This window comes from Felis catus, chromosome D1 (genome assembly GCF_018350175.1).
Source record: "Felis catus isolate Fca126 chromosome D1, F.catus_Fca126_mat1.0, whole genome shotgun sequence".
NCBI lineage: Eukaryota > Metazoa > Chordata > Mammalia > Carnivora > Felidae > Felis > Felis catus.
The window spans coordinates 66,959,769-67,536,484 of record NC_058377.1 but is presented as its reverse complement, the minus strand read 5'-3'; the positions used below and the strand labels follow the sequence as shown (position 1 = coordinate 67,536,484).

Genomic DNA, 576,716 nt, shown 5'->3' with positions numbered 1-576,716 from the left:
GAGAACTCTGGAACCACTCTACTCTGATTCCACCATCATTACTTAAGGCTAAGACCACTACCAGATGAACCTGCCCACCCAGACGGCCTCCTGGTGCCAACATCTGGCCTCCCTGGAACCACTCTCCCGGCCAGGACAACTTTCACCTGGCTTGGCCTCGTGCCCTGGCTAGTGGGACTCTTCTGCCCCCCCTCCCCCCACCGCTTCCCAGCCCACAGGCTTCCGGCACTTTCTGCACTCGGGCTGCCCCTTGTGGAGCCATCTCCGTTACGCACGCAAAGAGCTCCTTCCTTGTCATGGTTCACTGGCATGGCATCCCAAAAGAAATTACAGTGAGAAAAAATAAAAGTATGGTTTTAAGATTTTCTGGAATAATTCAAAGGAAGATTATGCTAAGTATAAGAAAAACTAAAATCTTTTCATCAAAGGAACATCGTTAGAATTTTCTGCATCATTTAAACCTCTGCAATGATTTAAACCAGTGGATTTATTTAAAAAATAAATAAATAAAACAATGATAGTAATGTGACTGCCATTCTAAAAGCACACAAAATGTGTTTAAGCAAATGCCTGGGAAGCTGCTGAAGATGCCTTCTGATGGGTCCTTCTCTTCCAACACTGACAGGGACTGATAATCATGGTTTTCCAAATAAGCATCATGAAAAGGGACTGAGCCAGAAAACCTCGACCAAGAACTGTGGCATGCACACAAGGGAAATGGAGAGAGGCCATAGAAGATGACAAGAGGATGGCAGGTCTGTTCAACAGATATATTTTAAGCACCTACTGGATGCCAGGCCCTTATTAGGCACCTACTGGATGCCAGGCCCTGTGCCAGACATTTCTGATACAGCGATATAAAATGACCTGGTCCCTGGCCTCAGGCAGTTCCTAGTGTGGTGGGGGTGACAGACCCGTATGTCAGCTGCTACCGCTGTGATGAAAGCACAGGGCACCTGTGACACACACAGGCAGCCACTCTGGTGTTCAATTTCTAACTCTGAGTCAGTTGGGAAAGTCACTGAACCTTTGTGCCTCCTTTTCCTCATATAGAAAATGAGGCCATACTGCAAAGTATTAGTGGGCTCAGGTGTGTAAAGGGTCCAGAAGAGTGCCTGCTTCGTGCTGTGTGGGCTGGCCATTAGTGTTGTTGTTATAATAGACAGGACACCCAGTCTGGCCCCCATCCCCTCACCCATGACCACCAAAGACAAGGTTTGGGGAAGGTTTGGTGAGCTGTGTTATCAGGAATAGAGTAGTTGGCCAAATGGAGGAGAAGAGGGAATAGAATGGGCGAAGCGGAGGCATTGAAGAATATGTTGTATGTGGGAGCTGATGGACAGTGAGATTTGGAGTGGAAAGTAGCAGCAATACAGCAGGGAGGTACTAAAGGGTCAGCTCTAGGGGAATCTTCTTTGTCATGCTGAGGAACTTGAGTATTTTTGTTTGTGTGTTGGAACCTGAAAAAGAGCTTTGCATGGGGAGAGGCTAGAAGTCGGGTCAGCCAATAGATATTTGATGGATCTTCCTCCTAAGAAGTGAGGACACAAAGTAGGATGGATTAAGAAAGAGAATCAAAAAATACTTAGGATTTCCCGTTTAAGATGGTGGATTGGATACACGCATTTTTATCTCTGTTCCCTTCTGAAACCCCACTGAAACAACAGTAAATTATTTCTTAAGTATAAATCCTCAAGGCAAAGGGAATAGATAAAAAGTCAATAGCAATAAACTTTTAGAAATCTGAAAGCAGACTAGTCCGTAACTGATGAGCAAATCCAATGAAACTGGATTCCACCCAGGCAACGAGCAAAGCCAGACCACTCCTGATCTGCGCCCAGAAGCCCCATAGGCGGAGGCACTGGGACCTCTGCCAGGGGCTCAGATGTGAAGACTCACTGCATGTACCTTTACAGAGCAGGGAGACTCAGTCCCAAGCCAAATGACAACCCGCATGCCCCCTGAAGCATCATCCCTAGCCTCTCAGACAGCACTACCCATAAAAACACTGTGTGAACCACGTACATAATTTTACATTTTCTAGTATCCTCATTTAAAAAAAAAAAAAAGGAAAAAGAAACAGGTCAAATTAACTTCACTTAAAAAAATTTTTAACGTTTATTTGTTTTTGAAACAGAGAGAGAGAGAGAGAGAGAGGGAGAGCATGCATGGGGAGGGGCAGAAAGAGAGAGAGAGAGAGGAAGATACAGAATCCGAAGAAGGCTCCAGGTTCTGAGCTGTCAGCACAGAGCCCAATGCCGGGCTCCAACTCATGAGCTGCGAGATCATGACCTGAGCCGAAGTCAGACACTGAACCTACTGAGCCACTCAGGTGCCCCTCAAATTAACTTTAATAATGTGTTTTATTTAACCCAATATTTCCAAAATATTATCATTATAAGAAAATTATTGATGAGATCTTTTACATTCTTAATTTTCAAAGTACAGTGTGTACTTGACACTTGAAGAATAGACATCAGTTTGTTTTTTCATTTTAATTCCACTGTAGTTAACATACAGGGTTATATTAGTTTCAGGTGCACAATGTAGTGATTCAGTGCTTCCATATGTTACTCTGTGCTCACCGTGATAAGTCTACTCTTAATCCCCAGCAACTATTTCCCCCATACCCACCCCCAGCTCCCCTCTGGTAAGCCTCTGTTCTCTGTAGTTAAGAGTCTGTGTTTTTGGTTTGTCTCCTTTTTCCCCCCTTTTTTATTCTGTTTCTTAAATTCCACATGTGAGTGAAATCATATGGTATTTGTTATTTCTCATTTCTCTTAGCATTATACCCTCCAGATCCATCCACATTGATGCAAATGGCAAGATTTCATACTTTTTATGGCTGAATTTTATTCTACTGAAAATATAGATCTTTATTCATCTATCAGTGGATACCTGGGCTGCTTCCATTACTTGGCTATTATAAATAATGCTGCAATAAACATAGGGGTACATATATCCCTTCAAATTAGTGTTTTCTTATTCTTAAGGTAAATACTCACTAGTGTAATTACTGGATCATAGGGTAGTTCTATTGTTAATTTTTTGAGGAACCTCCATACTGTTTTCTAGAGTGGCTGCACCAGCTCCCATTCCCACCAACAGTGCACAAGGGTTCCTTTTTCTCCACATCCTCACCAACACTTGTTGTTTCTTGAGTTTTTTATTGTAGCCATTCTGACAGGTGATATCTCAGTGAAGTTTTGATTTGCATTTCCCTGACGATGAGTGATGTTGAGCATCTTTTCACGTGTCTGTTGGCCATCTGTATGCCTTCCTTGGAGAAATGTGTGTTCATGTCTTCTGGCTGTTATTTAATTGAATTATTTGTTTTTTGGGTGTGGAGTTTCATAAGTTCTTTACATATTTTGAATATAACCTTTTATCAGATATGTCATTTGTAAATATCTTCTCCCATTCAGTAGTTTGTCTTTAAGTTTTGTTAGTTGTTTCCTTTGCTGTGCAGAAGCTCTTATTTTGATGTAGTCCCAATAGTTTATTTTTGCTTTTGTTTCCCTTGCCTCAGGAGACATCTAGAAAATGTTGCTACAGCCGATGTCAGAGAAATCACTGCCTGTTTTCTTGTAGGGTTTTTTATGATTCCAGGTCTCAAATTTAGGTCCTTAATCCATAGTTTATTTTTTGTGTGCACTTTCATTCTTTTGCATGTTGCTATCCAGTTTTCCCAACACCTTTTGTTGAAGAGACTGTCTTTTTCCTATTCATATTCTTGGCCTCCTTTGATGAAGATTAATTGACCATATAATTTTGGATTTATTTGTTCCATTGATCTGTGTGTCTATTTTTGTGCTAATACCATACCGTTTTGATTACTACAGCCTTCTAATATAACTTAAAGTCAGAATTGTGATGCCTCCAGCTTTGCTTTTCTTTTTCAAGATTGCTTTGGCTATTCAGGGTCTTTTGTGGTTCCATACAAACTTCAGGATTGTTTGTTCTGGCTCTGTGAAAAATGCTGTTGGTATTTTGATAGGGATTGCATTAAATCTGTAGATTGCTTTGGGTAGTATAAACATTTTAACAATATTTGTTCTACAAATCCATGAGCATGGAATGTCTTTCCATTTCATTGAGTTGTCTTCAGTTTCTTTCATCAATGTTTTATAGTTTTCAGAGTATAGGTCTTTGGTTAAGTTTATTACTAGGTATCTTATTATTTTGGGTGCAGTTGTAAATGGGCTTGTTTTCTTTATTTCTCTTTCTGCTGCTTCATTATTAGTGGATAGAAATGCAATGGATTTCTGTACATGGATTTTGTATCCTGCAACTTTACTAAATTCATTTATCACTTCTAGTAATTTTTGGTGGAGTCTTTAAGTTTTTCTGGGTATGGTATCAGGTCATCTGCAAAAGTGAAAGTTTCACTTCTTCCTTACAAAAAACTTTTATTTATTTTTGTTGTCTGATTACTGTATCTAGGACTTCCAGTACTATGTTGAATAAAAGTGGTGAAAGTGAACATCCTTGTCTTGTTCCTGATCTTAGGGGAAAAACTCTCAGTTTTTCCTCATTTAGTATAATGTTTGCTATGGGTTTTTCATATATGGGCTTTATTACACTGAGCTATGTTCCCTCTAAACCTACCTTGTTGAGAGTTTTTATCATGAATGGATGATGTACTTTGTCCAATATTTTTTCAGCTTCTATTGAATTGATCGTATGGTTTTTATCCTTTCTCTTATTGACGTGATGTATCACATTGATTGATTTATGAATATTGAACTACCTTTGCATCCCAGAAATAAATCCCTCTTGATCTTGGTGAATCATATTTTTAATGTATTGTTGGGTTTGGTTTGCTCATATTTTGTTGAAGATTTTTGTATCTATGTTCATCAGAGATTTGGGGATGTAGTTCTCTTCTTTCGTGGTGTTTTCTTTATCTGGTTTTGGTATCAGGGTAATGCTGGCCTCATAGAATGAATTTGGAAGTTTTCCTTCCTCTTCTACTTTTTGGAAAAGTTTGAGAGTAGGTATGAACTCTTATTTAAATGTTTGGTAGAATTTATCTGTGAAGCTTTCTGGTCTTGGACTTTTGTTTATTGGGGAAGTTTTGATTACTGATTCAATTTCACTGCTGTCAATTGGTCTGCTCAAATTTTCTATTTCTTCCTGCTTCAGTTTTGGTAGGTTATATGTTTCTAGGAGTTTATACATTTCTTATAGTTTGTCCAGTTTGTTGGCATATAGATTTTCTTACAGTCCTTTGTATTTCTGTGGTATCAGTTATTTCTCCTCTTTCATTTGTGATTTTACCTATTTGTGTCATCTTTCTCTTTTTTTGGTAAGTCTAGCTAAAAGTTAATTGATTTTGTTGATCTTTTCAAATACCAACTCCTGGTTTCACTGATCTGTTCCTTTTTAGTCTCTATATCATTTATTTCGGCTTAATCTTTATTATTTCCTTCCTTTTGGTGGGTTTGGGTTTTGTTTGTTGTTCTTTTTCTGTCTCCTTTAGGTGTAAGGTTAGGTAGTTTATTTGAGATTTTTCTTGATTCTTGAGGTAGTCCTCCATTGCTGTAAACCTCCCTCTTAGAATTGCTTTTGCTGCATCCCAAAGATTTTGGACTGTTGTGTTTCATTTTCATTTGTCTCCATGTAATTTTTGATTTCTCCTTTTATTTCTTAGTTAACCCACTCATTATTTCATACTGTGTTATTTAACCTCCATGTATTTGTGTTTTTTTCTAGATTTTTTTCTTATGGTTGATTTCTAGTTTCATAGTGTGGTGGTCAGAATAGATGCATGGTGTGACTTCGATCTTTTTGAATTTGTCAAGGTTTAGTTTTGTGGCCTAATATGTGATCTATTCTGGAGAATGTTCCATCTGCATTTGAAAAGAATGTGTATTCTGCTGTTTTAGGATGGAATGTTCTGAAAATATCTGTTAAATCCAGGTGGTCCAGTGTGTCATTCAAAGTCACTGTTTCCTTGCTGATTTTGTGTTTGGATGATCTGTCCGTTGATTTAAGTGGAATGTTAAAGTTCCCAATATTATTGTTTACCATCAGTTAGTTCCTTTATGTTTGTTATTAACTATTCTATGTGTTTGGGAGCTCCCATGTTGGCTGCATAAATTTTTGTAATTGTTATATCTTCTTGTTGGATTGTCCCTTTTATTATTATATGATGTCTTTCTTTGTCTCTTGTTACAGTCTTTGTTTTAAAGTCTTTTTTTTTCTGATAGAAGTATTGCTACCTCAGCTTTCTTTTGGCAATCATTTGCATGATAAATGTTTCTCTATCCCCTCATTTTCTATCTGCATGTGTCGGTAGGTCTGAAATGAGTCTCTTGTAGGTAGCATATAGATGGGTCTTGTTTTTTTAATCCATCTTGTCACCCTATGTTTTTTGACTAGAGTGTTTAGTCCATTTGCATTCAAAGTAATTATTGATAGGTATGTATTTATTGCCATTTTGTTATTTGTTTGGTGGTTGTTTTGTAGCTCTTCTCTGATTGTTTTTCTCTTGTTCTCTTCTCTCATGGTTTGCTGGCTTTCTTTACTGACATACTTGGACTCCGTTTTCTTTATTCTTTGTGTATCTATTACCAATTTTTGATTTGTGGTTACCATTAGGTTTGTATATAACATCTTCTGCGTATAGCTGTCTATATTAAGTTGATGGTCACTTAAGTTGAACCCATTCTTTGTTCCTTTCCCCCAACCTCACATTTTAGATATATAGTGTCATCTTTACATCCTTTTGTTTTGAGTACTTCGACTGACTTTAACAGATACACTTCCTTTTACTTTCGTGCTTCCTACTTTTCTTACTCTTACTTATGGTCTTTGCTTTGCACTCAGAGTCCCCTTGAACATTTCTTGTATGATTGCTTTAGTGGTCATGAACTCCTTTAGCTTTTGTTTGTTTGGGAAACTCTTTAGCTCTCCCTCTATTCTGAATGATAGCCTTACTGGTTAGAGTATTCTTTTTTTATTCTTTTTTAATTTTTTTTATTTGAGAGAGTGAGAGAGTGAGAGCGAGCACATGAGTGGGGGAGAGGAGCAGGGGGAGAGAGAGAGAGAGAGAGAGAAAGAGAAAGAGAGAATCTCAAGAAGTCTCCATGCTCAGCTCAGAGCCCAACACAGGGCTCCTCTCACAACCCTGGAATCAGGACCTGAGCTGAAATCAAGAGTCAGATGCTCAACCGACTGAGCCACCCAGGTGCCTCTGGATAGAGTATTCTTAACTGCGGATTTTCCCTTTTCAGCACTGTGAATATATCTTGCCACTCCCTTGTGGCCTGCAAAGTTTCTGCTGAGAAATCCACTGATAGCCTTATGGGGCTTCCATAAGTCCCATTTGTATGCAATGATCTGCTTTTCTCTTGCTGCTTTTAAAATTCTCTTTTTGTCATGATTTTTTGCCACTTAATTACTTTGTGTCTTGGTGTGGACCTTCTTGGGTTGATTTTGTTGGGGCATCTCTGTGCCTCCTGAATCTGGGTATGTTTCCTTCTCCAGAGTCAGGAAATTTTCAAATGTGATTTCTTCAAATAAATTGCCCCCTTTTCTCCTTTTCTGGGACTCCTATGTGAATTATTATGCTTGATGGAGTCGTTGAGTTCCTTAAGTCTGTTCTTGTCTTGCATAATTTCTTTTTCTCTCACCTGTTCCCATTTGATTACTTTCCAATACTCTGTCCTCCTGGTTGCTAATTCATTCTTCTGCATTCTCTAGCCTGCTGTTTATTCCATCAAGTGTATTTTTAATTTCATTTATTGTGTTCTTCATCTCTGATTCGTTCTTTTTTATCTCTTTGTTAAGGGTCTCACATCCTCCACTCTTTTCTCACATCTAGCGAGTATCTTTATTATTATTGCTTTAAATTCTCTATCAGGCATATTACTTATCTGTTTTGCTTAGTTTTCGTGCTGTGGTCTTGTCCTATTCTTTTTGTTTGTTTGTTTTTAATATTTATTTATTTTTGAGAGAGACAGAGACAGAGTGTGAGCGGGGAAGGGGCAGAGAGAAAGGAAGACAGAATCCAGAGCAGCCTCCAGGCTCTGAGCAAGCTGTCAGCAAAGAGCCTGACGCAGGGCTCGAACTCACAAACTGTTGAGATCATGACCTAAGCTGAAGTCAGACACTTAACCAACTGAGCCACCCAGGCTCTCCCGTTTTGTCCTATTCTTTCATTTGGGACATATTCTTCTGTCTCTTCCTTTTGTCTCTGTGTTTAGATGTGTTAGGAAGGTCAGCTATGTCTCCTGCTCTTGAAAGTAATGGCCTTGTGAAGAAGAGGTCCTACAGTGCCCTGTTTACCAGAACTTGGTGCTTCAGGCATGTCTCCTATGTGTGTTGTGTATGCCTTGGTGTTGTATCTTGGCCATTTTTTCCTTCAGTCCATTGGTCTGCAAAGACTCTCTTTGTTGTGGTTAGTGTTTGATCCGTGTTGTGTTAGTGGACCAATTGTAACAAGGTGCGTGCCAGCCTTCATGGGGAGGTGACCCGCCAGTGCCTCCAGTTGAGGCCGCACAGAGCATGCAGGTTGAGAGATATGGGCTCTGCAAGGTTTGTGGGTGGTCTTCTCAGGGAGGGGACCTGCAGCACCGGGGACTGAGGCAAGCATGACTGGGAAGGGTGGATCCATGGAAGTGTGGTTGGGAGTAGGGGTGGGGGGTGGGGGCTTGCGGTGCAGATCTTGGTGTAAGCAAGTTAGGTTGTGAGGGTCAGCACCGAGCTGGTTCCTGCAAGTGGCCGTGTGTTCATGCTGAGGGTGGGGGAGGGAAATGGCACGTACCAACTCCTATGCTCCTGGAGGAGTCTCCCGGCAAACCCTGCCCCCCCCCCCCCCCAGGACACACTCTGAGATGAATAAATAACCCTCCGGTATCCTTCTAATTTTTCAAACTACTGCTTCTAGGCCATGTCTCTGTGGGTTGGTTGTCATGCTATGTCTGTAAGGACTATGTCGTCCTATGTCTGTGGACTCAGCTTCCTCTCACCCTCCAGGCTCTCCCAGAGCCAAACCTAATGATTTTTAAGGTTCCGGGATTTAAGTCCTGCGCGTTAAAATTCAGCGCCTCTGGTTTTCAAAGCCAAATTCTATGGGGATTCATCTCCATGCAGGCTCCCTGGCACTAAGGTCTGTTTTTCTCCCCTCTCCATGCCAGCAGCAACCTCTCCGGGACCACTCTGGTCAGTTTAGCTCCGCACTACATCTCTGTTCTTCCCACCCTCTTCCACGTGGCCTTCTCTCTACCTTTAGTTGTGGAGTTTGTTCTGCCAGACTTTGGGTCATTTTCTGGGCTATTTACACTGATGTGAGTGTTATCTCATTGTATCTGTGGGACAAGGTGAGCTTAGGATCCTCCTACTCAGCCGTCTTCCCCACTACTCTGGTACACGTTAGTTTGAACACTTAATTTTCATTGAAAATACTTGATCTATGTTTAGATTTCATAAAACCTACAATTTAGAAAGTAGATCCACATACCTAAGTTTTCCAAAATACGGAACAGTTTCCCAATACCAAATAGAATGTGCAATTTTAAGAACAAGTTAAAATTAAAAATTGAATTTAATTAAGTTCCTCCATTACACTAGCCGCGTTTTAAGTGCCGATAGCCCAATGTGGCCAGAGGCTACTGTTGGATCTCTGGGTTAAGGGACACCAAGTCCATTTAATACCAGGGGCACCATACTAAAAAACAGACAGATTGGAAAAGTGTTTACACACTGGCTGTTGAGACTTCCAGCCTTTTTCTCCACATGAATTCTAGTGATTGCTATTAACTTAGGCTCATACCCTCTAGGCAGGAAACTGGAAGACTATTCTCTAGGAAATCTGACCAGTCTAAAAGGAAGGTTCAAACCTATGATATCACTAGATCCACCTAAATAATCCAGCACAACGACCCTATGTTGACGCCCAGGGTTGGTAAGTCCCGGTTATGAATAAAGACAGACAGATAAGAATCCACAAATGTGTGAGGAATGTCCCCACCCTGGAGACAGACTAAAACAAATGGGAAAAAGTAATGTGAGGGACAGAGACTATACAGGAAAAAGAAAATATCCAGGTGCCTATTGATAATAACACTAGAGAGGTATGTGAAGATTCTGAATCCACTAAATTAGAAAAAGATGCTATTATGAAGCACTATTCAGAAAACAGACAAGTATGAGCTCTCAGAAATTCACAGAAACCTGTGAGCGGAAGTGAAATATTTAACACAAGTTCTGGAAGATAACAATTGAATACATCACCCAGAAAGTACAGCAAAAAATAAGGAGATGGAAAATGAGAGAGAGAAGGTGAAAAAATTAGCAGATCATCTCAGAAGATCTGGTAGCTGACAAATAGGAATTGTAGATTTAAAGAAGACAAAATAGTGGGAAGGGAAACATTAAAAAAAAATGGTGGGTGGGGAGGCGCCTGCATGTCGCAGTCAGTTAAGCGTCGACTTCAGCTCAGGTCATGATCTCACCATTCATGAACTCCAGGTCGGGCTCTGTACTGACAGCTCAGAGCTTGGAGCCTGCTTCAGATTCTGTGTCTCCTTTTCTCTCTGCCTCTCCCCGACTCACACTCTATCTCTCTCTCACAAAAATAAACATTAAAAAAATTAAAAAAAAAAAATTTTTTTTCCAAGACAATATCCTGGAACTGAAAGACATAAGTTTCCATAATGAAAGGACCCATCGAAAATCCAGCGCAAGGGATAAAAATAGTCACTTTAAGGCATAAAAGGAAAATTTCAGAACCCTAGGGCCAAACAAAATACCCTAAAATCTTGCAGAGAGACGGAAGAAAAGATTATAGTTAATGGGTCAAAATATGATTGACATGAAACTTCTTAACCACAATTCAAAAATCAAGAAGAAAATGAAGCAATGCCATCAAAATACTGAGGGAAAATAATTTTCAACTCAGAATTCTTTACTGTATAATTCAAAATATCAAATAAATGTGAAGGAAGAATAAAAACATTTAGAGATTTGCCAAGTTAAAAAATAAGAATACCTCCCATGAACCCTTTCTCAGAAAGTTACTGGAGGTTGGGAAGCCTGGGTGGCTCAGTTGGTTAAGCATCTGACTTTGGTTCAGGTCATGATCTCACAGTTCATAAGTTCAAGCCCAGGGTTGGGATCTGTGTTGACAGCTCAGAGCCTGGAGCCTGCTTCAGATTCTATGTCTCCCTCTCTCTCTGTCCCTCCCTCACTCACACTCTAACTGTCTCAAAAAATACATAAACATTAAAATAAAAATAAAAAAAAAGTTACTGGAGGATACACTATACTGAAATAAGGAAGTAAATTAAGAAAAGATAATGAGGTCAGGAAACAGGGAACCTGACACAATGAGGGACAAAGGGGCTCCCAGGCTGCCGGTGAAGAATGCTGGGGTATGGGTCTCTGTGTAGCAGGCATAGAAGTCACCAGTCCCACTTAGAGTTGGTCAAGAGCTTCACAAACAACTTCTTTAAGATGTTGATAAACCACTTATATGGTGAGTATATTGAGAGGAGATTAGACATTTGGGAAAGGGCTTAGGGGCTGAATTACTGATGAGTACAAGAAAACTATGGGAAAATTTTAATGCCAGATAAATATCAATTCCATGGAGAACAAAAAGTTGTACAGGAAAGGACAAGCAGTAACAGTCTGCAGTCATAATCCTATAGATGCGGAATCTTGATCAAACTGAAGTGATCATACGAATATAAAGGGAGGATGGGGAAACTGTAGAAGTATGTGGTTTGTATACACAAGGAGATAAGGGTTGACAAAACTAAACTTTCACCACCACATGGGAGTCAACGGATGAGACTAACACTGAAGGACCGAAGTAGCAGGTGTGAGTATACCGTTCAGAGCTGGAGGTAAATACTAACATAACCACCAAAGGAGAGGGGACTGGAGGAGGTGGAGTGACGCAGGGTGGGGACTGCAGTATTTTTGTAAAGGACTTGTAGAAATATCTGACTCTTTAAACCATGGGTCACATTTAACTTTATAAAAATAAACACTGTAAACAGAGAACTATTTAGCCACTGGGATTGACAGAATTTTTCAAATTGTGGGGAGAGAAAAAAAGCAAAAGGAAATCAATGACATCTCAGGCTGCCATAACAAAATAACAAAATACCATAGGCTAGGTGGTGTAACCAATGGGAAATTTTTCTCCCAGTCCTGGAGACTGGGAAGCCCAGGTCAAGGCTCAGCAGGGTCAGTTCCTAGTGACAGCTCTCTTCTTTCCTTGCAGATGGTCACCTTTTTGCTATGTCCTCACATGTCCTCTTCCTGTAAAACCACAATCCTATTGGATTCGCCACTCCCCATGACCTCATGCAATCTTAATTGCCATTCTGTCCCCTGATATGGTGGCATTGGGGGTTAAGGGCTTCAACATTTGAATTGGGGAGGAAATGAGGAGCCAAACCTAGGTTCTATATGGTGCAAATTCTATTTTCACCATAGCACACTGCCTTTTTCCCCTGTAAACTGTAGAAATTTTTTTGAGCAATAGGGTAGAAGTAGAGGGTGGGTGGTAGTCATTCTTTAAGCTGGTTCCAGGCAGAAGGAACTCCTTCTAATGGCATTTCCATAATTAGAATGCATTTTTTTCTGATAGTTATAATTTAGGCAATTGCAGTGACATTCAGCTGAAACCTGGCATGCAAGATGTTCATTTCTCTTAAAAGTTCACTTTTAATTGGCCTCAGTTCTTTCCAAGTCTGGAAGAAGGCAGAATGCGTACTTATGATGTTTCCATTGTTAACGTCAGTTTGACACAAGTACTCAGTCCCTGGAGTTTATTCTGAATTCCCTGGCAAGAGACAGGGAGAACTGGGTGGAAGAGGCAGACAAAGAGGAAAGGAAGTAAGGAGGAGAGGAGAGGCCTTGTCAGACAAAGGGAAGGCCAGGCATACATTCTACAAACAATATGGAGTAGGAAATACCCTGCAAAGGAGATTGCTCTCCCTCGCTCTCCACAGATCTTCAGGGACACATGGGCTGCAACCATGATACCTCACTCCATCCCTTTGGACAGTTCTTACTGGGTCTCCTACCATAATAAAAGAGGGTCCCCTCAGAAGAAGCCGGACTGTGTTTGAACAAAGGAGAGGAGAATTAATATAAGATGGCTGTAGAATTCTCCATGCATTTCTGGGCTAAAGGAATAGCCCAAATCCTGCAGAGTTCTAGAATTTGCATCAAATGAAGAGAGAAAACCAAAAAACCAGAGTAATGTGATGGGGAGAACACAGAAGAAATGTAGCCAGAAGACGTAGCTTTAGGTCCCAGCCCGGTTCTGTCACTTGATGTCTGCATAAACTCCTTAAGCCTCAGTTTCTAGGGCCAACAAAAAATTGAGTTTCTAGTCCCAACGTTATTGTGAGGACTAAATATAGCATTATATATTGAGTCTAGCTCACACTACTGTTTCTTACTACAGCAGGTTAGAGGTTCTTCCATACCCTCGTACTATGTTAAATAAAGTATGGAAATAAATGAGTTAGGAAGAAAGTTAGAAATTCTCAGAGCCAAAAGTAGGTAAAGGTGGAAACCTAAGAGAATACTGAAACCAATATTCCTTCAAAGGCATTTGGCAAATCCACATAACCTTGAACTTCGGTATTCATCGCCTTGCAGCTTATAGGAAACAAGAGACAAAGGCTATGACCCCTCCAAAGTGGGAGGTCGAGTAGCAGAAACACTACCCCCTGCATAAAGTAGGAACCCAAGGAGCTTCAACCTTAAAGGGTGAAGTACAAATAACAGGCCACCACTCACCAGCAGGGACAGGATAGAAAATCAACTCCCTCAGACCTTGGCTTCTAGGTGAAGAGGACAACATTTTCTAAGAATTGCACCTACAAACCAGATCATCATCAGGATTTGAAGCTCAAATTTTTATTGCTTGGATTGTCCACAAAACCTCAAATTGAGAATGAAATGTAAAGGGGCCCTTGCTTAATAGTGCTCCTGGAGGAGTCCATGAGAAACAAATCCTTTCTGGAGGAATTCGTCTTCAACCCTGTCCTCAAATAATTCCTATGAATAAATTTCTAAGGAATATGCAGTTATATTCAAAAATATAAACAAAACAAAACAAAACACACAGGGAAACATGACACCATGAGTAAAAACCAACAGAAACAACATAAGCCTCATCACATTTATACAAACTTCAGATATCAGAATTAACAGACACAAAATATAAAAGATGCTTGATATGTTTATAAATAAAAAGACTAAAAGTATGGAGAGCTATAAGCATCAGCAAACAGATCTGAAAAAGAATCAAATACACCATCTATAAACAAAGTATAAACTGAAATTAAAAAAATCAACAAATGGGTATAACATTTTTAGATACACCTATGGAGTTTTTGTCAACTTTAAGGCATAACATTTTTAGATACACCTATGGAGTTTTTGTCAACTTTAAGGCAAATCCCAAATGCAGCATAGAAGTTATATATATATATATATATATATATATATATATATATATATATACATACATATATATATACACACACACACACATACATATATATATACATACATATACATATGTGTATACACATATATATCCATACACACAATATATAGAGGTTATATATAATATACAGAAGTTAAATATATATATTTATATATAATAGATAATACATGAGAGGTTAGGAGACGAGGAGGATAAAGCAAGAAGGTGTAACTTACACCTAACCGGTGTTGCCAGAGGAGAGGAAACAGTAAACTGGGAGGGGAGAAGCATTATTTGAAGAACTGATGGCTGAAACTTTTTCAAAACTAAAGGACATTAATCTTAGGATTCAGCAAATTCCAAGGAGAATAATTAAAACAAAATCCACTCCTAGACATATCTCAACACCCGAAAGGCAAAGACAGAACCTTGAAAATAAGCAAGAAACAAAAGAAAAGAAAAAGACAAACAAACACCAATCAAACCCACAGGTGACTCCTTGGTGAAAGCCAAAAGACAGTGGAATGATACCTTCAGGTGCTGAGAAAAAATAAATTGTACACCCAGCAAAAATGACTATCAAGAAAGGGGGTGACGTTTTCAGACAAAAATTGAAACAAATGTCATCAGAAGACCTTCATTGTGCCAGTTATCAATTTATTGTCTCCCAGCTTCAAATTTGCCCTCTGCTCTGCAAAAGTAGAGATGGGCTGTATGAATACTTTTCCTGTGTCAGCTGGCATCATGTTAGGCTTTGTCAATGGAGAGCACTGGAGGGATGTTGCAAGACAGTTTTCCCTCCTCATTCTAGTTCATGACCTCTCATCCCAGCTTCTCCAGCACCTGGCTCCTCCATGGCCTGGCAACTGACAGCACCAGCAGCTTCCCCCAGAAACTCCCTCAGTTGGTGCCATAGTGGAGGGACTCTGAAAATAACTCCTGATAAACAGCTTTCCCTGACAACCTAGAGGACAGATTTCCAGCAAGCTCCATAAGTGCAGTCCCATAGCAACTTTTCCACCATTAAATGAGCCACAGCCACACTCTCTAGCAAGGCCTGGACCTCAACTCTGGAGGTGCTTGGTCTAGGTGTTCTATCTCAGCCCTAGGAGGGCTGGAAGCCCTCTGTATCTATTTCTTAAAGTTTTATTCTGATTTATTTTTGAGAGAGAGAGACAGAGAGACAGAGAGACAGAGAGACAGAGAGACAGAGAGAGAGAGAGAGAATCCCAAGCAGGCTCTGTGCTATTAGTGGAGAGCCCAATGTTAGGCTTGATCTAACATGAGATCATGACCTGAGCCAGATCAAGAGTCAGATGCCCAACCAATTGAGCCAGCCAGGAACCCCTGCTATTCCTATATTCTTTAAAGTGGTCTTTGCTACTCATTAACCAATCTCTTATCACTCCAGTCCCCATTATAATTAATAATTCTTTATATTAAACTTTCTCTGTTCAAATTACTGTGTGGTTTCTCTCTCCTGATTGGACACTAACTGACGTATTCACTAAAGGACATACTTATTCAGAACAGTGCTCACAGATAGAGGGTCTGAGATACAATAAGGAATGATAACCAAAAAAAAGTGGTAAATAGGGGTAAATCTAAAAAGTTCATACTTATTTTCTCCTTTCATCTTCCTAAGCTTGGTCCTTTCAAAGGAAATCTCCAAGAAATTCTCCCTTTGGCCCTCCCCTCCTAGCAGAACCTGAATAGTGGTCTGATGCGAGCATGAGCTTTGGAGTCAGACAGACGAGGGTGTAAGTCACAGCTCTGCCACTTGCCAGCTTTGTGACCTCAGAAAAATTTCTTAACTTCTTGAAGCCTTTTTCCTCATCTTAAAACTGCCATGGCAATGGCTAACTTGTCCATTTGCCATGAGACTTAGCTGAGATCACCTATATCCTATATGAAAGTGCCTGGAATACAGTAGGTCCTCTGTTTCTTTTGAAGAAACCATTGTGAAAAGACACTTTCGCCCACAGATCCTTGAATCCCTCTCCTGGTCATACAGCTCTCTTTCCTCCAGAGGACCTCCATGCTCTTGAAAGGAATTTCCCCATGTTCTTTTCCTAATGGGTTTATTTCATTAGCTGATGTCTCTGCATATCTCAGGAGAAGAAAAGTGCTAAGCCAGCCCTTTCTACCTGGTTCTCTTCACTACCTAATGGACTTCTAAATCTTTAAATCTGAAAATCTGAGCCCTGGGTATCTGGCACTTATGCTGTAATTGATCCAGGAGAGACCAACTGTCCTCAGCCAAGAATGAAATGGCAAGGCGAGGTAAATACTTACACATTCTCTAAGGATATTTGCTGTGCTGTGAGTTTTAAGTCAGCCCATCTTTGCTGGACTAGCTGAGCCAAAATATTATGTAGTATACAGGGCTGGTGTGGAAGGAGTGAGTCTGACATCAAGATCCTTCCCCCAAGTCCACATTATAATCTGAGTAACAGCCAACTCTGCTCACCCACCCACCACGTATTTGAGTCTGGCTCGTTTGAACAGATGCCTGCTAGACCACATACTACTCAGAAATTCAGCCACTCAGTCATCATGCCATTAGTGACACAAACTGCATTCTGTGGGCAAAGCCCAGCACGAGGACCCAGGCCAAACAAATGAGAAATTACACATGGCCTCTGTCCCTGGGAGCTCATCCAAATGAAAGCAAGTGAACTCACAGTTTCACAATCTTATGAAGGCCTTAGAAGTAGTGCCTCCTTCTTCCCAATCCAGGACTTTCAGCCTCTAATGGGATGTTTCCAGGGATGGGGAGTGTACATTCTCTAGGAATGGGTCTCCCAGGAGAAAAGAGTTGAGCATTGGAAAATTGTTCTGTGCTTGCTCCTGAAAATTGCCTTCCATGTATAAAAGAGTATATGATGCTAAACCCCAAAGTGAACAGAGAAGCTAATATCTGAACCATAAATACAAGGAGTGATTGGAGTGTCCCATGACTGGAAGCTAGAGGACAGTATTTAGTGAGGGCTTCATGGCAGAAGTGATCATTTACCTATTCACTTGAGTTGGGACCTTCTATTGAAGTTTTATGAATCAAAAATTCTCTGTGCAAAGAGACAGACTTTAACTTCTGGGAAGCTGGAACAAACACACTTTTGCCCAATTCCTCCTGCTAGTAGAACCAAAAAGTCCTTGATAGTATATTCGAAAGCAAATGTGAGAAGCATCTGAAAGATGGACAGAAGTAGGCAGATCAACTAGAGACCATGGAAACAAGGAATGAGATGGTGATGAGTTGCCTGACTTTTATTTTTGCCTCATTTATCCTAGACATATGGAGCTAAAGAAACCAGCAAACTGAAAATGCCAGGAGATACAGGGTGGGGGGAAGAAGCTTGCTCTCTCTAGCCAAAGAATCCAAAAGGAGCAGCCTAGGAAGACAGAAAACTTTTAGGCAATAACTCCTCTTTTTCAGTCACACACCACATAAAAAAAAAAAAAATCTGTGGCCCCATCCCCATCCAGGCCAATGAAGGTCAAGTGGGGAGCCTAGACTTCCACTTTTGTAACGTCATAACAAGGCACCCTAACAACCCAGTCAGAATAGTGTCAAAGAACGACAAATAGAGAACTGAGACTTATATCCCCACCAGACAGTATGAGGCCAACCACCACCCTTCCTACAGCAATGGAGACCACATGAGATTCCTGGCTTTCATCCCCACCTGGCAATAATGAGACATCTTTCCACTCCTCATTGAAAGTGGAATGGGAGGAGGTCTAGTGGAGAGTCAGGACTTCACCCCCTCCCAGCAATAACAAGGCCACCCCCTAGGATGTCAGCAGAGGCTGAGTGAGGAATCTGCACTTCTCCTTCCACCTGGCTGTAATGAGGCATCAACCCTCCTCCCCGTCAGAGCTTGTCAGAGAAAACCAATTAAAATAGAAGGTTTCGACAACATCCAGGGTCTCGTAATATAATGCAAACATGTCCAGGTTTCAAGCAAACAGCTCTCGTCATATCATGAACCAGAAAACTCTCAGACTGAATGAAAAAAATACAATCAAAAGATGCCAACCCCAGGTTGAAAGAAATGTTAGAATTAATTGACAAAGACCTGAAAGTAGCCATGTTTTAAGAAAAAATAAAATAAGGGGCGCCTGGGTGGCTCAGTCGGTTGAGCGTCCGACTTCAGCCAGGTCACGATCTCGCGGTCCGTGAGTTCGAGCCCTGCGTCGGGCTCTGGGCTGATGGCTCAGAGCCTGGAGCCTGTTTCCGATTCTGTGTCTCCCTCTCTCTCTGCCCCTCCCCCATTCATGCTCTGTCTCTCTCTGTCCCAAAAATAAATAAAAAACATTGAAAAAAAAATTTTAAAAAAAAAGAAAAAATAAAATAAAGCTTCAATGGGCAATTCCAGACGTGCTTGAAACAAATGAAAAGATTGAAAAGCCTCAGTAAAGATATAGAAGATAGAAAGGAGAACCAAATAGGAATTTTATAACTGAAAAATACAATAACCAAAAGAAAAATTTCAGTGGATAGGCTCAACAGCAGAATGGAGGGCATAGGGGGAAAAATCAGCAAACTGGAAGATGGAATAATAGAAATTACTCAGTCTGAAAAAGAGAAAGAAATAGATTGCAGAAAAAAGGACAAAGCCTCAGGGGCTTGTGACACTGTGATAAAACATCTAATACTCATGTCGTTGGAGTCCCAGAAGAAGGAAAGGAGGGCAGGTATGAAAAAGAATTCAAAGAAATAATGGCTGAAAACTTCCTAAATTTGGCAAAAGACATAAGTCTACAGATTCAAGAAGCTTGAAAGTCAAACATGATAAACCCAAAGAAATTCCAAAGATCTCATCAAAATTCTAAAAACTAAAGACAAAAATGTTTTGAAAGTAGAGAGAAATACCTCACTGGTATGAAAAAAAAAATTAAAGGACAGTGAATTTCTCATTCAAACTGTGAGTGACCACTGGAGAATTCTACCATAGATTTAAAGAATAACACAAATTCTACACAATCTCTTCTAAGAAATAAGAGAGGAAGGAATACATCCCAGTTCATTTTATGAAGCTAAAATTACTCTCATACCAAAACCACACAAAAACAGAATAAAAAAGAAAACTTCAGACCAATATTCCTCAAGAATATGGACACAAAAATCCCTAATAAAATATTAGTGAATAGAATTCAACAATATATAAAAAGAACCATACACTGTGACCAAGGGGAGTTTATTCTAGGGGCACAAGGCTTGCTCAGGATTCAATAATCAATCAATATAATCTACCATATTAACAGTCAAAAGTAGAAAAGTCATATGGTCATATTAATCAATGCAGATAAAGCAAAATTCACTACACATTCAGGATTTTTTAAAAATAATTTTAAGGGCTCCTGGGTGGCTCAATCAGTTAAGCACCAACTTTGGCTCAGGTCATGATCTCACGGTTTGTGGGTTCAAGCCCCACATCAGGCTCTGTGCTGACAGCTCAGAGCCTGGAGCCTGCTTTGGATCCTGTGTCTCCTCTCTCTGCCCCTCCCCGACTCATGCTCTGTCTCTCTCAAAAATAAAATAAACATTTAAAATAATAATAGTAATTTAAAAAAAAAACCTCTCAGGAAAATAGAAACAGAGAACATCCTCGATTTGATAAAGGGCATCTACAACAAATCTACAACTAACATTATAATAGTGAAAAGCTGAATGCTTTCCCTCTAAGATTGGAAACAAATCAAGGATGTCTATTCTCATTGTTCTTTTTTTTTTTTATTTGTTTTTAATGTTTATTTGTTTTTGAGAGAGAGAGAGTTAAAGTGCACTGAGGAGGACACCTGTTGGGAGGAGCACTGGGTGTTGTATGGAAACCAATTTGACAATAAATTTCATATAAAAAAAGAATGAAAATGTCAAAAGAAAGAAAGAAAGAAAGAAAAAAGAAAGAAAGAAAGAAAGAGCAAGTGGGGGAGTGGCAGAGAGAGAGGGAGACACAGAATCCAAAGCAGCTCCAGGCTCTGAGCTGTCAGCACAGAGCCCAAGGTGGGACTTGAACTCACAAACTGTGCGATCATGTCCTGAGCTAAAGTCAGATGCTTAACTAACTGAGCCACCCAATTGCCTCTATTCTTGTTGATCTTACTTAACATAGGAATATGAAAGGTGGTGCTGGAAGTTCTAGTGAGTGCAATAAGGCAAGAAAAGAAAAGATAAGGCATACAGATCAGAAGGGAAGAAATAAAACTGTCCTCATTCGCAGATGACAAGATTGTCTACATGAAAAATCCAAGGCATCTACAAAATAGCTTCTAGAACTAATAAGTGAGTTCAGCAAGGTCATAGAATACAAAATGAACATTCAAAACTCGTATTTCTGTGTACTAGCAGTGAACACATGAACACAGAAACTTAAAATACAATACCATTTAACATCATTCAAAAACTGAAATATTTAGGAGGCACCTGGGGTGGTTCAGTTGGTTGAGCATCTGACTCTTGATTTTGCCTCAGATCATGATCTCATATTTCTTGAGATTGAGCCCTGAGCCAGGCTCTGTGTTGACAGTGTGAAGCCTGCTTGGGATTCTCTCTCTCCCCCTCTCTGCCCCTCACCTGTTCTCTCTCTCTCAAAATAAATAAATAAACTTAAAAAATAAGAAAAAAATGAAATATTTACATGTAAATCTAACAAAACAAGTACAGGACTTAAATGCTGAAAACTACTTAATGCTGCTGAGAAAAACCAAAGAGGAATTAAATAAATGAAGAAACATTTCATATTCAAGAAACTCAGCATAGTAAAAATGTCAATTCTCTCTGAATAGATATACAGGTCTAATGCAACTCTTACCAAGATCCCAGAGAGGTTATATATCTGAAATTTACATGGAAAGATAAAGAAAACCAGAATAGTTAAGTCAATTTTGAAAGGAAAAAGAAAGCAAAAGAAATCAGTGTATCTAATTTAAAGTCTTATTATCTACCTACACTAATCAAGACCCTATGGTATTAGCAGAAGGATAGGCACAGTGGTCAATGGAACAGAATAGAGAACCCAGAAACAGACCCACATGAAGATGCCCAGCTGACTTTTTACCAAGGTGCAAAATCAATTCAGTGGAGGAAAAATTGCTTTCTCAACAAATGGAGCAGGAGAATTGGAAATCCACAGGCAAAAGAAAAAAAAAAAACAAAAGAAAAAGAAAAAAAAGAAAAGAAAAACAGAATGAATCTTGACTGAAATCTCACATTTTGCAAAAACGAACTCAAAATGGGTCATGCACATGAATGTAAAACAAAACTATAAAACTTTTGAGAAGAAAACAGAGGGAGTAATCTTGGGCACCTAGGGATAGAGAGTGAGTTTTTAAACTCAATGCCAAAAGCACAGTACACAAAAGGAAAACTTTATAAATTGGACTTCATCAAAATTAAAAACTTTTTCTCTGTGAAAATCCCAGATGGAAAAATAAGCTACAGACTGGGAGAAAATGTTTTCCAACCACTTATTCAACAAAGGACTATATTCAGAATATATAAAGAACTCTCAAACCTCAACAGTAGAAAAACAAACAACCCAATTAGAAAACGGGCAAAGGAAATGAAGAGACATGTTACCAAAGAGAATACACAGATGGTAAATAAGCACATGAAAACATGTTCAATCAACATCATTGCTCACTAGGGAAATGCAAATAAAAACCATAATAAGATATCACTGTACACCTATCTGAGTGGCTAAAATAAACAATAGTGACAATACCAAATGCTGACAAGGATGCTGAGGAACTAAATCACTCAGATATTGCTGGTGGGAATGTAAAATGGTACAGCCACTCTGGAAAATGGTTCGGTAGTTTCTTTAAAAAGTCACCATTCAACTACCACACAACCCAGCAGTTGCAGTCCTCTACACTTGCCTTGGAGAAATGATGACTTTTATTCACACAAAAACCTATGTATGAATATTTATAGCAGCTTTATTTCCAACAGCCAAAACCTGAACACAATTTGGTTGTCCTTCAGTGTGTGAAAGATTAAATAATCTGTGGTACATCTGTACTGTGGAATACTACTCAGCGGTGAAAAGGAATAAACCATTGATACACCCAACAACTAGATGGATTGTCATTGAATTATGCTGACTGAAAAAAAGATCCCAAAAGGTTATCTACTATATGATTCCATTTACATAACATCCTTAAAGTGACAAAATTATAGAAATGGAGAAGAGGTGAATGTTGGCCATGGTTCAGGAGGGGATAGGGAAGGAAGGAAGGAAGGAAGGAAGGAAGGAAGGAAGGAAGGAAGGAAGGAAGGAAGAATAGACTTGTGGCTATAAAAAGGCAACGTGTGGTTGTGGATGGAAATGTTCTATACCTTGACTATCAATATCAACATCCTGATTTTGATGTTGCTAGAGTTTTGAAGATGTTATCACTGGAGGCCAATGGCTAGAGTGGAGGGGATCTCTATTATTTCTTTGCATATGAATCTATAATTACCTCATAATCAAAGTTTAAAAGTGCTCTCCCCATGTCCAGTACTGCCTTAATTTAGTCATTGCTCAGCTTTTTAAACCAAGCTCAAAGCCAGACTGCTGGGAGCCAGAGCCAGACCTGCCCTCTCAGCATTTCCTCTCTGCTAACAGTGGAGTCAAGGGCAGTCTAATGGCACCAGGCCTATCGGGAAAGATGAACTCTTCGAAGACAGGATTCAGGGAAAGAAGCAAGCAGGTCTGGCATGGGAGTTTGGAGCAGCAGATGTCCCCATCTCAGCCATTTTCCAGTGCCCACCAGAAGGTCACTAGGTCCTTGATGGCATAAGACAATGCATCTCCTGGCTACCTGGTCTTGTCCCAATAGCCAAATATAAAGTGAGGCCTTGGTTCCTTGGGTCAGTTTTGTTTAGGATGTGCAGAGTGGACAGAACACCTGTGGACTATCAATTTCTTTGCCAGCTAGCAGAGGCTGCATGCCTCACAAAGCCCCTCTCCAAGGAGTAAATATTGTGGAGGTGATCTGGTCATACACAAATATGGTCTAATTCTCTTTTTCAATCCCCTGAGATTCTCTGACATTCTTTCATCACCAGAGTCTCTGAAGCACCTAACACTTTCCCCAGCCATGCTTCCCTCTGGGATATTTCATCAGACATGAGCCTAAACTGGATCTTAACCTGATGGCCAAAGGAGTCAGTCTCTGCAGGTGATGAATGATGGAAGTAGCACCTCAGAGAAAGTCTACTGGCCTTTGGTGATATCTGGACCCAAATCAGACCACCCCTGGATTGTTGTAGGACCTTTGGGCTATGATACCTTGAGTGGAAGGTTGGCAGGCAGCTGTGTGTCCAGAAAGGGTGGAAAGCAGAGAAATCTGAAAGAGTTGCAGCTACCTTACCTGGAGAGAAGACTTGTCAACATGACTGCTGCCTTGAGAAATCTGAGCGCTTAGAGAAAAGGGAGATATGGTCTCTGTTAATCCCTGTGTGATGGCTGAAATAGCCTGAGAGATGTGTGTTTGTTTCCTAGAGCTTCATCATGGTGGAATGACTTGCCTGGGACCATAGCAAGCTCGTGAAGCCAATGGAGACTTAAGAATGATGGTCTTCTGAAAGGAATGTTATAGAGCAAGATCTTTCGATTATTTAAAAGCTTTCATAGGAGGGGTTGACCCAGAATAAATGACTACGAATACTTGTGGCACTAATTCTGCTGGCAAGAAACCAGTTGGAAAAATGTGCCTGTTTGGAAAAGATGCCTGTCAGGACCCATGCTGCAGGTTGCTGTCTTCACCTAGGGACTGCGACAACCCTGAGTGGTCAATCCTGGAGAACTCCTGAGGTCAGATCCCTGCGTTCTTCAGACCCAAATGACATCTTGAGAACTCCCAAAAGAGGAGGAAACCTCACCTGAGGAGAGCCCTGTGTCCCTCTATCCAGCAACCTGGATAGAAATATAGCATCAGCTAAAAGCCTTCTATTATCCAAGTGCCATTAGGGCAAGGCTTTCTGGAGCTCCAGTCAACATCAACAGACCAGTTAAGCCAGCTCAACTAAGCCCAACCTGAACCATGCTGGCTTGAGCAGAGACCATCTTGTAAACATACCTTCAGGACACATGTGCTGACCTGCCTGTCCAGCCTCCTACTCCTACTGTCCAGCTGATCTTTACTTTAAGCCTGAGATCAGAGAACTTTCTCTGTAATGGGCCTGATAGTAAATATTATAGACTCTGTGGGCCATATACTCTTTATTATCACAAATATTCAACTCTGACATAGCATGAAAGCAGCCAGAGACAGCATGCAAATGAATGAATATGACTGTGTTCCAATAAAACTTTATATACAAGCAGGCAATGGGCCAGATTTGGCTCATGGACCATGGTTTGTCAACCCCTGATATGAACTCATGACCTGACAGGCCAGATTCTTCCTGATGCTGAGTTACATCATCTAAAAAGCCCTTCTTCCCTGTGCCTGGCCCAGTCTCCCAACCTCTTCTAGGCCTTTTGGCTCCTACTTCCCACGAGCCTGGCCAAGGCCAGAGAACCTATCCTTGGATATCTCCAGTATCCTCATCCCTACCATGCCACTCCTTGCTTCTTGCTGTATTCTCTAAGACATCAAATGTCTTGTGGTTGCCTGAAGTTCTTCACTCATGTCTGGACAGCTCTCCTCATTCCTCTTCACCAGATGCTTCTTTAACCTCTCAGAAGCATCTCAGCCGTCTGATATCCTAGAAGCCTTTCTCTGCACCATCCTCCATCACTCTGCTCTCTGGACTGGGGCAGAAGCCCCTCCTTTCCACTCCCATAACACTCCATGGTTTCCACATTGTTTGAAAATTGTCTGTTTATTGGTCTGACTCTAATTAGGTTGTGGATTCCTGGAGGGCAAGGATAGAGTCTTACTCATTTACGTGTCCCTAGGACCCAGCCCTGACTCAGAGTAGGTACCCAGTTTTGGCTGGGAGAACAATCAGCTGGATGAATGAATCACTATGCATAGCCTTTTGCAGGGAGTTGCCATGCTATGTGTACACATTTCCTCATCTCCTTGCATATTGCCCTGGAGCTCTGTGCAGGCATTTCCCCATGTCTGTCTCCCATTTCTATCCCCACCCCATCTGCATGTCTAATGTTTTCATGCTCAATTCTTTTCCTGGAGGATAAAGCCTACATGCTTCTTCCCTCTTCTCTCTGGACTTCAGGAGACCCCCACCCCTCTGCCACCTCGGCCCCTTCTTGGAATTGAGCATTTCTCTATAGCAGACATGATTAGGGGATTGAGGTATTTCATACATGGGAATAAATAAGAACTTTTAAAACTTAAGAGCATCATCATCATTAGAAGATGCTCTGTTGGCCATTAACTAGAGGAGTCTGTGAGTGTCAAGAGGTCGGCAATGCAAGAAGAAGGAAAATCCAAGCCCAGATCCCAGCCAGAGAAGCACAGAGATACAAATGGTGAGTTATGGCCGGCAGGAAAGTTCATGACCTTGCTTTCTCCAGCTCCTTGCTTGCTCCACCTCCTCCAGCCAAATTTCCATGCTTTCAGCCCTGGCCAGTCCTTAAGGTTTCCCTGAACCAGGATGGGGAGAAGGTTGGGAGTCTCAGCTCCATTAGCATGTGGGGCCCAAAAGAGCTCTGGACCTCCATAATCTCATACACTCATCGCCTTCCCCAAGCTCCTATCATGTTGACCCAGGCCATAAGACCAAGCTTCTACCTCTGTTCCCTCCCAGCATGCCACTTCTCTGTTGGAACTGCCTGCACCCAGAGCCCTAACCTCCAGAACTATTGTATAGCTCCTGACTTAGCTTTTGACAGTGTGTTCTCTGGGACCCAGGATCCTCCTCCTGTACCACCTGTTTGACACTAGATGCTATGCCAACACACAAGGGAGGCTCATCACATGTCCATTCTGACCCTCTCTGGGTCCCACCATTTCCCCGGCATGCCTATTGCCCTTCCTCCTAGGTCCCTGTATGGTGATACCAGCCCACGCCAGGCTTAAGTGCCCTATACCCCATGGACATTTCATTTGGATACCTGGAAGCCACCACAGGAGCAGCCCAATGGCCCTGCCTAACTGTAGGCCTAATCAGCCCTGACACCTCTCCTGCCCACAGGCTTGGTCCTGCTGTGCCTCCAGAGCCCTCCCACTGACCTGTCAATCATGTCAGCCAGGTACTCTGCTAGAGGAGAGGCCGGGAGGGAACATCCCTCTTAAAGTGTTTTTAGGGACTGGAACTCTGGGGAGAGCAGCAGGTCTTTCTTTGAGCTCTGAGACTGCACCCCAGCATCTGGTTCCAGGGCCTGAGGCCTCTCCTATTCAAGCCTCTCCTGTTCAGCAGAGAATGGTCAAGGCTCTACCAAGGGCTGAGGGCAGGCAGAAGTCTAGGTCTGCAGGGCACCAGCCTGGATAGCCTGGGGGCTTTAGCACTGAAAGGTTGTGTGCACTGAGCTGCATCCACTTCCCTGGGCCTGGAAGCAAAGTGGGAAGATATCGGGAAAGAGAGTGAGCAGAAAGCAAGACCCAGTGTGGACTTGTGTAGGAAGCTGCCCTTCTCACCTCCCTCAGACCTAGTCCCTCTTCTCAGCACAGGGCAATTCACTCACAAGCAATAATTCCCCAGGAAGGGAAAGGAGTGAGCAGGGCCCAAGAGTTCAAAATCAGAGCCAACCTGCTCTGAGAGTCAAGTTGGAGAGGAACACAAGATAGGGATGGGGCCAAGGAGGAGTCACCAGATTCAAATAGTCTCCTCTCACTGAGCAGTTTCCTAGGATCTGGCCTTGGTCTGGGAGGTTTCCTGACCTGACCCTCCTTCTCCCCCCAACTTTTCATGGTGGGTCCATTGTCCTTAGTTTAAATTTGAGAAGAGGGAGTTTCAGCGAGAGTAAGCGGCCTAAGGTAACACGGAAAGTAATGGGGTTTGGATTCAACACTGCTCAGCCCCTTTTCCACAGTCTGACATGACCTCCCTGGGAAACACCTCCAAGAGGAAGGCAGGGAAAATAGGAGGCAGGGCTGGTGGGAATGAGGTAAGCAAATACCGGAGCAGCATGGTGCAGGCAGGCTTCCCACAAAAGCAGCTGCCCGGGGTGTCGGGTGGGACGCAGGAGGTAGAAAGACACCAAATCTCCAAGATACCTTGGGCACAAGAGGCCAGTAGGTGGCCAGTCTCTGCACCAGGTATCCAGTAAGCATTGTCTCCCAACAGTAATACCAGACACCAGGCGATTGAGGCCCCTGCATGTCTAGAGGCACTCTACCCTCTCCCATGAACTCTCTCCTCAAGAACAATGTTCTCCCTCCTTCCAATGCTCTCTGTTTCCCGGAACCCTGAAACATAATCCAGACTCTACACCATCCCCCTTTTGGCAGGGTTTCATCAATTAATCTTTCATCCACATTGATCCCCTGAAAAATGATTTCCTCTTTATCCATCTTGCAGAGATTCCACTTGGCAGTCTGAATGGCAAATCATCCGTCAAACTCTGATGCTCTCTGGTGGGGTGTGAGAGCCAGGGCTTTGGAGTCAAACCAACTGGAGGGGAGGCCCAGCTCTGCCATCCTCCAGCTACTTGACCTTGGATGAGTCATTTGGTCTCTCTCAGCCTCAGTTTCCCCATTTGTAAAGCAGGTTAAAAGAATCCCCTTCATGGGTCTATTGAGAAGACACAATAACACAATTCATCTGAGGTTTTTATAAACTCACAAATGTAAAGCCTATTTTCATTATTGTTTTTCACTGGTTCCCGGGCAGGTTGAGGCTGACCTCCGGCTTCTAAAGCCTCAGAGAGGCAAAGTGGAGGGCACAGGCTTAAGAGTGTCCCTCAATGCTCCCCATCACTCCACTGGCAAAAACAAGTCCCAAATTTACCCTGCAAGGCAAAGGCCCGGATGTAGTGGAGGCTCAGAGGGAAAGCCAAGAAATGGGAGCTCATTTCAGCCGAAGAAATAAAGACACAGAGTGGCAAGCTCAGAAACGTGTGGGGTACCCCTCTTCAGACCGGCCTGGGGCCTGGGAAGAGTTGCTTGGTGCCATCCTAGAATTTTCAGGCTGTGGTTTCCCACAAGGGCAGGGGCGCAGGGAAGCCACACGGAACACTGGCTTCTTTTGCCTTCTGTTCATACACACAGGAGAAGGGGTGGAAACTCCACAGCACATACGTCATTGTGAGCCCATCCCCTCTTTTCTGCTCCCTCTCCTCATGCCATAGTGACCAGGACGTTCACAGATACATAGTGTCAAGTCCTGGCTTCACCCTGCTCACCTCTCAGGCTTTAGATTCTTCTTGTAAAATGGGGATGAGGGGCACCTGGGTGGCTCAGTCAAGTAAGCATCTGAGTCTTTATTTCAGCTCAGGTCGTGATCTCACGGTTTGTGAGTTCGAGCCCCACGTCGTGCTCTGTGCTGACCACACGGAGTCTGCTTGGGATTCTCTCTGCCGATCCCCCACTCATGCTCTCTCTCAAAATAAATAAAATTTTTTTAAACATGGGGATGGGCGGCTGGATGGCTCAGTTATTAAACATCTGACTTTGGCTCAGGTCATGATCTCTCACAGTTTGTGAGCTTGAGCCCCACTTCGGGTGAATACAAGCCCCACTCAGGTAAAAACGGGAGCCCTGTTTCAGGTGACCCCTGCCTCTCTCTCTCTCTCTCTCTGCCCCTCGTGGGATTCTCTCCTCCCCCACCCTGCCCCTCACTCATTTGCACCCTCTCTCTCAAAAAAAAAATGGGGATGATGATACCCCTAGTGTCAGGCTTCTGTGAAGACTGAATGGATACAAAAGTGCTTTGTTAACCATAAAGTGTTACCTAAACATTTACTTCATCCCTTCCTCTCTGACCGCCCCCACCCTCCCCGAGTCAGACCAGGGCCCTTCTGTTCTCTAACCTCCCCCATCTGCCTTTTCAAGGCAGGAGTGGATCAAATCAGATGGACGGAGACTGAAAATCAACCACAGCAACGTGTTTCCCTCCCAGGGGAACATGCATTCAAAGTTTTCTCTACGCAGAGGGAAGATACAGAGACCTTCTGTTACAGGATTTCAGGCAAAATGAGCAGAAGGGAGGATTACTTGGGGGTTATTGGGTTCCTTGCCTCTGAGTCCTACCAGGACCATGGCTGGTTCTTGAGGCAAGTTGTTGCGAGGTACTTGGTAGTTGAATCGGAAAACAGCGGGATGTGGGCAGGCTCTTCCATGATCCTAACACCACCTTCCCTGTCCTCCCCTGGCCAGACTCCCCATGCTGAGAGACCAGAACTCTTCCCCCTGTGAGACTCCCTGTTTGTAAGTCTTCCTGTTGCTTTCTGACTGATCTACACATGTCTACTACCAATGTAGAGGTGAAAGACAGCTCCTCCATAGGACCTAGAAACAGTGCCATCAGAGAGAATTAAAAAAATTTGTTTAGTGTCCATCTGAATGACTTTCTACTGAAAAGTTGCCATTTGGGCAAGAAGCAGTCACGGTTAAAAGCCCAGATTGTCCAGGTTCAGATCCTTGGTTCAACTTATTACCTTGAGCGAGTTGCTCTTGCTGTGTGCTTCAGCTATCTCATCTCCAATGAGAAGAATATATTCTTAAAAGGATTAAATTAGTTAATATAACTGAAACCCGTAGAATGGCGCCTGGTGTGAAGTAAGTGTCGTATGTGTTTGCAACAGGGGTGGTTGTTATTGTTGCTGTTGTGTTGTGGTCGCGTCACTGCAGTCAAGGTGGCAGACTGAAACAAATTGAACCCAGAGTTCCCAGTACCCCCAGCATGTAGCATCTGTTGTAACTGGCCCTCCAGGGGATCCTGAGGCACACTAAAGTTTTAAACCACTGGGCTACAGGGGTGAGCAGTAGTAGCTTCCAGAAAAAAAAAAAAGTGTGGTGAAAAACTGTGCAACCTCACTTACTATAAGAGAAATGAACATTAAAATTATATTGAGATATTTCTCATTATCCAATTGGCCAAAATCCAAAAGTTTGACAACAACGTCTGTTGGTGAGTCTGTGGGGAAGCAGACATTCTTATACTTTGCTGATGGAAATGCAGGAGGTTACATTTGGCAATATCTAGCGCAAGTACATATTTATTCACCTTTTAAGCCGTAATCCCATCTCTTGGAGTCTATTCTAAAGGAACACTGGTAAAATATAAAGGGAAAACAATGGATGAAAGAGACGATTCATTGCAGCAGTATCTATAAAAGCAAAAGATTAGAACCCACTCAAACATCAAGAGGGGACCGGTCAAATAAACTATGGTACATCCATCTGTACAAAGGAGTACGGGCACCTATGAAAAGGAATGAAGACCTCCATCTACTGCTGTGGCGTGATCTCTAAGATAGCAGATTAAGTGAAGAAAGCAAGGTGGAATAAGGTGTGTATGCGATTATTTTACTATTTGTCTAAGGGAGAGAGAGAAAGTGTATGTGTGTGCGTACGTACACTGCTTCTTGTTTAAACATACACACAGACACAGACACACACGCACACACACACACACACTGTGCAAAGATATGTTAGACTCTCCACACCCTGCCTTCATCTTTACAGCCCATGTTTAACTCCAGGCAGCCATTGCCGCAGAAACCAGCTGTGCACGGCTGTAAGCTGCCACCGCCCTTGCCCAAGTTGTACTGCGCATCTCTTGCATTGTCCTTTGAGATGTGTTGGCCACTGCTGACACCCACTTTGGTTCATAAGCACATGTGGAAGCTCCAGGAAGTTAACACCCCCTGAGACAATCCTTGACCAACAGGGGACAAGAGAACAGGAGCCGTGGATCCTCCCATCTTCTGTGTCTTCAGCAGAAAATTCTGAGGCACAGTCTGTGTGGTTCCTCAGAAGGTCCTCTGTGGTTTGAACCCCAGTTGCCCGTTGTAGCTTTCAGTTTAATAACACATTTTAGATTAACCTTCTTCCCTCTGTTTTTCTCTTCCTCTCTCTCTGTCATTACTGTCCCATAGGGTCACCTCCAAAACGTAATTACCTGCACACACTCATTGTCTCAGAGCTGTTTCATGGGAGGAAAAAAAAACTAAGGCAAATAATAAACCATAATTTTTTTAAAAAATTATTACTTACAGGAACAGGAGAGAATAAGTGGGAGAGAATAGTAGAAAGTAGATTTTATGAATGTACCTTACATTTTAGACGACTTTTGATATACTTCAATATTTTCCATAATTATGAAGCAAAATTAAGATTCAAAAAGTCACCCCTAAAACTGAAAGTAAAATAAAACAAACAAATGTAAACGCATATAATGTTGGAGGCATAACCACACAGAGAACTATTCCAAGTGACTTTAAAGCACATAAACATAATTTAACTGCACTTGCCTAGTGCCTAGTGCACAAAAGAAATAGGAAAATAATCTTAAACCGATTGTTGTTAACAATCTTAAATTGTGTTAATAATCTTAAATCGCTACTCTGAGACTGTTTATATGTGGTATGGGATAAAGCAACAAGAATTATATTGTTGTCATTGGGAGCCTGTATTTTTGACAGTAATGAAAGGAGGTACAGATTTAATAAGATTGATGAGATTTTTTAAGCCATAATGTTTCATTTGAATTAGAAGTATCCATTTAAAAAAAAACCCCATTGTATATTTAATATTTAAAAATACATAGTTTCCCCGGCTCCATCACACTATAAGACCTGGAAACAATAATTAGAAACAGTGTTAATGAAAACCATAAGCACTCAAATTGTGGCCAATTAAAACTATTTCCCACTTTAAAAAAAAAAAAAAAAGCAAAGCTTCTTGGGAGAAATGGTGGATTCCAGACGGGGACAAGAAATGTACAAGATAAGCCTGGAATATTTTGTCCCACCAGAAAGGGAAGAGGTTACTAAAGACTACTAGGCTTGCATCAAAAGGTCTTCAGAGGCCACTTGAATAAGTTCCTCGTGGTCAGCCAATGATGCGATGATGTGAACACTAATAAGAACCAGCATTGCAGTGGATTGAAATATATCAAATATGTTGACAAATTGCAAATTGGTAAATAAAGGGAAAGAATCTAGTATGTTCTTGCCTTTTCTGTATGACCGTATATCATGTGAAAATTCTCTCCACGGAAGTATTCTAAATTATCTCTTTTTTTTTAAGATTTTATTTTTTTTAATTTTTTAAAATAATTATTTATTTATTTTGAGCTAGAGACCACATGGAGTAGGGCAGAGAGGGAGGGAGAGAGAGAGAATCCCAAGCAGCCTCTGCACTGTCAGCACAGAGCCTGACACAGGGCTCAAACTCACATACTGTGAGATCATGACGTGAGCCGAAACCAAGTCAGACGCTTAACAGACTGAGCCACCCAGGCACACCTAATATTTTATTTTTAAGTAATCTCTACACCAACATGGGGCTTGAACTCACTACCCTGAGATCAAGAGTTGCATGCTCCACTGACTGAGCCAGCCAGGAGCCCCAGAAGTATTCTAATTTAATAAAGAAGAAATAGGGGTGCCTGAGTGACTCAGTCAGTTAAGCATCCGACTTTGGCTCAGGTCATAATCTCATGGTTTGTGGGTTCAAGCCCTGCATTGGGCTCTGTGCTGACAGCACAGAGCCTGGAGCCTGCTTTGAGTTCTGTGTCTCCCTCTCTCTGCACCCCTCTCCCACTCACTCTCTGTCTCCCTGTCTCTGTCTCTGTCTCTCAAAAATGAATAAACATTAAAAAAATTAATAAAGAAATAAAGAAAACTAATAGAAGTAGAATATCACCATTTTGCAGCCATTACTGAATGAATGGACTCCAGTCAATAATTATCGATAGTTGTAACATCACAGAGTAAGAGACCATTAGATATTACATACCTCCTGATGGTCAGCCTTTGAGTAGTCCTGCCAAAATTCAAACCCCAATCTAACCAAATCTCTAGATCTATCTACCAAGTTACAGTAAAGACACAGAAGCATGTGTTAAACGACACCACAGGGAAACAAGCAGCAAAATTCGTGTGAGAAACTCTATACGTCAAAATGCTCAGCTCATTCAACAAGTAAACTATAACGGGAAAAAAAGGTACCTTAAAGATAAAAAAAAAAAAAAAACTTAAGAGATGTATCAAGCAATTGCAGTGAATGCACTTTATGTGGATCCCAGTTAGGGTTGCCATGAAAGATAGGACTCTGCTTTGGCCATGGTCCATGTTCCAACAGAGATCAGACTCTCCTGTCCTGGCAGATCAATGGAGACTTTTTGGAGAGACATCCTGAAAGGAGGGCCATCACCGGTATTCATGTTCCCTGGCCCTTTAATGCACCATCCCTCTCCCCTCCCACACCCTCTAGCCTTCCCCCACTATTCCTGGCATCCATGCTGAACTGTGTGTCTTGCTCCTTAGCCTTTATTCCATCCTGTCCTTCACACCCCTGCTTCTAAACCTCATTGCTCTTTCTCCTGTTTCTGACTTCATCCGTCCCTCCAGAGGTGACACCCAATACTCCCTGCCTTCTAACGTGCCTGGGCTCCCCACCCCACCACCCTTTGCAAACAACCAAGCTGCCACACATTGCCTTGAGTAAACAGCATTCTGCTGGCCCCTCAGTCTCCACACTTCGTATATCCTTGCTCAGCTCGCTGGGCACAATAGTACCACCCGAACAGTCCACACACCCACCCACTTAAGCCCAGCCATCTTTCAGGGTCTCGGAGAATGTCCGAGTGCAAGCTCTCCTGCTTTCGCTGATGGGCATTGGTCGTGGGCCTCCAAGGGTAGATTAGTCATAGATTCCAAGCAGTCGGACATGAAGTCTCCACACCCTGCCCGTCAGGGTAGACTAACAGAGGCCTGGCTCATTAGAAGCCAAGAATGGGGTGGACAATGGGCTACCACTCACACATTTTCAGAGGACTAAGATGGCTCCAACAACTCCCAAGTTATCTTTCAATCCAGGTTAACTCTCTTGGTGGAGGTCAGGGCAGCGATATTGACCTCTAATCCTTTGCAGGACTCAGGACAGAGGCTTCGAGGATGGCCTGGTGGATCATCCAGCCCCAGAATGGGAAGTCCATAGTAAGAGGTGAAAGGACCTCTTCAGAGCTAAGCAAAGGGACAGCCAGCCCCCGAAAACAAGCAGTCGTTAGGACTAGATGCCTTGTACGTGTGTGTTCTATTTCTCACTTTTAAAGAAAGATGAAAAGTAGCTGAATAATTTATATGAGGAAATGCAAGCAGGCAGGCCACAAGGAAAGGGAATAAAAGTGAAAGCATTCTTCTGGGAGAAAAACATAAACATAAACAAAGCAACAGAAAAAGCAAGTCAGCTTTCAAAACCAGCTGTGGTTGTTAGAAAGTTTGCCCTTGCCCTGGGTTCACACTCTTCCTCTGCAATTATACTTCTTTGTAAGACTTCTGTCTTCTCAGTGGTATATCATCCCAACAATGCTGAAGAAGCATTTCTGTCCCCATTTTACCGATCAAGTACTGAATCTCGAGGAGGTCCCATGGCTTGCCTATGGCCACCCAGCAGAACGTGAAGGAACCAGCCATGTGAACCAAGTCTCTCTGGCTCTAAAGCTCATGCTCTTGTTTCAACTCTTAGCTGCCTCCTGTCCAAGTCAGAATACCTAATTTTCTCTTCCTACGACAGCCCTTCACATTTTCAAAAACAACCTTTGACTCCCCCTTCCGCTTTCTGCCTTGTTCCCAGACTGATGCTCTGCAGCCTGACAGCCCCAGTCTCTTCAGGCAATCTGACATGGTTTCAAATCTTGGCATCTTCCTTCCCTGAATTATGTTCCAATTTGCCCCCACGCCCCTTAAACAGTCCCGGAAGTGGACACCGATTTTCAGATGTGGCCTGACAGGCTGACCAAAGCAAAGCCTGCAGGGATTATCTCTAGCTTTGATGCGGAATCGAGGCTGATGATAGCACAGCTTAAGGTGGATTCATTAGTCCCGCTGACAGCCAGGGCATAGAGGTGGCGCATAATGAGTGCTCACTCAGCGGCGAAAGCTCCCCAGGGCTTTGTACCCCGGCCTCTGCTAAGCCAGCTCTCCTCTTCCTACACTTGAGCAGTTTGTTGTTTGCAACCTCAGTTCAGGGTTTTCCCTTTACGGCTTTCAATCTCATTCAGCAAACACCCACGGAGCTAGGCACAAGCCCCGGCTGCTGGGGAGCCAAGTTAACAAGGTACTATGGAGCTCCACACTGCTCTTTTGGAGCCACAGCTCAGCTCGGAGATCCTCCGGGCACTCCCCACCCCATGTCGCCCCTCCGAAGGGGACTCTTCTCCTATCAGCCACTGAGGCCTTCCTCAAAAGCAGAGCCACGCCTCCAAAACTGCCAGGCCTCTTGAGTGGGTTTTGACTTGACCATAGCTATGCCAAGCAGGGTATTTTTGTTAGTGAGTGAACAACTGCCAAGAACATTTCAAGAGATGATTTACTCCTTCTCCGAGGGTTGTTTACGCCAGAGCTCTCTGTTCCCATCAGAGCCTGTGCCTCCCATGAAAAACCTGTCACAATTTGTGATCTGAGAGGGAGCCTGTTTGCCTGAAGGAAAAAACTGTGTATATTTTTTTTCCACGTAGGAAATAATGCCCCTGTTTTCTCACTTGTCCAGGATATGTTCCCTGGCCTAGAAATGGACACGGAAGTACAGGAAGCAAGTGGTAACCCAGGCCTAGACCCCATTCCAGTCAGAGGTCATCTCTGTAGCTGGAGGTGCTATTTCATGTTACTCATATTCTCTGGCAAGCTGATAGTGCTTGAGCTAAGTTACAGTATACTGAACCCCAAAAGGCCAGGAGTATAGTTCTAGTCCATTCCAATTAGTCAACGCAAGGTTTGAGTTCTAGCTAAAATGGCTTCAGATTTGGTTTGGTAACAATGGTGACCACATGGACTGTCACAAGGGCTCTAAGCTGGGAGCCAGAAGGCCTGAGTCTGTGTTCAAACTCTGCCACTAACTGACTATGTGACCTTAAGCAAGTCGTTTACACTCTCTGGGCCTCCGTTTCCTCATCTGCCACAGCAAGATGGTTAGCCTACAGGCTCTCCAACGGTGCTTCAGACTGTGCTATTATATAGTATTCCGTTATGAGGATTGTGAGCATGGCTATGGAGCCAGAGTGCCCAAGATTATACCCCAGCTCTGCCATTCACTAGCTGTATGAACTTAGGCAAGTTACTTGAGTTCTTTAAACCTGTTACCTCTTCTGTAAGATGGGAATAATACTGTACTTATCTCATAGGATTCTTATAAAGATGAAATGAGCACATAAAGTGCTTGGAACAGTGCCTGGCACCCAGTACCTTCCCAGTAGTTGGTGGTAGTGTGCTTGCCTTTATTACTGATTACCAATCTGAACGCAGTCTTTACTATCAGTGTCAAAATCAGCTGCTTCTGAGATGGTCAGTGATATGGAGGCTCTGTGCCTCTGAACGTTCCCCTGAGGAAGGTTATCTGCAGTTTGAGGCCCCTCAGAGCAAGAATGGGGGAGTATCCGTGGTCTCCAAGAAGCCCCAGAAGGGACGGGGGACCTCAGTTCAGAACGCGGCTTTTTGGTCCCAGTAGCTTTCCCTGGTTACCCGACACTGTTCCGGAGGCAGGGCGCGGGAGAGCTCTCTTTCTGGAAGCTCTCCATTCTCAGTCTCCACTTAATGATGAAACAGGGGTGAGGAAAAAGGCCAGGAGGCTCTGAGGTTTTATAGGGATTCCTTCCCGGGTCCCCAGTCTATGCCAAAGGGACAGCTTCTGGATGTGCAGCTCCTCCTTCCCTCCTGCCCCACCAGGGTCCCTGCGGGAAGGTGAGCCATCTCCGTGAAAGGCCCCTTTCCCCCCCAAAAGGCTCATTTGAGGTCGTGGAGGGAGCTGGTGAAGAGCTGCAATGCTTCTGGCCAGCTGGATTTTGAATACTAAGGGAAGAAACTAAAATTCCCGATACCTCTTCTGCCAGTTGGGGTGGTTCCAGGACAAGGCTTAGATGGCTTAAGGGCACCGCTTCTTTGCTGTTGCTGATTTACTTTGTGTCTAAAATAGCCTGAGGGAGGCCCAAAAATGGCAGTGCTGTTCTCCACCACCATCCCCCTCACTGAAATCTTGACTTCCTGAGTGGTAAGACCAAATCTGGAAACTCATTACAGAAAAGGCTAATACAGGAGTGTGTGGCTTAGGTACACCACAGAGGACTTCCTCATTCTGAGGCCCAGAACTGAACGGACTGGCCGCCCCAGTCATAGCCACACTGCACGGCCGCACACCCCTCACACGGAGGCCTGCCCTGGAAAATGCTCTGCCTCATTCCTCCCTTAGGAGAAAGGGGCACATGCCCATTTCCTCATCCCAAACATACAAGTCAAGGAAGAAGCCAGGAGGGTTGTACTAACTTGCCCTCCACGTGGAAGGAAACATCAGAAGTGGGGAATAAGTGTTCCCCACAACACCCACTTGCCTACTTTGCCAATTCCTACGCAGGCCTCCGCACTCAGCTGCTGAGCCTCCCTTTGTGACTCTTGTCCACGTTAGTGGCTTGTGCTCCACTGATGTAAAGTCTTCACGGGCTGAAAGGGTCTTCTTGATCTGTGCTGTGGCTCAGGGTGTAGGCTGCGTGGCTCTGACATTTCCTAGCTGTGCAACTTTGTACAAGTTACTAATCGTCTGTCTAGAGACCGCAAGTACCTTTTCTGTAACGGTGTAGTCATAGTCTAGGCCTAAAGCCTGCTCCCTGCTGAGAGGCTCTAGGGTCCCATGTGGGGTTAGCTTAAACCAATCTCAGTGAGCTTGAGGGATGGGGGCAGCGGGGAGCTTCCTGTAGAAACAGTTGGACTGGCCTGTTCTTGTGCCATGTTTTCTTGACAGAGTCTGTGAAGCAGATTTCTATAACAGGAGAACCAATAACCTGGCAGCCAAGTTCAAGCCCAGCCCCAGACCAAGCCAGCCCTGGACTAGCCCAGGCCTGACGTTTTCTCAACTGAGCCCAGCACCAAACTCACTCACTCCCAAGCTCAGGCAGACTCCTGCGCCTGAGGAGTGGGTTCGTACATCTGGACCCCACAAGCCCGGAATCACTAGGTGATTAAATTCACCTTTTATTGTGGTCCTGAGGGTTATAAACAAGCAGGCCTGACATATGGGTCATTCCTGAGACTCCTGCTTCATTGGTTTTAAGGGCCCCTTGGCAGTAAAGAATTTCAAAGCTGCTAACTCCATAGTATATTAAAGTGGAATAAATTCCTCTGAATGGTCCTCAGGTGAGCAGCAATACTTAGCAAATGCCTCTTGGTTTCCTCTTGAAGGACCCAAGACTGACCTCTGGTGGTCTCCAGGACCAGCTGAAGGCCAGCCTTGTCAGCATCCACTCTCAAGTCTTCCCTGTCTGAATCTGCCTCCTCTTTCTCCATGTCTCTCTGTCTGTCTCTCTATCTCTCTTTCTCCCCTTCCCTCCCTCCTTCCTTCTCTCTCTCTCTCTTTCTCTTTCTTCCTCTCTCTGCACCCCCCCCCCCTCAGTTTTGGTCTTTGTCTCTTTCTGTGTACCTCTGTGTACATGTCTTTCTCTCTGTGTCTCCCTTTCTTCTTTCCCAGGAAGCTCTCAATTCCTTAGAAATATGGGGGTAATAGGATAATCACAATGAGATTCTTCTTGCCTTAGTTTCAACTGCGGTACCAATATGTGAGAGAGCAAATAGGGAGATATCAAAATGAGTATAAAATAAGCTTCCCTCAAATATGTAAATTTACTAAGGACAGAATCCCCAAAATTTATTCTGTAATTTTTAGAGCACCTTAGTCAGGTTCAAAATGAGGTTGTCCTCACTAACCTTTCCAGATTCATTTCCATTATACGCCCATACTCTATGTTGTGTTGTTGCTGATGCGCCCACTTCTGTTCCCCAGCTGGCCAGACGCTTTCCAGCCTCTGTGCCTTGGTTTATCCTGCCCTTTCTTCATAGACTCCCTTGCTCTGTCTTGCCTCTTCTAATCCTCTTTTTCTTTCAAGGCCAAACTCAAATGCTTCTCCTTCCTAAAGCCATTCCTGCCCCCCCCAAAGATGAATTGTACTCTCCTCTGGGGTCCCACCTGGGCTTTTATCACAACTCTCAGCTCTTCCCACATGGTATCAGAGAACATGTGTGCACACCTGTCTCCACTGCCAGCCTCTGAGGTCCCTAGGGCATGGGCTATCTCCGGGTCATGGCTGGCAGGACATGTGCACATTGCTACATGCTTGGTGAATGAGTTAGTGAGTGGATCCTGTTGGCAGCAGAGCCTCAGAGAGTTTTCTCTGTTCTGAGCATCGGTGAAAAGACAGAAAGAAGTGACTTCCCAAGTCCCTTGGGGGTGGGAGTGGCATTGTAAGGAAAGCTCCAAGCCAGTACTCAGAGCAAGAGTGACTCACAGCCGCTTTCCTACCTTGCAGACATCAAAGTCTCTCCTTGGCACATGAGTGGGTAGCTGTTGCTGGGCTGGAGCCATACAACCTGCCCGAAGGCCAGGACTGAAGAGTTTGTCACAGGCTATGTCTACATGACTGATGCCTTCAGGGCCAGTGTCTATACTACAACTGCATCTATAAATAATAGATAATAATAAATAATCCAGACTGCATACTGTGCTTTTGAAACTCCTGTCAGTAAACTCCATGTCTCTACAATCCAATTTCTGCTCAATCCTTGTCTCCTCAACTTTTGTCTCTACAGTGGGTCTATACATCCCACGTCTGCCTGCCTTCCCTGTCCACGATCCTGTCCTGGGCAGCCCATATCTGCACAGCCGGCTGTGCTGTCACCATGAGTTTCTGCACACAGTTTGTCTGGGTAAAGAATGGGTAACCAAACAGAAGTTTTGTTTGTGACCCACTGTAAAAGGCATGCCTTCCTGCTCGATTCAGATGCCAAGGTGGTGATTGCAAAAGCCATCTGAATTATTCCCTCTGGCAATGGTTCCTTTATCTCAAGACATTATAAAAACAGAAGAGAGAGAGAGAGAGAGAGAGAGAGAGAGAGAGAGAGATTGAAGGAGCAAGGATGAAAGAAAAAGCTGAAATGTTTATCTCAATACTTTATAAAGAGGGAAGGAAAGAAGGAAGGAAGGAAGGAGGAAGAAAAAGAAAGAAAGAAAGAAAGAAAGAAAGAAAGAAAGAAAGAAAGAAAGAAAGAAAGAAAGAAAGAAAGAAAGAGAAAGAAGCTGAAACCTTACTGAGAAATAGCATAAAACAGATTTTCTATTTTCAAGGTAATCAGAGTCACTATATTTGACTTGTAAAATAAATTTTAAAATAAGGTATATTTATAGCTATGTTTCTCTTTATAAATAATCTATACTGTCCTTTTTACTAATTAATTAGCACTATATCAGTGAAATGATAGTTAGCATCACACAAGGGTTGATGTTAGGTGAAGTGAATAAAATCAACCTTCTATGGCAAATATAGTTTAAAATTGTAGGCAGGGGGAAAAAAGATAGAAACACAGTTTTCCACACACACACCCCAAAAAAAACACATAACAAATATGCTTTATTACAATAAAGACATTCTAATAAGTGTTTGTTTCCTATAACAAAACTTCAGAGTCGCAAGCTTAAAAATCTTAGAAGTTAAATAAAAATATTAATGTTGAGGGAAAACTCTTTGTCCATCTTAATAGACCGGTTTACAAAATCAACTTTATGATGACAAGATACAGAGTAAGAATAGATTTCGTGTAAATTTTAGAGTACAGAGCTTAGCATACAGTTGCTAAGCAAGTATTTTTCATCAGGGTATCAATGGCATTTGGGGTAAGAACATTCTCGTTGTGGCGATGCATTGTAGCATGTTAACATTCTTGGGCCTGTATATTAAATATCAGTGACATCCCATAGTCACTGTGACACCAAAAACACTCCCACACATTTTCAAAAACATCCCAAAAAGTGATCCTGACTCCAATTGAGAATCACTGGTCTAAACCAATAATTCCAAACATTTTTTCTCATTATCCCCCTGAGCAGCCCTTCTTTCCCTAGTAGCCCCAACTTTTTGAAATGTTAGTACCACAGGTATACCATATATATATATATATATATATATATATATATATATATGTATATATATGTCTGTACTTATACTGCTATATGTTTACATACTATATCCTTTGGAGAACCACCATTGTAGTATCTAGAGATTCCCCCCCCCCCCCCCCCCCCCGCCCCGGCCAAAACCAATTTTCACCCCCTCGGAAGTGATACTGCTCCCATTGAAAATGACTAGTCTAAACAAAGGCTAAATGGTTACCCAGGACTCTAGTCTCAAAGCAGGAGAATTGATGGCTCTTCAAAGTTTCTCTCAATGTTTTTGCTAAAAACCTATCACTTTGGCTTTAACTTTACTTTTTTTTTTCATGTTGATTTATTTTTGAAAGAGAGAAACAGAGCACAAGCGGGGGAGGTGCAGAGAGAGAACGGGGCAGAGGAACCAAAGTAGGTTCTGCACTGACAGCAGAGAGCCCGATGCAGGGGTCAAACTCACAAACCATGACACCGTGACCTGAGTCAAGGCAAACTCTTAACCGACTGAGCCACTGAGGCAACCCCCTGTGTTTTTTTACAGTTGTATGTGATTCTACAATTATCTCAATAAAAAGTTCAATTGAAAAAGTAAAGTTAGGGGCACATGAGTGACTCAGTTGGTTAAGCATTTGCTCAAGTCATAATCTCATGGTTTGTGAGTGAGAGCCTTGCATCCGGCTCTCTGCTGTCAGCCTAGAGCCTGCCTGGGATTGATCCTCTCCTTCTCTCTCTTTCTGCCCCTACCTCTCAAAATAAATAAACTTTAAAAAAGAAAAGAAAAAAGAAAAGAAAAAAGTAAAGAAAAGAAAAGAAAAAAAGAAAAAAAAAAGAAAAGAAATACAGAGAGATCCTTTGTATACTATACCCAATTTCCTTCAGGGATAACAAAGCTTTTTGGTTTGTTTTGCAAAAGTACAGCTGAATATTGCAACCAGGGTATTGACATTGATACAATCCACCCATTTATTCTGATTTTACCAGTTTTACCTGTATTCATTTGTGGATGTGTGTGTGTGTGTGTGTGTGTGTATTAAGTTCCATACAATTTTATCACCTGTATGGGATCATGTATCTACCACCAGCAGCAAGACATTGAATAGTTCCAACAACATAAGGATCCCTCCTTAGCACTTTTATAACCACATTCATATGCCTCCCACATCTCCACCCTTACCCCACTCCCTAACCTCTGGACACTGTTAGTCTGTCCCCCCATTTCCAAAACGTTCTCATTTCAGGAATGTTATATAAATGGAACCATTTAGTATGTAACCTTTGGGAATTGGCCTTTTATGCTCAGCAAAATTCCTTGCAGATACATTCAAGTTGTTGCATGTATCAATAGTCTGTTCCTTTTACTGCCACCTAGTATCCGCGATATGTATGAACCACAATATGTTTAACCATTCATCTGTTGAAGGACATCTGGGCTGATTCCAGTTTGGGGCTGTTACAAATACAGCTGCCATAAATATTTGTGCACTGACTTTTGTGTGAACTTAAGTCTTAATTTTTCAAGAATGCAATCGCTGAGTTGTTTGGTAGTTGCATTTTATTTTTAAGAAATTGTCAAACTGTTTCTAAGAATGGTTATACCATTATTTTGTCATTATGTATCTTCTGCCTATTTTCTAATTGGATTGTTTGGGGTTTTCTACTGTTGAGTTTTGAGAGTTCTTTATTTATTATAGATACTACTCCTTTATCAGATATGTGGTTTGCAATTTTTTCCCCAGTCTATCATTTGTTTATTCCTCCTCCTTACATGCACTTTCACGGACAGAAAGTTTCTAATTTTGGTAAGGTCTAATTTATCCATTTTCATATTGTGCTTTAGTTTTCAAGTCTGAGAACTCTTTGTCTAGCCTTTGATCCCAAAGATTTTCTCCTATGTGTTTTTCCATAAGTTGAAAGTGTTAGGTTTGTTGATTTCAGTCTATTTGTATAAAGTACAAAACTTAGGTCAATGTTCTTTTTGTTTTTGCCTCTGAATATTCAGTTGCTCCAATACCATTTGTTGAAAATGTAGCTGTGGCACAGGGGTCCCAAACAGACCAGGTTTAGCCACTCATAGCTGACAAAACCCAAAGGCAGAGAAACAAGTGGTAGTGAAACAAAAGAGGAATTTATTTCAGTGAGGCCAGTACCAGGAAGACAGTGAACTAGAGTCTCAAAGACTGTCTCCAAAGTGCTGAAAATACTTACAGGTTCATATAAGGAAAACGTGGGGCAAAAATCAGTGGCTATAGGCAGGTGGGCAGTGAAGGTCAGGTGGATCATTTTCTCGGGATCAATCATGCAAGGTCTTTCTGGCTCAGGACAGTCCCTAATGCTTGAGGGGGTAGTTTGGTTCCCATCAGGGGCTGCTTTGCTTGCAGGGTCTTTTGCTTGAGTTAAGACATAAGCTGCAAAGAAGAACTTAATCAATTAGAAAGCTTGAGGTCAAAATGGAGGCAAAGTCCTCCTTCAAAAAAGCCATTTAACTTTTTTTTTAATTTTATTTTAGAGAGAGCAGGGGAGAGGGGCAGAGGGAGAGAGAGAGAGAGAGAGAGGGAAAATCCTAGGCAGACTCCACACTCAGCATGGAGCCTGATGCAGGGCTCTATCCCATGAACCTGGGATCATGAATAACCTGAGCCAAAATCAAGAGTTCTGACCCCACTCACTCAACTGAGCCCCCAGGATCCCAAGGCTATTTAACTTCAATTTTAATCTAGACTGAATCAAGGATATTTAAGGTTTATAATCATTTCAAACACACACACACACACACACACACACACACACACACAGAAGGGTAAACAACATAGAGTTTGTTAATGGTCAACACAAGAACAAGTATTTTTTTTAAATGTTTATTTTGAGAGAGAGAGAGAGAATACAAGTGAGGGAGGGGCAGAGAGAGAGACAGACAGACAGACAGAAAATCTCAAGCAGGCTCTGGGCAGCAGAACACAGCCCGACACAGGGCTCAATCCCACAAACCTTGAGATCATGACCTGAGCCAAAACCAAGAATCAGACGCTTAACTGACTGAGCCACCCATGCACCCCACAAGCATCCATATTTATAGCTAGTTTCTAACCATATAAAGTAATGGTATTAAATATTTTTTCAAAACAAAAATTATTTGCAACATATATCATAGTTGAAGTCTAATAGCTATAATATATAAAGAACTCTTCTAAAAAAAGTGAGCAAATAGAGCCAAATACCTGATAGAAAAATGAGCAAAATTTGTGAACAATTTACCCAAAAAAAGACATAAAATTTTCCTTAAACTTATGAGAAGTTGTTCAACTCATAAAAAGAGATATGCAAATTAAACTCACACTGAAATACCATTTATCACCTAGCAAATTAGCAAAAATGTAGAAACTTGGCACCACACTGTGTTGGCAAGGCTGGGGAGAAATAGGCACTCTCCTACATTGCTGATAGGAATGCAAAATGGTACAGCCTTCTGGAGCAGAATGTGGCAGTATTTAACAAAACTATACATGCATTTACCTTTTGTTCCAGGAAGCCATTTCTAGGAATTTGCTCTGAAGCTACACCTGCAACAATACAAAGTGATAAATGCACCAGTGCACTCATTGCAGCATTATTTATAATTTCAAAATCTTGAAAACAACCTCCGTGTTCGTATGTAAGGAGTTGCGTTGACTAAACTAAATGATATCCGTACAATGTGGTGCTGCACAGTGGTAAAAGAGAATAGAGATGGACTGTATACAGTAACAGGGAGTGACTTCCAGGATATATTTTGTGTGTGAAAAAGCAGACTGAAAAAGGGTATATATATATAGCATTCTACCTTTTGTGTGGAAAGAGGAAATGAGAAAGGCACATGTATCTGCTTTCTTAAATGCAAAAGGAAATCAAGAAAAAATAAACTGGAAACTAATGAGAATGGTTACCCACAGGGGTGGATGGGAACCAGGTGGATAAGGGAGTGATACTTCAGTGAGAGTAAATGTTTGGAGTTTGGGATCATATGAATGTTTTAAATACTTTTTTTTTTAATTTTTGTTAAATGTTTATTTATTTTTGAGAGACAGAGACAGAGAGATACAGAGTGTGAGCGGGGGAGGGCCAGAGAGAAGGAGACACAATCTGAAGCAGGCTCCAGGCTCTGAGCTGTCAGCACAGAGCCCAATGTGGGGCTCAGACTCACGGCCTGGACACAAGATCATGACCTGAGCCGAAGTCAGACCCTTAACTGACCGAGCCACCCAGGTGCCCCTAAATACTTTTTTTAAATTAAGTCAAATCAAAATGGATACCAGTTTTACCACTCTGAAATGGACTATAAACAGAAAAAAAAAGAGCTCTAATTAGAATTTAAAAGAATAACATAATCATCATGAAGGGGAAAAAACAAGAGAACAAACCCGAGTAACTTTTGAGCACAGTACTGAGACTATGTACCTGCGATCTAAAGATACAAGAAGTGTTAATAGATAATTCTACTTGGTTCTTGCTGTGGGATGGGTCAGCAATTCTGAAACCACTTTCTGTGAAAACTAGGATTGAACACACGAATAAATAGATTGAAATGGTGGGAGCCAAGTTTCTCACTGTGACAGACAGCTGTTACCAATATGGAATGGGAGAAGCTAGGGATGAACTTTGTGGTGTAGGATTGGAATTAGAGATATAGGATAGATAGAAAGATGTGTGTGTTTGTGCGTGTGTGTGTGTGTGTGTGTGTGTGTGTGTTCCAGATTCATAAGCTGAAAAGGCCTCGAAGCAATGTTATACTAGTAGCAATGAACACACCTACCACCCAGGTCTTCTTAATATTACCCCCTATAATAGTATAAGGAACCAGGTTTCCTTGGAGAAATGGCTGTTTCCAAGGCTGAAGCAAAAAGGACCTAGAATGTCTTGTCACAGAGAGTGAAGAAGTGCTGTAAAAATTATAGGAACATATCAAAAAACATAGGCGCCATCTTAACGGGGCTCTCATTGGCCAAATCTGGGTTAATGTGAGCATCAAGATGAACAGTGATAGCAATGACTTACAACCCATGAATAAAATAAGATCTATGAGTGTACCTGACATAATTAAATACATGAATACGTAAATGGGAAATAGAGAAAAGAGCTTTCTTATACAATAATGCCAACTAATGCATGTAGAAGGAATGGTGAAGGTAAGAAAATCACCACTTGGCCGTCATCATAGTGATAATAGAGTCAGATATGAATTATCAATGGCTGCTACAATGAGTGGGTGGCTCTTTGAGAAGGAACAGATTTACCTAATATTGAGGTATCTTTCTGCAAATTAACTACAAAGGAGAAAATGAAAACTTACAGTGGAGGCCTAGAAGGTGCCACCATCCTCTTGACTAAGGGATCAAGGTCACCATCACCAACAATGGGACAAGGCAACATCATGTCCTTTCCCAGTACAACGTTCTGAAAAGAACACAGCATCACTTTTGTGGTATTTAAGCTAAAACTGCATGATCTGAGTCCCAGCATGAGGAAATACCGTTCAAGCCGCAACTGAGGGGTAATTCACCAAATAACTGGCCTGTACTCTTCAAAAATGTCAAGGCGATGAAAGACAAAAGCTGAGGAAAAATTCCAAATTAAAGAAAACTGGGGAGACATGACAAATGCAATGTGTGAACCTGGATCAGATCCTGGACCAGGAAAAAATACCTATAAAAGCATTTGGCAAAATTTAAATTTGGACTGTGGATTGCATGACAGCATTTTGTTGATGTTAAATTTCCCAATTTTGATAATCGTACTGTAGAACAAATTACAAAATGTACTTGTTCTTATAAACACTGACATATTTAGGGGTAAAGGGATATAATGCCTACTTACTCTCAAACGGTTCAGGTACATCTGTATTTAGAAAGAGAGAACAAATGATCATGCAAATGCAGCTACATGCTAAGTGTTGGTGAATCTGGTTGAAGGGTACATGGGAGGACTTCGTATTATTGCAATTTTCTGTACTTTAGAATGATATCAAAATTAAGTTACCAAAGGGGCACCTGGGTGGCTCAGTCGGTTAAGCACCCAACTTCAGCTCAGGTCGTGATCTTGAGGCTCATGGGTTTGAGCCCTGCATCTGGCTCCATGCTAACAGCTCAGAGCCCGGAGCCTGCTTTGGATTCTGTGTCTCCCTCTGTCTGCCCTTCCCCTGCTCACACTCTGTCTCTCTCACTCTCAAAAATAAATATTAAGAAAAAATTTTTTAATTCAGTTACCAAGAAATCTTTTTGCACAATAGGATATTTACTGAAATGAAATCCCAACTGGAGGCTCAATCTGTCCAATTCAGACTAATCCAGAATGGGGCTGGTGGATCCAGAGATCCAGACACTCAGATCCCCTCCCGCCCCCATAGCAACACGTGAAGGGTGAGACCAGAGAGGCTTGGCTGTTCACTGCCAGTCCCTCTCCGCCAGACCTCTCAAGTGGCTAGGGTGAAGCCTCTCGGCTCTTTCCTGTCCAGATACTCTTCCTTGCTCACCTCTGTTCTCCACCTTCCTCTGACCTCTGCTGTCTGTGCTTACTGGACTTTTCCTAATAAGTATGTAAATATCCAGTTGCCGAGAGCTCTCAGTCTCTCTGTGTGCTATTGCCTACAGTCCATGATTCTCAGAAATGTTCTTCCCCAACCTGCCAGAGCTTGCTAGCTGTTATTTCCATTTCTACTTCCAGCTGCAGCTGCCCATACCTATACCAAAGAGGGACTCCCTGAGAGCATGGAGGCACTGTGCTGGTCCCCTCCGGCTCTCCTTGCCTGTATAGGTTACTTCTGTCTGCTAGAGTAGAACTCTTCAGCATCAGGCAAGGAAAAGATACCTGTATTAGTTTCCTACAGTTACTGTAACAATACCACAAAAGTGGTGGCTTAAAACAATACAGATTTTGGGGCACCTGGGTGGCTCAGTGGATTGAGCATCCAACTTTGGCTCAGGACGTGATCTCACAGTTCATGGGTTCAAGCCGTGCGTCAGGCTCTGTGCTGACAGCTCAGAGCCTGGAGCCTGCTTCAGATTCCATCTCCCTCTCTCTCTGACCCTCCACTGCTTGTGCTCTGTCCCTCTCTTTCAAAATAAATAAACATTAAAAAAAATTAAAATAAAAAACAATACAAATTTCTTCTTTTACGGTTCTAGGAGTCAGAAGTCCAGAATCAGGTCATGATCTCATGGTTCATGAGTTTGAGCCCCTCATTGGGCTCTGTGCTGACAGCTCAGAGCCTGGAATCTGTCTCAGATTCTGTGTTGCCCTCTCTCTCTGCCCTTTCCCTGCTCACACTTTGTCTCTCTCCGTCTCTCAAAAATAAACAAATGTTAAGTTCAGAATCAGCTTCACTGGACTAAAATCATGGTGTTGACTGTGCTGGATCCTTTTGGAGGCTCTGAGAAGAGAATCCATTTTCTTGCTTTTTCAGCTGCTACTGCCTGCCTGAATTCCTTGGCTTGTGGCTCTTGCTCCATTTTCAAGGGGTCATTCGAATCTGTATTTCCATCCTCGCCTCCCCTTCTCTTCTATCTAATCTCCCTCTGCTTCTCTCCTCTAAGGCCATCTGTGATTACATTTAGGGCTCACCCAAAGAATCCAGGATACTCTCCCCGTTGCAAGAGCCTGAACTTAATCGCATCTGCAAAGTCCTCTTTGCCACGTACAGTAACTTTCCCAGGTTCTAAGGATTTGGATGCGGACGTCTTTCGGGACCATTATTCAGCCTACTACAGATACCCAGGTGGATTATTGTCCAGCAGCCTTCCACTATGACCCAAATATCCCGATTGTTTGATTTACTTCACTTAATTTTTCCCTGAAGTGCAATGATTCAAGTTCAAAACAGCTTATTTGCAACAGACACTGTCTTACTCGTGCTGCTCTGCTCTATTATGCCCCTACCTATAAGTAAAATTACAGAGCTGTGTCTGCACAGACTTCCTACACAGTCTTTTTTATCAGCTTAACTGATGAATTATGTTAGTCTTGTATAGCCCTAGTCCAGGATGGAAGCTTCTATAAGCAACAGAAAGCGGTTGAGCAAGAAGAGCTTTTGCTCATTTTCCAAGGCTATGGCAGGGGTGGGCTGAGGTCTCTCCGGGAGCTCTCATCAGCAACAACCACACGAATAAATCAAAAAGGAACTGAGCCACAGTGCTCCTAGAGAATGAAAGGGGAAAAAGAACATGGGTTGGTGTTCGGGCTGATTCTAAAATATATGGGAATGAAAAGCTTTGGGGTGATGAATTTCCCTTTAATGCTGTCACATCTGTAGTCCTGGGGGTTTAACCTCTGATTTTTGGCTGTAAAACCAACATTATTTCTGCAAACTTGACACCAGATGCTGTCAGGGAGATATAGCTGAAGTGATAAAAATCTATTTAACAGATTTAGTGAAGCAAATACAAACTAATTAACAATTTTGGAATTGGGATTAAACACTAATTCTTTTAAGCCATAAAAACTGAGATGAACAAAAAGGAAAAATGTTTTCCCTCTGAATAACTCAAAGGAGCCATCTGTTTGTCATTGAGAAAATGGCCCAACTGATGGATTTTGAACAAATTCCGACATATTTTTATCTGGATTTGAATGCATTATGGACAGAAGAAGAAAGAAGGCACATTACTTCCTGGCTAACATGTCAATCTGGGCTTCCCTGAAGCTCCAGAAAACAAGCTATTTGTGTACTGACTCAGAAATGAGGAGACAAAGAATGAAATGATATCTTTATAAACTCTGCTTGAGACATATGTTTCCAGCCATTACGAAGGAAAGATGGCCTGAGGTTCCTCCCAAGTTCATTGTGCGATAGCCATTGGCAGGACACAGCTCATTCACTGTCTTCAGGGTCATCTTCCAGTGAGGGCAGAGGCAGACCTCCCAAATTAAGTGAAGCCTCAACTATGAAGTAGTGAAGATTGGACTTACCATTCTCCCATCTCTCCCCTTCTCACCCTCAGTGTGCAATCTAATTCTGGAACACCCAATCTAATCAGGATTGGGTGATGGCGGTGGATTTTGTTTTTCCTGGCCCCAAATTCAGCTGGTGTGGCATCAAACCAGTTTAACTGTTGATCTGACTCTGGGTGGCTCCAGAGAAGACCCCAGAACTGTTAGAAGCTATTTGAAGATGGAGAATTTGGTAGCCCTTGTGCCTAACCAAAGGCCCATGTGTGTATATGTATCATATATATAATATGCTCAACTAATAACAATAGCAACAGCAATAATAATAATGATAATAAATTACAACTGACTGAGTGCCCATTGGGTATCTCAGACACTAATATTTAGTCCTCTCAACAACATTATGAAATACATATTATTTTTCAATGTTTAATTATTTTGAGAGAGAGAGCACATGCAAGCAGGGGAGGGGCAGGGAGGAGAGAGAGAGAGCGAGAGAAAGAGAATCTTAAGCAGGCTCCACACTCAGCATGGAGCCCAACGTGGGGCTCAATCTCATGACCACAAGATAATGACCTGAGCCAACACCAAGAGTTGGTCGCTTAACTGACTGAGCCACCCAGATGCCCCAATAAATATTATTTTGATTCCTATTTTACAAAGAAGGAAACTAAGTCCTAGAAAGAGCAAGGAATTTGTCTAAGGTAATGCAGCTCTTGAGTGACAGGACAGTTAAAACTCAGGCCTGTGTGAGTCCAGAACCCATCTCTAACCACCACATATATCCTACCATATGTGTGTACATAATTCATCCATTCACATCCCACTTCATTCTAAAATATATTTGAGATGACTTCACAAATGTGGAACCAGTACAACTCAGTTCAGACCATTGAGTTTTAGGGAAAATAGGGTGGGAGTGTCCAACTGAAAGGCACATCGTCGGTTCGAATGAGGTTGGCAGAAGCACTTGGGAGGGGATTTGAATCACTCCCTGAGGTTTGGTGCTTGAACTCTCGGAGCAGACAGGGCTGTGGACAACTGGCTCCACAGAAAGAAACAAGAGAAAGTCCATCCTTGGCTTTGATTACCACTGATAGACTGGCCAGAGACCATGGAGGGCAGTTGCACATGAACCAAGCCTGTCGGTAGGACTTTGGGGACAGGCCCTGATGATCAAGCATTACACTGCCTCAGTTTCTCCCCAATTAATCAGTACTTGGAGACTGAAAATAATATGTTTTAGTAACAACTCAGAATGCTTTTTTGGACTTAGGGGTTAACCACTGCCAGTCACAGAGTGACACACATTCTTTTCTCTGCCCATCTTGAAAAAGGCAACTGAGCTCATAGATTCCTGGTAGTTGTTTGAAATCATCCAGGGATTCCTCCTTACTCTGAACAATTCTTTACAATTGGAATCTATGCAGTTCTCTTGGGCCCTCCCAATGCCCATTATCTAAAATTCCCCTGATGATAAACATTCACATTCAAACATAGCAATAGCATAAAAATTTTTTCAGACTAAGGTTTCCAATCTGTGTTTCTGGACAATGAGTGACTGGATTCTGCTACATAAACCACCAATTCCTGTGCCCAGCACTAAGCGGGATCACAAGCACTCATTGTCAGGGAGGTATGGCAGCACAAAGCCAGATACAGAATGATAGTTGAGGACCAGAATTCAAGTGAGTAGCTGAGCTGTCTCAGTTTCCCCAGTAAATCTGAGAAACAGACCAGCTCTGAGAAGATGTAGACTAAAGCAGACAGAAGCTGACAGTTTAAGCCCTGTTCCTTCGCTCCATTTCCTGTCCCATACCACAGAGACAGCCAGGTCATCAGGCTTTTAACACTGGTGTTTCTCAAACTAGAGCCTTTGGACATTTTCCTCTGGGTTCATAACTTTTTGATAGTGTTTTTTAGTTTTGTGGGTTTGTTTTGATGAAAATCTAAAAACAATCAATATAAGTATCTTGTGAATCAACTGGCTGACGAGCTCAGGCCACAGATTTTCTGTGTCCACATTTAGGTTTGTGCTTATGACAGCACAGGGGCCACAGAGAACTGCTTTAACTGTCTCAGGCTGATGAAAAATGAACCGGATGAACTTCAACACAAATGATCCGATCAAAGGGAAGAATAAACAACCTCACTACATCCTGCGGAAACAAAGGCAGCATGATATTTAGAACAAAGGACATTTAGAATAGAGGAGTTGTATTGGTGTTGTGGACCTGTTTGCATTTTATAAATCTGTAAAAGTCTATCTGAATATTTTTGCTGTTTATATTTAAATGTATGCATTTGGGGGTGCCTGGGTGGCTCAGTCGGTTAAGCGGCCCACTTCAGCTCAGGTCATGATCTCGCGGTCCGTGAGTTCAAGCCCCGTGTCAGGCTCTATGCTGACAGCTCAGAGCCTAGAGCCTGTTTCAGATTCTGTGTGTCTCTCTCTCTCACCCTCCCCTGTTCATGCTCTGTCTCTCTCTGTCTCAAAAATAAATAAACGTTTAAAAATAAATAAATAAATAAATAAATAAATAAATAAATAAATAAATGTATGCATTTGTTTTGGTTTTAAGGAGATTGTACTTAGGTTAGTATCTGCCCATTTGAAGTTAAGGTAATAATTTGTCAGCTTTTTTTTTCCCCTCAAAAGGGGTCCACACGTCGCTTAAGCTCGAAGCACCATTACTTTCACTATTACACTGTAAGCACTATTATAAAATCAATTTCTCTAATACAGAGGGGTTTGTTCCACACTGGCCAGTGGGTGTCACTAACACTTTCAACTGGTCAGACTAACTTCTTTACTTTCTTTACGACCTCCTTGTTCATATCCTTTCCCCCGAAAAATGCTGAAAGGGCCATCAGCTCTAGTGGGGAAACTGACCATCTGGCCACACTAACTGTTCTAAACAGGAACAGGAAGTTCTGGAAGGTCCTCGAGAACTAGCATTTGGTCAGAGGGACAAAGCAGAAGCCCCACACCAGATCTGGGTAAAAATTCAATGTATCCAAACAGCAGGACGGCCTTAATGCTCATCCCCATGCTTTCTTCATCTACTCCCACCCCGCGACTGGAGGCAAAAGGAGCTCCAGAGGCTGGAGGAAGGAGGATGAAGAGGGCAGAGCCTGAAGCTGACAATCCATTCACCCCGGCTGTGAAGTGGTGAGGACTGGGAAGGGGAGCCAGACTAGTGAATTCACAGATCGATCGCTGGCACAGAGAAAACAAATTACTTTAGACATAATTGTAGACAATGAAACACTAAGGCTGTTCCAATAAAACATCATACTCCTTCTGATTTGAGTTACACTAAAGAAGAGAAGTGAGGATCCATCAGAAGAAATTGTTGAAATGTTGAAGTTTTGCCCTTAAGTCCCATCCAGGATCTTTTAAATATGGCCAGCCTGCTCGTGGACAGTGCTGGGATCTGAGGAGGAGGCACTGTTTTGAAGGGAAGTGACAGTCGAGGTCAACAACACCTGCTCTGGGACACTGACCAGGGTTGCTCCTGCTCATCCTGAATCAAATACTCACAGAGTCCAAGGAAATAATATGAATGAAGGAGATAGACAAGGTCTAAGACACAGACACAATTGGTTTATATATTAAATGCGTCTGAATTTTTTTAATCCCACAAAGAAATATGCTTTGCACCATTTTTCATGAAATACACAACCCCTTTCTGGTCTGTATTTCATTACTGTTACTAGACAGGAACACAGAGACATGCTTCTGTATCATAAAGAGAACAATCCTGCAAAGTGATGCAAAAGATAACGGACACACACTTGAAAATCAGGAGACGATGGGGTGTGGTGGGGACTGTGCTGAACTGGAGAGGACTCGCTCTGCCTGAAGACAACAAGCCCTGCTCAGGCTCACTGGAGCTACTATATGCTCCACTAGGCAAATGTCAGATCTGCGCAGCATTAATTCTGGGAGACTGCAAAGGGAACAGAGGATGATTGCTAAAGGGACATCCATCCTTCAGATGTCGGCCAAGCACTGGCCAATTTAACCAGTTTGCTGCTGGGCCTTTTTTCTGTAATACATGTATCAATTAACAACCTGTAACAGGTAATAGAGGTAGATTCTGGATACAGAACGCCATTATGTATCCAGCCATACATAATGAAGCCATTCCCACATCTTGGCCAACAGCCCATGCTAACACAACTCTGCTGATATGAGTATAACGAATTCTATTAAGTGAAAAACCCAACATAATGGCAGCTATTAATACCTTCTAACATTAATAGGAAGCATTAATCTTGTGCTATAGAATCTGTCCACTTAGCAGGCACTTCATTTCATGGCTCTTCCCTAGTTCCTTCAAGTGTCTCCTCACCACACTGACCACTGTGTGATGGATACCCTCCAGTTTGTCATTCTACTAAGGTGGACATGTGACAGCAATGTGACAGCCCAGAAAAAGTAGCCCCAACCAGGACACTAGGGCTCTCCTCTTACCTAGAATCTCATCCTTCAGATCTCAGTTTAGGTGCCACTGCCATCAAGAAGCCTCCCCTGCTTGTATCTTCCACTTCAACAATAACAAGAACGGAATTAAGTTCCCTCCATCAAGTTTCCCCAGAACTGTTGGTTTGCCGATATCTGTCATCACTCTCTGTAGGTTCCTTTCAAGCAAGGTCCTGGCATCTCCCAGACCAAACCATAGAAAGCATTCAAACAAATAAACAAATTATTAAGTGGATTTCTACATGAACGAATGGATAGATGCATGGGAGAGTAAATGGATGGATGGATGGATGGATGGACGGATGCTGTCTGCCTTTAATTTAGAGGCTCTGTGTAGGGGAAGGAGTGTTCTTCAATAATGATGTTTTAATAAAGAGCTCACCACAAGATGGCGCTCATAATTTTCTTTATGGTTTCTATAGAAAATTTTCAAATTTCAAATTTTAAGCTGTCTTAAGCATCATTATGTATGTTTCACAGTGAATTGGATTTATTTATCATGCTGTCCATGTTTCGTGTTCTATCACATTTCACACAATTACGAACATGTTCCTTCCCATGGGACGTCAAGACACAACCCTATGGCATTTTGTTTTGACGTTGGGGGGGCTGCCTTGTGACTTGTCTTGGTTGCTGCAGAGTGTGAGGAACAATGTCAGTCCCCAGATAGTAGAGGAAACAAAGGTGTTCTTTTTCCCCAGCTCCATCTGCAAAACAAGAGTCAGCAGAAAAATGAAACCTTGGCTTGAAATAGCCATTAGACTTTGGATCCATGAATTTTGCCTTAATAAAATAATAATATGCTGCACAGTGCTTTGTGCCGTACAAAGCAATTTCACATCACAATGACAGTTTTGAGCTCCTACAAAATATGCCAGCCTCTTTAGATTTATTATCCCCTTTTAACCCTCATACCAACCCTGTGAGTTAGGTCTTAATACCTCCCATTTTACAGATAATGAAATGGAGGTTCAGAGAAGACATGTCATTTGCCAAAATCACAGATGGTAAGTGGCAGGGTTATAGTTGGGACCCAGGTTTGTCTTGACATTAATTTGCCTCCCATTACTCCCTATGACATAAGCCATTTCAGTGTCAAGGAAAGGGTATTAGGCAGTAAGAAAAGAAAGGACATACTGCCGGGTATAAGTCCCTATACTGTGCCTGTTAGGTGCACACACACCTCAAAGCCACTCCATAAAGAGGGTAATAATTACTATTTTCAAGTACCCACAAGCAGCCCGGGCACAATGCCAATTGCTTTCTCATACTTCGTTTCATTTCATCTCTATCTCCTTCTGTGAGGAAGATATTATCCCCATTTTACAGATAAAGAAATTATAGTTCAGAGAGGTTAAATAGCTTATCTTATGTCACAGAGTACCCAAGTGCCAGGGGTGAGATTCAAACTCAGTTGCACTTTAAAGCTCTGGGGCACCATGTGAGGTTGCCAAAGGCCACCTAAGTGGGGATCACTTGGGCGAAGCTGCCATTTTATCTGCTCTTCTAGAACTGCCCATGTTCTGCAAACATTCTCTGGCCCTTTGCACATTCTATTCCTCTGCCAGCAATGCCCTTCCCTACAGAGTCTGCCAGGAAAGCTCCTCCTCACCTTTCGAGATGCAGCTCAAATGTCATTTCTTCTATGGTCACCCCTCTGGCAGCCTCCTCATTAAATATATTCACGTCCTAGTGACACATCCATTGTCCTTCCTCTGAGTCCTGTTATGCCCACGTCAACCCCCACCCCCTACATTCATACACACATTCACCTTGTAGCTCCCTGTAGAATAATACATATCTCACTGCATGATGTCAAGAACCATAATGAGTCCCAGATCTTCCCTACCTGCAAGCTAACAGTTTGACCTGCCACAGTTACACGATCCCAGGGGGAAACACAGATCCTGTCTTCACTGTCTACCTCCAGCACCTTTAACAGTAACCTGCTCATCAGTGATTTCTGAATAAATGAGAGAACAAGTTCATAGGAAGGTTCAAGGCCCAGATCTTTGATGTAGTTATGGAGGCACAGATTATTGGCGTATCTGTGTGGAAATGAAGAAGGAAGGGGCGGTGACAAGGACAGGAACAACAGCAGTAGATAAAGTCAGAGGAGACAGGAAGCTTCCTGTCCATGGACCAGTTAGTGGGTCATGTGTCTATTTGGGGACTTTAAAGTCCCCAGCTAGAAAATTCTTGTATATGCTGTTTTACAAACACATGTAGCACTTTCTCTGTGCCAAGAACTGGCTTAAAGAACTTTATGTATATCAACTATTCATTTTCAGAGCCTTTGTGACTGTCACAGAGAATTGAGGTGGATGCAGCAGGAATGGTATTCCATGACATCAGAGGTTACATGAGACAACGTCATGCAGGTTGGCAAGTTTCCCTTAGGCCACTTTGGAAGCCTTTAGCCAGTAAGACGTTCAACTACCCTGAGGCCACCATGTGAAAAGACCAGAGAGAGTGATGCCTGAAGAGCCCTTAGTGTTTCAGATTCAACTGCTTGAGTGTTCCTAGCCCCACCACCACCATCATGAGACAGCCCCAGAAATGGCTTTCTAGCTGAACCCCGTCTACTCCCAGATTCCAGAGCAAAATAAATGATTGTAATTATCTTTTGAAACCACTTTATTGAGGTATAATTGACATACAATCAGCCGTACGTATTTCACGTATACAACTTGAAGAGTTTGGAGATAAGTCATCTGTGAAACCATCACTACAATCCATGCCATAAACCTATCCGTCACCTCCAAACATTTCCTCCTGCCGTTATTATTATTATTATCATTATTATTGTTATTATGTGTGTGATAGGAATTTTGAACATAAGATCTACCTTCTTATCAGATTTTTAAGCATATAATACTCTGTTACTAACTGTAGGTTCTGTTGCTGCATGGTAGACCTCTAAGACTTATTCATCTTACATTACTGACATTGTGTACTCTTCACCTAATACTTCACATGTCCCTCCATCCCCAGCCTCTGCAACCACCATTCGACTCTCTGCTTCTGAGTCGGTCTGTTTCAGATTCTTCATATAAGTGGTATCATGTAATATTTATCCTTCTGTGCCTGACTTAATTCTCTTAGCATAACGTCCTCAAGGTTTATCCATGCTGTTACATATGGCAGGATTTCCTTCTTTTTTAAGGCAGAATAACATTCTGTTACATGCCACATTTTTTTTTCATTCATCTGTGAATAGACATTTAGGTTGCTTCCTTGTCTTAGCTATTGAGACCAATGCCTCAGTGAACACGGAAGGGCAGATATCTTTTCAAGATCCTGATTTCAAACACTTTGGATATATACCCAGAGGTGCCATGGTTGGGTCATATGGTAGTCTTATTTTTAATTTTTTGAGGAACCTCCATATGTTCTCCATGGTAGCCGCACCAATTCCCACCAACAGTATGCAAGGGTTTTCTTTTCTCCACATCCTTGCCAACCCTTACTCCTTTTTTGTGATAGCCATGCTGACTAGTGTAAGGTGATATATTATTATGATTTTCATTTTCATTTTTCCTGATGATTAGCGACGTTGAGCACCTTTTCATGTACCTGCTGGCCATTTGTATGTCTTCTCTGGAGAAATGTCTATTCAGTTCTCCCATTTTTTAATTGGATTATTTAGTTTTGTGCTACTGAATTGTAGGAGTTCCCTATATATTTTGGATATTAACCTTTTATCAGGTATATAGTTTGCAAATATTTTCCCCCATTCCGTAGGTTAACTTTTCATTTTGTTGATCATTTCCTTTTCTGTGCGTAAGCTTTTTAGTTTGATGTAGTCTCACTTGTCTATTTTGGCTTTTGTTGCCTGTGCTTTGGGGGTCATATCCAAAAAATCCTTGCCAAGACCAATATAAAGAAGTTTTCCCCTATGTATTTTTCTACGGGTTTTATAGTTTCAGTTCTTCTGTTTAAGTTTTTAATCATTTTGAGTTAATTTTTGTGTATGGTGTATAAAAAGGTGCCAATTTCATTCTCTTGCAGTTTTCCTAATACTGTTTATTGAAGACTATCCTTTCCCCTTTGTGAATCTTGGCACTTTTATCAAAAATCAGTTGACCATATATACATACATGCGTTTACTTCTCTGCTGTCTATTCTGTTCCATTGATTTATATGTGTGTTTTTATACCATTTTAATTACTGTAGTTTTGTAATGTATTTTTGAAATCAGGAAGTATGAGGTCGCCAACTTTGTTGCTTTGGTAGTTCAGAGTCTTTTGTGGTTCCATATGAATTTTAGGGTTGTTTTTTTCTATTTCTGTAAAAAACGTCATTGGGATTTTGATGGGGATTGCATTGAATCTGTAGATCACTTTGGGTACTATGGGCATTGTAACAATATTAATGTTTCCAATCCATGAACCAGGGATATCTTTCCATTTAATTTTCCCTAATTTCTTTTCATCAGTGTTTTATAGTTTATAGTACACAAGTCTTTCAACTCCTTGGTTAAGTTCATTCAAAGTATTTTATTCTTTTTGATGCTGTTGTAAGTGGGATTGTTTTCTTAATTTCCTTTTCAGGTAATTCCTGTCAGTGTATGGAAACACAACTGATTTTTATGTGTTAATTTTGTATCCTGCAACTTTAATGAATTAATTTTTAGTTCCAAAAGGTGTGTGTGTGTGTGTGTGTGTGTGTGTGTGTGTGTGTCTGCATATGCACATGTGTATAGCCTTTAGAGTTTTCTATATATAAAAGCATATCATCTGCAAAGATAATTTTACTTATTTCTTCCTGGTTTTGATGCCTTTTATTTCTTTTTCTTGCCTAATCCCTCTGGCTAAGGCTTCTAGTACTGTGTTGAATATAAGTGATGGGAGTAGACATTCTTGCCTTGTTCCAGATCTTAGAAGAAATGCTTTAGTTTTTCACCATTGAGTATGATGTTAGCTATGGGCTTTTTATACACATCCACAGGCTGATTGGATCTGTAAGTGGGCATGTTCTCTCTTTCTCCCATAGGAAAACCTGTGACTCAAGGGGATCTCTCTCAGAGCTGCACTGTGCCAAGTTAGGGAAGTAAAGTGAACCTTTTGTCTTACCTTTTTCAATGTGTCTTTTCTCATTTCTCTGTGCCACTGGAGTGCGGTTAACATCTCACCTGGATTCTGGAACTTTCATAAAGATATTTTTATCCATGGATGCTTGTTAAATCAGTGTTTCTAAGGGAGGACAAGGGCTGAGACCACCTATTCCACCTGCTGACATACTGCTAATGTCATTCCTGATTGTTACTGTCTTTAAGCCATTGTTCTGGAATGGTTTACCATGCTGCAATAGATGACTGAAACAGGTGTGGGTTCCCAGTGAGATAGGTGCTATAATTAACCCCAGAGTACATGTCCCTAACCACTGCACAAGCTGCCTCTCCATTTAATCCCATAAAATGAAACTAATTAGATAATTCTGATGATATGCTGGACTTCCAAGTCACAACAGCCTACTAATGATGCCGGCATGTTTCAAAATGTCTGCTAATACTTCATTGTTTTGTTCATTCTGCTTAGCTTGGGCAAGAGGTTACTCTAGGATTGCCACACTTCCAGTGCTTTCAAAGTATACTTACAAACAAGCTAAAGTGAAACCTTGAAAGACTTCTAATGTTCACAGCAAAACAAAGATGAAGACAGATGAGGATCCATTCTTCAGCCACTGTACTTTGATTGGTGGTGAAGAGAGTCTGAACAACAGACTGTCAACCAAAGTGCTATCAATCAATCTGTAGTATTGCAGGTTGGGAATATAGTCATACCACAGAGCCTTATTTAAATCACATTCTTGGAGCACCTGGGTGGGTCAGTTGGTTAAGCATCTGACTTCGGCTCAGGTCATGATCTCGTGGTTTGTGGGTTTGAGCCCTATGTTGGGCTCTGTGCAGACAGCTCAGAGCCTGGAGCCTGCTTTAGATACTGTGTCTCCCTCTCTTTCTGCCCCTCCCCTGCTCTCTCTCTCTCTCTCTCTCTCGCTCTCTGTCACTCCCTCTGTCTCTCAAAAATAAATAAACATTAAAACACACACACACATACACATACACACACACACACACACACACACATTCTTAGGGAAAGAAGCATGCCTGATAAGTAGAACATCTAGATCAAGGATCAGCAAACTAGGGCCTGTGACTCAAATCCCACTGGCCACCTGTTTTTGTAAATAAAGCTTTGTTAGAACATAGCCAACCTATTCATTTGTATATTGCCTATAACAGCTTCTAAGCTAAAACAGCAGTATTGAGTAGTTGTGAGAGACTGTACAGATCACAAAGCCTAAAATATCTACTATCTTGCCCTTTACAGAAAACGTTTGCCTAACACTGCTCTCAATAAGTGACATTTAGCTCTTTTTTTATGTTCTAAATGTCTCTCAAATCATTCATACTTTCCTTCATTATTGTTTTTAAATTTTTAGTTATGAGATATTTCAAACATACTTAAAATTAGACCAAATAGTAAATAACTCACTCACATACTACCACTGAGATTAAGCAGATGTTAACATTTTGCCATATTTGTTTCATCTTGACTTAAAAATGAAAAAAATACAAATACAGCTAAAGTACCCCTTCTCTTTCCCTTCCCTCACCCCATCCCCAGAGGCTACCATCATCTTGAAGCTGGAGTGCTTCCTTCCTATTCATATTTTTGCAGTTACTACAAACTTATACAATTTGCTACAGGCTTGAATAATTTTTACATAAGTACTATCATATTGTATCTTTTGGTGACAGTTTTCCCACTCAGCATTATCTTTCTGAGATTTATAGATACTGATACATGTTTATCTAGTTCATCCACTTTAATTGTATTATGGCATTTCATTTTATGAATAAACCACAGTTTATATAACCTATGTAACAACCTAATGAGGGACAATTTGGTTGTTTCCACTTTTTCTTTTTTTTTTAATTTTTTTTAATGTTTTATTTATTTTTGAGACAGAGAGAGACAGAGCATGAGCAGGGGAGGGGCAGAGAGAGAGGGCAACACAGAATCCGAAGCAGGCTCCAGGCTCCGAGCTGTCAGCCCAGAGCCCGACGCGGGGCTCGAACCCACGAACTACAAGGTCATGACCTGAGCCAAAGTCAGACGCCCAACCGACTGAGCCACCCAGGCGCCCCTCCCCTTTTTCTTATTTTTAACAGTGCTGTAATAAACAACTTTATATACATCTTCTTGCCTACAAGCATATGAATTTCTCTAGGGTATGTTCCTAGGAGTCAAGTAGCTGGTCAAAGGGCATAAGTGTGTTTAATTATCTTCTGTTTACCCTTCCAGACACCACTCTTCACCATTTCCCTTCCTGCTCTGGATCCCAGGGAGCTGAATGGTATGGACTGATCAGCAGGCTCCCTTGCCTCCTGCTTCCTACTGTGTGTGGCCAATGAAGGGAACTAACAGGAAATTGGCATGGGGAGGAAAGTAGGATCAGGGTATTTATCCCCACCCCCATCCCTCTCTGTGGGATTGCAGCAGGCTGGCTGGGCTCCCTCCCTGGCTATCTGGTGGAGAAGTATCCTATCACTTCTCCCAAATTTGCTGCTTCTTCAAAAAATGTTTTTTAATAAAAAAAAATTTTTTAATATTTATTTATTTTTGAGAGAGACAGACAGACAGACAGACAAACAGACAGAGTGCGAGTGCGGGATGGGCAGAGAGAGAGGGAGACACAGGATCCAAAGGAGGCTCCAGGCTCTGAGCTGTCAGCACAGAGCCCAGGGCAGGGCTCAAACTCACAAATGGTGAGATCATGACCTGAGCCAAAGTTGGATGCTTAACCAACCGAGCCACCCAGGCACCCCTTCAAATTTTTTAAAATGTATTTTGTTATTGGGGCGCCTGGGTGGCTCAGTCGATTGAGTGTCCAACTTCACCTCAGGTAATGTCTCGCGTTTTGTAAGTTCGGGCCCGCATTGGGCCCCTGTGCTGACAGCTGGGAGCCTGCTTTGGATCCTGTGTCTCCCTCTCTGCCCCTCCCCCACTTGTGCTCTGTCTCTTTCTATCAAAAATAAATAAATGCAAAAAAAAATTTTAATGTATTTTGTTATTTATCTTTTTAAGTTTTATTTATTTATTTTGAGAGAGAAAGAGAAAGAGGGCAGGTGAGTGTGAGCAAGGGAGGGGCAGAGAGAGAGAGAAACAGAGAGTCCCAGGCAGGATCCATGCTTCAATGCAGAACCCAAAGCAGGGCTTGATCCCACAAACCGTGAGATCATAACCTGAGCCAAAATCAAGGGTCAGACACTTAACCAACTGAGCCACCCAGGCACCCTGCTTCTTCAAATTTATCTTAGATCCACTCTCCCATGTGCATTTTGGGGTTCTGATACTCTATGCCAGATCATGACAATTTCTCCTGGCTCTGATTTTCTAATAATTTTAATAATAAAACAATGTGTTTGAAATATATTATATATGATAAAGGGTAGGTAAATAAATATATAGAATAATTTTTTGCATTAAGAAAATCATATGACTTATCTTTTAATTTGTTAACAAGGCGTAATACACCAACATATTTTCTAATATTGAACTGTCTTTGAATTTCATGGATGAGCCTAACTTAGTTGTATGATTTTTCTTAATACAACCGGTTTAGCTAGGATTTTTGCATCTATGTTATTAAGATAGACAACTGTATGATCTATATCTTGTGTTAGCCTTGTCTATTTTTGTGTGTGTGTGAAATAGCTCACAAGCGATAGCTCTCTCTCTTTTTGTATTACCTGACTTAGCTTTAAAAGGATTCTCTAAATTTTGAAGATTTTCTAGAACTCTCCTGTGGGGGTGGGGGGAACTTATGCCCAGTAGCTTTTGAGTTGCATTACTAATTATTCTAGTTTATTTAATAGTTATAGGTCTAGTCAAGTTTCCTGATTCTTGCTGAGCCATTTTTAGTATGATACATTTCCTAGGTAACTATCTATTTCAGCCAAGTTTGCAAACACATGATGTGGACAAGCAGGCCGGCCATGGCAGCAAGACGACGTTGCACCCCTCTTCACAGGGCGCAAACGGGAGCCTTCTCCACAGTCTGACCTATGTCTTTACAGAACACCCCGTCAGCCTCCCGAGAACATGGGGAGATAGGCGGTCCTGTGGGGAGCTGTCGCAAGCCTGTTTACCATCCACCTCTCTATCTCACAGAACACTCCCTATGTTGTGACAGGCTGCCGTGGGACAACAGAGTTTAGCTAAGTGAATGAAACTCCGACCTTCTGTCTCCAATCCAGCAAGCTTCCCTCAGTCCCATGCTTGCTCCTTGTCATCACAGGAAGGACCAGCGCCCACCTGGACCAGCCCCACACCCAAGTGCTCTTGAATCCATGCTCCTCCTCCCAGGTGAGGGTCTAGTGAGGCTTTGCCCTGGGCGGTAGGGACTACAGTCATAGCCGCTGCTGTGTCATTCTCTGGGCACAGTGTCTGGCTCCTCTCAGGTGCTCAGAAAGCTGGGGTGATTGAAACGGATTAGTTTTTTGATTCGAGAGGCCTCAAGACACTGAACAGTGCTGACTCGGGGAATCACAGCCTGCAATGGCTCATACATCAGGACCTCTTTAATGGGGAATTATGGAAATGTGCTGCCTGGAGCTGTCTTAATTAAGAACAACCTGATATTGATTGCAGCCTCTGAGTGGACTCTTCTTTTGTCCTTGACGCCTAGGGGCAGAATCCGGCTGCCTTCAACAAGGCTTTCCTTCTCCCAACATTGCTGCTGACAGGCCCAGTTTGAAAACAGTTGAGCTAGTTGGGGATGGTGGCCTTTCAGCCAGTGTGAGGCTCCCTAATGGGAAACCTAAATCAGTGAATAAAAAAGATCTTGCCACCCGGTTCTGCCCTGGCTCTGAGGAAAGGCTGGGGCTGAGGTTGGAAATAGGCAGAAGATAGATAATCAGGTCAGTTGTTCTTCCCAGCACCCACTCTCCCCACCCCCATCCCAAAGCCAGTTTGTCCTGGAGATTATATTTCAACCAGAGAATAGAGATGGACTCCCTCTACCCCCGACCACCTGTCAGCTCCAGTCCCCAGCCAGAGGACAGGCTGGGCCTGAGCCTCCAAGGGAGGAAGGGTGCAGCCATTCTCCCTCTGTGCACAAGGACATCTTTTTACTATGCTCAAAGACCACAAAAGAGAACCCTGGCTCTGGGAAGGTCCAGCTTCCCAAGTCAAGTTTCCAAACCCAGCCCAGAGCCAGATGCCCCCTGACAGCTTCCTGTCAGCCCACATTCCCTCACTCAGACTGTCCCTGGATTCTCCATCACCATGCTCAGTCCACTCATCACATCTTCATCCAGCAAACGTTCACTAATGTGTGTGAGGTCTTGACACTCTGTAGTTCCATATCCTTCTTTCCCCTCCCCTCTCCAAACACACACACACACACACACACACACACACACACACACAGTTTTACAGTTTATACAAGAGTTTTCGAAGAAGCTTTTTCACCAGGTTTGACTCATCTTACATTTGGTGGCTGTAGGTTTCTCTGGTGCCCAGATTCTCCAGGGAATCGTTTAAAAGGTGTAAACAGATATTTAAATCTTTTGGGAGCTCACTATTTAAAAGCTCTGGGGGTGAGCTTCTTGTATTGATGTGGCCACTCCTTAAATCATCTGTGGGCAAAACCTCCTTAAACAGGAGGACTCTTGGGCCTAACTTCTACTTGAGTGAATATAATCATTGGACTTCACCTGACCGGACAAGAGGGGGAATGTCACGTATCCACTGTCCTTGATATCCTCAACTGTCCTTATTGGTTCATAAGGGATATCAGAAATGCTAACCCCAGAAAACAGATCCTTCTCACCTGGGCCTCTGTCTCTGCCTCTCCAACCTAACCCTTTCCAATGGCTTCCTGTTTCCCAGATCACTAATTCTTTGCGTGTGGTTCCTGGGCCAGCAGCATCAACATCACTCAGAACATATAAGAAATACAAATTTGCCAGCCTTACCCAGGCCTACTGAATCAGAAACCCTAAAGGTAGGGTCCAGCGATCTCTGTTCTATCAAGCCCTGCTGCTAATTCTGATGCACAGAGTTTGAGAACCAATGCCCTAGATAGGGGTACACCCTTAGCAAGATCTGCAAGGACCTCCACAGAGATGCTGCTGGCCTGTAGGAGCCATTGTGTAAATTAGAAGTCGAGCCTCCTCTGGGAGGTTGCAACTACAAGCATGTGCTTGCCACGTGGAGCTGGAGCTGTATTTCAGCCCCTTACCCCCTCGGTAGGGCATGCTTGTAAAGCCAGCAGCCTGCACAGCCATACCTGGTGTCCCTACCCCCAGGGCCAGACCCTCCAGCCTCGACACCCCCATGCTTCAGCCACTCCAAACATTTTACAATTCCCTGAACACATCATGGTACTTCATGCTTCCTTCATGCCTTTGCCAAAGCCCTTCCTTCTACCTAGAATGCCTTTCCCCTGTTCTTCTGCCTGAATAACTCCCACAATCTTTAAGACCCAGCTTGGCTTCTCCTCTTCCAAGAAAATATTTGCTGACTGCGGGAGCGTGAGATTCCTCTCCTCCAGCCTCCCTTGTCGCATTGTGCTCACCTCTCACGTTGTCCTTGCCTCACTGTGCTCTCACCATTCCTTTCATTGTCTCTGTCCCCCTCATGAGCAGGAGGGATGTCTGATCTGTCTCTGTATCACAGCATCAGGACAGTACCTGGCACATTCATACAGTGACAGAATACTAAGTGTCAGTTCTCTGCCAGGCTCTTGGCACTGGAGGTACAGTGAAGGTCATGTCGACAGGCCAATCTCATGGAGCTAATTCATAATTAAGTGAATGCTACAAAAGCAGGGTAGGAGGGAGCGAAGAAGCAAGGTCTTTGCCAAAATGGGGGGAGGCAAATGCTTTTCTGAATGACTTTAGAAGCTGCCTTGAAAACAAGGTGACTTCTTAGAGCTCTGGGAGGATGAATTCCTGTCCTCTGCAGATTCATTTGTGAAGTTGAAAACACCAAGATCAGCCCCAAGAAGAAAAAAAAAAAAATCTCCCGTGGGGGTATCTGTCCTCCCACCAGCCGGGCCTGGTTCAGCCCCAGCTTTTGAAGAGCCATCTTGCAGTCTGGAATGTTCAGTGCCTCCTCCAGGGCAGCAGCAGCCAGGAGTATGAACAGGGATAAGCCCAGATGAGGAGTCTTGATGCCTCTCCTCCTTATAATTAAGGCTCTAATCACTGTGTCAGGACTCAAATCAGGTTGGCATGCCCCTCCTCAATTAGCAGCTTATCTAATTATAAGACATGAATTGCAAGCTTCCGCTCACTGCAATAATGCAATAATGGGGTTCCTTGTGGAAGCCATTTGACTTCTGAACTAATTTCTACACCCAGCGAGCAGTGGAGGAGGAAAATAGGAGCTCAGCTTACATGCAGAAAACATGGTTTTTTCCAAAGTAGAAGAATAGGTTTGAAGGTAGAAGGGGAGTGATCTGAAGAGGCCCTTGCCATCGTCCAGAGAGAAAATGACCTGGGGCAAGTGGTGGGGATGGGGAGGTCATCCCAGGTGGACAAAGAGATATTTAGAATATAGACCTGGAGTGGGGAGAGAGAGCAAGAGAGATCAGGAGGGAGATACAGGGGATTTAGTCTGGATTCTGAAGGTGCTACAAGGAGAGCTGGAACAGACTTTCCGATAGGCTTTATTTGCACACTGTGCAGCCTGAGCCCAGGTTCACCTGCACATGCACACACATGTGCACATGCAAGTGCACACGCACACACGCCCACATGCACACAAACACGCACAGACACTGAACCCAGCTCCACTTCCCTTATTGAGATGATTGTGCTATAAGAGACCGTCTTTTGGAAAGCTCAGCAGAGCTAAGTCAAAGACCCTTTCTGTAGCCCCAGCTTCTTCCATTTTTCCCTGTAATAACAAAGCGTGACACTTTGCTCCCTGGTACCAAAAAGCCTCTCCTGAGGCAAGAAAGCAGATAATGTGGCCATCAGAAAGGAAAGAAAAGCTCAGTCGTGGTGCTTATCCAGTGTGCTAAGAAAAGCCAGTTCTCACATCCTTACTAAAATTTGGAGTGGAGTCCTACAGACATGAGCAGAAATTCACAAATACATGTAATATATACAGAGACGCTTCCAACTTGAAATACACACACACACACACACACACACACACACACACGGCACAACACAGAGGCTTTCTCACAGAATCACATACAAATACAGAGAAAACATAAACTTGCACACACAAACATCACACAACAAACAGGTACTGTCTGAAATTCATCCACTCACTGAGAATAGAGTTTTGAATTAATTATTCAGAAAATTAAAGCAAAAATAATTTCGTGTTAATTAAAGCAAAAATAATTTCTGGATTTTTAAAATAAGTTTATTTTTGGGAGAGAGAGCATGAGTGAGAGAAGGGCAGAGAGAGACGGAGAGAGGGAGAGAGAGAGAGAGAGAGAGAGAGAGTTCCACTCAGTCTCCCGCCGTCAGCACAGAGCCCGAAGTGGGGCTTGAACTCACCCAAAGCAGGGCTCAAACTCACAAACTGTGAGATCATGACCTGAGCTAAAATTGGATGCTTAACCGACTGAGCCACCCAGATGCCCCAATTATCTGGATTTTTTTTTTAATTAAAAAAAATTTTTTTTAATTAAAAAAAAATTTTTTTTAATTAAAAAAAAATGAATTGGTTCATTGAATGTGCTGAACACTCTCCAGCTATAGAACATCTTATATTGGAGTGGCACATTTTACTCAGCATAGGAAATTCACAAACGTTACCTCCTTAACACGCTACAGGGCTTTTCTGTTTGCATGGGTCTTTTTTTTTTTTTTTTTTTTGTAATTTCCAAATGCCTTTTGTGCTGGGTGCTGACCATTAGCACGCAGCACTACCCCAGCCCTCCTCAGCTCTTTCTATATCACCAGAACCTGGAAACCAATAGACTACATTTCCCAGATCCCTGTGCCAACAGATTTCTAGTTTTGATTCCACCAATAGGAGACATGACCGTGAGATTTGGAATGTAGAAGAGAAACAGAAGCCATTACTGCTCCTCAGACATTTAGCAGGCAGACAAGCTTTGGCAGGTGCAGGCAGGAGGTCTCGCAGTGGCTGCCATACGTCCCCCTGTGAGTCACCCACATCTGTGCTTCAGGCAGCTGAGATCATTGGTGGTGGGAGTTTTTGTAATTCTTATATCTGCCTGATTTTCTGAGACCATTGGCAGTTTTCCCAACCTTTACTGTTCCCACCCTTTCAAATATTTTTTAGGCATCAAGTTCTGTGTATCAGTTCCTTCCTGCATGTAATACCTTAAGTAGTTTTCCAGATGAATACAAATTTGTGTATTACACATGTATACATCATGTTTCCCCTGTCAGGTTCAACACGTCTCCACAAACAATAAATTAAAAGGAACAGTTTTCTATAGTGCCCTCAGACTTGTATATTTGCTTATGCTGCATCCATTTCCAAGGGCTGTCATAATAAAGTGTCACAAACTGGCGGGTTCAAGCAATAGAAATGTGTTGTCTTACAGTTCTTGAGCCCAGAAGTCTGAGATGAAGTCATAGGCAGGGCTGGGTCCTTCTGAGGGCCATGTGGGAGAATCGGTCCCATGCCTTCCTCCCAGTTTCTGGTGATATGCGGGCCATCTTTGGGGTTCTTTGGCCTCTACTGCGTTAGTCAAATTTCTGCTTTCATCTTCACGTGATGTCTCCTGGTACATGTGTCTCTGTGTCCAAATTTCCTCTCTTTATTCGGATACTCGACATATTGGATAGGGTGCCTTCATGAGCTCATTTTAACTTGATTACTTCTGTAAAGATCCTATTCCTGAATAAAGTCACATTCTGAGGTACTGGGGGTTGGGGATTTCAGGATCATTTTGAGGAGGACACAATTCAACCCACAGCCCTATCCTATTCCAGGTGAGTGTCCAGCAGCAATCAGTGGGATGGATCACTTAGGAATTCAGAGATGATTTAGGCTAGAGATACCGAGTTGGAAGGATCAGCAAAAAGTGGCTGTTGACGTCACTGGAAAGTTCAATCAGAAAGACTGAAAAGAGTAAGAAGAGAAGAGGTCTGAAACAGGATCCCGGGGCACACTGACGTGTAAATCAAGAGTAAAGGAATAGTGACTGAGAAGGAACAGAAGAATAAGAAACACAAAGAGAATTCAGTGTCCCAAAGCCAAGATTGGGCGAGATGAGGCATGAGAATGGAGAATTAGAACATGAAGTAGGTTGGACTCTAGGCTTGCACAGAGGTGCGTGCAACGTGGTGTTCCTGGAAACTGTCCACCGGGACCCCATGCACTAACCAGCCTCTCACATGCCACTGTGCCATCCACTCATGGCCCTGGACCTCTCTGACCCTCCACTCCTGGCTCTAGGTCCCACCAGCCCTCTGCCGGGGGCTTCTAGGTTGAGGGAGGAAACAGTTTTCTCCCTGGACTAGTCGGGAATCTTCCAGAATTGTTTATGAGGTTAGAAGTTAAAAAAAAATTAAATTTGGACCAGCCTTTAAGCAAAAAAAATAAGGACATGTCACTGAAGTAGCTCACAGAATTGCAGCTTCGGGAGTCACGGTGGATTGGGATCCCTAGGAAGTGGATGGACTGTTAGATGGATATTAGCATGGAGGAAGTTTGGTGGGGAGAGCATGGGACTGGAGGGGATGCGGGGAACTTGAGTCCCTGCCATTCTTTTTTTTTTCTTTTCTTTTCTAAGCTTTTAATTCCCCTCAATTTTACATTTTTTTTTATGAAATTTATTGACAAATTGGTTTCCATACAACACCCAGTGCTCATCCCAGAAGGTGCCCTCCTCAATACCCATCACCCACCCTCTCCTCCCTCCCACCCCCCATCAACCCTCAGTTTGTTCTCAGTTTTTAACAGTCTCTTATGCTTTGGCTCTCTCGCACTCTAACCTCTTTTTTTTTTTTTTCCTTCCCCTCCCCCATGGGTTCCTGTTAAGTTTCTCAGGATCCACATAAGAGTGAAACCATATGGTATCTGTCTTTCTCTGTATGGCTTATTTCACTTAGCATCACACTCTCCAGTTCCATCCACGTTGCTACAAAAGACCCTATTTCATTTTTTCTCATTGCCACGTAGAATTCCATTGTGTATATAAAGCACAATTTCTTTATCCATTCATCAGTTGATGGACATTTAGGCTCTTTCCATAATTTGGTTATTGTTGAGAGTGCTGCTATGAACATTGGCGTACAAGTGGCCCTATGCATCAGTACTCCTGTATCCCTTGGATAAATTCCTAGCAGTGCTATTGCTGGGTCATAGGGTAGGTCTGTTTTTAATTTTCTGAGGAACCTCCACACTGCTTTCCAGAGCGGCTGCACCAATTTGCATTCCCACCAACAGTGCAAGAGGGTTCCCGTTTCTCCACATCCTCGCCAGCATCTATAGTCTCCTGATTTATTCATTTTGGCCACTCTGACTGGCGTGAGGTGATACCTGAGTGTGGTTTTGATTTGTATTTCCCTGATAAGGAGCGACGCTGAACATCTTTTCATGTGCCTGTTGGCCATCCGGATGTCTTCTTTAGAGAAGTGTCTATTCATGTTTTCTGCCCATTTCTTCACTGGGTTATTTGTTTTTCGGGTGTGGAGTTTGGTGAGCTCTTTATAGATTTTGGATACTAGCCCTTTGTCTGATATGTCATTTGCAAATATCTTTTCCCATTCCGTTGGTTGCCTTTTAGTTTTGTTAGTTGTTTCCTTTGCTGTGCAGAGGCTTTTTATCTTCATAAGGTCCCAGTAATTCACTTTTGCTTTTAATTCCCTTGCCTTTGGGGATGTGTCGAGTAAGAGATTGCTACGGCTGAGGTCAGAGAGGTCTTTTCCTGCTTTCTCCTCTAAGGTTTTGATGGTTTCCTGTCTCACATTCAGGTCCTTTATCCATTTTGAGTTTATTTTTGTGAATGGTGTCAGAAAGTGGTCTACTTTCATTCTTCTGCATGTTGCTGTCCAGTTCTCCCAGCACCATTTGTTAAAGAGGCTGTCTTTTTTCCATTGGATGTTCTTTCCTGCTTTGTCAAAGATGAGTTGGCCATACGTTTGTGGGTCTAGTTCTGGAGTTTCTATTCTATTCCATTGGTCTATGTGTCTGTTTTTGTGCCAAGAGTCCCTGCCATTCTTGACAGAAGCCCTGGACTACCCCGGAGAAATTCTGAAGATGGGATGATCCTTCAGTGCTGGAGCAAGGAGGCTGAGACTTTACCCTTGCATAGTTTGCCAGTTTTCCTGAGTTGAGACAAAGGCCAGGCCTTTGTAACCCACCAGAAAGCAGAGCATGACCTTAGGCAAGGCAACCCTCGTGAGCTGAGGCAATCCCCGCAGGAGACAGACCGCTCAGAGCCTTCTGCCAGCAGCTTGAGGTAAAACAGCCCTTTGTTCCCGTTATGAACTAGAAGTGTGTGTCCCCCCAAATTCATATGTCAAAGCTCTAACCCCAATGTGACTTTATTTGGAGATAGGGCCTGTGAGGTGGTAATTCAGGCTAAGTGAGGTTATAAGAGTGGGGCCTAATCCAATGGGGCTGGTGCCCTAATATGGAGAGGAGGAGACACCACAGCCCTCTATCTGCCACATGAAGACACAGTGAGAAAGCAGCCATCTGCAGGCTGAGGAGAGAGCTCTCATCAGAACCTGGCCATGCTGGCTCCTTGATCTTGGGTTTTTCAGCCTCCAGACCGCTGAGAAAATAAATTTCGGTTGTTTAAGCCACCCAGTCTGCGGTATTGGGTTATGGCAGATAGAACTGACTAACACAATTCCTGAAGGAGAATGTGGGCAGCACATGATAGGGTCCAGCCTAGGTGCTGAACCAGGGACCCAGCTACCATCAGCACTGTCTGTCTGTCTTTCTCTCTCTCTCCACCTCTGCTCTTTTTCCCCCAAGTTGCAAGATAGAACATGCCTACCTGTAGGTCCTCACTCTTCCAAAGCCATGATCCAAGAAAGAAAAAAGCCATCCCTCAGGCTGCAATTTGGAAAACCCCAGGAAGCCCATACCATATGTAACCTCTCTGACCGATTCTGAGGCCAGTGGCATGGGGTACCATGATTAACCTTATCCTTGGCCAAATAGGCCAGATATGCTATCAAAAGACAAAACGGTGGTGGGAAGATACCAAGCAGAAAAAGGAACTAGATGTGAACCCTTAAATTTACCAAGAATGTATTCAGTCAAGTTTCAGTAACTCACCAACCATGTGATACCAAGCAAGTCACTTTGCCTCTCTGAGTTTTTCTGTCCTCATCTGTCCCAAGGAGATGGCTGTGATTGGAGTGGGAATAAAGGATGTAATGTGTGTGATAGGCCTACCAAGCACATTACATCCTGGCTGGCACATGGTAAGTGTCCAGTAAAAGGTAGCTTCCATTATTTTATTGCCTGGACAGTGCTAGAAGAAAATATAATTTTGCATCTCAAACTTCAAAACATGGGGAAAAGCAAAATCCCATTAAGGACGATAATATTTGCCCCGGGTCCAGAAACTCATAAAGTTACATGAAATATGCATTTTCCAGGTAAGGAAGCTAAAGCCCCGAGAAGTTAACAACTGGCCCAAGGTCTCACAAAGAGAAGCGATAGGGCTGGATCAGAGACCCTGAACTCTAGTGGTATACCCAGATGCACTTCACCCTGCCGTCGTCTCCATGGGCAGCCCTCAGCCAGGCCCCTGACTCATTCCAGCCAGGTATGCAGCCTCCCTTTTCATCCCTCCCTGACACCCAGCCTGTATGGTCGAGCCCAGGGCTGCTCAGCAAGTGTTGCTGCAATGGAATTGAAACCCAATGGGGTATCTGGAAAGCAAGTGGGATATCTGGAAGTAATAAACTTCCAACCGCTAGTTCATTTGGCACCCAGTGGGGGTAAGCTCAGACTCCTCTCATCTCCCTTTCTTAAGAATCAATAAAAAGTTAGTGATGTGTTTAGCAGAGATCAAATAAATGAAGTTGGGTTCCTTTTTAACCTTTTATGGGACTGATATTTTTATCACGTTTCTAAAAATTACTCCAGGTCAATCTGACCCATCGTTTGGTAATTGCATTGCAATTTTAAAAACTGAGTCTTGGTGTACTGAGAAGAGGAGCAGCATCTGATTGGCCAGGGGAGGTGCAAGCAGCCAGGAGGAGGTAGCATCTTTGGCTGAGCTTTGACAGACGGATGACCAAGTAGGGGTGATCCTTCCAGGCAGAAGGATCCAGCATGACAAAGATGCGGAAGCAAGGAACACAGATGTGCTTGGGACTGAAAGGACTGGGTGAGTTTGGAGACCCTTTTGGTGAGCATCAGAGAGGGCAGGGGTCGGGCTGAGGCTGGTCGCAATGGCCCAGCCCTGCCCACGGGCTCAGGCAGAGATGGTGAGGCTGCAGACAAGGGCATTTCAGAATCAGAATCAATAGCATTTGGGGACAAACTTGTCCTCGCTGATCCTAGCATGGGAATGCTGGAGGAAGACAGGCCTGACTTCAAATCCACTACTGCCATCAACTTGGTGTGAGATTTTACACACGTTTTTTAACCCCTTGGGGAACCACTAGCCTCTCAGCAGCTGGAGACAGTAATTCTCCTCTCGGAGTTTGCAAACGCAATGCCTACAGGTACCAGGAAAGGAAAATAAATGACTTGTCCTGGGTATAAAATAACACGTGCTCACATTAAACTTCCAATGCTAAAAAGTAGTCAAACTCAAAATATATTAAAAAGATAGTGCATGCTAAACAAAGCACACATGGCCAGCATATGACCAGCATGTGAATTCTTGAATACCTCCTAAGATTGTTCTGAGAATTAAGTGAATGATGTGTATGGACGGCTTCACATTGTAGAAAAGCTAGACAAAAAAAAAGAGTCCATGCACTAGGATTTATGTGAAGTTCAAGAATAGGTTAAACTAATCTGACGGAAGCCAAGCTATTCAGCCAGCCTGATGACAGGGCCCAGGCGGTGGATGCATCGGGACTGCATGGTGGCCCGCTGACAGTGAAGCTTCTTGTACTCCTGCTTTTATGTAATGTGGCCTTAGCGTTGGTCAGGGCAGCTCCCCTACCAATGAAAGGACCTGGGGATTTGTCGGTTGGGGAATTGCCCGTGACAGACCCCCCCCCCCCAGGAAAAGAACCATTGGGGAAAGAAAGAAGATTCCGCAGGGAAATTATGCGGCCCTACATCCAGCCCTTGCCACTCCCTATAAAGACTCCTCTACATAAAGGAAGGATAGCCCTATATATTTCCCAGCCAAGGAGGGGGACAAATGGGTTCAAAATCCCCACTCGGCAACAAAGGAATGTATCTATGGATACAAGTTACTCCAAACCCTAGGCCCACTTGGCCCCCAGGAGGCATTCCAGAGCATATCTAGGCCTGGTGGGTTAAGGTACAGAATAGTTCATTAGTTCGTAGGTATACGTTGTCTCTCATACGTTGTCTCTCTGGGAGCGCATAAGGCGTGGGTTCCCAGGGCCCTCTTGGTTCCCTCCCGGCACCCCAGACCAAAGCGAATACTTTTGTTCCTTGTACCGAAAATGGTTCAAAGGAACAATTAAGAAGTCATGTCCCTGGAAACGTTCCACTTGAAGTGTTGAGAGCTAGATGACCTTGAAAGGGCAGGAGGGAACGTTACAAGAAAATAACTATGTTGTTCCTTAATGGGTGATTACACAAAGGGACATTTTTAGAATTAGGTAAAGCCAGAAAACATAGATGGTGCACGCTATAAGGAATTTGCTAACAAATATAATGCCACGCTCGCCACAATAAAGTAGCCAGTCTAACACACTGCTGTTGTCTGGGTCCATTTGTTACTTTCGCCGATGCCGTTCATCCTTCGGGAACCCCTGGACCTGCTGGAGCTGGACTCTGGCACTAATCCATGGTGACAAGAATCAGAAGAGTGTTTACCTGAGGGCAGCAGGGGCATTGACTGTGGAGGATGTAAGGGAGGCTTGTGGTGTGTTGGAAATCTTCCATACCTGGTTCCAGGTTTGCGTGCATGTCTATAAACATGTATAAATATTCACTGAGCTATACACTCAAGCTTTGTAAACTTTACTGCATAAATATTGTGCTTCAATCAAAAAGGAAATTTTGAAAGAGGTGCTTCACAGAGAAGTAAGTGCTTCATAAATGGTCATTGTATTTGTTATTACCGTTACTACTTTTACTATTCTCGTTATGAGGAGGAGGAGGAGGATGTAGCCACAAGGTCAAAAAAACAACTAAATGAGCAACAAGCATTCATAAAAGACCCCCTGTGTACTGGATTATATTATGTTAGATTGTATTTTCCAAAAATGACTATTATCTATCTGTCTATCCATCCATCCATCCCACATGTTCTTGCTACAAAGTGAGTTTCATTCCTCCCACCAAGAGGTGGGATCTATGTCCGTCCCACTGAATCTGGTCTGCACTCATGGCTACTCTCCCCAGTGGGGCACAGCGGAAATGATGCCATGTGACTTCAGAGACTAGGTCATAAAAAGCAATCAGCTTCCGCCTGGCTCTCTCTTGGAACACATGTCTTGGGAGCCCTTATTGCCACCATGTAAAAGTCTGGCTGCCCTGATGGTGCCATGCTGGAGAAATCATGAGGAGAGACCACACAGAGAAAGATGCCCAAGGAGACTTGGCTGTCCCATCCCCCCCCCCCACCAGCTGTTCAAGTCTTCTTTGCCTAGGACTTACACACAGGAGTCCAGAAGCCTTTAAGATGCCCAGACACCATCTGACTGCAACTTCACATGAGAACCTGAGCCAGAACCACTCAACCAAGCTGCTACTGAAACTATGAGAGATGACAAGTGACTATTATTCCTGTAGCCAATAAGTTTTGGAGTGTTGAATCTATGTTAGCATCAACCAATAACTAATACAGATTTCGGTACCTGTAAGTGGGGAGGGGTGGGGGAGGTGATGCTGTAACAAAAAACTAAAAACACAGCAGTCGCTTTGAGGACAGAAGTTGGAAGCGTATGGAAGAAACTGTGGAATCTGATGTTCTTCAAGGAGGCCACCTACAAGGGCTTAAAGGAAAGTAAGGAAGATCATGTTGCAAGATGGAGGGAAAGGGATCTTTGTTAGATAGTGCGTTACACTGCTCAGGCTGCCGGGACAAAATACCACAGACTGGGTGGTTTATACAATGAAAATTTATTTCTCACAATTCTGAAGGCTGGAAGTCCAAGATCAAGGGGCCAGCCAATTCAATTCCTGGTGAGAGCTCTCCTCCTGGCTCGCAGATGGCCACCTTCTCACTGTGTCCTCACATGGCAAAGAGACAGAGCCAGCCCTACAAATTAGGGCCCCACTCTTATGACCTCATTACCTTTATCACCTCCTCACAAACGCTGTCTCCAAATGCAGTCACATCGGAGGTTAGGGCTTCGATATATAAACTTTGAGGGACATAACCATTCAGCCCATAACATATAGCCAGGGAAATCGTAGCAACACTGTCTGCTGTGACAAAATGGAAAATAGGAAGTGTACTGTATGAATTGGATGATGCAGCAAAGAAAATTTCCAGGAAGAATGTCAGACATGCCATCTGACTTCGGGTTGCTTATAATAAAACGTGAAAAGAGAGAAGACATGTTAAAGAAAGAACCACTGAGAACAAAGGAGCCAGGACTTGCTGGGTTTGAAAATAAAAATGTCTTACTCCTAAGCTCTCCAGACAGAAATGATACTAAAATTTTAAGTGGCCTCCAGGCAAGGATCAAATCTAGGAAAATATCAGGAAAATGTGGTATAAAGATGAACCTGAGTGAAGCAATATAAAACCCTTTATTAAGAACTTGGAAATATTTAAGGTGGTGATTCAAACTGGAAAAAAAAAAAGTCCCTCATAGATCCTTACCAATAAACAATAGGGCTTCTGGTAATCTTAAGTGTGGTGTCCCACAGCAGCCTTCCAGAAAACTCACGGTAGAAAGAGGCTAGTCTCATTGATATGTGTGGTTGTGACTTTTATCTAAGGAGTAAGTGCCCGTAAGATTCACAGAAAGCTCACAATGATTGTAAAATGACTACATTGTCTGAAACACTGCCTGTTTAGACTAAAAGGTAGAGAGGCAGTGCAAAATGATAATAGGTCTTTGGCCCTCCAACCTCCTGTAAGAAAGCAGACTGAGGAAAAGACTTAGCTGCAAACAACTACCATTTCTTATGGAAAAGAGAGCCTGGCTTGGAGGGCTGCTGCCTCTGAGCCCAGAGGGTAGAGCCAGGAGCCATCGAGAACCATCCCCAAGCAGTCGTGCTGAGTTCTAATCCAGAAAAGACCCATGCGCCCAGCAGAATTTCTGACTTGCTAAGGATCCCAGTGTATCTCCCATTTTCCCCTCTCATTTTTTTTTTATAAGAGGACCTACAATAGTTATCCTTTGCCTGTCCTACTGTTGCATATTATGTAGAGGGAAGGTAACGTGTTCCTTTATTTCACAAGCCCACAGATCAAGAGGAACTCTACAGGAAGAGCTGTATTTGAGAAATTCGTCTGGGGAGCCTCATCTGAACCTGGACCTAATTAGATGACAAGGCCTAGGACTTCAAGTTGATGCTGCAGCGTAATGAGACTTGGGGACCTTGGAAAGAGGTGAGTGTATTTTCATGTGGGAAATATAGGAATCATCAGGAGCCAGCAGGTAGACTGAAGTAGCCAACCTCCGATGACCCCACGGGTATTCGTGCCCCCATGTGGTCCCTTCTTACACGGCCTCAGGGTTGGTCCAGAGTGACCAGAAAATCAGGTAGGCCTTAAAGCCTCTCAACGTCTTCCTTGGACTCAGACCTTTTGCTCTGAGGGAAGCCAGCTGCCATGATGTGAGAACACTCACGCTGCCCTGTGGAGGGGCACAGACACCCTGCCAATCGGCAGCACCGACTTGCCTGCCATGTGAATGGACCGCCTTGGGAGGAGACCTTCCAGGTCCAGTGAGGCCTTCAGATGGATACAGCCCTGACTGCATCTGACCACGACCTCGTGAGAGGCTGTGAGCCAGAACCATCCAGCCACACCGCTCCGGAATTTCTGCCGCCCAAGAAATCATGAGAGAGAGAGAAAAAAAAAAAAAAATGATTATTGCTGTTTTAAGCTACTACATTTTCAGGCAACTTGTTACATACCAGTAGAAAACAAACACAACTCTATAGGGTATGGAAAAGGGAACCTAATACAATCCCTGGCAGTGGAGTAGAAAGGAAGTGGGCAGACACAGGAGAACACACAGACACTCAGGCAGCATGAGATTCCCTTGGCAAGCATAACAAAGGCAGCTTCCCTCTCCTGCTGACGTTCTGGCATTGAGGAGCCGGAGGTGACGTGCCTGGGGATGGTAAGACTTCGGGAGACAATTTCAAGAGGTGAGCTGGCCGTGTTAGATGGGACTAAAGCTGCCCAGGTCCTGGCTTTGCTGTGACAAAGGAGGCCTTTCCATTTACCTGTGACATCTATCTGTTACCTGTGACAAAGGCAGGTCAGGGATTGCCAACCCCATATCACAGAGGACACAAGTGAGTGTCCCACTGGGGAATGGGCTTGTCCAGGCCCTGGGCACTTTTTCCTCCCAGAACAGCTCTCTGTTAAAGCTACCTTTGCCTGCCAGAGGAACCAAAGAATCCAAAGTGTCTCAAAACAGGGCCGGAAACACGCATTAAGGAACAACATGGAGAGAAAATGCAGGCCAACTGCTCTGATGGGGACTCTCAGTAAGTAATAACAGACTTTGGCTGCCTTAAAACAATCTTTCACACCTATTAAAATCTGTGCCTCGGGACGTGAAAGCTGAACTAATATAATCGTTCAGATTATGTCCTTCTTCCCCATGTGGCCTCCGGCCTTCCTGGCTCTTTGAGCTTCATCCATATTATGTGTGGTTCGACTGACTGGTCTCTTAGGCTCCATGTGGCTCTGACAATGTAGGATTTGCAAGGGATTTGTGGGACCTTCAATACTGATGTTGGCATAATAATACCAGGCCATTCCCATTTCGAGTCTCCGATCTGTAAAATCAATGCCAAACAGGAAATTGCAGGCAGTAATTTATTCCAAATTTTCCCACCATGGGACTTACTTTATATACATTGCTACATGGACTCTAATAAAATATTGAACAAAAGAGGTTTCTGCCAGCTTCCCCAGCCCCCTGACATATGCTCCCCTTTCTGCCAGACACCTCTGGAGAGGGGACTTCCCCGGGACTACAGCTGTTCAAGAATAACGGCAGAGAGCCAGGTAGGAGGTCGTTTGCAAAAACAACACAGCCTGTAAAATAAAATGGAATGACATAAAAGAAAATAACACCATATGAAATAAAATAATAAAATGGCCAAGCTAAATTAATGTCAGAGGACCCAACACCCACTCTTAGTCTCAGAGTATCCACCTGTCCAGCCCTAGCCAGTTGACGTGGTCCACCCAGGCCCTCGGAGCAACGGGGATCATCCCGGCAAAACAGTAAGATGAAGTGGGGTCTGTGTTGACGCCACAGCCCGCGCTGGCACCTGTTCTGCTGTACTTGGCTTTGGGGCCCCAGTGAGCATGGAGCTGATACTGAATTTCATTACCCTTCCCACCAAAGAATAACAAACCTCCACTCTTTCCCTATTACATCAATATCTGCAGTAGCACATAGGATTAGAAATACCTAGAAACCCAGAAACCTAGTAATGAAACCTCAGGAATCTGAAGGCTAAACTTTGATGCCTCCCCACAAAGCAGCCATACCTGAGAGCTTTGGGTTGGGGATGCGTCTGCTCTGAACAAGGAAATGACCAGCATGGAGCTGAGCACATCATGAGCCGGCACAGGAAGCAGAAATGGGTTAGCAGAATATGCATAATCATGACAAGGCATGGGACAGGGGAACTGGATGGTGCTTAAATCGCTTGTGTCTAAAGAGATCAATGTCACCCAGGGGAGTCAAGGTTGACAGCACACAGCCCTCCCTGAAGCGGAGCCTCGTATCATATCGTATGTGGCTGATGTAGGTACAGCTGTGATTAGGTTAACTGTTGGAGGAAACGAAATACAATGGGCTTGCTTCTTAGCTCATCTGTTTGTTGTCTTTACAAATTCCTAAACAAAGGGTGCTTGCTGATACCTTTAAGGTACTGACTAAATTATGATGTGTGCAGTAGGTACCGTGATGCTCAGTAGAAACAAACCTAGGAAGCAGATCCCTGTTCCTTCCCCTGACAGAGGAAAGAGGGAGAGCCTCTTCCTGCTCCAGTATGAGCCTCTCCTTATCCTTTAAATCCCCTTTTCACTTAGCAAAGGGTACACCCAAGATGAGATCTCATCTGTCTTGACTCCTAGTCCAGTGCCCTTTCACTGAGCCATGAAGAAGCAGAACTCAGAGACTGGGCCGGAAAACAACACCAACTTTCTATCTGGTGAAAATGAAACACCAATGACCCCGTTTCCTGTCTCAGGTCTGCACACATGTGCACACACAAGCCTGCCCACTACTAAGCATCAGCACCCCGATGTGGAATGGGGGGTGAAGATGTGAGGACAGAGCCATTGGATTGGCCCAGTCTCCCGGAAATACAGAGGCATGAGTGCAGAGGGCACGAAGCCTGGCTACAGGATAGCAGACACCTGGCCCTCTCCCACCCAAGTAGACTACCCACCAGTTCTCTGCCAGCCCATAATGGTTGTGTGCTATAACCGACCTTACTTCTCACAAACCTGCCTCCTCTCTGACCTCATCCCCTATCACCACCCTCACCCCCAGCACCATTCCAGCCCTAGAGATATTGCCTCTGTGCAAGGATGATGGCACCAGAGCCTCACTCTTCCCCTATGAACCGTGACTTAGCTCACCTGAAGGCCCAAGGCACCCAGTAGCCTCTTCCATCTCCAGCCCTGAAGACATCAACCCAAATCCCATCCCCTTGGCCAGTGTCTGCACAGGCCCAGCGGCCCCAGGCAGGGTGAAGACAGACAGCAGAACCCTCGTTCTATTCCCAACGCTGCACCCAAGAGACCAGGAGGTTATATTCCCACCAGCGATACATAAGGGCTCCAGCTTCTCCACATCCTCCCCGTACTTGTTATTTATTGTTTTATGGATAATAGCCATCCGAATGGGTGTGAAGTAGTGTTGCTCTGAGGTTCCGATTTGCATTTCTCTAGTGGCTAATGGTGTTGAGCATCTTTTCATGTACTTACTGGCCATCTGTATGTCTTCCTTGGAGAATTATCTATTCAGACTGGATATTCTAGGCGTATACCCAAAAGAACTGAAAGCAAGGATTCAGATACTTGTGCACCAATGTTTACAGCAGCATTATTCACAATAACCAAGAAGCGGAAACAGCACAAGTGTCCATCACAGATGAATGGAAAAGCAGAATATGGTATGTCCATACAATGGAATATTATTCATCCCTAAAAAGAAATGAAATTCTGATCCATGCTAAGTCAAAGAAGCCAGTCACAAAAGGACAAAGATCCCATAGCTCCACTTATATGAAGTACGTAAACGGGGCAAATCTATAGACACAGGAGGGAGAACAGTGGTTAACAGAAGCTGAGCTGAGGGTAGGGAGATACAGGGAGTTGCTGCTGAATGGGCAGAGTCTCTATTTGGCATGATGAGACAGTTCTGGAAATAGATAGTGATGATGGTTACCCAATATGGTGGATGTACATCAGACCCTCTGAATGGCATACCGAAAAATCATTAAAATGGCAAGTGTTATGTTATGTATATTTTGCCACAATTTAGAAAAAAAACAACAAAGTTAATCAATGTACTTCACCATTTTAATGGATGATGGGAGCAAACACAGGCTGACTCCCTCCTGATTTCTCCCACCAAAGGCTTCGAGGAGGATAGACACAGGAGGCCAGCCGGGCTCCCGGGACTTAAGCACATGCAGAATTAAATAGGAGGCTCTCCCAGGAATTCTGAGGGCAGGCAAGAGCTCTGGGGGGAATTCTCTAAGTGGCGACCAAGCTATGACCAGGCCTGCAAGAGAGGCAGAGAAGCTTCCAGGATGGGGCGGGGCTGGTGGAAGCAACCGAGCTTACTACATGTGTAAGCCAAGGCCTACACACTTTCTCTAGGTTTCTCAGTGGCAGGCATTTGATCCCAAACTAACCAGAAAATTGCTGCTGCATAGTGGTAAAGCCAGAGGAGCAGATAAGCCACCCTTGCCTGTCATGGGTGAGGCATCGTAGGAGGAGCTCAAGTTTGGGCATCAGATGGACACTTACCAAGAATATGGCCTTAAACAAGTCACTTGACCTTGAAAAGACCCTGGCTCCCCACTGTAAAACAGGGACAGTAATATCTGTACAGTGTGCATTTGTTGTTGTTGTTCCTGTTTTCTATATAGTATGATGTTCTGACATCATAAACTTTTCTGACCAGGGAGACACTGCCCCTCAGGACAATCTGATTCTTAGAGATAACAAAGAACTCAGCTGGGAGCACAGCTTTGACGTGCAAACTAAGCAATCCCGACAGCCTCAGCTCCTCTATCTTGCCTGCCCTTACACCCCAGGAGGCAATATTCCTCTGCTTTAACCATCCAAGGGCCAGGGGCCAGGCAACTAGGGACCACCCTATAGCTTAGAGCCTGCCCAAAAGATTCAAACTAACCAGTCATAAACTGTTTTCTCTGCCCAACTTGTCTCTGCCATGGAAACCCCAATAAAGGCTCTGGCCTAAGGCTTTCTCCTCATCCCCATCTTCCCCACCTGACCCAAAGCTAGCACTCGCCCTGTGACCATGTGGCACACAGTGACCCCCTATCAAGGATCTGTGCGTGTAGTGAATTTTGTTTTCTCGTGCCTCTCCTGTGTCCCACTTGTAGCCGTACCTGACCAATCATCGCCTAAAAGAACAGAACAACCCACCACGCAGGACTGATGCAAGACTGGTAACTGAATACCTATTACATGCCACATAGAGTCCTGTCAACAGCCCCGCAAAGTAAATGCTACTGGCCCTCCTTTATTGGTGAAGTAAGTGAGGCACAGATAACTAAAATAATTTCATTGTTCATGCATCAAATATTTTTCAATGCCTTCCATGATTCCAGACCCTGGGGAAACAGCAGCGAACCCAACGCGATCTGTCCTCAAGCAGCAACACCCATCCAAGCAGAGAAGACAAGCCAGGTGATTTCAGTATGTTTCCTGAGTATAAGGATGGGGATGTGCTGAGAGCCTTAGGAGAAGCAAGGGGGGAGGGTTAGTCTGGAACGTCAGGCAGAATGTCCCAGAGGCAGTAATAAGAAAGGCTAAGAGGACAGTGAGGAGAAGAAAGGAGCCTAGCAGGTCACTGGGCTGGGATGCAGGTAAAGATCGAGTGAGGCCCAGATACGCCGTGTGCTTGGCCCCCAGTAGACACTGGAAGGGGTTCTCTCTGCCCTCCACCCAATCAGAGAAAGAACAAAGAACACTGGCTGGGGATTCAAAGACATGCATCTCATCCCAGCTCTGCTGTTCATTTGCTGACTGGCCTTGAGTGAGTCACACCCTCACCCTGGATCTCAGGCTTCCACCTGTGAAGAAGCAGGTTGAAATGTCTGGCCTCTGAAGCTGGGTCCACCTCATTCATTCAGCCAACATTTATCAAGTGCCTTTTTTGTGTCAGTCACTTTTCTGGAAGGTCAGAATATGTCACTGAGAAAAAGAGATAACCCCTGCCCTAATGGAGCTAACGTTGTAGTGGAGGGAAGCTGGGCAATGGCACAAATACATGATAAGCAAATAAGTTATATGTATTTTTAGAAAGTGCTAGGTGCTTTGAAAGAAAAGAAAAAGTAGACTGGGGTTAGTTTTCATTTTAAATAAGGAGATTAGAACAGGTTGCAGTGAGGAGGTGTTTTTGATGGTAAAGACTTTAGGGAGGTAAGATTTCAAGCCATAGAGAGATCTGGGTGAGGAACAATTGGGACAAAAGAAATACAGCAAAGGCTCTAAACAGAGGGTGCCCACCGTGTTAGAGAAACAGCGAGAAGGCCAGCATGCTTGCATCAGAGTGAGGAAGGGAATAACAACAGAAATTAGGCCAAAGAGGTGAAGGAGGTAGCTAGGCAGGTCAGGAAGGCCTGATAGGCTGCTATAAATTCTCCGTAAACTTGCTCTGAGGCCCCCACGCTCCCAGGCAGCCCTTTTTAATTTACTTGGGCCCCTGGCAGGAACTTCAGGACAGCAATTCCAGCCCAGCCTGTTCTGTCAGAGGCGGGCTGTGGCACTATCTTAGGAATGGCTCCATGTGTCTTGGCATTGAACTTGGCAGTCTGGAGTCAGGTTTGCAGTGTGGCCCTCCCACAGAGAGGCCATGTGCCCAGGGCCTCTCCTACCCCATCCCACCCCTCAGCAGGGCTCCCGCTCTCCCTCTGGCTCAGCCTATCTCCTCTTTGCTGGGCACAAAGGAGAAAGGAGGAAGGCACTGACTGTGTTCTGGGTTGATGCTTTTCCCAGCCAATGCCATTACTGCTAATTGAACTTTATTGTTCACTCCATCACTTTGAAACCCATTTCAGCTCCCAATTGCTCTCTGCGCCTCTGAAAAGTAAAAAATCGCTTGGGCTTGAACTGAGCAATAATTATCTCAGCATTGTGAGGCCAGCTAGGCCCCTCACCCTAGCCCATTACCTCTCTCCTCTTTCCAACTTGGAACAAAAAATATGAAGCAATGTAAAAAAAAGTCATTTATTCTCTACTTTACAGGCTGTGCCTCAAATAGTTTGTCGAGGCCTTTTTAAAACCACTCTCCTCACTCACATTCTGCTCAGAAGTTTGCTTTATCTTTTCCTTGACCATTGATTTTTGCATCCTGTTGGATTGTTCTGTGCTCCTCAGGAATTAATAACAAATTAGCCCAAGTCTAATGAGCTGCAGCTCAGACAGCTGGGCTTACCTGGACAGCCAGTGTGCACTCTGCTTCTCTTCCATTTCATGCCAGGAGAAGGGGGGTGCCCCAAGGATGGAGGCGAGGCTGGAGCACAGCCTGGGGGTCCTGGTCTTACTTTGCGTTGCCCAGGAAGAATAGGCAGCTGCTCTGCTTGATCTTGGAGTTCTGACGATTGAGTGTAGACCACTGGAGATAAGGGGCCGGGGATCTATGGAGAATGGTGGATGGATGTCGTTTTGAATCCAAACTTAACTAGTTACTGGTTATGTGGCCTCTGGCAAGTGTCCTGGTGTTTGGGGGGGGGGGGGGGCTACAAGGTATCCCAAGGGTGTCCTGAGGGGGCATCCAGCTGCAGGTTGTGTTGGGTCTCAGCAATGGGAAGGACTAAGGATGGTGATGGAGGAAGCTAAGGAAGTACAAGTCTGGAGCTGGGTCCATAGCCTGACTAGAGCGCAGACCCCTGAATGGGAAAACGGGAATCTGGAGCTCGGTGTTCAGTCTGGGGTCACCGAGTATTCAGGTTCAGTCCACGCTGGTATCAGTGACCAAGAAGTTCTACATGGGCCCTTGGGTTCTGAGAAAGACTCTGACTGGGACCCTGTACTGCATGCAAACAAGAAACATCACAGTGGCTAAGAGCAGAGACTGGGAGCCACACTTCCTGGGCCCAAATCCTGACTTGGCCATTTACTAGCTGTGTAAGCTCAGACAAGTCTCTTAACTTTTGTGCCTCAGTTTCCTCATCTGTAAAATGGGGCTAATCATTGTACCTCATGGAGCGATTAAGATTAATGAACTAATATATGTAAAGGCCTTAGAGAAGTGCCTGGCACCTGGTAGGTGCTATAGAGGGTTAACAAAAAAATAAAATAAGGAGAAGGAGAGAAGAAGAAAGGAGGGAAGGAAGGGAGGGAGGGAGGGAGGGAGGAAGAGGGAGGGAAGGAAAGAAGGAAGGAAGGAGGGAAGGGAGGTAGGAAGGAAGGAGGGAAGAAGAAAAAAAAGAAAGGCAGGGCTGGATGAAGGGAAGGAAGGAAGGAAGGAAGGAAGGAAGGAAGGAAGGAAGGAAGGAAGGAAGGAAGGGAGGAGGGAAGGAAGGAGGGAAGGGAGAGAGGGAAAAAGGAAGGAAGAATAAAAGAAGAAAGGCAGAGGCTGCCAGGACAGAGAATGAAGAAAGATCTTCCCTGGAAAAAATAAAAGATGAGGATGATTTGGCCCTTTGGAGAGGTTTGCAATTTTATCTCCATGATGTTTCTCAGGCCAGCAAGAGCCCCAAGTCTGAGAGCTCTCTTTGTAGCTAACACTTACACGTAGCCTATACCGTATGCCAAGCACTGTTCTAGCTGCTATGCATGCATTAATTCATAAATCCTCATGATAACTCTACTTTACACATGAGGGAAAAAAGTTAAAGACTCAGAAAAGTTAAATGACACAATACTCTTTCTCCCCATGGGCTTATCTTCCATTTGTGGAGCACCTAGAAGCCCCAGGACAAGGACGGTTTCAGCCTATCTTCCAGAACTTCTGTCAGAGAATTAGGTTTGGGGAAACAGCAGAGATTTGACTTTCTGGAGGCCAAAACAGACATTTTGGAGGCTTCTAACCCTATCTGAACCTCATGGCTCAGGTAATAGGCCAGTGGCCCGAGAACAAATTTCCAAGATTATTCTCACTTTGAATGTTATAAGCATTTTCAAGCTAAGAAAGACTGAACTTTTCATTAGTGTTCATGTTTTACAATATCCTTTGGTGAAATTAAAAAACAGTACAGGTTGGAGCCAGATAACAAATTGCAAGCCTCCAAGCCCATCTCAACGTGACACTTGCGTGGAATTAACAGTGATAATATTATGACAGGAGACTGATCTCTCTGCACACATCGCCAGAGCCAAACACCCAGAGGCTGGCGGTGCGGAAACACAGCTCCACTCAGCCACGCTCCGCGTCCCCTACGCCAGGCGTTTCCATAGTCTTAACTGGATAACAACCACAGCCCCTCCTGGGAAATCACTGCTTCGGAAATGTTTTACACCGATGACAAGAGAAACAGCTGTAATTTGTCATTATAGAAATATCCAATTATCAGGCCACTGAGTGATGACTGCAGCCTCCCGTCCTCACTGCCATCAGTCTGGGCTCTGAGCTACACACCTGTCACAGCCGGGACCTGCTGGGCAACAGCCATGGAAGAGCCCAGCTTCCCTTCCCAGCACCTCAGGAAGGGCCGGCAGCCCCTGCCTCTGGCAGAAGCAGGTGCCTCCAAGGCCTCCTCCTGATCCAAGTGCAGGAAGAGCAGAGTATAAGCAACAACACCTGGCTGAACGGCCTCCTCCTCCAAGCAGGCTGCAGGAGTCACTCCTCCTCGGCTTTCCCACCAGAGGATGGATGGGACTGTGAGAAGTTGAGGGGCTGAGACTTTGAAGCCAGGCAAGCCTGGGTTCAGTTCATGTCCCCAGGATATCCTAGCCGTGTGCCCTATGAGGCACACTGGGGACAGAACCTTCCGTGGGTGGAAGGCACTAGGGAAAAAGCAAAGGAATGGAAAACAGCTGAATCCGGTACAGCGGTAATGAGCCAGCATTTATAGGTACTAATTGTATTACGTACTTTAACCGTTTTTATCCTCACAACCATCCTACACAGTGGGCTACTATTATGTCTATTTTACAGTTGGGGAAACTGAGGCAAAGGACGGTTAAGGGATTTCACCAAGGACACCTGGCCCCGAGGGGCAGACATGGGTCTGCACGCAGCAGTCTGGTTCAGGGGTTGTGTTCCTGATGTTTTACACTCCTCATACCAAATATTACTCTTGTCTATGTCCCAGGTGCTATGTTAAGTTTTTAATACACATTATGTCATTGAATCCTCACAATACATAATCCCCAGCGTACAGATGAGTAAAGTGAGGCACAGGAAAGCTACATCACTTACCCAAGTTCACACGGCTACTAAGTGGCAGAGCCAGAGCTCAAATCCAGGCCTTTTAGATACCTAGCCACTACCTACCTATTCATACTGCACTGTGGGTCCCTAATTACTTTCTATGCAGATTTGCATTTAATTAATTCGCCCAACAACTTCAGAGAACTATACTATTATTAACTCCAATGTATACAAGAGGAAGGTGAAGATCATAGAATCTATGTAGATTACAGTCAGTAGTTGAGGATCCAGGATTCAAATCCAGATGCCATCTGGCCCCCTCTCTGCTACACTAACCTCCTACCCTAACCCAATGCCTGCTCATATACAGAACATGTGAATTTGAATTCAGTTGAGCTGAAGTGTGAATGAGCCGCTCAGCACCTGAGTCAAATGCCACCTCCTTCAAGGTGGCCTCCCTCAATCCCCTGACAGAAGTTGTCTCTTCCTCTGTTTAATCTCTGACCTGGCTTTTGTACCCAGAAGGGCTCTTGATCACTTCTATGGACAGTCATGCTGTGATGGAGCGAAATCTCCTATGCAGAGAAGTTAAATGTGGTCTGGCCTGGCCCCGACCTCATTGCGGTGACACTGGAGAACATAGTCAGTGAAAAGAGGGAAGGTGGCCATGAGAGAGCCTGGTCCACGACACAGGGCCAGAGGCCTTGTGAGAAACAAGAACCACAAAGACAGGAAACAGAGAAGAGAAGAGACCACAACACAGAACTTGGGGAAACAGTGAGCAACTGGAGGAAAAGTCACTCACCTGGCAAGGCCAAGGAGACTGGATCCTAAAACTGACATGGAGAGAGCTGAGAATTAACACAAAAATAAAAGGCACAAAATTTAGCAGCAATGATACCAATGGGGTTGAGGGTAAAGGAGGGTAAAAGTTAGATTTGTTGCAAATTATTTAAGAAGCGATTTGAACCTAAGTTCCCTTCCCCCAACTCTATGCCCCCAGGTGACTGCCCTCCCTGTCCAGAGAGGACTAGAGGTTTATTCTTTAGAGAGGACAACACAGATGGTGTCTGGACTGAGGGACAACAGAACCAGATGAAGGCCAGGGTACCATGTTGAATGAAGTGACCACAACAGACAGAATGTTCAGGTTCTCGTCTTGCTTCCTGAACTGGGCTCCCAGAACATCAGCATCCAGGCCTTTTTTCCAGGCAGGAGAGTGAAAGGGCCGATAAGAAGAATCTAGCTGGTTCAAGGGGAAGGATTTTTAAAAGTTACACTGGAGTTTTCCCCAACAAGTGGCACCACTAGATTACCCTACAGATGAGTTCCCAGTTGACAAGCACCAATGATAGCTTTTTAGAACCCCACTCCTCGGTGCAAAGATATGCAGGGATCACCAGGCTCGTCTGAGAAGTTTCCAGCATGATGGACAGAGACCAAAAGTACAAGGGGCAGGGGAGCAACCTGAAGGAAAGAGAATGTAGTTGAAGTAGGTAATTAAAGTTCTGCCCCTCTCTAAAAGGTGGAGAAGAATCTACATAGCACAGTTTGGTCATATGAGATATGCCCTCCCTGAGCACGTCCTGTTCACCATAAGTCACCAGAAATTTGGGGACAGCTCTCCTGTCCAGCCACAGAGAGCCTGTATCACCTCCTCTACTTGGGAAACAATTCTGACCTTCTTGGCAATGTCATCTTCCATATGAAAAGTGTCAGCTATATGCCAAGTCACCACTGACTCTGCCTTAGGATCAGGGTGCACGAGGGCACAACCAATGGCTCGCCATGCTAAGAATAAAGGGTCAGCAAGCACGTGTCTCAGTAGGGCCGTCTATTCTACCATTGAGGAAGACAGGAAAGAAGAAAGGGAAAGAGGTAGGTTCAAAATGGAGACAATGAGGAACTCTCCCTCTGCCAACTGTTTAATATCATACTTGGCTTTCCATCACTCTTTGTTATAGATTTTCTGAATCACAGCCCGCAGAGGAGGCACCCAGTCAGCCCTGAGATTGTTTGTTGCACTTGCCCATTGTAAAAACTACATTTCATAACCAAAAGATGAGCTAATATTCTACTTCAATATCAGTAGTAAAAAGCAAATAACTTTGGGCACGAGAACCAAGATATATGAAGGGAAGTTTAATGCTCCCATAGAAAAGCAAATATTTGTACTTATTAATATCCTGAAACCCATGTTGCCATGAATAGTTCCTTCTCCTTTTATCCCACGCTTTTGTCTAACACAGTGATATATTGCCACCCTTTCAAAATCCTGACACAGATGACATTGAAGCAAATTATGTACCTCAGCCAGATTTCTCAGTTGAAATGAAGATAGCTGATGTGTACATTTTTCCATCTAATTAACATTCCGCAGTTTGAATAGCTGTTATCATGCCCTGGGTCCCATATGAATGGGTGAATAGATAGAAAGATCCATAAACAGCTTGGCTTGCATAGAATGAGATTTTTTCTCCAGACAAAGAGAAAATGGAATGAATCATTGTCATCTGGATGGTAGCAGCCATCAGAGACTAACACAAGCACACCCTCCCCTGTGTTCAGAACACAAGTGTGTTGCTTAGCACCAGCAGCCATCCCTGAAGGATCTTTGTCCACTCCCAGGCTCTATATTTGGCCATGTAACTTTTTTCACCCAGGTCTTTGTTTATGCTGTGTGGTGGTTTCCAAAAATTTGTCCCCAATTTTTTTATACTCTTTCACTCAACAGGTGTAGATGAATTCTCCTTTCTCTGTATTTAGTGATTCAATTCCAAGAGAATATAGCAGAATTGATGTGTATAACTTCTGAGACTAGGTAAAAAAAAAAATGCATCTCTCTCTCTCTCTCTCTCTCCAGTCACTCACTCTGGAGAAAACCAGTTGCCATTGCAAGAGGTCAGCCATATAGACCCATAGAGAATAATTGAGGCCTCCTGCCAAGAGCTATGGGGATGAACCATCTTGGAAGGGGATCCCCAGCCCCAGACAAGCCTTCAGATGAGACCACAGCCTAGCCACCATCATGACTGGAACCTCATTAGAGACCCTAAGCCAGAACTGCCCAGCTAAGCAGCTCCTGTATTCCTGACTCTCAGAAACTGTATGATATAATGTTTGTTGGGTTTTTTTTAATTTTTTAAATGTTTATTCATTTTTGAGAGAGAGAGTGAGTTGGGAGGAGCGGAGAGAGTTGGGAGGCACACAATCCAAGGCAGGCTCCAGGTTCTGAGCTGTCAGCATAGAGCCCGATGCGGGGCTCGAACCCACAAACCGTGAGGTCATGACCTGAGCCGAAGTCAGACGCTTAACCAACTGAGCCACCCAGTGCTCCTAATGCTTGTTGTTTTAAGCTGCTAAATTTGGGGTGATCCATACAACAACAGATAACTAGTACACACTATGACTTCTGTTGATTCTTACCACCATATTTACGGGAAAAAAACAAAAAACAAAAAACAAAAAACCTCTTCTCCCTAATTTTCAAAGGCCAAAATTACTACAGCCGCCACAGCAAAACTCCAAAGTCACTGCGAAGGGAGGGGATAAGAAGCTTACTCGGGCCTTCCACAAGCCAGCCAGCTCTCTGGGAACTGCACAACTTGCTGGAAAAGGACAAAGAGAAATTGAAGGAAAATGTCAAGAGCGTACCGCAGGCCACTCATTACTCACTTCCTCTTTCCTCCATGCTGCCTCCAAGCGATGTCACCTTCTCACAGACCTCACTGCATTCTGCAGCCTCTTTCATCAGCTGTGTGCATGCTCTTGGCCCTGCCTAACTCCTTGTACACCAGTCTTCCCCCCAGAAGCCTGCAGCTGGCATACTAGTGCTCACTGATGCAGACCCTGGCCCAGACCAGGTCCTGAGCCAACTCGGGCCACAGCAGGCAGTGTCAAGGTCCCTCGGTGCTTTCAAAGCAAGCTGAACATGGAAACCCCCATGGGTGGAGTAACTACAAATTAGCAGAGCAGTTGAGGTCTTCAGTTTGGAGGTAGATAGAAACAGGTTTGATTCCAGAATCCACTGTTGACCAGCTAATTGGCTTTGGATAAGATAAGTAACTAAAACTTGAGTTCCTCCTCTGTCAAATGGGAGCATACTATTGTCTACCTTAAATGGGATTAGATTGAATCTATGTAGCCTCTTGATATAGGGCCTGGTGCCTTACTCAATAAATGATGCTGTTCAGACCAGGAGTAGAAGGGTTGATATCACAAGCTTGGAATCCCTGTCTCACCCTGTGCAATTAGTTCGTTCCATCACATTGTAAATTCAAGCGATGCCTCATACTTGGCGTGGGTGGTTTGGGATTTTGTTTTTTCCCTGCTATTTTGCCCATTCTTCCCTGGTTTCCATCAGCTCTGGCCCTGGCTTCTGGCTCCTGCCCTGACTTCCAACCCACTGTTAGCCCCAGTCATGCTCTGCCCTTGCTGGTATCTGCCCACATCCACCTTCACACACCCTTGTCTCATCCTGACCAGCTCCAGCTGGTCTATGGGACACGAAAAGGATCTCAGCACCCCTACCATGACATGTCTCTATGCATCTTCAAAAGGTTTCTTATACATTTCGTCTTTAGGAGAAAAGGGAACTTGTCGCCTCCTTTAATGCAGGAAACTGTCTATTCTGGGGGAAACTAGCTAAGGTAATTTATATGCCCTGCTTAATTACTTCACAACCAGACTCCCAGCTAAGTTGCCCTAGCAACACCTAGCAACTGGCTACTGTCACCAGCTGCTTCTGTAAGAGATTTCTTCTAGTTGTGTTATAGTCTTTTTCTGGTAGCCTTGATACAGAAAAGAACAAGTTAAACAGGACTCTGAACGCTGTGTAAAACCAGTTTTATGCACCCCTCTGCTTGGCGTTGCCTCTATTTTCCTGGGTAGGCATTTCTCCAGCACTCCCATTTAGAAACTGCTGGAGGCAGCAGCGGGCAGTGTTTCAGAGCACATCTTTAGAGTCAGATAGATGTTCTAGCTGTGTAACATTGGGAATAGTATGTAACCTTGCTGTGCCTCGGATTCTTCATCTGCAAAATGGGAGTGATAATACTCCCCCAAGAAAATGCACACTACCTGGCATATAATACATATTCAGTGCTGGCTGCTGTGATTATAAATAATCCCAGATGAGAAAACAAAAGCCAACGTTCCAAATGACACTGCAGCTGAGCCGTGTGACTGGAATGCGCGGTCTGCCTCTGGGGTTATACAAACTGTGCACCTCGCCTTCCTCCCTGGTCCTCTGGCTGCCCACCACCCTGTGTCCTATCCCCACTCCCACCACATATAAGCTCCATGGGGGCAAGAGTTTTTATCCCTTTTGTTCACTACTGTATCCCAGCACCTAGAACCGTGCTTGACATATAACAAGTGTTCAATAAACATTTGTTTGATGAATGAATGTTTGCAGAGAGTTGTCTTGCGCGTACAGGTTCCCTTAGGAACTCTACATGCTGAGATATGAGAATTCCTGCATCCCTAGCTTTATCCATCTTAATAACACACAAACCCCTCACAGCTGCTGAGCCTGGTCTTTGTAGGAGGCCAAGTCTAAGTAAAACCCCAAATGTAATGTCTAAGCCCATCCTAAGTGGTCATTTCATTGCCAGGACTATGTGGGTAGATCTCCCAAACGTATTTCTTTACAATTAAAGTTGTAACCATAACGGGAAAACTAAAGTGAAATCCAAATCCTCAAGACCTGGTGTAAGCAGGAAGACAGGGGCAGAAGGAGGTGTTCTCAGTGTGCTATCCTTAGGTGTTTTTCTCCCTCCAACCCAGTAGATCTGCCCTAAGCAGGGGATCTAGAGGGAGAGGGAGAAGGAATGTCCAAACCATAAGGACAGAGCTTGTCCAGGGTGTGGAAAGGATGCAGAACCAGGGCCAGAGCCAAAGCTTGCCAGCACCTGGAGTCAAGAAACCAGAATTATAAGGGAGGCCAGAGAATCAAAGCTGTGTATTTGGAGCAAGCAAAGAACCACAATACAGGTAACAGTGGAGTTGTTTCCAAAGTGGTCTGGAAAGTGTGAGAAGCTATTCCCACAGATTACAAGGCTGTTCCCAAATAGGCATCTTTGGAGGCCCAGATTCTGACTCCCAAACCTGGGTCTTCTGTCATAAATAAGAAGAGCTTTATGAAGATAGAGGGAGCAGCTTATGCCTCATACCAGGGCCAACTTCTTGTGATCTAGCCCATGCCCTTCCAAATATTCATTTTGGAAGCAAATTTGAGAGGATCCCAGAGCAGCCTATTAATTAGCAGGGCTCCCTGACCTCTGCTAAGGATCCTGACACAGAGGGGAAATGAGCTCTGTCCTGCCCAGTGCCTGGTCCCCTTGGATATGATCTGGGAAACAGCCTGTCCCCACTGAGGGCAGAATGAAGACCCTGCTACTGGGGTCCCAGGGCAGGGGCACAGGCATCCGAGCTGAATGTCCAAGAACAGCAGGCAAACACACCCTGGCCTCCCGTGCCCCTGTCTCCAGCCTCCGACCTCAGAACCCAGGTTTTGTCTCCTAGACTCACTGCCTGTGTGACCATGCAGTGAGAACTCTTATTGATTAGATCGTGAAACAGATTCAGAAAGGGGACCTGACCTCCATGGCACACACCAAATCCATGGGCAAGCTGGGATGGGTGCCAGGGCTCCTGACTCCTGGTCTCAGGTTCCCTTTCCATTGCTCCCAGACTCCACACTAAGTCTCCCAGGACCTGAAAATGAATGCGCTGCTCTGACTGCCCCAGCGTATAGCTGGGGCATGAGTGTCCTCTCAAGTCCAGCCCCTCCAGGGGCAACCAGCACAGTGGGGGGAAATGTGAGATCAAATGTCAAAAGACCTGAGTTAGTAACCAGCATCCCCTGTCACTAGCTGTGTGATGTGGGCAACTCACTTAACCTCTCTGACCTGTGGTGGGAATAAGCATCAAGTGGGAGCAACACTAACTATACTTAATGAAGTTGTTTGGAGGACTTAATGGAAAAGGTGTAAAAATGTTCTGCATATTCGAAAGTAATGATGTGATTATGATTTTCTTCCCTGCGCTTTTCAGTATTTTCTGATTTTTCTACAATATTGATTTTAAAAGAAAGAACAAATTGTACATAACTTTCAAAAAGAAAATTTTTTGAAAGAAACAGTACCTGTAAATTGGCAAAACTTTCATTTCTTACTCTGATGTCGAAGGGTTCAGTGAGATGAGCCTTCTCATGCTCTGCTAGTGGGAGAATAAATTGGAATTAACTTTCTGGAAAATTATTTGGCAACAGGCATCAAGAGGCTTTTAAAAAGTTTATATCTCTTGGGGTGCCTGGCTGGCTCAGTTGGTATAGCATGTGATGCTGGATCTCAGGGTCATGGGTTTGAGCCCCGCATGGGTGTAGAGATTACCTAAAAATGAAATCTTTAAAAAAAAAAAAGGTTTTTATTTCTTGACCCAATAATGCCACTTCTCGGAATCAATGTGAAGAAAATTACCAACTAGGCAGTTAAGAATAATCCTGAAGGCAATTTGTGGCAGAATTTTTCTCTTAAATATACCTAAAAACTGGAAACACCTAAATGTCACCAAATGAGAAATTGTTACATAACTGTGTACTCCTTACAATGAAATATTGTGAAGCCCCTAAACATCAACTTTCCAAACAATATTTAATGAGCTGAGCAAATAGTCATAATATAATATCAAGTAAAACAAATAGAATATTAAACTTTATATATAATAAAAACCATTCTTTAAAATACACAGAGATACACAGAGAAAGAGAGGGAAAAAAACCCACAAAAACATTAACAGTTGCCTCTGGATGATGGGATTATGGGTTCCATTTTCTTCTTTATGTTTTTTTTATTTTGCATTTTAAAATTAATTATAATGAGCTTGTGTTCTTTTACAACCTGAAAATGCTATTACAAATAAATAGGCAAATAAATAAAGTTGTATGTTTTTGCAGTCCATTTTGTCTCTGTGGTAGTAGTTATTTACATTTATCTGTATCAAACCTTCTCTTGTTAGTGGTTAGAAGTTTTTATTAACTTTTTATATCTTTTTTTTTCTTTTTTTTCAATATCTGAATTTTATTGTCAAATTGGTTTCCATACAATACCCAGTGCTCATCCCAAAAGATGCCCTCTTCAATACCCATCACACACCCTCCCCACCCTCCCACCCCCATCAACCCTCAGTTTGTTCTCAGTTTTTAAGAGTCTCTTATGCTTTGGCTCTCTCCCACTCTAACCTCTTTTTTTTTTCCCCTCCTCTCCTCCATGGGTTTCTGTTAAGTTTCTCAGGATCCACATAAGAGTGAAACCATATGGTATCTGTCTTTCTCTGTATGGCTTATTTCTCTTAGCATCACACTCTCCAGTTCCATCCACGTTGCTACAAAGGGCCATATTTCGTTCTTTCTCATTGCCATGTAGTATTCCATTGTGTATATAAACCACAATTTCTTTATCCATTCATCTGTTGATGGACATTTAGGCTCTTTCCATAATTTGGCTATTGTTGAGAGTGCTGCTATAAACATTGGGGTACAAGTGCCCCTATGCATCAGTACTCCTGTATCCCTTGGGTAAATTCCTAGCAGTGCTATTTCTGGGTCATAGAATAGGTCTATTTGTAATTTTTTGAGGAACCTCCACACTGTTTTCCAGAGTGGCTGCACCAATTTGCATTCCCACCAACAGTGCAAGAGGGTTCCCGTTTCTCCACATCCTCGCCAGCATCTATAGTCTCCTGATTTGTTCATTTTGGCCACTCTGACTGGCGTGAGGTGATATCGGAGTGTGTTTTGATTTGTATTTCCCTGATGAGGAGCTACGTTGAGCATCTTTTCATGTGCCTGTTGGCCATCTGGATGTCTTCTTTAGAGAAATGTCTATTCATGTTTTCTGCCCATTTCTTCACTGGGTTATTTGTTTTTCGGGTGTGGAGTTTGGTGAGCTCTTTATAGATTTTGGATACTACCCCTTTGTCCGATATGTCATTTGCAAATATCTTTTCCCATTCCGTTGGTTGCCTTTTAGTTTTGTTGGTTGTTTCCTTTGCTGTGCAGAAGCTTTTTATCTTCATAAGGTCCCAGTAGTTCATTTTTGCTTGTAATTCCCTTGCCTTTGGGGATGTGTCAAGTAAGAAATTGCTACAGCTGAGGTCAGAGAGGTCTTTTCCTGCTTTCTCCTCTAGGGTTTTGATGGTTTCCTGTCTCACATTCAGGTCCTTCATCCATTTTGAGTTTATTTTTGTGAATGGTGTGAGAAAGTGGTCTAGTTTCAACCTTCTGCATGTTGCTGTCCAGTTCTCCCAGCACCATTTGTTAAAGAGACTGTCTTTTTTCCATTGGATGTTCTTTCCTGCTTTGTCAAAGATTAGTTGGCCATACGTTTGTGGGTCTAGTTCTGGGGTTTCTATTCTATTCCATTGGTCTATATGTCTGTTTTTGTGCCAATACCATGCTGTCTTGATGATGACAGCTTTGTAGTAGAGGCTAAAGTCTGGGATTGTGATGCCTCCTGCTTTGGTCTTCTTCTTCAAAATTACTTTGGCTATTTGGGGCCTTTTGTGGTTCCATATGAATTTTAGGATTGCTTGTTGTAGTTTTGAGAAGAATGCTGGTGCAGTTTTGATTGGGATTGCATTGAATGTGTAGATAGCTTTGAGTAGTACTGACATTTTAACAATATTTATTCTTCCAATCCATGAGCATGGAATGTTTTTCCATTTCTTTATATCTTCTTCAATTTCCTTCATAAGTTTTCTATGGTTTTCAGCATACAGATCTTTTACATCTTTGGTTAGATTTATTCCTAGGTATTTTATATTTCTTGGTGCAATTATGAATGGGATCAGTTTATTTGTCTTTCTGTTGCTTCATTATTAGTGTATAAGAATGCAACTGATTTCTGTACATTGACTTTGTATCCTGCCACTTTGCTGAATTCATGTATCAGTTCTAGCAGACTTTTGGTGGAGTCTATCGGATTTTCCATGTATAATATCATGTCATCTGCAAAAAGTGAAAGCTTGACTTCATCTTTGCCAATTTTGATGCCTTTGATTTCCTTTTGTTGTCTGATTGCTGATGCTAGAACTTCCAACACTATGTTAAACAGCAGCGGTGAGAGTGGATATCCCTGTCGTGTTCCTGATCTCAGGGAAAAAGGTCTCAGTTTTTCCCCATTGAGGATGATGTTAGCTGTGGGCTTTTCATAAATGGCTTTTATGATCTTTAGGTATGTTTCTTCTATCCCAACTTTCTTGAGGGTTTTTATTAAGAAAGTTGCTGAATTTTATCAAAGGCCTTTTCTGCATCAATTGACAGGATCATATGGTTCTTATCTTTTCTTTTATTAATGTGATGTATCACGTTGATTGATTTGCGAATGTTGAACCAGCCCTGCATCCCAGGAATGAATCCCACTTGATCATGGTGAATAATTCTTTTTATATGCTGTTGAATTTGGTTTGCTAGTATCTTACTGAGAATTTTTGCATCCATATTCATCAGGGATATTGGCCTGTAGTTCTCTTTTTTTACTGGGTCTCTGTCTGGTTTAGGAATCAAAGTAATACTGGCTTCATAGAATGAGTCTGGAAGTTTTCCTTCCCTTTCTATTTTTTGGAACAGCTTGAGAAGGATAGGTATTATCTCTGCTTTAAACGTCTGGTAGAACTCCCCTGGGAAGCCATCTGGTCCTGGACTCTTATTTTTTGGGAGATTTTTGATGACTGATTCAATTTCTTTGCTGGTTATGGGTCTGTTCAAGCTTTCTATTTCCTCCTGATTGAGTTTTGGAAGCTTGTGGGTGTTTAAGAATTTGTCCATTTCTTCCAGGTTGTCCAGTTTGTTGGCATATAATTTTTCATAGTATTCGCTGATAATTGCTTTTATCTCTGAGGGATTGGTTGTAATAATTCCATTTTCATTCATGACTTTATCTATTTGGGTCATGTCCCTTTCCTTTTTGAGAAGCCTAGCTAGAGGTTTATCAATTTTGTTTATTTTTTCAAAAAACCAACTCTTGGTTTCGTTGATCTGCTTTACAGTTTTTTTAGATTCTATATTGTTTATTTCTGCTCTGATCTTTAGTATTTCTCTTCTTCTGCTGGATTTAGGCTGTCTTTGCTGTTCTGCTTCTATTTCCTTTAGGTGTGCTGTTAGATTTTGTATTTGGGATTTTTCTTGTTTCTGGAGATAGGCCTGGATTGCAATGCATTTTCCTCTCAGGACTGCCTTCGCTGCATCCCAAAGCATTTGGATTGTTGTATTTTCATTTTCATTTGTTTCCATATATTTTTTAATTTCTTCTCTAATTGCCTGGTTGGCCCATTCATTCTTTAGTAGGGTGTTCTTTAACCTCCATGCTTTTGGAGGTTTTCCAGATTTTTCCTGTGGTTGATTTCAAGCTTCATAGCATTGTGGTCTGAAAGTATGCATGGTATGATTTCAATTCTTGTATACTTATGAAGGGTTGTTTTGTGACCCAGTATGTGATCTATCTTGGAGAATGTTCCACGTGCACTCGAGAAGAAAGTATATTCTGTTGCTTTGGGATGCAGAGTTCTAAATATATCTGTCAAGTCCATCTGATCCAATGTGTCATTCAGGGCCCTTGATTCTTTATTGACCGTGTGTCTAGATGATCTATCCATTTCTGTAAGTGGAGTGTTAAAGTCCCCTGCAATTACCACATTCTTATCAATAAGGTTGCTTATGTTTGTGAGTAATTGTTTTATGTATTTGGGGGCTCCCATATTCGGCGCATAGACATTTATAATTGTTAGCTCTTCCTGATGGATAGACCCTGTGATTATTATATAATGCCCTTCTTCATCTCTTGTTACAGCCTTTAATTTAAAGTCTAATTTGTCTGATATAAGTATGGCTACTCCAGCTTTCTTTTGACTTCCAGTGGCATGATAAATAGTTCTCCATCCCCTCACTCTCAATCTGAAAGTGTCCTCAAGTCTAAAATGAGTCTCTTGTAGACAGCAAATAGATGGGTCTTGTTTTTTTACCCATTCTGATACCCTATGTCTTTTGGTTGGTGCATTTAGTCCATTTACATTCAGTGTTATTATAGAAAGATATGGGTTTAGAGTCATTGTGATGTCCATAGGTTTCATGCTTGTAGCAATGACTCTGGTACTTTGTCTCACAGGATCCCCCTTAGGATTTCTTGTAGGGCTGGTTTAGTGGTGACGAATTCCTTCAGTTTTTGTTTGTTTGGGAAGACCTTTATCTCTCCTTCTATTCTAAATGACAGACTTGCTGGATAAAGGATTCTCGGCTGCATATTTTTTCTGTTCATCACATTGAAGATCTCCTGCCATTCCTTTCTGGCTTGCCAAGTTTCAGTAGAGAGATCTGTCACGAGTCTTATAGGTTTCCCTTTATATGTTAGAGCACATTTATCTCTAGCTGCTTTCAGAATTTTCTCTTTATCCTTGTATTTTGCCAGTTTCACTATGATATGTCGTGCAGAAGATCGATTCAAGTTACGTCTGAAGGGAGTTCTCTGTGCCTCTTGGATTTCAATGCCTTTTTCCTTCCCCAGATCCGGGAAGTTCTCAGCTATTGTTTCTTCAAGTACACCTTCAGCACCTTTCCCTCTCTCTACCTCCTCTGGAATACCAATTATGCGTAGATTATTTCTCTTTAGTGCATCACTTAGTTCTCTAATTTTCCCCTCATACTCCTGGATTTTTTTATCTCTCTTTTTCTCAGCTTCTTCTTTTTCCATAATTTTATCTTCTAGTTCACCTAATCTCTCCTCTGCCTCTTCAATCCGAGCCGTAGTTGTCTCCATTTTATTTTGTAGTTCATTGATAGCATTTTTTAGCTCCTCCTGGCTGTTACTTAGTCCCTTGATCTCTGTAGCAAGAGATTCTCTGCTGTCCTTTATACTGTTTTCAAGCCCAGCGATTAATTTTATGACTATTATTCTAAACTCACTTTCTGTTATATTGTTTAAATCATTTTTGATCAGTTTGTTAGCTGTTGTTATTTCCTGGATGTTTTTCTGAGGGGAATTCTTCCGTTTCGTCATTTTGGATAGTCCCTGGAGTGGTGCGGACCTGCAGGGCACTTCCCCTGTGCTGTCTTGAATAACTTGTGCTGGTGGGTGGGGCCGCAGTCAGACCTGATGTCTACCCCCAGCCCACCGCTGGGGCCACAGTCAGACTGGTGTGTGCCTTCTCTTCCCCTCTCCTAGGGGTGGGATTCACTGTAGGGTGGCGTGGCCTGTCTGGGCTACTTGCACACTGCCAGGCTTGTGGTGCTGGGGATCTGGCGTATTAGCTGGGGTGGATCGGCAAGGTGCACAGGGGCGGGAGGGGCAGTCTCAGCTCGCTTTTCCTTCGGAAATCCGCTTCGGGAGGGGCCCTGCGGCAGCGGGAGGGAGTCAGACCCTCCGGAGGGATGGATCCGCAGAAGTACAGCATTGGGTGTTTGCACGGTGCAAGCAAGTTCCCTGGCAGGAACTGGTTCCCTTTGGGATTTTGGCTGGGGGATGGGCGAGGGAGATGGCGCTGGCGAGCGCCTTTGTTCCCCACCAAACTGAGTTCTGTCGTCAAGGGGCTCAGCAGCTCTCCCTCCCTTTGTCCTCCAGCCCTCCCGTTCTCCGAGCAGAGCTGTTAGCTTATAACCTTCCAGATGTTAAGTCCCGCTTGCTGTCGGAACACGCTTCATCTGGCCCCTCCGCTTTTGCAAGCCAGACTCGGGGGCTCTGCTTAGCTGGCGGGCCACCCCTCCGCCCCGGCTCCCTCCCGCCAGTCCGTGGAGCGCGCACCGCCTCGCCGCCCTTCCTACCCTCGTCCGTGGGCCTCTCGTCTGCACTTGGCTCCGGAGACTCCATTCTGCTAGTCTTCTGGCAGTTTTCTCTTAACTTTTTATATCTTTAACAGGTTTTACTGTTTGCTTCTTTCAAATCCTAAATTCCCTATCTTACCTTCTTGTTGTAATTCATTTTTATGTAATGTGGAGACATTTTTTGAGTCATTCTTATAGAAAAAGTACTTGGGTGGTACCTTTTCTTAGCTTTTAGAGATCAGAGAATGCTGTCATATATTGCTGACAATGTGGCTGGGTGTCTTAGTTCATTTGGGATGATATAACAAAATACATAGATTGGATAGTTTATACAAATTTATTTCTCAAGAGTTTTAAATACTGAGAAGTCCAAGGGCAAGGTGCTGGCAGAGTCCATGTTTGCTGAGGGTCTACTTCCTGTTCATATAACCTCACATAGTGGAAGGGGGAGGGACTCTCTGGGGTCGCTTCATAAGGGCACTAATCCCATTCATGAGGGCTCTACTCTCACGAACTAACCACCTTCCAAAGGCTCCACCTGCAAATATCATCACATTGGGAATTACGTTTCAATACATGAATGGGTGTGTGTGTGTGTGTGTGTCAGGAAACCAAACATTCAGTCCACAACACTGGGTAAAAGTTTTCTATTTCTGTAGATATTCTACTGCTAACTTCTGGAATTTAGTGTTCCAGAGAAGAAATCTAACAGATTCCTCAAAAGCATCCTTAGGGTTTCAGCTTATTCGCCTATAGGACTCCTACATCCTTAAAATTAAATTATAGTGAAATTGTTATTGATCCTGAACCCAAACATCAAGAGCCAAGGCAATAGTCAAACCTTCCATAAAAGGTTTCAGAGACCAAACCCTTCTCTCCAATGCAGAGTCATCCACGTTCTATTCCGAGTGCATACCCAGCTCTCCTCACCAAAACAACCTCCATCATCCCCCTTCCACTTACCCTCCTCCTCCCCATCTCCCAGCAAAACCAACGTTAAAATACTGGTGGTTGCCCTCAACATTTTTTCTGCTATCACACATTCGTGCAGTTAAATGACACACATTCTTATACAACACACACATTTGGGCAATTAAATGACACACACACATTCGTGCAACTAAATTACACACACATATACAATTTGGGAATTTAGGCATTATTTTGCACACACAAAGAAAATACGATTCTATTATATGCACTTCTCCACACGGTGCTTTTAGTTAGCTCACCTAACTGGCAGTCCCTCTAGGTTATATCTAGGTTGGTATAGATATAATTCACTTTTTCTAGGCTTCATAATGATTCAAATTATCCATATACTGCAATCTGTTCAACAGTCTCTGTACTGATGGATATTTAAATTACCATTTATTATCCTTTTTTGTAGCTTCATTTTGTTATTTTTGTTTGTTGACACAACTAAAATGCTGCAATGAACACATTTGTAGACATAACCTTATTTTTCAGTCCTTTAATTTCTACAAGAGAAATCCCCAAAAATGAAATTGTTGCATCATGAGCATTTGTTTTCTTTGTGTAAATGCTCTAACTATTCACGTTTCTACCAGTATCGTGAGTGCCCCTTCCCCAGCAAAAAACCTCTGCTAGGCGTTACCTCTGTTTAATTTCTCCCAGCATGATGTGTGAGCGCCGCTATCTCCCCATCCCTTTGATTTACATTGCATAGCATCTTGCACAGGGTGTTTGATTTCCTCCTGGGTGCATTGTCTATTCATATCCTTTGTCTATCTTCCTACTGGGATGTCTTTCTTTATCAGTTTGGAGAGGTATTTCAATATTTTAAATGTTAATCCTTTATCTCTTTATATGCTGCAACTTTTCCTAGTTTATCATTTGTCTTTTGGCTTCATTTATGAAATATTTTGCCATGCAATTTTCTAAGCTTTATGCAAGTACGTAAAGCTATCTTTTCCAGTATAGCATCTTCAAGTCTATTGTCTTAGTTTAAAGGTCTCCCAAGCCACCAGGTTATTTCTGTGTTCTCCTAGATTTTGCTCTTGTACTGTTTTGTCCATTTCTTCCATTTAAATCGTTAATCCATCTGAAATTTATTCTGGAATGTAGAGAGACTTAAAGGTCTCTTCATTTTCTCCTGGATGGATAGGGTCAGTTAAAAAGCATGATATAATATGGAAGCCATTCTTTTCCCCCCAGGACTGGCTTCATAGGTATGTTACACATGCAATCGCCCAGGGCCTTATGCTCAGAAGGGCCCTATGCGCCTGGGTTAATGCTCTGCTCCCGCCATCCTGAAATTCTTACCAATTTGATCTTCCAGTTTGTGTTTTATAAGTGAATTCTGACAGGGCACTGAGCAGGGGGCTTGGATTCTCAGTTCCATCTCCCACTGCCTCTCTGCTTCCTTGGGATTGTACTGGGCCTCCAGCTCCCCAGCCCCCTGGTGCCCAGGCCTTGCCCAGCTTCTCCCTCCCCTCATTAGTCACTTATCAGACATGCAAAGACTCAAGAAATTTAGCTACAGGCACCCTTTCTGAAAAAGAAACTGGATGATATACTCCACCCAAGAGTAAAACAAGAGAAGGGAAGATATTGAGTTCTTTCTAAAAGCAAAGACCCAGTATGGGAGTGAGGAAAAGGGTTTTCAGTGAAGGTTCAGCTAGTCCTGAGGCCTAGAAAAGAACAGCCAGTACAAACCAGAGCAGGAGGACGGAGGTCTGTGGGAGGGATGTACCCAGGGAAAGGAACAAAACTGCTGGATCCCTGGTGTGCCTGCCTGACCTCACTGAGAGGAGTTTTACAGCTCTGTGGAAGGGTTTGGGGAGGGGCACCTGGGTGGCTCAGGCAGTTGAGTGTATGACTTCCACTTAGGTCATGATCTCATGGTTCATGAGTTCAAGCCCTGCTTCAGGCTCACTGCTGTCAAGCCTGCTTTGGATCCTCTGTCCCCTTCTTTCTGTCTCACTCTCTCTCTCAAAAATAAATAAACATTAAGGAAAAAGAGAGAGTTGGGGAAAAACGGGGGATGAGTTCACAAACAAATCCCTAGCAGTGGAGAAAATTGGACAATCATTATCTCCAAGAAAGAGAAAGTATTAAAAGGAAGGAAATGTATTCATAGGTTACTTCTTAGCCAGCTGCGATATAATTAAATGGTCATAAAGAAGGTAAATATTGAATGTTGATCTAACTTTATTGGGAAGATGATCAAGGAGAAAAGTTTGAGGGAGGAGGGAGAAGAGGACTAAAAGATATCTTCCATAATGGGAAGTGGATAGGGAGAGTCTAAAAGTGAAAGTTTAAGAAATAGCAGTATAAGCGTGGTTTTTAGAAACATGAAGATAAATACGAGGGGAAACAGCCAGAGTTAAGTGTGCCTCTGGGGAGTGGAAACGAGGTATGGGGGCATGGGGGCGGGGCATAACACAATTGCTTTTTATTAAAATCTGTAGACTACTCTTTGCCTTTTTAAACTCTATATTTGGTGATCCTTTTTTACAATAAAAGTTAAAAATTTGTTAATGTTTATTTCTGAGAGAAAGAGAGAGAGAGAGAGAGAGAGAGGGAGAGAGAGAGCGCGGGGGAGAGAAAGAGAGAATGGGGTAGGGGCAGAGAGAGAGGGTAAACAGAGCCTGATACGGGTTCAAACTCACAAACCATGAGATCATGACCTGAGCCAAAGTTGGAGGCTCAACCAACTGAGCCACCCAGGCACCCCTCAATAAAAGTTAAATTTTTTAAAAGTAATAGGCAGTGGGAATTCAGGATGTAGCCCACTTCACATGGGTGAGAGGCGTTCTTGTCATTCAAGGCAGGGCTTTAACGCCCAGACCAGCATTTCAATGCTGACACTTTGGTGTTGGTGTAAGCAGATCAATTTTGCTTCAACCCTATGAAACCATCAAAGAACTGAATGATCCAAAGATGGTTAATCTCTAATTTCAGGATTTTTAGAAAATTAGCAAAATGGTTTTTTGGTAATACTTTTCATAATCGTTCCTGATCCACTTCTTAGTCTTTGACTTTCATACCAGTTATCACCTTTTCCTTCTCTTTCAGCTCAAAATATTTTCTTTAAATTCTGGGAGAGCTTTTCAAATTTGACCTCTGCTCCACAGGCAGAATTTTCTTCTGCTTTCAGCATTTTGTCAGTTTCTCAGAAATGACCTAGGACTTTTGAGCACTGAGAGTCAAAGTTAAAGAAAGCTCAGGGTCTTTCCTTAAAGCAGAATAAACAAACAAACAAACAAACAAACCAGGATTATAGAGAGCAATCATTGATAGCAACTGAAATCTGGCACAAGAGAATTTCTACATTATACCTAGGTAGTTATATTTATTTAAATGTTAATTCTGAATTATCATTTTATGTATATTTAATAGCAACTCAATTATTTTAAGAGAAGATTTTGACGGGGAAAGTGTAAGTGACTAGACCACCTGGGAATCAACCACCTGGGAAGCTTTTAAAAATACTGATGCCTGGGGCGCCTGGGTGGTGCAGTTGGTTAAGCGTCCGACTTCAGCCAGGTCACGATCTCGCGGTCTGTGAGTTCGAGCCCCGCGTCGGGCTCTGGGCTGACGGCTCAGAGCCTGGAGCCTGTTTCCGATTCTGTGTCTCCCTCTCTCTCTGCCCTTCCCCCGTTCATGCTCTGTCTCTCTCTGTCCCAAAAATAAATAAACGTTGAAAAAAAAAAAATACTGATGCCTGGATAGGTCCCACCCGCAAAGAGTCTGATTTAATGTGAGCACAGCATAGGTGTGGGAATTTTCTTAACTCCCCTTGTTATTCTGACACATAGCAAAATCTGGGTACCACTACAGTAAGCAACGTCCCAGGTGTTCCCTCTGACTTAAAACATCCAGGAAAAATATCTAACTTATCTAATCCAGGTAAATTCACCTTGCGGCAAGTGCCCAGATGACATGAATTCCTGGAGGAAATAGCCAGTGGCTCTTGCAAAATTTAACTTCAAAGTGACGGCAACTATCACACGGTGATCCCTAAACCTTCTCCTCAGTTTGCAATAGATTCCCAAATAGGCAGGCCAAGGGTAGCATGGCTGGCTGGTTACTCCACCTCATTACAACCTCCCCCCATACAGACAATGCTCATTTCTTGACAAGTGGTTTGTTTGAAATACAACACTGCCCATTTTAGAGCCACCCTCTTTGCCCACACAACCAGCGTCTCTGCCCTCTTTAATCAAAGAACTAGATGCTCCAAACATGGTTAATTCTAAGTCCTTTTGTTCTGGTCTGGCACATTGGATGAACAAAGGTTTCATGGAGCCCATTTCCTACGTGGAATTGGAGGTTGCTTTGTGAGCATATGTGAAATGGTTCTTCAACAACTACAATGGCATCTGCCCCCTTAGATAAGCATGTGTTTGGAGGGGATGAATCCAGTTCCACAGATGAGATCTAGGATTGGTGATTGCAGTCGGCAGTTGGTGCCTATTAGTGAAGCAGGGGAGGGGGCTGTTGGAAGGAGATGAGGCGGGGGCCTGCTGAACCAAGAGCCACAGATCAGACTAGGGCACGGAGAGTGTTTCTGAACTGCAGACAGGCAAGGGGTAGGTGCCAATGCACTGATCTGGAGTTGGGTAGAAGGAGCCAGGCTGACATGGGGCCATATTGGCCTGACTCCCAGAACAGAATCACTACTGGACCTCCTAGGAGTGCAAGGGTGGGCTCAGGGAACAAGAGAAGGAGACGGAGAGGGAAGAAAGCCATGATCATCTTCCTATGGATGATCAGCACTCCAGTGTAATTGCTGGAGGAGTGGGGGAAAAAAAGAAGACCCAGTAGCATCTCTGGGGCCATCATGTCACAGAACCAAAGACCTCCAAGAGCAGGAAGGGAGTCCTTGTGAAATACCCCAGTCCTAAACCAAAGCCATCAACTCTAGCCTCAGCCTACAGCTCCAATGCTATGCATGCCCAGGTGGGTTGTCCCAAGCTGCTCCATACCCATTCTGAGTGCAGCCAGACCATTGTGCAGGAGCCCAGTTCAGGCCTGAGCAGTAGGGAACACACTGAAAAGGCCCCCTGAGTCTGGGCCTGGCAGAGGCAGGAAACCATCAGTGGCTAATGACTGTAATCAGAACTTAAGTGGAACCAGAAGGGCCTGCATATTTGGCCCTTTGAAGGCTGGACCAGTTTCTAATTTTCCCCGTTATACTAAAGAACCAACACTTCTGAGCTAATGCAGGAGATGAAACATGGATGCAAACTCCATCTTAATTTATTAATGAAAAATGTGAATTGTTATCCTCTTCCATATACATCTAAAATAATCCTGATTCGGGGCGCCTGGGTGGCGCAGTCGGTTAAGCGTCTGACTTCAGCCAGGTCACGATCTCGCGGTCCGTGAGTTTGAGCCCCACCTCAGGCTCTGGGCTGATGGCTCAGAGCCTGGAGCCTGTTTCCGATTCTGTGTCTCCCTCTCTCTCTGCCCCTCCCCCATTCATTCTCTGTCTCTCTCTGTCCCAAAAATAAATAAACGTTCAAAAAAAAAAGAAAATTAAAAAAATAAAATAAAATAAAATAATCCTGATTCATAGGTCTTAGAGAGTCAAACCCAGTCCCCTAAACCAGTCCCTTTATTTCCACAAATCCTTTAAGGAAGGCCAAGAATTCCAGGAAAAAAAAATGCTGTTTTTCCCCCCTAGGTTCTAAGTGTTGAGAAATCTCTACTACTCTACAACAGAAATTAAACAGAATCACAGAGCTATGGGCTAGACCTTAGTTCATCAAACATTTACTGAGCACCTACTATAGGAAGTAGATGCTAGGAACTGAGGATAGAAATTAATCAGATCCAGCGCCTGCTTCCAGAGGCCCTCTGAGAGAAAAAGATCATAAAATGATCATTTTAATACAACACAATATATGCAAACCACAGAGGTATGAATAAGTGATAGAGAGATAGGCTCTACATGAGGAAGGGAGGAGAGAATCAGCAAAGGCTTCATGGAAGAAGTAGCCCTTGAGACTAACACTGAAGAAAGAATAAAATAAAAGTTGAAGTGTTAGCCATGTTATTTTACAAAATGAGAATAAAGTCATTCTTTTTCGAGCATAGTAGAAAAGTAATAAACAGCTGGGGAAGGAAACTTCCCCAGCTCAATAATCATTCCAGCAGAGAAACAAGATGGTGGAATGTTAAGAGGAATGACAACAACATCAGAAACCATGCAAAAGTGGTCAGTTCATCACTGGTGATGGCCAGAAAGGTGAGATCAGCATGGAGGAGAGATGTTTATGGGTCACATGGGGCTAGCCCACGCCTAAGGAACTATAGGAAAACAGCAGCTGTCAAGGCTTGGGTGTAAGAAGGTGTAACTGTGTTGAGATAGGAGGATGTAAGCCGTAGAAAAGCTCACCTGAGTCTCCAGGACCCCACAAGGGAGGGAACGTGTTTGGGGAAGGGGCCCAAAGACCTAGTCATTTCACTGTGCGTCTGTTGTGGGACAGGGAAGGAAGGAGCCTACTGGGAGCAGTCATGCTTTATTAGAGTGTGGTGGCTCTGAATCTAAGGCCACAGTTCAAGTACACGAGAAATAAGACTTCCCTTTTCCATAACTGAATTTCTTTTTAAGCCCCATTCCACTGAGGTGCCCTTTTTCCTTTTCCCAGAGGAACAGAGAACCAGGGCTTTGGAGTGGAGGCGGTGATCTGGTCTTTCGTTTTTATCTACCCACAATGATATAACCTCAGATGTTCTTTTGTTACCTGTCATTCCCAACTAAACACCCTGTTCAGGTTCAACTCGTCCAGCCACTTCCATACCACTCTCTAGTGCCTAGGAATTAATTTAGCTCCTCCTACACCATGTGGGGCCTCCACAACTGTGGAGCTGTGTCAGACCTTGTGATATCCAGGACAAGCTGGCCAAGGGAAACTTAGGACGAAGACACACAACCCAGCCATGTCTTCTCTGGGGTCTTGCCTCTTGTCTGGGGCTCTCAAATGAAATGAATACAGTGGCCCCAGTGAAATGAACTGGGGTAGATTCACTATTAAGCTTCTTTCCCTTACAGGATAAGCACGTATTTCCCAGTCTAGTCACCCTACATGGATTTGGAAGGCAAGGTGAGGGGATATCCTGACTGCTGGTCCTTCAAGAATATAATACACAGGCTCACCTGTGGCTGCAGGGCTGGGGGTTCTCTGCTGAAAGCCTACCCTGGTTTATGGCTTCCTGAACCAAGGACTTGTACTGAAGCTATAGTCAGGCTGTGGTCTTTAATACAAACCTAGCCTCACTCTCCTCTCAGGGCTGGGTTTCCTCATCTGTAAAATCTAGAGACTTCTAGGATCTGACAGTAACTATAAAGTGGGCACATCTGACCCAAATCAGTTCCGCAATGAATATATCACCATTTAGTGGGTATCCCTTGAGACCTGCAGGAAGGCTCATTAAAGCTATTAAAGCAGCCCCCTTAGGGACGGTGTGTATGCTGATATGCAAATTCCAAACTGACATAATAAAGAAGCTACTGCTCTTCTCTTCCCAGGAGCCAGTGCTTTGTATTCATACAGGGTATCCTGAGACCCAGCAGACACCCCTTCCCACACATACAAAAAAGTCATACAAGAGGGCGCCTGGGTGTCACAGTTGGTTATGTGTCCGACTTTGGCTCAGGTCATGATCTCAAGGTTCGTGAGTTCAAGCCCTGCATTGGGTTCTGTGCTGACAGCTCTGGAGCCTTCTTTGGATTCTGTGTCTCCCTCTTCTCTCTGCCCCTCCCCTGCTCACACTCTCTCTCTCTCTCTCTCTGAAAAATAAACATTAAAAAACTTTTTTAATTACACAGGGTGAAAGCAAAATGCAGGGGGAAATGTCTAAATCACAGACGAGTTGGGTTAGTTCACTCTGCAGAAACACTCAGCAGCAAGTGCTCTCTTGGCTTCAGTTTGGCAACTGCATAAAAGCTAAACAGTTTTCTCTACAGAAGGAAAAGAATCTGTGACCCTGCAGGATGGAGACTGGAACAACACACAGTCATAGAAGCCTGCAAGGGTTCAGCAGAAGCATCCAAGAATGGCATCCAAAGGCCACAGGGTCCTTTTGGGGCAGCCACATCAAATCCATCAGTCAGCAATGAGCCCATTCAGGAAGGAACTGCTCAGGGCTGGGAATGGAGAGCATAGGACCAAACTCTAAGGAAGGAGCACTGAGAGGACTAGGCAGAAAATCAGGACACAGACATGTGGGGTCAGGGCTCCCAGCCCAGCCTGGAAGTCCACACCCAGCAAAGAGTTGAATGGGATGAATGTTGATTGAATGAGGGTTGTGGGGGAAGAATTCAATGCAAGTCCTGTGTCAGGGGGAAGAGATCCTTTGACTTGGTGGCTCTGGAGACTCAGAACTCCCCCAACCATGTGAAATAACAGGTCCCTGAGTAGCGATTCCAAACCCACCCACTGGGCCTCTGGGCCAAGTAGGCTGGGTCCAGGCAGGGCTGGAGGGCAGAGACAGGCACTGCACCCATTCGACCTGTTCTTCCGGGACCCCGAGACAGGGCATTCCTGCCCCACCACCTCCAACCAATCTTCATCACACCCCATCTGTTGGTAAAAAGCAGTGTAGACAGAGAATAAGAGCTGGAATCAGATGACGGGACTTGAATCCCGACCCTGCCATTCACCGGCTTTGAAATGCTGGGCAAATTATGGAACCAAACTAAGTCATTACATCTTCGTCTGTGAAAGGGAAAATAATAGTACCTGCTTCCCAGGATTGTTGTGATGAGGAATCCGCAAGATAATACACGTAGGTAGTGTAAGCGGTTACCATAGTGCCCGACACACAATATGCACTAAATATGTATATATTCCCTCTCTCTTATATAAAAATGTGTAGGGCTTGTGGGTAAGGTGAGGATTGTCTGCAGGACAGAATCCAGAGACAAATCCCTTGATTTGACAGTTAAAATTCCATGCAGCCAATGGCACTTGAAGCCCCCGAGACAGTTTCGTGTCTAGAAATAAGAATATCAGAAAACAGGAGGCCTCTTTTCCCAGGTCAAAGGAAGTTTTCCTCGTCCCGGTAACAGTAGTTCCAGGGAAACTTGCCCTCTCCATAGCTCACCTGCTAATTAACAACTAATTAACAACCGATCTCACTGCTGCCCCAAGAGACTGACTAGGGTCCCTCCTCCACCCTGAGAGATGGGAGGGGAGCATGCCTCAGGGAGGCTGTTTGTATCTCCTTATCACCCATCCCTCCTGCTGAAACTAGAAGATGCCAAAGGATGTGCATTCCCCTTGTGGACCCCCCACAGCTCCAAAAACATGCTGCTCGAAGACATGGCCTGGCATTATGGGGAGCCCAACAGTGTAAATGAGTATTATGGTAGACTCCCCGAAGATGTCCATGTCCTAATCCCCAGGACCTATAAATACATTACCTTACAGGATAAAGGGAACTTTGCAGATGTAATTAAGGATCCAGGTGAGGAGAGTAGCCTGGGTTATGCAGGTGGGCCCAATATAATCACAAGAGTCTTTATAAAAGACTCATGAGGGTCAGAGTCAGGTAGGTGAGGTATGACGATGGAAGCAGCAATCAGGGTGATGTCCCAGGAGCCAAGGAATGCACTCAGTCTCTAAAAGCTGAAAAAGGCAAAGAGTGAATTCTTCCCTAGAACTTAGAAGGAATGCAGCCTTTGATTTTTTTTTTTTAATATTCATTTATTTATTTTGAGAGAAAGAGAGAGAGAGCATGAGCAGGGGAGGGGCAGGGAGAGATGGAGAGACAAAGTCCCAAACAGACTTCATGCTTTCAGTGCAGAGACCGACGATGATGATGGACGACATGGGGCTCGGTCTCACCATGAGATGACCTGAGCCATAATCAAGAATTGAATGCTTAACCGACTGAGCCACCCAGGCTTTGATTTTAGCACCCTAAGACTCGTTGCGGAGCTCTGACCTCCAAAACGGTAAGATAATAAGCTTGCGTTGTTTTAAGCAATGGAGTTTGTAGTGTTTTGTTAAGGAATAATTGGAAACTACTGAAAGACCCAGAGAGGTAAAACCCAAAGTCACACAGCTGATACCTGGAGGGGCTGTGACCAGAGCTCATTCTCCTCCCAAAAGCCCTGCCCAAAGAAAGAAGGGACAGCTCCTCTTTGTGTGTGCACCCCTCCAGGGCTGTGGGCTGGTTACACCACTGCCAGGCCTTGCTATCGAACTGCCTCCTTTCCCTCCACAGCCCCCTTCCTAGGGATGGCAGGGTGGCAGACTGGGATGAGTAGAGGGACCAACAGGAATCAAAGAGCATTTTCCTTTGGGATCCTCTGCCCTCCCGCCACCTGTATCTTTATAGCAGATCACTGTCCACAGCAACAAGGTCTGATATCCTAAAACAGTAAAATGCTGACAAACAATATCTAAAGTGTGAGTTCTACCATCTTTAAACCTGTCTACAAGGGCTTAAAGGGCTGAATCTTGTTGTTTTTAAGAGAAACATAACTCATGCAAGGATAGCATTCTAGTACTGTGGACTTTGAGTACCTACTGCTTGCCTATATTTATATTTGGATGTCCTACCATATTTCAGGAAGACTTAGTACACATATACTGCAAATGCCTTTCTGAGCAGGGCTGTGAATGTGGAGGGAAGAGCCCACTGCCCAGGAGACAGGAACTCAGAAGTCCAGTTCTTGGCTCTGCGAACTTGAGTGTGATCTGAGTTCACTCTGTTCCCTCCATGCTGCTGCAGTGGGAGACAGCACAAAGGACAGGCTGAGTCAGAGATGTTGGCTGTAAACAACAGAAGGGACTCTGGTTACCTTAAGTAAGAAGGAAGTTTGCTGTAAGGGTACGGAAGGATCAGAATCAAGGGAGGCTGGAATACCTGGCTTGGTCTGGACCCAGTAGAACCCAAAGTAACCCAGTCACTGGAGATCCAGGCAACCCACCGATAGCTATGGCCCAATCAGCTGGAAGCTGTTATTGCCTCGAAAAACCTCCCACCAGTCCAACTTAGCCTTGAAATATGTGCTCCAGACTCTCTGAAAAACTCTGCTCCATTGACCAAGCTCAGGTCACAGCCCATCCCTGCCTATACCTGGGCACCCAGTGGAAAGATTTGGAGTCTTCGGCTTTTGTCTTTAAAAATGGAGGGTACAAGGGCACCTGGGTGGCTCAGTCAGTTAAGCATCTGACTCTTGATTTTGGTCACGTCACGATCTCGTGGTTTGTGAGATCAAGCCCCGTATCGGGCTCTCTGCTGACAGTGTGGAGCCTGCTTGGGATTCTCTCTCTCTCACTCTCTCTCTCTCTTTGCCTCTCTGCCCCTCCCCCACTTGTGTGCTCTGTTTCTCTCTCAAAATCAATAAATAAACCTATAAATAAATAAAATGGAGGGTACAATGGGGGACCATGTGAGGAAAGTAATTCCTTTATAGTGGTGGTTCTCAAACTGTGGTCTCAGACCAGCAGCATCAGTATCTGAGAACTTTTTAGAAATGCACCTTCTTAGGCCCCCCCTAGACCTACTGAATCAAAAACGGGGTGGGGCCCAGCAATCTGTTGCAACAAGTGCTGCTGGTGATAGTGATCCACACCAGTTTGAGAACCACTGCCCTCCAGGAACTCCAAATGCATGTGCAGCGTTGGTGGTATAGTGGTAAGCATAGTTGCTTTCCAAATGCTACTAAAAAGGTTGGATTTTGGCCATCAAATCAAAACTTAACAACTGCCCAGTATGTAGGTTAAATGTCAGAGCTTGAAGCCAGACTGGCAAGAAAACTAAATAAAATGTTGGGAGAAAGGGCACCTATATTTTCCTTAGTGATGTGTGATACACTATGCTTGCTGTGAGCTCTCCTACAGACACTCTGTCCTTTCCTGTTTCTCAGCCCCCACTTCAGCCTCCTTCTGCTCCCCCTCAAATTGTTCAACCCTCAGGAAGTGGCCCTCCTACTCTGTAAATCTAAAACCTTCCGTTGCCTTCCTTCAGACAATCCCAAAGTCGTCTTCAGAGTGAAACTTGGATATCAGAACTGTCCATGGAGAGCCTTGCAAGCAAACAAATCATTAGCCTCCAGCCTGAGAAATAGTCCTCGGTCCCCTCTGGCCATAGTGCCCTTGGGGCCTCAGCAGTTAGAAGTTGATTCAATGGCTTAGGGTCCTCTCCACTCTAACTAGCCCTTGCCACTCAGCCGGGCAAAGACTGCTGGAAGTAGAGTCTGGAAGTCTTAGACTGAGCTGGGAGGACACCATGTGGCCATTCCCAGTATGACACATCAAACCAGGGTTCGTTCTTTATGTGGTGGTATTTTGTTAAAGACTACGAAGCAATAATGATAAAGATATTTTTGAGACTTAAAGTTCACCCACAATTATGCCAACAGGATTATTTTTATTCCTAATGTTAAATATTTTCTGACCAGGGGTACCTGGGTGGCTCAGTTGGGTAAGCATCTGACTTTGACTCAGGTCAAGATCTCACAGCTAATGAGTTCAAGCCCCACATTGGGTTCTGTGCTTTGGATTTGGAGCCTGCTTTGGATTCTGTGTCTCCCTCTCTCTGCCCCTCCCCCACTCACACTCTGTCTCTCTCTCTCTCTCTAAAAAATAAACATTTTTAAAAATTTTTTGATAAATACTTTCTGACCAATGCAGTGAGCCTTCCTTTCTTTGCTATGGCAATTGGATCATCAACATTTTCTATGCTCATTCAAGGTTCCTGCAATCACTTTTCAATGATTGTCAATAACAGACCCTCTAATGTTCATGCAATGAAATGGAATGAAAAGGCAATGAATTTGGGAGAGCCATGTGGTTAAGAGCTCCATTTCTGGAGTGATCCAGGCAGGGGTTCAAAATCCAGCTCTGCTACTTACTGGCTGTGTGATCTTAGGTATGTTTCTTACCCCTTCTGTATCAAGAAGAAGAATATTACCTACTATATAGGGTTGTTATGAGAACAGTGTGTGAGAAGACAGTTAACCCAGAGCCTGGCCACAGCCCTAGCATGAGCACCTTACTATCAGTTTAAATGCATCCCCATTGGAACCATCACCACTGATGCCAGCTGAAGACCTTTCTCAGATGGGACCCCTGAATCTGTAAATCTATGAGTTGACTCATAGCTGGAAAAAAAAAAAAAAACAACAACAACAAACAGAAAATCGGCAGCCTAGACTTTAGCAACTAGGACCTTTGGAACAGACAAACAGGATTCCAGGTCACGTGCCCCTTGTCCCACTCCTTAGTGTCACTACCAAGCTATATGTCCCTGATCCAGGTTCCTCATCTATAAAGAAGGGAAGAGAGTAACTATTATTACCTTCATCTAAAATACAGGAAAGTGGAAAGAAGTGTAGGATTCTCTCCAGGACACGTTACCCTACAAGGTACTTAAGATTTGTTCCAGGGCAACTTGACATATCTGCCTGAGATCTGCTGTGTACTCTGCCCAGAAATTTATTTCTACAGGAATTATCTTGCTAGTAAGTAAGGCACCCCAAAACGAAAGAAAACAGAGGGAAGAAAAACCCAGAGACCCCTAGAAGAGCATGTAAGGGGATTCTCGCTCCCTGGCATCTTCCAGAGAGCTAGACAGCCACTTGGTGAACAGGTCTTCATGACATGCCCCACAGGTGTCAGACCAGGGGATAAAAGATCCATCAGACCCTGCCTCCGTCCTCAAGATATCATCTTTTTGTAGAGGACAGGCATAAGAGAGACATAGTCGTGTATACCAACAACTCTGATCATTTCATGAGTACTGGAATACAGGGATGTTCGAAGTGCAGCAGGAACGGAGACGTGGGCCATTAATTCCCCCCTGAACAGTCAGGGGAGGCTTCACAGAGGAGATATCCTTTGAAAGAGGGTCCGATTACAGGTGGAGAGGCTAAAGCAGGGCTGGATCCACCAGAAAGCTATTTAGTCAACTGAACACCATAAGGCCTGAACCAGGACAGGGCCCTGGTCTAGAGTGAAGGGAAGGGGTGCAGCAGAAATGTCTGGGAGTTCAAGTTAAAATTCAGATTCCAAGGCCCCACCCAGTGACCCAGATCTAGTAGGTCCGAGGGGCCCAAGAACCTGAAGTTTGCCAGTCCCTCCCTCTGGGTGATGTTACTACAGGGAATCCACGTACCTACCGTGCTCATTAATCCTACAAGCATTCTAGCCATCCCTCCTATGGTCTCTTCCTGAAAGGTTCTTCCCATTCCGCTCTCACTTGGCAAATGCCTTCTCCTTCAAGACCCAGCAGCTCAAGCACTGATAGACCCTTTTAGAGTACATCATTTTGTGCCAGGCACCAAATTACTACTTTCTGTGGATCATTTCATTTAATCCTCAAAACAATCCTATAGGGTAGGTCTCCTAATAAGCCCCATTTTACAGATGAGGAAACTGAGGCACAGCACAGTTCAGTAACTTACCCATGGTCACCCCGCTGGGATATGTGTTTTGTCTCATAATATGAGGCTGAAGTTCTGTTTCTGTGGCCCCAGAGCCTGGGGTCATGCCGAGCACACCGTAGTCGCTTAGTAAATACCTGTCAACAAACACTACCTCCTTCCATCTGTGCCCCTCAGCCAGTGATCAGGCAACAATTCTGCCTTCTCCTTCTGTTCTCCTTCCTGTCCTCCCCACTGCCTTCTCTTCTTGTTTTGTTTTTGTTTTGTGTGTGGGGGGGGGGAGGTGGGGGAGGGCAGGGGAGCACAACAGAGACTGGGACACCCTCTCCTCCAGTCCTGGCACCTCCAGGAAGCATTCAGCAGCCTCTGAGCACAGCCCCGCCTTGTTGACTAAGTGACTGAGGAAGGTGCTTTCCCTGTTGAACCCTTCTATTTGGTAATATCAGAGCAGGAGCTCGCTCTCAGCTGCCAGACTGGCTCCTCAAAGTCTCCTCCCCCTGGGGGCTTCTGGCCAAGCCTCTCCCAGGCAGCTGCTCCGGCTTTCTTAGGGCCTCTCTTCTGCTCCCCTCCCGGTATTCTTTCTATCTTTGCCTCCTTTTCTCCTTCCCACTTCTCTCTAGGTTTTTCTTTGTCTTTCCTTCTCTCCCTCCATTCTCTGCCTGCCCCCACCCCAACTCCTTCCTTCTGTCTTTCCTCCCCACCTTCCTCCCTTCTCTCTTGTTCTCTCTGTCTCTCTCTCTCTCTCTCCCCTCCCCCTCTCTGCTGACCTCTGTGTGTGTCTGTCTTTGTCTCTCTCCACTTCTCTGGCTCTTTCTGTTGATCTGTGTGGTTTGGGGGTGTCTCTGTCTCCTTCTGCCGATCTGTGTGTGTCTCTCTCACTGTCTCTTTCTCTCTGCTCCTCTCTCCTCCCCCTACTTCCTTTCCTCTTCCATCTCCCCTCCTCCTTCTCCCCTTCCCTTCAGCAACCTCCCCCCAAATTCGGCACTATGTCCTTCCTGGCCTCTCCCACACTCCCGAGAGGTCGGTTGGCCACCCTGGCTCCTGCCTCTCTGCGTCAGAGCCTCCAGGTCCACAGGGACTCTGGGCCCTTCCCTCCAGCATTCTGGACCTGTGTCCCCCTGGCCCCTTTCTCCTGTGAGTCCTCATTACCGCCTTCACACCTCAAACTCTGCCCCACCCCGCTCCCCAGGGCTGCCTCCTCCGCCCTGCTGGGGACCTTCTCCCCACAACTCTGCCTCCCCAGCTCCCTCCAGTTGGCCAAAAAAAAAAAAAAAGATAGTATTACTATTGCCAGGCCAGGGGCTCCCACCCACCCCTTCTGCTGTCCTCAGACAAACCGCACAAGTCCTGGAGGGGAGCCGAAGGGGCCAGGTGACATCTGGAAGGCACCCAAGTGAGAGGCAGAGGGGCCTCCTGCTCCCACCCCGCCAGCTGCAGAACAGTTCCTAAACACCCTCATCTTTTCCCTGCGGCCTCACCCAGTCCTCGGGGGTCTAACTGGCTTGCAGAGGTGGGGGAATTTCCTGCTACCCCTGGCCAGGCCCCTCTCTGACGGTTGGAGGCTGGAGTGGTGCACCCAGCTCCTGACTCAGACCTGGAGTCCCTCCACCCCCACCCGGGAGCACTGCAGGCACTCACTGAAAGGCTCAGAAGTTCATTGAATTCATGACTGTTCCTGCCCTGGCCTCCTCCCTGCCTGCAGCCTTGGAATCTTTGCTCCAGGGGCAGAAGCTGTCAGGGGGATTCCAAACTGGCGTAGGGTGATGGTGGGGCCCAGAGCTGGGCTAGGGAGTGATCCAGCTGTGGGGGAAGAGGAGAGCCCTTAGAGCAGGTACCCCAAAACCTTCAAGCAGTTCACCTGGTTCCTTTCTTCAATAAACACTTAACTGAGAGCCTGAGATCTGCCACCTCCTGGGTATCAGAGATAAGAAAACATTGCTTCTGCCCTTTAGGGCTGGTGGGAGAGAAAAACAAGTAAGCAGCAAATAAATTGCAATCATTGAAACGGATAATTATGGAAGGAGCCATTTATTGAGCACACATTAAATGTTGTAAACTGGTCTAAGCATCTTATTTTATTTCAATCCTCATCTGTTCAAAAGCTATTATTATCCTCATTTTATGGAGGAGGAATCAGGATCAGTTAACTACACAGCTAAGGAGTAGTGGAGCTAGGAGAAGTAAACTGCCAAATTGACTCCAAATTACTGCCTCCTACTGAAAAAGTTAACACGGGTAAACAGTCACCTTTGGGTAAACTCATTGTGGGTGGGGCACAAGTGGGCAAAACAGAACTGAAGGCTTCAAAGAGAAGATGAAGCCTGCTTGGTGTTTGAAGGATGATTAGGATCCCCCCTGATAACCAGAAACAAAGGCAGTCCAAGCCAAGGAATGGTGTATGCAATCTCCTTTGACTTGTGTAAATTTTTCCTTTGATGAAATTTTTTAAATCTGAAATAATTTCTGGTCACTCACTACAAATTGTAAATAACTTAATATTTAATTCAGAAATTCCCTTAGGATCCCAACATGATTGAGCTCCTTAAAAAAATGCCAATTAGGGGCGCCTGGGTGGCACAGTCGGTTAAGCGTCCGACTTCAGCCAGGTCACGATCTCGCGGTCCGTGAGTTCGAGCCCCGCGTCGGGCTCTGGGCTGATGGCTCAGAGCCTGGAGCCTGTTTCCCATTCTGTGTCTCCCTCTCTCTCTGCCCCTCCCCGTTCATGCTCTGTCTCTCTCTGTCCCAAAAATAAATAAACGTTGAAAAAAAAATTTTTTAATAAAAAAAATGCCAATTAGTATTTAACAGTAATATTAAAGTCAACTTAAAATTTTTTAACGTTTGTTTATTTTTGAGAGAGAGACAGACAGACAGACAGAGTAGGGGAGGGGCAGAGAGAGAAGAAGACACAGAATCTGAAGCAGGCTTCAGGCTCTGAGCTGTCAGCACAGAGCCCAACAAGGGGCTTGAACTCATGAACTGAGATCGTGGCCTGAGTCAAAGTCAAATGCTTAACCAACTGAGCGACCCAGGCGTCTATTTTTATTTTTTTTTATTTTTTTAATATATGTTTATTTTTGAGAGAGACAGTAAAGTCAACTTTAAAGAGGAAAAAACAAAACATCCATCCTAACATGGCTTTTTAGTTGCTTTTGTTTCCTGCCAATTCTTATCAGTAAATGCATGAACACTTTGCAGTATGGACACTCTATTAGTTTGCTCCATTCGTGTGGCCAACCCAATGTTAGAGTCCTTGAGGGGATTTATAAATGTTCTCTAAGTGGCAGTTTTAGCATTGGTAAAACTTCTCTAGTCACTTTTTTAATGTAAGAGTATCTAATATCTCTATGGAAGTCATTCATTTCCTGCTTTACAAAGAAGACCCGTGCAGCATATGTGTATCTGCTTCGGGGAACTGTCCTCACAGTGGATGCTGAGTCCTTAGCTGGTGACCAAGGCCCAGGCCTCCTTCCCAAATGAATCTTTCTGTGTGTGTGTGTGAAAGTTTATTTATTTATTGGGGGGGGGGGGTAGGGAGAGAGGGAGAAAGACTACCCCAAGCAGGCTCTGCACCATCAGCACAGAGCCCAATGCGGGGTTAGAACCCACAAACTGTGAGATCATGACCCAAGTGGAAACCAAAAGTTGGATGCTCAACTGACTGAGACCTCCAAGTGCCCCCCAAATGAATCTTTTGTTCCCCAAACTTCTAGTGTCAAGCAGCCACGCCAACCCAACATTCTTAAAACGTGCCAAGTACACGGTCATCTCCAGGTCTTTGCTCTTCCCCTTCCCCTTGCTTCCAGCATCTCTCTTCTTTCTGCTTTCCTCAGATTCTGTAGGATCCAAATGAAGTCCCACGTTGTCAATAAAGCTTTTTCTGAATCCTCGGAGATTTTTCCTGCCTCTGAACCCCTCCAGTTCTAACAATCAATACCACTCCTTGCTTTGTACTGCTGTATCACATACAGGCATGCTCCATCTCCTAGATTTGAGGATCTCAAAGTCAAGGACTACATCCTATTTCTCCTCCTCAGCCTTCTGCTCACAGCTGACACTTAGCCAGTGTGTGTGGATTATAATGACACTAGTCACATGTGGTACAAAACACTAGCATTTCTGGCCATAAGAGAAGAGCATGGACTCAGAAGTCAGACTGAGCCAGATTTGAATCCTAGTGCTTCCATTGACAAATGACGTGACCTTGGAAAAATCCTCTGAACCTCTCTGAGCCTTAGTTTCCTCATCTGTAAAATGGGAGCAATAAAAGAGTTATTGGGAGAGTCTAATAAGGTAAGGCTTAATGCAACATAAAAAGTGCTTACTGCATGGGAATGCAAGCTGGTGCAGCCACTCTGGAAAACAGTATGGAGGTTCCTCAAAAGCTAAAAACAGAACTACCCTACGACCCGGTAATTGCACTACTAGGCATTTATCCATGGGATACAGGTGTGCTATTTCGAAGGGAAGCATGCACCCCCATGTTTATAGCAGCACTTTCAACAATAGCTAAAGTATGGAAAGAGCCCAAATGTCCATGGATGTCCAATGGATAAAGAAGATGTGGTATATTTATATAGAATGAAGTATAACTCGGCAATCAAAAAGAATGAAATCTTGCCATTTGCAACTACATGGATGGAACTAGAGGGTGTTATGCTAAGTGAAATTAGTCAGAGAAAGACAAAAACCATGACTTCACTTATATGAGGACTTTAAGAGACAAAACAGGTGAACATAAGGGAAGGGAATATATATATTCCCCAAAATAATATAAAAACAGGGAGGGGGACAAAACAGAAGAAACTCTTAAATATGGAGGACAAACTGAGGGTTACGGGAGGGGTCGTGGGAGGGGGGATGGGCTAAATGGGTAAAGGGGCACTAAGGAGTCTACTCCTGAAATCATAGTTGCACTATATGCTAACTAATTTGGATGTCAATTTTAAAAAATAAAAAATAAAACAAGTTAAATAAAAAAAAGTGCTTACTGCATAATAAGAACTGAATACATAGTTGATGCTGTTATCTTTTCGGTATTACTAACAAGGAAAAATAACAGGAGATTTCAGTTTGCCATAGATCTAAAAGAGCATTAGTTTAATAAAAGTGATAATCTACCAACATAATAAAGTTACCCATGAAAGAATTTCACATTCAAAACGAGTGACTGCTGAATGGCTCTGGGGACTTTGCGGCTGAGTGGAATTCCATAGCCCTGGGACGTCACTACCCAGGGCCTGATGTCTGTGACCCCTGCTCAGAGTTACCGAGGACATACTAATTTTTTTATTCTGTTTAGTTTTGAGAGAAGGAGAGAGCCAGGGAGGGGCAGAGAAAGGGAGATACAGAATCCGAAGCAGGCTCTCGGCTCTGAGCTGTCCACACAGAGCCCGATGCGGGGCTCGAACCCACGAACCGTGAGACCATGACCCGAGCCGAAGTCAGACTCTTTCCCAACTGAGCCACACAGGTGCCCTAAGGATATACTAATTGGAACAGTCATGACATTGTTTCCAGATTTCTGAATGACCTGCCAGGCTAGCTCATTCTCCTAGAATGTTGGAAGGGGGAGCAATTCTGTGGCTGGCCCACCTGCCCTCCTTCTATGCACAAGGAAGCAGCAGCCGTCAGGGAGTCACCTGGCAGATGAGCGGCAGAGCCAGAATTCTGAACCCCAATATCCCAACCTCCAGCTGAGAGTCCAGGGTTCTCCACATCATGCTGATGCCTTGGAGAAAGAGCCACTCTGGGATCACCAGGGGCACGGGGATTTGATCTCGAAGTGTGTTGACTCCCATGAGCTCCCCTGAGTGGCTGTGATTATAGACTACAGGTAGTGTGTGACTTGTTCAGAAGCTTTTAAATGTAAAACAATTCTGTTGCTCAAAGTTTTGACCTCCTCCAGTGAGTGCTACCTAAATTCCCATTTTCTGATAGTGAGATTAATTCATGCACAAAGATGCTAAACAGCAATTGTAACATACATCTTCTCAAGTGCTCGTGCTGTTGGAATCCAGCCTCTGTGCTGTAACCCCACTGCCTTAAAAGGCAGCTCTGGGGAATATCTGAGCCCCCAAACTTCCTGGGGTTATATGCGGAGACACTTCTGTGTGTGGAAGCAAAGAACGGGAGAGAGCCTGTATAGAAGGACGAGCTGCCAGCACACTGTGGGCCCAGATACGTGACCTCTCATTACTGCGGATTCTCCTAGGAGGAAAGCAAAGAAGAAAAATAAATGTTTGTTGAGTGAATGACTGATTACCAAAGATGGAATTCAGTAATTACCCACAGCCCCATCAGTCATTTCTGAGCAAGTAAAATTTCACACGTGGAGTCTTCACCCACCTGGCTTCTAGGGCAGCGCTTGGCTCCTGTGTCAATGTTCTGGCGCTTTCTCAGATGACAAACTGTAGGAGTTCCTAGCATGTAGAACTTGTAATAAAATTTGCCCAGTGGTGCATCTTGCCTGAATCAAATTTAACGGTCACAAAGTTTCCATAAAGGCGCTTGGCAGGGAGGGTCTAACCCTGCTGAGCAGAAACATGCCTTGATTGATGAAGAAGCCCCGTCAAATTTGAGACCCAGACTAGACCCAGCTGAAGCTCTCTTCTGTCTCTCATCTTCTATGAAATCAGCCATCACTCATTTTGAGAATCAAGCAGCTCTGCCTCCGGCTCGCTGTCACTTTACCACAAGCTCAGCCCTGACCTCATCCCCACACATGTGACCTCACAGCCTCTCTCTCATGATTCATGGCCCCCATACGTGACAGAATAATCCTGAGTGCTATCCCCAGCTGACACAGCAGGGTTCAGAATCCACAATGCCACCTCCTTTAGAAACAGTGATCTGTACTGTTCCTCCCAAGCTAACTCTCTGAGTCTATTGCTTTACATCTATAGATGCAGAGAGTCCCAGCTGGGCCCATTTGTTGAACACTTACTATGTGCCAACATTTTACAGGCATTATCTTATTTTCCTGATAGCCAAATGAGGGAGATTTTATTATACCCCTTTTATATGTGTGGAAACGGAAGCTCCAAGATCACATAACTGGTCTGAGGTCATGCAACTAACAGGTGGCAGAGCTAGGATGAGTGCCCTGATGTGTCTGGCTCCAAATCCCAAGCTTGAACCCTCTGTGCTCTACAGTGGCCTCTGTCACATCGTCTTTCATTGCTCAAGTACAGCATTGTGCACCCATGCATGAAGACTAGGCAGGCAGAACTGGAGGCAGCTGGAACTGGTCCTAGCCTAGCCTCATCCATCCATCTGTTCATCTATCCAGCAGATGTTGGTAACCACTGTGTGTGGGGGTGGCGGGGTGGGGGCAGGTGCTGCAGCAAAAATAAATAGCACAGAAGTCTTGCCCTTAGATGAGGACTTCAAAGACAAACAAGGACTTCTTTTGGACATTGCTCAGCCTGTGGCCCATGTGTGTTCACTTTTACCTCCAGAGGTCATCTTTGCCAGGAGCTTAGGGTTGGGTCAAGTTGGCTCTTGAGATCTTGATCACGTGAAGTACAGAGCACAGGGCCAAGTGTCACTGTTGTTGATCCCATGCCAGATCTTTATCTCAGGGGAACTCAAATAGTGGAGTCATCCAAAACCTCTCCTTTCCACCTGTCTGGAATTGCTTTTTGGCTACACCCTTGAATGACTCACTAGTAGCAATATTTCTGGAGCCCTTACACCTCAAGTGAAAGTATTTGGTGTTTCCTCAGTTACTGGCTTTACCTGACACAGAAGGACTGGAAAGCCCTGGAGAAGTTCTGCTCAATGCACCCTAACAGCCCCTAACACTCACATACTGGTTTTTTTTTTCAAGTTTATTTATTTATTTTGAGAGGGGGTAGGGACAGAGAGAGAGGGAGAGAGAGAATCCAAGCAGGCTCCGTGCTGTCAGCACAGAGCCTGATGCAGGCTTGATCTCACAAACTGCGAGATAATGACCTGAGCCAAGACCAAGAGTTGGTTAACCTACTTAGCCACCCAAGTGCCCCAACACTCCCGTACTGTTGATATTTCCTTCCTTCTCATGGCAAACCAATAAGATTAGACAATTGTGATTCATTCTTACGCTTAAGTCACATCAAGTCTGTGTGCACCCTTCCAGAAGACTGTACTTCTTACAACAAATGGAACATGAAATGGGTTTAAGGTTTCTGTAATAATTTCTCTGTGTCCAGAAATTATATTCACTTGTACTTTAAGTTACTCTTGCTAAGGATAGAGAAAGCTTGCACATTGGGACTGCCTTCCTCAAACAGAGGAACACTCCAGTTTCTTCCCCAGGGGAGGTAACCCAAGAAGCTTGATGGAACTCTCAGGATTTGGCCAAGAGCTGCAGACAAATGACTTCTGTCTTCACCCACTCAGACCAAGTGGGTCATTCCAACTACAGGGTGCAAAATCATTGTGTTCTTGTGCAAAGTAGCAATATACTACTGATATTTCCTTCACTCATCTAGCAGCTATGAAAAGAAAATTGCATGTGGTAATACCATCTTTTTGGCGAACAAATCTAAAAGTTATCCTAAGGAATTAACTGAAGCTATATATAGAGATGTCCATCACTATATTTATACAAAAGGGGGAAAAAAGGTAGGGAATGTGTATAAGTAAATCATGGTACATCCACTGGAGGAATACCAAGCAGTCATTAAAAACCATGTAAAATGATTTGTAGGGGCACCTGGCTGGCTCAGTCAAAAGATCATTAGATTCTTGATCTTGGGGTTGTGAGTGCAAACCCCATGTGGGGTGTAGAGATTACTTAAATAAATTAAAACTTAAGAAAACATGTATAATTATATCTATGGTAAAATGTTTATTACATATTGTTAAATGTAAAAGATTTCATAGAATGCATGGCATTATCCCAATTTTGCACATGAGGGAGGTTTATGGCATATATACAAGGGAAAAAAGATGACAAGATTATTTCTGGGTTTTTCTTGATTCTCCAATTTTTCTGCCAGAATATGTATTTTTTTCTTGTCATTTTAAGTAAAAAAAAAGTTCCTATTTTAAAAAAAGATAAATAGTAAGAACTTGGGAAGACAGAGTCTTTATAATTGAATACTAATAGAGCTTTAAGCTTGCTAATGGTTAAGAAATGGAAAGTTTTCATGTTTCATGGTAATTATTAGATAAATGTTTATCTTCTAAAGAACACTTTTCTTTGTACTTGCAGTGACCTTGTCAGTTGAGCCTCTATAGCACGAAGAAAATATTTTTATACTGTAAACCATTCTAAGGGGTAAAAAGAGGGAGGATGATTTGGAAGTACTGTTTGTACTGAGTTCCAGTTGTTTTCACTACACAGGGTACATTTAACTTCTGGCAACTACACCCTGATTTTCCTCTCTGGAACCATCCCCACCCTCACTCTCATGAGGTCCATGTACAAAGGGCATGGTGACATATCCCTCATTCCAGAGATGGGCATTAACTCAGGCTCCATCAGTTACAGCATCACAGTCCCCAGACCATAGTGATTGCTAAGGGACAGACTTTAACCTAATCACACCCTATGAAATCCAATTAGATTTTTGTGGGGCTGCTAAGAGAGAAAAACACATGATCTTTTCCACTGTATTTAAATCTGGGAGGACAAAAAGCTGACACTGCCAGAGCCTTCTTTTCACCACTTAGAGCCTGAAGATGAAGCCAATATAGGAAAAATGAGTAACAAGAAATAGAGTAAAATTTAGAACTGACATTGAACTCCTGGATCAAACTATACCTGAAGTTCTGTCTGTCTTTATACTTTTTAGTTGCATAAATCAGTAAATCCGCCCCCTCCTTTTTTTTCGCTTAAGCCAGGTTGGGTTTAGTTTTCTATTAATTGCATCCAAAAGAGTCCTAAATGATATGCCCTCAAGTTCTAAATCTCACAGGGATGCAGGATGGTCAAACACACCTTGGAGAAATTATAAATCTCCTACAGAGGCTGAAAACCACCCCATGAGAGTAATTAAGGGAAGCCATGATAAAGAAAGTCTTATTACTCCTATACATAAATCTCAGACCAGAAATCTTCTCTTTTTTTTTACTTTAATCATCCTCTTTGACTGCATAATTACACTCCCAAATAATAACTCCTCCCTCAGAGTGTCATTATGAAAAATAAATGAGGATAAAAATATATTAAAATGCTTAGCACCATGTCTGACAGCCAGAGGGGTCCCAACAAATTTTAGTTTCCTTCCAATATTATTGTCAAGAAACAAAATGCATGCAAACAAGATGCCTATAAATTATCAAGACCTCAGCTGTCCAAAATAATGTTCTTTGGGCCTCCTTTGAATTGAAAGATAGATATATTTGCAAGAAAACCTCCCCAGAGCAATGATACTGCTGTATTTACAGATGATGGACCAAAGTGTATGCCTTATGAGAAGCACCTCATGGTGGGTACTTTTGGGGGACGGTTGTAGCAATAGGAGAACTGACTCTGGACAGTTTGTCACGTGGAAAGCAGGAAGGGCCTACTAAGGACTACGCACAGTGATGTGTTTGATATGCTGACTGAGAACACAAGGAGCATGAAAATAGGAGTTTTTTTCCTCCAAGTCTTCCGGTCATTAGGGAAGCTCCCAGTCCTGTTCTCATGCCAGGTTTATGGTAAGGCTGCCCTCCCATATCCCCTTGAAAGCAGGGTGTGTTCTGATTTGCTTTGGAAAATGAAATATGAGCAGAAGTGGCTTGTATCTGTTGAGATGGAAGCTTAAGAACCACGGTTTGCTAGGTCCCCTTCTACCTGATGAGATGATTCTAAAAGCAAGTTTTGAGATTGTACCTCCGTCAGCCTGAGTCACCTTGTGTCTATAATGAACAAAACTCCCCTGCTGAACTGCACTGGATATGGATCATGAGTTAGAAATAGATTTTTAGGGGGGGACCTGGGTGGCTCAGTCGGTTAAGCATCTGACTTCGGCTCAGGTCATGAAATCGCAGTTTGTGGGTTTGAGCCCTGTGTCGGGCTCTCTGCTGTCAGTGTAGAGCCTGCTTTAGATTCTCTGTCTCCCTCTCTCTCTCTGCCCCTCCCCTACTCACACGCTCTCTCTCTCTCTCTCTCTCTCTCTCAAAAATAAACATTTTTTTTTTTTAAAAAAAAGGGATGTTCGTTGATGTACTAGTTACTCCAGGGGTAAAAAATTGGAAATGATATAAATGTCCTACAATAGGAAGCTAGTTATATAAAACATGGTAAATGCATATATGGACTGCTGTGCAGCCATGAAGAACAATGAAGTCAATCCACATTTTTTAATACAAATGTATCCATGATGTATTATTTGTAAAAGGCAGGGTAAAATAGCATATAGTGTATTTCTGTTTTCATAAATATATATATTTGCAATACCGAACAAGCTACTAAGTGTGACTAATGACTATCATTCTATAATAGGCTACAGTTGATTTTCACTTTCTTTTTTTTCCGAGTGCCTGATTCTTTTCTTTTCTTTTCTTTTCTTTTTCACAATAAACATACGCTATTACTTTTGTAATCAGAAAAGGTAATGAAGCCGTTTATTCTAAAACTGGAGGGAGATAAGTGAGAAGAGGTAGAGGCAGAAAGAGTCCGAGAGACAGAGGGACCAAGAGACTCATCAGCCATCCACAGCGGAGGTTGTAAATCATGGCGGAGGAGCCTGGGAAACACCCCAAGTTCTGCCGAGGAGAGTTATGTTTAAAATGATTGTAACCAAGCAATGCCAAAAGCTGATCAACTGTATTAGGCCCCGAGAAAAGACATTTTGTAAAGGTTGTTCAGCATGGAGTGCAGAAAAATAAAAGTGAAGCAGCCAAAATGTGTCACTGTGTCTAGAACTGCTCTATCCAATAGGACAGGCTATCCAATAGCCACATGTAGCTATTGAGTATCTAGAGTGAAGTTAATCCAAACTGAGATGCACTGTAGGTGTAATAGAAACACTGGACTTCAAAGACTCAGTATGAAAAAAAGAATGTAAACTCTCTCAATAATTTTAACATAGGTTTTGTGTTGAAATAATATTTCAGGGGCGCCTGGGTGGCTCAGTCGGTTAAGCGGCCGGCTTCGGCTCAGGTCATGATCTCACAGTTCGTGAGTTCGAGCCCCGCGTCAGGTTCTGTGCTGACAGCTCAGAGCCTGGAGCCCGCTTCGGATTCTGTGTCTCCCTCTCTCTGACCCTCCCCCGTTCATGCTCTGTCTCTCTCTGTCTCAAAAATAAATAAACGTTAAAAAAAAATTTTTTTTAAGAAATAATATTTCAGACATATTGGGTTAAACAAAACAGATTATTGGATTAGCTTCACCTGTTGCTTTTTATTTTTTTAACGTGGCTACTAGAAAACTTAAAAGTCTGTATGTGGCTCACATTTCATTTTCATTGGACTGTGCTAGTCTAATTTATTGTCCAGAGGAAACATTGTCAGCTCTTGTTTATTTCACCCAGACCAATTCATCTACAATTCATATTTATCAAATGTACAATGTTGGACATCTGACAGAGTGGTTTTCAAAACTGTTTTTTAAAAGCTGGACTTTTTTTTGTTTTCTATTTGCCCAATTTGGAGCACCTTCAGTGTATTTAAGCAAATTTATGTAAGGCTACTTCTGTCTCAATTTTAAGCTAAAATACTAATGAGAAGGTGAGACTATTTGGAGAAAGTTAGCTATATTCAGAAAAAGGGAAAGTTACTCCCTGTGATTAGGAAAACAACATAGCATTTCACAGCTTTCTGTCACCTCTTTTATTTTTTTTCAGTGAAGAGGGAAAAAAAGGCAGGTGGTTCAGTGCAGAGAATTCAGAAGTGCAAATCAGGCCCTTCCTCTGGGTAAAATTTAAACAGGTAGTCAGAGCCTATCCATAGATTCCATACCAACATAAATTCCAGATGGATTAAAGAGATACTCTTTAAACTATAAGAAAAACTAGAAGGATATTAAATGTACTATGTAGTTAACCATTGAGACGAGAGGATTTTTTAAAAAGCAAAGAAGGAAAAAAGGAATGTACAGACTAGACCATGTACAAATTTAAAACCTCTGGGCATAAAGTATAGAAATAAGAGACAAGAGAAAATATTTAGAACAAATATCACAAACATTAAATAAATGTTTTAAATGTATAGATATTAGACAAATGGGTTAAAAATACTTTGAACCCCAAAAGTAAAAGGCCTGAATCAATAATTCATCCATCAACAAAGAATTATAACCAGTAACTAAGCCCATGAAAAAATATTCACTCTCTCTTGTAAACAAATGAATGAAAATTAAAACAAAAGTAAGTTATCTATTCCACCTATCTGACTGGCAAAGATATTATCATGGTTGTTGTTTTGTTTGGTGTGGTGAGAATGTAGTGAAATGGCTACTCACATTGATCTGATGGTTCTGAAAATTTGTGTAAACCCTTTGAAAAATATTTGCTGTAAGAAGACTGATAAAGCAATTTCACATCTGGGAATCTATTCCAAGGAAGAACAAAAATACTTGTCATAGAGTTGTTTGTAATATTTAAATAAATTTTTTAGGGGCGCCTGGGTGGCGCAGTCGGTTAAGCGTCCGACTTCAGCCAGGTCACGATCTCGCGGTCCATGAGTGCGAGCCCCGCGTCAGGCTCTGGGCTGATGGCTCGGAGCCTGGAGCCTGTTTCCGATGCTGTGTCTCCCTCTCTCTCTGCCCCTCCCCCGTTCATGCTCTGTTTCTCTCTGTCCCAAAAATAAATTAAAAAACGTTGAAAAAAAAATTTAAATAAATTTTTTAAAAAAGCTTAGTTTCCAAAAAACAAGGAAAGGCTTAAGTAAAATGAGATATTTGCTCAATAAAATATTATATAGTCAATAAAAATATTTGCTCAGACTATGCACTAACATGGAAAATAGGCTATGATACAATGTTTAGTGAAAAACAGAATTTCAAATTATATACACAGTAGGGCTAGAACTGTAAAAACTGTTCATTTTAATTTTTTTATTTTTATTTTTATTTTTTAAACGTTTTATTTATTTTTGAGACAGAGAGAGACAGAGCACCAGCAGGGGAGGGGCAGAGAGAGAGGGAGACACAGAATCCGAAGCAGGCTCCAGGCTCCGAGCCGTTAGCACAGACCCCGATGCGGGGCTCGAACTCATGAACTGTGAGATCATGACCTGAGCTGAAGTCGGCCACTTAACCGACTGAGCCACCCAGGTGCCCCGAAACTGTTCATTTTTAAAAAGATAGAAGGAAATGTTCATTGTGTTTACCTTCCAGTAGGCAAACCATGAGTTGTATTTTTCTCTGTTCTGTTTTCCTATATTTATTAATGCCTTATGAATGGGTATTATTAGGCTGAATAGTGTGAGTATTGTAGACTCTCCAAAGATGTCCATGTCCTAATCCCTAGAACCTGCGAATATGTATCTTGCATGATAAAAGGGACTTTGCAGATGTGATTAAAGATCTCAAGACATGGGGATTATGCTGGATGATCTGGCCCAATGTACCCACAAGGGTCCCTCTGAGAGGAAGGCAGGAGGGTCAGAGGAAGGAGGCAATGTGATGACAGAAGCAGTAGTGGGCACAGAGATTTGAAAAGTCTGCATTCAAAGATGGAGGAAGCGGCCATGAGTCAGAGAAAGCAGGCAGCCTCTAGATCCTGGAAAAGGCAAGGAAACTGATTTTCCCCTAGAGTCTCCAGAAGAAACACAGAGCTGCTAACACCTTGATTTTAGGACTTCTGATCTCCAGAACTGTAAGATAATACATTTGTGTTGTCTTGAGTTGCAGCAGTTAGTTACAGCAGCAACGGGAAATGAACACAAATATATACTTTTTTTTTTAATGCTTATTTATTTTTGAGAAAGAGAGACAGACAGAGTATGAGTAGGGGAGAGGCAGAGAGAGACTGAAACAGAATGGGAAGCAGGCTCTAGGCTCTGAGCTGTCAGCACAGAGCCTGATGCAGGGCTCAAACCCATGACCTGAGCCGAAGTGAGTTGTTTAACGGACTGAGCCACCCAGGTGCCCCATACCATTTTGACAGTGGAAACAAACTTCATTTGGTTACAAGAAGCTTTAAAAATAATGTGTGGGTTAATATTTGTAGTGCAGTATGAGTTCATCATTTAGATGTCACAAAATCTAAAAGCAATCAAGCTTAATATGTTTCTGATGAATGTGTCTCCTCTCTTCATTCTCCCTGTCAACACAGAAATGCCTCACTACAGAGCCATAAACAGTGGATTTGGGGTAATTTGCTCAATAACGAAACCTAGTACACAAATATCTGAGAGGCAGACAACCAGCAGCAGGAAAGAGGAGCTTTAAAAAAAAAAAGGATAAAGCCGATGAATCATAAAGAAAACACCCCCTGAGTTGAGCAACTCCAGACTTATGCAAATTCAAGATTGCACAAAATTTTCCAAAAGGCACATACTACAGTTTTAAAGAAATAGCAAAGTATAAGATAGCCACGGGGCAATGGAAATATAGTGCAACTATTACTATATCATCACTTGCTTTCAGCCCATTCAGTCCAGTCTCTCATCCCATTCTGGGCTCCTGGTCTGATTTCAGCCCTGCTCCTGCTGCTTTGGTCTTAGTGTTTTAATCACCTGGACCCTTCTGGCTCCTGGCCATCCGCTCTCCCTCTGACATCCCTTCACTCTGTCACTCTAGATTTACTCTACCCATTTTCTCGATTGGGCACTATTTCTGGTCTTAACTAGCTCACGTCTGAAGACCCAGCCTCCAGTCTTGGGCTCTAGGAGACGAAGGTGTGAGGAGGTAGACAACCTTAGACCAGTGGGCAAAATATCTTTGAAATGAAGGTAGAAGAGAAAGAAGGAAGGAGAGGAGGAGGGAGGGTGGGGAGTGTGGGAGGGAGAGAGAAGAAAGAGAAAAGAGAGGGGACAGAATTGTACAACATAAAACAGTCACTGGTCACCTTAGGGGAAAAATATTCAGAAAGCTGCGAAAACCATTCCATCGTACATGAGATGGTTTGGCAAATATTAATTTTAGGTAAATGGCCCCTTAGCTGACTCGGCTTACGGGTGAACTGGTTTTAGTGAGTTGGCCTATTTTCCAAGCATACCCGAGCCCACGCTCATGTGTATACCACATGGAAGGTGTAGCATATCCTGAAAGTGGAGAAAAGTGCCTCTGGCCATCGTAGTGTGGAGACAGTCTGCTCAGATCCCCTAATTATCTGGTTCTGTCTGCACTCATCAGGCAGCCTTCTCATTATAATTTGGCTTCCCATGTAGATTTCCTACTGGGAGAGAACAGGCTGACCTGTAAGCGGGAGTATTCCGGTCCCACTGGCAGTTACTCTGCATGGAAATTTAATCAATCAGCATTATCTTGGGACTTTGATTTGCATGTCCATTCTCCAGAGTCTAAAAAATCTTACTGCACTTAAAGTTATGTTAGTGTCTTAGTTAAGGCCTTTTGGGTTGCGATTCAGTGAAACCCACTCTACCTAGCATTAACACACTGTGGGGATTTGTTATAAGCTGGTAACGATGTCCAGAACTCAAGGACAGAAAGGGCAGTTAGGACCAGGACCAGAGAGCAATCAGGACAGATGCTTCTGCCCTCGCCCTGGGCGTACATCTCACACTCCCACGATTGTTCCCCTTCCTTCTCACACTCTGTGGCAGCACGGACGCTCATTTCTATTTCTCTCTTCACACCTGCCTCATTTTCCTCTCTCTGCATATAGATCAGCTATCTCTGCTTCTCAGCCATGCAGCTGAAGTAGGCTACTTCTCACCTGCTTCAGTGCCAGCAGCCCAGAGAGACACACATCTGTGAACCCCAATTCTAAATTCCCACAAGGAGAATATGGTTTGCCCAGTTTGGGTCAGGTATCCACCCTGATCAAATTCACTCTCGTTGGGGATTGGGAGACTGCTGGGAGCGGGAAGCCAGGATCATGCCCAACTCCATGAAATTGAGAACCATTTTCTGAAGGAGAAGGAAGATTAGGGAGAGGGCAAGCATCCCCCAAATTGCCACCGGTCTGCATACTCTGAGAGAGTCAGAAGTGTTTCAGGATTCAGAGTTTTTTATATTCTAGAATATGTTTGTGTACGTCACATACCACATCCCCTGCAGAGTCGAAAGCAGCTTCCTATAATCAAGTACATCAATATTTTTATAATGAAAACATGAATATTCATACAAAATAAGAAATAAGGATTGGGGCGCCTGGGTGGCTCAGTTGATTGAGTGTCCGACTCTTGGTTTCGGCTCAGGTTGTGATCTTATAGCGAGGGATCGAGGCCTGAGCCGGGAACTGTGCTGACAGCGAGGAGCCTGTTTGGGATTCTCTCTCACTCCCTCTCTACTCCTCCCCTGCCCCCACGTGCACTCTCTCTCTTTATCTCTCTCTCTCTCTCTCTCTCTCATCTCGATAAATAAAAATATATTTCTTAAAAAAAGAAATAAGGATTATAAATAGCCTCTCATGAGTTCAAACCAGGTTTTGCCTCAAAAGGAACTATAAAAATGCTTTTGGTTTTCAGAGCTTCTGGATTTCAAAATTGCAGACGATAGATTTAGATTGCACTACTTTGGGCTTAAAAAGCTGAGAAGCAGACTGTGAGGTATCCAGGCACTTCCTCCAAGAGGTTCCCTAGGTCACTGCTCCTCCAACCTGGGACCTTTTGGAAATGCTCCTTCTTAGGCCCCATCTCAGATATACAGAATCAGCATTTGCATTTTAAAGAGATGCGCAGGGTCTTAATCTGTTCAGGCTGCTATCACAAAATATTATAGACTAGGCAACTTAAAAACAACAGAAATTTATTTCTCACCGTTCCGGAGGCTTGGGAATCCAGGATGAAGGCATCAGCAGATCAGGTGTTTGGTAAGGGCCCGCTTCCTGGCTCCTAGTCTTTTCAGTGTCCTCACTGCCAAAAAAGAGTTAATGGAGTTCTGCGAGGTCTTTTGGATAAGGTCATCACTCTCATTCATGAGGACTCCACCCTCATGGCCTATGCACCTCCCACAGGCCCCACTTCCTAATACCATCATGTTGGAGGTTAGAATTTCAACATATGGATTGGGGGTGGGGGGGGCCTCAACATTCTGTCTATATATAGCACCCAGGTAGTTTGTGTGCATAGTGAAGTTTGAGAAGCTTTGCTCTACTTGGCAGTCAGCCTCCCCAAATCCCCAGTCTGCATTTGTGCACGTGAACTGCAACACACATTTGTATAATCATCCCTTCTTGTGTGTGTGTGTGTGTGTGTGTGTGTGTGTGTGTGTGTTTGACAAGAGCTCCATAGAAAAATGTGGATTCATTTTCACAGTTAACAAACCATAACTTTTACAATAACAAAGAGCTCCAAGTCTGTGCCATACCACTCACCACTCTGCTCGACAGATGCACGGTCTCTCTCGCATCACTTAATGAACACTTCTTCCTGCACTCGTATTTAAGCTTGTGCACCTGGGTAGAAGCTTCTTTTTATGAAACTATATCAGAGAATATTTGTATAATCCTTCATGAAAGTGGATCCAATATGCTAGAAAGCAGCTAGAGCTATAATTAAGAAATTATTCAATAAAGAATACAAGCAAGTGAAACACAGAGCAGTAGCCACAGTATTAGTCCTTTTTCCCTCTTGCATAAAGAATAGAATTTTCTAGATGGACACACAATACACAGCCCACACCCAGAATGCTTTGCAATATGGCAATGGCCTTTTGACTTAACACCTTTTACCCTGCACCCTGTTGTTTTGGAATTCATAAGGACAGTAAGAAAGGAGTAAATAGAGTTTTCTCAAACAATAAGACGTATTCATTGAATTCACTTTTAGGTTCTTTGGGAGTAGAAGAAACCTCCAAATTCCAAAGAAAATATAAAAGTTATGAGCACAGAAGAACCTCTCAGGCTATAACTGCTTCCTGCCTGCCAGAAACACCAAGAAGAAAATCATTCAAAGAACCAACTTGTGATATTGGGAGCTTTTAGGAAAACTCAATCGTAGTAGAGAACACTCTGAGAATCTGCTAAAAGTAAGTGATCCTTTAGCAAACTACTATCAATAAGGGGTAACTGACTGGGCAACAAAAGCAGAAGTATTCCACGGGATGCTTGTCTACCCCGAGTCTCCCACTGTACAGTGTGTTTTTCCCCCACCACATGTCTGTCACGGCTTCCATTAGTTTTTTCAAGGGAGTCTGTGACCCCATAAAGGGTAAGCATTAGTCTTCTGGTAATTCTAAACTATTTATATTCCCCACACCTTTTTTGTGCTTAGACCACTTCCTCTGCTGAGCTTGATGTCTCTCTCTCTCTCTCTCTCTTTTAAAGTAATCTCTATACCCAACACGGGGCTCCAACTCACAACCCTGAGATGAGGAGTCACGTGCTCTACCAACTGAGCCAGCCAGGCGCCCCAAGATTTCTTTGATAAACTCACATTTCCCATGTGCCAGGTGGTGGGAAAACCACACTGCACAAGCTGAGAGGGCTCCTCTCACTGTTTGGCATCCGGCTTTTGCTCACCCTTCAAGTCTTTGCTCAGGCCTCAGCTCCTCCTGGAAAACTAAGATATGCCCTTCATTTTTGACCTCTTGACACCTACTTCTTATCTCTGCAATTTTATGGTGAAAGTATCTGTTTATGTGTCTTCTTTCCCACTGTAAGCAACACGTGGGCTCAAGCTAACTTTGTGCTCTCTGATGCACAGCTCTTGGTGCACAATATGGGTTCAATATGCATTTGTTGAACTGAAAAAGAAAGAAAGAAAGAAAGAAAGAAAGAAAAAGAAAGAAAGAAAAGAAAGAAAGAAAGAAAGTTTAGGATTGATTTTCTTTCCACGAAATGGAAACAAATGGTCCATTCCCTACTGATTTCCTGAGACTACTAGAGAAGACGCCATAGGATAGAGATTATTATGAGACTTTGTTCAGAATCAAAATGAATTTCATAGTTAGATAATTTATCCTTCTACTAATCTCTAAGACCTGAGTCAACAGGAAAAATGCTAAGGATGATGGCACTGCTAAATAAATATGAGCAGCTGCAAAATAAGTTTTATTCTTGGGACCTGGTTTTGGAAAAGGACCCAAATTGCATATTTTCACATGATACAGATCAGGAGTGGAGGCTTGGATTCTGCAGAATGTGTCCCTCCAGCTCTGTGGAGCAAGACTTTTGGGGGCATGACCTCTACTTCCCTTTACTTCTAACCTCCGGAACATGATCCTTCACAGCAGATGGCAATGTTCTTTGAAGGCATGATGCGGTAAGCCTTCAAACATAATCAAGGTGCTTTTCCGTTTTGCATTGTCTTGTACTCCATTTCTTCCCAGTGGCAATTGTGCATCGCCACAGGAAGATTAGGAATGTCACAGCTTAAATACAAAGAGAAGACTCCAAAATGGGTTGATTAAATACTTCCGTAGCAATAGCTATGAAAAAAAGTACTGTGCCAAAGCTAAGCCTTTTGACAGAAAAAGGGAGAAAGAGAAATGGCTGAAATTCAAAGGACAAACCTATAAGAGAATAGGGCACGATGCCTGTCCGTTAAAAAAAAAAAAAAAAAAAAAAAAATTGGCCACCCTACCAAAATTGTTAACCAAATACAATGAAGCCTTTAAAATTAATTTCCAGTTTACGAAAAATGTAAGAGCTCTGTTAAAAGAAATTAAATGACACCACAAGAAAGTGATCAGGTAAGTCAGAAGGTGAGACATACTACATGACAACTGGCCTGGCTCCCCGAGTGTCAATGTGATTTTTAAAAAACGGGGAGGATTATTTTAGAATAAGAGATTAAAATCCATAACAACTAAATGCAATGCACAAACTCTGATTGGATCCTGGATCTAAAGTATCAATTCAAAAATTCATAATGGAGGGGTGTCTAGGTGGCTCAGTCGGTTAAGCGTCTGACTCAACTTCAGCTCAGGTCATGATCTCATGGTTCATGAGTTCAAGCCCTGCATCGGGCTCTGTGCTGACAGCATGGAGCCTGCTTGAGATTCTCTCTTTCCCTCCCTCTCCCTCTCTCTCTCTCTGCCCCACCTCTGCTCACGCTTTCACTCTCTCTCAAAATAAATAAGTAAACACTTTTTTTTAAATCCATATTGGGGACAATGGGGAAAATTAAATATGTAATTCAAATTAGATTATATTAGCAAATTATTAATTTCTTAGATGTGATCATGGTATTTTATGTAGAAGAATATCCTTATTCTTAGGAGATGCAAACTAAATACTGAAGTGTTAGGAGGGAAAAGTCTGCAATTTACTTTGAAGTATTTCATATATAAGATGTTCTATATAAGTAAATATGACAAATGTTACAATTGCTTTAATTCAAGATAGAGTGCATGCAAGTGTCACAGTTCTGTTCTTTCAACTCTTCTGTATGTTTGAAGATTTATGTAATAAGCAGTTCTTAAAAATAACTTGAAAAGAGAACAGATGAAGATCACCAGATTCCCTTAACATTGTACTTGCCATGGGTGGGAGGGCAGGGGCCTGAGAAGGGAAGTCAGTAAAGCTTCCAGAACTGAAGGGGCCACTGGAAGATGAGAGTCAGCCTCAAGAGACTGCCTCACCTGGGCCCAAGAGAGCACTGTCAGTGGGAGCTCAGCCAATGCCCAGAATTTAGCCAATATTTGTCTATGCTGATGAGCCCCTTCTGCTGCCGACATTGTCCCCAAGTGAAGGCATCCCATCACCAGTTACCTCCATGTAGCCATGCATGGTCCAACAGCAACAATGCCCACCCATGTCTCAACATTTTTCTTAGCACAAGAGACCTACCTAATGAGAAAAATCCTATTTACAATGCTTAAGGACACCCATAAGCCCTACCAAAGGGAAGATGGGGATCTGAATAGGTCCTAGCCTCCAGTGCCTGTACTTGAATAGGATTGAATGGAATCATTTCAACAAGAGTAGTTAATGTTGGCAAGGATGCAGAGAAGGAGGAACCCTTTTACATTGCTAGTGGGAATGCTAACTGGTACAGCCACTCTGGAAAACAGTATGGAAGTTCCTCAAAAAATTAAAAATAGAACTATTCTGCGATCCAGCAATTGCACCAGTAGGTATTTATCCAAACAATACAGGTGAGCTGTTTCAAAGGGACATATGCACCCCAATGTTTATAGCAGCACTATCAACAATAGCCAAAGTATGGAAAGAGCCCAAATGTCCATTGACAGATGAATGAATAAAGAAGATATGGTATATAAATGCAGTGGAGGATTACTCAGCAGTCAAAAAGACTGAAATCTTGCCATTTGCAACAACATGGATGGAACTAGAGTGTATTCTAAGTGAAATTAGTCAGAGAAAGACAAATATCATATGACTTCACTCATATGAGGAATTTAGGATACACAACAGAAGGGAAGGGAAGGGAAATAAAACTAATATGAAAACAGGGAGGGGGACAAAACCTAACAGACTCTTAACTATGGAGAACAAACTGAGGGTTGCTGGAGAGGTTGTTGGGGTGGAGGGATGGACTAAATGGGCAAGGGGCATTAAGGAGGACACTTGTTGGGATGAGCATTGGGTGTTATATGCAGAGGATGAATCGCTAGAATCTACTCTTGATATCATTATTGCAGTATATGCTAACTAACTCGGATGTAAATTTAAAAAAATAAATATTAAAAAAAAAGAGTAGTTAATACCCACCTGCATGACATGTAGAAATACCCAAACATGTTCCTGCAGGAAACTAACAGAGAATGGCTCAAAACAAAACAAAAACTTGTCATTTCTGAGCAAACACCCCTTCAGATCCTAGCATTCCAGAACAATGATAAATGACGCATTGGAAGAAATAGAAATTGCTGATAGTGCAGCCACTCAGAAACAGAGACTGGTTTAGCAAACTTCGTCGCAGAAAAGTTATATCCCATAGGCTTCACGGCTCGCTTGCCTCCTGTTTTCTCAATGTGTTCTTGTGTTCTGAAAATGTGACTAAATCCAAAAAACAGACTATAATAATGATGATTTCATCTATTCTCAAAGTCCCTGAGTTTCATAAACAAGCCAAAAGCAAGAGGTATACCTTCCCTATGTATTGGCAATTTGTAAGTTCTGCTTGAAACATTTTAAATGAAATGACATTAACAAATTAGTAATTAGAATAAACCACATTATAGTTGTGTCATTAATAAATCAAAACATATAGGGCCACCTGGGTGGCTCAGTCGGTTAAGCATCCAACTTCAGCTCAGGTCATGATCCTGCAGTTTGTGAGTTTGAGCCCTGCGTTGGACTCTGTGCTGACAGCTCGAGGTCTGGAGCCTGCATCAGATTCTTTGTCTCCTTCTCTCTCTGCCCCTCCCCTGCTCACACTCTGTCTGTCTCTCACACAAAAATATATAGACATTTAAAAAATAATAATAAATAAGTAAATCAAAACATATATAACCCGCAGGTTGCTGACACACACCAGCCAATAGGTATCACTACCATCACGGTCATATTAATAGCTGAATCTCATTGGCCCGGCCTCTAATCCAGCGTGTCAAGAATTACAGCCTCTTACAGGGGTGCCTGGGTTGTGCAGTCGTTAAGCGTCCGACTTCAGCCAGGTCACGATCTCGCGGTCCATGAGTTCGAGCCCCGCGTCAGGCTCTGGGCTGATGGCTCAGAGCCTGGAGCCTGTTTCCGATTCTGTGTCTCTCTCTCTCTCTGCCCCTCCCCCGTTCATGCTCTGTCTCTCTCTGTCCCAAAAATAAATAAACGTTGAAAAAAAAAATTTTTTTTTAAATAAAAAAAAAAAGAATTACAGCCTCTTACAAAGTTCTCCTCCAGGACTTTACAGGAGTCTCCAAGGGACTTGACATCTGAACGTGAATCAGCTCAGGCTTCCCCATGCTGCTGGCCTTTATCCATACAAACCAAGCTGTTGATGTGCCCTCTACATCAACAAGCCTGAGATCTGGGATTCCTGCTTGCTTCACATCATCTCAGTGACTAAAACGCCCACCACTGTCACTGCACTGAGTCTGCTGAGCTGGATGGAGACCCTCTCCCCGACACCAGATTCCTGAGCCACTGATGCTCGTGACGGTGCTACACTAGTCACCAGTCACTGTCATACGGAAGAGGAGAATGGCCCCCCGTCATCCTGCTATAACATCCTTGGCAGGTTTGCATTGGACCCCAAAGTATTACAGAGTTTAATGGTTTTCTAATTTTTATATGTGGCCTTTCCTCCTGGGGTGCTCAGAGGTCTCGATGCTGCTCCCCTCAGGTGCTGGGTGTGGCTCACCATGCCAGCCTACCTGTTCCCTTTCAGTGAATTTTCCCCAAAGGGTCCAAATCCCTTTCCTAAAAACTGGCTTTGGTCAGAACCCTCAGACCATCAGCTGTGACACTGATGTTTGACCCCCATTTGTGGACAGGGTTTAAGTCTTCTTCCTCAGGACTCCTCCAGTTCCCAGGTAAGTCATCAGTTACAAATAAACAGTCGGGGAAGAAGAGTGTTGCCCAACAACACTTACCAAATATTGCACACTCGCTCAGCTGCTGGCCAACTGAGATTGATACAGATACACAAAGTATTTTATTTCTTATTTACAAACATGACTTTCCAGTTATAAACAGCATCTACAAACTTTGTACAGCTACAACAGCACAAAGAAGTGGATATATCCATTCAGACTCCCTCCCCCCAATTTATAATAAGTTCTGGCAAAATTGTTGGGTTTAAAAAAAAAATACCCGATTGCTTAAAACTTTCTGGGAATTGTATCTCTGAAAAGAAGCAGACGTGGATGATCCTTGAAAGAGATGCTAAGTGAAACAAGCCACACACAAGCTTGGAACGCTGAAAAAAGTTCTGGAGATGGATGGTAGCAGCAGCTGACAAGGACTTAATGCCACTACACTGTACCCCTAAAGCACTTATGGAGCACTTCAGAAAAAAAAGGCAGGAGGTGTGTGGGGTGGGGGGGGGGGCGCTACAAAGGTGTTGTGAACGGCGTTAAGGAGTTGGTCCAGCTTGGGGAAGCCAGAGAGAAAAGGTTTGCCTGGGATCCTAAAGAAGCACCACCCGCTGACAAGACTAGGTTGAGTGTGAAGAAAACTGGAGAGAAGAGACACTTCTTGGGGGGGTGGGAGGGACATGGTATACAGGAATAATGACCTCTCTCAGAAATGTAGCACTTTAGTTTTCAAAGCGTTTCCACACGTGATCTAACTTAATGTCATAACAGGCCTGGGAAGCGGTGGGTTGGGGTTTAGACGCCAGGGCTCCCGAGGGGGAAGCCAGCCTGCCCTATGGACGCTCCCAGCTTCCTCAGGGAACTGGCACCCCATTTGCCAACGAAGAAACTGAAACTCAGAGAGGCAAACTGACTTGACCCAAATCCATTCCTTGGGAGCAGAGCAGAGACTTGACCCTCAGTCTCTTGACTCCCTACTTAGTGTTCTTCCCACAAGTATGAATTAAAACAGAATGAAACTAGAAAAGTAAAAAATAATTCCTGGCTGTGTCAAAGAATGAAAGAATTCCTAGTCTACATTAAAACTCAGGAGAAAAAAAAAAAGATATAATTTGGGGATATATTTTCAGCTTTATAAAATCCTCCCACCCCCGCCTCTGAGTAGGAAAGTGGGTAAAAACAGAATCTGGGGTGAGAAGTCATCTGATTCATCCATGATGTGGTGGAGAAGAATCTGTAAGCAAACACCCTGCATTTATTTCAAGTACTGTGTCTCATTCTGCCAGCCTTGGCAGCCAGCCCACTGCGTTTGCTTCAGGGGCCCTTCTTTGCAGACATGGTCAGAGCGCTATTTTGGGATGATAAAAGTGGCCTAAAACACGTGGCCGTTAAGCTGGAATTTAAAAGGACAGACACGTTCAAAGGACAGATGAAGCCATCTGGCTGCCATTGTATGCTGGGGTTTAAGCATCCAGATGTGCGTCTGGGCCTCGCCTGGCACAGCACAGCCTTATCCGTGGAACATCATCCCTGTGTCCTGGCCCGTTCCAGGAAGCAGCTGAAGTCGCCTGCAAGAGAAAGCACGTGGTCTCAGAGGTGAACCAGGGACAGCCTCTGAGGTGCCAGGGATTTCTCCGAGCAGCCAAATGTACACTGACAGACAGGTCTGTGTGCGCTAGAGAAGCTGGTTCCACAGCTCAGATGAACGACTCATTGCAGAATTCACCCACCAGGGGAAGTGAGTTAATGACTGGGGCGTTTCACCTTCTGCCTAGATGCGTCATAAAATCAGCTTGTAAAGCCTGGCTCTGAGAACACATTTGCTCACCCAGTGTGGTTCTGTGGGGCTACAAAACACTTCCAAGAGGGAAAGCTCACAGAGAAGAAAGTTCTTAGGATTTCTCTGTGCTAGGAACAGGGCCAGTGGCCTGAGCCTGACAGCTGGCCCAGGCGTGGTCAAATCTGCTAACAAGAAGCCCAAAGCTGCCTACAGCATCTGCTCCACATCTGGGACGTGTGACTCATCAGCCACTCTCTCCCGCAGCCCTACATTCTCATACAGGCCTGAGCAGGCAGGCCCCCCCACCCCCCACCAGTGCTGCCGTGCTGAGGCCCCAGTGCTCAGACTTGTTCCTCCACCTGAGGGCCCATCAGGCTTTGTCCTTATCTCCAACACTGCCTTCCCCTGTGACTTGGCCTGGTCGACTAGCCCCAGGTCCAGGGCAAACTGTGCCCAGACTGTCTCAGACTCAGCCCTGGCTATCATAACAGGCTCCCAGGCTGAGTCCTGGCCCTTTAAATTTAGCAGACCCATACCCCACCATACCCAGCTGGCCCACCAGAGTGAGCCACAAGCTGCACCTGTTCCAGGCCAATCCTGTTTACCCTGGACCTACTATTTTTGCTCTCACCTCCCCAGTTCTCAGATTCCTGGCTCTATATCTCAGCTGCCATAGCTGCTTCTGGCCCCTTCACTTTGATGACCCTTTGGACTTCCCTTTTTAGACCACAGCTTCTCACATGTTTCTGACTCTGCAGTGCTGGCTTCCTTCCTAGTCTCAGGTGAAGACTCCATGATTCAGCCCCAGCCCCTGGGTACTCTTTCAGCCGGGATCATTCCCAGGACAGGCAGAGGGTGAGGATTTGTCCCTATGGTCCCTGCCTGCTTCTGACCCTCAGCCTGACTTTGCTCTCTAATTCCAGCAGCTGGGGGTTCCCTGATCAAGCCCCTGGGCCCCGATTCCTGGAATCCCTCCATCACTTAGGACAGCTCTGCCCCGGGCTCAGTTTCTGATTTCATGCTGGCCTTGCCCGGGTTATACCAGGCCCACTCCCACCCCCCACTGTCTCATTGCAGTCAGAGTGGGAAGGTTCTCAGGCCTCTCAGAGAGTGGAGGTCTGAGAGAAGAGGGCAACACTGCCTCAGGCAGAGCCCTGACAGGGCACAGAGACTGGAGAGAGTCTCACACCTGTCTGCGAGCATTTCTGTCTACAGGTTTGGGGTTACTTACGAGGAGAAACATAATGAGGCACAAGAAGGCAAGGCACTTGCCATCTCAAGGCTTGCTTCCTACTCTCTAAGTTATGTGGGGGAGCGTGTTGTTTCAGATATCTCAAACAAGCATCCAGTTCTAAGTCCCTGGAAGTTAAGAGTGGCCCCATAGGTTCAGACCCTTTTCTTTGTCAGACTCCAGGTCTGAATTGAGCAACATGTCTGTCATGGATGTTCTCCACCAACGAATGTGTGAATCCTGGGTTGCCCTACTCCCAACCTCTCCATTCCCTCCACTCCAGAAGATGCAGAGACAAGAGCCAGAGCCAGCCCCTGTTCCTCTTTTCCCCCTCTCCAGACCCTCATCATTCCCTTCCCTAGAGGCCTAGCGACCCGAAGACCAAAAGCTCAGCTGGCCATTTCGTTTTCTGTAAGCCAGCATTCCTTTATGAGCATGAACTGTGATGGGACAGTGAGGAGCAAGATTCTGCCCCTTACTGGTGATGTGACCCTAAACAAGCAATTTAACTTCTCTATGCCTGTTTCCCCATCTTTAAAACTGGGATACTGACAGCCTCTCCCTCACTGCATTGTCATGAGGATTATTGGAGTCCATTCATGGAAGAGTAGTACCTCTTATGTAATAAATGGTGATGCTACAAGCTCTTATTTATTGTTCACTCTATGTCCGATCTTATTCTAAATACTTAATATCCAATAATTCATTTTCCCTAAGCACCGTAAAACAGGAATGGGAGGATTATTCCATAATTCTAATGTACATTATTGTTAATTAAACATTATTAATAGTAATAAAATACATTTTATTTAATATTAATTTAAAATATTGTTAATTAAACATTGTGTCCATCAGCAGGAATTAAAATGCATTATCAAACTCATCACAATTCCTGTTACCCCAAAGAATCAAATTGTTTCTGTTTTTTAGTCTCTCTTTACTGGCCTTGGTAAGTTTTATGGATAAAAAATATTCATACCTGATCAAAAAATAAACAAAGTTTTAAAAAAAGAGAATTTAGTGGGGGTGCCTGGGTGTCTCTGTTAAGCGTCCAACTTTGACCCAGGTCATGATTCCGTGGTCCATGAGTTCAAGCCCTGCATCAGTGCTGAAGGCTTGGAGCCTGCTTCAGATTCTGTGTCTCCCTCTCTCTCCACCCCTCCCCTGCTCATGCTCTGTCTCTCTCACTCTCAGAAATGAATGAATGTTAAAAATTTTTCTTTTTAATAAAAAAAATAAAAATAAAAAGAGACTTTAGAGAATCTCCCCATCTGAATACAAACCCAGTGTGGAAAGATGAAGAAAATGAACGCTTAGAGAACAGAGACTCCAGTAGGACCCTGATATAGACACAAGCCCGTGTCGTAGTATAAACACAATTCTGTGTGTATCTTTGATTTACCTGGCTTATAATTTAATAAATTATATTAAATAATATATTAATTATTGTATAGTCTTTGAAGTTATCATTTCAGTGACTGCAGAATAACCCATTTAGTTAATTACCATAATTGAACTGACCTCATTACTGCATATTGACAAGTTTTTTTACTATTAAAAATAATCCTGTAGTAGGGATACCTGGGTGACTCAGTCAGTTGAGCGATCAACCTGGGCTCAGGTCATGATCTCACGGTTCATGGGTTCAAGCCTGGCTTGGGGCTCCCTACTGTCAGCACAGAGCAGGCTTTAGATCTTCTGTCTCCCTCTCGCTGCCCCTCCCCCACTTGTGCTCTCTCTCAAAACTAAATTAAAAAGCCATTTAAATAAATAAATAATTCTGTAGTAAACATCTTGGCACAAGGTACTTTTTCTTTCTTTTAGATTGTTTCTTAGGCTAATTCTCAGAATTATTATGGGGTTATGGGGGGTTGTGGGGCCAAAGAGGCAGACTGAGGCTATTTAAAACTAGAATTGCTTCCATCATCTCATGCGTGCCCACTCAGTTAGTGGAGGATTGCATGGGAGGGATGGAACACTCCTGGGGAAAGCAGGAAGAAGGAGATAGGAATTAGCGTCTGCTGTTAAACGCCAGGCATCATGCTGGCTTCAAAGTGAATCTTTGATGTGCTGCAATCCGACCTGCCCAGACTTTCCTCACTGATGTTGTTTTGGGTGCTTATGAAGACAACCGCCAAGCAGTACATTAGAAGTTTTGTTCATTCAATCTCATTTAATCCTTGCAACCATGCTCTGAGGAAGATCTTATCATTGCCATTTTACAGAAGGGAAAACGGGAACTCAGGGAGATTAAGCCAAGTTTGCACAGCTAACGAATGGAAGAATCTGGGTCCAAGTTTATGCTCTTTCTGCTCTGCCACTCTGTGCTCCAGCCTTCCTCCACCCACCCCACCCCTCAGCCCTGTATTTACAGATGGGATTTTTCACTCTGCACTGTATGGATGGAGAAAATGCTGGAGATGGAGGCAGGAGGACTGCAAGCTGCCAGACTGCTCTGAAAAGGACTGTATCCTCCTGACACTCTGTCCACAAACTATTTCCCGTTCTCTTCTTGCTGGTGAAAAGTATAATATTAAAGGACACACCCATTGTTCCAAAGAGAGGGTTTCCTGTAAACAGACCACCTATCAAAGATGCAGACTTATCAAATATCTTTTGAGACTAAGTATCTCTCAGAACAGGTGTTTCTGAACCCAGAGCACACAAAGCGGGCCTATCCTTATGTTAAAATCATTCTCCCATGGAATTATTTGATCTGGCCCAGCATTTATAAACTTTGCACACATTTTAATATCTCAATTAAATCATCTAACCTCAGGGGTGCCTGGCTGGCTCAGATGGTAGAGCATACAACTCTTAATCTTGAGGTTGCAAGTTCAAGCCCCATGTTGGGTGTGAAGATTGCTTAAACATAAAATCTTTAAATTTTTTTTTTCAACGTTTATTTATTTTTTTGGGACAGAGAGAGACAGAGCATGAACGGGGGAGGGGCAGAGAGAGAGGGAGACACAGAATGGGAAACAGGCTCCAGGCTCTGAGCCATCAGCCCAGAGCCTGACGCGGGGCTCGAACTCCCGGACCGCGAGATCGTGACCTGGCTGAAGTCGGATGCTTAACCGACTGCGCCACCCAGGCGCCCCAAACATAAAATCTTTAAAAAATTAAAAATAAAAAAAATAAATCATCTAACCCCAGTCTATATTCATTCTAGTCTTTTTTTCCCTACCAAGGAAGACCTGCATTATTTTTCCTTCATATTTTGAAATACTGTCTCTCACATACTGAATACTGTCATGAACACATGGGGATTTGTAAAATTCCAGATGTTGTTCCATGTTGCATCTGGGTCAGGGATACCCTGGCTATCTCAGGGCTACCAAGGAACAAGCTACAGCTAGCGAGGGTTATGGAAAGACAGGGGCTGGCACCTGCACAGTCAAGAAGACCAGATTTAGTGAAATGAATAGGTTAGAAGCCACTGCTGGGTGTGGCGAGAGAGATCATCTCAATAGTTCCAGGAGCTAAGTTTTGCAGTACACTGAGCGTGACCGTGTATTCATCAGGCCTCCTTCAGATGCAAGTGTGGAAATCTGACTGGCTCAAGCAGAGGGAAAATGCATTGGCCCCTAGCTGAAAATGCTAAGGGTAGTCATCAAGTGTAACTGGATCCAAGTGTGTCATCACATTTTTAAGAAGTGATGCATCACTTAATGGTGTCATAGGGAATTTGTCCCCATCTCTCTGCTCTGCTTTCCTCTCTCCAGAGTGATGACAAGAGGACCACCAGTAGCTCCAAGCTTCTTTTCCACAGAAATTCCAGTGGAAATAGAGTACCTATTTCCTAATTGTTCCATCAAAAAGTCCCAGGGCTGTCAATTGGCCTGAGTTGGCTCATGTGCTGAGCATTTCATCTTGCCCTTCAAATCTACTCTCCACCTTTCTCCCTGTTCTGTAGCTGAGAGGCTGGCCTGTGTGGATGCATCAATAGCTTCTTTCCCCTCCTCTTTCCTTTGGGGATTGTCAGTAGGAAGACAGCAGGAGACTGGGGGAAGAGGAAAGAATGAGATGAGATATTCATTACCCCCAGTTCCCTTGGCAAGAGTCTGTGTCGATTAGCTATGTCTCATGGTCAATAGTCATGGGTCCTGCCTCAATTCTCTCTACTCATCTCTCTCTCTCTCTTTGAGTTTGAGTAATGGCTCTCAGTCTTGCCTCTACAACCCATGTGTGGTAACAATGCCCCGCTATGAGTAACCCCAGGAACTGTACTTTCACTTAGGGTTTTCTTTACTCTGCCCACATCTCTGTGGGAAGCTTATTTGATAACCCAATTTGAGAGTTTCATCTGTTTCCAGGACTCTAATACAGCTAACATGCCCAGCCGTATATCAAATCCATGTTTCTCGTTGGACAGGCCTGAGTCACATGCCTACCTGTGAACCAAAGATCTGAAATCACCTGCATTCACACCACAGAGACTGAGGAGGGGTAGTCCCCCAAAGGGACAGGCGAGAACAACCTGTGATCACTTTTAGCAAAGTGGGTAAAAAGGAATTCTACTCGTTAGCAAGTGTTAAGGCTACCCCAGTTTCTTCAGAAGCAGAACGCACATATAAATAAGGATGAGTTTCAGAGAGTAAATGCATGCTGAAATAGCAATAAGCATGCCTTTCTTCCACATATACTCAAACCAATGCCTCCAAAAGACCTGGCCACTCATTTTCTGAGCTCTGGGCCTGTTGACAACTCTCTTCTGAAACAAATTGAAATTTCTATCATTGATTCATTTTGAAATGTCATAAAACAGCATAGGCCTTGGCTGGCTGAGCAATAAAGCAGGTCCTCTTGGCAGCTTAAATGAGCTGCCCCTGACAGCAGGACAGGGGACAAGGCATTAAACATTGCCAAGAATGGGCAATTTGGAAGCTGCCTAGTGACAGAAATGACAAGGCCAAAATCACAACCACTTTGAAAAAAATGGTATCTGTTGAAGGATAAGCATAAAGCGAGACAGTAGCAACCTCATCACAGAGCTGTAAATGCTTACATGAACATGTAACCAGACAACCCATGAAACCCCTATATCTTAGCAGGGAATTGTTTTTATATTGGTTAACCCCCATTATAAAGACTGGCTCTGCCATAGATGAGTCGCCTTACAGGTAAAACCATGGACCACTACCCCAGTGAAACTCAGTCCTTAACCACAACCCAGAAAACTACTAGTACAGATGTTAGTTACCTCATGCCCCAACTCCATGTTTTGATGGAGACTCCACTGTGCTTTTTCAATGGGCAAGTTGACATTTATTGAAATGTGAAGGATATTTGGCTTTCCTGGTCAGTTTTCTCAATAAAACCCCAGATGCTGCTTTGGTTGGAGTTCAGGAAGATGCATTTTCCAGGAAGACAGGCCTCCTGAGCCAGTTGTGTGCCTCTCCTAGTCCCACTAATAATTCCTTTGTGATACTATTCTGTCACAGTTCTCTACATCTATAAGGACACTTGGATATCAGCTCTCTGGGGGAAAGGGGATCTAAAGAATCAATTTGTTTCAATGCCTCTGGAGTCCAGTAAATGAAGAGTTTGGGGCCCAGAGAGAGAAGAATCAAAAGGCTCTAGCCAGTGGAATCCCTTAGCCACACTTGGGCCCTATGGGTATTATGGAAACATCATGGCATTAGAAGAAAACAGACCGGAGGCACCTGGGTGGCTCAGTCGGTTAAGCATCTGACTTCAGCTCAGATCATGATCTCATGGTTTAGGAGTTGGAGCTCTGTGTTGGTCTCTGTACTGACAGCTTGGAGCCTAGAGCCTGCCTCAGATTCTGTGTCTCCCTCTCTCTCTGCCCCTCTCCTGCTCTCTCTCTTTCTCTCTCTCTCTCTCTCTCTCTCTCTCTCTCTCAATTGAACACTAAAAAAAATTGAGAAGTTGTAAAATGCTAAAATATCTTATGAATATTGGGATTCCCTTAGGAGGGAGCAAGCTGATACCTGGAAAGAGGAAGGCACCTATGCTGATGGAAGTAGGAGGAGGGGAAAATATGCACAACACTGGGAGCTCTTCAGAGAATATGTGAGTTTAAAGGAGGAGATAGCAAGGGAACTAAGTACATGACAAGTAGATCCATAAGGGAAGCCCTAGAAAGCCATCAACAGTAAGTTGATAAGCAAGTGGAGTGGTGTCCACTGGGATAAGCAGATTAACTCAAAACCTGCCGAAGGCACAGAGTTCTCAGAAAATGGAGTTGAAGTAATGAATGAATGTTAATGATGTCTGGAAGACAAGGACTATAGAATACTGGTTAAAAAAAAAATACAGGTGTTGGGGGTGCCTGGGTGGCTCAGCCAGCTCTTGATTTCAGCTCAGGTAGTTATCTCACGGTTTGTGAGATCAAGCCCCATGTTGGGCTCCATGTTGGACTGCTGGACATAAGCCTCTTGGGATTTTCTCTTTCCCTGTCTCTCTGCACCTCCCCCACTCGTTCTCTCTCTCTCTCTCTCTCTCTCTCTCTCTCTCTCTCAAAATAAATAAAATAACTATTTTAAAAAACACCTCCTTTAAACCTCACAACCTCCACCAACTATTACCAACTGCTTCTCAAACCCTCGACAGAAAAACTTCCTGATAGAGTTATCTCTGTATGCTGTCTCCACTCCTTCATCTCACAATCTCTGGCCATCCACTCCAATCACATTTCTGGCCCCACCACTTTCCAGAGACTGTGCTTTTTCAGAATTATCAATGATTCCCACATTGCCAATCCAGTGATCATTTCTTGGTCCTCATCTTACTTGATGTCACACAGTATTTGACCCACCTAACTACCTAAAATGGGTATCTCTAACTAGCAAGAGCAAACAGAACACTCTTGATTTATTCTTCACCCTAAGCAAATAACCAGCCAACAAAACAAACAAAAAAAGACCTGCTACTACTCTTTCTTTTGTCTCAGGAAAGACTATCCAGATATTCAAGCCCCCCCCCCCAAAAAATGTAAGCTATTTTTGGGTCCTCTCTACTATTCCCTACATAAATCCATCAGCAAGCCCTATCCATTCTGTGTCTAAGATACACCTCCAAAGTCTATTCTTCTCTCCATCACTATTGCCCCACTAGTCCAAGCCATTGACATCTCATCTGGACTTTAGAGAAAGCCTCACCACTTTCCCTGTCTTCTACTTGTGCCTGTCTATGATCCATTCTTCATCAGCTGCCAAAGTGAACTTTTTAAAATGTACCTCCCATGCTTGAAACCCTCCACTAAAATTTCATTTCATTAAGAAAGTTCTATACTCCTTATCTATTTACAAAGCCCTATGTGATCTGACCCTTGTCCACCTTTCTGATTCCACTTGATACTAATATGTCAGCCACACTGACCTTATTTCCATCCTTGAAATATCCATCTCATTCATACCTTGTTGTGCAGCAAATGTTAAGGATTTATTGCATAATGCAACTATGCTTAGAGCAGATGTTAGTGGGCAGTGATGTAGGTTGTATATCCAGTTTACCACTCTAGATCAGAAAATGCCTCCGATCATAAAGAAAGAATGATACTACATATTGATAAAGGAGTCAATTCATCAAGAAGATATAACAGATATAAACCCATACATACCCAACAGAATCCTAAAATATTATGAAGCAAAACCGAAAGAATTAAAGGGAGAAGTAGACAGTTCTACAATAATAGTTGGAGACTTCACACCCCGCTTTCAATAATGGATAGAACAGGGGCACCTGTGTGGCTCAGTTGGTTAAGCGTCCGACTTGGGCTCAGGTCACGATCTCGCAGTTTGTGAGTTCAAGCCCCGCATTGGGCTCTGTGCTGACAGCTCAGAGCCTGGAACCTGCTTTGGATTCTGTGTCTCCCTCTCTTTCACCCCCTTCCCTGTTTGCTCTCTGTCTCTGTCTCTCTCTCTCTCTCAAAAATAAATAATAAAAAAAATTTTTTTTAAAATAATGGATAGAACAATTAGAAGACCAACAAGGAAATAGAGGACTTGAACACCATAAACCCACTAGACCTAACAGACATATGTAGAACACTTCACCCAATAACAGTAGAAAACACATGTTCTCAAATACACATGGAACATTTTCCAGGATACACCATTTTCCAGAATACACCATTTGTGCTAGGCCACAAAACAAGCCTCAATAAATTTAAAAGAATTTAAATCATAAAATATCTTCTTCAACCACCATGGAATGAAACTAGAAGTAAATAACAGAAGCTAGTCTGGAGAATTCACAAATACATGGAAATGAAATATGCTTTAAGAATCAATGGGTCAAAGAAGAAGTTCCTGGCAAAATTTAGAAAATTCTGTCTCACCTAGTAACCCAGTAATTATAGTATCTACTTACTACCTTAATATCCTAGAGGAAGCAGTTGTATGATGTTGAGGCAATGCTATGAATCCCTCTATAAATCAGCTTTTGCTGCATGACAAACCACCACAAGACTGTCATGCAACAACAAGCATTTATTCTCATGTTCACAGGCCTTCAGATTGGCTGAGACAGGCTACGTTAGGCTGTATATTTGCAAGATAACCAGGATAGTCTGGCTAAAGGAGCAACAGCTACCAGGGGGCATTTTCTTCTCATGGCAAAGGACAAAAGTTCCCAGAGCAATGTAAGGATGCACACAATTCCTCTTAAGACCTAGGCTCACATGTTGTATGTTATCACTTCTGCCCATATACCTTTTGCTTTAGCCCAAGCAAACCATACAGCCAAGTCTGACATCAATGAGAAATAGAAGAATACTTGCCCCTACCGTAAGGGTTGGGAGGGAGGTAACGAAAATTCACTGAATAACAATCTACTCTTCCACAGCCTCCTTTGGAGAAGAGCTTTAAAAAAAGGTGCTGTTAAAATAATACAAAAACAGGGAGGGGGGACAACACACAAGAGACTCTGAAATATAGAGATCAAACAGAGGGTTGCTGGAGAGTTTGTGGGAGGGGAGATGGGCCAAATGGGTAAGGGGCATTTAGGAATCTACTCCTGAAATCATTGTTGCACTATATGCTAACTAACTTGGATGTAAATTTAAAAATAATTAATTAATTAATTTAAAACTATGTTGTTATTACTGCTTATGGATAATGAGCAATAATGTCTTCTTACTAACCACATTGGATGTATTATGAATGAATAATACTCATATTCTTGCTATATGTGTTACTGCTAAAAGCCATACAGAAATATTAACTTCTTCAAAGCAATTTTTACCCAGATTCAGTCAACAAGCATTGACTTACTACTTTATTCTTAGCTGAGCGGCATTATCACCTCAAGAAGAACTTTTACTTCAACACAATTTCTTTTCTAGTACTGAATGAGAACTTTTTAAGATGCCCATGTGATATATCAAAGCACTAAAAGTGAATCTGACACTATCAATAAGAACAGAATTAATATACCTTTTTTGAAAATCTTCCTAAAAGAAAAATCCTTTTGACATCTGAATTTTTGACTTGTGGAAAACTTCAAGTTTCTGAAGGAATCTTAATGAACGCTATCTCTGCTCAAGTAAAAAATATCCGGTGTACATATGATATAGAACCTAACCTTCCTTGGCCTTGACGACCTTGAAGACCTTGATATGCTGCTAATATTTTCACATGTGAAATAAGTCAATGGTGAATGATGACATTATGCTGGATTCTGCATTGTTCAATTGAGGATACATAGCCTCCATTTATACTATAACCTCCCTTCTAATCAACAACTCTCCCACAAGATTTTCATCCTATTTGTTTGATTTAGATCTTGATGGAAAGACATGTTTATCTTAATTTCATGCCAGAAAATATGAAGTCATGAAAACATACTGAAAAGGATAGACATTTTTTAAACGGGATCTTAAGAGCCAGGCCCAAAGACTGTTGCCAAATTCAATGAAGAATTGTTTGGAGTAAGAACAGAACATTGCTCTGAGATTGAGCCAACTAGAAAGGCTGATACACTATGATATCTCTGGCATGTATAACCTCCCTGCCCTTGAAATGAACTCTGGAGGGAGGCAGCACAGCGAAAGTCAACAATGAGGTGACGAGTGCACCTCCGAGGCACAAAGTATCCAAAACCTCGCTCTGCAAACCAATCTAATTGGGGGAAAGATCCATCTAAATTGGTGAAAAGTCAGAATTCCCATTATCTCCAAACGCAAGGAAAACTTCTGGGTTTAAGATATTGACAAATGTAATCAAAGTTCTTTCCACTCCTTCCAAAATACCATTGAAATAACAAAGACATAAAAAGAAAAACAAATAGCAGTACTAGAAAAATTGAGAGGAATGCAATCACCACCAAAGAAATCTTGATGAATTTCTGAAAGATATGAAGCAGATAGGGTACAAGAACTCGGTGTATATTTTTGTAATGTTTGTTTATTTTGAGAGAGAGAGAGACAGAGACAGTGGGAGAGGGAGAGAGAGAATCCAAGCAGGCCCCACACTGTCAGCACAGAGCCCTACGCAGGGCTCGAAACCACGAATTGCAAGATCATGCCCTGAGCCAAAACCAAGAGTCGAATTCTTATGCAGCTGAGCCATCCAGGCACCCCAACTTGGTATATGTTTTTTAAATTATGTCTATGTATAAATATTTGACTTACTGATCAAACTGATAAAAAGGCAATTAATGTCAGAGTTGAGCACCCAACAGAGGCAGAAGAAGACAGGAATGAAGATTTCCCCCAAAAGAATCATGGGGAAAAAGTCAACATAGCAAGGACATGAAGAAGAGTAGGCTGGGGAAAGCTCAAGATAATAACACTAAAAGACTTAAATTTTAGAATTTTGTCAGTGTCTCATATGCTGGTCATATAGACCCACTGCTCTCATTGTGTGAGGACTGTGAGATTAAAACACTAAGATGTTGTTTGCCTTTCTCACTGTGTTGACATTTGTACTGATGGAACAAAAATAATTGTGGGTAAGCTGCTGATTCCTTAGGCACCTAACTGGTACTAGTAGCCATTTTGTTCTTCATTACCAGACACTCACAGGAAATAAAAATAAATAAATAAATAAATAAATAAAGCCCATCTCATACAATGCCTTTGATGAAGCAGTAAAAAATTATTAATATTATGGAAATGTCAACCCTTGGGTCTAATATTCTGTGTGACAAAATGGGAGGGATATATAAAACACCTCTGTTGAATACCAAAATATAATGGCTGCCTCCAGAAAAAGTACTTGTACAATCATTGGAGTCACAAGCTGACTTAGCTGCTTTTTTTGTGGAACTCCATTATTTCTTGAAACAACAGACAAGCTATAGTAAATCAGACTTAGATGTCTGGCAGAAATTTTCTCAAAAATGAACGAAATGAGTCTGTCAATACAAGGAAAACAGCTGGCAGTATTTGTTGCCAGCGATAACATTCTAGCTTTCAAGAGAACATTAGAATTTTGGAAACCTTGTATATAATGCCATAAGCTTGACATCATCCCCATATAACTTAAGACTTTTTGATGAGATCCGTGGTAATACTATTGAATTATTTTTTGATGTTTTATAATTAAATGCATCAACATGTGAAAGATCTGCGTAATTCAGCAAGTCAATGTTTTCCAAGTGACCAATGTATAATGTTACAAAATTATGCATGGGTAATTAAAAAGTTCAAGGTACAAAACAGACCTCTGGATTGTAATGTAATAGAATACAAAACATTCACTGCTACAGTTCCAGATTCCACATTTGAACCATTCTTTTAAGAAACTTGCACTTGTCGAGTTCTGGGGTAATATCAAATAAGATTGTCCGCATTTATCTAAAAATATCTTTAAAAAAATTTTTTTAACATTTACTTATTTTTGAGAGACAAAGCATGAGCAGGGAAGGGGCAGAGAGAGGGAGACACAGAATCTGAAGCAGGCTGCAGGCTCCGAGCGGTCAGCACAGAGCCCGACTCAGGACTCGAACTCACAAATCTCAAGATCATGACCTAGGCCGAAGTCCAATGCTCAACCAACTGAGCCACCGAGGCACCCCTTATCTAAAAATATCTTAAAATACTCCTCCCTTTCCCAATTACATATCTGTGTGATTTATACAGGATTTTTTTTTATATACTTCAACTAAAACAACATATTTTAATAGATTGACTGTAAAAGCCAATGTGGAAATCCAACTATCTTCTATTAAGGAGCTGTTAAAGAAATTTGTTAAAATGTAAAACAATGCTACTATTCTGAAAATTTTATTTTGGAAAACAGAATAATTTTTCATAAAATGTTATTTACCTTCACATGTAATGAGCTTAGAGACATCTGGCTGGCTCAGTCAGTAGAGTGTATGACTCTTGATTACAGGGTTGTGCCTTCAAACCTAATGTTGGGTGTAGAGATTACTTAAAATAAAATCTTAAAAATATATATATATAATAAACTTATTATTGTTACTTAAAAATAAATATTTCAAAAATGTCTCTAATTTTAATTTCTAACATAGGAGCTATCAATAGATATAACCCTTCCAAGCGAACACTCTTTGGGATCCTCAGTCATTTTTCAAGGTGTAAAGTGGTCCCAACACCAAACTTGGAGGATCAGTGCTGTGTTCTCTCTCATGCCTGCCGTCGATTTCTACCTTCCGGGTTAAAAAAAAGATGGAGGGGTGGAAAACTGAACATTGATAATGTCCTAGCTGCCAAGAAAGTGAGAGGGAGGATGACACATCATAGCAGTGATGTTCCTTAACTGTATCTCCTCATATCTTTCCTGAGTCTAGAGTCCTGAGGAACACAGAGACTCAATGATCCATCAGTAGATTCTGGAAAAGTTGCAGTTGGAGAGTAGGCCTGGGGAAACGGAAAGGTTTCCATACAATCTATTCATATGTGGAACTGCTGGCCTGGCTCCATACAAATTTGAGAAAAAGTGGTGGAGGGAGGGGCATTAAATAAATAACCTATAAAGAAAAGGAAAAAAAAATCACCTGAATATCCGTTTATGACTCTCCATCCTTAAGCAAACATCCTAGGAGGTTGTATAGTGTGGCAGTCACTTCCTTCCTTTAAGAATTGTAAGGTCAGGCCTGGCTATAAAGATGAGGTATGGTGATATGCAGGGTTTGGAGGCACAGGCAGGGGTGCCTGGGTCGCTCAGTTAGTTAAGCATCAGACTCCAGCTCAGGTCATGGTTTCACAGCTCATGGGTTTGAGCCCCGCATCCGGCTGTCCGCCTTCCAGCTTCAGATCCTCTGTCCCCCTCTCTCTCTGCCCCTCTTTTGCTCACTTTCTCTCTCAACAATAAATAAACACTTGAAGGCATAGGCAAACTCTCAGTACAAGCACTCAGATTCTCACAGACAGTTATGGTTAAGCATTTAGTCATCTATTTATTCAGCAAAAATTAAATGTATTAACCAAGACTTCATGCATTGTGGACCAGGAAAAGGTTGGTATGGATTTTTTAAAAGTTTAGATATATATGGATCTGCTACAAGATACACTGTCCTTCATCTACTGCAAATTTTCTTTTCCTTTTAGAAGTGACTTGTTATTCTCAGTCTAGTGAACAAATTATTACTAGGTCGGTGATAAGGTAAAGCATTTCAGTAAGTTAATAATGCTCAATAATTCCAAAAACACATAAATCACTCTACTAAAATTTTCAGTGAAATGACTTCACTTACTGAATATCCAACATAGTTCCTTTGATGAGCGATAAAATTAACTATTTTCTCCATTTCAATTCTGGTGTGACTGAACTCGAAATTTTAAAAAGCACATTATTGATAGAGGCTCCTGGGTGGCTCAGTTGATTAAGCGTTTGACTTCAGATCGGTCATGATCTCACGGTGGTGAGTTCAAGCCCCTACATCTGGCTCTCTGCTATCAGTTGGAGCCCGCTTGGCATCCTCTGTCTCCCTTTCTCTGCCCCTTCCCCCACCCTAAAATAAATAAACATTAAAAAATAACGTTTCTGTTTTTTTTAACGTTTATTTATTTTTGAGAGACAGAGCATGAGCATGGGAGGGGCAGAAAGACAGGGAGACACAGAATCTGAAGCAGGCTCCAGGCTCTGAGCTATCAGCACAGAGCCCAATGGGGGCTCAAACTCACAAACTGCAAGATCATGACCTGAGCCAAAGTCCAACACTCAATCGACTGAGTCACCCAGGCGCCCCAACATTAAAAAAATTTTAAAGCACATTATTGATAGAGTTGTTAAGTCCTAGGAAAACTAGAAAAATGGCTAATGGCCCTCACTGATAACACACTATCTTAGTTTCTTACACAATTTCTCCCTATTTCTCATTTTTATATTTGGTAACTAGGAGTTAGGGTTTGAGAACACCTGGCCCTGGTCTGCAATCTTTGAAATTCCCACCTCCCTAAAGTGATTCATCAGTTATACAGCAGCCAGGGATAAAAAATATTAGAGATATGAAATGCAAATGCTTCTCAATTCCTATGGTAATCCCAGCAAAGTAAGACTCCATATGTGTTTATGAGAGAAAAAGAGGCAGAGGGACATGATTAGAAGGTGAATGAAGGGCGGTATTATGTCCATCTCAGTGCTGATAACTGCCACTATCATTTTGGGGCTGATACCTGCCACTATCATTTGGGGGAGACACCACACAGCATGTCACAGATCCTAGTATCTTCCTCACTAATGTATTTCTTTCTTCTTCTTCTTCTTCTCCTTTTTTTTTTTAGGATTTTATTTTTAAGTAATCTCTACACCCAACATGGGACTCGAACTCATGACCCTGAGATCAAGAGTCACATGCTTTACCAACTGATCCAGGCTTGCACCTGCTAATGTATTTCTTAATACTTCAGGGGAGGAAATCCCAACTGGGACTACTTCAGGAGATATGAAGAAGGTGCCACAAACTGAGTAGGAAAAACTCACTTTTCTGTGTCTCCTCTCTTACACCACTACCACCCTCACAACACTTCTGATGCCAGATGTGAGGGGTTATTCCCACAACAAGCAAGTCTGTGACAGTAGCTGGGTGTCTTACACTTTAACTCAATTCTAATACTATCTGCTTAACTCAATTCTGATACTATCTACTTGGATATAGTATCAGATCCCACAGGTTAAGGGCTCAGTCCCACATGACTGTCCCCCACTTCAGATGACAATCATAAGTAGTAGGTCCCCCAAGTTACCCACAACTTCTGTCTACTTGACTAGAAATCATACATTCCCATGGTTTCCTCCCCCTTGGATTTAATTATTTACTAGAACAGCTTACAGAACTCAGGGAAACATGTTTACCACTTTATGATAAAGGATACAGATGGACAGTCAGATGAAGAGGCACATAGGGCAGGGTCTGAGAGGGTCCAGGGCACAGGAGCTTCTGTCCTTGTAGATCACCTTCACAGTACATAGATGTGTTTGCCAACCTAGAAGCTCTCTGAACCGTTCCTTTTGCATTTTTATGGAGGCTTTATTACATAGGCATGGCTGATTACATTATTGGCAGTTGGTGATTGAGCTCATTCTCCAGCCCTTCTCCCTTCCCTGGAAGTAGAGGGGTGGGACCAAGCGTCCCACCCCTCTAATCACACCATTGATTCCCTTGGCAACCAGTCCCCTTCCTTAGGTGCTTTCCAAAAGTCACCTCATTAACATAAATTCAGGTGTGGTTGAAAGGGATTTGTTATAGATATCAAGACACCTTTATCACTCTTTGGGGCACTTGGAGTCCTTCCATATATTATGTTAGGGAAGATGTGGTGCCAAATTTCAATGAATGTGCACCATCATAGAGTCTAAAATTTAATTATCCAAGCAAACTATTAGAGTCATTTCCAGCTTTAGCTAACCCACATTAATCCTAGAATAAATATCTGGTAAATGTACCTATATCAATATATTAATCCTGATACAAAACTATATTCTGTTCCTTTTGGCTTAACATCCTTAGAATCTATTCTCACACATATCTCTTGGATTTCTACCAATATGAATTATCAAACTCCTGCATTTATTTTGTACTCTAAGCAATTTCCTCCCAAATCAGAATCTTCATTTGTTCTGCTTGAGCATTCTGAGATCTGACTCTAGTCTAGGTCTAGAATAGGAATAATGGACAGTTGAGGATGGGCCTTGAGGAGAATAAGCATCTCCTTGCAAGGCAACTGCCTCAAATAAGGTGATTTTAGAGTCCAAGAAGGAAGCGGTAGTGTTCTCAGTCATAAGAAGAGAGACTGCAGCTGCTTGCTCAGAAAGACCTGGGCATTTAACTTCATCCAAGTGCAATCCAAGTCTGAGAATCCCACTTGTTCCCAAAGCTCTGATTGTTACATAAACAATTTGGTGGCTCAGTGAACTCAATTTCCTTTAAAATTCTGCAACCACCTGATCACATTTTTAATATAGTTGGTCTTACAGTTATAAGAAATAGGCTTTTTTAGGATTGCCATAAAAGTTCTCTGATTGTGTGAATGCAACCTTAAAGCCTTGATTTTGTCTTTTTCTGTCATTTTTCTAGTGCAGTCATAAGGTATCATCCCACCCCATAGTCCTCAGTGTCATCATTACTACCATAATGGTTAAGTGCAACAATCTGCTTGATCTGGAAGGCAACTACTTCAAGAGGTACTCCTTCCCAAATAACTGTAGGTGATACTTTAATTAATCATGATCCTACTGCATGTTACAAACGATCAGAATCCTGTTTTCCATTGACAAGTAACTGAACATCTGATTCAAGGCCAAGGACATCCACATACATTCCAAGACCCCTAGTAGATGCCATGGTACCCAACCGTACATATACTGTTTTTCCCTATACAACATACCTATGATAAAGTTTAAGTTATAAATGAGGCACGGAGAGACATAACAATAACTAATAATAAAATAGGACAATTATAACAATACACTGTAACGAATGTGGTTTCTTTCTGTATCTCTCTCCCTCTAAATATCTTATTGTTCTGTTACTCACCCTTCTTTGTATGATAACGTGAGGTGATAAAATGCCTACATGGTGAGATGAAGCGAGGTGAAGGATGTAGGCATTATGACTTAACAATAGGCTACTATTGACCTTCTGACAACATCAGAAGGCAGATCTTCTGCCTAAATAATGGTTCTAAATCAATGGAAAACACAAAATGCTCCAGAATGTGAAGACCCAATAATATAAAAATGCTAACTCTCCTACATTTAACCTATAAATTAAGTCTAATCCCAACTGAATCCTAACATTGTTATTTATCGAATCTGAAAAGCTTATTCTAATCTTATTATTGAAAAAAATGCATGGGGTGCCTGGGTGGCTCCGTCAGTTAAGCCTCCAACTCTTGATTTTGGCTCGGGTCGTGATCTCATGGTTCATCAGATCAAGCCCCGAACTGGGATCTGTGCTGGACTGCTGGACGTGGAGCCTGCTTGGGATTCTTTCTCTCCCTCCCTCTCTCTCTGCCCCTCCCCTGTGTACACACATGCTCTCTCCCTCTCTCAAAACAAATAAATAAACATTTTAAAAAAGAAAAAATAAAAAATGCACAATATATAGCTCTATGATGTGGGAGTGGGGGAAATAATGAGGGGAAACTTTCTATAACAGATATTAAGATAGATTATAAGGCTGTGTAAATAATAAAAATAAAATAATACAATATTGATATAGAAATTGACAAATAGCTGTACCTAGAAAGAGAATCAAGAACTGTAAATGTTTGATAGTTCTAGAAGATGGCATCTCAGTCCATTGGGATGAAAATGAAATAGCTAGCTTATGACTTGAAACAATTGGCTAAATATTTGGAAAAACATTGAAGTAAATCCCTTTCTCACAGCTATTCAGAATACACTCCACAGGAATTAAACAACACGTGGTGCTTTAAAAAAAAATAATAGAATTTTTTTTCATTTTTTTTTTATAATCTTGAGTCAAAGTGGTGGAAGAATTTCCTTTTTTTTTTTTTAATTTTTTTTTTCAACATTTATTTATTTTGGGGACAGAGAGAGACAGAGCATGAACGGGGGAGGGGCAGAGAGAGAGGGAGACACAGAATCGGAAACAGGCTCCAGGCTCCGAGCCATCAGCCCAGAGCCTGATGCGGGGCTCAAACTCACGGACCGCGAGATCGTGACCTGGCTGAAGTCGGACGCTTAACCGACTGCGCCACCCAGGCGCCCCAAGAATTTCCTTTTTAAGCAAGACCACAGAAGTCATCAATGAAAACCCTGATTTCATAAAAATTCAAAACTTCTCTTCAGCAAAAAACATTAACAATGTCTTAAAAGATAATCAGTAAGCTGGGGAAAACCTGCTTAATACAGATTCATAATCATAATATTTCAACAGATTTTCCATATCAGTAAGAAAGAGAAAACCACCCAGTAGGGAAAATGGGAAAGCTTCTGAACAGCAGTTCACAGAAGAGTAAATATGGTGGATAAACTTATGAAAAGATGCTTAACCTCATTAATAAGTAAAAGTGAACTAAAAATCAAGGTTTTTAATCTATAAAATGGCAACGTTTAGAAAGATTGATAATATATAAAACAGAGTTGGCATAGGGATGGACATAGGTACTCTCATGTGCTACTTATGGAAGTATAAATTGGTACAGACTTTTGGTGGCACAATTTAACATGTAGCTTTCAGGCTTAAAGCCAATGATTCCACGTTAGGAATCTAACCCACGGAAGTACACACATAGATGCACAAAGATGTATAAACAAGGAAATTTATTGTAGCATTGTTTCTAATGCTGAAGGATTAGAAACAATTTAAAAATCTTCCCATAAGGGAACAATTAAATAGATTAAGTAAAACACTCTGCAGCTGTTAAAAGTAAAGAAATAAAGGGGTGCCTGGGTGGTTCAGTTAGTTGAGCGTCCAACTCTTAGAGGTTTCCGCCGGGGTCATGATCTCACGGTTTCATGGGTTTGGGCCCTGCGTCAGGCTCTGCACAGAAACTGCTTGGGATTCCCTTTCTCTTGTCCCTCCCCTGCTCATGCTCTCTGTCTCTTTCAGAAGAAATAAACAAACGAAACTTAAAAAAAAAAAAAAAGAAAGAAAGAAATAGAGTTAAATATGCTGACATGAAAATGTCTTCAAGGCATATTGACAAGACCAAAACATGTTGCAGAGTAATTTATAAAATAATGTATATCAAACAGTCATATGCATCTGTATGTATACACATATATCTGTGTAGACAACGAACTGTTAACTGTGATTACCCGTGGTAAGTGAGGGGAATAACGGGAGGGCTGGGAGCAGATAAAATAAGATCATACTTGTATTTTTCTTTATTAATTCTGCACTTAAAAATTATAATAATTTTGGGGTGCCTGACTGGCTCAGTCCGTGGAGCAGGTGACTCTTGATCTCGGGGTCGAAAGTGTGAGTCCCACATTGGATGTAGAGATCACTTAAAAATAAAAATCTTAAAAAAAAAAAAGGTATAATTTCTTGTGAAGTATTTGTAATCACAGTTTTTTAAGAAATACATGCTGCATGGGAAGCACTCAAAGCTTTTCAGAACATTGGTATTGCATAAATTCAAGACACTGATATCATTGTTATTATCAATGTCCTTACCCTTCACAACTATCAACATTGATATGCCTTTTGTCAGAGAAATTTAAACGAGACTTACAAATAGAGGCTCATTTATTCACAGAGCACACCTTTGAAGCAAGGCTATAATTCCAAAATACAGACATAATAAATGACTTGCCTAGATTTTCAAACAAGTCAGGAAATGATCCAGAGCCAGGATTCCACTCTGGTACGAGTAAATATATATACTGGCTCTTAGCACAGCACCATAAATAACCCTATCCCCTGGCATTTCAGTCTCTCCCCAAGTAATTGAGTGTTTAAATGACTTGCAAACCTTCACTTTGGCTTTAAAAATTGCCCATGTCTGGCATCCTTTTTAAAGGGATGGCTTTTAACAATTTAACATCAACCTTCCAGAGAAAGTAAGATTAGTTTTCACCTTCTATAAGAGGACAATCCTAGAAGAACATGGTGTTTTTCCAAATGACAGCTCTGATCATACTATTTAGCCTAAGATCAATAACTTAGCAAGAGTATTCTATAACTGCATTATCCTAATTCTGAAAACCTTCTAAAGAAAAGGAAGCATGAAATATACCAATCTGAGTCAGGAAAACTGATCCAGGCACTGCCTCCGCCAACAACCATAGGTACGACCAAGTGCAACTCCTTCCACTTCTCTAAACCTCAGATTCCTCATTTGTAAAATGGGAATAAGAGTATCTTCCTGCTTAACTAAATGGGTTGTCCTGATGCTCAAAGAAGAAAGATTGTAAAGGTGCTCTGTCAGGTATGAAGTTCCAGGTAAATTATTAATGTATGAAACCTGAGATCTCAATATATTGCCTGCCTCATTCCCTTCAACTCCAGAATATAAGAAGACATTGGATTTGCCATATTCCATCCTCTCCATTCGGGGCTGAATAATCTGTTCTTTCTAGACCAACAGGTCTCCACTGCAGTTATCTAGAAAAGGAGAGTGTAGCATTTATTTGTAAGGTATGTCACAATTTAAAATGACAAAGTGACTTAAGCCTTTTAAAGTAAATTAAATTGGATTATACTAGAGATGTTGTTCACTGCAATATCTGCCATATTCCTTTTCTGAGTGAACTGCCTCCCTCTTCAGCTTCTGCCGCTCACACAATCCTTCCTCAAAACACAGCCAGAGTTGGACTAAAAGGTGGACGGTTGGGCCCAAGTCATCATTCTATAAGGGGCACTGAAAAATCACTAGAATAATTGGTAACTACTGATACAAAAAGGTTTCCACAGGCAGATTCTTGCACAGGTAAAGGAATAGAAATTTGCCCCTGCTTGAAATACAGTACAGGGTAGCAGAAACTAAAAACAGTAGTATTATCTAACGTTTATTGAATGCTTATTACATACCAGGCATATTATCAAGTGCTTTACATGTATGATTCCACTTCAACCCAAATATTTGTTGTTTGTATGTTATTGTTTTTAAACTTATTTCTCAGGGTGCCTGGGTGGCTCAGTCGGTTGAGTGTCTCACTGTCTCAGGTCATGATCTCACAGTTCGTGAGTTCAAGCCCCACATGGGGCTTGTTGCTGTTAGCACAGAGTCTGCTTCAGATGCTCTGTACCCACCCCCCTCTCTCTGCCCCTCCCCCACTCACCCTCTCTCTCACAAAAATAAAAATAAACATTTAAAAAATATATAGGGGCACCTGGGTGGTTCAGTCGATTAAACGTCCGACTTTGGCTCAGGTCATGATCTCACGGTTCATGAGTTCCAGCCCTGTGCTGACGGCTTGGAGCCGGGAGCCTGCTTCAGATTCTGTCTCTCTCTGCCCCTCCTCTACTCGCTCTCTGTCTGTCTGTCTCTCTCTCTCTCTCAAATATAAAAAATAAACAAAATTATTTTTTAATATGTAAACCTATTTCTCAGATGAGGAAATTGAGATGTGCCCAAGACTGTGCAGGTAGCAGACAGACACCAGTCTTCCTCTAGGACCTGTACTCACTATGCGTCGACAAGTCTAGCCAAGTCTGTCATATGCTTTTGTGTCTTGCACTTATGAAGGAACAATTAAATTAAATTTATCAGGCAGACTAAATCTGAAACCAAATAGTTCATGGATAGTGCTGCTGGCCAGGAACCAGTGATCAATTTTAGAATACAAATTTCAAACCTTTTAATATGTCTTCAGAGATTGTGTCTGGTTCGGAAAAATTGCAAAAGTGAAAAGAGAATAGAAACTATTAAAAAACATGAAATATATTGCCAGATTGCTTCAAAATACTGACACTGCTTAGGGACGTGTTTATCATTTTAATTGAAAATGAAGTTTCTGGTTGCCTCATCGAACTGAACAAATATTTAAAGAATACTTTTGACAGGTGCATCACTTAGAATTCAATTGCAAATCACAGATATCACTACAGCTAATTTAAACAGAAAGTTATTTTCCAAGAGAAATTAGAGATTTATGAAATCACTGGAAGGGCTAGCAGAACAGACTTGAAACTCTGCTCTCAGGAACAACTTCCAGAACACGATTACAAAACTGGCCCAACACAGTGCCATGCTTCTGACACACTTAAAGAGTTGGGAAATTAGGAAGCCATCTCCACAGCTGTTGACTCTGACATAATCTGAATCAGCACAATGGACACCCTGCTCCCTGTCTCTCATCACCTATGAAATTTAGGGGCTGGACATTGGGGCCTCTGCTAAAGCTGGCTCAGAAAAACCAACATCTGCCAGTGGAAATAACAGAAGTGGCAGAAATAAAGCCTCCACCTCAGAATGTTCACTTTTAACTTGCATATCTCACTAAAGTATATCTGTTTTATGGAAACTAGGTTTCATGGTCTAGGAAAAACTAGATTTCAGTCCAAGCTGTAAGGACTTCTGGAAAATACAGTCTCTAGGTTTCCAGTCTCAAGCATTAAGACTTGCTGGAAGGGAGTCATAATTGAGTTTAGGGCATCAATGTGTGATGCCTGCTACAATCAAATGCCAAATTATTAGAGCCAGCCCAGAGCACCCACCCATCTTGTTCCACCCCTGGCAACAGTAGGGACTCAACTTAAAGGCAGCTCACCCAAAAGCTGGCCAGTGGTAGGTGGCTTGATGAAAAAACATTAACTTGGGACCAGATTCCACTCTCAGGATTTTGGGACTGGAACACTGAAGGATTGAGCCAATGAACTGAGGGCTTTAATGATTTTAGATAAGTAGATTCAGAATCAGAATAATGATGGATCATATGTGAGCAATGCACATATTCATTAAGAAATATAGAGGTAGGGGTGCCTGGGTGGCTTAGTCAGTTGAGCATCTGAATCTTGATTTCGGCTCAGCTCATGATCTCATGGTTCGTGAACTTGAGCCCTGCGCGGGCTCCATGCTGACAGTACAGAGCCTGCTTGGGATTCTCTCTCTCCCTCTCTCTGACCCTCCCTTGCTCATGCTCTCTCTGTCAAAATAAATAAATAAAACTGTAAAAAAAAAAAGAAATATGGAGGTAAATATGAAAAGGTATGGCATAAAATGTTACAAGTGGTTGCATCAGAAAAAATAGCCAAGGAATAATTGTTGTTGTTGTTGTTTATAATCCTTTCAGTGCTATTTGAATTTTTAAACTTTATGCTTGGGATAAAACTCAAAATTAAAAATAAAACAGGGACACCTGGGTGACTCAGTCAGTTAAGTGTCCGACTTTGGCTCAGGTCATGATCTCATGGTCCATGAGTTCGAGACCTGTGTTGGGGCTCTGTGATGACAGCTCAGAGCCTGGAGCCTGCTTCGGATTCTGTGCCTCCCTCTCTTCCTGCCCCTCCCCCACTCACGCTTTGTCTCTCTGTCTCTCTCTCTCTCTCTCTCTCTCTAAAAAATAAAATATTAAAAAAAATTTAATAATAATAAAAAAATTAAAAATAAAACAACAAAACGAATAACTCAAACTTGGGCCTTTAAGCCAGAACAACTAACCTACATATTATATAATCACTGACTGAAGAGAAGGAGCCCCAGACAATCCAGTCCTTACTTGCCTCACTTCCTACCTAGCAGTAAAATTTCTTAAAAGTTGAAAAATTGAAATCAGTTTTGTGAGAACCTTGAATGCCAAGCCAAGGAGTTTATTGCCCCAGTAATGGGGATAGCTTTGAGTAAGGGAATGATTTTAATGTGTGTAAAGTGCTTACCTGCATGCAAGATAAATTTGATAAGAGATTGATGATAACCAGGAGATTAGTTAGGAGATTAATAATATGATCCTGGACTAAACTGATGGCAGTAGAATTAGAGAGAAAAGGTTGGACCAAGAGATATAACAGTGGAGGACTTCTTGGCAGCTGATCAGATATGAGGGGCAAAGAGAGTAAATTTAGTGAGTATCTACTTTTCCAGAATCTTTTCCTTCAAGAGACTGCCTCTCAATCATTTCTTGAGATTCTGGTGGTGAATCAGAGTAAACTTATGTTCTCAAAATTCAAGGAGATATGTGTCCCAAGTTGACCACTTAAGTACTCCTTCCCTTGAAGGGAAGGGCATAACACAAACAGAAGGAAAGATCTTTCTGGAAACCTTTCTCCCTGTGCTATTAGGGAAGATGCTCTCTTTCATCATAAGTTTAGGGATGCCAAAGGCAATTAATTACACTACCATTCAGAGAGGGCCTATAAAGACAGACTCAAACAGAGCCCTAACAACATCATTTGGGCCACTGAACTCATCCATACCTGTACCAATGGGCTTTTTAGTAATGTGAGCCAAAAAATTAACTTTTTTGCTTATGGGTTAGATATCTATCATTGCAAGAGAAAGAGAATTTTTAACAGAGAATAAAAATGGCTAAATTTACATATCAACCAATATTTAACAGTGTATCTGCCAAATGAACAGTTTATGTCTAATGCAATGGGAGATAAAAAGGAATTCTAAGACATGCCCCATACCAGTGGGGCATGTGACATCAAAATCATGTGATAGGTCTGGGATTGATTCTTCTCTTTTATAAAACTAAGGGAAAGGGGGATTGATTGCATTATAATATTTTCTAAAGATTTTCTTTAGCTCTAAAGTTTTATGATTCTGTAACATAAAAGAATTAGTGAGTCACTAAGATATTAAAATATGGAAGATTGGTTTACAAAGCCAATTAAATGGAAAGAGACTGGAAGCCAGCAAGACTGTAGCAATAATTTAGAAGGAACATTTCTTGAGACTGGTCTAGAGAACATGCAAGAGCCATAGAGGGAAGGGAATGAACCTAAGCAACATTTGAAAAAAGTAACAACTTGATGCCTTTATATATGGAATATAAAGGTTAGTCAAGACTGACTATTGACTCCAAGTTTGCTTGGAATATTAAAAGAATAATAAAATCTTTAACATAAATGAGTACAAGTATTATTAGAGAGAATTTGTAAAGTTTTAAATATGCTTAATCTGAGCTGTTGGTATATATTCAAAGAGAAAGTCTACAGACTTGAAAATCTGGAACTGAGGTTCAAGTGGGAAGTCAGTTATGTAAGTGTTATATTTTGAGAATCATTGAACATGGAGTGGATAGAGAAAGTCCTAGGAGTGAATAAAAGCAATAACCAATAGGGGCGCCTGGGTGGCGCACTCGGTTAAGCGTCCGACTTCAGCCAGGTCACGATCTCGCGGTCCGTGAGTTCGAGCACCGCGTTGGGCTCTGGGCTGATGGCTCAGAGCCTGGAGCCTGTTTCTGATTCTGTGTCTCCCTCTCTCTCTGCCCCTCCCCCATTCATGCTCTGTCTCTCTCTGTCCCAAAAATAAATAAACATTGAAAAGAAATTTAAAAAAAAAAAGCAATAACCAATAAATTGATAATTGGCATGATGAGTTTATCAACAGGCACAATATGTTAAAATTGCAAACTCATATTTCTTAAGCCTTTAAACTCAATTTATAAATGTTGTTAGTCTATAATCTCCTAATCTTAGCATAAAAATATGGGCAATCACTTTCACTTATGCTCTATGATTTAATTAATTCACAAGCTTAACAGACTCCATGCCTCCTAAACATGTAACATAATTTGCATATTCAAATAGTCAGCTTTTCTTAGCTATTTTTGGGGGGCTCCTGGGTGGCTCAGTCAGTTGAGCTTCCAACTCTTGGCTTCAGCTCAGGTCATGATCTCATGGTTCGTGGGTTCAAGCCTGCATGGGACTCCACCCTTACAGTGCAGAGCCCGCTTGGGATTCTCTCTCTCTCCCTCTCTCTGTCCTTCCCTAACTTGCACATGCTCTCTCTCTCTCTCTCTCTCTCTCTCTCAAAATAAAGTAAATAAACTTTTTTTTAAAAACCCAAATTTAAAAAATTTTAAAAAGAAATATATCCAACATTCAGCCAATGAAACCTTTATAAGCACTTATGTAACTCTTGTAAATCCAATACCAATAATTCAATCTCATACACGTGGTCACAAAACACTTAAGTATTTCATACATCTCAAAAGTTGACAAAATATAGGGGTGCCTGGGTAGCTCCGTCGGTTGAGTGTCCAACTTCAGCTCAGGTCATGATCTCACGGCTCCTGAGTTCAAGTCCTGCATCGGGCTCTGTGCTGACAGCTCGGAGCCTGGAGCCTGCTTCAGATTCTGTGCCTCCATCTCTCTTTGCCCCAACCCACTCGCATTCTGCCTCTCTCTCTCTCAAAAATAAATAAACATTAAAAAAAATTTTTTTAGTTGACAAAATACACAACACCACGATAATGTGAACTTTCACAAAAGTAATGAAAACTATACTAATTTATCATATTTATGTTAAAGGTTACATGCTGTGTATAACCTCTGCTCTTCAAGACATGGAGATGAGCCACTCAGATCCTTTTTCAAGAAAGGACTTGCTGCCCTGCTCAAGGGTAGGTGCAAGATCAGCAAATGGCCCCCCAGCTGTCAGCTCACTCAGGGCCTGCCTCAGCTGTAGTCTTCCCAGGCCAGCCCACGTATACTGAAAAACAGAGGTGCCAGAGTCTAGTTCCAGCAGGTCCAGGGGTTCCCAAAGGATGAACGGCATCGGCAAAAATAACAAATGGACACAGACAACAACAGTGTGTTAGACTGGCCGCTTTATTGGGGCAAACGTGGCATTATATTTGTTAGCAATTTCCTTGTAGCTCGTGTCATCTATGTTTCTCGGCATTACCTAATTCTAAAAATGTTCCTTTGTGTAATCACCCATTAAGGAACATCATGGTTATTTCTTTGTATCGTTCCCTCCTGCCCTTTGCTTATTGATTAATTTCTTCATACTACTTTCATTATGTATCTATGCTTACTTATAGTTTATAAAGTATTTGCGTTGCTATTTTCATGAAAGGTCATCTAGCTCTCAACACCTCAAGTGGAACATTCACGGGGACATGACTTCTTAATTGTTCCTTTGAGCCATTTGCGGTACAAGGAACAAAAGTATTCGCTTTGGTCTGGGGTGCCGGGAGGGAGCCAAGAGGGCCCTGGGAACCCACGCCTTATGTCCTCCCAGAGAGACGATGTATACCTAGGAACTAATGAACCATTCTACACCTTAACCCACCAGGTCCAATTATCATCTGGAATGCCTCCTGGGGGCCAAGTGGGCCTAGGGGTTGGAGTAACTTGTATCCATGGATACATTCCTTTGTTGCCAGAGAGGGGATTTTGAACCCATTTGTCCCCCTCCTTGGCTGGGAAATATATGGGGCTATCCTTCCTTTAGGTAGAGGACAGGCAGGCAGGGGTGGCACCTGCTGGATATAAGGTTTCTTTTTGTCCTGGGGGTCATCCCCAGAAAATATCCCCGAGTTTGCCCCCATGGGTTTATCTTGAATCATCAGTGCCAGTTGGACCATGGGGATGGCCATGATGAGTAACAGAAGGGATACCAGTAGCTTCCCATTCGGAGGGTCGCTGTGTGTGGCCCTTCCACCAACCACCCGGGCTGTGCCATCAGGAAGGCTGGATGGATCAGCTCCTGGCACAGAGTATAAAGGGTTGGGACAGGGGGGACACTCTGAACTACAATACTGGCTCCAGAGCTCCCCGTCTCATCACATGCTTCTGGCCAACCTAACTGCAATGCAAATTAACTCATGCAACCAATGTGAACAGAATTGCTATCTTAGACCTCTTACAGCAACTGAGGCTGCAAATTTGGGTGATCAGTTGAAATTCTTGTCACTGCTTCCAGTGATGATTTTACTTGAGCCCCCGTAACACACAGAGTTCCTTTTTTAATGATAAGTCTCTACCTACATACCCCATGTATTAATATAATCTTATTTACAATAGTTATCTGTCTAATACGAGTTTGCAAGTGCATGTGCACACACATACACATACACCATCTAGACCCACCTGGCTTGTAATTCCCACAACCAGAATTGCACCTAACCTAAGCTCTGCCACCAATTAGCTTTGGGAACTTAGGCAGTTATTACCAAACTGCTCAATTTCTTTATCTTTAAAATAGGAACAATCATCTGATAGGGTTGTTGTGAAGAATAAATGAGTTAACACCTTAAAAAGTGTGTAGAATAGCCCCTGGATTCTACTACATACTCAATAAATGTTAGCTATTGTCATTATTGGTCTGAATTCTACATTGTCTATATATTTTCTAATCTGTCTCATCAGCCAACATTACCTAATAATTTATTGACTAAGCAATTACAGTATAAGTTCTTATGTTTCAAGTCCTTGATTATCAGACTCTTCAGATGTTTAAGATGTAGGTGAAGTCCTAGACTTCAGCTGAACTTGTTTAAACACTATTTCTCCCATTAACCGAATGTTTCAGATTTTCTCAATTCATAAAGATGCAAACCAGATGTGTGAAGAGTAAATTGGGAGCTTATATGTAATAGTTTATTGTGAAATATAAAATCTATGAAAATATGGGATATCATTCCAATGTTATTATCAAGCTAGACAACTCTTGCAATGAAGAAAGGAAATTCTTTGCTCTTCAAGTAAAACTGCATCGCCCCCTTCCCAAAAATGATTCCCACCTTTGTGGTCAAAGTTCAAATGAAACCTAAAATTTTGATGATTTGATTTCACAGGGAAAATTTGTTTTAAATAGTTAAGACATATGGATAGCCTACTTACTATAGGGCAAAGATCTGAAGATGTTGAATTAGCTTAAAAATATTTAGGACCAAATGTTGTCTTCTATAAACATTCCAAGGAAATCATCTATGCAGGCCACCTGAAAATTGTGTCAAGGGGTAGTGCCAAAGTCCAGCCCCAGCAGGTCTAGGGGTTCCCGAAGGATGAATGGCGTCAGCGAAAAATAACAACAACAACAAAATGGGCACAGACAACAGCAGTGTGTTAGACTGGCCACTTTATTGTGGCAAGTGTGGCATTATATTCGTTAGCAATTTTCTTGTAGCGTGTGTTATCTACGTTTCTCAGCATTACCTAATTCTAAAAATGTTTCTTTGTATAATCACCCATTAAGGAACAACATAGTTATTTTCTTGTAACATTCCCTCCTGCCCTTTCAAGGTCATCTAGCTCTCAACACCTCAAGTGGAATGTTTACAAGAACATGACTTCTTAATTGTTCCTGTGAACCATTTGCGGTACAAGGAACAAAAGTATTCACTTTGGTCTGGGGTGCTGGGAGGGAGCCAAGAGGGCCCTGGGAACCCACGCCTTATGCGCTCCCAGAGAGACATGTATACCTAGGAATTAATGAACCATTCTGTACCTTAACCCACCAGGTCCAGTTATCATCTGGAATGCCTCCTGGTGGCCAAGCGGGCCTAGGGGTTGGAGTAACTTGTATCCATAGATACATTCCTTTGTTGCTGAGTGGGGACTTTGAACCCATTTGTCCCCCTCCTTGGCTGGGAAATACATGGAGCTATCCTTCCTTTAGGTAGAGGAGAGTGGCAAGAGCTGGATGTAGGGCCGCATAATTTCCCTGCGGAATCTTCTTTCTTTCCCCAATGGTTCTTTTCCTGCGGGGGGGGGGGGGGGGGGGTCGTCTGTCACGGGCAATTCCCCAACCGACAAATCCCCAGGTACTTTCATTGGTAGGGGAGCTGCCCTGACCAACGCTAAGGCCACATTACATAAAAGCAGGAGTACAAGAAGCTTCACTGTCAGCGGGCCACCATGCAGTCCCAATCCGTCCACCACCCGGGCCCTGCCCCATCAGGCTGGTTGGATATCTTGGCTACCGGCAGGGTAGGCTTCTTTCTACGCCTAAGAGATCTGTTCACATATGTAGGAAGCATTTTTAAGAAAAACAGAAGCTGCCCTTGTTTTTGACAAGATGGGAATTTTGTCATTGGTGCAGTGCCTGAAAACACTATCCAGCGTTCATTTAGCTATTTCCACGGGACCTCGAAAGGCTGAAATATTACAAACAATGGGACCTACTGTTTAGTACTACTGGTACTTTAACAAATTATCCCTAGACGTGTATATATTTTAAGGAAACAGTTTGGAAAAACCGACTCCTGGTCTCCGCGACGGATCGCCAAAGGGGAAATACCCAGCCGGTACCCTCTGCTGGGCTGTTTTTAATAGGCGGGAGGGGCGTGGGAGAGAACCACGCTTAAAGCACCCGAAAGCGGCAGCTAGCCAACGGAGTATTCCAGAGGGCCGGCCAGCCGGTGCAGGCGGCCGGGTGTTCCCCTCGGGGAGGGTGCCACTTGTGAGAGGTGCCAAGACGGAGCGAGCGGACTCTTCCTGGGACACAGCGGAGAGGCCGCTATCCCTACACGGCGGCCCGCACCGCGTCTGGGGTCACTCGAGACCTCTAGCGGGAGGCTCAGCTCCCGGCCGAGCCCCCACGAGCCCCTGGCACAGCAGCGTCGGGAGGGGCGAGGAAAGGAAGGGGTGTTGTGCCCCTACTCCTTTGGGAAAACAAGAGAAAGAGGAGGCGGTTGCGTAACCTGAGCCTGGGGTGCGGCTCGGGGAACAAAGAGGTCGTGAAAGCAGCCGCAGCCAGGCTCTGCGCGCTCCTTGGGGTAACTGCGAAACTACACAAATCACCGCCGCCTGGGCACCACGCCAGTGCTTGGGAGCATGCAGATTCCAAGGCAGCCCCACAGGACCACCGACTTTGTCAGGCAGCACCCAGGAACCTGCATTCTAAACAAGCCCCCGGACTATCTGGAGCCCAGGGAAGTTTGAAAACAATCGCTTCACGTCTAGCACCAGCCGAAGCTTCCCATCGCCCCGGTCCAACGCGGCGGCGGCAGCAGCTGGGTCGCGCCTCAACCGAGCTTGGTCCTTTCCTTTGGTCCCGCCCTGCTGCTCAGCGCGGATTGGTGGCGGGGAGCAGCTCTGGAGCTGATTGGGCGGCGGCGGAGCCGCTCGTGGAGACTGTAAGTTCGGGTGCTCCAGAGTGCTAAATTTATCTTCAGAGGAACGACCGCGCCAGCCGCGAACTGGATCTCTATGGAGGTGGCATAGGCGATATCCCTGAGCTGAGAGCATCTCCCTGTCCCCGAATCCTTCCCTCTGTTTTGTTTTTCATTCCTTCCTCCCTTCCTCCCCCTTCCAGTCCGCGACGACTGGCTCTTGACCCCGTTCAGGCCTCGGTGAAGGTGAGGACCAGAGCCGCCACGGCGGCTGAGCGGTGCGCTCTGAAATGGCCGCTGCCTTGAGCTGTGTAAAATGGCGGCCGCAGGCTCAGCTGGGGACCGCGGCGCTGCTCTGCAGCCCAGCCGCAGCGAAGACCGGTCTCCATCACTGATGGAGGTGACGTAGAGAGACAGTGTTGGGTGCTGAGGAGACTTCCCGGGGACGCGAGAGAAGAGTTCTGGAGGCGAGGGTGGGCGAGTCCCCAGATGTGGCGGTCTGCTGGCAGCCTGCACCTGTGACAAGGAGGAATAGCTGGCCTGGGCAGCACATCGAAGTGGCCGCTTAAAGGAGCATGTAGGTGCAGGAAGGGGTGACCGCACCCACCTTTGCCCAGGCTTTCTGAGTGGACTGCGCTCTTAACCTGGCCCTCCTGCCCCTGAGGGTATTGTTCACAGCTGGAACCGCCTGAGGCGGGGGAGGGGGGGTTGGTTGGTGAATGGATGGTATTACCTGTCAGTTAACTCAGAAGAGACAAAAGAACCGGGTTTCTCACCCGCCCCCGCCCTGCCAGCCTTTTCGGGGAATGGAATAGAAACTTTACTCTCTAGGGAGTCCAGACTCTTTGTCCTCGAGAGATTCGGGAAGCACCTCTAAAAGAGGTGGGGTTGAGGCCTTACTTAGGAAAACAAAGCTTCCTACTCCGTTGTGTCCTCTGGTACCAAGGGAGAGGGATCCTAATCCTAACCAGCAGCTCCACGAAGTTCTCTGTTGCTAACTTCAAATCGGGGATTGTAGAAACGAGAATCTATTGCTCTTTTGCTCCCAGTGATAAGAGTAGGGTTTTCTGTTGCTGCAGTTTGAGACCCTCGACTTTCTGGCAGTCGTAATCCATTGTAATCCATTTCCCTCTGTTGCCCGTTAGTGCTTGGGAAATTAGAATACAAGGTACACACAAGGAATGGTTTAGGCTCATGAGCTCTGCAGTCCCAACCTTTTGGGTTCTGCTCTTCTTCACTTGCAAGATGTGTTAAGTTAGCAGATGACTTAACTTCTCTGTGTCTGTTAGTTCATCTCTAAAGTGGGGTTGTTGATAGTCCCTGACCCTCAAGTTTGTTTTGAGGATTAAATAATCTGTATGAGGGATCTAGCAGTTTCAAGCATAATAAAAAATGATCACTCACTAAACGTTAATAACCTAAGTTAGGAGCTTGGTTAGGGGACAAAAGTGGTTATAGCAAAAATGCATGTTTCAAATAACACTTCCCTGTATGATTCTATTTTAGATAACTTTTCATGTTTAGTTTTAGAGACATTAAAATGTGGCTGTACTTTTAAAAGTTAGGTTTAGTTTTTGAAAGTTTTTTACATGTGTTTCTATGAAGTCAGTGGTTGGGAGACTGTCTCAAAACGATGAAATAACGAGGGCATTAAATGAAACAAAGATACTAGCATTTTTACTATGCTAGCCATCTTCTATTTCAGTTCACTGCATTGCAGTGAAGAATCTCTTGCACTGCCTGGGTCTAAAATAAATTGTAATGAAAGGTCATCTTAGAGGTTTGTAGTTAGTTCTGCTTTTGCAGTGTCTAATTTTAATTTTTCTCATTCTAGGCTTTTGGTTACTCCCTTTCCACCCCATCCCTTAATTTTATTCTTTTGAAGAGTCTGCATTTCAAGCTGCCAAGGTGGAGAGTGTGATTGCAGAAGGGAGTACTACTCATTTCAGGTATCTTACCATCTAGCTGTTAATAGGAGAACGATTTTTGCTTTAGGATGAAACATAAGAATTCAAAGCTTACTCTGTAGCCAAATCATGAAGTTTAAATCAAAAGCAGATATATTTGGATAGACACTGAGTATGTTTTCCTTAACTTGCAAAGTTAGTAGTCTTCTTCAGAGGTCTTAAAGTTTGCATTACTCTCCCTTCTAATTATGCTTTTAAAAATTATATGAGGAATAAACCTATTAAAATCAGAGTTTATGTTTTCTTTAGGTCCTGGTTAAATCTTCACCTATAGCATAATGGAATGCAGAGTACTCAGCAAAATGTACATTACTTTGAATGGGTCTTAATTTGGATAATATAAATATTTATGTGATTTTGATTCCAGAGAAATAGTAGGTAACTTTTGGTCATTAGTTTATTTTTCATTGTTAGCACAGTATTTAGGATACAGAATTCTGTGTTTTGCAAAACTTTGAACTGTGTGTATTTTTAATACAGCTCATCACAATTGTTGCTAGCCCTGGTAGGAGGCTTAATATGTATAATAGTATCAACAGTGAAAATATGTAATGGCAGTAGGCATCAGAAAGTTAAAAGGGATTCCAAGACACTATTTGCCATGAGAAGGGGTTGGTAAATTATGGCCCAAGCTGTCTGTTTTTGTAATAGAGGTTTATTGGAACGCAGCCATATCCGTTCTGTTAGTATTGTCTGTGTCTGCTGCCATGCTGCAACTATAGAGTTGAGTAGTTGAAACAGAGACTATATGGCCTGTAAAGTCAAAAATATTTACTAGATTGCTCTTTACAGAAAAAGTTTGCCAACCCCTGCCATGGGACATATTCTTCAAGGTCCCTTCCTTAAAAACACTTATCAGCTCTTCATTATTTCTCAGCCCACTGGTTCCCACATTATATTTTATAGAACATTAATATTCTCTAAGTTAATAAGTGTTCTGAGAAAAAGATCAATGCTAACAATTTTTCTTTATAGTTTATTTTAAAATATAAGTTTAAGAATACTAAACTCATTTCTATAGCTTTATTTTTATGTGATAATCTACCTTTAAGAAAAGGTGTGCCAAACCTGAGAGCACCAGGAAGTCGCATGAGAGATCACCTGATACACGAACGTGTGATGTTCCATCTGCGCGTTGATGCATAGGCAGCATTTACAAATTAACTGATGTATTGCTCTGTATCATCTCTTTGATGATTGCTCATCTTCTATGTATCCTGTCATATAATTTCAACATATTTGTGATACTCAATGTTTATTCTAAATTAACCATGTTTTGTGCCACAAACACGTTACCTATGGATCTCTTGCTGAAACAAGGAAGTCTTAAACAAGAAGTAGAATCTTTTTGTTATCAAATTGTGTCTGAATCAAATGATCAAAAGGTTGGAATATTACAAAGTGAGGATGAACAATTGCAGCCTTCAGTTTCTAAAAAATCAGAAGGTGAGCTTTCCAGGGTCAAATTTATGTCCAATTCCAACAAAATAACAACATTTAGTAAGAAACCAAAAAGAAGAAAATATGATGAAAGTTACTTGTCTTTTGGATTTACTTACTTTGGAAATAGAGATGCACCTCATGCTCAGTGTGTGTTATGTAAGAAAATTTTATCAAATAGTTCTTTGGCCCCTAGTAAGCTTCGAAGACATTTGGAAACTAAACACGCTGCATATAAAGACAAAGACATAAGCTTTTTCAAGCAACATCTTGATTCACCTGAAAATAATAAACCCCCAACACCTAAAATTGTCAATACAGATAATGAAAGTGCTACAGAGGCATCATACAATGTAAGTTACCATATAGCCCTGAGTGGAGAGGCTCATACTATTGGAGAATTACTCATCAAGCCTTGTGCTAAAGATGTCGTGATGCGGATGTTTGATGAACAATATAGTAAAAAAATAGATGCAGTACAACTATCAAATAGTACTGTTGCACGTCGAATTAAAGATCTTGCTGCTGACATTGAAGAAGAGCTTGTTTGTAGACTGAAAATTTGTGATGGGTTTTCACTGCAACTAGATGAATCAGCTGATGTTTCAGGACTTGCTGTGCTGCTTGTTTTTGTTCGTTACAGGTTTAATAAATCTATTGAGGAAGACCTACTCTTATGTGAATCTTTGCAAAGTAATGCTACTGGTGAAGAAATTTTCAACTGCATCAACAGTTTTATGCAGAAACATGAAATTGAATGGGAAAAATGTGTTGATGTTTGTAGTGATGCTTCTAGGGCAATGGACGGGAAAATTGCTGAGGCTGTCACCTTGATAAAATATGTGGCTCCCGAAAGCACCAGTAGTCACTGCCTATTATATAGACATGCACTAGCAGTTAAAATAATGCCTACATCTCTGAAAAATGTGCTAGATCAGGCAGTACAGATCATCAATTACATTAAAGCTCGACCACATCAATCTAGGCTACTAAAAATTTTATGTGAGGAAATGGGTGCCCAGCACACAGCACTTCTTCTGAATACAGAGGTGAGGTGGCTTTCCCGAGGTAAAGTTCTTGTAAGACTTTTTGAGCTCCGTCGTGAACTATTGGTTTTCATGGATTCTGCTTTTCGACTGTCTGATTGTTTAACAAATTCATCTTGGCTGCTAAGACTTGCATATCTTGCAGATATTTTTACTAAATTAAATGAGGTAAATCTATCAATGCAAGGAAAAAATGTGACCGTTTTTACAGTATTTGATAAAATGTCATCATTGCTAAGAAAATTGGAATTTTGGGCTTCATCCGTAGAAGAAGAAAACTTTGATTGTTTTCCTACTCTCAGTGACTTTTTGACCGAAATTAATTCTACAGTTGATAAAGATATTTGTAGTGCCATTGTGCAGCACCTAAGGGGTTTGCGCTCTACTCTGTTAAAATATTTTCCTGTAACAAATGACAATAACACTTGGGTTAGAAATCCATTTACAGTAACTGTTAAACCAGCTTCATTAGTAGCACGGGACTATGAGAGCCTGATTGATTTAACATCTGATTCTCAAGTGAAACAAAATTTCAGCGAACTTTCACTGAATGATTTTTGGAGTAGCCTAATTCAAGAGTACCCAAGCATTGCAAGGCGTGCAGTTCGTGTACTTCTTCCTTTTGCTACAATGCACCTGTGTGAAACAGGATTTTCATATTATGCTGCAACAAAAACGAAATACAGGAAAAGACTTGATGCCGCACCTCATATGCGGATTCGACTTAGCAACATTACACCTAATATTAAGCGGATATGTGATAAAAAGACACAAAAACACTGTTCTCATTAAAATTAGAGGGTTTTGCATGTCTCTTGATAACCAAGTATAAGATGAAAATAAAAGATGATTTACTTCATCTCTGGTATTTTGGGGTTTTAAATAAAATGATTCATATTTTTTATACTTTAGATTTTAGGAAAGCTAAAGAATCAGAAGCTTTCAGTGTGTACTTATTGTTGGTATTTCTTCTTCACATTGTAATTTCCAAGAGTTTCATGGTCCTAACTGTGAAAGATGTTGATCCACAAGATAAAATCCCAGTTTCTTAGCATAATTTATCTCTTTAGGATCTAATCACTACGAATCTTTCTGGTCCTGCCTACCATGCAGCCCTCCAGTCACATGGAACTTCTTGCCGTTCCCTAAACACATCACACTGTTTCATGCTTTCAGGTCTCAAAAAATATTCCTTCCCCTTGCTTCCTGACAAACTCTTACTTGCTTTTCAATACTTTGACTTAACTTCTCTTTGGTACTTTGATTCTCTGTTATCTTTCTCTTTTGGTCCTGGTTTTTGTGTCTGTCTCAACTGGGAACTACTTGGTGGCCTCGTGATTCCCATTGTTACTGGACTGAGCTCCTGTAAGGTCTTATTCAGCACTGTCTCTGTTACCCAGCAAAAGGCCTTACTAAAGTAAAATTCTCAGTAAAGGAAAATGTTGGTGAAGGTGAATCAACAAAAAACGGAATAGGGTATGGTGGCTCATATTTGTATATCTGCATGTGTACTGAATGTTAGTTACCCTTTGTGTTTCTGGCTTAATTATTCTGTTACCCAGAATTCATGAGGCAGAAGTCACTAAATGATGTCACAGCTTTTATCCAAGCTGAAATATTGGAGAGGGGAGGAAGAATGAGGAATGCTTTCAGATATTTTTATTGTTTCTCGGTTCCTATATAGAGTATTGTAAATTCCATATACTGTAGACTAATGAGGTTTTACTAATCACTAATGATTAGACTTGAAACACCCTATCAATTTATTTTTAGAATTCTTTGAAAGAGTTCTGACTTTCTATAGGCTCTCTTCCCATATCACCTCACATGTACAGGTCACCAGCTCAGTGTTAAATATTTTGTGTTCCTGTTATATGGGTAGCCATTATTTTATTTAATCTCACTTACTCAAACTGAGTTCACATTTTGGGGAGTAGAAGTACCTCCCCTCACTAAGGCAGAATGTGGTAGCATGACTAGGTTGGAGGACTTGCTCCACTGCTTAATTAGCTATTTAATATTGGGCAGTTTGAGCCTTCCCACACCACAGTTTTCTCATGTGTAAAAGTACACCTTATTTGAGGGTTGTTAATAAGATCAAATGAGTATGTATCTAAAATTCCTAACAGTAGATGATAGGAATAGGTGTACAGCATATATTAGTTCTCTGTCATATCCAACCATGTCCCATTTAAACTTCACTTCCACCCTCACTTGTATTTATTTTTTTAAATGTTTATTTATTTTTGAGAGAGAGAGGGAGACAGAATCCCAAGTAGGCTCTTTGCTGTCAGCACAGATCATGAAGCGGGGCTCAAACTCATGAATTGTGAGATCATGACCTGAGCTGAAATTAAGAGTCAGACACTTAACCACCTGAGCCACTCAGGCGCCCCTCCACACTCACTTCTAGTCTAGGTTTTTATTCTCTGACAACTCAATAGCCTTCTAGTCCGTAGGACCTTACCTAACCTAAGGCAGCAAGATTAAGTATGTCTAGCCCAGGTTTTGTCAGATAATATTAAGCACCTATTTTATCTTACTAGATGCTTGTATGTTAACAATCTTTACAGCAGTCTTATGGGATTAAGTGAGTTTTTAATTTGTCCAAGGTTACACAATAAAGATGTAATTTAAACAGATGGTTGGGGTGCCTGGTTGGCTAAGTCAGTAGAGCATGAGACTCTCAATCTCGGAGTCATAAGTTCAAGCCTCACATTGGGTGTAGAGCTTACTTTAAAAAACAAATAAAATATAGCAGGTCTTTTCCATAGATGGTACTTTTTGTGGTCCACTGCCTTTCAGACTTTTCTTAAGAGCATCAAACAGTGACTTGGGAGTATAGCTAAAACTCCATACTAAAATGTGGACATTCTTTAAAATCCTGTGTTTTCTTCTCTAGATTAATCAAAAATTAGCTTTCTACTTCAATGTATGACTGCTTAATATAAAACTATGTAAAAATAGGGATTAAATTGCCATCAGGGAAAATTAATTCTCCAGATAGATTCATCATAATTTCTCATATATGCAGTTTTTTTTGGTCAACTAATCCTAGAATTAAATCTACCCTAATTTGAGAAGTGTATATAATGCCATAATGTCCATGTCTGGCTGATACCTCAAGTCTGTAACTGGACTCTTGTGATCACTGAACCTGAGCCCTTGATTAAGTTCTTTGTTCAGAGTATCATTCTCTTGAGATAGTCCTTTTTTTTTTCTTTTTTTTTTTTTTAAGTCTTTATTTTAAGAGAGAGAAAGAGGGAGAGAGAATATCCCAAGCAGGCTCAGCAGTGTCCATGCAGAGCCTGTTGTGGGGCTCGAATTCATGATCCCATGAAATCATGATCTGAACCAAAATCAAGAGTTGGATACTTAACCAACTGAGCCACGCAGGCACCCTTTGAGATATCTTTCTTTACCTGTAACTTCCTCCTCTGAGAGTCTAGATTCTGGCATTAAACCCAGGTCCTTTGACTGGGACCCTGCTGTCTCGTAATAGACCACTTTAATGCTACCACTATCCCAACTTGATTCTTGATGCCAACTTCTTATCTGTTCTGTAACATATCAGGACTAACCTAGGGATAGTGGGTGTGGCAGTGAGAGTAGACTGTTAGCACCTGAAGGTGGGCCTGGGACCTGCTGGATGATAGGCAAATCTAGTTCCAGACAGCAACTTCTGTGTTACCCTAACCTACTGTAGGTACCATGGCTGAATCCTAAGACAGAAGATGTTTTTTTCCTTGGATGTTTAAACCCTACATACTCTTCAGTCTTTGCCTTTCTTAAATAAAAGCAAAGCAAACAAAGTCTTGAACACGGCCAGACTCCCTTTCTATTGTACTCCAAACCCTTTCACACAAAAGAGAAAACAACTCTTAAAGGAAGAAATGGGTGGCATGCTTCATACTGGAAGAGATACTTGGGAACTAAAAAATGTCCTTATGGCATCCTCAAATGATAGTTACTTTTCCTGTACGTTAAACAAAATTTGATGTATCTAACCCAAAAGGACTTTATCACTGTGAATCTCTATATTTAAAGTAATTAAAATTGTGAGGTGCCTGGCTGGCTTAGTGGGTAGAGCATGCAACTCTTCATCTCCGAGCCATGAGTTTGAGCTCCATGTTGGGCACAGAGTTTACCTAAGAAATAATGGTAGGGGCACCTGGGTGGCTCAGTCCGTTAAACATCTGACTTTGGCTCAGGTCATGATCTCACGGTTCATGGGTTTGTGCCCCATATCAGGCTCTGTGCTGACAGCTCAGATCCTGGAGCCTGCTTTGGATTCTGTGCCCCACCCCTGCTTGTGCTCTGTCTCTCTCTGTCTTTCAAAAATGAATAAACATTAAAAAATAAGAACGTTAAAAAAAAAGAAATGGTAATAAAAAATAAGTAATTGAAACTGCTTTTATTTCTTAATGAGGATTATTTCCTAGTACCACACATACATAAATACTCATTGTAATTTCTAGTATCTGGGACTTCTTTAGGATCATTCATAGATCTTAGTAAATTTCTAATCATACAAAGGGTCACCTGGGTGGCTCAGTTGGTCAAGCATCCGGCTTCAGCTCAGGTCATGATCTCATGGTTCGTGAGTTTGAGCCCTGCATAGGGCTCTCTGCTGTCAGCACAGACCCCGCTTTGAATCCTCTGTCCCCCTCTCTTTGCCCCTCCCCTGTGCACACACTTGCATGCTCTCTACTATCTCAAAAATAAATACACATTAAAAAAAAGCTCAGTGAATTGAATTCCCTGCCTTAAAAGGTGAAGTATTAAGGTGAAATACAATTTATACTGTAACATTATAAAAATTAGCTTTAAAATTCTTAGCCTTAAACGTATAAAGTATTAACTTTTTTGCCTCTCAAAGACTTCAAAGGTGGCATTTTGTAAATAAGCTCCCATGTTGCCTTAAAAAATGCAGTTTTTCTCCCCCAAATATAATTTACCTACATCTCTTAAAAGAATTCATCAGCAGTGTAAAACTAGGTGCATCTGGAATTTACTCATGTTCATTACTTGCTTTCATTTTTTTAAAGTTGGTGTAACTGTACTGTTAATTAGTACAGTGGAAAGAATTCTGAAGCAGGTGTCAAGAGACTTGTGTTCTACAACTAATTAACTGCCTTAGATAAGTTCATCCTCCTCTGTAGGCCTTAGTTTCTTGACTTAGTTAAACTAAAATGAGCTCTAAAGTTATTGTCAAATAAGATCCACATTTAAACCTAAAGATTAGGATGATGATAAAGATGTGCTCAGTTATTTGAAATATGGGTTTTTTCCCTAGAAGCCAAGCTTTTCAATGAGTCTTTTACCATAATACTTTCCACCAACCAAATGATGAAATTTATAAATTGCCCCATCATGGATACTTACTGGATGGAAGGAAAGAAATGCTTTGGAAGAGAGGTATACTTTGAGAAAACATTGCAAAAATTTAAAAACACTTGGTTATGACTGTATTGGAATCCAGTATAGATTAAATAGTAAAGTGTCCAGCAAGCTGCAGTAGGAATTGTTGACTATCCCCAGCATCTATTTTCTTTTTTTTTTTTTTAATTTTTTTTTTTCAACATTTACTTATTTTTGGGACAGAGAGAGACAGAGCATGAACGGGGGAGGGGCAGAGAGAGAGGGAGACACAGAATCGGAAACAGGCTCCAGGCTCTGAGCCATCAGCCCTGAGCCTGACGTGGGGCTCGAACTCACGGACCGCGAGATCGTGACCTGGCTGAAGTCGAACGCTTAACCGAGTGCGCCACCCAGGCGCCCCCCCAGCATCTATTTTCTTCTCCCAAATTGTATCTGTTTTCTTTCAGGGATCCATTTTTCCCTTACATAATCCATGTACTTAAGCAACAGCTGACCCCACTCCAGTTTGGGGAGTGAAACTGCTTTGCATACGGTAGTAGTTTTCAAACTCTTTTTAACCTCAGTTTACAATAAGAAACAGATTTTATACTATAATCCAGGTGTGTGTATGCATAAGCAGCAAAGTTTCATAAAATACTACTAATTTCATATATGCAACACAATCTCAAATCTGTTTAATTTTTTAAATGAAGACTAGGTCCTGAAGATTAATTTCATGATACATTCTTGGGTCATGATCCACCATTTGAAAAATACTGGTGAGTGCAATGCCTTGCACTTACAACAATTGTTCAGGAACCTGGATCTAAGTTTATTAAGGCATAGTATTACTCTGACCACAAGAATTTGTCCAGAGTAGCATGTGACCCAGTGTAGGCTAGAGAAAAGCAAGGGTGGATTATTATAGGGGCTTTGAGAAAAGATGTTTCCTCACTTTAAAGAAATCAAGGTCCTGGGGCACCTGGGTGGCTCAGTCAGTCAAGTGTCCAACTCCGTCTCAGGTCATGATCTCGTGGTTTAGGAGTTTGAGCCCCCTGTCAGGCTCTGTGCTGACAGCTCAGAGCCTGGAGTCTGCTTCAGATTCTGTCTGTCTGTCTGTCTGTCTGTCTGTCTCTCTCTCTCTCTCTCTCTTTCTGCCTGTCTCCTGCTAGAACTCTGTTTCTCTCAAAAATAAACTTAAAAAAAAATTTTTTTTAAAGAAGAAATCAAGGTCCTGTGTACTTGGGAGAACTGGAATTGCTGCATCTCTCTAGCCTGGGGATAAAGCCAACACATAGAGGAGGGCAGAGCCAGAAACTTAGTGAGAAATTAAATCAGAGCCCTGACTGAATCAGAGCACTTGATTACTATCCTGCCTGTAATTTGTTTGTTACCTAGACCAATAAATGCCTTTATTAAGATGGTTTACATTGGAGGGGTGCCTGGGTGGTTCAGTTGGTTAAGTGTCCGACTTCGGCTCAGGTCATGATCTTGCAGTTCGTGAGTTCTAGCCCCATGTCCTGCTCTGTGCTGACATCCCAGAGCCGGAGCCTGCTTCGGATCCTGTATTCTCCCTCTTTGTCTGCCCCTCCCCTGCTCACACTCTGCCTCTCTCTCAAAAAAAATGAATAAACATTAAAAAAAAATGTTTAAATAAAAAGATAGTTTGCATTGGCAAAATCCTCATAACATAGTCCAAAGGGAAAGCAATATAAAGCTAGAATTTATTGGTAAACTTAGTTTCAATGTTGAGATGAGTGCCATCCCAAACTAAGATAGCCTGATCTCTTTACTTAGTCATCTACCATAGTTTTATCATTCAAAATTATGCCACTGGTAATATTTTATAGACCAGAAACTAAATCAGTGCATGTTGGTATTATTAGGTATCATCAAGTGCCATTTATTTCTCCTGGTAGGACAACTTGATAAATGTATTTTATTTATTAGCTTAGGCTGGGATAGCTGTGAATCAGGCATATAAAATTCAAATTAGAAATTAACCTTGAAAACAAACATTTTTCCTTTAATTTGTTGAAGACCTAGATAAATATGGTGTGATTTTTTTTTTTAATTTAATAACTCATATGCCTTGTTGGGACAGTAATCAGCCAGAAGTAGTTTGAGTAGTCCTCTTTCTTAAAAGTTGCTTTCTGTCGAAATTGTAAACAAGTTCCCTAAAGGATTGTTTTAACTTCTCAGAAGAATTAGATATTGACAGGGTAAAATCCATCACATAATGGTTAGCATGGCTTTCTTAACAAATCCCTTTGAGCAAAATAAACCTTTCCCCAAACAAGTGAGACTTCAGGCTTAAGGTGGTGACCTAAGTGCCTACCTTTGACTCTACCTTCCTAAAATTCCATAGACCTGCTGAAAGAAATATCAAACTCAGACTAAATGAATAGTAACACAAAAGGGCATAAACATGTCATTTACTCTCAAAGAATTTACGTTCTAGTGGGAAAAACAAGTTCTGTGAAGAAAATAAAACAGTAATGAAGCAGAGTGTTAACAGATAATCTGAGAAGGTCTTCAAGAAAGTGACATTTGAGCTGAAACCTGAGTGATAAGGAGCCACTCAAATGAGATTGGGAAAAGAATATTCCAGATGGAGAGAAGGCAAATGCAAGCATCCTGATACAGAAAGAGCTTGGTGTGTTTAAAGAATAGAAAGATGAGTATATATGGAATAAACTTCTATGAGCATGATAGAAGTTGCCAAAGGTACAGGAATGAACCAGATTTTGGATTTTTTTTCAAGTACAATGAGAAGCCATTGTGGTTCTCAAACAGGAAAAGGGGTTTGGGGTTAGGTTACCATCTCCGGGGGTATCTTATTTGTAAAAATGTGTGAAGGCACTGAAGAAAGAGCTATTGTTAACTGTAGCTATTCTAACCATTAGTACAGACATAATATCTACCATATAGAATCCTTTCTTTGAAGAGCTCAAAATTAAGATGATACTGGGCCCTTGATATACTTCTGAGGAGACCCAAAACTGTGGAGACCCCTTTAGAAAATGTACACATTAGTTGAAAGATTCTCCATCTCCATTCTTAAGAGCAGGGAACGTATGTTGTACTTCTTTTCATCCCATATAGCTTGATGCTAGAATTTTTGTGGCACAAATTTGACAACTATCTAAATTTGGGAGCATTCAAAATTTAATGGTGATTGTCTTTATCATAAGTAAATGCAGTATATTAATCAAAGGTCCATGATGTATAAAAGATTTGGCCTTCATTATGTTTTTATTGAGTGAAAAGATGATGTTGGGTTTCCAAGCCTCATCTAGTAACTCTTGAAGTACCTATACTCGTCTAGTAACTCTACATGCTACCACCATGTCCTTTTTGCTGTCACCTTTCCCCTGTCCCTCAAGGAAGAGAATTCCAGAATTTTTGGTAGAGGAGCAAAAGGGGCTCACCCATAGGAATTTCAGTGTTGGAATTATTTTTTAACTTAGTTTTAAATTCCTTCTACCAGATGATTTCAAGGTTTCTTATAAAGAAGCAGCCCCTACTTCCCTGCCCGAAATATGTAAGGTAAATTCTGGTCTGAATATAAGAGTGCTGGTTTGGTTTATTCTGGGATGACAGAATAAGATTTTTTGTTCCAAAATTTTGTTTCACCATGCTACAAAAACAATAGATTTTTAAAAAAAATTTTTACATTTTATTTATTTTTGTAATTTCTGCACCCAATGTGGGGCTCAAACTCACGACCCCAAGGTCAAGAGTCACATGCTCTTTGAGCCAGCCAGACACCCCCAAAAACAGTATTTAAAAATCACTCTTGATGTCAATTTCCAAAGCACTTCATAGGTGTTAGGCAATTCTGTGGTAGGTTGTATAACCATGATATGGAAGAATTAATTGCCTAACGTGAAGTACTTTTGGTTTAGACAAGGGCATTTAAAATGCAAAATGTTATTTTTAATTATTCTTTATGTATAAATGAAAAGGCTAGACATGTCTTACAAGAAGTAGGAGGTCATGACATATTGTCAACGCCTCAAATACTTTCAGAAGCTCCCAGATTCACTCAGCAACATTCATTCACCATCTTTTTCCTCTACCAAGCACCTATTTCAGGAGGCAGCAGTGAAAATCACTCTAGAATACATCTACCTTAATAACAATTCGCTTTTCAAATACCCATACCAGCTTTTAAATATAAATATGGTCTATCAAAGCACCATAGATTGGCCAGACACTTGGCATCAGGAACCAAGCCAACATCCCTTTTCAGGAAGGCTTGGGAAAGTTTTCTTCTGACAAACTGTGTTCTTATTCTAGAAAACGAGGTACTCTCAAGGCTTCAGTGTCAAGTCAGACACAATATAGATAATCTCTAGTCTGTTGTGAGCTTGAAGTGAGTCTTACTAATTTCACAATAAATTGACTATCAGTAAGTTCTCAGTGTTCCTGCAAACATCATCAAATAAGTCTAGCACTCCTTAAATAGTGCAACACCAATAAACTGTATCTGTGTATCTATTCTACTTAATTTTGTACTCAAAGCATACCTTCATCAACTAAACTCTGTGCCACAATATGAGAGATGAGTAAAACTTAGGAAACAAAGGCCTGAAGTTCAAAATTTATTTTTATAAACCCTATTATGAAAATCACTGAAGGAGGTTCCTGCGTGGCTCAGTTAAGCGTCTGACTCTTGATCTCAGCTCAGGTCTTGATCCCAGGGTTGTGAGTTCAAGCCCTGTGTTGAGCTCTACACAGGCATCAAGACTACCTTAAAAAAAAAAAAATCACTGAAGAAATTGTTTGATGTATGTGTGGAGCATTTATCTAGTATTTAGCCAAATACAGAAACACCACCGTGGTTCTGCTTTGTATTACATCATTCCTAGTGAAATTTACTCACATTAGGACAAAGTTGATGGTAAAGTAAACGTTGCATTTCCAAGTCATAAAATATTGAAAATCAATCCAGAATAAACAGAAAAGATTTAATGAATGAAAAGTTAATTATTTTTTTTCAAATTTTATAGTATAAAAAGAAATAGAAGCTCCTTGAGGACATAGGGATTGATTTTCTTATCTGCTTCTGTATTCTCAGGGCCTAGAATAATGATTGACACCTAATAATTGTTCACTGAGTAAGTGTTGGATGTTAACATGGTAATGAAGAGAAAAGACTAGGTGTGAATCTCAGCTCTGACACTTTCTACTTGTGAAAACTTGGACAAATCACTTAAGTTCTCTGACCTTCAGTTTCTTCATCTGTAAAATAGGAATAATATTTTATTATCTTTTTCCAATACATGGTTTTTTCAACAACACCAAGCAACTCTTCAATTTTCAGCAGACACTGACCAGTATCCTGCAATTTTTTGTGTAAGATTTTATTTTTAAGTTATCTATACACCTAGTGAGTGTCTCAAACTCATGACCTGAGATCAGGAGTCACATGTTCTACTGACTGAGCCAGCCAGGCGCTCCAGATTTCCCATAATTTAATTCAGTTTTGACACTACATAGAGATAGTGTCAGATCCCACAGTTAGGAGTTCAGTACTATAAGACTGCACCGCCCTCCCCCCCCCCCCCCCCCCCCCGCCCCACTTCAGACACCAGTAGCAAGTCCAGGTTGTCACCCTAGCAGCTGGCTAAAGATTCAAGGTTCCCATGACCCCCTCCTCCTGTTTAATTAATTTGCTAGAGCTACTCATAGAACTCAGAGAAACATTGACATACCTTTACCAGTTTATTATAAAAAGATATAACTAAGGAACAGCTAGATGGAAGAGATGCATAGGGCAAGGTATATAGGAGGGGGTGAGGAGCTTCCACACTCTCTTGGGCTAGCCATTCTCCTCACATCTCCACTAGTTTACCAATCCAGAAGCTCATCAACTCTTGTTGTTCAGTAGTTTTTATATAATCTAGCCTTTCCCTATATTTTCCTTCCCAGAGGTCAGTGGGTGGGTCTGAAAGTTCCAAGCCTCTGACCACTAGATCTTTCTGGTAACTAGCCCCATCCCAAGGCTATCTAGGGGCCCTACCTAAGTCACCTCATTAGCATAAACTCAGATGTGCTCAAAAGGGACCCCTAATGAGGGACAAAAGACATTCCTATCAGGAAATTCCAAGAGTTGGGAACTCTGTGGCAGAACCCCAGAATTAAAACCATGTATATTATGCCACATGTTCTTGCTCTGAGAATCAAACAAGATAATGTATGTAAAATCACTGTAAAATGCTACAGCACTATTTAGGAATGTCTGGGTGGCTCAGTCAGTTAAGCATCTGACTCTTGATTTCTGCTTGGGTCATGATCTCACAGTTTGTGAGTTCTAGCCCCACATAGGGCTCTGCACTGTCTGCGCAGAGCCTGCTTGGGATTCTGTCTTTCCTGTCTCTGCCCTTCCCCCGCTTGCGCATACACGTGCTCTCTCTCTCAAAATAAATAAACTTATAAAAATAAAAAATGGTATAGCATTAAAAATCATTTTTTTATTAAACATTTTTTTTTTTTAAATTTTGAAAGAGAGAGCGTGAGCAGGGGAGGGGCAGAGAGGGAGACACAGAATCTGAAGCAGGCTCCAGGCTCTGAGCCGTCAGCACAGAGCCTGACACAGGGCTTGAACCCACAAGCGAGATCATGTCCTGAGCCAAAGTCATCCAGATGCTCAACCGACTGAGACACCCAGGTGCCCCCCAAATCATTATTTTAATGTCATAAGTGTTTTGATAAAACATACCTGGTAGAGGTCTTTTATGGACTTGAGTTAATAGGTACCTTTCAAAAAATGTATATATTGAATGGCAAATGCTTTATATACATTATTTCATTTAAATATTGTAACTGTGAAGCTATCAACCCCAGTTTTAGAGAGGAGAAAGCTAAGACTTTGCATTATCTGCTGCATAACAAATTAACTTAGTGTATTAAAACATTACCTCACAGTTTCTATTAAGTCATGAATCCAGGTACAGCTTAGGTTCAGACTCTGCTTCAGAGTCTCCTATAGGCCGCAGTGAAGGTATTGGCCAGGGCTATAGTCATGTCAAGTTTCTTTTCGGGAAGGATCCACTTCCAAACTCCCTTATGTTGGCAAAGTTCAGTTTCTCACAGGGTGTTGGACTGAGTGGGAGGCTGCCTTCAGCTCTTTAACACATAGACCTTTCTATAGGGCTGCTTACAATATGCCAGCTGGCTTTATCAAAGTGAGCAAGTGAGAGAGTGCCAGCCAGTAAGACAGAAGTCATAAACTTTTACATTTTAACGTTTTTAAATTTTGGAAGTGTTCGCTTTGTCGTCTTTTCATTAAAAGCAAGCCACTACATGACCCAAAATGCAGGCTCTCACCAGACACCAAACCTATAAGCACCTTGATCTTGGATTTCCCAGCTTCCAGAAGAACTGTAAGAAATAAATTTCTATGGGCACCCGGGTGGCTTAGTTGATTGAGCATCCTACTCTTGATTTCAGCTCAGGTCATGATCCCAAGGTTGCGGGATTGATCTCCAGGTTGGGCTCTGTGCTGAGTGTAGAGCCTGCTTAAGATTCTCTCTCTCCCTCTGCCCCTCTCTCCCGTGCTCTCTCTCTCTCTCTGTCTCTAAAATTAAAAAAAAAATTTTTTTAATTTCTATTGATTATTTAAAAACAAAACAAAAACAAGTTACTAGATCCAGCCCACATTCAAGAGGAGAGAGTATTACAATAGAAACGGACTCATAAATACAGAGAACAAACTGGTGGTTGCCCAAGAAGAGGGGCTTGGGCGGGGGGGAAGGGATGGGAAAAACAGGTGAAGGGGATTAAGATATACAAACTTCTAATTATGAAATATTATGTCACAGGGATGAAAAGAGAGCATAGGGAATATAGCCCTCTGTCCCCTCAAAAAACAGGAGAGAATATTACACAAAGGCATGAATATCAGGAGGCAGAGAGCACTGTGAGCCACTTTAGAAGATTGCCCTCCTGCAGGCTTAGAGTGTTCCAGTTGCTTGATAAAGTAGCAAACCTGAGATTCCGAATTACGTCTGCCTGACAAAGCCACGGTGTTCCCTCTATTACTCTTCTCCCATTGAATGCATAGTAATAATGTAAGGTTAGCATAAACTTGTCTAGAAATGAATCATTCTAAAGTGTTAAAAATCTGTTCTCTAAGAGTAAGCCATTTCCATCCTAATTGTTTTTCCTAGTATTGTTCATCCTAATCATTTTCTTCATAGATAGGGCAAGTTCAACTTTTTTCATTCTCAGTCCATGGTACCATAAATTTCAAATTTTAGTAATATCAGAAGGTTCATAAGCACAGAAGCATCAGAAGCACATAAAATGTAAGTTACTTCTCAACAAGACCACATAAAAGAATCTGGTGGACACTCAGTGTCACCCATAGACCTTTAGAGAACGTATCTTTCATTTGTTGATTATTCACAGTTTTAGTGGGAAAGGATACAGACATTTGTAAATAACAATAAAGGTGTATACAAGGAGCTATGTAAGTTCACTGAAGAAATATGATTAAAGAATTATGAATTGAAGAAGAAAAATTACTTTGAGTCTTAAAGCATGAATCTGATTCTGCCAGGTGACAAAGGCACAGAATTGTAAAAACAAACCAAAAAACCTGATCAAGATTTTTAAAGATTTTTGGAGTCCAGGATTGCCAGCAGATTTGGAATTTTGAGGACTCCCTGAAAGTCAGAGGGCATATGAAATCAGATTTGCAGAGCAAAAATCAGGCTTCAAGCTCAGAGGCAATGGATAACTGGGAGTTGAGGGGTAATGGGAAGGGTACATTGTCCTAGAGCAACCATAAAAGAATGGCATTTGAAACCTCTGGTTGAGTTGGTTTTTCCCTCCATTCATTCTTTAAAGCTTAGGGTACTCTGGAATGGTATTTGCCCCTAGGCTAGCTCAATGACTCTGGAAACTTGTGGCAGATAAGCCAGACAATACCCCAGGAGGCTATATCCAGGAAAGGAAGCCTCATTTCACACCCAGAATATTAGCTACTATACCCTCCCTCACAATCATCAAAGCAAACTATGGTAAACAGAAACAGCATCATGCACAGAGAATAAGGAATACCAAGATGAAGAACCACCTAATACCCAAGGAAAATGAATACAAAATCAAGAACCACCAAATACCAAGGAAAACCAATACTATGAAAGGTTGACACCAATCAACAAAAGAACTAACACCCAAGCAAATAGTGATTAGAGTAAACAGAGGAGGGTCTTGGAAATGACAATTATTTACTGTATAATGAGTGTGGTGTCAGGCATTGTTCTAAGCACCTTACATGTATTTTAAGATTTTAATCCTTATACAGAATATCCCCAGAGGAATATGAGAGACTGAGAGAATATTGCATCTAAATTTGTGAAAAAGAATTGATTAAAGATTGTTAAAAATTAGGGGTGCCTGGGTGGGTCAGTTGGTCAGTTAAGCATCTAACTCTTGGTTTTGGCTCAGGTCATGATCTCACAGTACATAAGATGGAGCCCTGCGCTGACAGTGCGGAGCCTACTTGGGTGTCTCCCTCTCTCTCTCTCTCCCTCCCTCCCTCCCTCCCTCCCTCCCTCCCTCCCTCCCTCTGTCTCTCTCAAAATAAATAATTATTTTTTAAAAAATAATTGTTAAAATTTTATTTTTATTTATTTTTAAATTTTATTTTAAATGTTTATTTTTGAGAAAGAGAGAGCACAAGGGGCGGAGAGAGAGGGAGATACAGAATCTGAAGCAGGCTTCAGGCTCTGAGATGTCAGCATAGAGCCTGACGCCGGGCTCAAACTCACGCACTGAGAGATCATGACCTGAGCTGAAGTCAGATGCTTAACCGACTAAGTCACCCAGACACCCCTAAACATTTTTAAATTAAAGCATGGTCTAAGCAGCAAATGGACTTTGATGATGAACAAATAAACAAAACTGGAAGACTAAGCTGAAAAATTATTCCAAAATAACAAAGATACTGGAGAAGAGGTGGTTTAAGATGTAAGAAAAATCCAGAGATTTCAACATCTCTCTCATAGTTCCAAAAGAGAGATGAGAGAGAATTTTAAGGCAGCATTCACTGAAGAAATAATAGAAGAAAAATTATTGTGTGACTAGTGTAATTTAGAAGAAATATTTAATGTCATTTGTATTTTTAAAAAAGATCAAACTTTATATAAGTGCATTTTTTATTGCCAGCTTGCATCTAAAATTTCATCACCTTATTATATGTATTTCTAAATTATAATATATTTTGTTTTTATAATTGTGCTTTTAACTTTTTATTTTGAAATAAATTTAGATTTACAGAAAAATTGCATAGTACAAATGCCCTTCACCTAGCTTCTTACAATGTTAACATCTTATATCACCATATCATAATCACACAAATTAAAAAATTAATATTAGTATAATACCATTAATTAAACTACAAATATACCTTATATCAAGTAGGAAGAAAACAAGTCAATGGGTAGGATTAACATACATAGATGTATATAAAACAGAACACAGGAGATGGATAGCTACTACATCCTCATTTTATAACTGGTCTGAGGTTTTTTTCATCCATCATGTATTTTATATCTATTTTGCCAGCATCTACAGCTGGATGTGGTAATCTTCATTCTTCAGGAATGAAGCACCTTAATGCTTCTGCTTGAATTCAATTGCTATAGTTTTCTATTTTCCACTGTACATAGCAATACTAGGAGGTAACCCAGAGTACCTCCTGAGTTTCAAGACATTCTCATCCTTTCTCCTATTATGTAACAGCAATCGGATTTTCACTTGATATCAAAGATAAATTATCCCAGCCTATGCTGTAACTTGTTTTTCCCCCCTATTGTTCCAGTCTCATGAAGAGCCCAAAATAGTCAACTATCAGTTTAAACTTCCAGTTAAGTGGAACCATTGTTGAGTTTTTCACGGAGCATATTCCTCCCTTGGATACTAAGATCTTTAAATGGCAAACCTCAAAGTTATGGGAATAGAAAGCAAAACATTTTATGGGTAGATCAACAGGTATGATAGTGGGAGGTGTCTATCTCACTCCTGGATCCCCAGCTTATGTACTATAGATAAGGGAAAAACAGCACTCTGTTAGTTGCTAGTTCACAACACATACTATAGAACAGGAGTTAGCAAACTTTTTCCTATAAAGGACCATAAAGGATAGTAAATATTCTAAGATTTAAGGACCATATATGCTGTCTGTCACATATTTGCTTTTGTTTACAGCCCTTAAAAAGTGTAAAAGCCATTCTTAAAGAGTGTACAAAAACAGGATGTGGGCCAGGTTTAGCCCTCAGACTATAATTTGCTAATCCCTGCGATAGGACAAACCCTAACTTTGCAAATTGTTCCCTCCCTGCCGACACTGGAACTGAGTCTTCAGAAGACCACTCAAGAGTTCTAAAGGCTCGCTGCTACTGGATGATGAGGATATACAATAAGACCAGTGAGTCTTGTGTGCATAATATTCTGGGTCACCAGGGATTAACACCATTGTCCATATCTTCTCCCTTCCCCCCCACCTGTGTACAGTTTTATCCTAGGATATAGCTGTATGTCCCTTTAGGGAAAGGCTGAGAGAAAGATTTACACATAATACATTTGATATTATCACAAGGTCCTTTTTCACAGGTACCTAGCACACTCTGTACTCAAGTAGTTCTGAGTCTGTGAACTTTCCAGAACTAGGAAATGGGTGAAAGGTATTACATTACTCTTGGTGGTATCTCTAGTCAGGCCTCTGTTTTCCCAACCTAGGGTTTGTTCAATTACACAAATATTTAAGATCTTAGCTATTTTAGTACTGGAAACTCTGAAGAGTTAACCACCACCAAAGATCTCTGTAGATCAAACCTTTCAATTACTACTATAATACTACTTTATATTGGTAATTGTGCCCACTGTGTCTACAGCAGTTATGTTCTGCTACCTGACCTCTGCCACCTCAGGATATCTCACCGTCATTAAAATTAGAAAACCCATTTGAATGGCAACACATGGCAACCTTTATCCCCAGAGGACAGCTATTACAGTAGTGTTCCAGGATGCTTGTGCTGTCCTCATCAATCTATTTGTTCATGTTTAGGCAAACTTTTTAAATGAAAAATTGAGTGCTTATAAAATCTTTGAAAGTACCAAAGGAGAAACTTTTAGGCCCAACTCTTCAGAATAACCTTCAGTGCTCACCACCATCCATTTCTACCATGGTTAGAAATATTCCCACTATCATTGCTGTAGGAAGCCGCTGCCATTGTTGTTCACCACAGAACTGCATTACTTTTGCTGCTGCTGCTGCTGCTGCTATGTTATAGGAAACTGCTAGCTCCAGAATCACATATATTACCTCTGCCAAATCCACACAAGTGAATTAGATTCCATGTATCTTTCCATGGCTCAGTTCTGAATTCATTTCTCGCAAGATCCATTGAACTGAATCACATTTAGAATCCTAATGAAAAGGAGTCTGGGAAATGTCACTACTTTTCCAGCTTTTTTGGATTAGAAAGAGGTTGAGCATCAACCCACAGCTTCCACGGAACTTTGTTCACATAAAGTATTATTGTTATTATACTGTAGAATTGTTAGTTGTGTTATATTAGATTGAGGATTCTTTAAGAACAAGCATAAAATTATATTTTAGATATCCAGCATTCGTCAGTGCCTCCCTTAAACATAACCCCTTAATTAAACATGATACTATTTTACAAACTGTCTTTAAATATTTGCTAAGAACCTCTGTATGTATGAGTAAACACTCATCCTTACACAATTCCTCTTTCAGCCAGAGCCTATTCATTTCCCATACACCTACCCCTTACTGAAACCAAAATTTCCTTCACATCACTTTATTATTACACCTTGGAAGACAGCATGGTGCTTGGAAAGATCAAAGTTTTGGGGGTCAGACAAATCTGGGTTTGAATTTTGGGTTATCTACATACTAGCTGTTAATAAACTAGCAAGTTATTAACTCCTCTAAACCTTGGCTAAACTATGAGGATAGTAATACTTCACTAAGTTGTTTTAAGGACTAAGTGAGATACTGTTTTTAAAGTATTGGCACATAGTAGACACTTAATGAGTAATATATAATATTATTAAAATGTCTTCCCTTTGTTGAAAGAGTATCTAGTTCAGCTCCCATGAGTAAGCCCAAACCTAAAGGAAGTGGTTTCACATCTGTTTCCACCTGTTCCAGCTCTTCATGGCTCAACCTGCTCATCTCCTATATGTTGACATAATTGTACTGTAGATCCCTAATAGATACTTGTTTGAGTAGATTTTTATCTTCCCTTTGAGTGAGACAGTATGGAATTATCTTCCCTGTTCATTTGGCCCAGAAATAGCTGTCTAGTCCTGATCATTGGATAGTCTCAATAACAATTGAACCCATAATGTCTCATACTGAAAGGGAAGTTTTTGCCTGGCTTTCTGGAGTCCAAGACCCCCCTCCTAGATACCAGAATGTGTAATCTTGATGTCAAGTATTTATCTCATCATAACTACAGATCAACCCATCTTTGGCTACTCCCCTGTATTGCTGAACCTCCTTCCGTATGCCATTTTGAGCAACGCTCAATATGGTATCAGGGTCTAATGCAATGGTTCTCAACTGGTGGGTGATTTACCTCCCAGGGGACATTTGGTAATGCTAGGAGACATTTTTCGTTGTCACAACTGAGGGGAATGTTGCTACTGATGTGATGGGTAGAGGCCAGGATTGCTGCTAAAAATCCTCCAATACACTACAGCCTCCAATAATAAAGAACTATCTGCCTCAAAATATCAATAGTTATGGAGATTGATAAATCCTGGTCAATTTTAAAACCCAGGTTTGTACACTAAGCCCTGTCTTGGGGTATCATAACTTACCAGTAAGTTCTAAAATAGGACATCTCCATCATGACATCATGTCTTATCATTCCTGCCCGTAGCAATTTCTTCCTCTGCCTTTTATAAGGCTTTATTCATTTATACCTCCTGACAAACTGCCTCTATTTCATTTTTATACATCGTCTCTCCAGGCTATCAGCTCTTCTGGACAATAGCCCTATCTCCCACATTCTGTAGCCCTGTTGTGTATAACAGTTTTAATTAATCCATAAAAATAATGAAAGAGCCTGGATTCAGACCAGATCTTTCAGAGTGCTCCCACTCTCTGGACAAAGGCCCAAAAAGAAAAAGAAAAAAAAAAAAAAAAAAAAGAGCGGGGTGTCCTTCAACCCATTTGATGTCAAATGAATAAAATCTTAACTTCATGGATGTCCACCTATTCCCACTTATTCTTGAGAGTTCTTGGTTTTTATCTTGGCTTTTCTTTCCACTGAGAATTTCTCTTCTGCTTATGTCTGATTGCTCTCTCCGCTAATGCCCTTAGCAACTTGTACTTCCTCTTTCATAACAACACATCACATTTGAATTTCTTTTTCAGTGTCTTTCTTCCCCCAAAAGACTTTTAGCTACATGAAGGCTAAGACTTTTAGCTGCATGAATGCAAAGCCTTCTTCATTATCATATCCCTAGCACCCTTAGCATAATGCCTGGCATATAGTAGGTAATTTCCTTATTAGTGCATTTAAGGTTGTTTTTTTTTTTCCAAAATGAGTTTTATTAAAACATAATGGATTCCAAAAGGAAGTTCAGCAAAGAGACTACAAAAAGGAAAATTCCAATTTAGAAAGCATAGCCTTTTGTTCTAACACAGGTTAATTGATGACCAGGCTCATGAGATCTTTTCAATAGCCTACTTGAGGGTGCCCCTCATGTCCTTTGTCGCCTTCTTTCCTTGAGGTCTCAGACATGTAGGCCCTGGGGAAAATTGCATATGAATTGGATTTCAGGCCATTTTTTAATAAACTGTTGTCCTTATTCTTCACCTGGTGCCTATCAGCAGTTTATCTGTGCATCTACCTGTATATTCTGTGGATTTACATGTAGCACTTGGACCAAAGATGATTGCAGGCCTCTTCAGTCAGTGAGGGGGAAAAAAATCACATGCTATTCTTGTCTACCCAGGACCATTTCTGACAGTGTCCTTTAGATGTTATGCCACAGAAAATTAAAAACTCCAAGCTAAATTTTATATACCCCTTCCCCTTCTAGTCTTTCTCTCGTAAGATTGATTTTTTAAAAACCACGTTCATTATTACTTGTTGGTATTTATATTGTTCCTCTGATCAAAAGGAACAAGACCTTTTAGCAGAATTTGAGGGGTGGAGGTAAGAGGAAACTTTTGAAACTCCATTCAATCATACTACCACCATAATGGATTTATCAACTTCTGAGTCTTGGCTGTCTGACTCCATCTCCCCTTTTCCCCATGCCAGTTTTTGTTCTTGGCTTTTAATCCCTATTTCTCTCTCCCTCTTGACCCCCTAACCTCTCTCCTTTTCCAATTTCTGTACAACATAAAGGTGACCAGAAAAGTGGTCTAAAAGACCTGCTGAAGAATTGAAATCTGTTTCACTTTCCACTAACCAAACTGTGAGTATGAGTGAGTGTGTTTGCCCCACTCCATAAACTAGCAGAGGCCCTTCCTGATTCCCAGGGCTTACTATCAGCCAACACCTCATATCTATGCTAATTCCCCAGCCTAGTGGCACACTTTGTCTTCTTGGTTCTTAGGTCAGACAGGTATCCAGCTTTGCTTAAATTTAGCATGGAGTTACTGTGGGGCTCCCTTGATTGACCCAAGGCAGTGTAAGTGGGGTATAGCTTTTGGAATCTAGAACCCATGCTACCTAGTCTCAAATTCTGGTTCTGTCACATACTCATTTCTCTGTGCCTCAGCTTCCTTGTCTTTGAAAGAAGAGTATTAACTACCTACTAGGGTTGGTGTACACATATAAAATATTTAGAACTATATTTGGAACATAGTACGCACAGTGTTTGTTAATTATTATTATGAGTTGACCCATGATGTTATTGGTGAAAGATCTATGTTACTTCAGTCACACTAACAATTCAGCAAACGTTTATTGAATGACCACAATGTGCCAGACACTGTGCTAGGCAGAACATAGAGATGAAGCAGAAGCTAATACTGCATTTGTTTTTCAATGAGCTGCATTTGGTCTATAGGCAAAGAAGTAGCTGTTTATTTAGGTAGATTCTCAAGATTTTCCCCATTGACTCTTAAATGCAAGAAAGAATGTTTACCCTTGGGGGCACCTGGGTTGCTCAGTCGGTTCAGCATCCAATCTCAGCTCAGATCATGATCTTGTGGTACACGAGTTAAAGCCCCACGTCAGGTTCTGTGCTGACAGCTCAGAGCCTGGAGTCTGCTTCCGATTCTGTGTCTCTGCCTCTCTCTGCCCCTCCCCTGCTCACACTCTGTCTCTGTCTCTGTCTCTCTCTCAAAAATAAATAAACATTAAAAAAAAAGAATGTTTACCCTTTGACTTCTAACATTATATTATGTTTTCTTTGAGAGCTTAGAAGTGCATCTTGTAATCATAAATCTTGATCTCCCTTGTTTCTTTCTTAAACTTACCAGGGATTGTCAAAATTACATTTTTTCCTGACTTTCCTTTAAATTCCTTTAATTAAAAATAAACAATACTTTCTCTTTCCCAAATCATCAGCTCTCCAAGTTCTCAAAAGTCATTACTTTGGACTTGAAATGACTCTGGTCCTTTTTTTACCCCTCTGACTTTGATTTGGTGGTTTGTCAGTATATGTGTGTTTGCCCTTTGGCTCCAGTCAGATGTGGAAAGGTGAGCTGAATCAGAAAGGTGTGAGTGAATTTACCATTGAATAGATGTATTTAAGTTTCTTTCTCACCAGTTGTTTCCCCGAACAGCTGGATTTTGTCTCTGCCTTGTAATCACAGTGAATGAATGCAGAAAGCAGGCAGACGTGTAAAATGTTCTGTCCAGAAGAGAATAAAAATCCTTTCTAAAATATAAAGTTCTAAGTTAAATGATAGTTGAGAGGGGGAAAAGAGGATCTGAAACAGGATACAGTGAATTAACTAAAAATAAGGACAATCCTTTGTTCTGGTTTGTCATTCTGCATCCCAAGCCAAGATTTTTGTTGATTTGTGTACCCCAAGAGGTACTGTCTCTTTTAAGGGAGGGGAGGAGTCATGGACAGGCTCTGAGTTGAGCTGCAGGACATAAAAATGAAGATGTGCAGTGCTGTGGGAGAAAAAGTAAAGTCTTTAAGACAGACTTTTATAACTATGGATCAGTATCGGTTCACTATGATACTTTGCTTTCTGTTTTTAGTTCCTTGATTCACAAATGTTCTCTCTCTCCACTTATTATTTAATCAACCACAATAAAATGTAACTGTCAATCGGAGAACAGTGTATTTATAGCCAAGGAAAGGTAGGTATTTGGTGCACTAGCAACCAGAATTCACTTTGTTACACATAGGTCTGCCACACTATTTTCAAATTTCTTTCCCTTTTATAATTGGCTCTCTATTTTTTTCTATAGAGCAAACATTATTCAATCATTGTATGTTATTTTCAGTAAGTTCTTTAGTTATTATAAGTAATATGTTATTATTTTTAGGAGCACAAAAATTATCCTACCAAAATTATTGGTAGAATGACTACTACACTTTGAGCAATATTTACATGAACCAGAGCAATCACATGTAATGAATTTATAATTTTATGGGTAAAAATGAACATTCTTCTACATTTGAGTTTCATTGCCAAAATTTAAGATTCAAAAAAGCACATAGCTGGTTATGCTATAAAAACTCCTTCACCTGGGGCGCCTGGGTGGCTCAGTCAGTTGAACATCTGACTCTTGATTTTGGCTCAGGTCATGATCTCACAGTTCGTGAGTTTGAACCCCACATAGGGCTCCTTGCTGAGAGTGGGGAGCCTGCTTGGGACTCTCTCCCTTTTCTCCCTGCCCCTCCTGTGCTCACTCCCTCTCTCTCTCTCTCTCTCTCTCTCTCTCTCTCTCTCTCTCTCTCTCAATGGATGAATAAACCTAGGAAAAAGAAACTCCTTTACTTGGTATCACAAAACTTTCCCATTTCTCATTTTCTCATATCTTTCCCATGTTCACTAATATTTTTAGTCTAAAATTGCAAGCCATGATGAGTACTAGAGTACTCAAGTCCAAATGTGCTGGAATTCCCAACAGTATTCACAAATCCTTGAAATTCTCCATCATTGAAGTGGTTCTTCAGGGTTATACCACAGTCTGTGGCAAAATTACTAGAAATACAGGATATCTAAACACACAACAAACACAGCTCTAGTTTACCTCCTACATCTGAAGAAGGGTCAGGGATCCTGAATTCCCAGCCCAGGAAACAAATGAGGCAAACAACTTAAAAAGAAGGAAGAATATTTGGCACAGAACTGGGTATCCTGGTTTCTAGACCCTGCCTTGGGCAACTTCAGGAGCAAGACCCTAGATATAGATCGTAGAGTACCTCAGTTGCATCATCTGTAGAATTATAGAACTGTAATACTACCTACGTCTCACCATCCACCCTAAAAGATAGCATGATGTGACATGAGAAAATGCTTTGGACTACTTAGAAAAATACTGCTGCACAGCTCTGAAGTATTATTATTATGATTATTGTCATCATCCTTAAGCTCAGTACTTATCATGATTGGTCTTCCTTCATGAGAGAAACTTAAAAATCTATAAAGAGAAACATGTATTCATATAGCATATCTCTAATTCTCATTATACAAATTAAGTTTTCAAACAAGTTAGTAGATGAATTCCACTCCAGCACATATATATACTAGTTCCTAAAGCAACAGCATAAATAACCCATCTTCTGGCATTTAAAACTCACCCCGTAGTAATTGCATGTTTGAATGTCTTGCATATCTGTACTTGCACTTTAAAAATTACCTACGACCAGATACTCTTTTTAAATGACCTGCATTTTAAGTTAACCATCAACCTTCCAGAGAAAGTAAGAAAATGAGATTAATTTCAACTTCTCCAAAAAGACAACTCTACCTGGCCACAGTAGTTTTCCAAGTAGCTGCTATATTAGTCAGGGTTCTCCAGACAAACAGAACCAGCAGGATTTGTATTTATATATAGAGAGAGATTTATTTTAAGGAATTGGCTCATGTGATTGTTGAGGCTTGGTGAGTCCAAAATCTAATGGGGCAGGCTGGCAGGCTGGAAACTCAGGAAAGAGTTACGGTTTGAGTCCAAAGACCATCTTTTGGCAGAATTCCTTGTTTGAAAGAGGTTATTCCTTTTTCTATTAAGGCTTTCAACTGATTGGATGAGGCCCACCCACATCATGTATGGTGATCTGCTTTACTCAAAATCTACCAATCGAAATGTCAATTTCATCCAAAAAACACCTTGACAGAAATATCCAGAATGTTTGACCAAGTATTTGGGCACTGAGGCTTTGGCAAGTTGACAGACACATAAATTAACTATCATAGTTAAATAGAATTCTAAGAAGTTAGTTATGGATAAAATGCTATGAGCAATTTAATGGACTGAATAGTGACACCTCCCCGCCAAGACATATGTCCATATCCTAAACTGAAACTTATGAATATTACCTTAAGTGGCAAAAAGATAAGATTAAGTTGAGGATCTTGAGAGGAGTTTATTCTCAATTATCTGTGTGCAATCATATGTATCATGAGAGAAAGTCAGAGAAAGTTTTTGTGACACAGGAGAAGACAATGTGAAGACAGGGGAGAGAGAGAGACGCAACCAGAAGCCAACAGCCACCAGAAGCTGGAAAAGGCAAGAGATGCGTTCTCTAGAGCCTCTATAGGGAGTACAGCCCTACCAACACCTTGATTTTGGACTTTAGGCCTCCAGAAGTGTGAGAAAATTAATTTATGTTGTCTTAAACCACCCACGTTGGGACAAATTGTTATAGCAGCCACAGGAAACTAAGCACCTTACACATCACATGCAAAAGTGACCAAAAAGAAAAAAAAAAAAACAAGAATATCCCCATTGTAGTTAGTCATGTTGCTGTAGAAAATAGCTTGGTGCGCTTGGAAAAGTATGAGATTCTGCTATAGTCTAACTGAATTACATTAGAAAAGCCACCTTTCAATTTCCCTATCTCTAAAATGGGGGAGGGGCGCCTGGGTGGCGCAGTCAGTTAAGCGTCCGACTTCAGCCAGGTCACGATCTCACGGTCCGTGAGTTCGAGCCCCGAGTCAGGCTCTGGGCTGATGGCTCAGAGCCCGGAGCCTGTTTCCGATTCTGTGTCTCCCTCTCTCTCTGCCCCTCCCCCGTTCATGCTCTGTCTCTCTCTGTCCCAAAAATAAATAAACGTTGAAAAAAAATAAAAATAAAAAAAAAATAAAATGGGAGAAATGACCCTTCCCTACTTATCCACATGATTTGTACTGACACTCAAATGAGAGAATGTATATTCTTATATTTAATAAATATTCACTGATATTTTCTATATGCCAGAAACTCTTCTAAAAGCACTGTATCTAGGGATGTAACAGTGAAAATGACAAAGTCCATGCTGTCATTGAGCTTACATACTAATGCAGTAAGCAGACAATATACAAGAAAGAATGCAAAATCATTTCATATAGTGATAAGGACTATGAAAAAAATTAAATCAACTAATAAGATAGAGTGGCTGGAAGGGAGATATTACATAGGGTGATCGACTTTTCTAAAAAGGTGACCATAAGTTGATAAAGCTGAGTCCTAAATTATGAAAAAGAGCCAGCCACATAAAAAAACAACAACAGGAATAAGAGCTTTTTGGACAGTAGCACTTGAAAAAGCAGCAGCCTCAGCCTTTGCATGTTTGAGGAATAGAAAGCTGTGCATGAACTTAAAATGTTTGAAGAAAAGAAAAAGACCAATGTGACTGAACTATCAAGGACAAGGAGGAACATGGTAGGAGATGAAGCCAGCGTGATATTCAAGGGCTGGATCATGGAAAGCTACGTAGGCCACAATGAGAAGTTTGAATTTTACTATGGATATAACGTATATCCATGATCAAAAGGGTTTTAAACATGGAAGTGGTGTTATCTGATTTTCGTTTTTAAAAGATGACTGGCTTCTGGGTAGAGAATGTATTAGAGAGCAAGAGATGAAGTTGAGAGACCAGTTAGGAGGCTATTGCAGTAATCCAGGCTAGAGATAATGGTGGTTAGATTAAAGTGACAGTGATGTAGATCAAGAGAAATGGACCGATTTAAGATATACTTTGCAGATAGAGCCAGCAGAACTTTGATGCATTGGATATGGGAGAAGAAAGACAGGAATTAAGAGTGATTCATAGGGTTTTGGCTTTAGCAACCAGCATATAATGAACAATGGGGGAAAAAACTATTCTGAACATGTTAAATTTGAAATGCCTATTAGATACCCAAGGGGAAATTTCAGTAGGCAATTTGACATATATCTATAGTTTGCATGGGGGAAGGGATGAATCAGATGGAGTTATGAATTTAGAAATCATCATTATATAAATGGTATTTAAAATCATAGGATAGGTGAATTACCTAGGGGGAAAGTAGTCAGAGGGAAGAGAAGAAGGTCCAAAATAAATCCTTGGGTACTTTAATATTTAGAGGTCAAGCAGAGGAGGAGAAGCCAGTAAAGACAGCTGAATTGGTAATGGAGACAATGAGGTAGGAGGAAATCCTGGAAACTGTAAAGTCATGGAAGCCAAGAGAAAAATGAACGAATAAATGTCAACAAGATAATATGCATAAATATTTTCTCAGCTCCTGCTGGGTACAAAGAACTCTACTGGAAATGCAAAAGAAATGTTCTCCATCTCAAGGACCTTATGATTTTGAAAGGGAAATAAAAATAAGCCCCATAAAAATAATACAGTACATAGCCTTCTAACTGATTTCCCTACCTTCAGGTTTGCCTTTCAATCCATTCTACTCCAAGCACAAGGTTAATTTCCCTAAAACGGCACTCTAATCAATTAAAACTGATTAGCTTTAAACTAAAAGTCATCAGCGTTCCGATCAACTCAAGAACTTTCTTTGCCCATTTAGACCATCCCAAATCATCATTTTGGTACTCAAGGAAGGATGGCTACAGCTTCATGAAACCTTATAGCACTTTTTCTTGGCAGCGCAGTTTAGCATTGATTCTACCCTTCCCTGCCCTTGTATGTAATTGGCTAGATTACATATCTTTTGTCTAGATTGTGAGCTCCTTAAAAACAGAGATTAAGCCGAAGTTCCATGTCTAGCCATTAGTATATTAACTCACTGGCTTTATTTTTTTCTGCCAAGTAGACAAAGACCTCCAAATTTTAGCCATATGTTATAGAACACTGGAATAATAATGAAGTAAAATTTGAGTACTATAGAACGAGAATATGGATAATTAGGAATAGAAGAGGGATGTGCCTAGGAACAGGGAAGTAGTCTAAAATAAGATTGCAAAGTGCCTTTTATGCCAAACTAAGGAGATCAGATGTTATTCTGCTGTGGTAGACCTTACTGAGGTTTTTGAGCAAGGCAATTATACACTCATAACTGTGCTTCAGGAATGAATTGGAGGCAATAAATGAGGATGGCCTCAAAATTCGAAGCTATGGAGAATCACTGGGAGTGAATTTTTTTGAGGTAGCAATACCAGCTTAACTGGCTCTATGACAGAAGATTGGGTGTCTGGGAGTGGTGAAAAATAAGGCCAACAGAAGAGGTATGGTAGGGCCAGAACATGAAGGGCTTGAAAGCCAGACAAAAGTGTTAAGAACTGGAATTCCTGACTTCTAACGCCTGTTTCCCTACTTGGGGAAAGTCCTTTGTCTTTTCTAGAACGCAGTTTCCTTTTCCTAGGGTTTTCTCCAACTGTAAAATGTATCATTTTCTGTAATACTCTGACCTGCTACAGTAGTTCTCAAACCTTAACTGTACATTGGAATCGCACGGAGAGCTTTGAAAGTGGTTGATGCCTGGACTCTAAGAGATCCAAATTTATCTAGAACTGGATCCAGCCCGGACATTGTTTTAAAGTCCTGGTCCTCAGCGGGGTGCCTCACTAGAGTGTGTGACTCTTGATCTCAGGTTCATGAGTTCGTACCCCACGTTGGGTATTGAGATTACTTAAAAATAAAACCTTAAAATAAATAAAAGGTCCTCAGGTGATTCTACTGTGCAGCCAAGGTTGAGGTCACCTGATGTAGAAAACAATGAAGCACTAATATTCTTGAGCATGGATAATATGTTGTGGGGGAAAAAAAGTGTTTTAAGGAGGACTAATGTGTATACAGAGTAGAGGGAAAAGACTAGGAGACTAAGATACGAAAAGACTAGGAGCCTAAGATACTAAGGCCTAGATTAGGATGTATGCAATGACACTGTAGGGAAAAAGATGATTTAGAGGGAAGTAACACTAGGACTTAGTAACTGACTGAATATTAAACCTGATCAAAAGGAAGGAGAAAATGTAGAGTCAAATTTCTAGTATAAATTCTAGTAGAATCCTTAGCAAAACTAGAGCAGTTGTCAAACGGTTGATCAATATTATTGATACTATGGTAACAGAAATTAATTGTCAGGGTCTAGGCTGTGTGCTTTACAAACATTATGTCATTTAATCTGTACAACTCTATAACTACTATTATTCCCATTTTACAGATTTAAAAACTAAAAAAAAGAGAGCAGTTAAATAATTTGGCCAACATTACACAGTAAGAGAAGATAGTTGAACCAGTCTGACGCCTTTTCTTTATAATAGGAAAATGATCAGTTAGTTACATACTGAATTGTTTGAGTTTGAACAAATAACTCAAAAAAGTAAACTGGCATAGAGGCCAGGCAGAAATATAAATGAGTAGATCAAATCAGATTTAACTGTAGTGAAATGAAGAGAAAACATAAATGAGGCAGTGGCTACTCAGCTATACTTAAATGTTGCCCTGTTGGAAATTCAATCCCAGTATTGCCATGTTTGAAGATTTTTCATAAAAAGATAGAAATCTAGATTTCTGTGTAAAAATCTTCAAAAATGTAAATGTCAACTAATTCAAATGTTTAAAATTACTGTGTGGCCCAAATACAATATGGCTGCAAGTTTGCATCTCTGATTAATAATAGGCTATTGGAAATTCAGAACTGAAGTTAGGGATTTGAGCTAGAGATGTATGATTAGGGAATCTGGAAGCACAAAGAGGGTAGCAGATGCTCCAGGAGTTGTATGTGTTAGAATAATAACCAGCATTTGACATGGCTAGTTAAAAGAATGCAAAAATATATTAGTTAACAAGTCAGTCAGGACTCTGTTTTTCAATCTTATAGAAAACTGACATAAAATGGAAATGTGAAAACTAGCATATTGAAGTGGGTGTATTTAAAATTCAATTTTCTATAAACTAAAAGTTAAAATCCAGATAATGACTTGAATTTTCACACATCCATGATGTGATGGAAACATTTCAAAATTGTGAATCTCTCCTACTGATTGAAAGGTAATTATGATCACGTTTTATCCATATTTTCACCTTCTTAGTTGCGTTACTTTCTCCCAGCCAAGTTTCTCACATACATTCATACTTGCAAAGTCCATAGCAGAGGAGTTCACAATTACCAAAGATTAAGTAAAACCTTTATTTTTAATTATTGAGTTTCAGTTTCCTCAAAAGACCATCCGGGTGTTAGGGCTCAGTAAATACTCTCTTTGAAATCTAGACTAGAATAGTGTTGTTGAACACTATTCCTTTAGATTAATGTATTATCAGTCATGAAGAATGTAAACCAGTTATGTAAAAAAGTACCACAAATATGAAAAGCCCTTTTGCAAACCTGTAAAGCCCTATAACAATATTATAAAGAAATATTGTTCTGGTGTTATTTTGAAGCTACAGGGTCCTGAAATTACAAAGTATTTGAAACACAATTTCTTGTATTTGATACACAATTTTCCTCCTTTCCCAAAATGTTGTTTTTTTTTTTCACATGTAACTAACTCCAAGAGTGAGATCTTTTCCAATTGTTAAAGATAAAGGTCAAGTGAAATTGACTTAATAACAAATAACTAGTAAAAGAATGAGGGATAATGATCAGCCTGATATATGTCAAAGATCTAAAGATGCTGGAATTGTGTTAGAAATCTTCAGAGCCACACCACACCCTTCTATTAGCAGGTTTAAACGTCCTAGGACAAACTGCAACTTTCGTGAAGACTATATTACGGACTAGGTGCTTTCAACACCAAGAGCTGTTTTGACCTGTCAAACATGTCTGGTCTGTGAAAATCCAGTCCTTTATTGGACACTCTTTAAAAGACATGCATGTTAAAACACAGTTTCTTGCTCTTGATATACATTGTGTCGAGAACTGCATGTTCAAAATGAAGATGGGGAAATTTCTTCTAAGTACATGGAAACATGACTCCATTTTTGCATAGCCAGGACTCCATTTTTTTTTGTAGCTGAAATGTCGCAAACGATGGAACACTTCATTTTCCGGTAGCCCTCCTTAAAAATATTACCTGAGAAGTATAAATAGTTCATCCTGATGCTTTGAAAAGCCTAATCCTATTTGTTATGAACCTTACATAAAATGTAAATACACGGCTGACAATCTTCAACGTGCTTAAAAACAAGTAAACAAAACCAAAAACAAAAATCAGGAGCTAGCAATTAAAATCCTCCAAACGCCCGCGCTCCGCAAATACTTCTTTCAAAGAAGTCTGGTATAGTCTGGGTATTCCTGTGACCGCTGGCCGGACATTCCTTCGGGAAAAGCTGCTTCTCGTGTGAGGTACAAAGACAGTAAACCCCTTCTTTTTATCCCTCATTCACTTTGCAGGGGGTAGAATAAAAGAGAGGCTGAATGAAGTCTTCTTTACGCATCTGGGTGCATCCTCTTGTCTCCTGAACCTATCCTCCCGCCTCCCCGACCTAAGGAGGCCGTAGCTGAGCACCTGGAGACCAATAGTTATTCCAGGCACTGCGCCCCGGGGGCGCCAGGCCTCAACCCTATAGGCCGGTCCCGGAGAAGCCGGGGCTGCGGGGGGGAAATCAAGGCTCCTTGGGGGCGCCAGGAAAGATCAGTGCTCTGACTCGCCACGGACCGGAATCGGGTAGGGTAGGGGAGAAGTGAGTTCCACCCCCATATTCCCGGTGACAACACGAGGTAGAGGGGAAGAGGGCTACACAACTCGAGCAAGGGTAGAGTCAGGGAACAAAGAGGAGGAAGATGAGACAGCCACACCAACGCAGACGCAGAAGGGCTCTCCGACTTTACGCAAGTGGCCCGCATCTCCACGGTACTCAGCTCCCCTTACGCCACTGGCTTGGTCTCAGAGCCTTCGCGAATATGGCTTTGCGCACTGCGGCGGGGCTGCGCCACAACCGAGCTTGGCCCTGTGACTCCTCCCCACCGCTCTACGCGGATTGGTGGTAGAGTGCAACCAGACTGCTGATTGGGTGACGAAGGAGCCATTCGGGGCGGCTCTGGTGGGTTCGGCTGCTCCAGAGTGATAAGTTCGGCTTCAGACACGCCTCAGCGCCAGCAGCGAGTCGGAGCTCTATGGAGGTGGCGGCGAGTACCGGGTGGTGGCTGCGGCAGCGACTCCTCTGAGCTGAGAGTTTCAAGTCGTTCCCGACTCCTTCCTCCCCCTTCCCTCCCCCTTTTTTGTTTTCCGTTCCCCTTCCCCCTCCCTTCCCTGTCCCCGACGACCGGATCCTGAGGAGGCAGCTGCGGCGGCAGCTGCTGAGTTCTCGGTGAAGGTGAGTGGAGCCGCCGCCGCCGAGTAGAGCGCTCTAAAATGGCCGCCGTCCCCTGGCCGCTTCTTCTCGAGCGGTACAAAATGGCGGCCGCAGGCGGAGCCGGGCGGGGCGGCCCTTGTTAGCGTGTTTTCCGCGCTCCGGGCACCTAGAAATTCTTCTCCTTTGTTCTCCTTTCCCGTTGCTGATGGAGTAGAAGGAAACCGGGAGCCGTGGCGTCCCCCGGCCGTCATCGTGGCTGTCGGTGGCCGGGGTCAGGGCGGGCCGAGGCGCTGGTGTGCTCGGAGGGAGAGAGCGTGGCGGGGCCACGCGCGCCCCGGCGGGGAGCGACGTGCAGGCCGGCGGGGAGGGCCCGGCCGTTGGCGCGGGACCAGCCGAGGCGTAGGAGTCCCGGAGTCCGTCCTCCCGGCGGGGAGGCGGTATGTGAGGCTCCGGTGCCGGCGGGGAGCGGGCCCCGCCTGGGACCGGCGAGGGTAGAGGAAACTAGGATTTGCGTCTTTTTGTCAGCAGGGAAGGGAACGGAGAAGCGGCTGTCAGTCCCTCGGGGATTTATGCGGAGGGAGGGGGCCCGCTCGGAGGCGGCGGGTGGGAAGGAGGCCGCCTTCCTGCCTGGAGAACAAAGAGCCGGGCGCTGGGCCGGCGGGGGCGGCCTCCGCTCCTCCCCGCCGAGGCTTGCCCCCAGCGGCTTCGAGGGGAGGCTGTCGGAAGCACTTCCCTAACTCCAGCCTGGGTGGGAGGAATCCACTGCTCTTTTGTTCCCAGGAAGGGAAAAAATGGGGCGGAGGTTCCTGCTGCCATGTTGTTGCCGGTGTCTTCCGCCTGCTGAGTGCCAGCCACCGTACACCCATGTCCCTCTCGCATCTTCCTGGATGCCCTGTGTGCGGAGGGGTTAAAAGAACGGACAGTGAAGGAAAACTGCTAAACAGCCTTTAGTCAGGTCTTATTCGGCCCGCTGGGCTCGTCGTCGAGGCAGTGCAAACTTAGGATATTTTCCACATAATGTGCCCGTGCGATAAGTTAGGTTTTCTGTTCTTGATGTCGGTGCTCAGCTTTCAAGAAAGTAGAATGTGGCTTTTTCAAAGATTCGTTGTTCACAGTTGAAATGCTGTCTCTTGTATTTCTGTGAAGGTTCTTTGCATCTTTGAACATAAGGGAATTTCCAGGTGGCTAAGCAAAATAATCGTCCACTTGTGTTTGAGTACGTTCTATTTTAGTCTTAGGAGATCTGCAATGCAGTCAAAGTTCAGTTAACTGCAGTGCCAGGATCTGAAATAAATTCTAATTGAAGGAAACTTTATAGATTTGTGTGTTAGCAGTGTCTAATTTTGGTACTCTTTCTCATTCTAGGTTTTTCATTTCTCCCATCCTCTTCCCTCCCCACCCCATCCATTAATATTATTCTTTTGAAGATTCTTCGTTGTCAAGCCGCCAAAGTGGAGAGTGCGATCGCAGAAGGGGGTGCTTCTCGTTTCAGGTATGTGGAGATTTATTTTTGGCAGTTGTTACCAAGAGACCAATCGCAAAATCAAAAGAATCCCCACGCTAAGTAATTCTGACTTAATATGCTGCAAGTTCAATGTATAATGTGCCACGTACATTTTTTTTAAGTTCTTCACTTCTCATTATCTTTTTGTTTGTCCTCTGAAGAGTAGTTGTCAGTGATTTGACTTTCCTTTAGGCCCAGTTTCCTCTTCGTCTGTAGTGTAATTTCTGAAATACAGAATACTTACAGAGACCCTTTAGCCCTTTTAAGTGAGACAGGTGGCATATGGATTTTTAAAGAAGTTTTTCTTTTAAATAGTGCTTCTTCGGGCGGAGGAGGAAGTAGGGGTGCACCTCAGCACTATCCCAAGACTGCTGGCAACAGGTATAGTAAGTGTGTAGAAGCCATGAGTTGCCATAGAACAGATTTAGTTTAATAGTATTTCACACATATAACGATGTAGTTATAGATATCGAGAATCTTAATCATACTGGGCATGGTTTCTGCTACATGTCTTAGAATATCAGCTCTTAATTATCCTTTTTGCTACATTACCTGAATTAGGGCTCTCGAACTGCTCTTTATCCTTAGCTCTTTGGATTGTTTTCATTAATGTTCAGAAATCAACAATTACTATTATCAGCAGTTACTTGTACTAATTAGTGGTAGAGCTGTATGCATGCAAGGAACATGGTCACACAACATTAGAAAATGTTGGTTCTCAAGGTGTGACTCCTAGAACCACCAGGATTGGCATCACCTGGGAGTTTATTAAAAATGCAAATTATCTAGTCCTACCCCAGACCCACTAAAACAGAAACTGCGGGTGGGCCCAGCAATCTCTTTTAATGAGCCCTTCAGGTGATTCTGAATTTGAGAAGCATTGATTGCGAGTTGCTTAGTTGTAAGGGAAACTGAAAACATGTAAACTGCTTACTCTATTTAGAAAGATATCCGAGTGGGATGACATTTGATAAGTGACTGTGCTAGGTTTTAAATCATCTTAATTAGGAATCTTATAAATTTTTACTAGCGAGTTCCTGGGGAAAACCCCAGGGCAAAACGCTCAGAAATGGATTCCTGCACGAAGCACTAGACGAGATGACAACTCCGCAGCAAACAACTCCGCAAATGAAAAAGAACGACATGATGCAATCTTCAGGAAAGTAAGAGGGTAAGTTTATAGATCTGCTTTGTTCTTTCACTAAAACGAGGGAAAAAGAATGGGTTGGCTGGGTTTGTCTCGTGTGTAGGCTGTATTACTTAGAAGGCAATGTTCACGTCCAAAGTGTGTATTTTAACGAATGCCAGTGTTGGCAGTTTTATCTTAAACTGAAGAGCAGCATGTTGGCTATTTTGAGGCTTAAGGGTTGCTTGTGGTCATTGAGTTAAAATACATAAGCCTTTTTGTCCTGTTATTTCCCATGCCTGATGTGTAACCCACTGAAGAAGCATGGAACACACTGGTCTTAGTTCCTGGATTTTAGCCTTAATAAGATTCTTGCTCTGACTTTTGAGGTAGTGAGATTTGTCAAACAGCTGGGGACCCCGAAGCAGGTACAGATATTACCTGAATAACAGCTTTATTTTAACATACCTTTGGTTATACGGGTAAGATGGGTCTTGAAGAAAAAATTAATCTCAAAGTTGTTTTTCAACTCTAATTTTTTGTGTGTTGCCTGACACTTAGTATGATTCCTTTCTCCCCAGCATACTAAATAAGCTTACTCCTGAAAAGTTTGACAAGCTATGCCTTGAGCTCCTCAATGTGGGTGTAGAGTCTAAACTCATCCTTAAAGGGGTCATACTGCTGGTAAGTTAAAAATTGGCTTAGCTGAAAGGGAGAGTAAAATAGTTAACACACCCAAGTTTTCTGTACATTACATTGTTGCTTAAAACTTGGAGGCGTGAGCTACGTGTTTATTGAATTGTGATGGTGATTTTAAAAATAACCAACTTTTAATGGCATCAGATTTAAGAGGTGGGTTTTTACTTTTCATGTTGAAGTATAGTGTGACATACAATTTCATACTAGTTTCACATACACAACAGATTTGCTAATTTCATACATTACACAGTGCTTACCCCAAGTGTGGTTGTCCTTTGTCCTAAAAGGTGAATTTGTAAATTGTTCATACAATGCTTGGAGAGTTAAATGGGCTAAGCACAGGCTATTCACATTTTTTGTGTTTTTCTTTCTGTGGAAAACTTATTTTGGTCTTGGAAATGAATTGTATGATAGTTGATAATAAGATTTCAGTGTCTGTTTATAGTTTCAGTATCCAAGATATTTTTAACTCTTGGAGGGGGTGGGGGGGCTTTACTTGTAAGAGATCTGTATAGTTGGACTTTTTTGGTACCGTGTTGCAGCTAGTGTTTAAGTGCTTGTATTTGTCAGGCTGTGTGCTAATAATCATTTTATATGCATAAGGTAAATGAGGCAGAGTTTGTCAGTAAAGTTAGGAGGTTTAAGATCCTTAAGGCTTATAAGGAAGTATTAAGTTAAAGGAAGGGTACTTTCAGAAGGTTATCCTATTTAAAAAAAAGAAAAATGCCATTTTCTATAGATTGTGGACAAAGCCCTAGAAGAGCCAAAGTATAGCTCACTGTATGCTCAGCTATGTCTGCGATTGGCAGAAGATGCACCAAACTTTGATGGCCCAGCAGCAGAGGGTCAACCAGGACAGAAGCAAAGCACAGTAAGTGGTAGTGTTTGCTTGCTTATTTCAAAGTTGATTTGAAAGATTTCATTTAACAAAACCTGCCAAATGTCTTTGTTTCCAATAGACATTCAGACGCCTCCTAATTTCCAAATTACAAGATGAATTTGAAAACCGAACCAGAAATGTTGATGGTGAGAGTTTATGTTTGATACCTAAGTACTACTGGGGATATTGAATTTCATTCTGAATGTTGACTTTTTTCTGTTGTGTATTTTCAGTCTATGATAAGCGTGAAAATCCCCTCCTCCCCGAGGAGGAGGAACAGAGAGCCATTGCTAAGATCAAGATGTTGGGGAACATCAAATTCATTGGAGAACTTGGAAAGCTTGATCTTATTCATGAATCTATCCTTCATAAGTGCATCAAAACAGTAAGTATGTGCATGTAGGCTTAGATTTATCACTGGTTACATGATTATTTGTGGGAGAGGGGTCAATTATAATTACTTTGTACTATCTGAGAATGTTGGTCGGTTAGTTTAATATTTCAGAATGGTCAGCAAAACTGCTAGTTAAATGTTATAAATGGTGACTTGAAGTATGCAGTGTGTTTTGTAAAATACAGGTAGAAAAGTGTTACAATTTAAATAAGATTTTGTCAACACATTGGCATTTCTTTTTGGTAGCTTTTGGAAAAGAAGAAGAGAGTCCAACTCAAAGATATGGGAGAGGATTTGGAGTGCCTCTGTCAGATAATGAGGACAGTGGGACCTAGATTAGACCATGAACGAGCCAAGGTATGTTATTAAGTAGCTTGTGTTAATTTTCTTCAAATCAAAGGACTTGTTTTTGTGATACAGGGGATTATCATATTAGCCCATCAACTTTGATTATAACGTGAGAAGTCTTAAAAGCCTTAAATAGTACACTTTTGTCATAACATGTTTTAGTGAAGTATTTTTCTCTTCTATTAGTCCTTAATGGATCAGTACTTTGCCCGAATGTGCTCCTTGATGCTAAGTAAGGAATTGCCAGCGAGGATTCGTTTCCTGCTGCAGGTAAAACTGGTTTAACTGTGTTGATAAGCTGATTTCTTCTCTTTGGACATACTAGAATTAAAACTTACCGGAACTATTTTTAAATTAAAGGATACCGTAGAGTTGCGAGAACACCATTGGGTTCCTCGCAAGGCTTTTCTTGACAATGGACCAAAGACGATCAATCAAATCCGTCAAGATGCAGTAAAAGTAAGATACTGGTGTTTTTTTAATCCAGTTGGTTTTAAGTTTATTGAACCACAAGGATCCTATTAACACTTGAGACTCCGCTTACTGGTGGAGCTTATTAATGTTTTTAGTTTCTTGTTTACCATTTGGGGAAGAAATTATATACAGAAATTGCATAATTAGCACTCCAGTAGCCTGAAAGGGTTTTTTCCCCCCCAAATGAGAATTATTTATGTAAAATAGTGTCTAGAATCAGGTGTTTATTCGCTATTTCTAAAGGATCTAGGAGTCTTTATTCCTGCTCCTATGGCTCAAGGGATGAGAAGTGACTTCTTTCTGGAGGGACCGTTCATGCCACCCAGGATGAAAATGGATAGGGACCCACTTGGAGGACTTGCTGATATGTTTGGACAAATGCCAGGTGATTTTGAACAAAACCGTGGTTTTGTTAAAATAAAAAATCAGCTTTAAATGTTTTAACAGTAGCAGAGTTGTAAAGAGTTGTTCCTGTATGTATTTTAAGGTAGCGGAATTGGTACTGGTCCAGGAGTTATCCAGGATAGATTTTCACCCACCATGGGGCGTCATCGTTCTAATCAACTCTTCAATGGCCATGGGGGACACATCATGCCTCCCACACAATCGCAGTTTGGAGAGATGGGAGGCAAGTTTATGAAAAGCCAGGTAAGGAAACGTAAGAATGCTTAGGCAACAAATATTAAATCCTCCAATACATGTGATTTATTTTTTGCTTTTTTAAAAGTGATATTTTAGGGTAATGTTTGTTTTTCTAAACCAAAGCATCTGTGTGACCAGTTACTTAAAACTGGGTGAGATGCTTATCCTTAAAATTAGTAAAATCACAGCGTTTTTATTTGATAGGACTAGATTTTTATTCTTCCCTTGTTGCATCTTTACTTTCTCTGGGCAAATTCAGTTTAGCTTTCCTTATGGCTTGGCTCATCCCTTTGGTACTTGATTACCATAATTTGTGGACCCCTTTTTATCTAGACTTTTTCTCCCTTTCTAAAATAGGGTCTAAGCCAGCTCTACCATAACCAGAGTCAGGGACTCTTATCCCAGCTGCAAGGACAGTCGAAGGATATGCCACCTCGGTTTTCTAAGAAAGGACAGCTTAATGCAGATGAGGTACATTTGCCTATGTTACTTCTATGCCATAGTTTGTCAATTCAGAAATCTATTGCCCGATGATTATAAATAAGACGCGTTATTAAGAGGACTTAATGCTGGAGTTCTTTAATTCTTTCTTTTCTATGCTTCTTTTTCTTTCTTTGGATATCCAGCGTCCTATGAGCGAAGATTATGAGATATGAGGGCAAGTCTCTTAAAATCTTCAATTAAAGCAAAGAAAATGGTTGTCAGGATTTTAATTGTGTTTTTCTGTATATAGAATGACTTAACTATAAGAATAAAACAAGACATTTTCTAGTTAATATTTTAGTGATGCTTATTCCAGGAGAATCCTAGTACAAATACAAGATTTTTGTAACTGTATATTATTTTCATGTGGATCAGATCTTTAGTTTTCTTGCCAGAAGTTATGTTAACATGGAGCTTATTTTTCAGCGGTCCATTCTCTAACTTCCGCCCTAGATTCTAGGATGTCTGTATATACTGAATTAATCTTAGGATGTTGGATCTAATGTTTACCAACTGCATGTTAACTTTGTTTTGTTTTCAATTCTAGATTAGCCTGAGGCCTGCTCAGTCGTTCTTAATGAATAAAAATCAAGTGCCAAAGCTTCAACCCCAGATAACTATGATTCCTCCTAGTGCACAACCACCACGCACTCAAACACCACCTCTGGGACAGGTATGGACTGTAGTAGGATAGTATTTTCTATGGTTATGGTATTTTATGAAGATGTCTGAAGATTTTTTTTAGGGTCTTTCCTATAACTTCACACACTTTTAAAAAAATTAAATCATACTTGTCATGTTGCTGTGTTTTTGTTTGTTTTTAGACACCTCAGCTTGGTCTCAAAACTAATCCTCCACTTATCCAGGAAAAGCCTGCCAAGACTAGTAAAAAGCCACCACCATCAAAGGAAGAACTACTTAAACTAACTGTAAGTTTCAAATAATCCCATAGTCTGATTCATGGAGTCTATTTGAGATAGGAAAACACTAAAGAGATTTGGATTGTGTTCTTTTCAGGAAACTGTTGTGACTGAATATCTGAATAGTGGGAACGCGAATGAAGCGGTCAGTGGTGTGAGAGAGATGAGGGCTCCTAAACACTTTCTTCCTGAGATGTTAAGCAAAGTAATTATCCTGTCACTAGATAGAAGTGATGAAGATAAAGAAAAAGCAAGTTCTTTGATCAGTTTGCTCAAACAGGAAGGGATAGCCACCAGTGACAACTTCATGCAGGTGAGAACACTGCTCTGATTCTGGGGGAACTTTTTTGCATTCACGCTTGAGAACTGCTAAGTTGATTGTGTTGTGTATTCCTTCTAAGGCTTTCCTGAACGTATTGGACCAGTGCCCCAAACTGGAGGTTGACATCCCCTTGGTGAAATCATATTTAGCACAGTTTGCAGCTCGTGCCATCATTTCAGAGCTGGTGAGCATTTCAGAACTAGCTCAACCACTGGAAAGTGGCACCCATTTTCCTCTCTTCTTACTTTGTCTTCAGCAATTAGCTAAATTACAAGATCGAGAATGGTTAACAGAACTTTTTCAACAAAGCAAGGTCAATATGCAGAAAATGCTCCCAGGTAAGAGAATTTTGGGGATTTTTTTTTCTTAATACAAAATCTGAAGAGTCTTTAGTATCTTGAGTGGATCTATACAAATCAGACTGGATTATCTTGTCCAGATAATGATAAGCATTACCATAGGTTAGATTTCACCTTATGAAAAGTGATAATGATTTAACTGCTCTTATTTGATCCAGATACTAAGTGTTTGCTTTGCTGGGTTACTATAAATCTTGTACATTTGGGAAATCATTTGTAAAGCCATTTTCTAGACAGGCCCACTGGCTACAATGAACTACCTGCTGATGTGTAGATGGTTTTGTCTCTTCAGAAATTGATCAGAATAAGGACCGCATGTTGGAGATTTTGGAAGGAAAGGGACTGAGTTTCTTATTCCCACTCCTCAAATTGGAGAAGGAATTGTTGAAGCAAATAAAGTTGGATCCATCCCCTCAAACCATATATAAATGGATTAAAGATAACATCTCCCCCAAACTTCATGTAGATAAAGGATTTGTGAACATCTTAATGACTAGGTAAGGTAAAGTCCAGGGTTACATTAACACTTACTTACTAGAAAATATAAGGCAAGGGACTAAGGATGGTCTTTCTTGGGCTAGAAAATTTTGCTTTGGGGTTCTGACAAGATCTCTTTCTGTGCAGCTTCTTACAGTATATTTCTAGTGAAGTAAACCCACCCAGTGATGAGACAGATTCTTCCTCTGCTCCTTCCAAAGAACAGTTAGAGCAGGAAAAACAACTGCTGCTTTCTTTCAAGCCAGTAATGCAGAAATTCCTTCATGATCACGTTGATCTGCAAGTCAGTGCCCTGTATGCTCTGCAGGTGCACTGCTACAACAGCAACTTCCCCAAAGGTGAGTGGCCGAGGACAGTAGCCGGACGGTGGCGAGCGTGGGGCAGTTTTTTCCACATCACACTAGATCACGGGGTTTGTGTGTTATCTTTTAGGCATGTTGCTCCGCTTTTTTGTTCACTTTTATGACATGGAAATTATTGAAGAAGAAGCTTTTTTGGCTTGGAAAGAAGATATAACCCAAGAATTTCCTGGGAAAGGCAAGGCTTTGTTCCAGGTAAATCTTTTGTTGGAGGCATTTAGTCTGCTTTTTTCAGTTTACTTAGTATTTAGTGAAGTACAGGAGGCAAAATAGTTGTAGTTTTATCTGTATGTATCTTTCTGCATGTTTACAAGCTTTGGTAAAAATAGTACAGTGAGGGAAAGCTGTGAAGTGGTGTAAGGCTTCTATCCTAGTGATTACATATGTAAGATGTTGGCGGCTAACATTTTTTAAAAAAATTTTTTTTTCAACGTTTATTTATTTCTGGGACAGAGACAGAGCATGAACGGGGGAGGGGCAGAGAGAGAGGGAGACACAGAATCGGAAACAGGCTCCAGGCTCTGAGCCATCAGCCCAGAGCCTGACGCGGGGCTCGAACTCACGGACCGCGAGATCGTGACCTGGCTGAAGTCGGACGCTTAACCGACTGCGCCACCCAGGCGCCCCAACATTTTTTAGAAGTAAAGCTACTCCCAAAGGTTGAATGGTTGAGTGATTGCACAAGATTGGATTTAAGCTTTTTAAAAAAATGTTAGTAAAGAAGAGATTGCTTCTCATTTCTCACATCTTCATTTTCTGTGAGTGGAATTCTAGTTCTAGGGGAAGACCTTTATATCTCTGGGGATTCTAAAATCACAGTATATTAATCACCTACAGAGTAGTTGAAAAACCAGTTTCAGAGAATCAGATTTAGCGGGTCTGTGGTACACAACACAGTCCAGGCGATTCTCATGCTGATTTCATAGGGGATCAGGCTTTGAGAAGCACTGGTCTCTACAGTATTTTCTTCCTAAGGTTCACAGGTGAGCTTTGTGAGCTAATCATTCTCCCTGCCCTTGGGGAATCTGCTAGCAATTCTGGGATAGGGCTGGAAATCTTTTTAGGGATCTTTCTCTCGTCTCTCTCCCCAGTATTGCTAACATAATTCAGGTTTGGGAGGAGCCCCTGTCCCATACTAAAATGAGCCTACGATGTGATTGGAAGTAGTGTCAAGAAGTCAACAGCTTCCCAAATACAAAGAATAAATTCTCTTTAATAGCCAAGTAATATTTACAGTATGTTCTGAGGCTTTTGTTATTATAAAGGGTGTACCACCTAAAACTTAGGATCAAGCTAGCAAACCCACTAAAGGAGCGAAGTCAAAACTATGGATTTGAGTTTCTCTTTCAGAAGTATGGCTTAATTCTGTTAACTTACCAATTTACAGGTGAATCAGTGGCTAACCTGGCTAGAAACTGCTGAAGAAGAAGAATCTGAGGAAGAAGCTGACTAAAGAACCAGCCAAAGCCTTAAATTGTGCAAAACATACTGTTGCTATGACGTAACTGCATTTGACCTAACCACTGCGAAAATTCATTCCGCTGTAATGTTTTCACAATATTTAAAGCAGAAGCACGTCAGTTAGGATTTCCTTCTGCATAAGGTTTTTTTGTAGTGTAATGTCTTAATCATAGTCTACCATCAAATATTTTAGGAGTATCTTTAATGTTTAGATAGTATATTAGCAGCATGCAATAATTACATCATAAGTTCTCAAGCAGAGGCAGTCTATTGCAAGGACCTTCTTTGCTGCCAGTTATCATAGGCTGTTTTAAGTTAGAAAACTGAATAGCAACACTGAATACTGTAGAAATGCACTTTGCTCAGTAATACTTGAGTTGTTGCAATATTTGATTATCCATTTGGTTGTTACAGAAAAATTCTTAACTGTAATTGATGGTTGTTGCCGTAATAGTATATTGCCTGTATTTCTACCTCTAGTAATGGGCTTTATGTGCTAGATTTTAATATCCTTGAGCCTGGGCAAGTGCACAAGTCTTTTTAAAAGAAACATGGTTTACTTGCACAAAACTGATCAGTTTTGAGAGATCATTAATGCCCTTGAAGTGGTTTTGTGGGTGTGAAACAAATGGTGAGAATTTGAATTGGTCCCTCTTATTATAGTATTGAAATTAAGTCTACTTAATTTATCAAGTCATGTTCATGCCCTGATTTTATATACTTGTATCTATCAATAAACATTGTGATACTTGATAGAGTTGTGTGTGACTTAAGTAGCAACTACAGGCAGGTTTAGGAATTACGGTTTAGGAGCACCTGGGTGGCTCAGTGAATTAAGCGTCCACCTCTCGATTCACGATGATCTCATGGGTCGTGATATGGAGGCCCACGTCCAGCTCTGTGCGGACAGCGCGGAGCTTGCTTGGGATTCTCTCTCTGACCCTCCCCTGCTCCTGTACACACACTGTTGCTCTCTCAAACCTTAAAAAAAAAAAAAAATGACAGATGAGAGAAAATTCAAGGGGAAGTCTCACAAATTTAGAGAACCCTTACTAATGCATAGCAACAAACTTGGTGACATTTCTTTGTCCTGTGAAATACATGGTAACTTGAGAAGCTAACCATACATGGATGGCTGGACAGCACAAAAATAACGACCGTGGTGTAGTAGCAGTGGTGTATCTTAATACCATTCCATAGTGTAGTGGGTTTTAAGTCAAGATAGTACTTTGGTCTGCACAGCCCTACATCTGATCTGGTCTGCAGTCCTGTCCTTTTCCCAACACCCTATTTCTCTAATTTCCTGCAACTTGGCCCTCATTCATTCTCCTGCCACGCTGGCCTCCCACTTCCTGGGACATGCCAAGCATAAGAGACTTTTTCCCATTTCTCCCCTCACCCCCATAACTAGATGACTTGGCTCCCCAAGTTGTGGCTCAAATGCCGGGTTAATTAGGACCCCACTGTCTACCCTGTTTAAAAAATGTAACTCAGGGCTACCTGGCTGGCTCAGTGGGAAGAGCATGTGACTATTGACTTCAGGGTTTGGAGTTATAGCGACGTGGGTGTAGAGCTTCCTTTAGTAACAAAAAACAAAACGCACATAATTCATTCTCTTCCTTTTTAGATTGTGCCATGACCACCATTACTGCATTTTTAGGTCTAACTCCCTCCAGAATGTGAGGAGATGGAGTTTTTTGTTCTGTTTGGCTGTATCTATCCCCAGCACCTAGAACAGAGCCTAGCACACAGAATACTTAACCAAATCACAAATTAATAAAATTACTCTACCTGACAGGATCTGGACCTAAAAGGAAAAAGTGGAAAGGACGGACTTGAGTAACAACATAGGGTTCATTCCTACCACTTAGTAGCAGTGTGATCTTAGGCAAGGTACTTTGTTCCTCTGAGCTGATTTGAAAATGGGAATAATGCCACGAGAACTGAAAGTAATGTGAATGTCACTAGCAAGAGAGCCTCCTACGGAAGTAGGCCTTTGATGTATGTGAATTCACATTTTACCTTAGCTGCTTCCATCCCGAGCTTCCAATCAGATCAATCCAATGGGCATTTCTCAGTCTTAGTTGACCTATGAAAAGCATTCAGCAATTTTTATCTCTTTGCCTTCAGGCTTCTCGGTGTCCTTTTAAAGCTCTTTTCTAGCCTGGCTTATAAACGTTACTGTTACGCTTTGCTCAACACTCAACTTCTATTGCTCCGATTACCATCTACATCCTGAAGGCGTCTGTGTCTTGGAAGAGCATCAAATTGCACATCCAACCAGCTCCTGGACACTTTATCTGAATGTGCCCCAAGCGCTTCAAACTCAAGTGTGTCCATCACTAAACTCCCTCAAACCAACATTTCCTCCTTTTCTGGCTCTAAATGATACTCCCATCTGAGCCCAAAAGGAGTCACCCTTGACCTCGCTTCCTTCCCAACCACATTCTGTCCATCTTCCTTCCATGATAGCTGCCGAAGCCCTTGCCTTCTTCCCATCTCCACTGCACTGCCCCGCACCAGGCTCCACTGTCTCACGCCTGAATCACTGCAATTGACTTCCGAACAGTCGCCCTTCCCGTTCATCTTGCTCTTCTTCCAGTCCATTCTCTGCATCACAGAGTGTTAAAACTCTGCCCTTTAGTGGCTCCAAGTTTTCTTCAGAAGAAAATCCAAATTCTTTTAACAATGGAGCAATGGAGTTACCTGCTGATTGCCCCTTTAAGTGTTTTGGGGTTTTGTTTTGTTTTGTTTCATCTATCTCTGGGTCTCTCACAGGCTGCTCCCTGTGCCTGGACCATTGTTCTTACTATTCCCACTTTTTCATCTCCCTTCATCTAGCTTATTCTCACTCATCCTTCAGAGATGAGCATAAATGTTCCACATTTGGAAAGCTTGCCTTCCTCTGCCAAGACTAGGTGAGGAGTTTGTACCAATCAAGAGCTCTTGGATGCAAAGAAGAGAAACTTAACGCTGGACAAACTGAGTAGAAAGGAACTTTATCGGAACTCCCTTCAAGGGAGCCCTGAGACCAGACTTAGAAATGAAGAGGGACTAAGGGAAGCTGGGTAGCCTGAACCACAGAAACCGCCTGACCAGAGCAATGTTGCCAGCACCCCCATCACACCCCAGAGCCTCCTGTGCCGGTATCTGAATCCCCCAGTGACATCGGGTCCAGGTTCAGAGCCCCAGGCAGAAGCCCACAACTGACTAGGCTTGGATCACGTGTTCTCCCCTTGCGGAGCCTGGATCTTTAGGGCCCCTGCTGTGTCAAGCAGGCCCTGGTGCCTGCAAAGACTTACAGTGCGGAGGGAAAGAAGAACTTTGGAAGGGAACTTGGGTAGACAGCCAAAACATAATTGTCTGCTAGGTGGCCTCTCTGTACTCCAACTCCCCTTCTAGCACTCACCACACTGCGCTCTGACCACCTGCTTGCTGCCGGGCTTTCCACTGTGCTGAGAGCTCCCAGATGGCGGGGAGTGTCACGTTCATTGCTCTATTCCCAGGGCTTGGCACAGGGCTAGACACATATTAAGGACCAATAATGGAATGCATTCTATGGAATGCAACAATGAATCGAGGTTTTGTGGAACACGAATTTTATATAACTGGGGCATGAGGGAAAAGGTGTGTCTCTTCAAGAACACAAACTTGGGGTCAGGGTCCAGATAGAGTCCTGTGTAAGAGTCTGGCCTTGAAACAAGCTCATTGACTTCCTGGCAATCCGAGCGAGTGACTATACTTGATACCCGACGGCATGATCATTCTTGTCCTGATCTGTACCAGATCTGCTTCGAATCCAATTACAAAACGCTCAGCATCCCACGTTAATTTATTCATTCGTACATTCAAAGGTGAGCGCCTCATCACTCACTGCCAGCCTTGTGCTAGGGCTGCGACACGGCCGCAGTGAGACACCGTGTCTTCCCAGGCAAGAGCCCCCTCCTCTACAGCGGGGGAGGTAGATGGGAGCTGACGGTGCAACCACGGCCGGTGATAGGCCACCCGAGCCAAGAGGAGGAAACACCCTGGAGAAGCTGTGACTTCAAGGAAGAACCACTCTCCTGACAAGCGTTTGATGCGGGGGGCTCTCTAGGCAGTGGTAGGGAAGCCGGCTTCACCTTTCTCCTGGCTCCGCAGAGCCCCCATCTACCCGCCCACCCCCTCCACCCCAGAGGCGCTCCACCAACACTTCTGATTGAGGGGACATCTTTCATCTTCAGCCGGAGGTGGCAGTGCAGGGCAGCTTCAGGGACCAGCTCCTCAGCGGGGCCAGGAGGACAGGGACTTACAAAGCTCCTTCCTCGTACCTCACTAGATTTAGAGTCAGCCTTCCAACGGGGGTCCTCCAAGGAAACCCCAGGCTCTGGTCAAGAAGACGCCTGAGCACACAGCAGAGCGGAGCATACACAGGACCCTGGAGCCACATGCCACCCAGACCCACAGACTGTCCTGTCAGTCCACCTCACCTGGAGTCAGTCCCTAAGGATGGGATAGAGCCACGGTCAGGCTTACTGTCTCCACCGCGCCCTCTGCTGGGCTCCGAGGAGAAGACACCCACCCCTCTCGGGAGAAGGACACCAGGGAACTCGTCTGGTACAGCCCAAGGGAAAGAGGACCAAACCTATTGGGCATGCTCATCAAGGGGGGAGGGGAGAGGGAGAATTTGGTTTGGTCTGGTCCCCCTGTCAACCGTGGATGTCAACAGTGTGACTGATTATCAGTGAATCCTGAGGGCCACTCAGGTCTGCGTGAGACCCACAGCGTCACAGACTGGAGCCTGAATCCCAGCTTCCCAAGGAATTAGTTCTACGAGCCTGAATCCCAGTAATTACTAATTCCCAAGTAATTAGTTCCAAGAGCTTAGGCGAACTGCTTCACCTCTCTGGGCTTCATATGCCTTATCAATGGATCATGACCTGAGCCGAAGTCAGATGCTTAACCAACTTGAGCCACCCAGGCGCCCATCCTTATCTATGGAAATAATCCTTGGTTTGGCCACCTCCTAGGGTCATTGCAAGGAGGATAGACAGGTAATGAGAAACAGTGTTTGACAGATGTGGGGATTGCTCTACAAGTCCCTTCATCTTAGAAATACTTACTGAGTACCAGCTACATGCTGGGCCCTGTTCCAGTGTTAGGGATGAAACAGTGAATGAGGCAAAGGCTTCTTTTGGAGCGCACATTCTGGCTGACAGGAGAGAGAGAAGAAACAAGTGGCTGGTGTCTGATGGAAAGTGCTATACATAGCAAAATAAAACAGAAGAGCAGGGAGTGATGCAGATGCTAGCTGAAATAGGGCGTTCAGGGAAGGCTTCGTGAGGAAGGGGCCCTGGAGCAAAGATCTAAATAAAGTGAGGGAGTGAATGATGCAAATGTCTGGAGGAAGAACTTTCCAGGCACAGGGGAAGCACAGCCAAAGGCCTTGAGATGGGAACACACATGGGGCGTCTGAGGAACAATGAGGGAGCCAGTGTGGCTGAGCAGAGAGCAGGGTCCTGCGGCTGGAGAGCGGCAAGGAGGCATGTGAAAGAGCAGGACATCATGAGGACTGTGGCTTTTTCTCTAAGTGGAACAGACTGCCTTTGGAGGATTACTATTATTAATAATATTAATTATTCATTAATATTATCCACCCTTTGCTATGGCATATTAGCGTGCTTATTCTAGCTAACATTGCTTGAGCATTTCGTACATGCGGGGTTGGATTAGGCACATTAATCATCCCATTTAATCTTCCCAACCTCTTGGAGACCAGTACTTTATTATCTTTATCTTATTGATAAGGAAACTGGCACCTTGCCCAGGGTCTTTCATTTATTCAACAAGAAGTCATGGGCACCTTTTGTGTGCGTTTTTGATGTACTAGGACACAGCGTTGTCATGGGGTCATCATTCAAACCCTGCCCTGCATTTCAGGAGCCACAACTCATCTCTGCTAGACCTGTTGGGGGAACAGAAGGAAAGGAAAGAAAGAGACTCACCCAGGGGCAGTGAGCTCCTCCTTCCTGGAAGGGTGCAATCAGAGCTGGGTGAGCACCTGATGGTGCAGGTGCCTCTCAAGGTCCGGCCAAAGGACTGAGGTGAGGAACAATCAGCCTCCACATCCCCCTGTTATGAATTGAGTTGTGTCTCACCCAAAAGATATGTGGAAGTCCTAACTCCAGGGACCTGTGACTGTAACCTTGTTTGGAAATCGTCTCTTTGCAGACGTAATCAAGATGAGGTCGTAAGGATGGGTCCTCATCCAATATGGATGGTGTCCATATGAGAAAAAAGAGACAATCACACACAGGGAGAACGCCATATGATGAGAGAGGTGGAGACTGGAGTGAGGTTTCTACAAGCCAAGGGATGCCGAGGATTGCCAGCAACACCAGAGGCTGAGAGAACAGCATGGACCACATGCTTCCCTACGGCCTTCAGGTGTCCTGCCAATGTCTCAATTTCAGACTTCCAGCATCCAGGACTAGAGAGAGTCCATTTCTGTTGTTCTGAGGCACTCAATTTCAGCCCTAGGAAACGGAAACTAGCACACCTGCCCCTGCTCTACTAGCATCCCCATTGCCACCATGACGAAGCCTTCCAGGCCACCCCTGCCTGTCCCCTCCCCAGAACCCACCTCACTACCCAGTTGGGTGCAGAAGGTGAGGGAAGAGCCTGGATGAATGAATGAATGGATGGTAGAGCTCTATTTTGTTCTGAGAAAAATCAACTCTGAAAAAAATTACCGCACTAGTAATCCCCGTTAGCGCTGAAAACTTAGAAAATAAAAATAAGTGAAAAGATATAAAATTAATCATATTAAAGAGTTCCATAATTTGGGGCAAGGTGACTTTTCAGAGCATATCATTGGTGACAGCCAATGATATGTGTTTCAGTTTGTGAGGCCCGAAGATGAAATCATTTGAGGAGCCATTTTAGGAAAAATAATACAAAATTACAAATACAAAATTAGGTACAGGGCCCAAGGAGGTGGGGGACCCTGAAGCATAAGCTTCTTCAACTTCACAGAAAACCCACCTCTGCGTGGAAACAAACGAACAAGATCCAGAAACCACAAAGGAACATATTGATGGATTTGTCTATTAACCTGTTTGGCTCAAAATAAACAAAGGACAAACTAAGAAAAATATTTGCCATATTTACAATTAAGAGTTGGCCACAGGGGCACCTGGGTGGCTCAGTTGGTCAAACGTTCGGCTCAGGTCATGATCTCATGGTTTCGTGAGTTGGAGCCCCACGTTGGGCCCCGTGCTGACAGTATGGAACCTGCTTGGGATTCTCCCTCTCTCCCTCCCCCTCCCCCACTCATGCTGTCTCTGTCTCTCTCTAAATAAATAAATAAACTTAAAAAAAAAAAGCCACAAAAAGCTCTTAGAAATCAGTAAGAAAAAGGCTGGCTTCTGGGAGCCCCAACTATGTGCCTGGCCCATGGCATACATTATTGCATTGGAATCTCAGAACAGTACTGGGGTGCAGACATTGTTATCCCAATTGAACCCATAGGAAATCAGGGCTGAGGGACATGAAGCCACCATTCAAATGAAGCCACTGTCCAAAATCACATAGTTTGTTGTTGGAAGAACTAGGATTTACAGTATGAATAACTCTAAAGCTTATATGTTTTCCGTTAGACACAGTCAACATTGGAGCTGGTTTTCAAAGGTGGGGAAACTAAAATATGGCAACCCACACCATAGATACCTGCAGTTTTCCATCCCCAAAAGGCCCAACATTTTAGCATTAACAGTTTGTTTCAAGTGACAGGAGACCCTCTCAATTACTTTTTGTGCACAAGGATGTATTATTTGGGGATGACACACTCATGAGGGACCATAAGGCAAGCTGAGGGCCAAGCGTAAGCTAGCACAACCCCCCACCCCACCTTCCCACCCCCTCCGGCTGGGTGGGATCAGTGTGGTATTCCTCAGGCACCCTTGGCTGCCCAAGAACAAAGGACAGAAAACAAATGGTTAAAGTGATAGAGTCTCCATCGGTTTACAAATATCTTAGTAACATTACAAGAAAAGGGTGATCTTATCAATAACCTAATCTCCAGCAACTCCCTACTATCTTAATGATAATGCTTTGCTAGAGGGAAAAACAACCTTAGTTTGACAACAGCTAGGCCTCCAGTAATTCTAAATCCTCTTTAGCATATGGCAATCCCTTTAAGAAATTTACTCTTGAGAGGCGCCTGGGTGGCTGAGTCAGTTAAGCACCTGACTTCATGATCTCACGGTTTGTGAGTTTGAGCCCCGCATCAGGCTCTGTGCTGACAGCTCAGAACCTGGAGTCTGCTTTGAATTCTATGTCTCCCTCTCTCTCTCCGCTCCTCCCCTGCTCACGCTCTGTCTCTGTCTCTCAAAGATGAATAAACATTAAAAAACAAAAAACTTCTTCTTGACTTTACCTCCCCCAACTCCACAGTATATAAGCAGTCACTCTTCACAACCCCAGGGCAGCGGGTCCAGTCCTGATGCTTTAATAAAATCACCCTTTTTTGCACCAAAGACGTTTCTAGAATTCTTTCTTGGCTGTCGGCTCTGAACCCCCACCACCACTCCAAAACCCCATCAACATGAACCTGAAATGGCCCAATCAATGCTAGTTTTCAATGTGTATGGAGATATCCCCCCGACAGGCTCGGTGTAAAAGACCAAAACAGACCAATAAAGCACAGAGAAATTTAACACAGATTTAATCGTTATTCCTGGGGATGTAATCACACCATCTGAAGAGTTAGCAAAAATTACAAATAAGCATTTTAAGGATCAACTTAAAAATCAGTATGCTCCATGGAGGTGCACAAGGTGCACTTACTAGACAAAAGGAAAGGCCCAAAGTCTTACTGTGATGTGAATGAGCACATGTAGCTCAGGATGCGTCTCCAGCCAAACATAGACAGACTGTCAGGCCTGGATCACAAACAATGCCCGGGGAGGGAAGGATACCTCCTCTCAAAAGCCACATAGTTTAGGGGCGCCTGGGTGGCGCAGTCGGTTAAGCGTCCGACTTCAGCTCAGGTCACGATCTTGCGGTCCGTGAGTTCGAGCCCCGTGTCAGGCTCTGGGCTGATGGCTCAGAGCCTGGAGCCTGCTTCCGATTCTGTGTCTCCCTCTCTCTCTGCCCCTCCCCCGTTCATGCGGTCTCAAAAATAAATAAATGTTAAAAAAAAAAAAAAAAGCCACATAGTTTGGACCGTGGCTGGAGACCAAGGCCCTGGTCAAAGATTTTATGATGAATTTGGGTAAAATTATTTTATGAAATGTGGAGAAAAACACTAGTTCTTAACCAATGTTTTGTTTTATATGTGGTTTTAAATGTATGTTTGTAAATTAATTAATACCTGTGATTAATAGACATTGAACTATTTCGCCTGCATCCCAAAGTCTATAAACTTCAGTTAAATCAAGCACCTTTTGAGCAGCGAGAGACGCTTTACCGCGGGAAAAGGATCACACTGTAATTCAAGGCCACCTTCCATTTGGGCATATATGGTACATGGGACGCGAAACACAATTACTGTTTTATCTTTGGAAATGCTGAGCAGGGAGTCCTGTCACCAGAGCAATGTGGACGCTGCACTGCCTAACCACACTGCTTTAACAAAACCCACGTCAGTAACAACGTGCCACGGAAAGACAAGGTCACAACCACATCCCTCCCTACTCCAGTGCCACAACGCAACAGGCCCTGGGGAAGAGGTACCCAGCCTGCGGGGCCAGGAGTGACACCGTTCTGTAGTTCTTATGCCCCTGCCCTCCCCTCCGCCCCCTCCCTCAGTAGGGACCCCTGTGTTACTGGAGTCATAGGAGACTGTACCCCCACTCTAAGCACCTTTTTTCCCATCATGCCTCACTCCCTCCCCACCCCACCAGAAGCCCGAGGGCCCCTGGTCCTCCACCCTAGACCCTCACCCCGAACTTTTCTGTATATATGCTACTCTGTCCCAATTCCCCACCCCTGCTCTCTCAAACCCTTTCTTCATGTCCCTTAGGTCCCCCAGTCTGTCACCAGCAAACGTCCCCATATATGCAATCTTGCTCTGAACATTATGGTCATCTTCTTTCTCTGAAGGAAATCTGCTGTTGCCTGAGCCCGTGACTTCCCCTGCTCTCTTTCCTCTCGTGCCAGTGGCCTTGGATGGGCCCCTGACCACCTTGCTTCCCATCAGCACTTTCCAACCACTTCTGTCCTCTTTTCTTCCAAGGACTCAGACCCTTTGAAGTTTACACCATCAGACTTTACTGCCTCTCAGGTATGCCCACTTTCCTGCTCTTCGAAATAATGGTTTCCTATCTTCTCCTGTTTCCCTAACCCTTCTCTGACCCTTTCCTCCCCCTTCCCTGTCTTTCCACACCAAGCCCCTTCTAGCCAGGCTAGAAGCCGGGCCTTCTAGCCCCAATGAAAAAAAACTGTGGGTGTTCCCACAGTTCCCAGTTTGTTTTTTCTTAAATGTTTATTTATTTGAGAGAGAGAGACAGAGAGCAGGGGAGGAGCAGAGAGAGAGGGGAGAGAGAGAATACCAAGCAGGCCCTGTACTGTCAGCATAGAGCCCAACATGGGGCTTGATCTCATGAACTGAGAGAGCATGACCTGAGCCAAAATCAAGAGTCAAATGCTTAACAGACTGAGCCACGCAGGTGCCCCAGGGGTACACTTGTCATGAGGTACAACCTCACTACTCAAATTGTAGTCTTTGGATTCATATCATCTGGGAGTTTGTTAGAATTGTAAAATATTTGGACTCACTCCGGACCTACTGGATCAGAATCTTTAGGTGATTTCTGAGCCCATTAAAGTTTGATAACCCTGATGCACAACATAATACAGGCTCCCCTGCTGACCACCAAGGATTATACTATGTCTCCAGGAGCGGGGGCCTGGGACTCAGCTTCTACTGCATGGAGAAGCAAGTCTGTGCCCCCAGGTCTTCTTACGATCCAAACAACTGATTTTCCAACTTTTTCTATGGGTGGAGTCCCAGCTCTTTTCAAAGGGGCCAAAGCCTCTCCCCATTCTCAGACCCTGTTCCCTTGGGCCAAATAACTGTAAAGCACTTGCCATCCTCGTGATAGGGCATAGGGGCCAGTGGCCACAGCACAAATGTCACTGGGAGTCAATGCCAGCTCATATGACAACTGAGAGCCTCGAATCTGCCTTGAATAGAGGTTTCTGACGAAGCCAACTGTTTGCAGTGTGAGATTCCAGCAGGAAGAGTCCCTAAGTCTTCTCGGAGGATCAGAGGGGTGGAAACCTGAGTTCTGTGATTTCTGTGAACCATGGACAGGAAGGAGGTGTATGATTCTGAGGCCAGAGTGTTCAGGGTGGACTGATAAGACAGGTGCAGGTGCTGAAGCAAGGTTTCAACGTTCTTTAAACCAACACCAAGGGCGCCTGGGTGGCTCAGTCAGTTAAGTGTCCAGCTTTGGCTCAGGTCATGATCTCACGGCTCATGGGTTTGAGCCCCACGTTGAGCTCTGTGTTTATAGCTCGCAGCCTGGAGCCTGCTTTGGATTCTGTGTGTCTCTGTCGCTCTCTCTCTCTGCTCATCCCTTGCTTGTGCTCGCTCTCTCTCTCTCAAAAATAAACATTAAGAAAATAATAAAAAATAAACCCCAGCATTCATCCCTCACTTAATAGGTCAAGGAATATGGTGATGCTCCCTTCTCACCCCTCCTTGGCCCAAGAGGGCTCCTTCACATCGCTTCTGCTGCCACTTTGAGTTGGAAGTAGCAGGAGGAGAGAGACGGAAGAACGCGTCTACACACAAGCTGGGGCCAGGACAGTCCAGCAGTGGGCCGAGGCAGGAAATGAAGTCTCCACTTATTTCCCAGCTAAGGAACTTGGAGCACCAGCTCCCAAAAGAGAAATCAAAGCAGCATTGTTCCAAAGAACAAAACAGTCCAGGAGAGAACAAAGGATTTGGCATTGATCCTTCTCAGGGAGAAGATGCTATCATAGACACTCCACCCTGCTTAGATGAACTAGCCTGTCTGGGTTTAGAGATCAACTTCCGGGTTTGTTTATTAGGATCAGGCTCAAGAGTAATGATCTTTCAGTAGTTTGCCCAATACGCAGTACCTTCACAATTATAAAAATGAGAACAAAGTCTGCTGAGCGATCAGAATGGTTTCTAACAAACAACCACCGAACCCTTTACAGCCACGTGGAGAGTGTGGCAGTGCACTTGCGGGTGGTCACCTTGTCTGTCCGTGATGGGGCACTTGGACTCTGACCAAATGTTTGCCACTCACAGGTCAAATGTAAACACGACTCCGGCGAAATGGATTTGCTAAAGCTCTTGTAGGAGAGAAGAATGGAGTTACCAGAGACCTCCGAGTCCGATTCTTTCTGGCGGCATCCATTTTTAGATTAGAGATTCAGTTGTGAGAACAAAATATAAATTAGTACCTACGTCTTGCCAAGTCCTATGCTCGGCTCTTAGCAAATAGATGAAAAAGACAGAATCCCTGTGCTCGAGTTCGCTCACTGGTGGGGACATAGGAATAGATTATTTCAATCAAGAGTCTGAGGTCGTTCAGGTCAGAGGTGGGGAGCCTGACATACCTCACTTTCTGTAGGAGCACACAACAATAACCACTGTTTGAATTACGACCCTGGATCATCAAAAGAGGGTTAAATACCTCACTGAGGAGAATCACATGTGGGAATGGAGAGGGGTGCCATTGAGAACAGGTATACAAGCAGTCTCTGGTAGGGGCCGAGGTATTGAATTATGTTCGTACTTACTACATTATACCTTCTTCTGCGTATGCATGATAAACAGAATGACTGAACTGTCCTTTCCTCCCCCCTCACCCCAGATGTCCAGCAGAGGACAAAATAATCTTTATTTTTTCTTTAAGTTTATTTATTTATTTGAGGGGGGCGGGGAGGAATGGAGAGAGAGAATCCCAAGCAGGCTCTGTGCTGTCCGTGTGGAGCCCGATGCTGGGCTCAATCTCATGAACCGTGAGATCATGACCTGAGCCAAAATCAAGAGTCGGACACTTAACCGACTGAGCCACCCAAGTGCCCCAATAATTTTATTTTTAAATCAGTTTGAAACAGCATTTTCTGTGGTTTATCACCAAAAGCATCTTACCTGCAAAGGACTCTAGAATTCAGCGTTTTTCTAGCTTATCTGGTTATGGAATTCTTCTTTAAGGAGTATCTTTTGGGACTAGTGTTTCAGGGAAAATGTGCGTCAAACAGACTGGATTAGAGATTTAGGGGACAGAACGGACAAGAAGGTGAATTCACTAATTTACTGACTTCTGGATAAGACACTTCAAAATCTAGCCCCGATGTCTTGCACCAGGTAAGTGTTCTCTTCACTACTGAGCTGTGGACCACATGACCAAGTACAGATTTGCCCCTGGAGTGCTGCAACAGTGGCAATCTAGAATAGATCAACATGTCAAGGAAAATGCAGAAACAAGTTGAGGTATTTAAAACTCAGTATTTTCAGAATGACAAATGTTACAAAAACATTTTGGCTCTAGTAAACGGAATAAACAAAAAAATCAAGAGCGAATATACATATTTTATATGCAAAACATATCATTTATCTGAATCTGTGGAAAAATTAAGCTTGAAATAGCAGCCATGATTTCCAATTGCTTGGAACGGAAAGACCTCAGGTTACTCAGGCTGTTGAAGTAGACTAGATGGTCTGTTCAAAATTCTCTGCAATGACCCTGGAATGTTTAACTTGAAAGGCTGTCAAACCACCTTATTTGATAGATAGGGATACGGAGGCTGAAAAGTAAAGTGCTTCGTCACATCAATGTGAGTGTCAGAGTCGGGCTAGAAGCCAGGGCCTGATGCCAAGTGAGGCCCTGATGACAGGCTACAGTCTGTTGATTTGAGCCTCCCAAATCAGTGGGCACACTGAGGTCTAAATGAACTTGATTTGCCTGTAGCATATACCCTTTTCTGTGTTCCCGATGCTACATGATAAGCATTATATGCAGTGCTAACACTCCCCAAATACCAAAGCATCAGGAACTATCTTTAGGAAAAAACTGTACTGGCCCATGCTCCAAATTCTGGTTTTGGGAGCTGATACGAGGTCTATCTTTATTTTAATGCTTATTTATTTTTGAGAGAGCGCAGGCAGGGCAGGGGAAGAGAGAGGGGGACAGAGGATCCAAAGTGGGCTCTGCGCTGATGGCAGAGAGCCCAACGTGGGGCTTGAACAGACGAACCCTGTTCGTCTAGATCACGACCTGAGCCGAAGCTGGATGCTCAACTGACTGAACCACCCAGGTGCCCCTTTAAGAGGTCTATCTTGATTCTATTGGCTACTTAATCTCCCAGGGAAGAAATTGTTTGTTAGTAGAATCAAAACAAGGGATACTTAGAAAGCTCCAGGAAGGCCACATTTCCTGGAGATTAAAAATATTTTTCTCCAGAGGAACTAGGCAGAAGCAAGAGTTTTTTAAAAGGAAAGAGTAATGCCCTGGTCCCCACTCAGTCTAAACAAGGATTGCTGAGTTTGGTCAATAGTGCCAGACATTCAGAGCCGATTCAGTCACAGGGAGGACTTTACTGGGAGTTCATCACAGGCTCACTATCGAACCTGCCTTCATAATCTTCACAACAATCCTATGAATTAAGTATAGTCTTCCACTATAATGGAAGAGTCGCCTGCTTAAGAAAACTCATGCTATGAAATAGTAATTTCAGCAGAGGAAGTGATTGAGTTTCAGTCAGATTAACAACGTGGGTTTTCTTGCCTAAATTTAAGCAAAATTTATTTTAAAGTTTAATAGCTCCAATAGTTGTGATACTTGGACTAGTTTGGAATTAATGTGAAAGCCAACGTAAATCACATTCTCTAATTGTGACAGACCCATGCGAGTCTCTCAAAACTTACAGTGTAGGAGAAATGGCTCCTAGTTAGGAGAGGGGCTCAACTAGGGAAGTAACTTGCTCAAGGTCACATGGCTTGTCAGCATCACAAAGCAAGATTCGATTCCAGGACACCTAGATTCCAGTATCTCTGCTCATAACCAACTATTTCCTGCTGCCTTCTCCTGCTGACGTTGACCTCACTAAGAAAGGGAAGCTGAGGTTTGTGTTCAAGATGGAGACATGGAGGATCCTGAACTCACCTCCTCCCATGGACACACTGAATCTACAGTTACCCGTGGAAAAATTTGCTCTGAAAAAGCCCCCAAAACTAGCAGAATGACCCCTTCACATCCAGCAAATGAGAGGGAAAAAATCACATCAAAGCAGGTAGGAAAGGCTGAAAAACAACCTCACCATTAACCCAACTCCCCACCCTCTTACCCCCTACCCATTCACCTCCCTACCCCTCACCCTCTCAACCCTTTACCCCCTCACTTCCTTGCCCCCTACCGCTGCACCCTTAACCCCCCACCCCCCAGCAGCAACCCACAATTGGGAGGGGACTCAAAACCCAGAGCTTCTCCCCTGAGGAGTTGGTACCCATATTAGTCACCCCAGCTTTTGAGACCTGCTCCTGAAAGACAAGCCCCCAAAACAGCTAGCTTTGAAAAACAAGCAGGCCCAAGCCCAAAAGACCCGTGGGGCTGCGGCAAACTGAGAAACAGCTCTGAAAGAACTCACACGTGGACTTACTCACCGTGTAACTCACGGGCTTCTGGCCCGATGCAGAAGCAGCCTTTGAAAAGTGCTCAGACTTTATGTGACAGAAGGTCATTTGCTAATTTTAAAGCGTTGGACTCGAGGGCAGGGGCCTGCTGGGATACTCTCTGGACAAAAACCGATGGACGCCATCTTTCTGCTCCCTCCTGGCGGGTGCCATCTTTGAGGCCCCTCTCTGGCGTGCTTCTCAGCTCCAGTTTCTCCCGGAGAGGAGCTTCTATATGCAGCTGATGCCCTGGTTTTGCCATGACCCAGTTTTTGTGGCTGTAGCCCAGGGGATGCCCCTTGATCACCTGGCTCTGAGCGCCTGGGGGCTTGTATTCCTGGGTCCCATGGGACAGTAATCATCAGAGATGTTCTGGCCTCTGTATAGAGAGCACACTGAAATACAGCCCCAGTCTTTCTGGGAAGGAGGCCTATTTGCTTGTTGAGGAGCTTCGGCCTGCCCACTAATTGGGGCCTACACAGCTGCAATCAAGGAACGGAGGCCTGTGGAAGCAATCTCTGTGCTCCCTGCCTTGCTCCAGCTGTCCCATATATTAAATAGCCACCACCCTCAGGGCACAGCTTCCTGTGAAAGGACCTATTGGGCCTGAGGGTCTGGTTTCCAATCAGCCTGGATCTAGGCGTTGTCTGAGGTCCTTTACGACACTGACAGGTCCTGGCATACCCTCAACTACTGGGAGCTATGAAAAATAAAATAGGCTGCTTGGACAATCATAAAGGTTTGAGAGACCACCAAGAACTAGGGCAGAGGGTTGAATGATAGGTTTCACTGTACATAGTTACATTTTTTTTCTTGTGATTATAACTTTTAAGATGTACTTTCTTAGGGGTGCCTGGGTGCCTCAGTCCGTTAAGCGTCTTTTTTTTATTTTAATAGTTTTTCTTTTTTTAATGTTTATCTTTGAGAGAGAGCACAAGCAGGGGAGGGGCAGAAAGAGGGGGACAGAGGATCCAAAGCGGGCTCTGTGCTGACAATGGCAAGCTCAATATGGGGCTTGAGCTGCGAGATCATGACCTGAGCTGAAGTCAGATGCTCAACCACTGAGGCACCCAGGTGCCCCATGCATCTGACTCTTGATCTCAGCTCAGGTCTTGATCTCAGGGTCATGAGTTCAAGTCCCACCCTGGGCTCCATGCCCTGCATGGTGTCTACTTAAAAAAAAAAAAAAAAAAAAGATGTACTCTTAGCAGCTTTTAAATGTGCATCACAGTATGATTAACTATAGTTGCCAAGCTGTACATTGCATTCCCGTGATTTCATGATTTATAACTGCAAGTCTGTACCTTTTGACCCCCCTTAGCCCATTCCCCACAAACCTCTCACCTCTAGCAACCACCAATCTGTTCTCTTTATTTATGAGCCTCATTTCATTTTTTAGATTCCACAGATAGGTGAGATCATACAATATTTATCTTTTTTTCTCTGGCTTATTTCACTTAGCATAATGCACTCAAGGTCCATCCATGTTGTCACCAATGGCAAGATTCCATTCTTTTTTATGGCCAAATAATATTCCATTGTGTGTATGGAATGGAAGATATCTCACATTTTCTTCATCCATTCATCTATCCAGGGACACTTAGATGATCTGTTTCTACATCTTGGCTAGTATAAATAGTGCTGCAGTGAACATGGGGGTACATATACCTTTCCAAGTTAGTGTTTCCATTTTCTTCTGATAAACAAACAGAACTGGGATTGCTGGATCATATGGTAGTTCCATTTTTTTTTTCATTGTTTTTACATTTATTTATTTTTGAGAGACAGAGTGAGACAGAGCACAAGTGGGGGAGGGGTAGAGAGAGAAGGGGACAAAGAATCTGAAGCAGGCTCCAGGCTCTGAGCAAGCATTCAGCACAGAGCCCGATGCGGGGCTCGAACCCACGAACTGCAAGATCATGACCTGAGTCGAAGTTGGTCACCCAACCGACTGAGCCACCCAGGCGCTCCCATTTTTCATTTTTTGGGGAACTTCCATACTGTTTTCCATTTTTGTCACTATGTGTGGTGATGGATGTTAACTAGATTACATTAATGTAATTATTTTGCAATACATACAAATTCCAGACCATTATGTTGTATATCTGAAAGTCATAAAATGTTGTCAATCATGCCTGGGGAAAAAAAGAAAAAAAAAAAAAAAGGAAAGAAATGGAAGGCTGATCCTGACATGCAGGCCCCAGGACAGGCAGCGGCCACAGAGCAAAGGCTTCCTTTGTCAGGAAGACCTTCCCCTTCCTCAGTGGGGGCAGTCCCCACTTCTTGGTCATTTCAGTCACCTCCAGGCTCCGAATTATGGCCAGAGGGGAGTTCTCCCAGAAGAAACCTCACAGTGGCTTCTGGTGTGGGCACCATGTCACTGCCCTAATCTGAGGGCACACCTGGAAGAAATACCCATATTGAGGTGGAATGCGTTCCAAAATTACAAATCAGGGCATATACTAAAAAGCACCTTTGTAGCCAAAACCTCAAACAGCGAGATAGCATTGTGTTAAATCCCTCCAAAAATTGCTTTCCAAAGGACTTTCTACCAACATACGTTTGTTTAGTTACTCCTTGATGTCGAGTTATCAGTTGGGAAATGCTTTTTAACTTAGATGGATTTTTGTAACTTGGGGATTGGCTAGTTCACTTATATGTGACGTATTGGAAAAAGGAGAAAGTGAAGACCTGGATTCTAGTTCGAATCTCACCTTTACCACCTGCATGAACTTTTGAATCTCAGGCTCCTCACCTTTCAAAGGCAGAAATTCATTGCCTCTCTTACATTCGAATTCCCGGAGCTGCACACGCGCCCCTCACGGCCTAGAACACACTCCAACACTTCACTTGGCCGGTCACTTGAGTCATCATCACAGGTCTCCTGTCCTTCAGGAAACCTTGTCTTGACTTCATCCTCCATTCTGCACCCACAACCTGTGCAAACATTCCCCTTTTCACACCATAGGGACAATGAACTGATCTCCATTAGACTTTTGGCAGGAAAGACAGTTTATCTCTGCATTCTCAATGCCTAATACTTACTAATTACAGCTTTTCTACAAACTATACAGTGCAACATAAAAAATGTTACTCAAACTGTTAATCACTGAATTATTGAAAATACAAATACATATGAGTACCTTAGTTTGCTTGCATCTTAAAAAAAAACCTCCACAATCTATAAAGAATTATAAAAGTTTCGGGGCACCTGGCTGGCTCAGTCAGTACAGCATGAGACTCTTGATCTTGTGAGTTCGAGCCCCAAGTTAGGTAGAGAGATTACTTAAAAATAAAATCTTTTAAAAAAAATTTGTGAAGTTTTGAGTAAACAACCTTCAGCCTAGTTCAGGTTCTTCCAAATATTTGCATAGTTTATTTACTGCTAAATTTTCATACACAAACATACTGAGCAAATAAAAATGACACGATGTCCCATAAAAGTTGGTAAGAGAATTTTATTGTGTGACGTATGTAGGTCTTTGCATTCTACTAACAGAAAAGCATTTGTCCACATCTTAGTCGACCTAACAAATTACGCATCTGTGGTTTTTATCTACACGGCTGCAGTGTTACACTATTGGAGAAAACCTTCCTTTCACTTGTACTTTGGTGCGATTATACAGTAGATACTTCCTCCTCCAGAAAATAAAAATATCCTCAATCTAAACTTAAAATGGAACAAAGACATGAACACCAAGTTGCCTGCACCACTTGGTCAAAGACTGCAATTAAAAACCGAAACAGTATGCTGCTTAACGTACGAAGATGAGGAGACGTCTCTGCCAGTTGCAGCCAAACCTCTGTAGGAATGATTTAGCATCTGGGTTTATTCTTCCTGTGGTTTTCACACATGACAGGTAGAACTGTACCGCAACGAGGAACAGTCACAATCTTCACTTGCTCAAGAGACTCAGATACTGGACTTTAGCGCAGGAAATATCTCTTGGGGCTTAGTAATATACAAATGGGTAGAAAAAAAAACTGCCTTAGGAAAAATTTCACAATTGTTTGACTAAACATCTGAAGCGTTTCTGTCACAGCTTTCATATATTAAAAAAGTTTCCTCCAGAGATGAAGCTTATTTATGAAATAAAACCTAGTCGCTATCGTCTGATCCATGTTCTGAGCCCCGATCCGAGGCCTCATTGTTGGATCCCTCTGGTTCTGATTCATTTCCAGAGCCTTGGCCAGAGCCCTCGTTATCAGATCCTCTCTCGGAATCGTGGTCTGACTCAGCACTTGGAGAAGCCGGGCGAGAGTCCATCTCAGAACCTCCAGAGCGGCTTCTCCCAGACTGCACAGATTCGTTGTCAGACTGTTCAGAACCCGAGGGCCTTCTCTTTCTGGCTGGCTGGTCACTGTCTGAATCCTCATCTGACTGCTGTCTTCGGGGCCTCCGGGGACTGCCGGCCTCGCTGCCAGACTTGTTCTGGTTCTCATCAGAATCGCTGTCCGAAGAGGCACGTTTCTTCCGCCGTTCACCCTCGTCGGAGTCGCTGTTGCTGTTGCTGTTGCGGTGATGTCTGGCAAAGACAAGCACTGGTTAGACACCAGGATTTGGGCTAATGGGAGCCTTGACAAGTGGAGAATGTTTTCTAAACAAATAAGGGCATTTAATATTCTATCTCTTGACGTGGAGGGTGTTAACTCCGGTGTTCACTTTGTGATATTTGTTTTGTGTTCTGTTTTGTAAATTTGATATATTTCACAATCAGAAAGGATTAAAAAGAAAAAATAAGGCACTTTAGTTATGACACAGCATTTAAACAGTAAAGGAGGACTCTCACTGGGTTCTATCAGGCACCTTTCAGCAGAATGAAGCACTTCTCAATTTCATACATAAAATTATGAAAAGGAAGGGCTACATTTATCTTTATCAGCAAATTCATAGCAGAAGTGAAACCTAGGATTTTGCTTGGCTGTAGGGACTCTGAAGAATTAACCATCTCCCAAGGCTGGATGAGTGGGACTCTTCCCCATCCTATCAGATACCTGAAGAGCAAAGGCACCATTTCTATCCAGGATTTGCTGCTGGACTCGTGCCCTCCACCAGAGTTGAGTCTTACTCAAGATAAGAAGCCAGGGCTAAAAGGCTTCTGTAGCTCACTTACTTTTGCCCTGAGTTCCCCTCTACTTATCAGTTGATGGGTTAAAGGGAATGGGACTTGTACCTATGCTTGATATGGTGGTGGCACCCAGGAAATCTTGGCTTCCTGGAGGCTCTGGAGGAAAGAACATTCCCATAACTGTGGTGACAGCTGCTCACCCCCCCCAGAGCTCTGGACAGGAGAACATACTTCCCCTGTGGCATATTCCTCAGTTTTGGATCCCATGGAAAGGAATATTAAATGGCACAGGGTTCAGTATAAAAAGGGCGAAGGAGACATAATACATTCTTCTGTTCAGAAATGAAACCATCTCCACATGACTGAAGGAAGGCTCTTGGTGCTTAAATCTGAGAGAAGAGACCTACACATACAATATGTAACTCTGGTCACCCTGAGTAGGTATGAAGAGTAAGAGGAAGACACTACATTCATTCCCTATATATACTAAAGGCCAGTGGGCCTCCTGGGTCCACTTCCCACCATTCCACCTGGCCAAATAAGCAAACACTTCGTGACACTCAGGATCAAGTTTAACTGATGCAAGTGGCTCAAATCAACTTGGCCTTGACCTCATAGTTTGACAGCAGCTCAGCCTCTCACATGGACCTTTCTGCCTACACATTTTAACGATGCTCATTCTAAAACCATACATTTCACTGCTCTGCTCATGCTGGCCTTTTACCACTGACCAGGGTAACACTGTGGGCAAGGGTAAAGCAACCCCAATGTGTGTCAGCCAGTGTCTTCAGAGAAAAAAGGAACTGCAAGTCTTTACAGATGCCTCTCTAGAGATCGTTCAGCACCCCCACTGTCACCCTTAGTTCTCTCAACATGCTAACTGCTCACCTCTAACCAACCAGCACTCCATTCTTCTTCAAAGATTCAACTCAAACAGCCTTTCTTTTACAAAACAAGTCTCTTACAACCCTCCCCTCAACTCCAGATTAGGTATGGACCCTGGAGAGCAATATACAAAACCATACGTGACAATAGCTATCCCACTATAATGTGGCTTTTTGTTTATGTTACACTTCACTGCTTCTAAAGCACACATTCTCTGAAGCCAGAGTCTAGGACTTTTTCCTCTGCATCCCCAAGCAGTCAGCACACTATCTCATGGAATTCTTAATGGACATTCAAATGACTGTTGAACAAATGAATGAAATGACAGCCATCAGGAGAAATACATGGGATGGGATAGCATTATCCCAAGCTGGGGACCCTCCAGCTTGAGGAACAAGTTTAGGACAAGTAAAATCAATACTGCTTCTCCTGGTGTGCCATAAGCTAAAGGAGAGTAGTGGCCAAGCAAGCAGTCTAGGAGAAGTCCCTCATGGAGCAGGCACAGCTGAGTCAGCACTGCCCTAAGGGAGGAAATGGTCAAGAAAGTCCCATTTCCACATGACCAGGATCAGCTATTCATAACAGTTTTAGCCAGTTTGGTAAGTGTAGGAAAGTGAGACAATTCATTTAGAAGGATACCATCCAGGAAATTTCACCTAATATCCATGGAGAAATGAGATTTCAAAATAGGTTTTCTTCTCTGAGGGAAAAACATGTGACAGGACAAAATGACAGAGTTAGATTAAGAAGTGTGCTAAGGTTTCTTCCACCTCAGAGATTCTAAGAAGCTGGAGGGAAGACATTTTGGCACAGTGACCATTCTTATCTTTCATTAAAAGAACGCACTTGGGGCGCCTGGGTGGCGCAGTCGGTTAAGCGTCCGACTTCAGCCAGGTCACGATCTCGCGGTCCGTGAGTTCGAGCCCCGCGTCAGGCTCTGGGCTGATGGCTCAGAGCCTGGAGCCTGTTTCCGATTCTGTGTCTCCCTCTCTCTCTGCCCCTCCCCCATTCATGCTCTGTCTCGCTCTGTCCCAAAAATAAATAAAAACGTTGAAAAAAAAAAATTAAAAAAATAAAATAAAAAAAATAAAAGAACGCACTAAGGGAGGGGTGCCTGGGTGGTTCAGTCAGCTAAGCGTCCGACTCTTGGTTTTGGCTTGGGTCATGATCTCACGGTTTGGTTCAGGAGTTCAAGCCCTGTGTCTGGCTCTGTGCTGATAGTGCTGAACCTGCTTGGGATTCTCTCTCTCTCACCCTCTCCCGCTTACATCCTCTCTCTCTTTCAAAATAAATAAATAAACATTAAAAAAAAAAAAGAATGCGCTAAGGGAAAAATTCATACCCTTCATCAGCAATTTTAAGTTTATCTTCATCTGAAGAATCATCGCTTGATGATATTATGGCTTTGGATTTTATTTTTCCCTTCATTGAAGGAGGCAGACGCTCTGGCTTGGGCTACAGAAAGAAGATCAGACATAGCAGATTAATCACGATTCCTAGGTTGCATTACGTTAGGACATCTTGTTAAACTTAGTTTGCGGTGTGATGATAACAAATAGCAACCAACACATTTCAAAAAGAAGCATTTGTGTTTGAAGAAACTGCAGGGGAAGAATACATGCTTGTGTAGGGCAAGCCTTTGTGCCTACAGCAGGACATAAAAACCACACAGTATTATAGACTTACAGCCTTCTTCTTCTCTGCTTTTGGCGGACGTCGCTTTTTCGGTTTGGGGCCATTTTCTGTTTCCTCATCATCAGATCCTTCTTCTCCCTTTGGAGGTCTTCAAGAGTGAACAACAAGAGAAAGTCTGTCAAGGTTCACTCATGCCTAGAAAGTCTAAGACTACTTTGTCATCAAAATATTATTCATTCTGAATGCTATTCTCTATTGGGCTATCCTCAACCATACTGAACACTCGTCAAGGGCAGAGGCCATAATTTACAACTGCTGCACACAGCTCAGGAGTCTGCAAGAACCATGTATTTATGCAATGTCCACCAAATAATTTAGTCTCTGTTGAGTCCTCTTATTCATCTAAGATAAGCCTGAATCTTGTACTTGGTGGAGGGACAGAGGATGGGAGAAAAGACCCAGGCTCCTGATCTCACATCTTTCCTCTCTTCTTCCTTCCTTGCCAGCTACTCATTCCAGGCCTGCTGATGTCCGATCATAGCTTCCATTTAACAGGTCCATGTCGGAACGAATTCATTAGATTCTTCCCCAAGTAGAGTCAGCCAGGGGTGGGAAGAACAGGCCTTGCTAAGAGAGCCAACTGGAGGTTCCTGGACAGGGAAGCACCACAAGTGAGGAACGGGACAGCTCAGGGGCACCTCTGGTGAGAGATGGGCGGGGCACCACTTATCTTAATAGCAAATGGCACCAGGAAGATTAGAAGGTCCTTCTCTCAGGGGCGCCTGGGTGGCTTAGTTGGTTGAGTGTCTGACTTCCAATTTTGACTCAGATCATGATCCTGTGGTTTGTGAGTTCGAGCCCCAAGTTGGGCTCTGTACAGACAGCACAGAGCCTGCTTGGGATTCTTTCCTCTCTCTCAGCACCTTCCCTGCTTGCACGTGCATGCATATGCATACTCTCTCTCAAAACAAACAAACAAACAAACTTAAAACAACAATAAAATAAAAAAATAAAAGGCCCTTCTTTCACATTAGTTCACATATTACACATCTAGCAAAACTTGAGGTGGGCATCACTATTACATTTTACACAAAGGAAACTGAGGCTTGGTGACTTTTCTAAGATTGCACGTGGATAGCGTGGGCACCGCAGGTTTTCTCATTCTAAACTGCACACATTTTCCAATAAATACATTCACAACACATTGATAATACCTTCTCCTCTTTTTCTTCTTTCTTTCACCACCTTCCTCATCTTCTCCTTCTTGTTCACTACCACTGCCCTTTCTTCTCTTCTTCTTCTTGGATATAGGCAGGTCATCGTCGGTATCGTCGTTGACAAATTCATCAAACTCTCCTCCCTTTTTAGAACGCTGCAATCCAAACAAGACTATAATCAGTTCTCGCCTGGCTGGTGGAATGAGGTCAGATCCTATCAGCCATTTGACAAACGAAGGATCTTTTATCAAGTTGCATGGCAGGGGTGGTGGGTGAGGCCCATATTTTGAAGACTTCTAATTAGGGTGAATGGCTCAAGTGGCTTAGGTCACCACCAGGTCCAAGTACGGAGCTAACACTGGAATGCATTTCCAAATAATACCATATAAAGCACTGTGTTGGAAGACTGCCTCTTAGCAAAGGAGGAGGTCAAAGCTAAGGACTAAGCACTGAGTAAACAGAACCAATTATATTCACTTCTGAAAGTCAAATGACAAGGATGGTGCCATCAGTACCAGCAGGAGTCACGTCTTACCCGTCCACCACCACCTCCTCTTTTCTTTTCTTTTGTTGCTTCGGTCTCTCCAGTAAACATAAGAATATTTTTGGTCTTCTCAACATACTGGGCCCGCTGTTCTAAAAGTTTCTTTTGCTCTTCTTTTTCTCTGAGACGTTTCTCTTCCTATGAGGAAAAAAAGAGTAGGAAGAAACTGCATCAAAATGTTGAAAAAATATCACGAATACCAGCAGAAGGACTTCTTTAACATGCAAGGCGTATGTGTGCGTGCACACCATTCTTGAATTCTAGTATAACTGAAAACACAATAAATACCTGTTCTTTAAGAAGTTTCTGCCTTAACAGTTCCTTTTCTTGCTCTTGTTTGGCCCGTAACTCCCTTTCTTCTTCATCTTGTTTACGTGCCCGGGCGACATGGTACTGGGCCTGGCTCAGTAAGTCAGAGCACTGCCTACAATATTCCAGATTTAGAGAAACATGAATGTAGCTAGTACATTTTTTGCTCAAAAACTCAGAGGATCTGTTTTCCTTACACAAGCCAGAGAGCCAGCTCATTAGCAGATATTTACGGGATATTTTAATTAACAAAATTAACTTAGTTTCTCATAAGTCAATACTGTCAACTTTGGTAACTTTCTAAATTATAAGTGTCCTCTCCAGTCACAGATATATTTTCAACATTATCTCCACATGTGAATCAAAGAGTGAAAATAGAAAGTATTTTCCCCACAGAATTTAAGTACTTGTACTAAATTGATTTTGTCATATTTCCTGAAAGGACCCTTGGAAAAAAGACTTTGTCCAGGCTGGGGAGTCTCACAGACAAGTGGGAAAGACCGACCCCTGGAAGGCCACCCAGCGCACATCGACATCACTGCTTCACCCAAAGTCACCTTCCATAAGTAGTAACATTACCTGGCTTCTGTAGCAGCAAGGGCCAAATCGAATCTCATTTTATCTCCCACTTTACTCAAGTAACTGAAGTATCTAAATGGAATGAGAAAATAAAATACTTCACTGAAAAAAAATTATAATAAAACAGGCCCTATAGATTTTTATTTTGTTACTTTTTAAATGTTTATTTATTTTGAGAGGGGGGAGAGAGAACACATGAGCAAGGGAGGGACAGAGAGAGAGAGAGGGAGACAGAAAATGCCAAGCAGGCTCTGCACTCTCAGCACAGAGCCTGACGTGGGAGTCAGTCCCACAAACCACAAGGATCATGACCTGAGCCGAGATCACTTTGGATGTTCAACCGACTGAGCCACCCAGGTGCCCTGGCTCTTTAGATTTTTAATCTGCTCTACAAAAATAGTCTGAGAAAAGGTTTATGTATTGATTGACTTACATGAACCTATTTGATACATGAAAGGCTATCTCAATAAGAAAATTATATGAGACCTACTTAAAAAGACTCTCATCAAAGTAGCACTCAATATGTTTAATAAAAAACAAGTAAATGAAGATAAGTAGTCATATTTAATATCATCAGTAAATTCACAAATAACCCAAAATCAGTTCATACAGCCAATATGAAACTAAACACTGTATTTACTAAATATGTCCGCATGTGGGTTAGGAGGTGTATGCCATAAAGGCACTTAGTCTACCAGGTGAGGCAAGAAATGCTTTTATAAGAATTTAAATAAGGTTAGACAAAACCTGAAGAGATATCAAGTTTTGATTTTACCACGCACAGAATTACAAATAAATCCCGTAAAAGTACATACATTTTGAGCTCAGTGCAGAAACCCATTCAATATTTAAGAGGACAGGCCTTAATTTTAGCTCAATGAAAATTAATATGCCATGAAAAGACACAGCAGTATAAGTAGTAAAACCAAAATAAGTGGGGTCTAAAAATTTCAAGTGTGCAAAATTCTGGGTAATATTACTGTCAGATTAATGAAAATTTAGGGCAAGCTTACAAAACTAGCCAGCCAGTTCTAGGGAACACTACACCATCCAAATCTGGCAGGGTCCTGGTCACAGTTTGGCGCCACCTGGTGGCAGCCACCTGCTTTGGCTTAAAAACCACTGGAATGCTTCTAGTAGAGATCGCTTCAGGGAAGTGATTTTCAGTACTGTATGAGACAAATGAATTTAAAGAAACAAAGCATTTCAAAAGCTGTTTCTACAAAATCTTTACCTATGTGCAAGCTCCAGTTCTTTCACAGCATTAAGTACTTCCTTCAGATTACTCTTTTCATCTTTCAGAACAGAGGTAGCTAGTCTCTGCAGGACCAAGGCCACATTAAACATAAGTACTGTATCACTGGGCGCCACATGTCTAGCCTGTAGGTAAAAAACAAAGCAAATATTTCATATGATCTAATGACAAGAAAAGAAGTTTATTCAAATATAATGTTAGGTATACAAACATGCATAAAATAGAATAAAAGTATGTAACGCAGCCTAGAATTAAGTGAGAATAAGGAGTTCCCGTTTTCACCTTTAGCAACGTCTGTTTGCATTCCTGTAACTTGCCACACTTGAAGAGTGCCCGAGCCAAATACAGTACAACTTCAGTGTTCTGGTGCTTATAGAACTTTCTGAGGCAGTTTTCATACTATAACAAAACAAAAAGTTAATTAAAATACAACAAGGATTAAATGATATTGTCATTGTGTAACAAGATTTCAAGCAATTTTAAAGCTACGTGAAAAGGTGTTTTACCCTTTGAATGGTTAATTTCAAAGAATAATTTGAGAATGATTTTAGACATTCACCAGGATAGGTTTTCACAACACAAAAAGCTGATAAAAAAACCAAAACAACAACTAGATACTCAAAATAGTTTTTCCATTTGAAACTTGGACCAATACTGAAAGGATAGATTGGATGGCTTTTTTCATATCTCTGGCAATAAAATCTATGGACAAGCTTACTGACAACTTATTAATAAGTTACATACCTGGTTCCTTTGGGCTATACTCTCTACCACCTTTCTTTAGGATTGATGGAACCTACTGGCAATGAGCATGAGAAGTCTCACAGTTCTGGTTGTTAAAGTTTTCTTATAAAACCAATATATGGCAATACTGGTGTCAATTTTGTCATGAACACTTCGCTTTTTGACCATGGATCATATCTTGTCATAAGTAAGCTCTTTTTCATGGAAGATGGTTAAAGAGTTTCCCCCTGAATATCCCTAGTAATTAACTTGCATTTTTAAAAGGCAACTTTATCATTCTGCAGAACAGGAAGGCCTACCTCCAAAAACACAACCTCTGAGACTACCATATGCAGTCTGGATCCTATAAATCCTTGTGGCTAGTACCTTTCAAATATTCTGAATTTGATAATAACCACCCTCCTTAGAAAAAAAGGTTAACCACTGCAAGGAGCCTGGCCTGCCCTTGTCATCTACCTCTGATAAGAACCTTTTTTTTTTTTTATCATAGTATTTCCCATAGATCCTAAGGACGTTTTTACTTTTTAATATGTTATAGATGCTAAATATTTGTTTTAAGATTTTATTTTTAAGTAACCTCCACATCCAACATAGGGCTTGAACTCATTACCTTGAGATCAAGGGTCATATGCTCTATGGACTGAGCCAGCCAGGCACCACTAGATGCTAAATATGACCCTTTAAGTTCAAGCACTCCATAAATATGAAAGGCCTAACAAAATTCTATAGTGATAAAAACTAATCCCCATGGAGTTTTTTCTTTTTAAAATGTCATTTAACTTTTCTGAAACTCAGTTTTCCCATCTGAGAAAGAAGAACGTAAAACAAGCAAACAAGGGGCGCCTGGGTGGCGCAGTCGGTTAAGCGTCCGACTTCAGCCAGGTCACGATCTCGCGGTCGGTGAGTTCGAGCCCCGCGTCGGGCTCTGGGCTGATGGCTCAGAGCCTGGAGCCTGTTTCCGATTCTGTGTCTCCCTCTCTCTCTGCCCCTCCCCCGTTCATGCTCTGTCTCTCTCTGTCCCAAAAATAAATAAAAAAACGTTGAAAAAAAAAAATTAAAAAAAAACAAAAACAAAAACAAGCAAACAAATATTAAATCCTATTTTTTGGGTATTTACTGATATACTAGTACGTTAGTGCCAAGTATAGTGTCCAGTACTTTTCATACTGGATGTTTACACCATTCTGTGAATTTAAGGTCCCTGATCTCCATAAATGGGAAACTGGCTCAGAGAGAATGTCCTTTGCCCAAGGCATGCAATTAGGGGTGGAACCAGGACTCGTATCTCTGTCTAGACACCAAAGACTGGCCTTAACATTATATGATGATAAGCCTGTGAATAGACACAGTATCACAAGAAATAGCATGCAGCTCCATGAGAGGGCCAGAATGGTTAAGAAAACATCTGCTCAATAATGAACACAATAGGGGCGCCTGGGTGGCTCAGTCAGTTGAATGTCTGACTCCAGATTTTAGCTCAGGTCATGATCTCATGGTTCATGAGTTCGAGCCCCACATTGGGCTCTGCACTGGCAGTGTGGAGACTGCTTGGGATTCTCTTTCTCTCTCTCTCTCTACCCCTCCCCAGCTTGTTCTAAGTAAATAAACTTAAAAAAAACCAATGAACATAATACAAAAATATCTTGAACGATAAGACATTACCATCTGAACGGCACTGATATATTGCTTCTGTTCCACATAGATGTGTGCTAGGTTCAACCACACATCACTGATATCTGCTGTTGCTTCTCTTACTTGGGCAAATACATCACGAGCTTCGCGAAAATATCCTTTGTGGGCCAAAACAGCTCCTAAAATTATAAAAAGGTTCACATTTAAGAATTTTCTAACTGTAAGGGTGCTTGCATGGGTCAGTCAGTTAAGCATCCAACTTTGGCTCAGGTCATGAACTCATGGTTCATGGGTTTAAACCCCATTTCGGGCTCTGTGCCGACAGCTCAGACCTGGAGCCTGCTTCGAGTTCTGTGTCTCCATTTATCTCTGTCCCTCCCCAACTCACACTCTGTTTCTGTCTCTCAAAAATAAATAAACATTAAAAAAAAATTAAGGGGCGCCTGGGAGGCTCAGTCAGTTAAGCATCCAACTTTGGCTTGGGTCATGATCTCATGGTTCATGGGTTCCAGCCCTGTGTCGGGCTCTGTGCTGACACCTCAGAGCCTGGAGCCTGCTTTGGATTCTGTGTCTCCCTCTCTCTGTTCCTCTCCCATTCATACTCTCTCAAAAATAAATAAAAAGCAAATTTTTTTTTAAATTAAAAAAAAAAAAAAGAATTTTCTAATTGTAGCCAGAAAAGCCACTAAAAGCCCTATTTTAATACAACTTCATTTATTACATTTAGGGAGAAATTATGATCTACAAACATTCCTCTGAAAGCATTCATTTCACAAATCACTACAGATGCCCATGTCTTATAATCACCTATGCCATTAGCAGCATACAGATTCTTTGCGTCATTTCTGAGCACTTGTTTGTAGATGGCCAGGGCACGATCTTGGTGACGCTTTTCCTATAAAAAGAAACATACATTATAAAACAAAATTCAAACAGGAATCAAGTGTCAGTTTTGTTTTAAAGATACAAAAAGAAAAAAAAAAATAAGGGACAAAAAGAAATTACCTTTTCTCGATCTCGGGTGGGCTGATGCAAAGTCTGGAGCCAGACGTTGCCAAGGGCCAGCATAGAGTAAGTGTCACTCTGTGTAGATGGTTGTTTTAATATTCTCTCAAACTTCTTCTGTCCCGGACCCCATTCTTGTTTTGCTAAATGAAGATTGCCAATCAAAGACCAAGCATCTGGATGGTCCTGAAACACACATATAAAAAGAAACAAAATCTGTAATTTGGATTCAGAGATATTAATCACCTTTCCACAACAGCTGATTACCAAAGAGGTTTACAAGCCACATTTACAAATTGAGAGTGGGGATGGATTAATGAATTGTAAAATCACTTTAGCATGTAGTTATCAGCATAAGAAATGCAACAGAATGGAATATAGATGGAATGGAATATAGAATAATGCCAGTGTACTGCACATGGCAACGGTACATAAAGATTTGCAAAACCTTCATTTTAGTTGTTGTATACACACGTGTGTATACTCAACTATGATGTAAAATCTATTTCTGTGGCTAACAATCAAAAAGTTTACATAACTTCTACACTATAGTATCTTCAACAAGTAAATAAAATAGGGTGATGTCAAGATATTAGAGAAATGATAGCCATTAAAATGAAAATCTAGGGAGAAAAGGTGAAATAATTGTTTTTCAAACCTAAGAGTTAATACGACCAACCTGATTAATCTGAAGAGCTTCCTTAAACCAATCTGAAGCCTCATAAAAATTTCCTTTATCTCTAGCCATGGCTCCAAGGCGCAGATAGCCTAAAAATATACATTTAAAAGTTTTTACGTTTAAAATATTATCTATAAAAGACCATAATTTTAAAGCCATACTTTTGAAATGATTGATTTCTGTTAATACATTCACACAATGAACAGAAAAATCCCATAGGTAAAAAAAATTGAGCACCAATAAAACTAATTAATAATCTCACAAGTTAAAGAGCAATTCTGTTCCCATCAAGTCACTGTTTGAAATCTCGGATTTATTTCTTCCACTCTATTCCAGTGTTCACATCCTGGTCCAAGCCCTTATCTCCAGCAAAGTTATTTCAAAACTCAGAGCTGTTCTGTTTCCAGTTTCTCTCTGATGCACAGTACTGTCACTTTTTCTTAAAAAGCTGCTTGTCATAGGCAAAATAGTGAAAGCATGGACTACTAGGGATTACTAGTTAGAAAACCTGGGCTCTAATTGTGGGCTTCCGCTTAAAGAACAGTAAAAAGGTGCCGCACAAATGTAAGTTGTTATTTTCTCCAGAAACTAATAATGGTTTACTACTACCCATCAAACCAAATTCAGCCTGGCATTGAACTAAATCTGATTTATTTTAAATCACTTTTGTATCCATAGCAGCATGACAGGGGCCAAGTTAATAGCTCCTGATTTAACCAGAGTCAAAATATCATAGCTTTAAGTACTTTTAAGGGAAATACAGTATTGCAAATCATTTTTAATTAAAAACTGTCTCAATTTTACGTCTAGGATGTAAAAACTCAAAGTAGGACATTTTAGTAATAATTATTTTGAGGTAAAACAGTGCTTTTTCTCACTATTATAAACATTGCAAAAATGCGAATATGAAATTAGAGCAGGAGCATCAGAAAAGTATATCTAGCACCAAACATGCCAAGGAATTGTTCAAAGTCTAATAAAGGTAGCTGGCACACTGAAGATCGCCTACTTTATGAAATATGGTTCAACTCATTTTTAGTTGTTTCTTTTAGTTTCTGCATAAATTTAAGTGAAGCTGCATCTTTTTTATTTTTTTAAGGCCACAAATTTGCCTTGAAGAAAAGGCGACATGATAACCTTCATATTTTTTTACTATTGGTTCTAAGAAAGATTTTTTTTTTTTCAGGCTAAATTTTTGCTGCTGTTGTGGGAATTTTAATTCATAAAAAAAAGTTTACAATTCTTACAGTCAACATAATTAGGATGTTCCCGTAAGATGTTTTTATATAGTTTTTCAGCTTCGTGGAATTCACACATTGCCTCATACAGCCTGGCTAAATTGTACGATGTTGTAACAGAAATGGCATTATAATAATGTTCATCATGCTCAGCTTCTGCCTTTGCACGATCCAATGATGCCAAAAAATATTTCTATGAAAAAAAAAAGAAAATTACATTGTTAAGACTTAGTTGGTACATCTAAAAAGGTGTGCATTCCACCTGACAGTATGTAAGAAGTGAATATTTCTATTTTCCTACCTTTGCCTCCCCTAGATTTCCAAGTCTAAAATGGAGGGCACCCACATTATTTAGAATCTCTGGCGGGACATCGGCCTGCACTTTCTCCTGAAGGATCCGTGTAGCTGTTCCATAGGCTGAAAGGGCACCCTGTATTTTCATGGTGGAGAGAATTTGGTGTAAGTGAAAACGAAAGGGAGAAACACTATACCACACTTTCAAAAAACACATTATGTAGGAGACAAAAAGCACTGCTAAAATACCTGTATATCAGTCTGTTCTAAGATTTGCGCCAATTCAATCCAAGCTTCAACGTCATCAGGATACTGTTCTGTGACCTTCTTCAAATGGCCCTGGGATAAAAGAGATCATTAAGCTAAAGCAGGCTTAATTAAGCAACTACAGGCCGTCAAAGTAAAAAGTGGTAGCTACTCTACCTTGTTTAATACGTCAACTGTTCGTTATTTTCAACTGGAACAAGCTCGGCTAACAAAACTGCTTCCATCATATCTCTACTAGCAATAACAAGAATGAGGGATGACAGTCTAGTGATAATGGAGAATAGCTAAGATTTTTTAAAATGTACCTTAGCGATATCTCGTTTTTCTTGATCTTCTGAGGCAGCATATAGAGAGCCAAGAATTTTCATAGTTTCATAATTATTAGGATAAGCTTTCAAAACTTTCTCAAAGCACTGAGATGCATTTTCTTTGTCACCTCGATATATATACATTTGTCCCAAGCCAAAAAATGGCAGCACAAAAGAGGATGAGGCAAATTGTGTGGCTTGATAGTAGTACTGGAAAGCTTGGTCATAATCTTCCTAAAAAATGAAAATAAAACAAGACCAACAGTATGTACGAAAGATTCTCTGCCTTCTTTTTAATGCACAAAAGTTTTGAAAAGACTTGAAAAACTATAAAACAAAAGAATTAGCTATTTGGAGAAGGTTGGAAATGACCTTACCTGAACGTGGAATGATCTAGCCAGCTGATAGCAACTTTCTGCTTGCATAGCCTCCACTTCTGTATTATGGAATGCATGGAGAGCCAAGTGCTGGACTTTACTATAATCCTGAACAAGGAGATCCAGAAACCAAATGAGTAAATTCAAACAACTCAAACAGTCTCAATCATAAGGCTTCCTCAAATTTCATTTTTAAAATGTGTTCACTGAATGAACAATAACAGCACAATACCTAGAATTACAAATCATTTTTCTCATTCCCCTTGCTGATAACTTCAGGGAAGATGGGAACTAACATTATTTACCCAGAACTTAATATCTACCCATTGTATCTCTTACTTCATTTAATCCTGCAACAATCCTTTGAGGTATCCGCTGTATTTTTGTGATGAGAAACCCTGAGAGGTCAAGTCCCTTATTACTAGTAAAGGGAACAATTACAATTTATTGAGAACTATTATATACCAAGCACTGTGGTAGGTATGATATTTACATTAGTTCTAGGCTCAGTCAAAAATCTTGCAAAGATTGTCATTATTATCATTTTATTGATGGGGAAATGGAGGCTTAAAGAAATAAAGTGTATCGTGGAAAAGCTAGAATCTGAATACAATATTTTTTTTCCCGACACCAAAGAAATGTTCTAACACATGAGGGTAGCAAGCTTAAGTGACCAGATTTGAATTCAGCTCTATTTGAATACATGGGTCATGACTTTCCCATGGTCATGACTTAATTTGGATTACCGAGCTAATCTCCTGAGAATCTCAAAGTCAGAGTTTATACATCAGGGATAGGAAACAACTTTCTGGTTTTAATAAGGATATGTTTTACCCACTTGGCTATAAGTCTGGTCTGGAGAGCCTCTGTTTGGTCAATTGACAGTTTCAACTTTTTTTTTTTTAATATTAGGAATAATAATGTAATTGTAGTTTTAACAGTAACTCTTTCCCATTAGTAAGTATTTAATATGCACATTACATTTAATTCTAAATGCCACTCCTCAAATCCTATAAAGTAGGTATTTATTACTGTTTTACAAGTAAGGAAATTTAAGTTTAGGGAAATTATCTGCCCAAAGCAACATAACTATATAGTGGTGATACCTGAATTTGAACTAAATAATTCAAACTCTACACTCTGAATTATTTTGCACAGCCTTTTAGCTAAATTTATATATTGGTCCCTGGGATGAGGGTAAAGGTCAAATGTTGGGTTTGGAATATACTTTTTCTATTTTTGTTACTCCTTGACTCATGACATATCTCTTAGGGAATAAAATGATTCTACTTTGAAATTCAACATAAAAAGTATTGAAGATTACATTCCAATTTAAAGTCCTCATTCACATCTCTTTGATTTCCCCTCACGCCCCAATTTTTGTCCTTAATCCACTCTGCATTCTAGCTGCTTCTCTTTCCAATCAAACAACCAAGTTCAGTTCTCAGTTCTTTCTGGAGGTCTGTGGTAATTGCTCCAGGAGTCACCATGGCTCCTCCCATTTCTAAACCTACTTTACTAGTTAATTACTGAGTGTCTGGGATATTAATTAATAATACCTTTCCCCCCATCTGGTTAAATGATTCCTCTACAGGGGAGGCAATGCAGTGTAGTGGGCAGAGAATTGAAATACTACATCTCAACTGTACTATTTGCTAGATGAGTGAATTTTGGCAAGTGGTCTTACTTAACTTTCCTTTTAAAAAATTTTTTTTAACGTTTATTCATTTTTGAGAGACAGAGAGAGACAGAGTGCGAGCGGGGGAGGGCAGAGAGAGAGAGGGAGACACAGAATCCAAAGCAGGCTCCAGGCTCTGAGCTGTCAGCACAGAGCCCGACAGAGGGAGCTCGAACTCACGAACTGCTAGATCAGTCAGACACTTAACCGAATGAACCACCTAGGTGTCCCCCAAATTTAAAATGGAATCCTTTTCATTTGGTTCAAGAATGTTGTCCTAACAGCTGTGAGCAATGACTATTAAATATATATTCAAATATTTAGGATTATCAGTCCTTTGTTTTTTTCAGTAAAAACCAAACTTACTGTAACTGTTTTATCTGAAACAGTAACACTTTAAGTACTTATAAGATACATTTCCATCTTCTCCCTAAATAATTGCCTTTTCATACTATAAAAGTTACAGCATAAAGCTTAAATAATTAATTCATTATGAACAGCAAGTATGCTTTCTATAGCCAGAGGAAGTACAGCATTATGGTTAATAGCTGTATGACCTTAGGCTAAAACCTCTGCCTCAATTATTCATCCACAAAATGAGGATAATATTAACTATCTCATAGGAATGTTGTGACTATTATACAAATTCATGGAATGCATTTTTTGAAAAATCTTATTTAAGTAATCTATACACCCCACGTGGGGCTCACACTCACAACCCTGAGATCAAGAGTCACACGTTCTTCTGACTGAGCCGGCCAGGTACTCCCACAGAATGCATATTTAATAGTACTTGGGGGGTACCTGCATGGCTCAGTTGGCTAAGTGTCTAATTCTTGATTTTGGCTCAGGTCATGATCTCACAGTTCATAACATTGAGCCCCATATTGGGCTCTGTGCTGACAGGGTAGACACTACTTGGGATTCAATCTCTCTCTCAAAATAAATAAACATTTTAAAAAGATAACAGTACTTGCATATTAGTGGCAATAATTATGGTGATATAGTATCTATTATTAATAAGGATTAATACAGTTTAGTGAACTTTTACCTAACTTGCTATTTAGTTTAAAGTTCTTAGTACAGTTTAGTACCTGGTTTCCATATGGCAGATAAAACTTTCATACTTACTGTATAATAACTTTGCCAATGAAATACCGAATTTTAACATTCAAAAAAATCTAAAATACCATTGCTTCTACAGAATTAGTGGCAACTTTAAAAAATACATCTTGATCAATATGCAAAAACAAACAAAAACTTCAATGATTCATTGGTTGCCTAGAGAAGTATGTCCAAACACCTTATATCACACCAGTGTCCCACCATCTGGATCCAATGCATTGTTTGTCATGAGCCCACCATATGCCATGCTTTTACTAAACTACTGAGAATATTTCATAGATCTGTACCTTTCCCTTTTCAACTACCTAAAGATCTCCTCCTAAAAACCCAGTTCAAGGGCTTTTCCTTCTTGGTGAAAACCTCCTTAACCACTTGATCACTTCCTCTTTCGTTTTTCTACCACAGCAGGGTAGAGACCTTTATTTCTATATTTACATTTGTTTACATGTCTGCATTTTCTATGAAACTGAACTCCTGAGTACAGAAATTCTATCTTATTGGTCTCCACATCCCTATCACAGTGTTAGGTATAGTATAAAGGGTCAATAAATATAAAATGAGTGAATGAATGAACAAACATACCCACCCCCAATTAACTAATACAAACTCTAATTTGAAAAAACCTCCTGAGATTTTTAATTTTTTTTTCCAAGTTAACAAGTAGAGTATCAACTGCAGAACAGAAAAACAAATCAGGATTTAAAAGCAAACAACTTTAATAAATTGAGTTCTCTTACCTTTTTGAAGAAAAAGTGATTTGCCAAATGGTTCAATACCATGGGGTTGCTAGGATCAATAGTATAGGCTCTGGAAAGAAGCTGGACACCATTTTTGATGGAATCAGCCTAAAAGAAAAATGATGACAACAGGGCCATTATTTAATCAGCATTTTTTTTTTGAAATTTAAATTTTTTTAATGTTTATTTATTTTTGACAGAGAGAGAGATAGAGCATGAGTTGGGGAGAGGCAGATAGAGAGGGAGACACAGAATCTGAAGCAGGCTCCAGGCTCTGAGCTGTCAGCACAGAGCCCAACACAGTGCTCGAACTCAAGGACCTCGAGATCATGACCTGAGCCAAAGTCAGACGCTCAACTGACTGAGCCACCCAGGCACTCCTAGCATCTCTGAAATTTAAGAGAGCAAGCCGAGGACGAGGCGTTTTGGAGGTGGATTCCTTCATTTAAACCAGAGGGATCAGGGCGCCTGGCTGGCTCAGTTGTTAAGTATCTGACTCTGCCTCAGGTCAGGACCTCATGGTTCGTTTAATCAACATTTTTTGAAAATTTTCCTTATAGTCTGAAAAATAGGTTATATAAATCTAAGTTCAGACACCAAACATAGCTCTTATTTAGTTAACATTCAGCAGGGATAAAAAAAATTTCAAATACTGAGTTAAATTGTTAGAACCTCCCTCACAAAAAGCCCCCTTCTAGTTTTATAGATTTTAGCTGTCTTCTTGGTGTGGCAGATGTTTGTGGATTACCCAACAGCTTGTACACCCTTCTTACGCTGTTAACAGAGGCCAGACTTTACAGCCTGTGGAGATTTTTTAATTTCAGGAAGGAAAGTTCCCTTTTCCTCTTTGCAAACCTCAGGGGATGAATGATGACTGATCTAAAACAGTTAACATAATCTATTTCTCTTCTCTGGGGATTGGCCCAGGCACTTCTAAACTGGGGGTAATGTCATTTTTTTCATTATCACAACAGGGTGGATGTGCTGGCATGTAGTGGGCAGAAGTCAGGGATTCTGATCAGCCTACCAACGGGTAGGATAATTTCCCATGACAAAAAACTATCTAGCCCCATATGTCAATAGTGCTGAGAAACCCTGATAACCCTGTCTAGACAATTATACACAAGTGGAAGCATAATGGAGACAGAACTGCTCTAACAGAAAGCCGTTTATCCTTTCCCTTTCCTCCCTCCATCAGGCTGATGAAATGATGAGATGCCTGGAGATGCAGCAGCTATTTTGCAACTATGAGGTGACAGACACGAGAAGGAAAATCCACATACTAAGGACAGAAAGATGTAAAACTTTGGGTTTAATGATACTGAGGTGCCAAATCCAAGACCTTAGATAGCTGGTTTAGTGGATGATAAAACCCCTCATGTTTAAGTCATTGTAGTATGCTTTTTGTTACTTGCAATTGAAAGCATGCCAAACTGATATACAACCTACCAACTCCTCACCTGAAATTCTGAAATCCAAAAACTTCTTAAAACACAAGCTGTTTTGTAATCTTGGAGTAAGCTCACTTGGTGGCAAAACTTTACCTGAATTGTGAGGTTACCCTATTAGTGTGAACAGTCACTCACTCTGACACAGAACTACATGTTTGCATTTGGGGTGGTGTCCTAATACCTGGGTATTATATATTATGCAGTCCAGGCATCATATTATAGTTCTATTACATGAAATCTTCTTATTAAATGTTTATTTACTTAATTTGAGAGAGAAAGGGGGGATGGAAGAACAGAAAGAGGAGACAGAGTATCCCAAGCAGGCTCCACACCATCAGCACAAAGCCTAATAATGCAGAGCTTGAACTCACAAACTGTGAGATCATGACTTGAGCCAAAACCAAGCACCACATGCTTAACCAACTGAACCACCCAGGCATCCCAATAACCTATTACCTGCAGTCTTGACCTCTAAAGCACTTTGGCCTCAAGAATTTTAGATAAGGAACAGTAAGTCTGACAAATCAGTCAGGAAATTTTTTTTTCACTCACATACCTCTTTATTGTTGAGTTCTAGTACAGCCAGTCCAACCAATGCTCCCACACATTTGGAGTTGAGTTCCAGGGCTCTGCTGAATGCCAGACGAGCTTTTTCCAGTTTGTTAAGTTTCACAAAGCAATGGCCCATTCCTAAACGAACTTCCGCTAAAAAAACAGTCATTCAGTCTGTCAAACTAGGACATTTTTAGGGTTCAAATTAAACAAAATACTTAAACATTGAGTCTCAAAATCCTGAAATTAACCTCAGTATATTTATACTACAAAATCTTTTGGTAGACCACAAACTTGCTTTCAGTGGATAGTATACCATACTGCTCTCCTCCTTTCTCATCATAAACAGAACACCTACAATACTGGTACTTCTCTTGTCTTCCAACACTCCTGGTTACACTCTACCTTCAGTGTCTTAATTTTTGAAGAGAAATTTTTAAACAGAGAGCAAAAAGCTTCAGTAAGGTCTTCAATATCGTGCCTGACTACATGCACATACTGTCATTCTCTTCAGAGCTATGCTTATACGTGCTCCCCAATTTTAAGGCCATGCCAAAACTCTACCATGTTCCCATGAAGGGTCAACCTCTCCACTGGTTGGTCATGAGATCTCACCCCTTCTCATTTATTTAAGGACACTGCTTCAGCAACCCTCTCCTCTTTTTCCTGCATTATCAAATTTTCTATATCAGATCATTCTCATCCATATACATTCTCCCATCTTGAAAGATCTCTTGATTCCATTTTCCTTTCCAATTGTCAACCCACTCCTATTCTTCCCCTGAGAACAAAACTCCTTGACATATCTATCTACAGGTGGGTGCTGCCTCTAATAACTTTCCTTTTCCATTATCTTCTTAAATGCATTCCAACAAGGATCTCACCCCCACCATTCCAGTAAAACTGCTTTTATCAAGGTCACTAATGCTTAGTATGCTGCTGAATTCAATGATTGATTCTCAGTCCCTACTTTACTTGACCTAACAATAGAATGTGATACTGTCTGATGTCTTGTCCTGGAAACATTTTACACTGGATTTCAAGGACATTGCACTTACTCTCTTTTCCTCCTACATCTGGCTGCTCCTTCTCAGGCTCCTTTGCTGCATCTTCCTCATTTCCCTAACCTCTACAATGCCAGAATGCCCTAGAACTCCATCTTTGGGCCTCTTTTCTACCTACACTCAGTCCCCTGGCGACCTCATAGTTTCATGGCTTTATACACCACCTATATGTTGATGACTTCCAAATTAATTACTTCAGCTCAGACCTCTTTCCTGAACTACAGCCCTCCTGACCTCTCCAGTTGTACATCTAAAAGGTATTTTAAATTTTTCATGTTGAAAATAATTCTTCTTGAACTATTTTCCAGATATACTAAAATGTAACTCTACTCTTACAGTCGCTTATGCAAAGGAGTTACCTTTGATCCCTCCTTTGGCCCATACATCACACCTACTCTGTCAGTTGCTCATATATCACATCTACTCTGTCAGTTCGTCCTTCAAAGTGTACACAGAATCTGATCACTTATACCTCCACTACTGCCACCCTAGTGCAAGCCACAATCATCTCTGGCCCACATGACCGCAACAGCTTTCTGCCTGGTCTCCCTACTTCTATCTTTGCCCCCTGCCCCACTCTAGTCTCAGCCCAGAAGCTCAAAACGATCCTTTCAATATGAGTCAGATCATGTTACTTACTCCTTTGCCCAAAGCCCTCCAATGGCTTCCTATGTCTGTCAGAGTAAAAGCTAAAGTCCTTATACTAATCTATTATGCCTTACATGACTGGTCCTTGGTTATATCTTTGACTCAGTTCTTACTACTTTTCCTCCTCATTTTCCCTCTTGATTCCAGACACACTAGCTTCCTCACTGTTCTTGAAACCTGCTAGGCCCACTCTTTCCTCAGAGCCTTTGTACCTCCTATTCCCCCTCTCTGGGAATAATCTTCTCCCATTTAATCTACATGCTTATTATTTTAAGGTTTTTACTCAAATGTTACTGTTTCACTGACATATTTTCCTTATTTTTTCTAAGCAAACCCCCAGTTCTTCTCATATACCTTTTCTGCTTTACTTTCCTTTTACCACTATCTTGCATAGTTTATATTTTACTCATTTTATCTTCTCCACTGGAAAATGAATTCCACGGGAGCAAGGATTTTTGTCTCTTTGGTTCATTGCTGCATTCCTTGGGTCTAGAACAATGCCTGGCACATAGCTGATTCTCAATAAGATTTGCTAAATCACTGACTTTCAATAGAAAAATAGTGTAAGAACAAAAAGATTATAAGACGATCTGCTATTCAGCTTTTGGATCAAACATAACATTTTTAAAAAATTTCAATTCTTTCAACAACCCTATAGCATCTTTTCACAACTAACTTCATAGGCAACTGTCAAATCCTCAATATTTTCACTTGGATCATACACAGCTTAGACTTAAAGTTTTTCTCTTACCTGGACATCCTGGGTTAGTACGCAATGCTTTCTTATAGTAAGCAAGAGCTCCTCTGTAATCCTTCTTGTTGAATGAAATGCAAGCTTTCCCTAAATGATTTTTAAAGATAAACATGAGTTGTTTAAAAAACACAAGTCTCATACACTCTACATGAACTCACCTAAATCAAATACATCTCTGAATAAGAAATACTTGAATACGGTAAAAATGATTTCATATCAAAACCTGTTTTCCATAAGAATATATTAATGTATGCTTATAAATAAAAGTCATATTAAATATTATAAAACAATGAGTAAAAGAGCTGACCGTTGTCCAAATAGAAATTGCTTATTGACTCTTTAGAAGTGGATTACAGATTATTCTTAACTGGTATAGCTTCTATTTATGTAGCTTAAAAAGAAACAATGATCATAGATCACTGTAGATCTTATTTATTTACGTATTTATTTAGTTACGTGACAAGGAGGGCACAAATGAACAAGGTATGGAGGGGGAGAAGGAGAGAGGGAAAGAGGGAGGGAGGGAGGAGGGAGAGAGGGAGAGAGAGAGAGAGAGAGAGAAGTGGGGCTTGCCCAAAGTGGGGACTGCTTTTTTTTTTTTTTTTTAACCCGAAGCAGGGCTCGTGTTCACTGGAAGTGGGGCTTGAGCTTACTGGATGCGGGACTCAAACTCAGTAACCCACTAACCGTGAGGTCATGACCTGAGCCGCAGTCAGATGCTTAACCGACTGAGCCACGTAGGTGCCCTGCAGATCGTTTTCATAAGGTAAAGCTCTTCTATGCTGCTGTCTAGGCCAAAGAAATATATTCCAGGCATATGATGAAAAACAGTTTCCTAAAATGGCTGCCAAAAATGACTTACCAAGAAGGGCTGGAATATTATTTGGAGACTGGTTGAGTACAAAATGAAACTGTGCATCAGCCTGATCCATTTTGTCACCTTCCAGTAGGCAGAAGCAGGCTCTTCCTAACAAGTGGTTCTGAAAAAGTAATACATCATCTTAGACTTGACTTTACCAAAGACTAACCATAATTTACCATGAATATACAATAAAATGAAAACTAGATAGGAAGGAGGTGGAGTAACACACAAATTCTTCTATTGACTATAATGTGTTTGAACTACCAATAGGCAATTCTTAATTACAAATCAAGAAATTATCCAGAAATGCAAGTCGTCTGTGCCAGGAACAATGACGAAAAGAAAAGTTAGACTCCTTAAAATATGCCTGAAATTCACCCGGAGATGAAAGAATTATTGACTCAACATGTGGATAAGTTTTATGTATGCTAAATTTGCCCACATTACTTCAACAGTACAACAACCAAAGAAATTTCCATTTTAACAAGGAATTCCTTCTTTTGACTATTTATTATCAACCACGTTATTTTAAGAAAAATTCCTTCAAAAAAAAAAAATCTGTTGCCTATCACACACATTTTATTTCATGTGGTATTTTTCTTCCCTTTCATAAATTCAAAGAAATCTTATTTTACCTGATCATACATAATAATTTTATCAGCCATGGTATACAACAGGGTTGCCTGTGTAATAAGATCTTTCTTATTATCCTTATTCTTTTCCTTCCGAGCCTGTTGTACATAATAGGCTGCCAATGTATCCAAGCAGGTCATCTGGTCTTTCTCATGGTCTCTGTAGTCCAAATTGCCATCTATACGTGCTGCTTCCAACAACTTTACAAACTCTTCTGTTTTTCCTTGTTTGTAATATTCCAGCTAAAAGGTAAAGAATCAGATTAGGATTATTAAAGCATATGTCCATACAAAAAGATGCATACAAACATTTACAGCAGCTCTGTCTGTAATAGCCAAAAACTGGAAACAACTCAATTGTTGATCAACAGGTGAATGGATAAACAAGCAGTGGTAATCTGCTTGTGGTATAATGGCTGCTGCTCAGTAGAAAAAAGTAAAGAACTACTCATACGTACTACAATGTGGATAAATCTCAAGATGATTATGCTGAGAGAAGACAGACCAAAAAGAGTACATATTGAAATGATTCCACTTGTATGAAACTCTAGAATATGCAATCTTTAGCAACAAAAGCAGATCAGGTGTAGGCTAAGCACCATGGGGGGTGGGAAAGAGTCTGGAAGAAGGTTTTAGGGAGTGATGGATATATTATTCTTGATTGTGGTAGTGATTTCACAGGGGTGAAATATGGTAAAACATCTCAAATGGTACATGTCAAATATGTGCAGTTTATTATAGGTGAATTATGCCTTAATAAAGCTGTTAAAAAAGTGATAATCACTATCAATGTTTCCAAATTACTACTTAGCTAGCAATAGTTGATTTCAAACTAAATCAGAGCCCAAGAGAAAAAGCAATAAGGAGAGGGATAGGGATACAGAATTCTAAACAGAAAACTTAGGCTCTGGTTCTAGATCTATCGAAATTATCCATGACTTTGGGCCTGCTGAATAACTTCCTTGGGCATTTGTTTCATTTATTAATACTAAAAAGAATATTCATCATTTATTAACTACTATGAGCCACAGACTGCACCAGGAGCTTTACATACTTATCTTTAATCTACACAATCTACTACAATGTAATCTACTACAATCACTCTTAAAGTGAATACTAACATCACATTATAGATGAGAAAACAGGCTGAGAAGGTAGATCATTTGTCTAAGGTCACACAGCTAGTTAGCAGCCAAGTAGGAATTTGAACAAAGGTCTCTCTGATCCAAAAGCCTACACTCTTTTCTTTGTAACATACTACAGCCCACAATGTTTCATCAATTTTACCACAGGTACCATGCTAATACTTCAATCTTCCATTTTTTCTGTAAGTGCTGTTAAAGAAGGCATTACACTACAGAAAATCTAAATTCCCTCTGGCTTTAAAAACTATGTGACAAGCATTAATGGCTTGTTCTCCACAGACTAGGAGAACGACACTTCAGAAAGGCACTATTGTCACTAAAAGCATTTCTCTGTAAATCTATATCTAAGAAATTCTTTACAGTTAAGTTTGAGCACTGGATATAAGTTCAATTCTAGATCTACTTCTACCTTTCAAGATAATATAAGGTACCTCCTATGTATCTTTACATGAAAGTGACCTGTGGCACACTTGCTTTGCAAAAATGAATGCAGTATATGTTGTATTATATTACCAGAATAATCTACTAGGATGTTCTCACAAAAAGGAAACATTAGGCAGTCAGTTCCGGGGAGAGTGAAGGATGTTAGAATTTTAGGCTCTCTGAAGTGATTCTCCTGAGAATCTCCAGGAGGGTTTATGCTGTGGAAGGGATCAAAGAGGACAAAAAACAAGACTGAGATAAACTTCACCCCAAAGAGCTTTTGTGAGCGAGCCTGGAATGTAATCACTTTCTAGAGTATTTTATGGGAAATGTTTTATTGTTATGGACAACACCACTAAGTAATGTTTACATGGTGGTATCTTGTTTTTTCTCAGATTATCTACAGACCATAAGCCAGTCTTCACTGAGTAATTAAGAAATAATCAGCACAAAAAAAAAAAAAAAAAAAAAAAAAGAAATAATCAGCACAGAATACTGTTTAATGTAAATGAATTTTGCCTTTACCAACCCATACTAATTTACCAGTGGACTAGCACATCACTTGGGAAACTGGTCTTCTTGTTCTATAAGTGGTAATACAATTAACTTCCACACACACGGTACAATTTACTTATCATGCTCCCAAGCTGGCTATTACTGTATCTGGAAATAGAAATCATAGGTTTTTCCCAGTCAACATATAAAAAATATTTGTTACATGAACACTGACCGCCAAAGCAATCCATATGTGCAGTTGTGTGTGTTCCTGTTTCAGAATACTGATAACTTCGTCTCCCTCCGGTAACTGATCGAAGTCAAGTTCAATGACCTAAAACACAAAATGTAGGTTTTAACTTTTATTTCTTCCTTAAATTCACATTTCTTCTTTGCTGCTTTTCAGAATATACATCAATATGGATACACAGAGGGTTTGTGTTCACTTTCAATAGGGACGAGCAAAGATATGTTAAGAAATGTTTAAGGCACACATGTCAAATAGGTCATATGGTAATATTAAGATAAAAGCATAGAGAAGCCAACAAATACCGCTAGTTGTCTTCAAATCACCAGAACTATAAAATGTTCCAAAAGCTTTGCTTGCTCAAAAATAACAAAACCAAACCCTGCTTAACACATAATGCAGGTAGATTGCAGAAAAGCACCCCAGACACTCTGATGCTATAGGTCTGACAACTTGAGAGGCATAATCCAGAGGCAATGCAAAGTTGAATGCCCCTGTACACATTAATCAGGGAGACAGCATTTGCGTGTCACCGACACTCCTGAAAGTGGAAACAAAAATTAACAGTAGGTGAATGTTCTGGAATTAGATAATGGTTATGGTTACACAACTTTGCAAATACTACTGAAAACCAGTGGATTTGACGCTAAGTGAATTATATCTCAGTATCTTATCTCAACCCAACAAAAGTACAAGTATGAGATATATATATATTGGATATAAACATCACTGCTGAGAGCTTTACTCAGACAAGCCCCAGACTACCCATGACGAGGCGTGGGAAGGGAGAGAGGGTTAAATTCTATCTGTGCACAGTGGAGGCTATATCTCTGGGTCTCTATTTCGCTGATGGAGCCGTGTGTGGAGGACACAGTGCACCATGACAGACGCGAGTTTCTAAGGGATAAAGGGCGACTCCTATGTACTCTCTGGGAAAGATAGTTTGAGCAGCAGAGAGACCACGGTGACATCAGCGCCCACCTCTTTTATCTGAGGTGCCTTACAATTTATCGGCACTCTCACACCCCTGCGCCCGTGAATTAGGAAGAGAGCAGAGTACTGTAACAAACGAACAGGTAGGAAAGGAACTTTCAAGTACTCCTCGGGGTGGCTCCGAGGCTGCGGGGACGTGATGTTCCCAGCCTGGGAAGGTGCAGGAGCTGGGGAAAGAGGTGACTGGGATTTCGGCGGGGGATTTCGACCTGGGCTCCTGGGGGAGAAGGTGCTCTCGCTTAGGAGACGAAGTCGAGAGAAGGGGAGAGGAAGAGATCGTCCAAGTTCACGGCCCCCACCCTCCCCCATACGCGACACTTACCTCGTCAGTGTCCCGGAGGGGAATCTCGATGGAGCCCCGCGACATGATGAGATCAGAAGGCGAGCGGGCGTCTCGCCCCTCCGCTCCGCAGCCGGTACTCCTGGCTTCTGGCTCGTCCAGAGGCTAGCGGCCGCCCGGGATCAGGTCGTGACTGCCGCCCCGCGGCGCCGCCGGGGCTTCGGCTTCTCCTTCCCGTCAGCCGCTTAAACAACGAACAGCAGACGGCGTCCGGCCACTTCCGGCAGCCCCGCCCCCTGCCCCGGAAGCATTCCCCGCGGGAGGGCCTGTCGGACGGCAGGCTCAGCCTGTGTCTCTGATGTTTCCTTGACGATGTTTCCCTGACTCTGAAATGACGGCGCCGAGGTTTTCGTTAGCGTGCCAGCTCCTCGGTGGGTCTGCGGCTTCCGAATCAGACCCGCACTGGCGCGGCGTGAATAAAAGCGCCGAAGGCGTAGCCGTCCCGCCCCGTGGTGGGCGGACGACGAATGAGGCTCGAGTTCGGGGCCTGGCCACTGACTGACGTGGGACCTCCGGCCAATTCTGGCAATAGTGTCCGAGCCGGACTCCGCCTCTGTGCCCCGGAGTTGGCCGATCTTTTCTTCTGTAGATTGCCGTGAATAATTCAATCACGCATTCCTCAGCCCTGTCAGGGGCTCCTCCTTTAGCAGATATTAGGTGCAAGTCATACCTGTGCTACCTTTGTGATCAGTTTAAATGTAAATGTTCCAGTGAATTCTGTAATCATTATGACAGTTCTGTATTTTATGTGTGCGCGTGTGTTGTGTGTGTGCGTGTGTGTGTGTGTGTGTGTGTGCGTGCGCGCGTTTTCGGTTCTTGGAAGCACATGAGAATCTGCTGGATTTGTGATTTTAATAAAGTTGTTGAAGAATGTGATTAAACCTGTAATCTGTTTTGATTACATTATAGAATTCGATTAAATACGTTTTAATTACTGTTTTCAGTGTAGAGTATGATTAATAGTCTGTAATCAATGTTTTCATTCAATCAGATAAGAATCTAAGTTTTTAAACCACGTCAATTTTACCTCCTAAATGCCTCTCAGGTGTATCTTCTCTTCATCTCACCGCCTCCATTCTAGCCCGGAACCAATATCATCATTTTGATGCCTGGATTACTGCAGTGGTCTCCCGTTTTACCTAATACTCCATCCACTCCCCCTAAAAGCCCTAAATTCCAATCCAGCCAGCATGTTATACACTTACCTTTTAAAAGCACCAACTCGACATTTGTATTTCCTCCTAACTCCCTCAAAAACTTTAAGTGGAAACTTTGTAAGCCTTTTTATGTGGAAACTTTGTTAAATTTGTTTTGGTTAGTTGAGTAAACTATTTCAACATTAAGGGCTGTGCTATCCTAACATAATGCTAACTCTGTAAGTAGTCATGTAATTTTAAATAAGCTAGGTGATTTACAGTTTTCTATTAGCCACACTTAAAAAGCAGAAGCAGGTAGATGAAATTGATTTTAGTGACATTTTATTTAACCCAATATATCCAAAATATAGTTTCAACAGGTAATCAATATAAAAACTGAGATAATTTACATTTTTATACAAATCTTAGAAATCCATTATGTACTTTACACTTACATGCTTTATTCTTAATTGCTTAATTTCAATTGGAAATTGATTTCATAAAATTTAGATTTCTTAAAATTTGCAGTTGCAAAAATAGATTCACATATTTGAGTTTTTCCAAGTATGCTTGTTTTCCAAAAACTGAAGCAATTATCAGTTTTAAATGTTAATTAAAAATAAATGAAATTAAAAATTCAATTCCTCAGTTGCATTAGCCATATTTCCAGCGCTCAATAGCCACATATGCTTAGTAAATACTGTTTGGGACAAAACAAGACAACATTTCCAGGAAATACTGCTTACTATATATTAATGTTTATAAAGTGAGATTTGTACAAAAGTACACATATTGGTGAATGTTCTTCTCCATGCTCAAAACCTCCCTGGCCTTGAAGACCCTAGCAATGTGTTTGAATTTGTCATTGAGTTACTGACAACCAAAGGCATCCTAACTGATAATGCAGACATTATGACTGATTGAATAATAGGAGAATAGATTTAGATTGGGATTTGGAGGAAGTGATACTTAAGTTGTAACTGGGAAGATGAGTAAGATTTGGCTCCATAAAGGCTACAAGAGAGTGTGTACCAGACAGGGAACAGTGTGCTGGGGGAAGAGTTGGTGAACCTGAAAGAAGGCCATGTGGCTGGAACATAGATATGGGGAGCATAACATAAGTTGAGGGCAAAGACATAAGAAGTAGCCACATCATGCCCAGATTTATCCACATAAAGCAAAATTAGCACCTTCCCCTGCTTCCAAGATGAGAAAGTATGTATGTCACATACCACAGTTAAGAAAAACAAAACACTTTGTGCTCTGAGGTAAGCCAAAAAAGGATAGTATCATACTATCTATAGTCTCCAAAGTGAATAAAACCTTTAGCCTTTCTCGCATGTTAGTGATTCCCTAACAAAAATAATTTAATTGCTGACTTTTGTAATGCTGACTTTTCTAAGTCTGATGATATGCAGTTATTTGGGGGAGTATGGCAAACATATGAGAAAGTTGCTTTTTCCATTATGAACCATATAACCTTGGGGACCATGTTTTGTGAACCAGTCCTTCTAAAGTTGAACTCACTTGTAAACTTTTGCAAGTGTTTTTCTAAGAAATCTTTTTTTTTTTTTCTAAATGCTTTTGTCTCTGAGACTTCTTTTGGCAAAGGATATGTTATGGAGTTGGGATTTTATCTTAGGTGCAATGTAACTGAAAGTTTTAAGTGATGTGTATATGTTTCAATCAGCATGTGCCTGTGATAAAGAATTGGTTTTGTCATTTTGAAAGATTGTTCTGGTTACATTGTGTAGAATAGATTAGAGTGTTTGAGAGGATGTGGGCAGACCACTTAGGAAACTAGTCCTGGTGACTGGCCAGGTAACACATGATAAACAGCTAGGAATAGGTTTAAGATAGTGGACATAGTATATCTCCATTTCTCTCTACCTCCACTATAGTCAGTCAATCAATCAATCAATCAATCTTAATCACTAGGTCTTGCTAATGCATTATATATACAGGTCATTGAAAAAGTAGTGTCAGGAAGAACTTCCAGAGTTCTGGCATCAATTACTGGGTGATTGAAGAGTCATTTTCCAAGATAGAAATGATTATAGAGGAGTATGTTAGGGCAAGACTACATCACTACTTGGGTATCAGAGATATGTCTGAGACAGATATCAGACAGGTTGGATATACAGATTTGGAACTCAAAAGACAGTTTCTGGGCTAGAGAAAGAAGTCTGTGAGCTGCTGACATATAAATGAAATTTAAAACTATGGAATTGTGTAAGATAATCTAGGGAGAGGACGTAGAATGACAAGAGAAGGCCCGGACCAAGCTCGAGGCATTCTAGCATATAGCGGGCACGGAGGGGTAGAGGGTCTGCAGGGATCAGAATACTGGATAGAGAGAAAAATCACCTGACAACAATTGGGACCAAAATTGCGACTCTTTACTCTGGTACTTACAGGCAGCTTCTTACTTTTCCCTAAGCATAGCAGATATGGGCGATATAGGCATTTTAAACTATATAGATCTAGTTTTGGAATGAGTACAGAGATTTTATTTCAACTGGCGTGATTGTGCAGTGTCGCTTCGTGAAATGCCATTCACCACGTTGGGCCTGAGTGCACCAGATGAAGGTAAAGCAATTAGTGTATTTGGTCAGTGTGGAGTTTGTTGAGTACATACTCAAGAGAGACAGCTAAGAGTCTTTAGTTTTCTGTTGTTGGTACTGTGGTTGGTTGCAGTGTTGGTAAATACATATGTTTACGCAATCCAAAGAGTGAGCTATTTTATAGGCTGATACAATATGCTAATTATTAAAAAGAGATAAAGAATAGTTGATCATGGGGCGCCTGGGTGGCGCAGTCGGTTAAGCGTCCGACTTCAGCCAGGTCACGATCTCGCGGTCCGTGAGTTCGAGCCCCGCATCGGGCTCTGGGCTGATGGCTCAGAGCCTGGAGCCTGTTTCCGATTCTGTGTCTCCCTCTCTCTCTGCCCCTCCCCCGTTCATGCTCTGTCTCTCTCTGTCCCAAAAATAAACAAAAAAACGTTGAAAAAAAAATAAAAAAAAAAAGAATAGTTGATCTTAAAGAATGTTTGACATCTTAAATCAGATCTCTTGTATTTATTTATTTATAAAGTTCTTAAGCTTTTTTTTTTAATGTTTATTTATTTTTGAGAGAGACACAGAGTGCAAGCATGGGAGGGGCAGAGTGGGAGACACAGAATCTGAAGCAGACTCCAGGCTCTGAGATACCAGCACAGAGCCTGACGGGGGGCTCAAACTCACGAACCGTGAGATCATGACCTGAGCCAAAGTCGGACACAACCTACTGAGCCACCCAGGTGCCCCTGGGCAGTTGTTTTATAATCTACACCATAATTTCCTCTGGGTTTTCAATAAACATTCATCTCTAAAACATGAGCTTATTTTTAGGAATTTAAAACTACATGAAATGCTCCCTTAGGTAAGAGCTGAGAACATAAAGGTAAACAGCCCTAATTTGATTGTCAGTGAAAAACTGTGATGGGAATCTTAGTTCTGGAAAATTAGAATAACCAGAAAATCCTCCAGTCGTAAAACACCTAGATATGCTGGATTAAAAACCCAACAAGAACAACATAGTAAATGTCCTTGTAAATGCATAGCTGAGAGATCTAATGATCTGAATAACAGGAATTTAAGCCTATAAGGGTGCCTGGGTGGCTCAGTTGGTTAAGTGTTGGACTCTTGATTTGGGCTCAGGTCATGATCTCATGGTTTGTGAGATGAAGCCCCCAGTTCATCTCTGTGCTGACAGAGCAGAGCCTGCTTAGGATTCTCTCTCTCCCTCCTTCTCTCAAAATAAATAAACATTAAAAAAATATTTTGAAAAGTAAAGGAATTTGAGCCTATACTAAGACTGCCCAGATAGCGGTGGATGCAAGAAGGATGTTGTTTTTCCATTACTTCCAGGACTTGAGTTTTAATGCTCACAGAGACAGAATTAGAGGCTTTGGGCCCATGCTGCAAGCCCTTAAAAACTACACCTTCAGCACAAGGGGCAGTGGGTAGGGTGGAACTAAAGAAAAAAATCCTACCAAGACGGATGACAGTCTGGTGTCTGGATTTACAAGTTGCAAATGGTGGTGGTAGTGTGACAGAGGTGGTTGGGAGAGGGGTGTGAGAGTTTCACGTGAGAATTTGCAACCATGGGACTGTATGTCAGGTAGGTTTGATGTTTGATATTACGTACTTGATCTGGGAATTCCCAAGGCAAGAAATTAATATAGGAAATATCCCTAAGTGTGTGGTATCTCTGGGATGCCTGAGCAACTTAATTAATCTTTTTGATTGATATGAATTAAGTCATAGTAATAAACAGGCATTGAATGTTTACTGTGTCAGCACTCTGCATGCTGAAACTCATTTAATCCTCGGAACAACCCTATGACATGCGTACAGTAATCTGTCAACGGTGCGGAGCAATGAGGAGTGGCATCTGTCTCCTAGGATTCATGTGGAAATAAGATGAGGTGTAATGGGATAGGTCAATGCTGATGTGGCTCTTCTTTGGAAACTGTGACCATATGCTTTATCCCTTGGGTTTTCTCACTTCAAGTAGGACACAGACTCTCAAACTCTTCTCTTCCCTCTTTCTGGTCGTCCCTAAAGATAGGGAGCACAAGACCCCTTCTTGTTGTAAGGATTTTATTATCGATTCTTGTTGAAGGAAGGAAAGAATTTGAGGTGGCCTTAAAAGATGGGAAGAATTTGAATAGGCTGAATGTGGGAAGAATGTTTCAAGCAGAAAGGATATTGAGCAAAATCCTAACAGCAGGAATAATACATTTTAGAAAAAAATTTAATGTTTTTTTAAAAATTCATTTTTGAGAGAGAGAGAGCATGAGCAGCGAGGGGTAGAGAGAGAGGGGGACAGAGGATCTTAAGTAGGCTCTGTGCTGACAGCAGAGAGCCAATGCAGGGCTCGAACTCACAAATCACGAGATCATGACCTGAGCTGTAGTTGGATGCTCAGCCAATTGAGCCACCCCGGCATCCCAGGATTAATACACTTTAAAGGCCAGTGACAAGTAAACACATCACAGCATTAAAAGTTGATAATTCCTAAAAATAAAAAACAGAAACAAAACAAAACAAAAGAAACCAAAAGCCAAGAACCAAAAACCAAAACCAAACCAAACCAAACCAAACCAAACCAAAAAACAACCCACAAAAAACAAAACCGTTGATAATTCCTTGATATCCGTCATGTATCCCATCTCCTCCAGGAAGCCTTCCTCGTTAACATCCTTCAAGATACTGTCCTTCCTCTGCTTCCTATTGTCTCCAGAAACAGCTTGGTATTGAACTACATTCAGTCTGGAAGAAAGGTATGTGCCATGTGTCTATCACAGTTTATTTAAATACAGTTTTTGAATATAGTCTTTTCTCCCCTCTGACTTTGCCCTTCCTGAAGGTTGGAAGACTTTTGGAATGCTCCCTTTTCCTAGTGTAAGGAACCTAGAAGGTGCTCAGAACATAAATCGATTTGGAACTGCTTTATAAAAGTCTCAGAAGCACAGCAAGGGATATTGTTTCCCAAAGCAAACGTACTCATGGAATTTGCATGTTACTGTTTTGTGTAGACAAAGCTTTCTGCTTAAGTGTTTAAATAAATATTTTGAAGATATTTTCAGAACCTTGAAAAACGAAGATTGCTCTTCACATTCATTCCTAAAAGTTGCGAGAAGCATTACATATTCGAGAAAAGATGGATTACTTTGACTGAATTATCTTAGGTTTTGTATATTAAACGGTCTTTATTTATAAAATGAGTTTAGAACTGTTTAAAAATACTTTTACCTGATTCTTTGTCTATCTTTATGTATGTTATAAACACATCACTGTGCTCTGGGACTTGTTAGGGCAAAGAAAAAATTAATGTGCTCCGGAGTGCAAATTCTTTTTACTTAACCCTGTGGTGACTTTCTGCCTCAACAAGTATGTTACAACTTAAGAAATTCTTTCCCAACTATCCTACCCACTTAACTCATTCTATGAGTGTGGAAAATCAACTTGACTGTGTAGTTTATGATGATCAAGTAGTGGCTTAAACAGTATAACCAAACTTAGACAATCTATCAGTGCTTTTGGCTGATGACATGAAGGGCAGGTCATACTGACATATTTACCCACAGCAGATAACTCCCTCTTGTGAGGCCTGTTTACAAAGACAATTGTAAAAAAAAAAAAAAAAAAAACACATTAGGATCAACATTTCAGTACTATTTTCATTTTAAAATAACTTCATTTTGTGGGGGAATAAAGGGAGAGTGTTTCAAGTTTGGGAGAGATTTTCCATTTTCATATTTTGGAGACAGCACTGTCCCTGGGATCGGTGCTTTTTAAACTTCTGAGTGTTAACGAGCATCACCTAGAGAGTTAGTTGAAACTTAGATTTCTGGACTCCATCCGTTTCTGATTTAGTGGGGGTGGGGTGGAGCATTTGCTTCTCCAATGAGTTCTCAGGTGGTACTGATGCCCTCGGTCCAGGGGCCACACTGAGAACCACAGTTCGGGGAGCCGTGGATTAGAGAATCCTAGATTCAGAACTCCACAAGCAAAGTTTTGCTTTCTTGAATGCTCACATTGTGGGAGGCACTGTGCAAGTCACTTTGCATATGGTCTGTCTGACTCACACAGCAGCCTTACAAGCTGGGAATGATTGTCCCTATTTTACAGATCAAGGAGTTGAAGCTCAGGACATTAATTAAGTAATCCACGATCACACAGCTAGTAAGTGGCAGAGCCATAGTTTGAACCTGGGCTTCTGCTAAAGTCTGCTTTTTCATCTGGACCAAAGTGCTTCTATTTCCAGCTCCTTCCTCATGCGGGAATGACTTCTCTAACATCCCTGAACCATGGTTCTTTGGCTTCTGCTCAAAACCGTCACAGAGACACACTCACTACTTCGGGAAGCAGGCCTTGTTGGGGGATAGAGACCAATTGTCTGGTTTGCCTGGGACATAGCCGTTTCCCTGGGTGGGACTTTCAGTTTTGAAACCCAGACAGCGTGGGAATAATGGGTCTCTCCGGGATGGCTCAAACCATTTCAAACACATGATAATGAGCCCACCCTTCTTTCCTATAATTTTGCATTTCTGTTGTGGTTTTGTCTAACAGGGTCTTATCCATCACAGTCCTTCAGATATTTGAAGACGATGATCTTTCCACCAGTCTTCAGACTGTCTTTATTCCCCCTGATCTTTCCTCACATAACATAGTTTACATGGCATATACTGTGTGTCTGGAATCATTCCTAGGGCTTTATGCATATTAACTAATTAAATCCTCACAAAAGTCCTATGAGGTAGGAATGATTATTACCCCATTTTATAGATGGGGAAACTGAGGCACAGGCAAGTACCCTGGCCAAGGTCACATAGTTATCAAGAGGCTAAGTCGGGATTTCAGCCTACAGAGTATGGCTCCAGAATCTGAGTTCTTAGTCACTATACTTTACTGCTTTCCACTCAGTCAATAAGGCTTTACTGAGCAACTATTATGCTCAGTGAAAAGATGCAGAAGAGAGATGTGGTCCTACAGTTTTTCAGGAAACACATTGGCAAAAAGTAAACAAAAGAATAAAGTAATTACAAATGAGAATACGTGTTATGAAAGAAAAAGGTGTGGCACCTGGGTGGCTCAGTTGGTTGAGCATCCGATTCCTGATTTTGGCTCAGGTTGTGATCTCCTGGTTGATGAGGTCAAGGCCCAAGTTGCGCTCTGCGCTGACAGTATGGAGCCTGCTTGGGATTCTCTCTCTTCCCCTCTCTCTCTGCTCCTCCCTCGCTTGCATTCTCTCTCTCAAAATAAAGAAACTTAAAAACAAAACAAAACAAAAAAGGAAAAAAGGTTAATGATAGAAAATACTGGGGAAGGAGTTTGAGTCCAGTCAGGAGATAGAAACTACACAGCAACTTTAATGGGGGCAGTTTAATATAAAGAATTATTAACTGTGATAAAGAGTAACTATAAGCTGTAAGAAAACTATCTGGTACCTTAGAGCTGAAGGAGTGTACTTAAAAAAGGGCAAACTTGGAAGGGATTCAGCTTCATTAGAGAAGGTGAGGGTATTAGCTCAGGCTGCCATAACAGAATACCATAGACTTGATGGCTTGAACAAAAGGCATTTATTTCTCACAATTCTGGAGGCTGGAAGTCCAAGACCCAAGTGCCAGTTGATTAGGTTCCCTAGTGAGGGCTTCCTTCCTGGTTTGCAGATAATGACTTTTGGCTGCATCCTCACAGAGAGGGAAAAGAGGGAGGAAGGGAGAGAGACAGTGTTCTCTAGAGTTTCTTCTTCTAAGGCAATAATTCCATCATGAGAGCCCCACCCTCATGATCTCATCTAAATGTAATTATCTTCCAAATGCCCCACCTCCAGATATCATCCCATGGGGGTTAGGTAAGTTTAATTTATAAATCTTGGGGGACACAATTCAGTCCATAGCAATGTGGGTCAGCCATCTGATAGCAGAGAAGTTGGGTGATTTGGCCAAGCTGGAGCTGGTCTGGAGTCACTGGATAAGCAGTAGGCCACCTTCTGGATTGCAGGAGGGGATGCAGGCTATCAACCTAGGTGGTGTGGGTGGTGTGGGTAGTGTGGGTGATCTGCGGCCCTGGCACGTGCAGGAGGCCTTTAGGACATGTGGAGCATATGGGGGCTTGAGTGCTTGTGGAGAGGGCTGTGGAAAGGTTGTCTGTCCGCTAAGACTGCAGAGTTACAGACGGATGGTGCTCTGGGCCCATGGCTGGGGTAAGCTTCAGTAGGCATCCTCATATCCACCCTTCTGCCCCAGAAAAGGGAAGGCCAGCCTCTTCCTCCAGAAATGTCCCTCCATTGCCTTCAACTGAGAAAGTTTGCATCTTATTCACTTTAAAGGAGAAATGCTTGAAGAATCCTATTGTTAAGGGGCGACTGGGTGGCTCAGTTGGTTAAGCATCTGACTTCACTGCAAGCCATGATCTCAGGGTTCATGAGTTCGAGCCCCACATCGAGCTCTGCACTGACAGTGCAGAGTCTGCTTGAGATTCTCTCTTCCTTCCTATCTCTCTGCTCCTCCCCTGCACTCTCTCTCTCAAAATAAATACATAAAATTAAAAAAAAAATCCTGTTGTTTAGCACAGAACATGTTTTGAAAGGTGCAATCAGAGCTGAGAGGCCATAATTTGATAACAATTTAGTGCCAAATTTTTAAAAACTGTTAATAATATAGATCCAAAGTAAAAATTTCCAAGGTCTTCAACTTTGCTTCAGAAAGACACAAAATGAAAAGACAGAATCTCACTCCTTCCCTTTATGTATGTATGTATGTATGTATGTATGTATGTATGTATGTATTTGTGAGAGAGAGCGAGAGAGAGCAAGCTCAAGCAGGGGAGGGGCAAAGAGAAAGGGAGAAAGAGAATCCTAAGTAGGCTCCACTCTGTCAGCACAGAGCCTGACGTGGCACTCGATCCCATGAACCATTAGATCATGACCTGAGCTGAAATCAAGAGTCGGACGCTCAACATACTGAGCTACCCATGTGCCCCTCACTCTTTTCCTTTATGTCCCATTTTATCTCTTTAAAAGTAAAAAGCATAGTTTACTAGGTTTCTTCTAGAAAAAAAAACAATGCATTTACTCACATATGTGTCAATGTTATAATTTATACAAAAGGGATCATTTTCCTCTACACTATGCTTTTTTCTTTTAATATGTCTTAAAAATCTCCCCCCATTAGCGAACCTGGCTTTGTTCTTATCTCCGTAGATATTGACTATCATGACATCATCATTTGTTTACTCATCTTTCTTTTCCCCAGTGATTTGAAATCTCACCTTTACACCTTTATAGTATACTAAATTCCCTTGTGCATTACGGTCTCATTTTGATTTTTATTTGGTTACATTAATTTCTTAGTACATTAACATATCCAGATCTCCTTTTTCTTTTTAATCAAGCAAAGTATTGTGTCATATGGATGACATATAATTTATTTACTTTTAATAGACGCTTTGGGCTTTACTTTTTTATTTTATTTTTTATTTTTTTATTTTTTAAAATTTTTTTTTCAACGTTTATTTATTTTTGGGACAGAGAGAGACAGAGCATGAACGGGGGAGGGGCAGAGAGATAGGGAGACACAGAATCGGAAACAGGCTCCAGGCTCTGAGCCATCAGCCCAGAGCCCGACGCGGGGCTGGAACTCACGGACCGCGAGATCGTGACCTGGCTGAAGTCGGACGCTTAACCGACTGCGCCACCCAGGCACCCCTGGGCTTTACTTTTTTTAAAAAAAATGTTTGTTTATTTTGAGAGAGGGAGAGGGAGAGAGAGAATCCCAAGCAGGCTCCTCACTGTCAGTGCAGAGACTGACACAGGGCTTGATCTTACCGTGAGACCATGATGTGAGCCAAAATCAAGAGTTGGATGCTCAATTGATTGAGGCACCCAGGTGCCCCTGGGTTTCACTTTTCTAAAAAGTCCACCAAAAAGATTTCTGTACCTATATATGGTTGCATTTTTGTACATACAATCGTATGTAAATTCTTTGCTATGTGAAGGGACATGCACCTGTAAAATTTTGGAATTTATCACATTAACCTGCAGTAAGACCTCATCGGTTTATAACCTCCTCCCATCACAGGTGGACGAGGGTACTGATTCCCACAGTCCTGGCAGCAGCAGAGAAGCCTTGCACCAGCCTGACGAGTGAAGAAAAAATGTTTTCTTACTCTTTAGATTTGCGTTTTTAAATTTATATGTGAAGTAGAGCACCCTTCCACATGTTTATCGTCTTTTGAACTTTTTTTTCTACAAACTATTTCTATCCTTTGCATTTTTCTATTGAGCTGTTCTTTTTTTTTTTAATTTTTAAATGTTTATTTCTTTTTAAGAGAGGGAGAGAGCACAAGTGAGGGAGGGGCAGAAAGAGAGGGAGACACAGAATCAGAAACAGGCTCCAGGCTCCGACTGTCAGCACAGAGCCTGATGTGGGGCTCGAACTCACAAACTGCAGGATCATGACCTGAGCCGAAGTTGGACACTCAACCGATTGAGCCGCCCGGGCGCCCCGTTTTTGTTTTTGTTTTTTTAAATATTCATTTATATCAATTCCATTTAAGCTAAGGAAAAGAGGTCTTTGACAAATATGTTATAAATATACTTTCCCTATTTTGGAACTTAGTCTTTTGATTTAAGTTTTTGGTGTTTTTTTTTTTTTTCCATTCTTTTTTCATACCAAAGTTAGATTGCTACTTAGATGAATTCATCAACTATTCCCTTTATAGCTCCTAGATTTTATAGCCTTCTTAGAAAACCCTTTTCTTAGATTAGCACTGCTAAGGTAATCCACATTTTTAGATGTTTATTTTGATATTAAATATTTGATCCATCTGAAATTGATTTGGGCAGGAGTGGGATAGGTACCTGGCTTTGTTCTTATCTCAGTAAATATTTACTATCATGACATCATCATTTGTTTACTCATTTTTCTTTTCCCCAGTGATTTGAAATCTCACCTTTACACCTTTATAGTATATTAAATTCCCTTGTGCATTACAGTCTCATTTTGATTTTTCTTTGGTTACATTAATTTCTTCTCTTGTATCAAACTGTTTTATTGATTGATGTTTTGCTATTGGGGAGACCTATAAGTGGACATGCTTTGGACAGAGTGGACAGATAGGATTTTGTTAAGAGGTGATATTTAGGCTGAATTTTTTTTAATGTTTATTTACTTTTGAAGGAGAGAGAGAGAGAGAGACAGAGCATGAGTGGGGGAGGGGCAGAGAGAGAGGGATACACAGAATCTGAAGGAGGCTCCAGGTTCTGAGCTGTCAGTACAGAGCCTGACGTGGGGCTCGAACTCACGAACAAGGAGATGATGACCTGAGCCGAAGTTGGACACTTAACTGACTGAGCCACCCAGGTGCCCCTTCAGGCTGACATTTGAAGAATAAATAATCAGCTCATGGAGGCGGGGGCAGGAACGTTCCAGGTAAAGGCTATGTATCCAATGGTTGATGGGCAGAAATTAGCTTGGTGGTTTTGAAAGGCACTAAAAAAAGACTAGTGTGGTGAGCACAGTAAACACAGGAGAGAAAGAGGGGAGACGGGGTTGGAAGATAGGCCAGATTTTGTGGGGAAAGCTTGGTTTTGTCCTGAACCCAAAGGGAAGACATAAATGGATTTGGAGGAGGAAGGTGCCATGCTCCAACTTCCCAGAGTATAACATCATCACTCTGGCTGTTATGCGGAGATGGGAAGAGGGGGGGAGAACAAAAAGTGCAGTGAGGAGGTCAGTTAGAGGGTCGCTGCAGTGTTCTTGGCCAGAGATGATGGTGGTGCTCAGGCTACAGAGAGACAGTGCAGATGGGGACAAATGGGCAACTCTGAGACACATTCAGGAAGTAGAATCAACAAGTTTGTTGAGAGCTTGGGTGTAGACAAGTCACAGGGAGGAATCATAGCTGATTCCCAGGGGCCTTCTTTTCATTTTGTACCTTTCTGGACCAAAGGGGAACTCTGAAAAGGGCCCTGGAGGAAGGGGAAGAGGGCCTTTGTCCCCGTGTCTGGACTCCAGGGCTGTGACAGAAAAGCGCCAGCAGAGGGGAGCAGAGGGCTGTGGTTCTGCTTCTTGGGGAGTGTGGGGGTGGTGAGGGGAGGGTCTGGGTAGCAGGCCAGGCAGCTAAAACTGATCCTTCAAATTGACCCACCTTATGCATGTTGTCATTTTAAAATGGAAAAATAGCAATGACTGGGAAGAAGGTGAGGGACCTGTAAAATATATCCAGGCTTGTTTACATTATAGAGTCCCAGCGAGTGGTGCCATTTGCTGAGATGGGGAATATGTAGAGGGGAAATGGGTTTGGGAGCAAAGGTGATTGGGCTGGGGTTATATCAAGAGTGCAGGGCTAAGGGGCGCCTGGGTGGCGCAGTCGGTTAAGCGTCCGACTTCGGCCAGGTCACGATCTCGCGGTCCGTGAGTTCGAGCCCCGCATCAGGCTCTGGGCTGATGGCTCAGAGCCTGGAGCCTGTTTCTGATTCTGTGTCTCCCTCTCTCTCTGCCCCTCCCCCGTTCATGCTCTGTCTCTCTCTGTCTCAAAAATAAATAAAAGTCAAAAAAAAAATTAAAAAAAGAGTGCAGGGCTAAGATGTTCGGTGGCAGATGTCTGAGGAATCTAAAGCAGACAGCAAGGAGGCTATTCAATAGGTGGATCTGGAGCCAGAAGGAGAGGTCGAGGTGGAGACACCAACCTGAGTATGAATGTTATTGAGAATTGTAGAAGAGGGTGACGTGATGGAGGGAGAAGAGAGTGTGGAAAGAGACAAGAGAGGTAGGACCAACTTGAGGAACACTAGAATTTAGAGGTGAGAGGATGAGAGGGGGCCAGAGAGAGACTGCAGAGCAGCTGGGGTATGGCTGGATGAGTGGGGGGGACTCCAAAACCCACTTCCCAGCTCTTAGATGACTTCCACTGCATTGAGAATGATGTCCAGACTTTTTCCTGGCCTGTGTCCTGTACCCGCACTACAGCTCTGGCTACTTCCAACCTCAGTCACCTTCTTTGGGCTTCTCAATGGTCTTCTTGCCTCTCTGCTGGGGACACTCTGGCCCAGACCATGTATCCTGTCCTTGGTGTGCTGCTTCTTCCTCATCCAAGTAGCTTCCCCTTGTTATATGCTCTTCCAGCACCTTTTTATTTCCTTTAAGGGATAGTTTCATTTTTTATTTCTTTTTGTATCTTTAGTGACAGCACAGTGTCTAGCAAATAGTTGGTGTGTAATAAACATTTGACTCACGAGTCAATGAATAAGTCACTGTGGCCCTTGAGGCCCTTGAGGCCTTTGAGGTGAGAGTTTTAAATCCCTTCCACCTCTTTTTTTATTCTTATATTTTATAATTGAGCATCTGGCTAGCGATGGGTGGGTTAAAATATTACTAGCTGTGTTCCAGTGATTGGAGTCTGAAGTCTGAAGTGAAGTCTGAAAGACTTGGGGAAAAGACCCCTGGTTCCTGTTGCAGAACCCCAGGGCTGTGTAAGCAAGGTTCCACCAGAGGGCAGCAGAGGCCTGTGGTTCTGCTTAATTGTGGGGTGGGTGTGGTGGGGTGGTGGTGAGGGGAGGGGCTGTGCAGCAGGCCACACAGCCAGAACCCGAATTGGACTAGGGTTTGGGGAGAAGGGACCGTCTAGGCCTTTGTAGGAATCTAAAATGCACTGATGGAGAGTGTGAGGCAACCTTTCTATTTGTGTTTATTATTTATTTGTTGTTATTATTATTATTTTATTTTATTTTTTTATTTTAGAGAGAGAGAGTCTGAGTAGGGGAGAGGGGCAGAGGGAGAGAGAGAATCTCAAGCAGGCTCCATGCTGAGGCTCAGACCAGGACTAGGTCCCATGACCCTAGGATCATGATGGGCCAAAATCAAGAGTCAATGGTTCAACCAACAGAGCCACCCAGTCTCTCCACCTCCCGCCCCATTTGTGTTTAGATGGTGCTGATTCTTACGATATAAAGTGTAATGAAGCTGTTATACTGTGGGCCCCTTGCTGTTGGGAAGGCCAAAGGTTGTCCTGGAACAGTGATGGGGGAGGAGGAAGGGCCCTGAGTGAAATGGTGAGTACAGATGGGATTTTTGGCCTTGGCTACAAGGGGACAGGTCTCCAGGAGACTGTTCTGCAAAGCAGGGAATAACGTTGTGCTGGTCAGTTACAGCGAGGCAGGAACTGGGAAGGCTCAAAGGCAGATAGCACTTTGGGGAAAGAAAGAGGTAGTTATCGGCTCAGCAATGTACATTGTCAGAAATAACTGTATGTTTCTTATGCTCTTTGAATTGATTTACTTTCTGTTCTCCTTTTTTGTTAGTGAAGATATTTTTAAAGTTTTTAATCTATCATTTGTGCTTAGGCAAAAAGGGATTTTGCACAAACTTTGACCATGGGGTCAAAAGGTAAGCACAGTGCCCCCTAGGGGCCAGCAAGGTGGTAGCAGTAGAGGTCAGAGTGAAAGGCCCCAAATGGAAGGGATACTTATTCTGGGCACATGGATTTCTGACACAAACACACAATCACACACACACTTGTAGACACACATTTCACACACATGCTCACACAGACACATTACATACACAGAACACACCCTCGTACACACAGATACGCATCTCACACACACTGACACCTCACTCATACACTGACACACACAACACAACACACCCATACCCATACTGATAAATGGTAGCCATCCCATTGTGTGTAGCAACAATGTAGTTTAAGTCTAGGATCAAATCAACTCTTGATTTCAGATATAGGTTCTAATTAGCCTAATCATCAACATAATCCCTACCGCCTTGGGATGCTCTTGATTTTTGGGGTGGTTTTAAGAGTAGACATATAGCCACACCAATCCATTAGATGTGAATGAATTAGCATGTAGTCCTGGAAGCTGCCAGCAGCCCCTCCAGAAAAGGCCGGTTTAAAAAAAATTGACAGGGGGTGGGTGGAGGTGAGAAACTCACAGGCAGAGTTGTAGCCCCCAAAACATTGGGATTCTCTGAACAACCTATGCCAGAAGCCCACACTACCTCTGAACTTAAGATTTCTTGAATCAGTAAGTTGCATTGGTTGTTTAAGACCTGTAGGTTGGGTTTCTGATATCAGAACACCTCAGAATGGATCAACTCCTCACAAAACTCTTCTGTAGGAAGACTGGGAGGGGTCAAGCCTCTGCTTTAATAAGGAAGACTGTTCCTTGCTAGCCCTCCATTGGCCTCTTGGTCCTCAAAGTGACCACAATGGAGCTGGCACAGTTCTTGGAGCTTTCCACATATAATAGAGAAGAAGAAAATAATATATTTTTAAAAAGTTTATTTTGAGAGAGAGAGGAGAGAGATGTGGGAAGGGCAGTGAGAGAGAGAGAGAGAGAGGGAGGGAGGGAGGGAGAGAGAGAGAATTCTAAGCAGGCTCCACATTGTCAGCATGGAGCCCAGCTTGGGTCTTGAACCCACGAACCATGAGATCGTGACCTGAGCTGAAACCAAGAGTTGGATGCTTAACCAACTGAGCTACCAACCAGGTGCCCCAAGAGGGAAATAATATTTAAAACCAGTTGTAGCCACTTTGCCTTCTAAGGAAACTGACACAATTCTAATCTATGGAGGAAGAAGTCTCTAAATGGATCTTGTCCCTTGCAGAGGCTAAGATGAGATTCAAGTCAATGAATTTGAATTTCAAAGTGTATATATATGTATATATGTATATATATATATACACTTTGAAGTTCAAAGTATATATTGAATATATATATATATATATATATATATATATATATATATATATCCTCCCCAAGAGGGGAGCATTCCTTACCCATTTTATAGATGATGAAGGATGCTCAGAGAGAGTGTCACATGCTCAGTGCCAAACATTTACAAAGGGGTGGACTGGGCTTCCAACCTAGAGCTCTCTGGCTCTAAAGTTCATCGTCTCCCTTCTGGGGTAGCACATGACCTACCACACTCATGACTGCGCCCTGTGTGTGGGCCTAGGTGAGCCTTTTGGGGAAGAGGGTGAGGAAGAGGTATGAAGTTATCCTTGTACATTTCTTAACATTTCTTGGGGAGAGGGTTGGTGGGAATGGAGAAGACAGAAAACGCCCTTACCAGAATTCTAATCATGGTAGGAAGGTGAAGCAAAGTGGATGTTGCAAAGTCAACTTGTGCTGAGGAGGCAGTGGATAATGGGTGGGCATGAAGCCTCAGAGCCCACTAGTCCTGAGTTCAGGCCCCAGGGCCATACTGTATTAGCTCTGTGACCTCAAGCAAGTTACTTACTCTGGTGAAGCCTGAGTTTCATCTCTAATAATGAGACCTACTTCCTAGGGTTTTCATGTGGGTTAAATAAGAGATCACAAGTAAAGCACTTCTCACAGTTACAGGCACCCCTTCCCCCTAAATGGTAGCTGTTATCACACTACATTAAAGTACACAGTGCTCTGCAGACTCAAGGGAGACATTCTATAGGCCCCTTCTGGTCCAAATTGCAATGCTCAAACACTGTATGGGAGGCAGTTCACATACAATGCTTTTCTTTTTGTAAATTTTTTAAAAATTTATTTTCAAGTTAGTTAATATACCATGTAGTCTTGGCTTCAGGTCTTTTTTGTAAAATTTTTAATTGTGGAAACATACATATAACATCAATATCTATCATCTTCACTACAGTAAAGTACATTTGCATTGTTGTGCAACCAATCTTTAGAATTCTTTTCATCTTGCAAAACTAAAACTCTACACCCATTACAATCGCCACTCTTTCCTACCCCAGCTCCTGGCAACCACCATTCTACCTTCTGTCTCTATGAATTTGACTACTCTAAGTAAGTGGAACCAATCAGTATTTGTCTTTTGTTGACTGGTTTATTTCACTTAGCATGATGTCCTCAAGGTTCATCCATGTTGTGGCATGTGTCTGAATTTCCTTCCTTTTTGAGGCTGAATAATATTTCATTGTACATATATGCTACATTTTGTTTACCCATTCATCTATCAATAGACATTTGGATTGCTTCCATTTTTTGGCTATTGTGAGTAATGTTGCTATGAACATGGGTGTACAAATATCTCTTTGAAACCTTGCTCTCAGTTCTTTTGGGTATATACCCAGAAGTGCAATTGTTGGATCTTATGGGAATTATATTTTTAATTTTTGGAGAAACCATCATATTGTTTTCCACAGTAGCTGCACCATTGTACAAATGTTCTAATTTCTCCACATCCTCATCAACACTTCCTTCCTCCCTCCCTTCCTTCCTCCCTTCCTTCCTTCCTTCTTTCCAGACCCCCCTTTTTTATTGCTGTTCAAAAAAAAGTCATCTTTCAGACATCAAATTCATCTCATCCTCATGTTTGTCTTCCATCGAGGGTGTGCCCCCATGGAGATCCAAAGCTCGTGGGCTACGCAGGAAATCTACAATAGGTTTCTGGTTTCAAGATGGTGTCCATTAGGGGCTCAGCCAAGCAATATGTGTTTGTAGCCACTTCTCCAGGACGCCTTGCCCTTCACTCAGAGAGGTTTACAAGCCAGACTGACCAGGCAAGTCTTACTGAGGGTGGGATCCATGGTTGTTGTGTGCTTTTCAGCCTGTTGTTCCTTAAGCTATAAATATTTACCTAGTGAGTGTGGAGATGTCATTCTCCAAAGAGTGTCTGGGTTGATGTGTATGTAGGGGGTGGTGCTGGGCTAGTGAGAGACCATAGAGGCTGCCATGTGATGTTGATGCATTAAAGACTGAAGATAAGCAGTTAAAGCCCTGCCCAAGTCAGTGTCTCTGGGCTGGAGGCAGATGATTCTGCACAACCTGCACATCTCAGCCCTGAAACCACAGGCAAACATTGGTGAAACAAAGCTGGCTTCCCAGTACTGCTGAGTTTATAAATGTTCTCAAATTCCCATATTTATCTCTTAAAAATGAATCCAGTGACACCTCCATATGGCTGACAGCTTTGCCTGTGGGTATGTGGATGCTTTCAGTAAGGGAAACAGTAAAAGTCTGGAGAGGGCCATATTAATTTTTGTTGTTGTTGTTGTTGGCATTTTATGTATTTGAACCTGGAGTAGTTGGCTATTAAAATGAAATAGCTTCCCTCTCGGCTTCAGTGAAGGCTTCAAGATCCTGGCCCTTTCCGAAGTAAGATCACTTCCGAGCACTTGCAAAGGGGTGGCTCCTCACTTGTCTAAGGACAGAAAAGAGTTGAAATTGAGGTGGCCAGGAGGAGGAGGCGCTGGAAGGTAAGTCTGAGGAAGCTCTCCATGTGCTCTGAGTCCTTGTATCCCAGCTCTAGAAGAGGCTCTGGGAGGCCTGAGCATTTTCTACCCTCAGGAAGCCACCCACCAACTCACACAGCCACTACCCCAGAATCTCGCCACACCAGCCACAATCTCACTGGCACAAGGATGTCCCACTTTTTCTCTGGGCATCCATGAGCCAGTGTCTGAATGCCGGGGCCACGGCCATGGGTGTCTCAGAAAAGGCAAACATGTCCATGGTAAATGTGTCAGCAGAAATGACAGAAGCAATGGGAGCTTGGTCCATGCCTGACTTCTGTCCTTCAAATCTTGCTTTTGTGTATCTTGCTGGGAAATGTAGTTTTATATTTTCAGCTTCTGAAATACAGGAAGGAGTCTGGAATGGGGGGTTCACATTATCTAACACATTCTTACTCACAATCCAAGGCCCACATCAAATGCTATTCCTCTCAGAGGCTCCTCTCCCACTGGCTCCCTTCCCCCAGTAGAAAGATTCCTCCTCTGTGTTCCCACAGCTTACATAACAGGTCAGTCTCCTTTGTTAAGCTGAAAAGCTTCTTGAGGGCAGGGATTTTGTATGTCTCATTTCTATGTCTTTCTCACCTACACAAGGCTTGATAGGTAATAGCTGTGGTGGTTTTAAAATGTACCCATAACTTGTTTGATACCTTTCTCTTCAAAAAGTGGAGCCCAATTCCCTTCCTTTTGACTCTGGACTCAACTGAGTTGCTCCTAATGAATAGAATGTGGCAGAAGCAATGTGTGACTTCTAACACCAGGTCATAAAAGATGCAGCTTGATCGTGTTAGGATCCCTGGCCCCTAGGAAAGCTGGCTGCCATGACATAAGGACATTCAAGCAGCCCTAAGGAGAGGTCCACATGGCAGGGATCAGAGGCCTCCTGCCGACAACCAGCACTAACTTGCCAGGTGTTTTCTTCTCTCATGAGGGAAACTCCTGTCTGACCTGGGAAGACATTCAAGGTCATGCCTCCCTGGTCCATTGAAGTGGTTAACAACCACAGTCTGTTGACTCATCCTCTTTGTTTCCTGTGAGTTGAAGCATGGTGGACAGAAGAAGACGCTGACGGAGACAGGATACAAGTGAGGCTGGGAGGTCCCTGTTTTCACTCAGGGCTACTGGTTGGTTGGCTTTGGCTAAGACTGACCGATCCTGCCGAGAAAGGTAAGGAAAGGCACTAGCAACTCAGGGCCCCCTCACCACTCCTCATCAAAGAGGAACATGTGGTTCTGGTGAACCCCAGGTTTCTAGCACAGTTCTTGCCAAAGGAAGGAGAACCATCCAAGGAGGGGTCTTCCAGGCCCTCCAGACTACCTTGGTGCCCTGCATGCAGGTGAGTGGTCTGGAGTGTCTGCTCTGCACAATGGAGAGAGAAGGACTGTTAACCAGCAGTAATAGAAGATCATTAAGCCAGCTCTGCAGGCAATGCTTCCAGCAGGGGGGTCCAAGTCTCAGCTTCTTGAAGCAGTTGGAGATAAGTGAGCAGCTGGTCTCAAGCAAACCCGCTGAGGGTAAAAATTGGCTTCTCCAAGAAGGTAGGCCCTTGGCAATGCTTGGCGTGGTTTTCCCATACTGGAATCCTACATCTTTTTTTCTTTTTACTTACATAATTAATACATTTCGTTGTAAAGTTCAAACAACTCCAGTTATGTGGAGTAACAAAGAGAATGCTCTCTTTTTCCACCCCTCAACCTTCCGCCACATCCCGTTTCCTCCCCACAGGCTACTGCTACCAGCTAGACATGTAGCCTGCTAAACCTTGTGTGGATGTCATACTTTATATATATTGCCCTGCAACTGGTTTGTTTTTTGCATTTGCTGATAAATCACCAACATCTTGGATCATATCAGGATGTACAGATCAAACTCACTGTTTTTCTAGCTGTCTAATATTCTGTGGTATATGAGAGGGGAATAATGAAAGTAGGCTAAGAATGACCATTTTGTACTGCCTCCCATGGAGCAAGGAGTGAGGGTGTTGGGGGGAGCACCTGGCAGGTTGGGGGGTGGGGTTGGGAGGGAGTTGTGGAGAGCTGAACTTCTCCTTATCATAGTAAGGGAAGCATGTGGAGCCTGAGGTCACGTCAGGTGGAGAGGTGGGAAGGGGAGAGGGAGGGTGGGGAAGTAAGGAGATGCCAACTGGATGGAATATGAGGGCCTGCAGAGTGACCCCCCTCTATGCAGCCCTCCCATCTTTAGCCCGTTTATGAAGTTCATGAATGGAGATGTTCTCCATCTCTTTAAGTGTTTCTGTAGCACAACTTCACAAGGATGCTATTACTGAGTCAAAGGGTAGGAATTTCTTTGTGGCTCTTGTGACATTGTTAAATTGTTATCACAAAGGGCTATAAGAACTATGTTGTTACTTATAATGTTTGCCTGTGTGTGGAGGAGGTTGAAAGGAACCCCAGCTTAGGATGCACATTTCTAGAATCTGCCAGTTGAGAAGCTCTTCACAAAGCCTGACAGATCAACACGTAAGTATGCCTGCTATGTGCCAGTCCCTGTGCTGCATTCTGATGCTAAGGAGGCTGAACTGGCTCAGGTATCTACCTCGGCTCCCAGCTCCACGGTGCTGACAAGCGTGGGGATGAGGGCATGCGTACAGAGGGTAGTCACAAACACTAGGGAAGCCACAGGCCAGAACTAGCAAATGCGTAGCATCCATATCTTTGTCCAGTGATTGATCATGGAACTCTTTCTTGCTGGTGCCAGCTGCTTCTTCCGAATCCTCAACACAGAATCCAGGCAGCCACTAATCAATCAGAACTGGACTGAATAGAACATATGTTCCCTGCCTTCCATAGTCTCAACCTAAAATGAGATACTGAAGTTTTGTTCTTTCAAAGTATGTATTTGATTAGAATATATAACCAATGACATTTAAAATGCTTATCCATGTCCCATCAAAGGTAGGTATATACACTTAAAATCCTGGAATGGTATAAAGATGGGTGAGCAGAGGAGCAGCAAGTCCCCTGCCACCACCTTCCTGAAGGCCAGCCTTGGTCCCATCTGGTGAGCCCATAAGCTCGTATCTGAGACCCCAGACACTTGGGGAGGCAATTGTGGCTGGCTGATAGTGGCTAGGAAGTACTCAGGAAGTGGCTGGGCTGGTTGCTACACTATCTGGTAGGAAGTCAGGGCCTGGAATCAGAAGAGAAATGAGGAGGGTATGTTCTGTCCAGAGCTGTTAAAGGCCTTTCATGACCCTTGAAGAATTAGACACAATAGGGGCAGAAGAAGCCCCAAATGAAATCCAGGATGTCTCTAAGCTTACAACTGGGTGAGCTGCCTTGCACGAGATGCTTCCCATTCATTTAATTTGCACGAAGGTAGTTATTTTCCTGGTGGTTGGGCAAGAAGCTTCTTCTCTTCTCTACCTTGTTCCCACCAAAGTCAGACCCACGAGAATCAGCCTCAGAGACCAGTTACTTCTGATCTTGGGAAGAATCTTCCCTGAGGGGTTCCTGTGGCCTCTCCCCAGCCCACCTTCTGGCCAGCCCTGGGGTCCCTTTGACCCTGAATTGCAGCCTTCTTGGTCTTTATGGGTTTTAGATCCTGCATTTCTATCCCTGTCTTGTCCTTATTCCTCTCCAGGCTCAGTTTCACATAACTGCCCATCTGTTTCCTGCCTACCTTGGATCCTCATGGGCTTCTCTTAGTGTCCTGTGCCACTCACTCTGTAGAACTGTGACAGAGCCTGTCAGGTCTATGAATATTGCCCTCACCCTCTGGTCTCCTCCTGCCAACTGGGCTTCAACTCTCAGCCCTTGCTGGCCTGTTGGCCACCCTTGCTCCTCAGTGGTCACCTGGGAGCTGCCAGGTGTTGTCTATCCTGAGTAACATGTCAGGAAGCCCACTGTGTTGGCAATAGTAAGTTGAGCATGTCCACACAGTAAAATTACCAGGCATAAGTTCACACAAGCCTGGCACATACGGTAGCATTATTCATAAGGACATCCCCTCTGTCTGAGGCAGTGATGGATGGTGTAGAAAGGAACAGGGGTTTCAGAGTCAGGCAGCAGAGGTCAAATTTTGGCTCTGCAACTTAATAATCTGAGCAAGTTTTTTAACCTTTTATAGCCTGAGAGTCCTCATTTGAAAAATGAAGACAAATGAAAGTGACTTTGGGTTGTTTTAAAGAATAACTAAAGTTAGTGATCATGATTTATAGTGAGAATTTTTAGATGATAAATGTATTCATTTATTAGGGTTACCATAATGAAGTGTCACAGAGTGAGCAGCTTAACCAACAGAAATATTTTGTCTTACAGTTCTGGAGGCTAGAAGTCCAAAATCAAGGTATCAGTGGGATTAGTTCTATCTGTGGTCTGGGAGGGAAGGATATGTCCAGACCTCTCTCTTTGGCTTGTAGATGGCTGTCTTCTCCCTGTGTCTCTACATGTTGCTCTCCCTGTGTGTGTGTCTCTGTATCCAAATTTCCTTATTTTATAAGGATACCAGTCATTGGATGAGGGCCCACCCTAATGACCTCATCTTAACTAATTGCATCTGTAACAACCCTATTTCCAAATATGGTCACATTCTGCAGTACTTGGGGGTTAGGACTTCAACCTTTTGGGATGGTGCAATTCAACCCATAATAGTAAGCTATAATTATTTGTGGGAAGCTCTTATAAAGCTTTGATTATTGACGGGATTTTAGTGGAATTAAATGGTAACTATTCAACCTTATGCAGTGAATGGCATTTTCCTTGAGATACCATTATATCAGTCACTGATAATGGTAGGTCTGAGGGTTACCACACAAGCCTCCAAGTTCATGCGTAGGAGCTGACTGTTGAAAGATTTTTGTTTTTCCTTTTCCCTAACCAGTGTTAGCAGTGGTCATGGGGGTAGTGATGGTGGTGGTGATGGTAAACTCCCAAGTGTCAGACAGGGTATACTTGAGCCTGGTGTCCATGTTGGATCCCTATTGCCAGGAACTGGGGACAAATTCCGACTCTTTTCACTTCCTCTCATCTTACCTCCAACCCAAGTCAATATGAAGAAGCTTCATGCCTCACAGCAAATTCCAACATTGCTGAGAATTCATTCCCTAAGAAATAGAGGGGAGGGCAGCCCACCACCCTCCCTGTTCTCTAGAAAAGCTGGGTTCCTGTGGAGGCAGGAGTACAAGAAGTACCCAGCAGCTGACAACTGGGCCTTCTTTATGCTGCACTAATAGCAGTAGGGAAGCTGAAAGCCAAAGGGGGTGTTGGATATGTTCAGAGTGGGATGGAAGATCATGATCTCTACAACTTCTGCATACCCAAATCCATTTTGGTGCTGGTCACTGGATCCCAGTGTCGTGGCTGATTCTTCCTATCCCCCTCCAAGGAGAGCCATCTCAGGAAGGCTCTGCCCTGAGCATGAGGCATGAGAATGGGGAGTTGAGTTGATGCCCGTTTCTCACATTAACACCTCAGTCTCTCAACACCCAGTGACCTGTAGTTTGGACAGTTGTTATGTCTGCTTCTCATCAGGTCAAGGCTATGCCTCTGAATATTATGGCTAGAGATAGTAGTGAGCCCTTGGGGTGTGACCAAGCCTGGGGACATTGTAACTTCCTTTTTGGCATTATCCTTGAGGGAAGACTGGTTTTGCAGGGAACACAAAGACAGTCTCCTTATTCTTTCTCTCTTCTATTAACTACCCCAGAATTCCATTTATTTTTCTTTTAATTTTTTAATTTTGAGATTGACAGAGAGAGAGAAAATGCAAATAGGGGAGGGGCACAGAGAGAAGGAGAGAGAGGATCCCAAGCAGGCTCCACGCTATCAGTGCAGAGCGCAATGCAGGGCTTAAACTCATGAACCATGAGATCATGATCTGAGCTGAAACCAAGAGTTGGTCCCTTAACCCACTGAGCTACCCAGGCACCCTCAGAATTCCATTTCTAATTTCATCTTTTAGTTCAGCTCAGATTCAGAAAATATTTATTAAATATACACACCATGCTAGCAATTTAATACCTAGTACTGCCCTCAAGGAGTTTACATTCAAATAAGATTAAAAAGACAAGGAAAAATTCTCTGGAACATAGGCAGAGAGAGACAGGGATGGCTATTTATATTATAACAAGTGCTAAGAGGCAGAAAGAAATTAGAATTTACTTCCAGCTAGAAAGGCTTCATGGAGGAAATGGTATTTCTCTTGAGCTTTGAAGAATGGCTAGAATTTTGACGGGTGCAGAGAGGAAGGAGGGCTTCAGAGTAGAAAGAACAGACTGAGAAAAGATAGGAAATTCAGGACATGCAGAGCATCATGAGAGAATAAGTATTTAGGTGTGGCTTAACAATGGGTGGTGGGTTTATATGGGAATAGAACAGGAAATGAAACTAGAAAGTGCCCAGACTGTAGGATTCTGGATATCCCACTGAGGGACTTAGCTTTTATTCTATAAGTGCTGAGGATGGCATTGAAGATGTTCAGACCAAGTCAACAACTTGATGCAAATTGTGTCTTAAGAAAATTGATCATGATCAGGTAGCTTTCTGTAGCTATGGATTTGTGTGGCAGAGGTTGGGGGCAGGGAATGGGGAACAAACTGGAGGCTGCTACAGTGGTCCAGGAGAGAGATGGCTGGGTGGGTTTCATAGGTTAGGAGTCAGAATGCATGAATGGCTACTTAGAGCAGGATGATCAGGAGAGGCTGGGGACCAGGACTGTCCCTCCTACCCCCAGCCTGGGCAGGTGCTGGAGGAAGTGACATACAGAGGATTCTGACCGGCATATGTACTGACCAAGGAGTAAGTAAGCAGCAATTGTTTCATGTCCTTCAACAGCATGGGTCTAAAGTAAGTTGGTGGTGAGCATGAGGACAGGGAAGCCCAAGTCTGCAACAGCTGGAATTCTAGGTAAGTGCCCTGGAGCCAAGAGTTCTGTTATGGATTCTGCCTTGTGCATTTTGACTGGGCACTTTCTCCATTCTGTTCTATATTCAGATAATTCAGTCAGATTAGCAAGTATCTGGGCAGGCTTGTCTTCCATGTTTGGTCTTATTTAGGTACTAGAGTTTAAGAATTGCAAATTCCACCCTGGCCTGATCCCTGTAGCCAGAGCTTCTTCCCTGAAGTCTCTTGTGTTTTCCAAGACCTGGCCTTCAGTTGTAAGGAAGATATGAAAGTACTGGTCCTGAGCCCTTGGTGGTCTTTGGACATCCCCAGAGATGCTTCTTGGGTCTCTTCTAATTATTCCACTGTTCTTCCCATGAGATAGCAAGAATAGGGAGTGGGGGGCAGGTTTAGACAGCCTCAGCAGACCCCTTATTACATCCCAGATGCAAGGTCTAGGCAAATGGCCCAGGCCAGGGCACAGCAAGAGGACAACAACAACGTTTTCTCCCAGAGCCAGTGGCAGCTGGGCCCACACTCCCACACTTACTAGTCAAATCATTGCTGGTTCTGCAGGAATGACCCCATACTTTTTAGTAGCTTCAGCAACTCCACCTTGCAGAGATACCCACTCTTTTGATGCTGGACATTGGATCAGGTTTTACTCTTGTTTCCCTTTCTATGCTGTCTAGGATTTTTGCACCTCTACTGACAAGCTGCAATATAAAGAAGTCTTGATTGAGCCTTTGGCCTTCTCCTCAAACAGGATTTCCTGAGTCCTTGTAACCCAGTTGCCAGATGGGGCCTCCTTCATCTTTGAACTCTGGAAGAGATTGCTTCCAATCCCCAATTCCATAGTCCAGGGAAGTCCAAAGCAAGTCTGCTGTGAATTTTCCTGGTGCTTCTGCTTCCAGGGTCTTGCAACTGTGTAAGCCATCATGATTCAAAGGCCCCATGTCAACCTCCATATACAATTCAGCCCTTCACTGGTGTCCACAAGAGATCCACTCAAGTGAATATCTGTGAACATAGCAGAGGGAGAAGGGTCATATCACACATTCTGAAGCCTTCTTGTTGGCTTCTTTTATTTCTGTCACATCTTCCTCCAGAGTTTCTGAAAGTCTCCATTCTCCTTCACTGTGCAGAGCTGTCCCCATCTGACTCCTTTTCCCGCCAACACTCAAATCTTTGACACTCCTCATCCTACCCCGACAATTTTCTACATGTTTTTTCCCAACAAAGCAGTTCTCACCCTTGAAGGAATTCTAGTGCACCTCTTAACAACAATAAAAAATTTTCTGTCTGATTTCACATGTATCACACTCAGAGTTGGGGTTTTAAAAAGTTCCCTCTAGCAATTAGGATGCTGTCGGTGCAAATTAATAGGAACTGAATTGAAAGTGTCCTAAATGATAAAGACAATTATTATCTCACAAAATTGGAAGCCCAGAGACAGGCTGGCTCTAAGTTCCAGGACCCCAGCTCTACCTCTTGGTTCTGCCCCAAGCTTGGCCGGGTAGCAAGATGGCTGCTACAGTTTCAGACATCGCAGCCGGACCCTATAATGTGAAGAACAAGAAGGGGTGGACTCCTCCCACATCTCTTCCTGTGTAGGGAGGACACCTTTCTAGAAGCCCCTCAGCAGAAGTTGCCTTCCCATCTCATTGACTGAGTTTGGTCACATGCCTAAACCCACAGGTAAAAAGGGGAATGGGGTCTGTGACTGGCTTAAATTAAGTAGAACTGTCCCCTGATGATGCAGTGTGGTGAGCCTCCACTGATGTATGAAGCTGTGTGGAGGAGGATGAACACCAGAACAAAAGTGGGGTGCCTCCCACACAGACAGAGCACTCCTGTGGCTCTGCTTCCAGGCCCAGAATCCTGGCTAGTTACTGGCTCCTCCCCCAGCTTCAGTCTGCTCCTATTGCTGCTGGCTAGAGAGGGCACCCGGTAAAACTGAACGTCTCTGCCTCAAAGCTCTTTCCGCACTTCTGCACAAGGACAACCCATTTCCTAAGATCTTGGAATAGATTGTTCTTATGTTTCGAGGAATTATTCTCATCTTTGTTTCCCTGTTTAGAACATACTAGCAATCTTTTGCAAGTAATTGCATGGACTGTTTTTTAAGAGAAGTTATAGGCCTTTGGGGGATTCTAAAACTTCCCTTTCACATGAGCTTGTTAGAATTGCTTGGTTTTTGTATTTCCATGTTGGGGGGTTTGGTTTTTTTTTTATTTTATTGGTTTTTTTTTTCCTTTTACTAGGAAAGGACAGTGGTTAGGACAGTGGTTCTCAAATTTCAGTGGGAATTTCTTAGAAAGCTCATTAGAAATGACAGAATTCTGCATTCTACTGCCTCCAACCTGGAGCAGAATCCAGGAACCTATATTTAAAGTATGCACAATAGGTGATCACATGCTGAGATTCACTCCTTTAGAAGAAGGTACCCAGATCTAAGCCTGCTTTGACAAGTTAGTTGGAGGGAAGCACAATTTCAATTTCATGTAATTCTATTTTTATTTATAGAAGAGATTTTATTGAATGAAAACCAAATGTAGTATAAATTACAGACCCTTGGGAGACTTTTCCTTTAAGTGCATTCACAAATCAGAAAAGAACCTCTCTCTTGGCCAAGTGTCTTCCCAGTTTTTAGTTCAGAGAATATGGTCACTCTTCTAAGGCTGAACTTCAGGATGCCATTTGTTCAGATGAAATGGTAATTGCTGGTTCCAATGCCACGTGTGGAGCTGCTTAAGGCCTTGAGTAGTCTGGGCATGGCACTTGGAGTATTTTCAGGGTTTAAAAAACTCCTGAGTTGTGTTCCTCACTGACCAGGTTTGCTTCTTCTAAAACTGGAGACCTCTCCTTGTGAGTTAGGATGAGCTAGCCTTGTTTTGAGCAGTTGCTTCAGGGTCGCCCACTCCATTTCTAGCAGAGCTGGAAGCTCCCGTGGGAGATGGACTTGAGGCAGGGAGGTGGTCTCTCTTGGCAGATGAGGGAGGGACACAGAATCCAAGACACTCCAGAGAAACCTTGACCTTTAGATCTAGGCCTGTGCAGATTTATGTTTCAATTTTTGGGATATGGAGATGGGGAATGGGGGTCCTTCACTGGGAAGGCTCCTAGCACTGCAGTAACAGAAGGAGTGTCTTAAGAGAAAAACAGGCAAACATACAAAACAGGAAATGGAGTTAAATTAGAAGAAAAAAAGAGATTGAAGAGGTGGGTATCAGATCTAAGGCCCCAGAGGGAGGCAAGAGAGAATTCTGGAGTTACACAGGTTTGGGTTTGAGTCAGAACTCTGCCACCTGCTAGCCGTGTATCCTTAGAGGAGATACTTCAGATTTTTTTAAATGTTTGTTTATTTTTGAGAGAGACAGACAGAGTGCAAGTGGGGGAGGCACAGAGAGAGAGGGAGACACAAAATCTCAAGCAGGATCCAGGCTCTGAGCTCTCAGTACAGAGCCTGACACAGGGCTTGAACTTGTGAATGGCAACATCATGACCTGAGCTGAAATTGAACGCTTAACCAACTGAACCACCCAGGCGCCCCAACGATACTTCATCTGTTGAACTTTTAGTTTCTGTAGTAAGAGGGGTAATAATACTAACTACTTAAAAATTCTTGTGTGGATTAAAGGAATTCATATGAGGGCTTACCAGTGCCTGTCTGACATAGTCGCCATTGATTGACTGCATACTGTTATAACCATAGGCTACTTTCTTGATTTAGTTTATAATTGGTATGAACTTTCTCCCCAACTTGGAATACAACTACAATTATCTCCCTTAAATTTTCCAAGCATCTACATGCTTGTCTGTTAGCAGGAAGTCCAGTATTTTCCACTTGAGGTATCTTCTCCCTTGAATTTTCTTTTTTTTTTTTAATTATTTTTTTTAAACGCTTATTTATTTTTGAGACAGAGAGAGACAGAGCATGAACGGGGGAGGGTCAGAGAGAGGGAGACACAGAATCCGAAACAGGCTCCAGACTCCGAGCTGTCAACACAGAGCCCGACGCAGGGCTCGAACTCACGGACCGCAAGATCGTGACCTGAGCTGAAGTCAGCCACTCAACCGACTGAGCCACCCAGGCGCCCCTCCCTTGAATTTTCTAATAACCCTAGTGGGTCATTCAGTCCAAAGGGATGGTCCTAACAGCCAAATGCTAGGCAGAGAGAACGCTAGAATCTTACTGGTCCAATGACGATGTTATCACTGTTTCTGTTGCCATCATATGGTGTCATAGTTGAAAACAGGTCCCATGTAGTTGTGGATCATTGCTATGGTAATGCCCTCATTGGTCTAGAACTCTCTGTAATAGATTGTCCCTACTGGGCCCTTTTCATGTATGGACTGTATTTCTTACTCCACTGCTGTCCAGTGAGGCTCTATGACTTGTTTGGCCAATGAGGTGGAAGTAACATGTACTACTTCCAATCAGAAGCTTTAAACTCCATCATAATCTGTCTTTTCCTCTATCACAAAAATGGCACTGTTCCATGTAGGAATTGCTCTTTCAGTTTGAGGCCTAGAGTGAAGAGTTCATGGAGCAGAGCTATGGCCAAACCATAGCCAGCATGTAACATGACTAAGACATAAAACTTTACTGTTGTAAGCCGCTGAGATTTTGGAGCTGTTTGTTACTGTAGTATAACCTTCTCTACCTGACAGATATACATACTTGGGTCACAGGAGAGACTCATATTTAGGTTACAGTTATAGCTGTTTTAGTTCATACATTCAACTTAGGCATTACACCCAAAGCATACCACCATGCCAAAGTAGCTTAGTGGAGAGGGACTTACAGCCTCACTTCATGCTCTACCATAAATGTACTCTTTCATTAGTACTTAAGCTGTTACTAACAGCTGGATCACAAGACTGGACTCTCATGGTATATTCCCCACTGGGGCATTTGCTGTCCCTTCCTGCTTGTAGATCCCAATCAGGACCCTCCTGATACGTCAGTGAGGTTCTAACAATTATGTTTCTGCAAAAGGAATGGGTCAGGGGTTCAAGGCCTTGGTCTCCTGTGGAGATTTACTCCGCTAGACAATTTTGCATACCACAGACATTTGGGAGAGGTGGTTTTTGTCAGGCTACAGGAATTTCTGTTTTATCTCTTTCCTGTGTATAAGTGCCTATTTGCCTTATATTTGTTAGGGGAAGTCACTCAGTTGATTTTTTTTCTCATAGTAAGTGCAATCTACCCCAATGAGATTTGCAACTCCCACCTCTAGCCATAGCAAAGATTGTAATTTATTTTTGAAGTTTACAATAGCAGTCCCTCTGTTACATGTAGATGTTATATGGAGGCATCACTGAGAAGGTCTGGGGGGAAAAAGAAATGGTAGATGGGGGCCCCAGTGAGTATCATTGATTCTACCCCACTCTCCTTTTTCTTCTCTAAAAACACAAAGAATAAGATTGAACCCCAAGAGCTAAAAGAATTATTCCAATACAAAATGAAAGGTGGCATTGCTCAGGCTTTTGTGATGGGATTTTATATTAACACAAGTAGAGAAGGTTGTGAGGGCCCAAGGTCAGCAGTGGATCATGTAAGCGGGAAGGAGGAGGGAAGGCTTGGGAGGGCTCAGGGAGGTCTCCTGATGCAGGGAGTAGAATGCTTTCAGTCACTGGCATCTGGTCTTCTTCTGATGTAAACAACAGAGCAACACTTTAAAAGTATCTTTCTGGCTGCTATGGGGGGATTAGAGACAGAGGAGTAGAGACAAGAAGATTAGTTAGGGGGAAGTAGAAAAGATACATGTCTATTGAATGAATGAACATACAAATGAATATTAAGCTGTGGATATTAAGCCATGGCTTTGGGTCCCTGCTCTGCCACATGTGCCAACTTCCTTAAGGCTCTGGTGGGTCTTCAGACTTATGGAAGAATAAAACATTTTCCTTCCTGCTCTCCTCCACTGACCCTACAGATCCCCCTTCTCTCCCTTCATGGTAGGTCCCTTTGACTGTATCCACTGAGATCCTATCCTGTTTTTCTCTGAGTTTTTTTGGATTTTAAAGGTTGGTCACAATCTGGTATTAAGTCTGGTCTTGTGCTTTGGTGCCTTCCACTTCTTCACCTCTTGTTGTGCAAGCTGTGTCTTGTTTAATATCAGATACTGTCTTTTCTCAGGGCCAATATGGTTCACATCACATTTGTATTTCACCATAATCCCCAACGTCCTACATCCACACTCAAAGCACAAGCAGGTTCCTTGTGGGCCATGGGATGACAGCTTGGCTCCCAAAGGTGATGCACGTTTTAGAGGTTACCCATTCCACTTAAGCCCTTGCTATTCTTGGGGAACCCATCACCCACCCCCAGGGTCTATACACCCACAACCATGGGTCTGCCTTGCAGTTTTCCATTCTCAGAATGTTTCAACATTTAGAAAACAAAATCAGGCAACATTCCTACCCAAGAAAGATGAGGGAAGTCCCTAACATCCCTAAAAAGTAGCTTTTGGAGAATCCAAAACAGGCCTATATGCTTTAAGAAGATGTCTTTGGCTTTTAATCTAGAAAAAGGAAGGAAGAATACAAAGGAAGGCTGAGATCCAAAGTGAATTCTTTTGTCTAGTACATGGTTTATTTTAAATGTGAAAGTTCAAGTTTACAAAAACAAATGGATTGGATGGGGCATTTGTGAGCTCTGAAGCATAGACATTTCTCCATGTTTGGAGGATGTTTTCAGATATTTGTGCAATTTTTGTCATTGTTGAAATAAAAGAGGTACTGAGGCTGTGCAACACTGTACCCAGAATGAGGTACAAAATAAATAAATGATAGTAAAGGGCCCAGAATCCCAAGAAAGGGAAGGAGAGAAAATATGGCCCTGGTTGTTATTATCCTCATGTGGCCCCAGACACTTGGTTGAAAAACCTCTTTTATTTTTTGAGAGAGAGAGAGAGAGAGAGAGAGAGAGAGAGAGAGAGAGCAAGAGAGCATGAGCAAGGGAGAAGTAAAAGGAGAGGGAAGGAGAGAATCTTTTTTTTTTTTTTGAAATTTTTTAACGTTTTTTAAAATTTATTTTTGAGACAGAGAGAGACAGAGCATGAACGGGGCAGGGGCAGAGAGAGCGGGAGACACAGAATCTGAAGCAGGTTCCAGGCTCTGAGCCATCAGCCCAGAGCCCGACGCGGGGCTCAAACTCACGGATTGCGAGATCGTGACCTGAGTTGAAGTCGGACGCTTAACTGACTGAGCCACCCAGGCGCCCCAAGAATCTTAAGCAGGTTCCATACTGAGTGGAGCCTGACATGGGGCTCAATCTCATGACTGTGAGATCATGACCTGAGCCGAAATCAAGAGTAGGATGTTAACTGACTGGGCCACCCAGGCATCCCCAAAACTTCTGTATGACATATCGACCCATAAATTGGATTGATTCACTGATGGAATTCCATCATTGGATGGAATAAATTGAGCAAGTAAACTGCTATCAAGAAGACTGACGTCTTCTACAGAAGTGTTATTCCTGCATTTCTCCCATCCTTACCTACTTGCTTTTGTTAAAATATTTTTTATGAACTCAACTTGATCAGGCCGCTTTGAGAAAGGGATTTCCTAGAGGTGGGGGAGAATGGAATTCTTCAGCAATTGGATTCAAGGAAAAAGCATGGTCTTAGGATACCAGGTCCAGCTCGTTCATGGAGCAGCTGTGTGATCATGGATGAAATACTTTGTCTCTCTAGGCTTTGTTGTCTTAGTGGAAAATACAGACCGGACATTTTTGGAGAGTACGTTTTGAGAATGAGTGATGTAGAGAAATTGCTGTGTATGGTATGTGATACAAATTAAGTCTTGTTAGACATGATCTAATTCATAATTGGAAAGAATCACTCTGCCTGATCTGGGGGGGGCAGGAGAGCTGTTAGGAGTCAACAGCATTGACATCATGGTGAGAAGTCATGACCACATAGACCAGGGTGGTAGTGATAAAAGTAGTAAGAAATGGTTAGATTCTGGATGTATTTTTTTAATGTTTATTTCTGAGAGAGAGTGAGAGTTCAAGCAGCGGAGGGACAGAGAGAGGGGGACAGAGGTTGCAAAGCAGGCTCTGTGCTGACAGCAGAGAGTCTGATGTGGGGCTTGAACTCACAAACCATGAGATTATAACATGAGCCAAAGTCAGATGCTTAACTGACTGAGCCACCCAGGTGCCCTTGGTTGCATTTTGAAGGTAGAGCTGAGATAATTTTATGATGGATTCCCTATGGGATGTGTGGGGAGCTGCAAGTGGGGGGCTATGAATGATTCACATTTTGAGCTTGAGCAACTTGAAGGATGGACTTGCCATTTACCAATATGGAAAATGCTGAGGGGAGAGCAGGTATTGGGGGCTGCATGGAGTAAACTGGAGAAGTGTATCAGACGCCCAAGAAGAGGTGCTCAGCCAGCAGTTGGATACATGACTTTGGGGTTTGGAGGAGAGGTCTAGACTAGACCCAAACATTTGAGAGTCTTCAGACAGCATTTAAAATCATAAGCTCGGAGAAGATCCTCTTGGGAGTGAGTGCAGGGAGAAGAGAATCGAGGTCTGAGAAGTAAGCCCTGGAGCAGTCCAGCATATTAAGCATCAGGGAGATGAGGGGGAACAAATGCATCCCCCCGCCTTTCTTTCTTCTTCTTTTATGGTTATGAAAGGGAACTGTTCTATTTAATTCAGTTAGCCTTCATTTGAACAAAGCTGCTTACAAAACTTATTTTGGGTTTGCTCTTAAAAAGAGATACATGCTCTCTGCAACTTCAAAGTCCTTTAAAAAGGAAAAACACCCGACTCTGAGCTGTGGAAGAAGGTCTCACTCATGGTGTAGTCATCGAACCAGCGAGTCCAGTGCATCTGGAGATCAAGTTCCTCTCAGGATTAGTGAAATCAAGCTTTTGTTAGCATTAATTTAATGGTGGAATGTCAACTTGAAAACCTCAAAAATCTTTTTCTGCTTCACATCTCTTCCCCTTTTTCATCCAAAAGAGAAACTATGTAAGGCCAGAAGGGATAATATAAGAAAGGTTTGACCCTTCCTTTGGTGAGATAAACAATCTGTTGTGTCATGGCACCAGCACAGAAGTCCTGAGACTACAGACTGAGACTACAGTGTAACTCAGGGTTGTTTAGGGGAGGGCAAGGTAAGGATAGATCAATTTTGTGATATAGATCTGGGGTCTCAGTGGACCATGCGTTTTTTATGAGTCAAGTAATGACATCATTGTTCCAGGAGCCAATACAATTGTAGGTTGAATTCAAAGCAATCTGGTGTTCTGGCCATATGAAAATAGAATCCCCTGAATAAAGAGACTAGTGGCTGGATGACAACTAGCAGTCCCCTATACTGTTCTGGACTTTATAATGTGAGACAGACTTTGGCAAAGTTTGTGTTGTTTAGTGATGAGAGGGACCAGCATGGGACAAGAGTTTAAACAAATGACAAGCTTGTGGCCTCAGCTGTCACTGTCTTCAGATATTGAAGGACTGCCAGGGTATGAGAGAGATTGGCTCTGCATTTCACCATTGGGCACAAAGAGAAGTAAAGGAGAAAAAGTTACAGAGACCTTTCTATTGTTGGAATGGGCTGCCACATAGGGTTATAAACTATCTCTCCTTTGAGGAATTCAAGTAAGGGGTGAATAATCAATAGTCAGGGATGTTTTAGAGAAAAGGCTCTTAGGTGGAGGCCTATGGATGAGCCTTAGGAGATATGTAAATCCCATGAAAGTACATGTCAAATTGTATGGGCATGTTCCATTGCTTTTATAAGGTCCTCAGACCTAATAAAGGGACCCTAAAAGGTTAAGAAGGTCTGCCATAGCAAATATCTTTAAGCAGGGTGGCCTATAAGACTGGTTGACCTCTGTGGTGTTCTTAGAGTAAGTTCAATGGTTCTAACTAGCTCCCCATTCCCTGGCAGAGTGATCCTATGGAAAGAGTATTGATTTCAGAGTTGGATAGAACTTGGTTTAACTCCTGGCTCAGTTACCCTCTACCTTTATGACCATAGGCCTGTTGCTTAATTTTTCTTAACCTCAGTTTCTTCATTTGAAAAATAAGAATAATGAACGCTACCTTACAGGACCATTAAATAAGGTAATACAGGTCACCTAGCACGACTCTGGCTCATAATGGGAGCTTGGTAAATGTCTGGTCTTTTCCTCACTCTTTGTCCATGACATCTTTTATCACCTGTCCCACCACAGTCTCTGAACAAGGACACCATATTTATCACATAGCCTCAGCTATGACTACTAGATCAGAGCAGGATACCTGCCCCTAGGGTAGTTAATGACTTATGATACTTGGCTTAAACAGACAATCGAGGCCAATCAGATGCTTTTGAGAATCTGAAACAAGACAGTTGTCAGGTGGTTGTGGGGAGAACAGGGCTGGAGCTGAGAGGCCAATATGAGCCATAGCAAGGAGAGTGTGCACAAAAAGGAGAGAGGAGAAGGAGGAGGAAGCAGATGTGTAGAGAAAAGGAGGAAGAGGGAGAGAGAGAATCACATGGTTTGTGGGAGACAAGGATACAGACATTAAGATAGGGTAGAGGCCTCAAGTTCTGATGGCTCTCTGCTCCCTTGAGGTCTGGGTGTACTTCCTTTCCTGTCCTTGTGTTCTGTGGGGCTCAGTTATCATTGGCATGAGCCCCCTTTACATTTGAGCCAGCCAGAGTGGGTTTCTGTTCTTTTCAACTTTAAGAATCCTGCATTTTACCCATCTGTCCTGCCATTAGGTCTGCTTGCACGTCAGCCTAGCTTGGAATTCTTTCTTTCTCCTTAACTTTCCCTGTTCTACTCAGCACTTGATGCCCCGCTGAATTTCCTCCTTCTCCCACAAAGCCCTTCCTGAGCAGCTCAGCACCACAGGCCTCTCTTCCCCCTAAGCTGCTTTTTTTTTCTTTTTAAAACTTTATTTCAACATAACTATGCTTACAGAAATACACTCATATTGGTTAATAGAATGCAATTTAAGTTTAACTTATCCTACACAATTTGGAGCAAAAACTTGGTACGTGGTTTAAGCATAAAAAAAAAAGATTTGCAATCTGGTTTATTTTTCATCTATCATAACTGTATATAAAAGATCCTCCCATCAAATGATGCTAAAGCAGGCAGCAAGAACCTTGAGAAATTAACCTTTGGTTTGTCTCGGAAAAATAACACGTATTGCACTGTAAAAGTTTATAAAATTGTGCAACAAAACATTGTTGTAATGTTTCAATGTAAGCTACTTCTTTGATGGATGTGTGTGAACTTGGGATGCAGGGGAACTCAGAGGAGGCGACAGACTCATCTAGACTTCTCCAAAGAGCAGTACTGCCTTCTCTGAAATCCTTTCCTGACCATCTCCCCTTTATGGGACTTCTAAGGTCACCCTGGTATCTCAGTCCATCCTTACCCACATCCTCCCTCCCTCTTCCCACACACTCATGTTATCACATGGTTGCTGAATGGATGAAGAACTGAGCATTACCTTCACATCAAAACCCTGTCAGCAACCCCTGCAAATTGGCTTCTGATCCCATCAGTCTATAGACAGGACTCTTTCAAAGTCCAAAATCTTGTTTACAATCTTCATCTGTGACTTCAGGCTCTCTAGAGACCCCTATTTTTAAGATTTATGCCCTCAGTTGAGATCTCTCTCAAGCAACAATCTGGCAAGCCTGCATTTCTACCATCTTCGGGGCATCTCCACCTGCGTATCCCAATGGTATCTCAAACCGAACTCATGTCTGGGGCACGTTGGTGGCTTAGTCAGTCAAGCATTGATTTCAGCTCAGGTTATGATCTCACAGTTTATGAGTTCAAGCCCCATGCCAGGCTCTGTGCTGATAGCATGGAGACTGCTTGGGATTCTCTCTCCCTCTCTCTGACCCTCCCCTGCTTGCACTCTGCCTTTCTCAAAAATAAGTAACAAACAAACAAATAAAAAAAAAAAACTGAACTCAGGTCTTCTTTAAGCAGTGTGCTCCTGCTCCTGGCTTCCCTGTGGCATTAACATTCTCCCTACCCATCGCAGGATAAAAACTTTGGAGGACACTATCCCTGCTTAGAACCCCTGTGGGGCTCCCGGCTATCATGCAGGTAGACCCAAACTCTGAAGCCAAGGCTCCTTCACAGTATGACCTACTCAGCCAGCCCCATGACAGAACCCCTGCCGCCACATTCCCGAGTGTTTTTCCACTGCCATACTTAGGCTCACCCTACTTCTTCCTTTAGGAACAGTTTCCCTAACCTGCTTGCCTCTTGAAACTTTGATCTCTTGAAACCTTGACCTTGCCTCAAATGCCAACTCCTCTAGAAAGCAAACCTCCCTAAAGTCCCACTTCTTCCTTGGAATTCCTGCAACGCTTGGTTCAAGTTCAATGACCCCATCCTAGCCCACCCGTGTTCTTCCTTATAGAAGAGTTTTACTAGTGACATCTCGTGTAAGCACACCGACAGATAGTTTGCAAATCACTTTCACATGCCTTAGATCACAAGTGTTCCTTCCTTTCTTGAGCCTCATACCATAAGCCCCTGGAGGGCAGGAGTCATGTTTTGTTTATCTCTGTAACCTCACTGCCTAGCAGAGGCCAGGAACAGGATATGTGCGCAGTGTGCTTCCTTGAGACAAACGGGTAAGTCATGCTCTTGAGGAAGAGTGGGGAAAGCAGATGACGATTTTTCCAGCATCATTCCCTCTAGGACTGGCCCAAAGCAAAGTCAGGATACCAGGACGCTTTTTCTCCCCAGTCCATTCCAGGACCACTTGATTCATGGGTTATCATTTTACTGTCATTAGTTACCTGATGCTCATATTGTTTTAGGTTTGGCCAGTAAGAGCCCCTTCCTCTGTTCTTTGATGTCACCATCATTTCTGAGGCAGTTCCTTACTATTTGGTACAGTCAGATGTTCCAGGCTCTTCTCATACTTTCCCTATCCCAGCCGTAGAGGTACTCATTTCCCCAAGGAATCCTAGATCCTTTCGTTGGAGAATGGTATTTACAAATCCAAATCTGTGTACAAAGTGTGTTCATTGTAACTGGAGCATGCTATTTACAGACCTTCTCAGTGGGCAGAGCTAGGAAACAGATGTATGTTTCTGCACACACACATCTGTCTGTATGTATATAAATATGTTTATATACACATACCCATCTGTTTATCTCTCTATCCCTTCCTTCTCTCTCCCCTTCTATCTACCTACCTGCCAATCTAGTCCATGCTAGTACCTACAGTTCCAACCCAGCACTGCATGGCTTATTCAATTTTTCCTCCTTTCTGTGTTTGTATCTCCCTCTTCTTATAGTGAGAAACTTGATTCTCCTTATTAACATGTTTACTAATTTACTCAGTCCAGGAATGCACAGAAAGTACTTTCAGAATCGCTAATCCATATGGAAAAGAAATCGACTCAATATTTGTTTATAGTTCTTGTCTTCAATTCGCCTGAAGGCATTTGGTCCAAACGCTGTGTACAAAAGTTACCCGAGGTAGTTCCTTTCCAGCCCCTTCTCTCCATAGACTGAATCATCTGCTTGGCTCTGTATCTCATTTCTGCCCTTGTCACAGCTGGCTTTTCAGGTGCAGAACAGCAGAGCCCCTTCTCCATGGGTCACAGCCCCCTCCTGCCTCTATTAGGCATCCTTCCTGCATCCTCCCTCCTCTTGTCAGTTCCAGAAATGTCCTCACTAATGCCCTCTCCTATTCTCTTTGTGGCGTTTATTTCTTTTTAAGGAGTCCTTTGCTATCATTTCAATAGAATCCTGGGAGAGAGAGGAGACACCTTATGTTCCCATTCTGTTGTCTTGAACCCAACACCTGGGGACTCTAGAGTCAGGAAGATCTGGCTTTACAAACCAAGAGACATGGGCATGCTTGTTGACCTCTCTGTGTCTTGGATTCCTCATCTAGGACATGGGTGTGAGAAGCCCTACATCACATGGATTTGGTGAGGACTGAACTAGACCTCACATGTATAGTAGCTAACACAGTGCCTGGCACCATGTGCAGTAAATGACACCTGTCATTGTCATCTGATTGACACCTAGGTGTCATTCCCACTGACTTGGCCACTTATTTATTTGCTTACTCATCCCAGGCCTACTAAGTGCTAGGCATAGCACAGAGTCTCTGAGCATACAAGGGGCAGGGAAATCGCAGTGTGGTCATCCCAGCTGGCAGTCCCTGAGCTGGCAGTGTTTTTGGCAAGATGCTGCTTCTCCAAGCTGGCTTCCTTCAGTCCCAGGATGAGCTTTTGACCTGGGACTTTCAGACTTCTTCCCTGGCTCTGAGTCAAATGGTCTGTTGGGAGAACTTCCCCCAGCTGTGTGCCAGTGTATCTCTGCTGGGCCACCGCTTTAATGCTGAGGACACATGATTGTCTCTGATGGGAATGAGTGATGAGCTGAAGACTTTGGTAGAGTGAGGCCAAATCCCTGTGTGGCTCCAGGAACAAGGATAAAAATAGCCAAGTAATTGCTCATGCTCTTTTAAGGATTAAAAGTCAGCTTTCAGGCAAGCTGTGAAGCTCCATGACCAGGACAGCAAGGGACACGGTTCCTTTTTTAGAGCTTTGGTCAGCACTCCCTGTGCACTGCTGGCTTCTGGGCTTCTGCGATGCTATTCCCCCTTGATTAAGGGGGTCACCTTCACTAGTCTATACCCCACACGGGCAGAGATGGGTCTAAGTTGTCCCTACCACATCTCGTCATCCAACACCAGGTCTGGCACTCTAAAGGTGCTCAATAAACATTTTTAAATGAATATATGAGCTGTGAGAGGCTATACTGTATTTTAAAAATAACCTTTAGAATACGATCTATAGTCTAGTAAAAGTAATGCACCAATGCTAACTTCCAGGTTTTCATATTGTACAACAGCCAAGAAAGATGTTACCACTGGGGGGAAGCTGGGAGAGGCATACATGAGACTCTTTGTACTGTTTTTGCAACTTCCTGTGTGTCTGTAATTATTCCAAAATAGAAAAAAAAAAGCAATGAAAATTATTTTTGGTTAGGTTCGTGTCAATACGCTTTGACACTTGGGGGAGGCTGTGCTGGAAGATGACTTGATTAAATCCCTATTCACTGCAATGCATTTGTTTCATTATTATTTTTGAATATAAACATATGGTTTATTCATATGATTCAAAACTTTGAATACATACATAAGGTATATAGTGGATACTTTCTGCCCCAGCCACTCAGTTTCTCTCCCCATTGGCCACTATTGTTAATGTTATTTGTTTCGTATGCTGTTTTAGTGAGATTGTGTGCACACATACACACATGAACTTGTGACTTGTGTATGTGTGAACATAAGTATATTTGTGCATGTGTGTATGTATATCTATATCTATCTATCTATCTATCTATCTATCCATATACTGTTCTGTTATCTTACTTTTCCCACTTAATCATATCTTGGAGGCTTTTCATATCACTACACAAAGAGTTTCCTCATCCTTTGTTATGGCTGGGCCCCATCATCTTTTATGGCCCCCAGTTGATACACATTTGTGTCATTTCCAATCCTTTTGCTTTTATAGACAAAGCTGCAGTGAATAATCTTGTTCATTTGTCATCTCCCAAGTGTGGGAGTGTGTTTGTAGAAAAAAATTCCTAGAAGTGAAACTGGGCCAAAGGAGATGAACCTTATAATCTTGATAAGGCTAAATTGTCTTCTATAGAACTTGTTCCACATTACATGCCCACTAGTAATGTGTTTTATGAAATTCTTGTATTAATTCAGTGATTTTAGAAGTTACTTGATGATTCCTTGTGAGTCTGGTGAAAGCTATGGGCCTGGACCCAAGAGAAACACAAATCACACAGTGTTTCACATACAATTTCAGTGGGCTCAGAAGCTCCTGAAGGCTATCTATGAACTCTAGTTTAAGACACGCTGGCTGAAGGGGAAAGAGCTTTTTAAGTTTATTTATTTGAGAGAGAGAGAGAGAGAGAGAGAGAGAGAGACAGACAGAGACAGAGACAGAGAGAGAGAAAGCATATGAGTAGGGCAGGGGCAGAGAGAGAGGAAGACTGAGAATCCCAAGCAGGCTCTGTACCTGTCAGCACAGAGCCTGATGTGGGGCTTGAACTCATGAACCCGTGAGATCATGATCTGGGCCGAAATCAAGAGTTGGACGCTTAACTGACTGAGCCACCCAGGTGCCCCAAGGGGAAAGAGCTTTAAGGCCAATCCACCTAAGTTCACCTCTTAGCTCTACCATTTCCCATCTGTGGAATGTCAGAAGAATGGTTTCACTTCTTCATGTCTCAATTTCCTTTTGGAAGGGAAGGTACAATAACTCCATTTTGTAGGGCACTACATGCTTTTATGTAGAGCATCTATTATAGAGGTTGGAATACAGCAGGTGTTCAATATATGGTTTGTATACACACCCACACTTTGCACTCTCATCACACACCCTCGCATGCACACAAATATATATATATATATATATATATATATATATATGACATACTTAAAACTACACTGTATGATGTTGTTTTGGATATACTTATACTACAAAAGTTATGTGTTGTTTATCTGAAATTCAGAGTTAAGTGGGTGTTTTGTATTTTATCTGGCAACTCTATCCAGGGCTTCTCTGAGCTGCCTCTGGCCTCAGAAGAAGGCTGGAGTCCCCATGTGACTTGCACAGAGTCTGGAGCTCCATGACTTTGGCCCTAGGTGGGGACTGCATCCAAGGTGGGTGAGGAGCAAGTAGGGTCGGCATGTGGGCTCCAGGAGAGACACAACCCATCCTTGCCTGCATCTGGGCAGGGGAAGGAAACAAATTTGTGCCTGTCAGCACTGTGACATGCTGACACCGTGCTAAGCCTTCCCTATGGTCTCCTTTATCCCTCCTGCAACTCTGTGAGTGAGGCGTTATCACTGTTATCCCTGTCTTAGAGATGAGGAGACTGGGGCTCCACAATGCAAAGTCCATGCGTCCGCCCAATGCAGGAACAGGGATTGAAGCCCCTGGGGCTGCTGCCAGGTCTGGAATTAGCTGAACCTACTAGGCCCTTCTCTCTGATAATCCCAAGGGTTTAAGGTGGGAGCAGCTCCCCCCCCCCCACCCATGAATCTCTGGGACAGGAAGTGTTCCCAGTTTCTCCTGGCCCTGAGCCAGGGTCTTGTCCAGCTTCACATGCTTGCTGGGGATTCCAGGCTAGGAGGCAGATCTGCAGAGTTCTTTTGGTCCCTGTCTGGCCAGGACAGTGCCCAGCAGCACAAGCCGCCCATGGGCACTGCTCTCTGCTGTGCGGGTGCCCATGGGAGGCACTCAGGGCAAGCAGCTGCCTTGCAGGCCCAGTCTGCCCTGAGCCCTGGGGCTGGCTTGGTCAGCTTCCCCTGCCATTAGCCCCCTCAGTGGGGACACAGGGGGCTCCCCGAGGAGCTCCAGGCTCCAAGTCCCAGCCCCTCTAGGAGGAGGCGGTGGCCAAGGCTCAGCAGCCAGAGGCTTCTCAGCTCGGAGCTCCAGAGCCAGATGTAACATTGACCTTAAATGGTAAAAGCTCCCCAGAGTGAAGAGAGGCTGGCCAGAAGAGGAAAGGGGAATAACTCAGTTTTAGGTAAGTCATTGCTATATCCAAGAATAACCTGCTCTTCAGCTGGGACGCGAGGGAACCCTTCTCCTCCTTAAAGGTACAAGGTGCTGGGATGGGGGCGCTTGACTTTAACTTTCAGGGGAGTTGGCTTTTTTGGGTGCCATTTCAGCTGAGTATTTTTATTGTTGCTGTCATGATTTTTAAATAAGAAGTGAATCTTGCCAGTCCTCTAACTTAACTAAACCATGCTCCGTCTGCTGCTGTTGGAAAGGGTGCACAGGCTGGGGTGAAAATGTGGGTTCTGAGTGGACAGCCCACCCCCAGATTTCCTGTGGGCCCCTCTGGGGAAATAGCGGGTCCCCAGGTTATGCAAGGCTTCTGGGCAGGGCTCTCCTCCCACTGCCTGCTATCCCTTTCCCAGCTCAGCTCTGTGCTTACTCCCTCTGTCCTCCACCTCGACCTTGTGCTGCACCCCCGTCCACGTAGGACCCTGTGCTGGCCCAGCCCTGTCTCCATCCTTGACCCTGACCCTGTTTCTGTGCCTGCCCCTCCTGTCCTGTGTTCTGGCTGCAGCCTCTGTTTTTTATCTCTGTCTCCATGTTTCCTTCTGTGCCCAGCTTTGCCCCCTGTGCCCTTTCCCTCCTCTCTGGAGTGGGTACATGTGCCCAACCTGTTTCCCTAGCCTGGCTCACCTCCAGGAGCTTGGTGTCAAGGCTATCGTATAGCACTCAGGCTGACTTCCCCCAAAGGAAAGGCCAGTGGACAGAGGGCAGAGAGGGGCCTAGCTGTCTTGTTTCCTCTTGCCCAGGAAACGGCTGTGAAAGCCTGGAGGTTCTCTGCAGTTTGAGTCAACAGAGTGCAGGGTCTGGGGCCCCTGGCTAGTACTCCTGCCTCCCAGAGCTCGGCAGCTGGTGTTCTCTTAACACTCTTCAGGCTGCTTTTTGGGGGCCTCTCAGGGGGAAGTAAAGAAGCCACGGTCTTGTCTGGGCTGGGTCTCCTGCAGGGAGAAGGAGGAAGCTTCCCAGGACTGTTAGGCTGGAAGCACTAGGGAGTCAGAGTCTGCTAAGGATTCTGTCATCCCCACCAGGGGGCGAGGACACCCTCGTGGGACAGGTGGGGTTAATTCCCCTACAGCCTCCTGGGGCACTTTTCTGGGGAGGAAAGTCAGGTTAAGTGACTTGCCTAAGGTCAGACTGCTAAGGAAGAGCAGTGCTAGGACTTGAACCCAAGTCTGAGTCTAACAGCAGACAAGGCGTGAGTGACAGGGTACTCCCACCTTCAATAGTTTCTTGTGATTTCTGACCAAGTGAACAATACAGTTGTCACCGTCATGTTTGGTCATCCTTGATACAGTGGCGTGTGTGTGTGTGTGTGTGTGTGTGTGTGTGTGTATGTGTGTGTTGAGGGTGACTATATTCACAGCTGATGTACCTTTCTCTATGCTTGGTGGTAAAGTGGGACATTCCTGCATACCCTCAAAGGTTGCCTGGGATGTATAATCATGTACTAATTGCTACATCATAATCAATGCTCCCATAAACAATGTTTTTTGGAAGAAGAAGGGGAAAAAAAGCAAACACACTATTTTTAATACATCTAACACTGTTCTAAGCACATCCCATATAGTAATTTAGCTTCCACAGCCCTATGGGGCAGGGATTATTGTTACTACCCTCATCTTGTAGATGGGGACATTTTAGCACAGAGAGGTCACACAGCTGGTGAGAGGTGGAACTGGCATTTGACCCCAGTCAGCCTGTCTCCGGAGGCTCTGCTCTTAACCACCATGCTCTATTCATCTCCACTTGGTACCGCTTCTGAGAGGGCAGTGGGGAAGCCCCGACTGTCTCCTGATGCTCTGCCTCAGGCTTTCTGCACATGATTTCTTGTGCTCTCCTCAGTAACGTTATGAGGGATGTTATCTTTGCCCAACTTTACAGGGAGGACACTATGAGTAGGGGATGTTAAATGACTTGTCCAAAGTCACCCAGCCACCCAGTGCCAGAGCAGGCAATTTAGTATCTTGAATGAGGGTAGTCAGTGCCATGTAATACCTTCTTCTTGGCACTGATTCTCAGGTGGACCAGTGGGCTCATGGCTTCAGGGTGAGGGTTCTAAGTCTCCATGAGAGGAAGCTGGATGATGCCTGATGGGCTGAACCATAAGTACGGTTCCCAACTTCTCCAGTGGCCCTGCCTCTTTCCCTCACGTCTTGGTAATGAAGGTGGATGGATGTAGCCCACACCTCCAGCAGAAGAAGAGATAGCCCTGTGAGGGCTGAGACCTTGTCTCATCTCCACTGTGTGCCTGCACCCAGAATGATGCTGGGAGGGACTGAATGTTCAAGGATCAATTTGTTTTCCTTATGAAGAAATGGACATAATGCTCACAAATTGTGTTCCAGTTAAACAGGGCCCTGGTTTATTGTGTATGCATATCTGATGATCAGATTATTTTAGCCTGGTAAGGTGGGGGTCTCAAGTTAGCCACCTCCTCCCACCCTGGCCACCTCTCCACGGAGCCACTGGCCTGCCACTCAGACATCAGCTGAGGGGTTGTGACCCAGGAGGAGCAGAGTCCTGGATGGGTGGGAAGGAGAAATTTTGGAGGTCAGATGTTGCCCCTGCCACTTGGGAAGCTCTCTGAATCGATGGGAGGGGGATAGAGAACTGAGTTCTTTTGTGGTAAACATAAAAGGAAGGAGAGAGAAAATTGATATAAACGAAGCCCCTCATGAGATGCTTGTGCCAGGATCTGTGCTAGAACGTTATTTCATTTAATCCTCACAATGGACACGAGGCCGCTGTGGTAGAAAGAGATGGAGTAATGTGCCCAAGGCTACACAGCCCATAGTGGTGAGCAGGGATGTCAGCTCAGGCCACTTGGGTCTAAAGTGCAGACTTCCTGTGTTAGATCCACCCTGCTTCTAGTTAGTAACACGCGACTTGGGGAAGTTATCAAGTGCCACAGTCCACATGATGCCAAAATCAAGAAAAGAGGGAAAGAGATATTGTGTTTGCCTTATAGACCCTGGAGGCTGGAGCCTGAGGTTCAGGGGACAGCTCAGGGCAGCCTCACTGGATGGAATGCAGAGGCAACATGAGCCCATGACCTTGTACAAGCTCTGCCTTCTCTGCAAGGGCTTTCTCCAGAGGAGAAGGAAAGCAGATGAAGGTCAGCGAGGGAACCTCCTTCCCAGTGGGCCACAGCTGTAAAAAACAGTTTTCAAAGTCTGGGCTTAATCGGTTCTGGTTACTTTCCTCCTAGTACTATTTTATGTATATAGTATATATTTTATGTATATATATTATGAATATAATTCTTATTCATTTTTTCCCTTATAATAAAAGAAATATATGTTCCATGCTAAAATTTCTTGGGAAATATATAAATAAGTATAAAGAAGAAATACAGGGGCATCTGGATGGCTCAGTCGGTTAAGCGTTGACTCCTGATTTTGGCTTAGGTCGTGATCTCATGGTTCATGAGTTCAAGCCCCACAGTGGGCTCTGTGATGATGGTGCAGAGTTTGCTTGGGATTCTGTCGGTACCTCTCTCTGCCCCTTCCCTGTGCGTGCACTCTCTCTCAAAAATAAATAAATAAACATTAAAAAAAAGAAATACAGAAGTAAATATGAAGAAATAAAAAATCCCCCAGAATCCTGTCACTCAGAAATAAGTATTGTTAATATGACGGTGTGTTTCTCTGCAATTTATAAAACTAAGGTCTTACTATATGTGGTTTTAAAATTAATATGTATTTTAAAATTTTTTTTAAAGATTTAAGTTTTCTAGAGCAGTTTCGGTTCACAGCAAAATTGAGAAGAAGGTACAGAGATTTCCCATATACCTCTGGCCTCACACATGCACAGCCTCCCCCATTAGCAACAACCCCCACCAGAGTGGTTCATTTGTTACAATTCATGAGCCTACACTGACATATCATCATTACCCAAAGTCCATAGTTTACCTTAGGGTTCACTCTTGGTGTTATTCATTCTGTGGGTTTAGGAAAATGTATAAGGGCATGTATCCACCATTATAATATCATGCAGAGTAGTGTCACTGCTCTGAAGATCCCCTGTGCTCCACCTACTTACCCTTCTTCCCAACTCCAACCCCTAGCAATCACCGACGTTTTTACTGTCTCCATAGTTTCACTTTTTCCAGAATGTCATCTAGTTGGAAGCATATAGTATGTAGGCTTTTCAGATTGGCTTCTTTCATTTAGTAATATGCATTTAAGTTTCCTCCATATCTTTTCTTTTTTTTTTTTAAGTTTTTAAAAAAATTTATTTTGAGGGGTGCCTGGGTGGTTCAGTTGGTTAAGCGTCCGACTTTGGTTCAGGTCATGATCTCGCCATACACGAGTTTGGAGCCTGCTTCAGATTCTGTATCTCCCACTCTTTCTGCCCCTCCCCTGCTTGCACTCTATCTCTCTCTCTCTCAAAAATAAATAAACATTATAAATAAAATAAAATAAAATTTATTTTGAGATAGAGAGAGTGACTAGAGGAGGGGCGCAGAGAGAGGGAGAAAGAGAGAATCCCAAGCAGGCTCCACACTGTCAGTGCAGAGCCTGATGTGGGGCTCAAACTCATGAACCATGAGATCATGACCTGAGCCGAAGTCAGATGCTTAACTGACTTAGCCACCCAGGTGCCCCGCTCCATGTCTTTTCATGGCTTGATAGTTCATTCTTTTTAGCACCAGATAATATTCTATTGTCTTGATGTACCACAGTCTATTTATCCACTCACTGAAGGACATCTTAATCTGCTTTTTTAAAATTGAACATTCTATTGTCATCATTTTTAAAATATAATTTATTGTCAAATTGGTTTACATACAACACCCAGTGCTCATCCCCACAGGTGCCCTCCTCAATGCCCATCACCCATTTTCCCCTCTCTCCCAACCCCCCATCCACCCTCAGTTTGTTCTCTGTATTTAAGAGTCTCTTGTGGTTTCCTTCCCTCCCTCTCTGTTTGTAACTATTTTTCCCCCTTCCCTTTCCCGATGGTCTTCTGTTAAGTTTCTCAAGATCCACATATGAATGAAAACATATGATATCTGTCTTTCTCTGATTGACTTATTTCACTTAGCATAACACCCTCCAGTTCCATCCACGTTGCTGCAAATGGCATGAATCCATTCTTTCTCATTGCCAAGTAGTATTTCATTGTATATATAAACCACATCTTCTTTATCCATTCACCAGTTGATAGACATTTAGACTCTTTCCATAATTTGGCTATTGTTGAAAGTGCTGCTATAAACATTGGGGTACATGTGCCCCTATGCATCATTTTCCATGCCATTAAAGATACTTCAAAACATGATTTTTCAATGGTTGTATAATATAGAGTAATTTTAGCTGTGCCATGGTTTGATCACTGTTCCTTTTCTTGGGCCCTCATGAATGTGATTTTTCTTTGGGGACTGCTTCAGTGGTACACACATGATGGCTTTTCTGTACATGTATGACATTTGGAAACCCAGCTCTCAGAGGCAGGCTTGGGTGGTGTGGCCCAAGGTGTGACTTATTCTGCAAGATAATAAGTGAGATACTGACTCAGCCCTAAACACACGAACTCACATCACAAGAATGTCATTCCCTTGTGAGTTATTTTTAGTCCTGCTGTGAAGAAGAAAGCCTCCATCTGATGTAGCCTGGGAATGAGAGGGGCTACAGGACTTTCAGCACTAAAATCAGAAGTCCCAGGCAATTCAGGACAAGTTGTTCACCCTGGCTTGAACTGTCTGTGCCTTCAACATCTTTCAGACCCTGGCTTGTCTCCCTTCTTGGCCAAAATGAGAGCAAGCCTTGAGCCTGGAGCCTTTGTCAGGCAATAGCTAGTATTTAATAAGTGTTTTCATTTATTTGTATAACTCCTCTCACCTTGTGGTATAAGCCGTACTGCTTTTTCCATTTATGGTAGAGTTATAAAGTTTGCTTATTGGATAAAAGTAATAACAAGGGTAGCTAACACTTATTGAGTACTTACTGTGTGCTAGGTGCTGTTCTAAGGTTTTATTGGCAGTACCTCATTTAGTCCACATAGCAACCCCCTGAAGTAGTTACTGTGATTATCTCTGTTATGTAGATCAGGAAACTGAGGCACAGAGAGGGCCAGGAACTTGTCCAACAACACAAAGCCAGTAAATGGCATCCTCACCAACACTTGTAGTTTCTTGTGCTTTTTTTTTTCTTTCAGGTTTTAAAACAAGCTCTAGCCAATTTTATTAAAGAAAACTTTTATTTGATTTACTTTTCACCAGTCTGTTCTGGCATGCTTCAAATGATATCAGAATCACCTGGATCAATAATAGTCAGTGTGCACACTCTGTAGTATTTCCCACATGCTGTGCCCAATTCAATAGTATTGCCACTGTAGTGATGGCCAACATGGCATAGTATTGGCCAACATGGCATAGTATTCTATTTCAGATTTCCTCAAGGCTGGGCAGTTGTTGGCGAGGATGACCAGTTTTACTTTGCCATGTCGGATCATTTCCAGAGTCTGCTTGTACCCCAACACATACTTTCCACTTTTCATAATGAGTTGGAGCCTAGAGCTGTTGGGCTCCAGCGACTTTTTCATCTTCTTTGCGGCCACCATCTTCCTGCCTTAGGTGCGGGACGGACCCAACCAAAAGCAACCTCCAAGATGGCCGGGAGAGAGAAAGGCTCTTGTGCTTTTGATTTTAGCCATTCTGACAGGTGTGAGATGATATCTCATTGTGGTTTTGATTTGCATTTCCCTCTTGATAAGTGATGTTGAGCATCTTTTCATGTCTGTTCCTTATCTGTATGTCTTCTTTGGAGAATGTCTGTTCATGTCTTCTGCTAACTTCTTAATTGGATTATTTGGGGTTTTTTTGGTGTTGAGTTGTATGATTTCTTTATATATTTTGGATACTAACTCTTTATTGGATATGTCATTTGCAAATATCTTCTCCCGTTTGGTAGTTGTCTTGTAGTTTTGTTGATTGTTTCCTTCAGTGTTCACAAGCTTTTTATTTTGATATAGTCCCAATAGTTTATTTTTGCTTTCATTTCCCTTGCCTCAGGAGACATATCTAGAAAAATACTGCTACAGCCAATGTCAGAGAAATTATTGCCTGTGCTCTCTTCAGGTTTCACATTTTGGTCTTTAATCCATTTTGAGTTTATCTTTGTGTATGGTGTTAGAAAGTGGTCCAGTTTCATTCTCTTGCATCTGAGTGTCCAGTTTTCCCAACACCATTTGTTGAAGACACTGCCTTTTCCCCATTGCATATTCTTGCCTCCTTTGTTGGAAATTAATTGACAAGCAGGCTTTTTAAAGCCTACTTACCTCAGCCCTCTGGAGTGCCCTCTAGTGGAGGCAGGTCCCCTTAAATCATAAAGCAAGGAAATGCAGAGGAGAATGCGTGTCCCCTACAGGGAGAACATTCCCAAGAGAAAGGAAAGAGGAAAGGGCTAAGCCAGTCAGGTTGACCATTGTCAGAACCCACCATCTGACAGCCATTCCCCTGGAGAGTGAGGCAAACTATAAGAGACTTTTCTTTTTTCAGAGTTTTTCCGCCATATGTTTCAAGGCTATATTTATATTTTTTCACTCACACACCCTCTGAGATTTTATTTTTTAATTATTTTTTAAAATATGAAATTTATTGGCAAATTTGTTTCCATACAACAGCCAGTGCTCATCCTAACAGGTGCCCTCCTCAATGCCCATCACCCACTTTCCCCGCCCTCCCACGCCCCATCAACCCTCAGTTTATTCTCAGTTTTTAAGAGTCTCATGGTTTGCCGCCTTCCCTCTCTGTAACTTTTTCCCCCTTCCCCTCCCCCATGGTCTTCTGTTAAGTTTCTCAGGATCCACATAAGAGTGAAAACATATGGTATCTGTCTTTCTCTGTATGACTTACTTCACTTAGCGTAACATTCTCCAGTTCCATCCACATTGCTACAAAAGGCCATATTTCATTCTTTCTCATTGCCATGTAGTATTCCATTGTATATATAAACTACAACTTCTTTATCCATTTATCAGTTGATGGACATTTAGGCTCTTTCCATAATTTGGCTATTGTTGAAAGTGCTGCTATAAACATTGGGGTACAAGTGTCCCTATGCATCAGTACTCCTGTATCCCTTGGGTAAATTCCTAGCAGTGCTATTGCTGGGTCATAGGGTAGGTCTATTTTTAATTTTTTGAGGAACCTCCACACTGTTTTCCAGAGCGGCTGCACCAGTTTGCATTCCCACCATCAGTGCAAGAGGGTTCCCGTTTCTCCACATCCTCTCCAGCATCTAAAGTCTCCTGATTTGTTCATTTTAGCCACTCTGACTGGCATGAGGTGGTATCTCAGTGTGGTTTTCATTTGTATTTCCCTGATGAGGAGTGACGTTGAGCATCTTTTCATGTGCCTGTTGGCTATCTGGATGTCTTCTTTAGAAAAATGTCTATTCATGTCTTCTTCCCATTTCTTCACTGGATTATTTGTTTTTCAGGTGTGGAGTTTGGTGAGTTCTTTACAGATTTTGGATACTAGACCTTTGTCCGATATGTCATTTACAAATATATTTTCCCATTCCGTCGGTTGCCTTTTAGTTTTGTTGATTGTTTCCTTTGCAGTGCAGAAGCTTTTTATCTTGATGAGGTCCCAATAGTTCATTTTTGCTTTTAATTCCCTTGCCTTTGGAGGTGTGTCAAGTAAGAAATTGCTGTGGCTGAGGTCATAGAGGTTTTTTTTCCTGCTTTCTCCTCTACGGTTTTGATGGTTTCCTGTCTCACATTCAGGTCCTTCATCCATTTTGAGTTTATTTTTGTGAATGGTGTAAGAAAGTGGTCTAGTTTCATTCTTCTGCATGTTGCTGTCCAGTTCTCCCAGCACCATTTGTTAAAGAGACTGTCTTTTTTCCATTGGACATTCTTTCCTGCTTTGTCAAAGATTAGTTTGCCATACATTTTGGGGTCCAATTCTGGAGTCTCTATTCTATTCCATTGGTCTATGTGTCTGTTTTTGTGCCAATACCATGCTGTCTTGAAGATTACAGCTTTGTAGTAGAGGCTAAAGTCTGGGATTGTGATGCCTCCCACTTTGGTTTTCTCCTTCAACTGAGGGTTGATGGGAAGGGGATGGGGGAGAGGGGAAAATGGATGATGGGATTGAGGAGGGCACTTGTTGGGACGAGCACTGGGTGTTGTATGTAAGCAATGAACCATGGGAATCTGCTCCCAAAGCCAAGAGCACACTGTATACACTGTATGTTAGCTAATGTGACAATAAGTTATATTAAAAAAAAAAAAGATAGCCATTCCCCTGGGGGCGGGGGGGGGGGAGTCGGGAGTCTTACATTCTGTGGCTCCTCCCACACCAATGAAACAATCATGTAGGAGAAGAAGCGTGATGCCCCTAATGGTGCCTCAATGAGGGCTGACCCAAGCCCTGTTGCAAAGCTGGCCTCTGAGGTGATGTACACCAGCAGATGTGCCACACCCTAGTGACAGGTAGGGAGCTTTCAGGCTGCAGAGGCTGCCATGTAGTACCAGGAGGTGAGCACCCCTAGCTCCTCTCTCTCCTGCCTGATGGAACTTCACCCTTTCTCTTCCTGACATGCTTAGTGGGCACCTGTTTGAGGAGCAGTCCTTCTGCGGACAAGACAAGCATCCAGCTAGTATCTGGTGTGAATTTTTTTTCATGCAAGTTCCATTTAGGCAGCTCCAGTCAAGGAACAAATGGCCTCCTAACTACCTCTTCCTCTGGGATCCTTCATGTAGATAGACAATGAAAGGAGGGGATGGGAACTACCATTGTTTGAGCATGCTGTTTGTGCCAGGTGTTTTATATATATAATATGTTGTTAAACTCAGACCATAGCCATCTAAGGGAGATATTTGTGAGCAACTGACACAGTCCACTTACTCAAAACAACTAATATGAACTAGTAAGTAAAGAAAGGGGACTCAAATAAAAAACTATCAGACGCCTAATCTGTGGCAACTTCCATCTGTCTGTGGCACATATAGCCAGGCCATAGAGGAGAGTGAGAATGTCCATCCTCTGTGCCTGCCTCTGTAGTTTGAGCCTAGGGGTTCCTGGCACTGCTTCTCGGAACAAAAATGCCCTGAGCTTTGGGGCAGGATGCTGGACAGCTCTACTCTGTATCTCTCTTTGTCTTCTTTCAATATGTGAAAATCTTTATCATGTTTCATAACCTTGTCTATGAACAAGCGCCTTCCTCTGGTAGGAAAATACAGTACAAGTCTAGAATCTCTATCATAAGAAATGCCATGTTGTACACTGTGAGTCTTGAGACATTCTCTGACTCACCAAGTCTTGTGCCCTAAAAGGTCATAGATCCTGCCATAGTCACCCAGTCTGCCTCAGAGGCAGCATGGAGTAGTGGTTGAGACCCCAGCTTCTAAAGTCAAATGACCTGAACCAAGTCTCAGCCTTGCAACTTATTGCGTGACCTTGGGCAAAATGATCTAACCTCTGCTGCCTTACTTTCCTGACATATAAAATAGGCTGGTCATGATGTGTCTTGTTCAAAGAATTGTTATGAAGATGAAATGGATTAGTGTATTTAAAGAACTTATTTGTGTATAAGTATTCAACAAATAATAACTATTATTCAAGCCCAGGTTAACATCGAGCACATGGGACTCCTCTATTTTGTGGCTCCAAATTGTCAGGTTTTTCAAAGGGCTGTCTCATCGTGATATTTTCAACCTGGGCTTGATTCACTGGTAGAAAGAATATAATGTCTTTCTGGGCTTCTCACCTAAGACGTCTTTCCTGTTTCCCAGCTGTGGTCCAACTAGTCCCTAATGTAGGTTGGAAGGTAGTGGTGATGAGGTTAAGTGTTGTTAGGAGGAACCTAGATGGCTGAATGCCAAGAGAACTCCCTAAAAAGCATCATCTTGGGGGATGTTCCAAGGTCCTAGCCCTATCTCTAAGCCTGGTCAGTGGCCTGGAGTTGATTGTTCACATGGAGACTGACTCATGATAATCAAACTCATAAGAGACTGAAGTATAAAATTCTGAATGTCTGTGTGCTAATGTATGGTGGGAGATAATCCTTTCCAGTGACCAAAATGCCTGGAAGATGAAAATTTTTCTCAGAAGGTAGAACGTTCTGAGGGGGTGTTTCACCTAGGCTAGAGCCTGGTAGTAATTTCTGCCTACAACAGAGACTTCCCCAGAACACAAGAGGGGTCTCTCCCCTGGAAGCCTTAAATCAGCCTTTGTCTTTGGAGTCCCGTTTTATTCTGGAGAAAGATGGGGTTTGCTGGAAGGTAGTTCAGAGAATCAAAGGAAAAAGTAGACAGGCAGGTATTGGGAAGGCAATCCCCAGGGCAGTGCTGGGGACATGACAGCAGGAACTTACCTTTTTTTTTTTTTTTTTTTTTTTTTTTTTTCTAGAGCAGAGGTCTTCTCTAGGGCAAAGGTTTTTTGATGGTTCATCTCATCAGTTAAAAAATTGTTTTAGTATGCACCTCCAATTTATGTGCATTTCTTTAAGTCATATTCATGAGCTACATTAATAAGCCAGTTATTTTATAAAACATATAAAAATAGAAATTTTGAATGGTTGAGAAAGATGAAATAATATATGAAAATCATGCTTTATTTTTTTTAAACAGTGCCACTGGCTTTTTTTTCTTTCCTTAAGAGTATTCCTTACTGAGAGAGCTCATTATGTTTTAAAATCTCAGCTCTTTGGATAACCCCTCACTTCAATGACTGTCATGGTAAATGAGATACTGTAACAATCAGTCTTCTGGCAAGGAACCAAATCCAACTCAACCGGCTCAAGAGACTTTAACAGAAGGACTACTTACAAAAGATGGTGCCCAGGCACCCCAGAATAAGCAACAGCAGGAGGCTGTTACTAGCCCTAGCTGGAAGGGGCAGGAGAAAGAAATAGTGAGACCATAATCCAGTGACATGGGATCCAGGGAAGAAGGTCCCTCCAGAATGAGCTGTAGTTAAGAAGGGATACATTCATGCCAGAGATGTAGTGCTGCAGCAAGTGAGAACAGAGAAGAAAATCCCCCAACCTCTTTCTCCTCCCACCTCCTCCTGGACCATTGGCCAATCTCAGGAAACAAGCATGGGAGCCCAAGTGATACATCTGGTAGATGTCATCTGGGAACATGGGCACAGAATAGATCAGGGGGAAGGCAGGGAGAGAGGGAGAGCAGGAAGAGGATAACGAGCTCAAATAGCTGATGTAGAAGAAGGGCATCTTTACATACTGAATTGTAAGTAAAATTTTCAGTTTGATTCACCAGTTTGCAAAAAATGTTTGAGAGTTGCTTGTGGTGTTTGTAGTACCTTAGTAGTATCTTCATTCCACATTTTTTTTTTTTGCAGGAGACTTTTGTTTTGTTTTATTTTATTTTATTTTATTTTATTTTATTTTATTTTATTTTTAGGAGACTTTTAAGCCACTTGCCCATTTTATGATGGTTGGTTTGGTTAAACCTAGATAAATATATTTCACTAATCCACTTACTTGGGCACATACAAACTGTGTCATACTTCACTAAAGCAAATGAATACATGAGGGTGCTGTTATGTCAATCCCTTAGCATTGTAGAATTTCCCTTGTTCCTTCAGGACATCTCACAAACTGGATGTGACAGTGGCCTTTCAACATAGAGACTGAATGAAGGCCCCATTGTCAATCTGCTTATATAATACAAAGAAAGTAGAACTTAATAACAGTTTCCAGTTGTCTTCCCATGTTCCCCTGGATCATCTTGCTTATTCCATGGGCACTCATTCCTCACTCTGAAGACCACTGCTCTAGGGCAGAGCCCTGGCTCAACCAGGGTCCAGGGACTCTTAGTCTCTGTCCAAGGTCTTGGGAGAGAGAACATGATGAGCCCATCGTGGGTCAGTATTAATCAGCAGAGGACAGGCAATAGGATCATGGGGAACCATTCCTTATATACAGGGGTCCTTCCTAAAGAAGGGAAAATTGCTGAAAGCAGAAGTCTTTCCAAAGGATGTTGTTCTCTGTAAACTCATAATCATCCTCCTGTTCTGTCATCTGGAGATCCCGGTCAAGCCTCCTCACCCTTCAGCCACATTTACAGACAATTTCTTGAGTCACTTCCTTAGATAACTAATCATATCCCTTGCATGTGGGTTTTCCACGTGGTTGTATTGGAAGGTAGCTTTATTTCTTTGTTGTTGTCACCATGTACAGACAATTTCAACAGGTCTGAGGATCACAGGGCCTTACACTGATAGAAGCAGATGGTTTTTCAGCCCAGCAGAGAAAGAGCGGTGTGGGGATGGACCTCAAGGATCTGGCAAATTAGACCCAGAAACACTTGGCAAGTTGTCCCTGTCTCATGACTCCTACAGTCTATAAGAAGTTGCTCAGACAAAGTAAGCCTGCCTTTTTAGAGTCCTGGAGGGGAAGATTCCACTCGCTGAAATCTTCAGGAGCCTTCTTGTTTTGCTTGACAATAACAGGAGTGATAATAGTGTACTTCTTATCATTACTACAACAGCTATCATTTGTTGAACACCAGCTATATACCATGTTAAGTGCTTTACATATATTATCATATTTTTGATAGGTGAGATAGGTAAAAATATTATCTTTCTTTTGCTGATTATCTTTCTTTTGCTTGAAGCTCAAGGTTTTCTGAGGTTCATTAGTTAACTCAGGAAAGAGGCAAGGTCAAGGCTTGATTGCCCTTGGTTCAAAGTGCAGGCAGCCTATCAGCAGACAGAATCTCACACTTGATGCTCTCAGGCTAGGAGGAGGTAGTGGCTGGGCTGGTAAGATTTTTTTTTTTAAGTTGATTTATTTATTTTAGAGAGAGAGAGATTGTGAGCAGGGTTGGGGCAGAGAGAGAGAGTGAGGGGAGAGAGAGAATCCCAAGCAGGCTCCACACCACCAGCACAGAGCCTGATGCAGGGCTTGAACTTATGAATTGTGAGATCATGACCTAAGCCAAAATCAAGATTCAGATGCTTACCCAACTGAGCCACCCAGGTGCCCCAAGGCTGGTAAGACTGTTAAAAAGGTTAGGTCTTCATGGATTTATAGAGACGTATTAAGGTAAGCTAGAACCATGGCAAGTTTGTAGCAGGTTATTGGTGGATATTGAGTGAGTCAATGAATGAACAGACACTCGTAGGTTTGAAGATAGAGTGTATCTTCCAGTATCCATCCCTGGTGCTGAAATGAAGACAACATTATAAGTAGGGGTCCCAGGTTCTAGGCTTGGCTCTGCTTCCAAATCATTTTGTGTCCCTGAGCAAATCACTTCTGCCTTCTGAGGCCTTAGTTTCCTCATCTGTGCACTGTTCATGCCCAAGGCCCAGTGATTCACCCCAATGGTCATATGACTGAGGTCCTCCTGGAGTATTGACATTGTCAGTTGCTGCGTATGTGATAAGGAGGATTGCAGGTGTGTTAGAAGAATCAGCTATTATCCATTGTCTAAAAGCCCACACAGTGCCTTTCTGGGCAGTCAGAACTGGCACTGGGTCCAGAGTAAAGTGGAAGGGTGTGTATATGAGAAAACATTTACTGCTGAAGGGAATGCCTATTCTTTCTCTTTCCTGTTAACAAGGCATTTGACTCATGCTTTGGACATTTGCTGTTCAGATCAGAGATGTGTTGTGTTTGTCACTAACAAAAGCAGCCTCTGGAGCCTGGTTCCTCTTCCCTCACGCTACAGGGTCAGCTGCTTTAAGTCCTTGGGCTCTGGGAGCAGATGGATGTGAACAATGGAATGGGGTCCTAGGCAAAAAAGACTGGAAGTCCCTTGGAAGACATTTGGGACACCAGAATTTGGGGACCTCCAGGAGGCCCTGCATACCTCTTCAGAGCTTCCTAGGTGGGAGAGATCTGGAGAACCTGAGGAGACCCCCTAAAATGATTTGAGCAGTTAGCTACCCTCTGCAAAGCATGTTCTCTGATTGTATCTCATGTGATCGTCCCAGACGACCACATAGCCATATACTCTGTATAACCTCGCATGGATTCTCTGGATTTCATGGTTTTATGCATTATATGTAGCCTAACACCACCTCCTGTGCCCCTGCCCTGTCCCAAAGCCACATTGGATATTTGTGGGCCTTAGGCACTTTTGTCTCCATGGGTCCCTTCTTCCTTAAGAAATTTATTTTATAACTGTTGATATAAATACATTAATGTTATCTATCAGGACATTTTTTTGGCCTGAAACCTTACTTTTTTTCCCTTCTGATTTTAAAAGAAATTAAAACATTTTCATGGGCACTATGCATGGTTCCCACCATACTTAGTGAATAAGTCAGCCCTGCCCCATCACCTTGCTTTTCAGAGCACAGTCTAGGACCAACAACGTCAGTATCACCTGGGAGCTTGTTGGAAATGCAGACTCCTGAGTGTGGCCTCAAACCTACTGAGTCAGCATCTGCACCTTAATGAAACCTCTAGGTGATTTGTGTGCACATTATAGTCTGAGACATGCCACCTGGCACACTGTTCATGGTAGTACTGGGAGTATCTGAATCACAGGTCATGATACTTCAAATTACAGAAAGAAGTTTAATAACAGAAAACCCCATATGGAAGCTGTATCTAGCATTAAATGGCTATATAAATGCCAAGAATTCCTGGATGGTCCTGTCTGCCAACCACAACTGGAGAAATGACACTTAGGGTGAGGGGGCACATATGTTGCTGAATTGGTTCTTTCAGCCTTCCTATGAAACACAGAGCCATCTCAACGGAGGAAGAGAGGGATGCAGGAGGCATGGCTCTCAGTGCCTCAACCCAGAGGTGACATACAATCTCTTGGCCAGAATTAGTGGCTGGGCCCCAACCAACAGCAAGAGAGGCTGGGAATGAAGAGGAACACAGGAATACTCAGAGAATGCTAACCATCTCTGCCAGAGGCTGGGGACTGGTGAGGCCTGATGCTCCCAGAGGTGAGAAATTAAAACACTATAATGCAGTCAACCAGGCAACCAGAGACTCCCGAGCTTGTAGAGCCCTAGAGAAGCTGGGAGAATTAACTCAGCGGGCAAATACGTCTTGCTTCTCCAAAAAGGGGAGGGGAACACAACTGGGCAACAGAGGAGCACAGTTTTGGCAGCCAGGGTCATCCAGGAATGCTTGGCATCCACACACCCACTTATATATTCCACATGGGATTTTCTGTTATAGAACTTCTTGCCAGAAGATAGAGGTGGGTATCCCAATTTGCATTAGACTTAGCTCAGCAAGGTGTACATTCAAAGGCACTGAGATTTGGGGCCTGTTGCAGAAGCTACTGTTAATTATCCTAATTCACTACCCAAGCACCTTTGTCATAGGTACCCTCTCCCATTTCCTCAACAGGGGAACATACTTACCACCTGTCACTGGTGCTGTCCTACTATCCAGCCCCTCTGCCTGCTTAGTGCTCTAACTCCACCCTTCTCTGTGGAGAAGGCCCTGGATTAGAGCCTTGTTATGTTCTATGTTATAGGGGAGGAAACTCAAGATCCCACTGGAAAATGAGGAAGTTGGGTGTAAAATCTGGGTCTTCTGAATCTTATGTGCCTGTCTGTAACGGGCTGGCCTTCCCAGCCATCAAGGTTAAGAAGGGCTACTCCTACGGAACATTGGCTGGCTTTTATGGGGCTTCCTGCCATCTTGGTTAAGAGGTTTTATAAACTGAGAGGATGCTGTTGGCCTATGGGCAGAGAGTGCCATGTGCAGACTGCTATTTCTGAGGGAATATGTGAGGAATCCCTTTTTGAAAGGCTTGTGAAGGACTGACAATGCCAACTAACAGTGAGCACTATGTGCCAAATACTGTTCTAGGAAGTTTACCTGTATTATATAATCTACATAGTTATCACCATCTGTGTTTCACATATGGGGAAACTGAGGCAGGGACAGATGGAGTAATTTGCCCAAGGTCACCCAGCTGCTGTGCAGCAGGGCTGGGAAATGATCCCAGGCAGCCTGGCCCCAGAGTCCATGTGCACAACCGCTCTGCTTCTCACCTCTGGCTCCCCACCAGCCTGAGAGGGCCTGGGGCATCTGTGATTAGGCTTTGAGGAAAACACATTGAGATACTCCTTGAGAAAACATTCATGGTCAAATAAGTTTGGGAAACATTCTATACTTTCTTTCTTTCTTTTTTTAATTTTTAAGTTTATTTATTTATTTTGAGAGAGAGAGTACAAGCAGGAGAGGGTCAGAGAGAAGGAAGACAGAATCCCAAGTCAACTCCATATCATCAGCACAGAGCCCAATGTGGGACTTGAACTCATGAACCATGAGATCATGACCCAAACTGAGATCAAGAGTCGGATGCCCAACCAATGGCACTGCCCAAGTGCCCCTGTACTTCCCTCTTGAAGATTTATCCTGCATATTGGCTTCCTAAAGGCTGATAAGCTCTACAGTACAGAAATCTGTCCAATGCTGATGTTCCCAAATGTACTTAAACACGGAAACCTTTATTTTCACAGCTACTAACAAAATCACCCAGAAAAAGGGTTGCAGAGAATACTCTTTGGAAACAGCTAGCAAGAGACATTCTTGCTTGAGTGCACACAAGGTGGGTCATGTGGCATCTAGAAAGCCCTTGCTGCTTGTAGAACTGCCAGGGCAGGCTCTAAGTGGGCCAAGTCAGCCCAAAAATCTTCTCCCTGGGAGGCAGACAGTGTCTAGAGTGGGTACAGGATGGGCTCTGCTAGTTTCTAATCCTGCTTGGCCACCCTTAGGTGTCCCTATGGACAAGTCACAGCACCACACTGAGCTTCACTTTCCTTATCTGCAAAATAACACTTGCCTCCTTCTGCAGTCAGGGGATTGAGTGAGCAAATATACCTAAAGTATCAGACACATGGTATGCCTTTGATGAATGGTGATTGTTCCATTCTTGCCTTGTTCCTTAGAGTCTTCTAGTCCTGTTTGGACATAGGACACTAGGATGGGAAGTTCCAAGGAGCAGGCTGGAGGTCATTGTGCCTTTGTTTTATGCTCCAAAGAGGTCAGGTGACTCTAGTCCAAGAGACAGCTTCATCCTGAGTAGGGGAGGAGATACTCTCGGGTGGAACAACTTTTTGAGAACTGAGGTTGAGCTTATGGGACATGCTCAGAGTTAGTGTCATATCAACATCAAAAGGGAGCATTAACTCAGTATTCCAGAAGACTCTTGAAGACCCAGAAAAGGCAAAAGTTCATCTCCTTGGTATAGGCAAAAATGTTTAAATATAATTATAAATGAAGTGCCAACTGGCAGAGTGTAGCAGAAATCTGTGCCAGCATTGATTGGTCACCTAGCAAGGGGCATTTCTAAACAATGGTGGATCTGAGAATAAATTTAGAAGGTGATTATTTTTTAAAAAGACCTTGGACAGAGAGGCTGATAGAGAGAGAGCCACTGTGGTGGTACACAAAGGGCACTGGAGTGGGAGTCAGTTTTATCTGGGACCCTAATGGCTGTGACCTTGTCAAGTCCCTTCACCCCCCTGAATCTCAGCCTTCTCATCTGAAAAACAGATATAATAGAATCTACTCTGTAGTGATGTTGTGAGGAACAAACTAAACAGTGGATTTGAAATAGTTAGACAATAGGAAACTCTAAATAGTAAGAGGTTGATATTAAAGACTAGGAATGCCCTGTAAGGATTGCCATCAGGAGACAACAATCAAGATGAAATAGCTCCCATATAAAAAGCTGATGGACTCTTCCAAGATGAAGTCAGCCAAGCAGATCCAGGATGTAGATGAGGGCTGGAGATGGGAAGTGTAGGAGGCTTCCTGGTAAACATAGAGTTCCCATATGACCCAGCCATTGCACTCCTAGGTATATACCCCAGAAAACTGGAAACAGGTGTTCAAATAAAACTTGTACAAAAATGTTCATAGCGGCACTATTCACAATGGTCAAAAAGTGGCAATGACCCAAATGTCCATCAACTGATGAATATGCATGAACAACATGAGAGATATCCTTGCCATGGAATATTATTCAGTCATAAGAAGGAATGAAGTACTGATATGTTCTACAACATAAATGAATCTTGTAAACATTATGCTACGTGAAAGACTCAAAAGACCACATATTGTATGATTCCATTTATATGAAGTGTCCAGAACAAGCAAATCCATGGAGACAAAAGGCAAACTAGTGATTTCCAGAGCCTGGGTGGGTGCAGAGTCGGTGGGGTGTGTGTGTGGGGGGGGGGGGAGGAGGCATGGGAAGCAGCTGCTTGATGGCTATGATGTTTCCTTTTGGGGTGAAGAAAACATTCTGGAGCTAGATAGTGGTAATAGGTGTACAACAATGTGAATGTATTTAATGCCACTGAATTGTACACTTTAAGATGCTTAAAATTATACATTTTATGTTATGTATATTTTACCACAATTAAAAAAGTTTCCTGGTGAAGAGGAAATGTGATTCAAACATTAGGATCCTTTCTCCTAGAGTAGAGTGAAGGAGAGGGTGGAGGATTCAGAGTTTGTGAGGCGGGAGCTGGGGTCTTGTGTCAATAGATTCACCAAGGGCCTATGGTAGGCAAACCTTGTGTGAGGGCCCCAGGGAGATCCAGAATCAACTACAACATGCCCCCTGCTCTCAAGATGTATATACATTATTCTTAAGTAAGGACAGGCTGACAGGTAGTATATATAACAAGGGAGTAAATTCAGGGGAATGAGACATTAATTCTGCCTTGGCCATATGTGAAGACTTCTTGGAAAAGAAGATAATTGAGTAGGTGGGATTTTGGCAGGTAGGTAAGAAGTGGGAGGTTTTCTGGGGAAAGGCACAGGGTCAGAGAGTAGGGAAGCACTGCAGAGTAGGGGATGGGGTTGATGTAAATCAGGCACAGTATGCACAGAGCCATTGGAGATGGTTGTGAGAGGTAAGCTCGAAAGGAATTAGGGTTGCTAAGAAAGTAGATCTTAAAAGTTCTCATTGCAAGAAAAAAAATTTTGTAACTACATATGGTGACGGATATTAGCTAGAACTATAGTAGAGACCTTTTTTGCAATATATACAAATATTGAATCATTATGTTGCACACCTGAAACTAATTTAATGTTATATGTCAATTACACCTCAGTTAAAAAAGAAACACAAGAGGAATTGGGGTCAGGTTGTGGAGGGTTTTGAAGGTAGAGCTGAGGAAGCCAGGACTTGCTCTCCAGACACTGGCGAGTCAAGGAGTCCTGTAAGCTGAGGGGTAACATGACTAAGCCAGTGCAGAGAATGATCAGTGTGATGGAAGAAGGACTGAAGGGAAAGAGACTGAGGATGGGGATATGAGCCCTGGCAAAGTCTCTACGAATCAAGAAAGGCCCCTCCAGACCAATGGCAGTGGGAAAGGGGAAGGGTAAGCCAAATCCAGTGAGTTTTGCATTAGCCAAGATTCTTGTCTGCATGGAACAGAAACTTATTCAGATTAGATTAGGCAATAGCCAGGATTTTCTGGGGTACATAATTGACAGGTCTAGGGCAGGTTCAGATGCAGTTGGATGCATGGGGCTCATCCCCTCTACTTCTCAATTGTCCTTGATATTGGACCTCTTCTCAGGTGGCCTCTGCCTCATGATGGCAACCTGGCACTTACAGTTCCCAGCTTATATCCTATCCTCTCAGAAACCCCAGCGGCAAGAACTCTCCCAATTGTTCCAATGAAAGTCACTGAGATGACTTTACTGCTCAGTCAGGGTCATGTGTCCATCCCTTGATCACCAGGGCTAGGGTCATGGGGTGTTCTGATTGGCCAGGCCTGTGTTACAGCCCCACTCCCATAGTGGAGTCAGCTATCCCCACCCCAAGCACAGGCATGATGAAGATGCTGCTGCTGTTACCAGAAGAAGGGGGACTAGGCCACCAAATGGGCCCAAACTGCGGATGTCTCTCCAAGGCACTGATTCTGCGCCAAGGCATTTACACATCTCATTTCATCCTGTCAACAATCCTGAGATAGAAGTGATTATGTCCATTTTACAGGGGAGGACACTGTGGCATAGCCCACCTCGTCCCCCCTTCCCCCCTATAAACACTTTTTCTGTTCTGTGCTGCATGGGCATCTCAGAGAGGTAAAGTGGGACCACTCAAGAGTCAGCACAAGGGTCACAGCCAAGAACATGAGAGCAAAAGTGCATGATCTATAAGCGGAGAAACACTCAAACTACATTTCAATCTCAAAGTGCAGTGGTTATAGATCTTAACCTTTTAATTGTTAGGAGACTGGAGGTCAGTCTCCATGATGTGGGAGAGATGCTCATGCCATGTGTCGCTCTTGTCCCATGGGCAAGGATCAGGGAATCAGGGTTGATCGGGAGTGGGGGGCTGGTGTGTGTTTGTGTGTGACTCTCCAGACATGGATATAACCTGGTGGTCACTTATTGCAGACACTGTACAGGGAACAGAATTACTTTCCCTGTTGAGCTGAGATTCCCTCTCATGCTGTCAGCATGTCATACCGTCAGCAGTAGAGGAGCCACAAGACAGGGGAAATAGGCAACACGTGATGGGCCAGGTCTGGATGGGATGGAAGCAGAATAGAACAGAATGTGTTTTGGGAACTTTCCAGCTGAAAGCCCAGAGGAGTAGGGCTGGTGTGCTTGTAATAGTCACATTCCTCTCTGTTTCCAAAGCCAGTCCTTCCTGATAAAGGAGAAAGGGTAGGGGGAATCTCCAAACTGAGGGATGAATCCTTTCCTTGAGCCTCATTTTAGAGAGACTTCAGAGTGAGAATAAAAGATGTCATTACCATTTGTGCCCATCCTTGTAAAAACATAACATATATTTGAATTTGAAATGCCTCAGGTGAGACATGGTGCACCCTGCAAAACTGATTTGACTTTTGGGAATGTTGCATGTGTTGAGTGTGGTGCAGTGTGAATGTGTGTATGCATGTGTGCACACGTGCATGCATGCAGCCTGTGTACTTCCAGAGCACCTTGAACTACAGCATCTCAGCTCTCACTACCCATGCTTATCGTTGCCTGATTACTGCTGTGCTTCTAATTGCTGAGCTCAGTGGTTCAGTCTGCCTGGTTTACTACTGAATACAGAGTTTGGCTTCCTAGGTCCTCAGTAAATTTTGCTAAATGGAAGAATGGATGACTGATCTGCACATGCATTTGGTGAATTTCTCCTTCTTTTTTGAGTATAGTTTTGCCTCTGTGTCTCTTATGTGTCTGTCTCTCTGAGCTCACATCCCTTGCCCCTGCATCTCTATCTCTTTTAGTCTTTTTGATGTCCCTCTCCTTCTTCATTTCTCTCCAAATGGCCCCATCCTAAAGACATACACCCAGATACCATCTCTTTTCCTCAACCCATTTTCTTAAATTACATACATTTGGGAATTTTAGATATGGAAGAAAACTTGGAAATCGTGTGGCTTAATTTCCACCTTTTTTGTTTCAGGAAACTGTATCCAGAAAGATTGCTATGTAGTAAGGGCCAAAGGTTGTTTCCTTATTGTTTTTTCTGCAGAAAGTTTTATTTTTAAACAGCCTTATTAAGATATAGTTCACATACAATATCATACAATTAACCTACTTAAAATGTATAATTCAGTGATTGTTAGCACATTCAGAGAACTGTGATGCCATCCAGAAAATTTTCATTATGTAAAAAGAAACCCTATACCTATTAATCATCATTCCCAATTTCTCCCATCCTTCCAGCCCTAAGCAACCATTAATCTACTTTCTGTCTCTACAGATTTCTCTATCTATTCTTGACATTTCATATAAAGGCAATCATGCAATCAAACAATATATTGTGTTTTGTGACTGGCTTCTTTCACTTAGCATAAAGTTTTCAAGTTTTATCCATATTTTAGCATGTGTCAGTACTTTATTCCTTTTATGGCTGAATAATATTCCACTGGATTAATATACCACATTTTATTCATCTGTTAATTAGTTGGACATTTCATTTGTTTTCACTTTTTGACTATGGATCTATGTTTAACATTATGAGAACTGCCAGTGTATTTTACAAAGTGGCTGTATGATTTTACATTTCCACCAGCAATGCATAAGGATCCCAAGTTTTCCACATCCTTACCAATATTTGTTCTTATCTTTTTTATTGTATCCATTTTAATGGGTGTGAAGTGGTATCTCATTGTTGTTTTTGATTTATACTTCCCTTATGGCTAATGATATTGGGCATCTTTTCATATATTTATTGGGCATTTGTATATCTTCTTTGGAGAAATGTCTATTTGATTCTTTTGGCCATTTAAAAAGTATCTGTCTTTTTATTATTGATTTGTAAGAGTTCTTTATATATTCTGGATTCAAGTCTCTTATTAGATATATCATTTGTAAATATTTTATTATATTCTATGGGTTGTATTTTAACTTCTCAATGGTATTTTTCACTGTGCAAAAGTTTTTAATTTTGGTGAAGTTCAATTTATTTCTTTTTTCTTTTGTTCCCTGTGCTTTTGGTATTGTATCTAAGAAGGTATTGCCTAACTCAAGAACACAAAGATTTACTCCTATGTTTTCATCTAAGAGCTTTACAGTTTTACCTTTTCCATTTAGGCATTTGATCCATTTTGAACTAATTTTTGTGTATGGTATAAGGGAGGTGTCCAATTTTATTCTTTTGAATGTGGATATCCAGTTGTTCCAGAACTATTTGTTGAGGACTATTCTTTACCCATTGAATTATCATGGTACCCTTGTTGAAATCAACTGACTATAAATGTAAGGATTTACTTATGAACTCTCAATTTTCTTCCATTAATCTGTATGTTTATCCTTGTATAGTATCGAGTGTCACACTGTCCTACTGTAATTTTATATATTAGCTTTTGAAATTGAGAGATGTGAATTATTCTTTTTTTCCTTCTTTTTTCAAGATTGTTTTGGTTATTCTTAGTCCATTGCATTTCCATATGAAATTGAGGATCTGTTTGTCAATTTTTGCAAAAAAAAAAAAAAAAAGGCAGCTAGGATTTTAAAGGGTATTGTGTTGAATCTGTACATCAATTTGGGGAATATTTCTGCCTTAACAATATTAAGTCTTCTGACCCATGAACATGGGATGGTGTTTCATCTATTGAGGTCTTCTTTAATTTCCTTCAACAATGTTTTGTCGTTTTCAGAGTATATGTTTTTAATTTCTTTTGTTGAATGCGTCCCTAAGTATATTAAGCTTTTTGATGTTATTATTATGTTTCTTTAATTTCATTTTCAAATGGTTCATTGCTAGTGTATAGAAATATAGTTGGTTTTTTATATACCAATCTTGTATTCTGCAACTTTGTTGCATGCATTTATTACTTCAAATAGATTCTTAGTGGATTCCTTAGGATTTTATATATACAATATTATTCCATTTGCAAGTAATGGTAGTTTTACTTCTTTGAAACTAGAATTCTTGGGTCCTTGTCCAGGGCATGTTTATTTCATTAGAGGGTCCTAAAAGGAGCTTTGTGTTTGACTTGAGAAATACTAAAGCTGTTATTCCTCCAAATTCATTGACCCCAATTCCTAAGGTTAGGTGTTTGAAAGAGATTTGAATTTAAACCTGATACAGCCAAGAAATTAATAGCTGCATTAGGGGCAACTGGGTGGCTCAGTCAGTAAAATGTCCGACTTCGGCTAAGGCACGATCTCACGGCCCGTGAGTTTGAGCCCTGCATCAAGCCTGCTTCAGATTCTGTGTCTCCATCTCTCTCTGCCCCTTCCCCTGCTCATTCTCTCTCTCTCTCTCTTAAAAATAAACAAACATTAAAAGATTTTAAAAATAGCTGCATTAGTTTGTTAGGGATTCCATAACAAAATACTATAGACTGGGTGGTTTAACCAACAGAAATCAATTTTCTCAGAGTTCTGGAGATGTCCAAGATCAAGGTGTTGGTAGATTTGGTCTCCCTCTTCAGCTTGCAAATGGCCGCCTTCTTTCTGTGTCATTACAGGGCCTTTCCTCTGTGTATGTACATCCCTGGTGTCTTTCTGTGTGTCCAAATTTTCTCTTCTTATAAGAGTACCAGTAAGATTGGATCAGGGCTCACCCTAACAGCCTCATTTTAACTTAATCACCCCTTTTAAGACCAATATCCATATACAGTCACATTCTGAGGTTCTGGGGATTAGGGCTTCAATATATGAATTTTAGGCACAGTTCAACCCCAACCAATAGTCTTATGGATTTTCTTCTGAGAGAGCTGATCTCTGGTTAGTTGCAACTAGTGAAGCCAGAATTTGTTTAAATAACACATTCATATGACCACTAAATGACACTGGCCTGCAGCCTGAATTAAAAGGCACTGCCTATATAGTCCCTGAGATAAAGGAACCTTATGTGTGGTTTTGCGTGTTCCTTGAGTTCAATTAGTCAATCTTCTCCACAGCCACATCAGGGAAGGTCAGTAACCTGCCATAGACATGCATGTAACATCTAGAACCTCTATAGTGACTGCTTTTTTAAAAAAAGAAGAAGCAATTCCAAATCCTGATGTGTAAACAGGAGGGTAATGAACTTGCATGAGGTGTCCTTCCGTGAAGTGAAATTTGAAGTTCTTAAATGGAAAGACTCCTGTGAAGTGAACTTTAAACTTCTTAAAAAGCTCACTCTAATTTTGTTCTCTTTTGAGTGAAGAATCAGTTTGGAAGCTCAAGATGTAACAATTCTTTGCTGTGTACTTGTTATAGTAGCCAAAGTCCAATCTCGCTTATATCAGTGGGAACTCAAAATCAAGATTTTCCTCCAGGTCATCTGAGCTGAGGCATCATCCCACCTTGGCTGGTGGACTTATCTCCCTCTTTGCACAGTTTCTGCTCCCTTTTTCAGCATTATTTTTAACTCTCTTGCCTTTTGAGTGTTTTTATTGACATCTGGCCACAAACCCTTTTAGGAAGAAGGCAGTTATAAATCACCCACAGAGAAATCAATAAAAAACAGTTCAATCCACAGTGACACTGATTTGTCCCCAGATAACCAGCGTCCTGCAGGCTCAACAATAATACCCATGGGGGTATCTACAAGAAGGGTGAAGGGCAAGGGGGCACTACATTCTGAGAGAGGGGGTGAGCTGCCAGCTCCCAGAAGCTCAAGGAAAGGATGGACTTGGCTTCCATCCACACACTTCTCATCCAGCCTCAGGGGAGAGCTCTGTGTTTCCATTTCATCCAGCTCAGATTTTTCCAACCACATCAGTGGCATTTTCTTATCTTCTGAGAATCTGCTTCAGAGCTAAAGTATCTTCTTCGAGCCTCAAGAAAGGGCAGTAGGAATGAATTGTTGTATTTGTGGGGGATGGGGGAAGGCAGGAGAGTATGTTACTGTGGCACAGAGGCATGGAAGAAGAAACTCTATCAAGCTGTCTGTTGTCAGGCCACTGTTCTTGGTTACCATGAGTTGGGGGAGACCATCCCTCTGGCCAGAACTCCAGGGAGTCAAAAGTCTGAAAGTCATTGTACAGAAGCTAAAAGCTAGGCCCAGAGAGAGACGCCACTGGCCCAAGCTCACAGAATGGTTTCATAACCAGCTCATGAAGAAATGGCCCCATTGCTTTGAAATCCTAGTTCTATTCCAAGAGGAGCTTTGCTCAGAAAATGCAAATTCATGAGGAGTCAAAGCTAAAAAAAAAAAAAAAGGAAATCTACAGAGAAAAAATATCAGTTAGTTCACTTTTTAAAAATGAGTACATCAAATTGCCCATTGTAAGGACTGTGAGTGTCATAAGACCATTTGCACCAATCATTCATGCCCTCTTGGAAAATGGGACTATATTAACCTTTGGAAGAGAATTTCCTAGAAGGGGCTTTTCCTGTTTTTTCCATCAGTGAAAATATTGCAACCGCAAGGCCCAGGGTGCTGGGGTCAGGTGGTAGGAGGTAGAGAGGCTGTGTGTGGCACACTGAGGGCAGGGCCTCCCTGAACCAGGAACTCAGAATCAGGGCTGCAGTGAAAACCTCAGATGCCATCAATGCCTGATTTTACTTCTCAGTTGTCCCTAGTTTCTCCAAGTTGTGTATCTCTATTACCTCAGCCCTTGTCCTATAAGAAGTCTTACCCCTTTTCCCCTTAAGGGCTTTTCTGGAGATATGCGCATTTACACTGCGTTAAGGAATTATTTGGTTCAGTTCAACATTTGTCAAAAACTAATTATGTATCAAGTGCTGGGGATACAAAGATGAGAAAGGCTGGGTTTTAAAAAAAATTTTTTTTGAATTTTTATTTATTTTTGAGAGAGACAGAGACAGAATGTGAGTGGGTTAGGGGCAGAGAGAGAGGGAGACACAGTAGCAGAAGCAGGCTCCAGGCTCTGAGCTGTCAGCACAGACCCTGATGCAGGGCTGAAACTTATGAGCTGTGAGATTATGACCTGAGCCGAAGTCGGACACTCAACCAACTGAGCCACCCAGGCTCAGGGCCCCTGAAGGTTTTGAAGGATAAATAAGAGTCTGCCGTGAAAACCACTGAACTACTGTCAACCAAGTGGGAAAGATCAACTTGCAAAAAAATAACTCCAATTATGTTAGGGCAGGGGATTGGCAAACCTTTTCTTTAAAAAGCCAAATAGTAACTATTTTAGGCTTTTTAAGTCAGATAGAGTCTGTCTCAGCTACTCATCTCTGCCTTTGCAGTGCAAAAACAGACATAAATAAATGATTGTGGCTATGTTCCAATAAAACTTTATTTATATAAAACCGGTCAGTTGGTCAGATTTGGTTCACAGGTCATTGTTTGCTGAACCTTATGTTAGAGGAATGTCATAATAATATGCAAAACAAACAATAATGACAGTAATAATAATAAAAGCTACTACTCTGATAGCTTACTCTGCTAGAGACCCTATACCAGGCACTGTCTATACAATTCACATATATTTGCATACTTCTTATTCACAACAATTTGTGAGGACACTGAGATTCAACAGCCAAAGTCATAGAGTTAGGAAGTGACAAATGCAAGGTAAAACCCAACCCTGCTTGGTTCTACAGTCTATGTTCCCAAAAAAGCGACTTAAAACTCTGAAAAGAAATGGGCAGAAGGAGTTAATCTGGTGGGGATTGTAAGGTGGTTCCTAAAGGATGAGTAGAGTCTTCCATGGAGGTAGATGGGAGAGACAGGCCTTTGAGGCAAAGAGTAGCACAGAGGTTTGAAAGCACATGGAATATTCTGGAAACAGTGGTTATTAGGTGATGCTGGGGTGTGGGCTACCTTGGAGGTAGTGGCTAGAGAAGAAACAAGAGAAGTTGATAGCTGAGAAGAGGAAGTCTGGCATGCATGCCAAAAACCCTGGACTTTATCTATGAACCATGCCTTTTCCAGCTCTAGTCTTCTGGATCTTCTGGATATGCTGCATCAGACTCTCTTGAGACTGTTTGCCATACAGATTCCTGGGCTCTGTCCCCAGATATTTTGATTCAGTAGATCTGGGATGGAACCAGGAGTATGCATTTTATCAAGCACCTCAGATGATTCTAGTGAGCATTCTTAGATTTGGGAATCCATGCATGGAGAGCCACTGAAGTGTTTTAATCAAGGGAGAAATGTAACCAAAATTGCTTTCGAAAGGCCACTTCCATTTAGAAGATGGATTATTTATCAGGAGAATAAACTTTCCCAGAGGTCCATTTCTGGTTAGTTATCAGCTTCTCTCATCTGGAAATGCAGATGAGAAATTCCAGAAGTTTCTGCATTTCCACAGGCTATTAAAGAATGACTCAGCTTAAACCCCAGATTGAACTCTATGATGTTGACCAAACAGTTAATTTAAGGAGAGATAGTATACAAATAACAAATTGCAATTTAACAAACCTTTTTGAATCTGATGTTGAGGACAGTATCTTCTCCATGATGAATCAGCTGGTGATCTTCTGGTCCTGTGTCAGTGTTTCTTTTGTGGTGGTGGTGGTGGTTGACAACACTGATGCTGGGTTCTGTATTGCCTTAGAAGCCTCATCATGGTGTAATGAACAGACCCCTGGGTTTGCAGTCCAACTACCCTGAGTTCAAATCCTGTTTACAGTGCTTAGTTATTGTGATGCCTGGAGCAAATCACTTGTCCTTTCTGAGTTTCAGTTTTCTCACCTGTAGAATGGGAATAATAATTCCCAGTCCTCATTGTAAGAACTGAATAAGATGAAGGATATAAAGAGTCAGATAGAGACCTGGTGCAATAAATATTGGTTCTCTTCTGTGGATGCCTCAGAATTGTTTTTATGCCCTTCCCATCTTTCCATTGTGGATAACAACTCCCTGGAGAGAAATCCTCAATGGTTACTTCCTGTTTCATATTATTATGCAGCCACTGTTGCACAAGCCTGTTTAAAGAGGAACGCTTAAATTCACGTGCCTCGAGCCACCAGAGTTTGCTGTTGAGAGAGCCATTCCCAGGCTCCTGCCTTTGCCTTCCTCACCACCATTTCACATCACTGTTTGCCATAGTTTGTTCTCAAGTGGTGTCTAAAGACTCAAATCCTATGGTTATTGGCATAGATTTGGATGCCAAGAGAACTGCTCCCTTTACATTACTTTAGCACATGGCTTTAGCACATGGCTTCTTGTGGCCACAGTCTCTGTCCAAGTTCTGAGTTGACCAAACTGCAAATGCATTTCAGTTCAGATGCCCTTAATGACAAAAAGACCCTGTCCCAGATCCACAACTGTCTCCCACCTCCTATACTCATCTCAGTGGGCAAGGTGTGAGCTTCTTCCTTGTCTTACAAACTGGAGTTCTCACTCCAAAATGTGGGGCTGAGGTTCAGGGTGGCAAGCCTGTGCACATGGCCTCACATTGCAGGTCTTGGGGCCTGCTTTCCTGGGGACAGTCAGCAGCGAGATCCCACCCAACTCTGAACTGAGGAATAGGTGAGTTACTGATGATCTGGAAGGAAGCAACAATGCTTGAAAATCATTTGAAGGTTGAAATTTGACTCAATAAACATGTTTATATTTACTAGGTTATCTTTTAGGCAGGAGCAAGGAGGTTGGCCAAACCCAGTTTCCCCTGTGAAGCCTGAGTATATATTTAAAATGTACAGGTGTATAGTGGAAGGAAGGGTAGGAGCAGGCATTGTGGGGGTAGGGATTCAGAAGTTTGGGCTGGGATTTCTGGGAGAATGCTGATTCCATCAATATGGGCAGGGAATGCGAAAGGAGAAGCAGGTTCTGAGGAAAGGGGCATGGTGATACATTTACTTAGGGAATAACTTAGGGCAAGCTCATTTGCTCTAGAACTGAGTATTTCAACTCAGACTCTCATGTAGGCAGCAGAGCAGTGAGGTGAGAGAAGCTTTGGTGTCCAGAAACACCCTGTACAGCCCACTTTACAAAGGCTTAGCTGTTTGTACCAACAGGAGTTCTTTGTTGCAAGTGCCAAAAAAGCCAGCACAAGGCAGACTAAGCAAAAAGAGGCATTCATTGGTTCTTGAAACATAAAAGGCCAGGGATATCAGGCATAGCTTGATCAGGCCCTTAGATAACAGCCTCAGGACCTACTTTCTAGCTCCTTGCTATCCTCTCACATTGATTCCATTTTTAGACGATAAGGATTCTGTTTTCACCATCTTACATTTAAGATCTGCAGTTTACAATCTCTTTCCCAGCAAAATCTTATTGGTCTCATTGGCTCTGGGTAGGTCACATGCTCACCCTTAAGCCAATCACTGTAAATGAGGGGATGTGATGCAAAGATGCCCAAAGGCAGCCTCTGGCCCTGGGGTTGTCAATTAGACCCCTTACCTCTGATTGATGACTTCTCTGCATAGGCAACATAGACTCCAAACTCATGGGGTAGAAACTGGGGCTCAGGCTGGCAAATTAGCCTAATCCTCTACCAGAGAGATGGGAAGACTGAAGCCTGAGTGGTAAAGGAATCCACTGTCACACAGGTGGATGGTATCACAGTCTGCCCTTCCCTTCCCCAGAAAGCCCCTGTCACTGTGCCTCTGCAATCCTTTCTTTGGCCTCCTGAAGCACATATTGGGCCAGACTGTGCCCTAAAGCCCAGCACCAGAGCAGGAGTCAGAGCAGGAGTTGAGCCAGGTTTGGCTTCAGAGGCTATGGCCACTTTGCAAACCTTCATGGCTCAACTCTCTTGGTGGGGGTGGGGGAGATGGTTCCAGGAGTGCAGACACTAGGGTGATGGCACATTTGAGCATGTGCCACCACTGGCCATTTGGGGAATGCTTCGGCTAGTTTTCAAAGTGGAGTTGGAAGGGCCAGTGGGGATGCTCTGTGGCTCCCTGATGGATTCAAGTTAAAGCTGAAAGTCCCATTGATAAGACACTTTGCAAAGTATTCATGGATGGTCAAACAGAGACATGTAGGTGGCAGAGGAGGAGGCTTTTTGTCAGGTTTTAGTTGATAGAATCCTATGGGGAAAATCTGCACACCTGTGTGTCAGAGAAGACAGGAAACCCACTTACATCACTGAGAGAAAAACTCTGCTGTTCACCTGGGCAAGCTCAGTAGGGTGGGGCAGGTGAAGCCATCCACCTTATGCAGCAGCCCAGATGACATGTGCTAATGTCATTTAAAAGGAAAACAGGGCCTTGTCTTCCCCACTTCTCACAAGAGGAACTCCGAGGCCATGATAGGACCACAAGTGAAGTCAGCCCTGGAGGGGTCACTTGGCTTCCCAAGGCCCCCTCAAAAACCAGGGATCAAACTCTTCACCTCCCTGTTTCATAGAGTCTGTGACATATTTTCATCTATTCTCTCACTTACTCGCTCATTCATTTCTTCATCTATTCAAGAAATCCTGAGAGATGAATTATACACTGGCCCTGTCATCAAGGAGCCCACCGTTTAGGACATGATTCTTAATGTAGTGTGGCTGAGAAAGGGGGAGGGGAACAGGTTGGAGGGGAACAGTGTGCCCAATAGGTGGGCCTCATTAGAGTTCACTGGAGGACAATTCATGATTCTACCATCCTGAACATTTATGCTCTATTAGTTAATAGAAATTTGTCATATGTCTTAGGGGGGATGGGTAGCAAAAAGGCTGAGAATTACTGGTGCAGTAAACAAATGATTACAAGGCAAAGCAATGAGCCACAAGGCAAGGGAGAACACAGGACTGTCAGAGCCCAGAGGGAGTCAGGGCAGGCTTCCTGGTGGAAGTGATATTTGAACTTAGTATTAAAGGATGAACAGGAGTTAGCCAGGGAATTCTAGACAGGAAAGTCCACAGGAACGCTCAGAGCCTCAACTAGCACATGCTGTAATGATGACCAATAATGCCTAAGTAGTCCATGATCCTTAGCCATAAACTGTCCTTTCTAAGTAATTTTTCAGGACACCAAAAAGACTCTTCCTTTAACAAATCCATCATTTATGATGCAAGTAAGTCTCATGCTCATTGTGGGAAAATATACAGATATAAATATTTTAAAAGTGTTCAATTAATTTTATTCATAATTCCATTTTTTTTATTTTTATTTTTTTTAAAATTTTTTTTTCAACGTTTATTTATTTTTGGGACAGAGAGAGACAGAGCATGAACGGGGGAGGGGCAGAGAGAGAGGGAGACAGAATTGGAAACAGGCTGCAGGCTCTGAGTCATCAGCCCAGAGCCCGACGCGGGGCTCGAACTCCCGGACCGCGAGATCGTGACCTGGCTGAAGTCGGACGCTTAACCGACTGCGCCACCCAGGCGCCCCCATAATTCCATTTTAAAATAACCACTTTTAACATTTGAGTTTTTAACTTCTGGACTTCCCTCCCTAAAGGATGGCCATAATCAATCAACTTCTATTTCACATAAAAATATATATAATTTAAAAATGAAAGTAGAATCAAACCACTTGTTTTTCCCCTCAATCAATATATTGTGAACAAAAATGATTATGTCTAAAGTGTCAGACTGTATGCATTATAACCATCGTGGATAGAAGTGTTCTGAAACAGCATTTGCTCTCCTGTCTTTTCCAGGGAGCCAACACAGAGCTTTGCTTCTTTCATGCCCACCAGCTTTGGGCTGGGCTGTCAACCAAGGCTGAACTCAGTTGACTAGGAAGGTGTCTAGGAAAACATGCCTGGGCTGACCATCTCCAGGTTCTGTGCCAAGCTGAGGGCTTGTATCCACTTTTTGAATGTGGCTGCTTCCTTCCTGCAGTGTGTTGTCCATTCTCGCTGCTTTTGATCTATTGTGGGCTGGCAAAGCAGAAAACCAAGCCCATGAAGTAGATGGGAAAGAGCGTACCTAGGTTGTAAGTGAAGGCCTGTGTTGCATGAAAGCACAAGTGACTTGTGTTAATCAATACTCTCTCTCAGAGGTGAGTAAAGGAATACTTCCTAAGTATCTATGGTGTGCTGGATACATGCCTTACTTTATTTAAATCTCATAACACCCCTTTGAGAGAAGTACCTTAGCTCCATCTTCCAAACGACAGCCTGATCCCAGAGAACATTCATTGCTTTGTCAAGGGTCACTGAGCTGTAAGGGCCAGAGCTACATTGGAACCTGGTTTATTTCACTTCCAAATCCCTGCTGTTTTCACTGTACTACATCTTGTGCTTGCCACCACATCTCATGCTGGGTTTGGATTGATGACTTTGTCAAAGGCATGTCCACTGGACTGGTGAGATGCTTCTGTGTGGAGCAGGGCTAGGTCTCCTACATAATTTTTCATGACCTCAGAACTGAATAAGAACTGCCCTCATTAGATGGTGCCTGTACTCTCTGGCCTGCCACACTCTGTCTTCCATAAGAAGAGGCAGAACAATCCAACCTGTGTGTTAGAGAGATTTCTCTGGCACCTTGCACAGGGTGGTCAGAAGGGGCCAGAGTGGAGGTAAAGAGAACAATGAGGTTGTTGTAGTGATGCCGGTCACACAGATCCATGGCAGGGGTGGTGGCCAGAAGAAGGAGGGAAGCAATCAAAGACATGTCTGAACTAGGACTAACAGGACTCGGAGTCTAATTGATTGTGGGATTGATGGAGAGGGAGGAATCAGGATGACTTCTGGGTTTTTAGTCTGAGTGCCATTCACTAGGGCACAGAAGGAGTGGGCTTGGGAGAAGGCAGGGCTGGGGATGGGAAGAAATAATGGATCTTGTTTGCAACATGGTACACCTAAGAAGCATTGTGCAAAGGTAACTGGTAATTGAATCTCCATAACTCTGCTACCATGGGGTGATATTAAAGTCATCTGCATTCCTTCTGCACCCTGGTAGGGGTAAGGAGTGGAGCCCGGGACTGAGAGGCTCAGTGATGACCTTGCAAATGTTTAACAGCCAGATCTCTCAGAAAAAAAAGGCCTTGATATGTAGCATTTGCTGATTTGCTGATTTATGTGCCATCATGACCGATTTCAGGCTACTAACTGGACATCAGTGAATGTGAAGTTGTAAAGAGATGAACAGTAAGTAGCACATCATTATATAGTGTTCCCCCACAGTAGAACTAAATCATCTCAACAGTATAGATAACAATAAAATGTAGTAAAATAATTAGGATGTGATTATTGTGGGTGTTGATTTCCTGTGTTTTTAGTGTAATTTAATTGTAACTTAATTCTTTCCTAGCAATAATCACGCCTTGGATAAACCTCATTGGCTATGATACTGCCACTGAAAAAAGCTATTATTCAATTTTTAATGATGTCTGTGTTTAACAACCAGCTCACAAAATTCTTGACAATTAGCATACCACTGGAGAAGCTCCAAGAAAGTACAAGTTGGAAGAGCTACAAATCTACCTCCTTGTCAGACAGGCTGAGGGACTCCCCAAGGTCACACATCTGGGAAGGCAGAGCCAGGCCCAGTACCTAGGAGAAGGCTCTTGTCCTCCATTCTTCCTGATGGCCCCTCAGTACCCCAGCCAGCCACATGGACCTGGGGAAAACCGTGTGGTCCTTAACCTCAGGATGATGATTCATATCACCCTAGAGTGAGTGACTCAGGGAAGAGGCTGCTGGGCGGCCCGGAACAAAGAGAACAGGGCAATATTTATTTCTGCTAGGAGCTAAATGGGAGGCTCAGATACTTTTCTGCTGTTCCCATTGCCTTTGAACTGCCTCTGATTGAGCAATTGTACATATTTCCAAGAAGAGAGAATTTTTTCAAGTGGACTTATTTTTAAAAAAGAATTGCTGAAGTGAACAAGCTGGAGAGGAAACCTGGGGAGATGTTTTGGCTTACTTCCTGTCATAACTGGGGGATGGGGTGGGATGGAGGGAGTTCTGGCCCTGGCTTAACTATTTTTCTGGGGACCTAGAATTTGGATCCCACGCATTTCAGGGTTTGTCCAACCCTCTTCTTCCAAAGTGGCATCCAAGGTCCAAGAAGCTTCCCGAGTGTCAGGGAGTTAGGGTGAGGAGGGTGCCCTGGTGCCTGATATCATCTGTCCTGGACCATTTGACAAGATGTCTACGGTACTTTCTGCAAGTCCTTGGTTAGTAGGTGACCTCTGAATAAGCCTTCTCAAGGCACCTTCAAGTCTGGCAACTTTTTGCTGCTGGCTGCACAGAAATGATTATGCCATGTGCTCCCTACCTCACCTATGCACCCCCTGGGATGGTAGAAGTCTTGGGAAGATGTCTGAAGTTCTTGTCTATTAAGTCATTCCAGATAACCATTTCCTCTCTTTGGGATCTTTTCCCCAGGGTTCTGTCTGGGAAATGGGGCCTAAGACCTTTCTGCTCTTAGAGTTCAGGACTTTTTCCCCAGACCTCTCCAAGGAAGCAGGGCACAGGTTCTTTTCTAGTGACTCACCAGAATCTATACTCTCATTGCTTCTACTTGGTCTCTCCTGTCTCTCCCTTGCTCCATAACCTTTTACTAGTCCTGGGTGTGTGTGTGTGTGTGTGTGTGTGTGTGTGTGTGTGTGGTGGGGGCGGGGGGTGATGGTGACCTACCCTTATTTAGGATGCTTTTCCCAAATCTCTTTTCTATACCCTAAGCCCTCTCTGTTTCCCCAGCGGCTAGCCCTTCCCCACAATAAGGCAGAGACAGACTTCCTTTTCTCTACCCCCTGATGCTACACCTCTCTCTAAGGCAATGAGCACCTAATGGCCTCCATGGTTGTGTGAAGGGAAGGGTAATGGGGAAAAAGGAGCTGTGAGGGGATGTGAGGGGTTAGTTACTATTTGTAGCTATCTTGTGTGTCCCCCCACTGGAGCCCCTGGCTGAGCACAGTGAGTGCTGACTCTTGCTCTCTTCTTATTGGGACTGAGCCAGCCTCTTCTCCTAGATGTGGCCCCTGGCACTGGTCTGAGCAGAAGCTGGCTCATTCTCAGGGCTGGAATGGGGTCTGAATCAGGGGAGGAAGGCAGCCCCAGACAATAGAACCTGTAAGAGATCCTCAAGCCTGGAGAGCATGGCCAGAGAGTATAGATCCCAGGGGGTGTGGGAAGTGCTCAGGACCAGCCTCCCCAAAGCACCACCAGACTACAGCCTCTGTGGTCCCAGCCTCTGGGCCAGAGGAATTGTGTTGGGGGCAAGAAGTCATTTGGAAGTCCCTTCCAGTCTCTCATCTTTCTCTCGCTGTTGCTTCTTCCTTCTGCCCTTCTATATTCCACCCTTGCTCCCCTGGGACTGACTACAACACCGATCTAGGGTTGACCACAGCACAGACATGGGATGGCCACAGAACAGATTAGGTATGACCACAGCACAGATCAATGGATGACCATAATGTAGACCTGGGAATGACTATAGCATAGACCTGCAACTGACCACGGCACAGACCTGGGTGGCCACAGTACTGTACCCTCTCTCTCTAACCCTACTGTCTGCAGCCACTGGCTGCCCAACAGCAGAGTAAATGTCAGCAAGAGTAACTGTCAGAGTGCATAGCCCCTGATGGGTTTAATTCCAATTATGTCAGATGATCTTTTATCTACTTGTTTGTACAGAGAAACCCTGGCCAGGCCAGGCCAGGCCAAGAATATGTCTCCTTTACCCACAAGAGACAAAGCTGGAACTCAGATATCCAGGTTGAACAGCAGACTATCTGGGCCTGGTTGGATTTTGATGATGCCATGGCCAGAGAACTCAGCTGCCCTATTCAGGGAAAGGAACCTATGAGTACATACTATGTGCCTCATCTTGCTTGTATTTCCTAATTTAATCCTTACAAAACCCTAAAAGGGTCTCCATTTTACAGATGAAGAAACAGAGGTCAGAGGAGACTAATCCAGCAAGGAAGAGGCAGAAGGGAATTAGAACCCAATCTGCCAAGTTCCAAAGCCCTCTTGCAACATCCCAAGGTTGGGAAGCAGGATGGTGTTCTCCTGAAGTGAGCCTCACTCAGGCTTGCCTGTGGGATCCAGGACACAGCTCTGCAGTTGGCCAGGCCCAGGGACCCACAGAAGTGCCTCTCAGCAGTTTGAGCTGATCTCTGATGCCCCAGATTTCCCAAGTATGTCTAGGACTGCCCTGGGGTGAGAGCAGGGACCAGGGAACACCCTTTCTCTCCCATGAGAGTGACCACAACAAGGATACATTTTCTTATCATTTACCAAAAGCAAGCCCTTCAAAATTAGAGGCAGAAAGCTGATGTCTGTAGCAGAATCTGAGGAATAGGGGTTCTGGGACCTTCTCTGACTATCTCTCACCCATAAGTATGGCTTTGATTAAGTCCTTGCCCCTATCTGGGCCTGTAAGATGGGATCAGGAGACAGGACTGGCTGATCTCCAGTGGCCCTCCCTGTCATCCTCTGAATTTGCAGAGGGACTGAGAGACATGCATGTGCAGTCACCCCAAACAATTCCCTTCATCAAATTCTTCATCTAGAGATAGACCAGTGGTATTAATAGCAACCTAATCTCTTTCAAATTCTTTGTGTTGCTAAAATGAAAGCAAAAATTCAAAGCTGGAAGAACAAAAAACTCCCTTCTGAGAATTCTGAGTCACTCCAGAAAGGTCAGTGGAGTTTGGGTTAACCCGTTTTTTCCCAGAAGGGCCTCTGGCTCTTCCCTGGACACCCAAAGATTAACAGAGAAAAATGTGAGAGCCACTCAGCTTGTAGATTTGTGCTCCTGGGACACTGAGATTAAGAGAGAGGCTTGGTTTCTTCTGGGCTGGTCACAAAGCTTTGGGAGAGGCATCCATGGAGCCACAGTAAGAGGCCACAGCTTGCCAAGACCACCACCCATGAGCCAGTGGGCTTGACAAGCTGGGGACTGGGGAGTCAGACAGACCTGTGGCTGGCTTCTGGCACTGCTGTTCATGGGTTTACTGACTTTGGGTAAGTCTTCAGGGCCCCGTTTTCCTCATTTGTAAAATGGGACTAATCATAATGTTAATAGTAATGGAACTTCTGTGGTTTCTGTAAAGGCTCTTGCTAAATCATGATTCCTGATGATGCCTGCAGGGACATGGGCAGCCCCTCCCACTGGCTGAGGGGTACAGGATGGAGGTATTCTGCCAGCTGTGGATGGGCATGCTATGTTTGTATGGCCACTCTGTCAGAGCAGTGCTCTCCTGCCATCTCCCCATAACCCATGGGGTCCTACAGTGACTTTTCTAGGGGCAGAGGCTGTGCAGTTAATGTAACAAGGGTGAGACTTCCTGGGGTGAAAAGTTCAAAGGACAAACTAATGGACAGGTGTATGAATGAAAAAGTCAGAAGGAGTGTGGGTGAATGGATGGCCTGACAGACAGATGGATGGGGGAATAGGTGGATTTGTCATCCTACAGTGGGGGTCTGCAACCTCTAACTGTGAGCCCACACTTTTGCCCTCATAAGACCTCTGATCTGATGAGCAGCTGCTTGCCCTGCGCTGCCCCACCACTGGTGGCCCTGCTGGGAATGCACACTCCAATTCTCTGTAGGGCAGCTTCCTATGCTGGGTTCTGCTGCACTTCAGCAGAACTCCTAGCTAAGGAGGAGAGAGACGATGGGCTATAGGGTCAGACTAGTTGCATTATAATCCTCAGCCTGATGCTTATTAGCTGTGGGATCTCGAACAAGTTACTGAACCCCTCTAATCCTTTGTTCCTTAATATGTAAAATGGAAATAATAAAACCCATCTCACAGGGTTTAGGCAAGATAGCACTTGAAATGCACCTAGCATGGTAATCAACACTCAGTAGGCAAACTAGAAATATCTAATGAATGAGAGAATGAAGGAAAGTATGCCAGTTTGCTTTCTTTCATGAGCATGGCCAGGGGCAGATAAAAATATTTAAATATGGATTAGACACTTCTGGCCTTTTCAATTCCACAAATGATTGGATAGTTATCCCAGCAGAGGCTTAGATAATTGGCACCAGGTACAAAGGTTACTGGACTCAATTAAGTTGTTTCCCTTCTTTGTACCTAAGTTTCCCTTCCTGTAAAATGGGCCAAGCTATATACTTAAGCACTGGCTGGGAACAGAATGAGTAGAATCCAAAGAATTGACTGGCTCTTGACAATGACCTACCTAACCCTTTACAGACTAGGCTAAAGAAGTAGTTAGAAGGGCCCTGAAAATGGGTTAAAGAAGGAGCAGCTCAGAGACTAAACATAACTAAATGTTTTTTCCTTTTATGGGTCGGTGCTCTAGATCACCATTTCCTGCAGATTATATCCTTAACTTTGCTGTGATGGATGTAAGGTCTGTGTGCCCACAAGCTCCAGCAGAACCCAGATGTCACCCTGGGGGAGGGACTCTGCTTTTACCTTGCTATTTTAAGCAGTAAGTTTATAATAATGGATGGGAGAGAAAGCGAACAGGGCAGGAGCAGCGTGGGAATGGCCTCAGCAGGCAGGGTTGCTGGGGCTCCCCCTGAGGACCTCGGGGTTCTGTCTTGTCAAGTGTGGGGCCACAGCCAGCCTCCACTCTGCTTTGTCCTGCTGCAGCTGACATCTCTTAGTGCTTGTCTGACTTAATTTGTTTTTGTTTTGCTTTGTTGTCTGATCCAGGGACTGACTTAAGGTCTTTCTTGAAGAGGAGAAGAGGGAGGAAAGAAAATGGAGGGTCAGAAAGTGAGATATTTTTTTATGTGACTTTGGGATACAATGATCTCATAATCCTATGGGACGGGACTCCCAGGATTTCAGGGACTCCTAGAGTTGAAAATGGACCCTGAAGTGGGAATCCTGTGACCATTGGCCCAGGCTTTGCTGGAACTCTCCCAGGAATGGGGAGTTCATTACCTTAAAGAGTAGCCTGTTTCATCTTAGGTGGTTCCAACCACTAGAAAGGTTTCCCTTGCCTTGATTTGACCTTTATTTCATTCATTGGCCATGCATTTATCCTTTGGGGACAAAAGAACTACAGGAATGATTTTCAAAAATCTGAGAAGCAATTTTATTTTTCCCTGCACTGTCTCTTCTCCAGGCTAAAGGTCTTTAGTTCTTTGAAGACAAACTCTTGTTTCCTGCATACTGCTTCCTGTTTTCTGAACATGCCCCAATTTGTCTGAATCCTTCTTACTTACAGAGTGCAATACACTTTGTGTAGATTAACGCATAGAGGAAAGTAGAACTGTCACCTCACATGGTTTGGGAACTACATTACTATTAAGACAGGCTGGACTTACACATAGATAATACATCACTTAAGGGGGTTCTTGGGAAGTGCAGCCAACTTACTTGGTAGAATTGGGTTTGTGGATATCTTTTGCTACTGTCAACCCCTGTTACCATATACTTTGCCCAGCACCACTGATGTCACTGCTGTTGAAGTCCAAGTAAAAGTGATAGAAATTAATCATGGAGCAGACCTTTGGGTAAATCTGATGCTCATTTGATCCATAAACTGACTATTTAGAATGGGAGGCACAGCATGCTCTGGTCCTATAGCTCTCATTCCCAATGGCCAGGTTTAATGTCTAGTAGGGTTTCTCCCTTCTTGTCTCACCTTTCCCTCTACCTATTCAGTTCAGAGAAATTGCCCTCACCATTTCAGTATTCATGACTCAGTTCAAATACCATTTATAACATTAAATATAGGCTAAAACTATATCTCACCTGTCCCAATTTCCATAGTTTAGGGATCCTTTCCTGGGATCCTGCAACTTGTCATTTTCGAAGTCCTAACAGTTATACTGTTTTCCTACAGCCTCCCACTACTGTACTCCTTGAGGGCCAAGACCACATCTTCATCATCTTTAAGTCACCAGCACATAGTACAGGACCTGGTAGAGTATGCATAAAGTCAGTGTGGTGAATGAATGAATAATTCAGTTCATGGATCCCCTACTTGAGATGAAACTGCTTGAGTTGACCAGCAGAAGTCACCCCAACTGTTTCAGAGCTGAATGGGACTACCTTTCCACCATACAGACTGACAAAAGTCAAGATGGTGGTCACATTGACCAACCCTGTGGCTAAAGTTCTCTAGTTCTTTAAATAAAAATCAATAAGCATTTTTTGATAAAAAAAAATCTAGTTAGCCGTGATGAGTCAGACTCCTTGCCTTCCTTGGGGAGCTCATTCAAAGGCATGTGTGTTGGGGTGGGGGGAATCTGTCAGAGTTGTGGCTGAGGTCAGATCTGACCCTGCCTGCAGCCCTCTGGCTTCAGGCCTTCAGGAGAGCCTTTCCTATGGGACCTGATGAATATCTAGTATCATGGGAGGTGGTGGGGCTTTCTGACTTCCTCCTGCAGCCTCCTTCAGTCAGCACCTTGGGCCTAGGACATAGTAGGTACTCAGTAAATGACAATATCCTTTGTTTCTCCTTTGTGTGTTCTAGTAGCCCCTGAGCTGTGGCTGAGGACAAGGTCTGCATCTGGTGGTTTTCATTTGCGCATCAGCAGAGCAGCAACTTCAGGGAAACTCTGAAGTTATTGAACCAGGCTGGTTTCTGGTTCTGAAGTTCCCTGAAGGCTTCTCCCACCCCATTAAGAGAAGGGGACCTGGAGGAGCTGAGGAAGAGGCCAGGTAGAGGCCTTTGGACTCTGGCTGAGCTTCCTGGACTTCAGACTTCTATGCAGATGGCTTCTGTGAGCACCTACTCTGTGCTGGGTGCTCTATCTCATTTCAGACTTAGAACATTCCTGCATGGGAGACATTCTTATCTCTGTTCCTCTGACAAGGAAAGTGAGGCTCAGAAGTGAAGCCAACATAGGAGCATCTGGATGGCTCAGTCGTTTGAGTATCCTACCCTTGATTTTGGCTCATGTCATGATCCCAGGGTTGTGGGATCGAGCCCTGTGTCCAGCTCCATGCTGAGTGTGGAGTCTGTTTAAGATTCTCTCTCTCTCTCTCTCTCTCTGTCTCTCTGTCTCTCTCTCTCTCTGTCTTTCTTTCAGGGCATCTGGGTGGCTCAGTAGGTTAAGTGTCCAACTCATGGTTTCAGGTCATGATCTCACAGTTTCGTGAGTTTGAGCCCCACATCGGGCTCTGCACTGGCAGCATGGAGCCTACTTAGGATTCTCTCTCTCCTCCTCTCTCCCTGCCCCTCTCCCCCCAAAGTAAATTTTGAAAAAAAAAATATTCTCTCTTTCTCTCTGCCTCTGCTCCTCTCCCCTGTTTGTGCTCTCTCTCTCTTTAAAAATAAAAAAAAAAAAAAAAAAGTGAAGCCAACATTTAAGGCCACACAGCCAGTGAGTGGCAGAGTGGGGACTCAAATCCAGGTAACAGGTTCCAAGGCTTGCGTTCTTTCTACCTTACTATCCTGCCTCTCCATATTGAGACCTGACATTACTGACCTTTTCTAAGAGGAAGCAGAGGAGCCAGGCCCATTGGCTCCAGTCTATTGGAGAGATCATTCATGGTCCTAGGCCTCTTGAATGGTGAGAAACACAAAATAATAATTAGTAGTTATAAGTACCAGTAGTTAGTAGTTATAAGTTAGTACAGTGGTTACAAATTCATAGTTATAAGTAAACCCAAGTCAAACTGAGTAAAACACTAAGAAATTTAATTGTTTGTGCAGCTGGCTAGTCCAGAAAGAGTTCAGTTTTCAGGTGAATTTGATCAGGGATCCAGCTTCTTTTTTATGCAAGAGTCTTAGCTCTACCACCTCCTGAGTGTCTGTCAGTTTTATCCTCAGTCTGGACTTCCAAATAGAAACAAAATGGCATCAATAGCACCAGGTCTTACATCTGCACACTCTACCACCCAGAGCAAGTGCAAGCACCTGGATCCCAGAACACTGTAATGTGCTCATTGGCTTACACCAGATCTATTTTCTATCCCTAAGCCAATCACTGTGGTGGGATAAATAAGATTACGCTGACTGGGCCAATCCTAGCTGGGTCTCAAGGTTGCTAGGCCATGAGATGGGATAAGTCTGGCTTGCGGCGAAACAATTAAAGGTTGCTCAGGATTGGCGCTGCACAAAGTACACAAGATGCACCCTGGCTGAGCCTCCAGAATTGCAGGCCTGGTGAGGGCTGTCCTCAAGTGAGACAGCCCCATACTGAGGATCAGAAAAGCTGTTGAAGGAAATGAAGTCAGCCATGGGGTAGAAAGTCAGGGAACATCATCTCCTCCTCTTCCTCAACCCAGACAAGGAACGTTGTGTGGTATAGTAAAAAGAGTCCTGGCTTAAAATCAGGAAGATCTGGATTCAAATTGTTGGTTCTTTGTGTGATTTTGGCAAATGGCTGACATTCCATGATGCTGTTCTCTCTTCTATAAAATGTGAATATTAATGCCTGCATCAGAGGTCATCATGAGGATTAAATTAGGTGATGTTGTAAATGTTTCTAGGATAGTGCCTGGCACTTAGTAGGTGCTCAATAAATGGTACATAAGTACAGGTCTGGTCCCAGTGGAGCGTCCTCCATTAGCTATGGTTTTGAGGAGTTTGAAGCACTTTTTTCCCTTCTGGGATAGCTGTGTTTACTGTAAGGACCAAATTAGTTGCAAAATCTCTAAGGTCATCTCTAGCTTTGTAAACAGAGCAAATGAACAGGAGGAAATGCAATTCCAAATGCCCTCTCCTGGCCTAGTCCAACCTTTGCTGTTGATACAAACCCAACCAACTTTTTCTGCGGCTCATGGCTCCTAGAAATGGAACCCAACTTGGGTCAGGGATGGGAGTGGATTTGACTTGTCCTTTTGGCGTCTCCTCAGCCTGCGGAGCCCAGGCCTCTTGGAGCATCTTTGGGGCTGACGCCGCGGAGGTTCCGGGCACACGGGGCCACTCCTGCCAGGAGGCTGCCATGCCCCACATTCCCGAGGACGAGGAGCCCCCTGGAGAGCCACAGGCAGCCCAGAGCCCCGCCGGCCAAGTAAGTGCCCCCTCCTTGCCTGCAGCTAGCCTGGCCGGGGCCAAGTCAAGGGTCCTGAGCTGGGGTCACATTGCCTGGCCTGGCCAGGGGGTCTGCTTACAGCCTGTGCAGGCTGCAGTGGGCACCTGGGGAAGGTATGTGGCTGCAACACTGAGGAATAAATACCCATAGTTCGTTTGAATTGGCTGAGGCCCCCATAGATGAACCTAGATGTTCATCTCCTAGATGAACCTCCTAGGCTGTGTCTGACTGAGGTTTCCTGGGAGGTCCAGCCACCCTAACTCTGCAGGCACCCTCCTAGAATGGAGAAAGACTTGGAGGAGAACCGTCAGCACAGGGGGCCTCATCATGTCACGGGTGTGATCACCAGAAAAAGACCACCTAAACTGAGTCCACTTAAAATGAAGACCAAAATTTCATAGTAAATAGTGAAAATTATTTTCAGTAAAATTGTATTGTAAGAAAGAGAAATGATGACAATAAATTAAAGGGTCTCATTGAGATTGTTTTGTACAAATGAAATTATGAAAATAAATTATTTTTAGTTATACATATAACAAAATATAGATTATATGCTACTTTTTTAGAAGGAACAAAGAATTGGGGTGCCTGGGTAGCTCAGTCGGTTGAGCATCCGACTTTGGCTCAGATCATGATCTCGTGGTTCGTGAGTTCGAGCTCTACGTCAGGCTCTGTGCTGACAGCTCAGAGCTCAGAGCCTAAAGTCTGCTTTGGATTCTGTGTCTCCCTCTCTCTCTGCCCCTCCCCAACTCACGCTCTCCATCTTTCTCTCTGTCTCTCAAAAATGAATACACGTTAAAAAGAAGTATAAAACAGAAGGAATAAAGAATTAATTGTGTCTATTTTGGCATTGGTATATTTATTCTTTATACCAACAGGATGAACCACATCCTTCACATTTTACTTTACAACACCTCTGTTAAGAGATCGTTTAAAATTTAAGGGCTTCATTCATTTTCCCAAGGACTTCTATCAATCCTTCAATATGCAAATCATTTTCTCATAAAGAACCTATCTTGCCTCATCATGATTTTTTCTTTGTTAACTGCTCTAGCTCCATCTGCTCTCTGCTGGTCCAAGACGTTGCATGTGAAGTGTTCCAACACTGTCTTCTTTGATTTCATGAACTTTGCACTTGGTTTGCCCTTGTACCACCCACATTATATCTGACGGTTGCCTGAACTGACCTCAGCCAGAAGGGACAGACATTTGTTAAGTGAGGGAAGAGAATGGATGAGTGAGCATTAATTTGGTAAGCGGGCAGACTCCGTGAACATTTTCATGTCAGGATGACATTTGTTTTTTTGCACATGATAACTGTGGGAACTCAGATAATAAATACTTAGAAAAGAATGGCTTCTTGTATCTCCCTATCCCAAACTCATGGGATTGAGATGTTGCAGAACTTGGCAGACTTGGGGAGCCCTTGAATTTCTAAATGGCAGTGAGCCAAGCCCCCATGCATTTGACCATAGGCAGCTGGCTCAGGGTTTTATTGAACCTCCCTCCCAGGAATGTCGTGGGCTTGGTGAGTGCTGCTAGTCAGTTACTTTCCATGGCTCCAGACTGCTCCTCTGCTCCTTTATGGCTGATGTCTAGTCTTCCCCAAACTGAGTGCTCTGCTGCTGTACCTTTCCAGCTACTGCTCCTAACCAAGTGTGGAAAATTCCCTTAAAACACTGGTAATAGTGGGCTATAAGTTTTAGCCACCAAAAAAATTTGTTAATCTCCTAAAGTCTGAAGATTAAAGAAGGGAATAACAGCAGAAAGGAAAACATCTACATCTGGAATCAAATGTGACTATTCCCTTTTCTCAGTCATGACTTTCCCGAGTTCTGTCCCCTTAGCGTCCCTTCTCCCTAGTCCTGGGCTCCTTCTTGCCATGGCCATTCTTGACCCCTTCCACTATACTAACATTGATCATGTGCTTAAGCCAGATTCTGATGCAATCTGGTTCCCAGATCCCAGCCAGCTCCTCCAAACAGCTGTCATGCCATGCTCCCCAAGTATATCAGTGTTCCTTAAAAAATTAAAAGATTGTCAGGGTGCCTGGATGGCTCAGTTGGTTAAGTGTCTGACTTTGGCTCAGGTCATGATCTCACCGTTCATGAGTTTGAGCCCCGAGTCAGGCTCTGTGCTGATGGCTCAGAGCCTGGAGCCTGCCTCGGATTCTGTGCCTCCCTCTCTCTCTGCCCCTCCCCTGCTCATGCTCCATCTCTCTGTGTCTCTCAAAAATAAATAAACACTGAAATTTTTTTTTAAGTTAAAAGATTGCCAAAGCTTCAACTCCACCATTAGTGAAGAGATCCTTTCACACTGAGTTTAGTTCATCTTTAGCTCATTGTCTCACCTCTCTAAATAAAAGAACCTTTAAGCCTTCTCCTCAGGAGATGTAAGACAAGACAGCACAAAAGTCTGCTGGCCCTTCTGACCATCATGACTTCAAACCACACGTAGGTGCAGCTCCACTGGGTTAGAGGTGAGTGTGAGTTTCTAGTCGCAGCCAAGCAAGGGGAGGGTTCCATGAACTAACCACACAGTTGAGGGGCAGAGAGGACTAGCTGAATAGCAGGAGCTCCAAATTCCAGGTCTCTACAAGTTCACTCTCCTTGTGACCTTGTACCAGAACCAGGCCTCTGTAACATGAGGTGGTGGGCCCCATGGTCTCTGAAGGTGTATCAAATGCTGTGTTTCTATCTCTGTACTTGTGGGAAGTCTGTTTGTGGTACCAATAGCCTCTGCATTGCTGGAGCCAGCAGGAGAAGGACCCATGAGGACTTCAGGTGAGCTGGACTCAGGATGCCCAGGTCCTATAATGGAGGATCATTAGCACATAGTTTAAGAATATGGACTCTGGTGTCAGACCAAGCTGGGCTCCTACACATCACAGTCAGAAGACCTTGTATGAATCTGTTAACTTTCCTGTGCCTCTGGTTCCTCATCTCTTCCCCAGGGCAAGTATCAGTGGCTGTCTCCTAGACTCTGGTCAGCCCAGTCCTTGAGTACCTTCTTTGGCCTGAGGGACCATGTGACTGGGGCAGATTAGACCCCAGACTGAGGCTACATCAGATTTAGTATTCTTTTATTCTCTGCCCTTACTGAGAGGCACTAGGTCTCCCTGATTCTCCAGAGGCCCATGGGCATCGTCAGTGCAGAGCACCTCCCTCTTTGCACCCATCAGACAACCTACATTGGACTTCTCAGGCAGCCACAGCCTCAAGGGAGGATCAGGCCTTGTGAGCAGGGATAGAGCCTCCAGGGGCTAGAGCCCAAGTCCCTGGGAGCAGCGGAAGCCAGGCAGCCAGGAAAGCAGGGTTGGCCAGGAGTATTTGGCTGAAATTCCCAGTACCGTGTGAATTCCCACTCTGTGAAGCAGGCAAAGAATCAGAGCATCCTTCTGAGTTTACAGTTCCCCCGGGTCCAGCCCTACTTCTGGTTCCTCAAGCCCCAGCCCCCATTTCCCATCACTGACACGAGCACTAGCTGAGGCCTTCTCACACAAAAACACAAAAGCTGTAATGCTAGATCCTGTTTTTCTTTCTGCGCGCGCACGCGCACACACACACACACACACACACATTTTCTCTCTCTCTCTCTCACACACACACACACATGGACACACACACACACACACACACACACACACACACACACACACATCCTTGAGGTCCCTAATCAGAAACTGTAATCAAAACCTGCAAAGCAATAAAGCTTCTGGACAATGCACTCTATGAGGTTGTGTCCTGAATGTGTTTTCTGGGTTAGCCCTTGAACAGGGAGGGGCTCAAAGGAATGAGCTTGTAGCCAAGAGGTTCTGGCGGGAATAAAAGCTGTCAGGACACAAGCCTGGGAACTTGAGGGACCACAGAATGACAGATCATCAGAGCTAAGAGCTAGACGTGACACTAGATCTTATCTAAGACCCTCCCAGGCAAGCAAAGTTCTGCATAGTGTGAACCCCCAGTTACCTGGAAGCTTGTTAAACCCGGATTCCTTTGCCAACCTAGGCCTGTTGAACCAGAGTCTTCTGGGGTGGGTCTGGGGAGTTTGTAGGAGTAGTTCCATAGCGGGGAGCTCCCCACCTCACAAGGAAGTCTGCTGTGGTTGGCCAGCTCTACTTGCTGATCAAGCTGGAACTTGCCTCCCTGTGACTATACCTCAATCCTGTCCTCCACACCTGCCTATAGTGGTGTGAAAACCTACAGATGCAGGAAGGCAGTTTCTGCATCTTCCCAGAGTTGCCTTTCCTCTATTTCTCCAGGCTTTGCTCTCAGAGCCTACCCAGACCCCTCCTCTGGGCACATACCAACCTGTCTCCCCCTAATCATAGGGCACCAGACCTGGCCCCAGGTCCCAGAGGCAGCAAGACCAGGACATTAATCATTTCCTGGCCTGTGACCAGCAGCCACATTAAAAATCTCACTCATTAGAACAGCATGGCTTCCTCAGAAGTGCCTTGCAAAGGTGAGGGTGCAAAGAGGCTCATGTTAGCTCTAACAGCCCAATTTTCACTGGCTCTACTTTCCACCTGGACAACCTTATCCTCTTCCAGGGGCTTCTGGAAGCCCCCAGGCACAGGCCAACGTGAGCTCATAAGCTCATAAGACCTCACATCTTTCACATCACCTGTTCCAGTATCCCCCTCCCACCACCCCCTGACTCTCACCCCCATCTCCATTGTCCACAAAACCACTTAATAATAATACCAGGCACTATTTTACTGTATTAACTTATTTAACTTCCAGTCAACCTTATGAGGTAGATATTATCATCTCTATTTTACTGCTGAGGAAACTGAGGCACAGAGAAGTTAAGTATCTTCTTCCAAGATCATATAGCTCATAAGTAGCAGTCCCAAGATTTGAACCCAGGCAGCCTGGCCCCAGAGTGCATGCTCTTAGTCTTTCTCCTGCACTAAGTACTAATGGCTTTGCCTCGGGGGCCCTCTATGAGAACTCTTGGTGCCTGGTTAAAGGGAACATTGTCCTGCATTTCCAAAACCCTTGTCTGGGACAACCAACCAGGGTCTCTGCAAATACGCTGCCATGCACACTCCAATGCACCACAGCTTGTGGTACTTGGACTTAATTCTGCTTGCCATATTCTCAGATGCCTGAGCCCGTGGGGCCAGGAAATACAGTTCCATGTCACACATCCTGCTGAGACACTATGCTGCCCATGCTTCTTCATTCTTTTTCAGCCATCAGACAATAAAACAGCCCACCTTGATGCACACTGACTCTTAGAAACACAGACCACCATGCTATTCCTGGCTCATGCAACACATGGAGTCACTCTACACCTCCCAGTGTGCCTACTTTGTACTGCACTTTCTGATCCTCTAGACAAACTGATGCTTAACTCTATTATACGGCAGCATCCTGTTGACTTAAGATCACCTCAGCACTCAAGTACCCAGTGGCATCCCTGCTCCCACTTCCAATTTTTTATGAACTGAAAATTAGGTTGGAATGTGCTCTGGCCCTCACAGCAAAGGATCTGCTTGTGGAGCTCCTAAAACCTCTGACCATGAAGCTGCTGGGCCTCCTCTTTTGGCTCACAATTGGAGATCGTGGTGGCTGCTGCCATGACAAATCTGGACTTCCTGTTTGTGTCAGCATAGTGAGAGACCCATCCTGGCTTTTCAGTGGGCTGGCCCAGAGTGGAGCCTGTTCAGCCGCCCTTTCAGAAAAGTACCATGCAGGCTTTCCCAAGCAGCCAGGGAGTTCTGAAAGGCACAGGAAATGCTTCCATTTCATTGGGACACAACGTGTAAGTAGTGTGGCAATGTGGAAAGAGCTGGGCTTCACAACCCTGAGTGGGACCCTGGGTGAGTTACTCATTTTGCCTCAATTTCCTTATCTGTAAGCCAAGCCTTACGGTAATAGCTGCTAACAACAACAAACCTTTAAGGAACCTTTACTATGTTCCAGGTACTGTGCTAGGTTTGTTGTATACTTTATCTCATTTAATTTTCAAAATATCTCTGTGGGGTAGGTACTATTGTTATTCCCATTTAGAGATAAAGACTTCAAGCATAGAAAAGTAATGTGTTCTTGCTAATACAGTCATTGAGCCTAGAGTCAAACCCCAGGCAGCTTGACTTTAATTACCAGAATAATCTATATAAAGTGCCATGCAAGGTTCTCAGCTCATAACAGGTGCTCAGTCCTTAATGTAGCACAAAACAGTTTTTGAAAAGTTTTTACATATATTACTGCAATTGATGCCCTAACCTCACTGTGAGGACAGTGATCAACATCCCCAGGGAACTGAAAGTTCAGAGCAGTTAGGTATTATATCCAAATGCAAGAAAAGAAACTAAACATGGGGCTCAGTTCTAGGCTAAACTCTTTACATTCATTATTCAGATAGCCTTCATAATGCTCTATAAGTTAGCAATGACTATTCCTAGTTTATAGATTAGGAAACTAAGGCTTGGAAGGTTAAGTCATTTGTCCAAAGGACATAACAAGGAAGCAGCAAGACCTGGATTCCACTGCCTCATGGCTGTAAGCAGAGGAAATGGGGCTAGAATTATTTTTTTCTTCTTCCTAGTCCAGAAAACACCCCACTTTAACTGCAACAGAGTTTGAGCACACAGGGAAGGGTAACTCTTCTCTTACACATGATAGATACCCAATAAATATGGAATCATGTTGAATTTACTCAATATAGTTGACCCTTGAACAGTGTGGGAGTTAGAGGCACCAACCCCATGCACAGCTGAAAATACATGTATAACTTTTGACTCTCCAAAAACTTAACTACTGATAGACTGCTGTGGACTGGAAGCCTTCCTGATAACATAAACAGTCATTAAGACATATTTTGTATGTTATATGTATTATATACTGTATTCTTACAATAAAGTTAGCTAGAAAAACGGAAGTGTTATTAAGAAAATCATAAGGAAGAGAGAATACTTTTACAGTATGATACTATTAAAAAAAATCCACCAGTGCTGTTCTGACCCACGCTGTTCAAGAGTTAACTGTAAATGCTTATTGAATTCATTCAACAAATGTTTATTGAGCACTGAATAACCAAGACCCCACTCTCAGAGACTTCACCTCCTAGTGGAATTACAATTGAATGACAATTCATTTCTGATCTGATTTGCTTTGTGGTCCCTTACAAGCTTCTCTGGTCAGGAATTGGGGGATCCTTGGTCTATGCTGTCCTTGGGAATATCTAGAGTTTAACAACATCCTTTACCATGTAAGGTAGATTGCCAGCTTTTCTCTTCATTTTACCCTCCCTTGGCTGTTCAGGACCTGTCTTCACTAGCCAGGAGACTGGGGTTCTCTCTACCTCCCTGGAGACCCTTCGGGAAATGTGTGCCTAAGAAAAAGCAGGCAGTGTTCTGGAAGTGTTGATTGTTATAGGAGATCAGAAGTGTATATTAAAATCATTTTGCTTTAGTTCCTACAGTGAGCAAAGAAGTAGCCTATCATTTTTTGTTTCTCTAATTCCTGTCAGACTGCATATAAATTACTTAGGATAGGGGCTGTGTCTTTTGTATGTGTATCTCCAACTCTCAGCATAGGCTCTAATATGTGGTGGGAACTCAAGGTGGGATTGATGGATGGACAGATGAGCAGGTGAATGAGCAGCTGGATGGATGGATGGATGGATGGATGGATGGATGGATAGGTGGATGGATGGATGGATGGATGGATGGATGGATGTTTTTGTGAAAGGTTGGGTGGATAATTGGCTGGCTAAATGATTAAATGCCTGAATTGAAGGGAGGAAGAAATGAAGGGAGAAACAGGAGGAAAATGAGGGAGGAGGAAAGGATAGAAGATGATAATGAATGAATGGCTGGCTGGGTGATAGATACACTCTCCACTGAGTACGACTAATAGACATTGCATGTACTTCCACACTCCTGATGTTTTTTGGCATGAGAGTGAAAACAGTGATGAAGAAGGTAGGATAATCTAGTGGTTGTTGATCCTTGGCTTCTAGGAATAGAGTGGACAATGGTAGGAAAGAGTATCCAGGGGCGCCTGGGTGGCTCAGTTGGTTAAGCGGCTGACTTCGGCTCAGGTCATGATTTCGCAGTCCGTGAGTTCCAGCCCCGCGTCAGGCTCTGTGCTGACAGCTCAGAGCCTGGAGCCTGTTTCAGATTCTGTGTCTCCCTCTCTCTGACCCTCCCCTGTTCATGCTCTGTCTCTCTCTGTCTCAAAAATGAATAAACATTAAAAAAAACATTAAAAAAAAGAGTATCCTCCAAAGGCAAGCAGGCCCTGGGTACACAGTGGGATCCACAGGGTGGGCACTGAGGAGCTTTAGGGGAGCCAGGAACTGGTACTCAGTTCTTGGCAGGGAGGAGCCCAATATCCAGCAGACTTCAGCAGAGGCATTTCTGCTCTCTCCCCCATGCTCTTAGGACTTGCTGCTAGAATAATAATTTACTCCCAAGTCCCCAGAGTCCTTTTATCCATCACAAGAGCACTAATTCCTCTTTGTGGCCAGGGCCCCTCTCTACAGAGACAGTCCGTGTTTGCCCTCCATGTGATGAGAAAGGGACCTAAGGATACAGCCACCACAAGTCCCAACCTCTACTACCATTCTCACCAATATCATCACTATTAATATTGCTTTATCTTGTCTAATCCTTCAAACAAGGCTGGAAAATGGGGATTATTAGCTCACATAATGTTTGAGAATATGAAACTCAGAAAAGTTAAGTAAAGTGCCCAAGGTCATCCAGGTGGGATTCCCACTAGGGCTCCCCAACTGCATTATACCCTACACTGGCTTCCAGTTGGGTCCTTCTCTCCCAGGCTATCTGCCAGGGCCCAAGTGCAGGAGCTGAACTCCCCACTCCCACCAGGGCTGGGACTGGGGCTGTTTCTTAGAGCTTCCTCCCCAGGCCTAGTCATGTGATGTTGGGGAAGGGAAGATAATATTCCCGTCTATGACACAGGCCTATATTTATCTCTGCATACAAGCAGTTAGGAAACTGTTGCGCATTCCTGGGAATTTATGAGTGAAATAAACATTTAAATGTTTCTATAAGGTTTATTTAAGGAGAACAAAATGTGACCTGCTGGCTTATTATAGGGTGAGCTTGTGGGGAGACAGCCTGGGCCTCCATGCTTGGCTGATTTCAGGGAAGGGAAATGGACCCTTGGTGAGACTGGGCCTGTGGAAAGGTAAGGGGGTGCCCCTGCCATCTTTCCTCCAACTACGTGTTCAAATTTGTGCTGGCTGGAGGGTCTCCTGAAGGAAAGTGTTTGTGAAGGCGGGAGCAGCCTGGAAGAATAACAGGAGTGTCATAGTGTCATGCACACACCGGGAACCACGAGAGGTGAGACCAAAGACCAGGAGAAACAGCTATAAGAGTAGCATGGTGAAGTGGGAAGGCCAACAGGCCTAATATTTAGTCCTTTCCACTATTTTCCAGCTGCACAGCCCTGGACAAGTCCTTTCTTTCACTGGTAAAGTGGGGGCTGATGAGGAAAAAGCAGGGAGAAAGGAAATGCATCCATTGTCTACTCCATGCTCAGGGCCTTCACTTTCCTCTTTATGATTCTATGGCATTAGGAGGCATTACCATCCCCAATTTGTAGATGGATATCCTGAGATTCAGTGGCAGAATTGCTGGGAGGATGAAGTGAGGAAACACACCAGAAGTGTCTGGGATCGGGCCTCGCACTTAGAAGTCCAAGAAAGTGTCACTCCCTTCTACCCACATTTGTTCCTTTGTTGTTCATGTCTGTAACCTTGCAAAGGACATCTCTACATGGTCTCAGAGGCAGATGGTAAGAGAGGGAGTGGAGCCAAGTGAAGGTGGTCTTGGAGGTGGGCTTCTCTGGGAGTCACTGATTATAAGACCACTTGGGCTTTTGTGGTCAGATAGATGCCCAGGGAAGATGCTCTATGGCTTCATGACCAGAAGAGTGAGGCCCTCCTAATTTAACTCCAAATGATGGATCAGACTCAAAACTAAGAACAACAATCTCTTCAAAACCAAACTCCAAAGTAATTGATTCAGCCCCAAAGTTAACAATAACAGAATATAACATCTGACACTGGCATTTGCTAAGTGCCAGGTGCTTTCCATCTGGAGCTGCAGATTTAGCAAATGAAAATACAGCTATGTCCATACAATTTTGGAACACACTTACACTAAAAAATTATTTGTTGTTTATTCGAAGTTCAAATATAACTGGACATCCTGTATTTTAGCCGGCAATCTTATTTCCATATCAATCTGTTTAATTTTTGTAACTACCCTGTGGGATAGTTATTTGACAGATGAGGTAACCAAGGAACACAGAGGCGAGGTAACTTGCTCAAGGTCACACAGCTAGTAAGTGAGAACCTGTACTATGGATGAATTACTGTGGTTCCCAAGCTCAAGGCCCTTGAAGTCCTGAAGCCAGTAACTTCACTGGCAAGCTCCATATTTGGACATGCTGCAACACAAGCTTTCTTGAGGGCCTGTCTTATGTTTAGCAGCTCAGGTTGGGAGCAGGGTTGAGTATTCACACTCATCACACACACTACAACCTGGCAGAATTCACTCCAGAGGGTCTCTGGAATCTTCCCACACTTTCCTGGATTCCTGTCTTTTCAGTGCCTACTGAACTGAAACAGCCCACAGGAGACTGAATGTTCCCCACAAAAACAGTTTTTCACAGAGCTTGTTCATCCATTCTATGTACTGATTAGGGAAAGAACACTTTGATTTTATTATTGTATATTTTGCACGCACTGAAAAGAGAGAGTGAGGAGCATTCCAGGACATTCCATCAGGGGATTAGAGGATTTCTCCCTGCTTGCTTTGTGCCTCCTGGTTTTTAAGCTGCTTTGAATTGCATGTGTTTGTGGTTACATGCTTGGCACTTGCCACCTATGGCTTGTTTCTGCCTTTCTATGAGCATGTCTGCCCCTACCCTCCTCTGACTGAGGGTACATACAACCCCGTGCATGACAGCCACCTTAGAAGAGCTTTGCTGCAAGTTGTCTTCAGCCAGAAGGCAGAGAAAACTTCCACCAGAAGGCAGCTCCTTAGTGCGTTGCAGACCATTTACCTCGCAGGTCAACAGTAAGGGCACCAGGCCCTAGGCACTACCTGGGGTGGGGGTGAGGGGTGCTTTCACCCACTCCTCATCCCATTGTGCTAACTGAGAAGCACTTCAGAGGTCTGCCTATTTCACTTTTCTCTTCCTGTGCTCTAGCATAGACTGTAGCACATGATAGGCATTCGGTAAGTTTGCTGGAGAGAATAAAGCATAACAATGTGTGGATGTTTACACACTGACTTCTTAGACTAGAAGGCTTTTGAAAACTTCAGCGAGCCAACCATAAAAAGAAAGGCTAGACAAACTGTACAATAAGTAATTGGATGGAGCTGGAGGAGTAAGTCGAGGAGGGAGGGAAAGGAAGAGAGGCTTTTCATGGGGAGTGAAAAGTCAAAGGGCAGAGGAGAGGTGAGGATGGTTAAGCATTATCTCCTTCCATGTCCTTTGAGAGCTGAGAGTGAAGAATGAGGCTCTTTTTGTATTATTTTTGTCTGCTGAATAATTCTTTAAAGCAATCTTTCTCAGAGCCTGGGCCAAATGGATCACAGATTCATTTGGTTTCAGGTCAAATAGTTTAACTTCAGAGTCAAACCATGGATGGTTAGGAGAAGCATGCATTTCTCCTTATCTGCTAGGGATGTTTGTATTTATCAAATTGTCTCCCCATTTTTATAGCCTCATGTTTTTATATCTTAGATTTTATTGCTGGTTATTTCAAATTGCTTTGGGAAATAGGTAGTGTGTCAATAAAATAAAATAAATAAATGAATTGTATTCTACTTACTTAGCAGAGTGAAGGTATTAGACTCTTGGAAATGGGTATATATTATAATCCCCGCAGCACTACACAAGGTTTTTTTCAGGATGTAACATGAAGAAAGTAATGTTTGGCTCTCCCACCCCTTTTATGTAGACTTACCTCATCCTCATTAATGTCTGCTGGGAATTCATAAAAGCCCATCCCAAGAGATGGCAGAAACCATATGATATAATGAGTATGAAAATAATATTTTAGCCAAAGTGCATTTCTTCCTGTTCACCAGAGGATTCATACAAGAAAGAAATTCTTTATATATGAAAATCATGAAAAAGGTAATTTTTAGAGCACAAACTGTTGCAGTTGAAATAAACTCCACCCAGGGAAAGAATTTCAAACATACTGTAAGAAAAATCAGCGTTTCAATTGGAATTCCCATGGTAGCAGTCACCCATTGGACTGTATGGAAAGAAATCCCACCAAGACAATGTGGGAGTTACACAAAATGAAATATATTGTACAGCTTAGTGCTTAGACTTAACCATATTGTGTTGTATACCTAAAAGTTTTCTAACGGGGTAGATCTTATAAGCATTCTTATCACAACAGCAACAACAATAACAATAATAAGTAAATAAGAAGGCAAAAGGAAGAAATGTTGAGAAGTGATAGACTTACGGCATAAATCGTGATAAGAGTTTCATAAGTGTATACTTATCTCTAAACTCATCAAGGTATATACATAAAATATGGATAGCTTTTCATATGTCAATCATACCTTAATAAAGTGGTTTTAAAAAAAAGGTGTCATGAGTCAAGGAGGCTTTAAGCACAAACCTCCTGTGTTTCAGAAAACCTTGGTTTTCAGGTTAAGAATCATGTGCCACAGGGGCAGTAACTTGGATGCTTTCAGGGCCAGTCAGGGAGTACAAATGATTGAAGCAAGCTACAGAAGCAGACCAACAGTTACTCTGCAGAAATGCAGACCCAAGATGGCTTGGTCTCTTGGTTTTTCAGGAAAAGCAGGAAATCCAGACCTTTATGGGAATCCTTCCAATTATAAATGTTGACAACTAATATAAAAATTTATAAACATTATTTAGCAAATGGCCCTCCAGGTCTCTAATTTGTACCTCAGAGAATAGCTAATTCTTTCATTGAGATCCAAGAAACCACAACAAGAAACCCTGGTAATGACATGAAGAAAAGCCTCTGGAAAACCTTCAGCCCTTCTTTCTGCTCACTGGAGGATCCATCCCCTTTCCGCCCTTTTTACTGGCTCTCCCATTTAGCTTGGCAACTGCCCCTGGTCCTGTCTGCTCCAGTTTCAGCCCATGACCTACCATTTTGATTCCCCTTTTTGACCTCAGCAGCTCTTCTGGATGCTGTTCCACTGTGTGTCATCAGGTCCCACATCATGACCCAAGATCCTCCTGCTTCCTTTCTGGCCCCTTGGAAGGCCCCAGCTTCTCTGCCTCTTGCTGGCCTCCTACCAGGGGACAAAAGGTGGGGAGAACTGAATACAGCCATTGTTCATTTTAATGATAATCATGATCAATAGATATTTGTAGACCATATGACACTTATCAAAGTGCATACACATTCATCATTTCATTTTATTCACATAAACTTCTGAGACAGAGCAGGCCTTTAACCATTTTATAGTTATGGGAATTGACAGGGTAACAAGAGGACAAAGCAAGTAACCAGCTCATCACTAGCCCATCAAGCTTATACTATCTATAGAAGGAGCTATTGCTTTTTTTGGGAAACTTCTTGAGCATGTCTTACAAGAGTCTTTGACAGAATTATGGATACCTGTGTTCTCGGAGGGACTGGAGTTCTGGAGTTGTGAGGATAGGTTGGCCGGTCTTGGTTCCAGTCACAAGCATCATACTAACTCCCTGTCACTGTACATTGGCCAAATGGAGAGTAACACAGCTCCAATTTACTGGAAGCTTCTCAAAATTCCCAAGCGGTAGATGGATACTATAATAACAGGGCTTCTTCCATCATCTCAACCAATGTGCATCATGATGATCCATGAATGGATCTGCTGTCAACATTTCTATGTTTTCTCTTTGGGTGGTCAAGTTATTCCCAAACCTGACCTTCAGTGTTCTCCATGTCTGAAACCATAAAAATCAAACTCACTGGAATAACACCCAATGTCCTTCAGAAGCTGGCTCATCCTTTTATTCTATTTCCATTATTTGCCTCTAAATTAGGTTCCTGCATCCAAGTCCAGTGTGTGTGTTTGTGTTGTAGTCTTCCCCCTACAAATAAGCAATTATTTGACACCAGCAGGGTGTCGAGGAATTCAACTAAATTCTGACACTACCTACCTGGAGACAGAATCAGAACCACAGGTAAAGAACTCAGTCCTACAAGACTGCCCTCACTTCAGACACCAATCACAAGTTCAGGTTGTCACCTGTGCTTCTGATAGACTGGTTAGAAATCAGAGGTTCCCATGGATCCTCTCCTCAGGTTTGATAATTTGCTAGAGTGACTCACAGAGCTCAGGAAAACCCATTTACTCACTAGATTAATGATTTATTACAAAGTATATTAAAGGATACAAATCAACAGTCAGATGAAGAGATACACAAGGTGAGATTCTGAATAAAGGAGCTTCTGTCCCCATGGAGCTTGGGATGTGGCACAGTGGCATGTGGAAATGTTCTGGTTTCCCAGCATGGAAACTGTCTGAACCTCCTCCTTTTAGAGGCTTCATTATGTAGGCATGATTGATTAACTCATTGGCCATCGGGGATTGATTCAACCTCTAGCCCCTCTCCCATCCCCAGAAATCAGGGGGTGGGACTGAAAGTTCCCACCCTCTATTCATGGTTGTTTCCCTGGCAACCAACTTCCATGCATAGATGTCTTGCAAAAGTCACCTTCATTAACATAAATTCAGCTGTGGTGAAAAGGGCTTGTTGTAAATAAAAGACACCCATTTCACCTTTATGGCTCTGAAGGAAGTTCAGAACTGAGGACAAATATTATAAGATACCAAATATTATAAGAAGAGATTTTTCCATTGCTCTTATTGCTCAGGAAATTCCAAGGGTCTTGGGAGCCGTGAGCTAGAAACTGTGGATGAAGACCAAATATATATGAGAAATATACTTTGGTTATCTGAATGACTATATATATATATTTTTTTTTTCTTATAAACCACAATATTGCAGTTCCATTCTTGACCTTTCTATCTTACATACCCCATAATCCACACTCCAGTTACACTGATAAATCCCTAATGCCCAGTTATGTCTTTTACTAATGCTGTTCCCTTTGCCCAAAACCTCTTCCCTACTATCTTTGTCTTACAAGCTCCCATCCATCCTTCAAAACCTAGCTCAAATGTCCTCTCTTCTGGAGAGTCTTCAACTCCCCTGATGAGTTTTCCTTCTTTTCCTTTGAACTTTCACAGAATGTGGTCCATTTCTTTTCAGCTTAAATTTATTATAAGTATTTATTACTTCTCTGTATCCCTTGCTTGTGAGGTCTTGAGGGTCTTTGTTTTTCAAGCTGTTCCTGGCACATGATGGATAACTAAAGTGTCTTTGTTGAAGGAGAGAGAAAAGTTATATGACAGTAATAAAACTATTTATTGAAAACGCCAGTCATGTGCTAGGTGCTTTTTCAACATTATTTTTAAAACTCACATCAACCTTGTGAGTTAGATTTTATGATCATGGGGTATAGAGAGGTTAAATAACTTGCTCAAGGACACACAGCTAGTGGATGGTGAGCATAAATTTGAGCACAGGTCTGTATGATTCTTCCAATAGGCAATACTGTTTTCTACTCCTCCTATCTAGCCAAAGTCCCTGCCCAAACTTTCCTTCCATGTGCTCAGAGATTCTGAGTGCTTCCACCTCCTCCAATCCCTGCACCTCTCTCCAGCTGAAGAGGTCTTGGAACACAGGGATCTGGCATTCCCTGGCCTGACTCTGAGACAACTCTCTATCTCATCCAGCCTTTATGTTTGAAGCCAAGGGAGGGGAGGAGATACAAATGAAAATGGGAAGAGCTGATTTCACTAAAAATTGTGGGATTTAAGAAGTACACATAGCACCATATGGAACCCACTTAACAACAAGTAATAATGAGAAAAGGAGAGAAGGCCTCCCCACCAACCTTGCAAAGAGTCAATACATATACACTAAGGGCTCAAGAACACAGCTCAGCCCTGGGTCTGTGAGGGCAGCCCCCAGGCAATGGCTTCAGGAGGGCCATTAGCTCCAGAAGGACACAGTCCTCAAAGTGGCAATGGCGACCCACTGCTCTGAAGCTCCAGGAAGCCACACCAATAGTGGGAGGTGGTGTAATGTGACATGCTTAAGAGTGTTAGCAGACAGGTCTTGGCAGGGACTGTGTGGTGTTCATAGAGAGCCCTGGCAGCACACACCAGTAAGGGGGTTGGGGATCAGGGAAGAAGAGAAGGAAAACGATAAGGGTACATATAAGAGGACCCCTAGAGAGATGCCCAGACATAACTGGGAATGATTCTGAGATGGAAATACAGCAACAGTAGGTGGCAAAAGAACCAGAGAGACACTGTATGTTACTGTTATCTAGTCCTATTTTTATCCCCAGTACACTTAGGCGTGGGAAAGTGCAAGTTGACATGCATCTTTATGGACCTTATTGTATACCCTATAGTGCTTTATTCGATTCACTTATTCACTCACTCAACCAATATTTATTATAGTCCAGATATGGTATTACCATTCAGACAACCATCACAGTGTAACCGTATACTGATTTCACTACAGCCTCACCAACCCAGAATGGAAAAACTCTCATGTTTACTGTTAGTAGTTTTATTTAATGGTTTTGAAATACCTAAAAAATCTAAGTACTGGCTAATAACTTTTGTCCTAATTTCAGAAATGTGTAATTAGATAAACATTTTTCAAGGTTATACAAATTAAATGTCACAAATTAAATTATCAAAATGTCACAATTATCCCAATATGGGCTCTCAGTGAATATCGGGAATGTGTGGATGCATCCTTCCCCAGTCTGGCTGGCTGCAGCCTAAGCCTCTGCACCATTCTTTTTCTAGATTCTTAGTGAGGACTAACCAGGGGTGGCTTAGAGGTTCCCAAAACTTGGTGCATGAAAAGTAGAACATGTTAAGCTCAGTGAATGCTTGCTGGGGAATGAAGGAGAAATGGTGTTTTTACTTTCTTGCTTTCCTTTTTTCCCCCTTGAATAATCCAAATAAACTGCATTCAACCTTTATCAAGATGGTTCTGAGTGTCATGATACTGGAATAAATGCTCTAGCTCCACCTCCTGGGAGCTTCCATCATCCTAAGTCTAACTCCATCTGTGTTTTTGTTCTGAACCACCAGGGCCCTCACACTGCAGAAATATCCTGCAGTCCACCTACCATCATCCTGACTGGGGAGGCCAGTACACCAGAAGGAGAAACTGATAAAAACCTAGTCAACAGGTACATTCCATGTGCCTAATCTTTGTGCTATATAGAACAATATTCCCTACAGTATGAGGATTAAATAGATAGATAGATAGATAGATAGATAGATCTTCTTCATTGATCATTTTATTGATGAAATACAATCAAGCACTTTTTCCAAATGTGAGCAAAAGCTTGGGATTTTTTCCATTATCTCCCGCACCCCCAAATTATTTTTCTTCTCCTGGATCTGGCTCTTTGCACTTTAAGAAAAGCACAAATCATGCAGGCAGTTTTGTATAATAACTGCCCAGATATTTGCAAACAGACCTGAGAGATATGAGTCTTTGGAGAATCCTGCCCCTGGCTGAAGTGTGTCCTGTGTGGAAGATGAGCCAAGGACATTGGCTCATATACACAGGGATGTCACTGCCTCAGTTTGGCACAGCACTAGTACATGCATTGGTTTAACTGGAATGAGATTGTGTAAGTATAGTTTCCAAAAAGCTACAAAGATCATTCTCATACAGATATATAGTAAGCATGTGTCAAAGATTTCTTGAACTCATTGACAAGGGAACCATGAGGATAACAAAGCCAGTTCAAAAGAGGATATAAGAGATGGAAATATGTATATAATCAGTGAGGAGGAAAAGAATGCTGGAATAAGATCGCTAAGTTAGACATAAAATAGGTTAATATTCCACAAGGCAATGAAACCTTGTTTTTTTTAATCTTTCTTCTCCAGAAATCATCTACATCTCTTCCAGACAATTATTCACATTTTATGAGTTTTCTACAGTTAGATGTTCACTCAGTCTGGGCCCTAATGAACAGTAAATAGTCAAAGTTACATTTCCTTAGGGAAGTGTTTCAAAAACCTTAGCAAGCATCAGAATCACCTAGGGGGCATGTTCAATCAAGATGTCTGGGTCCCACCCCCCAGAGTTTCTGATCCATTTGGTCTGGGGTGGAACCTGAGAATTTGCATTTCTAACAAGTTCTCAAGCTTAGACAAGCTTGAAAGATGATGCTCTAGGACGACTTTGAAAGAATATACAGGTATCTGTGTGTTTACCAGTTGTGGACAAATTTGCTTAACAAGATGACTCTGTTCTGTCTTTCAGAGCTCACAGTCCCCATAGGAGGCTTTCTCACCGAAACTTGAAGGTTTCCACTGTTTCGCTGACTTCTGTGGGTAAGGGCTAGTCCAATTTATCTTATTTCTGTAGAGACAGGGGTCCGGCTGAAGTTGTGTTTGAGCAGGAAGGCTAAGATCTGGCAGCTTAGCCAGGCTCAGCCCCTTCCCCTCTCTTAATTCTCAGGCAGGTCCATAACTATGAGCCCAAGAGGGCAAAGTCAGTCTGCCCCTCTGTGTTTGAGCCCAGAAGAAGTATGATATCTGATTATAATTTATTTGGTAAAAAGACAAGGCCAGGGGGTAAAGAAAAAGATGAGGAAGTCAAAGAGAATACAGCTGGGTGAGGCTCAATTCTGGGGTTCAGGGGGCAGAGGCCTCCACCTCCTGCTAGAAAGGCCCACATCCAGGTAGGTACGTGCCTGAATGCAAGCATGGCTGCCCCAACCACCAGTTAATTCTCCAAGTGGTTTCTCAGGGTCTGTTCTGGACAATTGGAACAGAGATGTCATACAGATTTGGTCTCTGCTTTCATGTTGCTCATAGTCTATGAGCAGACTAAGACGTGAACAGATATAATCAAGACACTATATTTTAAGGCCCTTCACAGAAGTGTTAGGGAAACTGAGGCAAGAAGGGGACAAATTCTGTCTGGGGAGGGGGAAGGCTGGATAGGGATTCCAGATGAAAGAGTATTTGAGTTCTACCTCAGAGAGTTGGACAGACAGACAAGAGGAACAAAAAGCATTCAAGGTGGAAGAAACAACATGGTGGAGATGCAGGAACCATAACAGAGTAACAGAGTGACTGAATGTTCTGATGTGTGTATTAGGGTCAGGGCTCTTTCAAAGGCTAGAAACCTAACTTAAACTCTTACACCAAAAATACATACATACATACATACATACATACATACATACATTCATACATAAAAATAAATAAAAGCCAGGTTTTGTGGTTTCAAGGAGTGCTGAATCCAGGTGCTCAAGTTGGGTCATTAGTAATTGGTTTATCCCATTTCTAAAGTTTCATGTGTTTGCTTCTTTTTTGTTTGTTCATTTGTTTTTTTGTTTGTTTGTTTGCAAATGGCTACCAGCAACTCCAGGCTTATGTTGCATCAGTGGAAATAGAGTGCCTCTTCCTGTACACTCAACACAATTCTAAGACTTGCCTCTTCCTGGCCTCCCATGGCGATCCCTGAGTCAATCACTATGGCCAGGGGGATTGAACTCATTGACTGGCCAAGGCTGGGGTGAGGTGGGGGATAGGATTTATCTTCTTCCTAACTAACATAATTGAGACTCAGAGGAGTTTCATCCAAAGCAAACTGGGGAACTACAACCAGAAGAAGGGGAAAGGGAGGCTGTAGAGGCACAATGAGAGCTATTCATCACCAAGGGGGATGGGAGGGAGCTTAGGAGAAATATGTGGGATGGGCAAAAGTGCTGGGCCAAGTTTGGCTTTTGCACATGACTAGGGACCATGAGGAATCCTGATGAGGTAAGGCAGGAGGATTGCAAGGTCAGATATGGCTCTTAGGAAAATCACTCTGATAGGCAGTGGAAGATGGGATGAAGGGGAGAGCCTGAAGGTAAAGGACCTAGGAAGTGACTGTTGTAATTGTTCAGGTGAGATCTAAGAAACAAGAATGGAGAGGAGGCACAATTTCCAGAGATATTTATGAAGTAAATGATGATCAGGACTTGATGATCAGTAGATGGGACGTGAAGAGACTGAGGAAAGAGTGTGGAGTGACTTCCATGTTTCTGAGCAGCTGGGGAAAGTGGTGTCATTCACCCAGAGAAGACCTGCTGGAGAAGAGACAGTTTTGGAGAAGGATGGGGGTAGACAGTGTGAGTAGAGGAAAGAAGGGAGGGAAGGTGGCCATGATCTTTGGAGTGTTCCCTTTATCCACACATCTTAAGCTCACTAGCTTGTTGAAGAAACAGAGACCTGAAGGATGAACACACTAGGGAAACAGCATAGAGGTGGAGCTCCTGATGGCTTTCCCTAATGGCAGAGTTTAGGACAGTACTGGGAACCTGTTACAGAGGACTTGCCACAACCACAGACTACAGGCAGCCCTATCTGTCTCCCTAGCCCAGCATTAGGGCCAATGTTTGGCTGGCTGAGTCCACTCTGGGCAGCTTCCCTGGGCTGGGGTGTTGGGGGACCAAGGATCCCATGGCTCTTGCCTCATGTTCACCCTCCCACTGTAGACCCTGCAGGGCACATTATTGACCTGGTACATGACCAGCTGCCAGATATCAGCATCTCAGAGGAGGACAAAAAGAAAAACCTGGCGCTGCTGGAAGAAGCCAAGTTGGTGAGTGAACGATTCCTGACTCGCCGCGGGAGGAAGTCCAAGAGCTGCCCTGGAGACTCCCAGTCAGGTAGGATGCACAGGTGGCTGCCCTGAACACGTCCAAGGTGGGGTGGGGGATAGGGAGGTCCAGGCCCCAGTTGTGGGAGCTCTGCTTCCAAGAGGTGGCCTTTGACTTGCCTGCCCCCAGGCCTCTAGACCCTAGGAGGACTGAGTCCTGTGGAAGGAATCTTGTGAGGAGAAGACATCTTACTCTGTTTCAGAAGCTCTAAAAATACTGATCCCACTTTAGTTCAGAAAACTCTGCTTTTCATTTTTTAGGCCTATTGTGTTTTTGTTTCACCAAGAAAGGTTAGCCCATATGATACCCATGAATTTAGCATGGGTTTCCCCTCCCTGAATCCTGCATAGAGAGAAATCCCTGTGTGATGCCCGTGTGCACAGGCTCCTGGACCACTCTGCATGGATGGAGTCCTCCTGCGGTAGGAGCCTTATCTGGCAGTCCAGAATCAGTCCCTGTCCCTGACGAAATGATCCTAGTTCCCAGGGATCAGATATACCTGAAAGGATGTCTTTGTTTAGCTGAAGTTGTAAACCTACACAAATGCTGGCCAGTTTGTGTCTGTTTCCACAGCTGTTGCCTTGAACCTCAGCCCCGGAGCTTCTCCTGCATCCTCTCAAAGCAACTCGCTTACTGTTCCCACGCCGCCTGGTGAGGTCCAGTGCCCCTGGCTTCTCCCTTTGGGTGGCAGCTGAGCCCCTCCCATGGCCTGAGCAGGATGCCTCCTATCTTGCAAGCTTTCTAGTCAGGACCCCTGTTTGGTCTCCTCCTCAGAGGGCTCCCAGCTAGGCCTGGCTGGGCTGGCTCTGAGGAGGTGGATGTACTTTCTATTGGGGTTCTGAGCTCATGTGGGGAGACAGGCCTAGCCCAGGATGAGGCCAGGTAGGAGAGGATGGAGGCAAGGTTGTGGGAAGGAGGCTAAAACTGGTGCTTTCTCTGCTAAGAGAGGACTTGCAGAGAGATCACCTCAGAGCTTATTTAGAAAGGCTTCTATTTGGACCACTCTTTTATTTTTTGGTTTCTTCCCTTTCATTAGGCTGTGTATGGGGCCACACCCTCAAACCAGCTCAGAAAGGGTCATGGTGCCAGGAGGAGCGGCATGCCCTTGTCCGAGTTGTGGGGCAAGCTCAGGCTCCAGCCAGGCAGCCTGGGTTCAATTCCCAGTGCTGATACTTCCTGGATACATGGCCTTGATGTCCCTCTGCCTCAGTTTCCTCATGTGGTTTTTATGTTGATTAAATGAGGGCTCACCACAGAACCTGACATGTGGGAGACACTCAACAAATGGTGATGTTACTGGCAACCAGGCCTGAGGGAACTGGGGGAGGACATTCTGGGGAAGTAGATGTGTTTTTGCTAAAGAATCAGCTGACAGTCTGGAGTGCTGGACATCACTCACCAGTGTCTGGACCATTCCAGGTTTGGATGCATGCAGTGGCCCAGAGTCTCCTTTGCTTGGAGCACCACCACAGGTAACAGGGGCCCAGTTTGGGGTTTCTATGCTACCTGGTCTCTCTTCTTATCCCTTAACCCCTGTAAGACCCTCCATGATGTATTGAGATGAGGGTTCTGAGAGGGGGAGACATCTATTACCTCTAGAGGCCTCTTTGAGGGTATTTCAAGAGGAGATATGATTTCTTCACATCGCTATCTGACTTGTGTTTACTTTCTCCAGCAGAAGGGGGATGAGGCCGAAGTCTCTTCACCTCATCTTGGCGAGCCTGTGAGTGTGAACTCTGCCCAATCTGCATGATTCGGGTGGGGGAGACACTGTTCCAAAAGCCTAGGCTGGCCCTGGGCAGCCTGCGAGTGGGTGTACATGAGTGGAGGGTCAAGGCTGGGGAGCTGGAAGGTTCCTCTGTCCTATCATGATGGGAATTCTGAAGTGGAGGGGGGTAAGGAGGCAGGATTCAGTGGGGATCACCTCCATGGTGGCCCTGCTTATATCCCTGCACCCTCACTCAGGCCACTAGCCAGAAACCAGGGGGATTACTAGGCCCAGCAGCAGTCAGGCAAGACTGCTGCTTTTTCAGCTCTAGTGAAAATTGCAGTAAAGTTCCAGCCCCTGGGTAGGATTCTTCCTGGGGGCAGCCTGGAAAATCTCACCTTTGCTGATGAGCACTAGAAGGATCCCATCCCTACTCAGAGCAAAGTGCTCAAAGTGGTGTCGAGGGCAGCATAAAATATAATATCATCTAGAACTGGGGCTGGAATAGAGTTCTCTTGGAGAGTTTCAGTACTCACACAAGATAGCCACACAAATACCCCAACATAGACCTCTAGGCTCCTCACAAGGCAGGTTTCCTTCAGGAAATAAAATAAGAATGCAGAAAGATATCACTTTTGCAAGAATCACCTGATTCAATGGTCTTTAACCTCTTTTGGATCATGAAACTTTCTGAGGAAGTATTGAAAGCTGTGGATTCTCTTCCCAGAAAAACATAACACGCACACATAAACACACATATACATTTTCCATAATTCCAGAGGTTACCAAATCTGATGAGAAATTGAGTCCCTAAGAGTTAAAGTCCTTGCCAAGAAGAGTCAGGACTAGAAACCAGAGCCACTGAGTCAAGGCCAAAACTTGTGGCTGCCCCCAAGCTGCCCTCTATTCACTGTCCTCCACAGATCCTAGCCCTTGGGAAGTTCTTGGCAAATTGTGTATGGCAGGTCCCCTTGTCCTGTCTATTTTATAGACCTCAGGCTTGTCTGTGGATCCCTTTTACTGGTTCAGACTTGACTGAGAAGCCCTCCCCTAGCACTTAGTGCACACACAGGCACACATACACACAGGCACCTTAGCAGGTCTGTGGGGGCAGAGGCCTCACAGTGGAAGCGGCCACACCTCTTTCCTCTCTAGCCTGCCTCTATAGTCCTAGCTCTACCTTGTCTCTTTCAGAAGAATGTCTCCAAAGGGCTAGCTGACCGGAAGCAGAATGACCAGAGGAAAGTGTCTCAGGGCAGGCTGACTCCTCGTTCTCCCACAACTGAGAAGTCCAAAGAAATTGCCATTGAACAAAAGGAAAACTGTGATCCCCTCCAGTGCTCTGAGGCCACACACAAGGGCTCAGCTTCCAGCATAGGCAGTGGTGGGAAAATGGCCTTGAATAGCCCTCAGCCTGGTCCTGCTGAAAATGACCTGGGAAAGGTGCTTCTGAAGACGGCCAGAGAGGGCAACCCTCTGCCTAGAGGTCCAGCCCAGGGTTCTGGAGGGGCAGCTCCCCTGGCCCCCCAGGAAAAAGGTACAGCTGGAGAGCCGACAGGGTCAAAGTTTGGCTCCAAAGCTGAGCTGCGGTCCCCTGTTTCTCGGCCACCCCTATTGAGGGGGGTCTCCTGGGACAGTGGTCCTGAAGAACCTGGCCCCCGGCTGCAGAAAGTGCTTGCCAAGCTGCCTCTGGCAGAGGAAGAGAAGCGTTTTTCGGGCAAAGCTGGCAGCAAGCTGGCCAAGGCACCTGGACTCAAAGACTTTCAGATACAAGTGCAGCCAGTGAGGATGCAGAAACTGACTAAGCTCCGAGAGGTGGGTTCCTGAGGGCCAGCTGGGCAGGGTGTACACTCCAGGTCCTTCCTGAGCTTCAGATCTCTGGGCCAAGCTGGACTTGGGGCAAGGTAGCTCTGGCCTGGACTTGGGCCTTATAGGGCCCTAAACTTCCCTACCCTGATAAATCAGGCCCACTCTATAGCCTCTTCTTCATAAGTGCCAGTTTCAGGTGAGTGAGTGTGGGATATAGTTGCCACACAAAGCCACATTTTAAGCCACATTTTAAGGCAGTTATATGGAGGGGCACATGGGCCCTCAGGACTGGGCTGTGTTTTCCTCTCCAGCCAGAGCTGGAAGCTCATAAACAGGAAGCCCTTGATGGAGCACCTTGTCATGCCTAGGCCTGGGATAGGCAAGGACGGAATAGCTTTTCCCTGTCAGGCCCCCCAGCTTTCCTTCCTGATGCCTGTTAACAAAGGGCCTTAAATCCATCTTCAAGGATAATGATGGCCATGAGGGACTGCTCCCCCTGTGGTGAATTTCTTCCAATGTCTGTGACGTCCCCAACTTTCACTGGCCACCAAACTAGGCACAGTAGTCTCTCATGGGGCTGTCACCCTGTGCAGGGGGATATTGGGAGTGTCCAGCGATGTAGGGGACAGAAACAGGGTGTGGGGGCAAGAAGAGGTTAACAGGACAAAGGAATCATTACCCAGTCCTCTCTTCCCCAGAGGGCCAACCCAGGCTGCAGGTCAAGGCAACTGGGATTCCATGGGGTGGGACCTGGCACCCTCATGGCCGGAACTGGACAAGGATCTCCTGGCTTCCCTGCAGAATGGGTGTGAGATGGGGAAGGAAAAGAGGTATCTGATAGTGGTCAAGCACAAGAGAGGAGGTTTCTGTGCTAGCAGGGACACATTGCAACATGTCCTATTCAGAAACCTTCATTGCTATTCAGAAACTTTCCACAAGGCTCTGAATTGAATGCTCTGGGGAGCTGCTAAGGAAACAGGTAAAGGGCCCTGGCCAATTACTTTCATTTGGGCTATGAGCACCCTCTGCTGGCCCCTTCCCTTCCTTCTTTACACAGGGGGTAAACCACTCAAGTGGCCCCTGCTATACCTGAAGATCCCTTTGTAAGCACGATAAGGGGCGAGGAAATCTGTCAGACACTGGAAGTGCTGGTCTGGTGCTGATTGACTTGGAGCAGGTGTGAGCCTACCTGTGCCATATACATGTGGTTGGCATCCCCATCTCTCCTGGACTTTGACTGCTGTGGCCCCAGGCAGTATAGTGGGGTGGCAATTCTCAGGCCTCATTTGTCTGGAGAGTTTAACAACTCAAGGGATGCCATAACAGGCCACTGGGGAACTGGGAGAGAAGTTGTAATTCCTGGGAGTGGGCATTCACTGCCCTAAACAGCAGGGCTAGAAGCTCTAGCCAGCTCAAAGCACAGTCATGAGCTCAAGAAAGATCATTTCCAGCGGGAGCTTCATACACATCTAGGGGACAATCCTGTCCCCAGAGTCCTGGGATCTGCTTCTGTTTGTTGTATAGCTCTCAGCCACAGTGTGGCTGGAGCATTTGCCCAGAGGCCCACAGGCTTATTTAAAAGTCAGACCATGCCAAGGACAATTCTTAGCTCAAGGAATGTGGTGCTAATGGTGGGTTTTCAGGCACCTTTATGGGCTGGGAGAGGAGCAGTCTTCCAGGTGCCTTTCATATACCACCACGTTATGACTGTCCAACCACCTTTGAGGCTGCCCTTAGTACCTCCCACATGAAGCTGAGTGAACACAGGCCCAAAGACAGAACCGAGAGATGAGTTCAGCCTGATGTTATCATCCAAAATGTTGTTTTCTTCTTTTCTTAAAAAGGAGCACATCCTGATGAGAAATCAGAACTTAGTGGGGCTCAAGCTTCCAGACCTTAGCGAAGCAGCTGAGCAGGAAAAAGGTAGGTGTGGTCGGGGCAGATGCTCTTCTCAGGCCAGTGCTGGATTCATTTTCACCAGATCAAAGAAGGTGAATGTGTAAATACTAGACTTCCTGTCAGGGCCTTTGTCCCATTGGCAAGTGTGGGCCAAACACAGAGCAGGCCCTCAGTAAATATTTGCAGATAAATGAATGAATCAGATTATGTTTCCTGCCCACTCAGGAAACTTCTAAACTTGTCTCCTTCCAACCAACCCCCTGCTTCCGGACCCCGCCAGTCCTCTCTGAGCCTTGTTAGCACTTAGTGGGCCTGGAAGGGTGACCCAGGCCTGAACTTTTGACACTTCCTTTTCCTCTCACACCCAGGAAGCTACCCAAATAGAACAGTTCCTCTTTTCAAGACATCAGAGTCATCTCTTGCTTTCTAATTTACTGTCACCATGAAGTACAGACCCCAACCCTTTCCTCCCTGGCCCTTCAAGTCCCCACCTACCTACTCTGCCAGACTCATTTTCAGAAAATAAGACTTTGGGTCTCTTGCCTCCCTCCCTTCCCCCTTTCTCCTGGCTCACCTCTTCTATGGGTTATGCTACCTGTGGTTAGTCTCAGTACAGAAGCTTTCTGCCTAAGGATTGTTGTGTGAGCATGTCCAGGGTGCCACAACCATGTTGGAGGCCCTGATCTGAAATATAGTTAACTAACACCAACCTATTCAACATTAACAAGATTCTCAGAAGTAAAATTTCCAACAATTTTTTAAAGTACTAAATTAAAAAAATTAACCATCTGTAGAGGAAATCTCTGGAAAAGTATTGGATACTTTTCTACTTTTAGTTTTTAATTTGCTTATTAAAGAAGATTCAAAACACTAGGAAAAGATTCAAAACCCCATAAATTCTGAAAAAAGCAATTTTTATTCTTTCCAGTATTTATAATTTTTTCACAATTGGTTTGATTGTGTAGATATAATTGCCTATATCTACTTTTAAAACTTATTTCATAACCAATTCCATATATTTTGGCTTGTCCTTTTATTTATCATTTGATGGGTGTATTATTGGGTATTTCAGATGTTTATAGTTCTTTTAAGTATGATTAATCACCCTACTTTAAACAACTTGGTACCTGTAGTTTTTTCTTTCTTCCTTCAAGTTACTCTCTTGGGATAAATTCTCAGGCTTGAGATTCATTGGGTCAAAGCATAGAAACATTTGCATTTACTAAATTGCTTCCAATGTGGAATGCTACCTGCAAAGACTGAGTGAGGACTCTTCCTCCTAAGAACTACCAGCAATTGACTTTGCTTTGCTTTTATTCCTTATGCGCCAGAATATAGTAAGAACCAGACACTCAATAAATGCCACTTTGCTATCACTTCAATTAATTTGCCAGCAAGCAAGTTCAAATTTAAACATTTTAAATATTTATTTACTCGGTTTTTTCTTATTGGGTAGGTTAGCTTTTCATCTCTTTATCCAAGTGTCCATTTGGGCCTTAGGTTTTTTGTTGGTTTGTTTCTTTTTTGTTGGTAATATATGTAAACTTTATAGATATTAACCTTTCATTGACTATATTTTTTTCTTGTAATTGATTTCCAGTTTCATACCATTATTATTGGAAAATATGCTTGATATAATTTCAGTCTTCTTAAATTTGAGACTCGTTTTGTGCCCTAACATATGATCTATCCTGGAGAATGCTCTATGTGCACTCGAGGAGAATATGTATTCTATTGCTTTTGAGTGGAATATTCTGTGTATATCTGTTAGGTCCAACTGGTCTAACGTGTCACATAAGGCCCATGTTTCCTTATTGATTTTCTGTCTGGATAATCTAACCATTAATGAAAGCGAGGGTATTAAAGTCCCTTACTATTATTGAAGTGCTGAAAATTTCTCCCTTTAGGTCTGTTAATATTTGTCTTATGTTGGGTGCATAAATATTTACAAATCTTATATCTTCTTGTCGGATTTGTATTTTTCTCAATACTTTTTCATTCTAACATTTTTCATTTAACGAGTTTTGTTATTGCAGAGAAATTATAAAGTCCTCATAATCATCTTTGCCTATCTTTTCCTTTGAGAAGTCTTCCATTATTTAAATCATTATAAAAAATTATTTCTCCTTGGGGCACCTGGGTGGCTCAGTCGGTTGAGCATCCGACTTTGGCTCAGGTCATGATCTCGTGGTCTGTGAGTTCAAGCCCGGTGTCGGGCTCTGTGCTGACAGCTCAGAGCCTGGAGCCTGTTTCAGATTCTGTGTCTCCCTCTCTCTCTGCCCCTCCCCCGCTCATACTCTGTCTCTCTCTGTTGAAAATAAACATAAAAAAATTTTTTAAATTATTTCTTGTTAATTGGGATAGCAAATCCATTTTCTAATAGTTTACAGTTTGATCTATTTTTTGCTAATACCTGTGAAATTTATTTTAAGATATTAGGTATTTGGAGATTTAAGATCCTATTATCTCAATAATATTTTGATAGTATGTATATTTCTTGTTGTTTTGTGGCTTAGACCATCATATACTATATTCTTTGTGTGTGTGTATATATATATATACGTATATATATATATATGTATATATATATATACATATATATATACATATATATATATATACTAGTGCTGGGCCCTTGATTCTGTTTTATTCTAATCAGTACTGTACCATTTTACTTACTGCCGCCATATAATATGTTTAGTATGTAGTGAGGTTACTTTTCTCTCATTGATCTTCTTTCTCAGAATATTCATTATATTCTAGATATAAAGATTCAGTGTGAAATAATGGAAAGAACAACTGGACAAAAAGTCAGGAGATTTGAGTTAATGTCCCAGTCCAGGAACCAGCTGACGGGTCTTTAAATATGTTCTTCCGGGGCGCCTGGTTGGCTCAGTCAGTTAAGCGTCCACCTTCAGCTCAGGTCATGATCTCACAGTCCATAGTTAGAGCCCTGCATCAGGTTCTATGCTGACAGCTCAGAGCCTGGAGCCTGCTTCGGATTCTGTGTCTCCCTCTCTCTGCCCCTCCCCTGCTCATGCTCTGTCTCTGTCCTCTGTCTCAAAAATAAATAAAAATATTTAAAAAAATTAAAAGAAAACAAATATGTTTTTCAACCTCTGTTCCCTCTTGGACTAGAGAGGACCTCAGAAGGCTCTTAACTTTAATCTAAGATTCAAAGATTACAAGTCTTTTCTAGTTTTGCCTATACCTATTTCTTACCTACCTTACCTCTTCTTACTTACCTATTTCTCTAAGTGAAATTTATACCATTTTATACCTACCTACCTATTTCTTTAAGTGAAATTTATACCATTTTATACAAGATTTTAATTGTGATTGCTCTAATGCTACACATTGGATTCAGAAGAACTGTCCTAATTTTGTTTGTTTTTACAGTTTATAGACTTTTAAATTACTTACTTTGAAAACATTTACTTCTCACTCAAATATATGGTTTGTCCCTCTATTGAGTATTCCTTTCTTTTTCCTCTAAAAGATTTGATGTTCTTGTACAGGTCTCCCATTTCTCTTATTGGGACACATTCTATGTGATTTATCATTTTGCTTGTTTATGAAGAAGACACTTTTCTTCATTGTATTTTCCTAGCTGATAATTAGTGGCATAAATGAATGCTGCTTGCTACTATACATGTTCCTTGTATATTAACAAATGGTAGAGGGATTACTACAGTGACTAGCACAATTACTATAACTAGGGTAATTATTACATCTCGGGTACTAGGCTAGGCATTTGATAATATTGTCCTGATCACTTGCAGGTCATTTCAAGCCAAAGATGTGAGGCTCACTGTTGGCTAATTCCCAGGCTGCATGCTGGGAATGCAGAGGTGAAAAAGGCTCAGGCCCTGCTGTCCACAAGAGGGCCTTTTCCTGGCTGTCATTATTAATCCCCTCAACTACCTCAACAACCTCCTATCCCTTCGACATTCCTGACCTCCTCACCCAGCTCAATCCGACTGTCCGCACTCAGCCAGAGGAATCTCTAAAATGCAAATCCAGTCTAGCATCTTCAGAGGCCTTCATTATGCTCTTAGAATGAGCACTGGAATCCTTAGTAGGATCTTCAAGGACCAGTGTCATTAACCCTGCTCCCCTCCCCCACATCTTTGAGGGCCACTCTCCTTTTCACTCTCAACATCTTGGACTTTCTTCAGCAACTCATTCCCCTTTCTTCTTAGGCTTGGCACAGGCTGTCCCCTCTACCTGGAATGTTCTTTCTCTCACCTTCTTTGCCTAATAAACTCCCATTCTTTAGATTTAGATTCTTAGATTTCTGCTCAAATGTCACTTTTCTAGAGAAGACTTTTCCAGCATCCCCAGATCCTTCTCTCTTATAAAACCTACAATAGTATGAAATGTAGTGTTTTAGTATTTCTCTAATTAATCTCTGTCCCACTAGGTAACAAGCTCCCAGAGAACAGTGACCTGTGTGTTTTGCTCAGCATTATATCCCTAGCTACAAGCCCATTGCCTGGAACACAGTAAGCACTCAATAAATGTTGAAAAAATGAATGAGCCTACTCTCACCTTCCAGGAGAGGAAATGCAAAGATAGACAATGTAACTATAATACATTGTGTTAAGATTTCAACAACACAAAGTATCTAGGAACACAGAGGAAGAAGCAGCCAACTTAGTAGGGGTAAGTGAGTCAGGGTTGGATTCCAGGAGGAGCAGCTTTGAGCTGAGGAAAAGAGGGGCCTCCCAGGCAGAGGGAACAGCAGGAGCAAAGGCACACAGGCATCTTCTAGTGCTTGGTATGTTCTGGGAACAGAAGGAATCGCATGTGAACCAAATATGGGTCATGTGTCCTAGTGAGATGGGCGGCAAGGGTGGAGGGTGAGGGCTTTAAGGGACAATTAATGAGTTTAAACTTTATTCAGGACCCCTTAGAAAGCCAGAGAAACCTGCAGATAAGGAAGCATCAGGATCAAAGTTGAGCTTGAGAATAATTCTTCTAGACAGATTGTGAAAGCTGGCCTGAAATGGGAGAGACTGAAGGCAGGGAGACTGGTAAGAGGGTATGGAAACAGTGTGGTGAGAGGTGACAAGACTGTAGACTGAGATGGACAGGAGGGAACATGGGAGGGACAGGTTTGAGAGCTATTTGGAGGTCAGCGTGGCAGGACTGGTGAGGATGGGCAAAGGGGGAGACCAGAAAGACCACCAGGTATGTGTCTGCATGGCCAAGGGGGTGACGATGTCATTAATCAGGATGGGAGCACAGGAGGAAGAGCTCACTTGAGGAGGAAGACAGCAAGTTTGGATTCGGATGTGCCCATGAAGAGCAACTTGGATGCCACAGTCTGACAGACCTAGTTTTGCATCCCAGTTCTACCACTAATTAGCTGGAACACTAGGGAATCTACTTAACTTAGTTGAGCCTGAGTTTCCTAGGTTGCAGTTTCCCCAGAAAATTAGCTTAGTAATATTTATTTTGCCAGGCTGTTATAAGGAATGAATGAGAAAGTACATCTAATGCAAGCTGATGTTTGATTAATTGTGGCTGTTGAAATCATTTTCATTATCCTGATCCAAGTGGCAACGTCTAGGAGGTGGTTGAATCTCTGGACCTGGAGGTTGAGAGAGATGTGGGAAGTTCCTCTAAGACCCCCCACCCCCGCCCCGCCCCAGTCTGAGCTCAGAGCTGTCAGATCTCAGTCAGAGAAAAGGCCAACCTGAGAAGATCAATCTGAGGAAAGTTTATCCCCAACCAGTAGCTTTGGCCCTTTGGGAATCTTCCTGGGTCTCAGAGCATCTTTAATCAGATGCTTGTAATCAGGCTTTAATCAGAAGCCTTTTCTAAGGCCTGGAGATTGCCAGAAACAAATGCTTTCACTGGAATGAGCTAATATAGGCAGATATTTTAAAAATAATTTTACTGCTAAAATACCCCATGTCCATTATCAAAATATTCAACTAATAGTGAAAAATATAAAGAGAATAAAAATAGTTTTTACTAAATGCCCTCTTCCCCCAAAATGAGGAAGGAAGATGGAAGATTATGCTAGATTGCTAGATGTACTTATTTTATTTAAAAAAAAATTTTTTTTCAACGTTTTATTTATTTTTGGGACAGAGAGAGACAGAGGAGGGGGAGGGGCAGAGAGAGAGGGAGACATAGAATCAGAAACAGGCTCCAGGCTCTGAGCCATCAGCCCAGAGCCTGACGCGGGGCTCGAACTCACGGACCGCGAGATCGTGACCTGGCTGAAGTCGGACGCTTAACCGACTGCGCCACCCAGGCGCCCCTAGATGTACTTATTTTAGATAAAAAGTTTGAAAATTTAATTGAACGTGAACTAAAGTGGAGTGAAACCATAGGACTTGCTGAATTTTGGTAATTTCTTCCTCCAGAAAATAGAGATTAGTTTTTAAAAGTTTAAAATACACGTTATGAAATGCATCAAGAGCTTGGAGTCATTGAGGTACTTCTCTCACATTACGTGTTTCAAAATGGGATTATTGGTTTCCTGCAGGGAAAGAAGAAAATGACAGCACTACTTCCCACCTTCATATTTCTTCCTATCTTTCCATCTCCACGTGATAAATTATTATTTTTATACTGTCAAGGTGGTAACAATTACTTCCATTCTGTAACCATAATTTCCATAGTTGTTTCGTCCTAAACTTATATGTAAAAGGATTTAATGCTTACCATCAATCCCTTTACTATGGCTCGCCATTCCCAAGCTTATGATTTTGTTTTATGTCTTGTTTAGATGGATTTTATTATCAATATTTTTCCTAGCAGGGCTCAGAGATGCTGTTTCCTGAATTCTAGCATGTTTGAAACCGTTGTCTTTATTCTTGAAGGACATCTTGGATGGTTTTAAATTCTGGGTCATTCTTTCCTTCAGAACTTTGTAGATGTTACACTGTGTTTAATGTTGTTGAGAAGTCTGAGGTCAGCTAATTTCTAGAACCCCTCAACCTCCACCTCTCTCTGTAGATGGCTTACTCTTTCTGTGAGGGTAGCTGGAGAAGCACTTCTTCATCCGTATATATTTTTCCCCTTTACATGGCATGTTCTTTCAATCTGCAAGTTCAGCTTTTCCTTCAACTGAGGAAATTTTTTCTTATATCTTTGAATATGTCCTTTGTTCCTTTTGTTTTGTTCACTAGTTCAGAGACATCTCTGTAAATTTCTCAACAATATCTCAACTACAGGTCCACTATTTCATCTCTAAATACTTTATTCTTTCTTTCTTTGTGTTCTTTGTATTCATCTCAATCTCCCCCACCCTCCTTACTAATTCAGTTTGAGGCCATATCTGTTTAATTCCTTCATATTTCCAGCATATTGATTAGTTCTATATTTTTATAATTTTCCTCAGTTCTGTTATTTTAGTCTTTGATTTATTTCTTCAAATTGTAATCTCCCGTCTTCGTGTGATCCTCTTATCTCACTTTTGATTTCCTATTTTCATTTTTCTTCAGGTTCTAACTTCTCCTGAGTCAAAGAACTTTTCACAAAAATGTATTTTTGATGTGTTTCTTAACTCTATGCTTCCACAGGAGACATCTGTCTCCTTCCTACATGTTTTCTGTCTTCTTTCCTTTATACCTTCCTCTCTTCTTTCCTTCCTCTTTTGACTATAGTATTTGTGGATGTGTGCCATGCCATTTGTTTTCATTTTACTTCTTTTTGAAATGAATATTTTCACCTGGATTTTCTCTTTACCTGAGAAATATTGTGTAGGTCAATTTTCATGGACTCCTTCCTACCTTATTTAAGATCTCTGTTCTCCCACAGTGCTTAGCTGAGGACTGGGTATTTTGTGTCTGCTTTGTTACTACTTAGGTGGTAGGGTAAAGGGGAAGTTCAGATGGAGTTGTGGGTAGTGGTGTTCGTGGGATTGGTTTCTGCTCTTTTATTATAACTTTGTTCATAGTTCAACATGTGAGTTTATTATACCACTCTGTGGGTATATCTTATTCTTTTGGGTGGGTAGTGGTAGATATTTCCCCAATTCAGGGTAGAACTGTAGAGACAATCTGCCCAGGTGTTTATTTTCCAGACTTGATGCAACTATTCCCAGCAGCCACTCTAACTCCCTTGCCACAGGAAGGAAAAAACAGGCAAAATCCAAGGAGTGTGGCCACTATGCTATTTCTCAGAAGTGGTGATCAGGGATGGAGGGCAGCTTCAACTGGGGCTTTCCATATGTCTCCTGCCCTCACTTTAGTGAATGGGCTTTTTTATTTATTTTTTCTTTTGTCTTACTTTCTGGTAAATCCCTCCACATTGTTTGAGATAATCAGCTCTGGTAGAATGCTGTGCAATCATTCTGCCTTTCCTCTCCCTTCCTACTCAGTAAGAAAAGCAAACAGCAGCACAGGCAGATTTTTCTCTTGTTGGAGTATTGTTGTAGTGGTATTGAGATCCTTCCACTCTGAAGAAACTTTCTGACTCTCCTATGGAGGCTGCCTGCTCAGCCCCCTCGGTCCACTTCCCTTCTCATTCTGTGGTATTACACTGTCAGAATTTTCCTTCATACATCTTCCTCTCAGTAATGGTTCTTTGAGGGAAGAAAAAAGGGCTATCAAGGGTGGGAGTTCTACATTTATTCCTAGTAATTTTGTTTGCTCAAACCATTATTTTAAAAGATTATTATCTTTTCTTATATTTGAGAGCTGCTGGTATATTTATGGTTGGTTTTAAAATTTTTTGTTATTGTCACTTTTGTTGAGTTCAGGAGGAGAGTGGCTGGTTCTAGGACCCACCAGTTCTGGGATCACCCTTCAGACAGCCATCTTAGCAGGGCTAGAAGGCCGTAGCTAGTTACTTTTTTTGGTAGGGGAGGGGAGGCTCAACATAGGAGATTTCTCTAGTCAAAAGCCCCTGTATGGCTTTCACTCAATTATTAGATCTTGTATGATTCAATCAATCATACAGATTTCTCAGGAGTCCACTGCTGGGTACAGTGTGGATACATCAAGGTACAGTGAGGCCAGAGGCACCACAGGGTTTACCGTCTGTCACATGAAAATGTCAGAAAGCAGTAGGGGCCGGGACATAACCCAAGAGATGACAGGTAACTAAAATAACATCTAGCCCAATCTTTTATCCAAAGAAGAATCACTAGCTACCCCATTTCTGACAGATGGCCCTTCAGACAGTGCTAGGATATCTTAAGTGTCAGAAAACTCCTGAACACTGTTTTGTTATCGGAAAGCTCAAAATACTTAAATATTCTTTACCTTGAGCCAAACTATAACTCCTCTTCTCTCTGCATGGTCTCCTTTGGAGAAGCTTCTAATTCACATGACTCCTAATCTAAGCTCCATTTGGATGGCTACCACAAGTATGCCTATAGTCCTGATCTCTAGCCTGGCCTACAATTCTGGAAAATTACTGAGCAGGTTGAAAACCTATTGCATCAAAACCCATGAGAGATGGTAGAACATGGATAACTATAAAGTCCTGCATGCGAATAAAAAGTAACTATTGTATGGGATGAAGATACCTGATTTGGCTCTAGTAAAAGATATTTGAGGCTTGTAATCCTAAATGTACTGTGAGCCCATAATAAGGCACAGCGAGTCTATGCTGCCTGAATAACAAATGTCAATACCAGGGACATTTGCCAATATCTTTCTGAGCTAAGAGCTTGTTAGGACACATCTGGGCCTCTGGTACAGCAACAACCAGAATGTGTGCAGGCAGGGGATGATATCTAGGAACCGTGGTCCATAGTCCATGAGCAGTTGGGAAATAAGGCTACAGCCTGGAGAAGGGAAGTTTTAGAGAGGTACAAAAGCTGTCTTCAAACAGGAGAAAGATTTATGGGAAAGAGAATACTTGGTTTGTTCTTTCTGCTTTCAGAGCACAGCCCCAGGATAGTTTTATGAGATAACAAAAGGCTGTTCATTGGTTCTGTTGACTAGGAGGCATCAATTTCTGAGGCCTGCAAAAGATCTAACTACGTTACCCTGGAAAAACCCTGTTTCTATTTCTGTCTATGGGGATATGGAACCAGATTTCTAGGTGGGACACAGATGAGTGAACCATTGAATTCACTTGAGGAAGAATAGTTGGGCAACAAACCTCCTGAGAAGCCTGCCAAAGAGAGGGGATTTTTCCAAACATTATAGCCAAAGAGCAACCAGCTTCCAGTTGTCAGAAACCAACCTTGAAACCCAGACATGAGAGCCTGCTTGGTACTGTGGATAGCAATGGGAAGAACTAGAATTTAAAGCAGATGAAATTGGTTTAAAATCTGACTACGCCATTTACTAGTTGTGTGACATTAATTACTAAACTTGCTGAGTCTTGGCTTACCTACCTATAAAATGAAATGATTAAGTTCTAGCTCATTGGATCATTGTGCAAATAAAATAACAATTATAAAGCCCCTGCCATATAACTAGGTTCTTATAAACTGAAGCAAGTTGCCAACAGTGCTACTGTGATTTCAGACATTTTATAAGTTAAACACTTTTTTTTTCAGGGCTCCCTTCTGAACACTCCTCAGGTATTGAGGAAGATGAGTCAAAGAGTGGCTTGGATGTCATGCCCAATATTTCTGACATGCTGCTGCGCAAACTGCGGGTCCACAGATCTCTTCCTGGAAGGTAAAATCAGGGCATAAGTTGCATAAGACCCTGTATTGAGTGGGCCCTGTGTTAGTCTCTGGATGGGACACAGTGGAGCACCAGCCTTGATTTTTGACTCCAGAAAGGTCAAAGTCTAATGGTCTAGACAGGGCTAATTCATCCAAAATAAAAAGAATAATAAAAAGCTATGTAAGGTGGTTCCAACTCAAAGAGCAGGTGGGTTTCATAGGTGGGGGCATGAGGTATCACCAGAGGCTAATGGCAGCAGTGGGTGGTAGACTTTGGGCCAGGAGACATAGTTTCAATTCGAGATCTACCATTTACCCATAACTGAAAGATTCTAGGTCTGATATCTGCATAGATAGAGATGTAGAACATTTGGAACCACACAAGGGTTGCTTGGGGAACCTACCAGGTTCTTCCACATGTGGGGAGAAAGTGACTTCACTTGCCAAGCCTCAACCTTCTCACCTATACAACAGAGGTCATAAGTGCTCTGTCATTGGTAGGGTGCTGCACTAGCTAAAGGAGAAAGTGTTCAAGCTGGGACCTAAAACCATGTCAGCACATGACAGACTCTTGATAACTAGATTGAAAAGCAAATAGTTTGGAGCATGAAGGAGAAAAGAGAGGGTACCACTAAGCAGTAAGAATTGGGTGGGTGTCTGCAATTGAGGCATCCTGCCAAGCCCAAGCAACCTGGAGACTAAACTGTTGTGGGAGTGCACTGGGGGGAAAGGCTATTAGGAGGACCATTCAGACATAACAGAACCCACTGATTTGGGGGTAAATATGAAAGGAAAACAAGTTTTACCCAGGGAGTGTGATGTGTTCAAACTGCAAACCATCATCACCTAAAACACAGAGTCATCAGGGCAATACTCAGAGGACCTAGCGACTAAGCCAGCATCAGGAAAAGTGCCAGAAACAAGTCAGAAGCAGGCTGCATCCACAGCTGGAGGAGGGCGTGGCTTGGGCCAGTTCATCTCATAGAAGGCAGAGAGGGGCTGTCCAGAGGAAGGAAACTAAAGGAGAAGCACTCTGAGCGCACTGCAGGTTACAGAGCATGTTTATATGCTGGGTGTCTTTTGGTGTTTATGACAACTCAGTGAAGCAGAAAAGGAAGATTTTATTCATCTTCAGTGAGGGAAAAGAGGCAAAGAAACATGTTAGCAAGTCACAGAGTCAGGAATTGAACTCAGCATGGGCTGACTGCAGACTCAATGCCTTTCCATCTATACCAGGGGCCTGTCACAATTACCAAAACAACCATTGATACTCTTGTCTGTAGTGAACAAGGCTGGTCAGTGGTGTGATTGGCTTCCTTTTCCTCAGGAAAGTTGAAGATAATTAGTATCATTAGAGCACACCTCCAGCTAATTAAATTCCCTCAACTTCCCCAGGAGAAGAAGACTGAGCACTTCTATTTTCCTTGAGTAAGTCAACAGCTACTAGCTACCAATAATGAGGCCAGACAGGGCCTGCATGGGCCTGCACAGTCAGTGAATAAGATCAGCTTCTGAGCATGTGGTCCAGACTCTCAGATTGAGGTCAGTGGCTCTCATGCATTGTGCCAATAGCCATATTGCCCATCCCCAAACTTCCTGCTCCAACCACCAAATCAGGCTCCCTGCTCCTGGCCTTCATAGAGGCTGTGCAACTTAGTCCACTGGCTGGGCCCAGAACTCTCTATCCCTGGTTTGGAGGGTGGAATAGATGGGCAAATAGTCATGTGAGACATTGACCAACAGGGGGAAGACAGAGGTTTAAGAATCCTTCCTCCAGAAGAAATATGGGGAAATTACACTTGAGTTTTAATATGAAAGAGTTAGTTTCATGATCTATATGGGCTATGTGAATTGGGACTGGACCATACAAAGAAGGAGCTCATGGAGTCAGCAAGTTGAATGAATTCAGTAGAAAAACCAGGGACCGAACACAAATTAGGGACACAGTCAATGGTTGATTAACAAGAGTGTGAAGAGAACATGTTACTGGGTCAAAAACCAATAGGAGCAATAAATAGGAATTTAATCAATAAATATTCGTTGCCTATTTTATGCCAGACATTATAATGGAGAACAAGCAGACACAGTCCCTGTTCTCATGGCACTTACATCCTAGGTGGGGAAACAAATAATATTTAAGTAACTAAATGAATGAGTTCAGATAGCAAAGCTGCTAAGAAGACCATGATATAGGCACATACAGAGATGACAAAGGAATGGAACATTCAAGGGTCAAGGACGGCCCCAGTGATACAGTAACCATTAACCTAAGACATGCAGATGACAAAATGAAGCCATCCATGCAAAGATTTCCAGACAAAAAGCACAGTGATTTTAACAAATGATGCTGGGATGACAGGATAGCCACATGCAAAAAAGTAAAATTAGAATAACTTTACCTCACACAATACACAAAAATGAGCTCAAAATGAACCATAGGCCAAAATTTAAAAGCTAATGCTATCAAACAATTAGAAGAAAACATATGAAGAAATCTTCAATACGTTGGTTAGTCCATGGTTTCTTAGATATGACACAAAAACACAAGCAACAAGAGAAAAAATAGATGAATAGTATTTCATCAAAATTGAAAACTTTTATGATGCAAATAATATCATTAAGAAAATGAAAAGACAACCCACAGAATGTAAAAAAATATTTGCAAATCATGTATTTGATGAGGGATTTGTTTCCAGAATATATAAAGAATGCTCATAACTCAATAAAAAAGAGAACTATTTTTTTATGTTTATTTATTTTTGAGAGAGAGAGAGAGAGACAGAGAATGAGCAGGGGAGGGACAAGAGAGGGGGAGACACAGAATCTGAAGCAGGCTCCAGGCTCTGAGCTGTCAGCACACAGCCTGATGTGGGGTTAAACTCATGAACTGTGAAATGATGACTTGAGCTGAAATTGCATGCTTAACTGATTGAGCCACCCAGGTGCCCCAAAAAGATACTATTTTTTTTTAAATGCAAAGGATTTAAGTACACACTTCTTCAAAGAATAAGCACATGAAAAGATGCTCAATGTCATTAATCTTTAGGGAAGATTAGGGAAATGCAAATCAAAATATTAATGAGATACCATTTCACATCTACTAGAATGGCTATAATAAAAAAGATGGACAATAACAAGTGTTGGTGAGGACATGAAGAAATTAGAGTCCTTAGTAAAATGATGCAGCCCCTTTGGAATAACAGTTTGTCAGTTCTTCAAAAAGTTAAAAATGTATTTCCATATGGCCTAGCAATTCTACTCCTGGGTATATAAGAAAAATAAATAAAAATATGCCTCTACACAAAAACTTATAAATGTTCAATAACAGCATTTTCGTATTGGCCTGAAAGTGGAAATAACCCAAATGTTCAGTAACTGATGAATGAATAAATAAAATGTGATATACCCATTCAATGAGATATTATTCAGCCACAAAAATGAAGTACTGATATATACTACCACAAGGATAAACCTTGAAAATATTAAGCTAAGTGAAAGAAGCAAATCACAAAAATCCACATGTTGTATGATTCCATTTATATGAAATTTCCAGAATAGGGAAATCCATAGAGTAAGAAAATAGATTAGTAATTGCGTAGGGGTGGGAATGGGGGTTGGAGAAGATAGAGATTTGATTGCAAATGGATACAGGGTTTCTTTTTGGAATGATGAAGTTCCAAAATTGACTATAGTGATTGATGGTTGTACAATTCTGTGAATATATTAAAAATTAATGAACTGTAAATTTTAAAGGGTAAATTTTATGATACATGGATTATATTTCAATAAAGCTATTATGAAAGAGAGTGGGGAGAAAAAGGAAAGAATAGTAAATGCTAAGTCCTGGGGCCATAGTGAGTGTGTATGAGGAACAGAATGGCCAATGGGTCTGGAAAATGGGAAGATGAAAGTCTGGTAGGGACTGGTTCACAGAAAACCTTGATTTTATTTTAAGGTCTATTAAGGGAGTTTAAATTCTGAGGCAGGCAATGCCACCCCAGTCTCCTTGTATGTCATCTGCTGGGCTTCCGTCATTTTTGGAAACCCATGGCTCTGTCCCCTAGCTGTCTATACCAGTTCATAAGACATAGCTCTCTGCATCAGGAGCTGGCCATGTCTTGTGGCTTTTTAAATTTGAATCACACTTCCCTGAGTCCTCAGGGCTTTATACATTTTAAACAATTGTGTTCTATAGCAAAAAAAGCAGAAAGTAAATTATCAAAATAGATGAGTTTGGTTAATAATGAAAATATGTATATTTTATATACTATCCAAATAAAGCCAGGAGTCAAAGGCAAGCTCAGTGAGTTTTGATAAATTTGTTTAAGCAATATGTGCTCTATATGACAATCAAGATTATGTTGGCTGGCTCTCAGAGGAAAGAGCTTGATGGGTGGGGTTGTGACAAGCATTGTAAGCATCAAACATCTTTGCAGTTGTTTGTCCCATGTTCTGTACTCTGCTGACTTGATGGCGATGGGGTCTTGTTGCCTCATCCTCACAGGAAGGCTCTCATAGTCCTTTGTCAGGGGTGAGAACCAGCCCCTTGCAGAGATAACTGACCCCTACCTTTGCTCTTGGGGTCCCTCCACACGCGTCAAAAGGAGGAAGCTGTGTTTCCTGAGAATCTTATCGATGGCATGCTCTGTTGCCAAGTTCTGTGACGCTTGTAGGACTCCTCCCAGTGCTCCCACCCCAGCACAGGAAAGGGCCTGTGCATTATTTACGTTGTCTGGGTTTCAGAACAGGACTAGCTTTAGTCACCAGCAAGAGAAGCAGCAGCAGAGTGAGTGTGCAGACAAAAGGATGGCTAACTGTGGGAACCACACACGAAGAGGAACCTCACAGAAAGACACCTCTGTGCTGGCTGGGACTTTCTTGCCTCATCTCTAATTCCACCCAGTAGAGACGGTTCTCACTGTAGAGAGGAACTCTGGCCACTCTTTCCTACCTTGTATTCTCTGGCCCACCTGCTCTCTTGTCACAACCCTCAGAGACAGGAGGAGGGCCTGGCTTTGCAGACCTGAGTATCCCCCCCACAAAACTATAAAGGCTATTCAGATGTGTGCAGTTTATAAAGTACATAGCATATACATTTTCTTACTGAGTCTTTACAACAAGCCTGTGAGTTAGTCATAATAATAGCTAAATCTTCTGAGTGACTACTCAGTGTGGATGTCATGTATATACAAACATGTATACATACACACATATACACATTTATACATATACATGTGTGGATGTCATATATATGTGAATATATACACACATACATTTATACACACACATACATGTATATACATTTATTCCTTAGAATACTCCTGCAAAGTAGATATTATTCCCATTTTACAAACGAGCAAACTTAAGTAACTTGTCCAAAGTCCCAGACAGTTGAGGCGCTGATGGAGGACTGACCCCAGGATCTATTATTTTCCACCACACTTCCTCTGTAGGAGTCAATGTCTGAGCAAATATCTCATCACTACAGAACTCACACAAAGTGTACCCTGCATCTTTTCCATCTCACCAATTCTTCTTACTACATTTCTGGGCATACATAGTCTGCTGGTTGTTCAAAGTCACTTTCTGGTTTATTTCATAGGTTGGACACAGTTCATTTGCATGTCTTTTCTTTTTCACAGTGCCCCTCCGCTCACTGAAAAGGAAGTTGAGGTAAGTGATTCCAGTGCTTTATGAAATTTAGTGCTGGAGCTTTATGGGGTTTATAGAAAACATTCCCTTCTCTAGCCCCTGTCCCTGACAATTGTATACAAAAATGAGAATACATGACTGTTAGGTAATATGGACGTTGAGATCAGCCCTATTGAACTGCTGAGACTCCCACCCCAGGTAAAGGAAGATTTTGGCAAATTTGGTCAGAGATAAGAATGTGCTGGAAATTCTACATTTCTTCAAGGATGATTTATGCTTTTTAAAAGGATGACTTAGATACACAAAGTTAGCTGGGAGGCAGCAGAACTCAATCAAATTTATTTCAAAATTATTAACAGCTGGCCAGATTTCAAGTTTTAAACTTTGGTCCAAAGGAAAAAGTTATTTCCCTTTTGAGGATTCCAGACGTAAGGAAACTTGCTCAGCCAAGGTGACAGGCTGTGCTGTCAGCTCTCCAGCCTTCCCTGATTCCTCCAATACTCCCCTTAGGGCCTCCTTGTCTCTGTAGAGATGCTATCCCAATGGGTTGGTGAGTGAGCTGAGAGGAACTTGTCTTCATTTCATTGTGGTGAAGGGGTAAATGGACAAAGAGAACACGTCCCAGGTGAGGTGGTGAGGACCTATGATGCCAGCACTAGTTTCCAAGACAATTATATTGGAATGGATAGAAGGAAGGGAAGAAGAACATGGATGAGTTCAGAATGTCTTTACACACAGGTTAGGAGGATAGAAGGTTTTAAAGTCTTTATAGAATGGTTTGCCACTGATAATAAGAAGATTAAAATACCCTTCCTGAGACCCAGTGGGCTGGATAAGTAGAGGAAGACAGACAATGTGAAATATCTGCCACAGATAGTAACAATTACCTTGCACACAGACATTGTTCATCACACATTCCTATCCATCCTTTCAGCTGGTCCTCCAGTCAGCTCAGAGTAACAGATAGAGCAGGAATTAGAACAAAGGAGGAAAGTGATGAAGTGATGAAATAACTTACCCAAGGTCCCAGACCCAGCACTTAGCAGAACCAACCCTGGGACCCAAATATTCTGTCTGAATTCAGGACTCTTTATATCACACTTCCATGAAGGCGATAACCCAGGTATAGAAAGCTAAACAGTAAGCATTATTGATAAACTGACTGGACTGAGGTTTGGGTAGCACAGAGACCACTAAACCAGTGACATTGGTGAAGACAGTCTGTGGGTGGTTTGTTTAATGGCTGGCTTCTGTCCTCAGATGTATGCTGACACAATCAGTGCTCAGCATGATGAAAGTAGCACAGGTGTTGAATAGTCTAAGGTGTCAAATAGTCTAAGGTTGAATCCTGGCTCTATTACTTGCGTCACCTTAACCAAGTTAATGACCTCTCTGGTCTCAGTCTCTTTACCCATAGGGTGGACATAACAGTTCCTATTGCAGAGGGTTTTTGTGGGGTTAAATGAGCCAAGGTGTGCAGAACTCACAGCAGTGCTAGCATATAGTAGATGTTCAATGAGGAGTAGCTTCCTATAGTGCCATCATTGTTGTTATTGGGTCAGTTTAAGGCCTTAAATTCTCTGTCTGGAGATGTCTACCCACCATGGGCCATATCACATGAACTTCAGAAGCTCAGACAGAGTTAGCTTACTCCAAGCGTGTAAATCTGCTATCTCTTGACTCAGGGCAAATGAAGGCCATGGTTTCCTGTGTAGAGACCATCTGCCTATTTCTCCTCCTCAGTAGTTTCCTATTATACCAGGAATTTCATGTTTGCTCAAACCACCTTGCAAAGTTTCATTCATGCATCCTGCATTTTTGGCATGAAATATTTGTTCCAGGACACTTTTCCTAACAGAATCATACCTGGCCTTATTTAATCTCCTGACACCTTATTAAAGCTGCTTTCCACATAGGATTTGTAATACTCAGGTAAGATGCTGGTTGAAGTTTGCTTTAAGACAACACGTCTTACATTTTAAATGGAGTTTCTTTAAATACAGTGGTTCTATGCAAAACCTCCAAAACACACATCCAATGAATCCTAGCATGAATCTAAACTGCTTACACAATGAGCTGAGTTTACCTAAACCTAAATACAGGATATTTTCTTAAAATTCAGGTAAAAGTAAAGTGTTATTCTCTTATTATTTTCAGTAAAATGCATTTGGTCTTCTGGTCCTGAAAAGGACCTAGCACGAACCTTAGGTTATTATTTCACCATCTTTTGTGCAGTTTACTATGAAGGAGAGTTTCACTTGTACCTGGCTGCTTTGGTGATTGGTTCCAGGAGCTACTGTAAAATGCTCGTGCAAGAAACATACCTGCGACCTTATTCCCTGTAATAACTCCTCCTAGCACCTCTCCCACACTCTTGTTCCCAACAGAACGTGTTTGTACAACTGTCCTTGGCCTTTAGAAATGACAGCTACACTCTGGAATCTAGAATTAACCAGGCTGAAAGGGAACGTAACCTGACAGAAGAGAACACAGAGAAGGAACTGGAAAACTTCAAAGCTTCCATTACGGTAATTGTAGAGCCTGATTGGAGAAACCCTAGAGGAGGGACTGTCTCCTAGGGCTATGCCAGGGGTCCTGCTTTCTTAGTCACCAACTAGAGTATTCTGACATGAGAAATCAGGTGAAGGTCCTGAGCCAAACAGAGTCTTCCTCAGAGAGCTGAGAGGAAATGAGGTAGAGACCTAAAGGCCTGGTTACCTCAGGGCTGTGGGTAAGGCCTCCAAACCCTCAGCAGCTTCTCAGGAGGAGTCTAGGTGACCTGGGATGACAAAGGGAGCACCTTGGGGACCAAAGGCCTGGATGTGATTCCCTTCTTTCAGGCCAGCCATGTATAGAGTGTCCATGTTGGGATTCTCCAATCCCCAGAAGAAGGTGTAGCCCAGGCCTTGCAGAGGCTGCTCCTTTCAGCCAGGATGGGGAACCGGGCTCATTGTGACAGCCCAAGTCATGTCTTGGTATGTGAGGACCCCAAGTGATGTTCCTTGTCACTTCCCAGTCCTCAGCTTCACTATGGCACCACTGTGAGCACCGGGAGACCTACCAGAAACTGCTGGAGGACATTGCTGTCCTGCACCGCTTGGCTGCCCGCCTCTCCAGCCGAGCTGAGATGGTGGGGGCCGTCCGCCAGGTAAGCCTCTCCAGCTTCCAGCCCTCTGACCAGCTCTGCTCTGTCCACAGTAACTAGAGCAATAATGTAAGCAGTGACAACTATAGACACCAGTTATCGATGGCTTCCTTTGTGCCAGACATCTGTATATTATTGTGTTTTATTTACTAAGAGTATTTTTGGTGGACCGCTAAACCTTTGAGGTGTTCCTTGGATAAAGCTTTCTGTGGACATGCAAGTTTGGGAACTGCTGCATACTATCATCCTTTCTTGGTTATTTCTAATACATATTGGCACCATCAAGGCTTTGAGAAATCCTATACTGAAAAAGCCTGTTTAATTTTTACCAGTGTGTTTCCCTAATATATTTGACTGAAGAACCATAAAATACCTATTTTCTCATAAAACATCTATTTAACTCCCATGGAACTAGTATTTGGCAAACATGCTTCAGGAAAAACTGCTTTGTTTCATTTAAGCCTCCCAGCAATCCTGTAAATATCCTTTCCCCCTGAAGAAGACATGAAGCTTCAGAAAGGTAACAGCAAAAGTAGTGGCAGAGCTGGGGTGCAGGCCCAGATCTGGCTCCCTTTCAGCCACTTTGAAGTCCTAAAGCTCATAGGACACTGCCCTGGTCCAGGATGGTGTTATGGGATCAGACTGCCTGAGGCCTTATCTTGGCTCCACTAGGATTCACTGTGTGACCTCAGGCCAGATACTGAACTCTCCATGTTCCAACTTCTCCAACCAATGAAGATGATGATAGTATCTGCCATAGAGGGTTACTTGCAAAGTACGTAGATGTTATTATCACTGTTGCTAGTACCGTGCTCACCTATCCTGCTGCACTGGTTGCATTATTAGGGTGTTCCTAGAGTAGAGCCTAGAGCAGTCCTTGTAGAATGAAGGAAGGACAAGCCAGTGGGCTGCCCCACCCCTGTGTTCTTCCGGAGAAAGGGCACCTGACTCAGCAGCTCGCCCAGGAAGTCACTCTGGCTGGGGGAAGCAACAAAGGGAGAGCTCAAGGGAAGTGTCTGGTCCCAGCTCCTGGCTGCAGGGAACTTTTCTAGGGAATACTCATTGAGTATGTCCCACTGTGGCCAGCAGGCCCTGGGCTAGGCTCACCGAGGGATCCAATGAGGATAAGCAAGGGAAACTCTTCCTCATTCTGTATGGCCCTCCCAAATGTGTTTCTTGGCCCATGAACTGTTCATAGAAGTCTTCAGCCTTCTCCACATGGCTTTCCCACCCCTAACTTCAATGTCTTCCATGTTGGTCCTCATCTTTCTCTCTGGTCCCACCAGACTGGTCCTGGCACTTGTCTTCTCTTTCCTAGTTGCACTCACTGCTACCAGTCTCACCCCTTCAGTCTAGTCTCCACTGGTGGCCTATGTCACTTCCTTACCTTAAGATATTCGATGGCTCTTTTCCTTCAGAAAAAGTCCAAATTCCTTAGTGTTCCATTCAAGGTCCTTCACAACTCAGCCCTAACTACCCTTTCTTGTTGGAAACAAACCCAACTGCTTACAGATTTCTACGTAAGTAGGATGACCTGTACTCCACTGGTTTTCCAGGCAATCCTGACATGTGCCTACTGTCCCCGCATAATTCTTTAAATTTTTTTAAAAAGTAGGCTCCATGCCTAACATGGAACTTGAACTCACAATCTCGAGATCGAGAGTTGCATACTCTACTGACTGAGCCCAGCATAATTCTTTTTTTTTATTTTATTTTTTTTTCAACGTTTATTTCATTTTTGGGACAGAGAGAGACAGAGCATGAACGGGGGAGGGGCAGAGAGAGAGGGAGACACAGAATCGGAAACAGGCTCCAGGCTCTGAGCCATCAGCCCAGAGCCCAACGCGGGGCTCGAACTCACAGACCGCGAGATCGTGACCTGGCTGAAGTCGGACGCTTAACCGACTGCGCCACCCAGGCGCCCCGAGCCCAGCATAATTCTTAATAGCACCCCTTTAACTCTTCAAAGACTCCTGTCTGAAGGATAGATCCTCACCTAGGTACAAGCCCTGTGATGTTCTGCTTCTGGACCTTTATTCTTGGAGTCCACTGGCCTGAATCTTTTTGTCTCTCCTACCTATATCTTCATGCCCAGATGCTGCCCATACCCCACATCCACTTCACTCTACCTCCAGGAAGCCTCCCTGACCCACTCTCTCTGCAGAGAGGACTTCTCCACCTCTCATCTCCTCAGGCATTGTGGCTGTGCTCGTTCTTGTCCTCCCTGAGTGCAAGTGCCTAAATCCCCCTCTCAGCTCACATCACAGACAGCAAAATCTTAGAGGGCAGAGTTACACCTAAGATTGGTCCCTGTATCCTTTTGATTGTCCCATCCCAGAGCCTAGCTCAGAGCAAGCAAGTGCCAACAAGCCTTTCCTCCAACTTCCCTGTGTGCTCAATGCTCTCCTTTCCTTCAGGAAAAGCGTATGTCAAAGGCAACAGAGGTAATGATGCAGTATGTGGAGAATCTGAAGAGGACGTATGAAAAGGACCATGCAGAGCTCATGGAGTTTAAAAAACTTGCAAATCAGAATTCAAGCCGCAGCTGCGGCCCCTCTGGTAAGAAACTAGGCTCCTGCCCCCATCTTGACCTTGCAATGTGGTCTCTGATAGCTCTAGGCCAGGATCACATCTATTAGTACAGCCCAAGGACATGCTTTTAGTTGAGCAAGGATCACTGCCCCTGCCCAGTGCTGCCCATGGGGGCCTCACAGCAGCTGCTTCAGTGAGCCTAGAGGCCTGGAACCAGAAAATATGAACAGTCCCAAAGCAACTCCTGACACAATTAACCACAGCGGTTGACCACTGATGTGAAGCCCAAAGGCTGCAAGAGCTCACTCTACTTGATGAGAATGACAGACTTCAGACTTTGTAGTCTTTGTGCTTTGGGGCCAACACATACTAAGGAATTTGAGCTTTATCCTAGAAAGCAATAGATTTTAGTCAGGGAAATGACATGATCATTTATGGAATTCAGAACATTCCTTCTGATTACAGTGTGGCAGTTACATTACTGGGGTAGAGCCAAATACAGGGAAACCCACAAAACTGCTATTACAATAGTCCAGGTAAGGGATGAGTCTGGGCAGTGGGGGTGGCATGAGGGCCTGGCTAAAGGAGATACTGCTGAGATAAATAGCAGATTCATGGGAAAGACACATGTTTCAAAGAAATAATCTTTTAAAAAAATGTTCTATACAATTGCTATAGGAGCACAGAGGTGATTCTGCTTGAAGGAATCAAGGGAAGTTTTACAGAGGGACAGCATCTGGGCAGTGTTTCAAAGTAAAAATAGTAGTTCTCTAGGCAAGAAGGGGAGGTATCTCCCGGGTAGAGGAAACAGCATATACAAAGATGTAGGGTTAGGATGGGAAGACCATGAAACAAAAGTGTGATGATGACAGGTTGAAGGTAAGACTTGGTAGGCCAGGGCCACATGCCAGGCTATGCTAATAATTTGGGCCTTTGTCCTTAAGGCAATGAGGAGGCACTGGTGAGTTTACACCACATAACATGGTCAGATTCTATTTTTAGAAGATTTCTCCCACTTCAGAGTGGGCAACACATTAGGAGCGTGTAGACACTGATGTCTAGAAAGACAAGTTAGGAGGCACTTGCAGCAGTCCAGGACGAAGAGGACAGTGACCTGGACGAGGATCTCTGCTTGGGAGCTGTCAGGGTCTGGGTTCTGGCTGATGAGGATAGGACTAGCAGAAGAAAACAAACCTTTTAGTGACAGGAATCCCTGTGGAATGCAAACATCCGGGTTACCAAGAGCAGGAGGAGGGAAAGTATAACAGATGGAGAAACCTTTATAAACAGGAGGTTTCACAAGTTTCCTGGGGAATATCAGTGACACTTTCCAGAGTCAAAAGGCAGTGTACACATGCTCCAGACTGTCTGCTTTCGATCTTGACAGCAAACTCCTGATCCACAAGCATCTGGGCTTATAGCAGACTGCTCTCTGTCAGTGTTAGGAGTTGGGGAAGTTGCCACCAAAGAAATCCTAATACATGGGTTCTTGCATTATTGTCCTGGAAGGTACAAGGTCTCCTATAAACTGCCTTATCCAAGATTTATGGAATGAGCAGTCACCCATTCATTCATTCTAAAGACATTTACTGAACACCTTTGATGTGCCCCCACATGATACTGAAATATAGAAATAAAGGACACGCAGTCACTGAGATCCAAAGGAACTCCCAGCCTGTGGGGAAGGCAGAGCAGTAGAACCATCCCAGTGACAGCAGTAAGCAAGTCCCTATGGGGAGCACATTGCAGAGTCCCACATTCAGCCTGGGGATAGGAGAATGTGCTTACAGTAAGAAGGGAGATGGTAGCTGAATCTCAAATGGTGAATAAGTGTTTTTCAGATATTTGTTCCCACTGCATTGTTTTTCAGCCTGGGCTCGTGTAGAGGAGCCAGCATCCACCTAACAGGTGTGTCCGTTGGATACTCTATGACCATTCCCTAATAATGTTTGTTTTTAAGCCTTTACATGACTACTGGCAATCTGTGTCTATGCCTGAGACTCTGAAGACTACAGTGAAATAAAAATATCTCTTATTTAAGGAAAGGTGCTACACATTTAAAAAATAACATCAGTTATTTTTTTCTGAATATGAAACATACTGATAACCTACATTTTGGATTATTTCCTTAAGATGGATTTCTGGAAGTGTAAATACTAGCCTGGGGGAAACCAAATTTTATAAGGCTCTTCAAGAAAACTCTTTTCAAATAACGCATTGATATTTCCATGTAATGGGTAACAATAATGCTCAATTCATTGTGCTATTGATATTCTTGTCCTTTCCTTTAAAATTTTTTTTTGACTTTGATGGGTCAAGATTATATCTCATCTCATAGTTTGAATTTGTATTTTTGGCCTTTTCAAATGTTTTTTGGACATTTGTATTTCTACTTTTGTAAATTCTCTAATTATATCTTTTGCCTACTTGTAAGATTAGTATTTGGTTAATTTGTATGAATGCTTCAATATATAAAAAATATTTTCTGGTTCTGCTATTTTGGCTGACTGAAAAAGTTGAAACTCCTTGACCACAAGTGCTTAGATGTTTCTGCTAGATAAAATAAAGCAAACATTAGTTTAAAAGAATAGCTGAATCCACAGGAAAAGAAATTGAAATACTCAGATACAAGAAAAGAAAAGAGAACTGAAACCTGCAGCTTCCTTGGGTACAAGAGTCAGCTTCAATCATCTCAGTGCTGGGCTTTTGCACTTGCATGCAATCTGAGATGAGGTCTTGGACACCCATGACTGAGAGTTGACTATGAGACTCCTACAGAAAGTTAAGATTTTGCAAGACTGCATCTTTAGACAGAACTTGAACAAGAAAAAAACACTCCTCAAACAGCAGAGACACAAATCAAGGAAGTCTGTTTCACCCTGTAGTAGGAAAAAATACTTTCTCCTTTCTCGTAAGAAAAGTGTATGCCATGACAGAAGTTGTGATGCAATATGCAGAGAATCTGAAAAGAACATCACAATGATGCCTGTAGGGACTCTGTCAGAAACAAACATAAAGCCACCCTGGAGGGGCACACCCTTCATGCAGGACATACAAGATTCTGCTCACTGAAACCTCACTGAAGATTATTTTACAGTATAGAATTATAAAATACATAAGAAAACAATCTACCTTGAACAAGAATCATCTACTAAACAACAGGATTGTATCCTAAGGATTACAGAAAATAAAACAACCTGATAAGTTTTAAAAAGATATGTTTAAAATTATTAGAGGCATCAAAGAATGAATAAAAAAACATGAGAATAAACTAAAATTATCAAAAAAGAATAAAAAATAAAATAATAAAAATAAAAAAGGAAAGAACTCCTAGAAATGAGGATATGAGGAATGGAAATTAAAAACTCAGTATATTAGGTATAGTAGGTACTATAGTGGAGGTAGTTACTATAGTGGAGATTCTAGATCTTCTCCTTTCGGGCACACTTCTCCCAAGTTAGGTGATGCCATGTTAGGTGAATGCCGTGTGATTTGGCAAATAAAATGTGAGCAGAAGGATATGTGTCACCTTTGAGCTGAGGTCTTTAAGAAACTAGTGTGTAATTTGCCTTATATTTCTTCTTCCTCACATGACAACCATCACTGCTCCAGAATAGTAGAAGCTCCGTTAGTCTGAGGAAATGCAGAGTGAGGAAATGCAGAGCAGAGCCTTCTGCCAACTCAGAAGCAAATGAACATAAACAAATAAATTTTTATTGTTATAAGCCACTAAGACTTTGGGGTTGTTTATTATGGTAGCATAACCTAGTTTATTGGTACAACATTTAAATCAGACTGGGCACAGTTGAGGACAAAGATTAGCTAACTGAAGATAGATTTGAAGAAGTTACCCAAGTGCAGTTCAGAGGGATAAATTAATCAAAAATATAAAAGAAGGCAGACAGCCTCTCCTCTGTTGTCCTGTCCACGACTCCTTTGTGGTATATTCAATAAACTTATATTTCCTTTTAAAAATACTAAAAAAATGTTATAAGATATTATAAAATATGGGATACAGAGTATAAAATGAGAAAGTTCCAAATACCTTTATTAGCAGATCCACAAGAGGAGAATGGGAGAGAGAAAGTATGCAAAAAGGTTTTCCAGAATCTGAGAGTTTTTTGGAACTAAAGAAAGACATGAACCATTGGATTAAGAAAGCACAGTGAATTCCAAGCAGAAGAGATAAAAACACATAGAAGATGAAGTAAAAATTTTAAAAATAACTAGAGAGAGAAGACAGAGGGTTTACAAAAGACAGATAATTCTGAATAGCAATGGTGGTACCAAAAGACAATGAAGTAAAAGTCTTCAAGGAGCTGAGAGAAACAACTGTCCACCTAGAGAAAACAGGGCCAGCTAAACTATGATGCAAGCCTACAGGCCTGGTGAAGATATTTTGAGACAACAACTCAGAAAGTTTACCTATTACAGACCCTTGCCAAAAGAATAACTAAAGGGTGTGCTTAGGAAAGAATAAAATCGAGATCAAAAGAAAGGAGGAGGATGCAAGAGGTAATGGTGATCAGACATTTGTAAATGGGCGTAAATCTAAACAAGCATTCCGTATTGAAAACAATAATCATAATAATATGGGATTACAAAAACAAAGTAAACAAAACTACTAAAAAGCAACATAATTTGAAATTTGAGGGAGTTATTGTTTTAAGGTTTAATTAGGAAAAGAATAGAAATCATGATTAATTAAAAAATTTAAAGTCATGTAATATGAGGGCGCCTGGGTGGCTCAGTAAGTGATGCATCTGACTCTTGATTTTGGCTCAGGTCATGAGCTCAGGGTCATGGGATTGAGCCCCTCATCAGGCTCTGTGCTATGCATCGAGTCTGCTTAAGATTCTCTTTCTCTCTCCCTCTGCCCCTCTCCCCTGCTTGTACTCTCTCATAAATAAATAAATAAATAAATAAATAAATAAATAAATAAAAAGTCACATAATATGTTACAAATTTTAGTGGGTACATTAAAGATTAGAACTAAAATGCATAACTTCTACACCAATGTGCAGGCTGGAAGGGGTGGTAAGTAAAAAAAAATTAATGAAGTGAGGTAAATAGAAAAACAAGGGGGGAAATGTGCTTTTTAAGAGACATACCTAAAATACATGGATATGAGGGACAAACAGATATACAAGCTAGATAATATTGGTCAAACTGACACTGAATTGAGCTTTCAAAAACACTTCTCTGCACATATTAGTGTTTTCTGGTGGCAGTATTATCCAGATGTGGTAGAAGACATTTTATATAAAATATATCATCTAATGCATGTACTAAGGAGATGAAAATACAGGGTGCTGGTTTCCTTTGTTCCAAATTTTTTATAGATGACTTATTAAAACCACTTTGTCAACAATTTTCCATTATTTACTGATACCACATCTTCCTTGCTCATAATTTCACTGACTACATGTCCCTTAAATGAGCAAGAAATAACCCCAAAGCCTTGGTATCGCTATGAGTAGTTCTTCACATACTCATCAGGGCATTACCAGAGACTGTGCAGCGGTGTCAGGTGGATATCAGAGGTCCAAGATGGGCTTCTCATAGTGCCCAGAGGAGTTAGGATAAAAATTCTGTCCAGAAAAGTCCCACTCTACAGATAATTGTCTCAGGGGGTAGTGTCAAACTCAGTGTTCCCATCACTTAGGCTCTTAAACTATTCCTTGAGGGACAGTTCTGATAAACTGATATCTCAGCTTAGTTTCTGGCTACCCATTTTCTGCTGGAGCCTACTCTGAAAACTTACCTGACTTCTCTTCTCTGTTCCTCTTGCTGCAGAAGATGGGGTCCCTCGAACAGCGCGGTCCATGTCCCTCACACTGGGAAAGGTATGCATGTTCAAGGAATACCAGGGCTCCCAAGGGGATTACAAGAGATGTTGCCACAGTCACCCAGAAAGTCACTCATGCTTGGATCTACAGGTGCCAGAGAACCTCTGGACAGGGTCTCTAATTCAGTTTACCACACTTGCTAGTTCATCCTTCAACCTTCTCTTGCTCATGGTTTCTCTGACTGTACCATCCCCCAAATGAACACGAAATGATGCATAAACCGTGGTATTCCTAGACTTTTCATACACTATCCGGGATGTTATCCAGACTGGGGGTCATTTCTTTTCCATTTCTTCAGGATATAATCTAAAATAAGAACATGTTGAGAAATCACTCACCACTAACAGAAAACTTGGGTCAACTTTGGCCACTCTTTCCACACCAAGCCCCAACACCATCACCACCCCAAAGCCCAAATGTCCAGTGAATGTAATTACTTTAATTAGGAACTAGTAGGAATTTTCCAGGCTTTTTGAACTGTGGATGCTGTTCCCTCCATGACAGTGGGCCTGGTCACTTCTCTTCCCACAGAACATGCCCCGTCGGAGGGTCAGTGTTGCAGTGGTTCCCAAGTTTAATGCCCTGAACATGCCTGGCCAATCTTCCAGCTCATCACCCATCCCCTCCTTACCAGCCCTGGTGAGTATAATGATGCCCACCTCCCAACCCTCTTTAACCTCTCCCTTAGGGTCACTACTATGGGGAGTGGCCTACATGGCAGCAGGATCAAAAAGGAGAGGAAATTCCCAGCACTGATTCTAGAGTATGGGCTAAAAAGCTCAATATAGACCACGTCCCATGTCTTCCACTGCCCTGAGTAGAAGACTCGGTATCCTTGAGCAAGATGCTGGCTGCTCAAAGAGTATTCTTTGCAAATCATATTTCTTTCCATGTTTAAGCCACAATCCTCTAAAGTGGGCATGATGTTTTTCTTCCATTCTGCAATAGGTTTAAATACCTGAAGGTTTCATTGTGTAATAAGTGTTAGAGCTGAGCTTTTAACCCTAGGCTTTCTAATTCCAGGGCCTGAGTTCTTAAACCCAATGTTATCCTACATCAATTCTTTGCAGCATTAAGAAATGAAACTACTGAGGGGAAGGGGCAAAAAAAAAAAAGTTACAGAGAGGGAGGGAAGGAGGCAAACCATAAGAGACTCTTAAATACTGAGAACAAACTGAGGGTTGAAGGGGGGTGGGGGAGAGGAGAAAGTGGATGATGGGCATTGAGGCATCTGTTGGGATGAGCACTGGGTGTTGCATGGAAACCAATTTGACAATAAATTATATTTAATATAAAAAAAAGAAATGAAACTACTGGAATGCCCATTTAATAAGAGATTGATTAAACATACTTGGCCCTAAAAGGGGTTCCTATGCAGTCAAAAATGACATGAAAAATGTCCATAATTTATTATTAATAAAAAGGAATTTAAAAACAGCATATACAGTAGAATTCTGTTTTGTAGGGTTTTTTTTAAAGAAGTATATTTTCTATGTGTAGAGACAGTGAATTCTGTAAGACTATTAATACTTGTTATCTCTGGGCAATGATAAAACCACAAGTGATTTTTATTTTCTTCTCAATGCCTTTTTATACCTCTATAATAAGAATATATTGCTACTAATCAGGAAAAAATTCATTTCAGTTGTTTTAAACATACACAGTTCCTATATAACAAAATATTTTCTACATCCCAGGCTTTTGTGGATCTGGCTAATATTACGTCAAACTCTTCTAATTCTTTCTTCAGTTGCTTCTCTATTCTGTGTCCATGCCTAGCACTACTCTATAAGGAAACAATCTGATTGTGTAAGCAATAGATAAAATAGATTCGAGCTCTTTTGAGCCAATAGGTAGCAGTAGCTTCTTTCACCTCTTTTTCAATCATCTATGAAACTAACCTAAACTCCCAAATCACCCATTAAAACAAAGCAACCTAAAAAAAATTTTTTTTAAAGGAGCTTAGGGAGGGCCAGTTAGTGTGTTTAATAGACCTATTTCTGGTACTATATTAAATGTAAGAATATGTTTTCTAAATATACAGTTGACCCTTGAAAAATGCAGGGGTTAGGGACACCCACCCCCATGCAGTTAAAAACCCACATATAACTTTTGATCCCCACAAAACCACTGATGATCCGAAGCCATAATTACCAATAACATAAAAAGTCAATTAACACATATTTTGCACGTTATATGTATTATATACTGTATTCTTATAATAAAGTGAGCTAGAGAAAAGAAAATGTTAAGAAAATCATAAGGAAGAGAAAATACATTTATAGTACTGTACTGTATCTATAGAAAAAAAAATCTGTGTAAGTGGTCCTGAGTAGTTCAAACCCGTGTTTTTTAAAGGTCAACTGTGTATTCCTTTAGGCTAAAAGTTGGCAACCAGGGATATGTGTTAAAATCACAGAAGGTACTTCTAAAACATTGCCCAGGCCTCATCCCAAGATTCTGAATTGGATCAGTACTTTAAAAAAATCTCCCCCAGGTGATTCTAAGGTGCAGCCAGATTTGAAAACCATTTCTTAACCCAAATCCATTACAACAAAACAATGTGGTAGTCCTATGGAATTTATTATAAAGACATTTCTGATGGCTTGGGGTTTTAGGAATGACAGGGATCTCCTGAGGATTGTGCTTGGAGCTACATCTCCAGGGCAGTGATGGGCCTGTGTTTGGTAGGAGACCTGCTGATATTCAGTCCAAGTCAGTAAACAACCGTCTAAGAACTGGATGGCTCCCCTCCAGAAGGGAGCCTCAAGATGTAAATTCTTCACTCATGAAAACTTGGAAGAGGGGAAGTAAAAGGTGCAAGTTGCATGGGCCTCAGGGGGCACTAAGGAATGGAGCCCAATGTTTGGGCTTGATGCAGATTAGAAAGCAGGGGAAGAGGTGGGACGGCAGCAACCCCTTCCCAGCATTATCAGAGACCTAGCAGCTCTGGCTTCTTCCTTCCTAGCTGATCTTCAATTGCCTGTCTCCTATTTTTCATTCAGTCAGAATCAACCAATGGGAAAGGCAACCTACCTGCCACCTCAGCACTGCCTGCACTTTTGGAAAAGTAAGTTTGTTGATTTTCCTCTTAACTTTGGGGATCTCTGAGGAAATTTTCCCTAACTCACCTTTCCTCCCACACTTTACTCTTAAAAAGTGATGGAAAGCAAATTAAGTTCTAAGGGAACTGAGTGGGACTCTGAGACTCACAAAGATTTCAGAGTCAGTTTGCAACCTGGACCAGGAACATTCTATAGCTGAGTCCAAGTGTATCTCGATCTCAGAAGAGCCCAGAGGAAATGGAAACCTTCTCTGTTGGTTAGAATTCTTTGGGCTACGGATACAAGAAAGTCCCAACTCAAAGAGGCTTAAAAAGTAAGTCCAGAGGTAGATCATTTCCAGGTGTAGTACAGCAGGGCCCCAGCTCGGCCTCTACAATTTCCTTGCTTCTGCTCACTTTGTATGTTGACTTCATCAGCAGGCTTGTGGCAAATGGCTACTATTTTCAGGTATTCCATCCAGACATGAAAAGAATAACAGGACTATCTCTTCTCATGCTTCTTTTTTATGGACAAACCCAGAAACATTTTTTAAGTCTTCCTTAGTAAATTTGGAACATGGTTCCTTCCTAAACCAAACACAGGCTTTGGGAATGGGATTGTCATCATGGGCTTAAATGGTGCCCTGGAGATGGGGACAGAGGGTCAGTTTCCCATGAAGCAAGATGGCTCTGTGAAGAATAGTAAATTCCTGAGCAAAATCACATGGCTGTTAGGAAGCAGATAGGAGAGTGAGTTCTGGATTGGCAATGAATAGTGTCTGCTCTGCTTAATTTTTCTAGGCATCTATGCAATTTTCAGGTCTTTTCATCCTCAGCCAGAGCAAGGCAGGCTGTTTCTACACACTCAGAAGAGTTTATAACTTGCTTTTCAAATTCTTTCTTTTGCTTGCTAGAAAACATCTGGATCACAGCTGTCACCTCTCAGAATTTTCCCTCGTGTCTTTTCTCACTTGGTAGAACATACACCTTTATTCTTCCTTCTTCTTTGCCTTAAGACAGCTTTAGTCCTTCATTTTTCATTGCTGTTAGAATAGTTTTGCTTGACTTGGCAAGGAAAGTCTATGTTGGGCCCCTTTTCATTATAGATAACCTCCCAAGCTCCCCACTCCCAGAATCAGTCTATTTTGCTCACTTCTCAGTATATGCAACCACCAACCTATCACTCCATAATGACTCATCCCACTTTAGTCTTGAAGTTTGTCTAGGAACTCCTCACTTTGATACCTCACCCTGTATAAGCTTACCTTTCCTTCATGCTGCATAGGGTACTTTTGTTTCTTTCTTTGTTTCCTTGGCTTCTTGATAATTACAAAGAAATTAAAAAGGGATGACAAACTAACAACCATGTGGAAGTAACCAAGGTTACAGAAACTTATCAAGTCCGTAGAGTCATAATGTCTACTCCATGATCTCTGAATCTCTCCAAAAATGGTCACTTGATTCCCTGAGTGAAAAGCACACTAAAATTCTCCCTTCCAATCCTGCCTTTGGATACACAAACCCCTTCTCCAGAAGAGTCACCAATAAGGCTCTCCATTCTTAGCCTACAGAATCAACCAAGGCAAAAGATCTATGTCCTAACTCTTTGAAACAGACTCTAATCATGATGGATCAGGACCTGGACTCTGTAGAACTATTGCTCAGGCCAGCTGAGAGCTTTGGTCTGAGGCAGTGGGGATCATCAAGAATCTGAGCTATCCTTGGTAGGAGAAAGTGAGATGGAAATTAAGGACAACAAAGCATCAGCCCCAAATCAGAAATGACAACAGGATGAGGATCAGTAGTGGCATCACCATTCCAAGGGTGAGGATAGAGACAAGTCAAGCAATAAGCTCCAGGAAGGTATCTACAGTTCACCCTTTTCTATCCAAAGAGACCACCATGATATATTACCCATGCTGTGGCTATTGGGGATATACCCAGCCTATAAGGATGGCTGCAAAAAGGGGAGGACATATTCAAAGAGGAGGGATTCAAGACTAACAATAGCTTTTCCGCTCTAGATTTATAAAAGGTGCTAAGTGGTTTCCATCTGAATTCATGAAACTAGAAACATTAATAGATTGCCAACAGGCTAACAATGAGGCAATCTGTGACTGAAAATAAGTTCATATCTTCTATTCTAACACAAGTACAGTCAATTCTAGCTACCTTCTCCATAGTGTTAAAGAGAAAAAAAATACATTATAAGTTAATATACATTGTTTTCTAGATTGTTACAATGAGCTTGATTTAAAGTGATTTCACATTCCCTAAGTATACAGTAACTAACTAAGCAGGAAGGGAAGTGACTAAGCAGGTGAAAAATGATAAGAAGATGAAATTACCTGTGGCTGCTTCTCAAGCAAATATCTGAGAGCTGATTGCACTGACCAATGTGATTTGAGAGAATTCTGAGTGTTGTTTTTGTAGGTCACCTCATAGTAAATTGTTCTTCACTCAACAAAAGTCTAGAGACCTGTAGAATTAGAGGAAGATATAGAGAGCAATATTTAAAGTTAATCTTAAAGATTAAAACAGAAAACAGAATATAGCTCACAATGAGTTCCCCAAGTAGGAAGAGCTATTTATTCATAGACTTTTATTCTGTCATCCTCAACAATTAATCACCAAGGTCTAAGCATCTAGAATGCACTCAGAAGCTCACAGTCTAATGGGAAAGGCATATGGGAAACAGCCCAGTATAATACAATGTGATACCATAAGGAAGTACAGGTTGCTAAGGCAACAACACACAATGAGTGCCTTAACCCAGATTTCCTATAGGTGGGGGGAGGTGAGCCTCAGAAAATGTTTCCTCTAGGAATGTACTTTTAAAGTGAAGGCCTTTTGTTTCAAAGGGGCACATGCACCCCAATGTTTACAGCAGCACTATCAATAATAGCCAAAGTATGGAAAAAGCCCAAATGTCCATTAATGGATGAATGGATAAAGAAGATGTGGTATATATATACAATGGAGTATTACTCGGCAATCAAAAAGAATGAAATCTTGCTATTCACAACTATGTGGATGGAACTAGAGGGTATTATGCTAAGCAAAATTGGTCAGTCAGAGAAAGACAAATATCATATGACTTCACTCATATGAGGACTCTAAGACACAGATCAGATGAACACAAGGGAAGGGAAGCAAAAATAACATAAAAACAGCGAGGAGGACAAAACAGAAGAGACTCATAAATATGGAGAACAAACAGAGAGTTACAGGAGGGGGGTGTGGGAGGGGGGATGGGCTAAATGAGTAAGGAGCACTAAGGAATCTACTCCTGAAATCATTGTTGCACTATATGCTAACTAACTTGGATGTAAATTAAAAAACAAATTTAATTAAAAATTTAAAAATAAATAAATAAATTAATTAATTAATTAATTAAAAAAATAAAGTAAAAGCCTTTAAACCTGAAGGCTATGTAGTTTAACCAAGTGAACTGGAGTTTAACAATGTTCCAGGCTCTGAGGCAAGAAATGGCGTAGTCAAGGAATTATAATAATGATGGTGGTGATAATTACTATTATTATTTACAGCATGCTTACTTTATGCCAAGTCCTATTCTAGTTGCTTTACATCAACGATCTCATTTAATCTTTACAATACACCCCTGAGGTAGATATACTATCCCTATTTTACAGATGTGGCAACTGAAACAGAGAAATCACTTGCCTGAGTAGATAGCAGAACTCATGCTTTTAACCTCTTAATAGACCTTCCAACTAGAAGAATGGAAAGAAGTTCAGTATGACTGGAGACAACAGGATGCATTTAAAGGCTATTTTTATAAGAAGCCTTGTGAGCTACTGTGAATAACCTGACGACTGGCTGGCCATGGAGTAGTGTGGGGTGAGAGCAGAGAGTGTACACAGAGCAGTTCACTGAGGGATTAGAAAAACCATGGATGTGAATGATATATGGCATTAGTTTCATAAAAAGAGTCATTATAATGATATATCACAGAGAAATATTCACTATAATCTCTAAAATAAATACTTTTCTACATTTTTGAAGCAGCCAGGGTAAATTGCTTAAAGGCTCTATATGACATCAAGTATGTATAGTAAACAACTCCCCTTTGCTGATAGTATTCTGGAATGAACTGGCCCTCCATCAACTAGTATTGTACCCCAGGAATCTGGGACAGTAACAGGAATAAGGAAGGTCTCTAGCTTTGTTCCCCTGGCTGAGCTTGTCTGAGAGGGTCATGGCAATGGGAGTGGCTTAGAGACATCACTGAACCCAAAAAGGTAAGATCTGTCCACTGGAAAGAATTGCAGTTGCTTTCAAATATTGTTTACCACATACCTCCCAGTTAAACAATACATTTTGACTAAAGAGGCCCTCGCATTACTGAGAACTGAGCACAATGACAAACATTTTTGACCCAGTGGACATGAGAAAACAATGAGCCTCATTTTAATGAATCATCCCAGAGAGAAAGCATGCAAGAATTCAGGCTGGGAATAGATGCCAAGATCCATGAGTGTTTGGCCCAGAAATCTCTAGGGTGGGCACAGGCTGTGCTCAGCTCCAAGTTTACAGCCATGAATAGAGATTCCTTCAGCTCAATCCAAACACTGGGTTCTCAGGAAATAGCCATTTACAGAAAGTACCTGCCCATTTTACAAGATTAATAGGCAGATTGGATAAGCCACAGTGAAGCCAGTGTAACTCAACAAACACTTAAAGGCACTTACTGTATGCTAAGCACCATTATAATTCAAGTGCAGTCTCTCTCCCTGTGATCCCAGTCATATGGAGGACGGACATGTATATAAAACATAAAAATGCCCTCTTTCTGAGTTATGCTGTAACAGAAGTACCATGAGGACATAGAGGAAAGGAGAGATCACCTTTAAACAGAAGATACAGGAGAGGTGAAAACACTGGCAAAGCTTCCACAGAGGAGACGGTATTTGATCTGAGTCTTAAAGATACACAGCAAGAAACCTCCAGGTAGTTAGAGAAGATATGTAAGGAATGATTAGCTCAGTCTAAGAGTCTAGAGATAATAACAAACATTTTACATATTGTGTGTTTCCCCTACTTCCCACTCAATGTCCATTATTAAAACAAAGCCTCTCCCAACCCATCTCACATTCTAAACAAGCACCCTTTAAAAGAAGGGCAGTGTCTTAAGCCATGGCCCAGCGTAAGGGCAAGAATAGCTTCACTCAGCAGGGACCGTGAAACCTCACACACCACTCAGAGCCCCAGAAAAATACTTCTATTGAAAGGGAGAGCTCAAGAAGTTGTGGGAAATGCACCTTGACATGAATTTAGAAGACAAAGTGAGATTCCCAGCCAGGCCCACTAACCACCAATAATGTGAACTTACACAAGTCATTTGCCAGGTGTCAGGCTGCACAGGGTCAAATTCAAGCTTTACCACACACTGGTTGTGTAATCTTGAGCTGGTGATTTAACCTCTCTGAGCCTTGGTTTCCTCACCTGTCAAACTGAGAACCATAGTATTACCTATCTCATGGGTCATTCATGAATCTTAAGTGAAATCTTACCACAGAGTCTGATACATAAGATAAATGTTAGCTCTTATCATTGAGAGGGTCAAGTGAGAGGATGTATGTAAAAGCATGTTAAGAACTAAAGCCCCAGAAGTGAGCTGAGTCAGACAGGGTGATCAACTCAACCTGGGTCAGTTGAACTCTGGACAGAAGACCCATAAAGGGTCACTGAAATGGGTTTCCTGGATCTACCAGGGAAAAGATTTAGTCTCCAGAGAGCAGTGACCTGAGGACAGTGAAAGTTTGAATTCCTTTGATTCTGAAATGTCAGAGTAATATAAATCAAGCTCTCCATTAAAGATGTAAATAACCACCTGGTATTTATCAGCTTGGATATTTTTATGGATCAGGTTTGAAAGAACCTCAGATTGCTCCCAAAATTTACCAATAAATTTGTTACATAACTAATTGTGATGATGATGATGATGATAATAAATATCAGTTGAGTAACATATTCCAAAAAATTTACTTATATTTCTTTTTTTTTAAATGTTTATTTATTTTTGAGACAGAGAGACAGAGTGAGTGGGGGAAGGGCAGAGAGAGAGGGAGAAGGAATCCCAAGCAGGCTCCACAGTGTCAGTGTAGAGTCCAATGCAGGGCCTGAACTCGTGAGTCGTGAGATCATGACCTGAGCCAAAACCAAGAGTCAGACACTTAATTCACTGAGCCAGGTGACCCTTTCATTTCTTCACTAATTCCTATCCTACTATCATCAGGTACATATAATATTATCCTCATTTTACAGTTGAAGAATCTAAAGTTCAGTAAGAGTTAAGAATTTGCATATATTGGAGCTGGTATTTGAACCCATGTTTGCCTCATGTAGGTTCTTTTCCTCTACACTCCACTATCCTCCTTCATGCATGTTTGTCACTAATCTCTTAGGTTGTCAGCAGCAGGTAAAAGAAATTAAAAGCCTGATATCGCTATTTCATTTCTAATATATAAATATATTTCATAAAAGAATTGCTTTCCCTGCCCTTGGCTGTAGCTATGTTTTTCTTTTCTGTTCCAATCATTTGCACAAATAGGAAACTGCACATTAGGCAAAGGTCACATGGAAGGGAGTGGATAATGTAATTTGCAAAAGGAGAAATGTTATGAATAGCTGATATTTTTAGAGTGTTATCTTTCTTGTTCACAATGGGTTTTGGTTTCCATCCTGATGAAATGTAAATTTTACAAGGTCTGAGGAAAACTATGAGGTGGGAAACTGATGCCAAGAATGAGAAAATATAAGGCTCACTCGTAAAGCCTATCTGAGAGGTGCGGGCAGATAGCAGCTGCGGTCTTTCAGAGTCCTGGCTGAAAAGCTCAGCTCACTGTTCTGCCTTGTTTGAGGGCTCCTCCAAGACATGACTCTCATTGGGATTTCAGACATGTAGGTGGGCTGCAGGATTTATAGGGGAGGCATGGCCCTCAGGATACTTCCTTTAAACTCATGCTCCCATACTTCAAATGGACTCCTAGCACTGCCAGCCATCCTACTATGATTTTCTAGCGTATTTGTTTTCCTCCTTCTCACATGACTCATTCATACCTTCTCCTCTCTTCTCAAACGTTCTTAGGTCTCTCTGCCACTCACTCTCAGCATATGACCTTGTCTTACTTACATTTTATAGAGAAAATTTAAGCTATTAGATAGGAGCCCTCTCCTCTTCCTTCACCAGATCCCCAGCCCACCATCTTCAATCTCTTTCCTCCCTTTGGAGGAAAGTTTATCTACCTTTCTAAGGTAGGTCTTTCCTACCTCTCTTTTCAAATAATTTGTTCCTTTGGTCATCCCCTTTCTCTCATCCCTTCGACTGGAACATTTATACCCAAATTCAAATGTGCTTTCATCCCTTGACCCACTTCTTCAGCTATGTATCTTCACAACACACTCTTTTACTCTCCTTTCCAATCAAATTATTGTGTCTAGATCTTCCTCTTTCTCATCATTTCAATCTGTCTTTGGCTCCTATCATTTCCCTAAAGCTCCTCTTGACCTCCATATTATCAAATCTAATAATCACTTTTTCTGGACTCATCTGACGTGGACTCTCAGAAGTGAATGTGTGACACACTTAACTCTTCCTCCTTGACATGCTCTCCTCTCTTGGTTCCCAGGACTTCACAACTCTTCTGGTTTCCACTTACCTCTCTGGCTGCTACTCCTCAGTCTCCTCTGTAGGTTCTTTCTCCACCTGAGCTAACAGCAGAGCTGCTCAGAGCTTGGTTCTGGGTCCTCTTCTCATGTTTCCTCATACCGTCTCCCTAGACAATCTTATCCATTCCCCTGGCTTTAAATATCATCTATATTCTGATGACACCAAACGGTATCTCTAGCCTCTAGAGCTCTTCTCTAACTCACTTTGGTATATCCAACTACCTACTTGACATCTCCACCTGGATACTTCACTGGCATGGAAAATTTATCTTGTCCAAAAGCTAACTCCTGCCTCATTGCCTCTTTTTAGTTCTTCAAATATCTTTGCATCTTTTGTGTCTCAGGGTCTGCACATATCCTGCAACCTCCCCCGAGGATGATCTCCCCTCTGCTACAGATATGGCTGACTTTTCACCTTTCAGGTCTGTGTTTCAGTTACTCTACCTCAGAGAGGTCTTTTATGAGCACTCAATCTAAGAATATCCTCCCCTTATTGTTTTCTGCACCACAGAGTTTGTTTCTTTCATCAAAGTTATCACAATCTATAATTAACTACATATTTTTTTCCTTCCTCTTTTGGGGCATTCTCTCCCGCTAAGCTCATGTTGAAAAATGCTTTTTTTTTTTAATCATCTGATGTATCCCTAGCACAGTGCAAGGTGCCTGTGACTTAGTCAGTACTCAGTAGATATTTAAATGAATGAAGCAAAAGATGGACTACAGGAATGGAATAACTCTGAACATTTTGGTCCACCTCCATCTTCCTAATCTAAGTGCTGTGGAGCTCCCCAAAACCATCTGTCCACTTATAGCATCTCCTGGAGTAAGAATAAAGGTGGATTTCAGAGCATGAAGAAAAAGGGACCTGGGATAATACCCAAACATTATTTGATGTTTGGATGTCTAGGGAGGGTTCTTGGGCGAGGACCTTTATAAAATCTTGTCTCAAAGTAGAAGGATTGAAACGAACTCAATCAAGAATGAGTTTCCTCGCTTCTGATCAGGAATCAGGCCAAAGACATGGTTTGGTTTTCAGACACCGAGTCTTTCCCTGAAAGGACACCCTGTACTTCCCTCTTCTCACTAGTGGAAAGACAAATGCAGACCCAGATTGTGAAGCCTCTGCTCCCATGCCAACTTTGAGCTGCATGGAGATTAGCCAGGAGACCACGGCCAGGATGGAGGAAGAAGCTTACAACAAGGGGTGAGTCAGACTTTGTCCACCCAGAGGTCACCTGGTAGGTCGCAGAAGATACCTTGCCATGTGCTTTTCCTGTTTCTTAGAGGATTTAGGGAAGCAACCAGTGGCCCTAGGACCTCCTTGCTTCAGTAAGGAACTACTGAAAAGAGCAGTACTGTTCCACAGGAAGGACAGGAGGAAGCAGGGTGAGAGGGTGTGGTTAGGCAATAATTAGACTGCCCTCTTTTTAGGCAGAAAGCCACCAAGATGCCACTGCTCAGAATGGTCTGGAACTAAGGCCCCTGGGTGGGTTCCTCTTGGTGGTGCCTGAGGCTTCCTGACACGTGCTCAGAGGAGTCATATTGCTACCAACAATCCCAGGAGCAGCTGTAACTCTACTTCTTAGAACTTCCCCTGCCATCTCTTCTTCCTGTAAACTGGAGTCCCCTCAGCTTCCAACTGTCCCCTATTGAGCTTCAATAACACTGTGGCTCATTGTCAGTCACTGAGGGGATGGAGTACTGAGGAGGGCCCAAGTCCAGCCAGGTAGAGAATTATCTCTAACATAATTCTGGCATAGCATCCTTTTCTTCACATCCATTTCTACACATCCATTTCTTCACATTTCTGTGAAGAAAGTCTTCACAGCTTCTGAGAGAGACATAGCTTCCCACTTACATGGAACTTGTGGGCATCTATATGGCAGTCATATACAATGTGGTGGGATTTCCCTAGCCAAACTGAGCTTGCCTTAAACATTCAGCTGTAGGACAATCAAAAAGAATATGTTCAGGGTAATACTGATCCTAGAAGAATAACATCAGAAGGCTGTCTCTTTGGAAGCCATCTTTTTACCCACAACTATCCTATATACTTAGCATGTATGGGGGTAAATACCTCCTTTGACTTTGTAAACATTTACTGAGTACCTCCCTAGGCCTAGTATGTGCTTATCACTTCCATAAAACTTCCCAACAAGCTATTGTGATGGGTGTCACCTTCCCTAGGTCAAGCTATATGCCTGGCACTGCCTCAAAACATTCCCATAGCCATGAAATGGGGGCCACCCTGTCCATTTTATAGGTGAAAAGCTGAAGCATCCAGGTTACACAGAAAGCAAACACACTGTTCTCCCTGCTGAATATTTTGTAGGATAAGAACCCAATCAGGAGACTCTGCACCTACATTTTTCCCTGTCAATTTTGCCACATATTCACATATAAACAGGAAAGATGAGTGAGGAATGAGGGGAAATTGCACTGACATGAGCCACCTTGGGATTCAGTGGAGCTTCCCAGCTTTTTCCTGTTGTGTAGAACTACAGGAAGTGTATAATTATTGGAGGTGTTCAAGTTCCCACCTCTAGGAACTCAGGAAAGGATGCTCTGTGCCTCGCCTTTCCAGACTCCATTGTTCCTTTTCACCCTGCAGATACCAGGAAGGTCTAAAGAAGACCAAAGAGCTTCAAGACCTGAAGGAAGAGGAAGAAGAACAGAAAGGTGAGAGTCTTGAGGAAGCTGAAGAGGCAGAAGAAACTGAGGAAGAGGAAAAGAACCAAAGAAGCAGGTTGGAGCCCTTGTCATTGCTGAAATGGGTCACAATTTATTTAACTGCACAGCATCCTGAGAGGTGCTACTCCAGGGCAACAGTGGGTCTAGGGTCCAAGTGAGCAGCCAATAGAAACCAAGAAGGGCACTTATTTTGGGAAAGAAGCAGAGGAAGGAGCCAAAATAGTTAAAAAAGAAATGTTTTCAAGAGCTGAGGGGTCAGAGGTGGTCAAGAGTGAGGCCAACAGCAATCAAGAACTTAGGACTAAGAAACTGACTGGAGTCCCCCCTAGCCCAACCACAGTTAGCTCATTTCCCAGATATTCCCATGAAAGAGCCAAGGTTAAGGGAGCTATCATGAAGCCTTAGAGGTGGTTTCTTACAGGAACAGGAGCAGAGAGAACACATAGGGGTAGGAGACCCACTCAACTTATTGGCAAAGGTGAGTCTCCAACAGGTTCCACTTGGATTGGAAATACTTGGGCTTTCTTTTTTGATATACTTTATACTTCGAGTGTCTGTTTCCCTAAATCGGGGGAAAACATTAAACATGTAAACAAATATTGAATAGATCCTGCATCTTGTCCTAATTGTGCCCTCATAAGGGTCCTGCATTTTAACCATAGCCCAAATTTCATACATTCTGCCTTACTGTTTCTATTAGTCTTCAGTTTTGATTTTTAGAAATGTGGTTATAGAAAACCTGGAACACTTCATTAAAATCTTTGTTTTTAGACCCCCCCCCCCAGGCTATCTTGGAGTCCAGGGTGGCTCCTGCCAAAATGATAATTATCTATTCAGCTGCTAAAATTCAAACAGGGTATGTGTCTGTGCCTCATTGCTTGACCAGTTAGTTTGAAATCACATGTGTGCAGTGAGTAAGTTAATAGAATGAAGATTAGAAGTGAGACAGATATGCTTCAAAGCACATAGGAACAGTCAATAGAGACCATTTGGTGGAAGATTTAGCCAGAGTGAGAGGTCTCAGCCTACATGGGTCAAGCCTAGTGTTCAAGGGAAGAGCAGTCTAGGAGAGCTGGAGAAAATCCTTCCCTGTTGAAAGCAAACCTATGCTAGGATGCACCATCTCCCCTAATGAAAGAACCCCTAAGTTTTGACAGTGAAAGCACAGTCCCTACTCCAAGCAACTGGATTCTAGTCTCCTTACATCTCTCCCTCTTGGGGGTCCCCTGCTCTTATTTATTTTATTTTTTTTTAATTTACATCCAAATTAGTTAGCATATAGTGCAACAATGATTTCAGGAGTAGATTCCTTAAAGAATCTACCTCTGCTCTTATTTTTTAGAGATCACTACATTTTTTTAGAGGTCACTTTAATGTAGTCAAGCCCAGGCCTGGACAACAGCTCTTTCTTTGGCTTCTTTGAATACAGCTAAGACAGGCTAGAACTTCTAACACTTCCACATACCAAGAAAGAACAAAAGAAAATTAAATAGGGTACATGGGATATAAACAGTTTGGTTTACAAAGCACAGGACTGGAATCCTTATCTAGCTAATTTGATCTCAGCCAATGAGTAGCTCTGTCCCATTTTGTGAAACCGCAGCGGAAGTAAGTCTGGGCCTGAGTCCCTCTCTGTCTATCTCCTGGTCAGCAGCACATGGCAATGGCTGTCTTTCACATCCATCATCCAAAAGTGTCCTCTTGGTCCTGCCAATCCTGAGAGGACTTGTTCTCTCTCCTAACCTTTTCTCCCTCCTCGATTTACTTTTTGATCTTGAGAACATGCTTGTATCTTAAATGATGGATACCAGACATCAGCACAGCCTTCAAAAGTGTCCTTGTCCTTCATTACAGGGGTGTAGCTTCCCCTTTTCAGGCCCAGGGTGTGGCATCATCTTCTCTGTAACAACTAACACTGCTAGCATATGAACTGCCTGCTCATAGTTATATAGAGCTCCTTCCTCACCTGTCACCAAAGGAGACTGGCTCTGAGAGCCTGTTGTCTTCAATGCCAGGCAATCATTCCTGAGTCCTGTAGACATATGGTTGCCTGCAGGCACCTGTACTCAAACATGATTTTCCCCATGAAATTTTGGCATTGCATTAATAAGGAAGGTCTAAAGTTATTAAAAGTTCCACATCCTAATTAATGTATTTTAAAAATACTGGGCTAACCCCAGCAGTGAACCTTAGTTAAGAGATTCCACATCAAACACTATAGTCTTTTTTGTCTGAATTTCTCCTCTGTTATAATAATATACAGTTGACCCTTGAACAATGTGAGGGTTAGGGGTATCCATCCTCCACACAGTAAAAAACCCAAGTATAACATTTGATTCCTCAAAAACTTACTACTAATTGCATACTGTTGACCTAAAGCCTTACCAATAATAGTTAACACATATTTTGTATGTTATACATATTGTACAGTGTATTTTTACAATAAAGTAAGCTTGAGAAAGGAAAATGTTATTAAGAAAATTGTAAGGAAGAGAAAATACATTTACAGTACTATATTGTATTTATTTTTTTAAATGTTGCATAAAAGTGGGCCCATACAGTTCAAACTTGTTCAAGCATTAATTGTATAATAATGTAATCTGTTATAAATAGTATTTTCTGGAGTATCAGCTTAAATGAACATAGGGTGAATCAACCCAATATCTTAACTATATTAAAATAGAGAATACAGTCTTCTGACATTTATATGATACATTAAACAAGAGAAACAAAGTGCAATAGAAAATGTTAGCCTTTTCTGCCTATTCAAATCTGCTCCATGGGGTTAAGATAATGTTAGGCAGATTCCTTTACTTTTCCAGTAACTCTCAGAAAGCAGAACTCCTCTTGTCAAGTTTAAGTTCCAAGAATAATCTCATTTCATTAATTAAAATAGCCAGTTCCCTAAAATAGCCAAAAGCCTGAACTTAAAAATTGAACCTCTTTTCTCCCCCAACTCGTCTGCTTCAAGAAGGAAGCCTATATAGCAGGCAGGGGAGCATGGTTTCTTTGTCTCTACCTTCCCCCCTGCCTAAGCTTCACCAAATGCAGCACCTGACTCTCTAGAATCAATTCTGAGAAAGGGAATTGAGATGAAGGGGTAGGAAAGGTATTACTTGAATTGTACTGTGAGCAGGCTCCAGGGCTTGGCAGGGGTTTAAAGCTGACTTGCTGACTTTGATTAGTGCATTGCTTTATGGGACCTCTAGAGAAAACTACTCCTCCCACCTCCCAGCATACACACACATTCACACCGTGGCTGAGATCCGCTCAGCTGCTGATCCCTCTGTGAGGTTGAATGCATGTCTTTTAGCTAGCTGGCCACTTAAAATCCCTCTCAGCCCTCAGGCAGCTGGAAGTATATCTTTACTGTTCAGCTTTTAGGTAGAAATTTTGAGCAGGATCTGTGATGCCCCAAGCCATCTCTCCTTATCCTAACTATATCCAGTCAAGGTGAAACATGTACATTTGGCCCACTATGGGTAGGATAGTTTTCTCTATCATGGCCCACTATTCTGATGCCATCAAGCACATCAGAAAGATTTTTGCTCTTCGAATTGCTCATGTGTGAGGCACACACCAGTCCACTGTGTCCCCCAGACCTCAACATGTTGAATTCTCCAGCAGTGTCTCTGAAGCCCCTTTCCCTAGGCCCAGGTGAAGGGGAAGCCACTTCACCCCTCCCTATAGGAGATTAAAAAAATTTATTTCCACAGGGATTCCATTTCTAATCTAATTCTATTTCTTATTCTTTTATAAGCTAGAAATTGGGGACCAGCTAAGGGTCACAAAGCTAGATCTTGGCATCCTCCTCTGAAGTCCCACTTAAGAGTAGGGTTACAGTGGGATTCTCCCAACCCTAGATGCTTGTTTTGGAGCATGGAATATGGCCCAAAAGGACTGCATTTTAGCATCCAATTATATCTAAGTAGAAACTAAGGACTCTAAATAGGGATGAAAGAAAAAAATCTTCCATTTCCAAGCTATCCCTTCCCAACAGTTGTGAAAATGGCCAGTGAATTTCACCTCAGCTAATGTGCACTGTTTGGCTTTGCTTAACTCTTCCTGAAACAATCATTGAATAGTTTCCATGTGGAAGAGAAACCAATCAGTACCTTAGCATCCAAGACAGGCACTCAGAGCCTCTGGTCTCTTTCCAAGGAAGGTATTTGTTGAGTTTTTTCCATGGGTCATTAGGCATATTTTTTCTACAAACTATATTAGAGCTGTCTACTTCTCAGCAAGTGGCCCACATATTTCGGTATCTACATGAGCCTTCAGAAAGCCTTCTTGTCACTTTTCTCACCTCCTCCATTTGGTGATCCTCAGTAACCTTATTTTTTACATTATTATAAAACATAGATCAGGGATTGGAAACAGGAAAAAATTCTAGCCTAATGAATGTGTGCAGGATTTCTCTACAGAGCTTGAAGAATAGATGCTGTAAAGCAGGCCATATGACCAAGTGTCTTTTCACTAGGCTACAAAGAGAGAGGGGAAGTTGAAAGGCAATTGGGAAGAGAGCAAGAAGGAAAGGGGGAATGAGGCAGCCAGAAAATGGAGAGGGAGACAGATGAAAGGGAAGGAGGAAAGAGAAAAAAGAGAGTGGAGAAGGGAGAAGAAGAAGAAGAAGAAGAAGAAGAAGAAGAAGAAGAAGAAGAAGAAGAAGAAGAAGAAGAAGAAGAAGGAGAAGAAGGGATTAATGAAGAGAATGACGACTAATGGTGTTGAGAAAACATCTGGAATAAGCCACTGAGAGGTTGCTAGAGGCTACTAGTCTTCTGGTTGCCCCTGGGATGGTTTGAAGTGAACTCTTGAGGTTGATCTGGTTCCTTGTCATTTATCATTGAACATGGAGGGTCTTCTAAGGGTTTAGCACAGTTCTTCTATTCTGAACACAGTCAGATGTGGAACAAAATATGCACTGGAGCACGGAGACAGGGGACAGAGTAGAACTTGAAACTGATCACTAAATAACACTAAGTGCAGAAAAGATGCTGGTCCCATCTGCATGCAAGGGAGTGTGGGTCAGCTAACCTTGTATCCTGGGGTTGGGAGAGTTCAGACATTAATGATCATCTCATGAATAGATCAGGGTATGTATGTATGTATGTATGTATGATCAAACAAGTAAATGGAGTATTCTAGCCCAGGAGCTCCCAACATCAAGGCTATGGACTGGTGGCATCAGAATCACCTGGGGAAAATTTTTAATGTGCCCAATATACTAAGCCCTTCTCCTATTTTTTCATTTGACAGCAAACTTGAAGAATTGGTTCATTTCTTACAAGTCATGTATCCCAAACTGTGTCAGCACTGGCAAGTCATCTGGATGATGGCCACAGTGATGCTGGTCTTGACTGTTGTGTTGGGACTCTACAGTTCCTATAACTCTTGTGTGGAGCAGGCTGATGGGCCCCATGGGAGATCAACTTGCTCGGCAGCCCAGAGGGACTCGTGGTGGAGCTCAGGACTCCAGCATGAGCAACCTGCAGAGCAGTAGGAAACCTGACACCCAGTCAGTGCCCTGCTCCAGCACATAGCTGACTGCTCTTTTCCCAAGCATATGTTTCAGGCCAGTTGTGGGCATGCTGGCACCAGCCTATCAGGAAATAAGCAGGGTTCTTTCATACTCAGCAACCGTGTGGGAGCTATGCATACACAGTAACTGATGTTTTTGGAGGATCAACAAAACTGCCCTGGGAACACTTCTGGCGGATGAAGTCACCTTCACCAAGGAACCCTAACAGAAGGGAAAGTCATCTGCCCCTAGCTCAGATGGCAGGGGGAAATAAAACACCTTCAACTGCAGAAAACAGTAAGAAGTTCACTCTCCCTCCCCTTTTTCCTCTCTGTAGTCAGAAATCAAGAAGAATTATGCCCAAAGGCTAACTCTGACCTTGAGGATCCGACCTAGAATTTGGAGTCAACATGAATATCATCCCATTTCCCATCTCATTCTCACTGACTGTTCTTCAGCCTCCCTGCCTCCCCTTTGGAACCAGAGTTTCTCTTTACAGAAGTAGGGAAGGTTTCTCAGAAAAATATTTAGGCTGAATTTAGATCAGTGCTTGAAATGAAATGGGAAGATGTGAGTTAACATATATGCATCTGTATGCACACACAGCACACACATACACACAGCATGCATGTGCATGAAGCCAACAACCCTCCAAACGTGTGCTCTAGGTGTGTGTTCTGGATAAAACAACCCACAGATTTTTCACTAGGTGTGGGGCAGTCACCAGGCACCTGTTCAATGAGCTCTCCACATTGATTTAAGATGTTTGAAGACACTGAAAACTCATGGCTGTAACAGTGAACTTGCTGGTCGCCATTTCAAGTGCTAATTCTAAGCTGTTGTACAACAGTCTATTCCCTATTTGTCCTCTACCATTGAGAACCCACCTCTCATGTGTGATTTCAGCCCTCGTGTGCCCACAACCACATGTGCAGTTGCACCTTAGTGCTTCAGTTCAAATGGGTTTTCCAACCCAAGTACACATTTCAGAGCATTCTAATTGTTCAGCATAAAACTGAGGGAGCACATCCCATTTCCAATTTGACTTCTTGCTCCACCTTTACAGCCACTGCCTTCATTCATCCCTTATCAGTTTTGAGGGGTGTTGGTTTCTTGTGGGTTTTATTGTTCTGCTCTTGTTTTTGTTTTGTTGTTGATGTTGTTTGTTTTGTTGCTAACACTCATATAGAACTTACTATGAGCCAAACACTGTTCTATGTATTATATAGGTATTAATTCATTTAATCCTCAAAAAAAAAAAAAAAAGAAGAAAAGAAAAGAAAAAACAATGAGGTGGGTACCACCCTCCCCATTTTCAGATAAGGAAACTGAAGCAGAAAAAAACACAACTAACTTGCCAAGGACATCCAGTTAGTAAATTATGGGCCTGGAACTCATATCCAGGCAGACTGGCCCCTGCACAAAATTGCCTTTTCCAATGGTCTCCTAACTGCATGCCTTATGTTTCACTCCCACTTCCCCAAGTAGCCCTCCAACCACTCCAAACTATTTCTGGTTCCCAGACTAAACTGTTTTCTCATAGTTCTGTTCCTCCACTCACTAGTTTTTCTTTTGCCATTCTCCTCTTTTCTGCTGGTCACCCTTCAGGACCAAGTGCAAAAATTATCCCTGACGCACAGGCTTTGATGACTTCCCTCCAACTTCCTACCATACCCCACATAATAGGTTACACCCTCCTCTGCTGACACTTTTTAAACATCTTCATTATTTACTGTTGTGACAGTATATCACAATGACTTATTTAAGTGTCTGTCTCCCTATTTTTCCTCAAAGACAAGAACCATATCTTACCCATTCTCTGGGGTAAGTACCTAGCATGATGGCTGCTGATGCATGGGAGGGTGTTATTAAATGTTGATCAAAAGAACAAGTGAGCATTCAAGGTTGTGGAGAGTAGCCTGGGGAAGCTGACATTTTGCATACCTCCCAGTTCTAGCACCATCATTGCCACTATCTCAGTGAGAAAAATAACATCTTTATTAGCTTCAATTTATTCTAATATTTTTCAGTCTACTCTGTGAGAGAGCAGAAATGAGACCTAACTAGCAACACAATTTCCAAGCTCAAGGACTGGGCTTGATGCAACCACTCCTTTCAGAAAGGCCCACCTAGATCAGCCCTACTATAAAACAGCATGCTGTTGTTGCGGAGGGGGAGGGGGTGGGGAGCAGGGGCGGGGAGGGTAATGGCATCCTTTACAGTGACTAAAAAACCACTGTGGGAGAAGCCCAAGCCAGGGTTGACCAAGAAAGTGCCATTAAGGTAAAGAGGTGTAGATCAAAGCAGAGGGACTTTGGGGATTTGGATGGATGGTTTTCCCTGCCTATTCCAGGGGGACTGGATACACTGAAAAATCTTTTAGGCCCTCAGAGCCACAGACACGATGCAAATGGAGCTCCAGAGACAGTAGCTGTGGGGCAGGACTCTATACTGGCAATGTCCAGTCTTAGCCTCCCTTATAGAAGGACCAGGCTGAACTGGCCCATTGTCCACTTGGCCACAGGGTTCCAACCTTTGTTACCAATTAAAACAAAGGTCAGGAGAACAGCTACAGTGAGCTCCTGAACCTCCAGCTGCTCCACAGAAAAACCTTCAAGAGTACTTCCAGACATAGGCCCTCACCCAAAGTGCTCTATGAGTAAGAGAGGTTGAAGAAAAGAACTGTAAGAGTAACCACATTTCCAAGGGCATTCCTGAAAAAGTACTCACTGGCATTTCTTTTTTGAAAAGCAAAGATCAATCTGAAGCAGTTGGAATGTTTCCAAAGCAGCAATGAAATGGAGAGAAATGGCCCCTGTATTTCCAATGGTGATATTGATCTAAAATAAAAATTCCCCTCAAAATGTCTCTGAAGTCTGACATTTCTGCTTAGCCCTAGGACTCTGGGTGCCTACCTTGAGTTTCAGAGTGATGTGTTGTTTGTGTCATTTTTGTTATCACTTCTTAAAAGGGCCTTCACTTTCTGGCTACCACAAAATCCTGTGTACAGCCTGGAAGAGTAAATGGAGAGGGAGATGCTGGATTTATGTATAACTGACTGTCAGTTCCTAATGTTAAACCTCACACAGGTGTGCTAGCATTAAACTACAGAGTGTCACATACCTGAGTTTGAAAATAAAAGCACCTTTCCAAACCTTTTGCAGTAGCCAAATGCCTCCTCATTTTCTGGAGCTAAGCCACAGTCTTACCCCAACCCTGAGTCAGATCCTCTTGGATATTAGTGCTTCCCAGAACCAAGCCAAAAGTCCCCAGCCCTTGGGTCACTATACTATAGGTTACCTCTTAGGGGCTGAATTGGTTCTTTTCTCTCTCCACTTCCTCATTCCTGATACTAGTTTCCTACACCTTCCTGGTTCATGATTTCTTTTTCGGGTATACGATACAATGATTCAACAATTCCATAGATTTCTCAGTGCTCATTGAAATAGTGTACTCTTAATCCCCTTTATTTCACCCATCCCCCTTCCACCTCCCCTTTGGCCACAACTAGTTTGTCCTCTGTACTGAAGAATCTGTTTTGTGTGTATGTCTCTTTTAATTTTTTTAAATTAATACATTTTGCTGTGCTAGAGACTGCTAAATTTTCACCAACATGATTTCCACAGCTAGACTACATTTTTCAGTTTTTCTTGCAGCCAGATGTAAGGGAATATAGACCCTCCAGATATAATTTCCTAAAAACAGACTCTCCTACCCAATACTTCACATTGCCTTTATTCCCCCTCTGCCTACTAAATTCAGAGGATGTAGTTGGGGACCTGAGGTCTAAGAAGATGTCAGGACCACTAGATGGAAGCTGGATCTTTGAATGGCCACTCACAGAATTCAACTGTGACATAAGCAAAAAAATCAAATAGTGTATTAAGCCACTGAAATTCAGGAATATTTGTTCTAGTAGTTAGCCTACTCTGACTAATGTATAGATTTGAGCCAGAAATGGGGTGCTTCAATGGCAAATTTGCAAAATATGAGGCATTGGTTTAGCAGTCAAGTAGCAAAAAAACAAGAAAACTAATATCAGGAGCTAGAACTATGGTGACGCATGTAGTGAATAAAACAAAAATACTTGGCAAGGGGTTACCCATGATAACTTGAAAGGCAGTCCATGGGCAGCCTGTAGCCCTAGGAGAAATGGTCAGAATAAGCCCAAGTATTAAAGTATGTGATCCTTTATTGGCTGCCTTTGGCAAGGTATTGTAAAAAAAAAAAATGCACTCAGGAAAAAAATGGCTATTTGGAAGTGGAAAAGAAAAAAGAATACATATTTTTAGATTGAAGGGTTAGAAAGCCTGTTTCTAAACTCCAAACAGTAAGGATAAAAATAGCTTTCAGTGGGAAAGAACCAATAAAATTTTTCAGTTGAACTCAAATCAACTCAGCCTATGGCAAAGGCCAGATTAAAGATGTGTCCCTTCCACCTGTAATTTCAAATGAACTCAGTGTAGGAACCATTAAATTAAAGAAAGAGTGGGATGGAGCTGAGAAAATGAGGAAATACATCTTGAGAATTATGACTGAGAAAGGATTTGGGGTATGATTATTAGCACATGGAATCAAATGAAAGCAAAAGATCAGAAATCTAGGTTTGTGAGGGAATTGTACTTTCAAAGAAACACAAGCCAAGATGGAAAAGTTCAATTGTTCAAATTAGAAAACAACTTTTGCCATCTTCAGCTTACAACAACAGAAGGTAGACTACTACCTCCCACCCCCGCCACAGGAGGGCATACTGCTTGATCTAGCTCAAATGTGGCCAAGGATGATTATATATAATGAAGGGCTATAGAGGTCAGTGGACATGGGACGTAGGAGTTTCTCCCAGAAAGCAGAATCAAGATCTAATCAAAGGTAAGTAATTGTAGTAGAAAGAATTTGTAGAATTTCCCCCTCTCCAAAATGTCCCATCCCAATCCCTGAAACCTTTGCATATGAAATATCACTCCTGCAATGTAATATGGTAAAGTTGACCTTAAAATAGGGAAATCACCTCAGGAGGCCCAATGTAATCACATCAGCCCTTAAAAGCAGAGAGCTTTCTCTGGCTAATGGTAGACAAGAAGGTCAGAGAGATTAAAGGTATGGGAAAAACCCAAAGAGTCATTGCTGCTTTGAAAATGGAATAAGTCAGATGAGAAGAAAAGCAGGCAGCTTCTTGAGCAAAGAATGAACCCCAGTTGACAGCAAGCAAGCAAATAGGGACCTCATTTCTACATCATCAAGGAAATGAATTCTGCCATCAACCTGAACGAGCATGAAAGTGGATTCTTCTCCAAGGCCTCCAGGTAAGAGCACACCACAACCTACACCTTGATTTTAATTTTGTGAGACCCAGTGCAGAGAACCCAATTGAGCCCACCCAAACTTCTGACCTGTGGAACTCTAAGATAGTATAAAAGTGTTGTTTTAAGTTGCTAAGTGTACAGTAATTTCTTACATGACAATATAAAATTAATATAGTGGCTTTTATACTGACTCTTCATTAGTATTCCAGGGTGAAGTCCTGTATCTCCCATTCTTTTCCTTTACACATGAGATTTTTTTTTTTGTATTATCTATTTAATAGTTACTACATTCCACTAACAAAAGTTCTGGAAAATTGAATTGAAATCCTTGGGGTGCTTAAGGCCAGAAAAAAAAGAGCTTCACATTATTCTGGTTTTTATATTACAGAAGATATTTAAATCTTTGGAAAGACCTTAAAATTTAAAGATAGAATAGTTTAATGCAGTTAAGTGTCCAACTCTGGATCTCAGCTCAGATCTTGACCTCAGGGTTGTGAGTTCAAGTTCCATGTTGGGCTCCACACTGGGTGTAAAACTTACTAAAAAAAAATGTTTCAGGTAAGCTTTTTTCTGTATTATTTTTTGCAAATTTTACTTCCAATGTAGTTAACATACTTTATATTAGTTTCAGGTATACAATACAGTGGTTATTCAGTTCCATATTATTACTCAGGTGTTCATCAAGATAGTCCCCTTCACCTGTTTCACCCATCCCCCCCACTTATGTCCCCTCTGGTAACCATCTGTTTAATCTCTATAGTTAAAAGTCTTTTTTTTTTGGTTTGTCTCTTTTGTGGGATCTACACCCTTGGTACAGTCTCCTTTTTACTCTCTGCAGATCCTGGGTTGATCTTTCTTTAATATATATCATTTTTTTTCTTTTCCTACAGTCTGGTAAAATAGTAGGAAAGTTTTATTACTGTTCAATCCTCTCAGATTTTTGATAATGTTTTTTTCCCAATTCACGAACACATGGGATATTTTTTATTGAGGTCATCCAGATCCTGCTTGATCATTACATTTAGGAGGAAGAATCTAACATTTTTAGCTCATAGGTCACCAAATCCCAAGTGCCACAGGTGAACCTGATAGGGAAGACTGGGCATAATTCAGAAATCAAAGACATTGAGCTAGATGGAATTCTGCATTGGTTCCCTTGAGAATAGTGATTATATTCTATGTGTGGGAGGCATAGCAAACCCTATATGAGGTAGATAAGAAGGGTAACTGCTATGTGTTCACCAGATCACTTTTCCATTTGTTCCTTGGCACACAGATAGATTATATTTTCCAGACTCCCTTGCACTTAGATGGGAAGATGGGACAGAGTTCTGGCCAATGGGAAGTGATACAGTTACTTCCAGGCCTGGTCCCTAAAGTAATTTCCAGCACAATTCTCCACACTTTCTTCCTTTATTGCTGGCTCAACCAAGAAGATCTTGGGGGAGGGCTCTAAGGTAGTAAGTAGGTAATGGTAGAGCTACAACATCTCTGAATAACTGTGTGTACAAAATCTCCTCAACACAGTCTCCACCACTACCACCACCACCACTGTCAGCCATTGGATTATGACATAAGACAAATGAACTTTTAATTTCTAAGGCACAGAGATTTGGGGTTAGTTATAGCAGTTAGACTACACTGACTAATTTATTTGCTTATCTACATATTTTAGAAAACAACTAATCCATATAATATCAGGTACCATAGAATTATATTGCTATGTAACTTTTAAGTTCAGATAATTCAACTCTCTTATTTGACAGATGATAAAACTGAGGCCCAGAGAAGTTTAAGTCACTTGCTCAAACTCACACAGAAAATCAGTGTAAGAACTTAAAGCAAAATTTAGATATTACCCCTCAGTCTAGTACTCTGGGTTGTACTGTATTTCCATCTTTCATGCAATATTTCAAAATTTCTACTCTATTTGAACTTTTATTTGCATGTATCAGATTAAAATATAACTTGCACTCTTATGTGCCATATCTAGGGAATAAGAAAATGGGTTGGTTTGAATGCCACATTGGCCCAAATGGATCTAACAGATATATTCAGAATATTCCATTCGAAAAGAGCAGAATACACATTATTTTCAGGTGTACATAGAACATTCTCCAGAATAGACTACATGTTAGGCCACAAAATGAGTCTCAACAAATTCAAAATGATTGAAGTCATACTGTGCATCTTTTCCAACCACAATGATAACAAACTAGAAATCAACCACAAGAAAAAATCTGGAAAAAACACAAATACATGGAGGTTAAATAACATACTATTAAATAATGGTCAACTAAAAAATCAAAGAGGAAATAAAAAAATACATGGAGACAAATGAAAATGGTCTAAAATCTTTGGGATGCAGCAAGTGTGGTTCTAAGAGGGAAGTTTATAGCAATACAGACCTACTTCAAGAAGCAAGAAAAATCTCAAACAGCCTAACCTTACACCTAAGGAGCTAGAAAAAAGAACAAACAAAACCAAAACCAGTATAAGGAAGGAAATAATAAAGATTAGAGAAGAAATAAATGAAATAGGGACTAAAAAACAAAAACAACAACAACAAAAAAATAGAACAGATCAATTAAACCAGGATGTGGTTCTCTGAAAAGATCAACAAAATTAATCAGTAGCCAGAGTCATCAAAAGAGAAAGAGAACTCAAAAAAAAAAAAAAAAAAAAAAAGCAGAAATTAGAGAAATAACAATCAACACCTTGGAAATACAGAAGATTATAAGAGAATATTATGAAAAATTATATGCCAATTAATTGGACAAACTAGAAGAAATGGATAAATTCCTAGAAACATATAACCTACCAAAACTGAGGCAGGAAGACATAGAAAATTTGAACAGATCAAATACCAGCACTGAAATTGAATTAGTAATCAAAAAACTCCCAACAAACAGAAGTCCAAGACTAGATGGCTTTAAGGGAAAATTCTACCAAACATTTTAAGTGGAGTTAATATCTGTTCTTCTCCAACTACTCAAAAATATAGGAGAGGAAGAAAACCTTCCAAATTCATTCCATGAGGCCAGCATTACCCTGATACCAAAACCACACACACACAAAAGAGAACCGCAGGCCAATATCTCTGATGAACATAAATGCAAAAATCCTCAGCAAAATATTAGCAAACCAAATCCAACAATACAGTAACAAAACCATTCACCACCATCAGGTAGGATTTATTCCCTGGATGCAAGGTGGCTCAACATTTGCAAATGAATCAATGTGATACATCACATCAACAAAAGAAAGGATACAAGCCATATAATGATTTCAGTAGACGCAAAAAAAAGCATTTGACAAAGTACAACATCCATCCCTGATAAAAACCCTCAACAAAGTAGGTTTAGAGGGAACATACCTCAACATAATAAAGGCCATTAGTGAAAACCCACAGCTAACATCATACTCAATGGTGAAAAACTGAAAGCTTTCCCCCCAAGATCAGGAACAAGATGAGGATGTCCTCTCTCACCACTTTTATTCAACACAGTACTGGAAATCCTAACCACAACAATCAGAAAACAAGAAATAAAAGTCATCCAAATCAGGAAGGAAAAAGTAAACCTTTCACTATTTGCAGATGACATACTATATATAGAAAACCCTAAAGACTCCACCAAAAAACTACCAGAACTAATAAATGAATTCACTAAAGTTGCAGGATACAACAGATAGAAATTTGTTGCATTTCCATACACTAATAATGAAGCAGCAGAAAGAGAAATTAAGAAAACAGTACCATTTACAATTGCACCAAAAATAATAAAACACCTAGGAATAAGAATAACCAAGGAAGTGAAAGAATTGTAGTTTGAAAATCACAAAATATTGATGAAGGAAATTGAGGATAACACAAAGAAATAGAAAGACATTCCATGTTCATGGACTGACAGAACAAATATTGTTAAAATGTCCATACTACCTAAAGCAATCTACAGATTTAATGCAACCCCTATCAAAACACCAACAGCATTTCTCATAGAACTAGAACAAATAATCCTAAAATTTGTATAGAACCCCAAAAGACCCCCAATAGCCAAAGCAATCTTGAAAAAGAAGAACAAAACTGGAAGTATCACAATCCATATCCTACAAAGCTGTAGTAATCAAAACAGTATAGTACTGGCACAAAAAGAGACACTTAGATCAGTAGAACAGAACAGAGAATCCAGAAATAAACCCACAATTATATGGTCAATTAATCTATGACAAAGGAGGCAAGAATGTGCAAAGGGGAAAAAGACAGTCTTCAATAAATGGTGTTGGGAAAGTAGACAGCTACATGCTAAAGAATGAAAATGGACCACTTTCTTACACTATATGCAAAAATAAACTCAAAATGGATTAAAGACCTAAATATGAGACCTGAAATGATAAAAATCCTGGAAGAGAACACAGGTAATAATTTCTTTGACATTGGCAGTAGACATTTTTCTAGATATATCTCCTGAGGCAAAAGCAAAAATAACCTATCAGGACTACATCAAAATGAAAAGCTTCTACACAGCAAAGGAAACAATTAACAAAACTAAAAAGGCAACCTACCAAATGGAAGAAGATATTTACAAATGACAGATCTAATAAAGGATTAGTATCCAAACTATATAAAGAACTGATACAACTTAACACCAAAAGAACTGATAGAACTTAACACCAAAAAACCCCAAATAATCCAATTTAAAAATAGAAGACATGAACAGAAATTTCTCCAAAGAAGACATGCAGATGGCCAATAGACACATGAAAAGATGCTAAACATCACTCATCATCAGGGAAATGCAAATCAAAACTACAATGAGATATCACTACACAACTGTCAGAATGGCTAAACTCAAAAACACAAGAAACAGGTGTTGGTGAAGATGGGGAGAAAAAAAATCCTCACATACTGTTAGGGGGAACACAAAGTGGTACAGCCACTATGGAAGACAGTATGGAGGTTCTTCAAAAAATTAAAAATTTTAGAACTACCCTAAAATCCAGTAATTGCACTACTGACTATTTACCCAAAGACTATAAAAACACTAATTCAAAAGGATATATGGATCCCTATGTTTATTGCAGCATTATTTACAATAGCCAAATTATGGAAGCAGCCTGTGTCCATCAATAGATGAATGGATAAAGAGGAGGTGGGTGCAATAGGTGATGGAGATTAAGAGTACACTTATCATTATGAGCACTGAGTAATGTATGGAAGTGTTGAATCAGTATATTGTACACCTGAAACTAATACAATATTGTACATTATACTGGAATTTAAAAAACAAATTAAAAAAAAGAAAATGGGTCTGGATATTGTTTCCTACTCTCCTTTGCAATTTGATTGCTATTCTCTTCATTTTCATTTAACTTTTCAAATTTCCCTTCTAATTCTACAAATTTTTCTTTGTTGATTCTCCTTGATTATAGCATGAGCTGTTATTTTAGAAGAGGACAGTACTGCTGGTTCTTTTTCCATATCCTAAACACTGTTCCTCAAAACAATAAAGAGAAATTAACTGGCAATATTTTCTTTATAGCTCTCCAGTTTAGCTTTTCACTCCTGTCAACTAACTTTTCAGAAACCTGCCTTGAGTGAGAGGCCTAGAACTGAAGATTGAGCATACTCACATTTAGCGAGAGAGGCAACAAGTTCCCATCAATCATTCTCAATCACATTCCCATAGTGGCTTAACTTCTCTCAATATAGATATCCAAAAAAGTAAGATTGTTTCCTCTTTCAGAAACTCATTCTTAAGCACCAGCACCATCATGCAGACTCCCTTTATCTAATAACTCCCCTTCTAGAAGTTTGTTTCCAAAATTTAGGTCATTCTTTTCTTTTCTCATAAGTTATTTCTCCCATCCAAATCCTTGCATTCTACAGTTTGTTTTTCCCTTCCTGTCTTCTTTCCTTCTTTCTTTTTGAAATACTTTAGAAAAATGCTTGAAGGCTACCTCTCCTCTGGGCATGGTGCTAGGTTTTAAGGATAATGATGAAAAAGACCTGATTCCTTCCTCCTTGTCTATCTAGTTCCGTGGTGATAGAGTCACATATGTTTCCAAGTTAACTATACCTTGGGACTTGTGCTCACCCAAGTAATGAGGTGTACAGATATTTAAATATTAGAGATATTTAAGGGCTATCCCCTGGTCTCTTACAAGTCACCTATGTGCAGAACAGATTCTCCTTTCATTGCTGGTATTTTCTGTATGGATATCTAATTTTATGCCCAATACCATTTGTAAGAAAATAAATCATTATCCAAAAACTCCTGTAAATCACATTCATTTTGAAGAAAAAACTCATAAACCATTGCTCAAGGCATTATTCACAAGTCAGAATTCCATAATTCCCATGGAAGACAAACCATTGAATATCCATCTGGGAAAACAGAGAGTGCAGTCTACTTATACACAGTACATATAAACCTCACATTCATCAAGCAAGAAAGGGGAACTCTAAATTGAATTTTGGTCTACCAGAATAAAAGAGAAGCTATTAAAGAGAGAGTTATTATATAAAGGACGCTTGTGGTAATTACTATTATAACCTCAAAAATCCTTTTGTAAAGTGAAAAATGACTAAAATTTTGTGAATTGTCCCCCAGTTGTGTTTTCTAAATATGAATTGTGTGTGTGTCTTGTTTCTTTGAAGAAAGAATCACTTGCCATGGTGTATGAGAAAAGATAGGCATATACACCCTGTTCTCAGTATTTAAGTGCGCATTTGCTTTCATGAGCTTCTGCATCATCCCCTGCCCCACAACCGCTGCCTTCACAAAGATAAGCAGCTGGAGAAAAAAAAAAAATCACTGACTGTGGGAGGAAAAGAAGCACAATCCATGCTCAATCTCCTTTAGAGACAGACATTCCTAAGAGTATATAAATGAATGGGCTCCACAGGTAATAACAATGAACCATGTCAGAACTGAGCTGGTTGGGGAGGTAGGGGATGGCAGGGAATATGGGAATTGGGGAAACCTCTAGCAGTTTATGCTGTGCTATCTGTCTTCCTCATTTGTGTGTTTTCTGAGTCAGCATTAGCTAAATTTTCCAGAAAGCAATCCACAAAGTACAGCCTGGGCATTTAAGGGACGTCACTCATTTCCCCCAGCGACCTTGACAAGTCAGAAGCTTGAAAGCAGGGAAATCCGGATGTCTCAGTTATGAAATGAAGCAGTGGGGCTCCAATATATTTCCAGAAGACTCCATCTAGACTGGTGATTGCCTGCTTCTATTACTACCAGTGACCACCCAGGGTGCTTCTCTGGCTCATAAGGGATTTGCATAATGGCCAAGTGCTTCAGCCTGATGTTGCTTCTTGCCTCCATCTGGACCACAAAGCTCCTGGTCCATGGCTCTCTCCGTGTAGAAGGTAGGTTTCTTACCAGATTTCCAACCTGAGGCAAAGCAAGATCTTGCAAACTGTCCCAAGCCTACCAAATTCTTAACTATGGATTGCTGGGAGTAGGGGACCCTCAATATCCACAGATCTAGTTCTTAGTGTTGCTCTGCCAGAAATGTTTTTACCATATTGTTGACTTCACCAGAATGATTCACATTTACCTTTATGTTATTTTGACTTTTACTTTTGGTTATCGAATCTTTTTAATGAGAATATTTTGAAACAAAATATTGAGGAGAGATCATTTGTTTTTAAAAGTATTTCATTGAAGAAATAAACCATGATTGTAATGAATTTTAAGCAAGCACTAAAAGCTGGGAAAAATGGCCAACTTTCACTAAATATTGACCTGTTTTATATTTTTGGAAGTGTCAATATAATTATTTTAATTTCAATTTTGCTGTATTACAATTGAATGCATATGTTTTTAATATGAAATAAATAGCAAATTAACTGAAAAAAATGTGAAAATATAGGTTTGAAAATTAGTCATTATCTCCCTACCAAAAAGGAATGGCTTTAAGGGATTTCCAGGCTTTTGAGATGCCTAAGTGGTAACCTCACTCTGCAATGTAGGCAAAAAAATTGTAACCACAAATCACTTATTATAGCTCCAGGCAAATGAAAATTTGAGCACTTTAAAAAGAAAGTTGTGTGTTCCTATGCTGGAATAGGCTCTGTGATATAAAGTATGTAGGAATCAGATATCCTGAGTTGATTCATATATTGTTATATTTATTATGAGAGCCTAGAGTAATATTTTTTTTTCAAAATTCCAAAATTGTTATTCTCAAATAAGTTTGGTCCTCTTTGAAGTCATGCTGCCATGACTCAAATATTTTGGAAATTGTTCTTTAACAATAATTCCATTGCACTCTGGACTATCTTTAATGATGGCAAAAATTTCCTAAGGAAATTAAATTATATATATCATATTTTATATTATATATAACTTTTATGTATGTAATATATGAAATTTCATTTAATCTTCTCAAGAAGGGGCACCTAGGTGGCTCAGTTGGTTGAGCGTCTGACTTTTGATTTTGGCTTAGGTCATGATCTTACGTTTTTTGAGATCTTCATGGACAGTAGGGAACTTGTTTGGGATTCTCTCTCTCTCTCTCTCTCTCTCTCTCTCTCTCTCTCTCTCTCTGCCCCTCCCCACTCTTGTGCTCTCACTTTCTCTCTCAAAATTAATAAATCAACTTAAAAAAAATCTTCTCAAGTAGACATCTTATAGATGAAACAGCAGGCTCAAATGAAGCCAAGTGACTTCCTAATGCCGTATAGATGGTAAAAAAAAGCTTGGGTTTGAATTCAACTCTATCTGATCCAAACATACAGTATTTCTACTATGCCTGCTGTTTCCTAAAAATTCTTAAGGAAGAGGTTAGTGGAGTAGCCCTTGGATTCCAACTCCCTACTTTTGTCTTTAAAAAAACTAGGAAAGCATAAAAACGACTAATATTTGTTGACTATCTCTTATGGACCTAGTCCCTGCTAGGCACAAGTTATCTAACTTAATTCTGACAAAAAAAAATTTTGTGAAGAAGATAGAACCAACCATTTTCATCTTACAAATGAGAACAATAACTTGCCAGAGTCCCAGAGCCTATTAATAACAGGTGAATAATCAAAGCTAGGTCCATTGTCCAGAATAGGTCCTTCATTACTCTAAATAATAACTTTTAAGGTAAAAATGAGTTATGATGGAAGAGTAGCAATACCACTTTATAGTGTAATTAATAAACCTTCTCTGCAGGTATTCCTAAAGAAACAGCCATGAGATTTGAACAATAGCAAGCTCATGGGCTAAGCCAAATTCCAGGACAAATGGTGTGTTTGGAGAGTTTAGCTCTAATTGTAGAGTGTGTGTGTGTGTGTGTGTGTGTGTGTGTGTGTGTGTGTGTGTGTGTGTTCATTTTCTCCTCCATAACACAGTGGGAAGCAAAATAGTGGGGTTTTAGAGTTTGTGGGGTTTGTGCACCCAATCTGTCCTATATCCATGCTTATATCCTTGAGTTTGGGAAAGTTACTTAATCTCCCTGAGCCTCAACTTTCTATTAAAGGAGACAGGGTTTGGCACAGAGTAGCATAAACAGATGATAGATGTTAGAATTAGTATTAGTATTTTTTAAAGTTTATTTATTTATTTTGAAAGAGAGAGAGCAGGGGAGGGGCAGAGAGAGAGAGGGAGAGAAAGAGAATCCCAAGCAGGCTCCACACTGTCAGTGCCATCCAGGTATCCCTAGTATTAATATTAGTATTGCTATAGGTATTAGTATTAGTACATATAAGAGGCTGTTTTGTCATTAACACTCATGTTGGGGTGTTGACTCTCTGGTTTCTCATCATGAGGGCAACGTCTGGAAGCAAATAAGGCCATCCACAAATATTGTGTATCATATACATATTACCTCTTCTAGCTTCTTGCTCCAGAGCATAGCAAGGCCACATGGAGGACTTAGAAATGCTCCTTCTATGTTTTCAAGAAACTTATTTAAAATACCAACCTAGAAAGTGATCAAAGCATTTGACTGGGTATCCAACACACAGATCTGTGTACAAAAAACCTCTTGGAAGATTGCAATGTCCTCTTATGGATTTTTGTGGACAAAGCCCAATAGGAATAATGCACCTGAATGCAATACAATTTTGCAATTTTATACAGGTCTATAAATCCCAGATCCAAGAAAGTGATCTAAAGAACTTTTGGATTCATGAATTTTTGAGTAAAATATATTCACAACATATCTATTCAACTGCCTCACCTTCCCTTGAGAGATCAGTCATTAGAGAACTAAAACCAAAAAGCTTTGAAGATAACATAATGATGTTACTTATGATTTACTGAGCACCTACTTTGTGACAGGCACTATGCTAAGCATTTTTATTTGAATTAATTCATTCAACTGTCACTACCCTATACAATAGATACTGTTACTCTCTCAATTTTATGAATAAGGAAACTGAGGCTCAAAAAGATTAAATAACTAGCCTAAGATCTCAGAGCTAGCAAGTGACATAGGCCAGACTCTAAAACTCAACTTTATTTAGTTTCTCTGTCATGCCAGGTTTACTGCCTGATTTCTTTAGGAACTTCTGAGTAAGCCTGCCCCCCAATGGTCAGAGAACACCTGGGACTGAGAAAGCTCACATTGTGTTATACCAAGTGCAACATTTTTCAGCCCATCTCAGAAATACTGGTGTTCCCAAGCCATATTGGTTTGGTGTATTGTTAGCTATTCTATTAACCAGAGCCCTGAATTCTATTTTTCTCAAAATCTCAGACCTTTCATTTTATAGACTCTAAAAAGGTTTGCAGCAACTGTATCACCTAGACTCAACCCAAGGAACTGGTGGCGAAAGTCTCTATGTAAAGAACAAGTCTCTATGTAAAAAACCCCTTAATGTAGTGGTGTAGGATAGACTCAAATCTGATGAGAGGTACAGCTGGGACCAGAGCAAAGAACCACCCTAACCCAGCAGGATTTCCTTGTGGGAAATGTCTGGCCTGTTATAGCTAACCGTCAATCCCAGCCACAAGGACGTCACTGCTCTAACAAGACAATAATACTTTGCTAGGAAGAATAGCTTACAGGCTGGGAACAAGGACAGCGGCAAATTGAGGACCTCTGTGATTCCTTTGCAGAACTTTCCATCTCAGCACCATGCAGAATTGTAGGGGTCACCCTTGTGAACAAAAAGACAACCCAGCAGCTGAATTTCACAGAAGCCCAGGAGGCCTGTAGGCTGATGGGACTAACTTTGGCCAGCAAAGACCAGATTGAAGCAGCATGGAGGTCTGGCTTTGAGACTTGCAGGTGAGAAACAACTGTATTCACAATACTGCTGGACCTCTTCCAGCTCTGTGTTCTTGTTCAGCAGTAGAGATAAATGTATCCATTCAACTAATGTGTATTCTGTTATAGCTATGGATGGGTTGCAGATAAGTTTCTGGTCATCCCTCGGATTCTCCCGAACCCCAAGTGTGGGAAGAATGGGATGGGTGTCCTGGTTTGGAGAAATTCACTCAGCAAAAAGTTCTTGGCCTACTGTTACAACTCATCTGGTGAGTCATATCTGTAGCCTCTCCATGTTTTTTCTAGCTCTATGACCTGTCTGAGTAGCCCTGAGTAGCAGCAGAAGGAATCTTGGTGATGGTCATTAAATACTCCCAATACTGCCTCTATGTAGGACCAGGCCAGAGTTGGTCATGTGCCCCTCAGAGGAAAAAGTTAGGGAAAATATGACTAAATGGCAACATAGGAAGAGGGCAACCCAGGAGGTTCCATTACCCACATTCCTCCATCTTATAAGATAAATAAGAAGAAGGTAAGGAAATATTCACTATAGACAAAGCAATGTATCGAGTTATCATACTGAACCTTGACAATCTCTTTATAAGGTATACTTTGTCACTCCCATTTTGCAGAGGAGAAAATTTAACCCAAAAGACATAAGTATATTTGTCTACGTTCTCAGTTACAACAAAGATTTTAACACAGGTCTAACTCTGAAAGCATGCTCTTTACCTTACCCTACATTCCTTTAAAGGAGAGGAAATTCAGATGCTACATTTTTTCTTTTTTTTTAAGTAGGCTTCACACCCAGCATGGATCCCAGTGCAGGGCTTGAACTCATGACCCTGAGATCAAGACCTGAGCTGGATCAAGAGTCAAATGCTTAACTAACTGAGTCACCCAGGGGCCTCACTACACTTGACATTTTTAAGAATAAGATCATTTTAGGGGCGCCTGGGTGGCGCAGTCGGTTGAGCGTCCGACTTCAGCCAGGTCACCATCTCGCGGTCCGTGGGTTCGAGCCCCGCGTCGGGCTCTGGGCTGATGGCTCAGAGCCTGGAGCCTGTTTCCGATTCTGTGTCTCCCTCTCTCTCTCTGCCCTTCCCCTGTTCATGCTCTGTCTCTCTCTGTCCCAAAAATAAATAAATGTTGAAAAAAAAATTTTTTTAAAAAAGAATAAGATCATTTTATGAAGGAAGGAGTTGAAGTTAGGAAATAGAATTGGTTTGCTCATGGTCACACAGTCATCCTATTAACTTTGCTTGGAGACCACATCCACCTATCCCAAGTGCTCTACCTAAGGAACTTCCCAGAAAGTTTTTCTTTCACTAAATACTTATTCTCTGCTGATTTATTACACTTCACACATACTCATAAATCTGACCTTTTAAAGGTCAGACAGCTGAGTGGTCATATACAAGGGCAGATTCCAAAGTCATTCTCTAAGATCCAAGAGATAAGTGTGCACCAGCAACATTATGTTGCCCAAAGGCAACATAGCATCCAAGCAGTTCTCTGAATCAGGAGGCTTTGACCTAGAAAGAGCCCTGAAAGACGCTTTGTCCTCTTCCCTCATTTCATGGATGAAATGATAGCTCAGAATGAAGGTTTGGCTTGTTCTGTTGGTGGCAGAGTCAAAAGTGGAATAAAGCTTTTTTTGTTTGTTTCACCATCCTCCCTCTCTCTTCTGCCTCTTATGCCTACCGCTTTTGGTTGGGGAATTGGTGGTTCACAAACCTGTTTATCTCATAGCCAGCCCATGCCTGTCAAGTGACCTAGCCTTTCAACTTTCTGGCCTTCCTCCCAGCTGTCAGTGTGATGATATGATACCCAGCCCTCTGGACTTCACAAAATGGAGTCAGAGGAAGAGGACTTGGATTTGTGTATTTCCTCCTGGTTTCATTTAACTCATACTTCCAACCCCTATATTTCCTGTATGCTTAAAGTTAGATCTAAAGGCTTGATTAGACTCTTGTTCAACATTTTGAGAATAATATTTCATAGATGATATTGTGCACTTTAAATCACATCCCAACTTAATGTCAGTATGTCCCACTATTAATATGCTAACTTTGGTCATTTGAATAATATGGTGACTGCCAGACCTCTCTAAAGGAACTCATAAAGATATGCTTTTCCCCTTGCAATGAGTAAGTAACCCATAATGTGATATTTTGGCACCATGCATATATTCTGACCCCAACTATCTAGTACCTAGAGTTTAAGCAGCCATTGGTTATTCTTACTGGAATCAGTTATTATATGTGGGGTTACAAAATGGTGATGTTTCTAATCTTCCTTTTACATTTATTAACTGGAATTCTTTGATGCAGAAGAATCTCTCTCTTCTCCAACCCCGCCCCCCCCACACATTTCTTCCCCCCCCTTATACTACTATGAATACATTATATTTTACTTATTCTGTGTGTTCAATATGTTGTAATCAATTTTACAATTATTATTCTTTTATTCTTTTTGATGCTCAAATTGTCCCAAATTTGGTGAGTAGGAGCCCCTTCTAGTTGACTTTTGTGTTCTTTATTCCATTAATATTTGAGTAATTCCTTGCTTTCTGACATAATAGCATGTCCCACACTTACGTTGTACTTTCTCTGCCCCTGATATGGAACCAGCCATTTATTTCTCTAAGAAGCCATGTTCTTTTTAATGGAGAATGTTAATTTGAAACCAAGATCTGGATGCAAGTAGTTTTCATTACTACTGGAGTTTTCACTGCTTCTTCAGTATTTTTAGTGGATAGCTCCATACATATATAGCTCTCTCTCTCTCTCTCTCTCTCCATATATATATATATATATATATATATATATAGCTATCCACTAAAAATACAGACTTATATCTAAACATTATGAATTTGGGGGCACCTGGGTGGCTCAGTCAGCTAAGTATCTGACTTCAGCTCAGGTCATGATCTGGTGGTTCATGAGTTAGAGCCCTGAGTTGGGCTCTGTGCTGACAGCCCAGAGCCTGGAGCCTGCTTCTGATTCTGTGTCTCCCTTTCTCTCTGCCCCTCCCCCACTCATGCTCTGTCTCTCTTTGTCTCTCAAAAATGAATAAATTTTAAAAATTTTTAATAAAAAATAAAAATTATGAATTTGTATTGATATTTCCAGCTCAAATATAACAGGTCAAGCTTTTTCTTAGTTTACTTTGTTTTACACTTATATTTTTCTCTTACACAGAAAATCACAGTTCCCAATAAATAATATTACTATACTTTCTCATCCTATGATAGTTTCAAAATTATAAAACCAACATTATTAGGAATAATGAACCCATTGAGTGAAATTTGAGATTTCTTTGCATTTCTTTTAGTCCCCAGAATATAGCCCTCTAAGGGTGTACTGTCAATGAAGTATGTGCAAAAGGGACTTGAAAAATTCACAACTCTGTGTAGTTATACTATCAGTTTGAAATAAATTAGGTTCATTTGCTTTTGTTTGCCATCTTTGTGAGGATCAGAGAAAATCTAACCTTTATCCAAATGCTAATCCTAAACATATGCCATTTGTTTTTATAACTTTCTTTTTTATGGTTATCTTGTGAGGTCTATCAGAGTAACTTAAACCTGACCCTACACTTTATCCTAATTGTCTTTTTTATTGCTATCTTTGTGAGCTTTGGGGGACCAGATCAAGGTGCTTTGAATGCTCTGCATGCACCATCTGTTTCATGCTGTTCCCTCCACCACAATGCCCATCTTCCTATTTAGTTAACTGCTACTCTTTATTCAATTCTCGAGTGCCATCATCTTCAAGAAGCCTTCCCATACCCTTTACTCCTATCTTTCCTCTTGGACTCCAACTACACTCTGTGTTTAACATCAGTACACTTGGCACATTATAAAGAAATCATATTCATAGTTTGAGGTATGTCCTCAACCCAGTAGGAATTATGGGACCAAACTGCTGTTGCTCCCTCACACTGTGGCCCTGTTGGCTATATTTAATGAACAGAGAGGCAAAGGAAAGTAATTGTTAGATAGATCCTGTCTATCATGCTTATACATTATGACAGGCCCTACACATTTATTATCTCATTAACCCTCAGTAAAATGACAGAAGGGTATCGTTTCTATTTTCTAGGAGAAATAACTGATGTTTAGAGTATATTTTACTATGATCCTAGTCAATAAGGGAAAGAGCCAGGATTTAAATCTTGAGCCACTACTCCCATGTAGCACCTTCCATCAATAATATACCAGGCCCCATATGGTATACACATCAATACACATATACACATCAATAATATACCAGGCCCCAGTTGGGTTCTGGGCATCAATATTTTTTAAAAGCTCCCCAGATGATTCTAACCTATAGCCAGGGTTCAAAAAATCACTTTTCCCTAGGAGATCTCTAAAATATAACTTTTAGGATTCCAGATACTTCTGGATTCCCCTATTTCTTTGCAATTGCAATAATCTCCTTCCTTATTCCTGGATTGTATTCTCTCCCCATTGCATTTCATCCTCCACACACCTCCACTGATAATTATGTTACTCCTCTGCTCCGTAGCCCTTGGTGACTTCCTATTTGAGAATATGATGTAAACTATGAAGCCTTTTACGCATTAAAGTGAGCATGTATGAGAACTCCTGTATATCAGTTGGGAGGTTTGTGGACCCAGTTGAAAATTCCATTTCCTACAAAATACATTCCAAATGCTTTAACAAGGCAATTACGAATCTCAATACTCTGGCTCTAGTCAATCTACCCAGCTTCATCTCCTGCTTGCAGTCTTTCATGCTACCAATCATATATACACTCTACTCTCCAGCCACCCTGCACTCCTTATCATTTTTCTGTAACTACATTTTCAAACTTCTGGATTCTTGGATCATGCTATTCCTATTGACTGGAATATTCTATTCCTTCCTGCATACTAGATGAGCTTCTGCTGTGTTCCAAACATACTGGCCTTTTATTCATCAAACATACTGAGTTCATTCAGCTTTGGGCTCTTGAACTTCCTGTTCTCTTTTCTTAGAATGATTTTGCCCTAGATTTTCAATGACTGGCTACTTTTTATCATTTAGGCCTCAGCTTAAGTATCACTTCACTTTCTCCCATCATCCTATTCAAAGTATCTTCTTGGGATGCCTGGTGGCTCAGTCAATTAAGCATCTGACTTCGGCTCAGTCATCATCTCATGGTTTGTGAGTTCAATCCCCATGTCAGGATCTGTGCTGACAGCTCAGAGCCTAGAGCTTGCTTTGGATTCTGTGTCTCCTGCTCTCACTGCCCCTCCTCCTCCCTAGCTCATGCTCTGTCTCTCTCTCTCTCTCTCTCTCTCAAAAATAAACATTAAAAAAGATTTTTTTAATAGTTAAAAGCAAAGAGGGAGGGAGGCAAACCATAAAAGACTCTTAAATACAGAGAACAAACTGAGGGTTAATTGGGGGGGAGCGGGGGGAAAGGGAAAAATGGGTGATGGGCATTGAGGAGGGCACTTGTTGGGATGAGCAATGGGTATTGTATGTAAGTGATGAATCACAGGAATCTGCCCCCAAAACCAAGAGCACACTGTACACACTGTATGTTAGCCAATTTGACAATAAATTATATTAAAATTAAAAAAAAAATTTTAATTCAAAGTATCTATCTCCCATCCCCCACCCCTACCAGTTTAATCCTTATTCTCTTTAATTTTCTTCTTAACATTTATCATACTCTGAAATTTCTGGCTTTAAAAAAAAATCTTATCCTTCCATTAGCATATAAGGCCCTTAAAAGTAAGAACTCTGTTTTCTTTGTATCATGACCTTGACACCTAGAACAGTGTTTTGCACAGAGTTGGAACTCAATAAATATTTGTTGAACAAACACATTAATCCTCCATACCTTGCTCAAATGCCATCTCCTCTGTGAATCTCTTTATCAAAATACTTCTATCCTGGAAACTGGAACTAGACCTAATTGTATCTGTATTTTCAGTTCCCAACATATAATGTGCTCATATGTTTTTTCCCTGATATTGAAAATTTTTCATGTTTTGAAGAAAAACTTAGCATGTGCTCAAGAATGAGAAATGTAACTAAAAGTTCAAGGCAGAGGTCAAGGATGATGTGTGTTTCAATAGAGATATTTTATAAGTATAATAAATAGTATAAAATTCTGACTGAATGTGTGTGTAGTCAAAATGTTTTATCAATAGTATCAATGACCTTGGTTGGTAATTTATGGTATTTTTCAAAAATGAATGAAATAACTTTTTCTTCCTAGCTAACATTCCAGCTGATGGTACCCACTGCCAGAAATAAGTAGGAATTTGAAATAGATGCAAACTCATATTATATCTATTATATTATACTATATATTATAATATGTCATATTATAATATATCATATGGCTCTGCCATTTACTAGGTATGTGACTTTGGGCAAGTTATTTAATTTCACCAAACTTCAGTTTCCCCCTATAAAATGAGAGTTTAATAAAATTGCTAAATAAAGTGTCATGATTGACTCGGAGTTAGCTGCTCAAAGATGTTGGGTTTCCTCTCCACCAGAGCCAACAGATAGGAAACAGATAAACCTATATCCAGCCCCTGCTCCCCTCCTTAAAATTTTTTTTATTTTGAAGAGCACAGAGAAAGCTCGTTTTAGATCTTTGTCCTGAAGTGGTGTCATCTGTATATATTCAGTCTCCCCAGCTACTCCTTCCATCCTGTCACTTTTCTTTCCTTTCTTTATTCATCAAATATTTATTGAGCATGTATTATGTGCTAGGCACAGGGAATGATAAGACAGGGGTCCTGCTTCCAAGGAGCTCAGTCTAGTGTAGAGCAGTGCAATGAGAACCTTGACAAGGGAAGTATAAGGAGGTACAAAAACATATGCCTCGGAACCCAATCTAGTCATCAAGTCTGCCTAATAAAGAGATGTTCAATCTGAGACTTGAAGAGTAAGTAATAGCTAAGTAAAGAGGGGACAAAGAGTCTTACAGGTGAAGAAAGCATCATGGTCAAGGCTTGGATATGAGAGAAAGCACATCAAAGAAACTGAAGAAATCTGAGTAGGCAAGAGGAAGGAGAGACACACTGGTCAGATAAGGCTAGCCATGTCAGCAGGAGACAGATCACAAAGGGTCTTATGGGCCACTGAGTAGAGGCAGTCACTGAAGGATTCTAAGGAAGTGATATGATTAGATTTGCATTTTTCTAAGACCATTCTGGCTGCAGTATATGGGGACTGGAAAGGAGTAAGACTAGAGGCAGGAAGAACATTAGGAGGTGTTACAATACTTACTTGTTACTTTATTTTTCCCTCCCCCAACAGATACTCGGATTAACTCATGCTCTCCAGAAATTATCACCACCAAAGATCCCATATTCAACACTTATGAGGCAACATACACAACAGAAATGATCACCAGTGACAGTGCATACTCGGCTTCATCTACTGTTGCACCTTACTCTACTACACCTACTCTTGCTCCTACTTCTGCTTTGGCCTCCACTTCTCGACGGAAAAGAAAGTTGATTTGTGTAACAGAAGCTTTTGTGGAAACTAGCACCATATCTACAGAAACAGAATCTTACATTGAAAATAAAGCAGCATTCAAGAATGAAGTTGTTGGGTTTGGAGGTAAAAGCTTTCTGTGTTTGCAGTATATTTGTGTGTGTTTGTGTGTTTATGTATAACAGAAAATACATAAAAAACTAGGCTATCTCCAGATTGGCCATACAAGTAAAACCTTAATGCAAACTCAACTTTCATAAAGTCATAGAACTTGAGGGCTCTAAAGAACCTTAATGATTAAACTAAAAATCATAGTATATGAGTATAAAATAGCTTCACTTTTAAAACTCAAAGACTTTAAAAATAAGACACTATTAATATATCAGAGTTTAATATATATATATATTTATATATATATGCCTTTAAATGCCTATGATTAGAAAGTTTGTCTTCCTATTTAAAAGGAAGGGTTTACACCTAACTAGCTCCAAACCTATCATCCCACAGCCACAGAGAGGAAATGGACTCCATGATATTGCAATTTATAGAATAGAGCTTGAGAGGCAAGGCCTGGGATTCTATAGGAAAAGAAGCAAAGAAGCAGATGTGGGCCCAACATTCTAAGTAGCCCCGTTGTGGTCACAGAGAAGGCTTTTCTCCTGCATTATCTGTTGTCTTCATGCGTGTAAAGAATCATTAGAAGAGCAGCACACAACACTGTGTAAGCAAAGGACCCACAGACGATGTCTCTGTTTCCTCCAGGTGTCCCCACGGCTCTGCTAGTGCTTGCGCTCCTCTTCTTTGCTGCTGCAGCTGGTCTCGCAGTTTGCTACATCAAAAGGTGGGGTTGTTGGCACATTGTTAGTCTTGTAATGTTTGTCACATTCCTATCTTGTGTTTTTTCCAGGGTTGTTGTTAGCATTTCGTCAGTCAAAACAGAGACAGTAGACTTCTCACATCGTAAATTTTCTCCCTCTTCTCACCTCTCCTCCCTAACACCCAATCTTTCCTACTATTTCAGCACATGCATGTCACCCAGCCTTTAGAAACAGGTCAATGGGTGTCCCTTTGAAAATCAAGAGATAAAAAGAAAAGACTGAAATCTAGGGGGAAGTATATGCTTTATTTTGATTCGGAATTCTCTGTTGTTGGTGGGAGGGTTGTGAGGTCAGCCTTAAGTGTGGCCTGCAAATTTACTGTCTCATCTAAATGAATCCACTAAGGTAGGGGTGCAATGTATTTGAGAATGCACATGTTAGCATCTGACATAAAGGTACCAGCATACTGTGCCAATACGTGCCAACACAGACAAAGTGTTATCTATTGTCATATGTGTTACATAGAAGTGTCTCACTTTAATTTTATGTTTATGCCTATAGGTATGTGAAGACCTTCCCTTTTACAAACAAGAATCAGCAGAAGGAAATGATTGAAACCAAAGTAGTAAAGGAAGAGAAAGTTGATGATAGCAATCCTAATGGGGAATCAAAGAAAGCTGATAAAAATTCAGAAGAGCCCAAAAGTCTGCCCAAAACTACAGTGCGATGCCTGGAGGCTGAAGTTTAGAAGAGAAAGAAATGAGAGGACACACCTGAGGCTGATTTCTTTCCTGATTCATATCCTGGTCCTAGATGGGGAAACTTAAAGGGCCAAAGAACCAAACAAGAAAGTCCACCCTTGGTTCCTAAATGGAATCAACTCAGGGCTACTTCTGGATTATGGAGTTCACCAAACGGAATTCCCTTCTTACTGCAATCCTTTCTGGATCCTCCTACCTCCAAAGCTTCCCACAGCCTTTCTAGCCTGGCTATGTCCTAATAATATCTCTGTGGGAGAAAGGAGATTTACAAACCACAAGAACCTAAAACAGCTAATCAGAACGCATTTATAAAGAGGCTTCTCAGCTGGCTGACAAGAGGTGCGTTGAGAACCAAGAGATTGTTGAGACCAAGCTTTTCTCTATTGATTCCACAGGCCAGATCCTTTCTTCAGCTCTGAAAAAGTAACATGCATCACCTGGCATGCCCTTCTGAGCCAGGCAAGAACAAAAGAAGGAAGGAAAAGTTCAGCAACTGAAGGTCATGGACATTCCCATGACTTGAGACCTGATCTCTGTAAAGCCAAAATAAGTAGAGAAAAAGAATGAGGCCAAGGATGTTGCCAGCATATTGTCAGCAGGGACTATAAGTACAAACAGGGTCAAAGTAGTCATCTCTGAATAATCTGAGTTGGAATCACTTTTTAGAACACACTTTCTTTTCTCTCTCTCTCTCTTGTTGCTGCCATTTTTTCTAGAAGTACATAATTTTATAAAGGAACCCCCCCCCAATCTCTTACAATTTTTTATTTTTATCGGAGCTGTATCTGGGAAATTAGTACTGAAGAAAATTACTGTATTAAAAGGCAGTAGAATTTAACACACATTTATTGAATTCCTACTATATGTCAGGTGCTGGGTAAGGTATTATATTCTATAATAGAATATTATTTATCAAAAACTTACAAACAATAAAATGTATGAAGCTAATTTTTTCAGTTTTGATATCCTTAGCTTATCTACTTGCAAAACTAATTTTTTGCTAAGACTAATCCATTCACTATTTTCTCTAATATGGCAGCCACTATAACCTTAATTTATTATTAACATACCTAAAAAGTACATTATTACCTCTATACACCAAAGCACATTTTGAAAGCGTCATTAACAAATGTATTGCCAGTTCTTTTATCAGCAAGAAGGGCTCAAGAGGTGCAGAAATATTTGTGTCAAAAAAAAAAATAAAAGCATTTAGAAAATTTTGTTGCTCCCTTATTTACATAGATGTGTTATAATTTTCATGGAAAACTGAAGTAATCTGTTTTTTGCAAAAGTAAGAGGGACAACTTTGGTTGTTGAAAAACAAATATTTGTAAACCCAGCGGTACATACATCACCATGTGGGGTTATGCTTGCTTCAGGGGATCTTATTTTAAGTTGGTCAAGTACTCACCCATAAAACAGTCCTTTACTTAGGATACATTACAATCCATTTCAGAATTCACAGAGAGCTGAAGATTCAGGATTGTTCCCCTGTCCTGTTTTTCTAGCTTTCTCTCTCCCTCTCTCTGGTCTTCCCTTTTGGACTAGTATCTTCTTTCCCTTACCAGTGACTGCACAGCTAGCTAGCTCCATGGTCCTTTCAGCTCAGAGACCATAAACTGCTGGCACAGTCTTTGGTAGTTAGCCCAGAGTATTATCTTAAATTTTGGGTTAATTGCCAGGAATTAAAACTTGAGGGGTGCCTGGCTAGCTCAATCAGTAGAGTATGTGACTCTTGATCCAGGAGTTGTGGGTTTGAGCCCCATGTTGGGTGTAGAGATTACTTAAAAATAAAATCCTTAAAGAAATCAAGGGTTTTCACATATTTATATTTCTGGGTTCCCTTGAAAAGGGAAGATCTGGGGGCACCTGGATGGCTCAGTTGGTTGAACGTCTGACTTCGGCTCAGGTCATGATCTCGCAGTCTGGTCCCTGAGTTTGAGCCCTGCGTTAGGCTCTGTGCTGACAGCTCAGAGCCTGGAGCCTGCTTCAGATTTTGTGTCTCCCTCTCTCTCTGCTCCTCCCCAACTCACGCTCTGTCTCTCTCTCTCTCTCAAAAATGAATACACGTTTTAAAAAACGTTTTTAAAAACAAAAATGGGAAGATCTAGAAATCAAGAACCCATATTCCTACACAACAATAACTATCTCAGACTGAGTAGTGGCTGTTCCCTTTAAAAGGTCTCTGCTTTAACAGAAGACTGTGGGGGAGGGGAAGGGGAAAAAAAAAAGTTAGAGAGGGAGGGAGCCAAACCATAAGAGACTCTTAAAAAATGAGAATAAACTGAGGGCTGATGGGGGTGGGAGGGAGGGGTAAGTAGGTGATGGGCACTGAGGAGGGTACCTGTTGGGATGAGCACTGGGTGTTGTATAGAAACCAATCTGACAATAAATTTCATATTAAAATTCATTCATTCATTAAAAAAAAGGTCTCTTCTTGCTTCACGCCACCACAGTGTTCACTGTCTATTGCATTTTCATGCCAAAATAAAGGTGCCATGTCCTATGGATCTTGTAATACTATTGCCTTTTCTTTCACACTCAGCCCATTTCACTCATTTACAATCTTCCAGGTGCTGAGGTCTATGAGTTTGAAATTCTGGTTTGTCAGTCCTTAAGTTTTATTAGCCTCATCTAGTTCTCAAGTAGTGAAGAAGAAACAGCAAAAAAGAGCCTAAGTAATGGTCTTCCTTTTGTGTGTTAGCTGAAAAATAATCAGATCTTCCACACTAGATCTCTCATCTTGAAGGCATCTACTATATATTAAGACACTATCATCTATTAATTTAGACAGGTGTGTGTCCTCCTCAGGAGGAAGGGGGAAGGAGAAAAACCCCACCCATCCACATATGATCACTAGATAGCCCAGATGCCAACTGCAAACATATTGATGAAATAGGTAACGTTCATCGTTAAGGAAGAAAGGAAAGGAAGGAAGGGAGGGAGAGAGGAAAGGAGTAACACTGAGTACCTACTAAGTGGCAGTCATTTTCACATGTCCTATTTAATCACTATGTTTTCTCTGAGAAGAATTATTACTGTCATTTTTTATTAGAAAATTTGATTTTTAGAGGAGTTACATCACTTTTCTATGGTCACATGTCTACTTATGTGCTAAAGGTAGGATTCAATCCCATGTCAGAATGACTGCAGAGCCCATATTCTTTTCCCTACACCACCAGACTCCTTTTGCAAATGACAAGAGAGTGATATAAACTATTCCAGTATGTAAGCTTGAAATCAGGCACTTGCCAAAAAACAATAGTGGGGAGATAAGAAAAACAACTTAGGACTCCTGTCCCAACTTCAGGGAATTTTTCCTAAATCCACTTGCAATAACAAAGAAAAAAGAGAACCACTAAAAACCTTTGAGAACTGTTCCCTCATTGATTCAGACACCAACCTCAGCAAAGACTTACCTGGTCCAGCTCATATGGTCAGAAAATGCAAGGCTCACAAGGATCCAAGATAAGCTCCTCTAAATTCTTCCTTCACAAAGTTAAAAAAATGAAGCCAAATGTCGCTGATAGCTAGAAGTGAAGTAGAGCCAGGTCTACAAGTCTCCTTCTTCCTAGCCAAATTCTCTTTATTCTCCATTGAGCAAAGAGAAATTAGAAGAATGCAAGATATGACCCCAATTCACACCTACAATCTGGCCCTTGTGAAACTAACTGCTTTTTATAAAAACTAGGCCAACTATCAAGTATAAACATGCTAATGTGCGTCCAATAAAAACAAGCAGATTTCTAAGGGTGGAAAGCTGGAGTAAAGCAGAGGACTTGACGCCCAGCACATGTATGCACAAAGTGGGAATTCATAAATGCCCACTGGCTTGAACAAGATTGAATCATGTTGATTTCCAGAGCAAAGAATCCTGCATGTTACTGCCCTTCTGTAGACTTTTAGCTGGTTACCAAAGCAAAATCAAACTAGGGAAGAGCAGGTTTCTAAGGACAATAATAATAACACTCAAGTAAATAAATTCTTACCAAGGAATGAGAGAGTTACTCACACTCACACACACACACACACACACACACACACACACACACACACACACAGGTTTAAGTTTCCAAACAGGAAGAAAAGCAATTATTTGTCAATTCAATCTCCTAGTTAAATGTAAATAAGATTTAGTTGTTTATCATAATAGTCTATATGTAAGGTCAGGTTTGACCTAAGAGCATTTTTTAAAAAATTTTTTTTTCAATGTTTTTTATTTATTTTTGGGACAGAGAGAGACAGAGCATGAACGGGGGAGGGGCAGAGAGAGAGGGAGACACAGAATCAGAAACAGGCTCCAGGCTCCGAGCCATCAGCCCAGAGCCTGACGCGGGGCTCGAACTCACGGACTGTGAGATCGTGACCTGGCTGAAGTCGGACACTTAACCAACTGCGCCACCCAGGCGCCCCAGAGCATTTTTAATAATATTAAAACCAGCTCAGAGCATTCTCCTCTGTGTTTGTTCTCCAGGAAATGCCCAAATTTCCAGACAGTGCTGATGTGAGTTAGGATGTCCTCCTTTAGTATCTAGGCCATTTACTTTTTATTTAAAAAAATTTTTAATGTTTATTTATTTTTGAGAGAGAGAGAAAGAGAGAGTGTGAGCGGAGAGAGAAAGACACAGAACGTGAAGCAGGCTCCAGGTTCTGTGCTGGCAGCACAGAGTCCAATGTGGGGCTCAAACTCACGAACTGTGAGATTAAGACCTGAGCCAAAGCCGGATGCTTAACCGACTAAGCCACCCAGGCGCCCCAAGGCCATTTACTTTTTAAAAAATATATTTTTTTAGAATAGTTTTAAATTTACTTAGAAAAAAAAGTGGAGATAGTAACAAAGAGTTCTCATATACCCCACAGCCAGTTTCCCCTATTATTAACATCTTATATTAGTATGGTACATTTGCCAGGCTTAATGAACCAATATTGATACATTATTATCAACTAAAATGTATACTTTATTCTGACTTCCTTAGTTTTTACCTAATATCTTTTCTTCTTTTCCAGGATCCCATCCAAGGTATCATATTACAGTTAGTTGTAATGTCTCCATAGGCTTCTCTTGGCTTGACAGTTTCTCAGACTTTCCTTGTTCTTGATAACCACATCAATTTTGAGGAGTACTGGTCAGGTATTGTGCATAATATCCTTCAACTGGGGTTTCTCTGATGTTTTCTTATGATTACACTGGAGAAGGGGAGAAAGAACACAAAGAAGGTTAAAGTGCTATTTTCATCACAACATATCAAAGATACATACTATCAACATGACCTATCACTGTTGATATTAACCTTGGTGTCCATCAGTTTTCTCCAATGTAAAGTTACTCTTTTTCCCTCTTTCCATACTGTACTCTTTGGAAAGAAGTCACTATGCATAGCCCATACATAAATCGAGGGCAGTTATGCTCTGCCTCCTTGAAAGCAGAATATCTACATAAATTATTTGGAATTCTCCTGTGAGGAGATTCATCTATTTTCCCTCATTAATTTATTCAATCCTTTATTTACATCAGTGTGGATGAATATTTATTTTCTACTTTATGTTATAATCCAATGCTATTTAATTTATTTTTTGCTCAAATTGTTCCTGCTTTGATCATTGGGAATCTTTTCAGTTTGCTCTTGTGTCCCTTTGACCTAAGTTTGCTCCAGTGTCCCTTTGACCTACCCCCATCATGGTGTTTTTATTGTGTACTTCCTTACTTTCTGGCACTGTATGATAACCCAGGCTCATCTTATATATTTCCTGCCCCACTCCTAAAATCAGTCATTTCTCCAAGGATCCTTGGGGGTTTTTTGTTTGATTGGTTGGATGTTTTTGAGAATGGTCATGGAAATAAAGATCTAGGTGCACTCAGGGCACCTGGGTGGTTCAGTTGGTTAAGCATCCAACTCTTGGTTTCAGCTCAGGTCATGATCTCACACTTTTGTGGATTTGAGCCCTGCATCAAGCTCTGCACTAGCAGTGTGGAGCCTGCTTGGGATTATCTCTCTCTCCGTCTCTCTCTGACCCTCTCCAACCTGTGCTGTCCCTATCTCTCTCAAAATAAACTTAAAAAAAAAATCTAGATGTGCTCATTGCTGTTGGAATGTCATTTCTTCCAGGCCCTTTCCCAGATATCCAGGCAATAGGAGCCCCAGTAGTCCTAATTTCATAGACCAATGATTCTTTTTTAAATTGGGGGCTCAAAATAGGGTTTTTAACTTTTTCATATTTTCAGACAAAAACATCTAAAATTTATACTTCTAACACTGCTATCATTTTACAAAAGATAGCAAAGGAGAAAGTTATAAAAATCAGAATAAAGAAGAGTCACTAAATAAGTCTAGTTTTATGAAAAACTGACTACATGGACCTTATTTTCCTCATTTTACCAGTGACAACTAACTCACTGATAAGTACCAATCAAAGGATTGGCCTTTACCAATCAACTAGAAGAAATAATTTTCTGAACTGTACTTAAGATAACCCTTTAGGATAATGTGGACATGCTGAGAGCAAGTAAACAAGTCCTATGATTGGGATCTAACTCCTTCTACCTTCCCAGTGGTCTCTCCTTCCACATTCCTTCCCCTACCACAGCCTGGCCCGCTACATACACATACCATTACCATTAAGCAAAAAGAGAGCTCAGTATGTGGAAGGAGAGACAACTTACAATTCACAGTACTTTGAACCTAACTGTACTAAATGCTATAATTTCAGCACAGACTATGGGAACTCAGAGGAGAAACAACTTCTGATTTATCTGGAAAGGCTTCATGAAAGTTATGTTATTTAGGCTAGGCTCTTAAGGATCCATAAGATTTTTGACAAGAAATGATGGAAAAAAGTGACAATCTGAGCTTTACAGTCTTGCAAAGGCCCAGAGATATGAAAAAGGGAGCAACGTTCCCTAGGTAACCAGTTGTATATCGTGGCTACAGCCTATGGTATCATGACAATAGGGAAGAGATGGAAAAAAATGAAACTGGAGGGGGGTTATGCAAGGAGCCAATTCTGTGGTGTCTTAATTCCTAGGCTAAATACTCTCTGATTGGCACAGGAAAGCATCATTGGGTTATGATCATCACAGGGATATAATAAGATTTTGAGGACTCTAAAAAATGATTCTAGTGGTGGTGATGTAAAATATGGGCTTAAGAAATTGTTAAACCAAATCTAGCTGATCACTGGACCCATCGAAGGAGATTTATAAAAGCTCAAAATCATGGGCCCCTAACCCAGCCCAAAAGAATCAGAATGTTTTTTCATGTTTAGGACCTAGAGAGATGTACTGAAGCAAACACATAAACAAAAGCAAAATAAATCCCAGAGAATCTGATCCAACTGATCCCAGGATCAGTGAATGGGAATTGCTGAACTACAGAAAAGAGGGATTAGAGACAGTAAGACAAAGAGTGCCAGTACAAAATGATAAGGGCTTGGACTCTGGCAGTGCAGATAGGACAGAAAATGGATTCCAGAGAGATTTCTGAGACTAAAATCAGAAATAGTGGCTAACTGATGAGATATGAAAGTAACTCAACAAGGACAGTGAAATTTTCAACTTGGGCAACTACATGAATGGTTCTTTCACTAGCCAAGTTAGGGTACAAAGAAAAATTAAGCATATTTGAGATAGAGGATAATGAGTTTGGCTTGAGTAATGGTGTTTCTGGTATGGAAACAATATGTGAGTGGAAGTATCTATAAAGCAGGTAAATTTTTAGCTATGGGGGAAAGGTAGGACTAAAGATCAGGATTTTTAAGCCATTAACATGCAAGTGTCTTGGGAGGGAATAAGGAGAAATTAGTTTGGAAATAAAATCAAAGAAATATACCTAATAGTTGACAGTGAAAACTGTGGCAGGACAAACATTACTATGCAAACTTTACTTCTCTAATTGCCAGTCTAATTTTCTCAAAATAAACCCCAAACCAGAAGGGTTTACTTTGCTGCAGAGAGTCTACGTCAACCTATACAATCAAGGAATGAGAAGGAGGCAGTGATGGAAGGGGAATGAGGAAAAGAAAAAAATTGCAGGGGGTTAGGTGTCAAGAGAGAGTTAGGGGATTTATGGGAGGAGATGTCCCAGAGTACTTGGAGGCTGTGATGGAAGTCAATAGGATTGGAAGGAAATGTTTTACCAAGTTTGCTGTGGCATATGTATGGTCACAGTTTTTGAGAAATGTAAAAATAAATAAAACAGTATTATTTTGAAGTGAATTTTGGTTGTTGTGCTGTGTTTCTTTCACTTCAGCACCACTCTAAGCCTGAATCATACAGACCTAAGCTTAATAAAGAATAAAGAATTATTAGATTTGATAATACAGTAAGAAAGTACAGTACCTGGAGTACTATTGTTACATTCAGAAAATACAGCCCCCAGAGAAGTGTCATTCAGGGTACATGAATTAAGGGACATAGAGTTTGAATGGTGGCATTAAATATTAACTGAATTGGAATGAACTCAATTTACTTTGTCTTACACATCCTCTGACCTCTCCTTGGTATTTCCTAGACCCGAGTTCAAGCTCTTTATCATTTTTCTTCTATACCACTGCACTGTTTCCAATCTCAGCAAACTCTCTGTCACACCTACAGTCCATCCTTTTCTCCTACATAAATGTATTTTCTCTGATACAGAGCTTATTATGTCATTCCTCACACTTTGAGGACTCACCATTTTTTTCCAGAAGGAAGTCCAAACACGTTACTATACTAAGTGGATATGGTGAGTTGGCATTCAGCATCCATTTTGAGTGTGTGCTTTCTTAAACTGTAGAGGATGAAAAATGAAAACTACTTTTCCCAGACTGTCTACAGCTGGACTTCTCGAATCCAATAAGTTCTACCAATTAATGCATATCCACATGAGTTAGAAGGCAGTAAGGAGAGACGAACTTTATGCTACTTCAGCTACTGCTACAGGCAAGCATGATCATGGAAATACTGGTTTTTTCTGCAGCAAAGTTCCAGAATCTAGCCTAGCTTCTTGGGTGTTGAGAGGCAATTATAGTCATAGCAATGATCAGACTTAGTTTTAAGCACTTCTAATGGTTTCATAAGCATCTAATTCCCCATATTAAACTTTTTCTGTTTAAAATATTTGGAGAGGTTTCTGCTTCTCTTGAGGGAGCCCTGATTGATACAAATGCCATTAAACACATTTTACTATTTGGCCTCCAATCCTCATCTCAAATCTTATCTTAAGTCATTCTTAAAGGATATTTCACACTATAACCACACAAGATCATTTGCCATTCCAGAATTTAATCTATCCTATACACTCTCATCTCTACAAATGCTATTCCTTCTATTCTCATTACCCTTGATTTTCTTCCTAATTGTATTAGTTATTTGTTGCTGTATAACAAATTACCCCAAAACTTACTAGGTTGTAACAATATTTATTATCTTGTGTTGCTGTGGGTCAGGAATGGGGTCCTCTGCTTCAGGGCTTTCACATAGTTGCAATCAAAGTGTTGGCCAGGGCTGTATTCATCTCAAGGCTCTATTAGAAAGGTATCATTTCCAGGTTCATTCATACTGTTGTTGGCAAGATTTAGTTCCTTGTTTGCTATTGGCCAAAGTTTGCCCTCAGTACCTTCCCATGTGAAACTATCCATTGGGGCAGCTCATAAAATGGCAATTTACTTCATTAGAGCAAGCAAGAGAAAAAGCCAAAGACAGAGGGTAATAGCAAGATGGAAATAATAATCTTTTAGACCAAATCTTGGATGTGACATCCCATTACTTTTGCTATAATTCTATTCATTATAAGCATCACTATGTCCAGACCACACTTAAGAGGAGGGAATTATGCAAGAGCATAAGTACCAAAAGGCAGGGAGCCATTTAGAAGGCTACCTCCCTTATTAATGAATCCTTCTCGGGGCGCCTGGGTGGCGCAGTCGGTTAAGCCTCCGACTTCAGCCAGGTCACAATCTCGCGGTTTTTGAGTTCGAGCCCCGCGTCGGGCTCTGGGCTGATGGCTCAGAGCCTGGAGCCTGTTTCCGATTCTGTGTCTCCTTCTCTCTCTGCCCCTCCCCCGTTCATGCTCTCTCTCTCTCTGTCCTAAAAATAAATAAAAAACGTTGAAAAAAAATTAAAAAAAAAATGAATCCTTCTCATTCCTTCTCTTTGCAATTTGTTTATATATCACTACCTTGTACTATTGTTAGTTGTATACGATATTTTATTTTTCCTTTTATCTTTAGCACTTGTGTAGTACATGCTAACCTAGCACATACTTAGTTGGCTTTCAGTAAATGTTATTGAATGAATGAATGCATATATTCTTTGGGATTTCACAAGTTCCAAGTCTTACCTTTATCCAGCTGTCTATACTAAGTGTTAAGATCATTCACTATAGGACCAAGTGTTCCTGTCCACCTAAATATTGTTCATTTTGATGTCCTACTTTTAGTATAGAATGCAGTTGTTAACAAACCAGAAGAATGAATAAAGGCTATTGTGTTTGAACTTTACTCTCTGAGTTGGCTATTGACTCACCGCTATTGTGAGCAATCTCACATTAATATTTATTTTAACAAGGAAACTGCAGTGTGTTTTGAACTGTGGTCAAGTCAAAGAAAGTTGAGGGCCCCTAGGAAACCACATAGCCAATAAATATTGACAAAAATTTGGTTCCTTGGTCTCTAGATTTTTACTTTAGTCTTTGAAGTCTAAGATGCTTTCTTGGCAATCTGGAATTCTGCCTAACAAATACTATCATTTTCTAGAAATTAGATTCCTTTTGAAACATTTCCAGAGTTTTAATTTTACTACTCCAACTGTGTTGTTGTTATTTTCTTTGGGTTTAGTCTTCAGCTAAGTTGAAGACATTCTTTGTGATCAAAAAAAAATAAAAATCAATTAAAAGTAAAATATCTATGAATAAAAAAAAGATCTGATAGAATACTCCATGTACAGATTCTTTTATCTATGAAGATAATAATTTCAGCAAAAGTCAATATTGTAAATAATAATTGTAATAGCAAAGACTTAGATGTTACAAAACTGCATAAACTGCCGTATCATAGAGGTGCCTGGGTGGCTCAGTTGGTTAAGCATCCAAGTTCAGCTCAGGTCATGATCTCACAGTTCACGGGTTTGAGCTCCACATTGGGCTCCCTGCTGTCAGTGTGGAGCCCACTTTAGATCCTCTGTCTCCCTCTCTCTCTACCCCTCCTGCACACATGTGGTCTCTCTTTCTCTCTCAAAAGTAAATAAACATGAAAAAAAGTGCTGTATCATAGCAAAATATCTTAAAATCATATTATGTTTTCTCCATTAGTAGGTTTTTGAAAATAATCTATTAAAAAGCAGCAAGAGAAAAGAAGACAGTTACGTGCAAGGGGAAACCCCTATAAGGCTATCAGCAGATTTTTCAGCAGAAACTTTGAAGGTCAGAAGGGAGTGGCATGATATATTCCAAGTGCTGAAAGGGGGAAAAGTGCAGCCAAGAATACTCTATCCAGCAAAGCTATCATTCAAAATAGAAGGAGAAATACAGTTTCCTAGATAAACAAAAGCTAAAGGAGTTCATGACCACTAAGCCAGCCCTATAAGAAATTAATTAAAGAGGACTCTGAGTGCAAAGGAAAGACCATAAGTGAGAGTATGAAAAGTAAAAAACACAAAAGCAGTAAAAATAAATATTTCTGTAAAAATCAGTCAAGGGATTTGTAAAATAAAAAGATGTAAAATATGACACCATATACCTAAAATGTGGGAAAAATGGACAAAAGATAAGAATGGACCATTCACAACAAAATTGAAAATGGCTCTTAAATATAAGAAATAAGCTGACTACTACTCATAATAAGAAACAATGAAAATTATCCTTGCTACACCACTTCTATCAGGTTGGCACAAATTCAAACATGTGACAGAATATTCTTCTGATCCAGGTGCAGAGTAATGAGCACCCTCATATATTCCTGCTGAGAATTCTTCCCATAGAGAGAACTTAGGTAATACCTGGTTAAAACAAAAAAAAAAAAAAAGTGAAATTACTTACATAAAAGATCATTGACTGTTGAATTCTGTGGATAACAACAACCCAAATGTCCATCAAAAAGGGTCTGGTTAAAGAAATTATGATAAATCCATGTTTGAATTCTATGTAGTTATCCAAAAATGAAGTAAATCTCTATTTTTTAATTACTCTAATATGAAATGATCTTCAGGATATATTATTAAGTGAAAAAAAAAGGAGTTACAGAACACTATACATTGTGTAATAATGGGGTGGAAAACACAAACACGTATCTACTTTTATTTATGTTTGTGTATGTATTTGCTTATATTTGCAAAAGTCCTGGAAAAAACACAAAAATGTTTAAAAGTAGGAGTAAAGAGGTAACAGGGTAGAGGACTGGGAATGGGCATGACACTTCTCCAAATATGCCTTATTATATAGTTCCAACTTGGGAAACGTAGAAAAATTTTACATTTCAAAAGTAAAATTAAAAAGAAATTTCTAAAAGTAATAAAACAAACTGAGGAACTACTAGAAAAAGGAGAATTAAGGGCGCCTGGGTGGCTCAGTCGGTTAAGCGTCCGACTTCAGCTCAGGTCACCATCTCATGGTCCGTGAGTTCGAGCCCCGCGTCAGGCTCTGGGCTGATGGCTCAGAGCCTGGAGCCTGCTTCCGATTCTGTGTCTCCCTCTCTCTCTGACCCTCCCCCGTTCATGCTCTGTCTCTCTGTGTCTCAAAAATAAATAAACTTAAAAAAAAATTTTTTTTTAAAAAAAAAGGAGAATTATTTCAAGGGACTAGAACACAGCTATTTTGACTCTGCATCACTAGTGATACATAGTCTAAGGACAAATAGAACAGTAAGAACATGTAAAGTCATTCAGTAACCAGTCAGTATATTGGGATTTTTATTTTGTATCTATTTTCTATATTTTATAATATAAATAATTACTTAATTAGGTAATATGATTTTCAATGTAAGATTAAAGAAAGACAACTATTAAAATAGTGTTATATTTAAAGTCTTGTAATATTAAATTTAAATTAGGGATATCAGTACAAACTCTAAATTGTTATTTTCTTTTCAAACATATATATTCCCTAGCTCTGTCCTCCAAAAAGGACTAGAAATAATCATAATCCAACAGCTATGAATACATCTAGCAACCAGATTGTCGTCTCTAAAATACCATTCCCCGTTGAAAGGATCCAGAACTCCTTGGAGGGATAGCTGGTTCCAGATCTGAAGCTGGAATTAAAGAAGATAAGCCAGGGAGAGACCAGGATGCAAGAAAGTTGTCTTGTCAAAAAGACAATATGAGGTGCTTACCATTGGCCAAAGATGGGACTAAACAACAAAAGAAATACTAACTGCAACTGATCAAGTATATAAAACCCATAAATTTGTAGTTATACTAAAAATTTTATATTCTACACGTTGGACATGATTGCAAGTAACTAGGGACCAACTCCTTAAAAGGAAAGAATTTGACATTTTTCTTGCCTTTCCTATATGAACAGTATTTCAAGGTAGCCCCAGTTCATAAGAAAAAGGTTTTTTTTACAGAAACATACTAATAAATAATCATCATTTTTTAATCTGCAATAAAATGGATTCAGACTACCATCCTAACAGATAAAATCATTAGATAAACTATTGATGAAAACCCCAATGGTCAGTCTAAAAGTTGACAAGCAGATATTGTGGACTTCCTGATGTAACATGAAGCACACAGCACCAACTATTTTCTTGCCAGAACAGTCTGATGGAGCCTGAATCTCTCTAAAGCCAAACTGTATTTATAGGAAATATGGAAAGAAAACAAAATAAATGACACTACAAGGAAGAAAACAGATAAATCCAGAATGTAGGAATAATCTACACAATTGACCCAACGTGATAGTCTTTGTATGTCAATATAGCTAGACTTTTAGTCCCTAATTATTCAATCAAACACTAAACTAAGTGTTGCTGTGAAGGTATTTTGTATAGTAATTAAGTCCATAATCAACTGACTTTAAGTAAAAGAGATTATCCTAGATAATCTTGAAGAGTCTGATTCAATCAGTTGAAACAATTTAAGAGCAAGAACTGAGGCTGCCCAGAAGAAATTCTACCTGGGCATAGTAGTTTCAGCTCATGCCCATAAGTTCCACTCTGCCCATCCTGACAGTTTACCTTATGCATTTCTAACTTGTCTTACCAGCTCTCCCAACTGAGTAAGACAATTCTTTGCAATAAATCTCTTAGTATATATCTCCTACTTGTTCTGTTTCTCTGGTTGAATCCCAATACACCCAGTTTCTGATATAATTTAATAGTACGAAGAAAGGAGGGGAGGAGTACTGCTCTCAATTAAAAGAAATTTCAAATATAACAATCAAAATGTAATGAGATGATCTTGTTTGGATCCCAATTCAAAACAAATTAGTACAAATTTACTATCTGTAAAGGACATATTTTAGGTAATCTGGGAAATATAATTATGAACTGGCTGTTTCTAGTGCTTGTTTTCCATGTAGCAGAGTGATAAACTGACCTGGGATTGCTCTCTGGGAGTAAACTGTGTCATCTCACATTGGTCTGTCTGTGGTAACAAGGACCCAAAGGACCAAGTTGGATAGCTCCCAGGACTGGAGCAAGTATTCTCTATATTGTTCTTGAACTTTCTGACTTCATTTCCCCTGGCTTGATCATTCCTTGCATTGTACATGATAATGGGAAGATTTTAGTTTTGCATTTGCATAAGAAGAAACATGATTTCTTTGATCTGCAGTTATTAGGCCTAGTTAGCTTAGAAAACAACAACAACAACAACAACAACAACAAACAGACTTCCAGATGGAAAAGTTTAAAGAAGAGAGATGGCTGGTTGATAGTATTAAAACACTGATGTGAGGGGCGCCTGGGTGGCACAGTCGGTTAAGCGTCCGACTTCAGCCAGGTCACGATCTCGCGGTCTGTGAGTTCGAGCCCCGCGTCAGGCTCTGGGCTGATGGCTCAGAGCCTGGAGCCTGTTTCCGATTCTGTGTCTCCCTCTCTCTCTGCCCCTCCCCCGTTCATGCTCTGTCTCTCTCTGTCCCAAAAATAAATAAACGTTGAAAAAAAAAAAACACTGATGTGAAAGGATGTGACAGCTAGGGAAGAGAATGTTAACTGTCTCCTAGCCAAAAAGGTTGTCATGGAAGCAGATTCCTTCGATTTCAGTAAGGTAGAAATTGTTTGAAGGAAAGGCAGATAATGGCAGAGGAGTTGTTGGCAGGAGAATGGAAATTCCTGAGGTCAAACTGACATAGCTAAGGCAGAGAGGAAGCTAGCATGAGGTGAGTGAAGAGGTATAAAGGAAAGTGGGTCGTAAAGAACTGCAAAGACAAGTGATCATAGAACATAGCAATGAAGGATTGTGGGGAGAGTGTTGGGAGGTGGTTTGGAATGACATAACAATGGGGGTAGGTAGTATATTAAATGACTTTTCCCAAGATCCAGGTAGATCTCTGGGGCAATGGGATTGTAAAATCATCCATTTAAAATGAGTTCTCAAACACTGGGGTCCATTTTGTTGATACGTTCTGGCCTAATACTGAGCACCAGCACCTTTATGGCATAGACTTAATAATGTTTTAAGTTGGTTGGTCTGGCAGCAAGATACAAGATGGATTGAATAAATATGTTTCAAGATAAGTTGATTGGCTAGGATGTTGTTATACAAATTCATCTGTGAGACAAGGGATTTGTATTGAGATGATAGTATGGAATGGACAAGAATGGGTTAAGCCCAATAGTAGAAATATAACTCAGTAGCTAAAACTTGAGGTTCTAAAATCAGACAGTGGATTTGAATCCCTGCTCTACCATTTATGAATTATGTAACCTTGGGCAATTTATTTAACCTCTCCAGGACTGTTTACCCTTCTGTAAAATTGAGATGATATTGATATCTATCTTTAGGACTGTTGTGAGGCTTACATGAGATAATACATATAGAACACTTTTGGTACTTGGCAAACACTAAGAACTCAAAAAAAAAAAAGAATAAAAAAATAGAGCAAAGAGAAATTTTAAAGAAAATATAGGATACCATGACAGAATGCTTTAGGAGACAGAAAGAAATCTCTTCATATGATTTAACCTGGGAGACCAGAAGGAATACTGAAGCTACTTTGATAAGGAAATTGTTGAATTCAGGAGCCCATCACTGTAGTACATTCATCCCTCTGGAAGATATTCTATGTAAATATGGAAATACAGGATTGGAACACTAATGAAAGATAACAATTGGCAATGTTGATTTGGAAATCATCTGAATATGGGTGATAATTGAAGCTACAAGTGCCTGAGCTCCCCAAATGTTCAAAAATAAAAGCAGAAAACTGAGGACAGAGCTTGAGAAGAAAAAGCCAGAAAGGAGGGATCAATAAGACATAAAAACTTCAAAATGCATCATTCTAGAAGATGATGAAGCTTTAATCTTAATTATAGGTGGCCAGTTGTTCCTCTGTATTCTACACTAATATAATTAAAAGCAGTAATGTACTGTGAGGAAAAGCACTAGACTGGTGGTCAGCATATCTGGATTCTAACACAGTTCATTTAACTTGCTCTGTGGTCCTTAGGTGAAGGACCTTGTCATCTTTGGATCTCAGTTTCCTCATCTATAAATGAAGAATGTTGGACCAAATGATTTATTAGTTCTTTTAACTTCATAATTTTATGGATTAATATAGGAAGTTAAAAGTTTTTACAATCCAAAACCACTCAGAGCCTTCCTCATATATTCCCACAGTCCTATCACATGTTTAGTGACCTAACAAAAAGCAGGAGGCATTGGACATATTTTCTTAGAAAAAAGTTTTAAAAGTCTCTCAAATTTTCCTGGTCTTCACTACAGGACTGTGTTTACTACAATTTCATTGAAGCCTCTGTATTTGGATGGGCAAATACCTACCTAAACTATGAAAATCTGAATACACATTACAAATTATAAGATTCATTACAAAAGGATCAATTCTTCTCCTCCTCCTCCTTTCCCTCCTCCTCCCCCTCCCCCTTTAGAGAGAGAGAGAGCATGAGAGCTGGAAGAGGGGCAGAAGGAGAGACAGAATCCTAAACTGAGCGCAGCTTAGGTCCATGCTGAGCGCAGAGCCTCACACAGGATTTGATCACCATGACCCTGGGATCATGACCTGAGCGGAGATTAAGAGTTGGTTGCTCAACTGACTGAGCCACCCAGGCACACCCCACTCTTCTTCTTATAAAAGGGTTAACTTAGTAGTTTCTCTTTCCTTAACTCTTGCTATTTATACTTGTGGTTTCCTACAAACATTTTCCTGCACCTTTTTTTATATAAGAAAAATAAAGGTTTCCTTTGCCTGCTACAAAATAACTTCATAACTCCTATTTCAGAATTTCTAATCTCTTCTATTACAGCTTTTAAGATAATCTTTATTAATGTCTATGGTTTTATATTTTAATCATTACACTTGTGGAAAGTTAAGAAAAAAGCTGTAGTGCTTAAAAGAAATTATCTAGAGATGTCAATAATATTAATTTTAAAATATTTTAATCTTGTAGTCTCTCCTATAGTTGCAATCTTCACTACACTCTCTATGAAGTATAAAAAAGGACTGCTTCAATTTTATAAATTGAAAGCAATTTGCACTGATTTTCTGACTCCCAGGCTCAGATTAGGCTGTAATATAAAGCCTTCTAAAATTTAAATAGATATGTTTTCCATCCCAACTTTATTGAGGCAAAATTTGCATATAGTAAACTGCACATGATAAAAGTAGACAATTTGAGAACTTCTGACCAAGTATACGTCTGTGAAACCATCACTACAATCAAGAAAAATAACATGTCTATCACTACAAAAAGTTTTCTCCTTTGTGATACCACCTTCCCACCAATCTCCAGTCCCTATTTTTCATCTTCTTCATCCCACTGATCGCAACCACTGATCTTTTTATCACTATAGTTTGGATTTTCTAGAATTCTATTTCAAAGGAATCATACAGTATGTGTTCCTTTTTTGGTCTGGCTTCTTTCACTCAGAATAATTATTCTGAGATTCATTCATGTTGTTGAGTCTATCAATTGTCCATTCCTTCTCATTGTCAAGCAGTATTCCATTGTGTGAATATACCACAATTTGTTTTCCTTTCACCTGCTGATGGTCATTTGGGTTGTTTCTAGTTTGGGCCTATCACAAATAATGCTGCAATGAATATTCATAGTCTTAGTGGGTAAATACCTAGGAATGCAATGGGAATCATATGGTAGGTATATGTTTAGCTTTTTACAAAATGGCCAAATTGTTTTCCAAATTAGTTATATCATTTTATATTCCCAAAATGCACTATATGAAAATTCCAATTGTTCCATATCCTTGCCAATAATTTGTATGATCAGTCTTTTTAATTTTAGCCATTCTGTGACTAGGGTGTGCAGTGATACCTCATTGTACTTCTAATTTGCATTTCCCTAATGTCTAATGATGTTAAGCATCTTCTCATATATTTATTTTGTCATCAATATAACTTCTTTGGTGAAGTGTCTGTCTAAATTTGTTGCCCAGGGGCGCCTGGGTGGCTCAGTTAGTTAAGCATCCGACTTTGGCTCAGGTCATGGTCTTGCAGTTTGTGGGTTCAGGCCCCACGTGAGGCTCTGTGCTGACAGCTCAGGGCATGGAGCCTACTTCAGATTCTGTCTCCCTCTCTCTCTGCTCCTCCCATGCTCATGCTCTATCTCTCACTGTCTCTCAATAAAAAATAAACATTTAAAAAAATTTAAAAAAAATTTGTTGCCCAGTTTTAAAAATTAGGTTTTGTCTTCTGAGTTGTAAGAGTTCTTTATATATTGTAGTTAGAAGTCCTTTATTAAATATATGCTTTCCAAACAGTTTCTCCCAGTCTATGGCTTACCTTTTTACTTTCTTAAGTATGTTTTGAAAAAATGTTTTAATTTTGAGAAGGTAAAATTTATCAATTCTTTTCCCTTTTAAGATGCTTTTTGTGCCATGTTTAAAAAATTTTTGCCAAATCCAAGGTAACGTATTTTTTTCCTTGTATTCTCATCTATGAGTTTTATACTTTTAGCTCTTACATTTAGATTTATGATCCATTTTTTAATTTTTTATATGGTATGAGGAAAGGATTGAGATTCTTTTCATTTTTTTTTTTGGCATAACTATTCAATTGTTCTAGCACCATTTCTTGAAAAGATTATCCTTTCCCCCATTGAATTGCCTTGGCATATTTGTTGAAAATCAATTGACTCTGTATGTGTAGGTCTCTCCCTGGGCTCTCAATTCTGTTACATTGCTCTATTTATATCTATCTTCACATCAATACCACACTGTGTTGATTACTGTAACTCTTATAATGTCTTTTTTTTTTTTTGAGAGAGAGAGAGAGAGAGAGAGAGAGAGAGAGAGAGAGAGGATCTTAAGGATGTGGGGCTCAATCTCACGACCCTAGGATCAAGACCTGAGCTGAATCAAGAGTCAGAGGCTCAATGAACTCGGACATCCAGGCGCCCTTCTTATAATGTCTTGAAATCAAGTATTGTAAGTCCCTCAACTTTGTTTTTCTTGGTCAAAGTTTTGGCTACTCTAGTTCCTTTGCATTTCCATATAAAATTTAGAATCAGGTTGATAATTTCTATAAAAAGAATCTGCTACGATTTTTATTGGGCTTGCCTTAAATCTGTAGATCCATTCAGACAGAAATGACATGTTAAAAATATTGAATCTTCTGATCCATGAACATGAAATATCTCTGTATTTAGATCATTAATTTCTCCTGCAATGTTTTACAGTTTTCATTTTATGTCTTTCACATCTTTGGTCACATTTATCTCTAGGTTTTTGTGTTTTTGTTTTTGCTGCTAAATGATATTTTAAAAATTTCAACATCCAATTGTTAATTGCTAGTATACAGAAATACAGCTGATTTTTTGTATATTAACTTTGTATCCTGCATCTTTGCTAAACTAATTAGTTCCAGTAGCTTTTTTTGGTACTATTCCATGGTATTTTTATCTGCAAATACAGTGTTATTCTTCCTTTCCAATCTCTATGCCTTTTATTTCTTTGCCTGGTTTTATTGCACTAAGTAGAACCTCCAATACTATTTTAATTGAAGGAAAATTTTACAGAGAAATATCCCAGACTCCCAGGCCCAGATAAGGCTAAACTACAGAATCTTGCTGAATTTAATTAGATTTTTTTTTTTTTAATTTACTAAATCATTACTTATAGGCTTAGTTTAGGCTTATCATTATTAGGCTTAGTTTTCCCAAGGTTCATATATTCATCACATGTTCAAATACTGAACAACTATTGCAGGCCAGGTTGTGTGCTAGTTGTCAGGCAGAGAATCCTTGGCACATTCTCCGTAATGTATAAAAGGGGAGTACACGGACAACATGAACCTGGCCCTGATGAAGTCTTACTGAGGCAGTTTGCAAGAGTTAAAAGCACAAGCTCATGGTTCAGTCAGTTAGGGTTTGAATACAGCTCTGTTCCTTACTGGTTGGTTGACCCTTGTAAAATTTAACATACTTTCCTGTTTCTTCAACTGTAAAATGAAGGTATTAATAATACCTACTTAACAGGATTGCTGTGAAGATTAAATTAATACCTTTAAAGTACTTGGAATAGGGCTTCTTCTATGGTCAATAGCTATTATTAGAGGGCAGGATTAATTCTTCACAGTTTAAATCTACAAATAACTGATACACAAGTGTCCAAACATTAAGAATCGTAAGTAGTTTAATTTACCTGCTAAGTAGTTTAATTTAGTTTAATCTATCGTAAGTAATTTAAACCTGGGTTTAAGTCCTTGCTCTGCTGTTCACTGGCTGTGTGACTTTGAACAAACCACTTAAACAAGAGCAATGCCTGTAAGGTGACTTGTATAGTATTTTGCACACAACAGATGCTTAATGGGCAGCAATAATATCACAGCATGTGTTCATAAGAATTGCTGCCATTTATTAGGGCTTACCATGTGGGACCCAGTGCTAATTACTTTCCATATAGTTTTTTTTGCTTCTCAACCTAGCTAGGTGAGTATAATTGGCCCCATCGCATGGTAAAGTAACAAGATTACCTTTGTGTAGCTATGACCAGTGGGAGGCCTAACAAGTGGTGGCTTGGAATCCAACCCTTCACCAAACCCCCGGGTTCTACAGTGCGGCCTTTGTCAACAGCTGGGCGGGCCCCCGACAGCCGCTCGGGAGGTGGCGTCAGGAGGCGGCAGTCGGCCAGGCGGGAGCAAAGGCCACCTCACCTCACCGAGCCTCTAGGAACCCGACAGGCGAGGCTTCTCCTGCCTCCTCTTGGGCTCGGCCCCCTCCTGGGGCGTCACCCTCTCAGATGGCCTCCGGGCCTCGAACGTCAAAGATCCTCAGGCTGAGCGGCACGCCGCAGCCGGAACAGGAGCGGAGGGCTGGGGTCAGTGACTGCGCACTGTTTCCAAAATCGCTCTGGGGGCGGGGCTTCTGCGTCACTGAGGTGCGACCCGGTCGCAGCCCGGCCTGCGACGCTGCCGCTGTGGGTCTGAGCTGCGGGCTGAGGTGGAGCTGCTGCCGCCGGTAGCGCGTTGCCTTGAGCCAGGGGTGAGCTGCTTCGTGCTGTCCTTTCTCCGTTTCCCTTCCTTGTTGCCCCAAGACCCCGGGGCTGGGAGGAGAAACACCGGCCGGTCCTCCATTGTCAAGCCGGGCTTCAGTGGGGCGACAGGCCCGGCCCCGCCATCCTTCTAGGCCTCGGTTTAGGGCGCAGGGCTGGTTTGGGAGGCCCTTCTGCGGACTTTGCGTACCCAACCCGGCAGTTTCCAGTGGCCGGAGGTGCAGATGGTTGTCCAGTGAGAGGGGTGGTTCTGGACAACTAGGAGAGGGTTTGTCCTTCTCGAGCCGGAAACTGCTTTTGAATATTGCCGCCGGCGCAGTCAAGTGGGCCAGCGGAAATAGCTGTTGGTTAAACGTGCAGGTGCGCTTGCGGAGGGGCCGAGGCAGCTAGGATGGCCAGAGGGTGGTGGGTGCGTTTAGTAAACACACCGGTGCTGCAGAAACCTTGTGTGCCCCTGCCGCATTGGGCACCTCAGGTTAGAAACCCTTGCCTGGGGCGATAGTTCAGAAAAGGCCAAGTCGATCTGCTTAGCCGGCCTTCTATTGCTAAATTAGCTTACACTGTCCATCTTGCCAAAAGGCTTGCCTTGTCGAACCAGCTACCTTGACCCCGTCTGAGACAAAAAGTTTCCTTTCTAATAACTGTAGTAACTACTCCTGGAAAGAAAGCCTTCTGTGGTACCTTTTGCAGTGACTTCTTCTGTTATTTGTATCGTGTTACAAATGTGGATTTACTGCTATTATTCAAATTTATCCCTAGCCCCTTTATTAAATATCAGTGTACATTCATATTCCGACCCTGTCCTAGTTCATGCTGCCAAATGATTTATTTAGTTCTTTCCTCTGGCGTATTTATAAAGCTGCCTTAACACTTCCTATGGCTTGTAAGTCTTAGATCTTCTGCATAAAGTTATTTTCCACCTCTCTTCCGCCCATTTTTGCTATAAGATGAGCTCCATCCATTCAGAATTTCATGCGGGGTATGGGGTGCCATGGATCAACGATCCCAAATCAGTAACCTGTGTACTGAAGTCACTCCTAAGAAGTGATGCTTTCTGAATTCAGAACTCAAAAGAAGTATGGGTTTTTCTCCTTTCCTTTGATTCTGACTGCAGTTTCTTTCTTTTTCTTGTTGTTTTTTTTTTAATTTTTATTTTTTAACTTGTATTTATTTTTTGAGACACAAAGAGCATGAGCGGAGGAAGGGCAGAGAGAGAGGGAGACACAGAATCCGAAACAGGCTCCAGGCTCTGAGCGTCAGCACAGAGCCCAATGCGGGGCTGAAACTCAGAACTGTGAGATCATGACCTGGGCTGAAGTCAGACTTTAACTGATTGAGCTACCCCTGCCTGACTGCAGTTTCTAAATAGTTTCCTCTAGAATATGATTGTATGTCTCCAAAATGTGCTGTCATTTGGTGTAAGTGAACTTTATATTTAATGTGTGTAGCCTGATCCTTCTTAGTTCATGTCTAAACGCTTCACAGACTTCCCTTCCCCTTCTCCCAAAAAGGCAGGGAAGGTCCAGAGAGAATGCTTACAAGTCTAGTTAGTGTATTTTTCCAAATATGAAATGTATTTAGTAAACACAACAGTGCTATCAAAAATCCAGTCTTAATCTCAAGTACTCCCTTTTTGTAGTTTTTCTTTCTATATATATTTTTTTCTAATTAAGATCTTTGAGCCCAGAACAACCATTCCAGCTTCTATAGTAACTAGCATAATTGTTTCCTTATGTATCCATCATAGCTACTGTTAATTTCTTATCTTGCAGAACAGCTGATATCTGCTTATAGATGTAGAGTTTGAGTAAGCAGTGAGTAACAAAGTAAATAGTATCTTTAGGGATCTAGTTTTTGGAACTTAGTTTTATCACTGATCTTAAAGCTGACTTAATGAAAGTAATTGATGATTATTATTTTTGTAAGTAAGGAAGTTGAAACAAAAATTCGTGGAGAATAGGCTTCAGAGAGGTTTTCTAAATACTACAATACTTGTCAACTAGTCATTTTACTGTACTTTCAGGCTTTTAAACTTTGCTTTAATCCTTTTATTAATGGATATAGTTTAAATGTTCATGGAGGTTTTCCTTTGTTTTGGTTTTTGTTTTGCCAGGTGCCCATGATGTGATTTTTATATCTTTGTAATGAATATTTGAACTACAACAATTCGTTTGTTAGAAAAAGCAGTGATCAAGTGTATGTTACCACCCACTAGAGAATGTGGCATTTTTGGAATCCTTGATATTCTTATGAGTTTCAAAATAACATTTGTTCTTTATTTAGAAAATCCTTGAAATGTTTTTTTGAAAGCACATTACAGGCATACCTTGGAGATATTGCAGGTTCAGTAACAGACCACCACAGTAAAGCAAATATTGCAGTAAAGTGAGTCAAGTGAATGTTTTGGTTTCCCAGTGCATATAAAAGTTATGTTTACACTATACTGTAGTCTATTAAGTGTGCAACAGTATTATGCCTAAAAAAACAATATACATACCTTAATTTTAAAAAATACTTTATTGTGGGAGTGAAGTTTGCCTCATCAATTTACTCTTTCATGAGTGATTTCTTTTTTTTTTTTTTAATTTTTTTTTTTTTCAACGTTTATTTTTGGGACAGAGAGAGACAGAGCATGAACAGGGGAGGGGCAGAGAGAGAGGGAGACACAGAATTGGAAACAGGCTCCAGGCTCTGAGCCATCAGCCCAGAGCCTGGCCTGACGCGGGGCTCGAACTCACGGACCGCGAGATCGTGACCTGGTTGAGGTCGGACGCTTAACCGACTGCGCCACCCAGGCGCCCCTATTTCTTTCTGGCATGTAGTGTTATTTGGTAGCATTTTACGCACAGTGGAACTTCTTTCAAAATTGGAGTCAGTTTTCAAATTTACTTTCAAATTGACTTCTCAAATCCTTCACTGCTTTACCAACTAAATTTATATAATATTCTAAATCCTTTGTTTTCATTTAAGCAATCTTCACAACATCTTCACCAGAGATGGATTTTATCTCAAGAAACCAATGTCTGCTCATCCATAAGAAGCAACTCCTCATCCTTTAAAGTTTTATCATGAGATTGCAGTGATTCAGTCATATCTTCAGGCTCCGCTTCTAATTTTCATTCTCTTGCTCTTTCTACCACATCTGCAGTTCTTTCCTCCAATGAAGTCTTGAACCCCTCAAAGTCATCCGTGAGAGTTGGAATCAACTTCTTAAAAATTTCTGTTCATATTGATATTTTCATCTCTTGTCATGAATCATGAGTGTTCTTAATGGCATCTAGAATGGTGAATCATTTCCAGAAGATTTTCAGTTGGCTTTGCCCAAATCCATCAGAGGAATCACTATCTGTGATAGCTATAGCCTTACAAAATGTTAACTAATTAGACTTGAAATTACCCCTTGATCCATGGGCTGCAGAATGGATGTTGTGTTAGCAGACATGAAAACAACATTAATCTCATTGTACATCTCTAACAGTGCTTTTGGGTGACCAGGTACATTGTCAGTGAGCAGTAATAATTTGAAAGTAATCTTTTTTTTCTGAGCAGTACGTCTCAACTGTGAGCTTAAAATATTCAGTAAGCCATGTTGTAAACAGATGTGCTATTATCCAGGCTTGAGTACACGCAGAGTAGATTTAGCATAATTCTTAAGGGCCCTGGGTTAATCCGAACGGTAAATGAGCATTGGCTTCAGTGTAAAGTCACCAGCTGCATTAGCCCCTAAAAAGAGAGTCAGCCTGTCCTTTGAAGCTTTGAAGCCAGGTTTTGACTTCTCCTTTCTATCCATGAAAAAATCCTAATGACATCTTCTCCCAATAGAAGACTGTTTCATCTACATTGAAAATCTGTTGTTTAGGGGCACCTGGGTGGCTCAGTCAGTTGAGCATCCAACTCTTGATTTCAGCTCAGGTCATGATCCCAGGGTCATGGGATTGAGCCCTGCATCGGGCTCCATGCTGAGTATGGAGCCTGCTTAGGATTCTCCCCATCCCCCTCAATCTCCCTCTCTCCCTCTCTCCCTCTCTCCCACTCTCCCTCTCTCCCTCTCTCCCTCTCTCCCTCTCTCCCTCTCTCCCTCTCTCCCCCTCTCCCCCTCTCCCCCTCTCCCCGTCTACCCCCTCCCTCCCTCTTCCCCCCAACTCCCTCCCCTCCTCTCCCCAGCTGATGTCCGCTCTTTCTAAAATAAAACAATTAAAGAAAAAAAAAGAAAAAATCTGTTGTTTAGTGTAGCCACCTTCATTACTAATCTTAGCTAGATCTTCTGGACAACTCACTGCAACTTCTATATAAGCATTTGCTGCTTTACCTTGCACTTTTATGTTACAGAGATGGCTTCTTTCCTTAAACCTCATGAACCAACCTCTGCTAGCTTCAAACTTTCTTCTGCAGCTTCCTCACCACATTCAGCCTTCACAGAATTGAAGTGAGTTAGAGCCGTGCTCTGGATTAGGTTTTGGCTTAAGAGAATGGTGTGCCTGGTTTGGTCCTCTATCCAGACCACTAAAACTTTCTCCATATCTGCAATATGGCTTTAAAAAAAATTTTTTTTTTAATGTTTATTTATTTTTGACACAGAGACAGAGCATGAGCAGGGGAGGAGCAGAGAGAGAGGGAGACACAGAATCCGAGGCAGGCTCCAGGCTCTGAGCTGTCAGCACAGAGCCCGATGCGGGGCTTGAACTCATAAGCTGTGAGATCATGACCTGAGCCGAAGTTGGACGCTTAACCGACTGAGCCACCCAGATGCCCCTCTGCAATATGGCTTTTTAATTTTCTTATTGTTTGTGTTTTCACTGGAATAGCGCTTTTTAACTTCTTTCAAGAACTTTTCTTTTGCATTCACAATTTGGCTATCTGGTGCAAGCAGCCTAGCTTTTGGACCATTTCAGCTTTCAACATGCCTTCCTTCCTAAGCTAATCAGTTCTTGCTTTTGACTTAAAGTGAGAGATGTGTGACTCTTCCTTTCACTTAAACACTTTGAGGCCATTGTAGGGTTAGTAATTGGCCTAATTTCAATATTGTTGTGTCTCAGGGAATAGGGAAGCTTGTGGAGAAGGAAAGAGACGGGAACTGCTTGTCAATGGAGCAGTCTGAATATACACAACATTTATCAGTTAAGTTTGCTATCTCATATGAGTGCAGTTCATACCACCCCAAAACAATTACAATAGTAACATCAAAGATCACTGATCACAGATTACCATAACAAATATAATAAGAAAGTTTGAAAAATTGCAAGAATTACTAAAATGTTACATGAAAAAAATGAAGTCAGCAAATGCTATTGGAAACCTGGCACCCATAGACTTGCTCCATGCAGGGTTACCACAAACGTTCAACTTGGGAAAGAAAAAAAAGAGGCAATATTTGTGAAGCACAATAAAGGTGTATGCAATAAAAATAAAACAAGGTGTGCCTTTATTATCCTGCTAGAAAGGCAGGTGGCATTAAATTATAGATGACATAATAGTATGAGAACTGCTAGTTCCTTAAGAACTTAAAAAAAATATTTCTTTAATGTTTATTTTTGAGAGAAAGACAGAGAATGAGCGGGGGAAGGGCAGAGAGAGAGGGAAACACAGAATTTGAAGCAGGCTCCAGGCTCTGAGCCGTCAGAACAGAGCCCGAAGCAGGGCTTGAACTCATGAACCATGAGATCATGACCTGAGCCAAAATCAGACACTCAACCGACTGAGCCACCCAGGCGCCCCTCTTTAAGAACTTTTGATGGGAGACTTATCTTGTACTGAGTTCTATGCCAGTGGTTTGTACAAATTATGTTCCTATGCTATACTACTGTGCCCTGTCTAGAGGGAATTATTTGCTACTATCAAATAATGAATATTTTTCAATTCATGTACACATTAAATTAGTGATGAATTTTTACAATTTTATTTTTTTCATGTATTTTAAAAAGTTCAACTTCTTTCCAAGTTATTACTAGATGAATGAACAAGTTAGGAGTCAAAAGAATACTAAGTGAACAATAATTTTTAAAAAATCTGTCAACAATATTTACTGTATCTGTTCAAAAACATTTATTGTATGCTTATGTATCTACCAGAAGAGAGAACACAGCCACTATCCTCAGGAAGCTCACAGAGGGGGATGGTCAAGTGACCTAACTGATGATGTGTGCTATTTTATAAAAGAATGTGCAGAGTCACCGAAGAGGGACACTGAAAAACCTATGGCGGGTGACTCGAGGATGGCCACAACAGACTGTTTTTGTGAATATCTGTCCTTGGTTTTGGTTTTATAATGCATATAGATCACAGAATCATATATTTATGTTAGTGATGGACATTAATATTTATCATTATTATCCTTATTTTATGGTATTCAAAATGAACTGTAAATTCTAGGCCCTATCCACTGAACCAGGGTGAGAACCGCTGCCCAGACTCTGTTAGTGTCTAGTGTTGCCTTTTAATCAGAGGAGTTAGTGAGGCACCTGGATGGCTCAGTTGGTTAAGCATCCAACTTCAGCTCAGATCATGATCTCACAGCTCATGAGTTTGAGCCCCAAGTGGAGCTCAGTGCTGACAGCTCAGAGCCTGGAGCCTGCTTCAGATTCTGTGTCTCCCTCTCTCTCTGGCCCTCCCCTGCTGGTTAGTTTTCTCTCTCTCTCTCATTCTCTCTCTCTCTCTCTCTCTCAGAAATAAACATTAAAAAAATTAATCAGAGGAGTTAGTGATTAGGTTTTCCAGATACCAAGTGCAATTACAGGATAGCAAGTTAATATGCTGCATCAAATTAAAAACCTTATTCATAAATAAAAAATGTTGAAAAAAAATAAAAAAAAAAACCTTATTCAGAGTTAGGGCATCAAATCAAAGCTATTCAGAAACAAAAGGGACCATTTTCTAACTCAATAAATTAGTGACTAAAGCTTCTTTTTAAATATCTGGTTGGTGGGCACATTGGTTAAATTATCATTAAATGTTTTATACTAAATATTAAGATCGTGTATTTCAAAAGTTTAATTTTTTCTTTGTTAAGTAATATAGGTGTAATTTAAAGTTTTCAGTCCAGTTGGTTAGAATTTTTTATTGCATTTTGATTGGATTGGTACAGGAAAGCTAGAGGGAATTTAAGCTTCACTTTAGGAATGAAATATTAGGTTAGGAGTCACCTACTCTATTTCTCACCCAAGCAAACATCTTCTCTAAAACACTCATTAGATGAACTTCTAATCTTTATTTAAACACTTCCACACTTCCAATGAAAACAAGCTCGCATACATTACAAGACAGCCCTTAATACTTCTGGATAATTGTGGATGATAGAAATTTCTTATTTGACCTGAAGTTTGCCTAATTCACACTTATAGGCCAGTATTTTCACTGTAATTATATAAATCTTACTCTTGTACATGAAATCTCTTTAAATGTTTGAACAAACCTATTGGTAGTTACTGAATTATGCTTATCTAGAATAAATCACTTTGTTTCCTTTGCTAGATCCATAACATCTTGTATACTGTCTCAGGTATGTTCAAATGATTAATGCCCTTTAAAAATGTGTGCTTAGAGCTGATTACAGAACTACAATGTGGTGGACCCATTACAGAGAACAATAGGACTAGGGTCTTGCTTTGGACATCTGCTTCTAGCAAGAGTTTGGGATTATCTTAATATCTTTTTTGTCCTTATTTACTGTTGGCTTATTTTGACTGAAACTCTCAGACTTTTTATATTTTTTTAACTGCTTTTAAGCACATCTTAGCTTTGTGTTTTTGTGCAATTGCCTTTTCAGAAAATATTAAGGATTTAACTTTGTCATATTTGAAATAATTTATTCCATTTCAGAAAATCATTGTCTATTTCAGTCTTAATCCTAGTCTTCAGTGGACATTATTCATTCATACCAATTTTAGCCATCCACAGGTTGGACAGGCATGCAGGCTTGTCTTCAGGTCATCTCTTGATACCAGTCTCCCTCTCCCTCTGCCTCTGCCTCTGCTTTAGTCACTGTAGCCTTTTTTTTATTGACTCAAACGTACAATGTTCCTTCCTCCATTACACACTTTCTATAACTTCTGCCTGGAATGGCCTTTCCTTTCCATTCCTCTATCCCTCTTCGCAAATCAAATGTTGTCTGTGCATGACTTCCCTGACACAATACTACATCAAGCCTCCCTTTTATAGGCTTTTGTAGCACCCTGTACTTGTTTGGCTTAGTTCTTCTCATTTTATAATTATGTATTTAATGGTGTGATTGTTGTCTCTTCCCCACTGTATCAAATGCTCCATCATGGCAAGAAACATGTTTCTTTCACTCACTGTTGTATCTCCATGGCCTTAAAAAGACCGTGGTAACACAGTGGCTTCCTAACACCTGTTTACAACCATTGGCTCCTAATGATATTTCACATGTTTAAATTAGAACAGGAAAAATAAGGACAATAGTGCACGTGTATATACGTAGTATACATCAGTGTGAAGTTACTGCCTTCTTGGGAAGGACTTTTATTTACTTAGTTATTTAAAATTTTTTTAACATTTTTATTTATTATTGAGAGACAGAGGATGAGCATGGGAGGGGCAGAGAGAGGAGGAGACACAGAATCGGAAGCAGGCTCCAGGCTCTGAGCTGTCAGCACAGAGCCTGACGTGGGGCTCAAATTCGTAAATGGCGAGATCATGACCTGAGCCAAAGTCGACGCTTAACCAACTGAGCCACCTAGGCGCCCCTGTTCTTCTAACTTTATATTACAAAACAAACAAACAAAACAACCCTGTAAGCTATGTGACTTTGTTACTTTAACCTCTCTTTGCTTGTTTCCATAACTATTCTATTTCTTCATCTATAAAATGGTTATTATGGGAATTTGAATGACTGAAGTCCTTTTTTTTCTTTTTAAGTTTATTTATTTTGAGAGAGAGAGAGAAAGGGAACCAGCGGGGGAGGGGCAGAGGGAGAGGGGGACAGAGGATCTGAAGCAGGCTCTTTGCTGTGAGCAAAGAGCCAGATGTGGGGCTCAAACTCACAAACTGTGAGATCATGACCCGAGTCGAAGTCGGGAGCCACCTAGGTCCCCCTGACTGAATTCCTGAATATATGTAGAGTGCTCAGAAGATTGTGTTACACAATGGAAGTGATCAAAAGTATTAGCTGCTTTTACTATTAGTAGTAGTATTTGTGTTGAATAGGGATTTTCATATTAAGTGACAGAGTAAGACAGCATAGACAGACTTTATTTTCTGTTTCAACCATATTCTCAGTGCTTGATATTCTGATTAATCATTATTTACCAAAGAAAAAAACTTTGCAGAATAAACACATTCAACTCTTCTCTAGCCACAATTCATAGAACTCCATCTTTCAAGACTTTAGAGTAATTATTAAATGTTTTGTGATTACAGGGTTGCCTGGGTGGCTCAGTCGGTTGGGTGTCCAACTTTGGCTCAGGTCATGATCTCACGGTTCGTGGGTTCGAGCCCCGCGTCAGGCTCTGTGCTGACAGCTCAGAGCCTGAGGCCTGCTTCGGATTCTGTGTCTCCCTCTCTCTCTGACCCTCCCTTGCTTGCACTTGGTCTCTCTCTATCTCTCTCAAAAATAAATAAACATTAAAAAAAAGTTATAAATGTTTTGTGATTACATTTTTAAGTCATTTCAATAACTTATTGATCTATACTGCTAGTAGATTATTAAAGGAGTGATCCAGCCTTTCAACTAAAATATCACCTTCATACTTAGAAAACAAGTTATATAAACTTTAAGTTTAAAACACCTGGTGGGCACCTGCATGGCTCAGTTGGTTGAGCGTCTGACTTGAGCTCAGGTTATGATCTCATGGTTCTTGAGTTTGAGCCCCATGTTGGGCTCTGTGCAGACAGCTCAGAGTCTGGAGCCTGCTTTGGATTCCGTGTCTTCCTCTCTCTGCCCATCCCCTGCTCGTGCTCTCTCTCTCTCAAAAATAAATTAAAAAAAAATTTTTTTTAAACATTAAAACACCTGGAGAAGTTAGATAGCAAAAGTGCTATCTTTTCTAAGCAGAAAATGTGAGGTGGTTAAATTATCTAATATTTTAATTTTCTTAGGCTTTCAAGCCAAAAAAAGTGTTTAATTTGCATATATTTTATAATTAAAAATTAAGTTGCACGTTTACAAATAAAGTATTTCAACAAATGTTATTTGGCTGATATAATTGTATCATGATTATGTATCTTGGTATATAAGTGATTAAAAATATGAGTACTAGAAAGTGAAATAAGAGAAGGATAAATATATGATTTCACTCACATGTGGAATTTAAGAAACAAAACAGATGAACATAGGGGAAGGGAAGGAAAAATAAGATAAAAACAGAGAGGGACGCAAAGTATAAGAAATTCTTAAATACAGAGAACTGAAGGTTGCTGGAGGGGAGATGGGTAGGGGGATGAGCTAAATATGTGATGGGCATTGAGGAGGGCACTTATTGGGATGAGCATTGGTTGTTATATGTGAGTGGTGAATCACTAAATTCTACTCCTGAAACTGTTATTACACTATATGTTAACTAACCTGGATTTAAATAAAATTTTAAAAAATAACTATGTTAGTATTTTACACTTGTGTGCTAAGCACTGGTGATGTATGGAAGTGTTGAATCACTATTTTGTACACCTGAAACTAATATTACACTGTATGTTAACTAGAATTTAAATAAAAACTTTAAAAAATATATGAGCACTAGAATCTGAAAAACATGAGTTCAAAGTTCACCTCGGTCACTTACCATTTAATTTTAGATAAGTTACTTAGCTCTACTTCCTTATCTGTAAAAATAAGAATATAATAATGCCTCGCCCTTAAGGTTGTTGTAAGAAATAAATGAGGTAATATATGGGAAGCTCTTAGGTAAGAGTCTAACATGTGGTAAGTAGTCAGTAAATGTCCTTTGAAAATTATACGTATAAACAAGCTTCCTATTATATACAAGCACTTAAATGCCTCTGTGTGTGTGTGTGTGTGTGTGTGTGTGTGTGTGTGTACTGTTTTTTTTTTTAATTTTATTGTTTATTTACTTATTTTGAGAGAGAGAGAGCACAGTCATGCACTCCCATCAGTCAGGGCTCAATCTCACAAATCATGAGATCATGACCTGAGCCAACATCAAGAGTTGGAAACTTAACCAACTGAGCCACTCAGTTGTGATGGTTTTTGAGTTGACAAAATTATAGGAATTGGAAGTTCACCACCCTACCAATAACATAAGTGAATCTTGTTTTTTCATTTAGTTATATGATCTTAAAAATAGAAATATAAATCTTTACTTTAAAAATATAATTGTTTAAATAAATTCCACCTTAGACTTGTTTAAGTTTACTGAACTCTCACTTAAAGGTATTCCTAGTTTTTCTTATTTTCTTGAAGGGATGGGTATATTGCTGTTTTTATAGTATATATGAAAGTAACTTTTATATATATTTGACAGATAACTATGTGAAGCAACACTGTTTCTGGATTTCAAAAGACATCATTTCATCATGGGACAGCAAATTTCGGATCAGACACAGTTGGTTCTTAGCAAGTTACCAGAAAAAGTAGCAAAACATGTCATATTGGTTCGAGAAAGTGGCTCCTTAACTTATGAAGAATTTCTTGGGAGAGTAGCTGAACTTAATGATATGTAAGGCTTGCTCTTTTTCATTTTATTTTTCTTCCCTGACATATGCCCCATATGCCATGACTGTCTGAGAAGTAACCAGAAATATTGATTGGTAAGACTGAATGTTTTCAGCTGCAGCAGTTAGCAAATATTTATTGAGTGCCTACTACAAGATTTTCTATGTGGCTATTTTAAAATATATAACAGGAACAAAAGAGACCAAAGGAACTTAAAACTGGATTTTGAACATAGGCTTATAAATCAATTCTTGTTTGAAACACCTAAAGGTTTACATAAACAGAAGAGAGTAAGAATAAGCCAATTAGTCACTCTAGAGAAAGGTTCCGAGGATAGTCAAAGGGCAGTCAGGTTTCTATACATCAGCCAATTCATCTGGTTAATAAATAAATAAATCTGTGTTCACTGAGCATTATTTTTGCCATAGAAATACATAATAGTAATAATTCATTTGTCACCACTGAAGGACAAGGTATTTCATGTATTAATATTTTCTAATTAGCTAACATTTTTAAATCTCTTTAACTCTTGAATAGATTTCTAAGATGGAATTTAAATTTCTCTGCCTTTTTAAAGAGCACATCTAATAGAACTTTGCCTTTTCTTTGTGAATTCTTTAAAAAAATTTTTTTTAATGTTTCTTTATTTTTGAGAGAAAGCGAGAGAGACAGTGCAAGCAGGGGAGGAGCAGAGAGAGGGGGAGACACAGAATCCCAAGCAGACTCCAGGCTCTGAACTGCCAACACGGAGCCCAATGCAGGGCTAGAACTCATGAACTGTGAGATCATGACCTGAGCCGAAGTCAGATGCTTAACCAACAAGCCACCCAGGCGCCCAGAGTTTATTCTTTATTGTATCAATTTTTATACTGATCTGTGTAGAAGCTATTAAAATACAGAGTCTACTGTTATCCAGTCATGAAGAATAAAGAATGTCTTAAACATTAAAGTTATCTTAGAAGTTAACATCTTTTAGAAATATTGGATTTCATTCATTTAATAAAAAAAAAGAAATTCTGTATAGATATATGGATGGATCCTGTATGAATATACATATAAATGCATAGAAAATGAACTGTAAGTATGTATACAATGTTTCTGGGGAATTGCTGGAAAAGGGGGGCAGTGAAGGGAGATTGTACATTTTACTGGGTATATTTACATATTGTCTGATCTTTTATAATAAAAATATAGTCATAAAATTTTAGCCTTTTTCTTTTTTCCTTTTTTAGATTATACAGATGGTAGTATCTGAGGCATTACTTCTGGGACTGTATACTTAAGGAGTAAAAATAGATTAAATGTAATAGAATAATGAATGGAATGCTTTTTTTTTTTAAACTTTTTAAGAGCGAGAGCATGGGGGGGGGGGGAGGGAAGGGAGGGAGAGAGGGAGAATTCCAAGAGGGCTCCACGCCCAGTACGGAGCCCAACGTGAGGCTCAATCTCACAACCATGAGATCATGACCTGAGCTGAAACCAAGAGTCGAATGCTTAATTGACTGAGTCATCGAGGTGCCTGAGTGGAATGCTTTTTGGTGTTCATTGTTTTGACTCTTAAGAAGAGTAATCATTGACATTTGCCATCCCTTTAGAGTCTTGGAATTTATGTACATAAACCATCTGTTCTATAAAATTTTACTTTTTGGTCTAAAGATACCAGATAAAATATGTCTTGTGAAAGCATCCACAGCTAAGCTTATTGTGTAATACAGAGGTGATGGTAAAGAATATCTTCCTTTTATTTACTTAGCACAGGATGTTCTGACTGGATTTGGTTCCTAAAACTAATTTATATGGGTCAGAGTTGGGCATTTCACAAGTGCAATGCTGTGTGAGAATTATAAAGTTAAACCTATACAAAAAGCGTGGCTTAATAGCTAGAAAACAGCTGAGAGCTGGCACAGATGAATTTCTTTCACTAGCAGACTTCGTTACCTAGAGCTAGTTGCTTTATTTTCAGTGGCTTCTATTTAACTCTAAATCCTTTGGTTCTGAGTATGATATCCCCGCTGGTGCTCAGAGAGAAATGTGACTAATGATAATACTTAGTGTATCTTTGATCTGATATAATTTGGCATTAATGGGAAGATACTGAATTATCCTCTAAAGGTGTTATATTTTTATGTTCAAATCCTGTGGCCCTCAAAATTACTCTGCTAAAGGAAGATAGCAAAGCTGTATTTACGGTGTCTCAAATCATTTGCTTGATCCAGTCCCAAATTTAAAAAAAAATTTTTTTTCAAAGAGGTGTGTGTTGCTTAAATTAGGACTCAACCAAGAGCAAGATTTTTTTCTCACACTTTATACATCTGAGGCAGTAGTCAAAATACAGGTGGCTCATTCAGTTAAGCATCCAACTCTTGGTTTTGGCTCAGGTCATGATCTCACAGTTCATGAGACAGAGCCCTCATTCTGCTCCACTCTGACAGCATGGAGCCTGCTTGGGATTCTCTCGCTCGCTCTCTCTCTCTCTCTCTCTCTCTGCCTCTCTTTCTTTTTCTCTCTCTCCCAAAATACATAAATAAACACAAGGGAAAAAAAAATGTGGCTAAATGAAACCAGCTAAACTTTTTCTTTAAGTACCTGATTTTTTAGATGTGTTTTTTTCTAGACATCTTTGTTAGACATTAAAAAACCATTGATGTGCTCGCTTCGGCAGCACATATACTAAAAAACCATTGAGATATGACATAAAAAGATCTATTATTCTGTCAGTGATGCTGTTGATGTTAAAAACTTAGTTGTATGTTTATAATCAAAACATTCTCTGTCCCTGTGTTTTAAGAATCTAATTATTACAATCATTGTTACTTGTCTCTGTATTTTCTTCAGATTTTCGTCTATTTTAAAGTGTTTCTTGAATCTGGTTTCATAGCTCCATTATTTTATAAGACTTTTCATAAAATTAACAAATGTGTTTGTCTCTTTTCAGAACTGCTAAAATGGTTTCTGGCCAGGGAAAACATCTTGTTTTTGAGGTACTCCCTCGGTCTGATTCCTCTGCCTTATGGAAAATGGTTGTACGGGTGATCTGTACCAAGGTGAGGACAACAGAGATTTCAAGCTCTGAACTTAAATTCTTTTGGTGGTTAGAGCCACACTTAATCATGTAATACAGTATAGTAGAATTACATATTAATAACTTGCTAAAATTTTTTGGTTAAAATTACAAGGTTTTATTTTAAGGCAACTCATTTTCATCAAAGCAGTTTGCAATTTTTTTATTTTTTTTTTAATTTTCTAGTTCTCTCTGCTGAGGCATAATAGAAACCTTGTCATTTTTTTAACTTTTTTTTAAGTTTAAAATTTATTAACATACAGTGCAGTATTGGTTTCAGGAATAGAATTTAATGATTCATGACTTACATACAATTCCCAATGCTCATCACAACAAGTGCTCTCCTTAAACTTTTTTTTTTTTTTTAATTTTTTTTTTTCAACGTTTATTTATTTTTTGGGACAGAGAGAGACAGAGCATGAACGGGGGAGGGGCAGAGAGAGAGGGAGACACAGAATCGGAAACAAGCTCCAGGCTCTAGGCTCTGAGCCATCAGCCCAGAGCCTGACGCGGGGCTCGAACTCACAGACCGCGAGATCGTGACCTGGTTGAAGTCCCACGCTTAACCAACTGTGCCACCCAGGCGCCCCTTAAACTTTTTTTTTTTTTTTTAAGATTTATTTATTTTTGAGAGGGAAGGAGAGAGAGAGAGAGAGAGAGAGAGAGAGAGAGAGAGAGAGAGAAGAGGGGCAGAGAGAGAGGGAGACACAGAATCTGAATTAGACTCCAGGCTCTGAGCTGTCAGCAGTCTAACACGGGGCTTGAACTCACAAACTATGAGATCATGACCTGAGCTGAAGCTGGATGCTCAACCGACTGAGCCACCCAGGCACTCCTCATATTTCTTAATCTTAAGCGACTGAAACACAATTGTGCTATAACCTTCGTATTTACAAAAAGACCTTGTCTTGACTGTTACTACCATGATTACCCTCAAATAATATTTAATTCATTATAAAAGCTAATCTAAATGATGTTTAAATGAAATATTTTATGGAAATAATATTAGAAAAATTAATGGGTTAATTAAAATTATGGACTACAATGGCTATTAAGAAACTTCATGAGGGGCACCTGGGGTGCTCAGTCAGTTAAGTATCTGACTATTGGTTTTGGCTCAGGTCATGATCTCACAGTTTGTGATTTCTGGCCCTGCCTCAGGCTCTGTGCTGTCAGTACAGAGCCTTCTTGGGATTCTCTTTCTCTCCCTCTCTCTCTGGCCCTCCGCTGCTTGTACTCTCGGTCTTTCTCTGTCTCTTTCAAAATAAATAAATAAACTTTAAAAAAGGAACTTCATGAATTGTATTGTTTTTATCCATCTGAGCCTGCTTGGGATTCTCTTTCTTTCCATCTGCCCCCCTCTGTCTCTCTCAAAATAAATAAACTTTAAAATAATAATAATAAAAGAATGTAAGCGAGGGTGGAGAGAGGTACAGTCTGTAGGCCACTGGTTCCACTTTATACTAAATGAGTTTTTTTGCCAAAGCAAAATAGCCTTCTGGGAAGAATTCAACCACTTTTTCTTAGGATTTACTTTAGTGTAATTTTCTTTCTTTAGTTTGGAAGTTTTAGTGTAAAATAGAACTTAAGATATTCAAGAAAGCGGTTGGTTGTTTCAGTTATAGTAGAATGGCATGTGGTTGTTGGATTCAAATAAATCTTTTAGTTAAGAAATTTGTTAAGAAGTTAAAAAGAATTGTCAGTACGGGTCTCTGAAATTCATTTTTTAGGTCTGGGAAAGTCATCTGACATCATCAACTCTAAACAGGGTGATGCCTACAGGGTTATTTTGAGTATCAAATGAGATACATGTGTGCAAGTACTTTGACTTCCATAAATGTAGGAGACATGACATTTATTATTCATTTGCTCAGACAGACTTTTTCTCTCTTGTTAGGTAGTTTGCAAACCTTGAAAAATTTTATTTCCTAGGATGTTTGACTAAATATCTGTTCCCCCCCTCTTTTGGGAAAAATGATTAGAGAAGGGGGATGGATTAAATAGGTGATGAGGATTAAGGAGGGCACTTGCTGTGATGAGTACCAGGTGATGTATGTAAGTGATGAATCACTAAATTCTACACCTGAAACTAATATTACACTGCATGTTAACTAACTGGAATTTAAATAAAAACTTGAAAAAAAAATTGGTCAAAGAAATTATGAACTTTTTTTTTCATTTTCTTTGTATTTGTAGATTAACAAAAGCACTGGCATTGTGGAAGCATCACGGATCATGAATTTGTACCAGTTTATTCAGCTTTATAAAGACATCACAAGTCAAGCATCAGGAGTATTGGCAATGAGCTCCACCTCTGAAGACCCTGATGAAAACTCATCATCTGTAACATCGTGTCAGGCTAGTCTTTGGATGGGAAGGTATACAGTGCATAAGTACCATGTTTCTCTTCTTTTCCAATATGCAAGCTGCTGAAATCTCAGTAATATTTGCTGGTGCTCTTTGTGATATCTTAAATCACATTACTTCTTATCTCAGCTGATCAGTTTTTGGATGTCTGTGCTTCAGGACATTAAGTGCCAAATTATAGAAAAATTAAAGTGACTCACACCAGGTAACGCTTCTATCAACCCAGTTTCCATGAATGCACTCTCCACTCTATATGCTTGCATTTAATGACAAAGGATATTAATATCTCTCTTATAACAGGAAGAAATGAAGTCAGCCAGAGTTTTCTTTGATGGCATTTGTTTACTCAGGCCTAATATATTATTGTTCTATTTAAACTTTCTTTTCCTTCTCTATAAGGCTCTTTGCATGTGAAAGCTCCCACCTGTTGCCATTTGACAACCATGAACATAATTTAAATTTGTAAATGCCTCATTGGAAAAAGTCTTTGGTGGATCCAGACATGTTGACATCCTGTCTTATTGTCATACTGAATAGACAGCGAAAATCTGTATTGACAGTGTCTTTTACCTTAAAATTAAGAGTATGTTTAGCAAGAATTTCTCTTTTATTGCTTCTTTTACAGTTGCATTTTCTGGTCTGTTCTTAACCAACTGGTTTCCAAATACTATATTGTAGTAAAATTGTTATTTCCTTTTATCATTTGTTGTTTATAGGATTGTTTGGTTTTCTAGGTTTGGGCTGTACAAACATTACTGAAATGCCAGGTGAATTTTAGAGCATGACTGGCAATGTTTAGGCTTTTCTTTTCTGTATTTTGTTGTTGCTGTTGTTGTTTTAATGTTTATTCATTTTGGGAGAGAGAGACACAGAAAATGAGTGAGCAGGGAAGAGGCAAAGACAAGGGGAGAGAGAGAATCCCAAGCAGGTTCTGAGCTGGCAGGAGCCTGACACGGGGCTCAATCCCATGAACTGTGAGATCATGACCTGAGCTGAAATAGTCAGATACTTAACTGACTGAGCCACCCAGGCATCCCAACAAGGTCCATAACTTAAAGAGCTTTGTATCCTACATGGCAAATAAATCTTCTTTCGGTCGAATTCATTTATGTAAATGTGATATAATTGAAAGGACCTAATATGGGAGCGCCTGTATGGCTCAGTCCAACCTTGACTCAGGTCACGATCTTCCAGTTCATGAGTTTGAGCTCTAACCCCACATAGGGCTCTGAGCTGACAGCATGGAACCTGGAGACTGCTTCAGATTCTGTGTCTCCCTCTCTCTATGCCCCTCCCCCCCTCATGTGCAGGAGCGCACGCACGCGTGCTCTCTCTGTCTCAAAAATAAACATTAAAAAAAATTTAAAAACAAAAGGGCCTATTATTTTCAGAAAGACCTGAGTATTTCCAGTTTTAGTTTACGTATTCTTTTTGATCAACACAGTGTTCATCTATTATCCAGTCTTTCTTTGTGAAATTTGTCCCTCTTAGTACTTCTTCCCTAATGTTTGCTGTCCCTAAAAGTGATGTTAATTTAGTCTTATTTTGCCTGAGTCATGTTTTGCTTCATGCTGAGGGCACACAGATGCTGATAATGCGTTCTAAGGCACTAGAGACAAAGTTTAAAGCACAATGACAGCAGAGAATATTGTTGCTCTAGCTCCGTTTTCACACTGCAGGGTGAAGCAGCTGACTGACGAGGAGGAGTGTTGTATCTGTATGGATGGTCGAGCTGACCTCATCCTGCCTTGTGCTCACAGCTTTTGTCAGAAGTGCATTGATAAATGGTAAGTTATCTGCTGCCTTCAAGGGATGGGCACAGATCAAATGGAAAAGTACATGAATAAACTTCAAAGGATACAAAAATAGTGTAGTTAAGTGTAAAAGATTTTGTTCTTTAGTACTTTGGATTGTATAACATGCTTCCTCTTCTGGTTAAAAACATTTTTATACTTTATGAAATGTGGCAGTGTATCTTAATTTTGGCATTTTACTTTTGCTGTAAGATTTGTGCCTGACTTGAGTCTAGAATTGCAAGCTTCCCTTTTTCTTCATTTTTGTCCTCATTTCTGTATTTTGCCTCTATATATTATTAAAAGGCATAATATGAATCCTTGAATATTAGATTATTGGACCTGGAGGGAACTTTAGAGATCGGCTAGTCAAGCGGATTATTTTACAAAATAAAAATCAAGCATTTAGGTGACTTTATAACTGACGTACAATAAACTACATATATTTAAAGTACAGTTTGGTGTTTTGACATATATACACCCATAAAAAATGTCATCACAATGAACAAATTTATCCTCCCCAAATCACCCCAAAAGTTATTTTGTGCCCCACTGTAAAGTCTCCTTCCCAACACTTCCAGTCCCCAGACAACCACTAATCTGCTTTTAGTCATTATAAAATAATTTGGATTTTCTAGAATCTTTTTAAATGAAATTATATAACATGCACTCTTTTTTTTTCATTCAATAGAATTATTTTCAGATTTATCCATGTTATAGCATGCTATCAGTATCCCCCTCCCCCCGCCCCCCCACTACTTTTTTTCTGAGTAGTGTTCATTGTATGGTATACCACAGTTTACTTATCTATTCACCCATTATGGACATTGGATTGTTTCCAATTTTTAGGTATTGCAAATGAAGCTGCTATATATATTTGTAGACAAGTCTTTTTATGGACATGTATTTTGGGTGTCTCTTGGTTAAATACCTAGAAGTAGAATAGCTAGATCATATGGTGGGTATATGTTTAACCTTTTAAAGAAACTGCCTCCTGTTTTCCAAAAGTGGTTGTACCATTTTGAACTGCCACCAGCAGTATATGACAATTCTAGTTGCTCCACAACCTTGCCAGTACTTAGTATGGTCAGTTTTGTTTTTGTTTTTGTTTTTTGTTTTTTTGTTTTTTTAATTCCAGTGTTAACATCAGTGTTATATTAGTTTCAGCTGTATAATATAGTGATTCAGCAGTTCCATATATTACATAGTGCTCACCAAGAGAAGTGTATTTTTAATCCCCTTCACCTGTTTTACCCATCCCCTACTCTCCTCCCCTCTGGTAAGTACGGTCAGTCCTTTGATTTTAGCCATTCTAACAGATGTGTAGTGGTATCTCATTGCAGTTTTAGTTTGCATTTCCCTACTGATTGATGATGTTGAGCATCTTTTTATATGTTAATTTACCACCTGTCTGTCTTCTTTGGTGAAGTGCCCACACACATCTTTTGCCTACTTCTTTATTGGGTTGTTTTGGTATTAAGTTTTAGAGTTCTTTCTATATTATGAATACATATCAGATATTTGACTTGAAAATATTTTCTCCCACTTTGTGATTTGCCTTTTCATTCTCTTAAGAATGTCTTTGATAGAGTAGAAGTTTTTAATTTTGATGAGGTCCAATTATCAGTTTGTGATTTAAGCATAGTGATTTTAGTGTCATATCTAAGAAATCTGTCTAACCTAAGGTGACAAGGATTTTCCTCTGTTCTTTTGGAAGCTCTATAATTTTAGGTTTTACATTTATATGTATGATCCGTTTTGAGTTAATTTTTTGTATATGATGTGAGGTATTGATCAAAATTCTTTTTTTGCCTATGGCTATCTAGTTGCTTCAGCACATTTTACTGAAAAGACTCTCTTTCCTTCACTAATTGCCGCTTCACCTTTATTGTAAATCATTTGTTTAAATACACATGGGTCTATTTCTGGATTCTCTTCTGTTCCATTGATCTGTTTATTTCATAACAATACCACACTACCTTGATTAATGTAGCTTTGAGTCTTAAAATCAGGGAATGTTAGTCCTCCAACTTTGTTCTTCTTTGTCAAAGTTGTTTTGCCTATTCTAGTTCTTTTGCATTTCAAAATGAGTTTTAGAGTCAACTGTCAATTTCTTCAAAAAAGCTATAAGGATTTTGGTTAAAATTGCATTAAATAAATAGACTGATTTGGCAAGTGTTAACTTCTTAACAACATTAAGTCTTCTAGTCCACAATCACAGTGTATTTCTCCATTTATTCAGCTCTTTCACTTGTCTCATCAATTTTTGTAGTTTTCAGTATTACAAATCTTTGATAGATTTATCTCTAATTATTTTGTATTTTAGGCTATTTTAAGAGTATTTTTTATTTCAATTTCTGATCATTTGTTGCTAGTATATAAAACTACAATAGATTTTTGTGTATTAATCCTTTATTCTACAACCTTACTAAACCCATTTATTAGTTCTGATAGCTTTTTTGTAGATTCCATAGAACGTTCTTGAGTGTCTGAACATCGTTTTTCAAAGATATTTTTTCTGGGTATAGAATTCTAGACTAATACTATTTTTTCTTTCAGGACTTAAATGATGTTGCTCTCACTCCACCCTCATTTTTCTTGCATTGTTTCCTATGAGAAATATGCTATCACTCTTATCTTTTTTTTCTCTGTAGATAATATGCCTTTTTTTCCTCTGGCTGCTTTTAAGGGTTTTTTTTTTTTTTTTTTTTTTTTTTTTATCATTGATTCTGAGAAGTTTGATTATGATACGCCTTCTAGTAGTTTTCTTCACGTTCCTTGTGCTTAGTGTTCACTGAATTCCTTGGATTTGTAGGTTTATTGCATCATCAATTTTGGAAAATTTTCAGCCATTATTTTCTTAAATATATATTTGTTCTCACTCTTCTCCTAGGACTCAAGTTACACATATATTAGACCACTTAAAGTTGTCCCACAGCTCACTGTTGCTCTTTTACTTTTAAAAATCATTTTCTCTATGTTTTCATTTTGGAGATTTAACATTGCTAGATCTTTTCAAATTTGTCAATCTTTTTTTTTGGCAATGTCTAATTTGTCAGTAATCCCATCCAGTGTATTTTTTATTGCAGACATTATAGTTTTCATGTCAAGAAGCTTGAGTTTTTAAAATATCTTCCATATCTTGGGGCGCCTGGGTGGCACAGTCAGTTGAGCGTCCAACTTCGGCTCAGGTCATGATCTCACTCTCCGTGATGTCGGGCCCCACATCGGGTTCTGTGCTGACAGCTCAGAATTCTGGGTCTCCCTCTCTCTTTCTGCACCACCGCCCCCCCCCACCTTGCTCATGCTCTGTCTCTCTCTCTGTCAAAAATAAATAAACATTAAAAAAATGTTTTTAGTATCTTCTATATCTCTACTTCAAATGTTTGGTCTTTCCTCTAGTGTTATTAATACATAGAATATGATCGTTATAACCATTAATTTTCTTTCCCTGCTAATTCTAACATCTGTGTCTGCTCTGGATTGGTTTTGATTGATTTTTCCTCTTCATTTGGGGTTGTATTTTTCTGCTTCTTTTTATGCCTGGTAGTTCTTGACTGGGTGCCAGACACTGTGATTTTTACCTTTTTGGGTACTGGATATTTTTGTATTCCTATAAATATCCTTGAGCTTTGTTCTGGAATATAGTTACTTAGAACAGTTTGATCCTTTCAGGTCTTGCTTTTATGATTTGTTAGGCAGGACCAGAGCAGTGTTTAGTTGAGAGCTAATTATGTCCCACTAATGAGGCCTTCAGAGGACCCTTCAGAGTACTCTGCTCAATGCTCCATGAGTTACAAGGTTTTCCAGTCTGTCTGGTGAAAGCAGGCAATATCCCAGGCCCTGTGTGAGTTTTGGGTAGTGTTCCTTCACATTCTTTTGGGTGATTCCTGAGCCTCACATGCACACACTGATCATAACTCTGCTGAATATATTCTAAGGAGACCTTCAGTAGATTCCAGAATTCTCCCTTTGTGTAACTTTCTGCAGTTAAGTACTTCAGTACTCTGCCCTGTGAACTCTAGCTGCCTTGGCCTCCCAAGAGTCTCAGCTGTGTCTCTTCAACTCAGAGAGTCTGCCAGGCTCCATCTGGGTTTCTCCTGCTTGCTCTACAGCCTGAAGGCTCTCAAGACAATAAGCTGGGGCAGTTATAGGGCTCACCTTCTTTGCTTCTCATCCCCAGGGATTATTGTCCTGTGTTATCTGATGATGTCCAGTGTTGAAAGCCTTGTTTCATGTATTTTTCCAGTGTTTTCATTGTTTTAAGTGGGAAGATAAATCTGGTCCCTATTGGCCAGAAACAGAAGTTGACTCTTAAAATTGAGACTTTTGTGCACAGAAGAGAACACATTATTATCTTATAAAATATCTCTGAGGAACCAGAAATGAATCTGAATAATATATGCCAGCTCTAGCTTTCACATTTAGTTTTTGGAACAGATTTCTAAATTTTTGCACAAAAGCCAAAGAGCAATTGATATAATTTAATTACTTTGGTCTCAGATTTCACTGAGAAATGAAGAGAAAAACATTTTCCCTGCATGACATGTTTCTGGCTCAAATGTGGTATTTTTGAAATTTCCAAAATAATATTTGTCAAGGCAGAAAAATCCCTGTGGAAAACATAATCTCATTTAAGTGATCATATATGTTTTTTCCCTGTCAGAAAAATTATTCTACATGTAAGTTTCATCTTCTGTTTTAAACCTTGAATGCTTCCATTCCCCTAACTGTATCTTTTACAGTTTGTAGCTATAAAAGATAGGGGAAACCTTAAATGTCCTTCTGTGGGAGATGAGTTAAGTGAATTATGGCCTGTCCACACAGTGTATGTTTAAAAAGAACAGACAGCTCTAACATGTACTAACACATAATGGCCTATAAGATATATTGACAAGTAAAAAAAGCAGTAATGTATATATACACACGAGCTTAATCATGTGTAGTCTATCTCTAGAAGAATATATAAGAAACTGGTAACAGTAGTTGCCCCTGAGGATAAGAATTAAAGATTGGAGTGGGAAGGAGAGATTTATTTTTTACTGTATACTTTTATGCTGTTTACTTTTTTTTAAACCATGTACATGGATTACTTTTCAAACACACCTGTTTTTTTTAAAAGAATTAAAAACAAACTGTTCTTTATTTGACTTCTCTGATAGGAGTGATCGACACAGGAATTGCCCTATTTGTCGCCTACAGATGACTGGAGCAAATGAATCTTGGGTGGTGTCAGATGCACCCACTGAAGATGATATGGCTAACTATATTCTTAACATGGCTGATGAGGCAGGCCAGCCCCTTATACCATGACCTTGGGGTGAAGGTCTTCTGTTGCTATTACAAGCTGCAAACACTTTGGTCATGGGGGAAGAATGCAGGGATATTGTGGCACAGACGCAGAGATACCAATTTTCCCTACCCTCTTATTTTCGCTGTTCTGACAGTTTGTCCCATTTCTTTTGATAAACTTGCTATGTCTTCCATTTATAGTAAACTAAAATTTGCTACTGTTTTAGACCATATTTTTCTATTATTTATCTGTTCTAATATATATTAGAACTAATTGCTCTTGAATCCTTTGCTGAGGTAACAGCAACATTTCCAGAGACTTCTGAAACACTATTTTTCAGGGCAGGAGTATTCTGGGATCTATTTAGTTAGGTTTAAAATAAACTTTGAATGTTAAAAAGTGTAGCCATCTGAGAGAAAATTTGAAGTGACTGAAAATGTAGAGTATATCAAAGTGCAGGTTACTACTTTAGTCTTTCTGCTGGAATCTAAGGAGTGTGTATGCCCCCTTGTGGTTAATTATTGCTCCTTTAATAATTTTTACTTGAAACGATCCACAATTATTTCATAACTGTAGCAATGTGTTTTGGAACTACATGTTTTTTACTTAAAAGTCTTTTTTTTTTTTCCATGCTGTATAATTTGGGTGAGGACTATAAAGCTGGGCGTGACTTCGCCTTGTAAATGGATTTCTGCTGGGGAATCTTCTTGGCTGATCTGGAAATGCTTTCCCATAGTTGGAAAACTGTTCTAAATAGCTTTTGATAATGCTCTTGCATCTTGGAGTTTCAGAAGGAAATTTTTCTTCTTCACAGATCCTGAATTTTGTATTTCCAAATTATGGCAAATCATTCAATATTGGTTCATGGTGCCTTTATTTTCTTAACTTGAAGGCATCTTTCTGAAGTCTCAAAGTCTTTAAATTTCTTATGTCATTAAGTGAGAAGAACATAGGGTACAGCCTTTTAAACGTGTACCATGAACACCTCTGAAAATCAGGAGATAATTTGGCTTTCTACTGTTTCACTGTACTTCCTTTGAAATACTCAGAGTATAGTCGTAATGGAATTATGATTTTTAGTGACACTTCATTTTTCAAAAATTTTGCTTATAAAGTAAAATTTTTGTTTTATGTTAAGCATTAACATATTAGCATATAATAAAACTAGAACCTGATGTCTCCTTTAAAAGATATGTTAACATTCCATGTAACTTTTTTGACTTATTATGCATAATTGCAAATATTACTATTTTCCAAAATACCAAAGTACACAATTTAAGTTGCTGTTTAATGATGGCAGAATTTTTGGATGTTGGGATTTTTTAAACTATTTTTTAAAGTTTATTTATTTACTTTGAGAGAGAGAGCAAGCAGGGGAGGGGCAAAGAGAGAGAGAGAGACAGACAGACAGACAGACAGAATCCCAAACAGGCTCTGTGCTGTCAGTACAGAGCCTGACACAGGCCCAAACCCACAAACCGCGAGATCATGACCTGAGCCAAGATCAAGAGTCAGACACTTAACCAACTGAACCACCTGGGTGCCCCTGGATATCAGGATTTTAATAGGCATGCAAATTAAATAATTCATTTCCCTCCCAAAAATGTCTGACCAAAGATAGCTTGATTTTACCCCCAAAATATTGATAACTAATTGCTTGACATTCATGATGGAGACAGCCCAGGACCAAATAGCTAAACACCACTGTGGAGCACGAGGGGCTCTATCATATCCACCTGGCAATGTGCTTGGTGGTTTGTGTGACCTTGAGAAAGTCCCTGCTGCTGGTTTGTAGGTTCCTGCGTTAGAAACTGAGATGTTATCTGTGCTTTTTACACTTTATTTTAGCAGTAGAACTTCCCCCCCCCGGTAAAATCTTACTCAGAACCCCTACACATACATGCTATATACCCACACACACTACCCCTCTATATAAAAGTCATATTTTATTAATATAAATTTCCTTATATAACTATATGCCACAATAAATATTATAAAGTCAACCAATAAAAACATGTATTAATGCATTGGTGGTATCCAGGATAGTCAAATTTATTTAGTAATGTAGTTGTATGATGGGAGTTATTTTTTAAATGAATTTTTTTTTAATGTTTGTTTATTTTTGAGGGAGAGAGAGACACAATGCGAGCAGGGGAGGGGCAGAGAGAGAGAGGGAGACACAGAATCTGAAGCAGGCTCCAGGCTTTGAGCTGTCAGCACAGAACCCGACGTGGGGCTCAAACTCACAAACCACGAGATCATGACCTGAGCCGAAATCAGACACTTAACCGACTGAGCCACCCAAGGCCCCCCCCCCGCCCCCACCAAAAATTTTTTAATTCAAGTCAGATTTGTAGAATGCTGAATCTCCTCCCTGAAGTCTTAGTATCCCATGGGACAGATTTTGAAAACCTTGGGATAGATGATCTCTGAGATCTTTTCCAGCTCTAAGATTTTAAATTGTCCTTTTGGATTAGACTTGCTGAGTCTAACTCAGATTGCCTAATTCAAGAATGTTTCTGAAAATGAACAAAGTTGCTTTACATGTTTTTGGATCTTTCCAGGTATAGCCAATGATCTTATCCCCCAGAATCCTTCACCTTTCAAGGAATTATTTAACAGTAAGCTCAACGACCTGATATTGCCCAAACCTTTTTACTTTCCAATATGAGCTCCAAGACACTAACTGATCTACTGTGAAGTAGAAAGTTCTTAGTTTTTGTTAGTCTTATTAAATCAATGAGCACAGGTTTTTGCCTACTGCATTAACTGGGTGATAATTCTTTAGATGTGAATGTTAGGTAGGTTCTACTATTATAACTAATCATAAAAGTTGTAAATTTGTTTCATGGATAAAATGTACACTTTTTGTATTCTGTACAGCTTTGTCTTTTTTAAATATGAAGTACTTAAATGCACTTACTATGATAGGAAATATAATGTGTGCCTTCTAGGATTTGTGAAATGTTTTCATGAACTCTAAGGAATTTGTTTTAGAAGTTAAAATGTTTTCCCTATCCTAACTCAGTAACAAAGAGTTTACTCATATTGTGATGCAGTAGAACTTTAGTTTGAGAAAATGTATTTGACTACGTACTGAATTTAGAAGTTGAGAATAATAGTATCTGCTTTATTCTTAGGACAAACTGATATATTGTGCAATAAATAATCTTTAGCAAGTAAATTTTAGCTAACTGAAGAGACTCTTTTCTTACGTAGTTTCACATTCTTCTATACTAAATGTTTATATTCCTTAGAGGACTATTTTGTATTGTGCTCTGGGGAGTTGTGATGTTTGCGTCCTATGTTTTAAAATTCATTTCAAATTGAACTCAACTTCCTTATACCTAATCTATATCTGGGTAATAAGGCTGCTTGAAATTATCTTTTGTTTCTGTGATTAACAGTGGAAAGTTGGATTCATTAAAAGGCAGTCCAAAGAATTTGTATTTTTAACTTTTTTTTTTTCTTTCTTAAGTCAAGCTTACTTTGTCTATCGAGGAATAAGAAAACTGCTTGGAGATTAGGGAAGTCAGCTGATCACTCCCATTTATGATGGGCAGCACAATGACAATATAATATACATAGCTGACAACAGATTTTCATTTGTTCTCATGTCTTATTTACCCTGTTGGACAGAAAAAAGTTAAAATACTACAGTGTTTTTTTTTGTGGTTCTTGTAAAATCATTTCCAAAGTTAAAGAGTATAATTAGAAAAGCATGTTAGAATCTTAGTGCTGAGAAGAGGAAAGCCATTTATAAGAAGGAATGGCAGTTTATATTTCAATTTACTGATGTACAGCATCCTGGAGAAGTACACATTTTGGTACCAAAAGACATAAGCCTCCTCAGAGATACATTTTGATAATCTTGCAACTGTTTATAGTCTTACTCTCTGGCATCCTCGATCTTTCTGATAAAATACTTATTTAAAGGTTGAGGATTTTTAAATTTCCAAGCAACTATGTCTTTCTGATTAGTATTCCTTTCATTGTAGTTAGTTACCCTTGATCTTTATAACAGTCATAGTTCAGGTATTGTGTGCTTAGGTGTATTACCAATATATCTCCTTCAATTGTGTGTATAAATCCAAAAAACGATGAATATTCCAGTGGAGAACTCAGAAACAAGTAAAGAGAAAGCCAGAGAGATGTACTTTCAACTCTGCTTTAATCCAAGATAAAAGGAAGTAAAGGCCCAGGACTCACCTTGGTACATACCAACCCAGGAGCTGTGATTGGTTTTCATGTGGCAAAGAGCAATGTTATTGATCATCTCAACAATGCAGTTTGGAGTGACACATACATGAACTTGAGGCTTTTATAGTAAGGGATAACCTGCTTCGAAATTTGTTCTTTTACAAACATGGGCTAGTATACAATAGCCTTTGATTCCACCTGTGAACACAAAAGAAAGTAGGGATTCATCCCCCACCCACCCCACGCCCCTGCAAAAGGCCAAAGCCAATTAGGTACAGTGATGAGATAAAAGAGCAAAGCGCTACTGAAAAAGGTGTCTGAAAAGTTTGCAGGACAGGTAAAATTGAATACACGGTGGCTGAACAGATTAAAGTAATATCCAGGGAAAGGGAACACGTGTGGTTTTACTCAGGAACTGTAACAGGCCAGAAGTTAGAGAAAAAAGATAGCAAAGGTCCACCTTCTGGGTCTAGTGAGCTTCAGTTTAAAATTTTTGAGTATTCATTATAAACGTCATCTATGTCTGAGTCTTAGTAAAAGATAAATTGGTAGTTGTTACTTATAACTTTTCATGATGCCCAATCTTTTTTTAAAATTGTTTTTATTTCAGTACAGTTGACACACAAGGCTGCATTAGTTTTGGGTGTACAACATAGTGATTCAACTTCTCTGTATGTTATGCTATGCTCACCACACGTGTAGCTACCATCTGTTACCATACAGTGCTATTACAATATCATTGACTTATTTCCGATGCTGTGCATTTTATTCCTGTGACTTATTCCATAACTGGAAGCTTGTGTCTACCACTCCCCTTCCTGTGTTACCCATGCTCCCACCCCATTCCCTCTGGCAACCGTCAGTTTGTTCTCTATTTATAGGTCTGATTCTGCTTTTTGTCTCTTCATTTGTTTTGCTTTAAATAGTATTAACTTGAAATAGTTTTAAATTATTGAGACATTTATTTAATAATTAAAAACAAATACTTGGTACAGATAAAATGACAATTAAAAACTGTACAGTAATTGCTGAGTTAGGACAAATGTATACAAATGGGGCCTTTTCAAAAATAATGAATGTGTAAGATAAATACTGGGTTTTCAGTTAGTTTCATCATTAGCTGGAAGATAGCATACATGTCTGCCTAATAAAAAGACTACATTTATTGTTCCATATGCTGAGTTAATCGGTAGAGGGGATAAGCATTATAAAGTCACAGGACAAGACCATCTAAAGTCAAATAAGCATCTTCACAGGCAAAAATAGAGTTCTTCTAAGTCTATAATAATTTAGAAAGGCTTGTCATAATCTGCATTTGCCCACAGAAATAGAAAGGTCCTTGAGCAGCTTGTTGCATACTTGGAGCACATATCCTTTAAAAATTGCCAAAAGAGAAATTCATTCAGTTATTCAATGTACATTTATTGAGCACCTACTATGTACCAGGCACTAGTAACACAGATGAAGAGTACATTGGTAAAGCTTAAATTCAGTTTGGTCTTAAAAATAATTTCTACCTGGCCCCTGGGACCACTTACATCTTCTAAAGAAGTCTGCATGTTAGGTAAGGGAGAAATTTCACCTTAAAAAAATGCACAGGTTACACTGGTAAAATTTAACATCTGTGAGGCCTAATGGAACAGTGGGGAAAAGGACTGGATTAAGAGGAGTAGGGAAAGTAGTTCTGGTCCTATTACTTATTAGCTGTGTGACCTTAAGCAAATTTCACCTCTCTGGCCCTAACTTTTCATAAGTAAAATGGTAATTGGGCTATAGTCAAAAGATTAGAACCAAAAGGAACAGGGATCATCTAATCCTGTTTTCCAAAGTCCGTAGTTCAAATGAAAATATGTAGAAGCCCCAGTGTAAAAGTGATGAAAGAGTTGCTTTGAAGAAAGCGGCGTCCAGAACCTCACTCCCCCTGCCCTCCCCCTCCTCCTGAAGTGGTCCAGGAGGGGGGGCATTCACAGAACATTTGAGAACTACTCATCAAGTCCAAACCTGTACTTTTCAGATGAGAAAACCAAGACACAAGAACAGAAGCGATTGGTTCAATGTGCATATGTGGCTTCCTAAGTAGGAGGGCTAAGTAACACATTTTAAGAAATTCATAAAAAATGCAAATTGTCAAGAAGGAAATTTTCTATTTTAATTCTCTCAAAGTAGTTCCTTTATGAAAGGGAGCTTTGAAATTGATTTTGTTTAAGGCAGCCAGCCAGAGGCTGAAATGAACAACTACCAACTAGCCTGCAGGGTCTATAGAGGATTTTGGCAGAAAACCACACAGACCTCATGTCAGTAGGCACTGGACCTTGCAAGATCCTGGCCCCAACAATGCAAGCACTAGCTGTTTCAAGAGACATATTTGGAAAATTAGGAATGAGTGCAGACAAGTGTCCAGCTCCCAGATCCCCAAGGAGGAGTCACCATCTACTACTCAGAAATACTAACAGAAGTGGGCATGTTAGATCTTAAAGTGAACAGTACAACCGAAATCACTAGTCAGAGGCATCCTCTACATGGAGGACGGTCCTAGTTTGGTATCTTGACCACTGTTAGTCGCAGCAAACTTGAAATTAAACCAGAAAGTTAAAATGCATTGTCCACTGCTGGACCTATTTGGTCAGAGCTGTGATCTCTTCTGATTTCATGGCATCAGACAGGAAGCTGAGCTCATTGCATAAGGTCTCGTATCGGAACGCCATCCGGATCTGAGCAACATTTGTCTTTCGGATATCATTTCCTTCAGGTCCTTCTTTATAATAATTTTGTCCCAGAAACTTTTGCTTCTCCTGTGGAACCAGAGAAGTACAAATGAAACCATATACCTTAGCTTTATTTTCTATATCCCCATGGCAGCTTTGACATTAGCCACACCAAATCAAACCAGTCCCCTGAAGCTGGTCCTTCACCAGGACATCGTTCCCCACAGGGTTCTTAAAAATTCCTGCTGGCCCATGTGCTCGAGCATGTCACCCTGATGTCCACATTCATTCCCTTCATTTCTGACTATGCTTTCCTTGACCACAAGAAAAAGATAAGACCTCCAGGAGCTGCTGGCAATGAAGAAGGCAAGATGAAGGCACGAAGACTCTTAGTCCCTCCTGAGAGCTGACAGGGACAGTCTTAGGAAGCGGGTCTGCACAATTGAATCGTGAACGTTTAGCTCTTCTCTGCATCAGCATCCAGTAAGAGCAGCACTGATGCGGCTTCTTCCTGTACCAGTGACACCACCCCAGGGAGGTACCCAGGAGCCTAGGACACCACGTAGAGAAATGGTTCTCAACCCTGGCTCCACATCAGAACCACCTAGGGAACTATAAAAAAAATTACCGATGTCCAGGTCCCATCCCTACAATGTTTTATTCAGTGTAGGTACTATTCACTATCCAAAAAATACCGAGTGCCTACTATGTGCCAGGGACTATTCTACGCCCTAGGGATATAATGCTGAACAAAACCGTCTAATGGAACTTACATTCTGGAAGGAAAGACAGGAAAACACATAACTATATATTACAATGTCAGTAGTAATAAATGTTATGAAGAAAAACAGATTAAAGGGCTGGAGAATGATGGCAAGTATGTGGCTGTGGTAGAATGGTGATCAGGGAGGGCCTCTCGGAGGAGGTCATGTTTGAGGTGTGAAAGGGTGAAAGAGCAGCCTTGAAAATTCAGGGGTCTCCCCTAGAGAGTTTCAGTGTTCACCCTGCTTGTCATCCTCACGGATCTCAGAGCCTAGAAAGTGCCTAACATGCAGCAGGCACCCATTGTATGTGTGTTGAAGGGACAAGAGGGTCACAAGGCAGTGCCATCACACACCATACCTGATGGGAGAGGCCACTCTGCAGCACGCTGTTCCTGGCGATTTCACACAGGTCACAGGTGCTCAGCTTCCACACTTGAGCAGCAATTGCATATTCTTCCATAAGTGCTTCCTAGATCCGCCCCCCCCCCCAAAGCAAATATATGAGATGGTAGGATATCCATTTCAATCCTTCACATATTCCCAAAGCTAGAAACATCAGACAGACATTGCAGATCTAATTTTTCTTTAATGTCTGCCACCTGGAAAACCAAACAACATTCCCACCCCCTTAAATTATGAACTCGTAAGATCATCTTTGGTGAATTCTCAGGTTTCCAAAGAGAGATATGTCAAAGAACCCCTACACGTTGATTTGTTGGCCAGCACATGTTTGAAGCCCTGTGTCAAGTCATGCGGATGCCAGCCTCTGTTCCACTGCGACAATCACCCTGGGCATGTACATGTTTAGTACCTGCTCTGTAGCTTTGCTTTTTATTTAACATCACTTTCTTAAGATTGCCCCAAAATAAAAGTGAATCTGAATAAAGTATTAAGAGCAAAGCTGGAACGTTAAATAAGAATGAGAAATGACCAAGTAGTGAGACAGTAATCCCAAAGGGATTTGGGTTTGAGCTGTGCTTTCTGCCTTATCTCCTAGGATGTGAAATGTCTACCATCGATCATAAGCTCTCCCATTACTGCTCGGACACCCCCACTGCCTCTGTAACCTAGAGCAGCAGTTCTCAAAATGTGATCCAAGGTCCTGAAGGCCTTTTGAAAGGTCATCCCTCTTCCAACTATGTACCTTTGTGAGGCAAGATTTTCTTCATATACTTTGATAAAAAAACAAGGCATCACAACCGATTGAATGCAGATGCAGATGTAAGAATCCTGCTGTCTTCTATTAAACCAGACATTAAGGGGATTTGCAAAAATGTAAAATAATGCCATTCTTGATGCCATTTTTTTTTTTTTTTTTTTGCTTTTGGACAATATGACTGGTTTCCGTAAAAATGGCTATTTATGTTAACATTTGGTAGGTTTGTTAATGTTACTTTTTAAGTATGTATTTATTTTGGGAGACGGAGAATGAGCAGGAGAGGGGCAGAGAGAGAGAGAGAGAGAGAGAGAGAGAATCCCAAGCAGGCTCCACACTGTCTGTGCAGAGCCCAATGCAGGGCTCAATCCCACGAATGGTGAGACCATGGTCTGAGCTGAAATCAAGAGTTAGATGCTTAACCAACTGAGCTACCCCCAGACACACACAACCTTGTTAATGTTAGTTTTAAATGAGTTAATATTTTTCAATTTCAAATTAGTTTCTAACACACTTAAATATCACTAGATATAGCTTATGTAATCAACAGCTTTCTGAGGGCCTTTAATTCTTAAAGCTTATAAAGGGGTCCTGAGACCAAAAACTTGGAGAGCCTGTCCTAGACGACTCGGGCACTTCTATTTTTACTAATCAATGGCTGGTCCCCATGCATGATATTGCCTTTCCCTTCCTCTTTCCTGGCCCTACAGATCCAGAGTAGAATAATAATAATTAATAATAATAATAGTATTAAAATGTTAACTAACATTTTGAATACATGCTATATTCAGACACTGTGTTAGACTCTGGTTCATTATCTTAATGGATCCTCACAATAAAGGAGAGGTAGACATAGAGACAATTTCATCCCTATTTTACAGATGAAGAGGAATAAGATAGAGATCAAGTAACTTTACCAACATCATGGAGATAGCAAATGCCAAAGAAAGGGAAAATGGAGAAGGCAAAAAAATAAAATTGTGCCTTCATGGGTTCAAGGACTCCAAAGACAGGGCTCCTGGGAGAAACACTTTTTGCTCCCCAGGAGCTTATCTCTTGCCTTCACTGGGCACCAACCCCACCCCAAAAGCAGAACTGAGTGTGTGCTCCGGTGTGTGCAGTTGGGAGGGCAGACCAGGGCTGGCTGGGGCACCTAACATCCTCACCTTTGTATAGTGGAACTGCATGGGGTCATCAGTGGAGAGAGAAACATGGAGTCCCTTGTGCAGGAATTCCCTCAGAGGGTTTTTGGAATATTCAAGGAACAGACTGTTGTTGCTAAGAGGAGACATGGCAATGGGGATCTGAGCAAGGTAGTAGAGATACTGCAACACCGGACTCTGCAAAAGAACCACCAAACTCAGGTGACAAGCGCCAGAGAAGGGAGGGAAGGAGCATTCATCAGTGGAAACCAGGTCCGGCTAGTTAGTGTCTGTGTAACAGAGCTCCCTGAAGCCAACAGACCCAGATCCCCACCTCCCCTTCCCCACCTCCATGTTCATCTGATACATCACATGCCCCTCTCCTCCTGGGCTGCCCTCCACCTACCGTTGGGAGCTCGCCCTCTTGGCTCCAGACAAGGCACAGCTCAGGGCAAGAAGGCAGCTGCAAGGCTCCAAACTGACCCCAGGCTACATACTCTGCTCCCCTCCCCCAGGTACTGCCCCCAGTGGGTCAGCCCAGGAGATGCTGGGCTTTTGTTATGTTGCTTTGACCACAAACACCCAGGATGAGTCTGTAAAGGCTCTGGCCCCTCGGAGAAGGGAAGGGGCAGACCTGACTGGGCTAGAGTGGTTTTCTGATGTAACACCCTCCGCCCACGGAATTGTGACACACAATTAGACCTCCCCAGGACACAAGAGGCACCAGAGGAGCTTGAGCAAACATCTTTCTTATGGAAGTGATCCAAAATATGGAGAAGACCAATGGGCAGAGTTCGTGGTTGTTATTATTTACACAAGCAAAAATTTGATAGACTCTGTCGAATAATCAGAGACTAGGTGAATCAATTATAGACCATCCAAGTGGTGGGCCATCCTTCCAACAGCCTTTAGGATGAAGAGCATAAATGTTGCAGCACAGAAAAATGCTTGTTATATAAAGTTAAAGGACAAAGTAGAACCAAAACAAAACAAAACAAAAAAAATCTGTGCTCATAATAAGCACATTAGAAATCTGCTCTGGTGAAAAAAAAAAAAAAAAAAAGATGAGAATTAGAAATCCGAAAAAGCTAATAATGGCTATTTCTTTTAAAGTAATAGCAATAATGTTTGTTTTTTCCATTTCTCCATCTTTTGGAAGATCCAAATTGCAATATGTTTGATTATATTCTTTTCATAATTAAATATGATAAATATGAAACCAAGATGACTACAGACAGCCCAACCCAGAAAAAAGCGCCAGCCTTTTAACGTCACTGGCCAGAGCCTCCCAGAGGGCAGACAGGAGCCCAAGCGATCCCACTCCTCCCCAGGGGAGCCCATGGCAGGACCATCATTGCAGGGCAGGTTTCCGTGAGTGGTCTGGTTACCTTCTTGAGGAGTAGCCCATGGGAAATGTTGTCAGCAGTCAGGAACGCAGACACCAGGTGGGTGATGGAGCCAGACTCTCCACAGTGAGGCCGGAACAAGAAAGTGCTCAGGCCTCGTTCCCTGCAGAAGTGAGGCTCTTAGTCAGTAAGGACCCCTAGTCCACTGTACGTAGGGCCGCACAGGCCTGGGGCGTGTACTCCTAGCTCAGGACCTACTCCAGGGAAGACAGTCACCCGTGGGAGAGTCAACACAGCTGACACAGGGCACTCTGGAAACTACCACCCCACCCTCCAAAATACAGAGAGCCAGGTCCAGTGATCTTCAGAACCAAAAGATGCCATCTCTGGGGAACAGAAAGGGGACCTAGTGGTACAAAGAGAACTTGCTGCGTCCCCGTCCACTACTGACCTTCCCCTCTTTACCACGTCTTGTAGCCTAGATTCACAGACCTTCAGAGCAGCAAAGGCCATGTGAAACCATGGAGTCCAACCACTTTGTCATAAAAATGGGCAAATCCAGAGGGTGGAGTCAGGCATTCAAAACCCCTGGGCAGTTCAGCTAGAGCTAGAACTTAAGCCCCTCCCTCCAGCAGCTCAGCCTGGACTGCCCCACCCCAACACCAGGCCATCTCCTCTCAATCATGGTCCATCCAAAACCTCCACAGGCTGCACTGGCTTAGGCTGAGCTAGAGAGGCCCCATGGCCCAGCAGGGGCAGGAGGGAGGCTAGACCTGCAAGGGGGTGGGGATGAACAGCTCAGTGTCTGCTGCTCTGGGCACCCAACTCCCACCTTACGTGCCCTGTGTGTGTGAGCACTGGTGGGAGCCTGTGCAGATAAGATAGTGATGTGAGCTCCACCAGGGCGTGGATTTAGTCTACTTTGTTTTCTGTTAGATGTCTAGTGCCTGGGACAGTGCCTGTCACATACAATAATCGGTTGCATGGATAGATGCATGTGTGCACACTGTTGGTGCGGTGGAAAGAACATGCATGTATGTTGGCATGTCCCATGTCTGTATCATATCAGGGATGAACAGATACACGCATAGCTCTTGGTGGGTATATGTATGCACACGTGTGTGTACGGGCATAAAGTCTGGCTGTGTTGTACGATCATGTCTGCGGCATAGCAGCATGCCTGCATGTGTGCATGGCTCTGTGAATACTGTGACCTGTGTTGTGTGCTGGGGCATGACCCCGGGTGTGAGGTGTGAGGGCACACAGACGTGTGTGCAGGGGCTGGGCTCACCCACCTGCGGAGGTTGTTGAGCACCATGATGTTGGCATACATGTAGTACAGGTAGTAGCTGTAGGGCGGGTTCTGCTCACTGGTCCAGATGTCTGGGTTGGGGCTCTTGTCTGAGAACATGTGGTCGCTGTGCTTGGATTCATCATCCACGCTGTCAAACCCTGTCACCTGGGCAGGAGGAGGGGTCCTGCATCAAGCTGAGGCAGATGAGCTGCCAAAGGCCTTGGGGGCCAAGCCTCCCAGGTTCATCCGTCAGCTGGGGACCCCATAGCCTAACTGAGGCCACATTCCTCCCAGGGATCGGAAGTGGGGACGATGCCATAACCTGTCCCTCTGTGGCTTCTAAAAGTAGCCAGAAGGCCAGACTGGAGAGTGCGAAGCCCTAGTGTGGTAGTGGTGATGGTAAGAGGGGAAACTCAGACTGGACCAGCCACACCCACCACCCATCCCTCTGCTGTGCCAAGGAGAAGGCCAACACTGCAGGGTAGCTAGCAGAAATTGCCATCAGCAGCAGTGACAACAGCTGTGAGGGAGAATGGGAAGGGCCAACTATACGGCAGGCCCTATGCACTTACCACACATCAGCTAATATAACACTCAGAGCCATCCTGTGAGGGAGGGCTTGACTATGAACAAACCAGACCCAAAACGCTTAGGGAGCTTGCCCACGCAAGACAACGAGTCTCTGAACCTAAATGGACTCTGGGTCTGGTCTCTGGGGCTGTGAGTGGAGGATGCCCCTGGGATGTACCAGGTGAGGCCACAGGAAACCAGTCTCAGTGCCTCACAAACAGGTCAAGGTGGGCCCCATCCAGGAGGGCCCCTTGGAGGGTGAGCTGTGGTTCCCAGGAGGGAGGTGCTCTGCCCCCTAACTCCTCCCTGGGAACTTCCCTCTGAGCTTCCTGTCTTTCCACAGTAGCTGCACCTCAGCTAAGACCCAAATTTTACCTCTGGGGGCACTACCCTGGTCACTGGCTGCCTGGTCACCTGCTCCCAGCCCCTGACCAAACATGTACCTACAGAAGATACAGCCTCTCGGCCAGCACAAAGGAGCAGTTCTGCTAACGCATCTCCCCCACTTTTACTCAGCCGCAACAGCACTTTGGAAGGAGCCTCTGAATGACTCCACCTTGCTCCACAACTGGCCCAAACTGGGGAGTCCTGGCCAGGTCTGCCAGCCTCTGCCATTCCTATATGGGCAGTAGGTGCCCAGAGGAGCAAGGGACCATGAGGGTCTTTGCGGAATCTTCCCTGTCATAGAAACACGTGTCAAAAGCAATGACATGGCTGCCACCACAGCTCCCAGCATGGCCTGGATGGGTCTGGGGGCCAGGGAGGCCCTTGAGCCCTGCTCTGTACTCACTAGCCCCGTGCCTTACCTGAACTCTCCAGGGCCTGACATGGAGGTAACACCAGTCCCTCTTCTCAGCTTTGTATTCAACAGATGGAGGGCCTCAAGCACAAAATATGTCTAATCCCCAACTCCTCCTCCTCCCCAAGCGTGCTTTTCTCCCACTTGTAGTGACCTCTGAAGGCACAGGGTCCACTCTCCCACAAAGCCGGGCACTGGGGAGGCACCCTAGATTCTTCCCTCGGGCTCACCTTCAGGCTTTGCCCAGGTCCTGTCGATGCTACAACCATGCCCACCGCATGCCCAGAAGCCCTGGCCTGCCATCTGCATATGCCTCACTTTTCCTACTTGGGAGGCACTACAGCATGAGGGTAATAACACCTGCTGGGGAATCAGACACCTGGATATGAATTCCAGTTCTACCACTTTTGAGCCTCATGTGATTTCCTCATATATAGATTGGAGCAAGTAGCTTCACTGGGCTGAATTAAATGAGACAATCCGTGGAAGCATTAACAGTGCTTCATACAGCAAGCATGTAATAATTCTGCCCAGCATGAACACCAACAAAATGACGTGGACTCAGGTAATCATGAAGCTGAAGCAAAACCATGTCATGGTGTGGATCACTGGGCAGGCAGCAAACACTCAATAACTGTGAGCTGTTCTGCTGGTGCAAGTCCCCGGCATCTGTCTCTACTGCTGGAGCAGGCCCCCTGGCTCTCATCTTGCCCCTTTCCCCCCACCTTTAGCTACCGTCTGTTCCTGGCCTTTCTCCATACAACAGCCAGCATGGTGTTTGTCTAAAACATAAATTCAATGACGTCCTTCAGCCTGCCCAAACATTTCCTAGCAGCCCCCTACACACACACACAGAGACCCCATCACCCCTTCCCACACCCCCAGCTCTCCAGAACCTTCTCTGCCTCCCTCCCTGTCAGACCCCCAGAACCTCCATGGGGTACTGAACTTGCTTCTCACTGTCTACAGCCATCTCCATTCTGGGAACCCAGAGGGAGGGATCAGGGCCTGCCCCACTTATACCCTTTCTGGTTAACTTCTCCTCTATCCCTTCTTCCCCTCTCCCATAACTAGCCAGATAAATGCATGTTGTCGGGCTTGTGTACTCAACCAGACAAGACGTGAGGACCATTGTTATGAGGTAAAAGCAAGAGCACTGATTGTCTGCATTTCTAAAGACCTGGGGGTGCTGCTGGGTGCTTCTGGGGACAGAATCCAGTCTTTCCAGCACCACCCAGCCAGGAACCGACTCTTCAGTCTTTCCCCACTGCTGTCTTCCCGGTACACCATCCACATCCCAGGGCTGCCCCTGAGGAGAAGGGGACTTCCCCTACCCGGAGCAAACTCATTATTTTGGAAATTCAGTTTCTTGGGATCGGCCACCCCTGCCTGGGGCACAGAGTAACAGGATCTGAGAAGGGAAGCCTGACCCAACCCACTTGGAATTTTCTCTTCCCTTCACCACTGGGCACATCACCTGAAGCACCACCCACACTTACATATTTGAGGAAAAGATGAAGCTCTCGGTGATCCTGGGGGTTGATTGTGGCCTCAAAAAGGGGCAGGAAGATATTCTCCAGCATCTTCCCAAAGCTTGGCAGCAGCTTCTTTGACCTAAATATGTCACTGGGGGGAAGCAGAGACTTGCTGACTAAAGTGAACCTACCAGCCCTGTTGGTCTGTGGGAGAGCAACCCCATCGCTTCCTCAGGCCACTTGTGTTTCCATCTAAACACCCAGAGTAGAGTCAGAGATGTGGCTTGAACACAGGTCCTTCCCCTCCTCTCCAACTCCCAGCAAGTTCTGCAATGCTAGGCATTGGTCAACGCCCACCCATGCCCATCAGAGAGCTTTTCCAAGCTAGAGGCCATGCTGGAGTAGGGTGCTGGGACTCAGGCTGACCAAAGGTCTGAGAGATGAGTTCTCAAATTTCTTGGTTCTCAAATTTCTCCTCCACTGAGTTGAGTTCCCTTAAACCACATATCCCAGCCCACGCAGGGACCATGAGCCCCACATTGGCCAGATGGCAGAGGACAGTGGTCATCTGAGTCCTAGCCATAGAAATCCAGTGCCAGCAATGCCACCATCAAGTTACTCATACCCAGGGGCTCATGCAAAAGGATAATCCACCCTCAAACCCCATTGAGAAGATGGGTAGTAGTTCCTGCTAGGTTTTGCATGGGATTGTTCTTCAAAGAATGAGTTTAAGTGTCACAAGGACAACTTTGCCAACCACCCCCGCACTATGGGAAAATCCCTAGGGAGGAGAGGCCCAACCTGGCACCAGAACCGGCCCCACCAGCAATAGTACAGACTCAGCAGCCCATGAGGGACAGGCTGTGTCCCCAGAGGGCATGGGCAGACAGCGGGCCACCTCACTTACTAGATCCGGGGCACCTGGATGATCCAGCGCATGTTGGGTGAGTAGACCTTGTGCTGGATGAACCAGCGGGCCAGTTTGGGCCACTCCTTGGGATTGCGGCCATAGATGGACAGCCGTGGCTCTGAGTACTGGTACTTGCTCTCCTCCAGCTCCCTGGCCACCTCCTAGCACCAAGAAGAGCTCAGGTCAGCCCAAGAGCACCCCAGCTGCTGGATCCTGCAGCTCCCTCTCGACCTGCTCCCAGGCTGCGAAGGCCTGATCTACATCCTCTCGCTGCCATGTAACTACTCCTCCACCTCAGTAGAGGCTCCTTCCTGGGGGAGGGGAAGGCTGTGGTCTGCACAGTCACATGTCTAACCAGGCCAGGCAGCAGAAGCCCCTCCAAATGGAGCTACGCTGCCCCAAATCCAGACTGCAGACAGGGCAGTGAGCCTGGCTGCTGTGAGCACTGGTGGATACCCTCCCTTCCTCTGGCGTGCATTCAGCACCTGCAGCACCAGTGTGCCCATGCTCGGGAGCTGGCAGCCTGGGCCACCGCACAGGGCTCCTGGGTGCCTGTGCCTTGCCTGAGCTGGATGGTGGACTGATGGGGATTCGGGGAGGGGAAAACAGAAGGCTATGCAGCGCCCCCACCCTCTGCAGGCAGATGCTGTCAGGTATCGGAAGAGGGTTTGGAGAGGCCCAGGGCTCACTCGCCTTGACCATCCGAGCAAAGTACTCTCCTCCCAGGTAGTTTTCAGTTTTCAAATATAGGTCGCGCAGCTCACTGGCCCCCACAGGGTTGTATTTGGAGTTGAACTTGTCAAAGCGATGGAATGTCTGCCGGCCCTGGAGAGAGGAGACCACCAGGCAGATGACCACATTGTTCTGTAGCCACCATACACATTTCTCTCTCCAGGCCTTTACAAGGGGGTCTTATGTGCAGCCATGCTGATGGCTATCTTCTATGTCAGCTCTTGCATGAAATCTTGGAAAGTCCTGGGGCCAGGATGTGTCTCCTCACTCAGTCAGCCCCAGGGTCCTGTACTGAGGCCCTCTGTGAAGGATCAAGGCATCTCGTGCTCCAAGAAACCACGGCTAGGAGCATCACTGGCTGAGTGAGCAGAAAACACCAGACTACTAACCAATCAGTAATAAAGGGTGTCTATTACTGCTTCGACTTCATCAAGCACTTTCTCCACATTACTTCATTCAGTGTTTTATTTGTTTTACTTTTTTTATTGTGGTAAAATATACATAACACAAAATTTATCATCTTAACCGTTTTTTAAGTGTGCAGTTCAACTCTCTATCTTGTAAAACTAAAACTTTATACCCATTAAACAATAACTCCCCATGACCCCTTCCTCCTGGTTGCTCCTGGTAACCACCCCTCTCTCTCTATGAATTTGCCTATTCCACGTACCTCATGTGAATAAATCATATACCCACTGTCCTTTTGTGTCTGGCTTTTCTGACTTAGCATGTTTTCGAGGTTCACCCGTGTTGTAGCAGGTATCAGTACTTCATTCCTTTTTAGGACTGCAGAATATTCCATTGTGTGTATCTACCACATCTTGTTTATCCATTCATCTACTGATGGACACTTGGGTCATTTCCACCTACTGGTTGTTGTGAATAGTGCTGCTATATAAGCTCTGGTGTGCAAGTATCTGTTTTAGTCCCTGCTTTCAATTCTTTTGGGTATATTCCTAGAAGTGGAATTGCTGGAATATAATAGTAATTCTGCATTTAACTTTTTGAGGAAACTCCACACTGTCTTCTACAGCAGCTGCACCATCATTTAGAATTTTAATAACTTCGTAATATCAACAAGGCACATGGCATTCACCATTTCATAAACAAGGAAATGAAAGCTTAAGTGACCTGCTTAAGGGCACACAACTCCTAACTGGCAGAAGGAGAATTAGAAGGGGGACCTGTCTGACTCCAGTCACACTCTTTTTTCCGACCCCATGGCCCTGCTATTCCCTGAGGCCAAACTACCTCTTATATCTCCTATGGCTAGAAGAGAAAGAGCTGCTTACACCGCCAGCCTCTCTCCAGGCACAACCATGGCTTCCTTCCAGCAGGTTGAGTCCCCAACCAGGATGGCTTGAGGCACTAGGGCAGAACCTCACTCACCGCATGGACATCCAGTGAATCGACAGTGAGATCATATGGGTCCATGTGCAAGCTGTCGAACACCTGCCGCAGGGTGATCTTCCGGCCCCGCTTCTCAGCCACAGTCCTGTCAGGCTCTGTCTTGTACGTGTGCTTGATAAAGCGCAGCAAGTGCTTCTGGTTCATGCAGGCAGCTGCGTGGATGTGCGTGTCCACCTGCAACATGGTGCCCACAAGCCATGAGCCAGGCCACCTCCCCCGGCCACAAGAATTGGGGTGTCCAACCCTCAAAGTAGACGGCAAAACCTCAGTATCCATGGCCCTACCAATGCCTGAATCTACACCCCTCCCCCCAGTTTCTCCTCTAGGCTTTGAAACTGGTCCTCCCTCTAGTTTTGCTGCTCAATTCACCTCATTATAGCATCCAGAGATCTTTTTAAAATGTGTCTGGCCATTCCCCAGCTAACAAAACCATCAATGGCCCCCAAGTCTTCAAGATAAAGCTCAAACTCCTTAGCCTGGGATTCAAGGCTTACTTTCACCCTTAATTCCCACCTTACCACTGCCTGCTCTATGCTCCAGCCATGACATACCACTTACAGGTACCCGAGGCATTGTGCTATTCTGCACCACATCACTTTGCCCGTGTGTCTCCTCTGCCTGGCGTGTCTTCCTTCCTCCTCACCAATCTCATCCACCTACAGGGAATTTCTAACAACCTCCTCCTCCTGGAAGCCAACCCTGATCCCCTCAGCACACTGACCAGTTTTTCCCTTGCCCAACCAGGAAAGCTAGCATGGACACTCCCATTAGTGTACATGTCTCTGCTGTTCACTCTACAAATTCCCCATCTACTCTGTCACTAGACTGGGAGCACAGTGCTCAAGGACAGAGACCTCATCTTATGCATCTAAGTCTCCAGTGCCCACCCAGAGCCTAATATGATGCATTTGTTGAGTCAATGGATGGATGGATGAACAAACGATGATATCCACATCCTCAAATAACCCTAAGGGCCCGCCAAATGCCCCACAAGGTACCATTCTTCCCACTGACTTCTCTTGGAATATTCCCATCAGCCACCAGCCCTGAGGAAACAGAGACCTGGCTAATCCAGGGGATGGCTGAAGTCACAGTGGGCATCCTGATGCCCCTTGCACGAGCCCAAGGGGCCTCAGGGAGGTCCCCAGGGAGAGAGGCAGCAGTCTCATGGGCTCTGCAGTTACTGCTGTAGCCGGCTGGGTACTCTGCCAGGGCCAGGATGAGGAGGCGGCTGACCTCTGGCCAGGGAATGCTGTCCACAGCTGGCCAGGCATCTCCAAGTCAGGCCAAACCAGACATTTGATCTGTTGAATTTCTGTGAATATTGTCTGAGCCAGCCCATGTCACTGACAGCATCACTGACTCATCCGGGCCCTTCTTGCCATTAATCTTGCCACTTCCAACCAGAAAGACCACTAGACATCAAAGAAATAAAACAATTCAAAGCACCAAAAGCTAAAATATCGCCCAAAGCACACTGTAAAGGCTCAGTCATCTCAGGGATAGGCTGGGCTCATGTGGGATGCACAAGAGGTCAGCCTGGCTTAGCTCAGCAGGACGCAGCTGGACTCCACTACCTCAGCATGACAGAGCACATTCTGGGCTTTCTGCTTGTGTCCTCTAGCATACCAATGACACACTGCAGGGGGTGCAGTCTGTCCTTATCCCCACGAGTCACAAGATGAAGGAAGAAAACAACTGGACAATCCAGGAAGCATCCAATCCAAACTTCGGAATGTCCAAGGTGATTATTTTAGAAACAAGTAAAAGAGCCTGTCGTTGGATGTCAGTGTTTTCAATTCACAAGGAGACACCAACATGTTCCTTGTTTTCACCTAAGATCCAGGTGTAAGCAAACAGTACAGTTTACACACAGGGCTGGCCACCACTGGCCATTTCCACATGCATATCAGACATCACTAATTGATTGCAGCACTTTCACTATGCTTTGGGAGTAGCCACTGCCAAATGGTCAAGTCTGGCACAGAAGATGAAGCCTATTTGCTATGCCTGATACGGCACGTAAACCAAAGTGGATTGAGGACTAATCTTACCCAACTCCTAAGCAGTAAACACACTCGGCCCTGGTTCTTAACTCTGAGCAAACAACAAATGTCTCAGTTACACAGTCCTGCTGGTTGGGCCCCGTGGTGTCATGACACATGACCTGTTGTGATGTTGCAGATACTTTCACAAACACCACCCACACAGACCCAATGGCCACGCACAGCTTCTGCCTCAGAGCACAGCCCTGGTTTGCCCTCACAACACTGATAGCTACCTTAGAAATATGGAGGCCACCCTCCCAGGCCACCCTGGGTTTCAGAAAGCCAGTTCTCTCACAGAAGAGGTTTCCAAGGTAAGATAGAGCAGTCAGCACCCAGGAGGCAGGGAGGGGCAAGCAGAGGCCTGACTTGGAGCAGATCTGGGCCCATGTTTATGGACTGCTGTGGTGCCAGAAAACAGGCCACTGCATTACGGCGCAGGGGTTAAGGCCATCTCTATCCAGAGAGCACGTTTAGCCTCAGACTGAGAGGGGGACCCCTAGGGTTAGGTAACCACGGCCCCCTCTAGGACCCTTTTCCACATCACAGCCAGAGAGCAGCTGGTTGGCTCAGGAGCCCACCCATTGGGGCCCTACCTCAGAAGCAGTGTCCCAGCCAGTAAAATCACCAAGGACACCTTAGCCCCAGGCAACAGGAAGTAGGCCCAGAGCACTCATGTGGAGGGTAGGACTGCACTGGGCTGGGCAAGAAGCTTTCTCAGACACCCATCTGGGTACGTGTAGTGCATTTAGGCAGGGCTGAGAGGGGCTGGCATGGTGCCTGAGCATCTACCTGTCTGAGCACCTGAGGCTCTTAGAGAAGGAGCAAATAGTGCTCAAAGGTAAGGGTACCAGGTAGGTGATTTCTCACATATGCTGTCACCTCTACCTGGAACCCCCTGAGACACTTCCATAAACCTCACAGCTCATGAGCTGAAGTCACCTCTCATTCTCAAGGCTCTTCCTTGAGAAGAGCCTTGGATGGATGGTCCCATCCAAGGGGAGTCCATGCCAGACCGCAAGAAGTGACCTTAGAACCCCCTAGAGGAGGCCCCCAGGGATGGGAACTCACTTAACAGAAGTGACCTTGGGACCTCTCTGGAGGAGGCCTTCCAACCATCACAGCTGAGTGTTCCCAATCAGGTCAGGGAGGCTTGGGCTCCACAGAGGAGCCACATCTTCCCTGTACCCCCAGCCAAGGTTCCCTTATCAAAGCTTGCCCCAGAGAGGGGCAGCCCTCAGGGGTCACATCTAGGACAGAGGCCCCAATGGAGATGAGGACCCCACTGTGACTCAGCTCAGGTTTGGCCATGAGGCAAAGCCTAATCCCCACCCTTCCCCTATGAGCTCCTGTCCCAGAATACTACCATGCCCCTTCCCCCTTCCCAGCTTCCTCTGCGAACCCCAGGGGCCCTGCATGGTCCAGAACCTCATACACCTCTGCCAACACACTCTCCCCACAGCCCAGCACCACGCTCTCCCCCAGCACCTGAGCTCCTGTCACACCACACCACCTGCTGTCGTGGCATACACTGGTCGTAGTCTCTTCTCTCATAGCACCCTCTCCCTCTTGGTCTTTGCATATGCTGTGCCCTCTGCCTGGAACGCCATCCCTTTCATTCCTTTGCCCCCAACCCCACCCCCCTCCAGGCTGACTCCTACTCACTCTTTAAGTCAGCTCAGTTCTGGCCTCTTCCTGAAAGCCACCCCTGCCACAACACCACACTGAGAGGACTAGGCTAGGAACTTCTTGGGGATGGGCAGCGACTGCTGCTCAACATCAAACACCCCATGCTTAGCACTGATATTCATGAATGGAAGAAAGTGGAAAAGCTGGAATCCATGATCATTTAACCTACACACCTGCCCCAGCTGCAGCCCCTGCAGGCCACAGGAACCTGAGCCCAGGCTAAGCCTCCCCCTCCACCCTAGGGGAGTGGCAGAGACAGGAGCACATCAGATCTTTTCCATAAATACACCTGATCCAGAAGGAAGCAAAACCACAAACTCCCAAGCCCAAAGAGTTCATAACAGCCTTTTCTCTCTGTGATGAATGTAATACATCCTCTACCTTAAAAGTAGCCTGACCTCAAGTCTTATGACAATTAACAGACAGACCATACCCTATTTTCTAAGGAAGAGGGCACATTCCAAGAGATACATGATATGGACAAAGATTTCCACCTAGAATCATACCCAGCATGATCTGAGGCATGGCCTGAGAGAAGGAAGGCAACTCACCAGTCTTCCTTCTGCATGTACACATCACACTCCTCTGGCCAAGGAAGACCACACAGGGGTCCAGCCCCAGACTCACCCAGGGTATCCCAGTGGTTTGGAAAGGGGACCGGGAGGGGTGGCTCTCAACAGTGGCCCACTGACGCACCTTTCTCACATTATAGAAGTCTCGGTGAGGGTTACTCTTCAACTCTTTGAACTCAGACATTTCATTTAACATCTCATGAAGACTGAACTTGGATTCCAGAAAGTTTAGTCGCCGGTGACAGTATGTTTTCCTGCAAGTGGGGAGAAACCACAGTTAAGGAGACGTGGCATCGAGCTCTCCAGTTTGGAGACCTCCAGTGGCTGTGGGGACCAACCCTCAGGTGCAAGGTCAGGATGCAGCAGGGAGGGATGTGGTGGTCCCAGCTTTCTGCAGACCCAGCTGACCTGTGTAACTACCTCTACATATTCCACGAAATGAGCAGAGAGTCAGTTCAGGGCAGTGGAAAGCTGACTTTGCAAACTCACACAGGTGCTCTGACTTCTAGCTTTATGTGCTTAAGTAATTCATCCCAAGCCTCTGTTTCCCATGAGCAACTACAGAGATGGCAATGCCCAGGACTGAACTGGAGGTTAAATTGGCTCATGTGTGTGAAGGGCCTAACTCTGAGCAGAGTGGATGCTCAATAAAAGTCTCCCTCCTCATCCCTTCCTTCCTTCCTTCCTTCCTTCCTTCCTTCCTTCCTTCCTTCCTTCCTTCCTTCCTTCCTTCCTTCCTTCCTTCCTTATGTCTTCCCATTGATCCTCAGCCACCTTTACTTCTTTAAAGAGTTTCACTTCTCCCCAGAAGATCAGGAGTACAGTCAAACTATAAGGCAAGACCTGCCTACCTTTGGCATAAAGAGGAAGCATCCTGTAATCTAATGACATTCCCCAAACCCCAAGACCTGAAGACCCTTCAACTCTAAGGTCTCAAGACAAGCAGAGGATGTTTTGTATCATGGGCAGATTAGGAATGTAGGGATGTTTAGTAGCACAGAAATCTCTGCATGGACTGATGCTCCCACCAGCCAGCAAAGGCCCCCAGGGGTGGGAACTCACTGCTCCTGGCCAACTGCCAGCCCACAACCAACCCAGGGGTCTGGCCATGTGCCTGTGCTCAAGCCACACGGAACCTTCAACCACAAGTCACGCCACCCTGCTTCCTTGTGGCCCCCAAATAAACAGCAGCTCTCATGGCATGCAATCACTCGGACATTCTTCAGGACCAGCTGTCGACCCTGGAACGTCACCATGTCAGCCGAGGCAAGCCCCAGAGCGGCACAGAGGATGCATGAAGAGTCTGAGTCACGAGGGATTTCAAAAGCCATCTCCACCCAATCCTCTCCCCAGCAGGTCTCACCTGGATAGCCTCCTGGACAGGACAGCCACTGTTTACATACCTCCCGGAACAGCCAGGGTCCTCCCCCTACCCTCCCTCCCAAGGCACCCCCTCAAAGTTCCTCCTCACAAGGCAGAGGCAAGCCTGCTGGGAACTGCCTTTTCCCCCTCCCAGATCTGTCTTCAGATCAGTGAGGACAGAGAACTACTCTGCCCACCCCCCAGGGGTCCACTCCCTGTCTTGGGAACTGGCATCACACCATTCCCAGAAAAAACCTAAAGGCAGTGCAAGAGAGGTCCCTCGGCAATGACCAGCACCCTTTCCCTCCCCCAGCTTTCCAGTCCTGGCTGGACACTCACAGCACAGCCACTTGAGGGTTCAGGGACCGGCCCTCCTCTGCTGATGAGCTGCAGTGCTCACCAAGGAGGCAGGGGCCCAATGCAGGGAGACGACTGACCGCCTGACAGGTTAGCTCAGCCAAGCCCATGAGCATCCTGGGGGTCATGGCACAAAGTCCCCAGGCTCCCTGCACTCTCCCCTCCAGAAACATGGGAAAACCAATGCCTGCGGCAACAGCCTTCACCTCTCCCCTACCACCTGTGGTAATGCCCTGGGCGCTATCTCCACAAGGCCACTGCCCTGCCTGGGGAGAGCGAGAGCAGCCGCTCTCAGGTACACAGGTGGCCACCAGCAAACAGAAGCTCCACATCTAGGATGCAGAAGGGACAGGTAGTACCACTCTAAGAACATGCCAGCCTATGATGGAAAATCGTTGCAGGAACCCACAAAGCACTGGGGAAGGGGACAAGTACTCTCTTTCTGGTATGATTGAAGTGCAGGCAAGCCCAGAGTTAAAGGGTGAGCTGACCTTTCCCAGCCCCTTCCTACAGAACAACCCCCATGCAAAGAGAGGCAGACCCGGGGAAAGCTGGCTTACGTGGGACCATCCGTGATAAGAGCCAAGATGTGGCTCATGTCCACTGTGTAGGTCTCCAGGTCGGGGTAGGGTAGGCTGTGGGGCTCCTGGCGCTCCAGCATCTTCTTATTATCATACACGAAGAGGATGCCCCCCTGCATGCAGACCAGGTAGCCCAGGTTGGGGGGAGCATCATCCAGACAGTAAGGGTCTTCCTGGGGTGGAGGGGGAGGGTGGAAGTCTGCAAAACAGGATTGAGTGATGGTAAAGTGCCCTTGACCTCTTGAGCTCACAGGAGCTCAAAAGTCACATTCCTTAGCCCTCTAATGAGGGATATCCCCATCGTCTTATCTAAAACCTAACCACCCCACCCACCCCCACCTACCCTGACATCATATATCTCCTTCCCTGCTTTATTTTGTTTCCTTAGCATTTGCCACTATGTAAAATAATTTCACTTACTTATCCTAGGTAGTATATGTTTGGTTTGTTTACTACTGTATCCCCATTTCCTAGAACAGACCCTGGCACATGGCTAGCACTTCAGTAAATATTTTTAATTTAACTGAAATGAACCCCAGCCTCCTGGGCATGACAGGGATGCCAGGCCCATTAAAAAGGGCAGCTGTGTCCTCTCCTAATAAAAGAACAGGCAGCACTTGGGACTGCCCAATGGGAATAGTTGTCCCTGTCCTCCCACATCTTCCTGAGCCGAGGGCAGCCAAGAAGCTGCATGGAAAAGCCTCCTCCTGCCCAAAGTGAGCACAGAATAGGCAGCTTATCTCCCACAGAGCAGGGAATGGCAACGACAGAGCTATCTGTCCCCACAGCTGTTAGCCCACAGGAGGCAGAAAACACCTCTTGGCTATTTCCCAGCTATGAGACCGAACAAACCACTTCAGCCCTCTGATCCTGTCTGCTCATCTGAGAATAACACAACCTGCCTTAACGTGCTGTGGTGAAGGCTGCAAAAGTGGGCATAAGAAATGCTTTGTAACAGTAACGCCTAACCCATAAATTAGAGGACATTATTCTCATTACTCTTCTAATGAGTATTCCTAACTCTTGATAAGCTCTGTCTCTGGCCAGGGAACGGGTTCTACTAAATAGCAGTAAAACTGGGGGCTTCAACTCTGCACATCAACCAACCCACATAGAGCCCACCTTCTCAGATGCCAGCGAGAGCTAGGGACACTCCCTGGAATCTTCATCAAAGAAAGCAACCAAGGCAGTGTCCCCCGTTCAGTGCTCAGAACAGACTGTCCCAGAGCAGGAGTGAGGCATCACAGGGGCTGAAGCAGCACAGCCCCAGGCTAGCTCAGGAGTCCCTAAAGTGTGCCAGGGGCCTGTGAGATGCAGGCAGGACCAAGGCCTGCAAGAAGCCACAGCCTCTGTCTCACCACGCTCATTTCCAGCCCCCGGGGTACTCTGCTTTGTATAGAGTACACATTTGACAGTCATTCCTGTCTGCCCTTGCCCAAACTGGGGCAGATGGCATCAACTTGCCTCAGACAGATAGGGAAATGGGCCCCGAAGTGTTGAGATACACCCAGGGTCCCAGGTAGCAACAGATGCCCAAAGCCCAGGTCTCAGAGCTGCAAGGAAAACCCAGACAGGAGAAGACCTGTCGACAGCAGTTACACCCAGCAGGCAGCCAGGTCCTTGGGCACTGGCACAGACCACCAGGCCCTCATCTGATCCCCCACCACCACCTTCACAGATAGTGGTTTCTTGTTGTATTCATTCACGTTACCTAACTTACAGCCTCTACTGCTCCTATGTCCTTCACAGGCCAGTCTCCACCAGAAATCATCCTCCCATCTCTGACCTCCTCTTCCCCAAACGCTGCAGAACAGGCCCAAGGCATAGGTATTATTCCCATTTTACAGATTGAGAAACTGAGGTCTGGCGAAATACCTTGCCCAAGAATGTGGTGGAGCTGAGACCAGAATGCAGGTGTGTTTGATGTCAAAGCCTACTTTCCCTACCCCCAGAACATGCACTCTGCATCTATCCCCACACTACCCCACCCCACCAGCAATTCAACATTTACTGTCTGATGGTGTTGTGTTAAACACCCAGAATGAGATTGCCTATGTCTCTGGAGGATTCTCTAGCTCAGGGGCTATCTTTTGCCTCTCTCTTAACTTCTATAGCTCAGCTCTGCCCAGAGTCGGGTACACAGTGCGCACAGAATCAGACATTGGGGAAACCAGCAAACGTGGGTGTAGGAAGCCAATACCGGAGCCTTGCCCTTAAAACACCATGTGGGAGAAATACGTCCAGCCAGAACAAAGAGAATACATCCGGCCAGTACCAATTCTTGGGCCGTGCCCCACTTGGGACCCACATGCACCCACCTGGGAGGCCCTCCTCTGGAGGTGCACTGTCTACCCTCTGGTCACCCAGGTACCGGGCCGTGGTCCGTGGGAAGCGATGGTAGGCAAGTCTGGCATACTTCTCCCGTATCATCAGGGCCTTGGCTAGGCTTTTGGCAGCCTGCTCATAGTCCTCCACGGTGATCTGCAGAAGGAGGTGTGCAGAGAAGAGTCCGCATCACAGGCCTGAGACCACTGTCCTTAACAAGATCTACTGTAAAGTTGGCTTTCGGCTGGTGGCTGGGAACTTGGGCTTCAGGGGGCATTCCTCCCACTGACTCATACGAGCAGCTCACCCAGCCTAAACTGTACAGTTTATGCTCGGTTTATGTCGAACACTTGATTTCCTCGAGGAGTCTGGGAGACAACGTTTTTATTAACCTTAGGCGCTGAGTCTCTAATGAGCTTCCATGGTAGACGACACTTCAAACTTGTCATAAATCAACGCTGATGGAATTAAGTATGTTCTGGTGACTCCACGGGGAGGGGAGTCTGGCTTCTCCATACTCCACCCCCTGTACCTTTTCCCGGTGCTGACTTCGCTCTGCATCCATTTGCTATAATAAATCCTAGTCCTGAGTATAACTGTGTGCTCGGTCCTAGACGTCCTCTTAGTGAATCACTGAGCCCAGGGGTGGTCTTGGGGACCCTTGGCACAGGAGGAGAGTTACGGCTGCCAGAGACTAGGGAAGAGGCAGGTACTCTAGCCTGCACCCCCAAGGCCAGCCCCAAGTCCTGCTGATTAAACCACAAGCCTGCTGTTGCATCCTGAACATGAAGAGGCAAGGCCAGAACATATGTCTGATCAGAGGGTGAGTATCATCGCTTTCACATGAAGGACTCACCTGAGTCCCTCAGAGGGAAAAATAAAAACTCTGCACGCTCTGTCTGCTGCTTTGCTTTGGCTTCTGATTCGTGTGTTAATCATTCAATTCACCCAGGCAACAAGCACTTGTTGACAAGTGTTAGATTTCATTTTGGTCCTTACAGCAACCCGTTTTACAAATGGGGAAACCATGGCCCAGAGAGGCCCAGAAATTACAAAGTCAAACTTCGGATTCTGATCTGACTGGGTCCCAAAGCCTAAGCATGTTCTGCTTTCCCAGAGCTGCCTCGTACTCAAAGACAGACAAGATAAATTCCCACCTTCCATTGGGCTCATTTACCTCTGTGCGTTTGGCAAGGATGTGTGTGGCAGAAACATGAATGTGTATGGGGAGACAAGCCGCTAACCAGACAGTCGTAACAGGAGGTAAGTGACACAGCAGAGGGAGGTACAAGATGCTGGTGGAGCATGAGGCGCCAGGGTGGGGAGGGTGGCAGGGGTGTTCCTGGAAGTTTTCCTCTCTGCTTTAATCAAAAATCATTTTTAGTTTTGGTGCACCTGGGTGGCTCAGTCAGTTAAGCGTCTGACTCTTGATTTTGGCTCAGGTCATGATCTCATGGTTCATGAGTTCAAGCCCCGCATCAGGCTCTGTGCTGACAGTGTAGAGGCTGCTTGGGATTCTCTCTCTCCCTCTCTCTCTGCCCCCCTCCCTGACTCACTCTCCTTCACTCTCTCTCAAAATAAATAAACATTAAAAATTTTTTAAATCATTTTTAGTTTTAAAATACTTTAAACATAAAGACAGCACTGAAGATAATATGACAGACACTCATGTGTTTACCTTCCAGAGCTAAACTTTTAATGTTTTTTATTACTGTTCCAGATCTCTTATCTACATGAATAAATAAATCATCATAGATATAGCTAAAACTCTACCCTCCTTGTTCCTTCACCCTACTCCAGCCTCAGAGGAAGGAAGTTGGTGTATATCTTTTCCATGCATGTTTTTATACTTTCACTAAGTGTTGCTCCTCACTTTGGTTAAGAAAGTAACTTCTCCTTTCCTGATTCCAAATGTCCCCATAAGAGTGTGTTAATTCCATTTTACACCTTCCAGTGGATGGCTTCTGAGAGTAGCAGGAATAGGTGAGAAGACACAAACACCTTAGAACCTTAGACAAAAATATGTCCCTGCCAATGACAAAGCCAAACACCTTGCAGAGCCAATGGACTCAGCCTGGCAAGGGGCTCAGGCCATGGCTAGAGAGGGTACTTGGGATCCCAGGGAATGACCAGCCATCGGCCCACTTATAGATACTGCAGGCCCCATGTTGACAGTGGGCCTACTGGGGGCCAAGGTGATCTGCAAGGTCAGCCTGTTTCTCATGGACTCATAGTTCTCTGGGGACCAACCGCCCAGCTCAGGGGCTCTGTGCCAGGAAATCAATGGAAAGAAGCTAGCTACTGAACCAGGCCAACATCCTCCCATTCAGCTGGCTTTCAACCTACTTCAACTCCCCCTATTCCTGTTCTGCCCACATGTCAGAGGCCAGGTAGACACCAAGGACTCCTGGTCAGGATACTGCTTCTTTGGGGAAGGACTGCATTGTTTCCAGTCCAACAAAATTCCCATCCATAAGAACTTAAAGTGTGGTACATCCACACAGTGGAATATTATGCACTTATATATATTTTTAAAAAAAAGAACAAGGAAGTTCTTTATCTATTGAGATGGCATTATCTCTAAGATGTACCGTAAAGTGAAAAAAGCTAGACTCAGTATAATGTGTAAACTACCATTTGTGTAAAAATAAACAAATTATATGTGTCTAATTAATTGTAGGTACATAGGTTATTTGTGTGAAAACACACAAGGGTTGCCTCAAACAAATAACATATTTTTTAAAACTACAGGGTAATGTATAAGAAGAGTAGTAGCTACTTTGCTTTCTCAGATATATCATATATTCTAAAACCACTGTTAAAAAGAAGAGAGAACAACAAGGTCAATTGAGGTCAACAGGTAGCTGGTTGAGGGCCAGGGAGATAGAATCAAACTTAACCCTGGCACTAACTGATATTTCTCTTCAAGAAGTAGGGGCACCTGGGTGGCTCAGTCGGTTGAGTGTCCTACTTCAGCTCAGGTCATGATCTCTCAGTCCGTGGGTTCGAGCCCCACGTCAGGCTCTGTGCTGACAGCTCAGAGCCTGGAGCCTGCTTCAGATTCTGTCTCCTTCTCTCTGTCTCTCACCTGCTGTGCTCTGTCTCTCTCTGTCTCTCAAAAATAAATAAACATTAAAAAATTGGGGAAAAAAAAAAGAAAGAAGTAAGCAATAAAAATGCATCATCCAACCAGGAAAATCAGCACATTTTTGGTGACTGTATTAACCGACTTGGTGTAAACCAAGCTTGTTCATTTTCTCCTCAAACCCCCTCTTCCTGGTTGGGAGAGTTTGGCCTGTATTTAAGGATACTGAGCCTAATCACATAGGAGAAGCTGAACAAGCAATAACTGATTTCACGCAAACCTGGACTTCAAGTCCACTCAACACTTGGAAACACTGAGGGGTCCGAGCTAGCATCTTCCTTAGTGGGCTGCAGGGACAGAGAGAAGCATTCTGGACCCAGGGAATGCATGGAACTTGCAGGCCACAGCCACAGCCCACTGTGCTAGCCTGCAACCCTAGGCCCCCCTCACGGGGATGAGCAGCACCCTAGACATACCCATACCCCACAACCTCTACTAAGACTCTCCTTCTCTTCAGACTTCTGTGCCTCCTGCCGGCCACCTCCTAGATACCCACAGACGATACCAGGCTTCAGGGCTGGGCATAGTCCCCAGTGGCCCAGGGGACCCTGGCCTCTGCACAAGGCCATCAGCCTTCATACAACCCCCAGGGGAGTGGGTAGAGAATGGGGAGTGGGAGACACCTTACCCCGGCACAGTAATCTCCACTGATGATGACCCGCTGGAACTCGGGAATGGCATAGGGCCCTGGCGTGGGCTGGCAAGTGGCTCCAGGGAACACAGGGGTAGTGGGAGACAGGACTGGACTGGCTGTCGGGGCGCCCTTCCAATCTTGCTGCGTAGGCATTTGCAGAGACAGGGACTGGGACCGAATCATCTTGAAACTTTTCTTTCTAAAAGCCAAGGACAAGGAAAAGTGGGAAGCATCAGTCACTAATTGGGGCAAGTGATAAAGAGTCTTTGTTATGTACATGGCAGGAGAATTTCCCTCTGATTAATCACTGGTACTGGCCCTACCATTAACAAGTAGCCAATTATGGGCGCCTGGGTGGCTCAGTCAGTTAAGCTTCTGACCGCAGCTCAGATCATGATATCGTGGTCCATAAGTTTGAGCCCCGCACTGGGCTCTGTGCTGACAGCTCAGAGTCTGGAGCCTGCTTCAAGTTCTGTGTCTCCGTCTCTCTCTGCCCCTCCCCGCCCTCCCCCCCCCAGTCTCTGTCTCTCTCTTTCTCTCTCAAAAATAAACATTTAAAAATTTTTTAAAAAAAGAAGTTGCCAATTATGCCTTCCTCTTGCACACATCTCTCTGCCTGAGGTACAGAACAGCCCTCAGATACCCCTCCCTGTGGTCACTAAGAATGGTTGTGGCCTGTGCAGGGCACACAGAACATTAGAGAAGGCAACTGTCTTGGGAGACAGAGAGCAGACCATACTGCAGGGGTCTAACACCAAGGGCAGGAGTGAGGACCATATTAAGTCACCCAAACTCCGAGTCCCAGCATCTGAACAGCCTCAGAAGGACAATGAACAGGGTCACAGACAGATAACCACCTTGTATTTCAAAGCATTCAAAATTTGGGGCACTGGAGCCAGAAGAGCTCATGATGACGAACTAGTCCCACCTCTTTTTTTCATGAAGGAGTCAGGGGCCCAGAGATGGAAGAGGGCTTGTACAAAGTCACAGGGCAGGGTGGCAGTTAGCCCATAGCCTACCGCCTCTCTGGGAACTTATCCACCCCGTCACCTCCTCTGCTCCTTCCTGTGCCTAATCTGTGCCATCCTGGCTGCTGCTACTGCTGGGCAGGTGCAGATCTGTATCTCTGTTACGAGAAAGAGATCAGTCAGCATCAATCTCAGGTCCCTTTGGTCACTTAGCACCAAAAGATGATTTTACAAACTCTCGGGGAAGTGGGCATTGGTTGGTTTTAAAGTGCCACAAGCTCATGCTTATTTACAGTGATTTGTGAACACTCACCACCCCAAGTCCTAGGATCTCCAGGAAGGGAGTTAACCAGTAATGAGGTAAAGCCATGAGCACTCCCCTCTCCTGGGAGGAGTTCTGACTTTAATGACCCCAGGCCCCCGGCATAGCCACCCAGCAGTGCCCAATGCCAGAAACCAGCCGAGGACTCAGCAGGATATCCAAGGCCTATAGTCACCAGCAAAGGCCTCAGTGGCCCACAGACCCACAGAACCCCTCTCTCCTCTAGGTGCCATGATACCTAGAAGGGGTGGAAAAATTGGTTGATCTCCAAACAGGCCTTATGTGTCACCTGGAAGAGGTTACCTTCCTCCTGACACTTGACCAGGTCTCCTTACAGGCCCGTTGCTAATTTTTCAGGAACCACATTTACCTCTTCTGTCTATACACCCAACGCTTGCCATGGCTCTCAGGTCTTTATCTGCCCACTTGTGTTATCACCTCTTTGGGGCAAGGCTGTTTACACCTGGAAAGTAGAGGCAGCCCCTTTTCAAGAGTTTGACTTTGCCCTGACCTTGGGCCTTGCATAACAGATGCACTGAGTTGTTCAGGAAAGGCAGCCTGAACTCCAGGAGACTACAACCCAGGCTCTCTCCAGCCTGCCATCCATCCTTTCCACAGAGCTAAGCTAAGCAACATGCCCCCAAGGAAGATGTCAACTCATGCCAGTCAATCATTCCTCAAAGGCAGATGTACCTTGACCAATACAGTTCTCACTTTGGCATCTTTTGGTTATTCACACCTACAGGAAGAGCTATTACTTTGGGCTCTCTCTAACATTCTGACCGGTTCAGCTGGGTCCCATAAGACTCTGGCATTTGTGTCATTCACATGCCTGCCAGCTCACTGTTTTGTCTCTTTGCCAACTTCACCCCCATGCTTCAGCCAATGCTGCCTGAGGGCCAGTCTCACCAGGGAGAAGCAAGGTAACATCTAAGGTGAGCAACAGGTAAGAAAGGTAATAAAGCCCAGTATAATCAGGAAGCTGGAAGGCTGCCTAAGCCAAGAACCCAGCAGGCTTGTCCTAGGAATGTCCATATTCCTCTGCCTCAGTGAGGAAGCCAGTACCCATCAGCAGGTGCCCAAAGAGTTCTTGAAGACATCCATTATGGCTCCTGTCTTGGTCTTCAAGTGAGCGCCAGACTGTCACATGTGAACATCTGTGGGCTAGGAGCTCAGATTTTGCAGGCACAGGGATAGGTTAAACAACAGATGGGGCAACTCCTCAGGGCTTGCTCACCTTGGGCAAGGGCTTGGAGTAACAAGAGCTAACCATTAAGCTTATATCTCAGAACATTGGAAAAGCTAACTGGAGCCCAAGGAGAGGGCCCTGTATTGTTTCTATTGGGGCACGTAACATATTGCCACAAGCTTGGTGGCTTAAAAACCACCCCCATTTATTGGCTCACAGTTCTGTAGGTGAGAAGTCTGGGTAGGCTGGGCTGGGCTCTATGCTCCAGGTATCAAAAGGCCAAAATCAAGATGCTGGCTTCACTGAGCTCTTATCTGGAGACTCTGGGAAAGAATCCATTTGCATGCTCATCCAGGCTGTTGGCGGAATCCAGTTCCACATGGCCATAAGACTAAGGTTCCTGTTCCTGGTTGGCTACTGGGCAGGGGGTGCTCTCTGATTCTTGCACACAGCCCCCTCCATCTTCAAAGCCAGGCATAGCTGCCTCTGTGCTCCAAACCTCTCTGACTTCCCTTCTCCTACCAGCCAGAGAGAGCCCCCTACTCTTTATATGTGTGTCATTAGATCAAGTCCACCTCTGTAGCCTCCTTATCTTCAAGTCTGCTACTGTGCTACATATGACAGTATAATCGCTGAGTGATGTCTCATCATATTCAGAAAGTCTGGAGATTAGGGAGGGCCATCTTTGGGGAGGGCATTTTAGAAATTCTGTCTACTGTAGGCGCATATCTAGTATCCATTCTATTCAACCAAGGCTCAGCCAACAAAGGTGGAAAGCAGCAACTGAGTGACTGAATATGCACGTGTGTCCACACACCTGTCTTCTTTTCCCTCTCAAGGCTGTCTGAAGCCCCGCATGTGTAACAGCAATAAAAGAAGTTGTCTTTTAATAAGCTTAAAGTAAGCTTTATCTGGATTATAGAACAAGGGAGTGTCCTAGCTGGAAAGGATTTTAAACACTACACACCCCAGTCCTCTCATTAACACTGCCTCTGCTTGAATACCTCCACTGACAGACAGCTCATTACATTTCTGGAGAAGACATCAGCAATCAATCATTTGTTCAAGAAACACTTACCAAGCACTTACTCTGGGCCAGGCCAGTGCTAAGCACACAAACAAGGTGAACAAAACATGATCTGTTGCCACTGTTAGAAAGCATTTCCTTATGATGGGCCAAGATCTGTCTGTCCACAGTCCCACCTGTTCTACCTCGTGCTAGCCCTTGGGGCATCAGAGTAAGCCAGCTCTCTCTGCCACAGCTGGCACGCCCCCTCTTTCCCCCACCCACACATCCACCTGGCAGAAACTCACTCCTACCAAAGAGCTGGCAGGGTGTGGGGCTGTGAGGATACCAGCTCCAGGCCAAGCCTAAGGGCCCAAGGGGCCAGGGGCAGCTTTGTCCTCTCTGAAATGGATGGCACTTCTGGGTCACAAGAACCTTCTTGCCCAAACAGGTCCTCTATACAAGGACACGAACTGGTCACATGGGCTGTTATTGTGGTATCTCTTAGCACCTGTCTGGTGCTCCTCCCCCCCAGCTCTATGGCCCTCAGCTGCCCCTGCCATTCACTGTGTCCCCATCATTACCCTGCTCCATTTCCCAACCCTCCTCAACATCTGGGCACCCCAAAGCCTTCCTGTAATAACATTTGATTCATGTGTTAAACCCAAGTTAAGAACCCCAAGACCCTCTTCAATCTTCTAGAGAATAGCCAGCATCTTCCCAGGGACCTTCACAAGCCCACTGCCCCTATGTAGTCTGTCCAGAGGACTTGAAGGCTGGGAAAGTCACCAGACCAGACCTTTCACCAGAGGCTCTCAAATGTGTACAACAAGTCACTTTATTCAATAAAGTACCAAGTGCCAGCCCCCAGGGCTAGACAGATAAAAAATACGCCTTGGACTCCAGGGACTGACTGACTGATGATGGCATAGATGGCCAGACAACTCAGCAGACTGTCACCACACAATGTCGTTGGTGTGTGAGAGGCTCTGGATATTTTGGGATCCCAAAGGAGACACCTAATCACACTGAGGGTGGGAGCAGTGAAGCAGCAGGATCAGAGATGTCTCCCTGCATCATTCTCAAAGGGAGAGGAGAACGCTTCAGAACGAGCAGGCTTGTTTGAAAACCTCCCTCTCACATACTCAGATCATTCTGGTAGCCGCTACCCTTCCAGATGAGAACTACCACTTTAAAGGTTTGGGGCAAGAGGGGCGGCTGTGTGGCTCAGTCAGTTAAGCATCTGACTTCGGCTCAGGTCATGACCTCACAGCTTGTGGGTTCAAGCTTTGTGGGTTCAAGCCCCACATCAGGCTGTCTGCTGTCAGTGCAGAGCCCGCTTCTGTCAGATCTTCTGTCCCCTCTCTCTCTCTTCCCCTCTCCCTCACTCTCTCTCTCTCTCAAAGATAAATAAATAAACATTAAAAAAAATTTTTTTTAAATAAAGGTTTGGGGCAAGAGCCACAAACCAGCATAGAGATTTATTCACAGTTTTCATTGGAATGCCATTAGGTGGGGCAGGCATTCCCCACCTCCAGAGGCTCAGCTGTTGCTCTTGCTTCCACTGTCACCGCAGTGATTCATGTGAGAGTGGGGAGCAGTGACTGAGACCAAAGGTCCCAGCCGATCCAGAAGGAAGAAAGCAGATACAGCTGACTATGGTGCACTTCCGTGATGGGCAAACACTAGGAGAAGGAATGCCAGGCGCTTGGGCCCCGTGGAGAGCACTTACTCCATGTGCCCACCAAGTAACCAGTGGCCTGCTCGGGGAGGGGGGGGGGTGGCTTTGAATTGCACACTTGAAGCCTATCAGGTGTAAAAATTCACAATCTCAACCCTTGTTTCTTCCTTCACTTCCCTCTGATAACCTGCCCTCCCTTGTCACTATCCCCCTCTGCTCTCTCCTGACCAAGCGTGGGACTCCATTGCCCACCAACTCCCTTCCCATTGCCCTTCCTCCCCAAAGGCCCCAGCTTTTTGTTCTTAACTTTAAAAGCAGATGAATCAAACGGGTTTAAATGAAGCTGCTTTGTTAATGGCCCTGAATTTTAAAAGTTGCATAGCCCTAATTTAAGAAATTTTATTAAACAGGGGTATCTGGATGGCTCAGTTGGTTGAGTGTCCAACTTTGGCTCAGGTCGTGATCTCACAGTTCCTGAGTTCCAGTCCCACATCGGGCTCATGGCTGTCAGCCTTGTCAGCCTGTCAGCTTCTCAGTGCAGAGCCCGCTTCAGATCCTCTGTCCCCCTGTCTCTGCCCTTCCTCCACTTGTGTTCTCCCAAAAATACTTAAAAAAAAAAAGAAATTTCATTAAACAAAATGATTTAATAACATTGTAGCTGTACTATGCTCAACTCATAACAACTATCTGTTTATCTGTTTTACTTGGGAAAGCAGCTGTTCTAGAAAGCTACATTTTTCAGACAAAGTCTGTCCCCTTTAAACCCTAATTTAAAAAACAACAACAACAACTATGATGTGGCTTTTTAAAATGAAATTCATAATTCCTATATCTTAATCAGAGCGTGCCGAACATAATTGCAAGTTCTCTCGATGACTCAGAGTCATCACCGTGTTACCCAGTCATGAGCTTAAAGGCATTTTGTCCCAAGACTTCAAATTCTTGTGTTTGCTTTTCATAGTTTCCTCCCTCACTGGTGACTGTCAAATAATAATGACAGAAACAAGAACACTAATGATGTTCCAAGTGCTGTCCTAAGTAGTCATGCATATTAGCTCACTTAGTTCTCCCAAGGTAGGTGTTTTATTACCCTCATTGTGCAGATCAGGAAATAGGCTCCTGCAGTGAAGACCTCGCCCAAGTGCACTCCGTACTAACACATGGGCGTCATTTGAACTCAGTGGCCTTGACTCCCACGCCTGAGCTTACAGTCACCACAATGACCCTGCCTGTAGAAATTCCTCTCCCCACTTCTAGTCTCCTTCCTTAAATCTGTCACAGGATAAGAAACAAGATCACCAAGCTTATTATATGAAGTAAGAATAAATAGGAGATGGGACGAGAGTACTGGGGACATGACAGCTGAAAGCTACTAGGGTTTCTTTGGGGAATGATAAAAATGTTCTAAAACTGATGGTGGTGATGGTTGCATAACTTTGCAAGTATAATAAAAACCACTGACTTGTACAGGTTAAATGGGTGGGTTGTATGGTATGCGGATTGTATCTCAATAAAGCTGCTCAAGAAGAAGAAATGGGAGAGCTGGGGAGCACTAATGTACATTTTGGTTGCACAGACATTTTTCATGTCACCATCAGTGTTGGCCAAGTTCCAACTTTGTACTTTAGTAGGGTAGATGCGCTCTGGCTAGGTAGAATGATAAATTCAAAGTGAGCAAAGGCAAAAAAAAAGGAGGAGTGAACAAAAGAGAGCTTCTGGGTACTTCTCAGGTTTTCCTGTCTTCTTTTCTCTGCCCCCTAACTTTGATTCCATAGATCGTCCACCCCTCTTGGACCCACCCCCTGACCCACCCCCACGTCCCAACAGAGTCTTAGCTAATGCCATCTTCCTAAGGAAGTAGAGCCCAGTAGCAAGCTGTCCCTGCTGGCCTCCTCACCCAACCTGGGGGAGCAGTGATGGAGACCAGAGGTCCCAGCCTCTGCAAAACAAGTGCTTCTCTGAGCAGGCTGAATCACGGGCTCCCTGGAAAGAGCCCCCAATCCTAGAAGGGCTGTGTCTGAAGCCAGCTCAGCTCTTACAGCTGCTGGCTTCCTGGAGCCAGCCTCCATGTTTTAGGTGCTCATCTTTCTTATTCACAATCCAGTTTTTCTTCTTTTTGGAAGAAACTGTTTTATTTCCTGATTTTAGTTTGTGCCTTTACATTAGACCTCCAATAGTCTTTGCTTGCTTGCTTGCTTGCTTCGTAAAAGAGAAAAAGGCAATGGTTGTAAAGAAAGGCTTTCTCCAAGTGCCAGGAATATTCAGCCTTCTCAGAAGAGCCAGGGGGAGGAAGGGCTTTTTCCAAACGATGTCCCTTCTCATGTCACAGTTTGAAACACAAACCCACAGACTCTGGGTATCTGGAGATATGCTGCAGGCTCTAGGCCTGTGGGCTCCTTGCAGGATGCCTCCACATCACCACTTACATTCCAGAGTGTCAAGGAGGAGCCAGAGACAAAGAGGAAGCTGGGGAGAGGGTTCCTCCAGGGACTGTCCACGTCTGAAGGTTTGCATAATGGTGCCTCTACTGAGCACTGAGGCTGAAAGAAAATTAGGGATGTACTGCTCTGGAGAACACTGGGACTTCTGACAGGTAGTCTGGGGATCAGTCCATCCTTTGGCAGAAAAGAAGCTTTTCTTTTGGGGAGCTCTGGCCCAGCTTCCTTCATTTCATTCAAAAGCCGGCAATAATACCCTGGGGAGCAGCACCCAGTGTCATTCCAGCATCTACGGGTGGAACCAAAGACTCCACCCCTGGCTGGAGATGGAATAGCCTCATGATCGAGGTGTGGGGTTCTAGATTCAAAAGACATGGGTTCTTTGGGGCACCTGAGTGGCTCAGTCAGTTAAACGTCCGGCTTGGTTAAGTGTCCGACTTCTGCTTAGGTCATGATCTCACAGTCTGTGGGTTCAGGCCCCACATGGGACTCTGTGCTGTTAACACAGAGCTTGCTTCGGATACTCCGTCCCCATCTCTGTCTGCCCCTCCCCACACACATGTGTTCTCTCTCTCTCTCTCTCTCAAAAATGAAAATTAAAAAAATAAAGTCATGGATTCTACTCCCTGCTCTGTCACTTACTCACTCCGCGTTCTCATGCAAGTTAATTTAACCTCTCTGTGCCTTAGTTTCCTCATCTGCAAAATGAAGTCCATAAGAATATCCAATTAATAAGCTTGATGTGGGGATTAAAGAATGAAAGCAAACCACACAGCCCAGCACTGAGCCCACAGTAAGCAGTAGCTGATGCTGTCTCCCCAGGAGGAAGTCGGGCAAACAGTGAACAGTTAACAGAGGGCTTATTGTGACACTGTTCTAGGCCCTTTCCATGTCAATTCCCTCATTCCTCACAACACCCCACAAAAGTAGCTACTGTTACCATCCCCACTTTATAGATGAGGAAGAAAGCACAGAGACGTTTCCTAATTTTCTAAGGTCATAGAACATACTAGAGAGTGACAGAACACAATGGTCCAGAGAGCTGTAGCCACCCTGAAGTGCTATCTGTGAAGATACTACAGCTTTTCTCTGTCACACATCCACTGCTCACCAACATGGCCTAAGTCCTAGGCTGGACCCTGGGGATCCAGATACAGAACTCAGGAAGCTTCCAGTGTTAGGGAGCATGTAGATGCGAACCAAGACCACCACATCCTAACGAGCAGGGACAGAACATAATTCCTGGAGAGGAGCCAGCCTATGGAAGAATTTCTGGAAATCATGAGGCACCATTTGGACTTAGAGTAAGAAAGTTTCCATTTTGCTGTTAGCCTGGGCATTGATAAGAAGAGTACACTCTCTTTTTGCAGACGTGAGGCCCGGTGTCACCCTGTAATGAAACTGGCCTCAGAACCCCACTATTCCCGATAATAAAAAATACCAGGACTTCTTCTCTTCCAATTATTAAGGGTCGAAAATGCTCAATTCATAAGACACAGCGGGTTCTGCACACCATTCAGTCCACAAAGCCAGCCCTCTGTTAAGCCAGTGCAGTGTGGATGAGGGGCCTCTACAGTCATGCTCTTCTTTTTTTTTTAATTTTTTTTAACGTTTATTTATTTTTGAGACAGAGAGAGACAGAGCATGAACGGGGGAGGGGCAGAGAGAGAGGGAGACACAGAATCGGAAGCAGGCTCCAGGCTCTGAGCCATCAGCCCAGAGCCCGACGCAGGGCTCGAACTCACGGACCGCGAGATCGTGACCTGAGCTGAAGTCGGACGCTTAACCGACTGAGCTACCCAGGCACCCCTCTTCTTGACCCTCCAGGGGTGAACACACTGTTGGACCTCCAGCCACCCCACCTCACCTAACACAGGCTGGCACTCACAGCCGGCTAACGGCACCCACTACCCCTTCTGTCCGTGGGCCCAGAGCCCCTCACTTATTTTATGGATGGCGAAGCCTTTATACCAGTACTTGCCTTTTTACTTCTTTCCCAAAAAGTGAAGGAAATACTGAAATTCTATACTGCCAAGAAAGCAGAGGGCGTGCTTTAAAAATAAGGAGAAATCTTAGGAAGGACCTGATTGCTGACCAGGTCACAGTCAGGGCTCACGTTCCACCACGTTAGCTCTGAGGTCTGCAGTATGCTAGTGGTCCAAGCACCCAGCTAAAGCCCCACTAGACTTTTTCTCAAAGTTCTTTTATTCTTTAATTCCACTCTCCTGGGTGAGATCAACTGAAAGGAGGAGGGCTTCACATTGTACTTGGACTTAAGATCCAAACTTCTCATCAGGGAGCACAAGACCAGTCTGACCTGAGCCCTGACTATCCCTCCAGCCTGAGGTCTCTCTCTCTCTCTCTCTCTCTCTCTCTCTCTCTCTCTCTCTCCTTCAACACTTTATTCATCTACTTCATAGCACCCATGCTCAGCCTGCTTGTCCTCAGATCCACTTCTCAAGCTCCCCCTCTGCCCCTCTGTGTTTCCTGCTTGTGTTAGCTGGCTTCTGGCTAGGTTTGGCCAATGGCAACCACTGGGAGAAACTGGAAGGTGCCAGAAGGATTGCAGCTAGGTATCTCCTGCTTCCATCTCTGCCTTGGAAGCATCTCTGCAGCTGCTGCCTCTCCTCCTTGGCTCCTTTTCCATCGAAAAGGCCACCACAGTTCCAATTTCTCCCCCCTGGGCTCCAGCAGCACCGCCTCTTTCCATCATCCCTGCGGCCTCAAGTGGTAGCTGCTTCCTACTGCTTTGAGTCTCCGGCCTGCCTCCCTGCCCTCTGCTTGTCTTCTCAGGTCTCCGCCACCTCAGCAACCATTCCCTGCATTAAAATCCTCCTTCCAGGGCTGCCCGGGTGGCTCAGTTGGTTAAGCGTCCGACTGCAGCTCAGGTCATGATCTCATGGTTCATGGGTTCAGCCCCATGTCAGGCTCTGCGCTGACAGCTCAGAGCCTGGGACCTGCTTTGCATTCTGTGTCTCCCTCTCTCTGTCCCTCCCTCCCCTGCCACACTCACACTCTGTCTCTCTCTCAAAAATAAATAAGCTTTAAAAAAAGAAGAATTTTAAATCCTCCTTCCAGTATTTAAGTGATTTCTGTTTTTTTCTGGTTAGATCCTGATACAGCACTTATCATTACTTGTCATTTTTTTAATTTAATTTGTCCCATTACTTAATTGTTGTCTAGACCAACTACCTCTAAGCTCAACAGGGCAGGGACTAGAAATATCTTGTTCATTAGTGCATCCTCTGTGCCCCGTATAGCACCTGGCACATAGTGAACTGACTTATTTAATAATGCAAAGTAATTGTCAAGCGATGAAAAGAAGTAAAATTGATGTTTCCCAAGAAATCTTCAAATTTCCAAAAGGATCATAGAACTGTCATTTGCAAATGGTGCGTATTTATGCACATGATTTGTTGTTCAAACAGCAGCAGAGAAAAAGTGTTTTTTTACCTTTTCTGCCAAACACAGGCCTGGAAACGGCCTTCAAGAAAGAAGTGGTGAATTAAGGGGTCTTGGTTAAGGAATAAACTCATCTCCCAGGGACAGGCCCCCTATCTCAGACACATGCCCACAGCCTGCCTGGGTCTGCACCACTGTGCACATGTGCTCTGGCTCGTGGGGACAAACCTTTTTGCCGTCTCCACGGACTTCTGCTCCGCCAGCTCCTTCTGCAGCTCCCTCTCCTTGGCCTCCTTCTGCCCAATGGGGCAGTCCTCGGGGACAGTGAAGAGGGACAGGGCATCTTTGCTGTCCTCTTCTCGGAGCACTTTAGCAAACACTTTCTCTGCCAGGAGCCGGACTTGCTCGTCCACCTCGGAGATGTTCAGCTTGGGAAACTGGCGCGGCATCTCGGCTAGCAGAAAAAGAGCAAGCGTTAGCCTCTGGAATTCCCAGATGGCCCGAGTCAGTGGGGTGGGGGAGGAGAAGCTACTAAAACAAGGGTCCTTGGGGTCAGCTGTCTTACTCCAGAATTCCCCAGACCAAACCCAGTGCACCAGCTTCAGAAACTAGCTCCATAAGTCATTGGATGTGAAGGGTATAGCACCACTCACCTTTCATGAGAAAGCAAATGTTCAGAAGTCAAAGAATGACCGAACTACGCGTGTTTCTATTGTCCCGAACACAGGGGACCCACAGCGTGCTGGCAGTCCTCCCTCTCCTGGCTTTGTTTCCATGACGGGGAAGGGACAGGAGAGTTCAGACCCCTCTCCTGCAGACTATCAGGGGGCCGTCTGGGTACAGCAATGACCAAACCTCACTCCCCACTGCATAAAGGGAAGATGAGAGCCCAAAGTTCTTAATGATTAGCCTAAGGTCTCATGAGATGGCCGCAGTGCTCTGGGCGATCCAAAGCCACATTCTTCATCACACAAAACATGCTCTTTTGCTGAAAAGAAAGAATCTACCATGACGGTTCTACCATCTCCCAAGTTTTCTGGAACTCTGAACAAGACACAGCAAATAAAATAAAGGTTTAGAGACGGGGATACTCTACCTTTCACAGCCCCGCTGAAAACTTACTTCCTCAAAGCTTGGCCTATCTCTCTTCACACTGGCTCTTTATTATCCCTAGCTGGCCTAAATTACCTGGTTTGTTCCTTTCTTTTCTTTCTTTCTACCTGTCTGTCTTTCTTTTAACATTTATATAGGACTTATTAATAGGTACACTCTGCCAAGCCCTTTCTACTTATTAACTCAGTGAATCCTATTATTCACATTTTACAGATGAGAAAATGAAGGCACAGAGAGCTAACTTGCCCGGGGTCACACTTTTACTAAATGAGCAGAGACTTGCGCTGTTCTCAGCCTTTGGCCCTCTGCCCCTTTCCTCTCTGAGCCTCTGTTCAGAGGTTTGAACCCAGGCACCTGGTCCCCATGCCTGTCTTCTTAACCACTACATTGTAGTGCTTCTCTTTGTCCAGCTAGGTGTCAGGGTAGGTTCCCTGGCTGTGCCCAGCATCACTCCTACGGAATGAATGAATACTGCATCCTATCAACAAGCTACCTTCACTAGAGCAGCTCTGGAAGAAGGGTGTCCTGTCTACCTATTACCACAGTTTCTTTGAGCAAGGTTTAAAGAGAGAGGTGGTTTAGTCAGCCGGGAGACGAGGATGAAGGTAAGACAGGAGCCCCGTTTCCGTGTGGCCAGGAAAGGAAGCAATTACAGGGGAGGAGAGGTTCACTGAGCAGCCTTGGGACAGTCACTCTCTGCGCCTCACAGTTTTCTCCTCTGTGAGATAAAGGGATGAGACTAGGCAGTCTCCAAGGCGCTCTCAGTTCTAAGTGCTGTAATTTCTAGATACCAGAGAGCTTTCTGGTGCCCAGGGAGGCTTGCTGCTCTGGTGTTCTCATGGGCCTAATTCATGACACAGACAGGAAGGAAGAAAGCAGGTCAAACACCAGTCAAAGTACATCTGTGAGCCCCTTGACTGTGAATCCAATTTCCTCCTTCCCTCCACACCCAGGATGATAGCTTTCCTGGGCCTCTCCCCTCCAAGTGATTGAGTGGGAGGGAGCTGCTGTGGAGGGAGGAAGTTGGCACGTAACTGTGCTGATCTGTAGCAGCAGAGAGCAAGATAGTGAAGGCCAGACCTGCAAAGAGGAAGAGACAGAGCTGTCTGTGGAGACGTCCACATCCTGATAGCACACAGAAGGGGAAGCTGGAAATCATCAGAACGGGGCTTGGGGAAAAAGGTGACAGAGAGAGAAATGGAGAGGAAGACACAGAACTAGAGCCAGGGGGAGCTGTTAGGTGAAAAGGAAGCTGGACCCCATCAACCCCTCTCCCCACTCTAAGGCTGCGGGTCAAGTGCAGCATTCTACAACCTCACAGGGCATCTCAGAAGTAGACATCAAACAGGGCCCGGGCAAGGGGCAGCAAATGCCATAAAGCATCCATACCATTTGACAGAATAAACCCAGTTCCAGAAATTGCTTCTAAGAAAAGAATCTGAAGGAAAAAGCACAAAGATGTTTACCTGCACTATTTATATAAAAAGCTTTAAAGTGTCCAAATAAGAGCACATTCACTTGAAGAAAAAAGTCAAGCAACCAAAATTATAATTATGAGGACAGTGTAATCACATAAAAAATATTGTGAAATAACAGTAAATGAAAAAATTAATACATAAAACTGTACCCATGCTTTTGTTGCAGTGAGATGAAAATGCATTCCCTTGAAGACAAAGGCTGGAAGAGAGACACATACTCGGATGACCAGATAACAGGACTGCATGTGTGAGGCAGTATCTGACTTTGATCACTGATGCTGTTATAATGTCATTTTAACAAACACAAAGAAGATAGAAAGAACATAAATATTTTTTAATGTTTATTCATCTTTGAGAGAGAGAGAGAGAGAGAGACAAAGTGTGAGCAGGCGAAGGGCAGAGAGAGGGAGACACAGAATCCGAAGCAGGCTCTAGGCTCTGAGCTGTTAGCACAGAGCCCAATGTGGGGCTCGAACCCACCAAACGCGAGATCATGACCTGAACCAAAGTTGGACGCTCAACCAACTGAGCCACCTAAGTGCCCCAGAAAATAATTAGACTGAAGAGGTTTTTTTAATGAAAGGAAACTAGGAAGAAAATCAAACTTCTACATCCCAGGTTTTGGTAATTAGGGTCCTCTCCCACCTAATCCACATCAGACACTGGCCAGCTAAGGGAATTAACAGCATTGAGATCCATCTCTGCATTAGCTCTTGCCCTGGACAGAAACTGTCCCCCACCACCTTCCTACCCCATAGTCCTTTCCCCTACAAACACACCCAGGCCTGACACAGCCCACCAGGCCTCCTCAGAAGTGGGCATGGGGTAGAGGGTCCTTTGTGCCTGAGGGCTCTTATGACAGACTGCCATGTCTTTCCATGAAGCATTTTCACCTCGCTGAAGTCAACTAAACATACATTTTGGGATGCATCTTTCTACAAAAGATCTTCTTTTCTCTTTAAATAGTTTAAACCAGCCTTTTCCCACCGTGGTTCCATGAAAGGTCAACACTTGTTGCTGGTGAAACAGGTCCTGTGGTCAGTTATCAGGAAGATGCTATATCCCACAGTTCCTCACCCCAGATTCCCAAGGCACATCAAAGACCCGAGGATAGGATCATATAGCAACATTTCCCCATAGAGATAGATTCCTTTCGTTGCAGAAGCCATATCAATCTCTTGCAGAATTATTACCAGTGTCTTCAATAAGTGGTGAAGACTTCACTCCATACCTTAGTATAGATCAAGTAACCCAGCTGGGGTGCTGGGCTAAGTCAGTGAGCCTTAGGAGCCCATTATACATCTGTCTTCCGGACAGCTCCCTCCTGCCAACCCTCCCTCCACAGCCGGGCTCTCTTCTGAGACCTAGAGACACCTGGCAGGGCAGGCTTATGCAAGGAAAGCCTGCTCTGTAGATGCCAAGCAGTTTCAGCTCCAGCTGCTTCTTCAAGCCTGGCTTTTACCCGTTTGTCAACCGTTTGTCAGCTGAAGCCGGCAGGCTTGGGAGGCTTAACCATAAATTCAATCAGCTAGGGATACAGCTTATCTCACTGTTACAAACGACACCCTGTGACGAGCTTAAAGAAGTGTCACAAAGTTAGAAAGCTATAAAATGCCACCATTTCAACCCACAGTTACTCTTCATGGCACCATAGCCCCTCCAGAATGGAAGCACAGTACCACTCAAATCCCCTCCTTACACAAATGAAGCTGTTTCTTGCTCTTGCCAGGCTCCCACTGTCAGAACCCATGACACAGACCTGAGCCTGGGGCTGGAGTCTCCATGGCTGATCCTGAGCATGCCACACAGGCGAGGCCCTCAGGCCATGGGCCGTGTATGCCCGGAAGGCTGAGCTGAGTCCGTGTGAGTGCAGCTGGCTGGGTCCTGTCTGCTGCAGCTGGGGTGGGAGGTCTCTGTTTTGCATATCTGTGAGCTGCCGTGAGCAAGAGCAGGAAGTGCCTGGGCTGGAAATTCTTCCATGAATATGAAATGTAAGTGGAAAATTTCCAAGACTCCTAAAGGGCCCAGGTAATGCCAGCTATCCATAGCTGCTGCGTGCTGAACGCGGTGTCCTGGCCCTGTTCTCAGCCCTCTCCAGAGCAAGACACAAAGCCGCTGCCCCAACACAACAGTTCATTCAGCCTTCCTGACCTGACCGAGCACAGAAGACAAGCCACGGCCTCCCTCTAATGCCCAGACCTCTGAAAGCCAAGCAGGAACGTGCCACACCGTCACCCTTGCTGCTTCCTCAGGCCTGGCCTGGTGACCAGGTTCATTCTACCAAGGGGATTGTCTACGGCACAACCTGGCCTGCCTTCCCTCACAAGGCCCCCCAAAGCAACCTCCCTGAAGGCACCCCAGCACTGACAGGAGTGGCGCTGAGCCCAGTTATCAATAGAGCTCCTCCTCTCCCTCCTCCTCTAAAAGAGCAAGGACTTTGAACAGCTCCCTCCTTTCCCAGGAAAGGGACAGTGACTCTAGAAGAGGAGACTCCTTAGTACAGGAGCAGGCTAGGATGAAAAGCTGCCATGCCTTGTCCCACTCCTTCCTTTCTTCCCTGAAGGAATCTGACATCACAGGTGACTGGGCAGCCTGGACAGGCTCTACCAGATCCCAAGTACATGAGCACATGTGTGCGCGTGTGCACACACACACACACACACACACACACACACACACGGAAAAGAAGCATGTCCCTCTTGACCCCCCTGAGCCCACCTGCCCCGTCCTCCCCTCTTACTGCCGCTGTCTGCTCCCACGAGGGTCTCCAGCTCTGACTAGCCTCCTGGGCACTGGCTGCACTCGGCCACCCTGCCACCAGCAGCTGCTGCTCTCCCTGGGAATGGTGGAGCTGCCTCAAGTGACCCACAGGATCAGTTCTCTAAAAGCAAGCCTCAGAACCCACACAGTGACTTAGACAAATGGTACGGGTCTGGGAAATAACCGTGAGCAAAATGGCTATTTCTGTGGTGCTGTTGAAATCCTGGGGACAAGAGCCCAGAAAGGATGGGTCAGTTGTTTACCAGGAGGCTAGCTCCAGCCCTGACTTGGGCCTGAGTCACCTCCTCATGTCCAATTGTGAGATTGTGCCTTCCTAAGCCCACATAATGATTCCTGTGTGTGCAGAGCAGGATTACAGGGTTGACACATGATCCTCGGGCTGTTGCTGGGCTTTAGCTACCCAGAGATTATGACCCACCTGTCCTCACAGCTGTTTCATAAACACTGCGATCAGCAAGCTACAAGCAACCTAGGGGGAGGGGGATATTTATTCATTAAATAATTGAATGAACTTAAAGCATAGGGGGAAAAGGTCCAAGCCCTTAGTACTGCTCTGTCAGAGGGGAGGTGGGGCAAGTGATTCCTTCCTTTTGGGGGAGGAGGAGGTTCAATTGGGGCTGTAGTGGGAGCATCCTAGCCCATGCATCTGAGAACCTACCTGGATCCAGTTCAGAGAATTCTATTCTGCACCTGTAACCAGACCATAGATAGCCTCAGTCTAAATAAGCATTTTCCAAAGTGTAGTCTATAGAACATAAAAGGACAGAAGATGGGGTGCCTGGGTGGCTGAGTCGGTTAAGCATCTGCCTTCAGCTCAGGTCATGATCTCATGGTTTGTGGGTTTGAGTCCCACGTCCGGCTCTGTGCTGATAGCTCGGAGCCTGGAGCCTGCTTCAGATTCTGTGTCTCTTCTCTCTCTCTCTCTCTCTCTCTCTCTCTCTCTCTGTCTCTCTCTCTCTCTCTCTTTCTTGATGCCCCTCCCCCACTCATGCTCTGTCTCTCTCTCTCTCAAAAACAAATAAACATTAAAAACAATTTTTAAAAAAAGGACAGAAGGCTTGGAAAATGCTGCACACAATAATCCCTTACGGGGATTCATGCACAATCTTTACTAGCAGAGAGTCCCATAGTAAAGAAAGCTGCTTGACTTTGTTTAGCCCAACACACCTATTTGACCCTCTGACCATAACCACCATAGGAAAAAACACCTATTAATATCCGTGGCATAGGCTTTGGAAAATGCCTTCCGCTTTGAGCCTTCATTTTCCAACATAGAGAAAACTGCCTTCCTGAGGCCCAGGTAGGGGTGTGAGACTCACTCCATTAGGTCTGGACAGAGATGGGCAGCAGCCCAGCGAAGGTAACGTAGGTGGGGACAATGGCCAAGGGTCCTGCTAGTGCCAAAGAGATAGAGGACCCTCCAGAACAGTGGCAGTTTACGAGGAAAATGTGGCTTGTCTTGGGAGGGCAAACTTTGCTCATGACCTCACAAATCCATCTTGAGCTTAATATGTCACTGCTCCTTGTGGCCCAGAAGTCTCCCTGGACTAAGGAATACTGGTCTCAAGCTCAAAGACTTATTTCCTTTTTGAATAAAAATTAAGACAATCTATGACAACCGGGCCCAGGGCCTGTATCTCCTTCCCAGGAGACCAGACTGCATCACTTTTATCACTTAAGTGCCCCTCACAAACTCCAAGACAGGAAAGGCTAGAATCAAATTATGTCTCACCAAGGAATATATTACTCTCCCTTTTTCTGAAATGATGCTTTGAGCTTTCTGATAGGAGTTGATTTTCCTTCTTTGTCTTCCTGAGGTGTGCATGACTCACACGGCAGTTGGACAAAAGGGTTCCACCTGCTAAAAATCAGCTCCATGACAGATCTTGTTCATCTCATTCACTATTGTATCCCCATGCCTAGAATATAGTGGGTATCAATAAATATTCCTTGAATGAATGCATGCATGCATAAAATAATGAATGAGTGAATAAGCTAAGTGATTAATCCATCTATGGGGATGTCAAGAGTCAGTACAGTATATGGTTAAGTATATGGACTCAAGCCAGACTACCTAGGGTTTGAATCCTGTTCCACAACTTAATTGCATGACCTTGAGCAAGTTACTCAATTTCTCTGGCTTAGTTTTATTCCCTATGAGCACCAACCTCATAGGTTGTCATGGCAATTAACTTAGTTAGCATATGTAAATACGCTAGAATAACTTAGTTAGCATATGTAAATACGCTTAGAATAGTGCCTGGCACATAGTTTGTGCTTTATATCATAAAGTTATTTATCAACATCATCGTCATCATGGTATCCGGTACAAGACAGAGTCCAACTGGGAAAACAAAACATGAAGTTTCATCCAGACACTGAGTCCTTTTATTCAACATTATTTATTGAGCACTGTTGTGTGCCAGGCACTCTCTCAAGCTCCTATTTGGGAGCAATGAGAAGGAAACCACGTTTAAATGTGAAACCAGATCAGGAGAAATAGCTTCCTCCTCTAGGATTGATACTTCTTGCTGACTTTGTATGGCTAGTGCTCCAGCCATGAGCCCATCTTCCTATGCCTTAGCCCCTCGTATATCAAAGCCCAAAGATATGGTCTGCTCTCCTTGATACACAGCCAGCACTCAGAAGATCTAAGAGATTAATATATTCAAGGAAAGAACGAGGACGGCCATGAGTAGCTTTAGGAGAGTATAGGTATCTCCTTGCTTAATCCTAAGGCTATATTTTATCTGCCCATGATATTTTCAATATCTGGGATTGATTTTGAGGCCATTTGAAGAGTGATTCGCCTAGTGTAAGGACAAGAAAAATAGGCCTCATCTCTAAAAGAACTTTTTGACCTAGCTGAAAGCTACTCATCCCTTATCTAGGATCTCAGAAGGATTGAGGGTATGCTGAGGAAGGGGCTAAGAGGTCCAAGAGTCTCCTAGCAACCCATTGATGCAAACTCCATGATTCTTAGGGCAGCGGGGTACCATCATCTTCACAGCAAGCCAGACCCTCAGAGTTTCACCCAGAATTATAACCAGGCCAAGCTCATTACTCCAAACCTGCTGTCAACACTTGGAGAGGTGAGAGCTGATAGGGGCTCTGTCTGACTGGCTCAGTGGCTCAACTACCACTCAGCATTGATGCTTCACAGCCAGGGGAGGAATTTCTCCCATGAGAGCTCCAGCTGCTGACAGCTCTTCCCCGAAGCTGGCCAATTGTTAGCCACCACGTCAAGGGGGATAGCCGACATGGGCTCAGGACCACGCTAAAATTCCTTCCTCACAGCTTTCACCTGGCTTCTTTGCCAATTTGTCACCCCCAAGCTTCCAGATACACACAGAGACCTAAAAATTTGGGGAAATGACACTGTAGTTAGCAAGCCTCTTCTATTCCACAGTCCCTCGAAACTCACCCCAGAGGCCTCTGCCAGCCAAGAAGAGCGTGGGAGCTCCACTGGCAAAGCAGCTACCAGGAAGTGCAAGGGCAGAAAGCAGACTTTCAGAGGCCAGTACATGTCCCATGGTGGGAGACAGCCAGAAGAGGTAAGGATGAAGGCCTCAACTGAACCCACCACCCTGCCATTCTGTCCATTCCCCTGCCTTTAGGTGGAAGTCCACCCCAGCAGTGGGCATCTGGCCAGTCCTCAAGCACCTAGAAACTTGTCCGGGAGCTTAAGTGGCGGCATGTCCCTTAATTTCTCTAAACCTTGCGAATCGAATGTAGGCCGCCAGGGAGCTGAGATGAGGCTGGCTCACCTGAGGTCTCTGGCGCCCAGGCCACTGCAGAGAGAGAGGCAGGAATACAGGCAAGAACCCAGGCAGGGCTGAGTCCGGGGTCAGCGCCGTCGCCAGAGAAGGCTGGGAAGCCCAGAGCCGAGATTCCGACCTCGGGGCACTCCGACTCGCGTCCTGGGCAGCAGGGGCCTTGGGCCCAAGGTCAGCAGCGCAGCATCGCGCGCACTCATCCGGTTCGGGTGCCAGGGCCCTGCCGTGGGCCCGCAGGGGGCGGCCCGCAGGGCTGGAGCGCAGGTGGCGGCACTGAGCAGGGCACACGGCGAGCGCCGCGGAGGGGCTGCCCGGCACCGCAGCGGGCTGGGGCCGGGCCGGGGCCAGGCCGCGCCCCCCGCCTGCTCACCGGGAGCCCGCGGTGCAGCCCCGCGGCAGGGGTGTGGACCGAGCGTTCTGCGGCCGCGGCGCCGCGGAGCTCAAGCGCCCGCGCTGCCGTACCTCCGAGGCCCCGCGTCGGCCGGGCGGGAGAAGGAGAGCCGCCTCCTCGCGGAAGAAGCCCGCCAGCCGCGCGCCGCCCCAGTCAGTGCCCTACCTGGGCGCGGAGCGGAGAGGCGACGAGCGGGCAGCAGAGGGGCAAGGGGCGAGCCGCCGTCGCCGCGCAGGTCCGCCTGCCCGCCGCCTGCCAACCAGGCCTGCCCGCCGCTACCTGAGGCGCCGGGTTGGCGCTACCAACAGGAAACTTGAGAGCGCCAGGGGCGCGGCGGCCGCCCTGTCCGCCGGCCGGAAACGCGCCCGCCGCAGCCCGGGGTCAGGCTCCAGCCGGGCTCCTCCGACCTCGCCTCCCCTGCCACCCGCCGGGCCCCGAGAGCGCTCCCCGCAGTGTTCGGACTCGCCCGAACCTCCTCCCCGGCCAGGACGTTTCTCAAGGTAAGAGTCTGGGGCCACGGCCCCCCAGACAGGTGACTTACTCCCTGTAGCTGAGCTGACCTGAAAGCATCGGCTTTCCGTCTGGTCCCTTGATCACCTTCCTGCCCCTCCCAGCACGCGCACACACACACGCGCGCACACACACACACGTACGCACATACACACACATACTCCTCCAACACTCTCCAGCTTACACACCCGCCCTTCCAAGTCCCGACCGACCTCCTAGTTGCTAAATCCAATGGGTGCCGTGTAGCCCCTTCTTCCCCCCTCCCCTGCATTTGAACCTGCTGACCACACCTTCCTCCCTGGAGCGCTAGGCGTACAAAAGTTTCCAGAGTTGGCGCTTGCCGCCTTCTCTCCAAATTTTCTACTTAGCTTGGTGACTGCAGCTTCTTGGCCTCCAAGGCTTGGCTTTTCTTTGTGGTGTCCCCCCCCCCCCTCCCCGTCCCCGGTCCCACAGCTGCCCGTCTCCTCTGTCCTTCTGCGGGCCCATCCAGTCCTCCGGTTTTAACAACCTCCCGACTGCTAACGACTTTTGAACCTCATCTCCAGCCCAGGAAGTCCTAGAGCTGCGGATAGCACATCAGTTTCCTGGGGTCCATCTCCACTAGAGGTTTGCAGGCCCAAACTCAAACTCCTAATTTCCTCCCAAGAACATGCCAGAACCTGCCTCTGCTCCCGTGTTTCCTGTCTTAGTGAATGATAGCACCACCTCCCACTCCCCAGGCTGTACTGCGGGGGCCATCCTTGACTCTTTCTCCTTTTCATCTCGCACATCAAATTTGTCACCAAAGGAGGAAATGGAACTAGTCATTAGTGAGCACCCACTGTGTCCTCACTGTGCCAACTGTTGTCACATGGCTGCCTCATCTAAGTACCAGGTTTTATTCCTTCTAACTGGCAGCCTGATATTTACAATTTACTTATTTATAAATGATACAAACATGCAACTGTATTAATATATTATGTATTATAAAGCACACCTAAAACTGCCAAAGGATGTGGTAAAGATGAAGATACTTCATTTTTTAAAAATAAAGTTTATTTATTTTTGAGACAGAAAGGGAGAAAGCATGAGTGGGGAAGGGGCACAGAAAGAGGGAGACAGAAGATCCCAAGCATTCAATGCTGTCAGCACAGAGACCTACGGTGAGAGTTGGGGGGAGGGGTGGGGGCTTCAACTCAGGAACCATGAGATCACAACCTGAGCCCAAGTCGGATGCTTAACGGACTGTGCCCCCCAGGTGCCCCAAAGATACTTAATTTTTAATGAATGGCGAAATATATCTTTTTCCTTTCACTTTAAAGTTATTTGTGGGGTGCCTGGGTGGCTCAGTTGATTAAATGTCAGACTCTTGATATCAGCTCAGGTCATGGTCTCAGATTGGTGAGTTAAAGCACGAGTGGAGTTCTACGCCAGCACTGTGGAGTCTGCTTTGGATTCTCTCTCTCTCTCTCTCTCTCTCTCTGTCTCTCTCTCTCTCTCTCTCTCTCTGTCTCTCTCTCTCTGTCTCTCTCTACCCCCCCTCCCCTGCTTGCACAATCTCTCAATATAAATAAGCATTAAAAAATTTTAAATAAAGTTATTTGCAAAAACCTGTTGAGGGAGAATAACAGGATTAAAAATGGTTTTAATAAATCTTAGTTTAGTATTTTATGAGACTACAAAGTATGCTTTTTAAGTTCAGGTAGTGTCAATACTTAGTCCTAATGGTTGTTGTTGCCCCCCGCCAAAAAGATATCTCACAAAGATAAATAGACCCAAATAGAAAAATTCTTTGACTACACTTACTAAATCACACTTCTCTGTTTAAATCCCATCTACCAATTTCGCAAATGTGAAATTCCACGCGAAGATTCTTCTTTCTCCATGAAGCCCACATTCTCTATGATGTTGTCATCAGTTATTTGTGTGAATATTTTTAACAACTCTTCATCTGGAAGATTATAAAATGTATTTAAAAGTGTGTTTCTTAATTTTGAAGACTATGGTGAGCACAGTCCATATACATGACAATGACGTTTCATTTTGGCATTAAAATCACATGAAAATGGAAACAGTTCCAAACATCAGTTTTCAAAAGCCTTTCCCTTTAACATGGTTCTTTTAAAACACAATTATATTCATTGGGAAAATATCACCTTTATCTGAAGGGATACATTGTATGTGTGCATGTGTGTGTGTGTGTGTGTGCGCACGTGCACGTATATATGCAGGCATCTGTGACAATCACAAGCCAGCACATCAGAGGTCAGCAAATTTGGAATACTTGTCCTTTTGTTAAACTCATCTTTAAGTTCCACAGCTTTTAAATTCTCTGCCTTGAGATAATCAGTAAACAAAGATTTCACAGTCTCGTTCCACATTTCATTACAAAGTATTGTAAAGATTCTACTGTATTTTAAGACTTTTTTTCAAATCAGTCATACTATGGGCATCATATAGTGTTTTGTGCTCTTCTAACTTCAATTACAATAAAGAAATTATAATTTGTAAATGAATGATACAATTGATGAGTTTCACCCCTCCCTGCTCCCAACTCCCAGTTTTGTATTCCAGTCAGGGCAGCCATTCCATCAGTGGTTACTTTTACACATAAAAACTGCAGCATGTTATAAGCCATTCACATTGTAAACAATGTCTCTCCTTTAGTAGGTCACAAGAAGCATTTCTTTATGAATGCCATCTTTGAAAATTATGGCAAAGATGTAAAGGGAAACATGTCTGCAACTTGCATCCAACCATATAGCCAACCTCCAGACACCCCCAGCAGCATCAACCAGCCTCTTCTCCATGCTTTCGCCACCAGTGGCAGACATCCTGAGTCCTCTCCTCTCATCTGCCCCATGCTGAGTCATTCAGACTTGAACATCCTGGAGAGCACTGGGATCAGAGCTGTGGATTACCTCCAGCAGTGCTCTGACTCCTAATACCACTGGGTGTGGGTGTTATTTGAACATTTCTGGCAGCCCAGAAGTGTTTGGGATCTTTACTCCACCCTCCAACCCCACTAATGCTCTCCTCTGGGTGACATTGTACACATACATCCAAGATGGGTATGGCAGCCTCCAAATACCCAACTTCTCTTTCTCCTTTTACAGTCTCCGGGGCTATAGAAGCCACAATCTTCCTCCCAGGAGACAATAAGAAAGGGGCTCTGCTTCTGAGTGCTTTAGCAGAACCTCATCAAATACATCTAGTTTTCAAACCAAAATGCCCTAGAGCCTTCTACTAATTGAGTGGACTGGAATCATGGCATATGGTCTGACAACAGGCAGAAATAGGTCTCTCGGAAGAGTACATGGTGGCTGGAAGAAGATTGCCCAGGGCAGTGCTCCTGGCTCTGGACACGGAAGGGCATTGTGGCCCCTGCCGATGCTGTGGCATAATGGGAGGACACCTTCCCCCCCCACCTGCCTCTCACTCCAATTTGAGGTTCAAAACCTTCCCCCAGGAATTTATGTCTCAGGTCATCAATCAGCCCTCAGTAAGCTGGAGATGGGCAGTGGGCAGAAAAGTGCCCTTACAGTTAATAGCTGTTTCCTTCTTTCTGAAATGGGTTTCTAGAAAGGAGGGAGTTGACCCTGAGCAATTTGAAAATTAGTGTGAATTAGAGCTGGGACCTAGACCCACAGCATATGCACTTGGGGCCAGAAATGACGCTGTTGTGACAGGAAGCAGAGGGAGAGGGGAGAGCTGAGGAGTAGGACTGCATTGAGTCTTGGGGTGGCTAGAGACCTTGGACTCAAAGCCCCTCAGTCATTCCTGTCTGCATAGTGCAGGAGGGTCAGTGAGTGAGTATTTGAACCTTGGGCCAGCAGCATATGAGCACAGAACACTCTCTCTTTCAGTAGGCAGGAGGGTGACACTCCCTGGGACATGCCCGTGTGCTCATAGGCACATGGTCTCTGCAGTTAACTTGAAGTTTAGCAATTAGCAGTCCCCTTCCCCATCTAAGAATGGCCTGTTGTCTCTGCCTTCCCTCTAGGACTCTGCACAAGATTATTCTAGGCTATTTCTCCAGTTTACCACTAGCTCATTCCCATGTCTGTGTGTCTTTCATACTCTCCAAAACTCCACCATCAGCCATTACACCATTCTTGCGAGATTGTGCAGCTCGACTTGTACAATGGAAGTCACAGCCTCAGACAGCCTTGCTCATTCAACCCATTGTCTGAACTCCCCAAATCATCTGCCTTCAACTCCCTTCATATTTTACATTATAACTTGAAATTCAGATGTCAAATTCTAGCATGACTATGGCCCTCTAGAATTGGGAGGGGGGAGTAGGTGGTGGGCAGAGTAGAGCTCACAGAGAGGCTGTGATTTCCATCTCCCAGATATGCAACCCCATTGCATAGCACACACATACACACACACACACACACACGTTCCCCTTAGGTCATACTCATTCCCAAGATCCCTCCTGGCTGAAGCTTCTAGCATTCCTCCAACCCAGGTTGTCCTCTTCCTGATCCCTGTTAGTTCAGAACTGCCTGCCCAACCATTCAGTGAGTGATAGGGTTAAAGCCTGAGCCAGGAGCAAGAGTATATAGCTGTCCTATCCCTCAGTATCTGCTTCCCAGTTGAGTATTAGACTCCCAACTGTACCATCAACACCCAATCCATCCTCAGCTCAGTGGGTTCTACCAGGGACATCTGGAGAAATGGGAACAGCTTAAATTGTATCAGAGGGAAGCATAGGGATTTTTCCAGTTCCTGAATTCCTGTTATTTGAATGAGCCTAACTCTGATCTCACTAAGGATAATAACACCTCTGGGTGAGGGAGGATGACTCTGCATAAGAATTTGATTCGGAAAATCAATATTTTAAAAATTGTGATGGCTGCACAACATTGTGAACATAATTAATGCCACTGAATTGTACATGTAAAATGTTCATGTAAAATTGTACATGTTAAAATGGCAAGTATTATGTTCTATATGTTTTACTACAATAAAAAAAATTGTTGAAAGAACAAAAAATATCAAAAATTGAATTTTTAAAAACCTGTTACTTCACAGCTCCACTGTTTCTTTGCATCATTAAGTGAGAACAGGGAAAATGGCTCTTTATCAACTATCCAAGTATCCATAAACCTTCAGGAAAAGTGGTTTAAGAGATGGTCTGAGGGACCAAAGAAAGAAAAGTCATGTTCCATGCTAGAAGGACCCAGGACAAAAAAGGAAGGGCAGTTCCCAGAAAAAAAAAAAAAAAAAGAAGAAAGAGTACCCAAAGGTTACTATTACACAGAAGTTCCTCCCAGGAATCTTCAGAAATCTTGGAGAGAAGGCTGGATAAGCCCCAAACAGCTCAAGGTGGACAGAAGTTCCCATCACTCATGATTTTTCTAAAGACTGAGCCTTTGGGAAAGAGAAGTAAACCACTTGCATGTCAACTGTTCCCAAAAGGTAAGCCCCAGTCACTGGTCCATCTGCATATTTCATGTCTACATCACATTACAGATAATCCCCATTTGAGCCAATCAATTCCCATGACCTATGGCAAAGCTCAAATCCTTTCTAAATAAACATAGCCAAAGCTTGTGGCTTACCAATAATTTAGCATTCTCAAATTAATTGGAATTAGGTTCAGCTGAGGGTAAGGGTAACAGATTCCTAAACTAGCAATGAGATAAATAAAAGTTTCTTTCTTTCACTAAATGGCTCAGAGTTGGGAATTATGGACACTTCACGAATCCTTGGACTTCTTCCAGCCACCACCCTACCATCCCTCAAGTGTGGCCCTCATCCTTGTGGGAATTAACCACCCCCCTTCCTTTGCTAAGAGCCTATAGCTAGATCTTCAGCCATTACATACATGTTTCATGGAGCAATAAAGGAGGAAAGATCATATGGTAATTCTATTTTTAGTTTTTGATCAACCTTCATACTGTTTTCCATAGTGATGCATCATTTTGCATTCCCACAACAGTGCGCAAGGGTTTTAACTTCTCCACATCCCCACCAACCCTTATTGTCTTTTGTTTTCTTGAGACTAGCCATCCTGACATGTGTAAGTTGATATTGTGATTTTGATTTGTATTTCCCTGATGATTAGTGATGTTGAACATCTTCATACACCTGTTGACCTTTGACAACAATGCTACAATTAACTTGATTACAAGAGACCTAAACATTCTCTTCTTTGGAGAAATGTCTATTCAAGTCTTTAGCCCTTTTTAAAATCAGGTTATTAGGGTTTTGTGGGGTTTTGGTGTTTTTTTGTTTTGTTTTGTTTTGTTTTTTGCTATTGAGTTGTATTGCCATATGATCCAACAATCTCACTTCTGCATATTTATCCAAAATAATTGAAATCAGGATCTCAAGAGATATTGGCACTCCCATGTTCATTGCAGCAGTATTCATAATAGCCAACATGTGGGTAAAACCTAAATGCCCATTGATGAATTAATGGATAAAGAAGATGTGAAATATATATAGCATGGAATGTTATTCAGCCTTTAAAATGAAGGAAATTCTGCAATATGTGGCAAAATGAATGAATCTTAGGGAATTATGCTAAGTAAAATAAGCCAGTCACAGAAGGACAAATTCTTCATAATTCCACTTATAAGAGTTATCTAAAATAGTCAAACTCATAGAAGCAAAGAATATAATGGTGGTTGCCAGGGGCTGGGGGAGGAGAAAATGGGCAGTTGCTAATCAACATGTATAAAATTTCAGTTATGCATGATAGAAGAACTCTAGAGATCTTGCTGTTCAACATGATGCCTATAGATAACAATACTGTGGTGTAGACTTAAAAATCTGTTAAGACAGTAGATCTCATGTTGAATGTTCTGAATGGAAGGAAGGAAGAAGGAAGGAAGGAAGGAAGGAAGGAAGGAAGGAAGGAAGGAAGGAAGGAAGGAAGGAAATGGAAGGAATGAAAACTAAAAGTCAGAGGGTATGTAGCAAATATCTTTTAATGAAGCCACCATATCACACTTCCACTTATCCCCCATTGACCACACTGAGCAACCCTGTAGCATCACTGACCAATGACATTGGTATTTCTTTTCTCATATATAACTCTGCCAAGGCATAGCCTTCCTTTCCAAATACAACTGCCATTGATTTTCATGCTTAACTTGATTATAACAGGCTTAAAACCTCACATCAAAGAAAGCAGAGAAAAATATCAACACAGCGCAGTTAGATATCCCCACCACCTCAGAACTTCTCCAGATCAATCTCCGTGCACCATGATATTTGCATAGTTGTAGGAGTCACTCCAAGATCCAAGACCTCTGAGTTAAGTGAGATCCTTTTGGCAATTTGGGGGGAATCAAAGGAGTTATTTTTCTCTCATGCTATGAGGGCAGGATTCTACCTGATTAAAGTCTTCACTACCCTTCCTTATCAAGAATTGATGTCAGCAGTTACCATGCTGGTGTTTCATGCTCCCACTCCACTAGTGTGGTGTCAGAAGAATGTCTTTACACAGAGAAATGCAGGAAATATAGGCCCAAGGTTACCAGAATTATGTTATGCTTCACTTCCTCTTCCTTGGGAAGCCAGTCTTAACATGGTGTGCTTTAAAAGTTCTTCAGGCAGTCACCTATGAAATACCTGTTGAGCATCTGGCAGGTGTCAGGCACTGGGTTTTAGAGAAACAATGGTGATCAGAACACAGCCCTTGCCTTCATGGAGGTTATCAGCTAAGAAGCAAGACAGGACATTGATCAAATGACCACATGAAAGCACGACTTACATGCTTATACTATCTGTGAAGGAACAGTACAAGAGTTATATCAGAGCATAACAAGAAAACCTGACCTTCTTCCAGGTATGAGGAAAGAGAAGAAGTTTCCAGACATTGGAAACAGCATGTGCAAAGGCCCTAGAGAATTTAGGAGAACAACCTAAGCCATTTCCCCTCCACTTTATTTCTGTCCTGTATTCATGATTGCACATTCTAAATTTACACAGTAAAAACTCAATTTCCAATGTCTATAAATTCCTTAGTTTACTAAGGGAAGTACCACATGACCTGGGTAAATAAAACCAGATTTAGTGTTCTAGGGTGGTGTTTTGTTTAATCAACTTTCCTAACCCCTGTCACTTTTCCAGTATTTATTAAATTTATAACAAACCTGTTATAAAATTCCTCATGCTCACCCTTCCCAACTCTTTGTGTTTTCTGAATAATTGCAGTACTGCCTCTCTCAAACATTCCTTCCATGTGAGTATATTCTGAAAGTCAGTGGAGAAAAATGTCCTCCCTATGCTGTTTTGTAAGCATATTCATTTCTTCCACCAAATTTGTAGAGGGGCTCACTGGTGTTAGACCCTGTGCAGGCACTCCGACCAGGTATGCACCCTACTCCTTCCTCATGGGCTCAAAACTTAATACTTATCCTCCCTGAGTCTGCCCTCCTGATTCTGCTCCACAGAGCAAGTGGAATTAGATCTGGGTGATTCATGGTCCTGGGCTATGGTCTTTATTTACCCTTTCTGCCTCCTAGTAGAGCCACCCCACCCTGCATGGAATCAGATCTATCTAATCTCTATCCATCCCAACATTTCAGGCCTAAATGCATGGCCAGATTCCATTCCCACCAGGGACCTCTGAAGTAGGACGATGAAATCACAATCTCTGTCCTTACCTGTTGTGCCTTCCTCACACACCTCCCTTCAGGGATCCACCATTTAAACCTCATCCTCATCCTCTATCTCCAGAGCCGGTTGCTGAGAGCCAGGGTCCCAGGGGGCTTCCCCAGAGCCATCAACAGAATAGCACTGTGTTGGTAATGTCCTAGCAGCAAATGGATGGTATATTCATATCGAGATAATTGATATAACAGATAATTTAATAGAAGGGCAATTTATGAAGATATGAGGTGTATGAAGATATGAGGATTTGTACAACATTCAAGGACTCATAACATCAAGGTGTTATCTTCCTGGGCCTGAAAGGGCAAGTTGAAAGAGCAGCAGCACTATTTACATGGCACGCTTCCAATAAAGCCAGACTCTTGGTGATCTTAATTGTCTCATTACAAGGTCAACTTCTTTAGTCCTGCCAGTCCTCTTCCTCACAGCCTTATCTATGTATGCAGACCCCTCACTAAGCCCCTATGTAGGGGTTACTCTTCAGCATAGGGTTTTCCTGTCTCTAACCTGGCCTGAAGGCCTTCCTATAAACCTGATGGCTGCAGACACCTGGCTGAGCCCACCTGCCCCTGTAGGCTCTGCTCTGAAACCCAAGGATCTGGAAACAGTGCTGAGTTACCACTTTGGCCCTCTGACCTCTCTTGCATTTTGATTAGCTGGTGACTGGTACTCGATCAGGCTAACACTGAAGTCATGGCCAGTTCTTATGGCAACTCTTTAGACCCTCCTTTTCCAGACAAACATAGTTTGGTTCAGCTGCCCGGTTCAGTTACTCAGGCAACTGTGTCCAATCTGTTTCCAGGGTTATCCACCATTGGGGAGGAGGGAGGGAAGATCTTTCCACCATCCCTTCCCTGTCCTCTGTGGGCGACTGTTGCAGAGAACACAAAGGAAGATGGCTTGATACTCCCACAGAAATTTCAGTGAGCTTGCCATGCTTTTACCCCCTTTCCATTATAGCCCCTCCCTCTGAGGTGGGGCCAGGACGATGTGAACCACATTCATAGGCTGGACCCTTTCCCATGGGTTCCTACATCCTTCTGCCAACAGACTGCTGCCTGCCCCACTCCCTACAACTGCTCCAGACATACCCAGATGCATCTGAATCTGGCAGTCCTGGTTCTCAGGACACCAGGCTGTCCCACCAGAACCATGGCTCTGGTACAGTTTGGTTAAGTGACAGGTTTGTCCAAGCAGTGACTCCGTAGATTTTCTGAATATCCTCCTTTCTGTTCAGCTGTCAGTGCCGAAGTCATGCAGCCCGATTTGTTCAATGTTTTCTGTCTGGTGCTTGGGATTTCAGGAATTTGCGTGTCCTCCTTATACCCCTTAGGACTGATCATTGAGTTTTTAAAGAGGAAAAAAAATGTGAATGTACAATAATGTTTACCAAGATCACATATGAATATAGTAAATACTCATGATAGAAAATTAAGTCATAAAAAAGGAGGGTGCAGAGCAGGATTTCAACTATATGAAAAATAAATGAAATAAAAGAAGCAAAAATGTGGACATATAAAGAAAGTGGTAAGAAGACTTTTTAAAATACAACTCTAGGTCCTGGGGGAAAATCTTCTCCACTCAGAGTCCCTACTCTGACCATCCATCAGGCTGCCCACAGCCACCTCTCTGCTACAGACCTCTGGATGTGCTCTGATCAGTAGAAAAGACACTATGACCAGGAATTTTGTTTTATCCAAAGTAAGGAAAAGCTGTATGTAGAAGTTGGAGAGTTTGGGGTGCTCTGGAATAAAAGGTATGTGAAGAAGAGAGAATACGAACCAGGAGAGAAGAGTCTAAACAGAGAAGAGAACCCCAAATCTTGGCAACAGGGCAATGCCAGACTGCAAAGACAATGAAAAATTCCCTATGGGAGGGAGGGGAAGGCATATTACATGTAATGTTGTTTCTGATTGTCTTCTGTGCTGTAATACCCCTTCACAATCGCCCCACATCTTCAGTGAAAATGTTTTATAACAATAATCTCATAATATTGATATTTGGGAGTATAAAAGAATAGAGATCATAGCAAACTGTCATGCAAACCAACACAGGAACTGATATAAGACAAGTCCTCCTGTATCAGACAAGATAGGCTAGGCTATAGCAAACATATACAAAACAAACAAATAAACAAACCATATAGAAAACCCAGTAGCTAAACACATCAAAGCTAGACTTCTTGCTTATATCACAAGCCAGTGCAGGCCAGGTAGCTCTCTTGCATGGCTTTCCTCCAAACAATGACTCAGAGATTCAGGCAGGTTCAATCCTACATTTCCACCATTAGGAGTCTCTCACTACTTGATGTGAGGGAGAAGGGAGGTGGTGTGGCCAGAAACACTACTAAAGCAGTACCTAGAAGAAAAGATATACCTTTACATTTTTATATTAAAAAATAAGAAAGGTTGAAAACCAATGATCTAAGATTCCAACTCAAAAGCTAGAAAAAGAACAGCAAATTAAACCCCCCCAAAAAGGAGAACAGAGGCAAAAAGATAGGAGCAGAAATCATTTTTTTAAAAATACACACAACAGTAAATCAACAGTCAAAATCTTAATCTTTAACAGATTAATATAATTAATAACCCCCTAGCAAAAAGAAAATCTAGAGGGGGGGAAAAAAGAGGCAATGAGAGAACACAGATACCAAAATCAAATATTTAAAATGGGATATCATGGGGCATCTGTGTGGCTCAGTTGGTTAAGCATCCAACTTTGGATCAGGTCATGATCTCACTGTTTTGTGGGTTCAAGCCCCGCATCAGGCTCTCTACTGTCAGCACAGAGCCTGCTTCAGATCCTCTGCCCCCACTCTGTCCCCCCCCACTCACACTCCTTTGCTCACTCTTTCTCTCAAAAAATCAACATTAAAAACATTAAAAAAATTAGCAGTAAAATGGGATATCACTATGGATCTTATATACACTAATAGGATAATGAGAGGATATAATAAACAACTTATGTAAACAAATTGGCACTCTATGTGCCCACATTTATGCCAATAAATTGGAAGATTAAAGTGAAATATACAGGTTCCCTAGAATACAATTTACCAAAAGAAGAAATTTTAAAATACCAATACCAATATCAAAGAAAGTGAATCTGAAATTAAAACTCTTCCCACAGAGAAAACTACAGCCCAAAATAGCTTCACAAAAATTTAAAGTACAAATAATGCTGATCTAAATAAGTGTATCCAGAGAATAGAGGAAGAGAAACATCCAAACTCATTTTTATAAAGCTTGCAAAACTTGATACCTTGATATTGGAAAGACATTAAGAAGAGAAAATTACTGACCAACACTGCAAGCTGGGAAATTTAGAGGAGTCCATGGTGGGGCGCCTAGGTGACTCAGTCAGCTAAGCATCCAACTTCGGCTCAGGTCATGATCTCATGGTTTGTGAGTCTGAGCCCCACGTTGGGCTCTGTGCTGACAGCTCGGAGCCTGGAACCTGCTTCAGATTCTGTCTCTCTCTCTCTCTCTCTCTCTCTCTCTCTCTCTCTGCCCTTCTCCTGCTCCCACTCTACCCCCCTCTCTCTCAAAAAAATAAACATTAAAAAAATTTTTTAGAGGAGTCCATGGTGAGCCCATATGGTGAGCAGTAACAATCTCCACCAAAGTATACTCTTCTGGTCATTAAACACTTGTTTGTTCCCTCTTCCCACAAGAAAACGCCTTCAACTGATCCTCAAGGAAGACAATGCAAAGTCCAATCTACCATTGCATTGGTGAAATCCCTGAAATCCCAACCACCGGACAGAAAACATTGAACAAATCGGGCTGCATGACTTCGGCACTGACAGCTGAACAGAAAGGAGGATATTCAGAAAATCTACGGAGTCACTGCTTGGACAAACCTGTCACTTAACCAAACTGTACCAGAGCCATGGTTCTGGTGGGACAGCCTGGTGTCCTGAGAACCAGGACTGCCAGATTCAGATGCATCTGGGTATGTCTGGAGCAGTTGTAGGGAGTGGGGCAGGCAGCAGTCTGTTGGCAGAAGGATGTAGGAACCTATGGGAAAGGGTCCAGCCTGTGAATGTGGTTCAATCTACCATTGTATTGCATAGTCCTCTCCATCAAGAACAGATAAAACTTCTCTTAGACTTGAAGACCTGTGAACTAAAAAAGCAAGTTGTCCATCTCATGCCCATGCCAACCTACAAATGTGCAAAGTGGATCAGGCAAAAGATAACTTCAGTAAACAAATAAGCACACCCCTTCAGAAAGGCAAGACTGAGAGACCCCCCGTAGTCACCGTTCCACAGATACACTGGTATTACAATGCTGAAATACCAATGCTTCGACATCAGGGTTGCCTAGCCTGGAGCAGCGACTCTCTCACCATTATTATCCTTTGTGATCCTCTGCATCATCCTCTGGAGGGCTTCTTTCTGGACCCTTATTCTCCTTGGCTACATATAAAGAGGGAGCTGGGGAGACTGCTCTTCCTAGGGGCAATGCAACTTCCTGCCAGAGGTTGTTTTATGGCTTAACTAACGAACTTAGGCTTTTTACACAAGCTTGTGGTTTCTTTGACAATACGGTTTCCTCAAAACATTGGTGAACTCTAATCTATTGGCACCCAGACTGTTTCATTTGCCAGTATTCCTACTCAGTGTTCTTTTGTAAGACAGTCTTCGAATTTTCTTGTAAGATACAGTCTTACAATTGCTTTTGTAAGACATAATCTTCTGCCTCCTTGCCCCCATGCTCTCTCTTTCAATGTGATAGTGATTTCCTTGAAGCTGACTGGAACAAAGGAACACACATTTAATCAGATATTTTCCATGATTCACTATAATCAACTGAAACATCTTGAGCGTTTGTCACGCAGTGTTTTAAATTTCCATCTCTTACTGTTTAGGAGCTAGAAGCAGTCAGCTTTTCTAAGTCTGCTGGCCTCAGTATTCCAGGCTTTTGTCTATACCATTTAATTTCTACTGACAAAACAACCAAATATATTCTTTTTTAAATTTTATTCTTTTAATCTATTTTCAAGTTAGTTAACATATAGTGCACTCTTGGCTTCAGTAGAACCCAGTGATTCATCTCTTACATATGATACGCAGTGCTCATCCCTCCTTAATGCCCATCATCCATTTAACCTACCCTCCCCACAAGCACCCCCTTCCAAAAACCCTCAGTTTGTTCTCTGTATTTAAGAGTCTTTTATGGTTTGTCTCCCTCTCTGTTTTTATCTTATTTTTCCTCCTCTTCCCCTATGTTCATCTGTTGGGTTTCTCAAACTCCACATACGAGTGAAATCATATGGTGTCTGTCTTTCTCTGATTGGCTCATTTCAGTTAGCATAATACCCTCCAGTTCATCCACGTTGTTGCAAATGGAAAGATTTCATTCTTTTTCATCACCAAGTAGTATTCCATTGTATGTATATACCACATCTTCTTAATCCATTCATCAGTTGATGGATATTTGAGCTCTCTGTATAATTTGGCTATTGTTTATAGCACTGCTATAAACATTGGGGTTCATGTGCCCCTTTGAATCAGCATTTTTTGGATACTTTGGATAAATTCCTAGTAGTGCAATTGCTGGGTTGTAGGGTAGCTCTATTTTTAATTTTTTGAAGAACCTCCACCATACTGTTTTCTAGAGTGGCTGCACCAGTTTGCATTCCTACCAACAGTGCAAAAGGGTTCCCCTTTCTCCACATCCTCACCAACATCTGTTGTTTGTTGAGTTGTTAATATTAGCCATTCTGACAGGTGTGAGGTAGTATCTCATTGTCGTTTTGATTTGTATTTCCCTGATGATGAGTGATGTTGAGCATCTTTTCATGTGTTTGTTTGTTTGTTTGTTTGTTTGTTTGTTTGTCATCTGGATGTCTTCTTTGGAAAAGTGTCTATTCATATCTTCTGCCCATTTCTTCACTGGATTATTTGGTTTTTGGGTGTTGAGTTTGGTAAGTTCTCTATAGCTTTTGGATACTAACCCTTTATCCGATGTCATTTGCAAATATCTTCTCCCATTCCATCAGTTGCCTTTTAGTTTTGTTCATTGTTTCCTTTGCTGTACAGAAGCTTTTTATCTTTATGAGGTCCCAGTAGTTCATTTTTGTTTTTATTTCCCTTGCCTCCACTTGACGTGGAGACACATCAAGTAAGAAGTTGCTGCAGCTGAGGTCAAAGAGGTTGCTGCCTGTTTTCTCCTCTAGGAGATTTTGATGGTTTCCTGTCCCACATTTAGGTCTTTCATCCATTTTGAATGCATTTTTGTGTATGGTATAAGAAAGTGGTCCAGTTTATTTCTGCTGCATGTTGCTGTCCAGTTCTCCCAGCACCATTTGCTAAAGAGACTGTCTTTTTTCCATTGAATACTCCTTCCTGCTTTGTCAAAGCTTATTTGGCCATACATTTGTGGGTCCATTTCTGGGTTCTCTATTCTATTACATTGATCTATGTGTCTGCTTTTGTGCCAATACCATACTGTCTTGATGATTACAGTTTTGTAATACAGGTTAAAGTCCAGAATTGTGATGCTTCCAGCTTTGATTTTCTTTTTCAACATTACTTTGGCTATTCAGGGTCTTTTGTGGTTCCATACAAATTTTAGGATTGTTTGTTCTAGTTCTGTGAAGAATGCTGGTGTTATTTTGATAAAGATTTTATTGAATGTGTAGACTGTTTTGGGTAGTATTGACATTTTAACAATATTTCATCTTCCAATCCATGAGAATGGAATGTTTTTCCATTTCTTTGTGTCTTCGATTTCTTTCACAAGCTTTCTATAGTTTTCAGTGTACAGATCTTTTACCTCTTTGGGTAGGTTATTCCTAGGTATTTTATGGGTTTTGGTGCAATTGTAAATGAATAGATTACTTGATATCTTTTTCTGTTGCTTTATTATTGGTGTATAGAAATGCAACCGATTTCTGTACATTGATTTTATATCCTGCGATTTTGCTGAATTCATGTATGAGTTCTAGAAGGTTTTTGGTGGAGTCTTTCAGGTTTTCCATGTACAGTATCATGTCATCTGAGAAAAGTAAGAGTTTGTCTTCTTTGCCAATTTGGATGTCATTTATTTCATTTTGTCCATTTCATTTTGTTTATTTCATTTTGCTGAAGCTAGGACTTCCAATACTATGGCGAACAACAGTGGTGAGAGTGAACATCTCTTTTGTGTTCCTGATCTTAAGGGAAAAGTTCTCAGTTTTTCCCCATTGAGAATGATATTAGCTGTGGGCCTTTCATATATGGCTTTTATGATGCTAAGATATGTTTCTTCTATCCCGACTTCTTTGAGGGTTTTTATTAAGAAAGGATGTTGTATTATGTCAAATGCTTTTTCTGCATCAATTGACAGGAACATATGGTTCTTTTCCTTTCTTCTATTAATGTGGTGTACCACATTGATTGATTTGCAAATATTGACCAGCCCTGCAGCCCAGGAATGAATCCCACTTGATCATGGTGAATAATTTTTTAATGACTGTTGAATTCGATTTGCTAGTATCTTGTTGAGAATTTTTGCATCATGTTCATCAGGAATATTGGCCTGTAATTCTCCTTTTTAGTGAGATCTTTGTCTGGTTTTGGAATCAAGGTAATTCTGCCTTAATATAATTGATTTGGAATCTTTCCTTCCATTTCTCTTTTTTGGAACAGTTTGAGAAGAATAGGTATTAACTCTGCTTTAAATGTCTGGTAGACATTCCATTTCTTTGCTGGTTATGGGTCTGTTCAAATTTTCTATTTTTTCCCGTTTGAGTTTTGGTAGTGTGTGAGTGTCTAGGAATTTGTCCATTTCTTCCAGATTGTCCAGTTTGTTGGCATATGATATTTTCATAGTATTCTCTAATAATTATTTGTATTTCTGTGGTGTTGGTTGTGATCTCTCCTCTTTCATTTGTGACTTTATCTATTTGGGTCCTCTCTCTTTTCTCTTTCAGAAGTCTGGCTAGGGGGTTATCAATTTTGTAAACCAGCTCTTAGATTCATTGATTTGTTCTACTGTTGTTGTTGTGGGTTTTTTTCTTTTTTTGGATTCTATATTGTTTATTTCTGCTCTAATCTTTATTATTTCTATTCTTCTGTTGGCTTTGGGTTTTCTTCACTGCTGCCTTTCTATTTCCTTTAAGTGTGAGGTTAGGTTGTATATTTGGGACCTTTCTTGCTTCTTAAGATAGGCCTGAATTGCAATGTATTTTCCTGTTAGTACTGCCTTTGCTGCATCCCAAAGGGTTTGGACTATCATGGTTTCATTTTCATTTGCTTCCATATATTTTTTAATATCTTCTTTAATTTCCTGGTTAACCCATTCATTCTTTAGTAGGATGTTCTTTAGCCTCCATGTATTTGAGAGCTTTCCAAATTTTTTCTTGTATTTGATTTCAAGTTTCATAGTGTTGTGATTCTGAAAATATGCATGGTATGATCTCAATCCTTTTATATTTGTTATTCTAAAAGAAAAAGAAAAAAAGAGAGAGTGGTGAGACACAGAGAAGAGAAGAACAAATAGGAAAAACTGGCAGACAGATAGACAAACAGACTAACAGACAAAAACAACAGTGCCTGAGACCCTTGGCTGTGCTGGTTTGGAGGAGAGGCCATCTGGTTCGTTCACTGTCAATCTCACTCCTGTAGATAAGCAGTTGCCAGGGGCACAGGGCAGGGTTTGTTGTAAGCGGGTCCTGCCTCCACTAGGGACCACTGTTCTGTTCCCTGAAACCCCACCTTGTTCGTGTTGGAGGGGGACAATCGCAACACTTCAATCTCTCCTCCCCCAACCAGTGTCTCAAACCACTGTTAGGCAGCCCTCACAGAGTAGCACGGACAGGCTGGCTTGGACTGCTCCACAGTCTCTGGCGCCTCCTAGGCACTGGGCTGAGATTCAAAACCCAATATCTTAAAGGATCCCACACCCTGGGGACCTGGTTCTGGAAAAGGGACACTCCGCCCAGGTGATAAAAGGCCTTGAGCTGGCACCTGCAGGGTCTTTTGTCCTTGGGGTGGGGCAATACACCTTCTTCCTACAGTACTCAAGGGAGGGGACTGTTCTCTCCCAGTGCATCCCTGAGATTGCTACATCCACCCTAAGGCTGGCTCCCCTACCCACCAGGTGCTGCGTACCCAGAAGCAGCTCTGGTCAGAGAAAGTCACGCACTTTTGAAAACCTGGAGTTTCAGCACCTAAGGCTGTTTGCAAGATAGAAACTGGCACTCTCCATATTTCTCATTCCCCAGTCCATTGTCAGGAGAGGTTTTCCTCTTGTGCTAACTCAATACCGCAATCTCACAGCCCCTCTTTCTCTCCCTTTTGTCTCTCCACAGAAGGGGTTCCTTCCCCTCTATGCCTACACCTTTTTATCTCCCCCAACTGGCATACACACACCTTGATCCTACCAAGCTGTCTCCCTCCACCTGTGGAGATCCTTTTGCCACTCCGCACATTGATTTCCTGAGTGTTCCAAGTGATCTGACCTCAATACAGCTGTGTTTGAGGGACACGAGAAATCCCAGGCCCCCTATTTCTCTGACATCTTAACTCCCCCTGGCCTCCTCTCATATTTTTTGGAAGTATTTGTGAAGTATTGAGGTTAACTCTTCTTTAAACATTTGGTAGAATTTAACATTGAAGCCACCTGTTCTGTTTTTCTTTGAGGAAAGTTTTTGATTACTAATCCAATCTATTTGTTTGAGGTCTGTTATAGTTTTCTATTTCTTCTTTAGTCAGTTTCCATGTTTTATGTCTTTCTAGAAATCTGTTCATTTCATCTAGGCTATTTAATTTTTTGGCATATCAGTGTTCATAGCATTCCCTTATATTCCTTTTTATTTTGGTAAGATCAGTAGTTATGTCTTCTCTTTTATTCCTGACTTTAGTAATTTGAGTCTTCTCTTTTTTTTTTTTTTTTCTTGGTCATTCCAGGTAAAGGTTTGTCAATGTAATTGATCTTTAAAAACAACAACAGCAACAACAACAACAAATACAGAGAACAAGCTGAGGGCTGCTGAAGGGGAAGTGGGTAGGGGATGGATTAAGTGGATGGTGGGCATTAAGGAGGGCACCTTTTTTTTTTTTAAACATAATTTATTGTCAAGTTGGCTAATGTACAGTGTATACAGTGTGCGCTTGGTTTTGGGGGTAGATTCCCATGATTCATCACTTACATATAACAAACACCCAGTGCTGATAGGAGGGCGCTTTTTGGTATGAGCACTGAGTGTGATATGCCAAGTGATGAATCACTGGGTTCTACTCCCGAAACAAGGCTACACTGCATGTTAACTAACTTGAATTTAAATGAAAAAATAAAAATAAGAAAAAAAACCTTCTAGTTCTGTTGATTTTCTCTATTGTTTTTCTATTTGTATTTTATTTATTTCTGATCCAATCTTTATTATTTCCTTCCTTCTGCTTGCTTTGGGTTTAGCTTGCTCTTCTTTTTCTAGTTCCTAAAGATGAAAGTTTAGGTTATTGATTTGACATCTTTTTTTCTCTTTCAATACAGGTGTTTACAGCTATAAATTTCCCTTGCACTGCTTTATTATATCCCATAAGCTTTAGTATATTATGCTTTCATTTTGATTCACCTCAAAGTATTTTCTAATTTCCTTTGTGAATTCTTCTTTGGCCCATTCAGAAGAAATATGTTTCATTTCCACATGTTTGTGAATTTCCTTCTGTTACTTATTTCTAATCTCAATCTATTGTGGTCACAGAACTACATTATTCTAAACCTTTTAAATTTATTGAAACTTGTTTTGGGTTTGACATATGGTCCATTATAGAGAATGTTCCATGAACACTTGAAAAGAAAATATATTCTGTTGTTGAGTGGAAGGTTTTATTGCTGTCTATCAGGTCTAGTTTGTTTATATTTTTGTTTAAGTCTCTATATTATTCTTGATCTTGTAAGCCCACCTAGTTATTCTATCCATTAATGAAAGTGGGGTATTGAAGTCTTCAACTCTTATTGTAGAACTGTCTCTTTATCTCTCAATTCTGTTAGTTTTTGTTTTGTATATTTTGGGGCTCTGTTTTTAGATGCACATATGTTTAAAAATTTTACATCTTCTTGATGGATTGATTATTTTGTAATTAAAAAAAGACTTAAGCTATTCTGCTTTGTCTCTAGTAACAATTTTTGTCTTAAAGGCTTTTGTTTTTTTCTGGTATTAGTATAGTCATTCCAATTTTTTTTTCTTAGCTACTATATGCATGGTGTATATTTTTCCATCCTTTTGCTTTCAACCTATTTCTGTCTTTAAATCTAATATACATGTCTCGTAGATGGTATATACTGTATCATGGGCGTTTGTTTGCTTGCTTGCTTTTTACCCATTCTGTCAGTCTCTGGCCAATTTTATTCTGAGCTCATCTTTTTCTTGTGACACCTTGTCAGTTGCAACCAATAGTAGCCAATGTGCACTACTAATGTTCTGTTATTCCACTTCTCTTCCTACAGATGTCATATAAGTAAACATCGGTTCTGCCCGCAAAGTTAGATCAATTGATAAAGTCTCAGCACCACAGAACATGCATTGAGACATTTCCAGTCTCCAACATTAGTTTTCCTCTCAGCATGCCACCAGACCATTAAGCTGTTAGAGCAGTGCCCTACTTCAAGATAGCAATTTGCATATTTGTGCAGATCTTCCTCAACTTATAATGGGGCTATGTACCAATAAACCCATTATAGGTTGAAAACATCAACAGTCAAAAATGCTTGCACTACACCTAACCTACTGAACATCATAGCTTAGCCTATCCTACCTTCAGTGTGCTCAGAACACTTACATTAGCATACAGTTGGACAAAATCATCTAATGCAAAGCCTATTTTATAATTAAGTATTGCATATCTCATATAGTTTATTCAGCACTGTACTGAAAGTGAAAAACAGAATGATTGTATAGGTGCAGAATGGTTATAAGTGTATCAGTTGTTTACCCTCCTGATTTCATGGCTGACTGGGAGCTACAGTTCATTGCCACTGCCCAGCATCACAAGAGAGTACTGTACAATGTATTGCTACACTGGGAAAAGATCAAAATTCAAAGCATGGTATCACTTTTGCACCATCATAAAGTCAAAAAATTGTAAGTTGAAACATTGTAAGACAGGAATCCCTGGTATAATATTTATATCAGTCAAGAGTATGAAAACGATATAGTATGATAATAAATAAACTCAAAAATCTAACTGGTCTAACCTAACAAGGTTTATTTCTCACTCATGTTACCATCCACTGCAGGTCAGGTAACTGTCCACATGGCTGTCTCTAAGCAGCAACACACCACTTACTTGTAGCTATTTTGCCATCTCTGAGTTCTTCACTTTCTGAAATCATAGACAGGAGAGACAGAGAGTGGCTGATAGCGCACGGGGGTTATTGCCAGGCTCGAAAATAGCACATATCACTTTGGCTCACACCTAATGGGCCAGATATACTCACATTTAACTGCATGTGACTCAACTGCAACAGAGATGAAAATCTTCAGAAACACATTAATATTTGATGATCACTAGTAGTCTCCACCATACCCCTATTCCCTAAACATATCAGAATTTCACCTTTGAAAGAGGAGAAGGGTGGTCAGAGTCCACTAGTTTATAAATACAAGCCATCCAGAACTGGAAGAGGTATCATGGTTAAGTGGTATGGGCTCCAGAGTCAGGCTGTCTGTGTTCAAATCTTAAGTCTACTATTTAATAATTATGTCAACTAAGACACCAAATTAACCTCTATAGGCTTTAGTTTGCTTGTCTGTAAAGTGGGGATTAAATCATACCTGCCTTTTAGATGCGTTGTCAAGGTGAAATGAGCCAATCTCTGTAAAACAGAGAAAATACCTTGCACATAGTAAGTATGTAATAGATGTTACCTATTATTAGTTAAAAAGCTGGAAAATAGTGAGACAGGAAATAAAACCATACAGTGAATGTTATTGCTGTAAATATTTTCCTCTGCGTGCCTGATTGGAAATGTGTTTGTCTGGGGGCTCCAAGCAGTGGCAGGAAAGTAAGTGGCCAGACAGATGAGGTGCTAATGGGCTTATTTATATGAGATGAACAGGCGTCTGATAATGGCATTAGCTCTTACAAGTGCAGTGGTCCAAGCTTAAGAATGCTCCCTGAGAACTTAAAGAGGAGAGGCTTAATTGGAGTGCAATTTAAATCTCATCACAACCCTACACAAAGAACAAAGTCGCCGGCACAGTGGCAAGAAGCTTGGTCTTGACTTCGACTGGTTCTGATATTCCAAACCATATGGCTCTGCCAAGCTCAGGATGAAGGATCAAGAGAGCCCAGCAAGTGTGAATCTATCAGCTTTCACTCTGAGGGGGCTGAGCAGGCTCTTGTTCCTGCTACAGCTAAGAGATGAATTTGCAAGGAGCCCAGA

The 576,716-nt window shown here is 42.5% G+C and overlaps 8 protein-coding genes, 5 long non-coding RNA genes, 1 other non-coding gene and 2 pseudogenes across 47 annotated transcripts; 8 read left to right on the top strand and 8 right to left on the bottom strand.

Moving 5' to 3' along the window:
* The first annotated feature begins 76,422 nt into the window (after nt 1-76,422).
* On the top strand, nt 76,423-94,071 carry LOC109491997. 2 transcript variants are annotated; one of them, XR_006586367.1, is made up of 6 exons: nt 76,423-76,940; nt 78,351-78,500; nt 83,732-83,882; nt 83,960-84,038; nt 91,532-91,774; nt 92,161-94,071. It is a non-coding gene; the product is annotated as an uncharacterized LOC109491997 (long non-coding RNA). The 2 variants fall into 2 exon arrangements; XR_002145683.3 differs by lacking the exons at nt 91,532-91,774; nt 92,161-94,071 and adding an exon at nt 89,191-91,495.
* Nucleotides 94,072-122,933: 28,862 nt separating this feature from the next.
* On the bottom strand, nt 122,934-135,816 carry LOC123380277. The gene is made up of 2 exons (XR_006585801.1): nt 135,660-135,816; nt 122,934-124,064 (listed from the first exon to the last, which is right to left on the bottom strand). It is a non-coding gene; the product is annotated as an uncharacterized LOC123380277 (long non-coding RNA).
* Nucleotides 135,817-143,517: 7,701 nt separating this feature from the next.
* LOC109492000 lies at nt 143,518-162,262 on the bottom strand. 2 transcript variants are annotated; one of them, XR_006586366.1, is made up of 3 exons: nt 162,207-162,262; nt 157,532-157,616; nt 143,518-143,852 (listed from the first exon to the last, which is right to left on the bottom strand). It is a non-coding gene; the product is annotated as an uncharacterized LOC109492000 (long non-coding RNA). The 2 variants fall into 2 exon arrangements; XR_002736002.2 differs by lacking the exon at nt 162,207-162,262 and adding an exon at nt 158,226-158,730.
* Nucleotides 162,263-175,981: 13,719 nt separating this feature from the next.
* On the top strand, nt 175,982-181,407 carry ZBED5 (zinc finger BED-type containing 5). 9 transcript variants are annotated; one of them, XM_045038956.1, is made up of 3 exons: nt 175,982-176,119; nt 177,930-178,044; nt 179,120-181,407. In XM_045038956.1, the coding sequence occupies exon 3, from the start codon at nt 179,256-179,258 to the stop codon at nt 181,338-181,340; it is 2,085 nt and encodes a 694-aa protein (XP_044894891.1). In that variant the 5' UTR covers nt 175,982-176,119; nt 177,930-178,044; nt 179,120-179,255; the 3' UTR covers nt 181,341-181,407. The 9 variants fall into 9 exon arrangements, with proteins under 9 accessions (XP_044894891.1, XP_011285020.1, XP_044894889.1 ...); XM_011286718.4 differs by having other exon boundaries at nt 179,115-181,407; XM_045038954.1 differs by having other exon boundaries at nt 179,084-181,407.
* Nucleotides 181,408-212,420: 31,013 nt separating this feature from the next.
* Nucleotides 212,421-223,765, top strand: EIF4G2 (eukaryotic translation initiation factor 4 gamma 2; the record flags this gene model as incomplete). The annotated part of the gene is made up of 22 exons (XM_011286761.2): nt 212,421-212,564; nt 213,971-214,035; nt 214,363-214,428; nt 215,078-215,218; nt 215,755-215,857; nt 216,612-216,743; nt 216,832-216,898; nt 216,986-217,137; nt 217,393-217,503; nt 217,681-217,764; nt 217,855-217,953; nt 218,212-218,353; nt 218,456-218,616; nt 218,968-219,081; nt 219,641-219,766; nt 219,918-220,022; nt 220,111-220,326; nt 220,415-220,673; nt 220,987-221,191; nt 221,319-221,530; nt 221,625-221,746; nt 222,939-223,765. Coding segments are annotated over 22 exons (2,892 nt in total), but the record flags the coding sequence as incomplete, so codon positions are not given.
* Nucleotides 219,134-219,272, top strand: LOC111556866. Its single transcript, XR_002736582.1, has one exon. It is a non-coding gene; the product is annotated as a small nucleolar RNA SNORD97 (small nucleolar RNA).
* An 18,321-nt stretch (nt 223,766-242,086) lies between the features above and the next one.
* On the bottom strand, nt 242,087-270,299 carry CTR9 (CTR9 homolog, Paf1/RNA polymerase II complex component). The gene is made up of 25 exons (XM_011286715.4): nt 269,812-270,299; nt 268,485-268,583; nt 266,190-266,429; nt 265,555-265,672; nt 264,690-264,779; nt 262,231-262,379; nt 260,224-260,331; nt 256,684-256,791; nt 256,304-256,540; nt 255,981-256,070; nt 255,739-255,867; nt 255,447-255,630; nt 254,200-254,288; nt 253,521-253,706; nt 253,323-253,410; nt 252,546-252,694; nt 250,422-250,538; nt 250,119-250,264; nt 248,885-248,956; nt 248,285-248,420; nt 247,988-248,134; nt 247,450-247,607; nt 246,287-246,383; nt 245,943-246,055; nt 242,087-243,172 (listed from the first exon to the last, which is right to left on the bottom strand). The coding sequence occupies exons 1-25, from the start codon at nt 269,854-269,856 to the stop codon at nt 242,746-242,748; spliced, it is 3,522 nt and encodes a 1,173-aa protein (XP_011285017.1). The 5' UTR covers nt 269,857-270,299; the 3' UTR covers nt 242,087-242,745.
* Nucleotides 270,300-274,174: 3,875 nt separating this feature from the next.
* LOC109492346 lies at nt 274,175-280,140 on the bottom strand. The gene is made up of 3 exons (XR_002146187.3): nt 278,597-280,140; nt 277,093-277,121; nt 274,175-276,280 (listed from the first exon to the last, which is right to left on the bottom strand). It is a non-coding gene; the product is annotated as an uncharacterized LOC109492346 (long non-coding RNA).
* A 16,002-nt stretch (nt 280,141-296,142) lies between these two features.
* Nucleotides 296,143-477,942, bottom strand: LOC109491996. Of its 2 annotated transcripts, none has more exons than XR_006586364.1 (5): nt 477,808-477,942; nt 461,708-461,911; nt 417,596-417,726; nt 371,405-371,550; nt 296,143-297,633 (listed from the first exon to the last, which is right to left on the bottom strand). It is a non-coding gene; the product is annotated as an uncharacterized LOC109491996 (long non-coding RNA). The 2 variants fall into 2 exon arrangements; XR_006586365.1 differs by lacking the exon at nt 296,143-297,633 and adding an exon at nt 412,120-412,510 and having other exon boundaries at nt 366,392-371,550.
* Nucleotides 313,785-434,310, top strand: IRAG1 (inositol 1,4,5-triphosphate receptor associated 1). 15 transcript variants are annotated; one of them, XM_006937098.4, is made up of 22 exons: nt 313,785-314,187; nt 358,084-358,241; nt 375,433-375,533; nt 376,625-376,695; nt 378,855-379,028; nt 379,593-379,670; nt 380,439-380,491; nt 380,695-380,742; nt 381,922-382,542; nt 384,381-384,459; nt 394,913-395,036; nt 400,669-400,699; nt 403,066-403,206; nt 403,695-403,826; nt 406,241-406,382; nt 412,152-412,201; nt 412,736-412,843; nt 415,210-415,274; nt 423,284-423,361; nt 424,027-424,143; nt 425,551-425,685; nt 430,890-434,310. In XM_006937098.4, exons 1-22 carry the CDS (start codon nt 314,121-314,123, stop codon nt 431,131-431,133), a joined length of 2,817 nt encoding a protein of 938 aa, XP_006937160.2. In that variant the 5' UTR covers nt 313,785-314,120; the 3' UTR covers nt 431,134-434,310. The 15 variants fall into 15 exon arrangements, with proteins under 15 accessions (XP_006937160.2, XP_044894886.1, XP_019667615.1 ...); XM_019812057.3 differs by having other exon boundaries at nt 314,146-314,260; XM_006937099.4 differs by lacking the exon at nt 313,785-314,187 and adding an exon at nt 351,960-352,316.
* LOC101089042 lies at nt 320,383-320,963 on the bottom strand (annotated as a pseudogene).
* Nucleotides 348,555-348,708, bottom strand: LOC111556885 (annotated as a pseudogene).
* On the top strand, nt 443,528-457,944 carry LYVE1 (lymphatic vessel endothelial hyaluronan receptor 1). The gene is made up of 6 exons (XM_003992990.5): nt 443,528-443,832; nt 447,515-447,686; nt 447,795-447,934; nt 454,963-455,271; nt 455,908-455,986; nt 456,525-457,944. Exons 1-6 carry the CDS (start codon nt 443,748-443,750, stop codon nt 456,709-456,711), a joined length of 972 nt encoding a protein of 323 aa, XP_003993039.1. The 5' UTR covers nt 443,528-443,747; the 3' UTR covers nt 456,712-457,944.
* A 71-nt stretch (nt 477,943-478,013) lies between the features above and the next one.
* On the top strand, nt 478,014-502,679 carry RNF141 (ring finger protein 141). 2 transcript variants are annotated; one of them, XM_006937097.3, is made up of 6 exons: nt 478,014-478,151; nt 489,755-489,949; nt 492,881-492,989; nt 495,203-495,384; nt 497,053-497,160; nt 502,329-502,679. In XM_006937097.3, the coding sequence occupies exons 2-6, from the start codon at nt 489,807-489,809 to the stop codon at nt 502,477-502,479; spliced, it is 693 nt and encodes a 230-aa protein (XP_006937159.1). In that variant the 5' UTR covers nt 478,014-478,151; nt 489,755-489,806; the 3' UTR covers nt 502,480-502,679. The 2 variants fall into 2 exon arrangements, with proteins under 2 accessions (XP_006937159.1, XP_003993038.1); XM_003992989.4 differs by lacking the exon at nt 478,014-478,151 and adding an exon at nt 478,177-478,315.
* Nucleotides 502,680-506,613: 3,934 nt separating this feature from the next.
* AMPD3 (adenosine monophosphate deaminase 3) lies at nt 506,614-555,121 on the bottom strand. Of its 8 annotated transcripts, none has more exons than XM_006937095.4 (15): nt 555,018-555,121; nt 544,907-545,132; nt 533,667-533,871; nt 529,887-530,049; nt 527,548-527,767; nt 525,393-525,522; nt 520,942-521,136; nt 519,514-519,645; nt 518,818-518,981; nt 517,935-518,061; nt 515,068-515,231; nt 513,815-513,935; nt 512,451-512,624; nt 510,487-510,597; nt 506,614-509,451 (listed from the first exon to the last, which is right to left on the bottom strand). In XM_006937095.4, exons 2-15 carry the CDS (start codon nt 545,125-545,127, stop codon nt 509,275-509,277), a joined length of 2,304 nt encoding a protein of 767 aa, XP_006937157.1. In that variant the 5' UTR covers nt 545,128-545,132; nt 555,018-555,121; the 3' UTR covers nt 506,614-509,274. The 8 variants fall into 8 exon arrangements, with proteins under 8 accessions (XP_006937157.1, XP_019667606.1, XP_006937158.1 ...); XM_019812047.3 differs by lacking the exon at nt 555,018-555,121 and adding an exon at nt 554,759-554,900; XM_006937096.4 differs by lacking the exon at nt 555,018-555,121 and adding an exon at nt 554,383-554,515.
* On the top strand, nt 550,224-568,594 carry LOC123380242 (translation initiation factor IF-2-like). Its single transcript, XM_045038094.1, has 3 exons — nt 550,224-550,347; nt 554,108-554,717; nt 567,014-568,594. The coding sequence occupies exons 1-3, from the start codon at nt 550,224-550,226 to the stop codon at nt 567,075-567,077; spliced, it is 798 nt and encodes a 265-aa protein (XP_044894029.1). The 3' UTR covers nt 567,078-568,594.
* Nucleotides 568,595-576,716: the final 8,122 nt, after the last annotated feature.

What these genes read in the sequence shown, in the direction of transcription:
- ZBED5 (XM_045038956.1), top strand. Translation starts at nt 179,256, where the DNA reads ATGATTGCTCATCTTCTATGTATCCTGTCATATAATTTCAACATATTT.
- CTR9 (XM_011286715.4), bottom strand. Translation starts at nt 269,856, where the DNA reads ATGTCGCGGGGCTCCATCGAGATTCCCCTCCGGGACACTGACGAG. An exon ending in CTAGATCATTCCACGTTCAG is followed by an intron (nt 256,541 to 256,683) that starts GTAAGGTCATTT and finishes TTCATTTTTTAG; the next exon opens with GAAGATTATGACCAAGCTTT. An exon ending in AAGCTCTTCAGATTAATCAG is followed by an intron (nt 253,707 to 254,199) that starts GTTGGTCGTATT and finishes TGTGTGTTTCAG; the next exon opens with GACCATCCAGATGCTTGGTC.
- IRAG1 (XM_006937098.4), top strand. Translation starts at nt 314,121, where the DNA reads ATGGTAAAAGCTCCCCAGAGTGAAGAGAGGCTGGCCAGAAGAGGAAAG. An exon ending in CCCAGAGCCCCGCCGGCCAA is followed by an intron (nt 358,242 to 375,432) that starts GTAAGTGCCCCC and finishes CTGAACCACCAG; the next exon opens with GGCCCTCACACTGCAGAAAT. An exon ending in TGCTTGGAGCACCACCACAG is followed by an intron (nt 380,492 to 380,694) that starts GTAACAGGGGCC and finishes TACTTTCTCCAG; the next exon opens with CAGAAGGGGGATGAGGCCGA.
- LYVE1 (XM_003992990.5), top strand. Translation starts at nt 443,748, where the DNA reads ATGGCCAAGTGCTTCAGCCTGATGTTGCTTCTTGCCTCCATCTGGACC. An exon ending in TCTGGCTTTGAGACTTGCAG is followed by an intron (nt 447,687 to 447,794) that starts GTGAGAAACAAC and finishes ATTCTGTTATAG; the next exon opens with CTATGGATGGGTTGCAGATA. An exon ending in GCAGTTTGCTACATCAAAAG is followed by an intron (nt 455,987 to 456,524) that starts GTGGGGTTGTTG and finishes TTATGCCTATAG; the next exon opens with GTATGTGAAGACCTTCCCTT.
- RNF141 (XM_006937097.3), top strand. Translation starts at nt 489,807, where the DNA reads ATGGGACAGCAAATTTCGGATCAGACACAGTTGGTTCTTAGCAAGTTA. An exon ending in TACGGGTGATCTGTACCAAG is followed by an intron (nt 492,990 to 495,202) that starts GTGAGGACAACA and finishes TTGTATTTGTAG; the next exon opens with ATTAACAAAAGCACTGGCAT. An exon ending in CAGAAGTGCATTGATAAATG is followed by an intron (nt 497,161 to 502,328) that starts GTAAGTTATCTG and finishes CTTCTCTGATAG; the next exon opens with GAGTGATCGACACAGGAATT.
- AMPD3 (XM_003992988.5), bottom strand. Translation starts at nt 549,053, where the DNA reads ATGGAGACTCCAGCCCCAGGCTCAG. An exon ending in GACTCCAGCCCCAGGCTCAG is followed by an intron (nt 545,133 to 549,028) that starts GTCTGTGTCATG and finishes TTTTTCTGCTAG; the next exon opens with CCGAGATGCCGCGCCAGTTT. An exon ending in TCCGTGGAGACGGCAAAAAG is followed by an intron (nt 533,872 to 544,906) that starts GTTTGTCCCCAC and finishes CTTGGCTTTTAG; the next exon opens with AAAGAAAAGTTTCAAGATGA.
- LOC123380242 (XM_045038094.1), top strand. Translation starts at nt 550,224, where the DNA reads ATGGCTATTTCTGTGGTGCTGTTGAAATCCTGGGGACAAGAGCCCAGA. An exon ending in TCACCTCCTCATGTCCAATT is followed by an intron (nt 550,348 to 554,107) that starts GTGAGATTGTGC and finishes GGCACTGAGCAG; the next exon opens with GGCACACGGCGAGCGCCGCG. An exon ending in CGGCCAGGACGTTTCTCAAG is followed by an intron (nt 554,718 to 567,013) that starts GTAAGAGTCTGG and finishes TCTTCCCACAAG; the next exon opens with AAAACGCCTTCAACTGATCC.